The sequence below is a fragment of the Arvicola amphibius genome, chromosome 6 (assembly GCF_903992535.2).
Source record: "Arvicola amphibius chromosome 6, mArvAmp1.2, whole genome shotgun sequence".
Lineage (NCBI taxonomy): Eukaryota > Metazoa > Chordata > Mammalia > Rodentia > Cricetidae > Arvicola > Arvicola amphibius.
In genome coordinates, this window is record NC_052052.2 from 33,098,436 (window position 1) to 33,628,625 (window position 530,190).

The following is a 530,190-nucleotide window of genomic DNA, read 5'->3' on the forward strand; positions in this document are numbered from 1 at the left end:
ATTCGGATAAGAAGAAAATGCTTAGATTTTTGAAGGGCCTCTCAAAAGGAAGAAGCTATTGGCTTGTTCAGGTCCCCCCAGAGGAAATGTCAGGGTTAAAAGGATTCCGGCCACAGCTAGGGAGGTGGGGGGTGGGGTCGAGATGTAGTTTCTCCAGGCAGCTGGGGAGAATTTACACCTAGAGCGATGGGTGAGTGTCTCCATCTTAGCTATGCTTCTCTGGGAAGTCATCATACCACGTTATGAAATGGGGAAGCTTCGGTCTTAACCAAGCCGCTGATGATTTTGACATCCTCTTAGTCAGATCCGTTTTAGGAGCCATCTTCAGTTCCCAAGCTTCTCTGTCTGCCACCTGCTATTTTCACTTAAAACAGTTGGTATCAGTCCTGGACCCTGCCACCTCTGAGATCTTAGCATAATGGTTCCCGTCTGCGCTGGAAATGCCTGTAATCCCCATATCAGGGAATGCCTTCTTTAATCTCATCCACATAATGGGTAAGGTGGTTCTACTGTGAACCTACAGAACTGATCACCGTGCTTTACAATTGTCGTCTCCTTGCCATCTTTCTCCTGGGAATTTAAACTCGTTTAAGATAGGTATTATTTCCATATCGTTCATGCTGCATCCAGCTATAACCCAGTACAGTGTCAGCCAGAGAGCAGCTATGCAATAAAATGCTTGTGACAAATGAGGGAACAAACAGAAGCAGAAACAGATATCCTTCATTCCCAAGGCAGGAAAGTGGAGGCGTGATTGCCTGTCCTCCAATTCTTGGAACCGAAACCAGGGCCTCTTCCTTCTATTATTACATAAACATTAACCTAGGTTGGCCCAGTTGTCAACACGTGTTTATAATTCAGTATTGGGCACTGTCTGTTGCTAATGATTAAATGCTAAGACATACAAAACCCATATCCTTGAGGCAATTCTCTATTGGAGAGTGAATGGAGAGGGATGGACAATGAACAAATAAATATATACAAATAAATATAAAAAATAAGACAAATAAGAGATCATTAGATGGCGTCTTCTTTTGGGTTTCAAAACACCGTGACAAAGCTCAACTTGGGAAGGAAAGAGTTTATTTCCCTTATACTCACACATCACAGTTCATCATTAAAGAAAATCAAGGCAAGGATTCAAGGAAAGATCTTGGAGGCAGGACTTAAAGCAGAGGTCACAGAGGAACACCACTTTCTGGCATTTCTTTGTAGCTTGCTCAACCTGCTTTGTTTTGTTTTTGAGACAGGTTTTCTTTGTGTAACAATCCTGACTGTCGTCCTGGAACTCGTTCTGTAGACCAGGCTGGCCTCAAAGTCAACAAAGACCCACCTGCCTATGCCTCCCAAGTGCTGGGATTAAAGATGTGTGCTGTTGCTACCACCACTGGGCTTCCTAATAGTACCCAGGACCACTAGCCCAGAGATGACACCATTCACAGTGAGATGGACATTTCCTCACCAACCACCAATCAAGAAAATGCACCACAGGCCAATCTGGTGGGGGCATTTTCTCAGTTGAATTGCCCTCTTCCCAAATGACTCTAGCTTGTGACAAGTTGCCATGATACTCGTCAGATCAGATGGCCTTTCCTGTTTCTGGTCTGACCTGAAAGCAAAGCAGAGAGTTTTGTAAGAACAAAGTAGGGCTAGAGAGCTCAATGGGTTTTTCGGTATTTTGTGACATTTGCCACTGCCAAACCTGACAGCCTGAGTTCCATACATCAAGATTTATTTGCATGACTGAAGGGAAGAACAATACTCTTTCAAGCTGTCCTCTGACCTCTACAGGCACGCATGCACACAAACACACATAAATTTAAATTTTATTTTATTTTCAAAAAGAATGAAGTAAGCAAAACCAGATGTGGTAGTTCAAACATGTACTCTCAGCGCATAGGAGGCTGAGGTGCAAAGTTCTTGAATTCAAGGGCAGCAAGTTAGGGTAGAGACTGAGACTCTATCAAAAAAAAAAGCAAGCAAGAAGGAAGGAAGGAAGGAAGGAAGGAAGGAAGGAAGGAAGAAAGGAAAGTCTCTTCTGGTGTGGTGGTGCACGCCTATACTCTTAGCATTTAGGAGGCAGAGGCAGAATGATCTCTGTGAGTTTTGAGGCTAGCCTGGTCTAAATAGCAAGTTCCAGGCTAGTCTGAGCTACATAATAGGACCCTGTCGGGAAGGAAGGAAGGAAGGAAGGAAGGAAGGAAGGAAGGAAGGAAGGAAAGAGGAAGACCATTTACCAGTTTAGAAGCATGCAGGAGAGACAACAAAATTCCTAAAATTGAAAAAGGATACAGAAAATGAGTATCAAGTGAGCAGGAGAGAGGTTAAAATAAGAGGCTTATTTTAAGGTCTAGCCCAAACACCACCCTCTATGAAGCCTTTCTTGTGTGACTGCCACCCAGGGTCCTTTGTGGTCTTCTAGGACTCAAACGTTCAGCTTCCAGGACAACTCTAAGCCATAAACTCTCTTTGGACAAAGACCATGAAACTCTATTCAAATAGCAGAGCATACGTACTTAGAACCTTACAAAGCTGCCCAATGCTTTGTAAGCATTTGGGTCTCTCACGCCTTGGTCCTTTAGTATAGCTCTAGAGCAGAACTTCCTAAACTTTTCCACTCATGACCCCTTTTCTTTTTTTAATTTATTTTTATTTTATTGAGCTGTATATTTTTCTCTGTTCCCCTCCCTGCCTCTCCCCTCCCCTTCAACTCTCTCCTATGGTCCCCAGGCTCCCAGTTTACTCAGGAGATCTTGTCATGACCCCTTTCCACTGCAGGAGGTCTTGTTTTATTTTGTTTTTGTTTTTCAGTGTAGCCCTGGCTGTCTGGGAACTCACTCTGTAGACCAGGCTGGCCTCCAACTCACAGAGCTCCCAACTGCTGGGATTAAAGGCATGTGCCATCACCACCCACCACTGGACGGATTTTTATAAGACCATGGGTATCTAGGTAAACAGCCATGCCTGATGGTGAAATCTCTATCTCCAGCTCTGTGGAAGTCAGGAGAATTGAAAGTTCAAGGCCTATCTAGGTTACAGAGCTTGTTCAAGACCAGCCTGGACTTTGTCTCAAAATAACAAATTAGTAAGAGGACTCAGTGGTAAATCACTTCCCTAACATGTGTGAGATCTGAGATTCAACGTCCAATAATGAAAAACTAAAATAAAAGTACGTCGCTGGGTGTGGTGGCACACGCCTTTAATCCTAGGACTCAGGAGACAGAGGCAGGTGTAGCTCTGTGAGTTCGAGGCCAGCCTGTTCTACAGAGTGAGTTCCAGGACAGCCAGGGCTGTTACACCGAAAAAGCCCTGTCTCTACAAAATAAATAAATAAATAAAAATAAAAATAGGTATACAAGTCAATATTTGCTGATAAGCCATACGAAAATTGATTTAAAACAAATTACACACACACACACACACACACACAATAGTATTATTTCCTATAGCTAGCATTCAAATACATGAGTTTATGGGGGACTTACCTATTCAAACCACCTTAGTGGCTGAGCAGGCTGTGGGAAACAGGTCAGTAAACATTTATTCATGTTCTCTGCTTCAGTTTCTGCCTCCAGGTTCCTGCCTTGAGTTCCTTCCCTGCATACCCTTCATGCAGACAGTAAACCAAGTAAGTCTTTTCCTCCCCAAGTTGCTTTTGGTCACAGTGTTTTATCACAGCAATAGAAAGCTAACTAGAGCAACATATTTCTGCCATTTTGTACTACACATTTATGCAGAAAGAAGTTCATAGCACTGATGATTATAAAATAAAAATAGCCATCAACTGAAAAACCTGAAAAATGTTGAAGATGCTCTGTCCTGTAGTATCAAATCTTCAGATTTAACTCTTTGCCAGGCAATGGTGGCGACGCCTTTAACACCATCACTCGGGAGGCAGAGGCAGGTGGATCTCTTTGAGTTTGAGGCTAACCTGGTCTCCAGAGCAATTTCCAAAACAGAGCTACACAGAGAAACCCTGTCTCAAAAAACAAAAAAACAAAACAAACCATCACAACAACAAAAAGCAAAACAAAACAAAGATTTAATTCTTTGGGTAAAAATATAAAGAGCACCTACCTAATTAATTTTATACAAACTAGGTTTGTGGGTGTTTTGTTTGGTTTTGATGGCCCTCCACCCAACTCCCAAACAAATCACGTATGGAGGTTTATACTTTCTTATGAATGTCCGGCCTTATCTTGGCTTGTTTCTTGCCAGCTTTTTTTTTTTTTAATTTGTTCATTTATTATGGATACAGTGTTCTGCCCGCATGTATGCCTGCAGGCCAGTAGAGCGCACTAGATCTTATTACAGATGGTTGTGAGCCACCATGTGGTTGCTGGGAATTGAACTCAGATCCTCTGGAAGAGCAGCCAGTGCTCTTAACTGCTGAGCCATCTCTCCAGCCCCTTGCCAGCTTTTCTTAACCTACACTATCCTGCCTATCTGGTGCCTCTGGGCTTTTTCCTTTTCTCTTCTGTAAATCTACTCTTACCCCGTGGCTTGCTATACAGCTGAGTGGCTGGCCCCTGATGTCCTCTCCCTTCTCTGGCTACTTCTTTCCTCCCAGATTTCTCCTATATATTCTCTCTGCCTGCCAGCCCCACCTTTCCTTTCTCTTGCCTTGCTATTGGCTGTGTAGTTCTTTATAGACCATCAGGTGTTCTAGACAGGCAAAGTATCACAGCTTTACATAATTAAATAGATGAAACATAAACAAAAGTAGCACACCTTAAAATAATATTTTCCAACATTCTCCCTTTTTTCCTAAACAAAAATGAAAAGTTTTAACTTTAACTTGTAAGAACAGTTCTCAAGTAAAGATTACATTCACAATGTCCTGAATTCCATTCATTTGTGTCTGGTAAATTTAAAGAAAATACTCCATAATCTAAATCATAGTAAATCCAAAATTTTATATCTAACTTACTTCCTATCATACCCAAGGAAAACTGCTACTATAACTATCTAGTCTTCAACTCCATCAAAGATCCCAGAATACAATATTATTTAAGTAAACAAAAAGCACATTGCAAACAACTTCCAAAAACTCTAGAAATGACAGAAACTTCTGATTTTCTGGACAGTCAGCCAAGATTTCTCTGCATTCTTGGAGCATCCATCTTCAGCCTACAGACTCACAGTATCTGGCAGGCAGGAAATTTGCGAGGCTGTTCCACCTATACTGGCCGTTTGTCAGTCACTTTCCTCTGTGTACTGCAGAATGTCTGGCAGTTTCTTCTGTGAAGCAGGAACCCTGAATGACCATCCCCCTTTGGCAAAGTTCCAAGGTCACTTTCCTGTGGGTCCTGCATGTCCAGTTTATACAACATACTGTAAAGCAGTCCAGGCAAGAGCAACATCTTGCCCAAATGGCTAGCCTTGCCTTGTTGAAAGCAAACTCCATAGGAGTTTCTTCAATGCCCATCATCTCTGAAATAAATTGGTGCTGCCAGGAGCAGATGTATCATTTCGTTATAAATGACTAACTACTGATCTGTTTCTTGATTTCCTATATAGTTTATAGTAGCTTTCAAAAACTAGAACTTTACCTTATATTTTTAAATGAAATGCATAAGTTCAACACCTTAAGCAAAAGTAGAAACATATGTACAATATGTGGTAACAGAAATAACCTTAAATTTTCATCAATATACAAAACCCTTTAGACAAGAGTAGAAACATATATACAGTGTAACAAAAATACCTAAACTTGTATTAACACACAAAAATCCTTTAAACAAAAGTAGAACTATATATACAGTGTGTTGTAACAAAAATTACCTTAAATTTGTATCAATATACAAAACTCCTAACAAATACAAAATATTTGAGATCAATAGTTGTCCCTTAGTTTATAGTATATTCAATAATCTACCCTATTATTTAAGGTAGATTTAACAATCTGCCCTTCAGTCCTATCATTCCAAAGCCCCCCTTTTTTCTTTTTCCTTTTTTATATTTTTCAAAGAGATCCCTGAATGTAATATCATTTGTAAGATTTCCTTCCTTGTCAATACCAGTAGCAATTAATAAACAACTAATGATGACATAAATGATGACAAGCATCCCTAACCCACCAAATGACCAAATACCATTCTCCCTGTTGTCTGGGGGCGATGATACCCTGAAAAAAACTGAAATGTTGGCCGTGTCCTGAGAAAATCAGCTTCAGGCTTTGTTTAATAGGAAAATGCAAAGCTTATCTGAAAGCCTGGCTAAAGTTAGCTTATGAGACTGGACCTTCTTAGCAAGCAACTTAGAGTTGTCCTGAGCAGTTTGTAGTCCTATACTGATCATTGGGTGGTGTTTATTGGCTTAATGGTATTATTGTGATCTAGGTATAAGTTGTTGTGGGGGCCCCTGTTCTCCCTTCTTCTTTAGATGTCTATGTGTTCAAAGGTCCTTGAAGTCTTCAAGATGGATACTTTTATTTTTCTGTAAAAAGAAAAACAAAAGCTTGCCTCAACCCTAATTTGATGCAGTTTTCCTTTTGACATGTTAAATTACCACCTCAGTTGATGAATTATCACTTCTATCAATTCTATTGAATTGAATCTTTATTAATTTTGATGATATCCTTATCTTTTTTTTCCCCATGGAAACAAAAGCAAAACCCCATCCCCAACATAGCAATATCCTGGTTTCCATTCTGAGGTCAACACATCTCTTAAGGGCCTAATCACCCTTTTACATTCTACATAGCATTTTCAAAAGCCAAAGTTTCAATTAATATTTGTCTAGCATCTGAATCAGATATTATTCTATTTACAGATGATGTTAATTTGTGTAAAAAAATCAGTGAAAGTGTCTTTCAGGTCTTGTATTTAGTAAATGATTCAATCCTTTTTCCTCATTCTTCAACCCTGTCCCAAGCAGTCAAAGTTGCTATATGACATAGAATCAGGGTGTTATTATCCAACATACACTGTCTTTGCAAATCAGCATACTAACCCTCACCGAGAATTTGGTCCTGGGAAATCTCATGACCTCTTCCCCTCCTTGTTGTTCCAGGGTCCTGGATTCCTCTCTCCACCAAGTTCTCCATTGTAATTGATGACTTGCTTCTAATACTACTGAAAGTGAATACTTTCAGTCTTGTAGAATAATTCTATTCTTAGTTGCCCATGAATTTAGCATCTATCTTACAAAGGGTGAGTGCATACCATATGAAACTACTGCTTCCTTAAATCTCTTTAAAAGTGTAACATAGCAACAGAATTCCAATTATCTTCTGTGTAACCTTGGGGATGCGTATTATCTGTTGGTTGCTGTTAAACAGTAACCAGATATATTAAAGCTGGTTTCTAATAACCTTAGGCCATTCCTCTCCAGTTTCACAATGCAATGATGTGGCAAATTCTGCTCTGAATTCTTCTGTCTGTATCTGAGCATTCTTGTGTTTTTCAATAGTATATCTTTCCAAGATCTGCATCCTATTAATCCACTTGTCATACTTAGCACAAAAAAAACCAAGGCTATTATTGATAAGAGATTAATTACCATACTGGTAGTATGTATTATCAGTATTATATCAGTGTCAATTAAATCATTAGTTTTCCCATAGTCTGATTCTAATATCAAGCCTTCTAAGGTAACAGTATAGAGAATCCTGGCACCCTGCATTGTTATGTCTCCCATTCTTTATTTTTTTTCTCATTTTTTTATTAAAGATTTCCATCTCCTCCCCTCCTCCTCCCCCTTCCCTCCCCTCCCTCCCACCCATACCCCCACTCCACCCCTCTCCAAAGACAAAGAGCCATCAGGGTTCCCTTCACTATGTTCAGTTCATGGTCCTTCCAGCTCCCCCTAAGTCCAGGAAGGTGAGCAACCAAACTGACAAGGCGCACAGTGAGCCCGTCCATGCTGTAGAGTTCATTGCCATTGTCCTTGGTTTCTCAGTCCTCCTCCACCGTCAGCCACATTCAGAGAGTCCGGTTTGGTCCCCTGTTCCATCAGTCCCAAGCTGGACTTGGTGGTCTCCCGTTAGATCTGTCCCACCGTCTCAATGGGTAAAAGCACTCCTCGCGGTCCTGGCTTCCTTGCTCATGATCTCCCTCCTTTTGCTCCTCATCAGGACCTTGAGAGCTCAATCCGGTGCTCCTATGTGGGGCTCTGTCATTTTCTCCATCCAATGCCAGGTGTCTTACTCTCCTAAAAGATTTCCAAAATCTCTCACCAATTCTTTTGACTTCTCTGGGCAAGCAGCAGCCGACTACTAGTGTGGAGCAGAGCCAGCTGTTGAGAACTCCAGATGGCAAATGCAGCAGGGATGACTGGTGTGACCCCTCCTTCCATGTGGTTCTACCTATTGGTGTGTCAATTGTTGTCAGCTTTTTAAACTGTTGCTGCCTTTTAAGCCACGGCTGTCCTAATCAGTAACTGCAACTCTACCTGCTTCAAACAGCAGTTAGGCCCCAAGAGCCACAGTCTGAGGGAATTCTGTTCCCTCAGGCACCAACTCTTTCAAAGCTACCAGGGAACTTATCTAAATCTCTGTCCCTCTGAAGGACTCAAGATTCAAAGGTTGAGGTGAAATTCTGCTCCTCAGAAAGGCTGAATAGCATGTAGCTCACCTCCTCTTCTCACATCTCCCCAAAAAGCCCCCATTCTTCTTCTTGACACTAATTAAAACTCTCTCCCCACCTGGGTCCTCCCTACCACTCCCTGCCAGCTAGTTGCTGACTCAACCTCCTTACCACAGAGGGATTTTATTTAATTGTGTCATTAAACAAATGTTCCACAGCATAAACAAAAGTAATGCACCTTAAAATAATATTCCCCAACAGAGATCTCTGAGTTTGAGGCCAGCCTGGTCTACAGAGCAAATTCCAGGACAGCCAGGGCTACACAGAAAAATCCTGTCTCTAAAAAACTGAAGAAAGAAACAGGGGGATAAAGAAAAAGGTTGGTGACGTGGGATTCCCCTCTGTATTCTGTGATCAGCATTGATTAACAAAGAAACTACTTTGGACCTTTAGTAGGGCAGAACAGAGGTAGGTGGGGGAAATAAACTGAATGCTGGGAGAAAGAAGGTGGAGTCAGAGAGATGCCAAGAAAAAAACAGCAAAGCGGCCATCAAAGCTGAGACCTTGTGTGGCTATTGTCTCCAGGCTGACTGTGATTATTCACTTCTTGGATCAGGGTTACTGGACCAAGGCACTGATCTGGGCTTCTTAACCTTCCCACTGGAAAGATGGCCCCTTTCCAGGGCTAGAAAAGCGGTGAGCAATTGTTGAGAGGAGTCCAGTCTGGCTGTGTAGCTCCCCCTAAGTTGCCCGAAGGAACTAGAGTGACATAGCTTTCCCAAGTTGTGACCCATGCTGGGCTGGGGTGTTTGGTGAGGCAGATGCCCAAGTCATTCACATTACTCCAAGTTTACCCTTTATTCATGCTCTTGTATCTAACCCAGGAAGCTACCGGAACAGTAGCAGGACTTGGATGGAACTGTCTCTTTGGTGTGTCATTGCCCTCCGTATCTGGGGTGAACAAAAATAGATTCTTCAGGAAACCTCACGCAATAGACTTTAACCAATCACTGAAAGGGTAGAGAATGCTGTCCCCAAGGACAGTGTGTGGCAGCCCCCAGCTTGGCACGTCTAGGAGAACTCAGACTGGATCTGAGATCACTTTATTCAGTGGATGGAAAAACTGCTGCCACCTACTTCAGTGGTTCTCAACCTGTGGGTCGGGAGCCCTTTGGGGGTTGCATATCACATATTTACATTATGATTTATAACAGTAGCAGAATTGTGGTTATGAAGTAGAAATGAAATAATTTTATGGCTGGGGTGGAGTCACCACAACGTGTGGAACTGTATTAAAGGGTCGCAGCGTTAGGAAGGTTGAAAACCACCCTGTTCTAGTCCCTATAATCTGCACAGGACAGTATGGTATAGTTATAAGGACTATGAGTTCCTAGAGAGCCGGGCCTTGAGCCTCATAGACCAAGGGCTATGCCTTAGACAAATCAGATACCTCTCCAGGTTTCTGCATTTTTGTCTCCAGAGTGGAGCTAGCACTAACGTCTCTTGTTAGAATTAAATCCAAGATGCACATTTCATGGCTTTAAAATGTTCCGTAAATGGGGGCTGTTAGGGCTAGTCTTGCCTCTCCCGCCACTTTCTCCAACTCCTCTTCCCACTCGACAGCGCCTCCTTGCTCCTTCCTCTTCCTTGATGGCTGTTTTCCACAGGATCATCAGTGGGGCCTGAATCTGGCCGTTCCCTCTTCTCCCCACTTTCCCCAGGCTGGTTCCCCATGAGCCTGTGCCATTCATCTCCCTAGTGACCCGAATCTGAACTAAGAGATGGATGTGGGGTGGTGGAGGCCAGGTTGGTAATGTGCTCCCTTATCTCCGTGCCCCTCGCTGGGGCCCAGTTAATTTTCTCTTTGATTTTAATATAGATTTATTGAAAGTTTCAGTTATCGAAACAAACTGCAGCAGCAAATTGGTGTTCTTTGCCAGCCTACAAGTGCCTATAAAGCTGCCATACTTGGGAACGAATGGCGCTCTCCAGGAGGTCAGTCATGGCAACAGGAAGCCCCCGGGGACGCACACACTGCAGTTTAATATTTTTCTTATTAGCCTTTTTCTTCTTGGCTATCTAAGCCTCCGCCTTTAAATGGGAAACTGAATGGAGCCACCCACCTAGGGAGACTGTTCCCCGAGCTGCCCCACGGTCCGTGCAGTCTGCCCGAGCCTCCTTGTGACTCTGATCTCCCCTTCTCCCCACTGACCTAGGAAGAATCATGATGCACACGCTCTACAGATGTGGCTCCCTCAATGCATCTCACAGCCCTGCCCCACCTATCCTACGCCTAGGCCACCAAGTCACTGGTCAGAAGCAGAGGACCCCTAGAGGGTCCCAAGCTCCTTCCAGATCTGGTACTCTAGGCAAAAAAGAGCAAAGTTCAAAAGCAAAGGAGATACAAGCGAGATCATTCTGCCCTGCCAACATCTACTGGACTAAACCGAAGCAAAAGGAAATGAGAGAGCTGGAGAAATGGCTCAGTCAATAAAATGCTTGCTGTGTAAACACGAGAACTCGTGTTCCAGTTGCCAGCACCCACTTAAAAAGCTGGGGTTGGAGGTACACATCTACAATGCTAGAGCTGAGGAGGCAGAGACAGGAGGATTGCTGGGGCTTCCTGGTCAGCTAATCCAGTCAAACTGATGAGCCTCAGGTTCGGCCAGAGACCCTGTCTCAAAAAGTAATGTAGCTATGCTGTGGAAGAAGATACCCAGTGTTGACCTCTGCCCTTCACACCCACGTATATACATATCCCTACACAAACATGCGTCACTCCAGACATGCACATACAGGAGATGATAGATTCTAGAAAGCAGGCAAGTGTTGTGGGATATTACTTTAACCAGACAAAGCTGTGTTACATTTGCTTATGCGGCATTTGTTTAGCGATGTAAAGATGTGTTGTTATGCCTTCCTAGGCACCGATTAGTCTAATTAAAAAGCTGAATGGCCAATAGCTAGGCAGTAGAGGGATAGGCAGGACTGGTGGGAAGAGAGAATAAGTAGGAGAAGAAATCTAGGCTTCAGAACAAGAGAGAATAAGGAAGAAAGAGAGGGAAACGCCCAGGGCCAGTCAGCCAGGCATCCTCCGGTCAACCAGACACAGAGAAGGACATACAGAGTGAAAGAAAGGTAAAACGCCCTAAGGCAAATGTAGATGAAGAGAAACAGGTTAGTTTCAGTTAAAAGAGCTAGTGGGACAAGCTCTAATAATAAGTCTCCGTGTCATGATTAGGGAGCTGATTGGTGTGGCCCAAAAGAAAGCCTGCTACAGGCAAGTTCTGATATCCGCAGAGGATTTCATTCTAATATGCTCATCGCCGTTTTCAACATGACTTCTTCTCTCAGTCCCAATGTGACTCTTGATTCTCTGTTTTCAATCCATCCCTAAAGAGCAACCTGGATTTTTTTTTTTTACCCACTGTGGCTTTGAGATTCACACTGTAGTGCAAACACTTACTGGTATCTCTCGGCTGTGAAACCAATTGTGTCCCAGGCTGAGTATTCTTGGCTCAATCAGATTGAGAGTACCAACATTCATCATCTATAGGTTTGTGGTACTGCTAAGCTACATCCCACATCCCAATTCTTGGTGTTCTTTCCGTGTTCTTAAAGAGCACCTGCCAGCATGCCTTGCCTCAGGATTATGATCATGACTAGGGCTCCAGGCCATGATAACTTTGCAGGCTTCAATCCTGGCTCCAGTGCTTTTTGATTCTGGGTCTTTAGAGAACCTCTTTGTGGTCTCATGGTACCTTGTGTTTATATGTCCCTTACCCTGGACCCTTTGTGATTTCAAAGTGCCGTCTGTTGGTCCTCTATGTTCAAGCTTTACTTGTGCACCCAGACTACTGTTTTTTTTTTTTCATTTCTTTAGTGCTAAGAATCAAATTCAGACTGTCACTCATGGTAGGTGGGCACTGGACCACTGAACTCTCATCCCCTCTTTTTAGTTTTTTGTTTTGTTTTTTGCATTTTGAGATAGGATCTGACTAAACTATCTAAGCTACCCTTGACTTTCCATCATCTCCACAGGCATTGAGCTTGTGCTCCTCCTGCCTCTGCCTCTTGGGTAGGGGCTTCATAGCCCTGGGCTGCCATGTGCTACCACACAGTTCCTCCTTGTGTCTTCCATTTCTCTTCTAGCTGAAGGACTAGCTACTGTTCACAAAGATACTTTGCATGCTGGGCCTCCAAGCCTTTGGTGACAGTGGTCTCTCCACTGGCAGTGCTCTCCCCATGTAGATGCCTACTTGTCTGTCCCACCTTGCACAGCCCTTGCTGCTCCACAGGGCGGAGGCCTGCTCAGCAGTCTGACCTCTGAGCAGTGGACCAGAGGAAGGATTTTAGGAGGGGACATCCTCAAATGTCTTCTCCAGGAACTCCAGCTAAGAACATATTCCAAGCCATTTTTCAAGATTCAGCAATCATTTTAAAAAAAAACAAAACTCTGCTTTGTGTTAGGCTCTTTGAAAGCACAGGACAAAGACATGAACAATAGAGACGGTTCCTGCCTTCACAAAGCTGAAATGTATCAAGGAAAACTGTTATATTGATGGTTTTAAGACGAGGCACCTAGTTAAGCCTGGAAAGGTTTCCAAGGCAGATGTGCTCTCTCTCTCTCTCTCTCTCTCTCTCTCTCTCTCTCTCTCTCTCTCTCTCTCTCTCTCTCTCCTCTCTCTCTCTCTCTCTCTCTCTCGATATATATATATATATATATATATATATATGTTTTTCAAGACAGGGTTTCTTTGTGTAGCCCTGGATGTCCTGAAAACTTGCTCTGTACACTAGGTTGGCCTTAAAGTCACAGAGATCTGCCTGCCTCTGCCTCCCTAGTGCTGGGATTAAAGGCGTGCGCCACCACCCAACTTCTCTTAAGGTTGAGTTGGACTTTCTCAGAGCAATGAGGGAGAAGACAGGAGTGAAGAGGCTGGGCATTCTAAGCAAGGAGAATGACTTGAACTAAGCGTAGCAGAGCACACCTGTAGTCCTACCACTTGGGAGGCTGAGGCAGGAGGATCACAAGTTCAGGCCCAGCCTAGCCAGCACGGCAAGTTCAAGGACAGCTTATACAACTTAGTGAGACCCTGACTCAAAATGGAGATTGGAAAGGAGTCCTGATCAGTTGCTCTGGGTAACAGCCAGAGTACTTGATCAGTATATTCAAGCCCCTGGGTTCAATGCCCAGTGCTGCAAAATATAGCGGTTTAAAAGCCAGGCTTGGTACACACTGGTAATCTCAGCACTTAGGAGGCTAAGGCAGGAGGATGGCCATGCTTTGAGGCTACATACATACATGAGTTCTGACCAGCGTGGGCAACAGAGTGAGGCCAGAAAACTAACAAATGAAACGACGTAAGCGAAGGCATTGGGCAAGACTATGGCTAATGTGGGGTTGACAAGAATGGTACACCTGGAGCAGAGAGTGGCAGAGGGGACAGAGGACTCTAACTCTGTTGGCAAGAGTTAGCTAAAGTAGACTCTCACAAAGCCTTCATTATGATTTTTTAAATTTTGAGTTAGGGTTTTGCTATATGACCCAAGCTGGTGCTCAACTTATGACTCCAGGGCACAAGTGATCCTCCTGCCTCCAGCCTCCTCTGTAGCTGGGACATAAAACCTTAAAGTTTTTGGATATGATCTTGAGAGTAATAGCCCTGGAGGGCCAAAGGTCAGTCCTGTATTAGGCCTGAGTGGGCCTTCGGTCCAGTCGCTTGTTAAAATGTTAATGGTGATCAGTGAGTCTGCATTTCTAACACGCTCCCTGAGGAAGTCAGTGCCGGTGGCCCTCAGTCCACACCTGGAAGAACAGGCAGCGGCTCTCAACCTCCCTATTGCTATTGCTGTGACCATTTAATACAGTTCCTCATGGTGTGGTGACCCCCCCCCCCACCATAAAATTATTTCGTTGCTGCTTCAAAACTGTAATTTTGCTACTGGTGTGAATCCTAATGCAAATATCTGGTACGCAGGATATCTGATATACAACCCCTGAGAACCACTGCTTTAGCTGGTACCGTGACTCTGGCACATTCATATCAAAGGGCACAGCACCTTTTCCTCTCTGTGTAGCCTGGTCTAAGGCTGTAGAGGAGCTTCGGTTTCATTTAGCTTCTCGATCTTATAAGTCGTTTATTAGATACTCTTCATCTCCAGTGAAGGGCCAGGTAAGAGCTCGGAGGAATACAAAAATATAGTCTCCTGCCGAAGAGTGTTTGGTGTCATCTCACAGGGAGCTGCTTCTCCCAGGCTGCCCTCTGCCAGGCCCGTCATAAAGACGCTAAATGAGGCCTGTCTCAGGCAGGCTCCCTGGGGCCCTGCGGCCTCTGTAGCCCTATCTAGAGATGAGCCTATTTATCCCTAACTGTTGTCTCTGACCTCTAAATCAATCCCCTGACTCAAAGCCTCAGTCTTCTCCTACCCTCCTCCCAGATCCAGGCCAGGTGAGTTTGTAGGCCGGGAGCCAGTGAGCTGTGACAGCGTTAGGAGCTCAGGTTCTGAATCAGACTGCCTGGGTTTATAGCCCACTCCATGTGCTCGTGGGGTCACCTTGGGCGAGTGGCTCCACTTCTCCACCCTCAGTTTTCTCCTCTGGAACTGGGCCAGTCACCTTGGCCCGTTTAGAGGTTCAAATATGACCACACATACAGTACATTTGTTTGATTTTAATCTGATTTTTAATTTAATTGCTTTTGATACCGGTTTTAAACCCATGGCCTTCCTGCTCCTTGGCCTCTCAAATATGTACCACCACATCCAACTTACAGATAGTACTAAACACTCTTTGAGACATCTGAACACTGAATTATTATTGTCTCTTGTTGTTTGTTTGTTTGTGACAGGGTCTCATTATGTAGCCCTGGATGGCCTGAAATGTGCTATGTAGACCAGGTGGACCTCCAATTTACAGAGATCTGTCTGGCTCTGCCTCCTGAGTACTGGGAATAAAGGTATGTACCACCTTGCCTGGCTATACATTGGTTTTATAAATAGGAAAATCTGTGAGTACCAAAGCCCTTGGAAGCCTTTTTCAAGTCAAATGCACTGTCATCGCCTATACAATCACCATATATCTTGCTTGATGGTCCCTTCCCTGATGCTCCAGCATGAGGCTGGAGATGCTCAGTAGAGGAACCTGCTCGAAGAGACAGCAGCCAGGGAGCACTCAGGGAGCAGGTTTCAGCCTTCCAGGGCTGAGACTCAGTATGGGAGGGGGATATGTCCCCTCCCACCTTAACCCCACCCCACTGTGTCCCCTCTGTCCAGGGTCACCCAGGCTGCCCCTCCTTCCCGCTGCAGTGAGAGGCAGCCTCAATCATTCATCTTAATGTCTCTATTAAGCAGGGTTATGACCAGGACGAGACAAGAAACAAGGTCTTTTAGTGTAAAAACACGGTTCCTAGGGCTCGGCCCCGAGGGACTACTCCTTAGCTTTCTGCTTTCACCAGGGCTACTGCTTGTGGGAGGAGACCGGGAGACCAGGTCGGGCAGGATGATTCTGCCCTGAGTTCCCTCTCTTCTCTCTTTCTCCAAACCTTATAAGGCCCATCAGCTTTCATTTTCAGTGAGAAAAGCAGAGGTTCGGGATCTGGGAACAGCTTTGGGGTCATTGAGGCTGTCCCTGTGTTAGCCTGGTACCCAGACTGGGCATCCCTAAGTTCATCACACCCAGCAATGTTTAGGCAGTTACAACTTTGTCTTCTCACCCATGAGCTCCATGGGGTCTCGTGGAGAGTCTACTCAGAACTGAGGGGATAAGGAGAGTATCTCTGGTGAGCCCCACCTTCCAAGTTTAGTGTAGTCTATGCATAATCAGTCCAGACCTGGCTTCTAAGTAAGTAGCCATTGGTTGAGGCCTGTGCTAACTGATACCTGTATCCCTATATGATAAGTTAGTGGGTGGCAGCAGGGCAAGCCCCCTCTCTTGGAGAAAGGGCTGAGGTTCCTGGGGAATCATATTCTAAAAAGGCAACAACTCAGAACACATTAGGAAGGCATCAAAGGGAGTCATGTACACAGGCTTGTCTTCAGAGGCATGGGAGGAGTGCCAAGATAACTGCCCTTAACAAGATAACATGTCAGTAGTGTCACCATTAAATAGACCTTTGACTAACGGTTTGGGAGGATAAGGACGGGGGGACACGGGCACAGATATTGAAAGTCACTCAACAGTTTGCTGCTCACCTTCACTAATCCCCAGGTCACTTCTATTCCCACTGTGCTACTGCCTTCTTAGGGGTCCTGGGTTTTCCCCTCTGTCTCAAGAGTCATCCTAGTGGCCCGGCAAGGTGGTCCATGCCAGTAGCTCCTAGCACTTGGCAAGGAGTTAGGGCTGGAGGATATGAGTGCCAGGCTAGCAGGACCACATAGCAAGACCCTGTCCCCATTATAAAACTTGGGGTGGACTGGCGTGGAGGAATGCCTAAGCTGTGGAACCAGGGAAAATAGGGTTCACATCCTGGCTATCCCTCTTTTAGTCAAAGTGACCTTACGGAAATCATTGCTGTTTCCTGGGCCTCAGTTTCCCTGACATCTTAAGGAATGAATGAAACATGTGTCAACTAAATGTTAAGACTAAGCACACTGGAAGGAGGAGAGTACCGGGGAAGGAAGTTTCTAGGCCAAGGATATATGAGGAGCTCTCTTCGTACGCTGTGAATGGAGGACCCTTGACCAAGAGGGCTTCAAGAGCAGGGAGACATGGGATGGGGTGAGGGGAGTGGGAGGAGTCCAGAGTCGCTGAGGGCAGCACAAAGTCAGAGTGAGTTAGCACTGGTCCCAGGGGCTGCATGAGCAAGACAGGGTTTTACATAGATATCTAGGGAACAAAAGATACCAGCAAGGAAGTCGCTCCATTAATAAATAAGAAGACAGAAAATTAACGATGGTCTGGAAATGGCTGAGCTACTGAACTTTGTTTCTTTAAATCTGTCTTTAACAAGAAAAATAAAGAGAAGAGATCTGGCCAATTAGGGGGTAATGAAGACATTGTAGAAGTAATACCTGACAAAAATGCACGGTGGGGTGAGTAGCGGAATGAGCCTCCCGTGGCCTTGACCTCCTTGAGACAGGAGAAGGGTGCCTGTGGAAGGAGCCTCCTAACCCCGGTGAGTGGAGGGTCATCCGGTATTGGGAATGGATAGGGACAAAGTAAGTGGAGGGAAAACCCAAATGGTGCCTAACTGATGTTTTAACATTTTTACATTTGTGTGTGTGTGCGCGCGCATGCGTGCATGCATGCGTGGGGGAGAGAGAGAGAGAGAGAGAGAGAGAGAGAGAGAGAGAGAGAGAGAGAGAGCGCAACCTACTTCTCTCCTTCCACTATAAGAATTAAACATCAAGCTTGGCACCAGGCTCTTTACCTACTGAGCCATCTTGCTGCCCCCATGGCTTTCCAAGCCTTCTGTGAACAGGCAGTGTTCTGATGCCAGCACTGTCTCTGATGAAGACTGAGTATGAAGGCGAGGAAGAGGAGTATAAAAACTGTAGACTGTGAGCAGAGAAGGTGATGAACCAGGGCCAGCAAGGTGATAGGGGAAATGGCAAGAAACCTGCTCGGAACTACAGAAAGCTTAAACTTCTGATAGATTTGATGGTGTCCATTCTAGGGATTTACGCCTTTAATCCTAGCACTCAGGAGGCAGAGGCAGGGGATCTCCGAGTTTATGGTCAGCCTGGTCTACTTAGTGAGTTCCAGGAAAGCCAGGGCTACCCAGAGAAACCCTGTCTCAAAAAACAAAACAAACAAACAAAAAAACCAAACAAACAAAATGAAAAAAAGAAAAAGAAAGAAAAGAAAAGCACAGGAGAGGAGATAGGGCTGAGAAAGAAGCTAAAAGGGGGGACCTCAGGCCTAGAGAAGGGGAAGATAGGGAAGAAAGAAATGTCAAGGACAAGTAGGTGATCTTCAGGTAGGGCTTACAAGTGGAGCAGGAGCAAAAGAAAGGAGGGAAAGGATCATAGCCTACCCAACCAGGCTTAGCCCTGGCACACTATGGAGGCCTAGAAGATCCAAAAAAGAAAACAGAAGAGCAGCTTTGGGACATCTTGAGGAGGATCTCAAGGGAGTGAGAATACAGGTCCAGTTGAAGCCCAGCCCTGTACACTTGACCTGCTGGCCAGTGAGACAGGAACTCTGGACTCTATTAGCCTTTCTCATTCTTTCCCAGGCCATAGCTGATCGTCATCTCTATCCCCTAGCTCTGTCTTTGGGCTAGCCTACTCTGAGGGAAAGCCAAGGCCCGTAGCCTGCCAGGGTCAAAGGGGACTGGCCCAGGAAGCTTATCAGCTCTAGGCACTGTCTCCAAATATGGTTCCAGGATTCAGTCCAAAGTGGTTGAGCCATGCTAACACTGACAGTGTCTGTGTGGGGGGCCTGGAGGTGCAGGAGAGGGAAAGGGCAGCCGGTGATGAATGGGGCAGCCAGAGCCTTGTTAGAGGGGATCTGGAGAGGGAGGGGGGCTGCTGCAGGGATTAGCCCAGGGTCTGATTTATCATCTTCAGAGCTGATCTGAGTGAGAGGGGTTAAGTAGCAAGTTAATGAAATCTGCAGATGCCGCTAAATGGGAAAGAGCTGGGAGCAACCGAGAGCGGAGGGAATAACAGGCAGGAGACAGGAGACAGGTGGACCGCTGAAGAGGGAGCGTTCATCCTAAACTCTAGCTGAGGCCAAATCCAGTCTGGATAAGCAGGCTAAGGACTGAGTTCCTGTCTCATGGAGGACATCAATGGTCAAACCTCTCAGCTCCCCTACTCTAACCTCCACGGATTTTTTTAATCACTAGGCTCCTGAACCCCAAGGGCAAGGAGAAAAGGCGACCAGGCCCTGGTGCCTCTTTTCTCCTGGACTGAGCAGCCAAACCAGTGACTGCAGCTCCCTGCGATGAGGGAGCGTTGTTGAACAACACAAAGGAGGAACGATCAGTTCTGACAGGGAAGGGCAAGGGAGGTCAACATGACATTAAAGCCAGGCTTGGAAACTAACAATTTTTGCAGGCAGGAAAGGGGAAGTGTGGACTCTGGATAGAAGGAACAGCGTGTGCCAAGGCTGGGGAAGGCTCAAAGGAAGAGGGGGCAGAGCTGGCGGGAGACATCTGTTCCAAGGAGACAATGGTTAAGTAGCAACCAGGCAAAAGTCAGAGGTCAGCCAGGGCAGCAGGTACAGGTCCACAAAGTGCTGCAGGCTCAGGCTAGGGAAGGGAGGCCACCAATCCTCACCAGACCTGCCTCACCTCCCTCCAGCATTGGCTTAGGACTCAATGAGAGGGTTGCCATGAGAACAAAAGAAAATCATTCCTGCACTGTGCTGTGTTTGATGCTTGGTCTGGCACACAGTGGGTGCTTCCAAGACGCGAATTATTGATCTTTCTGGGGTGAGCTAAAATTCATAAACCAGTCCTGGAGAAATGATTCAGGGGGTAATGACTCCTGCCTCGAAAGCATGGTAACCTGAGTCCAATCCCCAGAACTCACAGTAGGAGGAGAGAACTGACTCTTAAAAGTTGTCATCTGACCTCTGCAAGGGTACTGTGGCATAGGCACACTGGCACTCACACCTATACAGACTAATAATAATAATACATTTAATTTAATAAATCCTAGGCCATAGCCAACTATGCATAGCTGGAATGGTCATAGATCCAACCCTAGAGAAGAATCAGCAACTGTCATTTCCCTAAACCAATATGATTTCTAACTATATTCTAAATATGCATCCTCAGACCCCCAGAGAAGTACCGTTCTCATCCTTCAACTTGCAGCAGACAAAGGCTACTATAGAGGTGCAAAACTTATTAAAAGGCTAAGACTATGGGGTTCCCAGCCCTAACTAGTACATCTACAATGTGACCTCAACACTAAGACTGAGGAGACATTGAGAAGGAATGGCTGATGATGTGGGATGCCCTTCTGTACGCTTTGAATATGTTTTATTACCATTGGCTAATAAGGAAGATGCTTTGGCCTATGGCAGGGCAGAATATAGGTAGGTGGGAAATCCAAGCAGAGATAGGGAGAAAGAAGGTAGAGTTGGGGCGATGCCAGCAGCTGCCAGGGAAGCAAGGTCTAAGGTAACAAACCATGAGCCTTGTGGTAAAATATAGACTAATAGAAATGGGTTAATTTAAGTTGTAAGAGCTAATAGGCCAAACCGTTTGTAATTAATATTAAGCCTCAGAGTGGATATTCAGGAACTGGCAGGCAGGAGAGAAACCTCCAGTTATAAGTCAAAAGATTGTAAAAGCCAGAGGACCAGGATACTTGCTGTTAAATAGTATCTTCTAGACCTGACTAAGAAGCCACACAGCCATCAAATCTCAACAATATGGTTGCCTAAATAAGACCAGCTTAAGGACCACAGCTGGTGACAGGGCAATGCTGACAGGCCTGTCAGTCCAAGCCCACCCCAAGATGAAGAGCTACAGGCAATCAGTAGTTGCTGAGCGAGAAAATCATCTTCAGAGACAGTTTACCCAATCCCAAGTGGTCAGCCCTAAATATGTGTGCATATTTTGCATTACTAAATGTGTGCAGTTAGACGTGTACACACACACACACACACACACTATGTGTAAGAGTATTAATTATTACAGAAGAGGTCATGAATACGAGAGGGTGTACATGGGAAGAGCTGAATGGGGAGAGGCAAGCGTAGACATGGTGTGAATATGAGTATGAATTCTCCAAACTGTTTTTTTAATTTAAAAGAACCCTAAGGCCAAGGATCTGATGACTGCAGCTCCATGTGTAGCCAGGGGGTGGCAAGGGGTCAAGTGTGCAGGTGCAACTTGATAAGTATGCACTTGGGCTCATGAGGCAAGAAGTAATCTTGGTCCTGGGACCAGGGACCTCTGAAGGAAGACCAGACAATCCGCACCTCCGCCTAGACCTCACAGAAGGGGAGGGGGTGCCTGGGAGTGGAGGGCAGCTCTAGAAAGCAAGGAAGGAAAGCAGTTTGCATCTGAGAGCCCAGCAGCAATGCCTTAGACTTCCTCTGGTCTCAGGGCTATTCTGGGCAGACATATGCATTCTCCTCTACGAAGCGTCCTCTACGTCTTCTTAGACTCTGAGCAGCAGCTTCCTCCTTACAGGAGACTCTACCCTGAGGTAGGCTGTAAAGGTGAAGTGGGGAAGACACAGTCTGTGTCAACTAGATATTTGAGTTGAATTGAGTTTAGGGAGAATTGACTGGAAAAAGCCCCGATCCTCCTTAGCCCAGCACAATACGCCATAGCCTAAGAAGTCTCCTCTACTGTCTATCCTAGACACGTCTGTCTCCTCTCTAGTTCAGGGGAAACTGGCATGAAGAAATGGATAACAGTGAGGCTCCCTGGGCCAGGCAGTCCCAGAATGAAGTCTGTGCTTCCCCCTTTAAGAGGTCCGTGCTCACCAGGATGGTGTCTCTCCTCCCTCTGTACTTTCTCCTTCTGACATTGGGCACAGTAGCAATTCCTACTTAGTAGCTCAGTGAATTAGGGCAATAGCACATGGGAAAGGAATAGAGCAGTGTCCGGTACACAAACAGTCACTACTATTGCAGGTCTCAAGGATTTCAGAAAATTACAACAGAAGCATATCAATTTCCCCAACTCCGTTATGTTCCTTCAAACCTGTACTTTCCCGGCTCCTACAAGATTTTTTTTTTTAGATCTGTTTACTTTATCTGTATGAGTGTTTGGCTCACATGTATATTTGTGCACCCCATGTGTACCTGGTGCCTGAGGAAGTCAGGAGATGGTGTCAAATCCTCTGGGACTGGAGTTCTGGATGTCGGGAGCTACCATGTGGGTGCTGAGAACTGGAACCGGAACCTCTGCAAGAACAAGCGCTCTTAACCTCTGAGTCATCTTTCCAGGCCTCTACGGTATTTTAAAAGACAGAGCCATTTATTTATTTATTTATTTGTATGGGTTGGGGCTTAAAGGGGTCGTGGTGTCCACGTGGAGGTCAGAGGACAGCTTCTAGGAGTCCGTATTCTCCTTCTCCCACGTGAGTCCCAGAATTGAACTCTGGTCAACAGGCTTCCAGGCCTTTACCCACTGAGCCATCTCATTAGCCTTTAAAACAGAGTCTTTGTTTGTTCTTTAATTAAAAACTAAGTTCTTACCATATGGTGGTGGTGCACGCATTTAAGCCCAGCACTCGAGAGGCAGAGGCAGGAGGATCTCTGAGTTTGAGACCAGCCTGGTCTACAGAGTTCCCTCCACCATGGACAGAGCCAGCCACCATGCCTTACTGGGATCCTTAAACTGTAGGCCCAAAGGAATCTTGGCTTCCTTACTTGGTTTTTGTTAAGTATTTTCTTAAAGTGATGAAGAAAGAAATTGATATAGATAATGATTTTTCTCACCTCTTGACGCTCTGGGGCTTCCTCTTGCCCTAGCATAACTAAACTAGAATTGCTATAGATCCTTTTGTCCCCCACTTTATTGCTAACACCCTGTAGATACTCTGTGATGGTTTTGACACTAGGAGGTCATTGTGGAGAGAGAGAGAAAAATAAGGAAGTCAGGACATCTGATCAGCCATTCAGTCAGACTTCACACAGACCATAGCAAACATCTGGAACTGTACATTATCCAGGGTACAGTGTGGTTCTTCTTCCTCCTCCTCCTCTGCCTTCTCCTCTTCCTCTTCCTCCTCTTTCTCCTCCTCTGATTTTTTTTCAAAACAGGACTTTTCTGTGTAGTCCTGGGTGTCCTGGAACTCAGTCTGCAGACCAGGGAACTAAATCCAGGTCCTCTGCAAAAACAAGAAGTGCTCCTACCCACAAAGACATTCTTGGTCGTTACCATAGAGTATGGCATCTAACACTTTCAGGAACTCTTGGGTGAACTGTTTAGGTCAAGTGCCCATCCTTGATCCAGTTAGATGTGGCTAGGGTGGTAAAGACACTTGATACTAAATATAGTCCTCTATGCATAAGAGGGCACTCAGGCCCCTTCTCTTGGCAAGGAACTGGAGTTGTTGCAATTATTCAGGGGCTAATAGATCCCTCTTTAGTACAGTTTAGTACAGTGATTGACAAATGGGAACTATTAGTTAATCAATTGATCTTGTCTAAAGCACAGAGCCTAGCACAGATCAGACACGATGATTATTTTGGGATAGAAAGCCATTGTATTCAGCAGCACAGCCCAGAAGGAAGCAGTCTAGAGCAGTGGCTATGCATGCCGATTACTGCATTTAGCTGCCTGAGTTCAAGTTCCAGCTCTGCTGCCTAGCAACCATATGACCCAAGCAAGCAAGTTACCTATGAAACTTAGTTACAGCATCTGTAAAATGAGACCACAGAGACACCCAATGTCTGGAGAATGACAGGTATGTCAAATGGGACAATAGGCATTAAGTGCTTTTCTTCAGCCCTTGGCACAGCAATGCCCCAATAGGTAGCAGTACTGCTACTGTTACTCCAAGACTCAAGCTCGTGGGTATAAAGCACTCCATACCAAGCATTGTTCTGGAAGGCAGAAGTTTGTGTGTCACCTCAACTGAGAGAAGAGTAGTCCTACTGTGCACTGAGTTTCTTAAATACATGCTAATTCTGAGACTGGCAGGGCCATGATCAGCTAGCTGGGTCTGCGGTCCAAAGATTGGCTGTCTCTGGGTCAGGTCAGGTGCCCATCCCTGATCCAGTTAGCTGTGGCTGGGGTGCTCCTACTGGATGACAAGTAGCCTGGAGTTTATGGGTCATCCAGAAGACTGTGACTGACTTTAGTAAAGAAAAATACTATGAGGAGGATATATTGAAAACCTTTCTGGTTTTCAGACTGGTGATAAACATATTAGTTATTTGGACAGACTGGATGCTATTCCTCCTATCTCCTAAAAGGAAGGGACATCCAGGCAAAGTGAGAGTAAAACAGACAGACAGACAGACAGATACACAGAGAGAAAGAGACAGAGACAGACAGAAAGAGACAGAGAGAGAGCAGGGAGGAGGGAAAACATCAGTCACAGTCGAAGAGTCTGTGAGATATATACCTCAGTGAGTATCACAGCAAATCAATATATCCTGCACTGTGAAGCCATCTGGTCACCTCCTCCAAGCACACAGGAGTCAGGAAAGAGGGTGGAGATGGAGTTAGATGTCCACACATTCAAGTGGACGCCGGCAGGTATAAAGTTGAGGGACTTGTTCAGTGCACGAGCAAGGCCTAACCATGCCACCTTGAGCCTCTTTCTGGGACAATGGACTGCTTGTGACTGAGGGCAGGTGGAAGGGGATGCTCTTCATTGGGACCTACTTAAAAAGGCAGAGTTCCTAACAAAGAAGATGACAGAACAGTTTGAAGGAGGAGAGGCTACCTTGGCTTGGAGTGTGTTGAGGAGGCAGGGGGATGATGGGCAGGGAGAAGGAATAGAGAGGACTGAGGGAAGACGGTGTCCTGCTTACAACACGGCCCTCAGCAGACAGGGCAAAGAGCAAGAACAGTGCTATGGTGTTCTGGGCTGTGGGCAGGAGCCTGGAGAGTTTCACTTGGGGTTTTCTGGGGCAAGACAGCTCAGCCTGAGTCCCTCCCAGTCCCTTCCTCCACCCCCAGGGTGCTTTCTGCTGCAGAGCCTTCCTCCGTCCTTGGTGATCTCAGAAGATCACATGGCAGCGCCAGCTCCCTCACTTTGCCTAGCTTGTAGAGACTGAGACACTCTTGTCAAAGGGAATGTGTATATATATCCAGGAGACTAGTTTTCTCTTGACCACTCATGGGACTGCGAATTTCCTTGGAGGAAATGATAGCGTCACAGGCACCACCAGGGGGCACCAGGACCTGTAGGCACCAGGGGCCAAGGAAGAAGAAACCTTCCAGCCTGTGGTCTAGGTTGAGGCTCTGGGGTTGATCCCCTGCAGCAGCTCCCTCAGGCAAAGCCTTGGTGCAGCGAGAGAGAGAGAGAACATACTGCTGGCTAATCTAATGAGAAATGAGGGGACTGGGCCAAAGAGCCCTATTTCTGTCCAGCCCTATACTACCTGCCATAAAATTAAATGATCACAATGAGTACATTAATTACCTGACACGAATGCTTTAACATAACAAAATTATTAGCCGTTCTAGATTTAGTGTTTGCGCAGCACTTTATATTTGTAAGGGCACTGTAATAACTTACCCTGCTGAGGGCGCACTCGAGCCCCGAATGACATCCAGAAGGGGTTCTTCTGGCTAGCCAGCTGTCTGGCCCCAGCCACAGCTGGCTCCCCCGACCCCCACCCCTTCTTGTGCTCACTGAATGCTTTCCTTCCACTCCAGCTGCTGCCTGCCATACCCTCGTGGAAGACCTTCATCTGCTCACAAATCCCTTTTCTCCCAGAGAGCCACGAACCCAGGTTATCTACCAGGTCTTGAATCGGAACACAAAGACTCAAGGATGCAGCCCTGGATAGGGGTTGGGGCTGAGCTTGGGGCCAATCAGGTTCCTCTCTGCTCCTGCCATCTGTGGCTCCAGGCATGCATGTATACTGGGCAGTACCGTTGGAGAAAGTCCTAAGTCTGGGATTCAGGGTTGCTCAGGAACAGACCGTGTTCTGCATAGTGTTCTCTGCTCCCACAGCAAAGCAAGGCCTGGGCCCTTGACGAGCATGGCATTGAAGTCTCGCCACTGTGCAGATCCCATTCCAGCCTGGATGGGGTAGCCTAGGAGGCCTCACTAGTAAAACATGTTGCAGTTGGCTTGGATGTGAAATCTGCTTCCCGGGCAGAGAGATCAAAAGCTCAAGTTGATGGATGTCTGTGTACCCGGCTCTCCTTGCTTTCATCTTCCTCCCAGAAAGAGGGGTAAACATTCAGCTAGGGAACACTGCAGGTGTTCCCTGGAGGAGTGTGAAGAAATATCATTGAAAGCAGACAGGACCACCAATGAAGGTGTCCATGGGGATCCCAAGGGCCTTGAGGAGGATCAAAATGAAGGACACTTGAAGCCACAGTTCAGAGTTTCAGTGGGAGAAGGTCTTTGGGGGAGAAGCAATTTAGCTGAAAGGCAGCTGGGGAGAAGGCAGTATTTGGATAGCCTGTGGGACACAGATCAATAAGGCTCTCTCATGTGCTCAGAGACGTGTTTTGCAGCATCTGAGGAGGCATCAGTTGTCTGTGTGAAGCTGATTACCACACCTAGTGTGGTGGTGAGCAGCCGAGCTCTGAAGGAGGACTGCCTGGGTTCAAATGCCAGCTCACCATCAGCCAGGAGACCCCCTCACACAGGTGCCTCAGCCTGACTTTAGACAAAGCTGACTGTCTCAGGACTCAGCTTCTCCACTTATATATAAGATGCGATAATGACAGTATCTCCCTCTCCAGCTTGCTGTATTAAATGAATTGTTGGGGTCTAAGGGTAGGGGTTACTTTTTTGGGCTCATTTCGGGCATTTGGGAGTAAATTCCTAAGGTCTTCAAAAGGAAGAAGGTAGAGAGATGAACCAAGATTTATTTAGGTTAAGAGTGATATATTTAGTTTGATGTTGAGATTTCTGATCAAGTTCAAATAATTCTATCTCAGAAGGGGTTATGGAAGGGAAAGGTTGACTTCCAGATCATCAAAGACCCTGAGTCTTAGCTAGATGTAGTGATACACTCCTGGGAGGAGGAGGAGGCCAGAGAATCAGGAGTTCAAAGCAATCAGCTACATTGTGAGTTCTGGGCCAGCATAAGCTATGTAACATCCTATCTCAAGACACACAACAGAAAGACCTTCAGTCCTTTGGCAGGCAGGGACATAGAGATGCTGCTGCCTAACATGTCCACTGTCAGAAACAGAAGGTATATCAACGAGTGGCAGGGGAATTGTTTTGCTTTTCCAAGCAAGTCATGGAAGGGGTCAGTCACCTGCAGAAGAGGTGGGAAGGGCAAGTCATTGTTATGGTGGGAGGGTGGCATTGCACCCTGCACCTACTTGGGCATAAGGTTTCAGCAACATTCCTTGGAGTCAAGACACTAACTACCCAATAGTTAAATTGTCTGACATCTGGGATGGTGGGACCTGCCTCCTCCCATCTTCCTGCCTATCATCTCTTAGACGCTCCCTGCAGTGGCCACATTGGTGAAGAAGACACAATCAGGTCCTGACCCTGATGTGTGATGGTGTGGTCATATATCAGGCATGGTAGGGAAACTAGCCTCTAATTGGGTCTGGGTAAGTCCTAGGGCCACAGGCTCCCACTTCAGTGACATGGGGTCTCTTCTGAAAGTCTCTTCCATGAACGAGTCCACTAGAAATTCCATCTCTTCTTGTGGTTGCCAACAGAAAATTACGATGAGCAGGACTGAGTACTAGGGCCTTAAAACAGAAAGACCATGCTGTGCTACCACACTCAGAGTAGGTTCGTCTACTATGCCAGTGGACAGAAAGACCCAGAGAACACGTGCCTTAGTTTACTTTCTATTGCTGTAAAAAAAACACCATGGGGGAATAAAATCTTGAAGAGGAGAGGGTTTATTTGGCTTCTAAGTCCTGATCACAGTCCATCAGAGGGAAGCCGAGGCAGGAACTCAAGCAACGCAGGAACCTGGATGCAGGACCTGATGCAAAGGCCATGGAGGAGTGCTGCTTACTGGCTTGCTCCCCATGGCTTGCTCAGCCAGCTTTCTTTTACCACCCAGGAATACCTGCCTAGGGGTGGCACCGTCCATAATGGGCTGAGCCCTCCCCAGGTTCAGCATTAATCAAGAATATTCCCTATAGACTTGTCTATATTACTGATGGAGGCCATATATATATATATATATATATATATATATATATATATATATATATATATTGTTTATAGTAATAAAACACACACACACACATATATATATCAATGCACATAGTAACATATATATATATGTGTTACTATGTGCATTGATGTTTTGTCATAGGTGTCAGTCCCTGAAACTGAAGTTACAGACAGGTGTGAGCTGTCGTGTGGTTGCAAGGAACTGAACCCAGGTCCTCTGAAAGAGCAGTCAGTGCTCTTAACTCCTGAACCATCTCTCCAGCCCCTGGAGGCATTTTCTTAATTGAGATCCTTCTTCCCAGATAACTCTCTAGCTTGTGTCAATTTGTAAAACCAAACAACAACAACACAATGCAACCAGGACCACCTGTCCAGGCAGGGATGCACACACGTCTTCCTCAGCACAGCATCCTCAGGGAGACTCTGAAGTGAGAAGGGAGCACCATTTTGAAGACTGCTGACCATATATCTGAAGCAATCCTGTAGGCTAGGTGCTCTTCAAAGATGATTCCTTAGGTAAGAAAAAAAATCCTAGCTAGAACCAAACTACAATGTATGTGCATTCCTAATGTAAAAAAGAAGAGGAAGAGGAAGGAGAAGAAACTGGGTCTTGCTGATTGATACGCATGTCGAGACAAGCACCTTCCTTAGGAAGTCATTCAGCTGCCTGTCAGGGTAGAGATAACGCACTCTGATGGAGATGCGGATGCAGAGAAATGCAGGTTTGCCCAATCAAGTCTGCTTATCTGTTAAAACAAACAGGCCACAGCAGATGAACAGAAGACACATGTGCAACAAGGTGCTCGGAAGAAACTTAGAAGAGGAGTTGCATGGTTGAGGCTATGTCCTCTCTTCAGAGCAGAAAGTGAAGGAAGAGGCTGAAGGCAGTTTCAAGGGGAAGAGCAGGTGAGAGAAAGGGCCCAGAAAACAGATAATGGGCCGGGCAGTGGTGGTGCATGCCTTTAATCCCGGCACTCGGGCGGCGGAGGCAGGTGATCTCTGTGAGTTCAAGACACAGCTAGTTCCAGGACAGCCAGGGCTACACAGAGAAACCCTACCTCGACAGAGAGAGAGAGAGAGAGAGAGAGAGAGAGAGAGAGAGAGAGAGAGAGAGAGAGAGAGAGAGAGAACTGGCTGAATAGACTTCTGTTACTGTCATGTTTACTACTGCTTCTAGTTTACTGAATAAACCTATTTGCTGTCTTTAAAAAGCAGGGGAGGAGGGAGTAGCACAAGCCTTTAATCCTAGCACTTGAGAGGCAGAGGCAGGCGGATCTCTGTGAGTTTGAAGCTGGCCTGGTTTATATAGCATATCGAGTTTTAGGCCGGCCAGTCAGTCAAGGCTATATAGTGAGACTCAGTCATGAAAAGAAACAAATAAATTAAAAAGTATGTATTTAGACATATTATAATGACTCTTCCTATGAATATATTGTACCTTAAGTTATTAACTGATTATGGTATTTTATAAATAAATCTACATATATAGGAAACAGTGTATATTATTTTAACTGATAGGTAGGTGTGCTCAAGAAATTCAAAGGCCACTATTGTACTTACCCACGGCTCAAATTTTATCATTATAAAAGTGAAAATAATTACTTTTCAGAAAAATAATAGGACAAATTTTATTTCCTTCTATTTTTTCCTTGGAGACAAGGTCTCATAAAGCCCAGGCTGGCCTCAAATTCAATATGAAGCTGAGGGTAGCTTTGAATTCCTGGTCATCCTGCCTCTGTTTCCTGAGTCCTGGGATTATACTCTCTAATGTCTGGGGTCATTTTCTGTCTCTGAACAGTCTCTGAGTCTCTTTGCTTACCTGTAGGTCAGTCCGGAGTCATTGCCAGGATTGTTTTGCAGTATGGATTCTCAGTAAGCGTCGTACCAAGGAAAACAAGCTAAGAACATTGGTAAGTTGGCAAGATAAGCACTGTTTTGGCCTCCAAACTTTAAATACCTGAAAACACCAATTCACTTGAAAAGTCTTGTGCTGATTGTAATGAGTCACTTAGCATTCATCTAACACAAGCTCGCCAGGGGTTAGGCTGCACCCCGAGGACAGAGAGAATCTACTGCAAGTCTAGAATTTAGAGTTGGCCTTGTGGAGATGACTGTGGCCACTTCCTGCCTGGTCTACACTGTTTCTGGGCTGCAGCTCTCACCATCACGTGACTGGCAAGCCCATCCTCCTCCTTCCCTGCCTCACTCATCCCAGCCCTAAAAGCCTTCAGCACCTCTCCTGTACCAGTTTTTCATCTGTCACACACCGTCACGCATTATTCGACCCTGCCCCAGTCTGTCCTGTTTTCTAAGAGGAAACTACAATAGTTATTGTGCATAACTCACCAATCTAGGAGTCCTTGGGAGACTTGAACTTAATCAACAGGTAATGAAAGGGGCTCCACGTCTCCCGGACCCTCGGGAACTGCTCTCTGACTCCAGGTAATGACACCTCTCAGGAGCAGATTTCAACATGATTTGTAGTACAGCTTGGAATAGTGAAAGGCAAAGAAATAGCCGGTAGCTGGTTGTGTCCTGTACAAGGGAGAAAAGCACTAGGAAGGACCTTGACGATTTCAGCCATGAGTCTTCAGGCCACCTACTTACTATGGCTGATGAGAGGCCCTGTCCTGTGTATGTTACATGTACCTAGTTTAGAGGCCCTGTCCCGGTGTAGGTTATATGTATCTAGTTTAGATGCCAGCATCCTTCTCATTTTGGATATGGATAAAATATTCTTTTCTTTTTATTATTAATTCTGTAAATCCTATGAGAGTATCAGTTCACTAATCTTTCATTATTATTCTTAACTTTTAAAATATGAATTTATTTTGTTATTTTATGTGTAGGAGTGTTTGTTATTTTACGTGTAGTAGTTGCCTGCATGTGTTTATATGTACTACTTCCATGCCTGGTGTCTATGGAGTTCCAGATCTCCTGGAACTGGAGTTACAGATGGTTGTGAGCTGTCGAGTAGGTACTGGGAATCAAAGCTTGGTCCTCTCCAAGAGCAACAAGAGCTTTTAACCATTGAGCCAACTCTCCAACCCCTGTCCATTTTGCTAATTTTATTTTACAGGCATTTATAGACTGATGATGTCTTTGATAAGGTTTCAAACATTCTGGTAAAAAAAAAAAAGTGTCTTTCCTCTGATTTGTACTTTCATTGCATATCAGCTGGTATCCGGGTTTGCACTTTGTCTTTGTTCGCTGTGAGTCAGATAATCTAATATGTTTAATTTTTAGATGTGTGTGTATCTGAGTGTATAGGTATCCATGGACGACAGAAATAGGCATCATTGCCTGGTCCTGAAGGAACAGGCGGTTGTGAGCTGCTCAACACAGGTGCTCTTAACTGTTGAGCCATCTCTCCAGTCCCCACCTATCCCCCCTCACCTAAATTTTATAATTTTGATTTATAGGACTCTAATACCTAGAAAGGTAATGAAAAGATGGAATTGTGAGGTAAGAGAAAACATAGGAGAGCATGGGGTTTTCGTTTGTTTGTTTTTATGAAGAACAGGGTCTTGTTTATTTCACAATAAATGAGGTAGTGCATTGGTTAAGTCCTAGTGATAAACAGAAGACGTCCATGATAGAAATGTGCTTCAGAACACCCAATTACATCAAAGCTAGGAAGCAGACAAAGAGACTGTATCTTAAAGTGTTGTCTGGGAGAAAGCTCAGTGAACAAGGACTAGGTCAGGAGAGTATGTTTTAAATCTTGTGACTGAAAACGTATTTTTAAAACAGGGTTTCTTTGTGTATCTCTGGCTGTACTGGAATTTGCTCTGTAGACCAGTCTAGCCTCAAACTCACAGAGATCCTCCTGCCTCTGCCTCCAAAGTGCTGGAATTAAAGGTCTGTGCCACTACCACCTGGTGAAATTCTCTTTTTATCGTAAGATCTAAAATCTAAAAGTTTACCAAGACAATTTTAAAATTAAATTATAGAGTTAAAAATACAATAAACAAAATTGAAAGCCATGATAGAATGGAGCGACGTATTTGCAATGTCTATAATGAGTAAAGCATTAATAGTTGCAAATACCAAAAGAGTCCACCAGTGAGTAAGGCAATAACCCCCACTTGATCAAGACACAGGAATTAGGAAAGTCACAGACATTAACATTCCAATATTAACATTTCCAATAAACATTTGAAAATTTACACATGTTCACTTTTAACTAAGAAAATGAAGCAAAATAGCAGCAATATACACTTTCTTTATGACTAAGACAGCTTTACTAAGATCTATGAATGAGTATCCAAGTGTGGGCTGTTATTACAAAGTGTCAAAGTTGGACATGGCCACACTTGCCTGTAACCCTAGCACTCATGGAGCTAAAGCAGAGTAACCAAGATTTCAAAGCCAGCCTAAGACACTGGAGTTCAAGACTAACCTGGGACCTAGGCTACCTTACAAACCCTCACCTCAACAAATGAACAACACCCCACACTGCACCACACACACACGGCCACCACAGGAACAAAGCGCCATTAGTTGAGAGGCTTGTAAATGACTAGAAACTGGAGGCAGGTGGATCTCTGTGAGTTCGAGGCCAGCCTGGTCTACAGAGTGAGTGCCAAGACAGGCACCAAAGCTACAGAGAAACCCTGTCTTGAAAAACAAAACAAAACAAAAAGACAAGAAATTGTTTCTCACCGTCTGGGAGACTGAGGTCAGGGTATGGGGTTGGTTGGGTTTTGGTGATGGTGAGAGAACAGAACCACAGCCACCTATGTGGTAGACAGGTAGTTGACTTCTAGCTCTGTCCTCACCTGGTGGCAAGCTAAGGTCTTTTTTATAAGTGGCTTAATTACCTCCCAAAGGTAATTGTACCTCCTAATGCTAACTAATTGGGAGTTTGATTTCAGTGTGTGATAGATGGGGGAGGAAGAACCAGTTTCACAAGCATCCAGTGTTAGCTGCAAAATTTTAGTGCAATTGATCAGGAAAGTCCACCAGCTAAGCTTCCTTTGGAAAACATTTGCAAGCGTGTCCAATTGTGTCCCCTGCTATTGAACTTGAAGGACAACTGGGCGGAGAACACGATTCATGGGTTTCATTCTCTTCCCCTCAGAACCTTGAAGTCACTGTGCCATTGAGTTTCTGATGTTGAATGCCCACTTAGTTCCTCGGCCCCAGAATCTTTGTTAATCTCTTAGCTGGTCTGATTCAATCTAAAGTACTCTCTCCCAGAGTAGCGATAGTACTTTTAATTTTCTAAACTCTTACATGTTTAGGAATGTCTTATTTGGCTTATATGTGGAGTTGACATCTTAATCAGATATAGTATTCTTTTCTTGCTTCTCTTTTGTTTCTGCTTTTTTTGTTTTCGTTTTTGGTTTTGTTTTGTTTTGTTTTGTTTTTGTTTTCTGAGACATGGTTTCTCTGTAGCTTTGATGACTGTCCTGGAACTAGCTCTTGTAGCCCAGGCTGACCTCAAACTCACAGAGATCCACCTGCCTCTGCCTCCCGAGTGCTGGGATTAAAGGTGTTTACCACCACTGCCAGCCTCTTGTTTCTGTTTTTTTTTTTTTTTTTTTTTTTTTTTTTTTTTTTTTTTTGAGACAGGTTTTCTCTGTGTAATCCTGGCTCTCCTGGAACTCACTCTGTAGACCAGGTGGGCTGGAACTCAGAGATCCACCTGCCTCTGCCTCCTGAGTGCTGAGATTACAGGTGTGCACCACCACTACCTCGCATAGGTAGAGTATTCTTGATTTTGTACCATCAGAAGACTGTTTTGTTTAATCCTAGACTGACAGTCTTGGTACGCAAGCACACACTCCCCCTTAGCGTACACGTTGGGGATACTGGTAGACACTTCCCCTTAGCGTATCTGTTGGGGCTACTGGCACGTAAAAGACTTCCTAGTCTACTTCCAAGCTGTAGCTTTCATGGGGAGACACTGCCTCCCACCATAGAGGCTTTTGGGGTCTATCTTACCAAAGACACTCCTGCTCTGGTTACTGTTATACAGCATCTCAAAGGGGATAGTTGTATCTTCAGAGCATTTGCCATCACTTCAAGGTATTTTTTTTCTTAGAACATAACCTGTAAGATAAGGGACCGCATCTTGGTCTCTTTAATTTTCCTTTATCCCTAGCATCAGTACCTGGGCTGTGGGGCTGGAGATGGTTCACAGTTACGATTGTCTGCTGCTCTTGCAAGGACCTGAGTTTGGTTCCCAGAATCTACATGAGGTGCCTCACAACCATCTGTAACTCCAGCTCCAGGGAAATCCAACATGTCCATGTTTGAGTACTTACACTTTTATGCACATAACAGCACAGACATAATTAAAAATATTAAAATTTAATTTTTTAAAGAAAACATGAGATCACTTTTAAAAACCACCAGGGTTGCTTGGTACATTCTATTTTTTATTTATTCATATTTTTGAGACAGAGTCTCATGTAATTCATGAGACCTACAAATCACTATATGGATGACCTTGAATTCTTAATTCTCTTGCCTCCACCTCTAAAGTTCTGGGTTACAGGCACGAGCTGTGTTTTGGTAAGTATTTATTTCTAATCTTATTATAAATTATGCAGTGAACATTCTTGGGACATGTCTATCTTGAATTATTTAAATCTTCAAATGTCTGGGAGTGAGATTACTATCTTAAAAGGAACGCATATTTTATATTGTGCTAACCTATTGTCAAACTATTTCCAAATTTATATTATTATCTAAAGCATCCCATTTTCTTACTTGTGAGCAGAATCAGTGTTCCTAATTTTATCAACATATAAATACCTCATTTTTGTTTCTATTTTCCTTTTATGGTTTATGATTTTTCTATGATCACTTTGGTTCATATTTTGTAAATTGTCTGTGTGTGCAATTTGAACTTCCCATAGTGTTTATTGGTGGTTTCTCTTTTGGTTATTAGCACTTCTCAGTTAAACATTAAAAAGATTTCTGTTTGTTGTTCTTTGGTATAATTTATGCCCCTTATACTGTACAAGATGCTTACATCTGTTTGCACCTAGGATTTGATATCTTCTGGCTTTGGGAATGTGTCTTGAAAGCTTTACTTCACCTCCAAGATTACATAGAATTTCCATGTATTTTCTTCAAGAGTTTTTGTGGTTTTCTTTTTTCCCTTTGAGTCTAAGGAATAAGGTAATGATAAGTCTTTTTTTTCTTCCTTTCTTTCTTCCTCCCTACCTTCTTTCCTTTCTTCCTTCCTTTTTTCCTTCCTTCCTTCTTTTCTTTCTTTCTTTGGTGACTGACCAGTTAATCCAAACTCATTCGCTGAATTAGTCAATGTATTTCCACTACTTACATTTAGCGACTATTTGAGTGCCTGGCACTTTCTAAATCCTTTATATACTTAATCTGATTTGGTCCTTACATCAAGTGGTGAAAAAAATCAGATTTGCATTTTAACATACAGCAGGGGTGGGGGAGAAAAAGAGAAAAGGAAAAAGACTATCTCCCATGGGGAAAGTAGATTGGCAGGGTATATTAAATTCCCCAGAGAAATGGGACCAATAGAATATATGTATATGCATAAGGGGGAATTTATTATGGGAATTGATTTACATGATTATAGAGGTTGAGAAGTTCCCTCTTTTACCCTCTGTCAGCTGAAAAACCAGGATACCTCCTGGTGTTTTTATCTGAGAACTGGAAGGCCAATGCTCAGTGTTCTCAAATGCTACATGTGAGGACCTGAATTCTGATGTCTGAAGGCAGAGAAGATAGATCTCACATCAAGGAAAGGGACAGAAAATTCACACTTCTTTCACTTTTTTGTTCCATCCCGACTGTCTGTGGATCGTCTGGTGTGTTAGCCAGCTTTCCAGTACTGTAACAGATATCTGAGATAAAGATGAGGAAGAAAGGTTTATTTTGGCTTGTGATTTTTTTTAAACTTTCAATACATTGTTGATGCCTGTAGTTTTGGGGCCAGCATCCAAAAATGCATCCTGGTGAGGGAGCAAGAACGGCAAAGCTGATCACCTTATGGCAGTGGAAGCAAGAGAAAGTCTGGACGGAGATCTCAATATCCCCTCCATTAACAATCTCTCAATCTTTTCCCGTAAGATTTCCTAAGAGTTCTACAACCTTCAACAGCACCAAGCTAAGGACTCAACCTTTAACAAATGAACCAAAGCTGTAAGGGACACTCAAGTCTATGTAAAACTATAGCAATCTGCTTATTCTAATGTTAGTCTTGTCCAGAAACATCCTCACAAACATTTCCAGAGATGACGGTTTACCAGCTATCTGAGCATCCTTTAAGTCGCTCAGACTGATATATAAAATTATCTATCACTGTTGTGGGAGAATGGTCTGTATTCTGTCAATTATATTTTAAATAAATGCTGATTGGCCGGTAGCCAGGCAGGAAGTATAGGCGGGACAACCAGACAGGAAGTAGAGGCAGGTCAATGAGAACAGGAGAATTCTTGGAAGGAGGAAGCCCATTCCTCTGGAGTCCTGACCCGACCACAGAAGAAGCAAGATGTGACTGCCCCATTGAAAAAGGTACTGAGCCATGTGGCTAACATATACTAGAATAATGGGCTAATATAAGTTATAAGAGTTAATAAGAAGCCTGAGCTAATAGGCCAATCAGATTATAGTTAATGTAGACCTCTGTGTGATTTCTTTGGGACTTAACAATTGTGGGAACCGGGCAGGACAGAAACCTCAGACAACATATCACAGTAGAAGAATGACGTAAGAAGACATCTATCTATCTATCTATCTATCTATCTATCTATCTTTGTCAGGTAGTCTAGGCTAGGCTTGAACTTGCTCTGTAGCCAAAAATGACCTTTAACTTCCAAATCTCCTGCCCCAGAATCACATGACTGCGCCCCTATGCCCAGCTGAAATCAGTTATTTAAATGATCCAGGCAAATGACTCTTTAAAGCACTATATTCTGAGGCTGTAGAAATGGCTCAGCAGTTAAGAACATTTACTGCTCTTCAGGACCTGTGTTCAGTTCCCAGCACCCAGATGGTGGCTCACAACCTTCTGTAACTCCGGTTCCAGGGGATCAGTGCCATCTTCCGGCCTCCTCCAGTACCAGTCACAGACATGACGCACATACATACAGGCAAACACTCTTAAGTATAAAAAAAAAAATCCTTTAAAAAGAGAAAGAAGCACTATGTTTTAGCATGGCAATTCTCAACCTGTGCGTGGAGACAACTTTGGGGATGGAAAGACCCTTTCACAGGGGTAAACTGTCAGTATCCTGAAAATCAGATATTTACATTATAATTCATAGCAGTAGCAAAATTAGAGTAACAACAAAAAGAATTTTATGGCTGGGGTCAACACAACATGAGGAACTGTATTAAAGGAAGGTTGAGAACAATAGAGTGCATGGTTCACGGTAAATATTGGGTAGAATAAAAAATCTTCATCAGATGGAGAGTTGAGAAAGAGTAATTAGTAATGAGTCGGACTAGGGTGGTGGCAGTAGCGATGGAGAAAGTATAAAATATTGAAAAATAGTTTGGGGAGAAAACTAGTAAGTCTTGGTGATTATTTAAATATGAAGAGAAATCCGTATGGTGCTGCACACATATAATCCCAACACTTGGGAGGTGGAGGCAGGAGGACTGCCATGAGTTTGAGCCAAGCCTGGGCTACATAGTGAATTCTAGACTAACCACGTATGCATAGCATATACATATTTTTATACTTTCCAATCCACCAGCTGCAGTGGAACAGCCACCAAGATCCAGATTTTCATAAAGACCCTTACAGGGAGACATCATGCTCGGGACTGAACCCACAGACACTGTGGAAACCGTCAAGGCTACCATCCGGGATCAGGAGGGAATTCCTGCTGAGCAGCAAAAGCTCTTTGTTGGTAAGCCGCTGGGTGATGCTGTACTCTGAGTACAGCATTCAAAAGGAATCCCCCCACACCCCTACATCCTGTGTTGAGACTTCGTGGTGGTGCTGAGGAGAGGACGAAGTCTTACAGCATTTCCGGGAAGAATGGGCAGGAAAGGAAGGTTAAGTTGGCTGTGCTGAAATACCGAAAGGCGGATGACAATGGCACCGTAAGTCGCCTGCACCAAGAGTGCTCTTCTTATGAATGTGGTCAGGAGGTGCCATGTGCAGCCACTCTGACAGACATTACTGTGGCAGGTGTTGTCTGACTTACTGCTTCATCAAACCAGAAGACAAGGAGTTGTGTGTGTGAGTTAATAAAAAGGCAGGAACTAATAAAATGATAAAATAAAATAAGCAAATAAATCAACAAGACAGTATTTATGGATAAATACATAAAATATATTCAAATTGAAAGGGTAAATTTTAATGTGGTGCTTCACAGCCTCTGTTTCAAATGCCAATTCTAACTGTATGCACACTCATTAAGTTGTATAAATTTGGGGTCTGGTTAATTTTGGTGTGTGATGTTTTCATTTATGCGTGAGTTTTTCTTATAACAGAGTTTATAAAATAAAAATCAAGAGAGGTGGACATGGTAACACGGGCCTTTCACTTGAGAGGCTGAGGCAAGAGGATTGCCATGATTTTGGTCTACATATCAAGTTCCAGGCTGCCCAGGGCTACATAACAAAATCCTACCTCCAGCAAATAAAAATAAAAAGAGAGAAAGCCAGGTGGTGGTGGCACACACCTTTAATCCCAGCACTCGGGAGGCAGAGACAGGAGGATTTCTGTGAGTTTGAGGCCAACCTGGCCTACAGAGTGAGTTCCAGTATAGCCAGGACTGTGACTGTTTCACAGAGAAACCCTGTCTCAAAAAAAAAAAAAAAAAGAAAGAAAGAAAGAAAGGAGAAGAAAAGAAAAAGAAAAAAGAAAGACAGAAAAAGAAGAGAGGGACATTTTCAAAATAGCTTAGATTTGGGAAAGACATGGTTTTAATGGGTGTTGTCAACTTTACTTCTGGACACACTGAATTAACTGTCACTTGGAGAGAACCATTGAAGAGGCCAGGGAGTAGCTAGAGCCACCTGGAACTCCAACAGGTGTGCCTAGGAGGCTTAGACGCATGCTTATTGGAGCGAAGTTACAGGAAGAGTTGCACCACATAAGGAGAGGCTGTTTAATAAACAGAGAAGAGCTCTTAGAACAGATCCCTAGAAGACGTCCATGTTCAAAGGCTTAATGGAAGAAGAGGAAGAGGTCACCAAAAAGCCGGTGAAAGGGCTTAGTGCACAGACCAAGAAAGACTTAATGGAATGATGACCTGGGAATGTTATGCTAGTAAGCAGGGAAACGAGACACAAAAGTATAAGAAGAAGAAAGTAAAGGGGCCAAAGAACTGGCGTTCCGATGAAATGGAAAAACAAGGGCAGGTAAACAAACTTGCTAGGCAAGCTGGAGGGTAGATGACTGTGGTCAGAAAGTTGGATTCCTGATTGTAGAAGCAGAAAAAGTAGAGTAGCTTTTGGTCCTGACAAGATCTTGTCAGATCCTGGAAGTGACCGTGGGGACAGGTGATTGACTGTCACTGTAGGAAGGTGATGGGAACAAGGTCTTCAGGCTGACTCTGAAGTCGCTTCTGAGAATGGCAGTAATTATAGCATAAGAGAAGACAGAAGCCAAATGGCACTATCTCCTGTGAGCAATAAGAAGTAACGGGCAAACAGTTAGAGCCTGGTGCTCAACCAAGAGAAGGAGCTGGGGGAGTTACAAGAGGGTAGAGGGGCAGCGGATTCTAAGTAATACTGAGGTGTCGCCTCAAGTCCTCACTCCACAGAGTTATAAGGACATGAGCCCGCTAAGGGACAGTGGCACAAATACAGACAGATTTACTGTAGATAAGTCCAGAAGTTCAAGGAACATTCAATGATCTGTTTGAAGACATGGGGAAGGATAGGTTCCAAAGAGTAGATGGGCTGAGAGAGAGAAGGGAAACTGGTTTGGGCTTCAGGAAATACTTAGAAATGTTAGGAAGGCCAGCTCTGCAGAAGACAAGCATGGAAAGAGGACGTGCTTGTGCAACAACAGACACCAGACTCGCCTGATTTAGTTCACACTGAGCCTGAAAGACAGGTGGGCACAGCGCTTAAAAAAGCCGTCTGCTCTCTGGAAGTCTTGCAAACATTTCTTCCCACGTGGAGTAAGATCAGCAGCTGTAGGTGATCGAGACAGTCAGGGGCAACAGGAGGCTTGAAGTTCAGGGATCTTCAAGGAGAGAGGTGAACAGTGGTCTGCAGCAGAGCAGGCGAGGATCAGGATCCACCGGTGTGCAATTAACTCGGAGTGGTAAATCTTGATGTTTGTAGCACAGAGTGGGTTGTATGTGGAAGGAGGAATTTAAGTGGCTCGGGAGGTTCCTCGGCTAGCACACCTGACCCAACGGGCAAGCTCTACCGCTTAGTGGCTTTCAAGAAACAAAATAAAGCAACTAAGGAAGATGGTGCCTGGGGAGAGGCATGAAGCCCGAAGCTGTTTTCTAAGCTACATACCACATAAACACACACACACGCTGGCCTAGGAATCTTGAGCCCATATCTTCAGCCACAGAAATCATTTAGAATTTCTTTTTCCATCATAGTATGATTTTAACTTGTTCCAAGTATAGAAATAGTACCTAACTACCATTTTCAAAATACTTTACTAGGTTAAAAATTTAAACAATTTGGCGACTTCCTCCAATTTTATTTTTATTTTTAGCACATTGTATATTTGTTAATTATTATGTCAGCTAGTTAAACAGCTGCCCACACATCATAACAAAGCTGAAAGTTGTTATGTAAGAAGGCAAAGTATAAAGCGTAGTTAATCTGTGTTTCCTGTGAATGCCTTGTAGAATCAATAGGAAAGGCATTAAACAGCCTGGGTTAGCACCGCTGCAGCCTTCCTCCACCACAGCTGCCCCTTGGAACTTCTTGCTCCACTGAGTTTCTGAGAACCTTCTCATGTCAAACATTCGCTTGGTACTGTTTATGGATATATTCCATTATGTTTTTTTTCTTTTTTACTGTGAAGGCTATTTTTTAACCTATATGTGATCTATAGTAAGGTATCTATTTCCCCACATTTAGTAGCTCTAAAACTGAGACGCTTTCTATAATCTGAATTGCCTTTGAATGGAGAAAATACCTTGTTATATGCCCTTACACAGCCTAGTTTAATCCTGATGGAGTAAACTATGAACACGTGGGGTTTTTTATTGTTTGGCTAATATGAAAATTAATAAGAGGCCTTATATTATACCTGAAATGCAATTTTTGTTTTAAATTATATTTATTGTGTGTGTGGTAGTTTGAATGTACTTGGTCCCCATAATCTCATAGGGAGCGGCACCACTAGGAGGTGTGGCTTTGTTAGAGTGGGCATGGCCTTGTTAGAGGAAGTGTGTCACTGTGGGGGTGGGTTTTAAGGTTTCCTGTGCTCAGGATACTGCTTAGTGTCTCAGTAGACCTCCTGTTGCCTGCAAGACATAAGCCTCTCAGCTACTACTGCAGCACCATGTCTGCTCGCATGATGCCATGCTCTCGGCCATGAATATAATGAACTGAACCTCTGAAACTGCAAGCCACCACCTCAATTAAATATTTTCCTTTATAAGAGTTGCTATGGTCGTGGTGTCTCTTCACAACAAGGCCACACCTACTCCAACAAGGCCGTACCTTCTAATAGTGTCACTATAGGCCAAGCATTCAAAAACGTTAGTCTATGAGGACCATACATATTCAAACCATTCAAACCGCTATAGCCAAGAAGACCTTGTGGCAAACAGAACAATTTTTTAAAAAGGAAATGAATAAGGAAAATTTCGGTAGTTTCCTACTCTACTTCTATGACTCAGACATAAATTATGTCATTTCAGGTTTTAGCTTAACTACTCCGGAATAGAAGTAGTTAGTTGAATTCCTATTTACACACTTCTTCTCCTTCATGACCCTCATTGCTTCTATACCATCTGCCTTCTCCAACACTCCTCGCCACATTCTTATACTCATTTTTCCCTTTGTCTTTTCTTTTTCTTTCTTTTTTTCTTTTTTGTTTTATTTACTTATTTATTTACTGTCCTTATATCATCCAACATTTCCAAATTCATATGATCTTCTGGTAGGCTGGCAAGGTAACTTATTTGGGACACTCTTAAGAGCATAAAGGAGCCGGGTGGTGATGACACACACCTTTAATCCCAGCACTTGAGAGACAGAGGCAGGCGGATCCTTGTGAGTTTGAGGCCAGCCTGGTCTACAAGAGCTAGTTCCAGGACAGGCTCCAAAGCTACAGAGAAACCCTTTCTCGAAAAAACCAAAGAGAGAGAGAGAGAGAGAGAGAGAAGAGAGAGAGAGAGAGAGAGAGAGAGAGAGCGCATAAAGGAGGAAGAACCCCAGTTATTAAGCTAAAACTGCAGGTGTTAATTGGAGGGGACCAGGCTAATTAGAATACATCCTGTCGGTCATCATCATCCTCTCCTGGATGCTGCAGACTCCTGCCCTGGGATGTGCTGTCATGGCGTCCCTCTCAGGACTCCATTCTCTCCTATGTTGCCACTACTATCAGTAGTTATGCTTAGAACTGTGTATATTTTCTTTTCTAGATCACCTCATTGCTATGTGAGGCTAGACCATGCTCCAGATGGTATCTTCTGACTTCCCATGCTCCTTCATGTTATATATATGGTCAGTTGACAGAATCTGACCACTCCACTGTCTCTACCTTTCTTGAGCTCGGGAAAAGAAAAAAAAGCAGGGGAGGGCAGGTATGGCCTGAGAGACAAGAGAGTCTTATCATGTTAAACACATCGTCACAGCACAGTATGTTAAGTACAAAAAGAGAGGTGGAAGCTGGCGGTGGTGGCGCATACCTTTAATCACAGAACTCAGAAGGCAGAGGCAAGAGGATCTCTGAGTTCAAGGTCAGCCTGGCCTATAGAGTGAGTTCCAGGGCAGCCACGGCTACATAGAGAAACCTTGTCTTGAACCCCTCCCCTCAAAAACTGCAAAACTGAGGTGGAGTCTTTGCCACAGTGGTAACATGAACTCGGAAATGTCACCTCTGTTTGGGTAGCCTTAGGAAGCTTTAGAGGAATATAGATGAAGTCAACTTGCAGCTGACTGTATGAGCTAATTAAAAAATACTTTATTATTTTCTATTACTACTATTCGCCAGATACTAAGCTGTGCATAAGATGGGAATGTACCTATTAGCAAGACAAGAGTGGCCCTGTCCTCTTGGACTCTGCAGACTGTTAGAGAAGGCAGATGGTATGAAAGCAATGAGGGTTATGAAGGAGGAGAAGTGTGTAAATGGGAATCTAACTAACTCTACTTCTATTCCGGAGTAGTTAAGCTGAAGCCTGAAGTGATGAATGAGAGCAGCTAGCTGGTGGGTAGAGAGTGACAGGGGAGGGAGCAAGAGGGAGATCGTGAGGTGAGAGAGAGTGTAGGACACAGCGAAAGTCTATGAGAAGAAGAAACATGGCTGGAGAGGAGAATGCAAAAGGACAAGGAACAGAAAGGAAATGTAGGTGTGGGTGACCGTATCCGAGGCCTCAGAGGCCTAGTTAAGGATTTGGGACTTTATCCCAAATCAACAGAGAGCCACCACTTAACCTCTGAAGAGGATGCAAACATCTGTCCTTTTTATTATTTTTAATTACCTTTTCGTTTTTATTTTTGGCTGTGTTGTTTTTTAAACCTGCTAGTGTTAAAGGAAGCCTGTTGCACCTGGCATGGTGGCACACATCTTTAATCCCAGCACTTGGGAGACAGAGGCTGGAGGATCTCTGTGAGGCCAACCTAGTCTACAAAATGAGATGTTCACTCAAAAGAAGAAAGGTGGAGGAGGGAGGAGGAGACAGCAACAGCTTGATGGATATCAGGCTTGAGGCAGAAGGTGGACACAGAGGTGGGGTCTACAAGCAACACTTCACCCAAGGATGGTTGGGAAGTGGAGAGGAGGGAGAGAGAGAGAGAGAGAGAGAGAGAGAGAGAGAGAGAGAGAGAGAGAGAGAGAGAGAGAGAGGTGAAGAACATGAATAATAAGCTATGAAACAATATTTTCTCTTTGTCCTTCTGGCATTGTGTTTTATGCGTTGAATTGGAAGACAGCTTTGAAGCATGCCTGTGACATTCAGCTTGCACTAGACATCTTCTGCAGCACTGGAGGTTTATTTTCCTCTCAGTGCTGGGGATGAAACGTAGGCCTCGCAATGCTGGGCAAGCACCTGCTACAAGCCACACCCTTCTCCCTTTACAGCCTCACTAGGAGAGGGGGGGAGACACAGGAACGAGTAGGGGTGGGTGCTGACGGTTTCTACTAGGTGGCTTTTGACGATCTTCTGACCCAGCACTCAAAAGGCTGGGGTGGGAGGGACTGGTGAGCAAGAGGCCAGCCTGGGCTACATGGCATGTCTCAAAAACTGAATCAAAATCAATCAAGTGAGCAAGCCATCAATCTTCCTTTATTGAATCAATGAACAAATAAATGCAAATAAAATCTGAGATCCATACAGTTTTTGTTTTCCTCTGGAAGCGTTCTATTGTCAACAAAATCAAGCAAAGTTTGAGGATAGGGTCAGCAGACTCCGTGGGTAAAGGCACTTTCTGCCAAGACTGATGACCCTAGTTCAATCCCTGGGAATCACATGGTGGAGAAAGAAAACCAATCCCTACCAGTTGTCCTCTGACCTCTGAGTGTTGTGGTAAGTGTGAAGTTCAAGATGACCCTCAAAAGTGAGCGGGATGCAGGGTACCTTCAGGAACAGAGAGGAAAGGTTCAAAATCGAACAGCAAGGCCTGGCATGGTGCTGAAGGCCTTTAATTCTAGCACGTGGGAGGCAGATCTCTGAGAGCTCAAGGCTGGTCAGGGGTCAATAGTGAGACCTTGTCTCTAAACAAATATATGAACGCAACAGCCAGGATGCTAAGAGCCTGCTCTGCACAGCCATGGGGGGAGATTTGCTCCACTGGTTAGAGTCAACGCAGGAGGGTTGTCTGTTCCGCACTTTGAAAATAACCATTCTTTTCCATTCCCTAAATGGTTCAAAGCCATGGGGTTGCACTTGGAAGGGATAGCACGGAGCCATTGCTGATGCAATGCTATTGTTCGCCAAGAACCACAATGGACATCATTTCCTTTGTGCCTTGTCACCTTTACAAGGCAAGTGTGCTGACACTTAAGTGTCTCCGATTTGAGATTGTGGACACTGAGCTTCAGAGAAGGTAAGTGTGTGTTCAGGTCACCCAGCCCATAAGCAGCAGAGACGAGATTCACAGCCTGGCCTGCCTTCTGGTACTGTTGACTGCGGTGCTACACTCCATCTCAGATTTTTAACAACTCCTTTCATGACACCTTCCCTGGGTCAGTCACTCTCTGGCTACTCTTTTTGGAATACTTCCAATCTCTTAATATTAAAATCGTATCTTCGTCAGTGCCTTACTTTTACGTCTCACCTTGTTCCAAAGCAATCAAATGACTTGAAACCAAAAAGCTCTCTTTGGCCTCTGAAACCTTCAGTGGTTTGTCTGTGTTGCTCCCTGGATATATTTTATCTGCATGATAGTTGAGTTGGGGGAGAGGCTAGAGAGATGGCCCCACTGTCAAGAGCTCTGGCTGCTCTTGAAGAGGACCCAGGTTCAGTTCTCAGTATCCACGTGGTGGTTCACACCTGCTGTAACTCCAGTTCGAGAGGATCCAACACCCTCTTCTGTCCTACGAACACAAGGCACAATTGTACACATATGTACATGCAGGCAAATATTCACAAAATGAGAAGATAAATAGATAAATAAATGAGTTGGGCCTTATTTAACTTCTTGCAACTATGAGTTACCATCATAGACCCACGAGTTCCTTCTAGCACAGGGGGATGGGTGTTGGGTGGGCATTGCCTATGGCTTCTTCCTGGTGCCTGTTGCATGAAGTTGGCAAACACTTGTTGGGTTTCCTGGATCATCAATCTAAGCGTTTGCATTAGCAGAATGTCTGGAGAGCTATCTGCAGCTACTTCAGGGAGCTTCTTATGGATACCAAGCTGCAGACCAGAGCATGTCTAATTTTTGCTGCAAATTTATTTCTTCCTTTTTGGAAATCTAAAAAGACAGGAGGTTGGGGTTGGCCAGCGAGGCTATGGGTTTGAATGCAGAGGGGATTCATTTTGAAAGACAATGTGAAAAGCAGACTTTTTATCTTGTTAAAGAACCTTTTTTTTAAAAGCTTACAAATTCTCATAAAAAGAAAAAAGAAAAGTCCAAATTGGTTGAACTTGAAGTTCCCTGCTGTCTCTCTTCTCCTTCAGGGCCTTTTTCTAAACCTACTTCCCTTAAAATGACTTTTATTGATTTTCACTCAATGAGGGTTATTCTTCAGAATGAGGATGGAAGGGTCAGAGAGAGAAATTTACCCGGTGTTACCCGAGGAATAGGTGTGCTCCGGATTCCGTCTTGCTTTATTTGTTCTGTTTCCTGTATCCAGAAACCTGTACACTGGGGATCAGTAGGGTCCTCTGTGTCTTGGTCAGAGCTCGAGTACAGTATACTAATAGATCAATTTATGTGTTCATTCATTCAGCAAACATTTATTGAGCAGTCATGTCCTAGGTACTGGAGATACTAAGATGAATAAGACGTAGCCACTGCCCTCTGTGACCTCCAAACGTACAGGAAGGCACCAGTCTGATGGGGGTTCAGGACAGGGAAGGCTTCCAGAGTGAGCTAGTGGCATGTCCTCCACTGGGGACTCTTTAGGGAATAAGATCATCCCTGTAAAATAAATACACACATCTGGTCATATTGGCCAGGAACAGGTGCTCTTTTACTTATATGCTTCATTTTTGTTGAGTAATTTTTCTCATTATTTTCCCCTCCAGGCTTATTCACTCTTTTGTCTATATTTAACACTGGGTTCAAAACTATTTTTCTAAATCCCGATCTAATCATGTCATTTCTACCTTGAGAAATTCTTTTCCTGGCTGTTCACTCATTCATGGTACATTTTTCTCAATCAGCCACTGTGATATTTCAGTGATTGTTAGTGTTTGGGATGCTGCGATAGGCAAGCAGCCCCTCCCTTCAAGAACCTTAGCGTCCAGACCAGGGAGTGATTTGTGAATCCTGACCTCTTATTTAAGCAAGACCATCCCATCACATGCTAGAATCTGTTAATACCAAGTGTGTTTCACACAGTTGAATGAAGCCAGATTTCTACGTTAAGAAGATCCAGTCTACTAGTGGAGTTGGAAAGTTTAATTCACTGTTCCCGAACCGTGTGGTAAGTGGGTAGATGAATGCACTGGATGCCAGGAGAGCAGGCTTGAGAAGAAAGGGCTGCTGGGCAAGGTGGTTTTCTGAAAGAGATCACGTCTAAGCAGAGTCCTAGGGTACCTAGAGGAGCTAGCTGGATGTTGGAACTTGTGACAGATGAGACCTGTATTACTGAGAATTCTCTAGAGCGGCAGGATAGATAGAATGAGTAAGGAGTACGAAGGGGATCTATTAGACTGTCTTCCAATGTCTTGACTAGTCTAACAATGGCTGTCTTTGAACTGGAGAGATGGAGACCTGGGTGACAGTTTGAGTCACATGACTGGAAACCTCAGCAGTCTCAGGCTGGCGCTGAAGGCCCAGAGGATTCCTGAAAAGATATCTGGTCCATCCTGGAAACCTGAGGAGGCTGGGTTCTGCTCTCAGAAAGGCTCTGCAGTAGTCCCGGGGTGGCGGTAGCAGTAAATGCACTCACCGGCAAGATATAAAGTCAGTGAGATGAAAAGCAAAGCCTCTCTCTCAGACTTCCGTTTATGTGGCTGCACCCAAAGGTGCCACTCACATTTCGGGTTGGTTTTCCCCGATTATAAAATCCTTCACAGATGTGGCCAGCAGCTTAGTTGATTTGAGATCCAGCCAAGCTGATAACCAAGATCAGCCATTCATCAATGACTTTTCAGCTTTGTGACTTCTATTCCTTTGTTTTTCAAATTAAGGACAAATTTCCTTGGGTTATTTGACATTACACATGAGAAATAAGAAAGTGCTGGCTTTATGCCCCTCATGTTTCTGGGGGTATACTTAAGCTTAACTATATTTTCCAAGATAAAAAAGGATACGTAATTTCCAAGTGTGAAATGGCTTTGATATCACCTTACACACCAACATTCGTCATCACCAGTTTGCCAGAAGAGTTTTAGATGTACTATCTAAAAGCATTAAGAAATGTTATGTCTCTGTGATTTTGCATATACCGTTTCTTGTCCTGAAGTGCACTTCCCATTCAAAGTCTATTTAAAATGCCATTCCATACAAGTCTTTTTTGGCTTCCTTTTTTGATGGAGGGGGGTCATCTGTCTATATGTTACTTTCATTTGTTAATAAAGAAATTGCCTTGGCCCTTTAATAGGACAGAAAATTAGGTAGGCAGAGTAGACAGAACAAAATTGTGGGAGAAAGAAAGCAGAGTCAGGCAGACGCTTCAGGCAGTCGCCATGACTCTCCTCTCCAAGACAGACACAGGTTAAGATCTTCCCTGTAAGCCACCACCTCGTGGTGCTACACAGATTACTAAAGATGGGTTAAAACAAGGTGTAAAAATTAGCCAATAAGAGACTAAAACTAATGGGCCAAACAATGTTTAAAAGAATACAGTTTTCGTGTAATTATTTTGGGTAAAGCTAGCCAGCGGCTGCAAGCCAGGTGGTGGGACGCAGCCCCGCAGCTCCTTCTACACTTTTTATTTATTTTTTAAAGTTTCGTTTGTGGTCATTTATACTTCTGTGAGTGGGTTTAAGTCTGTATGTAGGTTTGTGCACATGCATGTGGTACCCGCAGAGGCCAGAAGAGGGCACTGGATCCTTTAGTGTTAGAGTCACAGGTGGTTGCCAAATATGGGTACTGGGAACCAAACACAAGCCTTCTACAAGAGCACTGTGTGCACTTATCCCAAGCCATCTCTCCAGCCCCACACAATGGTTATGTTTAATCAAGCTTAAAAGTTGTCCTATATGATAGTTACATTTTGTGTATCCATGGTTGTTGCGCTAAGGTCTCCGGGCTGAGTCACCTTCTTCCCCTTGTATGTTTCCTCCAAGCTGTATTCAGACTTTCACGAAAGCTCTCCTGGCGCTGCACCCCACATAAACATGCTCAAATCCATCTCTGCTACTGGAGCTCCTCTAGCAGGGACTGTCTAATTTACTTCTGTTCTCTTAGGGACCAGAAACGGGTCAACAGGCCATTATTGACTGTTGAGTTTGAGGACCATTTTATGCTCTGTATCACTTCTGCTCCTACACAAATCAGTGTCTTTGCTGGGAGTGATGCTACACACCTCTAATCCCAGTCTTTCAGAGGCTGAGGCAGGGGGTTTGCAAATGCAAGGCCAACCTAGGCTACGTAGAGAAAATTTTTCTCAAAAACAAAACCAATCAGCAACAACCAAAACTCTTGCCTTCTTGTCGCTGAGGACTGACATGATGCAGGCGTGCGTGCGCTGAGGACTGACATGATGCAGGCGTGTGTGCGCTGAGGACTGACATGATGTAGGCGTGTGTGTCAGTCTAGTTTTTCCGTCTTCTTTCTTCCTTTCTTTCTTCCTTCCTTTCTATCTTCCTTCCTTCCTTCCTTCCTTTCTCTCTCTCTTTCTTTCTTTCTTTCTTTCTCTCTCTTTCTCTCTCTCTCTCTTTCTTTCTTTTTTTCTTTTTTTCTTTTCTTTTGAGACAAGGCTTCTCTGTGTAGCCCTGGCTATCCTGGAACTTGCTCTATAGACCAGGTTGGCCCCAAACTCCAAGACCCACCTGCCTCTGCCTCCTGAGTGCTGGAGTTAAAGGCATGGCCACCACGCCCCATCACTCTAGTTTCTAACACTTAAAATGTGCTTTTTTAAAGTACCGAGTCCCCGTTTTGGTGGGAGTTTCCATCTCTAAATTTTCACACGTGTGATTTCCTTAAGTGAATCATACAACAAGAGGATGTGTTGCATGTTGACATGCCCCGAAAATACCAGGGTTGTGCTGTGTTGGCAGTGATGATGTCCTTTTTGCCTCTACATCAAAGAACCGCATTCTCTGCTGGCTTTCTGTTTTGTTTTATGTTCTTGGCTTTTTGAGACAGGGCTTCTCTGTGTAGCCCTGGATGTCCTGGAACTTACTCTGTAAACCAGGCTGGCCTCAAACTCTGAGATCCACCTGCTTCTGACTCCTGAGAGCTGGGATTAAAGGTGTTTGCCACCACTGCCCCGCTTACTGCTGGGTTTTATGTTCTATGTTTGTTCTCAGTGTACTTGCTCTGGTATTACCTTTTGTATACTTTGTGATGGTTTTTCAAATGACCAAACTAGAAGATCTGCATTGGGAAGAAACAGGAAGCCTGAAGCCATGGGGCTGGGAGACGGCTCTGTAATGTGTGCCTGATGCACAAGCATGAGGACCTAAGTTCCACCCTCAGGGTGCACATTAAACATCCAGTTGTGGTATACACTGGCAAACCCAGCACTGAGGAGGCTGAGGCAGGAGGATCCCTGGGGCTCACTGATCAGCCAGCCTACCCTAATCACTGAATTCCAGGTCCTAGTGAGAGACTTTGCCTCAAAAATGAGGTGGGTGGTAGGGGCTGGAGAGTCGTCTCAGTGGTTAAGAGCCCTTGCTGTTGCTCTTTTGGAGAACCTGGGTTCAGGGCCCAGGACTCCCATGGTGGCTCACAGCCATCCACACTCCAGTTCCAAGAGATCCAGTGCTGCCTTCTGACTTCCACAGGCATCAGGCATGCACACAGTGCACATACATGCATGTAGGCAGAACATTCATACACATAAAATAAAATGAATGGAAGCCAGGCATGGAACACACGACTTTAATCCCAGCACTTGTGTGTGGGCAGCGGTGGGGGAGGGCAGAAGCAGGTGGATCTCTACAAGTTTGAGGCCAGTCTGAGCTACATAGTGAGTTCTAGGACAGCCAGTAGAGAAACCCTATCTCAAAAACAATGAGATTTAAAAAAAGAAAGAAAGAAAAGAAATATGGTAGCTGGTGCCTAAGAAAGAATCCTGGAGGTTGTTTAAATACATACAGGCCTCTACAGGCCTACAAACATACATACACTCTGATATACCCGAACACATATTCATACAAACACAAACAAGCGCTTGAATTCACACACATATACACAGACCACATACATACAGACCTGTACAGGCCTCCATACCCACATACACTCTTATATACCCGGACATATACTTGTACAGACACAAACATGCACTTGAATTCACATACATATACACAGAGAGCCGAAGCCTTCTCTTTATTCCTGGATATACACTAACCCATATCCACGTTCCCATTGCCTGGACATAATTTATGCTAGCAGCTTAGTGTATTTCACTACAGGTCTTTGTCTGTGGAGGGCTGCACACAGGTTGTGTATACAAATACCATGTCATGCTGTGCACTGTTCTCTGACTTCTCTGTCTTTTCACCTGACCGTATATCATAGGCCTCCTTCCATGTCAGTCCGTCTGAGTCTATCTCATTCCCTTTAATGGCTGCCCCCTTTTAATTTGACAGTCTTAATCGTCTGTAAATGGGAAAGCCAAATAATCAAGCTTATTAGAATTGTACCTAAGAAAGAGTAAATCAGCTTCGAGTGAAGGCCTGTGGAGTTCTCCTAGGAGTGAAATGTATTAACTTTAGTGCATAGACTTTGTAATGTTTATTTTGGCTATTCTGGGACTCTTTTTGCTTATTTCCTGCTTCATTGTGTTTTGGATAGCCAATGTTGCCAAACACGTGACCTGTGAATTAGCGTGGTATTACACGTTCAGTTTTGCATTGACGTTTTCGCTATTGTTTTGGGTTTAAGCTTTTCATTGTATTGTCCTTATAGACAGTGACAATTCTACCTTCTAAATATTTGCATTTCAGTTCAGAAAACTGCAGGTGACAGTTGCTAAAATGTCTGGCTTGATGGCTCAGTTGACATAGGGCTTTTTATGGGTTGTCCACCCATAAAATTGTGACCTGGATTTTAGGGGAATTCTGCAGCTTATCTGAAAGAGCCTTTTACCAAACGTTGAAACACAAAGAACCACGCAGGGTGTGGTGGCACGTGTCTGCAATCCCAGAATTCGAGAGGCTGAAGCAGGAAGATCAGGCGCTTGATCAGGCCTGCCTGGGCTACAGTATGAAATCCTGCCACAAAACCAAACAGGATAAACAGCATCTTGAGATGTAAGTACTAGAACCCATATAAGGATTTCTGCTGTCATCTCCTGGGGTAAAATGGCTCAATCTGCCTGATTCTGCTTTTAGATTCCTCTATGATATTTCCTGTTTCTCCATTGTTTACTGGCCCAGAGCCTAGGTTCAGGGCCTTCTCAACTTTCACCTACAACAGACTTTTTAATACGTCTCCCTGACTCTTGTTTTACCTCCATTCTGCCTATCCTTTGATTAGCGACTGTTTTAAAATCGAAAGCCTAGCATGTCATAGCCTTTAGGGTTTCTTGTTATCTCTGGGATAAAGCCTACTTTCCTTAGTTTAGTACACAAAGTCTATTGTGATATGACCCATTTCTGCCCATCTCCTGAGGCTGAACGCCTTCATATTTCAATGTCCAGGCCTCACAAGTGGCTCATGGTCCCTTCAACATTGTAGGGGAGGGCTCAGTAAATATTTGCTAAATTAATGAGTGAAATATTTTGTGTTCCTAGGGTGGCCATTCGACATGCTCCACCCACAATGACCTCTGTTCACTTGTCACCCCAACGTAATTAGTGATAGTGGCCCTTCTATGTTTAAAGTTTTTTTTTAATTAGTGTGATATATGGTCACCCTAATTATAGCAGTGGTTGGACTGATTTCCAACTCGTTCTTTGGATCCTCTTCTAGATGGTAAGTTCTCTATGGACAGGAGTTCTGTTTATGTATGTGTGTGTGTGTGTGTGTGTGTGTGTGTGTGTGCGTGGTTTATGTGTGTATTTGTCTAATCCATGGTCTTGCACATACTAGGGATATTTGTTCATTTTTAATACTCTTGTATGGACATTGTTAGTACTAAGGAGAAAATTTTGAATAAAACAGACATGGTACTTGCCCACATGATGTTTATAATCTAACAAGAAAGAGCCACTGCATGGCTGATGTGGATAAAGATTTAGAAGTTCCTAAGCAAGCTGAGTCCCATGATGGAGAAGGTCATGGACACAGACTTCTAGGTGAGTCTATTAGTTTCTCATTTAAGGAGTTGCTAAAGAAGTATTTTAAATGCAGTCACGACATAGAAACTTAGTTATTACTGTTTGCTTGACACAGGCTCTCATTTCTAGCCCTGGCTGGCCTGGAACTTCTTTCCTGTGTAGACCAGGCTGGCCTGGAACTCGTAGCAGTCCTTCTGCATGCATTTGCCTCCGTGGTGCTGGAATTACAGACATCAACCCTGGAGCCCAGCTCTATCACAAACTTGAGCATGGAGTATCACATGCTAAACATGAGGGGAAAAAAAGGACGATAAAGCCATATCAGAACGAACACTGGTTTCATTCTGTCTTAGACTATTTATAATCCTATGAGGTTCTTTGCAGGATGGGTTATCCTTAGATATCCTAGGGGAAGAGAATTTTTTTTTTTCCAGATGAGAAGTCTGACTTTTCAGAAACCAAGCCACAAAAGGAAGGAATTACTTCTAAAACCAGGATTAGCTTTCGGTTGGGCTTTGCTCTGAGCTGGGACTACCTGCTCTAAATGTAAAACCCTCTCAGCCTCAGTTTCTTCTTTTTATAAGCTAGTAATATTAGCTCCAGCATTAAAGGGTTAAAGGAGATTATGTAAAGGCATTTAGTCTCATAGCCTGGCTCCAAGAACTTTCGTTAGTTCTTTGTCCTTTTCCCCAATATATCTTTTGCACGTGACCAATTTGAGAAAGACCGGTAGCATAAACATCAATGACACGGGCGAAAATCTGGGTGTTAAACTAGGTAGGCCCTTTCCTCCATTCACTTATAATTTTATTTTAACCGGCGAAGACCCAAAGTAGCCTTCGAAGCACTAAACAGCAGGTAGATCTTATAGGAAAGGGGTCGAGTTTTATAATGGAGCCAAGGTTTGGTGGTCAGTGAGGAGCACTGACGTCAGTCTTACCAGATTTACCCATTTCCTCTTGGTCACTTTGGTTCAAGAAAGAATCGCGCACCAGCCACTTATTCAGAAATCTCTGGAGGGCAAGGAGGAGAGATGTAAACAAAGGCTAAGGACCTCTGTAGTTTCCATTGGGGCGGGCCACCTAAGACCATCCAGCCCTCTAGTGAGGGCAGATAGGTCTGTTCTCCCGGAGTGCCCGGGGTCTGGACTCCATTTCCCAGAGTCCCTTAGTACCCTAATGTATTCAGTGCTCAGAGTGCCTGTATGTGTGTGAGTGTGAGAGAATGTGTGCGTGCATGTGTGTGTGAGTGTGTGTGTCTGTGTGTGCGCGCGCGCGCGTGTGTGTGCGCCTCCGAGTCCCTGGGAGAGTGGAGGCTCATTCACTGATTAGAGCCAGCGCTGAGAGGCAGCACTGCTCTTCTCTCACACCAACCGAGTCTCTTGATCTGTACATGCAATCCCAGGCAGCTCGCGAGCACAAACCCGGGGCCAGCCGCCTGCTGCTGCTGCTGCCGCTGCCGCCGCCACCGCCGCCGCTGCCTCCGCCGGCTCTGCGCACCCGGGACTTTTCATGCACCACACTCTCCGGCTTCTCACCTCGGTGTCCTGAAAAGTGCGACCGTTCTCCCCAGGAATTTCCACGGCAAGTATGGATCCTAGAAAGGGGTGTGAATGCGTGTGCGTACACGAGAGGGGTGGGCGCGAGGGCGGCCGGGTTGCTGAGGAACCTGGCTAACTTTCCGGGTTTGTCTCCCTGGGATTCGGGCGGCTCCCCTGCGACAGGGGCAGAGACTGGGACCTGCACTGCCGCGTCTTAGATCTTGGCGACCGAGCCTCTTGGCTGTCGGTGCCCCGCGCGCTCTGTGCGCTGCCTCACTCAAACTTTCCGTCTTGAGTTTTCCTTAATGTGTTTTATTTGGGGGGTGCAAGGGGAGGGACCAGACGCTGGAATTGGACAAGTAGGGAGGGTGAGGGGGATAGCCAGGGGAAGAGAGCAGGACTTCTCCATCTTTTTATAAGCCCCATTCCACTTTGTTTGGGTCGACCGCGAGTAAGCCCTCTTGCCTGGCTGCCCGGTCCACCCCGCTGTGATTTCCAGCGGGGTCGGGGCTAGGTGGTACTCATTGGGGAATCTGAGGCGGCAGGCTGGATAGGAAAAGGGGCGATCCGTTGAAAAACGATCACAGCCGCACAACACATTGCCGACCTGGTGGGGTATCCGAGAGACTCCGGAGCCTTAGGGTCCCCGGAGGCTCGCCTGACTTTTTCCTGGCGGGGGCGGGTGTGAAGGATGTGGTAGGAGAGCGTGGGGGTGGGATGGGGGAATCCTCCGCCCTCAGGAAGAAGGCAGGTGCTGCCACTGAGGTGAACCGTGCTACACATAACCGGTAAACTCTCTGCTCCGCCGGGGTGTACTGGCCAGGCCTCGGAGTAGCGTGGTCCGTGCTGGTCTCCTGGGATTTGGGGGGGTCGGGAATCCCCTCTTCCAGCGATTCTAAGGAGCGAGGCCGGAGGACAATCTTGTAAAATCGGGCGCCTTGCTCTTTTCGTAGTGTTATTTTTTTTTTTTTTAAATCTTCGACCTGCCTTAAACTGAGTAACAATTTCTCTTCTCCCGACTTGAGAGCAAAACTTTTCAGCGAGCACGCCGGTTGCTGCAGTCCTGCGGCCACCGCCGCCGCGCTCGTCACTCGGGGCCGAGCGACCTTCTCCGTCCGGAGCCGGGACCAGCCACCGCGCTCCGGAGCCTCCGGCTGCCCCCCACCCCCAACCCGGGGCTTTTCAGGGCTCGGCCTGGGCGTTTCGCCTTTGTGCTTTGTAAGAGAAAGGCTTTTCTTCCAGCGCACAACAAACTTGGGCGGAGAGCTTCCGTATGGCCCCCCGGGCGAGGCCGCCCACGGTGGTGAGGCCATCTAGGGTTGCGAGGTTCGTCCTGCGCTACCGTATCCCCTGCAAGAGCTCGAGGCCCGGATGACCGTGCCCCTTGAGGGCGAGCTGGAACCCCGAGGTGACGGGGTCTTGGGTTGTTGGAAAGCAGTGAACACATTCTCCCTTCCTATTAAGAACGCACTGCCTTCTCTGATTCGGGTCACCGCTCCAGTCAAGGCCCAGGGCCTGGACTGGGAGCCCGACGCACTTCGGGTGGCTGGAGTGCTTAGGGCCAGGGCCACCCGGATGGGGCGCGGCTCTGTCTGGGTGGCCTGAGTCGTCCTAAGTCTCTCGCCTGTGCCCTATAGCTGCTTCAGAAACAGCTGAAAGGGAAAGCACCCGCGCTCTCTGCTCACGATGTCCTGCAGCAACGACCTACCTCCCGCCTCCTCTGTGGCCTCGGTTAGAAGAGGCAATTGGGGGTGGAGTGGGGGGTGGATAAAGAGAAAAGGGGGCGAGCTGGGAGGAAGCAGCGAGAAAGACTAAGAGCCGAGCGGGCTGGGGCCCTGTACCCCCCGGCTTTTCTCGCAAAGGGAAAATGAGCGAAGGGGGTAAAGGCAGAAAGAGCGTCGAGAAAAAACGAGGCGGGCGTCTCCCTATCGGATCCCTCCTGGCCGGCAGTAACCGGGGCTAAGAGGCGTGAGTTCTCTCGCTGCGCTCCGGGCAAGGAGGGGGAAGGCCGAGGACTGCGCTCCACCGGGGCCGGGCGCGGAGCGAGCCGGGACACACCTGTTCTCCAGCCACGCGGGGTTTAGCGGCCGGGCGGTGACTGGGGGAACCGCCGAGCCCCTACCTGCTGCACCCCACGCCCGCAGTCCGGAAACCGCGAGGACCTTGCGGCTCCGCACCCGCTCTGGTTGGCAACGGAGCGGAGTGGAGGAGTCTGTGGCTGCCGGCTAAAGGGGCGCGTGGCCACCGCGTCCCGGTGACCCGCGGGGTGGGGCGGTTTAGGGGCTCTGGGTCCTTGGACTTTGGTCCAAAGCAGGCTGCTTCCAGCGCCTGCCCCCAGGCAATGTGCGCCTTCAGACCTGGGTCCCCGGGCTTGTGTTTCTTTCAGGACTGGCGCCTTGGTTCCCCAAAGTTAAACTGTTTCCAGCGGAGGTTGTTGGGGTCTTTGTACAAAGACAAGCGAGAGCGAGAGGGGTCAGGCTACCGAGTGGTGGGTTTGGCTTAGCCGTTGACCCCAAGTTTATATAGGTTTCTCCTTCTCCTCTTGTTCCCTCGTTTTCCCTAAAAGAGTTATTTTTACCCCTGGGTTGAGACTCTTCGTGGCTGAAATCTGCACCCGCACGCTCAGCATCCCTGCTACCGCGTGCTCTCGGATCGGTCAGATTGTCGCGGATTCGCATCCGATGGCCAAGCAGGACCTGGGTCTAAATCCAAATGTGCCATGGGTTACCAGGCCGGGTCTGAATCTCAGGCGTTGGCCCTAGCCTGGGAGCCGCATTAGCCTTATGCTCCCTGAGCCTTCACACATGGTGGTAAAATTTCTGTTAGGGTGGTGTTTCCACATACCCGCTGGGCATTTGGTGTGTGTGTGTGGGGGGGGGAATTCTCTTCAAGCGAAGTCTGTGAACTTAAAAAAAAAAATCTTTCCTCCATTCTTCACAACCCCCCGCTATTCTGGCCTCATTTCCCATTGTTCTTTGCTTTTTAAGTTGCCCGTTAATTTTTTAAAAGTTTATTTATGCAAAGGAAAAATATCGTTTAATTTGTTCTATTATTTTAAGTCATGGCTTTTGGAAACGGTTCAGAGACCACAAAAATGTCACCTGTTGTAATAAGCAGAGGAGCGTTGCGTGTGCATTTTAATTGCCAGCAGAGTCCTAGTTTGGTGGGCGCCCTGAGCTCGGATCTGGGAAAGAGCTTGCTTTGTGGCAGTCATTTCTAAGTGGGTTTGGCTCTCAACAACCACCACCAGCAGCAGCGACACCGCTTCCTTGCACTACCATCCCCGGAGCGGGTGAAGAGGCCCCCCGACCCTAGGCAGGGGTGGAAGTCAGCTCACTGGCTGGAACTTTCTGTCTGGCTTTCGGTTTTTCCACACGAAAGTGGCTAGTTTGCATCGGAGAGCGCGGACCGCAACGCACCAGCCCAGTCTCAGATAATTGCACATTCTGAAAGCCAGCTTCTTCATTTGTCTTGGTTCTGGCATGTTTAACCACGCAATTAGTAATCTCACTAATTATTCAGTTAGCCGACGTTTTGTAACCACTTTAAACCAAGGTCGGGTGTACGGAACAAACAAACTTGCATACATACAGAACCAAACCCATCACGTCAGGATTTGAAATTTTAAAAACTCGGTATTTGTTGGTCCCTCTGTCCAACCTTACTGCCTGCCGGACAATTTATTTATCTTCGTGGATTGATCCCTCCTCCTTGTTTAGTTAATTCAACAAAGACTTTTTGCAATCTGTTTGGAGTTTGTCTGATGCCGTGGAAAAGTAGCTGATGATTTATTTGGTTGCTTTTCGATTTCTGTCTTCAGCCCTTCTTTCTCCTCCTTTCAGCGGGGATGTCAGCTGTTATTACTTCCTATTGATCCCTTTGCAAAGTGAGAAGTGAACTAAAATTAATGTCAATTCCACTGCTCAGATCAATAGCTGGAGTTATTTTAATCTGGATTTGCACGAAGTGCTAAATTAAAAAAAATCAGCATAGAGGCAGAAAAGTACCAGTTACTTACTTTCTCTCTGCCCAGTTCTTCACAGCCACCCAAATGCGCCATCAAGCTGATTATCTCACAATCCATATTTTTTTAATTAAGAGGGTCAGTTAGTTTTCTTATTTTGGGTTCTGTGTTTAAACCCATGACATTTTGACATTGGGAGTGTATTAACTATAGATTTTCATAATGACTGTGGTCTGCTGAAGCCTCATCCATACTGTTAATGTGAGGAGGGGGAAAGAAAGAAAGAAAGAAAAAGGGAAAAGAAAAAAATGCCCCTCCTCCCTTGCAGAGACCAACGCCCACACAGTGGAGCAGAGGAGATGTGGCCTGGAAAAATATTGTTGATTTATTTTCAGTATAATGAAGTTTTCAAATGAATTCACAGGTTTGAGTGATTCACCGCATTCTATTGGAGTGTCCGGTGCTGCCGCCAGATCGCTAATTTATGAAACTCATTTAACATAATGAGGTGATCTAGGAAGTAAAAATGGAAAGTGAATCCTTGAGGGGAGTTATTTTGGGGAAGAAACGTACTTCCCCTCACCCCTAGGGTGTTACATCTGTCCTTTCCCCCAGCCAGCCAGCCTTGTGGATGGACTGTGTGTGGCTGGATAGACACACAGTTACTTATATCTGTTGTGAAGAGCTGTGTAGACCCCCTTGCAACAGCCCTAGACCCATTTTCATAGCCTCCATGTTGTGGGACCATTAATCTGACTTGAAAACAGCCAAGAACAGAATTCCCAGACTTGTCAGGCTAACTGGCTGTCCTTGGCAGACCATTCCCCTACCCTGCTATAACTTGACAGGAAAGTTATTTAAAATTTGGAAGAGAGAAAAATCCGTTAATGTGAGATACATAATCTGGTAATTTAGCAATGATGTCTATAAGGAGAGATGCCAAATGAGGAAGCAGTCTGATGGTGTCCACTCATCTTCCCAATTAATAACAGCCATTGACATGTCTGCTACAGGATGGGAGAAGGAAATACTCTTCCAGTACTGCATTAAACAGGGGGTGGGGGGGATTCATCGGCAGTTAACTGAGGGTTTCTACTTGAGGGAATACCAAAGATGTTCCACTACAGAGGTGGGCTTTTTAAAGGGAGGGGATCAGTTTTATTTTTGACATGACTCTCAATTTATAATATGTAATGGATTGGTAGCTTGGATCTTTTAAGTTCTGTTCCATTTCCACTGAGAATATAGATCTGAAACTAGCAAGTCCTGCTATTCTGATATTACCCTGCCTTTTGATATACCGTTCTTCTCCCTCAATCCCCACTTAGTATATTAGAAACTGAATCAGTAGCTATGAAAAGGTACAACCTAATTTTATGAGGGAAGCTGGAAGAGGTCTCTCTGAAATCCCGTTTGTTCTGGGGGGGGGGGGGGGGGCTTTATTGGACATCAACTCTGCCTGGGCCAATAAACTGAACAAAACAAGTCAGAAATTTTGTTAACATTTTGCTCTAAATGTTAATGGTAAATTCAAGGCAGTTTACAAATTTCCTTAAGCATGGCTGCATTAGTAACCAGTATTATTAATCCAGTTTTTGCTGCCCTGGAAGAGAGCATGTGCCAAAGCCACCAGTTATGTTTTCAAAAATCGTCAGAGGTCCAGGCATTTTGTTGATGATGGTGGTGTTTCTTCTTAGAAGAAAGAAATAGGAAGCCTATGTGATTAGAGGGGGTTGTGCATCAGAAGCAACATATATCAGCTATGTGTCCACGTGGCACTCGTTTCTAGGGACAGGCTCGGGGGATACATGAAGCTGTATGTGTATGGACTGGCCAATGTATGTGACTTAGCCATACTTACAGTCTGTACCAGCACATACATACAATACATACAAATGCTCATGGTCTAGCTGTGTGTGACATAGGGATCTGCAGTATAAGGATGAAGAAATATATTAATATAGGGCATCATATATGTAGTGCCTGGTCTCTCAAGCCTGCCATGAGTGGTGTTCACAGGTGGAAGCCCTTTAAAATATAGGCACCACCACCCCCCCCCCCACCTAATCTACCGGCTGGCTTGGTCTTCCAAAGCTCATTTGCTCAGGGAATATTGTATTTGGAGGTTTTATGATTTTTTTTTCTTTGCTGGGCTCAGGCGCATTTCACCCGGAACGTGTAGGGACCAAAGTCAGCTACGCGTACATCACAGTAAGTTGTCTATTGATTTTCCTGAATGAAAACGGTCTGCTGCTGCTGCCCACTGGCTCCTAAAGCCTGTGGTGTCTCTTGCCCGAGCATCTGTAAGCCAGAAGGATGGTGTTTCAATCACTTGGGGTTTCCTTTTTTTTTTTTTACCTCCCCCTGACTTTCCTACCCCCTCTTTTTTTCCCTCTTTGCTGTTTCTGCAGGTCTTCGAAGGGCATGATTCCCCAGTAATAATCCTCGCCCTGATCCAAGGTGTGGGTCGGCCTCCCTCCCAGGGAAGACTGTTTCTCGTGTGACACCGGCCATCCAAAGAGACTCCGATGGACTTACACCGGGCAGCCTTCAAGATGGAGAACTCATCCTATCTTCCCAACCCTCTGGCATCCCCAGCGCTGATGGTCTTGGCGTCCACTGCCGAGGCCAGCCGGGATGCCTCCATCCCTTGTCAGCAGCCACGACCCTTTGGTGTACCTGTCTCAGTAGACAAGGACGTTCATATTCCCTTCACTAATGGTTCTTACACCTTTGCCTCTATGTACCATCGGCAAGGTGGGGTGCCGGGCACTTTTGCCAATCGTGATTTCCCCCCTTCTTTACTACACCTACACCCTCAGTTTGCTCCCCCAAACCTAGATTGCACCCCAATCAGTATGCTAAATCACAGTGGTGTGGGGGCATTCCGTCCCTTTGCTTCCACGGAGGACCGGGAGAGTTATCAGTCAGCCTTTACGCCAGCCAAGAGGCTCAAGAACTGCCACGACACAGAGTCTCCCCACCTGCGCTTCTCAGATGCAGATGGCAAGGAGTATGACTTTGGGGCACAGCTGCCATCCAGCTCCCCCGGTTCACTTAAGGTTGATGACACTGGGAAGAAGATCTTTGCTGTGTCTGGCCTCATCTCTGACCGGGAAACATCCTCGAGCCCAGAGGATCGGAATGACAGATGTAAGTACTTTGGTTGGAGCCCTCTCTCCACCCCCAGTAAGCCCTGCCTTGCAGAAGTGTTCAACAGGTTGGCAGCCTTGCACATGCTCCTGGTGTCGGGAAAGGCCAAGTGTGTCCCTTGTGATAGTTGTGATGGCGAATGCTTACTTAGCTCTCCTCAGTGATCAATGAGCCAGTTCTTTCAGGTTTTCTAATGGTAGCTACAGGCAGGCTGGTCTCAGTTCCAGGTCTGGCTGGCTTCTCTGGAGGCTGTGGAGGGAAGAGGGTGTCATAGATACATAGGTTCCTAGGGAATTGGGGGCCCCAGGGAACGGGTCCATCCCGCCTCTGTCCTCTCTTCATGTGGTTCCCCGACGACAGTGTTATTCTTTTCATGTTTCCTCTGTGTCGTAGCCAGCAGACCCCACGTGATTTTATTTCCTCAACTCTCAGCTCTTGTCTGCATCAGGTTATTTCTTACAGAAGGACAGAGGTGTCGTCGGTCACCATAAAGCATTTCAAACAGCTGTGTTTTCCTTGCCATCCCAGGGCTGCAAAGCTGACTTCTCTTGGGATTTGACAGGTTTGCTGGATGCTTAGCCTGGGGCTAGCTTTTAGGAATAGACATTGCTGTGTGAGTGTCCCATGGTTGATGTTCACAACTGTTACTAATTTCTGCTTATGAAATGGCTTTTCTCGTGTTCTCCCGTGCCTTGGTAGGTTCTGGCTACATTCACTAATCACTGGAACTTTAACCTTTCTAGGGAACTTGTAGGACTAGAAGGGAAGAACCCTGCAATCTTCTGCTCCGATATAATCAAAAAATAATTGTGTTTTGAAGCTTTGGGGCTGTGGGGAGACAGAACAGTTTTCTTTAAGCCTGGTGAGAATTTATGAACTGAGGGTGTTTTTCCATCCAACCTTTTGTTCTAAGATTTGCTGCGTTTTATTTATTTTCTTAGGAAAACTCCATCTGAGGTTTGCCTCCCCTTTCCTCTGTTTTTTTTTCTTTTTTTCTTTCTGCTTCTGTCCTCTCTATAACCACCAACACGAGCACCATTTTTTTCTCTTCTCTTTATGATGCCGAAGAGAGTAATAGAGACATTGCTGCTTTCTCCCCTGTCGGCCCTGCTTCCTCAGGCTGTCTCCTTGAATTAGGCACTGTGTTAACTTTCCTGTGCTAAAAGGCATCTGCCTCCACCCAGCGTACCTTTTCAATAAAAGTCACCATAAAATCAACCTGCCTTGTAAATCCATCGCTCTTTGGTTTTGAAATATGTTGAGAGTGTGTCTTTTTATGTTAGTGTCTGTTAGCCACAGACCTCCCCACTTCAGGGAGAAAGCTGTGGCTACGTGTCAGCAGAACTGCCACGAAGCCCTGGCGCTCTGGCTGGCCACCTTTTCACTTTCTGTTGACTACTGTGTGCTGGAATCCTGCCCCTTGGGTGCACCTGCCAGACAGGTGCTTGGCCTGGTGTTGGCTTGGTTTTCTAGTTTGTTTCAGTTTTCATTTGTGGAGTGGAGAAGGCTCCTGGCAACAGGACTCCTCCCGGTCCCCGTTAAAGCTGTGTTGAGTTAGGGTGTGACCAGTTCTTCCCCACTTTTCCCTCCAAGTACAAGTTGAAAATGAAATCCTCTCCAAACCAATATGTGGTACCCATCTGGAGATCAGGACTTCTTTCTTCTCACCCCTTGCGCCCAGCTTGTCTCTATTTTGTTATCATTTTAGCCCAAACCGGTCAGACTCCCAGAGCAGGAGGAAGCTTGTTAGTCAAGTCAGAATCCATAGATGTGGCTATCCATTCCCCTCTGAGTGTCAAAGCTATAACTCTTCTGTTTGCCTGGTTTGCATTGTATGGTGGTGCCATCCCCCGCGGAGATGGATCCCTCACACAGGAATACGCCTGGGTGGAGAAAAATTGAATGAGTCTGTCTCCCAGAGTGAAATGGAATTCTGACCTTGAAATTAATGGGATTCTGATCAGAAGGATGGGGAAACTTCTTTATTTCAAGTTGTCATAGGAATTGGAATCCTCTTCTCTTTTGTTTAAAATATCCTTCCTTTATAGACTGCTTTGCATTCTTTTTCTCGTACACAGGCGGCAAGCTTGTAGGAAGGTAGGGAGTACAGAGTCCTGCACACACCCAGATTATTAGGGTCGCATTTACGACTAGTCTTTAACCAGAAACAAAGGCGCCAAATGAAGAGGAGACTGTTCCCCAGTGGTGGCCCTGGGTTTGTGCTACCTTCCCCTTCCTTGCCTTAGGTAGGATAGCTGCCTTTGCAGGGGTTGGACTGGACCACACCTAGGCTTTTGATCCTGAGTGTTTGGAAGGAAGGCGAGGAGAGACATTTTCTTCAAGGAAGGCAAGAAGAGCACCACAACAAAGTGGGTAGCGGCTTTCTTGGCTTCTGTCACACACCGACGTGTGTCAGAATATTTATGGTCTGTTTTATGTAAATACATATTTAAGGGCCGTTAGAAGGCCTGATTATCCCCACTAGATGCCTTTCGGGTCCTCCCTACAGAACCATTTTAAAATAAGTAATATTTTTTCAGATAATCGAGTGACAGTATACAAGACTGCTTCCAAAGGGAGAGAGGGAGCTCAGGGGCAGATGGGGCAGTGGTGGGGGTGGGAGGCCGGAAGAGAGCAGACAGCTCAGAAGAGCATAGGCACAGGATGCCATGCGTGTGCTCACATTGCCAAACTCAGCCATGTATATTTTTGGCTTGTCAATTATTAAAATTTAGAATTAATTTCTGAGATGGTTAATTTTTTTTAGTTTTCATCAGACAAGTATTTTTTCATAGAATGTTTTTTAAAAGTTTTAATTAAATATAATAGTAAAAGTCCTAAAGGAGAATTTAGTCTCAAAACATTTATAGCTTTGTTGGTAAGTGGGGTGGGGGCGAGCATGGGTGTGCATGTCCCTTACTGGGTGTAGAAGTTTTCTGACTGCGTTTTAGGTCGTTGGAAATGGTTTTATAATGGAAACACTGACAGCTTTTACTGTGGCAGCCACCCCCTGCTCATGCTTTGCATCCATATGCAGATATGTCCACATGCCTTTCAGAAAGACGCCTGCAGACATGGTGTAATGCACACGTGTTCAGCCCTTAACTGGAGTGCTCATAGGCAGGATTGCTTTTGTGATTAAATGTGCTTAGAAAAAAAAAAAAGACACAAGTGTAGCTATTTGGGTAAAGTGTCCTCTCTTCTAGTGGATGATTCCAGTTCGCTCGCCTGTCTACCCACCTGGCTTCCCAGGTGATGCCAAGGTAGGTGCTGGGCCGTGTGGAACAAGGAAGCCTTTGCTCTGCACGACTGACTTACTTGCCCTGGAAAATGGGAGAAGTGTTTTTGTGAGACACTGTTCGTTGTTTGTGGAGGATTCATAATTCCCCAGGAAGGGGACTGAGGTAACTCCCATTTATTGTCATTCCCTGAACCAGTCCCCAAGGCACCTTGTCCAGGGAAATGACGCGAAAATTTATGGGCCAATTACGAATGGCCCATGTTGTGTCTTCCATATGAAGTGTCTATAGACGTGTTTCCCAGGGCCTTTAAAATAAACATTCCTCATTAAGGAAACTTTACAGCAGAAGGGAAGGTAAGTCCTGCGTGCTGCCGGGTGCTAGAGTCCCTGCATTTATTACTCTCTCGCTGTGTACTCTAGGTCCGGTCATGTGCATCTCCTGATGGCTTTCCTCAGGACACCGCTTTGCCCAGATTCCTGCCTGACAATCTTTGACCAGCTTTATCTAATCCCAGACTGGAGTTGGTCAACATGCATGCTTACCCCAGGCGTGAGAGAACTCAGAACTGCACATTTGGAGCTGTGACTGGCCCTGCCTTCTGGCTCACCCCAGGAAGGACACTGGGCACTGCCCATCAGGATTTTGCTTGGTCCTCTCTGCTTGGACCTTCCCTGTGGCCAGGTACTTTCACGGGTAGGCAGGAAACCTGAGATCTCCCAGAAACTCCTATCTGTTTTGCTTGATGCTCATCTTTGATACATTTGAAAAGTCGAGTCCAGGTCCCCAAAGCCCTGTTTTGGAGATGGTATTTTGCACTCTAAATGTTTCTTTATAAAGGCATGTGTCAATGAAAACCTTCTGTCCTAGGCCACCTAGGCCAAAGGCATCTTGGAAAGCTAGCTGACGTCAGAGGGGTGAGATAAAGGGGAGACTTTCCAAGGCTTCTGGGATTGGAGTTGTCAGGGAAAATTAGTTCCCTGGCTCCACCTCTGGACTGCAGCTGGAGCAGATGACCAGTGTGAAGGGTCAGCCACTGACCAGAAAGAGGGGTCAGAGGGTTGCTTGTATTTTAACTGCTCAGGTCCTGACTACCCAGATCTAGGCTCCTGATGCGCTCAGCCGCTTTGGGTTTTCCTCCCACCCACTTCTCCCGCTGGGCAAGAACTCCTGTGATGTGTGTGGTTGTTCACTCCCAACCCAGCCACGGATACTCCTTTCATGCTGCTGGGTTTAATTGTCTTGTTGGGATAAAGAAATGTTTGCACAGCTAAAGTGGGGCCGGGCTGGACGGGAGCGGTCCCCGATGGCTGCAGAGCCATCTGGCCTGGCTTGGCTCTGCTCTGCGAGCGGCTCGCCCGGCGCCTGGGCTGGCTCTGGCGGCCGCTCTCCCCGGCCCGCGCCCGCGGTCGCCTCTCACGGCGGGAAAGCCTCATCACCATGGTGAGACGCGGACCCTGGGGCGGTCCTCCCTCCTTGCGGAGCGCCCTCCCTCACGTCAATTGTCATGCAGAAGCTATCCGGGCTGCCGCTTCCTCGCGGCTGCCAGCCAGCGCCTTGCCGCCCGCACCGGGGTGGCTGGTAATTGACCGTGGGGGAGGGCGCGGGGACGCGCGGGGATGCGCGCGCGGGCCGGGCTACCCAGTGGGCAGCGCCCGCCGCCCAGGCGGGTCCGCAAACACTTTCAGGGGCGCCGGCGACTTCGCCGTCGCTCTTCAGTAAGAAGTCGGTGCGCGGTCCCCGGGACGCGGGGAAGGTCCATGCATCACCCCACTCCCCGCCCTCCAAGTCCCCAAGCGCCCACATCGCTCTAAGAAATCACTTCCTCTCAACAGACTTGGGGAATGACAGCGACCGGGCGGGAGGTACAGCGGGTGTCCCGTAGTGATTGGGACTCCACGCGCGCGTGCGGGGTGGCCGTGGAGCGGGCGGGGCCGGAGAGACCAGGTCTTGGGCGGCGCTCTGAGCCAGGAGGCGGGGGTCGAGGGCGTGGGGACCGGAGGTGGGCTTGTGAACACGCATGTGGCCCCAGCTTTCCTTGGGGCAGCAGGAATTTGAGGCTTCTCCTTTCAGTTTCAAAAAGAATTTTTTTTTCCTTCGTCCTGCTTTTCAAATCTGCGAAATATTCCAGGGAGTGTTTCCCAAGCGCGGGTTTGGTGAATCTGCAGGATTGCTGGTATCCGGGCGAGGCAGCCGCGGTCGCCTCTGACGCTGGGAGGCTCGCAGCCAGCACAGCGGGACTTGTTAAAGTCAGGGCAATTTCTGGAACTCTTCCCACGGGAAGTTGTCCGGAACTGCCTTCCGGTCAGCGGCCCCAGGTTGATTATTTGGTAGCCCCTTGTTTTGTTGTTTGAAAACAAAACCAAACCGCACAATCAAAACAAAACCTCACACTGAATCCAAAGTTGTTCTCCTTCCCCACCCTCTGTTCTCTTCAGGCAGGAAGGAAAGAACTGAAAAATAAAATTATGTCTTTATATTGCTTTTTCTTATTTTTAACCCTTATTAGTTACCTCCATCTGGTTAATGAGTATTAGCACAAGATAAAGTGTAGCCTTTGTAAGCACTCTGGATTTAAAGTGACAATGACTTTAATCGAGTTGAAATTCTTAATGGTTTTTTTCCCTTGGTTTTAACCCATAAACCACATGCATCTGGTTAATAAATATCAGACCACACTTCGGAATTATTCTTTCTAAATACTTGAGATTTGGGTTATGATACATGTCATCGTAAAACCCACACGATTTTAACACCAAAATAACCATAATTTTTGGAGTTGAATTTTCCCACACGTTAGCAATATTTCTCTGCACCAGTTTTATCCCTCCTAAAGATCAGCTGCAAACTCGAGGATAATGTATTGCTATTCAGCCGCCAACATGCCTTACAAATTTCAAAAGTGTCACTTCCAATTGTGCATTTGTGACTGAGCAGAATGTGTTTTTATCTTCAAAGTGTGTGCTCCAGGTGGGGGATTGCTAAATATCTCTTTCTTTGGAGGAAAGAGAAGAATTTTCTGCAAAAAAAAAAAAAAAAAAAAAAAAAGAAAGAAAGAAAGAACTTTATGCCCGGCAAAGTGGCTCATGCCTTTAATCCTTGCCCTCAAGAAACAGAAGCAGGCAGATCTCTGTGAGTTCAAGGCCAGCCTGGTCTATGTAGAGAGACTTTGTCTCAAAATAAAACAAAAACCAATCAACCAACCAACCAACCAACCAAACAAACAAACAAACAAATAAATAAATAAATAACTTTATTATGCCTTTTCCAGGTTAAGGCCTGAATGGGTAAGCCTGGTAGGTAAACAGCAGGAATTTATCCCATTCCAGCCCTACCCAAAGGATTAAACTTTCTTTTTTAAATCTTAGTTATATTTTGGCTTTGATGTTAGAAAGGTGTGTGTGTGTGTCACATTGGTGGCAGGCACATTAAAGGGCTGAGTAAGTTCTAGACTAGGGTAGGATATCTGGATGGTGGTTATGATCTAGACTTTCCCATCGGTAGGCTACTTAAGTGTTGTGGGACTAAGCTAATTTCTAAAGCGTGGAGGTTCAAGCCAAGACAGAAGGCCTTAGGCCTTGAGTTTGATGATCACAGAAGTGGGGAGATTTTTGAAATCTTTTCCTCAAATACAGACTCATTTTACTGATGACTTGGGGTAAACACTTCCGTAACTAAAAGTAATTGAAATTTACCTTTTCTCTCCTAACCTTCTAGACTTTAAAGATAGTCTCCTTCCCGCTCTCCTTCCCGCTCCTCGTGTGTTTCCACAATATCACCCCTATGGTGGAGCCCCAAACCCTACGTTTTTAACTTACTCTAGGTGTCTATTTAAAGCAACGTTTCTGTATAGATCCTGGTTGAAGTTGGAAGTTAGTTCTGCAATATGGGAGCTAAGTAGACACATAGAACCACACGGCAATTCAGATATTCCAAGGTCAGTCCAGAACCAAGGGGGATGACAGGGCCTTGCCACACCGCATCAGGAGACAACAGGCTCGGTGAGCTTCATGTGGCTCACCTCATGAGCATTGTCTCCCTTTGTGGCTGAGACTTATGGCTTTGCATCTGTCTCAGAGCAGCAGGGACAGAGCTCTGGAGGGAGGGGGCAGGCGTAGCCCTGGGTAGGCCTTTGCTTTATTTTCAGGTATATGATTCCCATTTAGGTGCCAGCTAATCCTATATTATTCCCATTCGATCTTGCTTTTCTGGAGTTTGATTTGAATCAAGCCAGAGCAGCCTAGCATAGTAAATACCTGTTAGAGGGATAAAACTGTGTGGGGCCGTTTGAGCTTCAACTTGAATGTGTTTCACATCGCAGGTCAAGAGGCAATAGGATACAGCGGTGGGTGAATGCAGCCTCCAGAACCGAGTCACAACCCTCCAACTTCCTCACTAGGCAAATGACTTAACCTGTCCAGGCCTTAGTATTCCCACCTGCTAATCGGGAATTACACAAACTAACAAAGTCGCTGTGAAAGACCAAAGATCCTAACTACATACCTAAGCATTGAGTGTTCAATAAGTAACGATGGTTATCATTCCCAGGACAACGTGGTAGATGATTCTTCCTTGCTAGAAATCCGGATGTAGCAAGCACAGGGTCATTAACATCCAGCATGTGCAGAGGACCCTCTGTCACCCACTCAAGCCTTATGGCAGTGCACAAAGAGGAGGGGAGAGAGATTGGTGAGCCTTTCTCTGTGATGGCCAGCTGCTTCACCTCCCTTTATTATCACCCAGCCACCAAGATTAACCCAGGGGTTTTTCACAAGCAAGTTAATATTAGAGTTAGAGACGCTGGGTCTCCAGGTCCAGAAGGGACTTGGCTAGGATAGAGATGCAGGCAGTGGCTCAGGTCAATGGACCTCAACCTCATGCTGTTTTCTTATTCCAGATTTTTATATCACCATATAGTATTGGAAATAAATGGCAAATTAGAATCTGTGAGTGATGGAGTTTGGAACATGCCTAATGAGACTTGCAATAGTGGTATTTAACTTGTGTTAGAATTTAAAGTTCCAGGGTTTTAGTATGTCCTGAGATTTTTTTTTTTTAAGTTAGGCAGACACTTTCACCCTCTTGTCTATGTGAGACAAATCTGTGAACCTTCCCCCATCTGTGTGTGTCACAGTCCCACAGCATGATGGATCGTTTGTGCTTGGGGGAGGCTTAGGATGGGGCTTGGAGGGGCCTTGCAGGTCAGGAGAGAAATACAGCCACAGCTCTGCGGTAGGGGGGCTACCAGGGCGGGATTAGCAGGGGGAGGGAGGGCAGTGCTAGGCGGGAGGGGGAACAGGCCTCCTATGCATGTAGTGCCTGTATTCACTGGGGAGCAAAAGAGGGCTGGCTGGCCATTACTCAGGGCCACAAATAAAGTCAATGCTTTTCTCTTTGTCAAAAGCAGGCCCCGTGGGGCTAGGGAATACCAGAGAATGACTCTGCAGGTCTGCGGGGAAAGGACAAGACCATCCCTATACCCGAGGGCCTTGTGCTGGTGGCTGAGGTTGAGGGTAGTAGATAAGATTTGGCAGGTCTCATGCTCACATGGGCATGCGTCAGTGACAGCCATCAGAGGCCGGTGGCCAGCGGTCTCTGCAAGCTTCTTTAAGGAAGCGGTTCAGCTCCCTTCTGGGGGCCACAGAACCTCCACAGATCAAGGACCACCAAGTTCTGCTCCCCCCCCACCCCCACGTCACTGGTTCCTCTCCACACACAGACATAGAAGTGTGTGGCTGGCGAGAAGGGAAACACTAAGCAGTCTTGATTTTATGTATTTGAGTTTTGGTTCACTCTGTAGCCCAGGCTAGTCTGAAACTTACTATGTAGCCTAGGCTGCCCTGCCACTTGTAACAACCCTCCTGCCTCAGCCTCCCCTAAGCTGGAATTACAGCCCACCACCACATCCCGCTCGTTTTCTGTTTTGAAGAAGCGGGGAATCTTCTGAGAACGAAGTGCCCAGAAGGGAGAAAGGGGAATCTTCAGGGGTGAAGGCAGCTGTACTTGCTGGGGGAAGGAATCAGCAGGGCTGCAGTTAGGGCCTAGGCTTTGGCTTCCTTCCTGAACAGTTAAAAAAAAAAAAAAAATCCTTAGAACAACAGAAGTCTGGACGCAGGAGCTTCCTTCCTGACAGGCCAACCTGGTGGGGCTTCATTCACCCCAGCAGCAGTCAAGGTTGATTTACAGGGTGGGGTGGGGGTGGGAACCTAGACGGGTGAGGGGTTAACCCTTTCCTGACCACAGGCGTGCAAACACTGCTTCTTTCTCACGTCCCCCTGTGGTATGGACAGCCTTTTACTGTTATCCCTGCCTAAGAGAGTGCTTGCTACAGTGACCGCGCAGCACCTCGTCAGGAGAAGAGCTCTGACCAGGAGAAGCTGAGTCACTTGAAGGAGACCTTCGAGTCTGTGACAGCTGGCATTGTGACTCGTGAATGGCTGGCAAGCACTCTGGGGCTTTGGGTGACATCCTGTTGACTTTTGGAGCATTGCATTGGTCATGATCTCTGCATTGAGGTGGTCCTAGGAAGCATGGTTTTATTACTGTGAGATATTGGTACTGCACGGGGGTGGGGGGTGGGGGGGCGCACAGGGTTTCTTCCTCGTGACTGTTTGTTGTTGTTGTTGGTGGTGGTGATGGTGGTGATGGTGGAAAACACCCTGATGGCAGAAGACATCACCAGTAGAAAGTGGAGTACATCCATTGATCTATTTCCTCAGTCAGCCAGATTCCCCAGGCATCTACATTCTTCCCAGGCTCTGTGCTGGGGAGGGATGGTGAGCAGAATAATCGTAGCTTGTGCTTTCCTGGAGCTTAAAGTGCAGTTAGCCTCTGAAGGGGCTGGGAAAAGTGTTAGTGCTGGAGAAGTGAAGCCACCATGGGATTAGAAGTAGGAGTGTCTGATCTCGGCTGAGATTCGGGGTCTCTCCGAAGCAGGCCACTTTTAAGCTGCTATCTGAAAATCAGGCCGTTATTTAGTCAAAGCAGCTCGATACAACAGTTCGCTTCTTTTGGATGGAATATTGCATCTGAGAATGAAAGAAAGAATTCCAGAGCTGGTATGGATTGCCTGAGATGAATTGAGAATACCATTTCTCCATGCTAGGATCTGAGATGTGACCTCCGATAGCCACCTTATTCAGGTCTTCTCAACAGTATCCATTTGGTGCTTAGATTATTCTGAGGTCCAGCATCAGAGAGATCGCTGCTTTTAAAGTAGCTTTATAAGCTAGGTATGGTGACGCACACCTTAAATTTCAGCACTCTGGAGGCAGGAGGCAGGTAGATCTTCATGAGCTTGAGACCAGCCTGGTTCTACATAGAGAGCCCTAGACCGGCCAAAGCTACCTAGCAAGACTCTGTCTCAAAACAAACAAACAAAAACAAACAAACAAAAAAACCCACACAAAACCAAACCAAAAAAAAATAGCTTTCTGAGGATGACACTATAAAATAGTATTTGGTGACATGTATCTTAATACCAGAAGACCCAGCAGAATCCAGAACCAAGCTTGGCACAGAATAAAGATTAAACAATTGTTTGCAGAGAAGGAAGGCTTACCCTGGTGACATTTAGTCAGGTAGATAGGGGGTCTTTGTCTTTTTACTGAAGTTCATGGTCAGGTCTACACTTGGTGCTCCACAGAGATATGCTAGGTCTCAGACTTAGAGCGCTCACCCGATTGACCTTCACGAATCACCTGGAATCCTGGAACCATCTCCTGGCAAAACTTCCAATGGGAGGAGCATTGCTCAGACTTTCACAGGGAAGGTTAGCGCCGAGCACTGAACAAGTGAGAAGGAAAGCAAAGCAAACCGTTTGTCCCGGCCTGGCACACACAAGCACACACAAGCAACCGGGCCTCCACCAGCCCCGCTGCGGTTTTCCCCTGCTTCTTATCTTCATCCTCTCTTTCCATCCATAGCACTTCCGCAGGCGCTTCTGCGTGTAGAGCGTTTGCCCAGTGCTGTATAGGGGAGTCAGAGAACTTGATCATGCTTCCTCTTCTTGAGGGCCTCGTGGACAAGGCGAACAGTGAGGATGTGGTCGCCGGAAAAAGTGACCCTTGAACAGGTGTCGTGAGCTTGTGGATGTCAGGACAGGGAGCCAGCCAGCCCCATGTCTGGGGTTCACATGTGCTATCAAGACTGCGCCTTCATTTCACCTGCGGTGGTGGGAGAAAGAAGGAAGAGAAGGTCAGGACTGTCCCCCATAATGCAGATTCCCAGGCCCACACTGGACATGCTCTTCTGAGTTCTTGAACCATTGTGAGTTCAGAAGGAGCCTCTCCAAGTGATTTCTAAGAAAGATCCATGGAAAGGTTTTACAAAGGAGTTTGGTCTTAAAGGGAGGGGAGCTAGAACCAGCCAGAATGGGTAGGCTGTATTTTACCCAGGAATTCTGGGAGGTTAGGATGAAGATGAAGGCTCTGGGGACCAACAGTACCTTTTAGCCTCCTGTCATGGGGACCGTTTGTCCAGCTGTCTCTGGCCCCGCCATCCCCGATTCTGCCTTGGTCCCTCTTCCAGTCGTTTCCCCTTTGCCTCTCTTATTGCCGATCAGCTGACTGCGTGTGCTCAGACCTCCCCTTCTTGGTGCAATATTGTCATTAGGAGGTGGCCCAGAAGAGGGGCATAAGGTGCTTAGCCAGATGTGCAGGAGTCCAGCATGCCTTGATGCTCCTTGGGCTCCAGCCAACAGCTATCTGCTTGTTGCTGCCGCGCTGCCAGAAGGAGCTGCAGAGGGTTACTGTGCTCACGGCTGTTGCTTTGCTTTTGCTTGGGTTTTTGTCAGCCTCCTTCCCTCTTCTCCAGCCCTGGAGCCTTCGAATGCTTATTTGTACAGAAGTAATGCTCATGCTCGGAGGGTTAGAGGAATCAGTCTCCACTGTCTGGCTCTTTGCTTTCTTGCTGGAACCCCTTGGGCAAAACTGCCTGAGGGTGAAGGTTAAATAGAACATGAACAGGGATTCAGCCTAAAGCTGAACAGGGATTCAGCCTGAAGCTCAGGAGCTTCAGATACCTGTGAGTGAGGAATACCCTTGTTAAGTTTGCTTCTAGATTTGGAGGTGGGACTTCCTCTCAAAATAGCCCCCTTTTTATTTTTTATTTTATTTTATTTTATTTATTTTTTTTTTTTTTGGTTTTTTGAGACAGGGTTTCTCTGTGGCTTTGGAGCCTGTCCTGGAACTAGCTCTTGTAGACCAGGCTGGTCTCGAACTCACAGAGATCCGCCTGCCTCTGCCTCCCGAGTGCTGGGATTAAAGGCGTGCGCCACCACCGCCCGGCTAGCCCCCCTTTTTAAACATCACAATTTTATATAATTATTTGCTCAACTATCCCTCTGTCATAAAGCCACTTCTGTGTCCTGGTGTCACTCCATCCAGTGTGTGCCCTCTTATAGCACCTGGCTCCATAGAGACTGGGTGTAGTTAACAAATGATTGTATAAACCCTGCTGAGTTCCGCGGAGACTGCCAGCTCACACAATAGCCGTCCCATTTGACACTGGGAAAAGGACCCACATGGGGGGCCAGCATGGGGCTGGGTGCCCTTTGGCACAATTGTTTATGGGAAGGGGGGACTGGAAGGTAAAGGTGACTTCAGCAAGCTGTGCGGCTTTTGTCTCTCTGAACCTCATCTTCTCGTCTGTGAAATAATGAGACGGTGAATGACCCTTGTCCTGTGTCGGGTCTCTCCATCAGAACCAGCTCCCACCACACACACACAGCCTTTCAAGCATCTGTGTCTAAGCCAGGTGGTGGCGCACACCTTTAAATCCCAGCACTTGGGAGGCAGAAGCAGGCGGATCTCTGAGTTCGAGGCCAGCCTGGTCTACAGAGCTAGTTCTAGGACAGGCTCCAAAGCTACACAGAGAAACCCTGTCTCAAAAAACCAAAAACCAACAAAGCAAACAAGAGTCCATGTCTAAAATGCTAAGTGGCTGTAGGCAGCCCAAATAGTTAATGAAGTAGCCGAATGTCCAACCATGAGGAAACCAGTCACAGTCCAGCCTTGAAGCTAGACTTCAGTAGGGAGGCCATCCCCTGAAGTTTATGTGTGATGCTCCTTAGTAGTTTGGAGCAAAAGTTGCCAATCCTCTGTAGACTGTCTCTGCAGACAGGTTCGTAGGCCACTGTCTACACAAAAGCATGCCGTCTCTGCTGAAATTGCATCTCACCAGATCACCAAAGGAATTCACCCTTTGCCTTGCTTCTTGGCAAAGTTTTCGGGAGCCTTTATGTTCTCTTCCTATTTTGTGGGGGCAAGTTTAGCTCAGAAGCGTGGCACCTTGGCTTAAGGAGTGATGGGCAGAACGGAGATGAAGAAGGTTTTCTGCCCTTGCTTAGGTTGTAACAGCCTTGACGAACAGGGGCAGTGTGACCATACCAAGAGGGTTGTATCTAATTGGGAAGGACCGGGAAGGGCCTGACTCAGAGCTGGACAGGGAGGGATGGAAAGAGCGAGCGTTTGGAAGAGACTTGACTCCTGAGGTAAACTTCATTGTGCGATTATTTAATAGACCATTAACAAGCAGATTCATTAACAAGATCTTAATTAACAAGTTCCAGGGTTATTCCTCCTAGTTCCCAGGGGAACTGTTCTCCTTCTATTTAGTCCCAGAGACTTCCTACCCCTTAAACTAACCGCAGCAGATGCGTTTAAATCCAGTATTTTTATTGCAAGTGAAACGGCTGTAGGCAGAATGGCGGGACATAGTGTTCTTTCTAACAGTGGCTCACTCCTTTTGAGCACATTCTGTGTGTCAGTCATTATTTGGAGTGCTGTCCTGGTACAAATTCATTATTTCCCCGTAATAACTTAACACTCATAAAATCCCCGAGATGGGTATTGGTGATATCCACTCACAAGTGGGGAAATTGAGGCATGGAGTACTTAAGCAACACTCCCCCCCACAAAGAGAAGCACTAGAAATGGGATTTGAACCCAGGCCCTCTGACTTCAGAGTCAACAGGGAGGAAGAAACCCTGGGAAGAAGGAGGCCCATGGGTCAGGCTTAAGAGGCAATAGGCGAAGAGGACTGTGAGGACACAGCTCAGGAGTGAAGTGCTTACTTAGCATGCATGAGACCCTGGGATCAATCCCCAGGATCCTAAGTAAAGAAAAATAAACAAATAAAATAAAAGTGTGAAGCCGCTCACTGTGTGCTTGAGGCAGCTGGCAGCCCTTTGGTGTGTCCGGCTTTGTACTTGAAGAGATTGTAAGGGTCTTGGTAGGGTGGTAGTCCTTACATGCAGCCTGTTTTGGCCCACTCATAGCCCTTGCTGTCCTTACTGCGCTGTGAGTTGCTCGCCGTAGATGCCATGTCTTATTTGTGTCTGTTTCCGGTATTACTGCACAGCCTGAAGATTATTAGTTATGATCTAAAAAGCAAAGCTTGTCAGATGTGCTGGGGATGGGATGGGGGTGGTTAGAGTCACCTAACTCCTGACACCGCTAGCACTGTAGTGTCTGCCTCGGAGCTGCGGAAAGCCCTTTGTAGGTCTGCTACTAGAAGAGCCGGCTCTTCCTGGATCTCCAGTCCTCAAGGTGAAGGGGACAACAGTCGCTCAGGGCTGTTACAGTGAGTTAATATAAAATAAAAACAAACTCATAGGTGAAGCACGATTAATAAAAACTCAGGGTCAGAAATTGGGGTTCAACCTGAAGATCTGAAGAGCAAAACAGCCAGCCACTGGCTCTTACTTCAACCTCAGTCTGAAATGGCGATCCTGCCTCCTGGAATCTCAGAATGAGACTGTCTGAGAGCTGTCTCCCTCCCCCGCCATTTTATATTCCTCTCTAGGGCTGGGATTAAAGGCGTTCACCACTGGGATTAAAAGCATGTACCACCTGATTTCTATGGCAACTAGTGTGGCTACTGGGATTAAATGTGTGTGTTACCATAACCTGGTCTGTAAGGCTGAGCAGTGGGACTGTTTTACTCTCAGATCTTCAGGCAGTCTTTGTTTATTAAAATACAGTTGAAATGTCACTACACATAGGAATGATATTTGGCATAAAGTAAACCTGCAATAAATGTTAGCTCAGTTACCTTGAACTTCACCCCCCCCCCACACACACACTTTACTCTCTATCACATGACGGGGATAGGAATTTTGGTAAACTCTTATGTGTTCCTGCCGGTGGTGACAGCATTGTGCTTGGAGTGGGGATGGCAGTGCCGCTGCGGTCTCTCGTGTAGCTCAGGCTGGCCCCTCGATCTCCGTCTAGCCTAGGATGACACTGAACTCTGAGTTGTCTTGCCGCCATCGTAGAAATTCTGTTTTAAGGCATGACCACCACACCGGGCTGACCACTTGTCTTTTGGTAGTGGGAAAAAGTCCAGGTGAACTGAGGAACTGATTATGTCTGTAGTGTTCTCTCTCTTTCCTGACTCCAGACACATGAGGACTGGGGCCGGGAGGACTTCAGCCTTCAAGGACTCGCTCTTTGAACTTCCCAAAAGACACCGAGTGGAAAAAAACTAAAAGTCTACGCTCAACTCCTAACTAGGGAAGGACAGAAAGCCTTTTAGTTTGGTTGTCGGCCTTTGGCAGACCAGCAGCCACTCAGAGAGCAAGCAACTGTGAGACTCCTGGGAAGATCAGGAAGTGCCAATCACCTAGCCACCTAGCCGTGGCGGGGAGGGGCGAGGCTAGAGTGGGGGTGGAGCTAGGCCTTAGTTGTTCCAGGTTGTTTTATGCCTTTGCTAATTTCAGTGCTTACGCAAAGGCAAAGCGTAAGGCTGAGTCACACTGCTTTTATCCTATCCAGATTTCACCCCATTTGTACTTTGTAGAAATATTCCCCCAAATTTTGATGGGAAGACTCAGTAGGAGTGCTCATTCTGGCAGCTTGCTCTCCCTCAGCATCCACCCTGCTGTCCTCTTCAGTGATCCATAGATGTTCAACTGGCCTCCCTCTCCCTGATCTTGTGTCCTGTGTTCTCTCTAAGTAGCCGGGCCATAGTCTCACTTTCTTTAGCAGCCTTCTAACTTCTAAGAGGCTTAATAGGCAAGGAGATTGTGGGGCCTTTGACTCTCCCTGAGCCTTAGCCCTAAGTGGTTTATTCTATTAAGCTGATTCTTGGAGGTGAAGAGAGCTTTGCTGGCTAAGAAGTTGGGGTGGGGGGAGAGTGGCAGTTAGAAAAATAGGAAGTGGTCACCCCTTTTCTGCTACACTCCACCCTCCAGCCCATCCCTGCCTCTATTCTCAAAGCTAAAGGGTGGAGGGAGTGGTATTGAAACTAAGCCAGGGACTTAGAAACTAAGACACTGGTCCAAGCCCCACCCTGCCCTACCTACCACGCTGCCTTCCCCCTCCTCACAGTCTGCAGTTGTACCGCTTCTGGATTTTCCCTTCCAGCCCTCCTTCTGCCTCCACTGCATTGCAGAAGTTGGAATCATGCATGAAGGAGTAAAGCAGAAAATCAAGAACTAGTGATTCAAAGAGATGAGCCCTATCAAGTCATGGAAAGTCGAAAAAAAAATTAACAGCGTCTAGTTCAACGAAGACAAGAATGCAGAATTTTCCTTGATGTTTTTTTTTTCCTGTTCTATCTAGGTGAGCCTGTCCCTTCTGACAGTCTGACCCACAGTGAGGATTTTCAGGTTCTTCGTTTGCTATCTTTGTGGTTCCAGGAGGCAACAGGTTTGGAAAGCAGAGGCCAGTGTCTGATCTCCATTCCGTGTGCGGAACTGCAGGGAAACTGAGAGAGTTTTGTGGGCGGGAAAACTGAAACTGTGGGAGAAGTGAGGGAGGCTATCAGGGCTGTGAGGATAGAGAAAACCTGGGGCATTCTTCAGCTAGAACTGAGGAGGAAAACCAAAGACCAGGGTCTGAACAAAAGGAAAGAGAACTCTGAGCTGGAGGCAGGAAGAAGACAGTTGGAAGTTGTCTTACTTTGGGTTTTTTTTTTTTTTTTATTGCTGTGAAGAAATGCCGTGACCACAGCAATCTTATAAAGGAAAATGTTTTTTAAATTGTTTTTACTGAGCTATATATTTTTCACTCCCCTCCCTTCCTCTCCCCCTCCCTTCCTCTCCCCCTCCCTTCTACCTTCTCCCATGGTTTGCATGCTCCCAATTTACTCAGAAGATCTTGTCTTTTTCTATTTTCCATGTACATTAGATCCGTGTATGTCTCTCTTAGGGTCCTTCCTCTTTGTTGTCTAGGTTCTCTGGGATTATGAATTGTAGACTGGTTTTTCTTTGCTTTATGTCTAAAAGCCACTTATGATTGAGTATGTATTATATTTGTCTTTCTGGGTCTGGGTTACCTCACTCAGTATGATGTTTTCTAGATTTGCCCGCAAATTTCAAGATGTCATTATTTCTTTCCACTGTGTAGTACTCCATTGTGTAAATGTACCACAGTTTCTTTATCCATTCTTTGGTTGAGGGGCATTTAGGTTATTTCCAGGTTCTGGCTATGACAAACAAAGCTGCTATGAATGTAGTTGAGCACATGTCCTTGTGGTACGGTTGAGCATCCTTTGGATATATACCCAAAAGTGGTATTACTGGGTCTTGAGGAAGGTTGTTTCCTAATTTTCTGAGAAATCGCCACACTGACATTCAAAGGGGCTGTACCAGCTTGCATTCCCACCAGCGATGCAGAAGTGTTCCCTTTTCCCCACAACCTCTCCAGCATAAGTTGTCATCAGTGTTTTTGATTTTGGCCATTCTTACAGGTGTAAGACGGAATCTCAGAGTTGTTTTGATTTGCATTTCTCTGATGGTTATGGATGTTGAGCATTTCCTTAAGTGTCTTTCAGCCATTTTAGATTCCTCTGTTGAGAGTTCTTTTTAGGTCTGTACTCTTATTTTTTTTTATTGGATTGCTTGTTCTTTTGATGTTCAGTTTCTAGAGTTCTTTGTATATTTTGGATGTCAGCCCTCTGTTCAGTGTGGGGTTGGTGAAGATCTTTTCCCATTCTGTAGGCTGCTGTTTTGGCTTGTTGACTATGTCCTTTGCTTTACAGAAGCTTCTCAGTTTCAGGAGGTCCCATTTATTAATTGTTTCTCTCAGTGTCTGTGCTACTGGAGTTATATTTAGGAAGTGGTTCCCTGTGCCAATGTGTTCAAGTGTACTTCCTACTTTCTCTTCTATAAGGTTCAGTGTGGTTGGTTTTATGTTGAGGTCTTTGATCTATCTGTACTTCAGTTTTGTGCATGGCAATAGATATGGATTTATTTTCATTCTTCTACATGTTGGTATCCACTTATGTCAGCACCATTTGTTGAATATGCTTTCTTTTTTCCATTTTATATTTTTTGCTTTTTTGCAAAAAATCAGGTGTTCGTAGCTGTGTGGATTGATATCCAGGTCTTCAATTTGGTTCCATTGGTCCTCCTGTCTGTTTTTATGCCAGTACCAGGCTGTTTTCAGTACTGTAGCTCTATCATAGAGTTTAAAGTCAGGAATTATGATGCCTCCAGAAGTTCCTTTATTGTACAGGATTGTTTTTGGCTATCCTGGGTTTTTTGCTTTCCCATATGAAGTTAAGTATTTTTCTTTTGAGGTCTGTGAAGAATTTTGCTGGGATTTTGATGAGCATTGCATTAAATCTGTTGATTGCTTTTGGTAAGATTGCCATTTTTGCTATATTAATTCTACCTACCCAAGAGCTTGGGGAGATATCTCCATTTTCTAGTGTCTTCTTTAATTTCTTTCTTCAAAGATTTAAAGTTCTTGTCATATAGGTCTTCCACTTGCTTGGTTAGAGTTACTCCTAGATATTTTATGCTATTTGTAGCTATTGTGAAGGGCTATGTTTCTCTGATTTCTTTCTCAGCCCGTTTATCATCTATGTACAGGAGGGCTACTGATTTTTTTTAAATTAATCTTGTATCCTATTACATTACTGAAAGTATTTATGAGTTGTAAAAGTTCCTTGGTAGAATTTTTGGGGTCGCTTATGTAAACTATCATATCATCAGCAAATAGTGAGAGTTTGACTTCTTTTCCAATTTGTAGCCCATTGATCTCCTTTTGTTGTCTTTTGTTAAGTACTGTATTGAATAGATATGGAGACAGTGGGCAACCTTGTCTTGTTCCTCATTTCAGTGGGATCACTTTGAGTTTCTCTCCATTTAGTTTGAAGCTGGCTGTTGGCTTGCTGTATATTGTTTTAGTATGTTCCTTGTATCCCTGCTCTTTCCAAGACCTTTATCATGAAGGGATGTTGTATTTTGTTGAAGGCTTTTTCAGCATCTAAGAGATGATCATGTTGTTTTTTTTTTTTTTTCATTTTGTTTATATGGTGGATTATATTGACAGATTTTTGTATGTTGAACCATCCCTGCATTTCTGGGATGAAGCCGACTTGATCATGGTGGGTGATTTTTCTGATATGTTCTTGGACTCAGTCTGCCAGTATTTCATTGAATATTTTTGCATCAATATTCATGAGTGAGATTGGTTTGTAATTCTCTTAAGTAAAACATTTTTAAGTAATTATTTATTTATTTTTATGTGTGTTGGTGCTTTGCCTGCAAGTATGTCAGTGTGAGGATGTCAGATCCTCTGCAGTTGGAGTTACAGACAGCCATGAACTGTTATGTGGATACTGGGAATTGAAACCAGGTCCCCTAGAAGAGCAGCTAATGCTCTTAATCATTGAGCCGTCTTTCCAGCCCCTAAAGTAAAACATTTAATTGAGGTGGTGGCTTATATTTCAGAGGCTTAGTCCCTTATCATCATGGTGGGGAGCATGGCAGCACGCAGGCAGATGTGGTGCTGGAGCAATAGCTGAGAATCCTATATCTTATAGGCAACAGGAAGTTGACTGAGACACTGGACAGTATCTTGAACATAGGAAACCTCAAAGCCTACCCCCACGGTGACACACTTCCTCCAACAAGGCCATACCCATTCCAACAAAGCCACACCTCCTAATATTGCCGCTCCCTTTGAGATTATGGAAGTTATTACATTCAAACTACCACAGGAGCATTCCTGGGAATCCTGAAAGGCTTGTTTGAGGGTACGCCCCTATCCATGAAAGTCTGGGGAAGGAGAGACGTCACAAAGTTGCTGAGAGTATAAAGAAGTCTCTTTAGGGGTGATTTAAAAATATCTAGCTACAAAAATGCAGATTGCAGATTGCAGATATCCTTTGATGGGACTCAAACTTTAGGAATGTATTTTACATTCGTCTGGTCAAGTACATGAAGGTGAATGTTCTTTATAGTGCTGTTTATGATGTGAAAAAATAAATTAATTATGATACATCCATATAATACTCGTATAAAGAAACTGAGTTAGGACCCTAAGTATTTCTATGTAAAACAGAGTACATTAAGGCATGGGGAGAACCTTTGTGGACTGGTGAGATAGCTCACTAGTTAAAAGTGTCTAAGCCCGAAGACCTGAGTTTGATCCCTTAAGACCCATGTGGTAGAAGGAGAGAACTGTTTCCCATGTTGTTATCTGACCTCTATATGCTGTGTTATACATATGCCCTCTACCCCATATATGACAAAGAATGTAACAGGAGCTGGAGAAATGTCTCAGAAGGATATATTAAAAAAAAAAAAAACAGCTAACAGCAGTTTCCTCTGGGAAATATAACTAGGAGCGAAAGAAGGGAATGGTACTGTTCACCTTATGCACTTGTGAATAGTATCTGAATAGATAGTATGTGCATGTGTTATTTTACAATTTAAAAAATCTAGTTTATAATTTTAGAAAGATAATTTGGAGATTCTGGCAAAGTAAGAATATCAAGTGAAACCCCAAGGAAAATCTGGGTAAAGCATGAATTTTAATTCCTAAAACTGTAACCAATATTGCTTCATTGTTTCTTGACAAATATACCATATTAATATTAGGTGTTAATAATAAGGGAAAGTGAGGGAGTAAATAAAAATTCTCTTGTCCCAGCACTTGGGAGGCAGAGGCAAGGGCATCTCTGTGAGTTTGAGGCCAGCCTGGTCTGCAGAGCAAGTTCTTGGACAGCGAGGGCTATTACACCCTGTCTTGAAAAACCAAAACCAAAAACAAAAACAAAAAAAAAACCCAAAAAAACAGATAAAACAACAACAAAATCTATACGAATTTTACAGTTTTTATTTATGTCTAAGGCTATTCTAAAATTAAATTTCATTTTTAAAATATAATTGGAAAAGTTGTAGAATGAGACAGCCTTATTCTAGAAGGTGAGGACAATATGGGAAATGGTTAAAGATTAAACCTTCAAAACCTAAATTGATAAAATGAGTGTCTCCTTTGGTTCTAAACTAATTACTAGTTGTCTTTTCTCTTCTGTGACCAGGTAGATGGAATTACAGTCATAAACACTGGGAAATGACCAACTTCTCTGTTGTTTTGTTTGTTTGGTTTTTGGAGACAGGATTTCTCTGTGTAACAGCTAACTTTTTATATACACACACATATAATTAGCTTTTTTCTGAATTAGTTTATTTAAAAAAAAAAAAAAACGAGCTAATGTTGGCTCTTTCCATTCCACCGTCCAAAAAAGCAGGCTGGCTTGGAATCCACGCCATGAAGGGAGTTTTGAAAAGAATAAAGAGTCTTAGTAGTGGCCCTGCTTATTGCTTTCGTCCAGTCTCCTCAAGTGAGCAAAAGACAGTTGTGAGGGGTAAATCGGCTCCCATTTAACAAACCCCACCAGCCAGCATTTCAGACACTGCCCCCCATAATTTAGCACAGCAGCCAAGTAGAAGGGATCCAGAAGACTGCCTCTGTAGCCATGGTCTCTGTGGGTCTTCTGCCTCATGCACTAGGGGCCTGTGTCCTTTGCAGGCACGGGGACGGGAGAGCAGACTCTTGCCCTTGGCTCAATGGAATGCATGTGTGTTTATCTTCCGGCCGCCTCAGACTCCAGGGCGCAGTTAAGACCACAGATGAGAAGATTTCCCTTTAAGTGGTTAATATCCAAGCCAGAGGCAGGTGCCTTGGTTTTACCCTTCGATGCAGTGGAAGGAGTTTCTGTTCCCAGTTGGCCTCGGTCTGAGAGGGAGGGTCTTCCGCAGCTGGTCACAGCTGGCGACATCATCCTGGAGCTTCTGTCCCTGCTTCTGGCACATTGTGCTTTCATTGTTCACCAAACTTCTCTGACCTGGCTTTGTTTCTGTGGTGCTCAGTTTCCCCACATCGCAGCACTCAATAGTTTGTCTGTTTTCAGTTTTGCTAAGAGTGTGCATGGGAGAGAAGACGGAGAATTCCAGTCTATATAGGAGTTTAAAAATGAGCAGTTAGCACGACGGCGCACACCTTTAATCCCAGCACTCCCGAGGCAGAGGCTGTCAGTGTTCTTAGAGTTCAAGGTCAGCCTGGTCTACAAAGGGTCTATCTCAAGATGAGAGCAAGTAATTAAAAGTTGGTCTGTTTTTAGTCACGCTGGCGGTTTTGAATGATGTCGGTTGTATAATATTTCTTCCTACAGAAACGTTTTCTTTGCCTAACTTGGAAAAAGTTCCTATGGTTAATTTAATTTTTGGTTTGTAAATTTTAAATTAGCACATTTTAAAACTTTTTAAAATTTTAAAATTCTAAAAATTTTTAACATTTTAAAATTCTAACTTTGCTGCTTAGTAAACCTTGTTGGGGGGCAGTGCTGTAGCTCAGTTGGTGGTGTGCTTACCTAGTACACACAAGGCCCCCTCCTTGATCCTCAGGCACAGTATAAACGAGGCAAGATTCTGCACACCTGTAAACCCAGCACTAGAGGTAGAAGCAAGAGAACTACAAGTTGAAGGCAATCCTCAGATGCATAGAAAGATCTAGGCCAGCCTGGGCTACTTGAGACACTGTCTCTGAAACAACAGAAAGAAAAGCTAGGTTTGGTGGCACATGCCTGTGGTCACAGCACTCAGCAGGCGAATGTTGTAGAAGGCTGCTGTTTCCCAGACACCCGAAATAATCACACGGAAGCTGTATTATTTAAGTCACTGCTTGGCTAATTACTTAAGCATATTGTTAGCTACCTCTTACATCTAGAATTAACCCATTTCCATTATTTTACATTTTACCATGAGGCTCGTGGCCTACTGGCAAGGTTCCAGCTGGCGGTTCACACCTGTGTCTGACAGCGGCCCTATGACTTCTCACTGACTCTACCTTCTTTCTCCCAGCATTCAGTTTAGTTTTCTCTACCTAGCTCTATTCTGCTAAGCTACTGGTCAAAACAACTTCTTTATTCATTAACCAATAAAAGCAACACATATATAGAAGAACTTCCCATATCAGGTGAAATTAGAAGGATTAGATGTTTAAGGTCATCCTTGGTGATATAGGGAGTTTGAAGCTAGCCTGTTCTCCCCAGACTCAAAATAAGGTGTGTGGATGCCTTTCTACATGGGTTCAAGTCCCCAGGCTATGCTGCACTTTACTGGCTAAGCTCTCCAAAGATACTGATATTTTTTTTCAGTGTTGGAGGTTAAACTAAGGGCCTTATGCATGCAAGTAGACCATCTGGAATTCCTATTTGTGCTTAAATTTTGAAAGAGCTGTGAGCTCTAGGGTAGAATGTTTTTGTTTGCTATTTGTAAACTTTAATTTGCCTAATTGCTGCATTTGACTATTTTTTAAAAGTAAGTCATATTATTTTAAAGTTATCAATTGCTTATATTACGACTAGCAAATGACTCAAGAAAGAAGTTATGACTGATTATTACATGATTATTTGTCCTTAAAACACGTGTCCCACTTGAGTCTGGTGTGGTGGCACATGCCTCAATGCTCAGGGAGGTAGAGGCAGGCAGATCTCTGTGAGGCTAGCCTGATCTACATAGTGAGTAAGAGAACATCCAGGGCTATGTAAAAAAAAAAAAAAGTCAACAACAACAACAAAAGCCCACTCTCAACCTACCTGATTTGTCTTTAGAAATGGCGTTTCATTTGTGACATGAACAGTGAGCAAGAGGCAGCTGTGTTAGGGTTTGGGGACAGGGACCAGGTTCATTTAGGGGCAGAGAAAAGACCTGAGGACTGGCATTGTTTAGGGGGTGATGGTAGCAAGTATGCTAAACAAAGAAGAGCCACAATGTGATGAATGGTGGGTTGAAGCCTAGAAAGGCTGGTAACAAACCTTGTAGAAAATCACCATCGTTAACCAGGCGGTGGTGGCACACGCCTTTAATCCCAGCACTCAGGAGGGAGAGACAGGCAGATCTCTTGAGTTTGGGACCAGCCTGGTCTACAGAGCTAGTTCCAGGACAGCCAGGGTTACATAGAGAAATTCTCTCAAAAATCAAACAAAAAGGAAAAAAAAGCCTTTTCCATTGTAGGTACTTAATAAATAATAAGTAAATTAATTAAACACAAAGTACAAAAAAAAAAAAACTTCCCCCAAATAAACAACCCAATAATTGCAGCAAACCTGCAAAGACCGAGTGCTAAGTCATGAATTTGTCCTTGGAGTTCCTGGGATACCGGCTTTAACTGGACTGGCTTTAACTGGTATTGGCACTTCTGAGCTGTGTTGGTTACGATGGAGCCAGTGATTTAAAGTCTTCCAAACTATTTTTTGTGTCTATGTGTGTGTGATGTATGTGTTCTTATGCATGTGTGTTGGTGTGTGTCCCTCTATGTGGAAGCCAGAGATTAGCACTGGCCATCTTCCTCCATAGCTCCACTTCCTTTTTTGAGACAGGGGCTCACTGTGGCCTGGAGTTGTTGACTGGCTAGACTTCCTGCCAACAAATCCCAAAGATTCTCTATCTCTACCTCCCTCTACCAGACAAGGGATTACAGGTGCCATCGTGACTGGCTTTTTACAGGGATGCTCTCAACCTCCCTGCCCAACACTGGGACCACAGGTGCCATCATAAATGGCTTTTTACATGCTACAGATTCACGATACAGATTCACTCTACGGTTTCCACAGTTGTACAGCAAGCTGTTTGCCGGTGGATCTGGCTCCCCAGCCCGTGATTTAAGCAAAGAAGCTCACTTTGCTTGACTGAATAACAGAAATGAGATAATACATCTCTTTGTCTCATTGGTCAGATTAGGTAAGAGAATGTGTTTGCCTTATGACACAATGACACCTTGAGACAGTAGTCAGGGAGATGTCAATGTGATTTCAGCCCTGGGGCAGGTACTAGATAGAGCCTGCCATAGCAGGAACACTAGAGACCATTTAGTAATTGGGAGTCTGCCTCCTGAATCTCAACTTTTGCTGACATTTAAGGACCTGAATTTTCAAATAGGAAGGAAAAGAAAAGACTGTTAAGAGGAGAGCATTGGAATTTGAGCGTTCAAGCGAGGGTCTTTGATGGCAGCTGAGCAATTTTAGGGGTTTGGTCCCCTGCCCCTTCATTCTCAAGCTGAAGGCTTGCATCCTTCTTCAAGCCAGCATCCACTTCTCTCTGAAAATGCTCTTTGGAGCCCAGGGAAGCTCTCATCGTGTACCTAGTTAAACGCCTTGATTAAGGGTATGTCTGGCCCTGTAAATTATTTGCTTCTCACCTCGCCTACCTGGGCCAGGGCCTCTGGGGCTCCATCAGTGACCGGTCTGATTCGGTGAGGAGAGGGTAGGGCTGGAGAGAGCTCTTTTCCTTAGGGAAGACATAGCCCCTTCTTTGGGATTATATTTCTTCTCTTTCTCCTTCTTCCTAGGTTTTCTTTCCGTGTGTGTGTGTGTGTGTGTGTGTGTGTGTGTGTGTATGCGCGCGCGCGTGCGTGCACATGCGCATGTGAGAAAGCAGGTCCAATAGTATACAGAAACTGTTAGCACCAAAGTCAGGGGAGGGGGCTTGCAGGCACACAAGGCAGTAATTTACCAAGTTTAAATCCCACTTGAACCATGTGGATTCTGAGTCTTGAACCTTTGGAGGTTCAAGCTGAGTGCACTCTTGACAAAAAAAAAAAAAAAATGTGGTTTTCTGGCTCACATCAAAAAGGCTCTAAGAGACTTCGAAGTCTTGTCCTTGGACATCAAACGGGCCTTAACAAAGCAGGATGCTGATGAGATGTGTGCAGATGAACAGATTAGAGTCTCCTTATGAAGTCCTGGAGCTGGAAACACCAGAGACGGGACCGCTCCCACTCACCCTCACCCTTGGAACCCAAAGGGCCCTCATGCCCGCGTGTGCCCTCAGTACTTCGCCAGGCCCACAGTGTGACCTTATCTATCAGTAGGGTCACCTCGAAGTACCCAGGGAATTAGACACTCAAAACAAACTCTTCAATATTCTCTGTCTTGCCCGAGGCAACACTTATGTGCCCCCCCCATGGAAGGTGTAAATTAACTTAGAAAAGATAGGTCACCCCTTTGAAAAACTGTCAGTTGTTTGGATGGCTTAGAGCACAACTTTGCTTATTGAACTAGGCTCCGTCTTTGCTCAGTGGGCTGCTGCCTTTGGTATTGGCGTGGGTTGCTCAGTTGGCTGCTATCTTTGGTGTTGGCGTAGCAGTCCAGACGAGGCAAGAGTACCTCCATTGCTAAGCCAGTGGCTAAAACTCCCGTCGACTGTGTGGGTGTACTGCAGCTGAGCCAGCTACATGAGCATGGCTTCGGAGCCATGCAGCTAAAATATTAACGATCAGCTTGAAGGAGGGACAACTCTGAGGGACCCTCCCTCCCCTGTTAGAAACCATAATTAGCAATTAAAATATATTTAACACTGTTCCAACCAGCAGCTTCTAAATAAATAATTGTCCCTGCTGATTGAACATCTTTTATTTCTGTGGGTTTTTTTTTCCCCTTCTTATCTTTTTTCTCCTGCATAACTTACAGCCCTGTAAATGCTCAGGAGCTGTTAATATGATTCTGTCAATACGTTTACCATGGTGACTTGGGTTGTATTTGGCGAACATTTGAAGAAATCAGTCACCGGTTGGAGGGAGGAAAGACAAGCTGTCGATATCCAGGGAGAAATGCTAATAACCCTGGTGACAAATTGTCCCCTGGATTCTCCAAGGGTTGAGGAAAAGCACCTCTCCGACCTGGGAGCGCTGGGCCAAGGGACAGTGACTTGTTAGGAAGCACAGACAGCTGTCACAGCCCTGCTGTGTCCTTTTCATTGTCTTGCTTTGAGCCTCTCCAAGCTGCCCTCTTGAGTTTTGGAGACAAACAGGCCTGGGTTTGAATCCTGATTCCCTGTCCACATAAAGTGTTTGGACTTGAGTAGGCACTGAACCATCTTCTCACCTGTGAGCTGCGGGTGGTGCTGGCCCCAGGAGGAGTGAGGAAGGCCCCACACAGAGCACTCCTCACTCTGCTCACACTTTCTGACAACACACAAGCTCTCCATTGCATCAGCCGATAGAAATACATCGACGTCTGCTAGCGTCGTAAATGTTTGTGAATTTTGCACTTGAGGGTTCCTTTATCAAACTTCGCATGTCAGCAAGTGAAACGGGTGTGCCAATGGGCTTCACTAATTTAACAGCTGTTTAGTGTGTGCCTTCTGTATGTTTGGCAGTTCTGGGCATGAAGGCTACAGCAGTAAGGTGTGTGCAATCTGGACGCCCAGTGAATTTACAGCTGGCATCATCACCCAGGAAGCCTGGGGTGATGTTAGATGTTTCCTGGGTTTTCTGGGACTCGTCTTGGGTGGCAAAAACTGTAAGCCCAGAACCTGCTTGCTCCTGACTATCTGCTGTATTTTCAGTGGAAAGAGAATGAAATACCTACATAGATAGCGTAATTACTGCTTTGGTATGTATTGCTCCAGGTTCCTTCTGAGGAGTGCATAGATAAGTAGATTGGCCTGTAGTTGTAGAAGAATCGTACTAACATGCTACCTCAGTGGTTCTCAATGTCACAACCTCACAGGGGTTGCCTAAGAACATCAGACAATGTAGATGTTTACATTATGATTCGTAACAAAATTACACTTAAGAAATAGCAATGAAAATAATTTTATGGTTGGGTCATCGCAATGTGAGGAACTGTACTAAAGGGTCAAAGTGTTAGGTGGGTCGAGAACCACTGTTCTAGCTTGTGACTTGTTCAGTTATTCATTTCTTATACAGACTACTCAGTGTCAATAAGTATAGATCCGTTATTGTGGGATATTTGTACACTGTGTGAAGATGTGTTGCTGTGATTGGTGTAATAAAAATGGCCAATAGTTAGGCAGGAGAGATAGGCGGGACTTCCGGGCAGAGAGAGAGATCTCAGGGAAGTAGAAAGGCTGTCACCAGCCAGACTCAGAGGAAGCAGGATGGGCAGTACAGAGTAAAGGTAGCTGAGCCACATAAAAGAACATGGATTAAAAGATGTGGTCTAATTTAAGTTATGAGAACTCGTTAGGAGTGAGCCTAAGCTAAGGTGGAACTTTCATAATAAGCCCCCATATCGTTATTTGTGAGCTGGTGGCCCAAAGAAAAATCTGTCTACAATCTATATCACCACTCTTTAAAAAAATATTTATTTAGTTTTGTTTATGATTATGAGTGCTTTGTCTACATGTACACATGTGTACCACATGAGCGTGTTGTCTTTAGAGACCAGAAAATAGCATCAGATCCTCCTGGAATTGAAGTTACAGACAGTTTCAAGAAGCCATGTGCTGGGAATTGAACCCTGATCTTTTGCAGGGGCAAGAAGTGCTCTTCACTCCTGAGCCACCTCTCCAGCCTCTCTATTGTTACTCTTAAGATACTTAGTGTTTTATGACAGGGACGTACCATGTTTCGTTTAGCTAATAATTAGGATTGCTTCCCACTTTTTGACCAACACTGTGGAGAATAGCTCTGTAAATTTACCTTTGCCAGGTGTTGGAGAATTTCCCTAGGTTATATTTCCCAAAGCAGGTTGCTGGATAAAAAGACAGGCCTAATCAAACTGTTCTGCTTATTGCCAGGATAACTGTTTCTTTATGCTCTCAGCAGCACACTGATAAATCTTTCATCTTTGTCAATTTAATAGGTACATTGTTTGTTTAATCTGCATTTCTTTGGTTAAGAGTACAATGAAACCTCACTAAATGCTTATTTGAACATTTTAAAAATTAGTTTATCTTCATTTTAGAATTGTCTGTCCTTATCTATGGGGCGTCTATTGTTATCTTATTTGTTTCTTCTGATGGGATCTCTCTCTGTGGCCTAGGCTGACCTCAGCCTCCAAAGTACTAGGATTGCATACAACGTGAGCCACAATATCTGAGTCCTCTTATTGTTTGTTTGTTTATTTATTGTGGGGATATTTCACTGTATAGCCCTACCTGGTCTGGAACTCGATACGTTGACCAAGCTGGCCTCAGATTTATGGAGTTCCACCTGCCTCTGCCTCCAGAATACTGGAATTAAAGTCTTGAGCCACTGCCCCCCCAGCCTCTTGTTGATTTTAAGAGTTCTTTTTATAAGGATGTCATCCTTTTGTACGTTGCACCTGGCGAAGAGAGCAGACAGTTTGAGGACTGCCATCAGAAGCCCATCAGGAGATTCACAAGTACCAGAATATCTGCTTTGATTCATCCCCTACATAGAGTCAACTGTGATGGCCACTTCCAAGATAGCATTGTTGAAAAGAGAGTTCTGATCTCAGGTGTAAGAGGAAGTCATTGCCCTAGGGCAATCCCGTTCTGTTTCAGAGTGGAGTTCTTTCAGGCCGTGCCTGACTTCAACCCTAAGACGTCTTAAGCTTTAAACTTTAAACTTTGAATTTGCTGTTGCTATGGGCACTTCTTTGAGCCAGTGAAAATCATACCTGGCCAAATATATATATATATATATATTTTTCCCCCTAAGGTGAATAAATGCCTTCACGTTTCCTGAGGCTGGCATGAAAGGGTGAATGGTAGAGAGTGGGAAGATAGGATGAATGGGGACATAGGACAGGGATAAGAAAGGATGTATCTGGAGTTTTCCGTGCCTGTGACAAAATATTGAGACAATTTAAGAGGAGGAGAAATTTTAATCCACAGTTGCTTGGCCCTGTTACTTCTGGGCCTGTGGCAACGCATCATTGGAGAAGGGTGTAGCAGGGGAAACTATGCACCTCGTGACAGTTGGGAGCAAAAGAGAAAGGAAGGGGCCCGAGTCCTGAAACCCCCTTCAAAGGCATGCCCTCGAATTCCAGATGACGCCATAGGCAGGTGAACATATTTTTAGCACATGGCTTTCAGGGGACATTTAAGATCCAAACCCAAACAATACACATGGAAGAAGTAAACGGATACAGTCAAGGTGACTCACAGAAGGGTTGGCCTCAGAGATAGCAACGGTGCTCAGAAGGCTGGCAGCAGCTGGTACTTAGGGAGGATACAAGTATGTAAACAGCCCAGAGATAACACCGAGGTACATAGAGAGCACAGTGCAGTTTGCACATGTAATGCCAAACCTGGGATTGGGTCCAGAAGCTTAAATGCTATTGTTACAATAGTGTAGTCCCGGCAATTGGGAGGCAGAGGCAGGTAGATCTCTGTGAGTTCAAGGCCAGCCTAGTCTTCAGAGCAAGTTTCAGGACAGCCAAGGGATGCATAGTGAGAATCAGTCTCAAAAACAACAAACAGACCAAACAAAAATCCCCAAAAAGCAGTTTTGTTTCTTGTGATGGTTCAAATGAGAATGGCTCCCCATAGGCTCATGTATTTGAATACTTGGTTCCCAGTTTGTTGAGTTATCTGGGAAGGATTAGGAGGTGCGGCCTTATTGAAGGAGATGTGTCATTCCCTGGGGAGTGGGGCTTTTCCATCTCAAAATACTCCACCATTCCCAGTTAGCTCTCTGTCTCTGTCTCCAACTTGTGGATCAAGCTGTAGGCTCTCAGTAGCTCCGCCATCATGGACTGTAAGCCTTTGAGATCATAGGCCTACATTAAAAGCTTTCTTTCATAAGTCGCTTTGGTCGTGGTGTTTTATCTCAGCAATAGAATGAAACTAAGACACCAGCTCTTTATCCCAGACAACGGCAACACCACTTACCCAGTTATTTTGTCCAAAATGTTAGGGGTCATCCCTGGCTCCTCTTCCTCTTCCTGTGTCCTCACACCGCATAGAAGTGAGACTTTCTGAACTGTGGTCCAAACTACCTTAAACCATTTAGCAATTCTGAGACAAAAAAGTTGAACCCAGAATCCACACTGGACATTTATGCAGCTGAGTCTCCCACAGGGGCACTTCTAGATATTGACAATGAGACGCCCTAAACTCCGAATGGCCAGACCGAGCCTGTTTCTTCTCCCGCTGCCCTGCTTAGATGACCCTCCTCCATCACCCTGTATGCCTTGCTTTTCCTTATGGTGCTGCTGGAACTTGAGTGGAAATGTCCCCGGTAGATACACGTGCTTGAACATTCATTTCCTAGGCAGTCTGTCTGGGAAAGCCATGGCATCATCTTGACTTTTATGATTATTATTTCCTTGTTTTTCTTTTTTCATTTTAATGCCCATGTTTACATTCCTGCATAATATAACTTAGTTGGACAGTTTTAGACATTTATATGCGGGGAAATTATGGGTTTTTGTATTATTCGTGTTCAATTTCTTCTGTTCATTATGAAGTCTGGGGAACCTATTCAGAGTATTGCATGTAGCTAGAGTTGTTTCGTTTCTGTTGCTACGTATACACTGACTTATAGCCCCACCCTAACATGTGTGTGTGTGTGTGTGTGTGTGCTTGATTGTTTGAGACTGGATCTCACTATAGAGCCCTGACTGGTCTGAAGCTCACTATGTAGACCAGGTTGTCCTTGGACTCAGAGTTATCCTGCCTCTGCCTCCCTAGTGTTGGGATTAAAGGTGTGTGCAACCATGCCTGGCAACATATTTAGTATTTGAGGATTTGGGTTCCCTTGGAAAATGCTGTTATTAACATTTTTAATCTATCCTGATATATAAGACAAGTTTCTTTCTGGCCAGATCAATGATTAGGGTGTCTTCAGCTTTACTGACTAGTGTTCAATTGCAATAGAAGTCCTACTAATTTTCCCTTTTATTTCTTTTTACTTTATATAACAGTTAATACATGATGGAGAATATAGATTTCCAATGTTGTTTGTTTCTTTCTCTAAACCCCATTCATGTTTTTCCTATTTATTAATCATACAAAATCATGAATTTCTTTTTGACATTTTCATGTGAGTATATGATGTAGTGAAATCATATTCATAGCCCCTTCATACCCCTTCCCATTGCCCCTCTTGTCCTCTCCTCTCCCTTCTTCTTCTCAGGTAGTTTTTTTCTTATTTGTCTGTCTGTCTCTCTCTCTTTCTCTCTCTCCTAAAATTCTAGATTCTGTAAACGAGACCAGGCATTTATCTTTCTAAGAACAGCTTCTTGCAGTTCACACGATGCTCTCTAGTTCTGTGCATTTTTCCTGCAATCGTGTTCTTGTTCCACATGAGCGAATAAAGCTCCACTATGAACCTGCAAACTTTCTTCACTGTCTGTCGATAGACACCTAGGTTGATTCCGCAGCTCGGCTACTTGGCTTTGTGACTATTGAATTCCTCAATATAGGTTTTCTCTACATATCCCTGGTTACATTATTGCCCATTTAGACTTTCCCTTTCGTGAAGGACTCATTCGGGATTTTGCTTCGTTTCCCATTAGACTTTCTCTTTCCTAATGTTTTCATGTGTTCTTAGTATTTCTCCTTTAGTTAACTATTGTTCCTGATGAACGTGTCACGAACATATCTCCCATATTCTGCTATCTTGACTCCATCTCTCTTGTCTTAAGGCCTTTACATAGTTCCGAGTTAACTTCTCAGACAAGCTCTATTCTTGCAGACCCAAATCAGACTCTTTCAGTGACTTCCCATTGCCTCCCCAATGAGTGCATGCCCGTCCAGCACTGGCTCTCTGCCCGATGTTCCTCATTTCTTACTGGACACCCCCACCCTTTCCCTTTTCCCCCCATCTCACCCTATTCTTTGCACACTTTTCTCATGTCATACACAATATATGCTTCTATGCATTTATGTAAAATCTCAGAACTACAAATGAGAGGAAGCATGTATTTGTCTGAAGCTGACTTTGTTCACCTAATAAGATTGTCTCTGGTTGCATCTATTTTCTCTGAAGATGACCTAGTTTCATTCTTTATGACCAAAATAAAATCCCATTGTGTATCAATACCACATTTTCCTCATCCACACCTATGTTGTCGTACACCTAGGTTGATTCCATAACTGAGCAATCGTGAATACTGTTGCGACCTTGCTGTCAAGTATACCTGTGTTACGTTGTGGTTTAGAGTTCTCCCCATCAATACCCAGAAAGGGTAGGGCTGGGTCATCATGTAGGTCTGTTTAGTTTTCTGATCTCCATATTGACTTTCATCGTGGCTGGACTATTACTGTTATGATTACAGCGAGAGTTGGGACCTTGCTAGGTGAGGGCCATGGGCAGAGACAAATTCTCCATGCAGATAGAACTTGGGTGTGGAGTTTATTAAAGGGGAGGGAAGAGAGAGAGAAAGAGTGAGAGAAAGAGAGAAAGAAAGGGAGGGGCAAAGACCTGTTTGCCACTAGAGAGTGCGAGTGGGCAGAACTTGTCTCTTAAAGGGACCTTTGCACCTGTGTATTGACACAGCAGCCATAGGACTCTGGGCTGCCTAGGGTACTGCTTGGGTTCGTCCTGCTAGGTTTTAGTATGGGATTGTTTGTATGTGATGTGGATAGGAAGGTAAAAACCTAAAGGACACAATGTGGATGGCCAATGAGGCTTGTCACTCATGCCTCAACCCTCAGCTATTCATTGGAGTAGCCTTTCTTACCTTGTTTTTAGCAAGGCTTTCTAGGTGAAGCTCATGTATATAGGGAATGTGGTTATTCACACCATGATGCCAGCATTTGAGGCTGAGGTAGGAAGATTGCTACAAGTTCAAAGTCATAATGGGAGTCTGTGTGCCTGATGGACCCTCATAGACAAGCCTACGGCGATAGGAAGTCTCTGAGCTGTACCGCCACCATCCTCTCCCCGTTAAGACAAGGTATCACCATAGACGTGGGAAACAGTGTTGGGGTTCATTAGAGTGATAGCCTTGGTTGTTCCGGATTCTAGTTCCTGAAAGCAAATTATCTCTCAAAACTGCAATGCATTATTAGCGGTAATAAATGACTGTGTGCCTGGCGGTTGACATCTTGGTTGAGAACCAAGACAGGCACCGTGGTAGATGTTTGCAGAAAGAAGAAAGCTTTGGAGTCATACCAACAGTGACTCACGTTACAGTTCCGTCACTGCCCCGCCATCCTGATCTGCTTGCTTTAATGTGTGACTTTCAACTGAAAGAGGGTTATCAACTTTACAAGTGCCATTAGTGGTGCCGGGGATGGAGCTCAGTGAGCGATCACTTGCCTAGTGTGACCCCCTCTCCATGAACACACACACACACACACACACATACACACACACACACACACACACACACACACACTGTTGGGATTAGAAATGGGTCTGAAAATACTCAGTGTAATTCATTCCTCCTAAATAGCCTTCAGTTCAGCATAAGTTCAGTCCTATTCCCTTGCTACAGCCAGAGTTTTAAGGGCCTAACTTCTATGTTCTGGATCATTTGGCAGCCTTCTAATTGTTGTCGTTGTTGTTGTTTTTCCTTCGGTCTTTTTGCTGTATTGTTAAGAGCAAGGAATACTCTCAAAGGCCAGCTTGAGCCCTCACCAGGTGTGTCCCTGGTATGGAGATGGATTTGTAACTGCCATTTACCCAGTGGCTCATATGACAGGGACTGGCTTAGCATTCTTTATGTGTTTTCTTGTCTAGTTCTCATAGTAACCCCTTGAGGTTTCGCTCTCCTATGATTTAGTAGTTCTATTAGTAGTTTTGGTTTGTTGTTTCGTTTCAGATGGGATTTCATGTAGCCCAGGATTGCCTCAAACTTTATATGTAGCAATATGACTTTGAAGGGCTCTTTCCCCTCTCTCTGCCAAGTGTTAAGTTTACAAGTGAGCACAGTCACATCAGGTTCTCACGCTGTGCTGGAATCAAAGCCACGGCGTCTCGAATGCCAGGCAGGCACTCTACCAAACAGAGGCATATCCCCAGTCCCGTTCTAGAAATATCAAGTCACTTGCCAGTGACAACTCTTTCAGGATAAGGGTTGGGTGTTTCCGGTTCAGAAGGAAGCCTCTGCTCTGCTCCCCCTTCATGCTGCCAGTGCCCTGAGTGGCCAGAGCCTGGTGCTGCTCAACATTCTAAGCCCCAGGTGGGTCCTGAAGCTGGGTTTGCCACCCAGCCTCCTGGTGATGCAGCTCTGCATCACTTAGCTGCCAGGAAACGAGAGTGGGTTTGAGTATCTGACCTGCTTCTGTGTGTCTCGGTAGACTGACACTCTAGCTGCGCATTCCTGTTATTTATGATGGTGTGAGCATAGTAGATCCTCCCTGGGCTCAGGTCTGACTGGGTTGAGTTTCTGGACCAGCAAGGTTGGGGTCCAACTCTGAGTGTCGATCCGTGCCTTCAGGGAAATGCCACTTGGAATGAGCTTTGGACTGCCAGTTTGTTGCACTCAGCCACAACTTTCTGATGGCAGCGATGAAAACTCTATCATTTGATGTGAAACCTGGCTACTTTCATAAACTTTTAGGTCTTAACAAAAACAGAGACTTGGGCTCCTGAGCTCTGGTCTAGTCTTTGCTTATGGCTGTTCATTTCTTGGTTTTTTGAGCATTCAATCAACAAACACATTTTAAGCCATCCAATAAGAGAAATACAAAACAACTTACTGTTTTGGTCTTGCTTTAAAGATGCTTACAGTGGACTGGGTGGTGGGATGCAGCACCTGTAATCTCAGCACAAGGGAGGCAGAGGCAGGCGGATCTCTGTGAGTTTGAAGCCAGCGTGGTCTACAGAGTGAGTTCCGGGACAGCCAAGGCTACACAGAGAGACCCGGTCTCCAAAAACAGAAAACAAAACAAAAAGATGCTTACAATGTAATTGGAAAGGTTAGATAGTTTTAAAAGACCAACAATTAAAAATACTAACTTCACATAAGTACCCTCTGAATCTCAGGAAGTGAATGTTTGATATAGCATGTGCCTGGCTTCCATATGGGAGCTTGATAAATATTGATGGCTGATCTTAGTTACTCTTCTATTGCCATGATAAAACACCATGACCAAGGGAACTTAGAGAAGAAAGGGTTTATTGGGGAGTTCCTTACAGTTTCACAGAGTTAGAGTCTGTGACCATCATGGAAGGGAGCGTGACAACAGGCAAGCAGGCATGGTGCTGGGGTAGTAACTGAGAGTTTACATCTGGTCCATAAGCATGAGACAGAGAGAGAGAGAGAGAGAGAGAGAGAGAGAGAGAGAGAGAGAGAGCGAGAGAGAGAGCACTAACTGGGAATGGTGGCATGGGCCCTTTAAACTTCAAAGACCATTCCCAGTGATACATTTCCTCCAATAAGGCCACACCTCCAAATGAATCCTTCCCAAACAGATCCACGAACTGGGACCAAGCATTCAAATAGATGAGCTGTAGGGGTTATTCTCATTCAAACACATCTGAGTACCACAAGTTGGGCCTTCCAGACACCTCCCTTACATAGACAACAGCTCATCCATGTCCAGCTTGGGCTACTCTCAGAAGCTGCAGACTCATGGCATCTAGCCACACACTGGAAAGTCCCATTCCAATGACTGTCTCATGAGACCCTTAAACTCAATGTGTCTAGATGCACCCTGTGAGCTCTCCCTGCTTGGAAAAGGAATGTGACCTCAAAGTTAGAGCAGAGGGTTGGGCTTAGTCGACCTGAATTCAGATTCTACAACCCAGACAGATGCTGGATAGGCATGGTGGCCTGCAGTGGCCTTGCTGGCCTTCTAGCCTTGGAAAGCTAAGCGAAGCTAGCTAGTGAGACTGGCTTGTGGAAGAGCTCTGCGTTCTACTGAGAGATCCTGACTCAAAGAATAAAATGAAGACTCATGGAGGAAGAATCCCAGTATCAACCTTGGGCTTCCATATGCAAACGTGTTCATACATATGTCCATACATAAACACGTGCAAATGCAAATATGCATACATGCTTACACACACACGAAAAAAGGAGCAGAGGGTTGAGATGAAGATATGGAAGAGCTTCAGTTGAACAGCCTAGGAAGAGTCTCTGCCTCCTCTTTCTTTGTGTGAGGGAATTTATACTTGTTTTCAGGGCTAGATGAAATCATGAGTTCAAAACATTCAATCCGCTCTCCACACAGAGGAATCATTAAACATTAGCTAGTATCTGGAATTTTCCCCTAAATGCTCTTTTGTTCATTTGGCAGCAAAGCTACTGTCTCCTCTGGCCCTCCCCACCACATTTCATTACTTTACCAAAAGTTGTCTATTGTTCTTCATTATCTGTAAGTACAATTCATTCCCGGCTGTTTAAGCAGCATCTACGAAACACCATGCTTTCGTGGCACTATACTGACGGGGTCATCTCTCTGAACCTTTACTATTTGTTTTAGGTTTTTTTTTTTAAGGATTTATTTCTTTTACGTGTATGAATATTTAGTTTGCATGGATGTCTGTGTGTGCCTGGTGCCAGAGAAGGTCAGAGAGGATGTTGGACCCCCTGGGTCTAGAGTTATGAACCGGTCATAAGCCATTATGTAGGTTCTAGGAATCGACCCTGGGTCCCCTGGAAGAGCAGCTAGTGTTATTAACTGCTGAACCATCTCTCTAGTCCACCTCTGTTATTTTTTTATAGCCTTATCTTTCTGTGTTTACTTCTGATTGCTTTCATGTATTTATCAGTTTTTCTTATATGACTATTAATATTATTTGTCTATTTTTTCTATTAGAGTGTCTTTGTTCTTTTGATATGGAAGTCTTTAACATTATATTATAATATTAATTTTGATGTGGTTTTTTTTTTTGAGACAGAATTTCTCTGTGCAACAGTCCTGGATGTCCTGCAACTAGCTGGATAGACCAGGCTGGCCTCGAACACAGAGATCCACCTGCCTCTGCCTCCCTTGTTCTGGGATTAAAGGTGTGTACCACCATGCAGGCTTGATATTAATTCTTTATTATATAATCTGCACTTTTTCCCCAGTTAATGCCTTGTCCTTATTTACATCATCACATTGTCAGAAGGTTTTCATTCATACGTAACAAACTTATTTTTGAGATAAAGACCCATGAAGTAGCCAGGTGCTCACTCTGTAGACCAAGCTGGCATTGAACTCACAGAAATTCACCTGCCTTTGCCTCCCAAGTTCAAGGCTGTATTTTTCTTTTCTTTTCTTTTTAATATTTTTAAGTCATTTTAGTGTGTGTGTGTGTATGTGTGTGTGTGTGTGTGTGTGTGTGTACGTAAAGAGGCACTCATGAAGAAGCCAGAGGATAGCTCGTGATGGACAGTTCTCTCCTTCCACCATGTGGGTTCTGGCATCAAACTTGGGTCCTCAGGCTTATTGTAGGCAAGCACCTTTACCCTCTAAGCCATTTTTGCTTGTCCCTAAAATGATCTTTTTTTTCCCTTTGTCACCCTGCTTTTCTTTCCTATAATTTTTAACTGCTCTTTTTTTTTGATATTTCCAATGAATTTTAGAATTGTCTTAGTTCTGCAAAGTAGCCTGCAAGTATTTGTTTACAATTTCATCAAATTTAGCTTAATTGGAGTCTCATCCAGGAATATGATGAGTCATCCTTCATTTAGTTTTTTTTAAGAAGACAGAATTCTTTTTTTTATTATTTATTACGTATATATAGTGTTCTGTCTACATGTTTGCCTACATGCCAGAAGGCATCAGATCTTACTATAGATGGTTGTGGGAATTGAACTCAGGACCTCTGGAAGAACAGACAATGCTCTTAACCTCTGAGCCACCTCTCCAGCCCCTTTATTTTTGTCGCTCAGCCAAGTTCACGGTTTCTCGGTGTAGCCCTTGGGCACACCGCTGGCTTTGCCATGCACATATTGCTCGCTGTCAATAGTCAGATTCCATTGTGGTGGGAAATTTGTCTATAGCTGGACGAAGGGAAAAGGAGTCACTTTTGTTGCTGATCTTTTATGAAGCCCTTAATAAACTGCACTATTAGTTTTAAAATTTTACTTTCTAACTTTGTTACTTATGTAAATTGAAAATTAAAGTACTTGCCGGGAATGGTGGTGTGTTTGAGGCCAGCAAGGTCTACAGAGTGAGTTCCAATAAAGCCAGGACTCCATAGAAAGATCCTGTCTCAAAAACACAAAACAAAAAACCAAAATTAAAAGAAAAAAAGAAAGAAAGAAACTAATTAAGTCACTTAGTAATAGTCGAATGCCTTTTGGTTTCGGTTTTGGTTTTTTTCTTTTCTTTTTTCTCTTTTGTTCATGTGTGAGTTTCTGCTGTGTGGTGCAGATGCCGGGAGAGGCATCAGATCCCCTGGAGCTCTAGGTAGAGGTGGTTGTGAGCCTCCCTGTGGGTGCTGGGAACAGAACTCAATTCCTCTGCGAGAGCAACAAGTGCTCTTAACTCTCGCACCATCTCTCCAGCCCGGCATCTTCTTTTGTAGGTTCTGCTCCTTTTTTTGTCTTGTTGCAGTAGCTGAGGCCTTAGTATCAGGTTTAGTTGATGCCATGATAGAAATAAAAATTTGCATTTTTTCTTGTTTCTGATTTTATCAGGTATAGTTACAGCTTCTCCTGAAATTAAGAAAGTTTTTCTTCTGGTTTGCTTAAAAATTTTGTCTGGGTTCTTTAAATTTATTTGTGTCCTCACTAGGAATGGCTATTAAGTCTGTCACTTTTTAAAGTGTCTTTCTATAGTGTTTAAAAAGCTTTTCTTGTGGGGGGTGGTACACACCTTTAATTCCAACACTCGGGAGGCAGAGATAGGCAGATCTCTGTGAGTTTGAGGCCAGCTTTGTCTACAGAGTGAGTTCCAGGACAGGCTCCAAAGCTACAGAGAAATCTGTCTCAAAAAAAAAAAAAATCAAGCAAATAAATAAAATTTTCTTCTTTGATATGTTACCATAACAGGTTGTATTAATAAATTTCCAAATGTAGGACTATCCCTTAGTTTCTGGGTAAATCTTACCTCGTCATGAAAATTGTTCTCTAAAGAACAGTTAAGGCCGATATGTGTGCCCTTCTGCTCTTAACTGGGCTGCTCAGTTTCTTGGTTTGTTCTGTGGTATTAGTTTATTTCCTGTTGCTGTCACAGAACATTTGAGACTGGGTAATTTATAAAGAAAACACAGAGAGGTGGATCTGCGGGTAAGGCATTGGGAGCAAGTCCGAGGACCTGACTCCCAGAACTCAGGCGGTGGAAACTGTCTGCTCCACCCTCACACCAGCTACATCCTGCCCCGCCCCAACATATAAGAAAGTGCCATTGAAGCCGGGCGGTGGTGGCGCATGCCTTTAATCCCAGCACTCAGGAGGCAGAGGCAGGCTGATCTCTGAGTTCGAGGCCAGCCTGGTCTACAAGAGCTAGATCCAGCACAGGCTCTAGAAACTACAGGGAAACCCTGTCTCGAAAAACCAAAAAAAAAAAAAAAAAAAAAAAAGTGCCATTGAGGAAAACTTTGGGGCCACATACTCATGCCATAGCAACTGCCCTTGTCGCTCAGTTGGAGCACTCTTAGATAAGCACTTCAGATCTCTGGTGGTGTTTTTGGTCTCTTAAAAATTTGTCCTCCTAGTGATTGCTCAGGATCCCCAGAGAACATCGTATGAGTTACCGTGTTAGAGGTTATAATGGAGAAGCATTTTTAAAAAATATTTATTTCTTTATTTATTTTGTATACAATATTCTGTCTGTGTGTATACCTCCAGGCCAGAAGAGGGCACCAGACCCCATTACAGATGGTTGTGAGCCACCATGTGGTTTCTGGGAATTGAACTCAGGACCTTTGGAAGACCAGGCAATGCGCTTAACCTCTGAGCCATCTCTCCAGCCCCTGGAGAAGCATTTTGAAACACAAGCATGTATTTCTGTGGCTGTGAGAATGATGACATTATCACTTGGTGGTGTCCACTAACTTCTGGAATACGCCACTGTATACTTGTGAGAATCAAAATTAAAAAATCAAAATGTCTCATTATTGTCAAAATAAGAATGATTTTTTTTCCCTTGTGGACTTCCAGGAAAAATTATCTCAGAGACCTTCTGGAACCTAGACCCTTGCTGCCAGACTCCTGGGTCTCATAGTGCATTCATAGGAAAGAAACTTGTGGATCTGGAAAAAATATAATAGAGATTTAATAACTATTTGATTGATTAATTAATTTAAGCAGTTGGTATTTTAGCAGGAAGCAACAAGGACATTTGTTAGGATTGAAAGTGGCCGAACTGCGGCTATTGAGAGCAGCATAGGAAGGTGAGTAGTTTGGGAGGGGGAAAGGCCCTTGAAGCTACTTTAATGGTCTCGATAAGTGGAACCTGGCAACTGAGGTAGAGAATCAACTGCTCAGAAAAATGTATTCATAATTGCATATCAGACTGCCCTTGTTTGGGATGTTGTGTGGAACCTAGAGAAGGTACGAATGAGCTATGAGTTCTTCAGCCTTACTGCCTGCCCTGGTAGACACCTGAGTTTATGGCAAGACATCTTAGGGCCGAATAGCCAAGAGCTGAGGAAGGAATACCACCACGGGCACTGACTGGTTTTGTCTGTCAACTTGACACAAGCTAGAGCCGTGAGAGAGGAAGGAGCCTCAACTGAGGAAATGCCGCCATGAAATCCAGCTGGAAGGCATTTTCTCAATTAACGATCAATGGGAGAGTACCATCCCAGGTGGTGCCATCCCTGGGCTGGTGGTTGTGGGTTCTACAAGAAAGAAAGTTGAGCAAGCCATGTGGAGCAAGCCAGTAAGCCGCTCCCTTCCATGGCCTCTGCATCAGCTCTTGCCTCCAGGTTCCAGCCCTGCCTGAGCTCCAATTCTGCCTTTCTCCAGTGATCTGGAAACGTAAGCCAAATAAAGCCTTTCCTCCCCGACTTGCTTTTTGGTCATGATATTTTGTCACAGCAGTAGAAACCCTAAGACAGAAACTGGTACCAGCATAGTGGGGATAGTGCTGAGACAGGCCTGACCGTGTTTTGGGAGGATTGTGGAACTTTGGGCTAGAAGAGCCATTTAGTGCTAAAAGCTCTATGGGATGTTTTGAGGCAGCTTAGAAGATAAGACTCTTGAGAGAAGTGTGGAAGATGGAGGCCTCACCGGTGAAGTTTCAGAGAGAAGTTTAAAGACTATCAGGGCCGTTTGTTATTTTGAATTAGGGTTCTGTGGTTCTCGTCAGCTGGGGCTGAAGAGTCAGCTGTGATGAACAAGACTCCGGAGCTACTGAAGTGAGACCTTTACGTTACTGGGACAATTGATGCTGGTAGCCGGAGCTAAGAAATTAGCAGTGATTAAGAAGAGACCAACACCTCTGAGGTGAAATCTTCTGAGAAGTGTTTTCTGAGAGCACGGAGAAGCTGTGTTCTGAGGCAGCTATGATTGTACCTCATGTTGGCCTGACTTGGTAACGTGTAAGCGTCACTCAGGTGGTACTGGTTTTGAAGGCGTGAAGGGGTCATGGAGAGCAGCTGATGCCTGGCACTGTGAGAGGCCAGGAGAGGCCATTGGTGAAGGCGCAGCCTCAGTAGCTGTTGAAGGCCCAGGACTGAAAGGGTCATGCAAAGGAGTTGAGGCTTGGCACCATGAGGAGAAAGTGCAGCCCAGTTGCATCAAGGGACCCCGGCATTTTGGAGATGTCAAATGCTGTGGGAAGACCACCAAGAACAGCAGCAGCAGTGGAGTGGAGCCGGCCGGAGTCTAGAAGACAAGCTGTGTGTGTACAGAGGGCAGAGCTGGAGAAGTGACCCAGGCCCTTTGGAGGAGTCCAGAAGATCGTGAGGGAATCCCAGATAATTGGACATTGAGTAATTTATACTATTGGGGTTTGGGTTTGCTCAGGTCAGATTGTGATGGTGCCCTGGTTCTTCCATATTAAAGAAGGCATTTAATTGGATTTTGATTTTTAAAGGAGCCCACAGAGGAGAGACTTGTACTTTTAAAAGACAGTAGATATTTTAAAGAGGCAGAAATTTTAATGTCTTTGAATTTGTAAAGACTGTGGGATTTTTTAAATTATTTATGATTATTTATGTCATATTTTAATATGAGGTCTTGGGGATGAATAAGAAAGGAAGGGGTGTGGCCTAACAGTGATATATTTGTGTGTCAAGTAGACAAGAGGTCAGTTATATTGTCTGGTTTTGTGTGTGAACTTGACACAAACTAGAGTTATGGAGAGGAAGGAGTCTCAGCTGAAAAAAATGCTTCCATGAGATCCAGCTGTAAGGCATTTTCTCAATTAGTGATCATTGGGGGAGGACCCAACCTACGGTGAGTGGTGCCATCTGAGTAAGCCATGGGAAGCAAGCCAGTAAGCAGCACCTCCATAGCCTCTGCATCAGCTCCTGCCTCCAGGTTCCAGCCCTGCTTGAGCTCTGTTCTAACTTCCTCCAGCGATGGCCTGTGATCCGGAAGTGTAAGCCAGATGAGCCCTTTCCTCCCCCAGCCTGCTTTGTGCCAGGGGTTTTGTCATAACAATAGAAGTCCTGACTGAGACACCAAGGCTTTTAGGCTTTGTGGTGGGAGCCAGAGGTGGAGAATGTGAAGCCTGAGATCTTGCAGCTCTGATGAAAGCATTGTCAGAGTGCCATAGTCCCAGAGTAAAGTTTCTCTTGATTTGGAGGCAGCTTCCAGGGCTTTGAACAGGAAAGAACACATAAAGGCTGTTCAGGAATCCAAGTCGAGACAATGGCATTAACCTCTGGGGGCAGAACCTGTGGAGAAATGTGGGTTCCATACTGAGGAAGGGTAGGCACACATACAGGAGACATGGCAGGTGAGTCTCCTCCCCCTGGAAGACAGGGGGTTTGGTTCATAGCTGTCACATTGCCTCAGCTGTGCCTCCAGGCTCCCCTTAGGAAGGGCTGTGCACTACACTAGAAAGCCCACAGAGTGGAGCAGCCAGAGAACGGGACAGTGTGTGAGAAGAGGCGTGGTAAAGGGGCACTGCTGAGGTCACGCGTATGGGGGAGTGGTTATTATTTTTGTCAAGACAGGCTCTGTCTCTCTCACCCTATAGCCCAGGTTGGCCTGGAACTCACCATGTAGCTGAGGCTGGCACTGAACTCATGGTAACTAACCCTCTTGCCTCAGTTTTCCAGATGCTGGTGTTGCACCTGGCCTGTAATGTTTCTTTGGAACTCAATCCCAGGAGCTGTTTTAGAAACTGGGGATACAGCAGTGAGGAAGACAGATCATGCTCCTCTCTTCTAAGAACTTAGGAACCTTGGGTGGGAACACGGAGAAAATCTGGGCAGGAAGAGTCTCTCCATGCTGCAAGGCAGAGGGAAAGGAGTGTGTGTGTGTGTGTGTGTGTGTGTGTGTGTGTGTGTGTGTACACTCAGGTGTAGAAGCCAGGGGTCGACTTTGGCTGTCATCCCTCAGGAATCATTCACCTTGAGGTTTGGTTGGTTGGTTGGTTGGTTGGTTGGTTGGATATCTTTGAGACAGGGTATTTATGTCAGTTAGGGTTTCTATTGCTGTAAAGAGACACCATGACCACGACAACTCTTTTAAAGGAAAACATCTAATGGGGTGGCTTACACAGGCGGACATGGTGCTGGAGCTGAGAGTCCTGCATCTTGATCTGCAGGCAACGGGAAGTGAACTGTCTCATTAGGCATGGCTTGAGCATGTGTGAGACCTCAAAGCCTACCTCCACAGTGATGCACTCTTCCTCCAACAAGGCCACACCTATTCCAACAAGGCCATAGCTCCTAACAGTACCACTCCCTATGAGCTTATGGGGGTCAATTACATTCAAACCACCACACAGTACATCTCACAGACCTGAGGCTGGCGGACCCCAGTCTGTCCATTTCTCTCTCCGCAGAGCTAGGATCACAAGAACACGTCGCCAATCACCATGACTGGGGTGCGGGAAATCAAGCCCTCATGCCTGCACGGGAGCACCATCTCCCCAGCCCTGAAAAGGGTTTTGTTTTAAATCACATAATCTGCAAACTCTCCTCCCTTGCTTGAAGGACTCTCACCCAGGACTTCTCTTTGGTTTTCTGATACAGATGAAGGCTTTATATTTTTATTTTCATGGCCTGTGAAACGGAAGGATCTGGCTTGCTTCCTTCCCTAGCCTCATCCTGTATCAACCTCCTCCATTCTCGAAAGGATTCTCTGCTGTCCTTCCATGATGAACTCTGGGTTTCTCAAATCTCTTCCCTGCCTGGGCCTCAGCATTTTGGCACCTGCCATCCTGTCTGGAATAGGTATTTCCATCCCAATCTGCCCCACTGGCTCCTACCTCCACCTGCTTAGTCCAGGCAAGCCCACTTCTCTTACAGGCTAGACCGCAGATTTCATCAATGCCCCTGACCATTTTCCTTTCCCAACGAGGGTCATACACCCTAATAACACCCTGAGCCTGGGCTAGGCTCCCCTCTGCTCCTCTTCTTCCCACCAGCGTGAAAGAAACAAACACAGCATAAAAGAGTAAAATGCTATAAATGCTGTAAAGGAGTAGATGATCATAACACTTCAGTACACTGTGCATGTGTGCGTATGTATGTGTGCACATATGCACATGCATGCAATATATATACACATACATATATACATACATATATATACATTAGTCACACAAATAGGTGCTAGAATTATCTCCTAATAAGTGAATGAAAAAAAATTATGAGTAAGAATTCTTTAGTGCTGGGCAGTGGTGGCACATGCCTTTAATCCCAGCACTCAAGAGGCAGAGATGGGCACACCCCTGAGGTTCAAGGCCAACATGGTCTACAGAGCAAGTTCTAGAACATCAGGGCTACACAGAAAAACCCTGTGTAGTCTGGAAAAACTAAAAGAAAAAAAATTCTGTAGTAATTTTTTACTACAAGGAAGGAATAACAAATTCAGGCAAAGAAAATGGCACATGCAATAATGCAGAGTATGGGGCTGGGGTTGTGGCTCAGCTGGCAGAGTACTTGTCCTGGGTTCCATCACCGCATCACATAAACAGCCTGGGGTTCACAACTGTGATCCCAGCATTGTGTATGTGTGCGGCGGGGCAGGGGGGCATGGAAGGAGGAGGATCATAAGTTCAAAGTCATCCTCAACTACAGAGCACCTTTGAGGCCAGCTTGGGCTACATGAGGCCCTGCCTCAGAAAAAGAGTTTATGAATGGCGAGTAGCTGTGAGTGTCTAGAATCAGGAACAAGAGGCACTGTCTCCTTTGCCGTGAGACTGTGAAAGTAGGCAGGACTCCATCTGTAAATCGGGACTTCTTCCGGGCTGGGTGTTGGAGTGGGTGGTAAACTCCAAGGTTGTTAGGGCAGGAATCTTACTCATCCAGCATCGTGCTAGGTTGGCTAGTCTGTCGGTTAAAGCAGGAAATCAGAAAGCGCACTACACAGCTCCTTTCAACATTTTTTTCTGACTTAGAATCTACACGTGGCCTCTTGCTAATCTTTGGGTGATGGACCAGGACCATTCCTTAAGAGTGGAATCCTTCACTCTTGAGTAAGCACATACTGAATTGTATATGGAGTTGAGCTTCATCTTCTTTAAACTAAAAAAGGACCCGAGGCTGGGGGAGGTGGCTCGGCTGGCAGCGCCCTTACCACACAGGCTTGAGGATCTGAGTTTACAGCACCTGTGTAAAAAGCTGGGCAGACCATGCGTCTGTAAACACAGCTCTGGGGGGATGGAGACCCGTGGACCATGCATCTGTAAACCAATCGCTGTGGGGATGGAGATGGGTGGACTCCGGGAGCTCACTAGTCAGCCAGCCTAGCCCAGTCAGCCAACTTCAAGTCCAGTGGGAGAGCCTATCTCAGAAAGGAAGGAGAGTGATGAAGACACTCAGTGTCAATCTTTGACCTCTACACACAGGCACACATGTACATCCACAGACACAGACAAGTGCACACAAGCACATTTGTGTGTGTGTGCACTTACACACATGCATGTAAAAAACTTTGTGTTCTTGTAAAGCAACGTCGCCATCAACTCCATTGTTAATGGATTTTCAGGTTTATGACATGACCGCATAACAGTTCTGAGCACTGTCTCTCGGGGAAGGACAACCGGGTTTGGATTCTGGGTGTACTGTTATCTTTGTGCCTTGGTTCTATATCTCAGTGGGAAGACCAAACAGACAACCTGCGTAAGGCTAACACAGAGCCTGGCACGTAGTGAACATTCGGTGCTGTTTTCCACGAATCAACAGCGATCTCCAAGGGGGTTGCCTCTATTGAATTTCCTCATAGCATTTGAGTAGCCCCTTCTTGCACCGGCCGTTAACACAGTTGTGTAAGCACTGTGCTGCTATGGAAGTCCACAGGTTTTGGAACGATCGCGATGCCTAACACTCAGCTTGTGAGCGTGGGTGGGTGTACAAGAGTGTGGCCCTGTGGCCACCAGCTGGTAAAGGTTACAGTGGGAATGCGGAGTTTCGGTTGGCCCAGGAGGTCAGTGGAGATGAGGGGGGTTAGGAGAGTGTCTGCTCTCGGATGGCAACCTCTGTCCTTGCAGCCTCGCTCTGCCTTGCTCTTATCACAGCGGTGCTTTAATCTCATCAACTCCCAAGCCCAGGCTGGACCTTTAATCTCCGTCAGCATCAAAAAGGAGAATGTTCTCTTATGTAACTTAAAATAAAAATAATACCAACCTGTAAAATAAGCCTAAAAGGAAGTTCAAGAAAGTTCTACCTTTCCCCAGGGTGGTTATTTAAGTGTTGGGAAAAAAAGTGTTTAAAATTTTCTCGTAAAAATGTTGGGATGGGGGTCCCTCTGCCCTGCTGACACCCAGAGGGTGTTATCTACTGAGTAACCATGGATTCCCTTTGGCTTCTATTTCTTTTTCCCTCTCAGCCTTCTAGAGCTGCTCCCTTCCCTGCTGGGCCCACACCTCTTGTTCTACCACTTTAAAGGGCTCCCTTGCATTTTCCTCCCATTTCCTTACATGCTCCTCTTCACCCAGAACCCAGCCAACAAACCCTCGAACACTCCACAGATGGAACTGAAATAGCTTTGCACGTTCCATGTAGAAGCGTTCCTTGGGTAATTGGAGACAGGATCTGAAACCTGGTTTTCTAGTTCCATTTCTCTAGTAAAAATATCCCAATAGAAAGCAATTGAGGGGAGGGAGGGTTTCTTTGACTTACAATTCCAGGCTGTGGTCCTTCACTCCAGGGAAGCCGGGGTACACCCTGGAAGCATCACAGCCACAGTCAAGAGCAGAAAGAATGCACTGCGGATGCTTGCTTGCTTGCTCCTGGCTAGCTTTCTCTTTGCTTATACTGCTCAGGACCCCTGCCTAGGGAATGCTGCTGCCCATACGGGGTCTTCCTGTATCAGTTAACGATCAAGACAATTCCCCAACAGACAGGCCCACGGGCCAACATGATCTAGCTAATTCTTCCTTAAGATTCTCTTCTCAGGTGACCCTAGGTTGGGTCAAGTTGTCAGCTAAAACTAATTGGCACACCAAGAGACTTGACTCATCAACAAACAAGTAAGGTTTCATCGCATGCAAGTAGGGTCCTGTGGCCACAGAGGGCATATAGGATGGGAGAACCAATGGCTGTCCTGACGTGGCACTACATAAGGGATGGCAAAATGGGACCTGGAGAAGAAAGAGCCCAACAGGGAGTTTTGTAAGGAGGGTTTATTGTCGCACGTAACACAGGAGTGTTGATGTGTGACAATGGCTGGAACCTGAGGTACTGAGGGACCTCCTGATGATGAAGTGCCTTGCTAGTAAGAGGTCATTGGTGATCTTGGTGGCTCTGAGACAAGGGTTAGTTTGTTTGAAAGATGGAAGAACACATTTGTATGTTCGGGCGGGAGGTGAAATATGGAGAGGCAGAGTAGGTAATGATGACTGAGTCCAGCCGGAAGCCACTATGGGCAATTACAGCTTAATCCCATCGCAGACACCTGGAAGCCAGCATGGGTATCTCCCCTCACAGTTAGCCCTTCCGGGAGGGGTGAGGGAGCCCATGTAGTTACATGCCAGTTCTTCCAGCTCGTTGGTTGAGGGCCACTCATAGAAGGTATGAATTCATCGACATTTTCAGCCACTTCTTGATCCAAAAGCCTGAGAGGCTGCAAGAGAAAGCCTCGGAGTCAACGAGTACAGGTACTGGCAGCTGGGAGTGTGGCGTTCCCTGAAGTAGGCAGGGCAGGGGCAGAGGCAGGCGGTGGCACCTGCTGTCACCCTTGGCACCCGCAGTTTCAGCGGCAGAAGCTAGAAGAAGCTACAGGTTGCTAGTAAATTGGAAGTGAGAAGTGGAGGAAATGAGAGTAGACAAGTGTCTCAGGTTGTCTGGCTGAAGAAAAGAGGATTGCGTAGGTCAGTAGGCTGACTCTAGGGCAGGAGAGCCGGGAACTCAGCCTCCCTCAGCCAGCATCCGGGGTCTTCCTTTGCTGGGCTTTGAGACCACAGTTCTCCTGCCTGTAGAAAGAAGCCTTTTCCAGCCTCCGATGCCAGCAAGTGAAAGGCAGAAAGGCAGGGAAAGAAAGAGCGGAGTGTGCTAGGGAAGATGGGATACCCCGTGACTAGAACCGCATCCTGGGAGAGGCGAAGGTTAAAAGGACTTTACTGAGGACTTCTCACCTGGGGCTCTTTGCATTCCTGGCCCACGCTTTCATGTGAGCAAATCTCAATAATTGGTTTGGTTTGGGGACGGCAGGAACAACCCCCAAAGAAACCTTCCTGTGACATTCATCTGAAGCGTGGCTCTTAATTTGATTAATGTGGATCTTTTAGCCAAAGCGTAAGCTCCTGAGGCCGGGGATTGCATTCCGTTAGCCCTCTCATGAGCACCCAGGGCCTCGCCAGTAATCAACAAATATTTGCTTATGTAGAAAAAAAACTCAAACAGGGAATGTGCTCTACTGATGATGCTTAAGCCAAGAAAATGATGAAACTAGAAAATTTGGTTCCCCTAGAAGTGGACTTTGTAAGTGTACCCTCACCACATAGACTGCCTTTCAAGACCTTGGGACAGGTCTTAGCAATTTTTACTAATTTGCTTGTTTGTTGCGACACGATCTCACTATGTAGCCCATGATGGCCTGGAATTCTCCGTGTAGCATAGGCTGGCTTCAAACAATCCTCCTGCCTCTGCTTCCCAAGTGCAAGGATTATAGGAGTGAGTCACAGTTAGGAGTATTTTTACATGGTCTCTTTTCTTTTAATTTGTAAAATATAAAATACCTTAATAATCAAAATGAAAACCACTGTTTTTCCTCTAACTTGACACTTGTCTACTCTGGAGTAGCTTTTTTTTTTTTTTTTTTTTTTATTACACACCAACCAAGCTTTATTTGGCTTATGAAAAACTTCATAGGAAATAAAGGCCAGCCACTGAAGACAGTGCTATATTAACATGCACAATGCCCATTACAAGATTAAAATGTGAAGATCCCCTTTATGGTGCCCGGAAGATCTCAGCCACTACTACTTTGCTTTAACAATACCTGAACGTCTTCCATCACCAAAGAGCAATGAGTTCAGGTGTTACCATCCGTGACAGTGGAGGTCCTCGGGTGTCTCCGCTCAACACGGGGTGGGCTTCACATGGCTGTGGCCCGGGTACTAGCCCTCACCAGGCTCCTGTGCTGCAGACGGCCGGCGGCCTGCACCGCAACGGCCTCGTGCCGCCCGCATCGTGGCCGCTCACAAATGAGGGCCCAACAGTCACATCGACACGGAAACTACATACACCAAGTAAAGGCACGCCGACCGTAGCAAAAGAGCTCTGGAGGAGCTTTGATGGAGCTGTGGGGGTCTAGGGATATGCTTTGGGGCATGCTGATTTGAGAATGTACTTTGTAGTTAAGTTTAGTGGGATCCATTTGTATGGCTCACAGTGTTTTCTGTGCAGAGCAGACAGCTGTCTGTCCTGGTGTACTTAGGATTCTCAGGACAGCAGCCCACTCTGTTAACTCTCTGTGGTGCATGGCCCAGGCTTCTAGGGAGACATATGTTGGTCCTGTGGCATCCTACAGTGGAAGAAAAACAAGGCCTAAAAACCTATGGGTCCATAACTGTTTCTCTATCCTGGACCCATAGCAGTTAACATATGCTGCTCTCCCAGAGGACCTGGGTTTGATTCCCAGCACCCACACGGTGGCTTGCAACTGTCTGTAATTCCAGTTCCGGGGAATTCAACACCCTCTTCTAACCTCCATGGGCACTAGGCACACACATGATGCACAGGCATGCATCCCAGCAAAACACCCACGTACTAAATAAGTAATTAATTAATTTAAAAAATCTGCGGGTGCAGTGAGGCCTGCTTACATCTGTAATCTTAGTACTGGGGAAACTGAGTCAGGAGGGTTATGAATTTTGAAGGACAGATTGGGCTTCCAAACAGCAAGGCCCTGTCTCAAAATGACAAAGCCCAAAAATTGCACACGTAAAACTGTAAGCGGAAATTCTGGTCCCTGATGTCCAGTCAGACGGAAACCCTGCACCCAGGAGGAACCCACTTCGTGCCCTGTCTGCCTCTATAAATGTGCCCTGTGCTCTCCTCTCTTTTAAGGGAGTCACCTGAAACAGGATGCTTTAAATCCCCATGTTTATTCGGCGTAAACATGCAGTTCTCACTATTATTGATATATTAAGCACAGTGATGGATTTCACACGGCTGCATCTAGGGCATCAGCCATAGTGCCTGGGAGTACAAAGCTATGGTAAAGCTTGAGGTCATGGGTTCAATTCCCCAATAACACAAATAAATCAATTGCAAAATATCGTATTAAAAAACTAATAAAATCAGTAAAAGAGTGTTAATAAAGCTCAAGAGTTTTCAGGAAAACTTGAAATGCCCTGAAATCTTGTAATTTTTAAATGAAAAAAACTTGATAGATTTCCCCAAATTTTACAATAACCCTAAAAGTTTCTATAGTAGTAGCTAGAGAGAGTTTCAAAGCTGGATTTTTTTTCCTCTAAAAAAAATCAACAATAAATGGGACAGCAATGAAAAACTGAATTATCTTTTTTTCTATATAGAAAATGGCATTTCAAAATAATTGTTCATATAAAGAGTCAGTGTCTACAGCCCCCAAAGTATAATAAATAAATACTGAGACATTTATCAAATAATTCATTGAAAAAAAAAGGTTATTCAAAAGCTTTTATTTTAGTCTGGCACGGCGAGGAGACATGAAAAGTGTAGAATAAATGCAAGCCCCCAGCACTGGCACCCCCCCACATCCCTCCCCCATTTCCCAGAAGAGGTTGGGGTGGGGTCTGCTGGGTTCCCTTCCCCCAAAAGTAGCTTTTATGGCTTTCCTCAGCTTTTAACTTTTTGTAATTTATTCTGATACCATGTGTCATTCTAATAAATATTCACTGTGGGGACTGGGGACGTGGCTCAGTTGGTGAGTGCTTGGCTAGGATGAATAAAATCCTGGGTTCTGTCCCACAAGGCAGACACCAGGCCTAGTGGTGCACACCTGTAATCCCAGAAGGTGGGAGGTAGAGTTAGAAGGATCAGAAGTTCAAAGTCATCTTCAGCTTTATAGCAAGTTCAAGGTCATCTTGAGATACATGAGACTTAGTCTTAAAAGCAATACTCACTTTGAACCAATTGCCTTTGTCGTTTTATTCTAAAGGGCCCACGAGGCTGTATATGCCAAACTCCAGATGCCACAAAACATGGACCAGATCCATGTCCTCCCTTCCTCTTCCTTGCCTACATGCATGATGTCTTAGTTTCCTTTCCCATGTCTCTGGTGAAATACCACAACAAAAGCAACTTCTAGAAGACAGGGTTTATTTAGTCCCTGGCGGTGCCAGGGAAGCCACACCAGCTGGAGCTTGAGGGAGCTGGGCATGCTGTATCTGCAGCTAAGAAGCACAGTACTGGATGCACGGCTGCTCCTTTTCAGCTGCTTCCCTCTGCTTTCTCCAGTCCAGGATCCCCTGTCTAGGGAGCGCTCCTGCCCACAACTAAGACAGGTTTCTCCCCATCCATTAACGTGATCGAGATAGTCTTTCTCAGGCATGCCATGAAGGCCACCTCTTAGGTGAGTCTAGATTCTGTCAAGTTGGCAGACACTAGCTATCACACCGCAGTTCGGAATGTAGAGCACCTTTGTCTTTGGAGTCCCAACCATGGTCAACTGGTGTCCGGCTGGCTTTTGGATGGGCCGTTTTTGGTTTACAGGGTGAGTTTCTAGATTCACGTGGAACTGGGGATCCTGCTGTTCTGAGTGACTCGTGGAACTTGAGTTTTCATCTCACTGAGTCTCTTAATTCCTGAGTCACTCTGAGCACAGGCTCCAGGGATGGAGCCCTGCTTTTGCCACGTGACTACCTCTAGGACAGAGGCACCAGATGTGCACAACTGGAATGTGATGTCTCTTTGAGCTTTCTAGCCTCTTCCAGATGGGATATCACAGTCCAGCAGAAAGGAAAAAGAAGATCTCATAATGAACAGCTGAAGAAGTGGGGGTATTTAGAGAAGCGATCTCACCCCTAGAGACCCGGTCAGTGGTATTGAACACAACGTTGGATTAAGAACCCTACTCAAAACCTATTGCCATTCAGCGGTAGGGTTTTTGTATCTTGAATGCAGAGATCTATGGATCGCCTTAGATGCAGCTAATCTAAGCTGGACTCAGATGTGGGTTGGCTGCCAGTTGGCCCTATGTGCCCTCTGTTCTAGAACCAGCAATGTTCCTCCTGATAGACAACAGGAGCCTAAGTGGCCGAGGCCAGCCTTGCAGCCACTTCTCAAACCTCCTCTTGCATCATGTCTTTCAACATTACGTTGGTTGAAGCAGTTCACTGCCAAACCCAAAGTCAAGGCGTAGAAAGGTCACTCTACCTCACTTTGAAGCGAAAGCATGGCATCTCCGTGGGCAGGGAGGGTGAAGGAGGGGAGAGGGTGTTTGATGACCAGCCATCCGATATGCTACATGACTGTCCTCACCCACCTCCCAGCCGTACCCTCAGCCCCTGCTCTCACCAAGCCACTGCCTTACTTCACCTCACTTCAGCCAGCACCTGATTCTTCTTGGCCCCCTTAGCTACTTGCCGCACATGCCACTACAGTCTGCTAACTGCCCTTCTTGTCCTGGCCTTGTCATCTCCCAGTCCATCACACCGAGAGCCACCAGCTGTCACCATAATCTCAGCAGCCTCTCATCGTCATCATTGCTATCTGTTTTGTATTACTGCACTTGTGTTATGTGCCTGCCTCCTTCCTGGCACAGAGAGCTCCTGGATGGCAGGAACTGTGTAGTGTTTCAACTTTGTCTCGCCTGCCTCCTGCCTGACACATAGCAAGCTTCAGTAAGCTAATATGAAAAGAAGCAAAGAAGGAGGGTGCTGTTCTAGTTGAAATATGCGTGATGTTAGGGTTGTTTTCTTTTTTAAAAAAATTATTTATTTTATGTGCATTGGTGTTTTGGCCAGCATGTATATATGAGGATGTCAGGTCTTGGAGTTACTGATGTGGGATGTCCTTCTGTGTTTGTGTTGCTTTTATTGCTTGATGAATAAAGTTGTTTCAGCCAATGGCTTAGCAGAGGAAAGCTAGGTGGGAAATCCGAACAGAGATGTAGAGAGAGAGAGTAAGCAGAGTCGAGGAGATGCTGTGTAGCTGCCGAAGGAGAAAGACGCCAGAACCTTACCAGTAAACCACAGTCTCATGACAATACACAGATTAATAAAAATGGGTTGTTTTAAGATGTACGAGCTAGTTAGAAATATACCTAAGCAATCAGTCAAACAGTGTTGTAATTAATATAGTTTCTGTGTCATTATTTGGGTCTGGGCTGCTGGGAAACCAACACTCAGTCTCCTTTAACAAGTTACAGACAGCTGTGAGCAACCATGTGGTTGCTGGGAAATGGACCCAAGTCCTCTGGATGAACAGCCAGTGCTCTCAACCACTGAGCTACCTCTCCAGCCCCATAGAGCCATACTCTTTAGACTCCCCCAGTAGATCCTGGAAGGCAACGAGGTTCCGTGAGACACCATTACAGTCACTATAATGTCCCCAGCCATGGTAAAAGTTCACACCTTCCCTCACACTGCTACAACCGTGGAAAACTAGGTTACTCCATCAGAAGATTCTTTCTCCCCAAGTCACCGTAATCTGTCTTAATTTGAATTCTTCTGAAATGGAAAGGTACAGAAAGTTTCCAAGGGGTAGGTGAATCTATTATGATAAGATCCTCAGCTCTAGTCTTTGAGAACTGTGTATGCATTGTGTATCCCCCTTAAGATTAGTAGAAACCCAGGAGGGGAGGAGATGGAAATTTTTAATAAAAAAAAATGAGAAAAAAATAAAAAAAAAGATTAGTAGAAACCCAAAGGGTTTAATGTTGGACCCGGGGAGGGTACGGTTGGTGGGAGTGTTAGATGGTGCAGCCTCTGTGGAGGGCAAGCTATCTGTCAACTCCATCAGTACCCATGGAAAGTTCTCCAGTATATCCTGTGCTGTAAGTGAAGAGGCCAGGGCAGAAATGGGCCACACTATTACTTGGTGTGTGTGTTGTAGAAAGAAAACTAGACATGCATATGAGTCACAGTTGCTTTAAACAAGCTGAAAAGAGAAACGCACTAAGAAAAAATGTTAATAACTTTTGCTTTGGGGAGAAGAATTGAGCCAGCGAGCAGGGGTTAAAAGGAGAACTTTTTTCTTCTTCTATATTCTTTTTGTATTTACATTTTTCATTATATGCAGAATGGAATTGTATATATATTTTGTTCCCTAGTACCGTAAGTTTAAAACAATTGATTCAATGACATAAAAAATATCAAAAGATCATCAGCAAATTGGAAGACATTTGCAATATAATATGACAAAGGGCTATTTTCCTTAATCTCTGCAAAGAGCTTATAAATCAGTTTTTCTTTTGTAATTGAGAGGCAGATAATAAGCCAAGTGTGGTGGCTCTCTTATAAACCCAGCGCTCAGCAGAGAGATAGATCTCTGTAGGTTCTAGACCAGGCTGGTCCATGTTGGGAGCCAAATAGTGAGACCCTGTCTCAAAAACTAAAACAAAACAAAAACTAAACCAGAGATGGGAGAGAGAGACACACACAGAGAGAGACAGAAGGAGAGAGAGCGAGAATATAAGCATTGTTTTCAGGATAAATACAAAATGGTCAATGCAGTGGAGGGATTTAACACCCCCCCCCCCCCCCGTTTTTGAGATAGCTTCTCAGTATGTAGTGCTGGCTGGACTAGAACTTGTGTGAACTTGTGATCCTCTTGCCTCTGCCTCTCAAATGCCACCATGTCTGGCTTAAATTTTTTAAAATTTCTTTATATTTTGTATATGAGTATTTTTCCTGCATGTCTGCCTATGCATCAGATATAGCCCTGGTGCTCACAGAGGCCAGAAGAACGCATGGGATCCCCTAGAATTGGAATTAAGGATGGTTATGAACCACCAGGTGGGTGCTGAGAATCAAACCAGGTCCTCTAGAAGAGTAGCCAGTGCCCTTAGCTGCAGAACCATTTTTCCATCCCCCCGCCTCCGTCCTGCCTGAGTTTAATGTGTTTTTTAAAAGAAGGAACTCAGAAAGAATCTTTTGGAGGAGAATTGAACCCTGGTATTAGATGTGTTCAAGCAGAGAATAAATGGACCAAGTATTAAGGTTAATGAAGGGTTTCTTTCAGCCATCTGATAAAGGACAGGGTCTTTGCACCTGAAGATAAAGATTCCTTTGAATCCTTGAGGTCTTTAATTCTTTGTGATGCTGCAGGAGGTGTGTTGACAAAGCCCAGCAGCCCAGTCCAGGCCAAACAGGGGGAGGAGAGCAGGAGAAGCTCCCCAACAAAGCCCAAATACTCAGCAGTGGAGGGGAACCTGGAATTCATTTCTCAAACCTCATACCTCCTCTCTAGGGATAGTGTCCCACATCTGCCTCTTAATGACACCGAGTAAGTTTATTAATATGCCATTCTTTCAATCAATCAATATTTAAGGAGTTCCCCTGTGTCAGGCACAGCCCCATCCTCGTGGCTGCACCCATTAATCAAACATTTTCCAGACACGTGTAAAATTACAATGGCGGCAGGCACTGTACGGCAAGATTATGCAGATTATGTATGAGAGCATAAGTGTACGAGGCCAGTGGGGTGGTGAGGGGACTCGGGTGGTAATGTGCTCACCTGGCAAGTACAAGCAGGGGTTACCATCACAGCACTCCAGTAGCGGGGCACGCCTGTAATTCCAGCATTCAGGTGGTGGAGACAGGAGGGCCAGCTAAGCTACACAATGAGTCTGAGACCAGCCTGGGTTACGTGAGGTCTTATCTCAGTTACTAACTAACTAACTAATTAAAAACTAAAGTGACTAGATGAGAATTGTAGAAAAGCTGCACCAATGAGGGTGACTAAGAGTTTAGACAGCAAGGAAGAACATCCTGGGAACAGGCAGCAGCAATGGCCCTCTCTGGACTTTTTTGTCTTTTTGAAGCGATGTTCGATTTCCTTCTTAAAGAGCTGCATATGGCAGGGATCATGATAAGGACTTTGGGTGGAAGGGGATAGAGAAGAATGGTGATGAGAGTCCCGGATGCAGTGACGCTAAGGAGTACTCTGACCTTAAAGGATGCTGTCAATGACCAGCAATACGGCTCAGCCAGTGCTTGCTATGCAAACCTGGTGGCCCAGTCAATCCTTGGAACACACATAAAGGTGGAAGGGGGGGCTGACTCCATAACATTGTTCTCCACATGCATCACACGCACAAAATAATAACAACAATAATTTTTTTTTAAAAAAAGATGATAATCCATTAATTACCTAAGAACAATGGAGAAGCCTTAAGGGTTCAGGGATGGTGGGATAGGAGTTTTGGTGAGATGCTGCTTTTGAACCCATGGCTCTGGCTGCAAAGTGCAGAGGGAGGGAGGCAAGAGCAGATGCCCACAGGGACAGAAGAGACGTAGATGTGGTGGTCTCAAAAAGGCAGAGTGGAGCCATGCGGACACCTGTGGGATGGGGTTGGGAGTGGCAGCTGACAGCGCTGGCGGGATTTGATCTCCAGTAGCAGTACGGAAGGAACAGAACGATAATGGCTTAGGCTTTTGGCGTTCACGGCTGGGAAGGGGCTGAGGCCATTCCCTGAGATGGTAACGATGGGAGATAGATAAGTTTGGAAGGGAATATCAAAGTACAGTTTAGAAGGTGCCAGGTTTGGGAGCCCTTTAGGAGGGTGCATTCTTCAGAAAACTGAAGCTATTTCTCGAGTACTTACGACGCAGCTGGTGGGAAAACGCAGGCTTATTGGTTGGGGGGAAAGATTAGGATGGGTGGAGGGGAAGAATCAAAAGATCAGCACAATTCCCCCTTCTCGGGGGCTCTTGCTCCTTCTGTCCGCTGTCATTTGTCTTCCTGACTCTTTCCACACGGCCTGCCCCTCCTCATTTCCTGGGTGGAATGATCCGATACCTGACATTGATGGTTTCTTGGCCTTTTAATTTCTAAATCCATTACTGCCACTCTAGTACTCTATATAGTCTCATGACCCCACCATGAACTTTATCACTAGGAACACTCCGGCCTTGTGCTGGGGATGTAGCTCCCCAGCACAGACAGGGCCCCGAGTTCAAGCCTCAGCTCCCTAAAACAAAGATCACATCTGCTTCAACTTCTCTCATTTCTATTGTGCCCGTCCTCCTCATTGCCCCCCACCACTTCCCTGCCTCTCATTTGCAAATGTCTCTAACAGATTCCTCCCTATCCTCTCCTGACACAGCAGACATATAGCAAGCCTGTGGCAGGCACAGGTGCATCCAACCCTCTGAAATTGCAGCTGGCATTGCTTGCTACAAAGTTTCCGCTTAAGAGCTAATGGGATCTAGTTTTTTTTTTGTTTGTTTGTTTGTTTTTAAGGCAAAATTCTCATGTTTTAAGTAAATTTATGTTTAGCGAAGGCCTAGTTACCCTCAGCTCTAAGCAGCTGGATGCAGCCCACCTGAAAGAGAGAGTAGCAGACTCCATTCATAGCCTATCCCCAGTGAGTGCCTGGACCACACCCCCTGAGGCCAGCTGCCACCACCATACCGCTCGCTCAGGGGGCCTGTCTGTGAAGCTGCCGGCACTGTGGTCTGTTCCTTCCTTTCCAGACTGTATCTCTTTGAATTCTGAATTTTGTTTCTGACTCCCTTTTCTTAGTCCCTTTCAAGGGCTCCCAGCCCTCAAGGGCTGGCCGTCTTCAGCCTTCCTTACTCCTCTGCCCAGACAATCCCATCTAGTCTCTACTGTCTATATCCAGCTTGGAGCTCTCCAGAGATGAATCTCCAAGTGTGTGCTAGATAATTCTGTCAGGCACATATAAGTATTCATTAAGTATTTGTTGAACAAATGATTGAGAATCCCATATGCATCCTGTAGCCATCCCACCCCCCCCCAAAACTCTCATCCTGGTCTGCCCAGATGGCCCCGTGGGCAGAGGCAGCCCCTGCGAAGCCTGATGCCCTGCATGGCAGAAGGGAGAAGTGACTCCCACAGTTTCTCCTCTGCACGCCACCTACGTGCCCTGTGCCCATCACTACATACGGACACACAAATGCACTAAATAGAAAGTATACATGTTTGAAAAGCCCTCACCCCCCTTTCCTTCCAAACCAATTCCTGTTTTCTCTATTCTAATGAACGGCAGCTTGTCTGCCTGGTCCTCACATTGGCTGAGATCTAATCTTATTTTCCTTAAATACGTTTCCATCTATCTCTTCTTCTATTACCCTGGTTAGGTACTTATCTGGATTTTCCTTCCTTATTGGTGTGTGTGTGTGTGTGTGTGTGTTGTGTGTCTGTCCTCAGATGCTGTCAACCTGTTTTTTTGAGACTGGGTCTCTTACTAGCCTAAAACGCTCCTAGGCTGGCTGACCAGTAGGACTCCTCCTGTTGCAACTTCCCCAGCACAGGGATTACACGTTGTGCCACCATGCCAGGCTTTCCTTTCCTTTTTAGGGGACATGGGTTTGGGGGATCAAACTTAGGTGCTATGCTTACATGGCCAGCTTGTACTGTCTGTGCATCATCAGCCTCCTGCTCTTGTTCTTATTGTACCCATCTTTGTCATTACAGTGGGTTTCTATCCCTAGCCTTTCTTCTTGATCCTCTCTCATGGGTGCTTATATGTGTATTCATATGTATGTATATGTGTGTATATGTATGTGTATGTGAGTATGTATGTTAAGATTCACATAAAATCGCCATTTAATAAACTTAAAGTTTACGTATACGCGAGGTGTTTTTGTAATACATTAATGTTTATCGTGCAAATATCAACTCATTCCCATCACCACTAACACTCTATACTTCCCGCTCCCTCACTTCCTCATCTCCTGGCATCTCCTGCTTCCCTGGACGCATCCAGTCAGACATCACACATAAGTAGAATCCTTTTGTGGCTCTGTTCACCAATCCTAACGTTTTCAAGTCTTACTGTTGACTTCGATACTTCATTCCTTCTTATGGCTGAATAATATTCCAGTATATGAATATTCCATTGGTTTATCTGTTCATAAGTGGATAGATATTTAAGTTGTTTCTACTGCTCACCTATGGCGAATGATACTACTGTAAGGATTAATGTGCATTTTTTTGTGTGAATATATGTTCTGAGTCCTCTTGAGTGTATATACCTAGAAAGCAGAAATGCTGGGCCATTGGGTCCCTCTGTTCAACACTGGGAAGAGCTGTCAAATGTTTTCTACAGATGCTTCACGGTTCCACCAGTCCCATCAGCCTGTGGGAGGGTCCTGGTTTCTCCTCATCCTCCGCCCTAGCGGGAATGTGAAGTGGCATCCAGCTGTGCTCTCCACTGCCATCCCTGGTGACTAATGATGTTGAGTAATGTCCTAGTTTGCTTTCTCTTGATACGATAAAACACTGACCAAAACTAACTTGGGGGAAGAGAGGGTTTATTTGGCTTATAGGTTGAGAGAAGTCAAGGAAGAAAGGCAAAGCAGGAACCTGGAGGCAGGAATTGAGGTAGAAGCCTTGCAGGCAGGAACTTGGAGGCAGGAGCTGATGGAGGTACACAGCTTACTGGCTCTCGCTCCCCTTGGCTTGCTTAAACAACCCAGGACCACCTGCCCAGGGGCAGTACTGCCGCAGTAGGCTGGGCCCTACCACGTTAATCAGCAATCAAGAAAATGCATCATAGACTTGCCTACAGGCCAGTCTGATGGAGACATTTTCATTGAGAGTCCCTCTTCCCAGATGACTCAGGCTTGTGTCAAGCTGAGAAAAAAATCCAACCATCCCAAGTATCTTTCCGTGTTGATCATTTGCATACATTTGCATATCTTCCTTGGGTCGCATTCTTTCTGGAATGCAATCTCCTCTCATTGCTTTGGTATTCAAACTTTGAAATTGCCTCCGGTGGCTGAAAGAATAAAACAAAAAATTTCCCAGTGCGGCACGCGAGGCCCTTGGGGACCTGGCCTCCGCCTTCCTGTTGGCTGTCATCTTTGTCACGCTCCTCCCTCACCTGTGTTTCAGCCGCTTTGAGTCTGGGATGGTCAGGAGGGGTTTGCTTTTTGACAACTCAGTCTCCAAAAGCAGAGGGAGCAAAGGAAATGAGTCTCCTGCCCGCGGGGAGGTGAGGTAGGCTTCTAATCCTGCCGCTTTTCCTCCCCTGACTCATTTGGTTCTCACTCTGTCCTTTCCAGATCACACAGTCCTGGACTGAACTGTGTGCATGGCTCAAGAACTCCCTGAAAGGTCCTAACCTTTGGGTCCTCCTGGCTGAGTTCTGTGTTTGCTCGGTCCCTTTGCCTCCCTGGAACTGCAGCAGGAGAGCTAGGAGCCTGGGAGGGGCCAGGTGGGCAGAGGTGGAGCAGGCAATTTGTTCTGTGGCCCGTTCCCTCTTTAGTCTCGACTGCAGAGGGCTGGAAAGTCAGCCTCGATTGTGATTAAGTTATAATTTAAGGCAGTGAACATGTGCTCTGCTGGCGGCTATAAAGATTCAAATCATAAAGTTTTACAGTGGAACGGTTTCTGTAAAAGCATCGTTAGGAAGTGGGAGCCATGCCTTTAATTCTTATGACATATGGGGCTGCCTGGTTTGTTTTGGTTTCAGTGGAGTTTAGGAGGCTGATGGGCTGGCTAATTAAAGTCGGCCTTCTTCCTTCCCGTGAGCTGTGCCTCAGCAGAGGACAATGGTCAGGGTGGAAAGTGTTTCCTTGCTTCTGTTCCTATGTCAGCTTCCTGGGGGCAAAAAGTGCTTAGAAATCAAGAGGTCTCTTCCAACTAAGTAAGTGTCGGGTTTTTGGACATTGGCGTCTTCTTCCATCCCTTATTGGCTGGAGGCAAATTTAAGCAATGAAACAAGCCCGACTAGAAAACAATTTCACTCAGGGGATCAACCGAGGAGAGAGTGGGGCCCTGTGACTAGGCCAGAAGTAGAAATAGAGAGAATCTAAATCCAGTGACTCTCCTGACCAGCTTCCACTTAACCGTCCTCGCCAAGCTGACTGGCATGCCCCTGCTCTGGACAAAGCGATGAATTAATGCCTCCAGCAAACTCTTGGCTCACCGTCACTCCGGATTTTGCTGTGAGACTGTGTGGGCAACTCTCTGCCACTCCTGCCACTCTTGTGGACTCAGCAGAGCCCAGCTGTACTTGTTCCTAGCCTTCCGTAGACCATGAGAGGCTGTTACTGTAATTGCCTAATTTCATTATGTAGTTTGTAAATTCAACTATAGAAAATTGGAACAATTTTTCCCTATGAAAGTCAAGCTGAAGCCTAGGGTGAATGGTTAAAATAGTTGCTGTTGGATGATGCTCAAGAGTGATTGAGGCCGAAACATCACAGTCTGGGAACCTAGCAGCTCTAATTGCTTTAAGTCCTGATGCGGCTAAATCTTAAACGGGAGTCAATGGATTAGGGGTATGATTTATGGAGGAGAGATCTGGAAAGCTAGTCGGTAGGCACATGCCTTGACCTTACATCAAACAACTACAAACGGATCTATATTCATATATCTGAAGGTAAAATCAAATGTTCAAGGTAATTATATGCCCCTTTTTCTTGATATTCTGCTTCATGGAACTTTACAGATTAACTAACCAATTCACTGAATAGAAAGAGTTTCCATGTAAGAGGATTTATCATTTATTGTCATTATGAGTGCATTGAATCTTTACGGAGAAAGGCATTGCTAGTCTTATCTTACAGGTAAGGAAACCGAGGTACAAAGTGGCTAAATTTGACCCAGTTCTCACAGAGATTGTGACTATCCCATTTCCACCAGCAAGAAGAAAAAGTCTAATGTTGAATTCAGTACAAGGGGTGTTCACGCTTGATTTTCATTGCTGGTGGTGGTGGTTTAATTTTTGTTTTTGGTTCTTGAGACAGGGTATCACTTTGGAGACCAGGCTGGCCTTGAACTCATGCCGGGATTACAAGTGTGCACCACTACTCCCGTTTGAATTTAACAGTAATGTTAAGTAGAGCCTCCTAGGCTTCTGAGCTGAACTTGTGTTGTCTGAACCTGTGAGAGGGTTCAGTGGGTGAAGGCACTTGCCACCAAGCCTGATGACCTGGGTTCGGTCCCCAAATTAGTTGACGGAGGGAGAGAACCCAGAGGTTGTCCTTTGGCCTCCACACATGCACCATGCCACAGCTGCACACAACACACATACAGATGAATGCACACATACATAGGATAAATAAACATGCATAAATAAATTGTAATAAAATTAAAATCACCATCATCCTTTGGAAAACATCATTACCTTTGTCTAATCAATTGATAAACAATTAAATCGCCTAGTCCGTGCTCAGTACCAATTTTGATTCTGGGAATATGGCAACAAACAAAGTAGATTTTCAGGAAGTCCCCAACCTCATGCATTGTAGCTGACCTTCTTGCATAGCAGATTGTGTATATCAGGTGACTTAGCAGCTCTATATTTTATATTGTGTCCCCTAAAGAAACCTCTGCTCATATACTCTCAGAAATGTGTGCACACAAATGACCACAGTAGCACTGTTCATAGTGACAGCAAGGAAAGCACAAGCCACCTGAACGCTCATTAATGGAGGGTGACGGATAAACAGATGTTGGTGTATCCATATAATTGAACACTACCCTGCAGTGAGAACGAAAGCACTATAGCCATCTGAATGAGCATAAAGGACTCTTAGGATCATAAAGTTGAGTGAAACAGTCAGTCCCAGAAGAATACACACCCGGGGACAAACATGCTTATACAGTTACAAAGCAAAGAAAAGTAAGCAATGTGTTACAGATGGCCATACATATCCAGTGACTTACAAAGAAAAGTACAGATCGCGGAGGAAGTCGGAATGTGGTTGTTGTAGGTTGGGAGGTGAGGATCTGAGATCTAGAGGGAGCACATAGGAGGGCCAGCTGTGAGAGGGAGGTCATGCTCTCGCTCTCATGTTTAGATGTGACCCACAAATGTTTGTCCTATTGCAATGCCTCATCGGATTTGTGTAGCCCATATATCATTTTTAATAAAAGTGTAATGCCTTGAAAAGGAAAAGGGAAATAGAATATGAAGCATAGTGATTAAAGTCAAAGATCTTGACTTGAAAAGCCTAAATTAACACCAGGCATGGTGGTAGCACGTGCCTTTAATCCCAGCACTTGAGAGGCAGAGTCAGGTGGGTCTCTGTGAGTTCGAGGCCAACCTGGTCTACATAGCAAGTTCCAGGACAACCAAAGCTACATAGTAAGATTCTGTCTCAAGAAGAAAGGGAGGAAGGAAGGAAGGAAGGAAGGAAGGAAGGAAGGAAGGAAGGAAGGAAAATTCTAAATTGGGAAGACAGAAAGTCAAATGTCCCATTAACTTATTGGTAGCTTGCAGCAGACCCCAAACCCTATTTTCTGCTCCTCTGAGAGAGGGCCCTATGCACCTGAGCTCCTCTTTTCCCCACTGTATGCTGTGTGGCTTCAGAAACATCACAAAGGCTGACACTGGGACATTGTAGCGGTGGCAGAAGGAAGGGATGCAGTCTGAAGCCGGAAGGTGTCTGTGGTTTGGAGTCCTCAGGAGAAGATGCCCTTGGGCTTCAGGCTCCTGCCATAGCTTGAGTCAAGCGCTGTGTGTATGCATACACATTTGTGAGTATGTGTGTGTTTGGGGAATAGACAGAGTACATCAGCTCTGCTTAATGGAAAAGTTTGCTCTGGCCGTGGCAGAAATAGCAGATGGCTTGAGCTGCATCTTTGACCCAGAGCCATAATGTCCTTCCAGAAGCAATCAGACACAGTGTAAGCAAGTGTTTCCCAATGTCTAGATTCACTCACTCGCTTTAAAAATGCCTTTGTCCAATAGCTCTTCCCAACGGTCTGCTATGCACCAGTCTCAGGCCTGGGCTTTGGGAGTGACTTGGTGAATAAGTGAGCATGAGTCCTTCTTTAGAAAGTCTAGTCCAGGAACAAGCCAAGAAAAAGCATTAGCCATCACAGATAGGGATGAATGCTATGAAATAATTGGCACTGCTATATAAAACAATGAGGTGACCTAAGGGTGGTCTCTGAAGTGATGTATTTAAATTAAAATTGGAGGTTAAAACCTGCCGTGCACAAGGCCACGCTCACAAAAAAGGGTCAGGCGCCTTTTAACACTCCTGGGTCAGTAGAGTGCTCACTGCATTGGAAGGATGAGGAGGAACCAGCAAGGCTGTGCTGTGTGACATCTAAGGAAATCTCAGCTGCATGCCAAGGTGGCACCTGTTCCTTGCGAATGGGTTAAGCAGGCTGGTCCAAGCTCAGCTCAGCCAGGCATCTCTTTCTGCACCTCGTACTTGGCTAGGTGTGAGTCCAATCCACGCATGCACGTTCTGAAACTTGGGCTGACAAGGTAGTGGATACTTTATGCAAGAGAGCTAGCCACACAAAGTACATCTCAAGGTCATTCTTAGGTCACTTTTGCTAATCTACCCTTGGTCAGAACAATCACATAATTGACTGGGCACACACTGTCAAGCCCAGCTTCCTCCTTCTCTTCTCCTGAAATGGGTTCTGGGACTTGAACTCAAGTCTTTGTGTTTGCAAGGCAAGTACTTTACTAACTGAATTATCTCAGCAGCCTCAAAAAAAGGTGGGATCAGAGCACTGTAGAAGCCTCATCATGGTGGCTTTGGACTCCAGGGTTAACTACCCTTCCTCTAAAGTTTGGGATATTTCACTGGATCTGATAGCTGGGATGTAAAAGAAAAAAGTCATGAAGGACCCAGTAGATTTGTTTGTACTTTAGAGAAATAGACTCTATCGCCTCTGCCTACAATCCAGTAACCAGAATTTACCCGTATCTACTTCTCAGCAAGAAAGGATGGAAAATTCGGTCCAGCCATGTACCCAGGAAGAAAAGGAGGTAGGACTCAGTGAGCACATAACAGACCCTGCACCCAGTACCTCTGTGTGCCAGTGAGGGTGCCCATGAGGACAACAGCATCCCCTGGTATCCAAGTATCAAACTTTAGCCTCTCTACTTAGGGTCTGAGTATGATGACTGAGCTGTGCCCCGCCCACACGTGAGTGGACAGCCAGTGGAACGAGCACTGACCATGTCTAGACCATATCTAGAGGAGGCTCTCTGACCGTGGCTGCTACTGAGTCAGCCTTTCTCAGCTAGGGAAAGCGGGAGTGCGCTAAAGCATCCCGTGGGTGTGACGAATGGACCTCTCTCCAATGCATCTACAACACATCATCCTGTCCCGCCATCTTTGGGAGATTTGAGAAAATGGTTACGTGGGTAAAGTCTTTGCCAGTGTGGTCAAACAGAGGCGAGAGACAGACCACATCTCCTATTTGCAGCAAGCCTCTATGTTTTCTCCCTCCGCCAGTTCTCCCCCACCCCCAAAGAAAACAACCTGATGTCATGAGAAATTCCTCTCTGATAACAAAAACAAATGGGTGCTCCCGGGGGCCTGCTCCCATGGAGAGACAGCAGCGGTGGCTTAAGAATGAGAAAAACGGTGCCTTCTGCTCAGCGTTCTGGCTAGGTATCAGGTAGAATCTTTCCAACATCATTTTGAATCAAGAGAGGCACCGAAATGACTTTGGTAAAATGTTCTGGTAGGAGAAATGTGAAGAAAACAAAAATCCAACTCCTACTGCGCTCCCCAGGCTAGGCATTAGTCAGGCAACGGCTGGAGCCAGCCGCTTCTCAAGAGCCTGTTTTTCAATGTCACTGCAGTGGCTGTCCATGCTCTGGGTTTTAATTCTAGCCTCTAATCTCGGTCACTTCTGTGATAAATTAATTGTAATGATAGAGGCCCCAGTTACGAGGGCTGCACCGTTTGCTTGTAATGTGAGCGACAGGTTTAGGGCCTGCTTTATTTAAGATGCCGGGGTAATTACATGGGAGTTAGCATATGCAGGCAGAGATATGATTCATTCCTCCAGCCGCAAGCATGACACAGCTGTTTGCGGGATAAAATAGGGGAACCGTGTTGTTACAAAATGTTCCCCTTATTATACCTCATTAAAAACAAGGCTGTGATAAGTCAGGGCTGGCAATGAAGAAAATCTATGGCCCCTCTGTAAAACCTGATAGGACAGGAGCTTAGAGCGGTGCTGTGTCATTTTAGGTTTTATTTATTTCCATTTGTATTTTTATTTTTTCGTCCCTTCACTGACTCTTCGCTCCCTATTATTCAGCAGCTCACTGGATTCTTGGGGGGAAGAACAGCCTCCCAGACTCTCTGCCTTTCTTCTCATGAGCAGGGGCTGCCCTTCTCTTGCTTAGCTCGGGCTGAGGGTTTTCAGAAAGAGCGGGCATTCAGTGAGAACAAAGCAAAGGGAGCTTTTTGGTGACCTGTCCCAATTTGGTCCTCATCACTTCCAACGGGAACACATAGACTGAGAGAGCTCAGAGGCTCCAGCAGGGGCCAGAGCTTCAAAGTCAGAGAAAATCACGAGCAGGAGATAGGACCGCTCCTTTCAAGAGATAGACATGTGCTCTCTGCCCTCAGCATCTTTCTTTTTAAAAATAACTTCCAAAATGGAAATGAATTTTGGCCTCATTTCCCTTCTTCTTTTCTCTCTCTGTCCAAGGGAAGCAGTGAGACTTTTAAACCAACATGCACATTGACACTGAATTACAGAGCCAGGGCCAAATCCATCAGGCTGTTCTTGATGAAGACGGATGGTTAGGAAAGACAAAAGCCACGGTGTGGAGAACGGTGCTCAGGTGACAGCTATGGAGGGCCACAAACAAAAGCTGTTCCGCGACAGGTACCTCAGTCTGTCAAACGACACCCACTTGGGAAGGCATTGTCCTTATAGTCACAAGCCTGGGCTGCAGGAGTTCCAGTCTGTGCTCTACCACCTGCCAACTGTGTGGCCTTGAGCAAGTGGAGTCCACATCTCCGTCTTCACACCCTATAAAAGGGAAATCGGTGGTAGTAGCAGCTACCTCTAGGGTGACTACAAGGAACGAATGAGATAATCCATAGAAAGGCACTTAGAACAATGCCTGGCAAAAAGCAAGTGTTCGATAAATGTTATCTATTATCGTAAGTGACGCGATTAACAGCGGCTAACTGCTGTGGGCCAGGGTGTGTGACAGATGTGAAAGGAGCGTTTTAAACATGGTAACTGCATGCTAGGGATGGAGCTCAGCGGTAGAGCCCTTGCCTGGTATGTGTAAAACCCTGGGTTCCAGCCTTGGTATGAATCAAAAACAAAGACTGTAGTTGCTGTGACAGAAATAAGGACCATAGCCTGAGGATTGGTCCTTCGTCAGTTTGGGCTTTGGGGGTAAAAGCTTGGGTTTAGGTGGAAGCTACAGACAGTGAAGTACACAGCACAAATGACAGGCACTTGGTTACATCCTTGTAAGTACTTGTTGAACTGAGTTGGAGTGTTCTGGAATTCTGGAGGAGAGAGTGGACCCCCAGCAATGGTGGCGCATGCGTTTAATACCAGTAGCTGGATCTCTGAGTTCGAGACCAGCCTGGTCTACAGAACGAGTTCCAGGATCAGCAGTTTTTAAAACACTGCTGGTAAACTGGGTGATGGTGGAGTTCAAGGCCAGCTGTCGACATCCAGGCTAACCAGGGCTACGTACTGAGACCCTGTCTCAAAAAATAAAACAAAATGCCGCTGGGGGTATAAAAATTGAAGCTTTAGAGGTAGGTGAGAGGCCATATGATATAAATTCTCATAAGAGAATTTATTTATATAAGTAAAACAAATAGGTAGGATCAGGCAAGCATCAGATATTAAGAGACAAGATAATGAAGATGACAGAGAGCTGCTCTGTAAAATTAAAAGCATAAATACCGTGAGACGGATAGTGTGGGTGCTCAGAGCATGGGAGACGGCTTTCAGCTGGAAGCCCTTGCTGCTCCTTGGGACTCTGTTCTCCACATTGCTCGTATGTTCATTTATTCAATGAGTATTTGTAAATTTCCACTATGTACTGGGCACTCTGCCTGGGCCCTCATCCATCTTCTGTTTCTGACTACATGAGGATGAGTTATTTTTTCATCGTTCTGTTTGATACTGTCAGCCTGAAGAAGCAAAAAGTGTTTTTCTCAGAATCCCAGTCCTCAAAGGTCTCCTTTGGTCTGGCAAGATGGCTGAGTGGGTCAAGGTGCTTGCTGCCAAGCCTAATGACCTGAATTCAATCCCAGGGCTTTACATGGTGGGAGGAGAAGACTGGGTGCTCCACATTCAAGGCCTGGCATGTGGGTGTTGTTCCTCCTCCAAATAAGTAAATAAAATATAATTTTTACAAAGTTCTTCTGCACCACCTTGACTTTGCACCGTTGCCTTCTGAGCCAATCATTAGGAACGCTTTGACTGCGCCTGAGCTGCCCTCATCGCCCTCTACATGAGACACAGCTGAACCAGTGCTCTGGGGAAATTTATAGCCGTAGACGCCTATATGATGAAAAGGGGTGGGATCTTAGATTGCTTCCGAACCTTCCAGATTAAGGAGCTGGGAGGGAGAAAGGAACAACTTGATTCACTGCCAACAGAGAAAACAATAAGATTAGACTGCAAATGAATGGAATGAAGACTAGAAAAACAAAAGAGAAACAGCACCAGAACCAAAAGTTAGTTCTTTGGAAGATCAGCAAATTGGACAAACCAGATGCGTGTCTGTAGTCCTGATTCTGAGGAGGAAGCCAGAGGATCGGAAGTTCAAGGCCATCCTTAGCTAGATAGAAAGTTGAAGGCCAGCTTCAGGTCCATGAGATGATCAGGGAGGACACACACACACCACACACACACACACCACACACACACACACACACCACACACACACCACACACACACACACCACACACCACACACACCACACACACACACACACACCACACACACACACACCACACACACACCACACACACCACACACACACCACACACACACACATACCACACAAACACCACACACCATACACCACACACACACATCACACCACACACCACACACACACCACACACACACACACACACACACACCACACACACACCACACACACCACACACCACACACACACCCACACACCACACACACACACACCACACACACACACACAGAGACAGACAGACAGAGAGAGAGAGACAGACAGACAGGCAGGCAGGCAGGCAGACAGACAGACAGACTTATCTGTAGTTAAACTGAAGACTCGAATCACCAAAGTCAGGATTAAAAGAAGAGAGAACTGCCACCTTCCACAGAGCTGTAAGAACAATTATGGGGGGTATTATTGTGCCATTAAGTGTTTTTTTGTTTTTGTCAGCTTGTCATAAGCCAGGATTGTCTGGAAGGAGGGAACCTGAATTGAGAAAATGCCTCAATCAAATTGGCCTCTAGGCAAGTCTGTGGGGAATTTTCTTTATATTTTATTTATGTATTTACTTATTTTTTGTTTGATTTTTTGAGATTAGGGTCTCACTGTATAGCTGTGGCTGTCCTGAAACTCACCATGTAGACCAGGCTGGCCTCGAACCTCTGCCTCCCAAGTGCTGGGATTAGAAGCGTGCGCCATCACTGCCTGGCTAACATTTCGGTATTTTTTTTTTTTTTTGGTTTTTTGAGACAGGGGTTTTCTCCTATCTCTTATTAATATAGTATAATATATTGCATATATTGCATGTTTATTTATTTAGAGACAAAGTCTTGCTATGTAACCCAGGACATCCTTGAACTCATTACCCTACTGTCTTGGCCATTGCACTGGTTTATTTTGCATATTAAACTAATTTTACATTCCTGGGGTGAATCCCTTTTAATTTTGCTGCATAATCCTTTTCTCATATGCTGAATTGGGAGGTTGAATAATATAGACATATGGATTACTTATTTATTCAATTTTTGTGGTATTTTTACATCAGAAAACGCTGTCCTACAATGATTTGAGAAACAGCCCCTTACTTTTTGACAGGTTTTATGCAAGATCACCATTTGTTCTATAGGTATTTGGTAGAATTTACCTGGGGATGGGCTTTTATTTGTGACTAATTTATTTATTTACTTAAGATTTTTTTTGAGACAGGGTTTCTCTGTGTAGCCCTGGCTATCCTGGAACTTGCTTGGTAAACCAAGTTGGCCTTGAATTCAGAGATCCACCTGCCTCTGCCTCCTGAGTGCTGGGATTAAAGGCATCTAGCCCCTCAATGAGATCAATTTTTAAATTACTAATTCAATTTCTTTACTTAGTATTAACTAGCCTATTTAGATTTTCTTTATTATATTGGTACTTTGTGTTTTTGTAGAAATGTGTGTACCTTGGCTAAGTTATATGGTATCTATCTATCTATCTATCTATCTATCTATCTATCTATTTATTTTTGGAACAGGGTCTCAGGTAGCCAAGGCTGGTCTCCTATTTGCTATGCAGTTGAGGCTGGCCTTGAGCTTTGAGTCTGCCTGCTCCTATCTGAAGTGCTGGTATTACAGGCATGCCCCACCATGCCTAGCTTTAAGTTAGCTAAAGGTGAGGGGCACAATCCTGTTCAAACGTTTTTTTAGTTTACTTTCTACTGCTGTGATAAACACCACCATCAAAAGCAATCTGGGGAAGAAAGGGCATATTTCATTTCCAGCTTATCAACAGCAGCAGGAATTCAAGAAGGAATCTGTAATAGTAACTGAAGCAGAGGCTGTGGAGGAACGCTGCTGACTGGCTTGATCCCTTTGGCTTGCTCAGCCTGCTCTCTTATACTGCCCAGGCTGGCACTACTTAGGGGGTTGGGCTCCCTCACGTCAGTCAGTAATCAAGAAAATGTGCCACAAGCTGGACGTGGTGGCACACATCTTTAACCCCAGCACTCCAGAGGTATCGGCAGGCAAGTCTCTGTGAGTTCAAGGCCAGCCTGGTCTACACGGGGAGTTTCAGGACAGGCTCTAAAGCTACAGAGAAACCCTGTCTTGAAAAAACAAACAAAACAAAACAAAAAGATAGGAGAGAGCTATAAAATTACCTCACTAAGTATAAAAAGTTTTGAAAGCATTTGACAAACTTCAGTATCACTTCAGGACAGAACACTCACTTGACTCGGATTATGAGGGGAGTTTTTTAAAGTCATGGCGGCCCTAGATGCTTTCTCGCCGTGGTCAGGAGCAAGGCCAGGACACCCACTCTCACTGCTCTATTTATGTTATGATGGACGTCCAGTACTTAAGTGATGAATTAAAATAAAAGCATTAGATGGGAAAGAAAGATAAAAACTCAATAATTAAAAAAAACTCCATTTTAAAAATATTCAGAGGTTCTGAATATATATTTCTGTCTAGTCTCCAGGGAAATTCAAATCAGAACCATAGTGAAATTCACCTTCACATCCACCAGGATGAATATGATAAAAAACAAAAAGTCAGAAACAAAGCGTTGGCAAAGATGTAAGGATGTAAGGATGTAAGGATGGACTGCTCATGCAGCACTGGTGGGAATGGAAGCTGGTGCCGTCCCTTGGAAAAGTCTGGCAGTTTCTCAAGAAGCCTAAACAGGGTTTCCATTTAGCCCAGCAATTCCACTCTGAGGTACTGTACTCCCCCTCCTGATGAAGGCATAGGATACAGTGCTGCATTTCAGATAGGATATTTCTGATGAGGGCACAGGATACAGTGTTCATGTTACAGATAAGATACTCCTGATGAGGGCACAGGATACAGTGCCCATGTTACAGATAGGATACTCCTGATGAGGGCACAGGATACAGTGCCCGCGTTACAGATAGGATACTCCTGATGAGGGCACAGGATACAGTGCCCGCGTTACAGATAGGATACTCCTGATGAGGGCACAGGATACAGTGCCCGTGTTACAGATGGAAGTGAGGTGATTGACACAGAACGTGATTCAGCATCAGGCTGCTAATGGGCTGCCGAGAATCATTGGGTCATGGCCATGCCCACTATATGGGTAAATAAAGGAAGAAAGCCTTGGGGTAATGATTGACAACTATAGTCCCCCGATTTGGAAACATATGCATTAAAAAGTCCAAATATTTATATTCAGGTCAACACTACTCAAAATAGCCAAAGAGTGAGACCAATCCAAGCATTCATGAGCTGACCAATGGAGAAACAAAAACATGATTTAGTCATACAGTTGTATATTTTCAGTCATGAAAAGAATGAGGTACTGATAAATGCTATAACATGTATGAACCTTAAATATATGCTGGTAATTAAAGATACCAGACATTAAAAAAAAATTTAAAAAGCCAACTGATGGTGGTGCACAAATTTAATCCCAGCTCTCTGGAGACAGAGGCAGGCAGATTTCTATGAGTTCAAGGACAGCCAGGGCTACACAGAGAAACCTTGTCTCAAAAAACAAAGTAAAACAAACATCAACAACAAAGATATCAGTCATAAGAAGCTATGTATCGTGTGATTACATTTATACAAAATGCCCCAAATAGAAAAATCTGGTGGAAGAAAGCAGACTGGCAGCTGCCTGGGGCTACCAGGGCTGGATTAGGAGTTGCAGCTTGAAGGTATCTGGGGAAAGGAACCAAATAATGTGCCCTAAAATCCATTGTGGTGACAGCTGAGCGGCTCTCTGGACAGTACTAGAATCTTTGAGTTTTATGGCTTAAGTGAGTCTGTTGTATGATATATGAATTATGTCTTGATAAATATGTCCTTTTAAAGGGAAAAGAAATTATGAAGCCTTGACCTTGGACATTAATAGTGGAACAGAGGGAAGGGGGGAACTAAAGAGCGATTATAGAACTAGCTTCCGCTGGACTTTGCTAAAAGTTTGATTTATGTACAAATTCAAAGAAGAAATCAATTCGTGATGAAATTTCAAAGTTAGTCACCTGGGGTGATGTGTACCGCTAACAGAAACAGGAAGTGTCAGAGATGGGGGGGGTGGAGTTTGGATGCAAAGATAGTCTCAGGCTACTGCAGTGCTTAGCACACAGCAGGTGATAATTAGAAACCTAATTAGAGATGGCTAATTAAAATATAATCAGGGTCTGGAGAGATGGCTCAGTGCTTAAGAGCACTGGCTGTCCTTGCCCAGGACCTGGGTTTAATTCCCAGCTCCCAATGGTGTAACTGTAGTCCTAGGGGATCGGACGCCATCTTCTGACCTCTATGGGCACTGCACACACGTACATGGTCTGCAGGTATGTGGTGTGTGTTTGTACGCAAAATATTCATACGCATTTTTTAAAACAACAACAAAAAAGACTAATTAGAGATAGCGAGATGGTCAGTAAAGGCATTCACTGCCATGCCTGATTACCTGAGTTCAATACCCGGCACTCACACGGCAGAGGGGAGAACCAACTCCTACCACATGTCCTCTGACCTCCCTGCATGCTGTAAGGTGTGCTAGCCTCTTACCTCCACCCCGCAAAATAAATCGATAAAGGTAATTCTGTTAAATCAGAGGAAGGAAGCCACTGAGCAGGGACAGGGGCTTAATCAGTTTGTACTTTAGAAGGGACATTGTGATTGCAAAGCGGAGAAAGAGGAACGGGCAGGGATCTCCTGGATGATGGGGTGGACTTTTGACCTGGTGAATTTGGGGGCACCTGTTGGGGCTTCTGGCTAAGAAATTGTGGGGATACAGAGAAGTGTACCAAGGTGAAAAATCAAGAGAGCGGTCAGAGTCGTCAGTACTTATACAGTAGCTGAAGTCATGGGAGTAAATGAGATCTCTCTGGAAGAAGCATATGCAGTCATGAAAACGAATGCATTGCACAGCCCTGCCCTCAATAGACTTGGCTAGACTCCTGCAGAATGATGGATGCTGAGAGAAAGGGGAAGACTTGAAGTAATGAAGCAGTGCTCGCTCCCAATCCCGCAGGGCAGAACTGGGTCTCCGGGAAGAAAGCTACATGCCCAGAGTAGACAAGGGTGACTGGCCACATCAGCGCTCCTTACTCTTCACCTCTGCCCCTTGTCACCTTCACAGCTGCATGGCTTTCTGGCCCGGCGCGGTGCTTCTGAAAAATAGATTTGTGTGGTGTGGGTGATGGTCCAGAACACGGCTCTTATTCTAGGCTCTACCACCCCACGTACACAAGACCCATTCTCCTATCAGGTTTTAAAATTAAAATTTAATCAAGCATGCCCACGTGAGGGTGCTGAGTACTTTGCAGCTGGCCCCAGAGAGCAGGGCACTGCCGAGCAGACGGCTGTGTGAGAACTGAAGAGGTGCCTCCCTTTCCTGTGATCCTTCTTCAAACTCCCTGCCTCCCACTGACTAGGATAGCACCCCAGAGGCAGCCACAGCCCTGACTGGCAACGGTGGCCTATGGATAGGGTAGAGCTCCAGGACAATTTCCATTCTGCCCCTTTCCCTACAAGAGTAAGGACTATGCTGGTGTCACCCTCTAAGTCAGCGCAGGGCTTAGAGCTCGGAAGTCACAGGTGTGCCTGAGTTTTTTGTAAAACAGTGTTGTGACAGACAGATCTGAGATGCTTCTTTTAGCCAGGATCTCAGGGCCCCCAGGCTTGCCTCAAACCCTCTCCAACTGAGGTTGAGCTTGAACTCATCTTGATCTTCCTGCCTCTGCATCCCTAGTGCTGGGATGACAGCCATGCACCAGCATGAGAGGTTTATGTTGCTGGGATCAAACCCAGGGCTTCCTGTCTACTAGGCAAGCACTCTCCCAATTGAGTTACAGCTCCAGCCCCTCGGTACTCTCTGAGGGGTCTTGTTGGATTAAATAAGTGGGCACTTATGCATTCGATAATTCTTTCCTACACCCAAACAAGTGTCTCTCTCTGTGCCTGAGACTGAGGTCTTCCTATAGAAAGGCACCTGCCCTTCATGTTCTTATCCAGTGTGTGGGGTCACAGCCTAGAGCCTTGAGTGATCTTGTCACTGCGTGATCAGTCTCCAGTCTGGTCCACTATACAGTCATTCCTCCCATCTACCTGTGTGACAGGCCTCTAGTGTCCCGTTGCCAGCGTGATGACCTTTGGTTTTGGCCAGTGTTATTTTACTATATGAGATTACCTTTTCCCATTAAAGGCCAGATCTCGTGAGTTCGTGATTATGTCCTCCTTTTCTTAGAACATGCCAATCATGCCAATCATGCCGTAATCATCCTCAAGTTCAGCAATTCCTCTCGGGGACTCTAAAACTTGACACCATCAGATCCCAGAGTGCTTCTTCAACCCGCTAATTCTATAGGTAGGAAGCATCTCTGTGGATCTACATCTCCAACAAGTACCCAAGAGATGCCGATGCAGTTATTCAAGACATCCTCCTCCATCAGTCATGGAGTGCTTATCCCCAGCACCCCTTTTGTGATATCGGTGTCTGTCTTAAGTATCCTGGCCTCCAACTTTCAGTTCACTCCTGGGGCACCCCAATTACAACCCCAAGACCCCATCAACTAGACCTACCTGTTTCTCACTGTCTCTCCCCATCATGCCAAGCGTCTCTCTTAACCTGCAGCCCACTATCATTCTGGCTCCCCGTACAGCCTCCACTTACTCCTTTGCCCCTGTTTCCTTTGTTAGACTCCCCTAGCAAGCTCTAAGCCTGGCCACGCCCACCTCCTGCCCACCCACCCCATCTCACCATCCATTTTTTCTTACTCTTGGTTGCTTGTCAGCCTCACAAAGCTGTAGCAGGGGCAATGGTGGCATTCGTCTTTAATCCAGCACTCGGGAGGGCAGAGGCAGAGGCAGGAGGATCTCTGTGAGTTCAAGGTCAGCCTGGTCTACAGAGCAACTTCAAGAACAGCCAGGGCTACACAGAGAAACCCTACCTCAAAAAAAAAACAACAAAACAAAAGCAACACCAAAGCTGTGATGGTATTAACAATCTTTTCTAAAAGCCTTCCATTGGCCCTGCTTACCCCATAGCTTCTCACCTGAGCTCTCTCTCGTCACTTTTTTTCCCCCATCTTCCTCTGAAATGGTTTTTATCAAGGTCAAAACCCAACAACCAAATCCAACGGCCAGACACCAACTCAACCCACCATTCCTTCCTGGACTCATGCTCTTGCTCCCCTTCGGGAGCACCACCCACTCTCTGGTTCCTTCCACCTCATTGCTTGCTCTCTTTTCCTGACCCTTTCTTGTAACTGCGTTACGGGATGCCCTTAGACTTACTTGGTCCTCAGACTGCCTCCCTCCAGCCTCGGGACTTTGGTACCAACTCCAGGTCACAGTTACAGACTCACAGGTTTTAATCTGCACCCCAGACAGAAGCCTCTCTTTGGACTCCAGACACGCCTACCTGGTGGCAGGCAGTGCATCTCAAACTGACACCTCAAACCCAAACCCACCCCCCTGAGTCTTCTAACTGTCCATGCCCAAATAATCACCCCTTTATCTCTGGTTGCAACAATAAACAGCTACTTGGGTCTTAGTTTGGGCTCACTTTTCTGTTGCTGCAATAAACACCATGACCGAAAAGCAGTTCAGAAGAGTTTGTTTCATCTTAGACTTTCCAAGTAATACCACATCCCTGAGGGAAGGCAGGACAGGAACTCGAGGAGGAAGCTGGAGGCAAGGATTAAAGCATCCCTATAACTTGCTCAGCCCCGCTTTCTTACACAACTCACTCAGGACTACCTGCCCAGGGGTGGCACTGCCCACAGTGAGCTCGGCCCTCCCACATCAGTCATTAACCAAGAAAATGCCCCACAGGCCAATCTGATGAAGGCAATTCCTTAACTGAGGTTCTTAGAGAGAACCAGCCCAGCAGAGTCTTTCATTTGAGTCAGGCCCAAAGCTTTGAAAGCGGCCCTGTTCCTGTCTTTCCTCCATCCATACAAGCCATCTACTATGGTGGTTCTACTATAGTGTGTAACCCAAATCAACTTTCCCTCCACCTCTTCCACAGCACCCTGGCCAGAGCCATCCTTATCTCTCACAGGGAACATCCTGCCTCCTCAAGTCTTCCCACTTCTTCTCCTGCCTGGGACCTTTCAGTGTGTAAATCAGGTTCTGTGACTCCTCTATCCACACCACTGCCCCTGTTCCTCTGGCTGCTCACACTTCTCCTGTCTTCAGGGTCAGTGTGTTGGTTGTTTAATCAACACTGTAGGGCCACCCCTCCCTATGTGAACCTGTCTCTGACTGCATCAGAGGTCTCCTGGTACATACCCCTCACCCTGACCCCTATCTGACTCCCCACCATCATTCTTTAGCTTTTATTTTTTTTCTTGAGAAACAGGGTCTTAGTTTGTAGTCCAAGTTAGGCCAGGTTTACCTTGAACTCCTGACAATTCTCCTGCCTCATCCTCTGAAATGCTGGAATTAAACAGGAGCCGTTGTGCCTAGCTTCTAGCCTTTTTTTCTTTTCTTTTTATAATATTTTCATTAATTATTGAGAGTACATGAATGTAATGGATTTTGATCCATTCCCTGGCTCCTCCCAGATCTACTTCCTATGTTCCCTCCCAGCTTTAAGTCCTCTATTTGTGTGTGTGTGTGTGTGTGTGTGTGTGTGTGTGTGTGTAGTGTCCCATTGAGTCAGGGCGGGGCCTTCCCCTGGAGCACCTTCAGTTTACGGGGCTACACCCTTAAAGAAAACTGGAGAGATGGCTCAGCGGTTAAGAGCACTGACTGCTCTTCCAGAGGACCTGGATCCAATTCCCAGCACCCGCACAGCGGCTCACAACTGTCTATAAATCCAGTTCCAGAGGACCTGGCACCCTCACACAAACACACATGTAGGCAAAAACACCAATGCGCATAAAAATAAATTAATTAAAGAAAAGAAAACCTACCTTTCCTCCCCTTGTAGCTAGCCATCACTAGTGAATCGCTTAGAGATGGAGGCTTGTGAACCCCTCCCCATTTTATGCTTGAATGCTGACTTAGTCTCTCTCTTTTTTATTTATTATTTTTTTGGGTTTTTTTCCAGACAGGGTTTCTCTGTGCCTTTGGAGCCTATCCTGGAACTGGCTCTGTAGACCAGGCTGGCCTCGAACTCACAGAGATCCGCCTGTCTCTGCCTCCCGAGGGCTAGGATTAAAGGCGTGCGCCACCACCGCCAGGCTTTGGTTTAGTCTCTTTTCATGGGCTTTCATTTTTTTTAAGTGTGTGCCAAAGCCCATCTGCGGAGGTCAGAAGACCACTCATGGGAGCTGGTTCTCCCCTTCTCCCCTATGACAGACTCAGCTTGTCCAGCGAGGCAGCGAGCGCCTTTACCCACTGAACCTTTTTGACGTTCTACAGACTTTTGCCTGAGGTATTACGTTTGATGTGCCTCTCCTACCCGCCAGTGTGAACTCTGTGAGGAGGACTTTGTTTTCCACTCTCCCCCCTGAGCACGCGCTAGATAGATGCTCAATAAATACTTGTTGAATTAATTCATTAATTGAAAAGCATTTCCATCCATTGTCCCCAGTGACTGCAGCCTGTATCGGGAGGTGTACCCAGGCTGCCTTTCTCCATTTTCTAATAGCCTCCTGGCCACCACCTGGGCCTCCTCCTCTCCCCAGAGCCTACAGGACCCTCTAATTGCTCTTGTGCAGAGGGAGGGAGCTGGTCTCTGAAGAGAGGGAGGGAGGAGCTCCATCTGGTGTCCAGGAAGATGAGGAAACCAGCTCGGGGCAGCGCTGGGTCCTACCCCTTGAGTCCACCATGTGAGGCTGACAGCCGGGTGCCAGGTACTCCTCAGGTAGACTGACTCCTAGCTCTGCTCCTCTGCCATCTTAAGGTGGACCCAGAAGCTCCAACTTCTCTTGGTTTGACCACAGAGATCAGGACCCAGCACCGACCTCCAGGGCTGCAGAAGGCAGGGGGTGGGGTGGCAGAGACAATGGGCAGCTCGGAGCCAGGGCTCCTTTTGCGCCAGCCTGAAGGATACAAAGATACAAAGGGAAAGTCTTGTGCGTGCAGGGAGGGGGTGGGGAGAAGCCTTTGTCCCCGCTATTTTATACATTGCAGGGAGGTGGGGGGGCTGGAGGTGGGGGGTGCTGGTGAGCTGCTGTCAATATGGGGAGGGGCAGAGGCCCTGGAAAGTTTTTGAATTTCAATCAGGTTGCCTTTGAAAGAGTTTGGCTTTTGTTGAAAGAAAGAGAAAGGTTAATTCTAACGTTGGGGGGGGGGGGAGGGAATGGGTTCTGGAGATTGAGGCCTGTTTGCAGGCGGTCAGCTGTGGGACACTCAGGCTGGTGGAAAGTCTGGGGTGGAAGAGCGGGGTCCCATCTCCCTAGGCTGTCCAGGCTATGGGGTGCAAGATGGCAACAGGCTGTCGGGAGTGAGCAGAGAATGGCTGTGGGGAAGGGGAGGCCACCGGGGGCCAAGTGGGACAATTTCTTCCTGTTGTGAGCGTTTGACTTTTTAAGCCCAAACGGAATGAGCTTCCCTCCCTCCTCCCCTCCTCCTTCCCTCCGTCCAATCAGAGCATTTGCGAGAACTGACTTTGTGAGTAGCTTAGGCTTAGGGTTGGGGGAAGGAAAGAAAGCTAGTGTGGCCTGGGACCTCCCTGGCTCTGTAAGGGCTGTCCCCTAGCTGTCCCTCACCGCTTCTGCTGACCGGCTGAGTAATCTACCCCTTCTGGAAAGAAAGTAGAAGTGCATGAGCTAGTGTAGCCCTTGGACTGGGCAGCATAAATTAGGAGGAAAGGAGGAGAAAGGATGGGAGCCATGGCTGAGCTACAGGCCAGAGAGCTGTATTCCAAGTGTGGAGGCCTGCGGTCTTCATCTTGGTGCTTTTGACCTCACAGTCCTGCCGAGCTTCTCTCTCTCTCTCTCTCTCTCTCTCTCTCTCTCTCTCTCTCCCTCCCTTCCTCCCTCCCTCCCTCCCCTCTCTCTCTGTCTCCCTCTTTCACACACACATACACACACACACACACACTTTGTATAGATTGCATCAAGATCCAGTGTTCTAAATTTTATCTATTGTCTATTATTTTTCTATCTATATATACCACGATGTGCATGATGTGATTCTCTTCTCCATGTGGGTCCTAGGAATTGAACTCTGGTCATCAGGCTGGGCAGCAGACTCCTTTGCCCACTGAGCCATTTGGCTACCCCTGATCAGGTGTTCTAGAAGTCTAGAGAAGAAGTCTATTGTGGGTCTTAATTCACCATGTGCTGTTTGCTTCATGGGCTATATAGTTCTGCCCATGAGGACCCCAAGACAACTTATGAACGTAAGCCTAGGAATATCTGGGAGAACACAGGGCATGGCGGCTCATGAGGGTAAGTCCAGCATTCAGGATTGCTGTGAGTTCCAGGTCAGCCTGAACAGCAAACAAACACAAAAGAAAAGAAATATTTGAGAGGAAAAGAAGAGAGAAAGAGAACATGGGAGTGGTATTATTCTTATTTTTATATTTAATAAATTGCTGTGGTAGACACATGTACAGTGTACAATGTTAAGTCTCTCCTTGCGGATCAAATATCCATCCATTAAATATTTGTTCAGCATTCCTTCTGGTAGGCGTTGTGCCAGGCCTAGGAAGTGCAGATGGAACCAGAACTATCCCGTCCCCCAAGGGGAACACAAGCGACTATAATCCCACGAGATAGTAATACAGACAGCCACACAACACATCCTAATGTTTATCTCATCTAACTCCATTTGACAAGAGAGTATTCCAGAAAACTGGGCCAGCTGTTTTTTTAAGGTTGCATTTACATTTTGTTTTGCATTTTGCTACATTCAAAGAATTTATGATGTTATTTTTTTAAAGGTAAAACTTGTATCAAAGTGGGGGAAAGGCGTGTGTGTGTGTGTGTGTGTGTGTGTGTGTGTGTGTAGGCCAGAAGTTGACATAAGGTGTCTTCCTCAGCTGGGTGTGGTGGTGCACACCTTTAATTCCAGCACTTAGGAGGCAGAGTTTGAGGTCAGCCTGGTCTACAGAGGGAATTCCAGGACAACCAGGGCTGTGACACAGAGAAACCCTGTCTTAACATCCCCCAACACACACACTCACAATAGATAGATAGAAGGATGGATGGATGGATGGATGGATGGATGGATGATGGATAGATGGATGGATGGATGGAGGATGGATAGATGGATGGATAGATGGATGGATGGATAAGCGAGTAAATAAATAAAAGTGTCCTCATCATGCTCCACCTTATACACTGAGGCAAGGTCTCCCACTTGAGTGCAGAGCTCACACATTTGGCTAGTGTAGTTAGGTAGATTCAGATAGCCAAGGAATTCCCCTTTCTTCACTTCCCAGTGCTAGTATTAGAAGCCCAGCAGTTACATGGGTGCTGGGGATCTGAACTCCTGACCTCAGACATGCATGGCAAATGCTTTGCCCCCTGAACCATCTCCTCAGCTTCCATGTTTGCATATTCACAGATTACTGTAATTGAAGCTCTTCAAGACTGTGCTGCCTCCATCAAGTGCCACGCTGGAAATATGCTGGTGGTTTCCCTCTCCATCTGGTTTGTGACCACAAAGAAATAATAATCGGCTTGGCAGTGGTGGTGCACACTTTTAATCCCAGCACTCAGGAGGCAGAAGCAGGAAGATCTCTGTGAGTTTGAAGCCTGCCTGATCTACAGAGTGAGTTCCAGGACAAACATAGAAAGCCAAAAAGAGAAAAGAAAAGAAAAGAAAAGAAAAAAAAAAAAAAAAAAAAAAAAAAAAGAAAAGAAAAGAAAAGAAAAGGAAAGGAAAGGAAAGGAAAGGAAAGGAAGGGAAAGGAAAGAAAAGAAAGGGAGAATAATTCTCAACCCCACCACCAATAAGAGAGAGAGAAAGCTTTGCCCAACCTTTCTGTTCATCGTTAAGGGCCAGATCAGAGGTGGAGAGAAGGCATGGAAAAAAATCCTCATTTAGTGTTCTCAAAACTGGGCTCCTTAACCAAGAGCATCCATATCACCTGAAGACCCTTTACCTAGGCAGGCTCAGAGTGAGTAGGACCGGCACTCTGTGTTTTAAACAACCTTCCAGGTGATTCTGCTCCTTTGTAGGATTCTCTAGTAAAGACTCACATCACTGCTCCCCCTGAGATGTTTCTGAAGCTCCCTAGAAATGTTCTGCTCTGGGTACAAGGCAGGCTAGTGCTGGGGCAGTGTGAGCATACCAGCCTTTGGTTGGTCCTTGGGTTTACTCACCCAAGAAGATGGACGCGAATTGCTGAGACAGAGAAACTTATCGAGAATACTTGGGGCCCAGACCTTCTGATCCCTCTGGGCTGGTAGAAGTTCTAGGTGACCATTTACTATGGCTGTTTCCTTGGTAACTACCCCACACTTAGAGGGAAGAAAGCTCCCTTTTCCATAGTTGATTCTTTGGATGGTATCTGATCCTTGACAGCCATGGCCCAAGAGTCCCCTGGCACCTGTGTCTTCTTGGCACAGGCTGAAAGTTTCTTCTTAGGAAAACACCTTTGCCAAAGCCATGTGACCTTTTCTGTCCCGAGAAGTTGGCTTCTTTCTGTCCATTCTGTAGATTTGTCCCTCTGGCCTTTCTTCTCTTCCCCGGCTTCCTTTTTTGCCTTGAGTCATCCTCCAGACCATTCCAGATTGATGTAACCCAATTGTCACTTATAAACTATAAAATGCAGGCGGAAGACTTCCTCTCGGAGGGAAACAAAAATTACCACTGAGCAGAAACTCAGTGGCAAACGCCCTACTCACTTGACCCTCACCCGCCTCCTGCCCCACTGAACATCATGATGGCATCTGCCATTTGTGCAGCCTCTGTGGTCTTCAAGTAGTCACTGGGATTTGAACCTGGATCTGACTGGCTTAGAGCTCACGTTTGTCATTTAACCACAGCCCTAGGGAGAGTTCCTCTAGGCCCTGACTCCCTCCCAGGCAACTCCAATATTGGATTCTTCTTCACGAGGTTGGTCAGCCCTTACCTGACTCACCCTGTCCATGCCAGCCTACCTATCCATTTTTCTAGCTCCATACAGGCTCCCCTGAAAAGGGACAAAGTGAGTCCACTAGGTCCTAGGCGGGTTGCTTGGGAGTCCCTTCCATCTAGTGTTAACCCCTGTGGCTGGCCCACAGCAGGGAAGCCTTCTTGCCTGACTCTGCACAGACGGCTCGCTTGCCTGAGTTTGCATTATTTATTTAATGTCTTGTACCGTAAATAATGGTAACTTTATGGTTATTAGGAACGGGTTAAGGTACATGCGGGTAGCACCAGGCTGCCTTCAAAAGGAACAGTCCTGGCATAAAATGTTGCGATAATTGCTTTACTGCTGAGTGTTGGTCTTTATTTTGTGTGTGATTTGTCCCTTAAGCCAGCGTAACATTCTCCCCACGGCTGGAGAATGCAGAGAGTAAACTGAAGGGCTGAGCATGAACAATGCGACACGGCGCACTGCTGCGTTTTTCTTTCTTCCTCTTTCTTCGTTTCTCCCTTGACCTCCCTCCAATCCTCTCCGCGCCCCTCCCCCCCATGCCCTGCCCTAGTCCCTGCCCCAGGCTAGAATCCTTCTCCCCCATCCTTGACACCTCACCAAGATATCCCATCTCGCCCCTATCTTTTGAAAAACCGAGCCAATAACTCGCCTTCTGCAGGCAGCAGACAAGATATTACACGGGGAACTGTGTGAAAAGAGCCTTCCTGTTCAGGGACCCAGGCTCGCAGCCCAGGGTTGGGGTGTGCTGGCATCAGCTAGGACCCAGCCTTACAGGTCTTTCCAGTTCTGCTGTGGTCTGAGAGGGCTGGGTATGCAAGAAAATGGGGACTGTGGCCCTCCCTAACACAGGGAAAGGGCATCGATCTCCAGAGGGCACACGTCTCTCCTGACCTCACTGACCCTACTTGCTATGTACTAAACCCCAGGCTCCCCTGTCTGTTGGGGATGTTGTGAAAGTGGTGGCAGAGAGCAGGGTTTGGCCCTTCCTGAGGGTCAGCCTTTACTGTCCCAGAAGGTCTTGCTGGGCTAGAGGGTCACTCTCCTGCCTCAGTGTAACCCCAGGCTGGATGACCCCAGGAAAGTGAACTGTCTCCCTCTTGATGCAAAGCAAGCCTAGGGTGACCCAGCAAGGGTACCTGACACAGATGGGGCTTGCTTGACATCTGTGAGTGTAGCCAATACATGGACATTGAGCATGCCACCATTTCCTCTTGACTTGTTCAGTGGAGAAACTTGTAGAATGCAGAGTTCTTCAGAAACCTTCCATTTCGGTTTCTTCTGTAAAATCGAGGCAAAACATACCTGCCCAGGAAATAACAGGTAATACAGATCCAGACCCAGACACAGCCCATGCGTGGTGAAGCTGGACTTCCTACCACACTCTATAGCCAGACACAAGTAGCTATTTCTAGATAAGGAGGAGGTGATGGGAGTGTGGGGGAGATGAGGCGACACAAAGAGAAGACTAGAAGGCAGGCCGGGAGGTCGGAGCTGTCCAAGCCACCACAGCTGTCCTGGGGACAGTCATGCCGCTCTTCTCCGTGGACGTGGGCATGGGGACTGACAGGGGGACTTCGGCTGAGTTAGGGGACACTGCTCACCCAACAGCGCTGTCCTCTAATGCTCCAGCCATATCCCCATCGTCCCCTCTTGCCTCCTCGTCATCTTTCTGTGCATCTGACCCTCTTGGCTACAACCAGAGGGGACCACAAAGTCCAGGCAAGTTGACAGCCAGGGGCTCTGAGCTACAGGAGATTTGTATGTGTCTCCACTTAGCCCACCTCTTCAGAGCCCAGTAACCCATCAATAGCGGAAATTTGAACAAAGTGGAGAACCTCGGATGAAAGGGGAAATGCTGCCATGTTTGGGGTGGGGTGCAGCGGGGAAAAGGGGATGGCTTTAATTAGGGTTTCTTGGCCTCTTTAGTCCTGGGGCTGGTCAGGGTAATCCAGTTAGAGTCCTATAGCCTTTCATCTCAGCTGGCTGGCCTCTCTGGGGCCCTGTCAGAGCCTTTAGGGGGCAACAAGTAGCAAGCAGGCTTGGAGTGGGGTGGGGGCTGGTACTGCACTCACTTCCAGCTGGACGCAGAGGGGGGTACGGAATGAAGCCCAGCCAGCGCAGCAGTTGGTGGTGGGCAGTGAAGTGGCCAGGGTGGGCGGCTTGGGCGCTGGGCGGCTGTCTCCTGACACCAGAAACTCTCTTTATGAAAGGATCAAGTCGGAGCATTGTTCTCTGGGCCAGGGAACCAAGGGCTCAGAATGCTCTTTTGTGTGGAGGTGCCCCCCCCCACCTATTCTCCCTTCTTTTTTTTTCTCCCTTTGAGCCAGTGCTGACTGCGCCTCAGCCCCCATACTTGGTTGGGGGTGGAGTGGTAGAGATGGACTAGGGACAGACAGTCCTGGGGGAGCCATCTGTGCTGGGGTAGGATCCACTGGAGCTGAAAAATTAAACAGCATTTTCAATTAACTTTTCCTCTCTTGTTGGGGGTGGGCGTGAGGGGGGTGGGGTGGGCTGGTTGAATTTAACCTTTGAAAAGCTGTTGTGGAGAGGAGGGGGAGGGAATGACCTTTCTTTCCTTAGGCGGGGCTGGGGGGTGGCTGGAATTGTTCCTTAGGCTGGGCCGGGAACCCTCTCCTGGTAGACAGTCCAAGAAACCCTTGGTGTTCTTGGCTCAGGTCCCATCTGGGGAGTCATTGAGTCTGTGCATGCATGCCCAGGGTGCTCACCACAGGAGAGATAGGCCAGTTGATGGGGTCAGCAGATGGTCAAGGCTTCAGCCCAGAGAGGTGAGAGCCTTTTACCCTTCCTTTAATAGCTAACCCACCTTCTCTCTTCTCCTCAAAGAGTCCACTCTTGGCCTAGGTGCATCCAAACACTGCGTCTGATCTAGAGAGGAGGCTCTGCTCATGGTGAAACTTGACCTGGATGGGCCCTACAGGCCCTTCCCAAGAGTTCCATCAGCAACATGGAATAAAATTGAATATAGCACAGCTGGAAATCAGAATCAAAGGCCAAGGTGGTCTCCTTCTTATGTCCCAGGGCTACCTCTCGTGGCCTTCCCATCTTCCCTGAGTCTTAGAGCAGGCCTTCCTCATGCTCCCTGGTCTCTTCCTACTTCACGTGGCAACCACAGAGCCTTTGCCGCTTCCTGGGTCCCCAGTGGTAGAAGAGGCTGAAGAACACTGTGGTTTTGGCAGACCTGTTCATCATTCCTTGACTGTGGGAGGAGATATGGCAAGCATTACTCTCATTTATGGTGGAGGAAACAGACTCAATGAATTGGTGCCAAATGGAACCTTCCCTGGATGCTGCACAGGATAACTTAAGGGCCTTTTCCAAACTGTCCAGCTCTCACCCCTCCCACGCCCACCTGTTCCCCAGAGCAGCGCTCTTCGGTGAAGCTGCATCTTCTTTAGCTAAGACAGTGAGTCCCATTCATGATGACAGTATCAGAAGGTCACTCCCGTTAGCTAAGGCAAAAGAGGAAATAGATCCAGTAGTAGCATTTGGGTTTTCACTAGCTCTGGCTTACTGAGGGTAAGGCAAGTGTATGTGTGCATGCATGTGTGTATGTGTGCAGAGAACAAAGACATGGAAATAAGGAAAACATTGCTCCCTTGGCCACTCCAGGGCTCTCTGGAGCATTATCTTTCCTTCTCAATTCCACTTCGACTCCTGGTTCCATGCTCACATAAGGACGCTGCTCTAGCCCCAGCTGGGGGCTCTCTCCCCTTCCTGGGCTGTGCTCAGCCAAATGCTGCTCCCTCTGGTCAGTAGATAACCCAGCTTTCCTTTTCAGGGTCTTAACACATGCCTCACATGACCCTTGCCCACTTCCATCTCCTTGACTTACAGCTCTAAGAACCTTCTCTATCTTCCCGATGTGCATTCTACGCCCATAGCGCTTCCTTGATGGAATGCTGGGGTTTGCTGTTAAACATAGTCTAGAGACTTGGTACAAATAAGGTCTCTCCTCCACTAGGCATGCGTACTCTGAGAAGGAGTGTCTTGCTATTTGTCCCCAGTGTTGTGAGCGCCACTTGGGGCCTTAATACATGCTAAATGAATGAACAAAATAAGAAAGAGACACAGAGAAAGTGAGGGAAAAGAAGCATTTCTAGAGATAAAGGCGAGGGCTGGCTATAGCGTTGAGACACTGAGCTAGAGGACATTTCTTTAAGACCCCACCATGGAGGCCAGTAGGCCTGAACAGCACAGAAAACATTTTTGGGGTTCAGGACCTGAGACAGTGTGATGCTAAGGTCAGGACAGCGGGCAGCTAACCTCAGCTTTCTTCTGTTCCAAAGACGCCAGTCTGTCTCAGGGCTGGAGAAGAGAGGGCTGAGGGGGGGGGGGGTTGCTGCGCATGGGCTCTGGACAATTCGGATGGAGAATAGAGGAAAAAGCCTGGCCTGCTGGCACAGGTTTGGGAGAGGACCCTCTAGTGTTCTACACAAGAAAAGGAATAGTCTTGGGAAGGCACTGGGTCTTGGGGGCTGGGAGCTGGAGGGAGGCTGAACTAGTAAAGGGTTAAAGAGAGAGGGAGAGAGATTGAGGGCGAGGCAGGGAAGATCAGTGGGCACAGCGACCACTAATGAATGAGGAGCTATGAAAGATTCGTCTCACCTCCTGTAGGGCAGAGATCCGCAGCTCATTTTTTAGATCAGTCTTTAAGAAGAAAAATGAGAAAAAGGAATTTGGATAATTAGGAAGTAAATGCAGACTGTGCAAAAAATCGTTCCTGATAGAAGGCAGGTAGGAGAACGCTCAGAAAATGTAAAGGTTTCACCAATCAGCACGCCGGATGACATCCATCATGAGGTATTAGGGCTGTGTTCTGGGAACATGCTAAGCGGGGTGCTGACGGAGCCACTTAGGACTGTGTCAGGAATATCATAGGAAGTACAAGGGACCGTGAAGAGGCCGGAACGGGGGAATGGATATGATTCCTGTCTTCTAAAAGATGGCATCAGAGGCCTAAGAAGCTGTCAGTTCAGAAGCTACACACAATGAAGGAGGGGAAGTCCATCTTGTCGAGGGGAAAAATAAAATTTTAAACTCTGTGTGTGTGTGCGTGTAGGCATGCCTAAGGGCCAAACCACACCAAACAGAATAACACCGAGTGATCAAATGGAAAACAGAGAAACAGATGTGTCATAACGGCGTGCCACAAGTGGCTGTTGTTAAAGCAGGTTCAGGATTTGCTCGTGGTGTAGGTTTGTAAATGAAAGCTGCATAAGAAGGAAGTCAATAGCAGAGAATCTATTCAGGGAGGGGGGTTACCCTCCCGATGGACAATTAGCCATGCCTTCTTTTGGACGAGAGAACGACGTGCAGCCGAAGCAGCTGGTGGATGGGCTAGGTGCGCTGGAGAAATAATACAGGATCTCAAAGAAGTCGCAGGCTAAGCTTCTAATCATGGAGGGAGAGGCGGGTTGGAACAACGCATTTGGGGTAGGGGGGAGACCCCCCTGCTCATTGAAGAGAACCATCTAACGTCTTGGAACTGCCTTGCTGGGGAGGGCTACACGCCCAAAATTTGGATGCAGAACTCTTGGGACTCGGGAGAGACATAGCACAATGGGGTCATTTCAAAAAGTGTGGGGAAGGCCCTGAAGGGGCGGGCGGGCTGAGCCTCATGGCCCCGCCTGGTAATGATGCTGACGGGGGCTGCGCAGCTCCAGCACCCTACACGCTTTTACAAGGTTAAAGCAACAGCTTGAACCTGTATGGGGTGAGCATTTGTTTCCTTTCCAGATTGCCAGCTAATGAGGAAAGATTAAAGAGGCTAAATCTGTTTAGCTTGGCTAAGTGTTGACCGAGGCGGCGGGAGCGGAGAGGCATGCTGCGCCTGCCTGGCAGAGCTGGGGTGTGATAAGTGTCTGCAGACTTCAGGAAGGTGTGACAGCAGTCCAGAGAGAACTTCCCTCTCAACTGGGGCAAGCACTCAGCTTTCAGCACAGGGAAGAAAGGATGGCAGGGTCTCCCAGCAGGGAGCTCAGCCTCTCCTGGGCAGACAGGTGACTTGAGGGGGCAGAAGGCCAGCCTTGCCAAGAGAGGAACCAGGCCAAGTAAACCAGCCAGCACTGTCTCATCAGGGCCACTGTCATTTGGCCTCTACTGATGGACTCCTCCGTGCTCCTGAAGGCCCTCTCTGGTCCACTGCCCCATCACAGCTTGTGTCTTATGGGGACCACTTTGGGGTGTATGCCATTCTGAGTAGCTAGCATGGCAGTTCATAGCCAGGCTGATCTTTGATGGTATCTCCAGACCGAGTCTTTCGATCTGTGAGGAGACATCCTCTAAGGGCAAACGGAGCATCCCCCACAAAGGGGAGCAAGTGGCAAAGGCCAAAGATTTAGCATCCCAAGAGTCCCCAAGCTTGGGGCCTGTGGGTGAGCTGGGCTGCTGGCCTCATCCTTACCGTTGGCAGTCTCATGGTTAAACACTTAAACAATCTTTCTTTCTCCTCTTTTCTCTCTCCCCCTCTCTTTTTCTCTCTCTTCTTTTCAGAGTTGACAGGGGCCAAATAAAGGCCCTTTTAAAAAAAAACACACAAAACAATTTTGTTCCTTCTGCGAGTGATGGAGTGAAAGCAAGTGCAGATTATAGGCCTGTGTGCGGAGGGCCTTGCAGAGGGGGGACGCGGTGACATGATGGGAACCTAATGGCAGTAATTGGCCCTGGCTTTGACAGGACCCATATCACAGCTCAGGAAAAGAGAGATGTTTAAAGTAAAAATTTACACAAAATTATATGTTTTCGGGGTGAAAAAGACTGTTTGGATTTCATTTTTTTTCTTCCTCTTCTTCCCCCTAGGGCATGTTTCATGGGTCACACTCTGTGCGCTCTCTCTCTCTCTCTCTCTCTCTCTCTCTCTCTCTCTCTCTCTCTCTCTGTCAGATGTACACATGTACAGATGCAGGCATGCATGTGCATGAGTTTGTACACAAGTGTGTGTATACACACGCTTACATCCATCTTCCCTGGTATATTTGTATCTATCCCTGTATTGCCAATGCTGTCTTTCCTCCCTCCTCAAACTGAGGCATGGGCTAGTCTGGAAGCTTCTCTTTAGAAAGTAGAACGGGCCTCAGATGGGGAGGAAAGAAAGAACTACTATATTAGGCCACCCTTCATGATTTCACACAGCAGAGGTTGTCGGGGCTCAGTGTGCAGCTGCCTGGCATCTTGTATTTATCCTTGAATCACTTAGTCCTGACTATAGCCAAGCAACAGATTGAGTAATTACATTTGCTTAGTATCTGACTCCCACCCCAGTCTGGGAGCCCTCTGAGTGCAGGACCCTGTTTATCTTGTTTAGTGCCGTATTCTCAGTGCCCAGCCCGGCAGCTAGCACATGGAAGGCTCTCAGTAAGTGGCCAGGGCCGGGGAGATGGCTCAGTGGGTAAAATGCTTACCACATCAGTATGAGGGCTGGTGTTTGGATTCCTAACACCCACATAAATGCAGGGCATGGTGGCCCACCTATAATCCCAACACTCAGGAGGCAAAAGACAAGTTCCCTGGAACAACCTGGCTAGTTTAGTTCAGGTGGCATGTGGGTTCAAGTGAGAGACCCTGCCTGGGTAAATAAAGTGGAGAGCCATTGAGGAAGATACTTGACATCAGCCTCTGGCAGGTTGATGTGCACACATATGCACATGCACACACACAGACACACACACACACACATATTTTAAAAAAAAAATAAGCAACTCAAAATAATAAGTCCTGGAAAGATGGCAGCTATGTTAAAAAAGTAAGCCTTACTGAAGATAAACTGGCTTATGTAATAAAAAGACCCATGAATTCAAGGGGAAGTAGCAGACAGGACCCCAGATTGTAGCATGGCAGTGGGGGCTCTGAACTCCATTCTTTCCAAAGCCACAAGCATAACGTTGGCAATAACTGCTCATGCTCTGGTTGCAAAGACTGGCATGGCCAGAAAAGAGAGTGGAGCTGAAAGTCAGGAAATGAAGGACTAGGACCTGGGCGCTCAAGAGAGCGTCCTCGGGGATGGGCCAATCACAGGAGACACAGAGAGAAGAGACCTAGTCACAGAGAGCTGTTGGGAGGGTGAAAGTCAGTCCTGCAAGGCAAGTGTAGGGGGTTGGAGTGGAGTTCAGGTTCCTGGAGCCAGCAACAGGGACAAGCCCATGAGCTACACCCTTCCCGTTTTGCTTCAGTGCTTGAAGACAGCCTCAGCCTAGCTAAACCAGGCCACTCCAAGACCACTAAGGGAATCCAGAACTCTGACTCGATACTGCTGGGATGGGAGGTGGAAATGATGTTCTCGGGGCTGTGGCACTTACTAGGATCAATAGAAAGCCAGTGCCGTCATGGGTGGTTCTGGAATGATACAATTGCAGGCTGTGTGTTGAGAGCTATCTGAGGTACAAGGACATTGGGCCAGGTTGTAAGCAATTTGTGAGACTGGTGTGCTATCGGAGCGAAGCAGGCTGCTGGAGGGCTAGCTCAGCAGTTCAGAGTGCACAGCAGTTACACAGACCCAGCTTGGTTCCCAGCGCCCACACTGGGTGGCTCACGTCTGCCTGTAACTCCAGCTCCAGGAGATGCATGGCCTCTGACCTCTATAGGCTCTGCACTCACAGGCATCCTTTCTAAAGAGGTGAGGGTGGTGGTTTATGCTCAGATAGCTAGAACACAGATTCCTTCCTTCTGTTTTTCTGAGATGGCTGTAACTGTGTAGCCCTGGCTGGCCAGGAACTCCCTTTGTAGACCAAGCTGGCCTCGAACTCACAGAGATTCACCTGCCTCTTTGCCTTCTTGGTGCTGGGATTAAAGGCGTACATCAACAAATTCTTTTTTGTTGTTGTTGTTTTTTAAAGATTGTATTTATTTTTATTTTATGTGTATGTCTTAGTCAGGGTTTCTTTTTTTTTTTTTTTTTTTGGTTTTTCGAGACAGGGTTTCTCTGTGGCTTTAGAGCCTGTCCTGGAGCTAGCTCTTGTAGACCAGGCTGGTCTCGAACTCACAGAGATCCGCCTGCCTCTGCCTCCCGAGTGCTGGGATTAAAAGCGTGCGCCACCATCGCCCGGCTTAGTCAGGGTTTCTATTGCTGTGAAGAGACACCATGACCATGGCAACTCTTATAAAGGAAAATCATTTAATTGGGGTGGTTTACGTTTTCAGAGGTTCAGTTTATTATCAGCATGGTGAGACATGGTGACATCAGACATGGTGCTGGAGAAGTAGCTGAGTGACCTACATCTTGACTCACAGGCAACAGGAAGGGGTCTGAGTGTCACCCGGAGTGAAGCTTGAACAAAGGAGGCCTCAAAGCACCCGCCCACCACACACACACACACACACACACACACACACACACACACAGTGCCCCACTTCCTCCAACAAAACCACACCTACTCTAACAAGGCCACACCTCCCATTAGCATCACTCCCCTTTGGGGCCATTTCCTTTCAAACCACCACAGTGGATGAACACACAGTGTGCATACAGTACCCAAGGAGGCCAGAGAAAGGAGAACCCTGGGCCCCCTGGAATTAGAACTGTGGACAGTTGTGAGCCACCATGTGGGTGCTGGGCACTGAACCAGAATTCTCTGCAAGAACAGGAAGTACTCTTAACTGACAGCTAGCCATCTCTCTCTCCAGTCCAGACTCCTAAAGAACAATTGAGAGCTAAAGAAACGGCTCAGAGTGTAAAGTGAGGACCTGGTCTCACCCAGCACCCACATAAAAAGCCAGGTTCAAAGGTGGATGTGGAGGCACACATCTTTAATCCCAGCGCTTGAGAGGCTAAGACAGGAAGATCTTTGAGTTCAAGCCAGCCTGGTCTACAGAGTGAGTGAGTTCCAGGACAGCCAGGGCTACACAGAGAAACCCTACCCCCAAAACAAAAACAAATAAATCAAAAGGGGTCAGGTCCAGTGCCGTGTGTCTAAACCCCCAGCACTCGGAAGGCAGAGACAGACAGACCCCTGGTGCTTACTGTCTAGACAGTCTAGTCAAATTCCAGCTCCAGGTTCAGTGAGAGCCCCCATCTCAAAAAATAAGACGAACAGAGAGAGAATACATGATGTCAGCCTCTGACCTCCACAGCACATATGTTCATATGTACTTTCACATACATATGAACATGTATACACACACACAAACCCACACGTACATGTTGTGTGTCTGTGCACTGAAGCATTTGGGGTTTGGACACTGTCGTTTGTGCCAACATTGACAGGATGCGTCCTCTAGTCCAGGTGCTATGGTTGGTCAAGGCCCTTCAGAACTACTATTTGATTTGAGATTTTTTTTCCTTTTATTTGTACTTTATATGCAGATTAAGAGTGTGAAGAAAGATCCTTGACACTCACACAGAATGGGAGAATGCCCTCTCGTGAGGGCTCAGGGGTCCCCATCTGCAGATGTTCAGTAAGCTAGGGAAACAGCTGCAGCCCGCGGAATCTCCCTCCTTTGATATTTCGAACACCATGGGAACCTTGTCCCCATCTGTTGCTTCTGTGGAACAATATTAAAGGCAGAAATTACGGGCAGTTTCCTGAAGCACCATCCTTGCGCTGGGGTCTGAAAAACGAGCTGGTTTGGGCTGGAGAGATGGCTCAGCGGTTAAGAGCATTGCCTGCTCTTCCAAAGGTCCTGAGTTCAGTTCCCAGCAACCACATGGTGGCTCACAACCATTTGTAATGAGGTCTGGTGCCCTCTTCTGGCCTTCAGACAGAATATTGTATACATAATAAATAAATATTAAAAAATAAAAGAGCTGGTTTCATCAAGTCCCTCTGGCCTCAGTTCCATGTTGGTCTGAAGCTCAGATGCTGGAACCTCCAGCTCAGCCTTCCTTGGATGTGATCTTCAGCCCACTGTCCCCATGCCCTTAGAATGGTGTAAAAATGGACCCTGGGTGCTGTTTGCTTGTTACCTGTATAAAGTTTTTACATAAAATCATAGAATCTGGCAGGGTGATGGTGGCTCATGCCTTTAATTCCAGGACTCGGGAGGCAGAGGCAAGTGGATCTCTGTGAGTCTAAAATTAGCCTGATCTACAAAGTCAGTTCTAAGACGGCAAGGGCTGTTACACAGAGAAACCCTGTCTCAAAAACAAAACCAAAAACTACAACAAAAAGAAACATTGGTACCTCAGCACCTTCGGGAGGTACAGCACCTGTGAAAATAGCTTGCCTAGACCAAGGTAAGTACCAGAGATTTGTAAATCTAAAAATAATTCCTGTATCAGAGGAATTGTTGTCTGCTGAGGTGGACCAGGTGATTTCATTGTACTGTGGGGGATGCTAAGATACAGGCACAGCTTCTCCTAAAGAAGTGGGTTCCTCATTCTGCCAGAGAATGGGGGGATAGGTGTGAAGGGGTGAGCTCTGAGTCAAAAGAACTTGCAGGGGGCAATCTGTGGCACAGGAGCAAGGGGAGATGGTATTTCAAGCAAAGGGCACCTTGTGATGGCTGAATGTGTGAATTAATCCTGTCCCAGCATTCCTCGGTGTGTTTAGAGGCTTTGAAGAAATGTGCTCTCTTTGCTCTTATTATTATTTACTTACTTACTTAATTATTCATTCATGCATTTATTTGTTTGTTTGTTTATAGTCAGGGTTCCTCTGTGTAGCCTTGGCTGTCCTGGAAATCACTCTGTAGACCAGGCTGACCTCAAACTCAGATCATCTGCCTCTGCCTCCCAAATGCTGGGATTAAAGGTGTGCACACCACCTGGCATCATCTCATTTTTGAGGCAGCTGTGTGCTGGGCGTATGGATATTGAGAAAGGAGAAGGGCTTGAGGAGCCACTGAGGAAAAGGAAGACAGAATAAAGCAGAAGGAAAGAAAGAAGGGAAAGGAAGCCACTATTTCCCGGGTGTCTGGTGTTGGTTGCCAGGTGGTCTTCCAAGGTCTGCATTTTAAAAGCCAGCATTTGGAGGCAGAGGCAGGCAGATCTCTGTAAGTTTGAGGCCAGTCTGGTCTGCGTAGCAAATTCCAAGACAGCAAGCGGTGCTGCATGGGGAGGTCCTGCCTCAAAAACAAAAAAGGAAAAGAAAGGAGAAAACAAGAAAAAGAAAATGTAGTTTAGAGATGAGTGAATTTACCCCCTTTAACTCCCCTTCTGTTTCTCGTGCCCTTGGTGCCACTATGACCCTATCCAAGAGTTCCACTTAAAGTGGTTGACACCTCTGTACCACCACCCCTCAAACTGACAACACATACCGACCTACCCAGTTCAAAATGGTGTTCGGGCTGGGTGTGGCATTCATCTGAAGGCCCAACTCTTGGGAGAGAGACAAGAGAATTTATTTCAAGGTCATCCTAAGCTACCCACTGAGTTTGAGGACAGCGTGGACGACATGAAACCTAGTCTCAAAACAAAGAAAATGATGAGAATCCTGGGATAGGCCTCTAACCCCACAAGGTTAGGGCCAGCCTGGTCTATATAGGGAGTTCCAGATCAGTCAAAGACTATATAAAGATACCTTTTCTTTAAAAAAAAAAAAAAAAAAAAGCCACCTCCGTAAAGGGGCCATGGTCTTAGGTTGCCATCACTGCTGAAGTCTTCTATTTGCTTTCTCGCCTCCGTCCTCACCACCTCCCATCCCAGCCTCTCCACCCGGCAGCCCAGGAATCTTTAAAATGAATGACCCCTGGAGTCAAACCCATAATCCTTAATCCAGCAAAGATCTGCTTTCCGTCTCCCCTGACCCTCAGCTCACCTGCTCGGTTCACGCTTCCTCACCTCCCGCGGCTGGGTCGTACTGATCCTTCCGACCTGAGCTTAAAGGCTGGTACCTCGGAGGCGCTTCCCAGTCGATAAAGGATTTCACCTGGTTTCCTGCTCCTTGTTTACCATTAATGTATGGACGGAGGTTGTAGCATCTGTTTGTTGACAACCTGACTCTTCCACTCAGGTACAGTCTTTAAGGACGGGGCAGCGGTTGTCCCTCTAGATCAGCAAGTCAGGTGGAAAATACAAAGAACCTTGTGTCTGTTCTGAACAAGTGCAGAGCCTCATCCTGCTGCTGTCTGTTAAACAATACGGTATCACAGCTCTATGCCCACTGTCCGCATCCTTGTTGGGAGAAATCTAGAGACACTTTAAAATATGCAGCAGGGCAGGGCGGACCCCGGTTATATGCAAATAGAGCATCGCTTTGCGTGAGGGACTCCAGCAGCTGCAGATCTGGGTGTCTCCAGGGGGTGTTAGAGCCAGTCCCCTGAGGACGTGGAGAGACAGCTCTATCTCTCTTGTTCCCCACAGAGTCATTAAGCCCTTCAGAACACCAAGTGTGGAAAAGGCTCTCGTGTTGTACTTGAGCGTATTCTATATGTTTGTCAGAACGGAGTATTTCATAAAATGTGTCAGGATAAGGATGACTTTGGATTTAAGCTCCCCTCCTCCTGATGCTCAAGTCCATGCTCGTTCTTCTTCACCAGGTTTCTAGTGGGCGCAATCTCTCAGAAACGGGCATCAGAATCAAACCGCATTCCTGTAGTCTCTCAGAGAAAAGAGAGAGAGCCTACAAAACCATAGTCCTGGGTCAGGGAGATGTGAAGGGCTCGCTGCATAGATGTGATGACCTGAGTTCAATCCTTAGCTCCCACACAAAAGCCAGTCTTGGTGCTGTATGCTCGTGGTCCTGTTATGCCCAAATCTCCTACAATCCTGGCACTGGAGGTGTGTGTGCGTGTGATCCCGGTACTGGTGGTCTGTATGTGTGTGTGTGTGTGCATTGCATATGTGTGTGTGTGTGTGTGTGTGTGATCCTGGCACTGGAGGTGTGTGTGCGTGTGATCCTGGCACTGGAGGTCTGTGTGCGTGCGTGCGTGCATGCGTGCGTGTGTGTGTGTGTGTGTGTGATCCTGGCACTGGTGGTGTGTGTGCATGTGATCCCAGCACTGGTGGTGTGTGCACATGTGATCCCGGCACTGGTAGTGTGTGTGCAGTTGATCCAGGCACTGGTAGTGTGTGTATGTGATCCCAGCACTGGTGGTGTATGCGCATGTGATCCCGGCACTGGTAGTGTGTGTATGTGTGATCCCAGAACAAGAGAGGCAAAACAAAAGAACGGTGAATTCCCAGTCTAACCAAATAGGTGAGCTCCAGGTTCAATGGGAGATCCTGTCAAAGTAGAAGATGGGAAAACAAAACAAAACAAAACAAAAAAAAAAAAAAAAAAAAAAAAAAAACCAAGCTGGAGAGTGGTTAAGAAAAACACCTGACCACTGCTGACCTTTACACACTCACTAGTGCACATACCCATTTTTATTTATTTATTTATTTATTTATTTGCTTAAATATCATCCATTTAACAACTTAATCCTAATTAGAAGGTAAACGCTGAAGTTTGGGGCCATGTCCTCTTGTGTAGTAAGTGCGGGTACTTGATGAGAATGTCTGTGCAAAGGAACTATGAAAAAGGCTCAGGTTTCTCGTAGGAAGAAACAGGCAGAGGCGCCGTCCTCCATGGAGAGCGAGGGGATGAAGAGCCAATCCGTTGGCAGTGTGGGGAGAGAGGAAGAGAGAGTTGGGTTTGGAATGACATGCAGAGAAAGGCACAGTCACCAACAAGCCTGTTGTGTTTTGAAAACAATGAGAAGTTTGTTCATTCAGTCATTTAATTTAATCATTAATGTGGTTGACAAATAACTATTTAAAGCTTAGTGTACGTCAAGTGCTATGATAGGTCCTGACCGTATGATGACCAATTGACGGCAAGAAGGGGACATGGATAGCACCATTTTCAGAGTGAGTGCAGGGAATTCTGCCTTAGAACTGGAAGCAGCTGGGCATGGGAGACTTTAGGAGGCCGCCCAAGTGACATAGCCAGTTCAAAGCTAGCCTGAGCCGGGCGGTGGTGGCGCACGCCTTTAATCCCAGCACTCGGGAGGCAGAGGCAGGCGGATCTCTGTGAGTTCGAGACCAGCCTGGTCTACAAGAGCTAGTTCCAGGACAGGCTCCAAAGCTACAGAGAAACCCTGTCTCGAAAAAACCAAAAAAAAAAAAAAAAAAAAAAAAAAAAAAAAAAAAAAAAGCTAGCCTGAGCTACATAGGAAGACTATCACAAAAAAGCCCAAAGGCTGGGTACAGTATCCCCAGCACCTCTGGCAAAGTTGGCGCCTTTTGACTGCTTCCCACAGGATGGAGGGCATGGGCACCAGCTTGACCGAAGCCCAGAAAAAAAGGGTGTTCAAAACAGAGGAAGGAACATTTGCAAAAGGAAAAGAAAGAAAATCGAGCAGAGAACTGTGAATAGCCTAGGAAAGGAGGCACAGGGAGCAGGGGCTTCATGAAGAGCGGTAAGATCCAAGGGATCTCCTGCTCATCTCTTCCCCTCTGGCTCCCCATTCAGAGAGAGCAGATCCTGTGAAAATCAGGCATAAAGCTAGGCATGGTGGCACACGCCTTTAATTCTAGCACTCGGGAGGCAGAAGCAGACTAATCTCTGAGTTCAAGGCTAGCCTGGGCTACATATTGAGTTCCAGGACAGCCAGGGCTACACAGAGAAACCTATTTTGAAAAAACAAACAAGAAAGAGTGAGAGAGAAAGAAAGTCAGACAGGCAGCGGTGTGAGGTGAACGGGTGTGAGGAGAAGGTGAGGGACTGGGATCACCATCACCTTAGGTCAAGTTGTTTAGAGACCTGTTTGGCAGGATGCAGTGTGACCCAGAGGGCAAATGGCCAGCACCGGCAGGTCCTCACTGGAAAGAGAGTGCTGATAATGAGGAGAGCAGACCCATAGACCGAGCATAGCTGGTGGCCAGGCGGAGAAATGGCCTCGCATTGCCAGAAGCTACCATGTTTTCTTTCTTTTTTTTTATTTATTTATTATGTATAGAGTATTCTATCTGTGTGTAAGCCTGCAGGCCATAATAGGGCACCAGACCCCATTACAGATGGTTGTGAGCCACCATGTGGTTGCTGGGAATTGAACTCAGGATCTTTGGAAGAGCAGGCAGTGCTCTTAACAGCTGAGCCATCTCTCCAGCCCCGCTACCATGTTTTCTACCAAAAAGATATTCTTCAGGTTGGAGAGGCAGGAAATAGAATAGGAAGAAAATATCAGTCGAACCTATGTGTGTGTATTTGTGCATGCGTGTGTGTGTGTATGTGCATGTGTGTGAACAATTCTGATCTTCTTGGGCTGATTAAACCCCTTACCCCTTGCCTCGACTCCCTCATGATTACACTGCCTTACCCCTTGCCCCTTGCCTCGACTCCCTCATGATTACACTGCCTTACCCCTTGCCCCTTGCCTCGACTCCCTCATGATTACACTGACTCATTCAGGCCTTTCCTGTCTCCTGTCCTCATTACAGTCAAACTAAATCCAAGTCTCTCACCCAGACAGCTGAGGGTTCTGGTCTGTAACGGCTTCCTCTGGTTGTAGCTACACTATAACTGCTGGTCCTTTCTCTTCCTTTTTGAGGGATTTTTACTTTTACATGTATGGCTGTTTTGCCTGCATGGTTGTCTGTGCCAACGTGCACACATTGCCTATCAAGGCCAGAAAAGGACGCTGGAGCCTCAGGAGCCAGAGTTACAGAAGACTGTGAGGTGCCTGGTGTGGGTGCTGGGAGCTGAACCCAGCTCCTCTGAACAGTCAGTGCTCTTAACTGCTGAGCCATCTCTCCAGACCCCTGTCCTTTCCTTTTAAAGACACACTTACTTTTGTGGTATGCATGTGTGCCTGCATAGGTGTGTATGCACATATCTGCAGGTGCTAGTGGAGGCCAGAGGGCATCAGACCCTCTGGTTCTGGAGTTAGAGGCAACTGTGAGACTCGTGGTTTGGGTGCTGGGAGCCGAACCTGTGTCCTCTGCAAGAGCAGTGAGCACTCTGAACCACAGAGCCATCTCTGCAGCCCTGAGTTACTGTTGTTTTGGTATGTCTTCCAGACTAGACTGTGCACTCCTCACAGTCTAAGGATGTCCGAGTTGTGTTTCTTTTTATCTTCAGTATCTGGATATGACCATAACAAAAAATGGGTCCTTAGTGTATAAACTGGGAGGTGGCTTAGTAGGCAAAGTGCTTGCCTTGCCAGCGTGAGGACTGGAGTTTGGATCCGTGTCATGCACACTAGAAACCCAGACACAGCCACATGGTTGCAGAGACAGGAGGATCCCTAGAGCTCATTGGCCAACCAGCCTGGTCAAAACAATGAGTGTCAGGTTCAGTGAAGGAACACTACTTCAAAAAAAAAAAAAAAAAAAGGTAAGAGCGATTGAGGAAGACACTTGGCATTGACCTCTGGCTTATAGACAGACAGACAGAGAGACAGACAGACAGACAGACAGACAGACAGACAGAATACAATGGAGACCTAACTTGGTCTGGATCTTCCAGGAAAATGAGGTAGTATTTAGGCTCTCCTGAAAGGTTTTCTGCACAAAGCCCAGATCAGTGGCCTCGGGTGCAGTTTGGGTAGGAGATGTGGTTTTCAGCAAATCTCATACTGTCGTCATACTCAGGTGTGTCTTCCCCTGTCAAGAAGTCCCATGTCTTGTCGATACATGGATTGCTCTCAATCTCTGTTGTAGACTCTCATCTATTATGGCCATTGCTCTATTAATGGCCTCCACCCTACTAGGCTGCATGCACAGAGAAGAACCCTTTCCGTACCCATCAGTGTCTTCCCAGTGCCTAGGATGTACCCACTAATGGGAGGCTCTCACTCACGTCTACTGAATGCGTGGAAAAATAAATTAATGAATTAGCAAGTGAATGGACAAGGGTAGAGCATTCCAGGTAGAAGAACCAAGCATCGGGCTGGAGAGATGGCTCAGTGGTTAAGAGCATTGCCTGTTCTTCCAAAGGGCCTGAGTTCAATTCCCAGCAACCACATGGTGGCTCATAACCATCTGTAATGAGGTCTGGTGCCCTCTTCTGGCCTGCAGACATACACACAGACAGAATATTGTATAATGAATAAATAAATAAATAAATTTAAAAAAAAAAAAGAAGAAGAACCAAGCATCAAAAACCAAAGTCTGGGAACTCAGAGGGAAGGAGAAGCAGGGTCTGAGAAAATCAGAATTTTGAAAGACTGGCAACTATGTGTGAAGCCACAGGGTGAGGGGGCTTTGGACAGACTTAGTGCTGGGATATTGTCCCTTCCTTGGGGAAACACGAAGGGTCCCTGACAAATGGATGCAAACATTTCTGTAGGGGGACCCCCTTAGAGTCAGCTACGCAGAAGTTTGAATCCCAGCTCTGCCACCTGCTCAGTGACTTAGACAGGTCATCGAACTTCTCAGAGCATCTCTGTTGTCCACAAAAACAAGAACAGTAATATCTAGAGAATGAGAAGCTAAATGAAAAAAATTTTTTTAAACGTAAAGTAGTACCTGGCATACAACGGGCACCTGGTAAATGTAAGTCCTTCATGGATTAGAAGAAACCCAACCCTGGGCTCTGTGAGTTGAGAAAGGCTGCTTGTGGGAGGTAAAATTTGAGGTGGCCACTTAAGGATCCGAGATTTCATTTTACGGCACAAAAGAGAGAGACCCAGGTTCAGAAGAGTAGGCAGTAGCCAAAGACATCATTGTGCTGGGCTGTGTCTGAGCAGAGGGTCGTCCTGAATGTGGCCTCTGAGAGCTTGTGTTCTTAAACTTTGTGTGCTACACGCTCCACTCAGAACATGTGTGTGCATGCACATACACACTTAAGCACTCCGTAAAACCCAGACAATAAAGCACATTGCCCATATTGGCTTGGGAACTTGGCAGAAACCACCACAGCAGCCCAGGCATAGGGTAGCCTTGGGTATGGAAGGACCAGGATGAGGGAAGAACATATGTTCAAAAATAAACACTGCCTCCTGCTAAATGGTCTAGAAAGCATCTGTAGGAGGGGCTCAGGGCTGTGGGGTTTCCGAGGATGGTTAGTGCGGGAATGTTTTGTCTGTAGAGTTGGGGCTGGGGGCTTCCACATCCTGCCCACTACCACATCTGGGGAAGTCATCTGCACTTGGCTGATGGCTCCCCGAGCTCTCCCGCTTTAATGGCTCGTGGTGCCGCAAGAAGTGGCCCTGTAATGGCCATTCCAGGCAGCCCCAGGGAAGAGTCCGGAGAAGGCCCCAAGCAGCCTGTTTGTTTCCCCCCTGGGAGAGCACATACTCCTTTACCCCCTTTCCCTTTCCCTGCCTAAGCAAACGGCTGTGAGGAGGCCAGGGACTAGGGGGCGCTGGTGTTGAGAGAAGGGGAAGATTTGGTCTTGCTGTTGGTTCCCCGTTGGCCATCCTCTTCCCAGGACCCTGGGTCTATGTCCATCATCCTTTTCCTTCTTCTCCTCAGTCAGCTCTGTCTCTGCAAAAGAAGGAGAGCCACGGTTATGGGGTCAGTACCAAGTGGCGCAGAAAAAGCAAAAACACCACGTTTTGAAAGACCCACTTGGCCCTGAGCAGCATAACACACAGGAGATGTGAGAGAAGGTGGAGATCGCCGAGGAATCCCAGCAGCCTCTGCTGTCCCTGGGCCCCCCAGGACCCAGGAGGACTCTCTGGGAATTTCTGCCTTCCATCCTAGACAGCCCCAACAGTCTGAGTCTAAGGCTGGGAACCGCAGGTGCAGACAAACCTGTCTCCCCCACACTTTAGCAGGGGTTATTTTAATGATGCTATTCCCTGGCCTTGCTCATGGCTCAGGAGAAAGACCTGGGGTGCCCCAGAGAGGGAAGGGAACCTGCAGACACCTGAAGGTTGTGAGGGACTAAGATTCCCCACCCCACCCCTCGGTTCTTTTGATGCCCCGGCAGCAGCAGCCTGACTGGCATAGGGCCCCAAAAGTGCAAGGGGAGAAAGCAGAGGTGTGGGGGGCTCACACAAGCTGCTCTTGGCCAGGGCTCATAAAGCTGCAGGTGCGAGATGTTGTTATTTAGTCTAGAGGCTGGTATGTGACAGCCCGGGCCCTCTCTCCTGCGAACTGCCCTCCGTCACCGCCTTCTCTACTGGCCAGATAATTAGTCCATTACGACTCTCCCACCTCGGGTGGGTGGGGGCAGGGTGAGAGCCCACCCTCAGTCCCCTTGTAATTCAACTTCCTGTGTTTTATGGAAGCAGGCTGTTGGGGTCGGAGTAAAAGGCTGGGCCAGCCTCTTCCTCAGCTCCCAGCCCCCAAACACCCCTTGCCATCTATCCCTGGTTGCCGTGGTGACCAAATGTTATTTACCAGCTTCATATATGAACTAATTTGTAAAAGTTTTTTACACCTCTTACCTGCCCCCCCCCAAAAAGACTGCGGGTCAGGCATATGTCTCCCGTGTCTTGCTCTACCATCTCTTCCTCTGTCTCTCTCTATTTTTATTACACGCTTATCGCCTTTTTCCCTCCTGCTTTTGAAATTGATTTCCTTTCCTTTCTCCCCCTATTCAGGACCTAAACGCTGAATGTTCGATATTTCATTTGAGACCGCTAATCGCATTACTGCCCTTGACGTTTTACAGATATCATATTATGGGCGCAAATTTGGCAAATTATTAGCGCTGTAATGTATAGCTTGTCAGGGGTATTTAAGACGCTAAGAGCCCAAGGCTTATCGGGGTTAGCAGAGAGCCCTCGTTGAGCTTTTGAAATGCAGAGAGCCAGTTATAAAACACACTGTGACTCTCTTCAGCTGGAGGAAAAAAAAAAAGGAAAAGAAAAAAAGAGAAAGAAAAAGGGGGAAAAATGTCACCCGTCTATCAGAGGCTTCCAGGGCCGATAACAAGCGAAATTCTTCTCTGTGGGTTTCGCTGGAAATGTGAGAAGCTTTTAAAACATTTCTCAAGCTGTCTGGAAAAGAAAAAAAAAATCTTTATTGAAAGGATGTAGCAGTCCTTTTTACTGTGGCCTATTTATCTCTGGGGAAAAAGCTGTAACAAGAAGATCCCCTACTGGCCATCAGCTGGTGTCAGGGCCTGCCTGGCTTTGGTGACAGGGCTTTGGTGTGGGGGACTTGCTGAGAGAGAGTGGGGCCACCTTTGGCAAAAGGGGGAGAGGCTGCAGGCCTGGTGCCTGCCTCTGGAAGCAGCAGCCAGCAACCTAGCTTGGGGGCTCAGGGGCGGCGGACGGCATCTCAGATCCTTTTGGAATGAAAGGCTGATTGAACCAACAAACAGATGAAATACAGCAGCCCAGCCTTGAAGCCCCTGCCCAACCTTGTCTGGCTTACCAGTGTCCTGCACCTGTGTCTTCCACTGGTGCCCTAAGAAGTTACCTCTGCTGAGGCCTCTGCCCTTTGACACCAGTGTACGAGCTGCTGTTTTGAATCGATGTGACATGACCCTCTGGGCCTTCTTCCTGTCATCTGCAGATAGCATCACTCCTCCGTTCAGCGTGAACATGGGCGTTTGGTCTCATGTCCCACCGCTCTCCTCTATTTGTGTCTTCGTCCTGGTGACACCAGCTCCTATGGTGGACCTTCTAAATCCTGAGACCTTCTACTCCAGGACCTCTGAGCCCTGCGGCAGAATCCGTGGAGACACAGTCCCACCCCCTCACCAAAGCCTTTCATGGAATGCCTCCACCTTAGAAACCCCGAATTCAGCAATGTCCCTTTTTGTCCAGAACCTTCCATCCTCACACCTGCCCTACTCCCTCACTCCCACGTGATCAGTGTTTTGACCTCACTTAGACTTTTAATCCCTGGACCATTCCTAATTTAACAAGCCCCTCAATCCCCGCTAGCTTCACTTCCTTTCCTGCCCAACCTTGACCCCTTGATCAATCTCCTTAAGGGATATCTTTGTGCAGTTTCCTCCCTTCTCCCTTCCTGTCCCACCACTTTGCCTACCTCGGCTCAGATCCCAGGTCCACAGAAGCATTTGCCTTCTCCTTGGTCCTGGCCCGGGCTGCTTGCGTAAGAACTGCATCTCCATTCCAATGCAGTTAACACCAACGGGGCCCAGAACCCTTCTCCTGTTCTCTTGAGGTTTTCATTTTCTCTAACAGCAGTTTAAACCCTTTCTATTATTAATAATAACTTAATAGTAATAATAATAACCGTTCCTTCCTTTCTTCTGTTTACCCCATTCTCCATAGACTACTTACTGCATTTCCTAGATCTCAACGTGAACTAGGGGTCAAGAGTGCCTCTCTCTTCCTCCCAGTATCTGTGACCCTGAGAGGCATTTTGACTTCTGTGTCCTGGACAGCAAGGCCTCTTCTGCCCACCCTTATGCTTTTGTTCCGCCTCCACCCTGAGCCACAGCCCAGCTGCCCACCACTCCTTGAACATGCCTGTGGGTTTTTTGTTTGTTTGTTTTTATTTTGTTTTTCGAGACAGGGTTTCTCTGTGTAACAGACCTGGCTGTCCCGGCACTCACTCAGTAGACCAGACTGGCCTTGAACTCACTGAGATCTGCCTGGTTCTGCCTCCCAAGTGCTGGGGTTAAAGGTGTGCACCACCACTGCCCAGCCTATTGCACAGAGAAACCTTGCCTCAAAAAACACAAACAAACAAAAGCTAAATGCATGGGGCCAGGAACACAGCCTAGTTGCAGAGTGCTTGCCTGGCATTGGCAAGGGCCTGGATACAGTCCCCAGCACCCCATAAACTGAGGATAATGGGCCATGCCTGTAATCCCAGCACTTGGAAGTTAAGGCAGAAGGATCAGAAGGTCATCCTTGGAGAAATAGCACGTTGGAGGTCAACCTGAGATACATGTTAGAAAAAAAGAAAAGAAAAAAAGTTAAATACAAAGGATAAAGCCCCAGTCATAAAAGAAGTCACTGAAATGTTTTAGTTCCTATGAAATAATAAAGTCCACCACTAGCAAAAATTGAAGGCAAATGGCATCTGAGGATTTGCACTAAACATAGATATTTAACATTCTTAATATGTAAAGAGTTCTTACAAATCAATAAAAAAGACTAAAAGTGATATTAAGTACACTAAGGTGTGAATAAGCAGTTTGTAAAAGAAATATGAAATCTTCAAATTAATATAGGTAATATGAATTAAATAAATAAGGTAATATTTTCCTATACTAATTGATAACTTCTTAAATCATAAAATTTAATGCTAATTAGAGTTAGTCATTCTTATATATTGTTGGTGAAAAGCATATATTCATTATAACCTTTATAAAAAGTTTTGTAACATATCACAAAAGGTTTAAAATATCTACCCTTTATTTTAGTAATTTCCTCATTAGACTCTATTTTAAAAGTGGTAATTGACAATACTGTTGGGGTAGCTGGCCCAATCCCTTTTTACATAGGTGCTGGGGACTGAACTCAGGTCCTCACGTTGCACAAGAGGCACTTCACCAGCTGTGCCATCTTCCCAGATCCCCTCCGTCATTTTAAAGCTAAGACTTGGCCGTGCTGCCCAGGCTGGTCTTGCCATTCTGGGCTCAAGAGATGCTTCTGCCTCGGTCTCCCAAATGATGATATTAAATGTGCACATCACTGTGCCCAATCTAAAGGTAAGATTTTGAGGGGTGGCACCATATTTCACCATAGACTTACATTATAAATTATTTAATCATTGCATTAAAAACAACCATAGATATGAATGAAGGCAAAGAAGGCAAATATATTGGTACCATTATCAACATTATTGTTATTAATATTTTCCTAAACCCTATAACCGCTGGTACCTTTGCCGGTACACAATACAGTCACAATTTATGCTTAAAGATAATAATAAAAATGATAATTTTAGTATTATTTAGAGCTGGGGCAATCCATCAAAAGTCTAAATGTTTGTAACAGGGCAATGATTACGCTTACATATTAGTAGCAAATGGTAGGATCGTAGCCACTTATTTTCCATCTCTGAAGTTCTCTTGGTTTTTAAGAATTATCCACAATGGATATATCCTACTTTTACAGTCCAAAAACTATGTATTATTTAGGAAAAATCCTCTGATACCATCTTTTTTTTCCACTTACCCTCAGTGCTGCGTGTCTACTGTTGTTCCCATCCTTCTGTCTGGGATGTTTTGCAAACACAAGTGTGGCCATGTGACTGTTCCTCCATTCCTTCCAAGCTTCCCAGAGTCCTCAGAGTAATTCAGGGTCCTCAGTAAGGTGCCTCGAGTGCTCTTCATTCTTACCTCCTGAATCCTCACCTTGCAGAGCATCCTGTCTGTGCCAGAGTTGTGCACACCTCATCCCTTATACCCCACACTCTTCTTACTTCTTCCCTTTTCCGTCTACTGAGAGCTTTCTTCAAGTCCCAAGTGGGCATCATTTCCCTGCTGAGCTTATCCTTTGCCAGCACTGTTCTTTCTGCTATGGCCCAAACCTCAGTCATAGCGAGTAACCCCAAAGACTGTATGAATTCAGTGGTCAAAGGTTGTCTATATTTTGTTTTGATTTGGGGTGCATGTGGATGTCTCTGTGTGTGTGCAGATGTGTGTGTGCATGTGTGTGCATGTGTGTTTGTATGTGTGTGCAGATGTGTGTTTGTGTGTGTGCATGTGTGTTTGTATGTATGCATATGTGTATGTGCATGTGCGTGTGCGTGTGCGTGTGTGTGTGTGTGTGTGTGTGTTTAAGGTTTAAGCCCAGGCTGCCCTGAACTTTCGTCCTCTATCCTCCTGACTTCCTCAGCAACCAGCACAACCTGACACTATGCAGAACTTCAAGGAAGGAGTGGCAGATGAATGATTAACCCGAGAATTTTGCATGCTTCCTGTCCTGCTCAGGATGACAGAGCTGAGGAGAGAGAGGGAACTTTGGCATCTCAGGACTGGGAGAGCGCCTAGATTACCTGCAGGCTGGGGGGACACCTCAGTAGTACCACGCTTACCTACCATGGTTCAATCCTCAGCAAAAAGTTATCTGAGTCCACCGTCCATGTATTCATTCTCAGAGGACCCATTATTGTCTAGTCCCTCCTTGAATCCCTCTGATAATGGGGAGCTCATTACTCTTCAAAACAGTCGTCCATAAGATGTCCTCTGCCTGTTAAAAACATACTTTCTTAAAATGAATCAAATTTCACAGTAAGCCTGAATTGGCTATACTTCTGTTCTTGGTTTTCTTCTTGGGAGACACAAAGGAGCTTGTGCCCTCTGTCTCTGTTGGCCCCTTTTAAGCCTCTCCTCAGGTGTTGCTATGGTCTTCCCTGCAGTCAGAATAAGTGATCTCTGTCTTGCTTTTTTTCTCACTGTGCAACCCTGGTTGTCCTAGAACTCACTGTGTAGACCAGGCTTTGAACTCGCAGAGATCCTCCTGCCTCTGCCTCCTGAGTTCTGGGACCAAAGGCATGGACCTTCATGCCTGGCCTTTGCTTTGCTTATTATTAGGCTAGTTATGATTCATAATAATTATTTTTAAAATTGTTTACATTTACTTATTTGAGAGAGAGGGAAGAGAGAGAGAAAGAGGAAGGAAGGAAGGAAGGAAGGAAGGAAGGAAGGAAGGAAGGAAGGAAGGAGGTGCTTATGTGCCAGGACACAGATGTGGAAGTCAAGGGACAACTTGTGGGAGTTGGTTCTCTCCTTCCACCATGTGGGTTCCAGGGATCAAATTTAGGTTGTAAGACTGACAGCAAGCACCCCACCTTTACCTGTCGAGCCATAGCGACAGCCCTCCTAATACTTTAACACGTAAAAGCTCTATAACTTACAGCAGACTTTGCAATACCAAATATTTTCTTATTTGGCTTGTTAAAAGATGGTGCCCATGGGGCTGAAGAGTTGGCTCAGGGGTTAAGACCACTTGTTGCTCTTGCAGATGACCTGGGTTCAACTCCCAGTACCCACATGATGGCTCGCAACCATCTATAATACCAGTCATGGGGGAGGACCTAATTTCCTCTTCTAGCCTCCTAGGGTACTGCATGTATGAGGTTCAGAGACACACATGCAGGCAAAAGAACCATACACATAAAATTAATTAATAATTAATTTTAAAAAGACAGTGCCCAGATATAAGCTGCCTGAGGCAACCACGGCCGCGCAGAGCAAGGCAAGAGCTGCTGACCCATGGGAACTGCACTAAGACCTTTGGCTCTTTCCATTGTCTCGCCTATCTGGGTCTTACACTGTTGGGTCTTTATATCCAAATTCAAACTTTTATGTTAATTATTATTATAAATATTATAATTGCCATCTAGGTATCAGAGATATACAGCAGACATGGGCCTTTATCCCTTGGCAGAACTTGAGTGGGCACTGCAGCTTTGTTTGGAGAGGAGCTGAAACAAGGCAAGATACCGACCTCCCCAGTGTGGAATAGCTCGTGAGAGACAAAACTGTTGCCTGGCTTCAAAGCCCATGCTTTCTCTACCTTTTTCTAATTATAACAATGTGTCCTTCAAAGGGGACTAAGGCATAAAACAGAGGCTATGGGAGGAACTGCATTCCTTAGTTCAGTAAATCCCCGCAGCAGACCTGTGGGGACATTTGTAGCCAGCCCTCTTGCTGTCTGCCTGTGACGCCTGCTGTTGGGGACAGCCCAAAGCAGAGCTGCAGCTGAGGCTTTCTGCTGGATGGCTCCCGAAGGCTGGGGCAGCTGCAGAAGCAGGAACAGAGAGTTAACACTTCCAGTGCAATGGGGGAGCAGCTACTGACTCTGCAGGGCTGAGCCAGAGTGGGGCAGTTCCAGAACCTAGCCAATCCCCGTTGCTCGCTTAAAGGCAGACTCAAAGGAGGAGGAAAAACAGGTGACAATAAAAAAAAAGAGCCTTTAAAGTCACAGGTGTGGGGGTTGCGCTATGTCTTTGGTCTTAGAAAGGAGTGTCTGGCCCCTAGTGCCTAAAGGAGGTCTGTTGGTCAGCGCTCTGTTACTGTAACAAATGGCATAGATAGTCAGCTTCAGAAGAGCAGGTTTGGTTTGGGCTCATGGTTTTGGAGGTTTCGCTCCATGTTCACTTGGCCCTATTGCAGTTGGGCCTATGGCAATCAGGATACCATGGCAGAATATGAGGATAAGCAAACCTGCTCACCTCGAGGTCAGGAAGCAAGAAAGAGGAAGAAGACAGGATTGGGGGTTCCACTAGCCCCGTCGAGGGTACATCTCCAGAAGAACTGCCACTTAACCCCACTTCTTAAAGCTTCTGTTACTTCCCAAAGGTCACTAAGCATTTAACACATGGGCTGTAGGAGGGTGGCAGAGCCTAAAGGGAGAAGCAAACTGAAGTTACCTGGGTGTTCTCGGTTGGCATGTTGGTATAAGTTTAAAGCTCCCTCAGTCTCAGCTGGTGCTCCCTCAGTCTCTCTGCTGGTGCTCCCTCAGTCTCAACTGGTGCTCCCTCAGTCTCGGCTGATACTCCCTCAGTCTCGGCTGGTGTTCCCAAAGTAGGTGATAAATGAAAACCCGTATCTTGTCCTGAGCCAGGCTTTGTGTGAGTAGGTGTGACTATAAAAAATAAGGTTCCAATAAGACCCCTGCCCTGAAGAGGTTCAAAAGCTGCAGACACCAACACAGACGTTAAGTACAGGGAACTTTTGGGGCAGATAAAGGGACCCTTAGATCATACTGGGACTAAAGCGTCAACAAAACCCTCTGTAGGAGATAATACCCGTGCCTTGTGAAAAGATGGCATCTGGGACTGGAAGTGTGCACGCCAGCAGAAGGATCAGAATGGGCAAAAGGGGAGATGCGACTCTGGTAGGTGCAGCTAGACCCAGCTCTTTGTTGCACGTGCGCGCGAGTGGAGAACAGGCCACAGCACAGGAGAGGAGCCTGAAGCCAGAGCCGCAGGTCAGAAATGCGAGTCACCAGGAAACCACTTTCTCCTTGGACTTGGAGATTACCAAGTATCGAATCCGTCTTTATCACCATTGTCACCATGGTGCCATCAGAGTAACTCGGTCATAAAATCTGCAGTCAGCAGTGGGGAGAACTGTAATCATCAACCTGAATCCTGCGTGTCAAAGCATGTGCCATAGCCACATGGTCACCTCTGTGCGTGTCTGGGGTTTGGTGTGGGTGGAGAGACTATAGAGCATAGGGATGCGATGTGGCTCAGTTGGCAGCATGCGTCCTTAGTGTGCACAAAGCCCTGGCTCAATCTCTATCCCTGAAGAAACCGAGGGTGACCCTGGCATTCAGGAGGTGGAGACAGCAGGATCAGAAGTTCAAGGTCATTCTCAGCTACTTAGGGAGTGATTTGAGGCCACCTTTTACTATCTAAGACCCTGCCCTATCCCACACACACACCCACACACAAGAGGCGTGTGAGCCAGGTGTACTGATCATGCGGACTGGCTGCCGTCACAGCTCTTGAGAGGGTGAGGGCAGGCAGGAGGACTGAGTTCAGGCAGCCTTGGTTATATGGTGAGACCCAGTCTCAAAAGGACTCGTCATTAATTACTTTAATTTAAAAGTTATAAAGAGCAAAGGCAACAAAGAAACATATCTGGGACAGAAATATATTAAATATTTTAAACGTTAAGCTTTTTGAATTATTCAAAGGCGGGAAAGTGAGCAATTGGGTTGAGCAGGTTGTATGTGACCAAGAACGAATCAAGAGTTCCAAGGGCAGGTAGCAGCCCGGGGTTGGGGGGCACATAGCTCACCCTCCCCCACTGGGTACACCCTTTCTGGAGTAGGCGGTCCTTCAGGGAAATGTGCCCCCCCCAGGAGAGCACTTCCACTTTGTCTCCTTTACCTCCTTCCTCCTTAGGGTGCTTTGGTAGGAGCCCGAGTCCAGGACAGATGGTCTCAAGGTGGCTATCCCTTGTAAATGTGAGCCACCCCTGACTCACTCGCTAAAAGGCAGAGGAGTGTGAGAAGGTGGATCTCCAGCCCTTAAGGTTAGCCTGTACTTCTTGGTCCCTACTCCCAACCTTTGATACAGCACAAAGCAAAGTGGGACCGACCACAGCCCTTCAGCTCCTCATACCTAAGGTGAGGCCCCTTGCAGGTATGGGAGGCTGCATCGGGCCTATTGAGACTTCCAGTCAGGGGCCTCCTTTTAAGAAATGACTTCTTGGATAGCACAACCCATTCCTGAAAGGCTGTGGGAACTAATGGTTTTCCTTGGGCACGAGCAGTTTACAGAGTCCTACCCATGAGGCACACACACTGTGTAAGTTCTTTGCCCAGGAGAATGAGAGCCAGCTGTGCGTGTACAGCAGGCCCTGAAGCCTCTTCCTATCCCACAAAAGCCAAGAGAAGGCCTGTCTTGTATTTGCTGGGGAGGGAAGGTCAGATATCCTCTCCCCTGCTGGCATGTCTGGATGGTTAGGACACCCTGAGGTCACAGAGGCAAAAGGGAGTCTCTGAAGGAACAGCTGACCTCCAGAGCATCTTGGGTGGAGTCACCCTTGGTAGAGATCACCCTGGAAGCTCTTGGGAGAAGAGTTAAGTGTGGTCTGAGCTGAGCTCCTGGACAGGTGCCTTCCGTGGTGTGGCTCTCTAAGATCCACCCAACAGACGCAGGCCTCTCCACCCCAGGGGTTCTGAGTCACCCCAAAAGCTGTGGGCCTGCAAGCCTGAGCCGCTCTCACCCGGCACGCTCCTCAGGAGCTGCCGAGCTATGGAGATGGGAAGGATGGATCTTGTAGCTTCCCTCTCATGAAACGGCACATCAGTAAGTGCTACTTAAGAAAACACATGGTCTGCCCCTCAAAAAGGCCCCCCTCTGCTGCCGCCGCCACCAACACCTTTCTTTATTCTGCCCAAACCTCACCAAGGGGAATTCGAAACAACTGTGGTGATAAATCCGCCTGCAGATAATTGGCAAGAAAACAACACTTGTGCAGTATATAACGTTTTATGGTTGTTTCATGTACTTTATTATAATACTAATGAGCAGTTATATATCAGGAGCTAACTGCACGCCGGATTAGCTTGTTAGCATGATATGAAATGGCAGAGCAAACAGTCCAGGCCTCTCGCTCCCTGCATGCCTCCCCCACCCTTCCTCCCTACCCCTCAGTCCCATTTGCACTCAGTAATTAGTATGCAAATTAGGCCCCGGGACCACACAAGTTCTAGTATATTACAAGGGCTTTATTATGCTCTTGTGAGTACATGATGGAAAGGACCCATGACAGTGTTTATCTCACTAGCTCTGTCCTGCCTTCCCTTTCTCTCTGTCTCCCATCTACCCCTCCACACACACACACACACACACACACACACACACACACACACACACACACATACACACACACACACACACACACACACCACACACACACCACACACCCCCCCACAAACACACATACCCTCTCTTGCATGGTCATGGTCTACAACCAATCCTTCCCTATATATTATATCAGATTTGATAGCAGTCACACAGGTCTCCGTGCCTGGATTTGAACAAACACGTTGACCATTCTGGAAGCCCGATTCCATTTCCAGTCACCATACTCAAAGAAAAATTCCCCTTTTCTGCGTTTTTCTTCTTCTTTTTTTTCTTATGTGTGCTTGCACACATGTATTCCATGTATTTGTGCATGCTTATATACACATGTGCTTGTGTGCATGTGTACATACGATAGCTCATGTGTGGAGATTAAGGGACAGATGTCAGCCCTCACCATCCACTGGGTTTGAGAAAGGGTCTCTTTGCTGCTTGCTGTGTGTGCCAGGCCAGCTGTCCAGCGGGCTCCACCCCCAATCTCCTCATAGTGCCGAGATCACGGGTATTGGCTGCCCCATCTGACTTTACGTGGGCTTCTGGGATAAGAACACAGGTCCTCACACTTGTGTAGGGAATTCATCCAGACTCCCTTCCCGTGAACTCCTCTCAAAGCATAACTCATCCAGCCTACGCATGTGGAATTTATAATTAGTTCTTTTTAGTAGAAACTGTTACTTTCCCCATTGCTCTTCCCTTGTGTTCCAACTTTCAGAAGTTCCATCTTGTGGGTCCCCAGCCTCATCTCACCACAAATCTGTTGCCCTGGTTGGTGACAGCTTTAAGTTGTTGGTAAAACTGCTGAGCAGGGCAAAGGACAAATCCCAGCATATGTCGCTGGAGACCTTTTTTCAAACACTGATCAATGTTCCCTGGGTATGGTCACCCAGCCGGGATCCATCTGTCTTGCTCTCCCCTGACCTCTCTCTTACCCTCTTAACCTCTCCTTTTGTCTGCTTTACCCTATAAACGCTTCTCTTTTTTTGTTTTTTGTTTTCAAGACAAGGTTTCACTGTACTTTGGAGCCTGTCCTGGAACTAGCTCTTGTAGACCAGGCTGGCCTCGAACTCATAGAGATCCGCCTGCCTCTGCCTCCTGAGTGCTGGGATTAAAGGTGTGCGCCACCACCATCTGGCTATAAATGCTTCTTGAACCAATGTCAGTCCACTTTCTGCCTCTGTGACAAACTGCAGGAGAGACATCAACTTACGGACTGAAAGGTTTGTTTTGGCCTCACAGTTTCAGAGATTTCGGTAGGAAGTCACCTGGCTCCATCACTTTGGGGCTGAGGCAAAGTAGACCATCACTGAGAGGGAGAACATGTAGTAGAATGGGGGGAGGCTGGGGGTGCTTAAATGCACACTCCCAGTGACTTACTTCCTTCAGCTAGGCCCCCACCTCCTAAAAGCCTGTTTGGTTGGAGCTATCTTCATCTACTAATGAGGTTTAATTAACACCCAGGTCCAAACACCCCTTCATCCCATGCAGCTGAACCTCATTCAGCTGAGAACCAAGCAAGCCTTCAGCACATGAACTTTTAGCCACAATACCCCGCCCCTTCCTTAAAATGTCTCCCCCCACACATACACATACACACCCCGCTTCCCCTTTCCCCACTCTTTCTCTGATCCTTCTTTTTTGAGGGGTGGGAAGAGTCCTCTGTGCTTTCCCCACCTCTCACTGGGAGTGAGAGGGCTGGTCAGGCTTCAGCCCTGGCCACGCCAGTCAGTGGCTCTCCCTCCCAGACACCAGTAGCAACTTTAGAGTTGCCCAACCTTCTGGCTATTTGTCTGGTTTTTAAATTTATCATAATTTAGCTTTGCTTCGGCAAAAGCTGCTTCTCAAGTCTTACTGTGAGCTCAGGCCCACTCTCCAGGATCTGTGCACACTGGGCTCTCCTGGCCAGTCTCCAGCCTCTGACCCCAAATTCCTTAGCCCTCTGCCCTTACTTCCTCTTTTCTATTCATTCATTTGCATATTTGCTGATTCAGAGTAAGCACTGCAGAGGGTCAGCCCTCTGTGCCATATTCCATATTAGCTAGCGAGGTACAAGAATTCTGTAGCACCGGCTCCACCTTCCATGAGCTCAAGCCGATGGTCACAATACGACATGGTGAGCATACCGAGGGAGGAGAGGTGAGGAGAAGATCTCATGGGAGCTGAGAAGAATGTGCAATCCATACTAGAGAGAGGTCGATGGTGCCACAGAGTGGCCAGGCCAGCAGAAGGAACGAGTAGGGTTTTACTAAACTCTCCCCCAAATCCCTGGACTTTGCTTGAATCTACTGTCTGAATCACTAAATCTACCGTAAGTGTACTTACTACTCACATTTCCAGAATTTTTCAATAGCCCTGCGTGGTAGTGAACACCTTAACCCCAGCACGTGGGAGGCAGAGGCAGGAGGATCTCTGTGAGTTCGAGGTCAGCCTGGTCTACTCAGTGAGATATATATAATTTCAATCTGTCTGCCATCTTGTTTCCTCTAACTGCACCATCCTATTCAACTTACACTGAACAAGCAGAAAAGTCTTTTCAAAGCACAACTTATTCTTTCAGGTTGTTACTTTGTTTTGCTGCTGTTGTTGCAGAGATGGGATCCTGCTACCAGCCCTCCATCTCCAACGCCAGGATTAACCACACCCAGTGAAGTCCTGTTCTTTACAAAGTTCTAGACAATTTCCTTTTGCCTCTAAGATAAACTCCCGACTCTCAAGCATGCCCAGTGTGTCTTACTGATCAGATCTCTGTCTTGCCTGGTTGGTGGTCTTGCCCACTCGTCTAAGGGCTGCCCATTGGCCAAAAGGTGCTCTCCTACACCAGCCTCAGCTGAGCTTCAAACAGTGCCCCCTCTCCTCATCTATGATCCAAGCCTGTGCCTGACGGCATCTAGAGGCATCTCTGACCCAGCCTTCCTCTCCTACCGCTCATATCCCTTCCCCTGGCTGCAGCAGGGCCCGGCAGCATCCATAGACTGTGATGGCAAAGATGCTGATCAGAAAGGAAGACCAAGGCCTGGGTACAGAATAATGGCCTCATGAATACTTAGCATAAGGAAGAGAGGGAGAAAATCTGTGTAGCAGGCAGTTTTTGTAAAGCGTTGAACTGTACCACACATCACCCCCTGACAGGCCCTGATGTTAGCTCCTGGAATGGACCACAAGAGACTCATTAGAAAAAACAAATATTATTGCACGCTGAAATGATTTATGGAGAAAAATGAAAAATTTTGTGTGGTTGCGTTCCCTCTCACTCAGTCCCCCGCGCCTCTGCCTTCTTCTGGGGAAGTTATTTATGGCTTCAGACCCTTAACAAGAGAACAGCAAAGCTCCGAGCTGATCACTCCTGCAAACTGCCTACATTTGATTTTTATTAGTGACTTAAAGCTTCCTTTTTTTTCTTTATTGTCCTGGGTGAACCAAAATGCATTTTAATGTCTGCTATTCAGGCCAGACGAGAAAGGCATCTTTGCCTCCCGCTCAAGCCAGCAACACTGGTGTCTCTCTCTCTCCAGGCCTGAGGGTGATGTCAGAGGAAGGAGCAAGACTAAGCTCTTGGACAGATCAGGTCAGGGCCTATCTGACTGCCTATCTCTCTTGTGGGGAGGCCTCCAGGTACAACAGACTGCCTTCTTCCTTGAAGCAGGGACTAGACCTAGTCAACCAAGGGAATAATGATTAATATGGATCGCATGCTTGCCATGTGATAGGCATGACTTTGGGTGTCTCTCTTAGGCTACTTCTTTCAATCTTCCCAGCAAGTGGGAAGTGGGTGGCTCTCCTTATGGCCATTTCATGGAAGAGGAAACAGACCCTCTGAGAAGTCGAGGAACTTAACCAAAGCGGCACAGCTAGTGACCAACCAGGTTCAAGCCGAGGAGCATCCCACGGCCTCCTCTGTTGGGCATCATCTTCTTGGTGGATTGTGATGTGTCTAGAATCTTACCTTCTGAGAACTCCCTGAAAGGCTCCCTAGAAACCTGCTTCCTGGCTGCTTCTTCTAGGCAGTCATTACTTCCCTCCTGTTGGGAAGTACTGCCCCCTAAGGCCTCCTATGGGGACTAGGAATGGTCTGCCAGAAGATGGAACTCGGAGGGTCCTGAGCTCTTCACTCATCCAACAGTGGTCCTGGCATCTCTAGGTGAGACAGGTATGTTCCCATTCTTGTCACCTTGTCACAGATTGCTGAAACCCCCAGCATCCCTCTTACTGTGTTTCCTGGATAAAATTTATAAAACGTAATCCTGAAAAATTCCTTTTGAAGCCCCTCACGTGGAATTTGGCCCTTGCTTCCCTCACTGTGGCAAACAAACTCATGCCGCAGGAGGCCTGCCTCACTGCCAGGATCTTAGATGGATCTCTTTCCTGTGCTCTGAGCAGCTAGCTGGTGTGTGTGTGTGTGTGTGTGTGTGTGTGTGTGTGTATGTGTGTGTGTGTATTGTGTATGGAGATCAGAGGACAACTTGGGGGAGTTTGTTCTCTCCTTCCACCACGTAGGTTCCAGAGAGCAAACTCAGGTAATGGGGATTGAGGAGTGTCTGGACGCGCCTTCACCCACTGAGTCTTCTCACAGGGCCCTCCGCTAGTTCTCGTACATACGATGTCAACACTTGCTAAGAACAGAGTGAGCACCATTGCCTGCCCCAGGTCATGGTGTATCATAGGCAGCTGTATCATATTCATTTTTCATTTACTAGATGTTCCCAATCCAATCTCCACCATCAACCAAACAATTAACAAAGTTGCACCAGAAATCTCTGATGGACCTGGGTACCGCTACACCAAGGCTGTGACCTCTCTAAGGGCCTCAGTAGAGGGTCACATTCAGCAGTGAGCCTTGTCCTGCACAGAGACAGTGTGGGGAGTAAAGCTGTCACCAGGATGGAGGGCCTCCTAAAATAATAGCTGGGGAGTGATGGCCACAATCCCCGAGTAATCGCGATCTCCACAGTTTGTCCTCTGGAGAAGCTAAGGTTCCAAGAAGGATAGTGTTAATTAACAAAAGAGAGGCAGGGCCCCAGATGAGAGGCACGGAGGCTACACCTCCATGTGACCCATAACTCACTCTGACATCTCAACAGAGGAAGAGCTGCTGGGCAGGGGCTACCCAGGCCCCCATCCCCACCTCGTCTCTGATCTACAGGAACCCCTGTACCTATCTGGGGGTGCATCACCATCAGCTTCTCCTAACACTTCCTTGGTACACTGGGCCCAGAGAGGGGAGCAAGACTGAGCTGGAGAAGGAACAGTCGTGTGGGAGATGGGGGGGTGTCAGGGGAAGCTGGAGCCTCTCCTCCGTGCCCCAGCCGCTCCCTGGCCAGCCAGGCTGAGCCTCATTCCTGAGAGCTGGTCTCTCAGCAGGGTTGCTAGGCGCGGTGAGAGGAGTGCTTGCCACCGGCTGGCCCAGGCTCTGCCTGGAGACCACTGGGAAGGCTGGGAAGAAGGAGCAGCATTATTTGGTTGGACCCTCCGTCCCTCCCCCAGCCTCAGCACAGTGAGCTTTCCGGAGGGATGGTTATGAGCCAGCCCATCCCCAGGCCTTCCTCTTTGTGAGGGGACCTCCCCATCAGACCCCCCACCTTCCCTGGCTTCCCTCCTCCCCCTTCCCTCCGGTTCAGCAGAGCCAGAGTTAAGCCTGGGGTTAATGCCCAGTGACACCTGCAGGTTGCCTAGTGTTGTTGACATGGGGGTGGGGGGAGGGGAGGGGGTGATGGGGAAGATCGTTGGTGGCTTTATTATGGAGAACTCAGCAGGCCTGGGGCCTTCTATTGTCCAAGTGGCAAATAAATAAATAGGAGAAAGTAAGTCTTCCCCATGGCTTACCGACGGGAGGTTAACAGCTGGACACGACATGACAAATTGGGCATTTTTCTTTGGGGACTGATCCTTACAGCAGCTAGCAGGGAGAATGGGGGGGGGAGTGGGGAGAGAGAGAGAGAGAGAGAGAGAGAGAGAGAGAGAGAGAGAGAGAGAGAGAGAGAGAGAGAGAGCGAGCGAGCACTGAGCGGGCAAGTCGTGGAAGTGAACATTTGAGCTGTGTGTCTGGACATGAGTGTGGCTAGGACATTCAGAGAATGTGGTGCCGTCTTATTTCGGATCTGGGGAGAAAAGAAGAAAAGGAAGCATTTTGTGTGCCTGCCTCAGGATTAGCCCAGAGTTCTGACAGCTGGTATCTGGCGGGGGGGGGGGGCGGTTGGGGGGGCATGCCCCTGAGGATCTGTCACCTTGGACTCCTCCCCTCCTGCCAAATGGAAAACCAAAAGGTGGACACTGGCCCCATCTTAAAGGACCACCTCCCTCCAGGTGGGTGGCATTTATTAGCAGCTGGACAGAGCAAAGATGAAGCTGTGCCTCTTGCCATCATGCCCAGTGCACTGCCCGAACTGGTCCCAGGTGGACGGCCAAGCCTCCAATTTGTCTGTATAACTAAGATACCCGGCTCACCTTGCTCTCCCCAGGGAGTTCCCAGCAATAGATCCAGAGGACCAGAACAGCACCTGCCACCTCTGGCCAAGGCTCTTCCTGGAGACTGTTAGGGAGGGTGCCCTGCCTATAGTGGGAAGAGGAGGCCCGAGAATCGCTGCCCATTGCCTTCCGAGGCAGCAGGCTGTTGTAGCACATAACTCGGGCGGAGACTGTCCTTGGTCTTCCTGGCTGCTTGGTGTCTCTGAGTCTCCATTTCCTTTAGGGGCAGTGCGGGTGGTACTGATGCCACCTAGACCACCGTGAGTTCTTAATGACACAGTACTCCACTGCTCAGTGCTGAGCCTGGCCCCTGATAAATCCTCTACAGAAGCCTAGCATGGCCTTGAGGCTAGCCAGCCTTTCCCTGCTCCCCGTTGTCCTGGGCTTTCAGACTGACTAGACAAAGCTATGGAACCGACTTCTCTGGTGAGAGGAAATGACAACCTGTCTATATTCACGGAAGTCACATCTCCACCTCTCCAGAGGCTGAGTCTCAGTCATCTCAGAGCCCATGTAGAAGCTGGCCTGAAAAAATGACCTCCTTCCAGGCTCCTGGTTGTAGAAGTGGACAGCGAGAACCTCGCAGGCAGTGGTTCCAGCCCTGCCTGCAGCACGGGAGAGCCTGTTCAGTTCTCCAAGGTCACTCAGAGGCAAGAGCCAGTTTCTACCTTTTAGGAACAGTGGCTGAAAGTTCTGGAAAGCATATTTTGCCTCTCCTTCTGGGCCCATTGGAGATAACCAGAAGAAAATGGAGATTAAGAGTGGATTAATTCATTCCTCTACTGAGCATGTGCCAAGTGTCAACACAGCTCTTGACCCTGGGAATAGAGCTGTATGTGATGGAGGGGGGGGGCTGCCCTCCTGGTGCATCCACTGCAATTCTCCAGACAAGCAAATGAGCTCCCTCCTCCCTCCGAGTTGCTGCCCCCGTTCCATGTGCTCAACATGGCCCTCACTTTCACTCTCTTTAGTGTTCTTGGATTGAAATTAGTCCTGCCAAGGGGAGCTGGTTGCAAAGGAGCCTGGGAGATAAAGTAGGAGAGAACTGGTGATATGCGCCGGGTACCTTCTGTTGGTGGGGACAGCGCCTGGTGATTCCTGGAGCTTTGCTAGAAGTTTGAAAGGAGAAGCATGTGGAGAAGGGTGCTTCCGCTGCTTTCTGAGTTCATGTCAATGGCTCTGTGCATACATTGTCCGTTGTCTAATTTCACCCATGCAGGCACTTTGTACAGATAGACATTGAGTTTCTGAAGAGCTCTGGGTGTAGTGGTATATGACTTTAGTCTGGCTAGGGAGTCTGAGGCAGGCGGATCTCTGTGAGTTCGAGGCCAGCCTGATCTACAAAGCGAGTTCCAGACCAGCCAGAGATAAGAGGAGGAAGAGGAAGGCACTTTAGAGCCGGACAGTAGCTGGAACCCAGGGCCTTTGTTCTTTCCTTTTCCCATAATCCCTCATACTGGTTTGCTGGAGAGAGCCTGTTAGCCAGTGCAGAGGAGGAGGCAGAGACTAGGAGAGCTGGCCACACCAGCGGGGTTTAAGGGAGAAGAGAAACCCAGGGGGGCTAAAGATAAGAGATCTCCGAAACTCTCTAGAATAGCATGCTGGGACATACTCACCCAAAGACATTCCCATGTGACCTTCTACTTCATGTCAGGTCCTCCTACACCAAGGAAGGGGCAGTCTGAACCGGAGACAGATGGGGGCTAGCTCTCCAAAGAGCTTGATGGGGCCCAGGCTATAGCAAGATTTAGAATCTGTGAGGCCTTGCTGTGTGACAAAGGCAGTCAGCTAAGCACATCCTGGCAACTGCTGCTCATCCCCAGATGAGGTCATGGAGGGAACTAAGCGCTCAGCATGGACCACTCTACCACACTTTCCCCAAAGCTATTGCCCAAGGCCAAATCCCTGCCTTCCTCCCCAAGCCTAGGGCTTTAGTTCAGTGACTCTAAGGCCCCACCTAAGAGTCCTCATGCCAGAACTTCTACCTGGAGAGTCATCGGCACCTTGAGAGCAAGAGGCGCAAGAGCTTTCTTCTTCCAGGAAGTCCCTTCCCCCATCCCCTACTCCTCCACCCCCCGCCCCCCACCCTCCCACCCCGCTACTCACGCCCCTATATAATATTCCACGTTAGAGCTCATAAATGCTGCTGCGGGTCCCCAGCCTGATTGAATTTGGAAGCCATTGTTTACAGACGTCTGGCTGTACAGGGGGATTTATTGAATTTTCCATGAAATGTTGCTCCCCTAATGCTGTAAAAGGCAAGCAGCCCACATCAGAGGAGCCCTGCATTACAGGATCATGTTACCCCGAGATGGAGTGCTCGCTTCACTGTGTCGATGCACCAAACTCTGGCTCTGGGCAGACTAGAGAGGCCTTGAGCATCACACCTGACCTCTTCCTAGCACCCCAAAGCCAGCCTCTGGCCTCCTTTCCCATCAGCTCATTTCCAGGTAGTCAGAGAGCCCTGGAGACTCCATGCCTCCAAGACCATTCTCCTCTCCACCCCACCTGCTACCGCCCTGGCTCTGAGTCCTGCTCTGCTGAGCTGCCAGTGTCTTCTACTTGCAAACCCTCCCTTGTCTGCCCTAAGCCCTGAACCATATCCCTCAGTGCAGATGGCACCTAACAGGCTCTTAGTAAAGAAAGGGAGAGAGCCAGGCAGTGGTGGTGTATGCCTTTAATCCCAGCACTCAGGAGGCAGAGGCAGGCGGATCTCTGTGAGTTCAAGGCCAGCCTGGTATACAGAGTGAGTTTCATGACAGGTTCCAAAGCTACAGAGAAACCCTGTCTTGAAAAATAAAGAGAGCGAGAAAGTGAGAGAGAGAGAGAGAGAGAGAGAGAGAGAGGTGGGGGGGGAGAGAGAAGGTGGAAGGAGCCAGGATGTTCATAAGCATCACAGGGTGAGAGGGACCCTTCCTCTAAGCTGCTGGCTCACTGAACTCCTGGGTATGTGGGCAGAATGGTGTCATCAACCCCCCTGTAAAAGTGGAAGTGGAGGCATGTTATTGCATGTAACGCGTAGTGCAGCCAGACCGCGTTTTCCCTATATTAAAAGGCACATTCTTTAAACCCTCATCACTCGAGTTCCCATCCCCTTCCCGGCCTCACCGCGCGGAGGTTTATTTTCCTTTAACCACCTCCACTTCTCACCGCTGCCTCATTGCTGCCACCATCCTTAGCTCTTTATTGAATCTGCTCTCTTGAAAGTCATTAATCCAGATCCCAAGTCCAGCGTGGTCCCCACCATCTTAGCACCTTCCAAATCTTTATCTGTCCCTGTGTCTCTCGTACCTTGACAACTCTTTTTCATTCGCCACCCTAAATAAAAGGAGGTATTCTCCAGCGCTCCGTCTTTGTCCCCTCCTAGCATCTGCTTTAATCTCATCGTCCCTGCACTCATCCTCATAAGGCTCCAAGCCTGACCTCTCGCTGCTCTGCTCCTAGTTTTCCCAGCTGCCTGGTGGATCTCCACCGTGCTCTGTCCCACAGACATGTCGGAAAGGAGTCTCTCCCCCACCTGCTTGATAATGCACCCTCGGTGGGCCTTATTTCCGTTGATGACATTATATCACCCTCTCAATTACCCAGTCATGAGATCCTGAAGTGGTCTTCAGCGTAGATGCTCTAGACTCGAATACTGCCTGCATGCTGATTATCTCCACGTGGGCTCTGCCCGTGGCCATTAGTACCCTCAGCGCGCGCATGCACACACACACACACACACACACACACACACACACTAGTGCATGACTCGGTCACTTTCCTTATTTCGTCACCACCATGAGCAGATCCACTGAGCCTCAGATACCTAAGCCTGAAACTGAGGCATCCTTGGCCGTCTGTCTCTTGACCCCACATCTCCCATGCCCCATTGATCCTATGGATGGTGTTACTGACTTGGTTTGGGTTCTCCTCAGTACAGTGTGTCTCACATCTCTCCTTGTCATATACTCAACCCGCAAGCCAGCTGCCAGCGTGATCTTGCTCAAATACCCTGTAAGACCTGCCTAAAACCCTCCAGCCACTTCTCATGGCTCCCATCCAATACCCAGGCTCTACAATGCCTCTTGCATTTGCTCTTGGTATTCCCTTACTTGGGGTGCTCTCCTGGCCCCAAGCTCTCTGCCCTGACCTCTTCAGCCTCCATTTGGTGTTCTCCTGATCCTTCTTTAAGAACAAACTCTGAGGCCTTCCCTCTGGGAAGTCTCCCCAGCCATCATCAGTGAGCCCCTTCTTTCCACTAACTAGCTCCTTTGTCTTGGCCAGGACCTATCAGATGGGACATATCATTATAATGTTATATTTGTGGCTATCACTTTCTTATGGGCATCATCAGCCCCACATCTCACACAATGCCTCACAGGTAGGAGGCTCTCTGAAGATTGCTAAATGAAGGCCAAACTTAAGTAAAGGGAGTACATCATATACAAGAAATGTCTGTCTGCAATCAGGATTTTTGCTTTCTGTCTTCTCCGTGGTTCTCAGAAAAGATGGATTCTGAGTGAAGGTCTCCATCCTGCACCATGCTCTTCCTAGACTGAATCCCAGCGCTTCCCTTGCGGTGAGACTTATCCACCCGCCACAGCGTCCTAAAGTCTCAGGGCTCCCTCATACTTGACCAGTTCTGTCCCTCATCATGGTGGTCTGCCCCTTCTCCTCCCTCTGTCTGTCTCCTCACCGGGCTCTCCAGTGGGGTGAAGGACCTCAGAGAGAAAGTAGGTGATCCAGGGAAAGCATGTGTTCCCAGCTTAGGCAAACAGGCCACGCTGCAGGGTTCCTGAGGGAGGGGTCTCATCCAGGACTAGAGCTAGTGCCCAGCCCAGCCTCCTAGTTGGCAGACTGACCCCTTCTCTCTGAGCAAGGGTGAGCAGTGGTTCTGAAAAGCAGTAATGAGGTGTTTTTTTCTCAGATTTCGTTGGTTTATTTATCCGATGTGTGAGCTCCGTCTCTCCAGTCTCCAAAACAAGAAGCAGCCAGGACTCTGAGCCACCGCAGAATCCCTGTCCTCAGCTTGCAGTCTGAAAAACCCTAGAAAAAAACTAAGTATGAAGTTTATGGCTGGTGGGAGAGAAGCTTGGGAAAGCTCAGGCCTTATGGCTTCTATTGCCCTATAAGTAGAAAGAGATCAAATAGGGGCTGGGGATGTAGCTTGCTTGGTAGGTGCGTGCCCGGCATACACAAATCCCTAGCCCTGAAGATAACTGGGCTCTGGGCTAACTCCAGCCAGCTTCGCATCCCAGTTTCCCAGTTAAGGCCCTCTTGAACAAGGCCAGGAGGTGTTGGGGGTCTTGGAGAAATGGGCCAAGGCCAACCTGGAGCAGATTGACCCTCCTCTTACAACTAAGAAAAGCAGGAGCGTGGTGGATATAGTCGAGGCTGGGGACAGTCATCTGGGCCAGAGCCTACTGTGTGCTAGTTTGTGGGCCCATGTTGGCTGGAAGGCTTTTGAGTTCTGTGCAGGGAACGGAAGTCATCCGGAGCTCAGAGACAACAGGGCAGAGGTCCCCCCACCCCCACTTCCCGCTCTGGTTCATGGGAGACTCACTCGTCTAATCTGAGGACTTCTCATCAGTCACGAGCTAATAGGAAGAGAAGGGCATGGGAACGGTGGGAGAGCAGGGTGGCTCTAGAGAGCTGCACAAATGTTGCCTTCTGCCTGCCCTCAGCAGGGGACCCTCTCCAGACACCCGGGTCTCCCTGCAGATGCCTGCCTTCCCTTGTCCTTGCCCAACGTTGGTCCTTGGGCGTGGCTCTGAAGTACAGCATACCAAGGCAGTGACCAGTAGGCTTCTTCCTAAGCCTTTTAGTTCTGAAGCTAAGTGTTGCTCTGAGCCTTGGGCCTGGACTGCTTCCTGTCAAGCAGCTTGGTGGTCAGGTTGGGACAATGATCCTCTCATCCCAGCTCCCATGCTTTCTCCCCCAAATATACGCACTTTCCTGGTGTCCCTTGAGCCAGGCCCCACCACAGCAGCAAGCAGAACGGGAGTTGTCCTCTCTCAGCCCCTGTCAATCCGCCCCCTCTTGCCCTCCGTGCTGCTGGAAGAGGCAGTTCCCGCCTTTATTTATCACCCATATCTAATCAGACAGCAGGCCCTGGACATTCTTTCTTTTATCCTCACCCCTCCAACAACCACCCACAATGGAGTGGGGGACCTACCCCTGATCCCACTTCACAGAGTTAACTGTTCGCCATCCCATACTCTATTTCCCTTTTCAATGCCAAATTGAAAAAGTGCAGGCATCAGAATCATGAATGCCTGGATGTGACCTCTGCCCGTGCCACTTCAAAGCTGTGTGACTTGGTGCCTGTGTCGTCCTGTGGGTGAGGCAGTCTGCCACCTACCTGCCTCCTGGGGAGACATGAGGACTGGCGCTAACTGGTCAGGAAGGTGCCTGGCTCTGTGCTGGTGTCAAAGTGCTCAGGAAGCATTAGCTGCCCGCTTTTAGAAGCACAAGCCAACAGAGAGGTCTCTCTGCAGGCCCTTCACCAGCTTTAGCAGGGCAAACACCTCACAACAGCCTGGCACTATTAACAAGGCTAAGGAATTGCTGGGCATAGCGGAGCACACTTGACATCCCAACAGACAGAGGCAGGAGGATTTCAAATTCAAGAGCAATGTGGGCTGCAAAATGAGACTGTCTCAAGAAACAGAAACAGATTGAAAACTAAGATGTTAGCATCGGTACGTTACTATTTAGCTAAACTATTACTGTGCTATTCACTGAGCCAAGATCCCCCCAACTGGCCCTATGATGGATGTCTTTTTTCTCTTCCAGAATCCCGTCCAGGACACATTTATATCATGTTTTTTCTGCTTAACATTTTATTGCAAGCAATTTCTAATTCCATTAGATAAGCTTCCAAAGCCCTTTTTCTAATGATACCAAAATATTTCATTATACAGTGTGCTTTAATGTTTAACGATTCTCCTTCCATGAATATTGAGATGGTTTCTTTTCTGTCTCTCTTCTATTTGTTATTAATAGTTTATCACATCAGTGAACATTGTTAAATATGCAGTTTTATTTGTTTGTCTTATTGTACGACCTTAACTGTAGACCTTTTGTATACCAGACTGACCTCGAACTCACAGAGATTGGTCTGTTTCTGCCTCTCAAGTACTGGGATTAAAGGTGTGTGCCACCAAACCTGGCAAACATGCACATTTGGAGAATTTCTGATAAATCTCCTTGGCTTAGTCCTGGAAATGGAATCAGTAGGTCAGCAGGTAAGAGTGCTCACCTTCTCCTGACCTCTTGGGTTTGATTCCCAGAAATGGCATATGGTGGAAGGAGAGAACCAGCTCCCCAAAGCTGTCTTCTGACTTCCACACTAACACCATGGCATGCACCCTTTGCACAAAAAAATAAATAAATAACTTTAAATGTAAAATTTTAAATATTTTGAAAATAAGAAAGCATTAGGTCAAAATGTATGAATTTGGAGGCTGGGGATAGCTCAGTGGCAGACTGCAGGCCTGGGATGTGTAAGTTCCTGGGTTTAGTTCCTCCCATTTCTGTCTGCCTGTCTGTCTTTTCTCTCTTTCATACACACACAAACACACAGAGGAACGGGTATGAGATTTTAAAAGCTGTTGATACATTGGTAAGATAGCCTTCCAGAAAGGTTAGACCAACTCAGTCTCATCAGCAGTGAATGATTATATTCATTTTCTTAAAACATACCCATATGATCAATTTTTAAATCTTTACTGATTCAATTAGAAAAATAAAGCTTGGGCCAACGAGATATCTCAGAGGGTAAAAGATACTTGCCACCAAGCCTGGCAACCTGAGTTTAGTCCCTGGGCCCCAGATGGCAGAAGAGAATCATGGCATGTATATTCACTCACATACACACAATCAATTAATCAATCAAAGCTTAAAAGACAAAAACAAAGCAATTTCTGCATTCTGAAGAAGCCTCATTGTCCTCCCTACCTCTAGCTCTACCTCCAACTCACCTTCACAGCCCCACCAAGGCATGCATCCCTGTATCGCGGTACTTCTCTGCTCCAAATCCTCCCCTCTCCCCCCCTCCCCCATAATGCATAAGCCATAGACTTTCTTTCTTCCTTCCTTCCTTTCTTTCTTTCTTTCTTTCTTTCTTTCTTTCTTTCTTCCTTCCTTCCTTCCTTTCTTTCTTTCTTTCTTTCTTTCTTTCTTTCTTTCTTTCTTTCCTTTATTTTGGTTTTTAGAGATAGATTTCTCTTTCTCTGTGTAACAATCCTGTCCTGGAACTCTGTAGACCAGGCTGGCTTCCAACTCACAGAGCTGTCTCTGCTTCCCAAGTGCTGGGATTAAAGGTGTGTGCCACCACCCCCTGACTGTAATGTGTGCCTCTACTCTGTTTTCTCTTGGGAAATGGTTGGCACCCTATGTCTTCATTCAGTGCTGAAACTGGTCAGCAGAAACCGTCGCCTCTGTGGTGCCGGGGAGATGCCATCAAAGCATGTATGGCAGACTACTGAAAGAGGGAGCTGTTAGGAGGTCAGGGAAAAGGGCTCCAGAAGAAAACTGAGACCCAGTGACCACGAGAACAGGTCTCATGACTGGCCTCATTTTGGCTCAGATGTGTCCATCACCTCAGACCCTCATGAATGAAAATGGAACTCCTCATCCTTAGCCTTCTAGTGGACCTGCTCCAGCGCTTCATCCTTGATTCCCATCTTTCGTGATTGAAATGAGAATGGCCATCCTGCTTAATGCCTCTGTCTTCCTCACTCTCTCTTACATCCTACCAGATACCACCCCGTGTCCTGCTGAGTCTCACTGTCCCTGCCCTCAGCCACTGTATTAGCGCCTGAAACATCTCTCCAAATCCCTACTCCAGCCTGTAGCTAGTGACTTCAGTACAAAGATCTGACCCAGTCCTTTTCCTGCTGGAAAACCCCACTACCCTCCAGGCTGGCTCGAACACAGTCTCTGGAGTAGCCTAGACTCCTGTGTCTGAGCTGGACTTCTCCAGCTAGCTTCTCACCTCTCCCCATCGTGAGCTCCATGCTGTTGCATTTCTTTCTCAGGATACCAACTCCAGTTCCCCGTCTTTGCCCCTGCTCTGTCCCCCACATTCTTGATAACTCTCTAGCCCACTCCCTCACCCACTCCTATAAACGGAGATAACTTGTTTGTTTCCTGGCTGCCCAGACTCAGATAATCACACAGAAACTATATTAATTGTGACACTGTTTGGCCAACAACTCAGGTATATTCCTACTCTAGCTCTTACATCTTAAATTAACCCATTTTTATTAATCTGTGTATCATCATGAGGCTGTGGCTTACCAGTAAGGTTCCGGTGGCATCTTTCTCCTTTGGCAGCTACATGGCATCCTCTGACTCTGCCTACTCTCTTTCTATATATTTCTTCCAACCTGGCTATATTCTGCCCTGCCATAGGCTGAAGCAGTTTCTTTATTAACCAATAGTAATAAATCATATTCACAGCATGCAGAGGGAAATCCCACATCATCTCCCCTTTTCTGTCTAAATAAAAAGGTAGGTTTTAACTTTAACATAGTAAAGTTACATATAACAAAATAAGTATCAAGCAAGAATTACAGTTGCAATATTTTTTGTGAATCTAAAGTTTAATATATAATTTATCTTTTATTATAACTAAGGAAAATAATAACTGTAACTATCTGACTTTAACTCTTCAAAGACTCCAGAAGGATATAATATTATCTAAGTAAACAGGAAGTGCATTGTAAGTAACTTCTAAAATTTTAGAATTAACAGAGACATCTTACTGCCTTGGACAGTCACCCAAAATTCTTCATCCATCTTCAGCCTACAGGCCCATAGTATCTGGCAGACTTTTCCATTAAGCAGGAAATTTGAATGACTGTTTTGCCTATATTGGCAGTTTGTCAGTCACTTTCTTCTGTGTCCTGCAGAATGTCTGGTAGTTTCTTCAGTGAAGCTGGAACCCTGAAGGACCATTCCATCTTTTGGAAAGTTCCACAGTCACTTTTCTGTGGGTCCTTTATGTCCAGTTCTTACAGCATACCATCAAGTAGTCCAGGCAAGAACAGTTTCTTGCCCAAATGGCTATCCTTGTCACACTGAAGGCAAATTCCATAATGAGTTTCTTCAATGCCCATCATCCTTTTGAAGTAATTGGTGCTGTCTGAAGCAAACATATCTCACTGTTAAGAAAAGTCTAAGTTCTTAAAACATTTTAATTGCCATATTCTATAGGTCTTTGAAGTGTTAAAGATTCTATCTAACTGAAATATATCTCTGTATATCTAGAAAACCTATCATGACTACAAGTTTGATTATTATAAATAACTTTGAATCTGTAGTTTTTAATTATACATTGCATTTTTTTTTTTTTTTTGGTTTTTCAAGACAGGGTTTCTCTGTAGCTTTGAAGCCTATCCTGGAACTAGCTCTTGTAGACCAGGCTGGTCTCGAACTCACAGAGATCCGCCTGCCTCTGCCTCCCGAGTGCTGGGATTAAAGGCGTGCGCCACCACCGCCCGGCTTATACATTGCATTTTTAGATGAGGTGTATAAACATAACATCTTAAACAAGAGTGGAAATACATATACACAGTGTAACAAAATCGGCCTTAAATTTGTATCAATAGACCAAGATCCATACCCATGCAAAGAGCAGTCTCTACTTACACACTACAGTTCCCACCAACTCATTTCCAACCTTAGCTTACACTCACTTCTACTAGAAGCTTTCTCTGCCCACTGAATCCTACACACACACACACACACACACACACACACACACAATCAGGACTGGTGCTACTTTGTGTATTTACATATCACCCCACACACACTAGGTTATTTAGTTATAAGGAGAAATTTCTGGAACAAATGCCTATACAGTGTCCTATCTTTGAGGCTTCCTGATGTTCCAAAAGCACAATCCCACAGATGGGGTAACCAAGGGAAGTTTAACAAGAAGGTCAGGTGCCCCAGGTGTGGCAAGAGCAGGAGAGCTGTCATGTTCCAATGCCTGACCTGTGTCAGGCTCCAGCCAGATGTGTAGCTATGGCTGTGCTTTGTGTGAAGGACACAATGACCTTCAGTGATGGAAGGCCTAGAGTAACAATTTCCCTGGCAGGCTCACTCCTGCTTGCTGATGTCCTCTGTGTGTGGAACCCAGAGGGAGTCCCAAAGACACTGAGCTTAGCTGGAGAAGGTTGTTGAAACTGGTGTCCTAGGCCAGGCTGGGGTGGAGAAGGGCCCTGTTGGGCTCCAGAGGGACAGACAGCTGGCCTGCCCCAGCCTCTGAGAATGGAGGAGGGTGGAGATGAGGGGGGCTGGTACTCCTTGCCTACTGGGGCTTTAGGCTTCGAAGGACAAAGAACAAAGCTTGTCCAGAATCAGGGGAGCCGGGATCCTGATGAGTGGCAAAGAGGGATTTAGGATGAAAAATGGAATAACTCTTACAAGTGTTTGGGTGCGAGGAAGGCTTCCCTCTTCCCCTAGCTTCTTCCTGCCCTTCACTCACCTCTTCCCTCCCCTTGGTCTCTTCTGCTCTCTGTGCCCTGCTTCCTCAGTTCCTCCATAATGTCTGCAGAGCGCCATTTCTGAACCCCAGAGCCAATCATGCCTCACGCTTCCCATCAGAACCTTCGGTGGCTCCGTCTTACATGCAGAATAAAGTCCAGACTCTTCGTACAGCGCTCAAAGCCTTTCCTGGTGTGACTCTGTGATGCTCCTCAATCCCAGTCACCTGAAGAGCTTCCCTGGAAGGTGCCTCTTGTTTGCCACAGTGTCTTAGATACAGACCCTTCTGAGTCCCAGTGATGCAAATGATCGTCCTCCCTGCAGCCTTCCTTCTTCCAGCCCTTCCCTCCTTTGTGCCTCTTGCCAGGATTGATGTCAATTGCTACACCATTTTCTAATTAGCCACGTGTTTGTCTCCCCCACCAGGCTATCGGTTTCTTCAAGAAAGATTCTGTATTTCTTTACATCTAACACAGTGCCTGGCCCATGAAATATGTTCTGTATTTCTGTTCCCTAAACAGTGAACTGGTAGACAAATGACCCCTCCCCACTTGTCCCACTTGAGTATTCTGGAAGACTTGACTGGCTAGAACCACTTAGGATAGTTCCTCCCTTTTCTTGTCTAGTCCTGGCTGCTCAAATAATTTTTTTTAACCAAAACCCTCTTCCACACAAATATTGCTGCATCCGGAGGGGTTCCCCAAGTTGCTCACTCCAAGACTGAGCTGAATGTCCCTGCCTACTGAGAACCCCGGGAAGCCCAGAAACAAGGACAATCCATATGCTAATGGGGACCTTAGGGCCTCATTCTGCATCTCTCTAGGGGTTGAACTGAAGTTCTTTCTGCTTGACTCTGAAGTCTACTAGTTCCTGTGAGCCTTGACAGCTTCTAGCAGCCGTCTGCCCCCTTTCCCCTTGGGACCTGATTGTCACAGAATCATGGGGCTCTTGCCTTGGGAATTCTGAGACACCCCTGTAAGGCAGACCACATTTTTCTTTGTCCCACTCACTTAACACTGCCGCTCTCTTTCCATCTATCTTCCCTCTCCCTCTCCCTCTCTCTGTCTCTCTCTCTCCCTCTCTCTCTCTCTCTGTTTCTCTCTCTCTCTCTTCCTGCCCCTCCTTCTCCCCCTTCCCCTTCCTCTTTCCCTCTCACTGTATCTGCACTTACATGTGTCCTTCATTTTTCTCCTCCACACATCCCAGTTCTTAGGGCTTGTCCTTCCTTCCTTCAGGTCTGTCTGTATTTCCGTTTTCACCTGCTGAAAACCGGCTTGCTCTCCAAAGCTGCTCTCACACATCACCTTCTTTAGACGGCCTGGGATCACTCCCTTCCGGCCCCGCCTGCAGGCTCCTGTGTTTTCTAACAACAGCTACTGTGTCCCTCGGTGTTGACAGTGTCCTTTCTAATCCCCTCATAAAAGTGTAAACTTCTGGACAGAAACTGTTCAGCCTCACGTCCCGCACAATGCTTTGCACACAGTAGGCTCCCCATGAATATTTATTTCACTGGATTGAAATACCTTGAAAACCAAGATCATCCATATTCATTTATTCACACGCTGAACAAACCCTGATTCAGGGATATATGCTACTGTGTCTTTCATAGCCTTGTCCAAATACTTTTCAATTCATTTACGCTTTCTGCTAGATCTACACTGGGGATAATGAATTTCTTAAGTTCACTGGCCACTGCATAAAGCAGCAGCTACTCTGATTCATCCCTGTGTGCTCTAGTTCAGAGCAAACCCTCTTCGCCTATGGCATGGGGATTTTGTGAATGAGTCTATACTCCTCCATTGCTCCCTTTAGGATTCCCTCTCTGTCCTCAACAGTCTTCCCATGTCTGGGCTTAAGAACAACAGGTCATTTGGGGCTGGAGAGAAGCCTCAATGGTTAAGAGCACTGACTTCTCTTAATAGAGGACTTGGGTTCAATTCCCAGTACCCACATGGCAGTTCACAATGGTAACTCCAAGATCTGACACCCTCACACAGACATACATGCAGGCAAAACACCAATGCATAAAAAAAAAAAAAGAATGGGTCATTCAATCTCACATGCTAAAGGGAGTTTGCACCCCTGGGTCTCCCCAGGACAGGGTACCAGAGCACAGCTGAGCCCTTCACAGCAGGTAGACCCATCCAGCTGGCTAGCTTGAGAAGTATGTGTTCCTTCTTGATATCTTATTCACAGTTCTCTTAGCTTCTTGGCCAACAGCCTTTGGAACTGTCTAAATGAAGGATTTCCAGGTCCTCTGCCAGAACTGTGGCTGACCATGCGGAGTTGAGCACCGGGGAGGGAGCGTGATGTGTTTATCACAAAAGGCATTGCCTTGCTCTTGTCCGTGCTTAATTGAGTCTGTGTCCTTTTGCCCTGAAATCTTCCTGCCAACTAGAACCAGATGGAAGCTGGAGAAGAGCCTCCCTGGGCCAGCCCCCACCGTACAATGACAATGACAAGCGGGCCACACCTTGGACAGGAACCTGGGGCTCTCTTCTGGCTGTATGTGAAATGTAGGTCTCTTTGAGTCTGTCGGCTCAGACACCGAAAGTGTTTTAAGACCCTCAGCCTTCAAGGCAGTCGTCTCAGACTTGGTAATAAGGATCAAGACATGTGCCAGTATCATTTGTGGTCATATTACTGCTTATTGGCTGTAACCTATATGCCAGGCATTTGACGTGTTCTCCGTGATGAGAATCAAGTTTAATCTGCACAGCAACTCTGCAAAGTAAACATTTTAACCCCATTTGGTAGACAAAGATATGAAGGCTCAGAGAGGTTAAATAATGTCTCCAGTATCACACAGCCAGTTAACTTCGCAGAGCTAGAATCCAGACCCGGATAGTCTTATCCCAAAGCCTGTGTCCTTTGTCGTGACATCATGTAGTCTCAACAGATAGCATTTAGCATCTCATGTAATCGCCGTATGGAAGTGACATCACTGGAATGCCTTGGCCTCTCCCAGGATACCTAGCACCCACTCCTACAAGTCGTTGCTTAAACTCCATTTCCTGAAGGTAGTGCCCCCATCGCATCCCACCTGCCCCTAATCTCCTCAGCCATCCTGTAGGCAATTATTTATGTAATGTTTTTCTTCCTTGTGCTGGCAATCTCGGGCTCTGGTGTCTTGATGATGGGAGTTTCATTTCTCCGAGCTGGTTTGTGGGAACAGGGCATTCCCCAGGCCCTGCAGGGTAGGTGCTGACAGGAACGGCCCATGGCCAAGACACCAGGTTTCCCTTTGCTAAGCTTTTCCTGGGAATGATTTAAGGCCCTGAACAGATAAGTGAGGAGCAAACCCGCAATGAAGTCAGCACTCTGCTTATTAAGTGGAAAAAGCTGCGCTCGGCTTATTGAAATGTTCATTAGACAGATATATAGAGATGAGAAAGGAGGGAGGGAAGCCCACAGCACCGAGAGATCGGGAGAGTGAGCTCCAGCAGGCCAGGCAGACACTGTCTCCAGGGAGTTTCCAGACAAGGCCAGGAGAGGAGGCACTGGAGTAGGTGTGTGGGACCCGCTACTGCTCTGCCTCATGGGAGGAAGAACAGAAGGAAGGCTGAGGGAGTTGAAGACCTGAAGGGAGTTGCTGGGACAGTTGGATGGAGGAGACTTTGACCCTATGAAGGGGGCCTCACCCCATTTTAAGAGAAGGCCCACTTCTCTTATCACAGCCATTCTCTTTGTTCTGAGAACAACCACTGGAAAACTGTGACCTAATTCGTTTGCCCAGTGCCATGCCAGGGGGATGCACTGCGCTTTGACAGCAGGAAAGACTTCTGTATCTGGATACATACATCACCATCACTGTGGCAGAGTCTTCTTTCAGGCAGTTGCATGAGTTCCCTCAGAAACGGTTTTCCAGAGTGGGAGCTGAGACTTTCCAAGGACCTCCTCAGCCCAGGCCCAGCGTGACTTCTCTGGTGTCCACCCAGTTCCCTGGCTCCTTGGCTCCTGGCCTCAGTGCCCACCCAGGTGGCCCCAACAGATCTCAGAGCTTCAGAGAAGGGTGGCCTTCTAAAGCCTGTAACCACCTGGTGACACTGTCCTAAGAGCCCCTGGTGGGTGGAGAGTTGGTGAAATCAGTCCCTGGCCCAGTAAGGAGCTTCTCATACCCGAGGTTTGCCTGGTGACTGACTGAATGAGTGGAAATTCTGCCTGTCTCTCCATTCAGGTACTGGATGTGGCTAGAATAGGCACTGTTTCAAACAGGAAAAGCAGTCTCAAGGTTACCCAGCATCTTCAGAGTATCCTTTAGTTTATCAGTCTGGCTCCTGGAGAGTAGAGGTAGCCGTGGCTTCACGTGTAAGAGAATTGATACAGGGCCGGAAATGTGAGGGGAGAGAACGCTGAAATGATGTCTTCAGGTTTCAGAATGCCTTGCCTCTCCAGTCTCATTCAGCCCTCATTCCTTTGCTCATCCAGTGGTTGCTGAGCCCTAGCGACCTGCCAGGCTCAGGTCACTAGCACTGCACAAGCACCGGGGTCACGTGCTGTCCCTGCCCTTAGGTAGCTCTAACCTTGTGGAATGTCAGCATCATAATTCTTCATTAATGACGTGCAACTTGTGATAAGGGCATGATTAAGGCATGAATCTTAACCTAAACTCTATACTCCGTAAGGTACAAACACCAATAAATACATTGTAAACCAGTGTGATAAACACTCTGAACTAACCAGCCTTAAAAGTAAGGCCCTCTTCCTGAAGATCTTTGAGTGTGTCTTTTTAAAAAAAAGAATGTGGTAGGGCTTGGGAGAAGGCTCTGTGGGCATGGATGCTTATTGTGCAAGCTTGGGGACATGAGTTCAGATCTTCAGCACCCATATAAAAGCTGGGCATGACAGAGCCAACCTGTAACCCCAGCACTGGGATGCAGAGGTGGAGAGACTGAGGCTGGGGGAATCCCTGGGGCTTACTAGCCAGCCAGTCCCACCAGAAAACACAGCAAGCTCCAAGCTCAGTGCCAGACTGCCTCAAAGGAATAAGACAGAGAATAATGTGGCAGGACACCTGATGTTCATGTTTGAGACACACACGTGTGTGTGCACACATGCACGTACACACACACACACACACACACACCATATGCCACAGGTATGTGAGAATTTCTAGACCAAGAGACATGGATTTGAAGGGCAATTTTGAAGACCATTGGCAGGAAAGGATGTTAAAGAGGCAGGCAGGGAGGGCCCACAACCTGAAGGAACCCCTATGCTGCACTGAAAGGGTCTGGACGTCATCAGAGGGGATCTCAGCAACAGTGGCAGACAGTTCTTGGGGGCTGGCTACTGCAGAGCTGCTGTGTTTGGATACAGGGTCTTCTCCCTCTGGGCTTGTGCAGAAGGCTGGGTTCCCAGTGTGGCAACACTAAGGGGTGGTGGGACCTTGTAGATGTAGAGCCTCCATGGAGAGCATCACCATTGGGAGGATGGATGCTGTTTTGAATTTACTTGTTACCAGTGAACAGCCCCAATTTCTCATGGCCTTTTACCCCTTCTGTTTCTCCATCGCATTGTGACGCAATCTGGGAGCAAGCTTTGTGCTGTTGAACCTTCCAACCAACCAGAATTGTAACCTAATCAGTTTAAAAAAAAAGATTGGGATCTTACTGTGTAGCCCTAGCTGACCTGGAACTCACTGTGTGGACCAGGATGACCACAGAGATCCACCTGCCTATTTTTTGAGGGCTACTGTTACAAGCATGCTCCCACACCCTGATGTATCTTTCCCCTAAAAAAGAGAAGTTAGCCTCAAGTAATGCATTGCAGCAACACAAAACCCACATCGTCCTAGGGGGTGGTGACATCGTCCTAGGCCAGTGTCGTTGGACAGTACGGGATAAGATGACCGCAGGAGAGCCCAACATGGCAGCATGGCGATCTGCTAACGTAAATGAGGAACCATCCATTCACAAGTAGAGGAGAAGACAGGAAGGACGGACTCATCCGGGTAGGCCCAGAGCAATGCAGAGCCCAGGGCCCCTTACAGAGCTGTAGCTGCCGAGGCCCATGTGGCAGCCCCTGTCAGATGCTGAGGCTGCAGACACCTGCTCCCAGGCCTTGACGACTCCATCTCCAGCCAGCCCCCTCCCTCTGCCTCACTGACTTTGGAGGTGATTAGTAATAAAACTTTAACAAGCATCCATAGGTGCGTCTCCCTGTCACTTTTATGAGGCCATTTCCTGAGCAAAGATATAGGAGTGCCTTCAGTCTCTCTTGGCCACACTGCTGCTGCCACTGCTGTCGGCAGTCAGCTTCAGAGTCAGGGAACACCTGCGGGGACTAAGTGTAGGTATCTGGGGAGGCCAGAACACACTCGGGTCAGAGAAATCCGAAAGAGTCAGACGAAGCCCTTGGTTGTCCTAAAGGGCTCTTTGGAAAGTGTGGCTGGGAAACCCAGAACCATTGAATTGCCTGGGCCATTGTACATAAAACCGGGCCTCATTCGTCTCGTTGGTCCCTGGTCTGTGCCACACATCTATAGCTGCCCATCCTTCTCAGATAGTTGCTGTCCTGGCTGGGTTACTCAGTGTGTATCTGTTCAGTTCATCAGAGAGAATGCCTGGCAGTCCTAGTCAGTGTTCATGCTCGCTCCTTATGCTTGAAGGACGACTAGGGGTTTGAATGGAGCTGGGAACGGCAGGCCCCTACCCAAGTGGCCAATGCACCTTGCTTTCCAGTTCCCCAAAGTATGACTCACACAGTGTTGGGAATGAATGGGCTGACTGCTTCTTGAGGCTGGGGATAAGGGAGGGAGCTGAGAGTATTTTCTGTGGGTTGGATGGGAGAAAAGCCAGCTCCTTCTTCCTTGGTAAGAGCTCCGGGTCCTCAGGGACAAGGTTGGGCTGGGCTTGCCAGAGCTGAGCCTCCTCCAACTGGGAAAGTGGAGACTGAGTCACCAAGCCCTTGCAGGGGGACGTGGCTTGGTGGCTCAGTGGTTCCCACAGTGAGGACTCCAGGGGAGGGAACTTTCCTCCCCCTGGCCCAGACGGTGCCTGACTCAAGGCCATCCAGGGAAGTGGGGCCAGGTGAACAGGAAGTGGGGCCAGGTGAACAGGAAACGGGGCGGCGCTGTGTTCAACTCTACTGACTCCTCCCTCATTCTTGAAATTCTCTGGACCTCTGGTGTTTCCTGTAGGAAGACATGCTGCTAAGGACCTCTAACGCTGCACAGACCTGACTTCAAACCTTAGCTCCCACATTGGAATCCCTTGACTATACCTTACGCACGCTGCTATCTCTGTATGAAAACTAGAGATAACGGACCTACTTCCAAAGGTTACTGAGAACCGTGAGCGCCAAACTTGACACAAGCCCACCATTCTACTGCCCTTCCTCCACCCCCTCGCCTCTCTCATCCGTTCTTCTAGCCCTGTTCTGGGCTGCTTCTCCACCAGTGTCTCCCAGGCTGGTGTCTGTCACTCTCTTCCAAACCTCCCCTGCGTGGGTTTTCCACATCCACCACTGTCCAGCAGACCCCTCCAAATGGCACTTAGTAGTTATTCAGTTGTCCTTTGGAACTCTACTGGGCCTGGTGGATTCAGAGCTTATAACCCTGTGTAGCTGTTCTACAGGCCTTAGTTTCTGAAGTTGTAATTGAAGTAATCTTCCTAGAGTTTGGGGTCTAAGGGGCAAACCAGGGGAGGTGCAGAGGATGCTAAGTGTGAACAATAATAAGAAAACGCCTCCTCAGAGTCCCCTCTCCCTTGCACCATTTTTTCTCTGTGTCATCTTTTGCTTGGACTGTTGCAGTCGGCTTCACACCCAGAGATCCACACCCATGCCTCACCACCGACTTTCCTTGTGGGGCTTTGTAGTGGTTTGAATGAGAATGGCCCCCAATAGGCTCAGATATTTGAATACCTAGGTGGTGGAACTGTTTGGGGAAGGATTAGGAAATGTGGCCTTGTTGGAGGATGTGTGTCACTTAGGGGTGAGCTCTGAGGTTTCAAAAACCCATGCCAGGCCTACTCCACCTCCAACTTTTGGATAAGATATAAGCCCTTCACTGTTACTCCAGTGCCATGTTTTTCTGCCTGCTGCCCACCCCCCATGATGGTCACAGACTCACCCCTCTGAGACTGTTAACAAGCCCCCAGTTAAATGCTTTCATTTATAAGCTGCCTTGGTCATGGTGTCTCTTCCTAGCAACAGAAGAGTGGCTAAGACAGACTTGTCACAAAGCATGGTTTCTAGACCTCCGGTACAATTGCTTTCCATGCGGCCTGTGCAGCAGCATCTTAAAGTCACAACCCTGAGAACTTTGTTTTGTTTTTCTGCACCTGTCCTGCACCCCGCATCTGACCAAGATGGACTCAGAAAACCCAATTCTGAGCTAGGTATGATGGCTCATGCCTGTAGTTTTGTAATTGCATGCGCTCAGGGAGCTGAGGCAGAAAGACTGTCATGAGTTCAAAACCATTGTGATCTGCAGAGTAAGACACACACACACACCCCTCAAAAACACCAAAGAGCGCTTGTGAGATGATTCATCAGGTAAAGGCACTTGCTTCCAAGCCCGAGGACCTGGATTGATTCCCAAGACCCACACAGTGGAAGAGAGCAGACTCCCTCAGGTTATCCTCCACATATGTGCTGTGGCACACACACGTGCATACTCTCACACTCACAATAAGTAAGTTAATATAATTTTAAAATGGCTAATGTTTGCGAGAGAAGGAAGGGAGGAGGGGAAGAAGGAAGGAAGGCCAACACTCTTGGTTGTGCTTGCTGATCTGCCTCTTAGGTTCTAAGTTCCTGTACTACAAGGACTTCGGGGACCGAACTGTGACCCCAGCACTAGTGTGAATGTCGTCCCATAATGCGCTCTGTCAGCATCCCGTGAATGTGTGAACGAGTGGATGCATCATCAACCTTGAACTCACGAAACTAATAGATACACACTAGTCCTGTCCTTAGAACTGTCGGCAAATAGCAGTTTCCATAGGACTGAGAGAATAAGTTGGTGTAGATCTAGAAGCCTGGCGGAAAGCAGAGGGAGGCAGAGGTTAGTTAGAAGGGATTAAGGCAGGAGGCAGGGCGAGGTCAGAAAGGCAGAGTTTCCCCGAGAGGTGAATTATCAGAGGGACCACCACTGGTGGGGCAAGCACCTCAGCTGGGGAGTAATGGAGTTATGGAGGGGGGCCCAGGCAGAGCTGGGGAGAGCAATGGGAGCTGCTTAATCTGCCCCCAGGAAGTGTAGGCCGAGGACAAGCAGGCAAGAGGCAAGCAGGCCCATTCCTCAGCGGTTAATGCCCCCAGCCTAACACAATTACCCCTTCCTTCTCCCTCAGCCCAGGCAAGGGGGAGGTTGTGTGGAGGGCAAGCATGCCCCGAAGCTGGGGAGGTGGAGGTCCCCTGCTAGAAATCCAATGAAGAGTTGCACTTGGCCTTAGTGGGAGCTGCCCACCTTCTCTGGAGGGCTTTCAAAGACTGAAACAGGGGCCCGTGGAGAGGCACTGTTGGAAGAACTGCGGTGCCAGCCTGTCCCGACTTCCCTAAATTCCAATGGGATTTGACCTAGGGCACGGTTCTCCTTGCCATATAACCCCATCCTTCTGGCCCGCAGCCTTTTCTCCAAGGCCAGTTTGCTAGCCTCAATTCCACCTGGGGCTGGCCCCCTGTATGGCTCTTCCTTCCCCACCTCCAAGCCTCTCCTCCTCCCGCTCCACTCACATTGATATAAATGGAGGCTTCGGCTGCCTTTAAATAGTCAGATCTATCAGAGGGGCGCGCGCCGCCCATAAATCTGCCGGGCTGATGGCTCCCTAAGTGGACTGATAGGAGCTATTTCCGGCAAGGTGTTCAGTTACTGTGCCCCTCCCTCCCCTCCCCGTAGCTCGCCCTTCCCCAGGGGCAGGGACCCTTTTTGTCATCTGGTAATTGGCATTTTTTCACTTGCACTTGGTCCTACAGAGGGAGCTCAGGGCCCAGCTAGGCCCTAACCAGATTAGCATTGGCTTTCAGAGAAGGCCCCACTGGAGTCGACCTTCCAGTTCAAGAGATCAAGATCGAGCTGTTGGCTCAACAAGAAAAGTGACCGAGGTGGGAGGTTTGCACCCAGGGGAGCCAAGACTAAGTGTTGGGGGTGTAGGGGGTGCAGGCGTTCAGCTTCTCACAAGCTAAGCCTGCTGGCTCTAAGGCTCCAGTCATGGAAAGAAGACAGACTTTGCAATTGGAGTCTCCATCCCGTCCATTGGATTCCTTATTTTTCTAGAAATTGCCTGGCATTGAAAGGGTATAGGCATCGAAGGTTGGATTTCTCCAGACAAACTGTCCGGATCTAAGACGAGCTGCAGAGCCATGGCCCAGCTGTTGTACACAAGGGATCCTGTGTAGGAGCCTGGACATTACCCTCATTTGGAAGGCAACTGTTAATGCATAGACTTCCCTGAGGGAGAGAGAGGCAAGGCTTGTGAAAGCTGGTCCCAGCTAGGGGAGACACAGTAATGCCCTTGGAGGTCACCCCAGTGACCTCAGGTCAAAGGGGCACATTGGTCATTTAGAGATCATCACTCCTGTTTCCTATCTTGTTCTCCTTTGTTTTCAGAGGGTAGAAACTTAGCCAGCCCAGCTCTGCAGACCTAGGCTTGGCTCCTGCAAGGCCTCCCAGAACCTTCTCCCTAAAGGTCTTGTATCTAAAGAGAAGGAAAAGCCAGAGGTGGCTAAAGGCAAAAAAGAAGCTGACAGAATTATTCTTGGACCTCATCCAGGCTTCTTTCCTGAAATCCTGGCTCTTGGAATGGATGGAGTAGGTGGGTCGGAGTCCCTTTGCAGGGTGCGGGGTGTAGGATATTCTTGATTGGGAACCAGGAAGAGGTCAAACAAAAGGCTCGGACGAGGGTTATTTTGAGCGAACTGAGACTGCATACTTCAGTGACCCTGCTATACTTATTAGGGCATAACGAGAGAGGGAGAGGAAAGATGCCGAGCGAGGTCCCAGCTGCAAGGGATCTCAGGGCCCCAGGCGAAAAGTTGGCCATGTAGCCCCAGTCAGTCCTGAAACTAAAACAGTTCTTTTCTCCTATCCCAGGGAAGGTTGGTCATTCGTAGCGGTGACAGATTTAGGGACCCTGAGAATGACATGGAGAGTGCCCAAGTGCCACGAATGTCATGAAGGTCTTTACCAAAGATAGCCCTTCCTGAGAGACCTTTGAGGAGACCTGGGGAGAGTCTAGCTTCCTGAGTCAGAGACATTTGAGGGGAGTAGCTTTTGTTCAGAAGTAATCCTGAGATTCCAAGACAGCGTCCCTAAATTCAGAGCCGGCCTCACAGCCTATGAGTGGAACTACCTTCCCCATAAGGTATTTCTTACCTTATCCAGCATGCGGTCTGCCTTGTGCTGGTTGGTAGTGGCCAGGAGTGTAATAAGGCCCCCCCCACCCCGTCCCTACTCTTGAGGAGCTCAGGTCTAATGCCAAGAAACAGGCTATAAACAGATGGTAAAACCCAGAGTGTGGAGACCCAGAAAAGCCCAGAGGTTGCCATGGAAAACCAACAAGTCCAGGCCAACAAGAGAGCTCAGTCGGTAGAGGCGCTTGCTGCCAGCCCTCCAACGTGAGTCCTACCTGCAGGACTCGCATGGTGAAAATCAGCAACTCTTCCAAGTTGTCCTCTGACCTCCACACGTGTGCCATAAATAAAAACAAATAAAAAAAATGGAGAAGTGGCCAGGTGAGGTGCACACCTGTAATCCTGGCACTGGAGAGGCAGGGGCATGCGAATCTCTGAATTTGAAGCCAGGAGGGGTGACATAGTGAGTTCCGGGACAGCCAGAGCTACACAGGGAGACTCTGCCTCAGTAATGACAATGATAGTTTAATAATGTGGAAAGGGATGGACCTTGATCTGACCTTGATCTCTGAGCGTGCACATGTGTGCACACACCACACACACATACACACACGAACACTGAATTCATGTGACTCATCTTGTTGGATAATTTTTGTCTTTGTAACCCCAATGCCTAGCACAGTGCATGGCACGTGGCAGATGGTTTGTTAGATCTATGCTAAACAGGTGAATGGTACAGATACCAAATGGAACATCCTGAGGAAATGCAGGGTTTCCCAGGTGTCGTCCTATAGCCCTTGCCTTCTTAAACTGCTGTCTAGACCTAGGACAAGCCTGCACAGAAAGGAGACAAGGTCTTAGATCCCAGAACAGTGAGCAATGGGCTCATTACTCACGGTTGCCCTAGCCTTTGGATGAGTGTGACAGATGAGAAAGATGCCCAGGCTGGGTATTAGGGATGGAGCTGTAAGGTATGATAGCATGCCTGTCGACAGAGGCTTGGAGGCAGTCCAACTTCTGGGCCTTCAGAAGGCCATGGACCGAGGCCCAGCTCTCCCACAGACACATGGGATGGCCCATAATAACTCATCCTTCCTCCCCTCCCCACCGTGCATGCTTCATTTATGGGCTGAAAGGGGCAGAGGGGAAAATATCTGAGGGCCATTCCTACTTGAGTATTCTAGAGTGGTACAAAGACAGTCGAGGTCCCTACCAGCTGGGTCTGGAAACTCGGAGGGCAGGAAAGGGTGGCTTGGGTGTTGCTGGCTGCAGTGTTTCTAGGCGGGAAGTTTGGTTTCAGAACTTAACTGGTGAACTAGGGGCAAAAACTTCCTTTTAGTCCTCCAAACAGCCCTGAGGCTTCTGGGAAATTGATGAACAAAGACTTAGTGTGTGGGCTGTCTGAGGCGTGCAGAGCCAGAGAGGCCGACCGTGCTAAGGTAGAGGCATCAGCTCCCCAAGGGAGATTCTGGAGAGGGGCTTTTGTCTGTTTTTAGACTAGCCTGTCTCCCCGCCCCACGATCCCCAAAAATTATTATAAAGAATTATTGCCATTAGTACGTCTTTCCTACTGAAAGGAGAAAATCGCCTCATTCATAATTTATACCCTCAATTACTATTAATAAAGAAATATTTCAGCAGAAAATCGCCTGGGAAAATTACACGTAACATTGCATTAACATTCTATTTGAACATTTTCATCACATTTGTTATAGAGTTAATAAGAGGGATACGGTCCCCTGACTTCTTCATGAAATTATGGGCTGACGATGATAGTTTAATCTTTTAGACTTTATATAATATATTCACTTTACTAATTGAGCTATCCAAGGAGCAGTTAGAGATGTTCTTAAACGTGGAGATAGAGGAATCAGGGCCATGACTTTGCTGCCAGAGGCACCGCCTGCTGGGGTGGGGCCGAAGGCAAAGCTTGCTGACTTAGGTTCTGGCTAGCCTGGACCCCACCCTGCAGGGCCCAGGCTCTTCCCACCTCTTGCTGAGACAGCAGCTGCTGGAAAGGTTCTGGAGATCTTGAGAGGAAAAGAGAGAAGGGAGAAGGGAGGCCATGAAGAAGAGAGAAGGACTTGTCTGTCTAAGCCCCTCCTCTAGGCCCTGAGCTGCCCCGTGCCTGCGGTGGGCCCCAGAGGAAGTCCATCGTCCTAAGAGGGTGAGTTAGCCCAGGATGGACTAAATTCAAAGGCTGGCTCTTGGTGCTCATTCCAGATGCCAAGGACTCAGAGAAGTCCTGCATCCCAGGGATCATCTTTGTCATGAAGGTCTTTGGAGACACATTCTGAGAAAGAGGGTGTCCCTGGGCCTTCTCACATAAAGAAAGGAGGTGCTGAAGTTTTCTAGGCCTTGATGGAAATGATGGGATTATTAGGGTCATGGTGGGAAAGCGGACTGAAGTTGAGGTGTCATTGGTCAGCGCTCTTACCCATCCGTTGTCTCAGTGGGCACCTTGTGAAGCCAATGAGGCAGATGTAGAAAGGGTCCAAGTCCCTATCCTGACTTAACCTCAAATGCTACCTGTCCAGAGGTGTTTTAAGATACACCCATCTGGTGACAGTCACTTCCCTTGCCACCTAAAAGATTATTTTCATAACACTTATCACTTACTAAAACTCACTTGTTTCAGCCAGGTGGTGGCGGTGCACACTTTTAATCCCAGCACTCGGGAGGCAGAGGCAGGTGGATCTCCGTGAGTTTGAGACCAGCCTGGTCTACAAAAGCAAGTTCCAGGACAGCTAGGACTGTTACTCAGAGAAAACCTGTCTCGAAAAACAAAACCAACCAAACAAAACAAAACAAAAAAAATCACTTGTTTTTAGATGTACTTGGGATGTAGGCTAGGGGGAGTCAGTGTTTGCCTAGTACACACAAAACCTTGGCTTTTATTCCCAGAAACACACACACACACACACACACAGGAAGAAGAAGAAAAATGTTCTTGTTTTGTCCCCGACTGGAATTGAAGCTCTCTGTCATACTCAACCCTGACTGCTTAGCAGGTTGAGGGGGCCCGCACAGAGGAGGTACTCCATACATATTAGCCGCCTTAATGGAAGTGAAGGACAGAGTGGTCAGGCAATGTTCCTGTGCCCACGTGATTATACGGAACTAAAGCCAAAGTCTCCTCTCTAATTCACCTCCATGTCTGACTGCCTCTTTTTTTCTTGCTGACCAAATCTGTCAGCAAACGGGAAAAGTCTTCAGACTTCTTGTCACCTTCTCGGCTTAGAGAGCGCTAGCGATGCCAGCTGCACCCCCCCCCCCTCACTGAGCCCTCCTTTCCTCCTTTCCTGCCATGCTACGCTGTTCTCCTCACAGCAACCCAGTCCTCCCTGACAGCATGAAATGAACTCCGAGGCTTTCTGATCTAGACATTTCTAGCCCTTCCTGTTACCATAGCATAAAGTCCAGCGTCCTTATCTTGGTCCACAACACCCTTGGTCTGGTCCATGTCCTTGCCTGAGCCTCTCGCCCTACTGCCTGCCTCCGCCCGTATGTCCTGACCCCTGCAGCCGCGTTGCCTGGCTGCTCCTCGAATACACGGGATTTTGGACATGCTAACTCCTCCGCAGACAACCACCCCTCATGACTGCTCTGATTTTGTTCCTCACAGCACCCAACCTTCACTCAGCATTGCGTTTGTCATTTGCACTGTCCCTGTCTGACATACTACTCTAATTTGTGAGTCATCTGTCTTCAGCAAAAGTAACATCCGTGTTCACTGATATTTGCAGCCCCTGAAATAGGAGCTGACGCATAGTAGGCTCTCCATAAATGCATTGGATGAGCGTGTTTTACTCGGCCTTTCTCTGCACACACTGACCCTGAGTGACCTCTATGCTTCAACCAGAGCAGCCTCCTGACAGCTCCCCATAAAGATATCTAAGACACTGTACGTAGACTATCGCGCTCACTTGGGCTAGAGAGATGGCTCGGTTTCATTAAAGTTGTTGTGCAAGCATGAAGACCCAAGCTTGAATACTCAGCACCTATGTAAAGAAAGCCTTGTGTTCATGTCTGTACCCCAGTGCTGGGGAACAGAGATAGGGAGCACTTTAGACACCCACTGGCCAGCTGAGTCAGTGAGCTCTAGGTTCAGTGAGAGACTCCATCTCAACATAAATAAGTGTGACTTGAGAGATGGCTCCGTGGGTAAAGGTGCTTGCTGCCAAGCCTGATTGCCAGAGTTTGGCCCCCAGAACCCACATGGAAGGAAGAGAACTGTCCAGTAACCTTCACAGACATGTGCGTATACACATAAATATAAATTTCACCCTTAGAAAAAGAAATTAAATAGAAAAGCAAGTAGAGGAAAATTGAGGAGGACACTTGGTTTCAAAGCTTTGCTTACACACACACACACACACACACACACACAAACACACACACATTAGCTGCCGCTGCTTTCAATGGTATGACAGTCACAGGCACCCAAACAGAAGCCTGGGATTATTTTCAGCTCTCTCTTTCTCAGTCTCCATGTCTAACCAGCCCTTCTTCAGCATTCAGTTCAGCCCACATCTCTGTATTCCGAGGACTCCCACCTAATCCAAAGCCGCCATCGTCACACCGTGCCAAAATACCTCCTGGGCCTCCAGCTGGTCTTCCTGCCTCCAGCCTCCTTTCCATCCATCCTCTACCGGATGTTTTATGGTTTGTCTAAAGCATAAATCTTGGCGTCGTAGATAATATCCAGGCTTCCAGCTTGAGGAATTAGATGATAATGACTCCTATCACATTAAATGGAAGAGGAGGAAGTCTGGGGACATGTGACATTTGACTGCCTTTGTGGCATTTTTAAACCTAGCTGTCTCCTCCCACTAGGTGGCAGAAATCATCTCGGTCATCCTTGTGTCCTGGGAGTCCTCAGCAGCCAGCAGTGTGCCTGGCACAGAGCAGGTGTCCAGGCATGTTTGATGTTTGTGGTTGCTCCCTGGAAATTCATTAGGAGAGAGATCATTCTAGAAAGCCATGTCTCAGTGCTACTGTGGTCACAGTGCTTATCAGGCTGTTGTGTAGTTGCTGTCTGTCTGTCTGACTTCTCACATAGGAGTGCTGCTGCCCTCACAGCTAACTTGTCAGCCTGAAGTAGACGCTCAGTGCATTTGTTAGAGCCGCGGGTGTGATCAGTTGCTAGAGTGCTCGCCTAATGTGCACTCAGCCCTTGGGTCCTGTCCCCAACACTGTACACACCAGGCATGAGGGTGCATGTCTGTAATCTTAGCATTGGGGAAGTAGAGGCAGGAGGAGCAGACCTCAAGGTCATCTTTAGCTAGCCTGAAGTACATGAGACCCTGCCTCAAATAATAATGATGATGATGATGTTTATTAATGAAACTTGAATTTTTGGATCTGTGCCTGGTTCATTGCCACATCTCTTTCTAGTCTTTTCCCCTGCTACTAACCTGTGGAGACAGCGGCGAAACCAGCTGTTTTTCCAGCAGGATCTCTATCTGACTCAACCCCTTCTTAACTTTCTTGGCATCTATGCCCCAAGTTTTCCATTTCTGCAGCAGCTACTTACTATAGGGATCTGGGTCCCTCCCTGGCTCTAAGACACTGAGGGTCCTTTCAGCCAAAGAACAGTGTTTGTCTGTGGCCTCTCCCTCTGTTGGGTAGGATGCACAGGGATGCTCCAGGCTCTCGGAGGAGAAGGCAGGGAGAGCGCAGCAGGACAGCACCTGAAGAGAAAGCCATGCACTTCAGCACATGAGGGGAGAGTTTGTGGTATGATTGCAACATGCCATAAATCAGATTATCATAACATACAGTGGCAAGTGTTATTAATTGAATGCCTAAAATGTCCCAGCCCATGTTCCAGATGCTTTGTGTGTATTATCTCTTTTACTTCTTGCTGCAACCCAGGAGCCAGGTGCTAGGAATTCACACTCCATTTCGTTTATCTGGAGAACTGTAGCAGCTATTGAAGGCTTGGCTGGAGGCTAGCTGGACGGTCAGCTTTGACTAGGTTCTGTACATGGAGTTCAGCACCAAGAAAAGGGAGGTTTAGGATCAGGAGGACACGGAGGTATCTAAGCCCTGCCTGCTCAGATTCAGCCTGTGGAGACACCAGGCCAGGAAAAAAAAAAAAAAAAAAGGAGATCAGAAGCCACAGGAGGAGACTAAAGATTGGGCATTCTAGATAACATGTGACCCAGGATCAGGGGCAAGTCTGGAAGGAGGTCAGAAGAATCCATCTTGGATAATTGGAGCCTCAGGATTTCCATCCATCAGCTGTGCCTGTAAGAGTCTCACAGTCTCGGGGGAGCAAAAGGTACAGATAGAGAGTTCAGAATCAACAGAATACAGATGACGGCACATAGATCCAATGGGGACGTGCTCCGCTTAAAGCCAAAAACTGGGCTTCATCAACCCTTCATCATCTAACCCTCGCCAGCTCTCTCTGTTGAACCACCTCTCCGCGTCTGCCCCGAGCCTCTCCCTGCTCTGTCATGCTCTTCCCCTACAGGCCTTTGGCTAGACTGTCCACTCGGCGCCGAATTTCCTTTGTCCTGCTCCACTTCACTTGACTGAACCCTACTGATTCCCCAGATTGTGTTTAAAGATCAAGCTTCCATTTGCTTGAAATTGAGATGTGTGTCTTGCAGCCCACAAGCATACCACATCACACCCATCTGTGTTCCCGTTTAAGAAGCATGGGGCGGCATGCACCTATAGTCATACACCCAAGAAGCTGAGGCAGGAGGATCATGAGTTCAAGGTTAGCTGGAACAGAGGGGAAAAAAGAGGGAAGGAAAAAAGGGGGAGAGAGAGAGAGAGAAGAGAGGAGAGGTTTAGCTTACTAGAGTGCTTATCTGGCAGGCGCCCAGTCCTGGATTTGAACCCAAACACTACGCAAAAATAGATAAGGTAGCACACACCTGCAATTCCATTCCACTGTGGAGGTGGAGAGGCCAAAGCACCAGAAGTTCAAGGCCATCCTTAAGCCACCCTAGGATACATAATGCCCTGTCTGAAAAAGGGAGAAGGGGGAGGGAGAAAGGGTTGAAAGAAAGAGAACACAGTCACTAAGAGAAAAGCCTCCCGGGGACTTCTGTGATTCCTTAATAAATTTACTAGCCCTGATGCTCAAGATCCAAGGGGTTCACTCACCCTTCAGTGCCTTAAGACAAGGACGGAGAACACCCAGGCCTGCCTGCCTGCCCACCCGCCCGCCTAGGGTTTCTACAAGTCTGGGTTCTGCCTGTTGGTTCTTGCTCTGCTTTATCCACACATCATCTGCTGTAACTTAGAAGCTGCTGGCTCTGGCAAGCCTTCCGTGCCCTGGGCCAGGCGAGGGCCTTCCTCATGCTTATGTAGCCTCTTGTGGAGCAACCCCTGGGGATCATGGTTCTCACTGTGGTCTGATTACCTGCCCTCTCACCAGCTTGCCAGCTTGAGAAATATTTGTTTAATAATTGAGATAACTGTGCTCCCTGATGGGCCCTGGAGCTACCGAGTTGACTGGGACTTAGCCTTGTCCTGGTCAACATCCAGTCCATGTATGGACTTGGTCATCATCCCTGGATAGGTGCTGGTTCACGCTGACAGATCACCATAGGCCATCTTGTGATGTGTACGTCATTTCCTTTGATCTTTGCAGTGGCTTTGAGCGGTTGTAGGGAAGGCCGACTCATTCCCAGACCTTAGTTAGCCATCAGGAAGAGGGGTGGAGAGAGGCTGCCATCTTTGTTATATTAAGTTCACTGCTTAAAGGAAAAGATATGGAAGCCATGGGATTTGAGCTATTCTTTCTTGGGGGCTCCAACTGACAGAGTAGACAAGGGCAGGTCTTCCTCCATCTCCTCATCCTGCCTTGGGTGTGTGAGACCCCTCCTGGTGCTGTTGTTCCCCTACCTCAGTTTAAGAGTTCGGTAACTCTGAGGCTATCAGCCTGGCTCTACGTGGAGCTCCTCAGCCGATCCAGGCAGGATGGGCCGCAGTGTGTAAACCGGATTTGCCTTGTAAACAGCAGAGCAGCTGGGCTCCATCTTGGCAGGGGAGCCCCAGCAACAGCTCAGCAGGACATCCCCAGCTCAGCGGGGCATTGTCCAAAGAAAAAGGGGGGTAAAAGCTGAATAAACAAAAAAGAATGGCCAGTTTTTGATTCTCTGACTTGTTATTTCAGCCGGACCGGACCATCGGTGTACTTACTGGCTGTGGGGCAGGGCGGGCTGGCCAGCTAGCTTGGTTAAACCCGAGAGGCTGAAGATCCTCCTCCCCTCCCCTCCTCTGGTCTCATCTCACCTCCACTCACGTGGCTTTCCCTACTCTGTGCTCACTCTGGAAAGGGGCCAAGGTGGGGACTGTCTACAAGTGAGGGTGGGCTCCAGGAGCTGACAGGAGGGTAAGGAACTGGGTGTTTGCCAGGTTTCTGTGCTTACACAGACAGTACCTGAGGGCATGTGGGAATCTAAAGCAGGTGAGACTAAGGGTCAAGGAGTCAAGGCAGTGGACAATGCTGTCTCAGGCATCTCCACTCTGCAGAGCAAGGCCAATCTGGCCATTATAACCTTGTAATAATCTTGGTCCCCAAGTTCCATTTGGAACCTGGGTTTCAGACTTCATAACCCAGTCATCCTTGGTCATGGTCCAAGTACAAGTCTCCAGGTTCCTATGGTGTTTTTAATCCCCAAACTACTATCTGCCCTGTTTTAGTTGTGTTTCTGTTGTAATAAAATAATCCTGACAAAGGCAGTTTAAGAGATAAAGGGCTTATTTAGCTTACGGTTCTGGGTTCTATAATTCATTGTGGCAAGGAAGTCAAGGTGGCCGAAGCTTGAGAGATCCATCCACAGTCAAGAGCAGACAGCACTGAATTAATACATGCGTGCTGGTACTCAGTTTGTCCTCCATTTTCTACAGTTCAGGATCCCCTGCTCAGATAGTACTTCAGCCCACAATTAAGAAGGTCCTTCCAGGGGCTGGAGAGATGGCTCAGTGGTTAAGAGCATTGCCTGCTCTTCCAAAGGTCCTGAGTTCAATTCCCAGCAACCACATGGTGGCTCACAACCATCTGTAATGAGGCCTGCAGGAAGAATACTGTATACATAATAAAAAAAATAAATAAATATTTTTTTAAAAAAAGGTCTTTCCATGCTGGTGAACTCAGTCTAGACAATGATTCACAGACATTTTCAGAGGCAAACCTTAATCCAGAGAGTCTCCACAGATATGCCCAGAAGATCACATCGTTGGTGTCAAGATGACAATGCTAACCATCACATGCCTGTTCCTAGCTTCTCCCTCTGCCATCAGCACCCACACATGCATTCTCCTGTAGACTCGGCTTCTAGACTTGTATTCTCAACTTAACTCAGTTTTAGCACCCTGGAAAACTCTCTGTTCCATCTGTAGCTCTCTGTTGTGGAGGCCACTATGGCCCCCAAGGTCCTAGCTTCATTCTGTCCTGTTGTCACTTCCCGGTTGGTGGGACTCAGCCTTCAAACAGAAAAGAAAACCCCTTCCACCTCAAGTTCTTACCGTTCAGCTAGACCATCACTTACTGTATCCTGTCTATATCATTTGCAGGATGCTTCTTGATTGTTCCCTAGGGTATATCAGTTTGTGTGTCAGCCTGTATCTGTCCCATTTCCCTCTGCCATCTTAGGGAGTTTCAGGACCCGTGACAGGATGACCTGTCCAGTTCCCTCTCTTCTCCTCTAGTCTTGGTCCTTTTAACCCCAGCGGCCCTTTATTTGTTCCCAGCTTACCCTACTGCACCCATTCGTACAGAGTTAAGCTCCTCCTCTGGGCTCTCAGCACTGGAGAGAAAGTGGCGAACAAAACTAGTGGATGGAACTTTGTAGAAGGGGAAAAAAAAAAAAAAACACAGGGGAAAGGCAAGGTAGTTGGGATGGCATGGCGAGCTCGCATCGTGGTGAGAGGTCTTTACACAAGACAATCAGGAGAAAGACTCTGACATTGTATTTTAACTAAGCAATCATAGATGGCATGCAGCCAGCAGTACATAGGAAAACTTGGGCAACAATCAAGAACTTCTAAAGAGCTGCTCAGTGGTTAAGAACATTGACTGTTCTTCCCGAGAACCCAGGTTCAATCCCCAGCACCCACATAGGAGTTCACAATTGTCTGTAACTCCAAGATCTGACACCCTCACATGGACATATATGCAGGCAAGACACCAATGTACATAAAATAGAAAATAATAATGAAAAAAATGCTTTAAAAAAAGCAAAGAACTGCTAAAGAGAACAGAATAGGGAGAGTTGGTAATTAGCGAGGAGAGGCAAGGGAGACCCAGAAGACGAAGGACTACAGCCCAGGACAGGAAGTGAGGGAGCACTCAACACTATGCAGAGGAGAGAGGGAGCACTCAGCACCATGCAAAGGAGTGAGGGAGCACTCAGCACCATACAGAGGAGAGAGGGAGCACTTCGAGCACCATGTAGAGGAGTGAGGGAGCACTCAGCACCATGTAGAGGAGAGAGGGAGTACTCTAAACACCATGTAGGTCACTGGTAAGAACCTGTCTCATCGTTGATACATTCCACTCCCATCATGCAACCCACTCCCCAGAGTGCTTCCTATTCCTGACCAGTACAGGGGACAAGGACGACAAGCATCAGATTTTACATCTGAATACTAGGCCATGGTAACAGAGAACGCTATTCTCATAAGGGAATGAGTAATAACATAAATTCATCGATGGTAAATTTCTCATCTTTGGTTTCATTCTGACCTGCAGTGCCCAAGTCTAATATTTTCTTCCAGGGAATCACATACCCTGCTCACATGTCTGCATGTCTGTCTGTGTACCACACGCATGCTCAGAGGCCAGAAGAGGGCATCAGATCCTCTGGAACTGGAGTGGTTTACTGTCCTGTGGGTGCTGGGACTCAAAGCTGGGTCCTCTGGAAGAACCAGCTCTCAACTCTAGACCACCTCTCCAGCCCTCGCTTACTTTTTTTTTACCCAGAATCAACCGCATGGTGTTCGAGTCTGAACTATTTTCTCACAAATCCTCCTCTCCTCTGTCGCTGTGCCTCTTACTGCACAGCCGGATTCCGGGGCATAGCTAGGAGCCACTTCAGTGCTCATGGCTGAGGGATGCTGGGTAAAATCAAAATCACACAACTGCAGCCCAGCCCTACTCCTGTCCTACAGGTCGTTGGTGTCACCGCAACCCCGCAACCCCTCTTCTGTCCTTTTATTCTTACTTCCTGCTTCCTCTAGAAAACCAGGATACAGCATCCCTCAACTTTTTTTTAAATTTATTTACTTATTATGTATACAATATTCTGTCTGTGTGTATGGCTGCAGGCCAGAAGAGGGCACCAGACCCCATTACAGATGGTTGTGAGCCACCATGTGGTTGCTGGGAATTGAACTCAGGACCTTTGGAAGAGCAGGCAATGCTTTTAACCTCTGAGCCATCTCTCCAGCCCAGCATCCCTCAACTTTGAGGCTCTTCGCTTCAACTCCATCTGGACCCTTCCTCTCTTCTTCTCTATATCCCAGAGCGGGTATCTCATCTTGGTAAAGGGCTGGCTTCTCCAGACTTCTGTACTGAATCCTCTATGTGTGATCTCTCTTCCTCCAGCCTCCCCTCTTTATTCTATGGATCACCTTTATGAGCATCGTGCCAGGTTCTACCATTCCATAGTCCCACTAACTAACAAACAGGGTTTCTGTTTTCTACATCCTCACTACCATTGTTGATGTTTGTCCAACTATGGCCATCCAAGTAAGTCTGAAGTATTCTGAGAAATGTCTTTTTTAAGCCCAGTAATTCTCAAAGAAGATTGACATCAGAATTAGGTCTTTTTAAAGTGTGTGTATGCATGTGTGTGAATGTGTGTGTGTGTGTATGTGAGTGTGTGTGAGTGTGTGTGTGTGTGTCCAGTCAGAGAACAACTCATGGCAGTCGGTTTTCCCCTTCCACCATGTGAGCCCTAATGACTAAACTCGGGTCATCAGGCTTGGCTACCAGCGCCTTTACTCACTGTGCAGAATTAGTTCTTGAACGACAAACATGAATTTGCCTGGTGAACAAGGAAGACCTGAGGCATCTGGCTGCCAGGCAGGAGTTTTTCTCTTTACTGGGTCTTAAGTAGGGAATTCTCACCAACAACTTAAGGTTTTGCTGGTGAGTCTGCCAAAGGCACAGTTCTAGAAAGAAAAATAACAGGCACAGGGCACATCAAATGAGCCTGGTTAGTGCAATGGTGGGTAAAGTCTTCCAACCAGATGACTACAACATACAGAATACATATGTGTGTGTATTATAGAAGATACATATATATGTGTGATATATGATAAATAATACAACACACACACAATGATTTGAGAGCCTGCTGGGGAAAAGCGAGCTAGGCTAAAGAGAAACTCTGACAATTATTTACCTATGATAAATTCGGAAAAAGTCAGAAAATGATGTGACCAGTTCTGCGTGTCCGGGGTCATGAAGGTCACAGAATGCCTGAGGGAACAGATAGCCCCACCCCATTCTGCACCCAGAAAACTAGCCTGACCTGGTGGCTCAGGCCTCTGGTTCCAGCATCACAAAGCAGATGCAGGGGGATCTCTGTGAGCTGGAGGCTAGGTTGGTCTACATAGCAAGTTCGAGGCAGTCAAGACTACACAGTGGGACCCTGTTCAGATGAGAGAATGTTGTCCAATTTGGGAGACTAGGGACTGAGCAACAACACGAGTTCCTCATGTAGGACATGAATCTTGGTGGTTTGCCAAGGATGACACTGTAACAGTTGGTTTTGTCAACATGACACGGTCCAGAATCATCTGTGAAGACTGTGAGGAGCTGTATGGGTGAGGTTGGCCTGTGAGCACTCCTGCAAAGGAGTCTCTGAAATGGGTTAATTGGGCTAAGGTGACCCACCCTGAACGTGGGCAGCATTATTTCATGGGCTGAGCCCTGGGATGCGGGGAAATTCAGAGGGAGCTGAGCATCAGACATTTCCTCTCCCTTCCTGATGTGACCGTGATGTGACCAGACCCCTCAAGCTCTTTGACTTCCATGGTATGATAAACTGTAACCTGAAACTAAGCTAACATAAACCTTTTGCCCCTTCGGTTGCTTCTGTCAGGACGTTTTATCATAATACCTAGAAACAAACTAGGCATATTCCTATTATTTAGCATCATGACCTGTACAGATGTCCTTGAAGTAGGTATGATAATAGTAGTTAATATTTATCGAATGTTTACTATGTGCCCAACGTTCTTTATTCTAAGCATTTTGTCTGTGTAAAATCATGAAATCTTCATATTAACCTAGAAGTGGATCAATTATCTGCATATTAAAAAAACAGATGCAAGGACTTGACCAAGACCACACAATTATTGAATGATAAAAACCAAGATTCATGCCTGGACTACTAAGGAATCTGATCACACAAAAGCTATGGGCGCCTCTGGGGACTCAGCAAGAGCTGCTGACTGTATCTTCTACCCTTGAAGAGCCCTGCTCTGACCTTAGTCACCAAATTTCTGGAGCACAGCAAGGGAGCATCTCCATCACTGAACCAGCAGCTCCTACATGTGGCCTTGTCTGAGATAAAGATATGAATAGGCACAAGCATACACATTCTTGAAGCCATTTCCTGGGGCTTTGGACCGGTTAGCGCCAGACAGTTGTTCGGGACATTAAGCTTCTCGTGGATATTGTTTATGCCCTGCCCCTCTGCTCCCTGCATGATTTCTGATGCCCTCCTCCAGGTCTCCATGAGGTCCTACTCTAGCCTTAGACCACATCCTGAAAAGGTATTCAAAGGAGAAGGTTGACCCTCCATCTAGTGTTAGGTTAAAGAACCCAAATCGCCAAAAGTTCACGTAAATGATTCAAATTCTTCTCACAGCCATTAAAAAATAGGGTAGGATTTTTCTAAAATTAGATTTTATTTTTATTTTATAATATAATATATGTTTGTCTGAAGGTGTCTGTGCACCACATACATTCCTGGTACTCAAAGAGGTTAGAAGAGGACATCAAATCCTCTAGAACTTGAACTACAGAAGCTTGGGATCCATGATGTGGGTGGTGAGAACCAACCTGGGTCCTCTGCAAGAGCAGCCAGTGTTCCTTACCACTGAGCCATCCCTCCAGTCCCTTGAGATGCTGGCTCCTGATGCTGTCTTTCCCCCACTTTCCCCACCATAATAGGAAAGGATGTCTTGGTGGAGTAGAACTTGGCGGGTACAGGCCAAGATATCAGAAACCAAGCCACACGGGGAACCACTGCACGGACTAGAAATGGTCAACCCAGAGAAGAGACGCGGGAGCATTCTGGTGTCAGCTTCTTCAGCTTCTCGTCAGTGTTGGGTCGCACTGATGGGCCTTGTCATCTGAGCCACAGGCCAGTGATGGGGGGGGGGGTGGAATTTCCAGGGAAACAGACATTAACTCCAGCTGTGTGTGTGCTTCCTAAACAGCCAAAGCTCTTTGGAGCGGCAATGTTGTCTGGTATTGTTTGGAGTCTCTTCGATATGGCAGTGTTTAGGGAAGTCACCTGCCAGGGGGACTCTCAGACGAGTTGTACCTTGAGGTCATTTGAGACTTCCTCCCAGGTAATCTGGGGTTCTAGGCTCCAAGGAGAGCTTCTCTCAGATTCTCTAGTCTCCTCTGAGCTCGACATATACCAGCTGACTTGCTACCTGTGATTGTCCTTCTCAAGTGCCCTTCCTCTTCCCTAGGCATGCTGAGCATGTGTCTAGCAGGGCCTTGATTACTAAGTGTCTGTCTTGTCTAAATCTTGATGCTAGGAATATCTTCCTAGGGCAGGGCAGTGGAGTCAAGTCCAGAGAGGTCCTCTTGGGTGAAACCCAAGCTGAAGTCTAGGGCCGAAGCCTGCTGAGCACAGGGGTGTCCTGAAGGGGTGCCTGCCTGTCTGCGCTGAGGAGTGAGGGTTCATTTGATGGCATCTTCATTAGGATTTTCCTCTCGTCATACAGACCCTGCACTCACACACATATATAACTATTGGAAAAACGATTTTAATACCCATGGCACATTGTCCTTGTGTGATATAAAATCCAATGACATGTGGCATTTGGAAAAGGTCACTTCTCCCATCAGGATTCATTAGCCTGTTTCAGCCTCTATGCCAAGAGGACGGGTCCCAGCTGCTTGTCCCCTACAGTGGGACCAGCTGGACAGGTGAAGCCTACAGGGACTCTCCCTAGAGAGCAAAGGGCTCCCCTAGGGTTATGACAAGAGGCTCTGCTTTGACCAAGCTCTTTCCCACCCTTGCCTGAGAATTGGGAAGAGGGGGAATCTGAAGAAGTTGATAAGCCCCTGGTTAGGCAACCCTGGCTCTCAGGTCAGAATGCATGGGAAGAGAAGCACAGACCCCCAGCCTTGCTTTTCTCCTCAGGATCATCCTGGGGCAGAGGGAGGGGGATGTGCAACTCTGTTGGAAGAGTTGCAGGGTGAAGTGTGGATTCCATGAGCCGGCCAAGGACATGGGAAAGACAGAGGCCTGGGAGAACTCTAAGGCAGTGCCCTTGGCCTGCCTGGGGAGTCTGACTCTAGCCCAGGATCTCTGCTATTTCCTCTGGCCAAAGCTCCGGCCCCAATCTGGCTTCACCTCAGGATGTGAGGGTTATGGGCATAGGTATTACCCGGTGTTAGTGCGGCCAAGGTGCATAATCCGTGTGGGCACTGGCGTCTGCATGAAACACCCATTGCTCACCTTGGCATGTGACCCCATCCTTACCAGCTAAATGGGAGCTGCTTCTCTAGGTGCCTGGACTCTTGTCTTGTTGGGTGGGGGTCATCAAGAACTCTGGCTCCAGAATACAGGAGCGGAGACTGAGTAAGAGAGAAACTTCAGAAAGACTAGAGCTGGGGACTGGGGCAGCAAGATGAGCTCAGAAGAGGGAAACAGGGAAGAGGTGCTCCCAGTGGCTAAACCTCGGAAGTGATTGCTCTGCGTGCTCAGAGGATCCTGAGCTGTGGTGCTCACCCACCCACCTCTCTCCTCCCCAGTCCCTTGTCAGCATGCCTGGCTCATGCAGTGGGAGGGGAGGCCACAGCAAGAACAGGGAGTGTCTCATGAGACGCAGAGGGGGCAGGGAAGAGGAAAGTGTTATGTTCCAGAAGCCAAACCAAAGAAAGGTCCAAGAAGAAGAGGGGGTGACCCACTGAGCTAAACTGTCTGTGTGTGCGGAGAAGGTCTCTGAGACTTTCCCATCAGAGCTAGCAACCCTGGCAAGAGCGCTTTCAAGAGGGAACAGGCAGGATGAAGGAGAAAATGATGAAAATTGATGTGTCTTTTGTGGCGTTTCATTCCCAGAAGCAGGTATATACATTTATACAAAGGACCATTTATTCATTTGAGAAAGATCGAGTGAAGGCCTACTGTGAGGGTCTGTGCCAGGTATTGTACACCCTAAGCAGACAGCGCCACTCTTGTGGTCAGCACCTTGAGCAGTGATGCTCATCAGTCAGAGGAAACCCTGTCCTCCCCCTGATGCCTTGGCTTTGGGTTCATCCCTGTTCTGACGGTACTGTTCCAAAGCCTTGCCTTCTCTGTTTTCGGAACTCAGAATGTCCTGTCTTTCTTGAGCTGTGCCCATTCTGAAGGTTTTGACCCAATCATTGTACTGTGCGGCCACTCTGAGTTCTCTGCTTTATTTAGCTTTTTTTTTTTTTTTTTTTGCTGTTTGTTTTTAAAGAGGCTGTATTGACACCTGGCCTGCCGTGGCAGCTCAGCCTCTCCTTCCGCTGCACTGCCAGAATAGCTTGTCTATTTCTTCTTTCTCTCTTTAATTTGAAGTGTGTGTCTCACTCTAAATTGTACCGGACGCAGGAACTGGTATGCAGTCTAATTTCTCAATAGTGATTTATTGAATTTCTGAATAGATGGGTAAATGGTGGGGGGCCACAGACAGGCAAATAGCAAATTTTGATTTAAGACTGAATGAAACGATAATTACTGTCGTTGTCACTATGCACAAAACTCGACGCTACCTCTTTACCTGAGCTACCTCGCCTCTTTCTCATAGCTACACTAGAAGGTAGGCAGTGTCCCTTACATATGGGGAAGCAGAGGCTCAGAGGGGTTAAATACACACGAGTACTGAAGGTCCTCAAATCCGAAGACTCCAGCTTGACCCGCCAGGGCAGCCCACTCGGAGCTAGCCAGAGAGAGGGTTACCGGAAGTGTCCGCTGGTCCTTGCTTTATCCTTCTTTTTAACCAGTCAGCTCAAAACCCAGACCATTGGCCATGAACCCACCACTTAACTCCTGTCCCCTCCTTTATCAAGCCAGGCTAGTCCAACATTAGCAGAGCCATGGGGGAAGGAGCTAAGAGTGGTTCATTCCTCTTTTACAGCCCTTGTCAAATTCCAAAGCAAGTTGTAAATTCATTAACCTCGCAGGGATTAAGCTGTACAGCTTACTTAGCACCATAAACAAGATCATTGGGATGTTGATGTTTCCCCTTTATTGCTTTAGCTCTGGAAATGAGGGTGGCTCCCCAAGCTTGTCTGAATGTTGGGGAAATCCCGGCTGGAGCAGTCCCTGGTACAGGCAGGATAGGGGCTGCTGACAGCTCAGGTAGCTAAAACTCAGGCCCCTGACCTGTGGCGGCATCACCAGAAGCAGCCCTTCTGATCAAGTACCTAGGCTTCTCTTCTGGGACTGGCCCTGGGTATCCTGCAGTCATACAGAGAAGAAAAGCTCAAATGCCTTCCATGAAGGCCTCTCCACTCTCCTGGCATGGTGCCTTGAGATGGCTTCACCACCACCATCCCTGGAAGCCCTCGCCCAATAGGGAAGAGGACGCTCTCCCTCTTTCCAATAGTCTGTCTAGAGTCCTTGCTCTCCTGGGCTTGGATCTCCTGCAGATACCCTCTCTCCTGGAGCCCTGGTGCTCTTCGGTACCCCCAAATGGAAACTACTCTTTATTCGCAGTCCCATTCTTGTGCTTCTGCAGGCAACTGCCCCTCTCTCGCTCAGTCAGGGTCAGGGACAGGCTGTGCTCAGCGGTACCCACCCCCACCCTTCTCTCACTTTCACTCTGGCAGGGCAGCCCGGCAGCTTTCCTGGAGAGTCGTCCTACACCCCCACCTCTGCTTTTCCAAGGTCAGCTACTGTGCCCAGCTCTCAGGTCCAGTGCAGGGCTTTTAGTTAACTTATCCACACCCTTTCCACAACAGGAACCCTGTGTAGTCTCAGATGCTGGAAAAGAGCGTAGCCTGAGGTCTGACAGGTGGTCAGAGCATGGCCTGCCACCCACCTGGGCGCACACCTTGGCTCTGCCGTGAAATAAGCTTTGTGATTATAAGTCAATGTTTTGTTTTGGTTTTGGTTTTGGTTTTTTTTTGTTTGTTTGTTTTGTTTTGTTTTTTGGTTTGGTTTTTTGTTTGTTGTTTTTGTTTGTTTGTTTGTTTTTGTTTTTCCCTCTCCGTTTCCTGCTCTCTAGAACGAGACAGCGGTAGTGTCGTGCAGTTGCTATGGGGGTGAAATGCTGGCCAGACCAAGGGGTAGGAGACCCCTAGCAAGAACTCTGGTGACTTTTACTTCAAGTAAGTTGTCTGATGTTACACAAATGACACACAGAGCCAGCTGTCGGGTCAAACCTACCCCATCCACAGCTGTCATTCTCTGAGGCATCACACAGCTTCCCTGCCTCTCACCTCTACCCCCCAAGCCCTGCTGACCTGGGGACCTTGGCTTTGCAAATGGTTGTTACCCGGACTAGGAGTTCAGAAGTAGAACACACATCAGCATGTACTAGGCCATGGCTCAACCCCTCAGAACTAGAAAGAAAATCTCAAAACTACCTGCTTAACATACTAATCAGTAGCTCTATGTTTGGGGAGGCCAGACAACCATACACACACACACACACACACACACACACACACACATTATTTTGGTAGTTAGAAATATGGCATGGGAAGGCATTGTAAAGAAAAGATTATTATTCCCAACCTCATTGTCTCGTTTGAGGAAACAGTAGTAAATCCAAATGGATATGTCCACTGGGCACTGAACAAATTGGGGTAGGAGTTCAGGGGAGACACTCATTTGGAGGCAGGTTAGGTCATGTAGACAGAAAAGTTGGAGTCTAAGGGGCTAAGAAGGTCAGTTCCCTGAAAGCAAAGAGCACAACCTTGAGTCAGAGGGACCGAGGCATGGAGCGTGGCTCTTGTGTTAGCAAAGCTGATTTGACCTAAGGCTGAGGCCAAGACAGACCACGGTGCCAAGTGACAGCGTCAGAGCTCTCGGAGGAGCCACAGACCCAGCAGAAGGAGGCCATGTGTCCACAGGCTCCTGAGCCGCTGAGGAAGCCCCGCAGGTGTCCCCTAGCAGAAGGGAGATGAGATGCCAGGTGCCCACTCTTGTCCCAGAAAGTAGGTGGCCAGACACAAGGAGGAAAGAGAGCAAATCAGCGGAGAGGCTGGCCATTTTAAGAGAAAAGTTACACACAACTTTGAAGAGAGAAGAGCAAAATCGTCAAAAGGGAAAGAATGGGCAGGGTCGCTGTGGGCCAGCAAGGCGAGTGGCTCTCTAGGAGGCCACAAGCATTCTCAGAGAGCTGGTCTTCTTGTCCTCACAGATGTTGGAATAACAAACGGCCCAGGCCTTCATTCACTGCCTCGTCTATAAAACAAGCGTGGCTGACTTGGGCTGACCTCACAGGACCGGAGCTAAGGATTAGACAAATGCTTGCACAGCGGCAAGACCAGCACTTGCTCTACAAATGCCATTCTCCTTCCTACATGCACTAGTCCCATAGCTCCTGGGTATGAATGTGCATTCCTGTCAAGGTGTGTGTGTGGGGGGGGGGAGTGTATATGTACCTATATGGGCAAGAATTATGTGTGGGCTGGGAATGGGGCACCCTGTGAGTCAGCTATTGTGTGTGTCATTGCCTACAGCTGACCTCGAGGCTGTAAATCCTGCCTCTATGCCCGCTAGAGTGAGCACTTTATAGCTCAAGGTCAGGCCCATGAATCAAGAGAGGGGCTGGCAGGAAGCAATCAGGCAGGGCTGGGTGGAGCTGAGCAGGAGGTGTCCCAGCATTTGGACCGCTTGAAGTGGAGTCCTGGGCTAATCCTGCAGTCCTTATCTCCGGAGCTTGACTAGGAGACCTCGCCATTGTGAGACCATGTATTCTAGGTACCTGCACAGCTGTGTGCGTGTGTGTGTGTGTGTGTGTGTGTGTGTGTGTGTGTGCGTGCATGCGGAGGGGTGCTGTTTCAGGCCTTTTTCTTGATGGGGTGGGCTGATGGGGATGGGATGCAGATCCTGAGACTGGAACCCACAGCTGGGCAGATGTGGGGCAGCTGCCCTCTGAGCCTGATGCTTTTATTTCTTCTTTGCCTTTCCAATCTGTCTTAGGGAAAGTAGCCCCAGTAAGGCAGCTCTTTTGCTCTGAAACCTTTTTATGACTCCAGTCATAATTAACTCGAGTAATAAAATTTTTCAAATCCAAATAGATATAATTAACATTTAATGCCCCTGGTTGGTGCTGGTGACTGGGCCCATTAAGAGCACAGTATTGATTGAGAAGGTGAGCCAGCTGGGCCTGATGCTAGGCCAGAGGGCAGAGGTGGCTGGAGCCAGGGCTGGCTGTGAGCAGGGCTCCAGCCCAGGTGTGAGGAGTGTGGCAGATGGCCAGTCCCCACCTCCCACCAAGGGGACCAGTCCAGTACTAGTGACCCTTCCACATTCAGGCCCTATGGTTCCAGGACTCCCTTACCATCCACCAACCCCCTTCCAGTGCCTGTGGCCTGCCACCTCCCCCAGAACTTCTTCAGATCCCCAGGACAAGGCTATCTATGTCTTCCCTCTGAGAAGAACCTGGCTTTGGGTATTCCTTCTGCTACTCCTGACTCTCAGTCCCACGGGGTAACCCAGGCTGAATTCAAAACATGGATGGTCAAAGGAGAAGCCTCAACTGTTTCTCAAATAAGACTTACACTTTCCGGAGGGCACCTCCCCAGGGAGCTGTAGAACAATCCCAAGCAGGGAGTGCTCATTTGAATCCCAGGCCCTCCAATTCCCCTTGACTCAGGTCGTCAAGCTCCTCTGAGCCCCAGTGTCCTTTCTGTGAAATAAGGACAAGGGGACCAGTCACCTCCAAAGTGGAATAGCTTCTGCCTCAACCTAAGGGACATGACACAAGAATCCTCGGTCATAATAATGACTGTCTCCAGGCAGTTGATGGGGTTCATAGTGGGGTGCTTGCCGGTAATGCATAAGCCCTGAGTTCCCTTGCGTTAAAAAAAACAAACAAACAAAAACCAGGCATGGTGGTGCACTTGTAATTGCAGCAGTGGGAGGTAGAGGCGGGAAGACCAGGCAGGGTTCAAGGTCGTCTGCAGCTGTGCAGCAAGTCTGAGACCAGCTTGGGCTATCCGAGACTGCCTCAGAAAAATTACTCCCTCTGTCCTTCGCGGCGGGGGGTGGGGGCGGGTGGGGGGGAACAGGCTTAGAAATGTACAACTCTCTTTTACTGTCTTATACCTAGTCTTTTCCAATAGCTAAAATTAACATACACTTATAGACAATATCAAGCCAGGCAGTGGTGGTGCTCCAGTTCTTGGGAGGCAGAGGCAGGCAGATCTCTGTGAGTTCGAGGCCAGCCTGGTCTATAAAGTTAGTTCTGGGACAGCCAGGATTACACACAGAAACCCTGTCTCGAAAAACAAATGAAACAATATCTAGGCTGGGGACCACCTAAGAAACATCTCTCTCTGGGAATAGTGATTCTAAAAGCTTGTTAATTTGGAACTCCTGGTCTAGAGGGTACAGGGAAGGAAAATGGATGCACCTAGTTTGAGGCTCCAAGGAGAAGGTGTATACACTGTGGGTCCAGGCGCAAATGTAGCTGCAAATGCTATTGGCAACATGGGTGAAGGCTGGGGATCCAAGGCAAACCCAGATACAAGAACAGAGGTACTGCCAAAGACGGACCAGGCCCTCTGGAGCTCCTGCGTGGTGGCAGAAGTGCTGGCCTGGATATGGCCTTTGGAGGATGCACTTTCTGTGGTAAACAAGGGCTGGGCAGCAGGTCCCTCAGGCTAGCATTCACAGGTTTGGTCCATGATACACCAGTTCATCCTCGGCTTGTTAGAAGAGACAGGCACCCAGGCAGTCATGCACAGGAACCTATGGTAGGGTGGGAAGCCCAGGCCCTGCTGGACAGGGAAAAGCTGCGAAATGAAGGCTGGATCCTTCTGCTCTCCATCTTTGCCTCCACCATATCCCTCCTTCCCCGAGCTTCTAGTCGTCTCTCCATGAAGTTTATCATCACCTGTCCTCCAAGAAGCTTCCATCTGTTGACATTTTCCCAACTTTATGAGTCCCCATCTTCCTCAGAGTTGACACACCCCAACCTTCCACGCAAGGCCCTGAATATTCCCTGCTTGAGGCCTGGTTTTCATTAAACTTCAACTTGATTGAGTTTGCTCCTTGCATGCTCCATTCTTTGAACCCAGTCCTCCTCCAGTGCTCCTCACTCAAAAGGCACTGGGAGAATGTTGCTGCTGTCACCAGAGCTGGTGCTTAGGACAGCTCAGCACTTCACTCATTTGTGTGTGGGCATTGTTCACAGTACCGGGTCCTATGGAAAGTAACTAAATCCATATATGTTCAATTAAGCGGGGCTTCAGGGCACACTGTCTGGCTGAAAGACTTGAAGATGGTGTTTCTGGAAGAGTGAATCCAAGAAGCTGAGCTCTGAAAAGTTGCCGTTCAGGCAAAGGGAAAGATCTTATTGAAGGCCCAAAGGTGAGAGAATATGGCTCATTTGAGAAACTGAAAGAATTTAGTGGGACCAGCTGCATGGGGGAAGATGCAGTCAGAGCCCAGGCCAGCCAGTTCAACAGCGGTCCATCAACACCTGCAGGCTTTGCTGAGGAACAAGGACCCCTCAAGTTTCAGCTGCACACCTGCTAGCTTCCAGCTGCACACCTGCTAGCTTCCAGCTGCACACCTGCTAGCTTCCAGCTGCACACCTACTAGATTCCAGCTGAACGCCTGCTAGGTTTCAGCTGAACACCTGTTAGGTTCCAGCTATATACCTGCTAGGTTTCAGATGTACACCTGCTAGATTCCAGCTGAACACCAGTTAGGTTCCAACTGAACACCTGCTAGCTTCCAGCTGTATACCTTTTAGGTTCCAGCTGCACACCTACTAGATTCCAGCTGTACACCTGCTAGGTTCCAACTGAACATCTGCTAGGTTCCAGCTGTACACCTACTAGGTTCCAGCTAAACACCTGCTAGCTTCTAGGTGAACACTTACTAGGTTCCAGCTAAACACCTGCTAGGTTCCAGATGTACACCTGCTAGGTTCCAGATGTACACCTGCTAGCTTCCAGCTGAACACCTACTCGGTTCCAGCTAAACGCCTGCTAGGTTCCAGATGTATCCTTGCTAGGTTCCAGCTGAATACCTGCTAGCAGCTGAGCTTAGGGCACCTTGCTTGACTTCTCTGAGACTTGGTTCCATTCTCTCTCCAGTAAAATGGAGGTGATAATCCCACTGCCTCTGCCATGCTTCTCACCGGGCCAGTACCTAGCATGTTATGGCATGGTGAAAGAAGTGGCAGTCTGTGATTTCTGCAAAGAACTCTTTCAGTCACAAGCCTCAATCCCCTAGCTAAACATTGCAGGCATTCAGTCAACAGCATGGGCCATATGTCCTGGCTCTGAGATGTCAACAGAACACAGGCCCAGGGGAGGCCCCACGGACCCTTCCAGCAGGAACTGCTGCTCCTTCTGCCCTCTAATCTTCACCTAGTTCCTGCAAGTCACCTCTCAGCCTTGATTTTTGCTCTACTTTTTCTTCTCTCCCCATTCCACTCTCCATTCCACCCGCGGTACACTCATGTTCACTGTCTCTTCCAGGAAACTATCTCGGCCCTGGCTTCTTTCCTGCTCAGCCCCTCTCTCAGCCTCAGTCTCTCGTGCCCCCTCCCCCAGCCAGGGAGCCTCTAATCCTAGCCCTCACTCCTCTGCAGCCCCAGACATTGCATGGCCCCCAAACATTGCAGTGTTTCTAGAGTTTGGGATAGGTCAAGATAAAAATGGAAGAAAGGGGTAAGCACAATTGCTGATAAGCCTGATAACCTGAATTTGATTCCCAGATCCTATACAGTGTAAGGAGAGAATCACCTGCTGAAAGTCATCCCCCCCCCCGCCACACACACATACACACACAATCATACAAATTTTGTTTTGTTTTGTTTTGGTCTTGGTTTTTTGAGTCAGGGTTTCTCTGTATAACAGTCCTCGCTGTCCTGGAACTAGCTCTTGTAGACTAGGCTGGCCTCAAACTCACAGAGATCCACCTGCCTCTGCCTCTCATGTGATGGGATTAAAGGCGTGCACCACCGCCCGGTTACAAATGTAATCCTTAAAAGAAAATTTAAAGACAAGAAAGAGAGAAAATAGAGGACACTGAGCCATAGAGTGTGTAGGGGCCCCTCCCTGGAGCCCTGCTTCTTCTCACAGCCTCACCCTGTGAGGAGAGCTGGGGACTGAGAACTGGAAGAAGGAATGAGCCTCCGGAGCTAGGCACACTCCAGAGGGAGCGGCTCCTGGCTCAGAAGCCCATTGCACAGCTGGTAACAGGCTGTGCCTGGTCAGCCTCTACCCCCCAACTGCCTCTCTGTTTTAGGCTCTCATCGCATACAACTTCAAGTGCCGCCCAGTGCAGCTGCCTTCCTCGTGACATAAGTCAGTGCTGTCCTGTTGTTGCTGACCACTGACCACTGTGTGTGGGGAAGGGCCAGGCAGATTGTCAGCCTGTCTCCCTGCACTCCCAGGCCACAATAGCTCCATGGTTTCTCCCACAGGACAGCAATGCTAAGACTCTCACAATGTGCAAGTCCCTGGGCTTCAGGTGACATGTGTCAGTCATTTGTTAAAGTGTCCAGGAAGCCAGCTTTGTCCTGAGCCTCTAGGTGAGGAGAAGCCCCTATGGGTGATGGTCCTGGCTCAGAGACATGAGTACGGTGACTAGCAATACTAAGGGTGGGCTCGGGACCGGATCTCTCTGCCTTTCCAGGCTTCTTGCTCTGGCCCGGGATCCTGACTAGGACTGAGTGTCAGTACAGATCACAGGAGCGGAAGCAGAAGGAATGCTGACATGGAGAAAGCTAGATGAAGGCTGTTGTTAGTGAGGGGCTTGAGTCAGGTCGCCATGCTGTCTTTCCTGCTGATCTCGTGCCCCTCCCCAGGACAGAGCAGATGCCAGCCTACAGGGCCCTGTCACTGGCTTTTTTCATCTAAGGGACACTTCCTTCCCTGTTCCCGCTCACCCTCCAGACAAGGCAAACACAAGGGAAGATTAGACCTCCCCTTCTGCCCGGTTGGCCTGTGCTTCCTGACAAGGGTGCTTTGCCCATATGTTTGGATGAAAAACCCTCAACTGGGCTGGAGAGATAGCTCAGTGGTTAAGAGCACTGGCTGCTCTTCCAGAGATCCTGAGTTCAATTCCCAGCAACCACATGGTGGCTCACAACCATCTGTAATGAGATCTGGCTCCCTCTTCTGGCGTGAGGGTACATAATAAATAAATAAATAAAAATTTTAAAAAAAGAAAAACCCTCAACTACAGCTACAGCAGCCCCAACATTTATTCTTTTTCAAAAAGTTTAGAAATATTTAATATGTATGCATGTATGTATATTGCACCTTGTGCATGCCTGGTACCCTCAGAGGTCAGCAGAGGTCATCAGATCTCCTAGAACTAAAGTTACAGATAGCAGTGAACCACTAAGTGGGTACTGGGAAGCAAACCCGGGTCCTATGTAATTTTTGGACTGTGATTTTTTTGCCCCTATTAAAGAAAACCTTACCTAACTAAAGTGCTAAAGATATTAATAATAAGACCTACAAAAATAACCAACACCCAACGAAAGGACTTGGAAGTGCCTGACACTATTTAAATATCTCTATACATAGCCCTGCAGAGCGGGGGCTTGATTCTTCCCACTTTGCGGATAAAGTACTGAGGAATTCAGTGACTTTCCCAAAACATTCAAGGAGTGAAAAGGTGACTCCTAAAACTGCAGGGATTTTTGTAGAGCTGGGAGCGTTTTCTAATTGCAGGGGGAGTTTCCCAAATAGAGCTATTTAGTTATTTACTCATTTTTGTTGGAGGGTACAGAAAGACAAATTCTGTTGTGTAGTTCAGACAGGCACAGTGCCCACGCTAGGCTCGAACTCACAACAGCCCTTCTGCCTCAGCCTCCCAAGTGCTTGGATTACAAGCATAAATCATCACACCTGCTTTAGGTTTCTAAAAGGGAAGGAAGGGGGCAGTGCATTGGAAAGCAGCAGCTTCTGAGTATATTCTTCTGTATTCTCTATCTGTGTCACAGCAGGGAGCTTTCCAGGAAGCTCAAGCCCAAAATGCTCCTGCTTACAATTGCTGCCCTACAAATTAATTAACCAGTCAATTAACTCAATTGCATTCCTGCTTTTAAAAAAAAATTACAGGATGTCAGACTTGGGAATGGCCAGCACATGTGGACTCGAGGACTCTTAACACTGAGGTGTCATCTGTTTTGCTGCCCAGCAAGGCAGACAGTAGACAAGAACAGATAGGAGGAGGAAGGTCCTAAACAGAAACATGGGTTTGGAGAGAAACCTTTGACGAGCGCTTCACCTGCCCCTCTCTCCACAGAGCCACACTGCCTGCCTCTTCCCCTGCAGCCAGGGCTCTGCCTTCCCACATCCCAGGACAAAGCAGAGTGACGAGGAAGCTTTCCCTTTGACCCAGTGGAAGGGTCTGGGCATGCCCATTCTCTAGACTGCCTATCATCTCCTCTGCCTGCAGCAATGGCTCCTGAGGGTCTGGGGCATGCCCATTCTCTAGACTGCCTATCTCCTCTGCCTGCAGCAATGGCTCCTGATCCAAGTGGCCTCAGCCCCCACTGTCCATTGCTCTGACATAGGCTGGCATCCAGAAGAAAGTGAAGCAGAGGACAGGGAAGGCTGTGGAGGAAGGTGAGGGGAGAGGACAGAAGTGAGAACCCACTGGGAACTAGAGCTAATTGGGAGAATTTGGGCTTGGATGTGGGTTTAGGTAAGCTAGAAGGTAGGAACTGGTTGGCTCAGAGACATGGGATTAGATTTCAGTTCAGAGCACCTCTAAACACTGCCTGCCTTGTGTTGATTTAGCTAAGTCTATCTCTGCCCACCCCCCCAAAAAACAAGAGGGTTCTGGTAGCTACCACGAGCCTCTGATTTGGAACCTAGTGTAGCAAATTAAGAGTGAGGGTTGGGGTTGCCTTTGGAGGATGGCAGAGCCTGTGGTTTCTCCAGTGGGAGCTGCTTAGGCAGGCCCTTGATACCCAAAGGGCAGACAGTGGCCAGAGTATGGGCATCACCTAGGAGTTTCTTGAAAATGCTACCTGGGCCCCACTCCAGAGTTGCTGAGTCAAGTCCACCTCCTCATACGAATCCTCAAGTGTCCGGAGAACTTAGAGAGGCCTGGACTAAAGCTTTCCTGGCAGGCCTGAGAAGGGCAGGAAGCCAAGGGGCGCACCCACAGCACCTTGGCCTGCTCCAGGGCCCCTGCCTAACACCCCCTCCCAGTGCTGGAGCCACAGCGACACCTACTGGCCATGAACATCTAGGCCAGCTCCTCTAGGACCTGAGTGCTTTGTGGTCCAGCCTCTCCTGGCCTGCACCCTGAACTAAAGCTGGCATTCCTGGGTTCTGGGGATCTGGCTCCCCAGTGAGTTTGAAGTAGGTACAGGGTGGTCCTGGGTTCAGCGTGAAGCAGGGCCGTGCGTAGGCTGGGACCTGGGGTCTTGGTGTGAAGAAGGCAGGGCATATTGGCAGGTGTCTTCTTAGGGACGCATCCCCGGTCCTGGCAGCACTGGGCACATGCTCATCTGCCATCTTCACTCAGATCCAGATCCAGATCCAGATGGCCAGGGTGCAGTCTGTGCTCCTACCAGCACCAACGGATGTCCTACGAGGAGCTGGTATTAGATGGGCATCTCAATGTCTACCCCCCTGCAAGTGGACTTTTAGGGGAGTCACTGGTTAAAAACCAGCTTGACAAGGGGAGCTGGTTGGATATTTACAGTCCAAGGTGGTGGCCATTGCTCGTTTTCATGACAGAATTCTATGTGGAAGGGGACACCGAGGCCAAAGGGCTAAAATGTATAGGAAGGAGGCCAGCCCACTTCTGAGGTCTCTGCTGACTCGTCCCCAAGGGACCTGATCCACCGGGGCTGTCAGGGAAAGGACTTATTTCTGGGCAGCAGAGACCACCCCTGTTATTTCCCAATCCCAGCTATTGCTTAATCCCCTCCCTCTAGCCTGCTCTCCGCTGTGTGAAGAGGTTTGCCTGGGAACTAAATGAATGTGATTGCCCACAGTGCTTGCCATTAGTGGTGATTAGTTAAAACATCAGAGTCTAAACAGTCAATTGGTTCTAATAATTAATACTGTGGTTCAACTGTGATTGAGAAAGGGAGGGGAAAAGAGATAAGAAAAGAGAAAGGAAGCCCGGATTGACAGATGAGCTCCAGCTCCACAGCTGCCGTTTCTTGACCTGTATTGGTACGCTGTACTAGGGCGCTTCTGGCCCGAACTCTGCTCTCATAAATCACACCATTCTCTTAGGCAATATCATTATTATCTCCGATCTATAGCCAAGAAAAATGAGGTGTGGGCATATAAAAGCTACTTGATGCTCGGGAACAGTTTGTTGAATGAATAAATAAATGCATTAAGTAGCCGGAACTGAAAGTCCAGGTTAGCCTAATCCCAACCACATGGTGCACCCTTCTCCTGGCCACACCCCTCACATTCTTCACACACATTTGTCTGGGTCCTCCCCACATCCCCATCCTGCACACAGCTCCCGCAGGCACACAGCTTCCTTCCCTCTTTCTCCTGCGCATCCTCGAAAGCTTGTCTCTCCTACCGACTTCTCACCCATCTGCACTCCCCTCTCTTCCACCTTTCTTTCTGGCATCCCGGTGTGCACCTCTTTCCCTTGCTTAGGCAGATGTCTATCGATCCATCCTCTCTTCATGGCCCGGTTGATCAACCCCAGTGCATTATCTTTCCTTCTTACATTGTCCCTGACCCACACCACCACTCAAAGAGGGTTTGGGAAACGAAACAGACATTCCTGCCTCCCCTCTTTTTCCCAGAGTCAGGTCTCAGAGGCTGGACTTGCTAGACTTTAACAGCATCCCCCCCAGATCTGGAAGTGTGTCATGGACTTTTCTGCCTGGTTCTGGGGAAGGGGCTGTCATCCTGGAGCAGGCTTAGCCACTCCCCACCCCCTCCCAGGTCAGGAGGAGCAGCAGGAGCAGCAATGAGCAGGATGGCTGTGTGTGCATTGCTATTAATCACCCCTCCTGGTCCGCTAACGAGGCTAATGCGGTAAGTGACAATAGCCCATCTTGGTTCCTGATTTAGGGGCTTGGGACGGAAGCTGGGCTCCTGGGAGTGAAGACGTGAATTCTCCACGACACTAAACCTTCAAATAAATCTCCTCCAGTCAGAGAAGCCCAGGGCACTAAATCCCACGCGCCGGTAATTGAAACCCTTAGAGCTTTCTTGGTAGGGAAATTGCTGAGCGAAAGCACAGCCCAGGGGTTCCGGGTGGGGTGGTGGGCCAGCACACAGACCTACAGAGGGTTCTGTGGTGGGGGAGGCTGCCAAGAGCACATGGGATGTCTGTTTTGATATGTACACCTACCTGTCCATGTTCCCAGGCATGAGTTGTACTATCTGCCTATGTTCTTGGGAGTCATTGTCCACTGGTTTCCCATTAGGTCTATAAACACTTGATTTGGATGTGAGAACAATTCTGGAGATTCTGTCTTTTGAGAGCTTCCTTTTTTGGGACCCATTGGGATATTTCAGTCTTATTGACTGTGAACGAAGCTTCATGTAAGCAAAAGACATTCTCAACATGACCTCAAGTGGCCTTTCTTTACTTGGCTCTGCCTCTCTCGTCTCTCTTTTTCTGTAGACTCACCTACATGCCCTGCACATCCTCCCTCATCAACTTGGCCATTGAGTTATTCAGCATTTACTAATACTTGCTTCACACAAAACCCTAGGCTAGGTCCTGAATATTCCAGGATGAACCAGACGCCCTCCTGCTCTCCTGGAGCTCGGGACAAGGAGGAGAAGTAGATAAACACGTAACTGCAATACTGTATGTGTACATAAATGTGGTGAAGGGCATGGCATGAGAGAGAGAATGAATAAAGCCAGACATGGTAGCGCACGCCTTTATTCTTATTACTGGTGAGGCCATGGTGGGCAGGTCTCTATGATGACAAATTCTGAATTTATGCCATGGGCCTTAGAGGCCAGCAAAGGGTCTTCAGTGGTTGGATGATGGGATCCGAGTTGTATTTTAGGAAGTTCCTTCTCTCTGAAGAGATAGCGATGGAATAGCAGGACTTATTTGATGTAAAGATAGACAGTGATGACATCTGAACGGGGATGAAAGAGGAGATGTTCCGATGGGTACTTACAGGATGCAACAGCCATGACGGCAATTTACTTGATACAGGAGCCTGACGGAAGAAAATACGGGTCTAGAGTGTGAATTTAGGGAAGGCTGGGGATGGTGGACCATACTGAAATGAGACAGAGAGGAAGTCAGGGCTGGAGGAAGATGTGCTCATCTCAGGCATGCTGAGCCTGTAGAGCCTTTGGGACCGCTAGATGGAGGGATCTCAGTATTATATACAGTTGAGGATTGGACGTAGGAACTGAGGGGACGACACTAGAAGGCCTCAGCATGCACAGGGAGAGATGTGGATGGGGACAAGGCCGTAGGGTGGTCAAGAGCACAGACTCCAGAACTGTATCACCTGTATTGAAAGTCTAACACAGCTACTTTCTGTGTAACCATGGGCAAGTTACAGAACTCTGGATGCCCTGTTTCCTCATTTACAGAACAGGGTTGAGTCATACAGTGCTGGGTGCAGAACCAGAATATGGCATCATTGCATCCCTTCTTCCTTACTTCTTCAACCCCTACTCAGCTCTGTCTCATCTCAAGTTCTGTCTGTCCCTTTGAGAAACCTGGGTGGGTTTTCCTGAGCAACAGAAATGTCATTGGCCCTGTAGGACTGTTTGCCTCTCTTTGACACAAATGCTATTTTAGGATTCTTGGGGATTTGATTGTATCTATTTCCTCATTGGACTCCGTGCCCCATTAGGACAGAGATGTTGTACTGCAAGAGCTGGGTGTAGTAGCTAATTATATGCAGAGTCTCTGTGTATTTACTGAATTAACAGATAAATTACCTGGAGTATCCATTATATTTGACAGATGGTGATCGTTGATGATGGAGAACAGTTTCCATAGAATCGCAGGCATGAAAATTGATGTAGGGAGTTAGGGAGCCTGAGCAGACAGCTCAGTCGGTAAAGTCCACAAGGACCAAGTGCATCCTTGAAACCCACATTAGGACAGTGGAATATGGCAGTGTGTGCTTGTACTCCCAGCACTGAGAACACAGAGACAGGTAGATCTCTGGGGCTTTATGGTGAGCCAGACAATCCCAGCCTGTCTCAAGAAACAAGGTGGAGTTCTGGGACTGGTGGTGCCCACCCTTAATCCCAGCACTCGGAAGACAGCGACAGGCAGCTCTGAGTTTGAGGCCAGCTTGGTCTGTATGAGTTCCAGCCCCCCAAGGTTCCATAGTGAGTGAGACTCTGTCTTCAAACAAAGAATCCAAGGTGGTTGGCTCCCGAGGAATGAGGCCTGAGGTGAACCTCTGACCTCTACATGCACATGTGTGTGCTTGCACGCGCATGTGCACACACACACACACACAAAAGAGGTGGCTATGAGATAGAGTATATACAACAAGCAAACCTTTGAAGTTCCTGCCATGAGATGGGGGCGGGTAACTGTACTGTGGAAGCCCCTGGGAAGGTAGGCCGTGCTTCTAGGAGGAGGCAAAGGATGCAGAAGACAGGGGCACTGACACAACACATAAGCAGGGGTGACATCCCAAACCCCAAGAGGAGAGGGTGAAACAGGATGCTGAAACAGGAGGGAGCAGGAGAGTTGAGATGGGTTAAATTGACTCACAGCTAAGAACTGATCCTGAGGAGGTGTGAAGCAAAGTCACAGGAAGGGGAAGCAGAAGGAGATGGGGCTCAGAGTGGTAAAGTATCATTGAATTGTCTCTGTGGGGAAGGGGAGACAGCTGACCAGCGATGTAAAAGGATTGTTTAGTAGTGCAGAGAGTGGAAAGAGAATTTTTATTGGCACATATCTGCCTGGTTTTGTGATTTCCCCAGCTGCGCTTGGCCATCCATATGTCTGAGACCAACAGGAAAGCAGTCGGACTATGGAGAAGGCAGAGAGAGCAAAGAGTTGAGTGTGTTGGCCAGAGGGTATTGAAATGATGCTCTGTGGGGTTCGGGAAGGAGTTAGAGACAGCTAGAAAGAGAAGAGTATGGTGGGCCCAACGCCACCAGAGGGCTGTGAGGATCGGAGTCCTACCACCAAGCCAGTGAGGTTGTTGACAAGCTCCTTCCAGAGGAAGGAAAACAATAGAGGGCAATGGTGCTAGACACATGTCAAAGTCCTCAGTGAAGGTGGAGAATGATGGGTAAAGAGGGGATGCAGAGTGATGTTGGCCTCCAAGGGCCCAGAGGGTGAAGCAGTGAACCGCAGGACATTGGTCCCACCTCCTGGCCCGAAGAGGAGGTAGGAGAGTAGCAGCCTGCTTTGGGGAGGCCTTCAAAAAAGATGATTCCAGGAATAGCCAGTGTTCCAGAATCCTGGCAAGAGCAGGCAAAGGATGTCTCCAGGATTGAGGGTAGAGAGTTCGTAGCTGCGGTCCTCACAAACTTAGGCAGAGTTACCGCCCCCCTCCGCCCAGAGCATCACTCCTGGGGCTCTCCGCACCTCCAGTTTGGATGCTCTCCTCCTGCATCATCTACTCTCTGTTGGACCTCACACATGTTCTCCATCTCATCTGTCCCTCCATCTCTCCTCCTCACACACATTTCCCCCTGGTTGTCCCTCCCTAGACCCTTTCCCTGCCCTGCCCCACCCCAGCCGGCCTGAGTGAGCAGGAACCCCGCACCTTCATTTCTCAGGTCACTGCTTGGCTAATGGGCTATTAATTTGCTCAATCGTCCCCTGTGAGGCAAACTCAATTTCTGCCAGCCAGTCGTCCCTCCCTGTCGACAGCGTGATTGATTGGAGGAACAGCTGTCACCGCCCGGCTGCCTGCTCCCTGCTTCCTTCCCTCCTAGTCCCACTACTCCTCCTCCTTGGGCCGCCGCCCTGCGCCCACAGAAGCAGTGCACCCCTGCCACCTGCCTAAGGATCTGTCGCCAGCAATGAAAAATGACAGAAATATTTAAGGACAAATAAGGTTTCCCAACGCAATTGAAAATGATTACAGGCAGCTACAGATGGGGCCAATCTGATGCGTAGCAGCAAATCAAATCGAATTTCCTTATCGGCGTATTATTTTAGGCGTTATCTGGCACGTTGATGCAGTTATCAATTCAATTTCAGCCGCCGGGCTGCTGTTTACCGACTCGCCTTTGCTGGGAAAAGGTAAACACGCTCAGCCCAGCAAATTAATTTCTAGCTGAAGCCAGAAGCAGCAAAGGATGGCTACCCAGGACCTACAGCCTCCACCTTGGGCCGGGCCCTAGCAGGCCAGGCCAGAGCTGGCCCATGGAACCAAAGCCCCACGAGCTGCCCGCCCCTGCCCTAAGCTGGATGCTGAGCTCCTAGGAGGCTGAGGTGACCGTTGTTGGCTCCTCTGCTGCTGCCAGGGAGAGGTGAAGGTCTCCCATTAATTCCCAGCTAAAAATGACAAATTCATCTTGGACGACAATTAAATGAAGTCAGTAATTGATGCTAATTGATCTCCAGATGCGAGGGCTCCCCTTAGCCTTAGCAGCGCGTGGCTGCCTTGCTCCCTCCCCCTACCCCTGGCCTTCTCTTCCTCTACCTCCCTCGCCTGAGCTGAGTCCTTGCTTTCTCCCTGGGGCTCTGCCTCTTTTGACTGCAGAAGTCTGTGAGAAACAGACAGCCTGGACTGGGCCAACAGGCAGTGCCTGAGGCTACGCATCTGGCCCACTGTGGGTCCAGACCCACAGGCCCTTGCCATCATTGCCTCATGCTCCACCCATCTGCCTAGAATGCAGGTAACACTGCCTCCCTCAACCATTCAGGATTTATAGCCTACAGCTGTGGAGGCTCCCATTTTATTTTTATAAGCCCAGAGCCAACAGTGGGTAAAGCATACTTGAAGTTTTGTTTCTTGAAACAGTATGGTCTTAGCATTTGGGCTCTATGACAAGGAAGGCGCTGGTCCACATGCTAGCAAGAATGATCAGGGATACTCTCTCTCTCTGTGCGCGCGTGCGCATGTGCGTGCGCATGCACGCACAGTGTGCCCACTCTTGTGGAAGCACTTGTCTGTCCAGACATCTGAGATAATATGTGGGCATCGTTCATAAGTGAATGGTTTCCTGAATCCCGCCTTTTGCTGCAGTGTGTAAGCCTAGTCTCAGTCTCAGGGACCACTTGGGAGGCTCCACCTGCCCCAATCACCAATGATCCACCTAAACACAGAAACTATCTGGAAGTTATTAGCTAAAGGAGTAGGGGAATGAATAGACACAGTCAGGAGTGGGAAATAGCTGTGGCCCCCGGAAGCACCTGACCCCCAAAGAGATCAGCTGATAACTGATGCTCTTGGCTCCAGCAACAAAGGCTCATGGAACCAAGGCTTCAGGTTCCATGACCAGAACTCAGTGGCTTTAACTGTGCCTTGGCCCTGAGCCTTTAGCTCCAGCTTGAGCCTAAACCTTTCCACAGGCTGCCCTCCATCTGGCACCCTGCAGATGTTTGGCCACCCAGGAGTCTTGCCTTGCTCAGCGAACCCACCCTGTACTGCTAGAGACAGTTACTAGCATCCATCACGGTGGGAGTCAGGACAGCAGCCAGGCTCCTGGGCCCGGAGCTCAAAAGGAGACCACATAGAATGGACAGTGAATGCCAACCCGAGCTTCTGTGGGCGAAAGGAGGGAGGAGGAGGACGGCAAGGGTATGTGAGCTTGAATTGTCATTCTTGTGTCCTGGAGCCAGCTAAATATGTCACATGCGCTGAATGCGATGCTGTGCGGAGGTCTGTATGGAAAGAGGAGGACTAGGTGAGGAAGAACATGGATAAAGGGGTGACCAGACTGGACTAGAGTAGGGAAAGCCTCTCGTCTCCAGGGTGACGTCTGCGTCTTTGGGATCTGGCAAGGTCAGTAATCCTTTATTTGTTAATTCAGGAATATGTATTGATTTCTGCTCTCACTATTACTTTTTATTTGGTGCTCTGCCCTCTGTTAGCTGTTGAGGCTATGGCAGTGGGCATGGTAGGGTTTTTGTGCTCAAGAAAGTCACATTCTGAAGATGGTGACACAGAGCAGGCAACATCACAATGCTGTGACAGAAGCAACACAAGAGGCTCTGGGGACACAGAGGAGGAGGCGCCTGATGTGGTCTGGGGAGCCATGGAAGTCTCTCCGGAAGGAAGACTTCTAGGCTGAGTCCTAGGGATGAGTGAGAGATAGCTGGCTCATGCAAAAGGCCCTTGGTACATCTTTTTGGTTGTCTGGCAAGCCCAAGTCAGAGACAAATAGGCTTATTTGGTTCCAAGTGACACTGGGACAGATGAAAATGTCACCTCTGTCCTTGAGTGCCAGCTGCTACCCTGGGGTCTGGGTAAGTGGGTGCACAGCTGTTTTCAGGGCACCCTTGGGCACCTGCAGATAAGTACGGGCCACAGCTAAACACACATCTCCCGATGCCTGCCCTACCCCCACCTCCTCGACCAGGGATGCCTATTAATCCTGACAAATGATGACTTACGAACATGTAATGCAAACTGATTCATCATACATTCAAATCCGCCGCCCCGCCCCAGCGGGAGGCCCCAGCCAGACAAGTGTATTACACGGATAATGTATTTGACGTATTAATAAAACCAGCCGCATTGCTCTGGCGCAGGGACTGGGGAATGCCAATATACGATGACAGATCACATATTGATGAAATCCAGATGTTTGGAATCATAGTCTTGGGGCCTTGTTCATATTGACTGAAGGTAAAAAATGCCGTCTGTCAGCACATTAACTCTTCCCGTCCTGAGCTCGGCGGAGGCACAATTCAAGGGGTTTCCAGAGAGAAGAGGAGGAGGAAGGGGTAAGTGGGAAGAGCAGAGGGGACCAGTGATGATGGATGGTTGAAGAGCCAAGGAGATGGTGTACTCTGGGTAGGATGAGTGGCTGGGATACTTCTTGACCTCAGAGCGCATTCCACTGCATGAATGGCAACCGCTGCTCTGTGGAACTTCGTGCCACACTTTCTGGCTTTCTTCTTCCTCTTTACCGCTCCTTCTAAGACCTTGATGCCTTCAATGTCCTTCACCTGTTAGAGCTAATCGCAGTTCCCTTCCAGACTCCCTGTGCCGTGTTCTCTTCTCAGATGACCTCACTGCCCTTCAGTCTTCATGGGGTAGATGTTCCTTATGGTTTACCCTAAGTCAGACCTTGTTGTAGGCACAGAGATGAGCTTCTGTTCCTGTGTGTCAGCGTTTCCTGGGCTTATCATCCAGCACTTCATAGTCCCCCAAACTACATACATCCCTAACTGAACTCGTGGTCTCCCCCAAAGCCTGATATTTAAATTAAGAAACAGGCATATGAGTGTAGAGGAGCAGGAGAGATTTCCCAGGGGCCTGGAGGGCCAAGACCAGCCATCTACTGAAGGGCAGCGCATCTCAGTCACAGTGGGAAGAAAGCTCCTGGCCGGGTGCAGGGACAGGGCAGATGTAGACACCACCAACAAACCTGTGCCGGTCGGTGTCTTACTAGAAAGATAATTAATGACTCCCCACTTGTGCACAGCTCTGGCTTCGTTACATCTTCACGAGAATCCTGAGAGTTAGATATCCCTGTTTCGCACGGGGAGAAACTAGTGCAGTCATCAAGTGACTGGCCCACGTTCAGCACAGCTAATAAGGCAATGCTGGAGAATTTTGCTTGTTTTGTTCTGTCTCAGTCACTAGAAAATGGAAACCCCTTTTAGGGGGATGGAGTGGGGAGAGGAAAGGCATGACATATATGTGCCTGAGGACATAGTCTTTTTTTTTTCTTTTTCTTTTTTTTTTTTTTTTTCGAGAAAGGGTTTCTCTGCAGCTTTAGAGCCTGTCCTGGAGCTAGCTCTTGTAGACCAGGCTGGTCTCGAACTCACAGAGATCCGCCTGCCTCTGCCTCCCGAGTGCTGGGATTAAAGGTGTGCGCCACCACCGCCCGGCTCTGAGGACATAGTCTTAAGGGCTCTAGTCTCAGCTGGGGATATGGTACAGTCTGTTGAGTGTTTGTCAAGCTTGCCCAAAGCCCTAGGTGTGATTCCCCAGCACCATGTAAATTGAGTATGAAGGTATTTGCCTGTGATTCCAGCGATCGGAAATTCAAGGTCATCCTCCACATGCAATGAGTTTGAAGTTAGCCTGAGCTACAAGAGATCCTGCCTCATTATCATCTGTCATAAAAATTACCCTCACCCTCATTTCCTGTTCTCTGTCCTAGGCAGGCAAGTTACACATTTTTTTTTTTTTTTTTTTTTTTTTTTTTTTTGGTTTTTCGAGACAGGGTTTCTCTGTGGCTTTGGAGCCTGTCCTGGAACTAGCGATTGTAGACCAGGCTGGTCTCGAACTCACAGAGATCCGCCTGCCTCTGCCTCCCGAGTGCTGGGATTAAAGGCGTGCGCCACCACCGCCCGGCAAGTTACACATTTTTTAAAGACAAGACCTCACACTGTAGCCCAGGCTGGCCTGGAACTCACTGTTAGACCATGCCAATCCTCCTGCCTCAGCTTTATATTACAGGTCTGACCAACCACTCCCTATCAAACCAAACCAACCTTTCATGGCCTACAGAGCAAAAGATGGGAATTGCTGCTTGGAAAAATAGGGAGGGAGAATGGAACCCCTTGGCAACAGAACTGGAAAAAAGCAAACAGGCCAACCAGAGGGGCAGCAAGGTCAATGGTTCAGTGCGGGCTGTGTGGGTGTTTCCAATGGTCAGGAATTCCCAACAGAGGAGGGCAGCAGAGGGCTGATCTAGCCCCCACCCATCCACTCACCCACTTGGCGTTTGACACTGGGCTGGAGGTCTGGGTGGCAGGTTACTGCCCTGGCTTAACCTTTTCTGTCAACCTAATCAACACCCTTCTTAGAAGCTTCCACTGAAGTGCCTCAGCTGTCTGGGAGTAAAGTTAGTCTAGCCTCTTAGCAGGGGACAGGGCCCCTTTGGCGGTCACACAACCTACACAGTGGGACCCTACTGACTCAGGCCCTGCCCAGTTTGCCCGCGTGAGGCTGAGGTCAGAAGACCATCTTCCTTCCCTGCCCTCCTCCTGCTTGGAAGATACCTATGGCAAGCAGAGCCGTGGAGGTGGCAGCCCCTACTGTGGCAGGGGTGGTGGGGAGGGAAGCCGTAATGAATGTGGACGGGAGGCGGAATGAGCGATCCATCTTTGCATGGGAGGAGAGCGGGCGGCGGGCGTCCCCCACACACACACTCACACACTCAATCAGGCGCTGTCAGACCTCCGGCCGCCTGGCATTTTGGTGAAGAATCTCTCAGCTAAAAATTGTTGTCAGTCCCATTTCCTCGTTATCAGTGCTAGGGCTGAGGCAGCGCCCGGGGATTAGCAAAAGCGGGGAGCGCTCGAGCCCGCCATCTACTGCCGATAACATTGGGCCTCCCGCCTCACCTCCCCCATTCATCATCTTTAGCACTGACAGCTCAGCCCAGTCCCTGTCCCCAATCCCTCGTGTTCACCGCACCTCCCCACTGTGCTCAGCCTGGCTCTTGACCTCCGGGAAGCTAGGCCCTCGCAGCAGAGTGCTAGGATTCAAATAGGAGTGGAAAACCTACACCCACCTGTGGCAAAAAGGCCCTGCCTGATCTGCCAAGGGCTGGAGTGAGGGCTACTCAAGGAGCCAGTGTCGCTGGGCAGGCTGCCTCTGGTGGCTCCAGCCACCTACCTGTGATGCTGCCCGCAGTGCTGGAGAAGGGAGCCTTGTGTGGGATAAGGCCTGTCCCGAGGGTTCCTCACCTCTCACTAGCCTGAAATGGACTCCCAGATTCTGGGAAAGGCGGAATGGAAGAGACAGAGGATGACTCCATTTGAGCCTAGGACAGGTGGGGGGGGTGAGGGGTGGATGAAGGCTTCATTCCCACCCCAGCAAGACCATAGGCCCCTCCTCTTGGCCATCCCCAGTGGTTTTATGGCCCATTTTATGGCCACTGTAATGGCCCAGGTCAAAAGCTTCAGGGAGCTGTATTCTGGGAATTATGCAAACGAGGAGCAGGCCCAGGGCCAGAGTATGGATTTTGTCATTAAACCTGGGCAGGCCATGTCGTTAGTGCTGTAAAATCCACGTCATGACCACAGGTCTCAATATAAAATTATAGGGAACACAGCGGGGGAGGGGAAGCAAAGGGGGCAATGCATGGCCACACTGACACCTGCCACTCTAACCTTTGAGAAATGAAGGTGAGACAGAGGGCATAGACTACAAGTTGACACTCCCCCCATTCCTGTGGGGCTCGTCCTAAAGCTGGGAGCCAAGGAAAGGGTCCGATGCTCCCAGTAAGGAAACTGAGGTCAAGTTGAGAAAAACACACGTCAGCAAGACGAGAGAATAAGTGTGTGATAACACTGACCTCTAACCCCAGATGCTGAGCAGGACCTGGACTCTAGAAAACCCAAAGACCCGAACTTGGCATCCTAGCCCCAAAGGGGTAGAGCCCCTGACATTTCTACACCTCGTCTGCTCCATCCTCTCTCTAGCCTGCTCTTCTGCCACTTCCCCCTTTACACCTCAGAGTCTCCCCTACTCACCCTTTGTGTTTCCCATTGGGTACCCAGCGGTCTCCTGTAGATCCTCCAGCCGTCTAATAGTGCCCTCCTCGCTCCTGCCTCCCTCCTAGCTCTCACCCACTCTACCTGGCTTTCCCTACTGACTTTACCACTAACTTGTAATCTCTTAGAAACCAAGACTGTGTTTTATCTCTGATTCCAGTTCTCCTTCGAATAATGCTGAAATAGAATAACCGTCTTATAAGTGTTTGTTGAATAAATAAATGAAGCCTTGAGACCAAAGCCAAGCTCAAAGTCCCCGTCCAATTCTGAGCCTCCATTTCCCCAACTGTAGAAGATAGTCTACACCCACCCCTGAGGCTGCCCGAGAGGCAGAACTGAGACCAGAGCCCTCCCGGATCTGCTTCTACTCAGCACTGTCTTCCAGCACTTCATGCCCCCTAAACACCAGAGGCACAGCTACCAAGGCACACAGTGTGACCCCAAATGGTAGAACTACTTCCCTTCCTTAAAGATCCAGCCACACAGGCTGGAGCCCCTCCTACCCAATCACAGCACCCTGGAAGCCTTCACAGCTGATAGTCCAGCCCAGGGAAGGCTGTGATATCTCAAGAACATGGCTTTGGTTAAGACTTCACTTTTTGCACTACCCAGAACACACACACATACACACATGCACGCACACACACACAATGAATTGCTCTGTCCTTAGAGCCAGCAGGTGACTCAATCCAGGCATCCAGGGAGCTATAATCCTCCTCAGTTTGTGTCAAAGGAGGGTAGCTGCTCATTCTTAGCCTGACCTGGGTGTTCCCGCAGGTATACTGTTGCTAGATTTAGCAAATAAAAATATAAGACATCCAGGTAAACTTAATTTTGGAAAAAAAATCAATGATATCTAGTATCAATATATCCCTTGCAATATTTGGGACATAATTATACTTTTTTCAAGAACTCGTTGTGTATCTAAAACAAAATTTCGCTGGGTCTCCTTATTTAATCTGGCAACCCTACTCACCTCTGTACCGGAGTCATCACTACATGGTCTTTATCTGTCTGAAAGTGATTGTGACCTTCTTCAGCTACCGGAGGGAAGAGCAAGGTAGAACACAGAGGCTCAAGCTAAGGAAGTCTTTGCATCAGGGGCTGAGGTGTGGTTTACTGGAAGAGCCCTTGCCAAGTATATGCAAAGCTCTGGTTCTATCTCCAGTACTACACACTCATGTCTTCCCACAGTCGAGGCTCCATTACCAGTCAGAGCTAGCAATATTTCTGAATGAATAAAGTTTCTCAACACCATGCCTGTGAGCAGACTGGGGAGCATTGGATAGGAGAAAAGAGGGACTCTCGAGTCTAAAGGAGAATGAATGAAGTAACCCAGAGGGTCCTTCCTAGAATGGTTTGCTCTGTGCCAGACAGGAAATAGAGTTTCAGCTCCCAGTCAGCCCTCCATGAGCACATGTATTGGAGAAATGTTGGTTGGTTGGGTTTGTTTCTGGATTTCTCTGTGTAGCCTTGGCTGTCCTGGAACTCACTCTGTAGACCAGATTGGCCTCGAACTCACAGAGATCTGTCTGCTTCTGCCTCCTGAGAGCTGGGATTAAAAGTATGTGCCACTACCACCAGGATGATTGATTTTTTGAGACAGAGTTTTTTCTGTAGCCTAGGCTAGTTCGTAACTCACTTTGTAGTACAGGTTAGCCTTAACCTCGCAATAGTCCCCCTGCCTTGACCTTCTCAGGGATTACAGGCATGAGCCATCACACCCAGCTGGAAGGACATTATAGAAAGAGAAAACTCAGAATCAGTGAGATTGACAAGAGACCTGTGAAGTTATCCAGCAGAAGGAATGAGACCTACTGGGACTGGATAGATGGCTCAGTCCATCTGTAAGTCCAGTCACAGGGTATCTGATGTCCTCTTCTGGCCTCCGAGGGAACTGCACACACATAGTGTAGATATACATCAAGGTCAATACTGATACACACAAAATAAAAATAAAATTTCAAAAAATAAGTAGTGAGACTCAAAGGAGAGAATGTGAATCTCAAGTATAGAAGAAGGGCCAGGGAGATTTCTCAGCAGGTAAAAGTTCTTGCCGTCCAAGCCTGATGACCTGAATTCAGTTCCTGGAACACATGTAAAAATGCAGTGGCTCACATCTGTAATCCCAGCATTCCTGCAGCAAGATTGGAGGGAGAGACAAGAGGATTACCTGGAGTCTCGGATGTGTGACACAGTAGAAACAAGAGAGGCCCGAGTGGCTGGAGAGATGGCTTAGAGGTTAAGAACACTTGTTAATCTTGCAAAGGACCCAGGTCCAATTCCCAGCACCCACACAGCAGTTTACAAATCATCTCTAACTCCATTCCCGGGATTCAGTGCTCTCTGACCTTGGTGAGCACTAGACACTCATGTGGTGCACATGCATACACACACACTTAATAATCTACTAATCTTTAATAAAATAAAAAGAATAAAATTCCTAAAGAAGAAGAAAGACCCTGCCTGAAAAAGTGGAATTCCTAAAGTTGTCCTCCAACCTCCACATGTGCACTCTGGTACACACACCCATGCTCACACACTGACACATAAATACACACACATACTCATACACTCATACACAAATACACACACTCATACATAAATACACACCCACACGCACTCATACATAAATACACACACTCATACACTCATAAATACACACACACCCATGTTCATATACTCATACATAATACACACACACGCTCATACACTCATACATAAACACACCCACACCCACGCTCATACACTCATACATAAATACATACACACCCACGCTCATACACTCATACATAAATACACACACCCATGCTCATACGTAAATACACACCCACACACACTCATACACTCATACATAAATACACTCATACACTCATTCATAAATACACACACACCCATGTTCATACACTCATACATAATACACACATACACACACACACCCACGCTCATACACTCATACATAAATACACAAAATACTCTTTATTTTATTTTGAGACAGTTTCTCTGTGTAGCCCTGGGTATCCTGGAACTCAGTGGAGTAGTCTGGCCTTGAACTCAAAAATCCACCTGCCTCTGCCTCCCAAGTGCCACCACACCTGGCACAAATATTTTAAAAAAAAAAAAACAGAAGTAACATAATGGACAAGACTTGATCATTCAATGAACGTGGGAGGGGGAGTAGGGCAAAGAAGAGAACACACTGTAAGGCTAAGGTGACAGGAATGAGTGACGCGGTACAGGAAGATGTCCTACCAGAGGCAGGCACTGCCGGGGGAAGAGCAGGTTTGTAAGCAGTGGTAGAAGACCTCGAGTTTGAGGAGTTGAGGTTTAAATTCTTAAGAGACACCCAGGTATTGACGTCCATTAGACATTTGGATAATAGCACAGAGGGATGCCAGGTCGAGAGAGGTACAAAGAATGCAGTCAACGGGAGGACGTGGCAGTTATAACCAGAGGACAAATAAGCTCATCCAGCACACAGAATGAGGAGGGCAGAAGCTGAAGACGTAACCTTGGGGGGAAGTGGAGAGAAAGGAGAAAATGCATTCCATGCTGGGACGACCCCCGCCTTTGCCTGGCATGGGTCCTGGGTCAGAAGAAAACAAAGGAAGGACTGGGTGTGTTGGCTCACGCACACCTTTACTCCCATCATTTGGGGGCAGAGGCAGGTGGATCTCTGTGAGTTCAAGTCCAGCCAGTCTAAAGAGTGAGTTTCATGACAGCCAAGACTGAGAAACCCTGTCTCGAAAAAAAAGAAAAACCCAAGGGAATGTTTGCTGAACCCTCCTTTCTCTTTTCTTCCTTCTCTAACCCTGGGAATGTGAAAGCCATGAGAAAAGGAGAGACAAGGAGCACTCAACATTCTGGGTGCTGATTAAACATGTATATAATTAAACATGTGTGAAATGGAGTGATCAAAGTTTGTTTGCACAGAGCATTGATTGTGTCCCAGTAGATTTCCAAGAGGGGCAGCCGGCTGAGAAGACATCATTTACGACCATGGCCTCTGAAGCTACCACTTATACCTCTCACCCCTCTTCTAGGCTCAGAATCTCTAGAAGACAACAGTAGACTTGGGCTGAAGGCCTGGGACTCTGGTTTTCCTTCTAGAGACTAGCTCTGCTCTAAGTGTCTGTTCTCCTTCCCTGGCCAGGTAAGAAGAAAGCAGTAGCGTTGTTTGACAGCCAAGCTCCGATCTGCCCCATCTGCCAAGTCCTGTTGAGGCCCAGCGAGTTGCAGGAACATATGGAGCAGGAACTGGAGCAGCTGGCCCAACTGCCTGCCAGGTAAACCACCTATGGGGCGTCTGCCTGCTGGGGGGGTTCCACTCTGTCAACTGCTAGACCTCACGTGAGCCTCTGGGGAGAAGCCGGGCCCTTGTGGCCCTTCCATGCTTTCGGCTGTTTTTCTTCTTGCTTTATTGGGGAGTTGTGGGGGGAGGGGAGAAGTTGAGGAAAGTGCATCTCAGATTCCAGTCTCAGACTGAGGGAAACTAGACAGGGAGCCAGCCATTGACACAAGCCCAGGACTACCCTGCGGGGCCTTTGGGGCAGGATGAAAGCAGATCTTCTGTCTAACAGTTCTATCAGAAGTCCAGCCTGGCCCTGTTATTCAGGGGAGAAAGCAGTGCCTTCTCCATACATCTCAACAACTGAGAGGTGACAGCCTTGGGAAAATGCTGAAGTGTGTTCCAACCCAAGCTCACTCCCAGCTCCCCTCTGTCCCTGCCTGAAGGACTGGGCCAAACCTTCTCAGGGACAAATGAGAAAGTGACTAATTAACTTTAATTTGAACACTATGAAGCAGCTGTTCCATTTTGTTCAAATGATCAGGAATTTAGGCAGGGTCCAGAGGGGTCCAGATGTTGAATGCTCAGCTGGGACCTGGGACTGTCTAGAGGTTCCTCACTCACATGTCTGGTGATGGACTCTTGCATGTGCTTTCTCTACTGGCCCTGGGCCTCCCCATCACTTGGTAGCCTTGGGGTGCTTTGACTTCTTAAATGGCATCTTAGCCATTTAAATAAAACATTCTAGCCAACAAGACGGAACACTGAGGTGGGAGGGTGCTGCTAAAGATCAAACCAGAGCCTTTCTCTACCACTGGGCTACATCCCAGCCCAAGTCACCTTTTCAGACTGAACCTTGGAGGTCATTTAATGTCACTTCCTTGATCTATTGATCAAGGCACTGTGAACCCACTCAGATGCAAGGTGAGGATCCGGGTGTCTCCTTCTGATGGGGGGAGTGGTCAGATGAGATTATAAAAGAGCACATGGGTTGGAGCTAGGCTTCCGTCATCCTCAGAACAGCCTACTTCATTCCTGCCCCTTGCTCATTTCAAGTCATTAGACCTGAGTGATGCAAGGGGCCCCCAGTGACCTCTGTCCTGGGAAGCTGGGCCTGAACAAGGATTGGGAGAGGTGAGGAAGCACTGTCCCTGAGAGGTAACAGCTGCTGCGTGGGAGGAGCCAGCACTGTGTGAGCCTTGGAGAAGACTTCCTAAGGGAGGGATTGTGAAGGAAGAGTGCTAGTCACTTACTGGCCATTATAAACCACCCCAAACCTTAAAGACTTAAGGTGTTTGTCAGGATCAGTGAGAAGGCTCAGCAGGTGAAGGCTTTTGTCACACAAGCTCTAGGACTTGAGTTTCAGTACCCAGTGAAGGTGGAAAGAGATAACTAACTCCACGAAATTGCCCTTTGACCTACACACACACACGCATGCACACACACATGCATGCACACACACACGCACGCGCACACACACACACACAGGAAAAAAAAAAAGAAAAAGAGAAAAATTGTCTTCAGCTTCCATGGCTCATCGGCTACAGAACAACACAGTTACGTGATCATGAGTAGCTATGGCCACCAACTCTGGTTCTTTCCTGAGGCCAAAGTGAAAATCGTGTAGAGGACTGCAGGGTTGTTTCCAAGAGGGCTCACTTGTGTGGGCTATCGGCAGGAAACCTCACTCATCAGCATCTCTTCAAAGCTGCCTTGAGTATCCCTCCAGCTGACTTCCCACAGCCTACGATCCCCTAAAGTCTACCTACACACTAGCACCCCACGCTAGAATAGTCTCTCTCCAGGTCATTGCTGGGTGTGGCAGCTCATACCTGTAATTCCAGAGATGAGGCAGGAGTACCTGGAATTTGAGGCCAGCCTGAGCTACAATAGTGAGGCGAGAGAGGGGGGGGGAGAGAGAGGGGAGAGGAGAGAGAGGAGGAGGAGGAGGAGGAGGAAGAGGAGGAGGAGGAGGAGGGCAGGTAGGCAGCAGAAAGGGAAGGAGGCAGGAAAGAATGTATAGAGAGAGGAACAAGGGAGGGAGGGAATCACATAGCCCGGCCCATAAGCCTAGCCTTTAACAACTGAGCCACCCCTCCAGCCCAGCCCAGTCCATACTCAAGGGAGGAGAATTATGCTCTAAGAGCTCTCATTCCTAAAGACACAAGTGTCAAAAGAACCTGTGGTCACCCTTTAAAAGCCCCACGGACGCTATACTAGGGTAATAATAATGAACCTCTTGGAACACTCACTATCTGGCAGATGCTTTATTTATTCTTCGCTCCGAGGTAGGTGATATGCATTGCTTAATGATGGGTATACATCTTTAGACATTTTTTTTTGTCATATGAGCATCATGGAGTGTACGTAGACAAATTACACTGTCACTAGGCAGTGCAACCTCATGGGACCACTTTCAGATGTGTAGCCAGCCTGTTGCTAGGTAAGACTCCCATTTTACAGATGAGGAAACTGAGGTACAAACATGTTAAGTGACTTCTCTAAGGTTGCCCACTTAGCAGTAAAGGATAAGATGTGTTCTCAAGCAGTCTTGACACCAATGCCCTGCTCTTCGCCTCCCCTCCTCCATCAGTCACACACCTGGGATTGACCTGACAGCTGCAGAAAGTGAAGCGATCCGCAGACTGTCCCAGGAGTTCTGGGTAATATGCTTCCTGTGAAGGGGTCCTCAACCACAAACAGAAAAGAGAGGAACCTGCGGAGCCCATTTGGGCAGTGTGCTTCCTCTGGAAAACAGTCTTTTTGCCTTCTTAGCAAGTGCCTCCCCCGCCCCCTCCCCGCCAAGCCCTCACTGCCCAGGGCATCTCCCACTCCCTTCTCCTTCTACCCCTGCTCGTGACCCTGCATAAATCCCTCATCATCCACGTTTCTCAGAGCACCCACACCTCGCGACTGTCGGCTCACGTCCCGGCCTATCCCTTCACCCCCTAATGCCCACGCCGCCCTCAGCACGTGCACGCCCTGCGCCCCTGGCACGCCCTCCTCCCCACTGGGTGTCTGACAGCCGGACAGCGGGATCTGCACAGCAAGTGAAATTCCCGTCGGATCGATAAAGCCGAAGCGCTGGCGGCGACGGGTCGATGGTTTTATCTGTCTCGGCCCCGCCGCGCCCGGCGCGCTGACAGTCGGACCGGCCGGCAAAGGCGTTCAAGGGCAGCCGCACCCGCCGCCCCCTCCCCACGCGCGCCCCCTCCCCGCGGCCGCTGCGCCCACCGGACTGCGGGCTGGACCAGCCCCGCCGCCGCCCTTGTGATTTATCTGGATTTTTAATTGGAAAAAATTTGCGAATTAATTGATTTCAGGAACTTGCCAATTAACATTGTAATTGGGTGCGTGATAAATTCCCAAGGAGCGTGTCAGCTCCCTCCGGGCTGATGGGCAACGCAGGCGGAGGGTCCCCGGCCTGGCTGCCCTTGTCCCCGCCCCCTGCTGGTTATGGGGTGAGCCGGAGGAGGGGCAAAACAGATTGGGAAAAGATGACAGAAATACCGGGGCTCCTGAGATTCACACCACCCACCTTCCTTCTCCCCAACATCAGCATCCTAAACAGATAGACCCATTTACGGATGGGAAACTGAGTCCCTCAGGAGGCAGAAGCCCAAGATGTGGGCCTCCCCATTCACAACCTGTGGCCAAGTCTACCTCCCCAGCTCTCCAGCTCTCTAGCTTCTTCCGGGCCTTATGCCTGTCCCCTTTGGCTCCTCTCTCTTTGTTTCCTCAGCTGGATCCTTCTCTCTTCTCATAACCTACCCCCTTTCCTCCTATTGCCTTGCCTTGGCCTCCTTTGCCCTCTCGGTTCCTTCCTCACCCTAGCCCACCTGAGTTGTGGGTGCTGCCGCCAGGCTAATCTCGCAGGTGGTTCTACTTTTGGAACTTCCTTAGGTGGACCTCTTCTGCCTTCTGACCTGAACTGCCCAACAACCTACAGTAGGTCCTATGCTATTTCTACTCACCTGGGGGCTCACAAAAGAAGCAAGGGCTTTCCAGTTCCTAAGCCAAGGAGGCTGGTTTTCACCAACACTGGCTTGACACACATGTATACATGCACAGACACCTCATTCCCACACAGCTCAGGGCACACACACACACACCCTGAAAGAACCACTCTCCCAGAGAGGAACATTCCCAGGTGCCATGAGCAATCAAGTCCCCATAGGAAGAGCAGTCAAAGTTCCCACCGGCTCGACACTAGGCTTTTCCAAGTTACACCCATAACCCTCCTTCACCTCACCTGATCCTGTCTTTCCCCGTCTAGAACCTTCACAAGGTCCTTAGACACAGGACTTGGCTACTAAGGACAGAGTCAGGAGGGCCTTCCATGCACGAGGATATCCCACGTGTTAATGGGACATCACATGCCAGTATGAAGAGTGGGCTGGGGGAAGAGACAGGGAGGCAAATCAAGGGTCCAGGGGACAACTGATGAGGCTGCCCTAGGACAAGGGCTTGAAGTGGGGGCCACAGAAGGGGGAATTAAAAGGACGGAGCAAGGAGAAGCCAAGGGAGTTAGCTAGGGTCCTTACTAGGAGAAACCATTCTGAGCTGGATGGTTGGGAGTATGGCAGAGGTAATGTCTGCCGTCAGAGAGAGGAAGCAACAGGTAGGGCTCCAGGTAAGCAGAGGCTGAGATGCTTCTGGGACGGTGTTGGGCTAAGGACTAGATATGTACATACAGAGAGACGGACAAGGACATAGATGGGGGATGAAGATGGCAGGGCGGATGAAAGAGCTGGGTCTGAGACCCCTCTGTGGCCCCTAGACAGGAGTCTCCACACATTAAGAAGAAACAGCCTTGGGCATGGAGCGTTCACAGAGCTGAAAGTGAGGCTTGGCTGGTGGGACTTGAGCTGAGAGATTCTATAAGAGCTGGCCTCTGGGCTGGGAAACAGCCTCCTCTGGGAAGTACTTGAAATGGGCTGAAAAAAAAAAAAATCTAAAGGGAGACTGGGTAGCTCTGAAGGCGAGGCGGGGTGTAGAGATGGCAGTGCCCCCACCCCTACTTAAGCCTTATTTAAGGCCGGCCTCGGTGTTTGGTTGGGTAATGAACTAGATAAACAATTCCCCAAATAGATTAAAACGAAGTGTAACTTACAAAGGCGGCTGGTGATGATGGTTTATTCCCGGGCAGTGCACCATTTCTTTATTTCCAAGGATAATTCAGTGTAAATCACCTTAATTAAAAGTGTCAGCCCAGCCCATGAATATTGTACTTAGGAACGCGTTTCCTGGGTCCCAGTTATAATTTAAAACCCATGGATCACTAGGCAGCGAGTGACTGAGCAAGGAGGGAAATTGTTGGGGGCGGGCTGTGGAAACAGGGAGGGACGGAAGGCAGAGCTGATGGGCTGGGCGGGAGCCAGGCTGCCTCCAGCTCAGGATTTAGACCTCTCTTCTCTGAGTCAAACCACTCCCCAAGCTCTCCGGGAAATCGGGAAAACTTGGAGTTAAAGGGGTTGATAGAAGCAAAGGGGTGGGGGTGGGCTACTTCTTGGAGCAAGGGAAGGAATCGGAGGCTGAACTGGCCACATGCAAGCAAAGGGAGGAGCTTTGCTAAAAATTTAAAAAAAAAAAATGGAAAGATGGGGTTACCAGAACACACCCTGGACATCCTGACCTCGAATGACCCCATTCTACTTAAAAGTAAAGTTGATGTGCACAGGATCAGCAAGACCCTGCCCAAAGTTGCACAGCAAGCAGAGATGAAAAGAAATTCAGTGTTCTGCACTAGAGCCTAAGTCCCGGGTAACTTGAGAAAGGCAGCATAAGAACTCAAGTCCCAAGTCTTCCATGGGCTGAATGACCACAGAAGTGTCTCGAGGTGTCTTTTAGTCTGTTAGTCAACTTTGTAAAGTTTTGGTCATTCAGTGAAATATCTATCTATCTATCTATCTATCTATCTATCTATCTATCTATCTATCATCTGCCTGTCTCTGTCATATACATTGACTGTAAGTAATTCTTTATTCCTTCTCTTTCTGGTCTCACCTAAGACAGCCACAATAGCCATATCCCAGTCTAGGGTCAAGTATGACAATAGTGTGGATAGCAGATAGCTCTCTTTGTGGGCAGAACGGTAATGCCCTTAGTTGTTCACTGAGTGGATGAAGAAGTTAAGAAATGTAAAAGGGACTGGAGAGATGGCTCAGCAGTTAAGAGAACTGGCTATTCTCCTAGAGGACTCAAGTTCAATTCCCAGCACCCACATGGCTGCTCGTAACTGTCTAACAAGATCTGACACCCTCACAGAGACATACATACACACCAATGCACATAAAATGAAAAAAAAAAGAAAGAAAAAGAAATGAAAAAGTTGTGAACTAACAAACTAGCTACTCCTCAAGGACAACTCTGTATGCCCAGTGCCTACATTCTGACCAGACATAGACCAACAAGGAACTACCTGGAATTGAACAGAACTTTTACTGGCAGTCCTTCGTATTCTGTGTTGTTCCTGCTGTGTGAACAGACTGGTAGCTCTAATCTGATACTCAGACCTGGACCTTCTCCTCTGTGGAGACTGGGGGCCTCTGCACTACCGTGTGCATGTGTGTGTTCCTCTACGTGCCTATATCTGTGGATGTGCATGTGCCTAAGTGTGTCAGTAATTTATAGGTGTCTCCATCTCTGCATGTGTCTGTGTGGACCTCTGGACACAAGCAGCTCTTCAGCCTGTCTGCATGGCTGCTGTGAATTTGTCTTTATGGCCATGTCTCTGGGAGTGACCCTGTGGCCTTGTGCATCTGTATGTATGTCTGAGTCTCCGGGTGTGACTGCCTGCATCTATGTGCCTGTTGGTAGAATGGGAGTTTGTGTATCTGCCTTGAGATCAGGGCTTCTCAACCTCTGCACTATTGACATTTTGGGCCCGATAATTCTTTGTGAGGGGGCTGTCTGGGATAGTATAGGTTGTTAAACACCATCTACCCACTAGATGCCAGTAGCAATCCCCATTCCACACCCAAGTTTGAATAGTCAGAAATCAATCAAAACTATCTCTAGGGGCCTAGAATGTAGCTCAGTGGTGGAGCATTTGCCTAGCATACAATAGGTGCACATGTATGTATCTATGTATGTATGTGTATATGCATATTCAGACATTGCAAGTGTCCCCTGGGTGGGCACACACACCTCATTCTACTGAAAGTCACTATTGTAGCCATTTCTGCCTATGCTTTTGCTTATGCATTATGCATTTCTCTGTTTGGCCTAATGGGTGCCCAAATACATCTGCAGGTCTTCCTTATGTATACACTCACTAAGTTCACACATGTCCCGTGCATTCTGCTTGCAATGTATCTGTGTCCTTTCATGCTTTCTGGCTGTCCCTGAGGGTGTACTCTACATATGTGCTTTGCGTGGAAGTCTGTGCGGAAAGCCGATGAAAATGGGTTATGTCTGTCTCTGTGCATGTATCAACAACCCCCTGTATGTATGTATTTGTGTGTGTGTGTGCATGAGCATCCGTGCATGCACGCATGCCGGCGTGTGAGCACAATGCAGCCATATAATGGGGGCAGCATGCAGGAAGGGACGGGAACGGGGATATTGTTTCTGAAGTGGATCTGATTTGATACGTCTTGTTCCATTGTCAGCATCTGTTTAGCGGGATTTGTAATACTCTGTGGCTCCGGATCACTCATGCTTAGCGTAGGATGTGGCCTTGCATACCAATTTTGTTATTAAACACAGCCCTTGCCTCCCCCACAACCTATCCATCACCTCCCACCCCAGCCCCCGCCTGTTCTGAACTGCCCACCATATTTCAGGGCCCAGCTCCTTCCTGCCTGCTGCCCGATGCCGGAGGGCCTGGGGCTGACAAATTGAATCAGGGGGAGATCATTCCTAGCCTAACACAGTTTGCAGCGTGTTGGAGGAAGAATTGACAAGAGTCATGTCAGCCCCATCACCCCAATCCCATAGGAACTAAGAGCAGGCTGAGAGCAGGGAGTGGCAGGAAGGGTGCCTCTAGGGCAGGCAGAATCTTCAGGGTTGATTCTAGGTAAAATTCTTCCGACACTCTACCTGGTGCCTGTGTCCCCTCCAGGAGCCATCATGGTTCTTGGCATCTGGTAGAAGCGGAACTACGTCCCATGCCACTGGGTTGAGTGGGCTGGGTGGAGCTAGGCTTAGCTGTCTGGACCATACCATCCTTGCAATGCCTTCTCTTGGGATTTTCTTGTTATTCTACCTTTGTTCATGTGACCTGGGCACCAGGTGGAATGGTCACCCTGTTCTCTTCTTTCTTGGCAGCAAGAATTCCCTTCTGAAGGATGCCATGACTCCAGGCACCCCCAAGGTAGGTGGCCACTTTCCCTCCTGTTCATTCAACCTAAGCTTTCCAAGGTATGGCTCCTCCTGAGAGAAAGGCATTCCTCACGGATTGCAATCTGCCCCCAGCAGTCTGAATGTCAGCAGATGGTGCTCATTGCCCCGGAGGTGATGATTGTGAGGGATGGGGATCTGGAGAGGAAGAGGTACTCACGGGATACCTGGCCTCCTCCCCCTGGGGAAGGCTGCCTGCTTTCTCTCCTGGTCTCACATTATTCCCCTGTGTGTTTCACGGCAACTGAGAAGTGGGTGTTGAACCTTGGAGACTGTATTTATTCAGTGGGTGGGAACGTGGGAAGCTAAAAACAAATGCTAGGCCATGAGAAAGCCCCCGGGACCCCTGAGGGTTAAAACAAAGTGAGGGTCTTAGAAGGGTCACAGGAGAGCGTGTCCCCCACTTCCCTAAAGAAAAGCGGTTTCAAAATGTGTGGGTGGTCAGGGGTCCAGTAGGTAAAGAGGCATGAAGCCGTCCATATATTTGAAAGTCCTAAAGTCACCAGTGACCTCTGAGAGGGTAATTTTGGGAAAAGGAGCCAGTGACAAGTATCACCTCCATGACTTTGGCCAACTGTCCCTTGGGCCTTGAGAGGGGATGGACTAGTCGCCCTCATCCAAAACTTGCTAAGCCACAGGCAACTGTGAAAGAGGAACAGAGAACCCAGCCCAGCTTGGGACTGGTGCAGACCCCGACCAAGGCCTGAAATAGAAAGGGATAGGGCAGCCAGGCAGCTGTGGACTGGAGGAAGCAAGAAGCCACAGAGGCCTTGTTTGGCCCTGAATGCCATATTTAGTGGTGAAGGAACTGAAGTTCTAGTTCAGCTACTACCTAAGAGTGAGTGGCAAGACCGAGACACCAGAAACCGGAAGGGTTTGTGTTCTCAGGACCGGCCCTGGCAGACACACCCTTCATCCATACTTACGTGACCCATGGGTCAGACTGTATACCCAGGAAGTCTTAAGAACAGACACATTCCTGCAACCTGAGACACTGGCGTGCTGATCACTAGATGCAGAAAAAAGGGACCAGTACTCACCTATGCCCATGTAAACTCCCCAGAGCTGATCAGTCGCTGGCTTCTTCTAGGCCTTGACCTCAGCTTTAGGGAAGCAGGTCATAGGAGAAAGGGACAGAAAGCAGAAGGTTGAAGTGAGCTACTGAGAGGACAGGGAGGGAGAGAGAGAGGGAGGGAGGAGAAGAGGGCGAGGGGCCCTTAGACAAGATTGATGGCCTCGTTGCCATTAAGAAAAAAATTAGCCGGTGGCGGCTATCATATTAAAGGGTGAAGAAGCCGTGAATTATTTTCTTAAAGATCTTATCGCTTACAATGATAATTTTACCTTCCAAAAGGCCACTTTTAATGAGGCGAAGAGCCAGGCAAAAAGTCATGATTTAATGCCAGGATTTTTTTTTTCAAAACACATTTTACTGCTTTTTGGTCCATGTTTAAAAAGCGCCAGTGACCTTTTTTTATTCCGCTTGCCCCAGGTGTAATGTTGAGGCCTCTCAGGGCTTCTAACCTAGAGAGAGCCAGAAACATATAGAGGAGAGCTTTGTGACTGTTGGGGGACCTACAGACTCTGTCACGCTCTTCTCTCTCCTCAACATCTTCCTTGGGATTAGAGAAGAACGTTGCCTGACATCTGGGCTGGGAGTGTCCCCTACCAGCCCTCCCATCAGGCTGTGGTAGGTGAAGAAGTCCCACCCAAGGCCGTCTGCAGCCTCCCTGCTCCTCCAGTTCCTGAGTCATGAATGTATCAGGGCCCCCGGCACATCAGCAGCTGGGAGCAGACCCCCTCACTGCTAGGGCCCTTGGCCAAGGATGTGTAGCATGGCCACCGCATGCGGGTCACATCCTAAGGTTCAGTCAGAGATGAAGGATAAATGGCCGCTCCATCTTCCCCAAATTGCTTTCTTTGGGCTGTCACTGGTGATTTGGCATAGGTTTCGAGGCTGTGGGGGACTTCTGGAGAACTGTGTGCTTCCGGCTTGGAGCTGTGCAAGATGAAGAAGGGAGGGGGCGTGGGTTGTTTTCAAGCCTCTGAGCCCCCCATTTGCAGCTGAACAGGCCTTGCCAAGAGCTGGCTCTTTGAGCTGAACGTGCCATGTGGTATTTAGACTCGTGGTGCTCGTGCACAATTTAAAGCAGACAGTTTATTAATCTAAACTGCAGGCGTATGTAGAAGAGGCCATCTGGGATTGACGGAGGAGGATTAGTTTTGCTGGGGTTTTTGCTGGGGTCATCGCCACAGCGCAGGGCTAAATGGACCCAGCGAAGATCCCTAGCTACATGCTGGAAACTCATACATATTATTTAATTTACTGTCTCTATAGTGGGGCTGCCATCAGCCTGTATTAGGGGCAGGCAAGGTGGCAGGTATGTGGCTTTATCCCCAACCCTTCACGTGGGTCCCAGAGTGTCTGCTCTGGAAGGAAGAACAAAGCTCATCTAGTTGGGTCTGCCGAGAGTGGGTAGAGAGTCCCTCCCCACGAGGTGGCGCTTAGCAGAACAAGGTTCTATCTAGCCAGTGTTGAGGTGCATGCATGTAACCTCGGCCCATGAGAGGTTGTATTAGGAGAATCACTGGGAGTTCCAGGCCAGCCCGGGCTAAGAGTGGAACACTGTCTCAAACAAAATCAACAAGCAAGGGTCTATATGTAGACCTAACACCGGTTATCCATCCTCTCTCACAATCGGACTTGAGTGCTTGACCGCGTCACTTCAGATGTTCACGGTGGTTGGTCTGCTGTCCCTTTGCCCTCCCTCTGTCTCACTTCTAAAACTCCCAGAGGACAGGAGCTCCTGGGTACCAACGGTTGGTCTCACTTGGCCTGGGGCCGTGTGTGTCCTTTTCTTCTTCCAGTCCCTCCTGTTGTCTGCTTCCATCAAGAGGGAAGGAGACTCTCCCACAGCATCTCCACACTCTTCTGCCGCTGACGACCTACACCACTCAGACAGATACCAGGTGAGGATGGTGTGGCAGGAGGCCAGGACAATCTTGCCTGGGTGAGAGAGTCCAGCCCATGCATGGTGCTAGCTCCTCCTGACGAGGCCGGAGCTATGTTTGGTGCTCTTTGTGTCCAGTGCCCCAAGGGGGCTTAGAAAGCACAGGCCTCGGGGAATGGGCCTTATTAAGCCGAAGGATTTTAAAGTGAGATGCCACAATCTTTGGGGCTCTGCTGGTTCTGCATATTTTGAAGGATTCTATCCATTGGGGAGTGGCTTATGGGATTCTTGTCTAATGGGGGGGGGAGATTTCTAACCTCAAAAGCCAGACCCCTGGAGTCAAATAAGTATGTGTTCCTATCAAACCCAGGGAAGAAGCAGGCAGATGTTGCCTGTGGGTATTGTAGTCAAACAGGAAGGAAATAAGTCCTAAAAATCAGAGCAGGAAGGGGACCCAAGGTCAGCTGCGAAACTTTTGATGGGCTTTCTCTGAGGTAGATAGGACAAAGACCTTCCACCAGGGTCCCGCCGGGTCTGGGAGATGGAGCCCTGTTTTTGAGAACCCACTCAGATGGCAGAAAACAAGATCCTGCTCCAAGGACCATTTGTTTCCATGGCAGCAGGGCTTTCTAGGGAGTCCCGGTTTGGAAGGGAAAAGAGATCTGACATGGAAAGGCAGAGCAGCAGGTGCTGGTAACCTGGGTGGGCAGCCATGGTCCCTGTAGGCATCCAGGGCCTCTCGGCTGGAACTAAAGAAAGGTATTTTCTCAGGAACCCCTTCCTCCGCTGCCATCCACCAGGATGCCAGGCTTTCAGAGTGGAGTGCCAAGTACAAATGGGGTCTGAGGGCATGACTCTTAGACAGAGCACTTGGCCTAGAATGGAGCAATTCCAACACCATTCTGGAAAAGAAGACAACATTTTCTAGGTCTCAGAGTAGGCTAGTCCACAGCCCTTTCCTCAGTGTGGGGTTGAAATGCATAGTCCAAGGGGAAAGAGATTTAGCTCAGCGGTTAAGAGCACTGGCTGCTCTTCCAGAGGGTCCTGGGCTCACAACCATCTAGAACCCCAGCCTGAAGGGATTCAACAACCTCTTTTGGCCCCTGTGAGCCATACATACATATATACATACACACATATGCAGGTAAAGTACCAATACACATAAAAAATGAATAGTAAAAATTTTTTAAATTATTTAAAAAATAATAGCCCAAAGTGCCATGACTGGGGGAAAAAAATCTATGTATCCTTGGATGCTGTTTTGTTTTTAAATAATGTGTGTGTGTGTGTGTGCGCACACATGCACACATACGTGTAAATGTCCATGGAGGCTAGAAGCGTTGAATCCCCTACAAGCAGAGTTCCAGGTGGTTGTGAGAAGTCTGACATGAGCGCCAGGAACCAAACTTGGGTCCTCTGGAAGCGCTCTTGACCCATGAGCCATCATCTCTGCAGCCCCATGAACCCTCTTCTGAGAGAGCTCCCAGTCAGCCCCGGATACTACACTAATAAGACATCCAGGCTGGAGGTGGAAACATGACCTGACTCTAGGGACTTTGGGTGTAAGGAGATAAAACTCTGTTCCACAGAGTTCCCTTCCAGAGGATAGGCAGAGAGGCTTGCCCTCAGAGATCCATCCTCCCACTGCTCGCTGCAACCTCAACACCTGCAAAGAGGAGAAAAGGACCACCAGGCACCAACTGGCTTGCTGACCCCATTCCACTCCTCAAAATGTGTTTCTTTGTTCTCTGAAGCATATGAGGAAAGCCTCTTGCCTGAACAAAATGTACCCACACATTCCTATCTGGTATTTATTTGCACCTGACTTAGGGAGGTATGGAAACTTCTAAAGCACATTCAGTTACCCCCCAGACTCAGATTCTACCCCATTCTAGACTCAAAACAGCCATCCCTATTTTGAGGTAGGTTCTCACCATGCTGCCCAGTCTGGTCCCAAACTCACAGTGATCCTCCTGCCTCTGCCTCCCTAGTGCTGGTATTACAGCAATGTGCTACTATGGACAAACATTTCAAGATCTTTTTTTTTGGGGGGGGGGAGGATTGGTACAAAGCCTCATAGTGTAACTCGAGCTGGCTCACACTCAATGCAATCCTTTACCTCAGCCTCGTGAATTGTAGGATTTCCAAGTACCTTCTTAAATGACCAATCAGATTAAGTAATTTATAAGCTAAAGTTCAAGTTCCTTGCTTAGCACCAACGTTCTGTGATTTGGATGCAACGTGTATTCCCACTTATACTCTTGCTGCTCCCTTCCACAATGATTCAGTCTCAACTTACCGAACTAACACTTGTATTCACCGTACCTGGCCTACACATATTACCATATAATCCAGCAGCTATGCTGGATTATACCTGAAGAAGATGAAAACTTAAATGCACATACGCACACTTTCACACAAATGTTTATATCAGCTTTTTTCTTAGTCAGAAGGAACCACCTTCAGTAGGTACATAAATATACAGAGCAGCGTGCGTGCGCACTACACCACACACACACACACACACACACACACACACACACACACACACACAATTACATCGTGTATATATAGTACATTTTCAATATCCATTCTTTAAAAATATTTAGATTTCTTTATATTTATATTATTTATTTATTATTACTTTTTTTTTTTTTTTTTTTTTTTTTTTTTTTTTTTTTTTTTTTTTTGGTTTTTCGAGACAGGGTTTCTCTGTGGCTTTTTGAGCCTGTCCTGGAACTAGCTCTTGTAGACCAGGCTGGTCTCGAACTCACAGAGATCCGTCTGCCTCTGCCTCCCGAGTGCTGGGATTAAAGGCGTGCGCCACCACCGCCCGGCTTATTATTACATTTTTGAGACATGGTTTCTTTGTCCTGGCTGTGCTGGAACTAGCTCTGTAGACCAGGCTGACTTCAAACTCACAGAGATCTGCCTGCCTTTGCCGGATTTATTTATTTTTATGTATATGAATGGTTTTGCTTTCATGTATGTATGTGCACCATGTGAATGCCTGGTGTCCTCAGAGGTTTGAAGAGAAAGTCAGATCCCCTGGAACTAGAGTTACAGATGGTTGTGAGCCACCATACGGGTGCTGGGAACTAAACTTAGATCCTCTGCAAAAACAATTCCTTTTAACTGCTAAGTCATCCTGCCAGCCCCTCATTATCCATTCTTGTTGATGGACATCTAGGCTGGTATTTCCTACTTGCTATAGATAATGCAACAGTAAATGTGGATGAGCACGTCTTTGTGGTAGGATATAGAGTCCTTGTTAACCAGCCATTCCCTTACTCATTCGGCTCATTCAGAGCTGGCCTCAGCACATGTTCAAGTTATACTTTCCCTGGCTCCTGTCCTGTCCACAACTATATTCTTCCCTCGATCTCTCCCTCCCTCTCTTTCTTTCAGACTGGGGAACAATGGGGATTGAACCCAGGACCTCATGCATGCTAGGCAACCACTCTAGCAACTGAGCCACATTTCCAGCCCACCTCTCCTCCCCTTCTTTCCTTAGCAGATTCTAGGTAGTGTCCCACTAAGACAGCGGTCAAAGCTGCAAGGCTTCTTGAGACCAGAATCTGGAAGTTATGCAGCATCATTTTCATTGCTTTCTATTGGGCAAAGCAGGACCCAAAGCCAGCCCTTAACCAAGCAGGGAGGCAATGCCATTCTGGAGAGAACCTGCAATGACAGGTGACCACATTTATGTGTCACAAGGAATCTGACTCTTTCCTAGACTTGGAGTTCCTCCAAAGCAAAGGCCTGGCCTGAGCCTTCCTTTCTCCAGGTGTTTATCTGGTACTACTCCCGAGCAGCCAGTGGCCTTGTCTTCATTATGGCTCAGAGTTTAAACGTGGTGAAAAGGGAATAGTGAGTTTCTAAGATAGCACAATGAAAGGAAAGTCACCACAAGCCTCACAGAGGGGGTAATGACCAGCCTGCATTTCAGAAAAGGAATAGAAGTTCCCCTTGGTGAATGAGGAAGAGAGATATTCTAGATACAGGCAATACTGTGTGCAAAGAACATAGTGGAATAATGTGGAATGGTATATCAAGGGACCTGGTACAATCCAGTTTTGTTGAAAAGGTACATGCTCCTGGAGTTAAAGCTAAAAATTCCCTGGATGTGGTTTTTTGTTTTTTTTTTTGTTTTTTTTTTTTAATTTATTATGTATACAATATCCTGTCTGTGTGTATGCCTGCAGGCCAGAAGAGGGCACCAGACCCCATTACAGATGGTTGTGAGCCACCATGTGGTTGCTGGGAATTGAACTCAGGACCTTTGGAAGAGCAGGCAATGCTCTTGACCTCTGAGCCATCTCTCCAGCCGCCCCCCCCCCATGTGTTTTTGGAAAGTGAAATTGGCAGGACACAAAACCGGAAAGTAGCTGGGGATCTCCTGCTTGTTCTGCCGCCCCAGGCAAATATGCTGGACTTTACACATCACTGAAAGCTGGGCATTCCCAACTACCCAGGAGGCAGAGCAGGACAAATTGCAAGCTGAAGCCAGGTTCAGCTTAGCTAGACCCTGTTTGCAACTAAAACACTGAAAGGCGACGGAGGTGGAGCTGAGTACTAGAGCACACTCTTAGCATGTGTGGGGCCTGATTTTGACTCAGTCCTCATTATGGGAAGATTAGGCAGAGGGGATTGGTTTCTGGTTTGGGTTCCCATTGTCCCCTGCTGAGGGTCTGACCCACTTCCACCATGATGTCACTTTTTACCATGGCAACTGTACAAGGTAGAATTCATGGTCTCCAGACTTTTCTAGTAATATAGCTTATGAGAAACAAGTTAAAATCTGAAACAGAAATCTGTATGTCCCTCTATCCTAGACTGTCCCTATGTTAGTCAAGATTTCCATGACTGTAACTCATTCCTGAAACGAACAGCTTATTTTGGCTCGTGGTTTTACTCTTGTGATTGGCTGGCCTTGTTGCTTTGGGTCTGTGAGGGCACAGAAGACTTCTTACTAGGCCCACCTCTTCCAGGCTCTATCACCTCACGATAGAACTCAGCCAGAGACCAAGGCTTTAACACATGGGCCTTTAGGGGATATTCTAGTTTCAAACTAGAGCAATTCCCCAGCTCTTTATTGGCTCAGGGCTTGCCCCATGTCCTCTGTCCCACTGACAGCTCCTTCATGGTAGACCTGTGTTTGGTGACTAGACTAGATACAGATGAGCAGCCTTCCAAGAAAAGAAATATTTAAATAGTGAAAGTACACATGATCAGAGGGACTGAGAAAACTCAGACAACAAACCCAGTAACAGGGTAGGAAAAAGCAATGGAGCCTTGCCAGAGCCCTGCTGCATAAACAGCAACGAGCCATGGCTATCTCAGAGCATGGAGCCATCTGAACCACAACACAGTGTTCAAAAGATCTATCGATAGTTCTGCAGAGGTGGGGGGGGTGTCGGGGCGCAAAGGACTGAACAGATGTGGTACAACAGATCAGAGGAACAGGCCGCACAGTGCGAGTCAAGTTGCAGATCTCTGTGGTAAATCCTTGAGAGATTTAAAGGAAGGGAGAGACGTTAATTTTGCTCAAAAGAAGGATCATGTGTGAAGTGTGGAGAATTGGTTGCAGGGAAACTGGAGATCAGGAAACACCTGCAATTGAGAGAGCCAATAGAAGCTAAGCATTGTGAAAACCAAGGTAGTCACCGGAGAAATTCCGAGGGTTGTCCTCCTATAGCTGAGACATTCTGGCTTCTGGGTTTACACAAATGATTCATAGCAACCCCAGCTCTGGAGTGTCAGCCCACCAATACAAATTTATACAAGCAAAAATGATAGAGATGGATATAATCTTACAGGAGGGGAAGCTTAAGGTTGTCAGAGATAGAGAGGAGGTACAGATAAGAAAATTTAAATATTTAAAGTTAGATTCCCAAGATCCAGGGCAGTGGTGGCACACACCCAACGGTAGGCAGAGGCAGGCGGATCTCTGTGAGTTCGAGGCCAGCCTGGTCTACAGAGTGAGTTCTAGGACAGCCAGGATTTTAAAGAAACCATGTCTTGAAAAAGAGGGAGGGAGGGAGGAAGAGAGAGAGAGAGAGAGAGAGAGAGAGAGAGAGAGAGAGAGAGAGAGAGAGAGAGAGAGAGAGAGAGAGAGAGAGAGAGAGAGAGAGAGAGAGAGAGAGAGAGAGAGAGGTTTCACCATGAGGGATAAATGGGAGTGGCATGTGGTATCAAGAGCAACCGAGTGAGCACGCTTGACAAATGTCCTGAGAACCCAGGAGAAAGACGTCTATTTAGATAGCTGTTGGCCTAATGGGCACGTGATGCTTATGGGAGCTCCGGGAATGGCCTGCAGGGGATGAAAAGTGGGGTAGCCTACACCGGGCTAGAGGCTGTGATGAAGTGGGCTTTGGCGGCGATAGGCCCCGCAGATGATCGGGAATGCCTATGCCTTCTCCCTAGAAAAGCACTCATTGGAGGTGCCGCCCTGGGCCCGCGCGCGCAAACCAGGAGCCCAGGTCGAGCCCAGAGGCCGATGGAGCGTGGCGTGGTGGGATTCACCAGCGGGCAGCCCAGGCTGGGGCGGAGAGTCCTTAGGGGCTGTGGGAGGGGCCGGAGGGGGCGGCCCCAGCAGGTTGTTACCCCGCAGCCAAGCCGCAATTTCCTGGCCCGGGTCTGCCCGCAACCCCCTCCCGTGAACTTTCACCCCCGGCGCGTTACGGCGGTGGATCACGTGATCAGGACCAACATGGCCGCCGCCGCTGCTGGGAACTGAGGTGCCGCCGCCGCCGGGCAGCCGGGGGGAATCCGCCCGCATCGCCGCCCTCGCCGGCCGGGCTGCCGCGGGGCCCAGAGCGCCAGAGGCTGGGGCTGGGGCGGCACCGCGCGGCGGCCGGGGGGTCCCGTTAGAGCAGCCCCGGCGGCTATGCCGAGGGCCCGGAGCGGCCGGCGGAGCAGGGGGCCCGGCGAGAGGGAGGAAGTAGGTTTGTTTACGGGCTGTTTGGGGCGGGGCGGGCCTGGATGAGGGTCAGGTATTAGGGTAGGGACCAGGAGTCCAGGCCGCGTCTGACGCTCTGTGCTTTATTTATTTATTTACTTTTTTTTTCATCTGCCGGGGATTTTCTCCCAGACCTTCCTGCGAGTGCGAGCCAACCGGCAAACCCGACTGAATGGTGAGTCCGGTCCGGCCCCTCCCTCCGCCCCTCCCCCGGCCTCCTCCCTCCTTCACTGCCCGCAGCTCCTGGCTTGCCCTGGTCTCTTCATCATCGGGCCAACTGACTTCTTGGCAGTCACAGCGTCTGAGAGTGCAAACCAAGGCTGCCGCCCTCAGTTTCCCCGTCTGTCTAATGGAGGGTTACGGTACTCAGCTCGTGCCCAAAGCCTTTCTAAAGGCCCGAAAGAACCCTGGGGGACAATAAGTGTCGGAGAATGAGGAACAAGCTACACAATTCCACTCGGGAGCTCAGCTTTGAATTTGCAGACTGCTGGGACCTCACTATACAAGTCGGCAGGGCGCTGCGAATGTTTTTCTTCTAGTTTTTAATCAGTGCCCAGTAGTGTGAATGCAGCCTCTCTGCTGAGACTTGACAATGCCATGAGATCTGGAGTTCCCACGGCAACAGGAACTAACTCGTCCCAGGGCTCTTTGAGTTATCAGTCGGCCCACATTTCACAAAGGTGATCAGCGTGGGCTCTACAGCTCTTAGAGGCCTTTTCTGAAAGCAGGCCGCGTATGCACTACCTGGCGGTCCCCCTTTTGGATTTAAACCTCTGGAGCATTCCTGTTTGCTGAACACAATTGAATGGTCCCGCTTTTTGTGCTGACTGAGGTGTGGTGTAAGTTGGGGTTCGCTGTAAAGGGCTTAGGGTCTCTGGGCCAGCTGGTGAGTCAGACCATGGATGTTTACGATCCCCAGCCCCTACGCCAGTGTGGAAAAGAGAAGAGCACTCGTGGGCTGGCGCCATTCTCACAACGTCTCTGAGAGGGAAATACCTGCATGTGTTTTATAAATAGGGAAACTGAGGCTCTGGTAGTTGAAGGCCGCTTGTTTGATAGCATCAAGTTGGTGTAGCTGAGCCATGATTAAAGCCCGCTGTTCCTTAAAACCTTTGCTGCGGCAGCCGCGTCAGATGCTCTGACACACAGGCAGCTTCAAGGACCGAGCTACACCTCCTGCCACATCGTGGAAAGCTTTTTCAGGACTTCCAGGAGTGGCCAGGGGAAAGCCGACCGTCCTTGCTTGCCTGGGAATTTGCAGGTGAACGCAGCCTGTCAGGACAGCTTTCTGGGGCTGGAAGGGACATCCAGCAACATCGTGCTCACTCCTTTCTTTATTCAGTGGTCAGATCTTTTTGTTTGGAGATGAGGGCCCACCATATAGCCCAGGCTAGCCTGGAATTTACAGCAGTCTTTCAACCTCAGCCTCATAGTACTAGGATTCCCAGGCATTGAGCTACCATTACCCAGATTCATCATGGGTAATCAGCCTCTTCTTACCCAGGGAGGTGCCTTCAGGTTTGGCAAGAATATAAGGGACATTTGTGGGCACACTGCTCCACACTGCATTTCCAGTACCTTTAGGAGCCTTCACCAGTTCCCTTCTGATGCCTTGCATGCTTTCTTTATCCCTAGCTCTGCATTGCGAAGGTTGCCTGAGCCTGAAATTCCAAGGGTTGGGTCAAGCAGAACAGGGATCTGGATCTGTAAGCACAAAGGACCCAGAAGACGGTCACAGCATCTCTGTAGTGGAAACACAGGGAATTGCAGCAATAGCTTAGGCTGACAGACCTAGGTTCTGTAATTCCACGTGTAGTCTTTATAGGCTTTGGCTCTTTCTGGGGCTGTTGTTCCTGCAGTTTGAGAAACTCGTTACCTCAGATCCTCGCCAGGCAAAGAGGCTGGAGCCCCTAGCGAACTCATGGGATCAGCCTCCCTTAAAAGGCTAAGGTGGGAGCCTCTTGAGTACAAGGGGGGCATTCTAGGCTGGAGACTCAGGCTTGCCTTTGATACATGTTGAGTACTTAGGCATGTTCTGTGATAAGGTTTCTTCATTTGTTAAGATGTGGGAAGACAAGCCAGGTGTGGTGGCGCACACCTTTAATCCCACTCAAAGACAGGTGGATCTCTGTGAGTTGGAGGCCAGCATGGTCTACAGAGTGAGTTCCAGGATAGCCAAGGCTATCACACAAACAACAAGTGGGAAGACAATCTTTGCTTCAGATGTAGATGCCAGTGAGCCTCCTTTTGTGCCACAGTGAGACATACCTACCTCCAGTGGCTCTGAGACCCACATACAGTAGAGACCCTAACCTAGCACTGAGCTCTGGCCTGTGTTTCCCTCTCTTGACTATTCATGAATTTCCCATCAGGGTCCACATACCTAAGAAAATTCTTCCTGGCCCTTCAACAGAAAAACTTTCCCTCCATGACAAGTTCCCTAACCCTTCCCCCATCAGTCCAGTCTCAAAGTGGCCATCACTTATCCTGCTGTTGCATTCTGGGAGGGGGAAAAAGGAAAGAGTCTCTTGTTTTGACCTCTTCCTGCCTTGGTGACAGGAGGGCGGCAGAGAAGGATTAGTGAGCTAATTAGAAATGATTGCATCTCTCAGCATTAATTAGCAGTGCTGTGGGCTTGCAGTGTGCGCCTTGGAACTGAGCCCCCTTTGGGACAGCATGGCAGGCAGGTCTCTGCCTCTGGGGCCTGCCAGTCCTCTGTACTGATTAGACATGATGGGACAGGTTTGGATAAGAACTATGAAGCCTGCCCTCTTCTGGTACCCTGACCTGGCTGCCCAAGGTTTAACCCAGACCCTCTGTACTTTTACAACTGGGCCTCAGTCTCCTTTCCTGTAAAATGGGATCTGCAGAGACATCAGAGATAGTGCTCTTGACATGACCTTAAGTGGTATCCTAGGTGCCATACTTGGGGTACTTGGTCCTGGAACAAAGGAAGTTTCTAAAGGGTGAGTAAACAGTAGATCAGATCAAGCCTTGGAATAGCCTGGGATTCTAAGAAAATCTTTAGAGCTGTATTTCCAAGCACCAGTGAGTAGTCTGTGGGTTTGGTTTTCTGGAGCCATCCAGGGAGTTTCTCCGCCTGCTGGACTCACTGGGCACTGCAGCTAGGGAGGGTGGGCTGCACTTGAGGCAGCTGTGGCCACCAAGGAGCAAACCTGGGTCCCTGAAGAGTAAGAGGCGCTGAAGAATGAGGGCTCCATCAGGCACTGAACTACAGAGCTACAGTGACTATCAGCTTATTTTGTGCTTTATTTTCTGTTTTTCCATGCAGCTCGGATTGGGAAAATGAAACGGAGGAAGCAAGATGAAGGGCAGGTATGTCCCCTGTGCAGCCGCCCCCTGGCAGGATCGGAGCAGGAGATGAGTAGGCATGTGGAGCACTGCCTTTCCAAGGTAGCGGGGCTGTGGCCTCCCTTCCTCCTCCCTCCCTCCTCCCTCCCCGACACTGCTGCTGACGCCCCTAATCTCTGGGCTCCTTTCTAAGGTAGCGGGCTGTGGCCACCCACCTCCCTCCTCCCTCCCCGACACTGCTGCTGACGCCCCTAATCTCTAGGCTCCCGGCTCTCCACGTGCTTTCAGCTGCTTCTTCCCCTCTGCTCTTTGCTTTCCTCTTTTGCTCTCATTTCCACTTATTCCCTGTTTGGGCTCCTGTGGAAAATTATGGGGAAGAGGCTCAGGTCTTCGATTTTCATATTGGTTGTAATTCACGGGAGCTTATTTGGCATCCCACAGCAGGGACTAGGGCTGTGCCTTCCTTGCAGGCTTTGGGAGCAGGTAGGGATGGCCTCGGCTCTGCATGATCCTGCTCTGCTCTTCACAGAGGGAAGGCTCCTGCATGGCTGAGGACGATGCTGTGGACATCGAGCATGAGAGCAGCAACCGCTTTGAGGAGTATGAGTGGTGTGGGCAGAAGCGGATACGGGCCACCACACTCCTGGAAGGTGGCTTCCGAGGTATAAAGCAGCTGACAACCTGAGTAGTGGCACTCTGGTGACCAGGTCACTGCTGGTAGCTGGTCATCATTTCCACCACATGGGAACTACTGCTGGTGGGGCTCCTTTGTGGCCGTGCTGCCTGCCTGTGATGTGCATATTAAAGTGGATGTATTTGGGTGGGGAAATGGAATTGTGAGGCTGCAAGCTAGCAATGACGAGGGGGGCTCTCAGCCTCGGGTGATGCATTGAAGGTGACAGCCAAGCCGCGTTAGCACCTGCATAAAATATTAAAGGGACGGTTATGCATTTATCACTCCATCCCTCTTAAGGCTGATAAATGAGAATCCAGCAACCTGCTGTACACCTCCAGCACTCAGGGCCCTCAGGGCTTCTAGGCAAACACATTGGATTTTCCTCCTCCTCCTCCTCGGCTCCATGTCAGGGAAATCAGTTACAGAGGAGAGAGTGAGTTATGGCAAAATTTGACCTCCCATGAGCTTCATTGGTGAATCTAATTTTAGCTCTGATCCCATCTCTTCTCCCAGGGCGCCCTCTGCCCTGAAGCAAGAGGGGCCTGGGCTCAGCTGCTCCCTGCTTCCCCTGGGCTCTCCCCAATTGTTGCAGAAGAGTCTGCAGGGCCTTTCTCATCTCTGCTGCCTTCCTAGTTCCTAAGATAAGAGTTGCCCCCTGAGAAGAGACAGAAGAATTGGTTGGGTGCCCAGGGTCAGTGTCTTCTTGTCAAGTTCTCCTTCCATGGGCAAGGGGAAGAGGCAGCTGCTTCTTGGCTTTTAGTTCTTCTTTGTAAAAGCACAGCTGGCACTGCAGGTTGTGGTCATTAAGAGAGCCAGGCTGCATCCCATCTGCCTCCTGCGTCTGGGCAACACCCTTGGGAGTACCACTGTGCATGCTCCTTAGGGAATCTCACAGCAGCGTCAAAAGTCTTTGCTTCCTTAGAGCCACACCACCTGGGCTCATCTGAGAACAGTCTCTGCTGTGCTGTCCAGTGCAGATGGGTCGTTGTGCCTCCGGGCTTCTTGCATGTTGCCCCACCAATCTGAAGACAAGGCAGAGTGGTCAGTCTAGAGGGCTAAAAAAGAACCCCCCGAGCCTGAGCTGGACACTCTTAGTTGTCGTTTCACAGGGCAGTTATGTGCGGGAGCTCTCACAGCCATGAAGCCTTGCTAGAGCGAACAGAAAGCCCGTGAGCCCAGGAGTTATGCCCGTTGGTACTGAGGTGTGCACAGGTGTTGAAGGCAGTCCCTGCTGGGTCAGTTCTGGAAAGCTGTTCTAGGTTAGCTGTGTTGTCAGCTGCACCTAGACACACCAGCTGCAGTGCAGTTCCCTAGGTTTCTTGGCACAGAGTGGGACCTGGTGGTTCTCGAGCTTGTGGAGTGCCTGAGCGGGTCAGGCTGCACAGGGCCTGCTGCTTCGGCGAAGTCTTCTATGTCTAGGGATGCACCAGCAACTGGTATGGGGAGCTCTTAGGGCCCGGGTGGGGATCATTTTTCCGGGTGTGTTTACACTGTGAGGTTGTTCCTTTCAAGAATTCCTGAGGAGAGTTCAAAGTGGGCTTTTCTTTGAGCGTTTGGAGAGCGAGAATGAGAGTGGGACTTGAAGAGGGAATGGGGCCGGAGGGGCCTTTATCTGCAGAGAATTGCTCCAGCTTTCCTGATAGAAGCTGCTGCCGCCTCTTAAACAGCTTAGTGCAGTCAAAAGACAGGCTGACTTGAAAGGCTGTTTTACAGCGAGATCAGCAGGGGCCACGAAGCAGAGTGTGGAGCGATGGAGGCTGAGCCCCCTCAGTGGGAGGGGGCTATCAAAGAGAGGTCCTGGCTGATCCTGACTGCCTCTGCCCTGAAACCCATCTGCAAAAGCTGGCCATCTGTCAGCCTACTCTCCTTGGCCAGGACCAATAGGCCCAATTCTTGGGGGGTTGGGTGTGGCCCTGCCAGGCGGCTGGTGTCAGTGCGGTGCATTGATCGCCCGCCGGGCGGGCTGGGCCGCAAGCTGGGCAGCTCCTGCTTAATGTGATTGAAAGGCAGTTAAAATGGCGGTGACCTTTTCAGGAGGAATTAGATTGCCTGCCAAGACCGGTTAGAGGGAGTGATAACGCCAGTTGAAGAAGCTGCCCAGCCGACTTCAGAGAGAGGGAGGCAGAGGCAGGATGAACAAGCGAGCGGTGAGGCCCATTTAAGCTGTACTGTGCGTGCTGACAGAACAGAGATTGCTGTCCTTGTTAGATATGAAAGAACTGAAGAACTGTGATAAGTCCCGGATCCCTTCATTCCCCTGTCCCTCCTCCCAGACTAGGGTCCCTTCGTCAACCTCGACAAAGCTTCCTATATGGGTCAGATCAGTGGCCTTGAATGTAATCTAATGTGGAAGGGAGTGGTCAAACAAGAGTCTTGTGAGGACACTTGGCTTAGAACAGGCCGTGAGCATGGAAGCTCGGTTTTAATGAGAAGGAGGTTCAGATGTCTCAGTCCTGAGAATGCTTGGAATTGATGTCTCAGGACCAAAGGAAGAGAACATTAAGAGAGGTCTGTCTACAAATAGGTTGTTATTTATTTAGACACAAGGTCTTGCTATGTGGCCCCAGCTGGCCCGGAACTCACTCTATAGACCAGACTGGCCTCAAACTCACAGAGATTCACCTGCCTCTGCCTCCCACTACAAATAGATTAGAGGGAAAAAAAAACCCTCTGAGGAAATAGCTAAAGACTTGTAGAGAATAACTCAGTCATTTTGGTGCCGTCTGATGTCTCAGTCGAGGAGCGCGCTTTGGGGTGTACGTCTCTGCTGCTGATTGGTCACATGAAACCTGGGATTGTCTTTTTTTTTTAAATTGTTTTTATTGAGCTATATATTTTTCTCCCCTCCCCATGCTCTTAATTTACTCAGGAGATGAAACCTGGGATTTTCTAACTGCTAATGCTACTTGCATATGGGTAGTACCCAGGGCCTAGTGATTCACCTAATGATACCAACAGTTAGGGTGAAAATGCTTTTCTGGGGTACTCTGTCAAACCTAACGGAGTTAGTGTCTTTCTAGGCTGGAGAAACGGGCCACAAAGGAAGCAGCCCTTGGGACAAGCCTGACTCCGTGTGTCCTCATAGTCAAGGAGACATGTGACTAATGAGTCCTAGCTTGTTCTTTCTCTTCCTCTCTCTTTATGTCTTAGAGGTGTGGAGTGCTGGGCTCCCTGTACTGGTAGTCAGTCAGAGTTCACTTGTCTGGATTTGGGGAAGCCAGAGCACAGTACATCTGGAAGGAACAGTCTAGACAAAGGCCATGCTAAGACAGTGAGCTATGGAGGCCTCTGCCCTGCCGGGCCTTGCCTAGAGTACCATCTTTCCTGAGTGCCTGCCTTAGTAGTCCCTGGGTCTAAGTAGCCTGCCATGGAAATCAGGAGAGAACCAGTAGAGGCAACTTTAGCCAGGTCTTCTAAATAATTGTTGATAAAACCTAACATTTTGAAGCCAAGAGTGTGAAAGGTGAATCCACAGACATGGGCCAAGATGGGAACCCCAGTTGCTAAAGATGTCCCTGAATGCCACTGTGCTCCCTAGTCCCTTTTGGAACAGTATTCCACTGCAAACAGGTTGGGAACAGAAGGTAAAGGTGGCTGCCTTCTGACTCTGGCGGTAACCTTCAGTTATGATGGCTGCCTGTTGGGAGGGATGTGGCTAGGAGCAAGGCTTTTTCTGTCCCCTGTGGCAGTGGACGGGATTTAACCACCTTTTCGAACACAATTGTTAAGCTGGAACAGAGGGAGTGCAGGCAGAAAGAGCAAGTATCAATGGTTTAAACGGCGTCTGTCTCTGTGACTCTCCTGACGTGAGGCAGTGAAACGCGCTATCGAGAAGGCCCGGAAAGTGGCTAAGTGCGTTTGACACACGCCAACTCCCTGCCTCCACACTGGATAATTGCATTGTCAACTGTTCAGCGAGGTGGCAGGTGACACTGCAGGCCGATTGATTGTCCCGCATCGCAGCTCCCCAGACTGTCAGCTCCCCAATCGATGGCGTTTACACAAGACACCGTAACTGCATCTGTAACTAATTCCAGTGTAAAACTCCCCGGAAGCTGCTGCCCCTGCCCTCCTGTAGACGAGCACTGGGCTCCAGAAGCCCCAAGGCTTTGCTTTCTCCCCAGGCTCTGGTTTGGTTGGGAGCAGCAGGTGAGGAAATCAATGGTTCCTTTTTTGTGGTTTCAGGTTCCAGGATGTTACTGCTCCCGGTAAACGGGCATCTCCAGTTTCTCAATCGATCATTTGATCAATTGATTAAATTAACACTGATTTCCCCCCTCCTCAATGGTCCAAGAAGAAATGAGTTTATGGGAGAAGGGTCATTTTCATAAAATTTAGACTTCCATGTCATTTCTGCACTTAACCCTCTCCCACTCTGTCCAAGCATTCACTTGAGGGGCGGGACTCTGCCAGGCACTGCTGACCGTCAGACTTAGTTTGCCAGCCATTTTGTCCCTTCACCTGGAGCAGACCCATGGCAGAGGGGCTTCCCTGGCGACCATCACTTTAAGAGGTCCTAGGGCCCCAGTTGTTTCCTGCAGAGCAGCAGCAGGAGCGGCAGCTTGGCGGCTCTTCCCAGAGACTTGGAAAGGAGCTGGCTGTGCCATCTTGCCTCTGAGTACTGGCTTGGGATATTCCAGCAGCTGAGGACATAAAATGACTGTGGAGCCCTCCTCTCCAAGATCGAGGAGGGGGGCAGGCTGGCAGGGGTGCTTTCGGCATAAAAACGGCTTTATGGCCGTTTCTTTTTATTATGATTCTGCCAGAAGTCAGCAAGTGACATTTCATTAAGAAAATAAAGTTTAATGTGCTGGGAAGGAGGTTGGAGCAGGTTGGGGTGAGGACCAGAGTGAAATTGGTGGTGGCAGCCTGCTTGGAACACCTGTGGGGATAGGGAGAGGTTCCCCACATCTGTCTCAGCTGGGGCATAGGAGCAGTGTTGGAGTAGACTGCTCAGGCCTTTTTTCCTTAGCTAACAAGATGTATCATGCCCGCCCTCTTTGCTCCCCAGTCAGAGGAACAGAAGGTGGCTGCCAAACTGGGGCAGACTTGTTTTGTGTCTCTGGGCCTGCCTTCTTAAGACATGGGCAGTATTGGAGTGGTGAGCCGGTATTGCTGGTGTGCAGTGCGGGTGATGCTGGGAGTCAAGCTTGAGAGCCTGGAGGGCCTCCGTCTGGTGGGAAACACTGACATACATTACACATGACCTTAGAGTTGAGTAAGAGCTGGGATGGACATCGGGGAAGGAACCGGTATGAGTACTCAGCACCTGGCGAATGGGACCAGATCCTGAATTCATACCAGGCCAGACAGGATGACCTCCAGAAGGTTGAAGGAATATTAGAGGTGAAAAGTCATTCCTTTAGCACGAGGAAAGTACTTCAGGTCACTGGGCTGCTTCACCTGTTAGGGCTTCCTGGCAGCTTTGGTTTCTCTGTTTAGCCAAGGGAACCACCCTGGTCAGGGGTGTACCGAAGAGCTCTTTCCTTTTCCTCACCCACAAGGCAGGGGTAGGCTAGGCTGAGCAGGGAACATGAGACTGCTTCTGAGCTGCGTACACTTGGGGGTGGGGGCTGGCAGGGTTTGGCAGGGCTTGTGGGGTGTGGACTGTAAATGAACCTGATAGCTACATTCTGATTGATGGTGGAGTTTGTCTCCCAAACTGTCAGAGGGTTTATAGAGGTGCCACTCACCCTCGGGTGGGAATTGCTTGTCAGGACACCTGGCTGTGAATAGGAGACAGAGCTGTAACTTGGTGTTGTCTCGGCTTAATGGCTCTGCTGCTGACCTGCCTGCTGCCTCAAGTGTGCCGGTCCCTCTGGGTAGGCGCCAAATGAGGACTGTCAGGGAAGGCAGGTCCTAGGCACCGACTCAGACCATAGACTGAAGGGGTAAAAGGGATGAGTCAGGAAACAGGCCCTGCTTGAAAGCGCATCCTGATGCCATGGAGGGATCGGCATGGGTGCAAATCTTTAGATATGCCTAGAACATAGTATGCGGTTTTCATGTCTGCACACATGGGGTCTCGAGTGAAGTGAGGCTGTGGAGTAGACATGAAGGCTTCACCGACCCGGCTGGGGAGCCAGTGGTGCTTATGGAGCAGGGAGGAAGAGTTGGACTGTGTGGTTAAGTGGGATGAGGCAGGAAGCAGACATTTCTGAGATCACTGGGCAGAGCTTAAAGTGTCTTCCTCCATACAAAAGATTCCTTTGCTGGTCCTTTTGGGCAGAGTCTTCATTTTCCTTTGTCCCTGGCAGAGCTGCTGGTCTGGCTAGTAAGATGTCACCTGAGACCCCTAGGGCAAAGATGTGGGGCCAGCTCTTTGGTCTCCAACCTTGGCCTATCAAGAAGAGACCACCTGGCATATGAAGTGCGCTGGCTTGGCGAGACCTTAGTTCACCCTTCACTTTAGCCAAGAGTGCCTTTGGTTGGACCAAATGCCCCCTGGGGATCAGCAGACTGGGCTTCAGCGTGCCCAGTTCAGCATAGCTGCCTTCGTGACTGCTCTGAGGGGCAGGTGTGCATGCCGACCCTCACTTGTCTGTCCTTTCCAATCCCTTCCTAACTACACTTGTCCAGGAATCTGGGCTGGGCGAGGTGGAGATGAATAATTAATGTCAGGCGCCTCAGACACCAAATATTTGAACAGCTGCCTGGTGTTTTTGCTGGCAAAGGACCTGGTGGCCCAAATCAGGATGTTGGCTGGAGGGTCCTACTCTGTGGCTCTGATTGGCCTTTGCCAGCCTTTTCTCCTCTGGGGACCTCAGGCTGGACAGTGGGATAGAGGGAGGCCAGGACCTATTCTGGAGTTACGTTTTGGACCTGAGTTTCTCTGTTCTCTTTCTGCTCTTCCTGGAACTGGAAGGCAGGTGTATAGGAGGCCTGTTACAGTGTCCTCTCAGGACCTGATGTAGTGTTTGGTTGTGCCGGTTTATAAGCGGAAACAATCTAGAGTTGCAGGCAGTACATTAAAAGGTGAGGGAGGGGGACAGCAATAAAGCCAGAAGTATCTGAGTGCTGCTAGGTGGTGGTGGTTGCATGGCTTTAATCCCAGTTCTTGGGAGGCAGAGACAGGTGAGTTTCTTTAGTTCAAAGCCAGCCTGGTCTACATAGTGAGTTCCAGGACAGCCAGGGCTGTTATACAGAGAAACCCTGTCTCAAAAAACAAATATATATAAAAAAGGAAGGAAGGAAAGAAAGAAAGACAGACCCGAATGTCTGCTTGTACATGTTTCTGTCTAGCCTTGGACCTAATTCTTACCTGGAAGCAGAAGGGGTACGCTTGGCTTAGTTCTTGGCCTCTGGCCCTTCTTACATTCTACTTCCCACAGGCTCCGGCTTCGTCATGTGCAGTGGCAAAGAGAACCCAGACAGTGATGCTGACCTGGATGTGGATGGAGATGACACTCTGGAGTATGGGAAACCGCAGTATCCTTGGGGCAAAGTGGGGCCAACCGCCAATAACAAAAGTAGCTGGTGCCTCTAAAGCTTTATCATACTCTAGAGCGAGTCTCAGCTTGGGGCAGGGCACTCCTGAGGACTCAGAGCCCGCGTGGCCTCCCACAGCCTTGGATCTATTGTCCTTGACCACCATGCCAGATACACAGAGGCCGATGTCATCCCTTGCACAGGAGAAGAGCCTGGTGAAGCCAAGGAGAGAGAGGCACTCCGGGGTGCAGTCCTAAAGCAAGTGTGGGCAAAGGCGCGGGCAGTGTCTGCAGAACGATTGCTGGAGGCAGGCTCAGCTGTCCTCACTTTGTTGTTTCTCCTTTCTCTCCTCTAGTGGTGGCCCCCCCAGCACCCGCATCACACCTGAGTTCTCTAAATGGGCCAGTGATGGTAAGTCCTGACCCAGGTGCCGTTAGATGGTGGTGACTGAATCCCAAGCCCTCATCTAGCCAGCGTATGAGTTGAACTTTTGTCCTTCCAGAGATGCCATCCACCAGCAATGGTGAAAGCAGCAAGCAGGAGGCCATGCAGAAGACCTGCAAGAACAGTGACATTGAGAAGTAAGTATGGTTGGCTGGGAGAGGGGCTCTTTGCTAGCAGGAAGGCCTGCTGCCAGGGCTTCTGGTCCTCTGAGTACAGCTCAGTCCTGCTGCCGTGGGCACACAGCCGGCAGTGGAGCCCAGCTGGTGCTAAGCGTGACTCTGTGAATTGATCACTGGGCCATGGCCCTGGGAGCCTTGGTGGAGCGAGGAGCAGTGCTTCCCTGCCCGCTGTAGCTGCCCCTACCCGTGGAATGTGATGTATGGCCACCCAGCCCAGCCAGTGCACTTGATTCATCTCCAGTTTCTGTTTCTTAATCGGGAGCTAAATTGGTTTCATTTTTCTTGTCCCGGGTGGCGCTTGCAGCAGGTTTTAGGCAGGAGCGTTGGGTCTCATCACTTCCAGTAGGAATTTTTGGCCAGGGCTTTTCAGCAGGGAAAAGGAGATCCATTGTTACTTTACCTGGGGCTGCTGGACAGCGCCGCAGGATTTGATATCCACTGGCCACCCTGCTGCCTTTCCAGAAGCCTGGGAAAGGCCAGTATTGGGCCAGGAGGTGCTGCTGTCCAATCTGACTGGCTGGAGTGGCTGCCATTGGTCAGGGCTGATCTCCTTGCTCCTACTCCTCCCTCCAGCTGGAGGCTAGGTTGCCTGGGGTTAAAAGGTAGCCTCTTCATTCTAGGGCCAGTCTTCCATCTTGCCTCCTGCCAGAAGAGTGGCTTGCAGGCCAGTGCAGGGCTGGGTCGGTGGCCTGGGTCACCTCCCATTTGTTTCCCTCCATTTTGTGTTGTCATAAATTCATTCCAGCCCGTTGTGCTTGATCAGTTTATCTCGGCCGGGGCCGCAAGTGCTGCTGGCATGATGTATGGGCCGCAGCGCAGGGCCCGGCTGCCCATGAATCACCGCAGCTGCTCCGTGTCAGCGCCGGAGCGGGCCATACGGATTCGGTGCAACCAGCTTGGGGGGGGGGGGGTGACGTATGGATGTTTATTTAATAATTCTCTCCTACTCCAGCTGAGCGGGGCGGGCGGGGCTGTAAGGGGCGCCTACCCTCGTCTGGAGGGACTGCTCATAAATCAGAAAGACAAGATCATTAATCAAGGATGGCGCCCAAGGGGGAGGTAGGGGCCAGAGCCAGTGGCCATCCATGAAGGTGCTACCCACCCAAGGCTAGGGGAAGTCAGCATTTCTGTCCCACCTGTGTGAGCACAGGCTCCAGTGGGTGGGGCACTCTAGTACTGATCCCTGCTATACAGAGATCTCCATTGGGCCTAGATCCACTAGGATAGATATTCTTCGGTCCCATGACATCCTAGTTCACAAAGTACAGGTTCCAGCAAAGGGGTAAAGCCCATCCTTGTTGAAAAGTTACCAACAGTCCACATAGGGATGGCACGTAGAGCACTGAGCAAAATGCCAGAGAAGAAGCTAGCTGTGCTAATGAGGGAGAAGTGGGTAAAGACTTCACAGAGCCTGAGATTGAGCAAGGAGAACCTACCGGGAACCTACAAGCACTAAAAGGAACTGGCAAAAGCTTTTTCAATCTCTGGAGAAGTGGGGTGGATAATTATGGGCTCATTGTGTACAGCCAGTAGGGAGTCACATTTCTGTATTGCTGCTGATACCCTAAAAAAATTAGATTGAAATTTGCTCTACATTAAATGTTACTACTACCAGCTAGGCATTAGTACATTTCTGTAATTTCAACACCCCAGAGGCCAAGAGAGGAGGGTTGTGGGTTTGAGGCTAGCCTGAACTACATAGTAAATTAGCCTGAGGTATGTAATGAGACACCATCTCAAAAGCATAAAACAGTAAGCACGTTCCCTGTATTCCCTTCTGACCAGTGTGGATACATTGTCCCCCATGCTAGCCAAATGGTCTCCTCACTCCAGAATACTGTCTGTTCCCACACCACCACTGGCCTCCACTACCACAGGCAGTCCTAATGGAACTCACCTTTTGAAGCTCTCCCATTCTGTCAGGTCCTGTCCCACCCCAGGCTGCCCATGACTTAGCTGTGCCCTGCTGCTGCCTGGAGAAGTCTCCCTTCTCCCTTTTCACCTGCTTGCCTCCCAGCCTGCATGGGCTCTCAGGCTGCTTGGCCTGGGGACTCTTCTCCCAGTAAGCAGGACGGCCTTGGTCTGCCACAGTCTGGGCAGGCTACCTGGTTTCTTCACATGAAAAATGAGCATCTTCTCACGGGTTTAGGAGGTATAAATAATATAATTATTAGTTCCTCAGTAAAAATACCTGGTAGTTAATAAATACTTAATAAACTTTGGCTGTTTTGTGTAGCATTGTCATTCCCTAAGGCACATCCCCAGGACCATTGTTTCTTGGGCCAGGAAGCCTTTCTCTCCTTAGAGTGTTCCTTGGAGCTATTGCTTTTCAGAGGAGTGTGGTGGGTGGGATCTTTGAGATTATTCTAGCCATTCCTTCTCTGTGCTGCTAGGTTTGTTTCAGGATTAGATCATGGGCTCGAGACTACCTAGACTAGTTTGGTCCCACATCGCTGCTTTTCCCTGAAGCAAATGTTGGGCTGGCAAATGTTTTCACATGCTTACATCCCCAAGTAGGGCTTATGTCACCAGTAAATAGTCACTGGGAGATGTTTTTAGCAAGCAAGCCTTTCCTTCAGGAAACTCAGCCTCGCTAAGGAGACAGACACCTTTGCTGTTGGGATGCTAGGGTGAATGGAGTTGAAGACAGAACATCTGGAAGAGCCGGAGTGATAAGGCGGGGCTGGTGATTCCTGGAGAAGGAACCCAGAGAGAGCAATATAGAGAGGCTGAGGGAGGGAAGGAATAGTTTGGGAACACTGTTTATATGAACAGCATAAGGATGTGGCAAATTACTGAGGAGAGATGCAGATTAGCTGGGCCAGTTGATGCTGAAGGAGACACTAAAATGCTGGAAATGAAAATGGCTGGATTGGCCTTGAGAATGTAAGCTTTGCCAGGGGCTGGCAGGATAAGCTCGAGGAAGGACTACAGCAGAGAAGCCTTTGTTTGGGTTAGTAAAGTGATCCTTAGAGCTCAGCTGATGGGGTGCTTTCCCAGCATGTGAGAAGCCAGTCCCAGCACTCAGTGCGGGCAAGAAGTACTTCTCGTTTTGTTTTTTTGAGACAGGGTTTCTCTGTGGCTTTGGAGCCTGTCCTGGAACTAGCTCTTGTAGACCAGGCTGGCCTCGAACTCTCAGAGATCCACCTGCCTCTGCCTCCCAAGTGCTGGGATTAAAGGCGTGCGCCACCACCACTCAGCTCAGGAAGTACTTTTTTTAAAAATGCCCTGATGAAATTTCATATTTAGAATGCTAATTTGAGAAACAAAGGGGGGTTTAAGAATACTGGCTATTCGACCAGAGGACTGAGGTAACACCTGTATGGCAGTTTACAGCCATCTGTAGCTCCAGTTCCAGGGGATCTGATGCCCTCTTCGGCCTCCACAGGCTCAACACCCATGCACTTAATATTAAATTTTGTTTCATTTTTTCGAGACAGGATTTTTATGTGTTGTCCTGGACCTCACTCTGTAGACCAGGCTGACTGCAAACTCAGAGCCCCTACCTCCCTAGTGCTGCGATTAAAGACATGCGACACCATGCCTGGCCAAAAAAAAAAAAATTTAATAAATTTGAAGATTTAGTTTTAAAAATTCAAGGTTACTCTCGGTTACATAGAAAGCTTGGGGCTAGCCTGGGCTATATGAGATTGGTTTGATTTGAGACAAGATTTATGTATCCCTGGCTGGCCTGGAACTCCCTTTGTAGACCAGGTTGGCCTCAAAACTCACAGAGATCTGCCGGCTACCCACTTCTGCCTCCCAAGTGCTGGGATTAAAAGGTGTGTGCCACCATATCCGGGGTGACTATTTCCTTTTTTTAAACATAAGGGTCACAGCGTGGTGTGTGGTGAGAGTGGGAACGAGTGGAGATTGCAGAGAAACTAGCAAGGGGTGGACAGATTTTGAAAGTTGAGGGTAAGGGGTTAGGATGATTGCCAAGACTCCGACTTAGACATTTATTAGGTAGACATGCAGGAGTACTGAGTTCAGTTCTGCAGGAAGTAGCTGGCAGGCGGAGATGCTGAGAAGAGTCACTCCCTGTGTGACTCTGGGTGGAGGATACCACCCTGCTACCCCACTGTGCATTGTCTACAGAATCACCGAAGATTCAGCTGTAACTACTTTTGAGGCCCTGAAGGCTCGTGTCAGGGAGCTTGAACGGCAGCTATCTCGGGGGGACCGATACAAATGCCTCATCTGCATGGTGAGTGGGAAGGAATCAAGGCATGCTCGTGGTCAGATATCAGCACCCTGTGGGTTAGGGAGGGTCTCAGCTGTATCTGGGCTCTCAGAGGGTGAGCTTGCTTCAGTGACCCCTTCTCTGCCCACCTCCTCCCTAGGACTCATATTCGATGCCCCTAACGTCGATCCAGTGTTGGCATGTGCACTGTGAAGAGTGCTGGCTGCGGACTCTGGTGAGGAGTGGGTGGGCAGCTATTAGAGGCACTGGCCAGATGTTCACGTCTGTGGCTGCACCTGCTTGGGGGGAGTTAAGGAAGACCTGAGTCAGGGTTGCAGCCCTCCCCCCCAAGTTGAATACATTGTCTGTCCTCTACTTCAGGTTTATTCCGTTCCCCCTCCATGGACACACTGCACGCTCCTTTCCAGCCCTGGTGTATCACATATATTGCTGAGACCCCAGATCAGTAAGAGGCTGGTGGTGGGTAAACCAGACCAGGGCCTCTGCCCCTCCCCCTCCCATTACTAAGCTCCTTCTGCTCCTGCCCTGTTCTTAGCTCGGGAGCAACCATTAAAATGTCGCCCGGAGACAGCAATAAAAGGCCCGGACGTGGGCTCTGTGTCCTGATCAAAGGCCGCGTGTAATCTCGTTAGGGCCGAGGCAGCCACAGCTGGACCCAGCCTTGTTCTCATTACCAGGGCTCCTGCTGCGGGGCTGGCCAGGCGGTTTGATCCTGGCGTCTCCCCAACACAGGAGCATGTCTGCCTACTCAGAGGCAGCCCATGCATCCCTAGCCTGGCTGATGGGAACGAAGTCGCACACAAACTGGTGCAGAGACATGGCTGCAGGCCTGGTGCTCGTGTGCACAGACACAGATCACGCTCTGTCTAACGGAGCCCTCCCCCTTTTTCTTTCTTCAGGGTGCCAAGAAGCTCTGCCCTCAGTGCAACACCATCACAGCGCCTGGAGACCTGCGGAGGATCTACTTGTGAGCTAACCATCCTTCCAGCAACCCCACCTGCCCCAGCCTCTGTGACAGTGAACCCCTTTCCCTTTGTACATAATTGCACACAGGTTCCCGGTGTACATACATGCACATACACACCCAAACACACATATAGGACTCTGGAGCCAGAGTGGAGCAGCCCTTCCTGCGTGCTCCTTTTGAACTTGGGGACCATGCCTCTTTTGGCTCTGTTTCCAGTGTGGGGCAGGAAGGTAGAGATGGAGTAGCAGGACAAGGCTCCTGAGATCCGTCCCCTAGACTGACTGACAGACATGCAAACACCAGACTGAAGCACATGTAATATAGACTGTGTATGTTTACAATGTTGTGTATAAATGGGACACTTTGCCCTCCACCGCCTCCCCTTTGGTTGTACGATTTTCTTTTTTTTTTAATGACTCCTGGAAACAGTGCCCCCTTTAGGGCTGGCTGAGGGCTCGGCCCATCCACCTCTTAAGGTGCCTGCCTTTCCCTCTCCCATGGCGTCCCTTCCCTTTCCCATGTGCTCGGTGTTCAGTGGTGTATATTTCTTCTCCCAGACGTGGGCCATGTGCCCCATGGGATATGATCCTCCTTAGTCTTAGCTCATAGGGCTCATATGAGGAGCTGGGGGGGTAGGGTGAAAGATGGGACCGAGCAGAAACAGGCTGCAGCGGGGCTGGCTGAGGGTGCCTGGCTGCCCAGCCTGCTGTTGAGAGCAACTCTGGGAGTAGAGCGCTCGCTGCTCCTGGCGGAAGTGCCGTCTCCCTTGCCTTCCTGTGCGCCCTGTGGTGTGATGCTGTGTCTGTATATTCTATACAAAGGTACTTGTCCTTTCCCTTTGTAAACTACATTTGACATGGATTAAACCAGTATAAACCAGCTGCCGTCTGTGTGTGAAAGGGGCTGATGGGAGGTGGCGACTGAGGCAGTTCTGAGGGTCGTTCTGGGTAGCACTACACTGGAGTGTGAAGCCATGCAGGGTGGTGGGGGTGCCCTGGAGCCTCCCAGCAGGCGGGGGTGGAGCAGGGCTAGGGATCTGAACTCCTAGCTATTGATGGGCAGGGGCTCTAGGTTAATTCCTTATCGATGCAGAATCGTCAGCTCATTAATCACAAAAGAGGTCAGGGCTTGGGGTACAGAGGGGGATATTGGCGCTAGTCCCCAACCTAGGGCAGAAGCAGCCTCAGACAAGTGGAACGTGCTGTGGGTCCCTGGCTCTCGGTCACCTGCTGAGCTTCCACCTGCCCAGATCCATGTCAAGAACTGCTGGCTGCCAGGACTGTCAATGGAGCACCTTGGTAGCTCCACAGCCCCCACTGCCAGCGAAGTCCCTGTGCCTTCCAGGCCGATGCTCAGAGTGTAGGTGAGCCCTCACCATAGAAACGCCTTGAGGAAAAGATGGTTGCTCAGACTCAAAGGCCAGGATCCAAACTCAGCCCACTTTCTCAAATCCCTGCCTTAGATACCCACTTCTGGGATGCCCACAATATACAGAAATAAGGTCTGGTTGGCAGCCCCTGCCTCCTTTTGCACCCAGTAAAGAAGATGAGCTCTTGCTGGAACCCAGCAAAGGCCTTTCGTGGCCCTCATGCCCTGTGCTTGGTAGCACCAGATATCCTGAGCACAGCTTCTAGGGCCGGAAATGAGACAACATGGCTTCCACGGTGAAGTGAGGCAGCAGCCCTGATGATACCTGGGAAGAGGTAACCTGCTTCAGTGGTTGGTTCTGGGCAGCCAGACTTCTTTCACGTCTCTACTCTCCCCTTCCCCTGCCTCAGACTCAGTGGGTCGTTGGCAGCTGCTTACCCCCATCCCGGGGCCAAGGACTCTTTAATAGGAAGGGCACATTTACAGTGCAGGCATCCCACCAAAGCGTGACTTACGCTGTCTCATGGCACAGGCAACACTGCCACCTGTTGGCCATGGGTAGCAATGCAACCACATCTCCAAGGGCTCGGAAAAGTAGCTGAGAACTGGAGGTTTGATGCCCTGCAAATATAGTTGGCCTCTCGAGACTTGGGGTCCATCACTCATTGGGGACTTAGGAGTCCTCACTCGCCCACCCACAGATTTCAGCTGCTTGCCAAACTTTGAAAACCCTTCGTTGAAACACACATCCCTTGATCACAGAAAGTTCAATCGACAAATACTTACTGAATGCCTGGCTTACCATGTGCCAGAATTGTGCAGCTATGACTTGTAACACAGTAGATGGTAGAACTTATGGGTACAGTCATCTCCCCCTTCTGGAGGATACTGAGTTTGAGTATCTTTTAGGAAATAGGGGTGTGATTTCAGCCGGAATCCCCCTGACCCTGGTTCTGGCCTCCTAGACACATCCCCCTCCCCCTTACTGAGTATTGCAGCCTTTCTACTCCCCACTTAGTCTTCCTGTTAAATACAAAGCCATCAAATTCCTCAGATTCAATGGCCCCCTAACAAAGTGTGTGGTACCAGGCAGGCACTAAGTACCCCAGTCCTCAGACCTTATCTGGTGTCTGTCTCAGATTCTCAGACCACAAGGTCAGAGACAACCTCTCTAAGTGACAGGCCAGACAGGGGACAGTGCTTACCACAGAGCTTTGTCCTTCCAGAGAGATCACAGCCCTGCTTCCTGGACTCTCTTGCTACTTAAGGTACCTTCCATTCAAGAAATCAAATTTAAAGCCAGGCATGGTGGCATATGCCTATCATCCCAGTACCTGGGAGCCGGAGACCGGAAGATTAGGAGTTCAAAGCCATCCTCAGCCACATAGTGAGATTGAGGCAGCCTGGTGGTCTCTCTCTCTCTCTCTCTCCTTTCTCTCTCTCTCTCTCTCTCTCTCTCTCTCTCTCTCTCTCTCTCACACACACACACACACACAAACACACAAACACAACTAAAATCAATTCAGGGAACAAGTATAAAACTAGCTATCCAAGATGATTAAGTTCTCAATTGTGCAGAACTGCTGAAGAGCTGGGGATCTACCATACAAGCTGTCCACATAGGTGCTGAACAGTTAACAGCGGGTCACTGACTGCACATCTGGAATTTTGTTCAGAGGTCCATGCAAAGGGTTTTCACCACAATCCAGGTGTGTGTTTCTGTGTGTGCAGCTACACTTGTGTGCAGTATGCATGTGGAAACCAGAGGTAGGGTGTAATCCCTTAGGGATAATTCACCTTGTTTTTTGAGAAAGGTCCTCTCACTGGCCTGGGGCTCACCATTTGGCTAGGCTAGTTGACCAGCCTCCAAGCTGGTCCCAAGACCCCAATTCCCCAGAGGTGGGATTTTAAGTGTATGTCACCATGCCTGGCTTTTTTTTTTTTTTAATGTGAGTTCTGGGTTTGAACTCATGACTGTACAGCCAGCACTTTACAACTATCGCCTCAGCCCCCCCCTTTCCAAAACAACTCTGAATAGCCTAAGCCATTCACCCAACACACACACTGTTAACCTTTTCCAGCTCAAACACCATAAAAACACTGCATTTGTCCAAATGCAAGGCTGCCCCACAGAAACTTGCCCTGGCACTCCCACCCCAAGGTCTGTGGGAACAGCCATGGCAGCCCCCAGGACAGATGCAGGTTGAAGGGAGGTGCCCGACATTTATTTCTGGAGCAGAACCTCAGCACTGGACACAGTTTTGCATGAAGTCGACACACAGACTTGTATAGTAAGTAGGATAGTCACGGAGGTGACTGACATGTGCGGATGACACAAAGTCTACCGAGCGCACCAGGACCTGTTGAGCCAGGCGTGCTGCTACCATGCGTTCTACGTCTCTGGCTGAGACCACTGCATCAGCTTTGGAGTAGAGGTAGAGCTCAGGCCAGTGGGAGCCCGAGTCCTGCAGCCGGTCATAGAAGTGGGTGTGGAAGAGGGCCGTGAACGGAGCAAGCAGGAAGTGGAACAGGACTATCACCACGGCAAAAGCCACCAGGAGCAACAGGCGCAGCACAGCAGGCCAGCGCTCCAGGATGGTTGCCAGGGCCCTCAGGGCCCCTACTAGGTTGCTGTCACCAGGACCACTGTCAAAGATGGTGCCCACCACATGCAGGTGGCTGAAGCGCCGATGGGTCTGTAGGAGCTCCAGCACGTAGCGGTAGAGCATGACGCCAGCGTTGCTGAAGACATGGAAGAGCAGCGGTTCCCTCTCAATCTCGTAGTCAAAGAGGAGCTCGAGCAGCTTCTGGGCCATTGCACGAAGTGAGGGGATGCCCAAGGACTCAGAGAAGAAGACCATGTGCCAGGGGGCCGTGTATCGGATCACAATGCAACCCTGGAGAGACGAGAGGGACCAGGTCAGTCCCAGGGAGACGGTGGGGTGGTGGACACAGTTTAGTCAGAAGCCAGCAGCTCTAATTCCACAGCTCTGTCGTAGCTAGCTCATCAGCTGCAGGCCCAGGAGTGGAAGCACACTCAAGGCCTGTTTTGTTTTGTCGGTGGTGGTGGTGTTTATTTGCTAGTTTTTGTTGTTTTGTTTTGTTTTTGAGATAAGGGTTTCTCTGTGTAGCCTGGCTGTCCTAGAACTCGCTCTATAAACCAGGCTGGCCTCGAACTCACAGAGATCTGCCTGCCTCTGCCTCCCCAGTGCTGGAATTCAAGGCGTGCTCAAGGCTTCTTTTCCAATACCCTGCTTCATGCTGTTCATGCCGCCTCAGCCTGGGATGGGATTTGACGCCTGATGCTGACAGCATGTTTTGGAGACATCTGATCCAATTAGAAGAGTCTCTTCACTGCAGTTCCTTCTATGGCTGTCCTCCTGCCCCACACCTTCCATAGTTAAGGCCTTGGGTCTTGGAGACAGCATGTTGCTGCTATTTTGCACCCCCATGAGACAGAGGGACGGCATGCAGGCCCCAGCCTTAGCCACCAGAGGGCGCTTCTGAGCCAGATCTGCTTAGCAGTCCTGTCCCCTTCCCTGCTGCGGTGCCCTGAAAACATGAGGCCACACTGTCTGGTTTTGGGGATCTGACCTTTAATTATAGCTGGTTCCTGGACTTAGGATCATTCCTCACACTCACCTTAAAATTCCAAACCAGAAAGGGAGGAAAGGAGGGAGGGAGAGAAGAAGGGAGGGAGGGAAACAGAAACAAAACAATGAAAGAAATTCTAAATCCAGAGAACATTGTTGCTCTTAAATCCAAAAATCTAGGCCCAAGCTCACTTTCAGCTTCCATACTCTTACTGGCAGGACCCCTTGAAGGCCAGTTGGAAAAGGCACCAGACGCTACCCTGTCTGGGCCTTAACCCCTTATTAATTTGTTCTAGCGACAAGGAGCCTCTCTGTCAGGGGCATCTTAGTTGGGCAGGCTCTGGGGTCTGGCAGGTCTGTGCTTAATTCTTGGCCCTGCCACTTATTAACTGTCTGGTCAAAGAGTAATTTACTTCCTCTTTCTCTGTATGGGTCCCCATCTATAATTGGGATGACACCCACCTCAAAAGGTTATGGTAGAAGTTAAATGAAAAAAAAAATGTATCTCAAGTGACAAAAATGTCACCTGGCACAAAGTGAATCCTCACAGAAATAACAAGGGGAGAAGGGTGTGGGCACAGTTCTCTGATGGGCTTCCAGGGGGCTGCGGAAGACCACCCACACTCCCAAATGGCTATGCCTGACAGAGGCTCTTCCCCAGCAGCAGCTGAGTTACACACTCTTACAAATATTCCCTTACAGCCCAGTCTTCGGTGAACCAAATCAAATCACAAGGGGAATACAGAGTTAAGGAACACAAGCATTAACTGCAGTGTTTGGCCCCGGACTGGGCTCTGGGGTTGGATGAATCAGCTGCCTGAGAAACTTCAAGAACCTGCTTCTTGGGCATCCAGACAGGGACTGGAGATGGGACGCAACGAGAAGTTACTAACAGGACTAGACAGAGCACATGGTCTAAAGGAAAGCAGACCGCACACAGTAACTATATCCTACTGAGATAAACGACAAACAGAGAAAACCTAGACGGGTGCACCCCTTACAGGGTAAGCTGAGGCAGTCTCTGGGTGGTAGAAAATAAGGTGATGTTTCAAAAAAAAATTGGGAGTTTTAGACTGCAAAACTTTTTCGCACCATCTTCTCTTTGCCAGGGGTAAAGGCAGCCTTTCCTTTCTGAGGCTGTCCCTGCCACCTCGGCTCCTGTCTCCCCTGGGACCCTTCACCCACTTTCTTCCTCACACCTTCTGCCCACATAATGGCCTCACTCTCTGCAAAGGCCACCCACCTTCCCGAAGACTCTCTGTCTGCCGCCCCTGCACGCCCTCTAGGGTTTTCGCGGCCATCCGCTCCCCTTTCCCTGTAGAAGTTTCTTCATTAAGTCTGGGTTCCTCATGGCTTCCCTAAACTCCTCCTGCTATGTCCCATCACCCTAGAACCTATGAACTCTCTTTTATGTTCCTGTCTCAAAACCACAACTCTTTACTCAGAAAGAGCCCCAGCCTGGACCCTGGCATGATCCTATGCCTCCTAATCCTACTTCTGATCCACCGTAACCTACCATTCTTCTTCCTATGAGCTCGGCCCCAGACTCCTCTGCACCCAGTCACCAAAACCCCCTTCACACTACTGACTTCCAGGGCCAGCACTTCCGATCGTCCCTCCGCACACTCTGCAGGAAAGGGCTCTCTCTCTCTCTCTCTCTCTCTCTCTCTCTCTCTCTCTCTCTCTCTCTCTGGGTGTGGGTGTGGTTTTTCAAGGCAAGTTCTCTTTATAGCCTTGGTTGTCCTGGAACTCACTCTGTAGACCAAGGTGGACTCAGAGATCCGCCTGCCTCTGCCTCCCAAAGGCTGGGCTTAAAGGCGTGCGCCACCACCACCCGGTCAGCAATGGGCTTTCTTAATGGCAAACCTAGTTCACAGTCTCACTTAATCCTCTGTGGACCATGCCCTGGCATCGCCTCTAAACACATACACTTTGTTTCCTTGATTTGTACCCCTCTGAAGGCTACTTTGCGGAGATCTGGCGAGGAGATCTGGCTATACATGTAAAAGGGGGTTTTCCACACTGCCCCCAGGCCCTCCTGGGGCTCTTGCTGGCTAACACAACCTCCACATCCAAATTTTAGAGAGGTCTAAGAAGCATGACTCTTCTCTGAGGCCCTCTGACCCCAAGAAAGGGAAAGGAAAGGGAAGGCACTGTCAGTCCTAAGCTCACCTGGTCAGAAAGGGAAGACGTCCTAGGAAACCAAGTCTGGTGCACCCTGCCCTGGCACCTGCCATTCAAAGAGGCATGGTCAGGGATGTGGGGTGTGAGCTTATGCTACAACCAGGGAATACATCAAGGCCTTGGGGGAAGGAGAAACAGGTCAGGGACTGGAGCAGCAGCATGAGGGCATGGTGTCATCCTGCCGAAGCCCAGAGTCTGCTGTCTTCCTCACGGGCTTTCAGCACTACTCTAGGGTGGCCAACCTTTGCTCTAGCCCAGAGGGGAAGCCACCAAGCTTAAAGTTCCCCACAAAGCATCCAAGAGTAGCAGAGGCCCACATCCTGGGCAAGCACTGGCCCAAGTACTCACCCTTTTGTGGTAGATGGCACTATACTTGGCCAGATTCTTGTCCCTGCAGCCACCCCAGCCCAAGAGAATCACCACAGGCAGCTGCTTCCTGGCCTCCTTCCCACCTTGGCTGGGGGTCCCTGAAACACAAATGGGGAGTGTCAATACCACAGGCAGGATTGGGGTTCTGACCAACAGGTGGCCCAGTCTCTACGTGGCTTCTGGCCAAGTGCCTTTTCATAGACCTCTGTCGAAGCACCATAGCATCACCGGAGAAACCCACACGAGGATAACACATTTCAGTAACTCAAATCCAACAAAAATGAAGTGGCTGCCCTTTCCAGACAACATCACCTCCCATCCCAGGGAACCACGAATGACCTAGGGGCTAAATCAGACTGATTTCTTTCATTTTCAAAGACTACATTTATATCTTTGTGTGGAAAGGGCACTGTGTCCAAGGTGTGAGTGGTTGGGGTCAGAGAATAACCTTCGGAGTTGGTTCTCCTTCCTCCATGTGGGTCCTGGGGATCGAACTCCAGTCATTAGACTTGGCAGCAAATGCCTTAGCCCATGGAGCCATCTCGCCAACCCACTGTTTTCTACGGTCCACGAGCTAAAAGGGTGTGTCTGTGTAGCATATGAACTTGTCCATGTGGTGTGTGCGTGCACTGTGGATGCTAGAGGTCACTGGGGATCTTTCTCAATCCCTCTCCACCTTGTTTGTGGAGACAGTCTTTCAGTGAACTCAGAGCTCATCGATTCATCCAGGCTGGCCAGCCGATGAGCTCCAGGATCCACTTGTCTCAACACTGGGGTCACAGATGCGTGCTGCCCTGTCCAGTTTGACAGTGGTACTGGGGATATGAACGCAGATTTAAACTGCAGCCACTTTACCCATGAGCCACCTTCCCAGCTCCAAAAATGGTTTATTTGTTTTGTTTGTCTTCTGTTTTACATTGCTGGGGATCAAGCTGAGGGCTCCACAGTAGTCTACCACTGAGTACCCCAAGCCCAGGCTTTTATTTCTATGTAGATCAGACTGGCCTCGAACTCACAGAGATCCATGTGCTTTTCCCTCCTGAGATTAAACGCATGCACCACTATGCCAGGCACCCACACTTTTACATTTTTAAATAGTGAGGAAAAATAATCAGTGTGGTGACACATACCTACAATTTAGCACACAGGAAGCCGAGGCAGGAGGACTGACAGGTAGAGAGCTGCCTGGGCTTCATATGAAAGCACAGTCTTTAAAAAAAAAAACACAATAAAAATTATGCAAAGTTTAAATTTCTATGTATATAGCTGGGTATGGTGGCACATGTCTTTAATCCCAGAACTCAAGAAACAAGCACATGGATCTTTGGGATTTGAGGCTAGCCTGGTCTACATAGAGAGTTCCAGGACAGTCAAAGCTACTTAGAGATACCCAATCTAAAAATAAATAAATAGCAGGTGGTGGCGGCGGCACGTGCATTTAATTCCAGCACTGGGAAGGCAGAGATAGGTGGATCTCTGTGAGTTCAAGGCCAGCCTGGTCTACAAAGCAAGTTCCAGGATAGCCAGGGCTACACAGAAAAATCCTGTCTCAAAAACAAATAAGCAAGCAGACAAACAAACACATAAATCTATAAATTTACAAAAAGTCTCATGTGGTGTCTGAAACTGTAGATCAGTATCAGACAGCTTGCCTGGCATAAATCAAACTGTGGGTTAAATCTCCATCACCTGAGCATGTGTGCAGGGGCACACACACAGTTTTGTTAGGGTCTGGAGATGTAACTCATTTAGCAGAATGCCAGCCTAACGTGTAAAGCTGTGGTTTCAATCCCCAAAACCTTAAACCCTGCATGGCAATACATGCCTGATACCTCAGCACTTGGGGAGTGAATCAGGGGGATTAGAAGTTCAAGGTCACCTTTGCCTACATAGTGAGTTTGAGATGAGTCTTTGCAACACAAGACCCTGCCTAAAAATAAATAATAAGTAAATAAATAAATAAGTTACGTTGAAACATAGCCATTCTTACCCAATTTATCTATTGTCTACGGCTACCTTCAGACAGAAGCAGCCCCGAGGAGTAACCACAAAAGACATCGGCGGCTCGCAAAGCCTTAACTATTGCTGTCTCTTTATAGAAAAAGACCCTGTGTTCATGCAAGTTTAGCCTCTATAACACCATGATGCAGGTATGCTGTGTAGTTCCTGCTACCCACCCTGAGCACCGCCAGGGTTAGCTCCAGCCACAGCTGGAAGCATGTCTCCTTCAGTGATAGTCTTAGGAGCACAAGCTGCCTGCACCATGCCTGTCTGAAGAGCCTCCCCCAAATCATGTCCCACCTACCTCATTTTCCCTGCAAGGTGAGTGCCACCCCCTCTGGTGAATGCCACCCCTCTGCGGGGCATTTGCACAAGGACTGTCTGTAGCTAGACAGCCGACCTCTACAAGGGGCTGGCACGTACCCTTCCAAGGACTGAGCAAGCCACTTGGCTATGCTCAGCTGACACCTGAAATTTATTGATGCTAGTGGTGACCTGGCAACACTAAATTTCAAGGCTAGTTACAAAGACGGTAAATATAAATCACTAACCTTTGGACAAAAGGAAGACAACAATTTCCTGTGGAAATTAATGTGATTGAACTGTTCAATGTTCCTGCTCTTGAGGAGCAGCGACTCTGGCCTTCAGAGATTAACTGCCCGCACCCACGGGGCTCTAGGCCAGATGGAACAGAAGCTGCCAGACCCTCAGCCCCTTGCGGACACACGCTATCCCTTTCAGGCTCTACTAACCCAGGTGGCTCCAAACAATCACAGCTTTTCTTATCCCTGTGCCCCTCTACCTTCTGCCAGGGCAGCACCTCAGGATCTGCACTATGTGGGTGGGGACCAGCCCAGCCTTGCCCACCACTGAAGCTCAGGCAGCTGTAGGCTCCTGGGTTAACCCATGGGATGGACCTCTGAAGTGAAGCCACTGGATTTCATATCCACTGGTGGCCACACGACCATGCAGCCCCACACAAACACAGGACGAGCATTTCTAAACAGAGACTTGAGCAGGCTCTGCAGGGCTTACAAACTATCCTTCCACACTGGGACCTAGGACTCAGCTCTGGGGAGAGATCTGTGAAGACACCAGTGCCCGGACATCCTGCCCACTCCCAGAGCCTAAGCACTCCTTCCCGAGAACCAGTCTCTGTGCACACCAGCATCTGTACCCAATATGCTCTTCACCGGCTGCTGGGAGTGCACACTGCCCTTCTGCAGTTCATAAGTGGAACCCAGTGCCATGCGCACAATAGGCAAGCATTTTCGCAGTAGGCTTTACCCATAGCTGTCCCTTTAGATCCTATACATGGACATTCTATAAAAGCAACCTTTAAAATCTGGCTGGGAGAGTGATAGTGGCCAAGGAAAGTCTACCTAAAGAAGTCATGCCTCAAAGGTCCAGTGGGGGCATGCAGGGTAGACAGAGGGCATGGGCAGGGCAGGGCTGTGATAAGCCATCTTGGCCACAGTAAGCAGCCCTGGAGCTGGGACCCTGGAGGACAGAGAGCAATGGGCAGAAGGGCAGCAAAGAGTGGGACTGGGTCTAATTCCACTGATTTGGGGCTTTATACCATAGCAGTAAGGAGTGAGTAAAAGTTCTGGGGTGGGGAAGTGGCACGACCCAATCTGTTACTGCTTACTGTAGACTCACACACGTGTTTAGTGTCTGTCACTCTCCCCTTAAGCAGCAGACTCTGCAATGCAGGAAGTGACATCTACCACATTTGTCACCACACGCCCAGTGGACAGAACCATGGTTGGCCTGCACAGAAGCTCAGCAGCTATACGAGTATCACACCCCCATCCCAACCATGAGACTAGTGGGGTGCACCCAACACCATGCTCTCCTTCTAGTGCACTGGCAGTGTTTGCTGGAGAAGCTAGGCTGCTATGGTAAGGCAAGAGGTGGCAGAGGAGGGAAACAAGGTGGGGGGAGGCCAGGTGGGCGTGGGGTACCACATTAGTTCCAGCACTCAGGAGGCAGAGACAAGGGGATTTCTATGAGTTCGAGGCCAGCCTGGTCTATAAAGCAAGTTCCAGGACAGTCGGGGCTGTTACACAGAGAAACCCTGTCTCAGAAAATGAAAAGAAACAAACAAAAAGGAATAGGAGAAGGAAATGAAAGGGAGACAGTCACAGGCGTGGAGTGGTGTCACACACTTCTAATCCTAGCACTCTGGAGGTTGAGAGCTCTAGGCCAGCCTGACCTACACAGCAAGAAAAAGAAAACAGATTCATAATCATTTTTGAAACACATGAAGTTTCAGTAGGTCACAAACATCAGCGTAAGAATTAAAACGAGGGGCTGGAGAGATGCTCAGTGGTTAAGAGCACTGACTGCTCCTCCAGAGGACCTGGGTTCAATTCCCAGCACCCACATGGCAGCTCACAATCATCTGTAACTCCATTCCAGGGGACCCAATGTTCCCTCTTATGACCACTGTGGGCACCAGGCATGCACGTGGTGCATGGATAAACATGTAGGCAGAGACACACACAAACTCCATCCTGTCAGAAAGGAGAACATCTTGGGATCTTGGCTGAGCAATAGTTTTGGGCATGATGCCAACATCACAGAGAACAAACACCACAGATAAGCTAAGATTCCAATGTTTGTACTCTTTATGATTTTTATTTTACCTAGGTAAATGTTTTGCCTGTATGTATGTATGGTGCATTGTGTGTGTGCCTGGTGCCTACTGAGGCCAGAAGAAGGTGCTGGACACCCTGGCACTAGATTTAGGTGGCTATGAGCCTCCAGATGGATGATAGATACAGAACCCGAGGCTTCTGAGAAGACAACAGGTGCCCTTAACCTATAAGCCATCTCTCCAGGGCCAACTTTTATACTTTAAAGTACACCTTCAGAAAGAAAGAAAGGGGGAGGGGCGGGATGAGGGAAAGACAGAAAGATTCACCTCTGATATGGTACTTGCATTCATAATATACTTAAAACTCTTACAGCCTAAACCAAAACAAATACCCAGGTGTGAGTGTGTGTGTGTGTGTGTGTGTGTGTCCATTGTGTGTGTGGGAGCAGAGAGAGAGAATACACATGTATATAAATGAGTATGGTATACATATGTGTGGTGTGCACCCTTGTATGGGCATGGGCACCCATACACACATACAGAAGCCGGAGGAGGACGTGAACTATCCTGCTCTGTAACTCTCTACCCTATTCTCTGGGGTAGGGCCTCTCACCCAGCCTGGAGCAAAGCTGGCCGGGAACCCCAGTGACTGTCCTGTCTCTCCTGGTCCCCTGCATGAAGGCTGCAGGAGCATGTGTGGCCGTCCCCAGCTTTTTACACGGTGCTGGTGCAGCATGAGCTCGTCGTCACGGTGACGAACGAACATGCATGGAAAGATGTTCATCCTCACAGTCATTAGGGGAACGAAAGCTAAAACTACAGCAAAACATCACTTTATGCTCACCAGAAGAGCTATCACCAAAGTCGGAGGGTCACACACCCTGCTAGGGAAGCCAGCCCTTTACACTCCTGGTAGGACGGGGAAATGATATGACCACTTTGGACAACAGTTTGGCCATTCCTCACATATCTGAAATGTACTTAACCCAGCAGTTCTGCAGTAGATGCAGAGGACCTGTGAATTCAAGTAAAACCTGAGCTGCCAATCAAATTTCAAGTCAGCCTGGCACACACAGGTTACTGGCCTGGCTGGTCTTATGGCAACTTGACACAGCCAGAGTCAACTAAAAGAAAGGAGCTTCCATTGAGAAAATGCTCCACAAGATCCAGGTGTAGAGCATTTTCCTAGTGGGGAGGGTCTGGCCCACTGTGGGTGGTGCCACCTCCGGGCTGGTGGTCCTGGGTTCCACAAGAAAGCAGGCTGAGCAAGCCATGGGGGGTAAGCTGGTAAGCAACTCTCCTCCATGACCTCTGCATCAGCTCCTGCCTCCAGGTCCCTGCCTTGTTTGAGTTCCTGTCCTGACCTCCTTCAATAATGAACAGCGATATGGAAGCTTAAGTCACATCAACCCTTTCCTCCCCAAGTTGCTTTGGTCACGGTGTTTCACCACAGCCATAGAAACCCAAACTAAGACAAAAGACTCTATCTCAAAACACAAATACCAACCACTGAGTCACTTGTGACCCAATAATTCACCCCTAAGAACTGAAAACCATGGTCCATGCAAAAGCTTGGATGTGAATTCTCACAGTATTCACACCGTGTGAAAGGTAGACGTGCCGTGCAAAGGAATACTACTCAGTCATGAAGACTAAAGTGCTCCCAGCCTCTGCAGACGAGCCTTCAAAACACCATTCATATAAAATAGCAGATGATTCCAGAATAGGCAAATCCATGGAGACAGAGGGCAGACCGTGGTCGTCAACAGGCGGAAGGAAGGGGGAGAGTGACCACCAATGAGTCCAAGATTACTTTTCCACTGTAAAAACTTCTAGAATTGGATCCTATGGATGTTTTCACAACTGTGGACACACTAAAAAACAATAACTTGTACATGTTAAGAAGATGTACTTTATGGTATGTAATTATATCTCAATATCATTTTTTAAAAAATGGTAACTGAAAAAGTAAGCTGCAAAATACTATCATAAAAGAATATCTAAATGTACACATGGCCATTCTATACACGGGAAAAGATCATCTAAGTGTACACACGGCCATTCTAGATATGGCAAAAAACATCAAATATTAACGCAAATCTCTCTGAAATTAGACGCAGTTTCTTTTCTCTTGCCTCTCCTCGCTACGTGTGGGATTACAGATGTAATCTGGCTTACAGTTCTTTCATTCCATGGGTTTTTAACCCATTTTCTAAAAAATAGATAGATAGATAGATAGATAGATAGATAGATAGATAGATAGATAAAATAAATACAATGGGGCTGTGGTGCAGCTCCGAGGCAGAATTTGTCTATCCTGGGTAAGACCCTGAGATACTGCAAAAACAAAAAAAGATTTCAAAGCAGAGAGTATCAATTTTGCAAGGGAAGTTATAAAACCATTTCAGAACTTCAATAGGGAAGGTAGTCCCATCAAAGCCGCCAAGCCAGCACGGTTAAGGACACCCAGAAGCCCTTGGGAATGAAGAAAAATTCTTTTCTACCCTAACACTACTTGAGCATGCTACAAAAATAACTCAATCCCAGAAAGCCTGTCGTCTGTCAAGGAATAACGGGACACTGGAAACACAAGAATTACAAATATGTCTGCTGTTCAGCAAGCAGTTCAAGTCATAAACTAAGGCATAAATTAGATTGCGTGTGTCCCAGGGGCGTGTGGAGAAGACAAAGAGGGCCGACATGACACGGGCTGTTTTTAATGGGAAGGCAAGAATCAAACCACAAGGAACCTACGTGCTTTTAAAATGCAAACTAGAAAATGATCCTCCTCCATTCCTCCCCCAGAAATCCTCTCTAGAGTCTCTCTGCTTCTATATTTAATCTGAATGACTTTAAGTTTGGATTCTGAGATAACACAGTGGAACTGTATTCCATCTAGGAACCCACACCACGAAAGCTGTACATCAGTCCACATCTTTAACTCTGTGACTATGGAATAGACCTGAGCTAAGTCCTCTTGTCCTCAGTTCCTCTCTCTGTGAAATGGGGTAATACTCACTACAAAGAATTCAGCAAGATCATGACTACAGAAGGCTCAAAGAAAGTGTTCAATAAGAGAAATGATTATTACTCTGCCGCATGCCCACTGTAGAAAAAATAGAAAATGAATATCAAATAGAAATCAGAATCACACCCTTTGCTGTCCGCTTGTTTTTGCTCAGTGATATATTTTAACACCCTTCCCTGGCAGTTTATATATTTTTACACCATTATTTTCAGTGGCTGCAGAACAGCTGTAAAATGTTTTCATAATTTATGGTGACCAGTCTCCCATTATCGAACATAATGTTGTTCCCAATTTGAGGCTATAATAAAAATACTTCGGTGGACACCCTGTCTTTGTGTACAGCCCTCTCTGTGGCATTGCATCCGGCAGCCCTTCCTCGTGCCAGGCAAAGTCTTCACGCTCACAAGCTCTGGAGTAAGGCTCTCAGGCTGGAGAAGGGTTCCTTGAAGCAATATAGTTCACACCCTCCATACGTCCATCCCTCATCTGTGAAACATGATGAAGCATACCCCTCCTGCCAGGGTGACACAAGGAAAGGAGGTCCCAGAGGGCGGGCATGTGGACGGGGAGCGTGGACAACCTCAGAGGATGACAACTGCGAAGGGCACACTGGGCCTGGACCGCAAATACAGGGCTTTTAATGCCCTTGTTAACGGATGAAAGAAAAGGCATGAGAACTTGAAAATAAATAAAATTTGTGCTTCAACAACACACTAAAACTGGAATAATTACAGAGAAGACTAGCGTGGTCCCTGCGCAAAGATGACATGCTATATATGAAGCATTCAGTAGGGCTTGTTTTGTTGGGTTTCTCTGTGTAGTCCTAGCTGTCCTGAACTCCCTCTGTAGAGCAGGCTGGCCTCAGACTCAGAAGATCCGTCTGCCTCTGCCTCCCGAGTGCTGGGATCAAAGGCTGTGCCACCGTCGCCCAGATGTGTTCAGCGCTTTTAAAATAAATGAATGAAACACTTTGGAAAAAGATGGCGGTTGCAGCAATCTTTGGGGTCCTACAGATAAGAAGGACAAATATTAATTGTCCCTTCCCTCCTTTCTTCCTTCTTTCCTCTCTTTCATTCTTTTTTTTCTTTTGAGACAGGGTCTTGCTCAGACTAACCTTGGAATGGCAATCCTCCTGCCTCAGCCTCCCCTGTGCTAGGATTATCACCATATGCATTCACATCTGGCCACCTCCTGAGGGTCTTGACTTCACTACCAAAGCTTGCCAAGCCTCCCTTAGACTCCTGATCCCTTGCTTTGGCACTTCTGCTGACCACCATGGTCCTGTCAGCCCTTTGGGAGCTCCACCCCTTCAACACGGGCCCTTCATGATGGTGGGGCCCAACACTGCTTCCTGGAGCCAGCAAAAACTTGCTGAGTTTAAAAGATATGGCTACATTTCTTTGACCCTTGCCACTGGCAGGTAAAAAAGAAGGCTGGAACCCCTAAGTCACCTTGGGGGGCTGCCTTCAGGTCTTCTGGTAACTCAAAGGGTGAAAGCCCTGTCTTCAAAGTTTCTATGAATTTTGTAGGGTCAGTGTATTGTTGGAAGATCAAATCCAAGACCTAACACATTAGGCCCAAGTGTGCCCAGACTGGCCCACAAAGCCCAGGGCTCTGAATGACTCTAGCCCACCTCTACACAGTTAGTAATGGCTGTTCACCAACTGCCAAACGACTGCAGTGCTTGGCTCTGTGCTTGGATTTCCTCCTATTCGGAGAAAGGGTGAGGCAATTCCAGAAACTAAATATGACTGGCCATCCTGCACACTTCCTCACTAAAGAGCAACCACAAAGGAAGGGCAATCTCTGCCCTGGGCCTTCCGAAGAGAGTCATTCCGTGCAGCCAGGCCAACCTGCAGAGGAACTCTCTACAGAGGGTTAGGGTTGGGGTTAGGGTTAGGGTTAAGGTAATGCATAGGCATAGGTTCAGGGTGAGGGTTGAGATTAGGGTAATGTATAAGTTTAGGGTTAGGGTTGGAATTAGTTTTAGGATTGGATTTAGGGTTTGGTTGGGGTTAGGTTAGAGTTATGGTTAGGGTTGGGATTAGAGTTCGGATTGAGGCTGGGGCTAGGTTTGGGATTATTGTTAGGGTTAGGATTAGGAGTAAAGCTAGGGTTAGGGTTGAGATTAGGGTTAGGTGTTAGGTTTAGGGTTAGAATTAGAGTTAGGGTTATGGTTATGGCTAAGAGTATCAGGGTCAGGTGTAGGGGGTAGGAGTTATGGTTAGGTTTGAACCTAGGGTTATAATTAGGGTAAGCGTTAAGGTTAGGGTTTAGGCTTGGAATTAGCTTTAGGATTTGACTTAGGATTTGTTTTCCTTTTGGGCTGTAGCTATGGTTAAGTTTATGGTTAGATTTGTGTTAGAGAAATAGTCCCTGACCTCACATTATCTCTGGAGCATGCACTCTGGGACATAAACAGAAGAAACAACTGAAAGCCCTCATCATACTTCATTCTGGAGAGATGGTTCAAGATGTTGGAAAGTTGTCTATTAGGATTAGGGTTAGGGCTAGGGGTTAGGGTTAGCATCAGGGTCAGGTTAAGGTTGGACTTGGGGCTATGGTTAGGGTTGAAGGTAAATTTTGAGTTAGATTGGGCTTAGGGTTAGGTGTTAGGGTTTTGGCTGGAATATGGGTTAAGGCTAGGGTCATGTTTAGATTTAGGGTTAGGGTTTCGTTTAGGGTTGCTGCTAGATTAGGTTTGGATTGGGTTTTGGTTAGGGGTTAATGGTTTTGGGTTAATTGTTAAGGGTATTGTTGGACATATGTTTAGTGTTAGATTTGGATCTCAGATTAAGGTTAGTTTTGCCTCATGGTTAGGGTTAGGGTTGGAGCTATAGTTAGTGTTAAGGTTTGAATTGTGTTTAGGCCTTTGGTTGTTAGGGTCAGGATTAAGATTAGGTTAGGATTAGACTTAGTGTTGGATTTAGGTTTAGGAATGCAATTGGGGTTAGGGTTAGTGTTGGTGTTACATTTAGAGTTAGGGCTAGAGTTGGGGTTACAGTTAATGTTAACATTGGTGTTTAGGTTGGTGTTTGTTTTCGGTTAGGGTCACAGTTATGTTCAGAGTTACTATTAAGGGTAGTATTGAAGTTTAGCCTGGTTTTGTATTTGGGTTAGGGTCAGGATTTGGATTGGGGTTACGTTAAAGGTAGTATTGGGTTAGGGTTATGGTCAGGGTTTGGATTGGGCTTATGGTTAAGGGTAGTATTGGGTTTTAGGCTGGTCTTGGTGTTGGGGTTTGGGAAGCAGTCCATGACCTCCAACTTAGCTCTGGTCATGTACACTGAGAGGGAGGGCAGTAGAAGAAACAATGAAAGCCCTGGAGGTTTTTCCTCTTTGAGGAAAGATTCAAGGAAGGAAGGAAGTTGTCTCTTAGAAAGGAAGAGGACTTACTCTCCAGATGGTAACCATAGTTGTGAAGCCACTGCTCCCAGATCTCCTCTCTCCAGAAACACACAGCTCTGCAGGGTGCCTCTAATGAATCCCTCAGGCACCAACAACTCACCCTTGGCAGTGACACAGCAAACGCCAAGCTGACAGAAGCAAATGAAGACTGATGTGTTGAAGAACAGGAAGTGCTGTCTAACAATATCTCCAGCAGGCCCTGGTGCCTGGGAGGAAGCATCCCTCCAACAACACAATGTCCTATCGTGGGATGTAGAGTAAATGGCCCCTTGGATGTCTTCCAGTTCTAAGCCCCAACCTCCTAAAGCAACAAGGGAAAGCACATTGGAGGAGAAGCCATTCAGTTCCAGGGACACACATGCAGCCTCGACCCTGTTGACCTTCACAGTCCCAGGGGATCATTATGATTATTTCTAGCTGACACAGAAGAAATACATGGCTCAGAAAGATTCAAGGATCTGCTAAAGCCGGGAGTAGCAGGGTGCATCTTTAATCCCAGCGCTTGGGAGGCAAAGCCTGGAAGATCTCTCTAAGTTCAACGCCAGCCTGGTCTATAATAATGAGTCCCAGAACAGTGAGAACTGCACAGGAGAATCGGTCTCCATCATCATCATCATCATCATCATCATCATCATCATCATCATCATCATCATCATCATCATCTACCAAAGCCAGTTCCAGTGGCACGTGCCTAGAATGCCAGCTCCTAGAAAAGATTAAACAGTATTTGTAATTTCAAGCTCATTTGGGCAGTTGAGTACGTCCAAGGCCAGTCTAGACAACAGGGTGAGACTGTCAAAAAAAAGGAGGGCTGACTGGTGAGATGGTCCAGCAGGTAAAAACCCTTACTGCTAAACCACATGACCTGAGTTAGCTCTCCAGCCCCGCAGGGCAAGAAAACAGAATCAACTGTCCTCTCTCCTGTGCACATACACTATGGTGTGCATGCACACACAAATAAATATGTAACTAATTTTAACAAGGGCTAAGAACAGCATAGTGGTAAAGCAACTTGCCTTAGCCATGCATCAGGCCCTGGGTTCAGTCCCCCAGTCCTGCCAAAATAAATAAATAATAAAAACTTGCCAATGCCAGAGAGCTAGTAAGAGGTAGGGCAGAAATGCAAACCAAGATTGTCTCTACCCACCTAGGCAGAGAGAGAACCCTTGTCCTTCTGGCCATGCAGATGGGAGCATCAGCCCTTTGCAGCTAATGGTTCTGCAAGGATAGCAATATTAACCGACTTCATCTCATGCTGAAGTCAAAAGTCCTTTCACATCACAAGCCCAATGATCCAGCTCTAGGGACAAACAGAGTTAGTCATTTGTGCTTTGGGAACTGAGAGGCTGATGCCCTATCCTAAGCTCCAAGCAAGGGAAACACGGTAGGACCAGAGGGAAGCTAGGCTTTACGATGAGCTTCTGATGAGCTGGACAATCGAGGGGCAGTAGACTGGAAACACTGTTCCAAACAGACCAGAGAGCAGAAGCTGAGGCCTACTTGTACTTAGAGCCTCCTCTGCCATAGTTTCCAACAAGGACAACATTCCATTCTCTGGTCCAACAACTTATCCTGCTTTACAAGCTACTGACCTTGTGAGGCCTCCCGCACATCTTTTTTAATAACATGACTGTAGGGGATAAACAATGTTAATTCCAAATGCCGACCACTAAACTCATTTCCATCAGGACCTATGCCAAGTCCTTTACACCAATAATCTCAGGTGTGCAACCAGGAATTTTTCCTCAGTTTTGCAGACAGGGAAAACTGAAATTTGGAATTGAAAGTCTACCAAAGGTCATCCAATTACCAAAAGCAGGAGATAGGATTTCGACAGAGTTCAAGCCGGCGTCACAGACGGTTCTGTTAACCACTGCCAAGGATTGTGGGGAAGCCGAGGACTAGGCACGCTGCACCGCGGACTTTTCTGGGGTCCAGAGGCTCCCCAAGGATTCCATGTCCTCTGGAAAATGAAGGGTGGGCCTAACCACACCTGGCGATGAGGGGAGAGAATTGGGAAGTCCGATCCAAAACAAAAGAATTAGGGTGAACCTCGAGGGGCCTCCAGCTACAAAGGGAAGCAGAACTCGGGCCTTGAGAACCTAGAGTGGAACAGAAAGACCCTCAGTCGACCGGGAGGGGGAGGGGGAGGCGGGGCGCAGGGGGCGGGGCTCTGCGCGCCCCGCAAACTCCATCCAGCCCGGCGGACCCCTGAGGGGGCGGGCCGCGAGAGGGCGGGGCCGTGGGACAGGCGGGGCGTTGCTGCTGGGCTACCTCCCCAATCCCCGTCCATACTCTGGCTCCAGCAGGGCTGATCCGGGATCTCGATGCTGTAATCCAGCTCGTCCGAGGCCATGGTGAAAGTGCGGGCCGTCAGCACGGGCCTCCCGCCGGAACTCCCGCGGTTTCACCTCGCCTGGGCCAGACGCCGCTGGGCCACGCCCACTCCCCCGCCCCCGTCCGGCGCTGCCCAATCCCTGAGCCGCGTTCTGTGACCTCCCTCCTAGCAACCACCAAGTCGCTCCGCGCCACCCGTCGCACCCACTAGCCTGACCCTAGCAACCACGCTCCTCCCCTCCTGTCTTTGGCCCACAGCAATTGGCTGACTCTCTTGATCCATATCAAGCATTGGTCAGCGGGGCCTCGCTCTCGGAGCGTCCTCACCCTCCTGTGAAGGTAAGAGTAGGTGGGAGAGTTGAAGTGTTACGGGGCGTCTCAGAACTTTGTCTTCTCGTACCTGCTAAAAAAAACTTGGACTTGCACATCTAACTACGTCTACCTGAATCACCAGCAGCAGTTCACAGGTTGAAGGCAGAAAAACGAATAAAACAGCGTAGGCGGCGCGTGCCGACCCGATCCTCCCCCTCCTGGGAGACTGGCTGCCTGACTGGGAAAGGGTCTTCAGGTAATGACTAGTAGCTTAGAAGGATACAGCCTTCTTGCATTTAGTAAATATTTACTGAACAGCTGTATGTGCCAGAGACTGGGCAACATCCAAACCTTTGGGCGCCAACCTTTGCTCCAGCGGTTCTCAGCCTGTGGGTCGCGACCCCTCGTATCAGATATTTGCATTATGATTCATAACAGTGGCAAATTTGCCGTTATGGAGTAGCAACGGAATAATTTTTTGATTGGGGTCACCACAGCATGAGGAACTGTATTAAAGGGTCTCAGCATTAAGAAGGTGGAGAACTACTGCCTTGGTTTTTATGGTCCTACTGGGAGAGAAGGAAGAACCGCGCATGCACCACCTCTAATCCGATGGGGGAGGATAAATACTTTAAGAGTAAGGAATGGGGGAGCTCAGTCCCCAACAGAAGTAGCATTTATCACAACAGGACAGTTGTGGAGCTGGGTCTTGAAAGGCTTGTGAAGAAAGGGAAGGTAAGAACTCACAGCTGAAAAGTTTTAAAAGGGAACGGTGAGGGGTGAGTACAAGAAATGACTTGACCCAGCACTCGGGAGGCAGAGGCAGGCGGATCTCTGTGAGTATGAGGTCAGCCTGGGCTATAAGAGCTAGTTCTAGGACAGGTCCCAAAACTACAGAGAAACCCTGTCTCGAATTCCCTCATCCCCAATAAAAAAAAGAGAGAGAAAAGAAAAGAAAAAGAACAAAAAGAAATGACTTGAAGTGTCTTCTGGCCAGAAGGGAGACTAATACAATAAAGAAACATTGGAAGGACAGGCGCGACCCAGGGCAGCATCTGATGCCAAGCTCATCTTGGAACTTGAAGAGAGATGATGCCAATGGGAGTATATTTTCCAGTGTATCTGATACCTTGGAGCACAAGGGTTTTGAGCACAAGAGCTTAGATTTACAATGAAGACAGCAGGAAGTTGTTTTAGTATAATGCAGAGCCTGGATTGGGGATTAGGAGAAGGAGGGACCAGTTAAGAAGTTGTTTGAGGGGGCTGGAGAGATGGTTCAACATTTAAGAGCACGGGCTGTTCTTCCAGAGGACCCTGGTTCAATTTTCAGCTCCCACATGGCAGCTCATCGCTGTAACTCTAGTTCCAGGGGATCCAACACCCTCATACAGGTATGCATGCAGAGAAAACACCAATGTACGCAAAATAAAAATAAATTAATTTAAGAAAAAAATAAGTTGTTGAGTGATAGGAAAAGCTCTTGGTAGGTAGCCTAGGGGTTGGAAGTCAAGGAAGGAAGTGTTGAGAGCAGGTGATTAATAAGGCAAATAAAATCTCAAAGATAACACTGGATGCACAAACGAGGAAGTTGCTAGTGATCTTTGCCAGTGCTGTTTCAGTAAGCAAAGATTCAGCGGCTTGAGAAGCGGACGGGAGGCAACAGGTATGGTGATAGAGCCTGTAATCCCAGCATTTGAGAGGTGGGGCCAGGAAGCTGAATGTTTCAAGGCCGTCCTCAGCTATGTGATGAGTTCCAGGCTAGCCTGACCTATCTGAGACTTGTCTTAAAGGGGAAAAGGGGAGGTGGATTACTTTCAAGGCATTTGGACATTTATTTGCAACTTCTAGAGCTATCAGCTTTTGTTCAGATGGGAGAGACCAAGCGAAGAGGTAAAAGATAAACTAAAGGGGAGAGAGGGCAAGTAAGAGTGTGCCCCCCCCATGAAAACTCTCACTTTAACGAGTTGAGGGGTGGCTGGGGAGATGACTCAGCCAGGAAAGTGTTTCCCGGCTGAGCATGAGGAACCAGCTTGAATGCCCAGGGCCCAGGTAAAATCTACAACTAATAACAAATTAATATAAAAAAGAATATAAAGGATCTCTGTGAGTTTGCAGCCAGAGCGAGTTCCAGGACAGCCAGGGCTACACAAAGAAACCCTGTCTCTAAAACAAAACAAAACAAAACAAAACAAAAAACGCAAAGGAATAAAAAGGTGGAGAGAGATAAAGACACCCAGTGTGGTGGATCCAGATGCAGAACTCTCAGCTACTTCTCCAGCACCATGTCTGCTTGCACACCCCCATGTTCCCTGCCATGCTGCTAATGAACTAACCTCTGAACTGTAAGCCAGCCCCAATTAAGTGCTTTCCTTTACAAAAGCTGCCGTGGTCATGGTCTCTTTACAGCAATGGAACACTGAGTAGGGCCGAAGTTGGTACCAGGGAGCAGCACTGGTATTGCTGTGAGAGGCCTGACCTTGCTGCTGGTGGGGAGAGCAGGAAGTTGGAGCTTAGTGGGCCATGCTAGCAGGAGTATGGAACCTGGCCAGGTATACTACCCAGAATACCTGGGGGAACCTGACTAGGTATACTAACTAGAATTGGCAAGCTCTCAGTTCATCGAGAAACCCTGTTTCGATAAAGTGGGGAGCAATAAAAGACACTCATCGTCACCACATACACATATCCACATACATGCAAACATGCATGCACACACCACAAATACACATGTGCAAAGAACATTCATGGTTATCCTCCCCCACATAGGGAGTCTGAGGCAAGCCTGGGCTATATGAGTCCCTGTCTTTAAAAAGAGTCAGAAAAAAAATTAAAAAGAGCTGAAGTTGTGTCTATAAAGTATCAGTAAGCAGGGTGTTACATGCCTTTAATACCAGTACTGAGAGAGGAACCCACAGAACTGAAAGTTCCAGGCCAGCCTCATCTACATAGTGAATTTCAGTATAGTCAGGTCTATGTAAAGAGACTCTGCTTCAAAAACAAACAAGTAACAGTAAGCAAAGTGTGTTGGACAAGTAACAAAATATTTTGTAGCAAAATGTCTGAGAGAAGCAACTTAAATAAAGGTTTATTGTGACTCATGGCTCCAGAGGTTCCAGCCGGGATCAGCCTCTTTGCTCCTGGGCCTGTGGCAGGCAGAAGATCAGGATGGGGAGAACGTTACAGTGCAAGCTGCTCACCCCAAGGAATGGAAGAGAGAAGCAGCAGCCTGGGGTCCCAGCATCCCCATCAACAGCAGGCACTGGTGCTTAACCTCTTCCTACCAGGGCCACCTCCCGAAGGGTTCCACCATTTCCCAGGACTCTGCTCACCAGGCCTCTAAGCTACCACACCTTTTATTTTTGTTTGGTTTTTTGTTTTAAAGTAAAGAAATAAAAATATTTATACATGTAATAGCGCCCAGAATGTGGTACTTATAAAATCTACACACAGACCTGGCATGGTGGGACACATTTTTAATCCCAGCACTCAGGAGGGAGGCAGAGGCAGATGGCTCTGTGATTTCAAGACCAGCCTGGTCTACATAGCAAGTTCTAGAACAGCTAGAGCTACATAGACCCTGCCTCATAAATAAATGAATGAATGAATAAATAAATAAATAAATAAATAAATAAATAAATAAATAAATAAAAATCAGCATAACATACAGTAACATCTTAGGCCTTCACTCCCGCTCTACTTACAGCCTTACATAAAACAACCTGGGCTCTTAAGACTCCATTAGGATATGCCCTATACAGGTGCATTATATTTTTAATCTTTTTTATTTTTTATGGCTATGGTATCAAGCCCAGGGCCTCACACATACTAAAGCAGGTACGATGCCATTGAACTACATTTCCAGCCTTTTGGCCACTTATTTTATGTATATAAGTGTTGTGCCCACATGCACATGTGTGTATCACCTGCATGTCTGGTGCCTGTAGAGGTCAGAAGATCATCCATCTCCTGAACTGGAGTTATGGGTGGTTACTAGCCACCTCGTGGGTACTGGAAACTGAACTGAGATCCTTGGAAAAGGGCTCTTGGCTGCGGGACCATCTCTCCAACCCTTCGTATATTTTCGCTGTACCTTTCAATGTTCAGCTATGCAGCGATTCGTGTGTTATGTTACCTATGGCTAGTGTGGTAGCGTGCTATATAGATGTGTAGCCTCGTAGCATCAGGCCATACCATATAGTCTGTGGCCTTCACCCAAGGACCCATTTCTGAACATGTTTCTCAAAGTATGTTTGCATCTTTGAGTGACACACAGTGGCTTTGTCAGGGTCACCATTGCTGTGATGAAACAGCATGACCAAAAGCAACTTGGGGAGGAAAGGGTTTATTTCACTCACAGTTCCGTATCACAGGTCATCATCAAAAGCAGTGAGGGCAGGAACTCTCACAGGACAAGAACCTAGCAGCAGAAGCTAATGCAGAAGCCACGAAGGGGCACTTCTTTTTGGCTTGCTCTCCATGGCTTGCCCGTTCTGCTTTCTTACGGTACCCAGGACCATCAGCCCAGGGATGGCCCCACCCACAATCACCCACCTCCATCAATCACTAATTAAGAAAATGCTCTACAGCTGGATCTTAGGGAGGCCTTTTCTCAACTGAGATTCCCTCCTCTCAGATGTCTCTAGCTTGTGTCAAGTTGACATAAAACCAGCCAGCACACATGACTTGCTATCTCTGCATAAAAGCTGAGAGTGAGGAAGGGAGCCATCTCCAAGGGGAAGGCCCTGTTTCATTCTGCCCTGTGAAACCCCCAGGAATGGGAGCCGGTGACCCCCTTGTCTGTGAGGGACCCTGGGGAGTGCGAGCCCGGCTGATAACCATGTCTTAGCGGTTTCTTGCTTTTATAGATGTGCTTTATGAATTTTGGGGAAGGAACTGGCAAGCAGAGCACTCTGAGAAATTTAATCTAGGAACAAGACAGCGTGAGCTCTTTTTTGTTTGTTATTTATTTGGATTGGTTAGTGTTTTTGAGACAGGATCTTGCTGTGTTGTCCTGGATGGCCTGTTACTTGCTACATAGCCCAGAGTAGCCTCGAGTTTACAGTGCTTCCCCTGCCTCAATTTCTTAGGTGCTGGGGTTACAGGCCTGGCTTCTCTTAGTTGTTGATAGTTGGTAGCTTCCTTTTGAGTGTGGCTAAGGACCTCTGACTTCGCTTGGGAGCTGGATTTTGAAATCTTGTGATTTTGGTTTGCTTGCTTGAAGGACCTTTCAGCTATCGTCAAAATGATTGGTGAATAAGACCCCATTTATAAGCTGCATGGTGGTGGTGCCCACCTGTAATCCCAGCACTCGGGAAGCAGAGGTAGGCAGATCTCTGTGAGTTTGAGGCCAGCCTGGTCTACAAGAGCTAGTTCCAGGACAGGCACCAAAGTTACAGAGAAACCCTGTCTCAAAAAAACCAAAACAAGACAAAAAAAAAAAAAAAAAAAAAAAGACCCCCACTTGTTAGTCACCGCTGATGGTGAGAGGAGATGGAAGAGTCGGTTCTGGGAAGAAGACAGGCATGTCGGCTGGTCATTTCTGTAGGAGACTTTGCCAAGGTTAGAAGGCCACAAACGATTTGGACGAAGGTTTCTAATCTGGGTTTTAATTTCATGTACTATGATTTCTCACACCATTTTCTCTCCAAGGTAAAATAATGACGGCTGTAATTGGCTGCCACTCACAGGAGGTTCCAGTGAGCATTGATGCCGTCAGACATTTTCCTCTGGCATGCCACGCGAGCTCCAGCTCGGGGCAAGCTGCTGAAGCTGACTTTTATTGCCCGCTGCATGCCACGATCGGCTGACTATAAATTAAATCCTCTTTTCCAAAAGCCATTTTCCATTAGTGCTAATTTGTTTGCTTCTCATTTCTACTGATCGTTAGAATCTCTGCTTGTGAACACCAAATTGAAAATGATTTCTTTGATGTTTCAAAATTTTTTTTCTCCCCTTCTTGGATGCCATTTGGCCGCAACTAAAGAACATTATGGTTTTCAGAAGAACAGCTCTCTCCAATTACAATTTAACTGACCGTTCATGGCACCAAATCCCTGTCCTTAGTGTCCAAGGGTGGCACCGCGGCTGGCATCGCTGTCCCTGTCGTTGCCGTAAAATGCCTCATAGACCTCACACTGGCCTCCTGGGCTGGAGCTTTCTCCACTCTGCACAGCACAGCGTTGAGAAGGTGGTAGTTTTATGTACCTACATAGCATGGACATTCAGATGCAACCACCAAAAGAAGAGCTGGCTGGTTTGTCATCAGCCAGCAGGCATTCGTTAAACATCTATTTTATGCCACCTGCCCTGGGACATGGGGACAGGGAAACCAACATCTCCCCTTGAGCTCAGCCTCCAGCGAGAGGAGGGTTCATTTTGACAGCACAGGGAGAAAGGTGAAGAAAGGACCACAGAGACAAGAGCCCAAAGTGGCCCGAGGGTTTTGCCAAAAAAGAAGCTGGTCACTCCTGGTGTCAGGACAGCACTGAGAGCCATGGAAGGGCCTGGGAGACTGAGAACTGCAGGTCTAGTCATATGAACTGGGTGGTGATAGGGTCAGGTCGGGACCTCTTTTAAAGTTTATTTATTATTATTATCGCCCATGTGTGTATGGTGTGTGTGAGCATGTTCAGGGTCATCCTCTGCTACATAGTAAGTTGAGGCTAGCCTGGGCTACAGGAAGTGTATCTCAGTGGTATGGTATTAGCCACCTTGAAAGTGGCCCTACATTCTATTCCCAGAACTGCAAAGCAAAATGGAGAGGTGGGGAGGGGGGGTTCCGTCTAAAGGGCCCTGTGTTCCCTGTCAGCCTGCTTGGCTCCTCCCTTTCTTTCATCCTCCACAGCCAGTTGCCAGTCCTGTTTGTTCCTGAGCCGCAGTTCTGCCTCTGCCTTCTGCTTGGTGCCCTGAGCATGGCTTCTGAGCTGGTACCCACCTCCAGTCTTGCCTCTTCAAGAATCTTATTAGTTACTTACTTATTCTAAAGGGGTTTTTTGCTGTTTTATGTGTACGAATATTTTGCCCATATGTATGTTTGTGCCTATGTGCATGCCTGGTGTCTGTGGAGGCCAGAAAAGGATGGCAGGTTCCCTGGAAATGGAGTTACAGAAGGTTGTGAGCCACCATGTAGGTACCCAGCTCCTCCCCTCCCCCTCCCTCCTCCCCTCCCTCTCTGTCTTCATCTCCTCCTCCTCCTCCTCCTCCTCCTCCTCCTCCTCCTCCTCCTCCTCCTTCTTTTCAAGTTAGGGTTTCTCTGTGTAACAGCCCTAGCTGTCCTGGAACTAGCTCTTGTAGACCAGGTTGGCCTAAAAGGCTGTAGTTACAAGCAGTTGGAAACTGCCCGACATGGGCTCTGGGAACTGCACTCGGGTCCTCTGAAAGAACGCCAAGCACTTTTAACAACTGGGCCATCTCTCCAGCCCCATATTCCAGCCCTTGTAGGCAATAATCAAGAGATTTCCAAGCCTGCTTCAAACTCACAGAAGTCCACCTTCCTCCGCCTCCTGACTACTGGGATTAAAGGCGTTTATCGCTGCTGCCCAGCCAGGTTCTTTAATACAATAAAGAGAAGGCCCTGTGCTGTCCCCATACCTTGTGCCCATTAAGATCTGTGTCTGTCCCCCCCAGGGCCGGCTATTCAAACAGGGCTCACGCATGCTCAGATCAGTGCTCCACTGCTGAGCTCCATCCCCAGCGCACAGTTGCAGAAAAGATTTTAAAATCCAGGATTGGAGCACCACCAGGGCTCAGGCAGGAATCAGAAAGACATCAGACTTACTCGGGGAAGCAAAGGGGAGGCTTTGTTACACGGAGTCATTACACCCAGGCTGTCCAATAGGGGTAGCCTCCAATAGAGGAGGTGTTAGCAGATTTTTGGGACACACCTACAGATGCCACTAGAGAACATGCTCCAGTAAAACAAGGGAGGGAATCAAGGAGCAAGGTGTTCCATGCTACAATGAAGAGAGGCAGAAGGAAACCCCGAGGCAGCATTTCTACACCAGGCTGCGTCCCCAGCCCCACCTGAAGGAGAAAGAGGTCTATGGACACAGGCCTCCGGGGAGAAGCAGACACTAGTCAGCTGTGGGCTGAACATTTAGAAAAAACTACTGCTACATATGGAACACTTGCGGGGCAAATCATTGCGGATAATTAGAACTAAATGATGGAAGCAAAGCGGTCGTGATTGACTCTTGGTAAAAGCCAAGTCGTACGGAAAGAAAATGTAATAGTATTTTATTGCTTAGCTGAAGAGTTTATTTACTTGGTCAATAATGTAAACACTATTGATTTAACTGTAAATTGTGGGAAATTATATTGTGAGGATGGGCACAAGGAAAGGGAGGGTTGGAGCGCTTCAAGAGAACTAATTCCTCATCCGCCAGAATGATAAATAATAAATTTTGTTCAGGATTGACAAATCAAGTATTAGTAGTGTATCAGTTTGCTGAGGCTACCATGACAAAGAACCGCGGGCTGGGTAGGTTAAACAACAGGAATGGAAGTGGAGCCATGGCTCAGAGGTGACGACCACTGGCTACTCTTTTTTGTTTATTTTTTTGTTTTTTGTTTTTAGAGGCAGGGTTTCTCTGTGTAATAGCCCTAGCTGTCCTGGAACTAGCTCTTGTAGACCAGGCTGGCCTCGAACTCACAAAGCTCTGCTTGCCTCTGTCTCCCGAGGGCTGGGATTAAAGACGTGAGCCACCACCGCCCAACCATTCTTTTTTTTTTTTTTTTTTTTTTTTTTTTTTTTTCTGTGACACGGACTCACTATATAGCCCTGGCTGGTCTGAAACTCACTCTGTAGACCAGACTAGCTTTGAACTCACAGAGATCCACCTGCCTCTGCTTCTCAAGAGTTGGGATTAAAGACGTGCACCACCACACCCAGCCCTGATCTGTTCTTGTAAAAATGACCCCACTCTACACTGTCAGGGCCAGAAAGAGCTCAGTTGGTAAAGTGTTCGCTTCACAGGCATAAAGACCTGAGTTCAATCCATGGTGTCCACATTTAAAGAGGAGACAGAGGAAACCCAGAAGGAAGAGAAAGCCAGACACACTGTCATTCTTGTAATGCAGCAGAGACAAATGATTCTGGTCAGTCAGTAAAGCAAGCCTTGCCTTGTTGGTGAGACCCGAGAGAGCGAGAGAACTCATCTGAGGGATGACATCCAAGGTTCACCTTGTCTGCAGACTGTCGACGTCTGCACACTGGCACGCGCTTGTGTATACACACAGACCTTCCCTCCAAGCAAGGTCATGGTGGGGATTTGGGATTTCAATATTTGTGACTGATGGAAACACAAGTCAGCTCATATAAGTTGCATGTGCATTTGTTATTTAGAAACATGGAAGAAAATACCAGAAGAGCTGAAAATGACTGTCGCCTGTGGAGGGAGGTAGGGAAGAGGCAGCGTGTTGCTTTGAGTTCACAGACTGGAGCCCAGTCTGGTTCCAAGCCTCCTGTCCCTCTCCAGGAGTGCCTCCAGGGCCCTGGCGAGGCTGCATGCACCTCTCGCCTCCCACAACACCCTGTAGAGAGTTACTCGATCGGCCTTCCCTGCACACATAAAAATTAAAGTTAGGTGTGCTGGGCAAAAGAAGGCCATGTTTGAGGTCAGCCGAGGCAACATCATTCTTTCTCAGAGGAAGGAAAAGCAAAGAGAAAGGAAAGGAGAACAGAAGGCAAGAGTGAGCGCCATCCTGTGGAGCATCCTGCCTGGAGTTTCCTACCCCAGAACAGCTGGGTGCTTCTCTGATAGCATTCGAGTTCTGACCCTATGAAGAATCCATCCTGATAAGGTTAATGCTGGTGTCTCCTCCCCTCCACTCTGGGGTCCCCATCTTCTTAAGGTCAGTTTGACTGTTGAAGGTGGCTGCAGCCTATGACAGTATCTTTATGCCTCCGACTGCAATAGACTTTGCCATAATTGATGGCATCCCATGAGGGTTTGGTGACATTTTTGTGTTTAAGTTGGCCCACTCTTATTCCCCCCAGTTCTAAAGGCTGATTGGACCCTCTGGAGTCTTCCTGAAGCTGCGTGGGCGCCCTTCCCAGGAGCACAGACCCCGTGTCCTCTGGGGAGTAGTGGAGGTTGGTATGTATGTACGTCTGTCTCAGCCTGCCTGAGATTATTGCTCCCTAATAAAAGCCTGATAGCAGGACCCCATCAATATCTCAAATACATGTGAGGAAACGTTAATTTAGAATCAATTTTAGGATGTTTCAGACTGTAAAGTCCTTTTAACTAGATCTCTGGCGAAGATGTAGGAGCACTTTATGGGACTGTAAATTTCATGTTGAACAGTCTATGTGAAATACACATCTCCCCTACACACAAGCTGTTCCCTCCATATCAATCATGGCCACCGCAAGTAATGTTTCACAAATATTCTGTAAATCACAGAAAACCCCATGATAATGTGAAATATGACTTTCACTTGTCTGTCAGACAAAAGCACCACGCATGCCTCCATCCCATCAGCTCTAACGTTTGTTATGGATAATAACACTTTCAATCACAACTGTTTTTGGGAAACGGGTTTATTTTAAACCTTCCCTCCCCCCACTGCAAACACTCTCCCAAGGACACAGGCTCCTACAGACCACAGCCCATTAATCCAGCTACGGAATAAGAAGTTGTTCTTCCTACTAACTTTACTTTGCGTTGTTTTAAAGAGTTAGAATAAATGCCTTGCATGCAAGGTTAAGAAGAACTTTGCCAGCCAGGCAGTAGTGGCACATGCTTTTAATCCCAACACTCAGGAGGCACAGAAGTAGGCGGATCTCTGTGAGTTTGAGGCCAGCCTGGGCTACAAAGAGAGTTCCAGGACAATCAAAGCTGTTACAGAGAAACTCTGTCTTGAAAATCCAAAAAAAAAAAAAGAACAACAACAACAACAATAACAACTTTGCTAAACTGATCAACAGAAAGGGGGCGGGGTCTCAAAAGACCCCAGTCTCCCACCTGCTTGAAATGCGCTCTGAGAGACACTGGGGCTTTTAGCAAACACCTTCTCCCCTACAACCCTGGATTCCTCTTTTCTGGCCTTCATGGAGATGCCAGGCATGGTAAACCTTGTCTATAAAGCCGTCACTGGGTGGTTGCCAAGGCAAGTGTATTCCTGGAACTTCATGGCCAGCCAGTCTAGCCAAGCTGGTGAGTTCCAGGTTCAGTGAAAAAATCCTATATCAAAAAATAAGGTGTCAGGGTCAGGCCTGGTAGCACACACCATTTATCTCAGCACTCAGGAGGCAGAGGCAGGCTGATCTCTGTGTGTTAGAAGCCAGCCTGGTCTCCTGAGTGAGTTCCAAGTCAGCCAAGCCTAAATAATGAGAATCTATCTCAAAAAATAAAAATAAAAATGTAATACTAAGGTAAAGCGCAATTAAGGAAGATATCAAACACCAATCTCGAACCTCCACATGCATGTTTTCACACATGTACACATACCAACATACACACATGCATGTCCATCCATGTTATGCCCAGATCCACAAAGTCCCCCAAAAATCAACAAGGAGACCGAGTTCCATATGTAAAAGCAAAGAGCCTTTATTTTATACAAGTTTGCAAATTCGGTCTCTCTGTGTGTCCAATTTGGAATAATAATAATAATCAGTGTGTACTGGAATAATCGGAGAGCCCAAGCGGAGTTAGAGTTGGGTTTTATAGTAGTAAAGGTGGGGGTGAGGGATTTCTAGGGTTCAGGACCCCAGATTGGCTGACATTTGTCTAGGGGTGTCCTGGTGAGTGTGTGCTGGAAGGTGATCCTATCTACAACAGTTGGAACGTTAGGCATTTCCTTTGGATGGTCTATTCTTGGGTGGTGCTCAGGTAATCTCAGTTTGTGGTCCTTCCTGCAGCCAGGTATTGCTTCAGGGTAAACTACTGAGACTCAGGCCTCCATTAAGCTTACCATGGCTGAGTCCTACACTGGCAGGTGATAATGGCTGGAAGTAAAGAACTTCCTTTGGGTGCTCTCTTTCTCATGGCTGTCTCCTACAGTCCTTACACATGTGCACATCAACATACCCACATGCATGTTCACACATGCATGCACGCTAACATACATATACACATGCATGTCCTCATGTGTGTGCACACCAACAAACATATATGCATGTCAACACAGTGTGTGCACACCAACACATGCATGTTCACACACATGTGCACACCGACATACACATATTTTACACACATGTTTAACTGAACTCCTGTAATCCAGCACTCAGGAGGTTGAGGCAGGAGGTTTGTTAGGAGTTCAAGGCCAGTCTGGACTAAGTAGCAAGACTTTGTCTCAAAAAATAAAGCAAGCAGGGCTGGAGAGATGGCTCAGCGGTTAAGAGCATTGCCTGCTCTTCCAAAGGTCCTGAGTTCAATTCCCAGCAACCACATGGTTGCTCACAATCATCTGTAGTGAGGTCTGGTGCCCTCTTCTAGCCTGCAGGCACACACACAGACTGAATATTGTATACATAATAAATAAATATTAAAAATAAATAAATAAAGCAAGCACTGTGGCACCGTCCGACCACCGGGAAGCAGAGACAGGCAGATCTCTGAGTTCTAGGTCAGCCTGCTGTACAATGTCGTTGTTGAAACAGCCTCTCTCTCAGCTTCAGCCCATGCTGTCTTGGAAATCCTCCTCCTCCTGCCTCAGTGTCTAGAAGTAACTTTGTGTCACTGCTGGGCCACCACGATATTTTGAGCCCATTACAGCTTGGCTAAAACCTGCCTGCTCATGTAGCAGGTAGCCATTCCGAGAATGGATTTTTTTCCCCTAGTGTTGGAGATCAAACCCAGGATCTTGCACATGCTCAGTAAGTACTCTGCCTGTGAGCTACAGCCCCAGCCATCACCCATTCACTCGTTTTGTTCTGTGTAGTGCTAGGGATGGCCCTTAGAGGCTCCTGCAAGCACTGCAGTGAGCCACGCCCTCAGCCACGTAGCGTGGCTTCTGCACGTATGTCCATCAGCGCAAAGGCCCCCTAGCCTGCAGCAGACCAGTAGTCAAGTGCAGCCCACAAGGTCACGTGGTTCTAAACATTGTGGCGCCTCATTTTCTGTACCTTGTAGTCAGCGTCGGGACTGGTGGAACATGACTTCTATAAAGGAGCAGGCGGCAATCAGCCGCCTCCTGAGTTTTCTGCAAGAGTGGGACAATGCTGGCAAAGGCCTGAGAACGCAGATTCTTACCAAGTTCATCGAAACCAACGAAGGGAAGACTGGCCCTGAGCTGGAGCTGGAGTTTTCCCAGGGAGCCAGCTTGTTCCTCATACGGTTGACCACCTGGCTTAGAATCACGTATCCTTTGCTGAACTGCTGAGAAGTGGGGAGTCACTCAAAGAGAGAAAACAGTATGTGTAGTTGAGGAAGTTTTTCTCTTGGGTCCAATATTTTAGAACTGAAAAGAATAGCCGGGTGGTGGTGGTGCACACCTTTAATCCCAGCACTTGGGAGGCAGAGAAGGCGGATCTCTGTGAGTTCAAAGCCAGCCTGGTCTACAGAGCGAGTTCCAGGACAGGCTCCAAAGCTACAGGGAAACCCTGTCGGGGGGGGGGGGGGGGCAGGGGGGAGAAAAACTGAAAATGATTTAAAAAAAATTCCAAAGTCAAGAATTCTATTGACTTTCTGTCTTTCTAAAGTGTATTCTTATTCTTCTTACCTCTGTTTGCCTCCTGAGGCTTGGGGCAGCTAGTTATGTTTATTCTATACTTGACTCTTCCCTAGGGACTTTGTTTTTAGTATTACATCTTTTTCATTTTCTTTATCACCAATTTATTCCTCATATTTTATTATTAGTGTGTGTGTGTCTGTGTGTATGTATCCTGGCTGTATGTATGCCTGTGTACCACATGTGTACCTAGTGCCCTCAAAGGCCAGAAGAAGGCGTCAGATCATGTGGAAGTGGAGTCACAGATAACTGTAAACCACCATGAGGGTGCCAGGAATGGAGCCTGGGTCCTCTGAGCCATTTTTCCAGCCCCACCCCATCCCTTTTGGGGGGAGATCAGAGTCTTCTGTAGCCCAGGACAGCCTCAAATATCATATTGCTCAATATGTCCTGACCCTTCTGCCTCTGCCACCTGTGTGAAGGACCACAGATGGGCATCACCGTGCCTGGCATTAACTCTAAAAATGAAAATTAAATCCTAGCCTCAACCCTGAGCTCACCCAGCCCTTCCCCTTCACGATGAAGCCAGCTGAAAAGGTCACCGTGTCTCCCTGTCTCCCACTGCAGCCTCACTTCCGCTCCCGGCTCCACCAGCGAGGTTCTCTGACTGCCGAGCCCAGTGGCCACATCCTCATTCCTCATACATGACCTCTTGATGGCTTCTGCCAGTCACCCCGTCCCACCTCTCAAAACCCTTCCCTTGCTGCCTGTGAGTTGGCTCTCGTGCTTTCTCTCTGTTTCTGGCTGACCCTCGGCCTTCCTTCCTTAATTCCTGGTGTTACTCGAGCCTCTGTCCCCTGCCTTGTCTGTGCTCACTCCATTCTCTTTCTCCCTGAATAATCAAATCCATTATTATGATGCCAGCTGGAAGAGTCTCCAGTTTCCTTCCTGAATCTGAGCTTTAAACCTAGAGATACCCAGCTACTGGCTCTGCTCATGCCACAGGCGAGCTCTTACATTTCTGGTTTAGGAAACTAGGTGAGTGGGAAGAAAATATAAAAAGAGGTGCCCCTTCAATCAAGAGCACCGACTGCTCTTCTAGAAGTCCTGGGTTCAAATCCCAGTAACCACATAGTGGCTCACACTCCTCTATAGTGGGATCTGATGCCCTCTTCTGGTGTGTGAGCACACATGCAGACAAAACACTCATATATAAAATACATAAGTAAGCATTTAAAAAATCGTTTGGGGACAAGTTGCAGCACCTGTGCAGTTTGGGGTCCTGGAGGCAGAGCCACGGGAAACAGCCGGGTTGCCGTTGCTGACAGTGGGCAAACTGAAGCTGTGTTCTGAGAGAGTCTGCTCCCAGTGGATCTCTGCAGACCTCTTCTCCCCGAGCTGGGGCTCGAACCCAGGACCTTACACATGCTCAGCAAACTCCCCGCCACTGAGATCCACCCCGGCCCCCTGCAGACCTTTCTGTTAGGTATTTTTCTTTTTTTCTGAACACTCTCCTCTTCTGTGAGCCCCTCTATCTTATATCTTAATTCCTTCTTCCTTTTAATTAAATGCAAATTGCCAGTCAGCCTCACACCTTATCAGAAGCTTAGTTAGCAGACAAGAGGGTTTAACCCTGCCGCGTTCCTTGATTTTTTCATTTATTTATTTATTTATTTATTTATTTATTTATTGTGACAAGGTCTCACACGACCCAAGCTGGCCTTGACGTGCTGTGTGGCCCAGTGTTAGGGTTTCTATTGCCGTGATAAAACACCGCCCTGGGAACACCTGGGAGGAAAGGGTTTAGTTCACTTTGTAGCTGATAGTCTCTCATCTGGGGAATTCAGGGCAGGATCTCAGGAAGGTTCCTGGTGGCAGGAACGGAAGCAGCGGCCATGGGATAGCACTGCTTACTGGCTGGCTCTCCATGGCTTATTCAGCCTGCTTTCTTCCACCATCTGGGAACCCCAGTTCAGGGGTGGCCCCTCCCACAGTGAGCTGGGCCTTCCCCCATCAGTCAGCAACCAAGACAATGCCCTGCAGGTTTGCCTACAGCCAGTCCAGTGGAGGCATTTTCTCAGTTATGATTCTTTCTTCCCAGATGTCCAGAAATGTATCAGGTTGACATTAAAAACTAGCGAGCACACCAATAATAACCTTGAACTCCTGGCCTTTCAAGTGCTGGAATTCTAGGTGTGTGCTTTCTCAGCCTGCCCTCTTTTCTGACTTAGCACCCTGGCAACTCAGGCCAGGTGTTCCCACAGCATCTCAGCAAACGCAGGCATTTTGCAGGAATTGAGTGGAGTTTGGTGGTAGAGCTGTCCCGCATGGGAAACATCAGCCCCTGAGCTCTGGCTTCTGCCCCACAACTAAACATTAACCTCACCAGTTGTCGGCGGCCACTTTGTGTCAAGTCTAGACTCTGTCTCCCTTGTTTGTCTCAGCATTTCCTGGGACCACAGGGAGAGGCGAGGGAGGTACCTGCCCCGACACTGGCTTCATTTGAAACCTTGATACTTTATCATGAGCTTTCTGCTAACTTTTTTGACTTGGGTTTGTTTTGTTTTGAGACAAGGTCTCCCTGTATTACTCTGTCTGGCCTGGATCTCGTTATGTAGTCCAGGCTGACCTGGAACTTGTGCAACTCTTCTTGCCCCCTTCACCAAGCACTGGGATTATGTATGTGAGTGCCAACCCACACTTGACCTTGATGTCAGTGTTCTGAGTCTTATGTTGAAGTAGGATTTGATGATGTCAAAGAGAAGGGAAGAGAGCAAAGCGAGTGAGGCCTGCGGACAAATGTCTGTAACCCTGGAACTTGGAAAACGGAGGAGGAGGATCAGGAATTCAGGGTCATCTTCTGCCATATAGCAAGCTCAGCAGTTCAATCTGCCTGTCTGAAAGAAGAAACATGGTGGATTTGATTTTGGAATTGGTTTTTGTGCCCTTTTAAGCTTCTGTATGTCCCTCACCTTGCCTAGTTTCAACCCCTGTGCAACAGCCACGGTTCCTCCTTTCCCCTTTTCCAGCCAGGAGCTTGCTGTGTGGCTGCTGCCCTCGTGCTGGGTGGGGTTTGAGGAGTGCACAGCTAACCCTGTCCACTGCCCCTCTGAAGCCCTCTTCTCCTTGTTCTCCTCCTGTCACCACGGGCTTCTCTGCCTCTGCTGCAGGGTCTGTCGTGCTTCTAAGGGGCGTGCCCTCTGCTCCCTCTTCTCCTTTGTAGTCAGTGCATTTAACACTGGGCCTCGTGCCTTCTCCACACGTCATGCGTCTGCCGTTTAGAGGACACCGAGCCACTGTTGACAGGATGACTGTCCATAGACCCCATTTCTACACAAGACTCATCCATAGCTTACCCTTTTGGTGATCCTGCCATTAGGAGTAGCCCAGTAAAAGTGACAGTATAGTCAATTAAAGGTTCCTCCCACCAACTCCTCCAGTTATCCGCCTGGAAGGAAAACAAACCGGTATAACATCGCCATCCTTTGCAAAACTGACCACATAAGCCTAAACAGGCTTGTTGCTCTTAAACTCCTATAACAGATCAGTACAACCCGTGATTTATTCAAAGATAGTGATACTGTTAACTGCCAGCATTCGGGGTGCTGAAGGAGGACCATCTTGAGTTCCAGACTAGCCTGGGCTACATAACAAGACCCTTTCAAAAAGAAGGGAGAGAGGGAGGGAAGAAGAAAGGGAAGAAAAAGAGAAGGGAAAAGGAGGAGGGAGGGAAGACAAGCATGTATAGTAACTGACTGAAATCAAGACTAGCCTGGGACACAGGGAAAAGAAGATGCCAGATGCTGGTCAGCCTAGCTAGTAACTTCAGACAAAGAGGCAGGAACGGGAAGGGGATCGGGATGAAGAGAGGGACAATGTGACAATAAGGAGATGCCTGGCCCAAGCTATGAGAGCAACAGGCAGGGGAGCCTGGCTTCAGAGCAAACACTGTTTTTGCAGTAAAAAGCCTTTTCTAATGAGCCAATCTGTCTCTCCTTCTATTGGCATCCTGGGAACTGGGGTGCAGCAGAGATAATTTGCCTCACAACCCCCCCCCCAAACAAAGCACCATTACCTCCAGCCCATTACATTAGCCCGTACCAGTCCTGGAGGCTCTCAGTCATCCTCATGAACTGCAATAATTCCAGCTAATTTCTTAAGTGTTCTAAGAGCCTGTGATGTGTTATGAGCCTAGTAATTGTTGACTGGCTCCCTTTCTGCTGTGGCTTGATTTCATACCTTGCATCTGAGCCGAAGCGTGCTTCGGATGCTTTATTACAGCGAGGCTTTTTGCAAAGGCTCACATTAAAAAATAACATTAAATGCTGAGGCTGTTTTAAATCAGAGTTTAATTTTTCCTCCATTTCCTGTTATTCTTATTAGGAAGCCGTGCAATTCTTCATAAGGATGGTGACCTCCAGTGTAAAACTTTGAGCAAGTACAGAATGGAGAATTAACAATAAAGCTAATTCTTTGTTGTTGTTTGTTTTTTGTTTTGTTTTTTGGGGGATAGGGTTTCTCTGTGTAGCCCTAGCTGTCCTGGAACTCACTCTGTAGACCAGGCTGGCCTTGAACTCCCAGAAATCCACCTGCCTCTGCCTTCCAAGTGCTGGAATTAAAGGTGTGCGCCACCGTGCCCAGCTGAAGCTAATTCCTGGTAGACATCTAAGAATGAGGCCTAACATCATGAGCTGTGCTGAGACCCGAGCTGTGGTCCTGAGAGGCTTGAGAAGTTGGACCATTGGTTTTCTCCACACACTTGGACTTATGGGAACCTCTTTGCTCCCTAGGGAGTCTGTAGAGCCCAGATGGCTTTATTGTCCTGGAGGGACTTCTTAGAGAGCGGGGAAGTAGGTCACACCCCAGCACCCCAATACACAATGTTCTAGCTCTGCCCTTCAGCCAGGGGTTCCCCTCAAGGGCACATGTCAGCCGCTTGCTCATCCTGGGCCCTGGGCAATAGTACTAGGAATCAGGCCAAGTGGAAAGCCGCCTGGGCGCATTCCTTAACGCTGCTGCAGCTATATGACTGGCTTGGATCTAGAGAAGATCCTGAGGTCCATTGGCATCTTCTTGTCTGCTGTGAGCAGGTGCGTCCTATTCCAAAGAGACTCTGGTCTCAGCCGCAAATCAGGCTCATGGTGTATTCAGTCCACTTGGGGCCACAGGTTCTAGGTACCAGCAGGTGTATCAAAGTCCTTGGGAGGGGCTCAGAGATGACTGGGATTCTGCTCTAGTTGCTCCTCTATCTTGTTTCCCATTGGCCCTTCCCTAGTTAGCACCCTGTTGGTTGAGTATTATATATTTTTTAAAAGTAAAATAAAAACCACATTTATACTAGACTAGGGAATGGGGGATTTATTGGCTCACTTAGCTGAAAAAGCCCAGAGGGTGGATGTACATAGTTCAGGCCTGATCAGGCCCAGGAGTTTTACTGAGTTCTCCAGAGTTTCGTCTCTTTATCCCTCTCTTTTCTCACTCAGTCCCTGTATTCAGAGGCGTCTGTGTACTGGGGTCCTCAGACCCTCCAGAAACCATCCCCTGTAGCTCAATTACACCTTCAAGGGAGTGTATCTATTCCCATGAGGTCTAGGCGAACCGGCATAGGTCATTTGACCTGCCTTCTGCAGAAGGATGTCAGAAGGATGGCATCCCCTGTCACGTGTTTGCCCACCAAATCCACATGGCCCTTGAGTAGAGGAAGCATGATTCATCAGAGGACAATTAAGTGCCATTATAGAAAGAAGAGGCCTGGGAATAAGGAAAGGGAAAGGGGAGGGAGAGGGGAGAGAGAAAGGAGGAGAGGGTGCTGGCCAACTGTGGGAGCTCACACCTTTAATCCCAGTAGGCAGGAAGCAGGGGCTTCTGCAAATTCAAGACCATCTTGATCTGTATAGCAGTCCTAGTCTACATAGTGAGACCCGGTCCAAAAAAAGCAGGAGGGCAGACACAGAGACTAGAAAGAGACAAAGCCAAGAATGCCTGTTGGATTTAGTTCCAGCATTTTCTTGGCTGGGCACAGAAGCACATGCTTGCAATCTCAGTGTCTCCAGCAGCTGAGGCAGGATAGTAAGTTCAAGACAGTATGGTGAGTTAATCTAAACAAATATATAGCTGGGTGGTTTTGGCACACACCTTTGACCCCAGCATTTGGGAGGTGGAGGGAGTTAGATCTCTGAGTTTGAGGGCAGCCTGGCCTATAAAGTGACTTCCTGTATATGCATACATACATACACACACACACACACACACACATCTATTCTAATACTTATATATTATGATATGCTTTTATATATTATATAGTTTGTAAAAGTCCAAACAATTATGTCTCTGTGGACATCTCCTGGGTTGGAGGCAAGTTTGTGAAGACGGTATCTTTTCCTCGGGTGCCTTCAGTTCAGTGTTAAGGAGCCCTGTTGCAGAATATTTGTTTAACTATGCAAAGATGTATTGCATTTGTTTAACTACATAGAGATGTATTACATGTGTTTATGTTGTGGAATATTTGTTTAATTATGTAAAGATGTGTTGCTGTTTTACCTTGCCTGCCTAAGGCACCTGATTGGTCTAGTAAAAAGCTGAGCAGCCAATAGGAAGGGAGGAGATATAGGAGGACTTTCGGGCAGGGAAAGTAAGTAGGAAGAGGAATTTAGGCTCTGGAAAAGAAAGAAAAGAGATGCCAGGAAGACACCAGGGGCCAGTCAGTCAGACACAGAGGAAGCAGGGAAGTAGGACACACAGAATGAAAGAATAAAAAGCCTGAGGCAAAAATGCAGATGAATAGGAACAGGTTAAATTAAGCTAAAAGAGCTACTGGGACAAGACTAAGCTAAGGTTGAGCACTCATAATTCACAGCAAGTCTCCGTATCTTTAGTTGGGAAGCTGGTTTGCAGCCCAAAGAAAATGCCAACTACACAGCCCCTCAAACATCTTGTTTTTATGGTCTCCTCTCTGGACAGCAATCGGTACCTAATAGAATTTCTTGAGATTGGAGGTGTCCTAACACTCTTGGAAATACTTGGCCTAGAGAAAATCAAGGAAGAGGACAAAAAGGAATCCATCAAACTACTTCAGATTATTGCAAATACTGGCAGGAAGTACAAGGAACTCATCTGTGAAAGCTACGGTAGGTCCTGGGTGTGCCAGCCTGGGTGTGCCAGCCTGTGGACACCACATCTCCCAGAACTTGGTTGGAGTGGACAGCACCCACCCTGCCGAAAGCAAAAGCTGTCAAAGGACAACTAGGCACACAGGAAACATTTAGTATAGTTCCCTCAGTGAGCTTTTCTGTCCATGCCAAAAGACCAGATTTATGGCTTCCCTGACTCATTATTTGCTCAAACCCTGAGACAGTGGTACACACCGTTAATCCCAGCACTGTAGAGACAGAGGCAGGGTGATCATTGTGAGTTCAAGGACAGGCTGGTCTACAAAGGAGTTCCAGGACAGCCAAGGATACCTAGAGAGACCCTTTCTCAAAAAACCAAAAGTAAATAAATAAGTATCACTTGGGCTATAGTGGTGGGTTAACAGCAGTTGGTGCTCTTTCGAAGGGGCCAGGTTCTATTCCCAGCACCCACACAATGGCTCACAAATGTCTGTAACTTCACTTCCAGGAGATCCAGCACTTTCTTTTGGCTTCTGCAGGCACCAGACTCACAAGTGATGCACAGATATTCATGCAGACAAAACACTCATAAGCTAAACTTTAAAAAGACTAATCATTTAAATTAATGAATGCCTACCATGCTGGGTATATATAAAGGTGTTAGGAGAGAAGGATGAAAAATATGGCCCCTAAAACTAAATGTGCTTGTGCATGCCTGCAATCCCAGCAGCTGGGAGGTAAAGGCAGAAGGATCAGAAGTTCAAATTCATCCTCAGCTATACAGTAAGTTTGAGGACAACCTGAGTAACACAAGACCCTGTCATCATCATCATCATGATAATAATAATAATAATAATTTATAATAATAATAGTGTAGCAGGTTTTCTCAGACTGTCAGCCTCCAAATCATGACACAGAGACTTATTATTAGTTATGAATGTTCACCATTTGTTTAGGTTTGTTTCTGGCTAGATTTTTTTTTAACTTAACCTGTTTCTCTTCATCTACACTTTGCCTTGGGGTTTTTTACCTTTCTTTCATTCTGTATGTCGTACTTTCCCGGCTTCCTCCTGGCTGGCCCCAGGCATCTCCATCTCTTTCTCCCTCATTCTCTCCCAAGCCTAGATTCCTCCTCCTACTTATTCTCTCTGCCTGCCAGCCCTGTCTATCTCTTCCTTGCCTAGCTATTGGCCATTCAGCTTTTTAATAGACTAATCAGGTATCTTAGGCAGGCAAGGTGAAACAAATGCAACACATCTTTTCATAGTTAAAAAAATTCTTCAACATAAATGTAACACATCTTTGCCTAGTTAAAGAAATATTCCACAACATTTCTCCCTTTTGTCTAAATAAAAAGAAAGGTTTTTAACTTTAACATAGTAAAACTTTACACACTAAGAACAGTTATCAAATAAGAATTACATTTACGTGCTGGGTGGTGATGACGCCTGCCTTTAATCCCAGCACTCAGGAGGCAGAGGCAGGTGAATCTTTGTGAGTTTGAGGCCGCCTGGTCTACATAGTGAGTTCCAGGACAGGCTCCAAAGCTACACAGAAAAACCCTATCTAAAAAAAAAAAAAAGAATAAAATGAACTACATTTACAATCTCCACTTCTTTTGCATTTGGCAAATTTGGAGAAATTACTCTATTATCTATCATGTCTTGATAAGTCCAAAGTTTTGTACCTAATTTACCTTCTATCATAACTAAGGAAAATTTTAACTATAGCTATCTAGTCTTTAACTCCATCAAAGACCCCAGAAGGATATATTGTTACCTGAGTAAGTAGGAAGTGCAGTGCAAGCCACTTTCAGAACTATACATCTAGATGCCTGGATAGTCAGCCAAGTTTCTCTGGAACATTGGGTCATCCGTCTTCAACCTACAGGCCTAGAATATCTGGCAGACTTTCCTATGAAGCAAGAATTTTGAAGGACTGCCCTACCTACTTTATCTTTGCAAAGTTTGGCAGTCACTTTTCTCTGTGTCCTGCATGTCCAGTTTGGTATAGTAAACTGTAAACAGTCAAGGCAAGGGCAGTTTCTTGCCCAAACGGCTAACTTTGCCACAATAAAAGCAAACTACATATGGAGATTTGTTGATGTCCATCATCCTTTTATGAAGTAGATTGGTGCTGCCAGGAGCAGACATGTCTCACTGTCATGAAAAGCCCCATGTTAATAAAACATTTTACTAGCCAGGCAGTGGTGGCACATGCCTTTAATCGCAGCACTCAGGAGGCAGAGGCAGGCAGATCTCCGTGAGTTAGAGATGATTCCAGTCCACAGAGCAAGTTCCAGGACAGCCAGAACTATTATACAGAGAAACCTTGTTTCCAAAACAAACAAAAAAACATTTTAAATGCCATAGTCTGTAGGTCCCTAAAGTGTTTGAAGATCACCTATGTAAAATATATATATGTTTAACCTTGAAAACATATATAATATGACTACAAGTTTAATTATTATAAATTACTAACATGCATTTTTAATTATGCATTCCATTTTTAAATGAGCTGCATAAACACAATACCCCAAACAATAGTAGCAATGTACATACCATATAACAGAAATAATTTTAAATTTCAATATTCCAAAATCCATACCAATGTAAAATATTTGAGGTTAATAGTTGTATTTTTATCCTATATTCCTATATCCCCATAAACAATGACAAATATCCATAACCTACCAAATGACCAAAAACCACCTACCCTACCTCTTGGGAATGTGGGCATTGTGTTCTCTAGACTGCTTCCTGTTGTCTGGGGGTGACAGCATCTCCAGGGAATCCTGAGAAAATAGAGATACTGGTCAAGTCCTGGAGAAACTAGTTGTAACATTGTTGTCCAGTCTCAGAACATTTTCATGCAGAGGGATCCATATAAACATAACCTGTCTTGTAGTGGTTTATCACTTCATGTTTATAGACAATATTTTTAGGAGGTCCCCCCCATCAAACCTGGTCTCTGTTAACCTTGAAGGAATCCACAGACTTTCGTTTCCTGTGAAAAGACAAGCATAACCTCTTCCACAGTGCGGTTCATTTTCTGAATTCCATGTTAACATTAAGACATCCCTAAAGTATCTAGGTTGGTCTAATTCAGGAGTCCCTGTTACAGTCCCATGCCTCTCAGCAGCTGCCACTCATTAGCATCCAAAACAATTCAGAGTCAACAAAACACCACAGAGGGTCCAGACTCCCTGTGTATTTCCCGTTTTATGGGGCATTTTCCCCTTTTATGTCACTTTACTCTCTTTAAAGACTTTTAAGCCGGGCGGTGGTGGCACACACCTTTAATCCCAGCACTCGGGAGGCAGAGGCAGGTGGATCTCTGAGTTCGAGGCCAGCCTGGTCTACAAGAGCTAGCTCCAGGACAGGCTCTAGAAACTACAGGGAAACCCTGTCTCAAAAAACCAAAAAAAAAAAAAAAAAGACTTTTAAACTATTTATTTTTCCTATGACTTATGACTGTCTATCTTTTTTTGTTTTGTTTTGTTTTGTTTTCTGAGACAGGGTTTCTCTGTAACTTTGGAGCCTGTCCTGGAATTAGCTCTTGTAGACCAGGCTGGCCTCCAACTTACAGAGATCCACTTGTCTCTGCCTCCCAAGTACTGAGATTAAAGATGTGTGCCCCACCACTGCCCGGCTTTATACCCATTTTTTTCTTTCTTAAGCCTATGCACATTTTTAAACACATTGTAACCTGCTTAGAGGTTTGTGGGGTTTTTGTCTTTTTTTTTTTTTTTTTTTTGGTCTGGACCTGTCTTTGCTGCATGTCTCTAGCCTTTTCTGACCACAGGAGCCAAACCTTAATCTATTTAGCTAGGCCCTCTGCTGTGGCTCTGGCGGCTGGCTTTGCCCCCTCCCTCGGTCTGGTTAAGCTTTTAACCAGGAGCCACATTTAAGCGCCCCAGCTCTGGGAAGCTGGTGCCCACACTGTGGCAGGTGTTTCTCCTTACTGTGCAGCTGCTGGAGTACTCGCTGTATGGCAGAGCCTCTTAAAGGAGCTGTATCCTGTTTGGGGTTTTTTGTTTGTTTTTGTTTTGTTGTTTTTGTTTTTTCAGCTTTCTCAGACCCTGTGTGGAAATTTGGGTCCCATGTTGGAACACCAATATAAGGCCCTGTTCTTAAAAAGAGTGCAACCAACTGGGTGTGGTGGTGCACACTTTTAACCCCAACACTTAGGAGGCCGAAACAAGCTAATCTCTGTGAGTTTGAGGCCAACCTGGCCTACATGGTGAGTTCCAGGACAGCCAGAGCTACACGGTGAGATTGTCTTAAAAAGAAAAGAATTACAATCTGGTGGGGAAGAGTTGTATGCCCAGCACAGAAAACAAAACTGTGTTTTGAAGTTTAAGATGAATCTGCAAAATGTGAGGATGAAACAGTTTCTGACGTTCTTTCGCTGAGTAGCAAACGCATGGCCTTGTGAATTCCCTTTAAGCTACACACACACACACACACACACACACACAGAGAGAGAGAGAGAGAGAGAGAGAGAGAGAGAGAGAGAGAGAGAGAGGGAGGGAGGGAGAGAGAGGGAGAGGAGACACAGAGAGAGAGAGACAGAGAGAGAGAGGGGGGAGGGAGAGAGGGGGAGAGAGAGAGGGAGGGAGGGAGGGAGGGAGGGAGGGAGGGGAAGAGAGAGAGAGGGAGGGAGAGGAGACACAGAGAGAGAGAGAGACAGAGACAGAGAGAGAGGGGGGAGGGAGAGAGGGAGGGAGAGAGAGGGGGAGAGAGAGAGGGAGGGAGGGGGGGGGGGGGGGGGGGAGGGAGAGAGAGGGAGAGGGAGGGAGAGGGAGGGAGAGGGAGAGAGAGACACTGGCCTATGCTGCACAGAACACAGCTGAAAGTAAGCACAGCAGTAATGCAACATGAAAACTGAGCCTTAACTTCGGCTCCATTAAGCAAGCTTGATCGAAAAGCTCTTAAAGCAATCCCCATTATGCAACCTTGAGTGGGAATGGCTTTCCTCAATCCTGTCCGATTTCGCGTTTTCTCTTCTTTGCCCAGGTGTGAGAGCCATAGCAGAATTTCTGGCAAAGTCTAAATCAGAAGAGACCCAGGAGGAGGTGCAGATTCTGCTGGATGCTCTGGTCCATGGTAACCCCAAGTACCAGAATCAAGTCTATAAAGGTCTCATAGCTCTGCTGCCCTGTAGGTCCCCCAAAGCCCAGCAGCTGGCCATGCAGACTCTCAGGATTGCCCAGGTGAGCCACAGCTGTGTTCTGGAGTTCTGATTCACATGGTCTAGTCCAGCATCGCTTCTGGAAGGCCAAGGGGGGCTGGGAGTTCACGCCTCCCAGCAGAGTGATTTGTCCTGTTTATTTAAGGATCAGAAAGATATTGGCAGACTTCAAAGCGGTTCAGACAAGCAACAAGGATGACTAGGGAACTGAAGGAAAGATTAAAGGCATCCATTTGACAGGGAGTGTGTAAGGGAAGAGACCAGATCTCGCTCCTTGTAGAAGCTCTCCCCCCCGCCCCCCGTCCCACCCCGGCTTCTGCCCTAGATTGTGAGTGAAGTCAGGTTTGGAGGATAGTGGCATCATGCCTACAAAGGAGGGGAATGTGGTTTTGACATGGATGGTCAAAACTTTCACAAGTGCTCCAGAAGACAGGCTGGAGGGTAGCAGACGGCAAAAGGGCCTGAATAGTGGCGGTGGGAGTGGGTGCAGAGGTGACCAAGGTGGGTAGACATTTCTGAGACAGAAGGTGTAGAACTAAGAACAAATATCAAGCTGGGTGGTGGCAGCACACTTTTAATCCCCGCACTCGGGAGGCAAAGGCAGACAGATATCTGAGTTCTAGGTGAACCTGGTCTACAGAGTAAGTTGCAGGACAGCCAGGACACAGAGAAACCCTGTCTCAAAACAACAAAAGAGAGAGAGAGAGAACCACTGCCCAGAACTGCTGGAAAGGCCACTCCATGGAAAATTAAAGTCTAAAGCTCCGGAGAAAGGCCCAGGATGAAAGACAGCAGTTTGGATTTCACAAGCAGTTAAATAGCAAGTGGAAAATGAAGTAAATAAAATTCCCCAGGAAGATGCACCAAGTCAGGGGAGAAGATGGGATGCCTCCTGGAGCTGAGCTGAGCTGAGCTGAGGGGGCTGCATCTCAGACCTGAGAACCCTGGAGTTCCCAGTGCCTCCTAGAACCAGAACTTAGGTAGACCTTGCTTACCCGGCTCTTTGTCTTTCAGTAGCTGGTGCGTGTGACACAGGTAAAGTCTGAAGAGGTAAAAGTAAAAGCTGAGATTCCAGAAAAGATTTCAGGATCAGTTTCTCAGGGAGAAACTTTTGTCCCTCCCGTGTCCTCCCTCCCCCACCCGAAGTCTCAGCCCTTGGTCCTGCATGTCTTAGTGGGCAGCCAGGAGACTTGGCTTAAAGGCTTGAGCTAAAGGCTACAGTGCCAATTCACCCCACATTCACGCTCTGGGGTCCTCATCTCACTTCTTCTGAGCCTAAAAAGTCACCGCTTTTCCCTCTTTTCTGTCTTGTCAGGCAATCATTGGAGCGACGCACCCCAGCATCGTGGACTGTGTGTTGAAGGTTCTGGGCACAATGCACCTGGAGGTCCAGTACGAAGGTAGGGAGGCCCCTGGGTCACCAAAGGCAGTGAGAGGCACTTTCTCCAACGTCTCCCTCCGATCATAAAGAGACTGTTGCTGAGTGTCTAAAATAGCATTGGGAGAGGGGGAAAGGCTGGTTTAGTATCAACCAGCAAGACCCTCAGAATATAGTAGTTGTATTACATTTGTTTGAGCAGTCGTTAGAACAGGCTAGGTCCAGAGCTGTCTCTCATGTGGCTCTTGCCATCTGCCCTGAAGCCCCTGTCTACCACCACACCCAGCTGTCTTCTGTTAATTTAACACCTGCACCTGTTCTAAGAGTCAGGGCTGTGAATGAATGAATGAATGAATGAATGAATTCTATCAGTGTTAGATGCTCGTCCAGCATGCACAGGCCTGGGTTGAACTTCAAGCACTGAGAGAAAGAAAAAGAAAACCTAGCATGTTAGTACAGACTTGACAAGAGAATCTCAAATTCCAGGCTAGCCTGGGCTACATAATGAGGTTGTCTCATAAGAAAATAAATAAACAGAAAACACTCTAGAGGATGTCTTTTTTTGTAAAACTAACTAATTCAGACTAATTAATGGCATCCATCAGTTTCCATTAATTGAGTCATTCATTTATTGAACTTCCGTAAGCGTTTCCCTTTTTCTCAAACAGATCCTGCAGCCTACCAGGCTGTCTGGTGGTTGAGGAGCGAATGCCAGGCATGGCTGGTGATGGCTTCTTGATTTTGTTTTTTTTCTTTTTCCTTTTGAGACTTGTGCAGTCTAGGCTGGTCTTGAACGCTCTCTTCTCCTCTCTCAACTTCCCCACGTGCCGGGATTACAGGCATGCAGCACCACAGGAGGCCATGTCTTGTCCTGAGCTCTCAGTTCTATCTCCCTACTGGGATTATGAACCATTCCACTGCAGTGACCTCAGAGGCTGTGTCCTGGGCACCTGACTTGGGCAATGAGGAAGTGAGACAAGGATAGGCAGAGAGACAGGCACACACACGGGGGGGAGGGGGGTGCTGGAATTAGGTGGACTAAGCACTCTAATGGAGAGTACCAGCAGCAGGTGAGCCAGCAGGAGGCAGGTGTATTGTTTGTGGACCACTGCAAAGGAGGCAGCAGGGGCTCCATAGGCCAACAGTCTCAGGCTATCAACATCTGGGAGGCAGAAGCAGAGGCTGAGGGTGACCATTGCTGGAAGCACTGGTTTGAAAACACCACAGTACTCATCCTGGTTTGTACTTGGTCCTGGAGAAGCCCTTGCTGTCCCTCTGAGCCTCACCCAGAGAAGGCTTTGCCATTTCCATGGCTCTGAGGCTCTGGGGTCCTTGACATGGCTGTGCTTGTGTCAATGACACATTCATTCAGGATTTCGTTTGTTCCCCACACTCCACCATGCTGGGCAGGACCCTGGTTGGTTGGTTGGTTGGTTGATTGGTTGGTTGGTTGGTTGGTTGGTTTTAGTTGGTCTTGGTCTTGAAACATAGTCCAGCCTTGCCTGGAACTCTTGACCCTCCTGCCTCTGCTTGCCACCACATCCAGCTAATTACTGTGATTTTAACACCTGCACCTGTTCCAAGAGACGGGATTGTAAATAAATGAATGAATGGAGGGAAGGAATGAAAGAAGGGAGGAAGGAAGGGAGGAATGGAGGAAGGGAGGGGTAGAAGGGTGGAGGGGTGGAAGGAGGGAGGGAGGGAGGGAGAGAGGGAGGGAGGGAGGGAGGGAGGGAGAGAATCCGGGCACACAGGATGTGGTTCATCTCTGCTCTACTCTCTGCACAGTTGAGGCCACAGCTGGGGCTACAGCTGGGCCTAGTGAACATCAGGATCCTGGGTTCTTTTCCTTTGGCCCTGGCACTAGTATGACTCCACACAGTGCTCCTTATCATCCTGTTTGCACTTCATATTTGGATATATTATTCATCATGAATGATTTTTGCATTAATTTTCCTTTTTGCGAACATTATTTTAAAATAATAATTATTCTGATGCCAACTTTTTTTGCCCTCTCTGCTTATTTTTATATCTGAAGAAAGTCTTGGTCTTGGGGCTAATTCACAGGGCTGAAGTCATTGGGGGCAGGACTCAGCCAGAGCCATCAACTGCAGCACTTAACATGTAGTCTTTGTGTGGGTCGTTGGCGTCTCATAGCTTGGTGTGGGGTCTCATGAAAGGGGTATCACAGAACATCATGCAAGAAATGCAGGGTGAATTTGGATGGCCTTTTGTGGCCAAGCCTCCTAAATAGCATAACATTGTGACCTATAGGAATTCACAGACCCTAGGGGCTGGAGAGATGGCTCAGCAATGGAGAGCACTGCCCGCTCTTTCAAAGCACCCAGGTTCAATTCCAAGCACCCACATGGCAGCTCATAACTACCTGTGACTCCAGGTTCAGGGGATCCAACACTTTCAGACAGACATACCTGCAGACAAACCATGAATGCACATGAAATAAATAAATAAACACTCATGGGACCAAATAGACCCCACACCTCAGGGGAGAAAAGGCCAAATGATATTGTGCCCTGTCTTTAAAACCACCACAGAGGGAGGTGCTGGATCTGGGAGGTACCATTCCATAACCAAGTGGGACAGACTTCTCTCCCTTTTCCTCCACCAACAGCACAGTTTAAAAAAAGGTTTTGTGTGTGTGTGTGTGTGTGTGTGTGTGTGTGTAGTGTGTGTGCATTATTGTGGATGTTCATAGAGGTCAGAAGAGGACTTTGGATCCCCTGGAGCTGGAGTCACAGGCAGTTGTGAACCAGCCAGTATGGGGGCTGGAATTGAATTCAAGGTTTCTGCAAGACCTCTAAATGGCCAAGCCACCCCCGTCCTGTTTCCTGACGGGCAGAGTAGCATGGGAGGTCATTGGTGTGGGTGCCCCGGGGTGGGGTGGGGGTGAAGCAAGGCCGAGGTCAGGGCCTTCTTAGCCCACTCCAGGAGTTCTGGCTCCTGTGCCTGACCCACTTCACTCAGAAGGATAAAAAGCAAGCAAGGGAGGGACCGACACCTAAACTTACTGTCGTCTTAGGCTTTTATGGCACTGAAGGTGTAGAATTTTGTTCAATGACCTTCCACTAAGAATGCCAAAATCAGAACTAAGAAAGGACTTCTCCAAAGCAGTCCTGCCTGGAATTTATCTCTATTTATAGCTGCTTTGAAGAGAAAAATGTCACTTTCCTCTCGGGAAAGATTGCTGTTCCGGGAATTGGTGACAAGACAGGACTTCTCACAACTAGCAGTTTATAGAGAAAATTCAGTGTGTCCTGTCCCTAGTGTAGAGACAGGAGAGGCTGCGCAGCGTGAGGCCAGCCTCCTTCCTGAGTGAAACAGTGAGACCCTCTCAGAACAACAAACAAAACAGAAAACAGGGCTGGTGAGTTGGCTCATAGGTAGGGACACATGCCACCAGGCTTGTCAGCCTGAGCTCGATCCCCAGTGTCCACATGGAAGGACAGAGCTGTCTCCTACAAGTTGTCTTTTGTCCTCCACTGCACACTGTGTCATGTGCACAACATAAACACACACAATAAATCAGCTTTTACTTTCATTTTATTTCATTTTAGATAGTGTCTCACTATGTAGTCCTAGAACTCACAGTCTGCCTGTCTTTGTTTCTCAAGATTAATCTCAAGATTAAAGGCATGTATCAGCACATGGAAAGAAATGTAAATCATTTTTTTTTATTTTATGATATGGTGTTTGCCTGTTTGCCTGTATGTATGTTTGGAGCCAGTGGAAGCCAAAAAAGGGCACTGGATCCTCCTAGAACTGGAGTTACAGACAGACAGTTGTGAGTTGCTCTGTGGGTGCTGGTAGTTAAGTTAAACCCAGGACTTCTGGAACAGCTGAGTCTCTCAAGTACCTTACAAAAACTGTAAGAGAAATTAATGAGCTCAATTGGGAATCTTAAAAGGTGCCATGTTCCCTAGCACTGTAAAAAAAAAAAAAGTGATATATGCTTTTAATCCCAGTACTCAGGAGGCAGAGGCAAGTGAGTGGATCTTTGAGACTTTAAAGTCAAACTGGCTCACCTAGTGAGCTCCAGGACAGCCAGGGCTGCCTTGGGGACATGAAATTATAATGTATCCCGTGGTTAGGAGCACACTAATTCACAGTCACTACTTTGTCAGATCCATGCTGGACAAAAGTCAGTGGACAAATGACCAACTTGATGAATGACAATTCACGAAATCACTGATTTACGGAAGACACGTGTCCTTCAAGTATTTGTACAAGGTTTAGCAGTTCATATCGGTGGTAGCAGCCTCCCTCCCCCAATCCCAAGGGCCCCTTCCTCAGCGCCCCCTTTCTGCCGTGTGCTGGCCCTTCCTCCATGTCTGTGGCCCTGACACCCTCATACTAGCTGCTAAGAATGAGCAGTCAAAGCCACGCAGATGGAGACATCTCCCTGCCCTTGTCCCCTGCCACCAAACAAAGCAGAGACAAATGGTACTTGAACAGTTGCATAAAACTGCAAAAGCTGTTAAATGTTTGTCTGTATTAGGTATCTAGTTCTATAATAAAAACCATCCCTAAAACAGACAGTAAAGCTCTCACTATGTAGCCCAGGCTGGGCCTTGAACTCACTATGTAGCCCAGGCCAACCTCAAACCCTTGATCCTATGACCTCAGCTTCCAGAATGCTGGGATTACAAGCCTGTGCCACCACATCTGGCTAGTAAGAATTTCTTAGTGTTTATGGGTCAGGAATCTGACAAGAGCTTCACTGAGCACTTAGTTTCTTCCTTTTTAAAAACTAATTTACTGTTATTTCATTTGCATTGGTATTTTGCCTGCATATGTATTGTGTATTGGTATTGTGTCTGTGTGAGGGTGCCAGATCTTGTTATAGACATTTATTAGCTGCCACATGGATGCTGGGAATTGAGTTTGAGTCCTCAGGGAGAGCAGTAGGTGCTCTTAACCTCTGAGCCATCTCTCTGTCTCTCCCCCTCCGCTTTTGTCTCTTGTTTTGTAACTCAGGCTGGCTTCCCAATCCTCCTGCCTTAGGCTCCTAAATGCTGCGAATACAGGTGTGCATCACCATACCCAGCTGTGACTTGGGATCCTTTGTGAGGTTTTCCAGGCAAAAATATCAGCCAGACTGCTGCCCTCTGAAGGCTGGGCTGATAGATCACTCCCCACGTGGCCATGTAACTCACTCCAAGGCCTTGGAAGACAGTACAGGCAATGGTGCAGGAAACCTCAGTTCTTCATTATGGGGCCTTTGCTTCTGGCTGCTGAGTGTCCTCACAACATGGCAGTGGTATCTCTCAGAGAGATCCAGCCTGGTGTGGTGGCACACAGCTATAGTCCCAACACTTGAGAAGCATAAGCAGTTGGAGCTCTGTGAGTTCAAGGCTGACCTGGTCTAGAAATTGAGTTTCAAGGATCCAGGGCTACAAAATGAGAGAAAGAGAGAGAGAGAGAGAGAGAGAGAGAGAGAGAGAGAGAGAGAGAGGAAAGAGAGAGAGAAGCAAGGACCTACAAAATGATTCAACAAGTAAAGATGCTTGCCATCAAGTCTGATGACCTGAATTTGGTCTCTGGGACCCACATGGTAGAAAGAAAGAAAGATGATTCCCATAAATTATCCTCTGACCTCCATAGGTGTACTGTTGCCTGTATGTTCCTATTTGCACACACACACATACACACACACACACGCACACACCTACCTTCAAAATAGATAACCAAAGATGAAAAAATACAAAATAGATATAGAAAATAATAATAAAACTAAATAAAACCACCTAAATATAAAGAACAATTCCCAGAACAAGAAAGACTCCCTAAGAGCTCTCTACCTGTATGTTTCTTCTGCTTCATCTTGTCAGCAAGAAGCCAGTCCAGCTCCAACTCACAGGAGAGTAGGTTCCGTCCTAAAAAAAAAACTGTTGGTGGGACCATCAGGATGGCTGAGCAGGTAAAAGCGTTTGCTGCCAAACCTGATGATCTGAGATCAGTTCCTCTAAGGCACATATAGATAGAGGAGAAGAAGGGGGCTGGAGAGATGGCTCAGGTGTTAAGAGCACTGGCTGCTCTTCCCGAGGTCCTGAGTTCAATTTCCAGCAACCTCAAGGTGGCTCACAGTTACCTTTAGTGGGATCTGATGCCCTCTGCTGGCATAAGGGCATATATGAAGATAGAATACTTATAAATAACTCTTAAAAAGAAAAGACAGCGGGCAGGGGGGGAGGGGAGAACTGAGTTGCCCTCATGCTCCTCTGAGTGTAACACTCAGGCTGTGGCACATGTACCTCCACACTCACACATCATACACACACAGTAAATACATACAAAATTGTTAAAACTTGGTAGGCATTTTTGAAAACTGCCTTATTCTCTAATGAAAACTCTGAGCTAGAACATGGTGATGGTATGTGTAATCCCAGTGTTGAGGCAGGAGGATGGAGAGTTCAGCAGGGCTACAAGGTGTGACACTGTCTTTTTCCTCTTGGTTTTTTTATTCTCTCTATATAGTCTTAGCTGTCCTGGAACTCACTATGTGGACCAGACTGGTCTCAAACTAATGGAGATCTGCCTACCTCTGTCTCCAACTGCCATTAGTAAAGGCATGTACCACTATGCCTGACCAAATGACACTGTCTTATGAAAAACAAAAGTCCTTGAAAAACTAACAAATAAGTTCATCATAGGGCTGGAGCGATAGCTCAGAGGTTAGGAGCACTAACTGTTCTACCAGAGGTCCTGAGTTCAATTCCCAGCAGCCACATGGTGGCTCACAACCATCTATACTAAGATCTGGTGCCCTCATCTGGCGTCTTCTGGCTACGTGCCGAAAGAATGCTGTATACATAATTAATAAATCTTTAAAAAAATAAGTTGATTATAAAATGACTATTAATTTCGAAAAAAATGATCATTTGGAGAATAAAACCTTACCTGTTGACCTGATAACTGGAATTCACTGGAGGTGTTAATTAAATGGCCACATGTCCTATAATGAAGGTAATGGGGTAGCTGATACATCAGCCCCAAAGTACAGCTCCTGCACCAACATAGCAGGAATCTCGAGAGATGTCAGATACAGAGAAGAAGCTCTCCAAGCTGTCTCTAACCTACACACACACACACACACACACACACACACACACACACACACACACAATGTAGTTAAGATGTTAACATTTTAAAACCCTATTTAATGTGTAAGCATGTGCATGTGTATGTGCATGAAGTGACCTGGGTCATCTCCCAGGCTCCAAAACCTACTGACTTATAAACAAGTGCCTCAGTTCACCCAGTGATATCAGCACGGAGACTGGGGTGCTTAGTTAGCATTGAAGGGTTTTGTTATACGGTTATCCAGGGTCTGGGGAGACATCCCAAGGCCAGCTTGTTTCCAGGCTCCGCAGTGATGTTTGACTCAGTGCACATCACAGCCTCGCTGTATTGGCCCAGAGGAGAAAGCTGGGGAGGTGACTCGGTGATTAAGAGCAGTTGCTGCTCTTGCAGGGGACCCAGGTTGGGTCGCACACGGCAGCACAGCGCTGCACCTGGAACACTGCACACATAGAGGTGAAACACTCAAACTTATAGAGTAAGAATGAATGAAAGGCAAAACCAAGAAAGCTTGCCTAGAAGAGCAGACAGCATGGGGTAGGCTCACCACCGTAATCCAATACTCAGGAAGAACAGACAGGATGAACGTCAGGAGTTCAAGGCCAGCCTGAGCTACAATGACCCTGTCGTCAAACAAACTGGTAAGGTCAGTAATTTAAGGTCATCCTTAACTACGTAGCAAGCATGAGTACAGCCTGGTGCAGGAGACCTGAGAGAGAGAGAACATGTCACCATAACTCCAACCCATCAACTTAGACCACAGCATTAGCTCATAGTGTTAATATGACGTGGGCGTTTCTGGCCTTTAAAGATAATAACGGAGTATCTTGGAGCACACATCTTTACTGCCAGCCCTCAGGAGGCAGAGGCAGGAGAAGGATCTCTGAGTTGGAGGAGAGCCTGCTCTATGTAGCAAGCTCCAAGACAGCTGGGACTACACACAGAGACCCTGTCTCCAAATTAATTAATTAATTAATTAACAATAATGATAATGAATTTTTGTTTGTGTTTTGCTACATCATCCAGGATGACCTTGAACTCCTAGATTCAAGTGACCCACTTGTCTCAGCTCCTCTCAGCTTGCTCCATAGACTTACTACATCCTGTTAGACTTTACAGTTGTGTGGCTGTGTGTGGGTGTGTGCTTGCATGCTTGTGTGCGTGCACGAGCTCGCGTGTGTACCCACATGTGTGCAGGTGCATATGGAGGTCAGAGGTTGACATCACATGTCATCCTCCACCATTCTCCTTCCATACTGAGGTCTCTCCCTGGCCTGTGACTCACCAGTGTGAGCTGGGCTAGCCAGCTTGCCCCTGGGATCCCCGTCTCTGGCTCCCTGGTGCTGACCCCACTGTCCGGCCCCCATGCCAGCCCAGCATTTACCTGGGTGCTGGGGACCTGAACTCTAGTTCTCAGGCTTCCTAGCCAAGCACTTTAGCTGCAGATCCTCTCCTGCCCTTTAGTACATGCATGTATCTGTGTATTATTTACAGGGAACGCGTGCATGCGACAAGGTTGTGAAGGTCAGAGGACCGCTAACAACTTTTGTCCCTACACTATGTGGTCCTTAGGTCGTACTCAGCTAGTCAGGCTTGGCTTCAAGTGCCTTTGTCCACTGACCCATCAATCTCATCAGCCTCCCCAGCCCTAAAAAAATAATTTTCTAAAAGTATTTTTAGTTGGGCATGGTGGCATATCCCCGTAATCACAAATGAAGGAGGCTGTAACAGGAGGATTGCCACAAGTTCAAGGCCAGCTTGCTCTACATAAAACAGTAAAGACTCTTGTGTCTAATAAATGATTAACCAATCAATCAATCCACCTATCAATCAATCAATTTTTTGGTGTTTCAACATTGGTCTTTGATTATGATGCAGCAAAAGGTGTAGCGAACTAATGTACTTTTAGTACTTCAGCATCAGTATTTGGATAGGACGTAGTTAACAGAATGGCAGAACACACGCGTGAATCAGAGAACTCGACCGCCAAGCACATCCCCCTGAAAATTTATATTGATGTGCGCTTCCTCAGCACAACCAGGAGGTGGCAGTCTTGTCTAGATGTGCAGAGTAAACTGGCACCCTGATTTCCCAAAACTCTAGGAGCAGAGAAGTCCTCTGCTGCTTCAGAATATGTGGGCGCCTTGGAAGGAGCTGCATGTGACCAGACGTTTTAGATTTATTCTGCTCACTGTAAAGGCTTCTTCATCTTGATCTATAAAATGTTTATATTTACAGACAGATTCGTATTTATAGACAGATTAATAGAAACAAAATCTTACTACTTCCCTAAACACAGATTCTACAGAGGAGGCTAAACTGGATAACTGAACTTCGCATAGAGTTAAACAAAGACATCGAGGCTTCCACTAGAGGGGAACAGGAAGTGAGTGCAGGTTCCAGGAGCTTGAGGGGAAGAGACACAAACCAAGGGTTTTCTGGTTACACAGAGTACACAAGCAACCCCCTGTGATGCTGTCTATGTGGACAAGGGTCAGACCCCAACCTCTGTTTCCCATGAAGAGGTCTTCCCTAGACAACAAGAATGGCTTGTCACAGGAATGCTGTTGATAGCCACTGCTGGCTAACACAGATCCCTTCACCATGTCAGTCCCTTGACAGGGGGCAGCCTTTCACATTCATTGCCATCCTCAGAGACGTTCAGTTTCTCTAACAACCAACTCTAATATTGGGCATGGTGGCACACGCCTCTAATCTAATCAGATCTCTGTGAGTGCAAGGCTTGTGTGGTCTACAAAACGACTTCTAAGCTAACCAGGGCTATGTTCAGAGACCCCGTCTCAAAACAAAAACAAAAACAACCAACTCTAAAATCACACACACACACACATACACGCACTTCACACACACACACACACAAAGTGGGATATCTTACTTTCCCCCCAACATATGGAATATTTAAGGTTCCCAGGTGCTTTTTCACTTCCCTTGTTCCCCCTACAAGACAGGGTTTTTGTGTAGCCCTTGCTGTCCTGGAACTCACTCTGTAGACCAGACTGGTCTTGAGCTCACAGAGATCTGATTCCCTCTGCATGCTAAGTGCTGGAATTAAAGGTGGCACCAATCCCACAGGGATTGTCTTTTTTTTTTTTTTTTTTTTTTTTTTTTTTTTTTTTTTGTACTGGACCACTTCTAAGAGAACATTAACCCAGTCCACTGCCCCAACATTCCTGTCCACGGACTCTCTGAGGAGGCCTCTTGTTCTCAATTCCTTCATCTTTTCTCAGAGGGATCAACAGGGAAGCATTTGAAACTCTAGTACAGACAGGGCTGTTTGCTTGCTTTGGTTTTCTTAGACAGGGTCTTAGACAGCTTGGACTACCTCAGACTCAATCCACAGTAAACAATGACCCAGCTCCCGAGTATTGCTATTAGGGCATGTGCTGCCACACACCATCAGGCTGTGGACTCTCGCTGTTCTCTGGGATTGAGCAACGACTCTTTCCTCTTGAACGAAGTGTCCATCGCGTGTGAGTAGCTGTACCTGTACCTGGAGAGCACTGCCATTTCCTCAGCCCGTCCTGTGCCGAGCACATGCTCCATCGCTGTTGGACAGGGTCGGGGGTGGCTCAGTAAACTGCTTGCTCAGAGGACGAATGTCCCAGAGAGACATTTGAGCAACGCCTTGCCTTTTCCCTTTGGGTATAAATAGTGAGAGCTGTGAATTTTAATCACAATCAGAAATGACTCAAGGATAAATCTTCATTTGTCCCAGGAGCTGCAAGCATCCTAGTTACATAATTATTGCAAGATGGAGCTTTTAGTGTAAAGTGGGTTCTCAAAGTTGATATTTGTCTCCTGGAAGATAAGATGCTGCCCGTGTCCAGGGAATCACATAATCATCGCTTCTTTTTTTAAGATTTATTTATTTTTTATGTGTACAACATTCCTTCCATGTGTGCATGCACGCCAGAAGAGGGCACCAGATCTCATTACAGATGGCTGTGAGCCACCATGTGGTTGCTGGGAATTGAACTCAGGACCTCTGGAAGAGCAGCCAGTGCTCTTAACCACTGAGCCATCTCTCACTGGGATCCTGAGAGTCCACCCGGTCACGTCTCTCTTCACATCTCAGGCATAGACATAGATTCCCAGGGTGCCCTGGCACTGCGGTGGCATCCTGCTGTAGCTGCCAGAGTGACACAGTCAGAAGAAAGGAGCCAACGCACTCAGATCCAAACACAGCTGCACTGAAACACACAGCAGCCGGGCAAGTAAGAAAGACAGGAGACTGGGATGTGGGCCTTGACTATTGTTTCATCTACATAAGGTTTGGGAGAAGCCAAAGAGGCCCAAGTGCTCTGTGCCACCTCAGGGCTGGACCCTGTCCCTGTACAATATTGATGGATCTGATTCCAGGTTAGAGCATCTAAGCAATCAAGAATGGCAAAGGGGCTAGAGAGATGGCTCCGTGGTTAAGAGCATTGTCTGCTCTTCCAAATGTTCTGAGTTCAATTCCCGGCAACCACATGGTGGCTCACAGCCATCTATAATGAGATCTGGTGCCCTGTTTAGGCATACAGATAGAGCACTCACATACATTAAATAAAGAAGGGAGTGACGCATTTTGAAAGGCCAGGCCTCTCCAGCATCTCTGTCCCTCCCCAGCCATCGAGTTGATAAAGGACCTGATCCACTATGACGTGCGCTTGCCGCTGCTTAAAGGCCTTGTGGCGCTGCTCATCCCACCAGTCAAGGAAACATCCAAACTGCAGGCCAAGATCTTCACTGGTAGGACTCCTGAGACGGGACTGCCCTGGAGGAGGAAAGGCCTTCCCGGCTCATGGCCCCTCTTTCTTCAGACTCTTCAGTTCTCCAGATCACCACCCAGCTACCAGTGTTCCTGCAGCAGGCCGCAGCCGCCAAGACCATTGGGTAGGCCAGCAGCGGGACTGGGTGATTATGGCAGTCATGCCTGAGGCTGTCTGCAGCCCACGTACTTTTCTGCCTCCTGAGCCCTGGGAGTAAAAGCGTGTGTCACTGTGTGCAGCTCCTAATATATTATAATTTTAAAAGAAAGACACAAGGCTGGGCACATCTTTGAGAGGTGGAGGCCCGCAGATTTCTATGAGTTCAAGACCAGCCCTGTCCCCTGAGGAAATTCCAGACCACCCAGGGCTTTATAGTGTGAGTGTGGGCTTCTCAAGAAGAATTGCAGCCCATTGTCTCATGTTTTCATTTTGTTCTTGTTTTTGCAACAAGATCCCTCAATGACAGAGAGTCTATGTAGATGAGGCTATTCTGGAACTCTCTACATAGACAGACTAGCCTAGAACTCACAGAGATCCACCTGCCTCTGCCTCCTGAGGGCTAGGATAAAAGGCTTGCATCACGAAGCCTGGCTCTGCTGGAATTCTTGTTTCTCAGCTGCAGAGAAGCACAGTGTGGGGATATTTTATTTGTGCTCTAATAAATCAAGCTTGCCTGGAGATCAGAGGGCAGAGCCAGGCACTAGTTAACCATAGAATCCAGGCAGTGGTGGCTTTGATCTGAGCACTTAGGAGGGGGAAACAGGAAGTGATGTGGCTGGGCAGAGAGAGGAAGTCATAAGGTGGGGGGCACAGACAGGAGCTAGGCCCATTTCAGGCTGAGAAGCAAGAGACACAGGGGGTTTCCGTCTGTGCCTTTGTCTCTGTGATCTTTCAGCATTTACCCCGATATCTGGCTCCAGGTTTTCATGAAGATCAATTAGAATTCATGCTACATGGGGTGAAGGGCTCCTTTCCCTTCCTGTGTCCCCACAGTTTTTCCTGTCTTTTCATCCTTCCTCACAAGGATCCTGGCACGCGGTGACTTGAAACTGGCAGAGGAGCTGCTGCACTTTCGCGTGGTCCACAGCCTCATGACAGCCATGGGCAACACCGACCACAGCAATAGCCAGAGACTGGCCAGTCTCACACTAGAGGTGCTCGGGCCGGGGTGGGCACGAGGCAGATTGCAGGGCATGGCGGTCAAGGCAGCTGATCCCCACACGGTCTTGCTACACTGCCCACCTTCTGCCACAGTACTTTGTGCAGCTGTTCCCATTGGTGGAGGAGCATGTCCGCAAGGCCATGGGGGAGGAACTCTACCAGCTCTTTCTTGTAAGTATTTTCACCCCCACCAGCCTTGGCAGTTGCCCAGGAGAGAATGGTGCCGCCCTCCCCCTCTCCCCTCCCCCCCCCCCCCCCCCGCAAAGAATGAATCTAGTCAGCTGACTTGGCCCCGCCCCCAAACACTGTCTTCTTGTCCCTACCTGCCCTAGCTAGGAAGCTGGGAGCAGGACCTCTCTGCCTCAGCAGCTCTGCTTGCAGTTAACCTTCCTCTCAGGCCCCACTCCAGGAGCCCGCTGCTCTGGTGCCCAGCCAGGCTCCCCTGCTTCCATCCTCAGAGCAATGCTGAGATCTTGTACACAAAAATAGATAGCATTCAGGCGGACATCTTGGCAGCCAACAAAGTCAATGTTACCAAAGGTGAGAAGGCGGTGAGGGGCCCAGAGCCCAGGCAGAGCCAGCAATCAGGCTCATGCCGGTTTTGCTGCCCGCAGCCTTACACCTCTGTGAAGGCACCAACGCCAGCTGCCTCAACTTTTTCATGGGCCCTGGAGATTTGAACGATGTGGAATACGTCACCCATCTTGAGAAGCTCAATTCAGAATCCAAGGAGTGACAGAGTCCCTGTGGCAAACCAGGAGGCCAAGACTGTGCCTCGAGGAAGGCTGTCTGCCAGGAGGAGCTGTTGAAGACGGGTCTACTCGGTTCTGGGTGGGAAACCGGGAGTTAGCAAATGCAGGGGAAGAGGGGGAGCTGTTGCTGCAGAAGGGTCTAATAAAGGGTTCGCATATCTGTGCTGTGTAGTTGGACAGGAATGGGAATCACAAGAGCTGTGTAACAAGGTTGGGGGTGTTCCTACTTACCAATAACAGGTCCCAAGGGAAGGGCCCTCAAGACCCTGGAAGAGCACCAGGGCATGCTGTGGAGCACCAAGGCCCTTGCTCCTTTAAGACAGTGGTTCTCAGGCTCTCTAATGCTGCCATCCTACATGAGTGGGTGATGAGCCATGGGCCACGGGGGTGAAGCAGTAAAATGTCAGATTCTAGAGACACAGAAAAGGAAAGCGTGAACATAGGTGTCGGACCTCCACGCTGTCCCACACTGTAGAGCATTTCAACAAGCACTATTAACCCTCAGTCATAGAAGGTGAAGCTGACAGTACGGATACCAACTATTTAAAAAGATTAGAAAGGCTCCTACTATAAATGTAAGCTTATATGAACATTACATTATAATTCTATATTGCTTTAAATTCTCACCTAAAAAATTACAACATAGGTCCTGTGGAGCCAACACAGAACCTCCAAAAATTGGTTTGAGCATGAACTCTACAGCATAGGTTAGAAGCTGGCCGCGTAAACTTCTCAAAGAAGTGGAATCTTACATTAGTAATGGTTACTTTTCCTCAACAATTTATACAAATAAATAAACTGTGTAATATCTCACTTCATTCTGTCATTTATCGGGAAAGTCGTACCATTGTGATGTCGGAAAAATGAAGGAAGCCGGTCGAAGGAAGCAATGACGCCTAGCAGTGCATTGTGGGTATGTAAATGACGTTAAGTTGCCCGGCTGGGATCTCCGAAATATTTCCTCTCCAGTTCCGCCATGTAAAGGTGTGAGATGACCACCAGAGGGCAGTGCCAACTCCAGATTTTCGAAGTGGAAACCTCAGCAGTCTGAATTCAAATGGAACCCAGGAAGTGCAGTCAGTTGTAGAGCCCTTGTGTATACGCGAGGGACTGGATTTTACTCTCGGCATTAATCAGTAAATAAACAACAGCTCGAAAACGAGCGTATCCGTACGTTTCTTTAACACAAAGGATTGCACATCCGAGGTCCTTGCCTAAGACACTGGAATGTGTGTCAAGCCCTGACAATGGGAAATTGAAAGACACAGGGGCCAAACCCTGGAGAGAAGGGGAGGAGGGGGAGAGGAGGCGGCAGAACTTTCCTCACCTAAGATTTGCCTCGAATGCGATCAGAGACTAATACAACTAGACCGCTGTGCGGTTTAGTTTGCTCGTTTGGGGTGTTTGGGACAGGGTGACTTGGAGCCTAGGTTAGCTCAGTCTCTCCGTGTAGCTGAAAATGACTTTGAACTCGAGATCATTCTGCCTGCGATTCTCTAGTGCTGGGGCAACCGGCATGGGTCACCACATCAAACTTGGTTTCAAACTTGGTTTTTGTTGCTCCTGATAGATTGTGGAAGCCCACGTGTGACTCAGTTTCCATCTGGAGTCATTTCTGACTTAAGGAAGTCATTTGAGTTCAAGGTTCCCTGCTCGACTTGCTCCAAATATCCTTGAGGGCTGTGAGAAAGTTCTGAGTAAGCCCATGAGAAAGAACACTTTTGCCTAGATGAAAGACACGAGCCGGGCGGTGGTGGCGCACGCCTTTAATCCCAGCACTCGGGAGGCAGAGGCAGGCGGATCTCTGTGAGTTTGAGGCCAACCTAGTCTACAAGAGCTAGTTCCAGGACAGGCTCTAAAAAAGCTGCAGAGAAACCCTGTCTCGAAAAACCAAAAAAAAAAAAAAAAAAAAAAGAAAGACACGTTATCTATTAACATTTGGGCTGGTGTATGCCAGCCTGAGACACTCCTCCTTAGTGTGGGAGCTGCATGCTACTAACTGAATTCTTAGATTGAGAAAATACACCAGCTCCAGCTTCCTCCCAAGTACCGCCCAGGGAGGCAGCCAGCTGACTGGACTGCCCTCTTTTCTGCCTCCTGCCTCCAATTAGGACATCTGCTGGCTGAGAAATAAACTCGGGGCTATCTGGTATTAACCTTCAGGCCTTCCGGTCTATCCTTTGTTTCTGTCTTCATTTCTCTTAATCTAACATTTCCCCAGCTGATTTCTGGCAGAGCAGGCTCCCAAGGTAGGTGTTTTTGGTTTTGTTTGTTTATACAGTCCCTGCTGGAGGAGAACTCGATGCATACACCAGGCAGTCCTTGAACTCACAGACGAGCCTGCTTCTTGCTTCCTAGTGAGGGGTAAAGGCATCGTGTTGGGGTGACCTGATACTCCCTTTCACCATCCCCCACATTCACACGTGTCCTGTGGTGTTGTGACAAGCTGCAGAGCAGGAGGCCAGAAGCCAACTAGAACAGATTTCTCTTTTGTTTGTTTGAGGCAGGGTCCCAATGTGGAGCCTTGGCTGACCTGAAACTCTCCAGGTAACCCAAGATGTCCTGAAACTCATGGGCAGTTCTGTCTCTGCCTGTCTCTGGAGTGCTTGGCTTACTGGCATGTGTCACCATGCCCAGCTCAGGATGTTAAAATGTCTTAGGCTGACACCAACGGATGATTTGGGAGAACAGACAAGAAATGTAACAGTGGTGATGGAATTGAGAAGAACTCTGATGTCCAGGGGTATTGGAATGTGGGGTCTTGGGACTGTCACTCATGCACGTTCAGAAAAAGTCTACGACTCTCTTGTAGGATAAAATTCCTACAAGTTGAGGATAAAGAATTGGTCTGGGCTTATTTTATATTTCTAACATTTATTTTTAATGGTATGTGTGTGTAAATGCAGCTTTCTTGGGTAAGTGGGGAGCATCAGATCCATCAAGAAGAGAGCTGGAGTTATAGGTGGTTGTGAGCCACAGGATGGGTGTGCTGGGAAACCAACTTGTGTCTCTGAAAGAGGAGCAAGCACGCTTAAACACTGACCCCTGTATCCATTTCCTTGGTTGGGATTTTAAAATGTCAAGAGGGAAAGAGGAGAGAACTTATAAAATTATATTGTACAACTTAGGACTCCTAAACCTGCCTTTTTTTTTCTTTAGCATTTGAGACAGGATATCTCTAGGTAGCCCTGCCTGGCCTCGAACTCAGAGAAATCTGTCTCCCTCATACTGTCTCACCTAGTATGACAAACTGAGGCAAGTAAGAACAGAGGATCTGCCTGGAGGAAGAGCATATCATAAAGTATTTCAAGAAGGCTGTGATGTAGACCAGTAAGCAGTATCTTGGAAGTAAGCAACAGCAGTTTTCCCGTTAGTTACGTACACACCAGGAATTCACGGAGAGAAATGTGCAGAGCTCACAGTTGGCTAGTGTAATGCTGAGAAGTTCGTTGCTGTATGTAATAACTCCAAATATAAAGTCTATATTTGGGACAAGAAGAATAGCCTTGCATAGGCAGGATATCAAAAATTGTGTTAGGACTGGATCTGTTCCTCTCCACAGAAATCCTTAGTAAAAGGCGAAAGATTTAAATGATATGGAAAGAAAAAAAAAAAAAACCTGAGCGTGCAGGACCGATTCCCCACTTGTCCTCGGGCGCAGGTAAGTCCTGCATAACCAGTGGGAGCTAGCTGCACAACATTAGTGGTCAGTGACTTCTGCTTTCGTCTCCCATGAAGTCGCTGAAATCCACATCACTGTTGAGAAAACAAAAGGACAGGAAACAAAGTGAAAGAGTTTACGTTTTTAAATGGAAGCGCGGGGCTGTGTGCAATGCATTGTGGATATGTAAACGACGTAGAGTACGGAGACAGGTTTCCAAAACGCCACCTTTATTCCTGTACTAGCGGTGAACCACCACCAGAGGGCAGGACGAAAACCGTGCGTACAGGCGTATTCGCACCACCCACAAAGTCTGACTTTTCGGGGAGGGATCTCCGATCCCCCACCCTCAGAGAGGGAGCGATAGACACTGATGGCTACTGGGGGAGGGAGACTGTGCTGTGTTGCTCCTGCCCAGTAGAACTCCACATCCTTACGAATTTGGGCAGCACTAATTGGACTCAGGAGGTTATTAATCAGCACGTGATAACAACAATACAAGAAGTAAAATAAAAGGACATGAGGAGGGAGGGAGTCCGGTGTAGTAAGTTGGAGGGAGGTAATGGTGGGTGGATGGTGTCTTAGGGTTTCTATTGCTGTGGCAAAACACCACGACAAAAAGCAAGTCGGAGAGGGTGTATCTGGCTTACACTTGATTCAGCCCTGCTGTTCCTCACTGTAGGAAGTCAAGACAGGAATTCAAACAGGGCAGGACCCTGGAGGCAGGAGCTGTTGCAGAGGCCATGGAGGAGAGCTGCTTATTGGCTTGCTTCCTATGGCTTGCTCAGCCTGATTTCTTACAGATCCCAGAGCCCAGAGATGTCACCATCCACCATGGGCGGATTGATTACTAAATGATTAATTGCCTTACAGCTGAATCTCATTGAGGCATTGCCTCAACTGAGGCTCTTTCCCCTGATGGCTCTAACTTGTCAAATTGACACACAAACCCAGCCAGTGCAGATATGATCCACACACATTGGATAGCGGGATGTGGTGGTCCACACATTTATTCTCAACACTTGGAGACAGAGGCAGGTATATTTCTCTGGCTGGAGGTCAGCCTGTTGTACAAGTTCCAGGCCAGCTAGTGTAACAAAGAATCTGGCACAAAATAAATAAATAAAGACTTGCGAATGGTCTTGATGCATTCACTGTACACAGTGTGCTGAGCACCAGTTGGGCTTGCCCAGGGACACAGGATGTGGCCTCAGAATGTTGGAACGCGCGGTCCAGGCCTAGCAGATCCAGAAGAGCAAAGCTAGTAAACCTGAGATTTACCTCCAAGGCACCAGGAAGCCACAAGGGAGGTCAAAAGCAGCTCAAGAGACTGGGCAGGAGTATTGCATGAATTTAAGGCCATGGTGGCCTATGTGGAAAGTCTATGCTAGCCTGGGATATACATTGTGATTATGTCTCAAAAAAAAAAAAAGGAGGTGAGGAGAACCACATAAAACAGAAGGAAAGGAAAGCTCTAAAATAGAAAACATGGCCAGATTAGGTGTGTACTTTGCTTTTATTTTCTTCATATTTTTTTAAATATTTATTTATTTATTATGTATAAAATATTCTGTGTGTGTTTGCCTGAAGGCCAGAAGAGGGCACCAGACCTCATTGCAGATGGTTGTGAGCCACCATGTGGTTGCTGGGAATTGAACTCAGGATCTTTGGAAGAGCAGGCAATGCTCTTAACCACTGAGCCATCTCTCAAGCCCCCTCCATATTCATTTTGAAAATTAGGAGAATCAGCCTGGCATGGTGGCTCATGCCTTTAATCCTAGTACTCAGCGGCACAGGCAGCTAGACCTCTGGAAATTTAAGACCAGCCTGGTGTAAATATTGAATTCCAGTCAATGAGGTCTACATAGTGAGATCCTGTCTCAAGCAAAACAAAACAAGTAAGAGGATCAGACCTGGATGTGAAGTCCCATATTTCCTTGGTGTCTGTTGGCCACCAGTCCACAGGGACAAAGGACAAAGGGGCAAAAGCAATGACAGAGAGCTTTGGATGGGGAAATGGCCTTTCAGGAGGTGACCAGTGGCACTGAGGGAGGGGAGATAGAAAGGATTGGGAGAGAGACTGGGGATGATCACCTAATTTGCATAAGGTGCCAGGCTCCTGTCCTAAAGTTGACTTGGTGGCAGCACAGCCCTGTGAAAATGGACAGAGCACATTACCTAGTTACCATGTGGGCAGCAGGGGAAGAGCATTTGCAGGGAACTGCATCAAGGGTCATCCTTGAGGTAAGTCAGGCATAGGGGCCTATAGAGACAGCATTCAATAAGGCTAGGCAAAGAGCAGGAACACTAGATTTATATGCAGCTAAAGAGATTTAGGCTTTACAAAAGGCAGTGGTAAAAAGATTTGAAACAATTGGGGGCTGGAGGGATGGCTCAGAGGTTAAGAGCACTGGCTGCTCTTCCAGAGGTCCTGAGTTCAATTCCCAGCAACCACATGGTGGCTCACAACCATCTGTACTGAGATCTGGCGCCCTCCTCGGCATGCAGGCATACATGGAGGCAGAATGTTGTATACATAATAAATAAATCTTTTAAAAAAAGATTTGAAACAATTGAGCAAATTTTTGGAACTGATGACCAAGGAGAGAAGGTACAAGGATGGGATTTAACCTTGCTAGTAAATGTCAGGGTCAGAGATGACTTAGCCAGGGTTCTAACTGCTTACCCTGTAATCTCCTCTGGCAAGTTGTCCAGTACTAAATACCCAAAACTATTTGAAGAATGTAAATGGAAAACTATACTTCTGAAGGATCTAAAGGAAAATTAAGCAAGCAATAGTGTCTTATGGCTTGCGTTCATCATTCGCTAGAGAAATGGTGAAAATGTGGGCTTCAAGCAATCAGGCTATCCCACATGGTTGGCTTCAGTTAGGTTCAGGGGTCCTTGAAGACAGACCTCATCGGCTATGGTAGTGTGACTAATGAGAAGAGGCAAAAAATTTTCAAACAACAGGGAAAACTAAAAGGATTTGAGACTTCCAAGATCAAATTCTTGTTGAAGGCTACTACGTGGATCCACAGAACAGTCAATGATGTCTCAGCACAGCAACAGACAGCCTAACTAAGCAAGAAGTTGATTTTAGTGACTATGGTATTCCTGTGATAAGCTAGACCGTATTTTTGTTTGAATGATTATGGGCCTTAGGCTTGTGGGTTAGAAAAGGAAGATGGGCCATATTAGTAAGAGCATGGAAGACAGAGGTGCTGCACCCACAGGGCAGCTCGGAACTACTCTTAACTGCAGTTCAGGGGATCTGACACTTTCACACAGACATACATGCAGACAAAACATGAACACAAATGAAATAAATAAAAACACTCATGGGACCAAATAGACCCCACACCTCAGGGGGAAGAAGGCCAACTGATATTGTGGCCTGTTCTTAAACCACCACGGTGAGAGGTGCTGGATCTGGGAGGTACCATTCCATGAGCAAGTGTGACAGACTTCTCTCCCTTTTCCTCCACCAATAGCACAGTTTAAAAAAAGATTGTGTGTGAGTGTGTGTGTGAGAGTGTGTGTGTGTGAGTGAGTGTGTGTGAGTGTGTGTGTGAGTGTGTGTGAGAGTTTATGTGTGTGTGTTAGTGTGTGTGAGTGTATGTGAGTGTGTGTGAGTGTGTGTGTGTGAGTGTGTGTGAGTGTATGTTAGTGTGTGAGAGTGTGTGTGAGAGTGTGTATGTGTGTTATTGTGGGTTATCACAGAAATCTGAAGAAGACATTGGATCTCTTGTAGCAGGAGTCAAGGCAGTTATGAGCCAGGCAATAGGGGGCTGGACTGAATTCCAGGTTTCTGCAAAACCTATAAATTGCCAAGCCATCCCCGTCTTAGTTTCCCAATATGTTAATACAGTTTCCTGAAGTGTGGGGCAGAATATGAGGTTCCTGTGAAGTATTAACTGGTATGGATTCCCCTGTGTGGGGAGGAAGCAGGGCTGAGGTCAGGGCCTTCTAAGCCCACTCCAGGAGTTCTGGCTCCTGTGGCTGACCCATTTCACTCAGAAGGATAAAAAGCAAGCAAGGGAGAATGCCTAAGCTCACTAGTGTCTTAGAGCTTTTATGGCACTGAAGAAGTAAAAATTCATTTAATGACCTTCCACTTAAGAATGCAAAAATCAGAACTAAGAAAGAACTTCTCCAAAGCAGTCCTGACTGGAATTTATCTCCATTTATAGCTGCTTTGAAGAGAAAAATGTCACTTTCCTCTCGGGAAAGATTGCTGTTCCGGGAATTGGTGACAAGAGAGGACTTATCACAACTAGCAGTTTTTTTTTTTTTTTTTTTTTTTTTTTTTTTTTTTTGGTTTTTTCGAGACAGGGTTTCTCTGTGGCTTTGGAGCCTGTCCTGGAACTAGCTCTTGTAGACCAGGCTGGTCTCGAACTCACAGAGATCCGCCTGCCTCTGCCTCCCGAGTGCTGGGATTAAAGGCGTGCGCCACCGCCGCCCGGCACAACTAGCAGTTTATAGAGAGAAAATTCAGTGTGTCCTGTCCCTAGGGTAGAGACAGGAGAGGCTGCACAATGTGAGGCCAGCCTCCTTCCTGAGTGAAACAGTGAGACCCTCTCAGAACAACAAACAAAACAGAAAACAGGGCTGGTGAGTTGGCTCGGTAGGTAGGGACACATGCCACCAGGCTTGTCAGCCTGAGCTCAATCCCCAGTGTCCACATGGAAGGACAGAGCTGTCTCCTACAAGTTGTCTTTTGCCCTCCACTGCACACTGTGGCATGTGCACAACATAAACACACACAATAAATCAGCTTTTACTTTCATTTTATTGTATTTTAGGAGGCAGTATCTCACTATGCAATCCTAGAACCACATAGTCTGCCTGTCGTTGTTTTTCAAGATTAATCTTGGGGGCTGGAGAGATGGCTCAGAGGTTAAGAGCACTGCCTGCTCTTCCAAAGGTCCTGAGTTCAACTCCCAGCATCCACATGGTGGCTCACAACCATCTGTAATGGGGTCTGGTGCCCTCTTCTGGCCTGCAGGTATACACACAGACAGAATATTGTATACATAATAAATAAATAAATATTTTTAAAAAGATTAATATCAAGATTAAAGGCATGTATCAGCATATCGAGCTAAATGTAAATCAAATTAACATTTTGTTATGATAAAGGTAGATGCCTGCATGTATGTTTGGTGCCAGTGGGGGCCAACAGAGGGCACTGGATCCCCCTGGAACTGGATTTACAGACGGTTGTGAGTAGCCCTTTGGGTGCTGGTAGTTAAACCCAGGACGTCTAGAAGAGCAGTCAGTGCTCTTAACAGCTGAGTCTCTCCAGTACCTTACAAAAACTGTAAGAGAAATTAATGAGCTCAACTGGGAATTTTAAAAGGAGGGATGTGTGACTCAATGGTGACTCATGCTCCCTAGCACTGTAAAAAAAAAAAAAAGTCCTGTATGCTCTTTTTATTCCAAGACTCGGGAGACAGAGGCAGATGAGTGGATCTTTGAAACTTTGAAGCCAAACTGCCTCAAAAATAAGAACAAAAAAAAGGAAAAAAAGAACAAAAGAAAAATAAAGAGGAAAGAGGCATAAAAAGGTGAGTGTCTTTACAAATAACCCACTAGTTGCTGCCTTGGGGACATGAAATTATAATGTACCCCTTGGTTAGGAGCACACTAATTCGCTGTCACTACTTTGTCAGATCCATGCTGGACAAAAGTCAGTGGACAAATGACCAACTTGATGAATGACAATTCACGAAATCACTGAATTACGGAAGACACGTGTCCTTCAAGTATTTGTACAAGGTTTAGCAGTTCATATCGGTGGCAGCAGCCTCCCTCCCCCAATCCCAAGGGCCCCTTCCTCAGCGCCCCTTTTCTGCCTTGTGCTGGCCCTTCCTCCATGTCTGTGGCCCTGACACCCTCATACTAGCTGCTAAGAATGAGCAGTCAAAGCCACGCAGATGGAGACATCTCCCTGCCCTTGTCCCCTGCCACCAAACAAAGCAGAGACAAATGGTATTTGAACAGTTGTATAAAACTGCAAAAGCTGCTAAATGTTTGTGTGTATTAGCTATCTATTTCTATAATAAAAACCATCCCTAAAATGTACAGACAAACAGTAAAGCTCTCATTATGTAGCCCAGGCTGGCCTTGAACTCACTATGTAGCCCAGGCCGATCTCAAACCCCTGATCCTATGACCTCAGCTTCCAGAATGCTGGGATTACAAGCCTGTGCCACCACATCTGGCTAGTAAGAATTTCTGTACCTTAGTGTTTATGGGTCAGGAATCTGACAAGAGCTTCACTGAGCACTTAGTTTCTTCCTTTTAAAAAACTAATTTACTGTTATTTCATTTACATTAGTATTTTGTCTGCATATGTGTCTGTGTGAGGGTGCCAGATCTTGTTATAGACATTTATTAGCTGCCACGTGGATGCTGGGAATTGAGCTTGAGTCCTCAGGGAGAGCAGTCGGTGCTCTTAACCTCTGAGCCATCTCTCTGTCTCTCCCCCTCCCCTTTTGTCTCTTGTTTTGTAACTCAGGCTGGCTTCCCAATCCTCCTGCCTTAGGCTCCTAAATGCTGCGAATACAAGTGTGCATCACCATACCCAGCTCTGACTCGGGATCCTTTGTGAGGTTTTCCAGGCAAAGATATCAGCCAGACTGCTGCCCTCTGAAGGCTGGGCTGATAGATCACTCCCCACATGGCCATGTGACTCGCTCCAAGGCCCTGGAAGACAGTACAGGCAACGGTGCAGGAAACCTCAGTTCTTCATTATGGGGCCTTTGCTTCTGGCTGCTGAGTGTCCTCACAACATGGCAGTGGTATCTCTCAGTGCTGGGGCAGCTGGCCCAATCCCTGCGTTCAGGGGCGTGGCTGCCCCAGCGGAGTAGGATACCCCTTAAATAGGATCGGGGCGCCGGAAGGAGCCCCGTTTGGCTCTCCCCTGCGTACCTTCTGCTCCGCTGGACCCTTGGTTCTGTAAGTTCCCTTATTTCCCCTTGTATTAAAACTGATTTATTATGAAGGACTATCATGGTTATTCCCTAACCTCTATAACCGCCGGTACCTTTGCCGGTACATCTCAGAGAGATTCAGCCTGGTGTGGTGGCACACAGCTATAGTCCCAACACTTGAGAAGCATAAGCAGTTGGAGCTCTGTGAGTTCAAATTGAGTTTCAAGGAATCCAGAGCTACAAAATGAGAGAGAGAGACAGAGACAGAGAGAGAGAGAGAGAGAGAGAGAGAGAGAGAGAGAGAGAGAGAGAGAGAGAGAGAGAGAGAAGAGGGAGAAGAGAGAGAGAGAGAGAAGCAAGGACCTGCAAAATGACTCAACAAGTAAAGATGCTTGCCGTCAAGTCTGATGACCTGAATTTGGAGCCTGGGACCCACATGGTGGAAGGAAAGAACTAATTCCCATAAATTATCCTCTGACCTCCACAGGTGTACTGTTGCATGCATGTGCCTATTTGCACACACACACACACACACACACACACACACACACACACACCTTCAAAATAGATAACCAAAGATGAAAACAATACAAAATAGATATAGAAAATAATAAAAAAATAAAATAATCCACCTAAATATAAAGAACAATTCCCAGAACAAGAAAAACTTCCTAAGAGCATTCTACCTGTATATTTCTTCTGCTTGATTGGGTTAGCAAAAAGTCAGTTCAGCTCCAACTCCCATGAACTTAGGTACTGTCCTGGGGAGGGTGGGGGTGTAAAAAAACTGTTGGTGGGACCATCAGGATGGCTGAGAAGGTAAAAGCATTTACTGCCAAACCTGATGATCTGAGCTCAGTGCCCCTAAGGCACATAAAGATACTTGAGAAAGGAGGCTGGAGAGATGGCTCAGCTGCTAAGAGCACTGGCTGCTTTTCCACAGGTCCTGAGTTCATTTTCCAGCAACCACATGGTGGTTCAAAATCATCTCTAGTGGAATCTGATGCCCTCTCCTGGCATAAGATCATATATGAAGATATAACACTCATATAAATAATTAACTCTTTAAAAAGTATGGATGGATGCTGGAGAGATAGCTCAGAGGTTAAGAGCTCTGACTGTTCTACCAGAGGTCCTGAGTTCAATTCTCTCCAGCCACATGGTGGCTCACAACCATCTGTAATGAGGTCTGGTGCCCTCTTCTGGCACCTTTGCCTACATGCAGGAAGAATGCTGTGTACATAAACAAATCTTTAAAAAATTCAGTTTATCATAAAAATGACTATGAATTTCAAAAAAGGTCATTTGCAAAATAAAAATCTTAACTATCGACCTGATAACTGAAATTCACTGGAGGTGTTAATTAAATGGCCACATGTCCTATAATGAAGGTGATGGGGCAGCTGATACATCAGCCCCAAAGTACAGCAGCGATATTAATGGTTGGGAAGCTCCTGCACCAACACAGGAGGAATCTCAAGATATGTCAGATACAGAGAAGAAACTCTCCAAGCTGTCCTCTAACCCCCCCGCACACAATGTAGTTAAGATGTTAACATTTTAAAACCTATTAAATGTGTAAGCATGTGTATGTGTGTGTGAGAGAGAGTGTGTTGAGTGTCAAGGCTTGGCAGCAAGCACCTCTACCATTGGGTCATCATTTTAGATTTATTCTGCGCTCTCTCTCTCTCTCTCTCTCTCTCTCTCTCTCTCTCTCTCTCTCTCTTCCTGGGCCATTTCCAAGGGCCTTCTTTTTTTTTTGAGACAGAGTTTCTCTGTGGCTTTGAAGCCTGTCCTGGAACTAGCTCTTGTAGACCAGGCTGGCCTCGAACTCACAGAGATCCATCTGCCTCAGCCTCCCGAGCGCTGGGATTAAAGGTGTGCACCACCACCGCCCGGCTTCAAAAGGCCTTCTGACAAGGGATCATTAACCCAGCCTGCTACCCAAGCTTTCCTGTCCACCGACTCTCTGAGGAGGCCTCTTATTCTCAATTTCTTCATCTCTTCTCAGAGGGATCAACAGGGAAGCATGGGGGACACTGGGGCAGACAGGGCTGTTTGCTTGCTTTGGTTTTCTTAGACAGGGTCTTAGACAGCCTGGACTACCTCACACTCACTCCACAGTAAACAAAGACCCAGCTCCCGAGTATTGCTATTAGGGCATGTGCTGCCACACACCATCAGGCTGTGGACTCTCGCTGTTCTCTGGGATTGAGCAACGACTCTTTCCTCTTGAACGAAGTGTCCATCGCGTGTGAGTAGCTGTACCTGTATCTGGAGAGCACTGCCATTTCCTCAGCCCGTCCTGTGCCGAGCACATGCTCCATCGCTGTTGGACGGGGTCGGAGGTGGCTCAGTAAACTGCTTGCTCAGAGGACGAATGTCCCAGAGAGACATTTGAGCAACGCCTTGCCTTTTCCCTTTGGGTATAAATAGTGAGAGCTGTGAATTTTAATCACAATCAGAAATGACTCAAGGATAAATCTTCATTTGTCCCAGGAGCTGCAAGCATCCTAGTTACATAATTATTGCAAGATGGAGCTTTTAGTGTAAAGTGGGTTCTCAAAGTTGATATTTGTCTCCTGGAAGATAAGATGCTGCCTGTGTCCAGGGAATCACATAATCATCACTTCTTTTTTTAAGATTTATTTATTTTTTATGTGTACAACATTCCTTCCATGTGTGCATGCACGCCAGAAGAGGGCACCAGATCTCATTACAGATGGCTGTGAGCCACCATGTGGTTGCTGGGAATTGAACTCAGGACCTCTGGAAGAGCAGCCAGTGCTCTTAACCACTGAGCCATCTCTCCAGCCCCCTAATCATCTCTTCTTACACTCACTGGGATCCTGAGAGTCCACCCGGTCACGTCTCTCTTCACATCTCAGGCATAGACATAGATTCCCAGGGTGCCCTGGCACTGCGGTGGCATCCTGCTGTAGCTGCCAGAGTGACACAGTCAGAAGAAAGGAGCCAACGCACTCAGATCCAAACACAGCTGCACTGAAACACACAGCAGCCGGGCAAGTAAGAAAGACAGGAGACTGGGATGTGGGCCTTGACTATTGTTTCATCTACATAAGGTTTGGGAGAAGCCAAAGAGGCCCAAGTGCTCTGTGCCACCTCAGGGCTGGACCCTGTCCCTGTACAATATTGATGGATCTGATTCCAGGTTAGAGCATCTAAGCAATCAAGAATGGCAAAGGGGCTGGAGAGATGGCTCCGTGGTTAAGAGCATTGTCTGCTCTTCCAAAGGTCCTTAGTTCAATTCCCGGCAACCACATGGTGGCTCATAACTATCTGGAATAAGTCTGGTGCCCCCTTCTGGCCTGTAGACATAGACACAGAATATTGTATACATAATAAATAAATAAATAAATAAATAAATCGCTATTATAAATTAATATAATAAATAAATATAATAAATAAATCACCACAGCAATAGCCAGAGACTCTGTCTCACACTAGAGGTGCTCGGGCCATGATGGGCACGAGGCAGATTGCAGGGCATGGCAGTCAAGGCAGCTGATCCCCACATGGTCTTGCTACACTGCCCACCTTCTGCCACAGTACTTTGTGCAGCTGTTCCCATTGGTGGAGGAGCATGTCCGCAAGGCCATGGGGGAGGAACTCTACCAGCTCTTTCTTGTAAGTATTTTCACCCCCACCAGCCTTGGCAGTTGCCCAGGAGAGAATGGTGCCGCCCTCCCCCTCCCCCTCCCCCCCCCCGCAAAGAATGAATCTAGTCAGCTGACTTGGCCCCGCCCCCAAACACTGTCTTCTTGTCCCTACCTGCCCTAGCTAGGAAGCTGGGAGCAGGACCTCTCTGCCTCAGCAGCTGGCCCCACTCCAGGAGCCCGCTGCTCTGGTGCCCAGCCAGGCTCCCCTGCTTCCATCCTCAGAGCAATGCTGAGATCTTGTACACAAAAATAGATAGCATTCAGGCGGACATCTTGGCAGCCAACAAGGTCAATGTTACCAAAGGTGAGAAGGGGGTGAGGGGCCCAGAGCCCAGGCAGAGCCAGCAATCAGGCTCATGCCGGCTTTGCTGCCCGCAGCCTTACACCTCTGTGAAGGCACCAACGCCAGCTGCCTCAACTTTTTCATGGGCCCTGGAGATTTGAACGATGTGGAATACGTCACCCATCTTGAGAAGTTCACATCAGAATCCAAGGAGTGACAGAGTCCCTGTGGCAAACCAGGAGGCCAAGACTGTGCCTCGAGGAAGGCTGTCTGCCAGGAGGAGCTGTTGAAGATGGGTCTACTCGGTTCTGGGTGGGAAACCGGGAGTTAGCAAATGCAGGGGAAGAGGGGGAGCTGTTGCTGCAGAAGGGTCTAATAAAGGGTTCTCATATCTGTGCTGTGTAGTTGGACAGGAATGGGAATCACAAGAGCTGTGTAACAAGGTTGGGGGTGTTCCTACTTACCAATAACAGGTCCCAAGGGAAGGACCCTCAAGACCCTGGAAGAGCACCAGGGCATGCTGTGGCCGTAATGGAGACCCTTGCTCCTTTAAGACAGTGGTTCTCAGGCTCTCTAATGCTGCCATCCTACATGAGTGGGTGATGAGCCATGGGCCACGGGGGTGAAGCAGTAAGATGTCGGGTTCTAGAGACACAGAAAAAACGAAGTGATATAGAGAATGGAGAGGTTAGGAGAGAAGAGAAAGTGGAGATTCTAGAGACACGGAAAAGGAAGTGATATAGAAAGTCGAAGGACCAGGAGAGAAGAGAAAGTGTGCAAGCATAGGTCTTGGACTTCCGCGCTGACAGGCATCTCAATGAGCACTATTAACCCTCAGCCATAGAAGGTGGAGCTGACACAATACCTAAACCACCGTAAAATGAAAAACTTGGCTTAACCACACTGCTAGGCTTGCAAACAGGACCTTTAGAGAAAACACAGAATATATGCAGGTAAAAATAGCAAACTTGAAAACAGTAGCAGAAATGTTTACTAAAAAATACTGTTCATTTAAACTTCAATAAAGTTGGTCCTGTGGAGCCAACACAGAACCTCCAAAAATTGATTAGAATCTTGATACTGATGCTATTACGTGAAATAAGAAAATGACCGCGTGAACCTCTCAAAGAAGTGTAATCTTAAATTAGTAATGGTTACGTTTCCTCAAGATAATTATACAAATAAACAAACTACGTAATATCTCACTTCATTCTCTCATTCATCGGGAAAGTCGTACCATTGTGATGTTGGAAAAACGAAGGAAGCCGGTGGGTGTTAAATTAAGCAATGAGGCCTAGCAGTGCATTGTGGGTATGTAAATGACGCTAAGTTGCCGGGCTGGGATCTACGGAGATACCTTAACTACTTCCTCCCCGGAACCGCCATGTAAAGGTGTGGTCTGACCACCAGGGGGCAGTGCCAACTCCAGGTTTTCGGAGTTGAAACCTGAGCAGTCTGAATTCAAATTGAACTCCAGAAGTGCATTCGGTTATAGAGCCCTTGTGTGTATGAGACACTGGATTTCACTGTCGGCATGATCAGTAAATAAACAACAGCTCGAAAACGAGCATATCAGTGCGTTTCTTTAACACAAAGATTGTGCATCCGAGGTCCTTGCCTAAGACACTGGAATGTGTGTCAAGCCCTGACAATGGGAAATTCAAAGACACAGGGGCCAAACCCTGGAGAGAAGGGGGGGGGGAGAGGAGGCGGCAGAACTTTCCTCACCTAAGATTTGCCTCGAATGCGATCAGAGACTAATACAACTAGACCGCTGTGCGGTTTAGTTTGCTCGTTTGGGGTGTTTGGGACAGGGTGACTTGGAGCCTAGGTTAGCTAAATCTCTCCGTGTAGCTGAAAATGACTTTATATTCGAGACTGTTTCTCTAGTGGTGAAGCAACCTGCATGGGTCACCAATCAAACTTGGTGTTTGTTGTTCCTGATAGATTGTGGAAGCCCACGTGTGACTCAGTTTCCATCTGGAGTCATTTCTGCTTAAAAATATCATTTCAGCTCAAGGTTCCCTGCTCAGCTTGCACCAAATCTCCTTGAGGGCTGTGAGTAAGCCCATGAGAAAGAACACTTTTGCCTAGATGAAAGACACGTTATCTATTAACATTTGGGCTGGTGTATGCCAGCTGGAGACACTCCTCCTTAGTGTGGGAGCTGCTTGCTACTAACTGAATTCTTAGATTGAGAAAATACACCTGCTCGAGTTTCCTCCGAGGACAGAGCAGGAGGTGGCCAGCTGACTGGACTGCCCTCTGTTCTGCCTCCTGCCTCTAATTAGGACACGTGCTGGCGGAGAAATAAACTCCTCAGCCTCAGAGTCCTCCCAGGGTACCCCCAGCTGATTTCTGCCAGAGCAGGACGGACAATCGGTGATTGGGGTCTTGTTTACTTGTTTGTTTATTAAAGTCCCTACTAGACTTTGATACCAATAGACCTGGGTGACCTTGAACTCACAGAAGAGCCTGCTTCTTACTCCCTAGTGTGGGAGTAAAGGCATCATGTTAGGATGACCTGATACTCCCTTTCACCATCCCCAAAATCACACGTGTCGTTCACACATGTCGTGTGGTGTTGTGTACAAGCTGCAGAGCAGGAGGCCAGAAGCCAACTAGAACAGTTTTTCTTTTGTTTTTTGGTTTGGTTTGGTATTTGGTCTTTTTAGAGACAGAGTTTCTCTGTGTAACAGCACTGGCTGTCCTGGAACTCACTTAGTAGAACGGGCTGGCCTCAATCTCAGAGACTCTCCTGCCTCTGCCTCCTGAGCTCTGGCGTGAATGTCGTGTGCACCATTCCTGACAAGTAATTAACGATTTAAAAAGGAAATACGCTGCAGCAGAGGCTGAGGCTCAGACAAATGTTCTCAGAGAGAATTACATCTCGGAGAGGGACTGGGGAGGTAGGGTTGTTTGTTTCCTTGCTGGCTTGTTTGCTTTGAATAACGTTAGAGACTGACTTGGTTCTGTCTCCTCTGGCATTGGTGTGGGGTCCATATCTGGGTAGCTAAATGGACACCTCATTTAAGAGCCGAAATTACAATAACACCGGTTTTGCCATTCCCCATTTGGGGTAAGATGTGACGGGTCATTAGGGTTGGGTCTTTTATCTCAATACGATCCCCAGACACACAGGACAAATACTATTTCATATGGAGACAGGGAGCTGGGGACAGGGGCCTGGTAACCCTGATTCATCCTAGGGTGTAGGATCCTACAGCATTAAAGGCTGGAGTGCCATTTTGGACTGGGTCTCAGTGGTTACTGTAAGAAATTGAAGGCCAGGCCATCTCAGCTTGTGCTGGCACACATCCTCAACGGCTACACACACTCAGGTGCTCAAGGGGGAAGGGTCTCAGGGTATTGAAGGGCCAGAATGCGACATCACTTAGGGGTCAGAAGGTCCTCTGCGGTGGGGGACAGCTGTGGATGGTGATGGCTAAGAGCTCTGAGATAAGACAGACCTTTAAGATCGATGGCCTGCAGGCTGAAGGCACCACCTGTAATGCCATGATCCACAAAGTCCCAAAAAGCCAACAAGGAGACCTAGTCCCATATGTAAAAGGAAAGAGTCATTATTTTACACAAGTTTGCAAACTCGGTCTCTCATTGTGTCCAACATATTGGAAAAATCGGAGAAATGTGAGCGTTGTTACAGTGGGTTTTTGTAGAGGTAAGGTGGGGTGAGGGATTTTTAAGGTTCAGGACTCCTGATTTGCTGACATTTGTCTAGGAGTGTCCTGGTGAGTGTGTGCTGGAAGGTGACCCTATCTACAACGGTTGGAACCTTGGGAATTTCTTTGGAGGGTCTATTCTTGGGTGGTGCTCAGGTAATCTCAGCTTGTGGTTCTTCCTGCAGCCAGGTGTTGCTTCAGGGTAAACTACTGAGACTCAGGCCTCCATTAAGCTTCTCAAAGCTGAGTCCCACACTGGCAGGTGGTAATGGTCTGCTCCTATTCAGCTTCTCATGGTTGGCTGAGTCTACAGCAACCTCACCAGAAGGATAAATCAAAGCACAAATGGAAAGAGGAGAACATGGGTGAGCGAGCATACTGAGGAGAAGTATAACCACAATAGCCACCCACGTGTCCATTGTAGGAATCGTCCCTTGGACAAAGACACCATCTGACATTATAGGAGTCCTCCCTCGGAGAAAGCCACCATGCGCACATTATAGTGGTCCCTTGGAGGTACTTCTTGCTCTTTTTCTTCTTCCCTCCTCCTCTTCCTCTGCTAAGTAGGAAGGAAATTTCATTCAACAGCAAAGCCATAATACAAGTCAGAAATAAGATGTCTAGAGGCTCACAACAATCTGTAACTTCAGTTCCAGGGGATTCTATGCCTTACAGGACCTAGTCTGTCCCTGCATGCATATATTCAAATGTTTACATCAGGTTGGTACACATCTAAAATAATTTTTTTTTTCAAAGAAAAATGTCACAAAAGATTCAGTGGAATACAGAAGACTGAACTCAAGGCCTGAGGGTCTCTATTTTTAAGGATTATTTGTCTGTTTGCCTGCATATACACAACACGTGTGCCTCATGTCCATAGAGGTCAGAAGAGGGTATCAGGTCCCCTGGAACTGGATCTACAAATGGTTGTAGCCACCACCACATGGAAACTGTGCCTCATGGAAGGCTGCCTGCCAGGAGGAGGCTTGAAGACAGTGCCACTCGGTTCTGGGTGGGAAACCGGGAGTTAGCAAATGCAGGGGAAGAGGGGAAGCTGTTGCTGCAGAAGGGTCTAATAAAGGGTTCGCATATCTGTACTGTGTAGTCGGACAGGAATGGCAATAACAAGAGCTGTGTGTAGTGAGGAACTGCGGGCTGCGTTCCCGCTGCCCCGCTCCTGGCGGCCTGGCTAGCTTATGCCCGAAATAACAACACACAAACTATATTCATTTAACCACTGCCTAGCCCATTAGTTCCAGCCTCTTATTAGCTAATTCTCACATATCTTGCTTTAACCCATATCTAATAATCTGTGTAGCACCACGAAATAATGCTTTACTGGGAAGATTCTAGCCTACGTCCATCTTGGGCTGGAGCTTCATCTAGTCTGACTTGGTGGCTGGCTTCATGGCATCTGGCTCAGAGAAAAGAGGCATGGCATCTGTCTCACTTAGGAGAGGTGTGGCAATTGTCTGAGCCATCTACCTCACTTCCTTCTTCCTGTTCCGTCTACTCCACCCACCTAAATCCTGCCCTATCAAAAAGCTAAGGCAGTTTCTTTATTAACAATTGAGAATCCTCCATCAGCTGTGTAACAGGGTTGGGGTGTTCCTACTTACCAAAAACATGTCCTAAAGGAAGGGCCCTCAAGACTCTGGAAGAGCCACAGGGCATGCTGTGGCCTTAATGGAGGCCCTTCCTTCTTTAAGACAGTGGTTCTCAGGCTCTCTAATGCTGTCATCCTAGAGTTTCGCATGTTGTGGTGACCCTACCCACAACCATGAAATTATTTTCATTGCTATTCGTAATTGTCATTTTGGTACTGCTATGAACTGTAACGTAAGTACCTGTGTTTTCCGATGGTCTTAGGCGACCCCCGTAAAATGGTTGTTTGACCCCAAAGAGATCGTGACCCACAGGTTGAGAAATCCTGCTCTATGTTATAACCCCCCCCCCCAACACACACCTGCTTCCCTGCTTCTCTCCTATCTTGGTTTTGCTACTATTCCCTCAGCCCCTTTTATTTTATTTTATTTCCAGCCAGACATTTACATCTCACTAAGTTAAAACAACTCAAGCCGGGCAATAGTGGCTCAAACCTTTAATTCCAAAACTGGGGAAGTAGAAGCAGGCAGAGTTCAAGGCCAGTCTGCTCTACAAAGCAAGATCCAGGATGGACACAGAGAAACACTGTCTACAAAAAACAAAACAAGGTCTGGAGAGATGGCTCAGACGTTAAGAGCAATGCCTGCTCTTCCAAAGGTCCTGAGTTCAATTCCCAGCAACCACATACATGGTGGCTAACAACCATTTGTAATGGGGTCTGGTGCCCTCTTCTGGCCTTCAGGCATGCCTGGAGAGGGAGGGAGTGGGGGTATGGGTGGAGGGAAGGGGAGGGAAATGGGAGGAGAAGGGGAGAAGATGGAAATTTTCAATAAAAAAAAATGAGAAAAAAAAGAAAACCCGGAAAAAAAAACAAAAAAAAACAAAAAGCAAGTCCAGCACTGGCCACCTCTCCGGTTCACGTGATGCGCAGTCACTCTTCCTTCTGTAACTCAATACCACAGTGGTCCCTGAAGCCTCCTCATAGTCTCCATCTCTATGGTCCGCTGACGACCTTCTGAGTGTCTCTAGAATCCGACATCTCACTGCTTTACCCCCATGACTCATGCTCTGGACTGATCCTCATCATTCCTGTTTCTGCTTTTCTCCCAGCCTCTTCCAGGCTTTGCCCTGCACTGCTGAGGATGGGGCCTCAGGCCTCACGCCCGCTGTGTAAAGTTCCATCCTATCCCTGGCAGAGTCTGTTCTGGCCTTGATGTTGCTCTGTAAGCCAAGAAGACTTTGAGCTTTCTGCATCCAGTGACTGAATCACCAGGGTAATTTTGACTTAGTTCTCCTAATCTCCCAGTTGTTTATTCTTTTTTTAGGGTTATTTGTTTGTTTTGTTGGTTGCTTAGTTGGCTGGCAGGTTACAATTCACTCGTAGATTAACCAGGTTGCCTGCCAGCTGCTGGGATAAAGGCAGCATCACCACTGTCCTGGTTGGGGTTTTGTTTGTTTTGGTGTGGTTTCCTCTTTATTTTGTTGTTCTTCCTTGCTTTTCTTTCTTTTCTTTTTTTTTTTTTTTTTTTTTTTTTTTTTTTTTTTTTTTTTTTGAGACAGAGTTTCTCTGCATCTTTTTTAGAGCCTGGCCTGGAACTAGCTCTTGTAGACCAGGCTGGCCTCGAACTCACAGAGATCCGCCTGCCTCCGCCTCCCGAGTGCTGGGATTAAAGGTGTGCGCCACCACCGCCCGGCTTTTCTTTTATTTTTTTAAAGATTATATTACATATACACTGTTCTGCTTGCATGTATACTTACAGGCCAGAAGAGGGCACCAGATCTCATTACAGATGGTTGTGAGCAACCAGCTGGGAATTGAACTCAGGACCTCTGGAAGAACAGTCAGTGCTCTTAACCTCTGAGCCATCTCTCCAGCCCCTTGCTTTTCATTCTTTTTTTTTTTTTTTTTTTTTTTTTAGGAGACTTTGTTGATGTTTTATTTTTTCGAGCCAGGGTCTCAGTGTGTAGCCCATAAAGTCCATAACTCAGATAACTGTTTCTGCCTCCCGAGTGCTGTCATAGGGTTCAAAGAAAGAATTCTAAAATTTTCTTTTCTAGTTTGGTTGGAATTTTTCCTCAAAGTGGAAGAACTCTGGCTTTTGTTTTGTTTTGTTTTGTTTTGTTTAATTCGTTTTGTTTTGTTTTGTTTTACAGGGTCTCATGTAGCCACCTCAGACCTGAAACGTTAATCTGTAGTCAGGGACAACTTTGAGTTCTGGTCCTCTAGTCTTTGCCTCCCCAGTTCGAGGTGCTGAGCACACACCACTACCTGAAGATTTGACAGAGGAGTGGGTGCATAGTAGATAAGCAATAGACCCAGAGAACCAGCTCCCTACCTCTGTGCTTTGCTTTTTAGTTAGTCCTTAAATTTGCTCCGATGACCATAGCGCGACCTTAAAGAACTGGCTGTAGTTAAACAAAACGCGTGGATTCTGTGCTGTCGCTAAGAGCGGCGAGAACAGAACCACGATGCCCACAAACCCACATTCGAGGTTTATTGGCAAGGGGTGAAAAGTGGGGTCGCATAAAGGGCTAGCTTCGGAAAAAGAAGTGATGGAGAGAGCGGAGGGGCTCAGGAGAGAAAATGGAGAGACAGCGCATAAGCGTAGGCAGTAAGTGGACTTCTGCCCGCACAGGCATTTTAATGAGCACAATTAACGCGTGAACAGTAATAGAGGGTGGAGCTGACTACTAGGACATGGACGTCATAACTGGTAAATTGAAACACTTGGGTTAGCCTTGCAAACAGCACACAAAAGTTTAAAAAAAAAACATTTCTACTTTAAATGATTGAATTGGTCCTGTGGAGCCATCACAGAACCTCCAAAAATTGATTGTTTTGGAAGTTGCTTATTTCTATATATCTAATGAAACTCCTAACACCTGCATGGACTTCTCAAAGGATTTTAACCTTACCTACGTTATGGTTACTCGTCCTCAACATAATTATACAAATAAATAAACTACGTAATATCTCACTTCATTCTCTCCGTCATCGGGAAAGTCGTACCATTGTGATGTTGGAAAAACGAAGGAAGCCGGTGGGTGTTAAATTAAGCAATGAGGCCTAGCAGTGCATTGTGGGTATGTAAATGACGCTAAGTTGCCGGGCTAGGATCTCAGGAGATACCTTAACTATTTCCTCCCCGGAACCGCCATGTAAAGGTGTGGTCTGACCACCAGGGGGCAGTGCCAACTCCAAGTTTTCGGAGTTGAAACCTGAGCAGTCTGAATTCAAATTGAACTCCAGAAGTGCATTCGGTTATAGAGCCCTTGTGTGTATGAGACACTGGATTTCACTGTCGGCATGATCAGTAAATAAACAACAGCTCGAAAACGAGCGTATCCATACGTTTCTTTAACACAAAGGATTGCACACCCGAGGTCCTTGCCTAAGACACTGGAATGTGTGTCAAGCCCTGACAATGGGAAATTCAAAGACACAGGGGCCAAACCCTGGAGAGAAGGGGGGGGGATGGGAGGCGGCAGAACTTTCCTCACCTAAGATTTGCCTCGAATGCGATCAGAGACTAATACAACTAGACCGCTGTGCGGTTTAGTTTGCTCGTTTGGGGTGTTTGGGACAGGGTGACTTGGAGCCTAGGTTAGCTCAATCTCTCCGTGTAGCTGAAAATGACTTTGAACTCGAGATTATTCTGCCTGCGATTCTGTTGCCACCCACGTGTCCATTGTAGGAATCGTCCCTTGGACAAAGACACCATCTGACATTATAGGACTCCTCCCTCGGTGAAAGCCACCACGTGCACATTATAGTGGTCCCTTGGAGGTACTTCTTGCTCTTTTTCTTCTTCCCTCCTCCTCTTCCTCTGCTAAGTAGGAAGGAAATTTCATTCAACAGCAAAGCCATAATACAAGTCAGAAATAAGATGTCTAGAGGCTCACAACAATCTGTAACTTCAGTTCCAGGGGATCCTATGCCTTACAGGACCTAGTCTGTCCCTGCATGCACATATTCAAATGTTTACATCAGGCTGGTACACATCTAAAATAATTTTTTTTTTGTTTTTTCGAAACAGGCTTTCCCTGTAGTTTCAAGAGCCTGTCCTGGAACTAGTTCTTGTAGCCCAGGCTGGCCTCGAACTCAGAGATCCGCCTGCCTCTGCCTCCTGTGTGCTGGGATTAAAGGCATGCACCACCACCGCCCAAATTATAAAATAATTCTTTTCAAAGAAAAATGTCACAAAAGATTCAGTGGAATACAGAAGACTGAACTCAAGGCCTGAGGGTCTCTATTTTTAAAGATTATTTGTCTGTTTGCCTGCATATACACAACACGTGTGCCTCATGTCCATAGAGGTCAGAAGAGGGTATCAGGTCCCCTGGAACTGGATCTACAAATGGTTGTAGCCACCACCACATGGAAACTGTGCCTCGTGGAAGGCTGCCTGCCAGGAGGAGGCTTGAAGACAGTGCCACTCGGTTCTGGGTGGGAAACCGGGAGTTAGCAAATGCAGGGGAAGAGGGGGAGCTGTTGCTGCAGAAGGGTCTAATAAAGGGTTCGCATATCCGTACTGTGTAGTCGGACAGGAATGGGAATCACAAGAGCTGTGTAACAGGGTTGGGGTGTTTTTACTTACCAAATACAGGTCCTAAGGGAAGGGGCTTCAAGAATCTGGAAGAGCCCCAGGGCATGCTGTGGCCTTAATGGAGGCCCTTGCTCCTTTAAACAGTGGTTCTCAGGCTCTCTAATGCTGTCACCCGGGAGTTCCTCATGTTGTGGTGACCCCACCCACAACCATGAAATTATTTTCATTGCTATTTGTAACTGTCATTTTGGTACTGCTATGAACTGTAACGTAAGTACCTGTGTTTTCCGATGGTCTTAGGCAACCCCCGTAAAATGGTTGTTTGACCCCAAAGAGATCGTGACCCACAGGTTGAGAAATCCTGCTCTATGTTATAACCCCCCAACACACACCTGCTTCCCTGTTTCTCTCCTATCTTGGTTTTGCTACTATTCCCTCAGCCCCCTTTTTTATTTTAATTTATTTTATTTACTTTTATTTTATTCTATTTTATTTTATTTCCAGCTAGACATTTACATATCACTATAGCTAAAACAACTCCAGCCCGGAAATAGTGGCTCACACCTTTAATTCCAACACTGGGGAGCCAGAAGCAGACAGAGTTCAAGGCCAGTCTGCTCTACAAAGCAAGTTTCAGGACAGACTCCAGAACTATACAGAAAAAACCTGTCTTGAGAAAACAAAAATCAAAACAAAACAAAACAAAAAGCAACTTCAGCACTGGCCACCTCCCCTGTTGAAGTGATGGGCAGTCACTCTTCCTTCTGTAACTCAATACCACAGTGGTCCCTGAAGCCTCCTCTTAGTCTCCATCTCTACGGTCCGCTGATGAACTTCCGAGTGTCTCTAGAATCCGACATCTCACTGCTTCACCACCATGGCTCATCCTGGACTGATCCTCCTCATTCCTGTTCCTGCTTTTCTCCCAGCCTCTTCCAGGCTTTGCCCTGCACTGCTTAGCATGGCGCCTCAGGCCTCACGCCCGCTGTGTGACGTTCCATCCTATCCCTGGCGGAGTCTGTTCTGGCCTTGATGTTGCTCTGTAATCCAAGAAGACTTTGAGCTTTATGCATTGGGTTCTCCTCATCTCACAGTTTTTTATTCTTTTTTTTAGGGTTATTTGTTTGTTTTGTTGGTTGCTTAGTTGGCTTGCAGGTTACAATTCACTCGTAGAGTAACCAGGTTGCCTGCCAGCTGCTGGGATAAAGGCAGCATCACCACTGTCCTGGTTGGGGTTTTGTTTGTTTTGGTTTGGTTTCCTCTTTATTTTGTTGTTCTTCCTTGCTTTTTTTTTTTTTTTTTTTTAAGATTTATTACATATACAGTGTTCTGCTTGCATGTATACTTGCAGGCCAGAAGAGGGCACCAGATCTCATTACAGATGGTTGTGAGCAACCAGCTGGGAATTGAACTCAGGACCTCTGGAAGAGCAGTCAGTGCTCTTAACCTCTGAGCCATCTCTCCAGCCCCTTGCTTTTCTTTCTTTCTTTCTTTCTTTCTTTCTTTCTTTCTTTCTTTCTTTCTTTCTTTCTTTCTTTTTTAGGAGACTTTGTTGATGTTTTGTTTTTTCCAGCCAGGGTCTCAGTGTGTAGCCCATAAAGTCCATAACTCAGATAACTGTTTCTGCCTCCCGAGTGCTGTCATAGGGTTCAAAGAAAGAATTCTAAAATTTTCTTTTCTAGTTTGGTTAGAATTTTTTCCTCAAAGTGGAAGAACTTTGGTTTTTGTTGTGTTGTGTTTTGTTTTGTTTAATTCGTTTTGTTTTGTTTTGTTTTACAGGGTCTCATGTAGCCACCTCAGACCTGAAACGTTAATCTGTAGTCAGGGACAACTTTGAGTTCTGGTCCTCTAGTCTTTGCCTCCCCAGTTCGAGGTGCTGAGCACACACCACTACCTGAAGATTTGACAGAGGAGTGGGTGCATAGTAGATAAGCAATAGACCCAGAGAACCAGCTCCCTACCTCTGTGCTTTGCTTTTTAGTTAGTCCTAAAAAAATTTGCTTTTTAGTTAGTCCTTAAATTTGCTCCGATGACCATAGCGCGACCTTAAAGAACTGGCTGTAGTTAAACAAAACGCGTGGATTCTGTGCTGTCGCTAAGAGCGGCGAGAACAGAACCACGATGCCCACAAACCCACATTCGAGGTTTATTGGCAAGGGGTGAAAAGTGGGGTCGCATAAAGGGCTAGCTTCGGAAAAAGAAGTGATGGAGAGAGCGGAGGGGCTCAGGAGAGAAAATGGAGAGACAGCGCATAAGCGTAGGCAGTAAGTGGACTTCTGCCCGCACAGGCATTTTAATGAGCACAATTAACGCGTGAACAGTAATAGAGGGTGGAGCTGACTACTAGGACATGGACGGCATAACTGATAAATTGAAAGACTTGGTTTTCCTCTTGGGTTAGCCTTCCAGACAGCAAAAAACGGTTAAAAAAACACATCTATTTTAAATTACTCCACTGGTCCTGTGGAGCCATCACAGAACCTCCAAAAATTGTTCCGTTAATTGCCTATTACAATATATCTAACAAAAACGCTGCATGGACTTCTCAAAGGACTATAATCTTAACTTAGTTATGGTTACTTTTCCTCAACATAATTATACAAATAAATAAACTACATAATACCTCACTTCCTTCTCTCCGTCATCGGGAAAGTCGTACCATTGTGATGTTGGAAAAACGAAGGAAGCCGGTGGGTGTTAAATTAAGCAATGAGGCCTAGCAGTGCATTGTGGGTATGTAAATGTCGCTAAGTTGCCAGGCTGGGATCTAAGGAGATACTTTAACTACTTCCTCCCCGGAACCGCCATGTAAAGGTGTGGTCTGACCACCAGGGGGCAGTGCCAACTCCAAGTTTTCGGAGTTGAAACCTGAGCAGTCTGAATTCAAATTGAACTCCAGAAGTGCATTCGGTTATAGAGCCCTTGTGTATATGAAACACTGGATTTCACTGTCGGCATAATCAGTAAATAAACAACAGCTCGAAAACGAGCGTATCCATACGTTTCTTTAACACAAAGGATTGCACATCCGAGGTCCTTGCCTAAGACACTGCAATGTGTGTCAAGCCCTGACAAAAGGAAATTCAAAGACACAAGGGCCAAACCCTGGAGAGAAGGGCGGGGGGAGGGGGGGGAGAGGAGGCGGCAGAACTTTCCTCACCTAAGATTTGCCTCGAATGCGATCAGAGACTAATACAACTAGACCGCTGTGCGGTTTAGTTTGCTCGTTTGGGGTGTTTGGGACAGGGTGACTTGGAGCCTAGGTTAGCTCAATCTCTCCGTGTAGCTGAAAATGACTTTGAACTCGAGACTGTGATTCTCTAGTGCTGGGGCAACCGGCATGGATCACCACATCAAACTTGGTTTTTGTTGCTCCTGATAGATTGTGGAAGCCCACGTGTGACTCAGTTTCCATCTGGAGTCATTTCTGCTTAAAGATATCATTTCAGCTCAAGGTTCCCTGCTCAGCTTGGTCCAAATATCCTTGAGGGCTGTGAGAAAGTTCTAAGTAAGCCCATGAGAAAGAACACTTTTGCCTAGATGAAAGACACGTTATCTATTAACATTTGGGCTGGTGTATGCCAGCTGGAGACACTCCTCCTTAGTGTGGGAGCTGCTTACTACTAACTGAATTCTTAGATTGAGAAAACACACCTGCTCGAGCTTCCTCCCGAGGACAGGGCAGGAGGTGGCCAGCTGACTGGACTGCCCTCTGTTCTGCCTCCTGCCTCTAATTAGGACACGTGCTGGAGGAGAAATAAACTCCTCAGCCTCAGAGTCCTCCCAGGGTACCCCCAGCTGATTTCTGCCAGAGCAGGACGGACAATCGGTGTTTGGGGTCTTGTTTACTTGTTTGTTTATTAAAGTCCCTACTAGACTTTGCTACCAATAGACCTGGGTGACCTTGAACTCACAGAAGAGCCTGCTTCTTACTCCCTAGTGTGGGAGTAAAGGCATCATGTTAGGGTGGCCTGATACTCCCTTTCACCATCCCCAAAATCACACGTGTCGTTCACACATGTCGTGTTGTGTTGTGACAAGCTGCAGAGCAGGAGGCCAGAAGCCAACTAGAACAGTTTTTCTTTTGTTTTTTGGTTTGGTTTGTTTTGGTTTGGTATTTGGTCTTTTTAGAGACAGAGTTTCTCTGTGTAACAGCACTGGCTGTCCTGGAACTCACTTAGTGCGGCACTGGCTGTCCTGGAACTCACTTAGTGCGGCGAACCCCCCTGCCCAGCAGGGAAGAACCACCACCGAATCGTGGATTCTTCTCAAATCATGCTTTATTGGAACCTCTTGGTTAAAGGCAGAGCAGGAAGCGAGGGGCCCCGTGGATGAAGAGACAGCTGCTTATATAGGGGGAATGGACACTGGTTGTGCCCGTGGGAGGTTCTGTCTAGAGCCTTGCCTAATATGGAGTTGTTTACTCGGCACTGCAGGGGCTCAGCGCCATCTTGTGATGGTGGCCGGCAAATCAGCTCCCTGTAGTTCCCCCTTTTAGTTTTTATAGCAAAGTAGGCAACAAGGGGTCTTATTCCCATTCTGGCTCCCACCTCATGTTGTGGGGGCCGATCAAGGGAGGCCCAGGCTCGTGGTACTCCTTCTCCTGTGCAATGGGACAAACCCCTAGGAGGTGCAAAGGCAGTACCTCAAGCGTTGTCTCAGCATACCTTCCCTGGTGCAATGGGAACAAGCCCTACAGGGGTGCAAAGGCTATGCAGGACAAATGCCTACTGGTTCTTAAGAACCGATAACCATATTTTGGGGAGAGTCACCACACTCCAAAGCGGCTAAGGCCTGTAGGACAGCAACCTTATCTCTATTTGTTTGGGCTCGAAGACGGCAAATCAGCCACAAGCAGACCATGCATCCTCCCAGACAGCATGCCAGAAATATCCCAACCCCCACCCATTCCTTAAAAAAGGAGAAAGCGGAATATAGGCAATCAGAAAACTGTTCAAGGGTGATGGGCTGGACACGAGTATTATTCAGGATAGTGATCTGGAAAAATTGATTCTGGAGTAACAGCTCCGCTTCCCGCGACCAGTTCCCCACCAGATACTCCCCAATTCTTCGTGACTCATTCCTAGAATTGTTAAAGATAAGAGAAGTAATGCACACATGTTTCTTTTTTTAAAAATATTTATTTTTTATTTATTATGTATACAACATTCTGTCTGTGTGTATGCCTGCACGCCAGAAGAGGGCACCAGACCCCATTACAGATGGTTGTGAGCCACCATATGGTTGCTGGGAATTGAACTCAGGACCTTTGGAAAAGCAGGCAATGCTCTTAACCTCTGAGCCATATCTCCAGCCCCTGCACACATGTTTCTGATAGGAGACACATCTGATCTGGACCAGACGGGTCAATTCCTCCACCTGAGTCTGCACATAATCTATCCTCTGATTGGCAGCTATTATGCCAGAAAGGATATAATTGTTGATTTTATTCTGGATTTTTAATGTATCAGCTGTTCTTGAAACCACGCTGTTAATTGTGGTTGCCGTTTGCACCTGATTAGCCATTGCTATGAACTCTTATATTTTTGGTTGTGAGCCTAGCCTTTAACGGCTGAGCCATCTCTCCAGCCCCGTGACTCTGATATGCTACCCAGAAACATTAAGGAGCCAAGTCCTAGTTAATTGTAGCGTCGCCAGGGCTGAGATATCTGCAGTGGCTCCTACTTCATTAGAGAGCAGCCATTGATACCAGGACCATCCTGATCCGATAGTAGAATTTTGATTAGACTGATTATAAAGGTATTGGTGACACCCTAAAACGAGTGGCATTTTTAGGGATGGATATACCTCCCAATGGTACCATGGACTCCATACTCATGGCCAAGGTGGTAGCATTGATGGATGTAGCATTAATGGGCCCTCCTGACCCTGAGGTGGCACCCTGAGTCACCTGGGCTTATGCTGCGCCCAGGGACCCTTATCCCAACTTTACTCTGCATCAGGGGATCCATCCAATTGGTCAAGTTCTTGCGTAAAAGCCTTATGCAGGATCCCTTCCCTCAAGGGAGAAGCACATAGTCCCATTTAGGGCTATCTTTGTAGCATTAAACAATTCCTGCTTAGCGTCTGAGTTAGGCAGACAGGGTGCCTCCAGATCGCAGGAGGTGGAAAACAATGTGGGCAATATGGAGGAGTTAGCATGAACAGGCATCGGCATGGGCCAGGCCTCGTTACCGCCATAATGTCATTGGACTCGCGTTCAGCAGGGCTGTCTCCATTGCCAGGATCAGCATCCATGTTGTTGCCAGCCCTCATCTTTAGCTGTTGGTCTTCAGGCTCCTTGTCAGCCGTGTCGGGACCCAATGAGGGACTTTCTTGACTCTGTGGGAAAACACAAACAGCTCCCCTGGATTCCAAAATGACTGGATCCGGTCCATTCCATTTATTATCCAACACATCCTTCCACATAACAGACACTCCCCTTATCTTCAGGGGTCATGTTAGCATGTCTATCAGCCGCCGTTCGGCCTTGACCATCAAAAATTAGAAAATTAAATGTAAAAAATGCCAAGGCAATTCTATCCCTGGGGGACGCTATTTTCCGGTATTCCCCGTTTTTGTTTTGTTAGAATATCTTTGAGGCTTCTGTTGCCCTTTCTACAATCCCCTGGCCTTGGGGATTATATTTCTTATATTATATATATATATAATATTATATTTATTATATATTATATTATATTATATATTATATATATTATATTATATTATAATTTTTCTCTGCCTAAGGGCTCTCTTTGGCCCTTTTCCCTGGGCTTAACTTTTGGATCCTTTTTCTTTTCCTTTTTTCTTTTTTCTTTTAGGCCTGTCCAAGTCTTCCCCTTTTGATTCTGATTCTGATAAGCTGTCCTGGTGTGTCATTAATGCCTCTCTACCTTTTCTAATTAGATCTGTATTATCACCCTCCCGTAAGCAGTTCCTCACTAGTCGCCATAGTGGCATAGTGCCGCGGCCTATTTTGTCCTCATGTTTAGCTCTTTCCAAGTCCCATCCTAATTTTTCCCATGAGGGCAAGGTGAAATCCCCAGAGACCGTGAACCACGGTGTGTTTTGGTCAATGATCCTCACGACTGCATCAATCGTGCTCAGAGAAAACTTCAGGCCACGCTATTTAAGCAGTGCCTACAAGGGGTTAATCATGTTGATGATACCAGGACCAGCGCCATGATTGTGGTCTATAATGTGCACTTATGCACGAGCTCCCTACCGGGGAGCAGCTTAAATTATGGTTCTTACTTCCCTCTTAGAGAAAAACTGCTTTACCTATAAGGGACTTACTTTCGATTCTAGCTAGGCACGGTCGCAATAACAGAGGCACTCTCTTGACCAGGCTTATGGCAGCACAATCAAAAACAACATAGGAACACACAGATCACAATCACCACAAAAGCAAGGCAGAACACTCTAGGGCTCAACTCCAGCAATCATTACACCTGGGAGACTCGCTTACTGACACGCCACTCTGCGTGTTGAGTTCTGAATCCTCCTACGGCCCCTCGCCCAGTGACGAAAAGGTGTCCCGGCGTCCTGGGGTTCCGGCACCAGTTATGGTGAACCCCCTGCCCAGCAGGGAAGAACCACCACCGAATCGAGGATTCTTCTCAAATCATGCTTTATTGGAGCCTCTTGGTTAAAGGGAGAGCAGGAAGCGAGGGGCCCCGTGGACAAGCAGCAGCTGCTTATATAGGGGGAATGGACACTGGTAGTGCCTGCGGGAGGTTCTGTCTAGAGCCTTGCCTAATATGGAGTTGTTTACTCAGCACTGCAGGGGCTCAGCGCCATCTTGTGATGGTGGCCAGCAAATTGGCTCCCTGCAACTAGTAGAATGGGCTGGCCCCAATCTCAGAGACTCTTCTGTCTCAGCCTCCTGAGCGCTGGCGTGAATGGCGTGTGCACCATTCCTGACAAGTAATTAACGATTTAAATAGGAAATACGTTGCAGCAGAGGCTGAGGCTCAAACAAATATTCTCAGAGAGAATTACATCTCAGAGAGGGACTGGGGAGGTAGGGGTTGTTTGTTTGTTTCCTTGCTGGCTTGTTGCTTTGAATAACGTAAGAGACTGACTTGGTCCTGTCTCCTCTGCCATTTTTTTTTCTTTTTTCTTTTTTTTGTTTTTCGAGACAGGGTTTCCCTGTAGTTTCTAGAGCCTGTCCTGGAACTATCTCTTGTACACCAGGCTGGCCTCAAACTCAAAGATCCGCCTGCTTCTGCCTCCCGAGTGCTGGGATTAAAGGCGTGAGCCACCACCGCCTGGCTCTCCTCTTCCATTTGTGTGGGGTCCATATCTGGGTAGCTAAATGGACACCTCATTTAAGAGCTGAAATTACAGCAACACCGGTTTTCCTGTTCGCCATTTGTGGTAAGATGTGACAGGTCATTAGGGTTGGGTCTTTTATCTCAATATGGTCCCCTGACACACAGGACAAATAAATCATTAGTATAGGTCCAAGATGTCTTCCCCCTGACCCAGCAGACTATTTCATATGAAGACAGGGAGCTGGGAACAGGAGCCTGGTGACCGTGATTCATCCTAAGGTGTAGGATCCTACAGCATTAAAGGCTGGAGTGCCATTTTGGACTGGGTCTCAGTGGTTACTTAAGAAATTGAAGTCCAGGCCATCTCTGCTTGTGCTGGCACACATCCTCTATGGCTATACACACTCAGGTGCTCAAGGAGGATGGGTCTCAGGGTATTGAAGGGCCAGAATGTGACATCACTTAGGGGTCAGAAGGTCCTCTGCGGTGGGGGACAGCTGTGGACGGTGATGGCTAAGAGCTCTGAGATAACACAGACCTTCAAGATCGATGGCCTGCAGGCTGAAGGCACCACCTGTACTGCCATGATCCACAAAGTCCCAAAAAGCCAACAAGGAGACCTAGTCCCATATGTAAAAGGAAAGAGTCATTATTTTACACAAGTTTGCAAACTCGGTCTCTCATTGTGTCCAACATATTGGAAAAATCGGAGAAATGTGAGCGTTGTTACAGTGGGTTTTTGTAGAGGTAAGGTGGGGTGAGGGATTTTTAAGGTTCAGGACTCCTGATTTGCTGACATTTGTCTAGGAGTGTCCTGGTGAGTGTGTGCTGGAAGGTGACCCTATCTACAACGGTTGGAACCTTGGGAATTTCTTTGGAGGGTCTATTCTTGGGTGATACTCAGGTAATCTCAGCTTGTGGTTCTTCCTGCAGCCAGGTGTTGCTTCAGGGTAAACTACTGAGACTCAGGCCTCCATTAAGCTTCTCAAAGCTGAGTCCCACACTGGCAGGTGGTAATGGTCTGCTCCTTTTCAGCTTCTCATGGTTGGCTGAGTCTACAGCAACCTCACCAGAAGGATAAATCAAAGCACAAATGGAAAGAGGAGAACATGGGTGAGCATACTGAGGAGAAGTATAACCACAATAGCCACCCACGTGTCCATTGTAGGAATCGTCCCTTGGACAAAGACACCATCTGACATTATAGGAGTCCTCCCTCGGAGAAAGCCACCATGCGCACATTATAGTGGTCCCTTGGAGGTACTTCTTGCTCTTTTTCTTCTTCCCTCCTCCTCTTCCTCTGCTAAGTAGGAAGGAAATTTCATTCAACAGCAAAGCCATAATACAAGTCAGAAATAAGATGTCTAGAGGCTCACAACGATCTGTAACTTCAGTTCCAGGGGATCCTATTCCTTACAGGACCTAGTCTGTCCCTGCATGCATATATTCAAATGTTTACATCAGGTTGGTACACATCTAAAATAATTTTTTTCAAAGAAAAATGTCACAAAAGATTCAGTGGAATACAGAAGACTGAACTCAAGGCCTGAGGGTCTCTATTTTTAAGGATTACTTGTCTGTTTGCCTGCATATACACAACACGTGTGCCTCACGTCCATAGAGGTCAGAAGAGGGTATCAGGTCCCCTGGAACTGGATCTACAAATGGTTGTAGCCACCACCACATGGATAACTGTGCCTCGTGGAAGGCTCTGCCTGCCAGGAGGAGGCTTGAAGACAGTGCCACTCGGTTCTGGGTGGGAAACCGGGAGTTAGCAAATGCAGGGGAAGAGGGGGAGCTGTTGCTGCAGAAGGGTCTAATAAAGGGTTTGCATATCTGTACTGTGTAGTCGGACAGGAATGGCAATCACAAGAGCTGTGTGTAGTGAGGAACTGCGGGCTGCGTTCCCGCTGCCCCGCTCCTGGCGGCCTGGCTAGCTTATGCCCGAAATAACAACACACAAACTATATTCATTTAACCACTGCCTGGCCCCATTAGTTCCAGCCTCTTATTAGCTAATTCTCACATATCTTGCTTTAACCCATATCTAATAATCTGTTGTAGCATCACGAAATGATGCTTTACTGGGAAGAAGATTCTAGCCTACGTCCATCTTGGGCTGGAGCTTCATCGAGTCTGACCTGGTGGCTGGCTTCATGGCATCTGGCTCAGAGAAAAGAGGCATGGCATCTGTCTCACTTAGGAGAGGTGTGGCAATTGTCTGAGCCATCTACCTCACTTCCTTCTTCCTGTTCTGTCTATTCCACCCACCTAAATCCTGCCCTATCAAAAAGCTAAGGCAGTTTCTTTATTAACAATTGAGAATCCTCCATCAGCTGTGTAACAGGGTTGGGGTGTTCCTACTCACCAAAAACAGGTCCTAAAGGAAGGCCCCTCAAGACTCTGGAAGAGCCCCAGGGCATGCTGTGGCCTTAATGGAGGCCCTTCCTCCTTTAAGATAGTGGTTCTCAGGCTCTCTAATGCTGACATCCTAGAGTCCCTTATGTTGTGGTGACCCCACCCACAACCATGAAATTATTTTCATTGCTATTCGTAATTGTTATTTTGGTACTGCTATGAACTGTAACGCAAGTACCTGTGTTTTCCGATGGTCTTAGGCGACCCCCGTAAAATGGTTGTTTGACCCCAAAGAGATCGTGACCCACAGGTTGAGAAATCCTGCTCTATGTTATAACCCCCCCAACACACACCTGCTTCCCTGCTTCTCTCCTATCTTGGTTTTGCTACTATTCCCTCAGCCCCTTTTATTTTATTTTATTTCCAGCCAGACATTCACATCTCACTATAGCTAAAACAACTCAAGCCGGGCAATAGTGGCTCAAACCTTTAATTCCAAAACTGGGGAAATAGAAGCAGGCAGAGTTCAAGGCCAGTCTGCTCTACAAAGCAAGATCCAGGACGGACACAGAGAAACATTGTCTTCAAAAAACAAAACAAGGGCTGGAGAGATGGCTCAGACGTTAAGAGCAATGCCTGCTCTTCCAAAGGTCCTGAGTTCAATTCCCAGCAAACCACATACATGGTGGCTCACAACCATCTGTAATGGGGTCTGGGTGCCCTCTTCTGGCCTTCAGGCATGCCTGGAGAGGGAGGGGAGTTGGGGTATGGGTGGAGGGGGGGGGGAGGGAGGGGGGAGGGGGGGGGAGGGGGAGGGAAATTTTCAATAAAAAAAATGAGAAAAAAAAAAGAAAACCCGGAAAAAAAAAAAAAAAAACAAAAAGCAAGTCCAACACTGGCCACCTCTCCGGTTGAAGTGATGGGCAGTCACTCTTCCTTCTGTAACTCAATACCACAGTGGTCCCTGAAGCCTCCTATTAGTCTCCATCTCTACGGTCCGCTGATGAACTTCCGAGTGTCTCTAGAATCCGACATCTCACTGCTTTACTCCCATGGCTCATCCCTGGACTGATCCTCCTCATTCCTGTTCCTGCTTTTCTCCAGCCTCTTCCAGGCTTTGCCCTGCACTGCTGAGGATGGGGCCTCAGGCCTCACGCCCGCTGTGTAAAGTTCCATCCTATCCCTGGCGGAGTCAGTTCTGGCCTTGATGTTGCTCTGTAATCCAAAAAGACTTTGAGCTTTCTGCATCCAGTGACTGAATCACCAGGGTAATTTTGACTTTGTGTGGGTTCTCCTAATCTCCCAGTTGTTTATTCTTTTTTAAGGGTTATTTGTTTGTTTTGTTGGTTGCTTAGTTGGCTGGCAGGTTACAATTCACTCGTAGATTAACCAGGTTGCCTGCCAGCTGCTGGGATAAAGGCAGCATCACCACTGTCCTGGTTGGGGTTTTGTTTGTTTTGGTGTGCTTTCCTCTTTATTTTGTTGTTCTTCCTTGCTTTTTTTTAAAGATTATATTACATATACACTGTTCTGCTTGCATGTATACTTGCAGGCCAGAAGAGGGCACCAGATCTCATTACAGATGGTTGTGAACAACCAGCTGGGAATTGAACTCAGGACCTCTGGAAGAGCAGTCAGTGCTCTTAACCTCTGAGCCATCTCTCCAGCCCCTTGCTTTTCTTTCTTTTTCTTTTTTTTTTTTTAGGAGACTTTGTTGATGTTTTGTTTTTTCCAGCCAGGGTCTCAGTGTGTAGCCCATAAAGTCCATAACTCAGATAACTGTTTCTGCCTCCCGAGTGCTGTCATAGGGTTCAAAGAAAGAATTCTAAATTTTCTTTTCTAGTTTGGTTGGAATTTTTCCCCAAAGTGAAAGAACTCTGGTTTTTGTTGTGTTTTGTTTTGTTTTGTTTAATTCGTTTGTTTTGTTTTGTTTTACAGGGTCTCATGTAGCCACCTCAGACCTGAAACGTTAATCTGTAGTCAGGGACAACTTTGAGTTCTGGTCCTCTAGTCTTTGCCTCCCAGTTCGAGGGTGCTGAGCACACACCACTACCTGAAGATTTGACAGAGGAGTGGGTGCATAGTAGATAAGCAATAGACCCAGAGAACCAGCTCCCTACCTCTGTGCTTTGCTTTTTAGTTAGTCCTTAAATTGCTCCGATGACCATAGCGCGACCTTAAAGAACTGGCTGTAGTTAAACAAAACGCGTGGATTCTGTGCTGTCGCTAAGAGCGGCGAGAACAGAACCACGATGCCCACAAACCCACATTCGAGGTTTATTGGCAAGGGGTGAAAAGTGGGTCGCATAAAGGGCTAGCTTCGGAAAAGAAGTGATGGAGAGAGCGGAGGGGCTCAGGAGGAGAAAATGGAGAGACAGCGCAATAAGCCGTAGGCAGTAAGTGGACTTCTGCCCGCACAGGCATTTTAATGAGCACAATTAACGCGTGAACAGTAATAGAGGGTGGAGATGACTATTAGGACATGGACGGGCATAACTGGTAAATTTGAAAGACTTGGTTTAGCCTTGCAAACAGCAAACAAAAGTTTAAAAAAAAACATTCTATTATTTATTTATTTATTTTGGTTTTTTCAAGACAGTGTTTCTCTGCAGCTTTTTTTTTTATAGCCTATCCTGGAACTAGCCCTTGTAGACCAGGCTAGCCTCGAGCTCAGAGATCCGCCTGCCTCTGCCTCCGGAGTGCTGGGATTAAAGGCGAGCGCCACCACCGCCCAGCTAACACTTCTTTTTTAAATTAGTACGTTTGGTCCTGTGGAGCCATCACAGAACCTCCAAAAATTGATTGAGTTTGAAAGTTACAAATTTCTGTTTACTTAGTGAAACTATTAACAGCTGCATGGTCCTCTCAAAGGATTATAACCTTAAATTAGTTATGGTTACTTTTCCTCAACATAATTATACAAATAAATAAACTACATAATACCTCACTTCCTTCTCTCCGTCATCGGGAAAGTCGTACCATTGTGATGTTGGAAAAACGAAGGAAGCCGGTGGGTGTTAAATTAAGCAATGAGGCCTAGCAGTGCATTGTGGGTATGTAAATGTCGCTAAGTTGCCGGGCTGGGATCTCCGGAAATACCTTAACTACTTCCTCCCCGGAACCGCCATGTAAAGGTGTGGTCTGACCACCAGGGGGCAGTGCCAACTCCAGGTTTTCGGAGTTGAAACCTGAGCAGTCTGAATTCAAATTGAACTCCAGAAGTGCATTCGGTTATAGAGCCCTTGTGTGTAGGAGACACTGGATTTCACTGTCGGCATGATCAGTAAATAAACAACAGCTCGAAAACGAGCGTATCCATACGTTTCTTTAACACAAAGGATTGCACATCCGAGGTCCTTGCCTAAGACACTGCAATGTGTGTCAAGCCCTGACAATGGGAAATTCAAAGACACAGGGGCCAAACCCTGGAGAGAAGGGCGGGGAGAGGGGGGGGGAGAGGAGGCGGCAGAACTTTCCTCACCTAAGATTTGCCTCGAATGCGATCAGAGACTAATACAACTAGACCGCTGTGCGGTTTAGTTTGCTCGTTTGGGGTGTTTGGGACGGGGAGACTTGGAGCGTAGGTTAGCTCAATCTCTCCGTGTAGCTGAAAATGACTTTGAACTCGAGATTATTCTGCCAGCGATTCTGTAGTGCTGAGGCAACTGGCATGGGTCACCACATCAAACTTGGTTTCAACTTGGTTTTTGTTGTTCCTGATAGATTGTGGAAGCCCACGTGTGACTCAGTTTCCATCTGGAGTCATTTCTGACTTAAAGAAGTCATTTGAGTTCAAGGGTCCCGGCTCGACTTGCTCCAAATATCATTGAGGGCCTGTGAGAATGTTTCTGTGTAAGCCCATGAGAAAGAACACGTTTGCCTAGATGAAAGATACGTTACCTATTAACATTTGGGCTGGTGTATGCCAGCTGGAGGACACTCCTCCTTAGTGGTGGAGCTGCTTGCTCTACTAACTGAATCTTAGATTGAGAAAATACACCTGCTCGAGCTTCCTCCCGAGGACAGGGCAGGAGGTGGCCAGCTGACTGGACTGCCCTCTGTTCTGCCTCCTGCCTCTAATTAGGACACGTGCTGGCGGAGAAATAAAACTCCTCAGCCTCAGAGTCCTCCCAGGGTACCCCCAGCTGATTTCTGCCAGAGCAGGGCCGACAATCGGTGTTTGGGGTTTTGTTTACTTGTTTGTTTATTACAGTCCCTACTAGACTGTGCTACCAATAGACCTGGGTGACCTTGAACTCACAGAAGAGCCTGCTTCTTACTCCCTAGTGTGGGAGTAAGGCATCATGTTAGGGTGACCTGATACTCCCTTTCACCCATCCCCCAAATCACACGTGTCGTTCACACACATGTCGTGTTGTGTTGTGACAAGCTGCAGAGCAGGAGGCCAGAAGCCAACTAGAACAGTTTTTCTTTTGTTTTTTGGTTTTGGTTTGGTTTGGTTGGTTTGGTTTGGTTTGTTTTGGTTTGGTATTTGGTCTTTTTAGAGACAGAGTTTCTCTGTGTAACAGCACTGGCTGTCCTGGAACTCACTTAGTAGAACGGGCTGGCCTCAATCTTAGAGACGCTCCTGCCTCTGCCTCCTGAGCCCTGGCAGGAATGGTGTGGGAACCATTCCTGACAAGTAATTAACGATTTTTTTTAAAAGAAAATACGCTGCAGCAGAGGCTGAGGGCTCAGACATATGTTCTCAGAGAGAATTACATCTCGGAGAGGGACTGGGGAGATAGGGTTGTTTGTTTCCTTGCTGGCTTGTTTGGCTTTTTGAATAACGTAAGAGACGGACATGGACCTGTCTCCTCTGGCATTTGTGTGGTGTCCATATCTGGGTAGCTAAACGGACACCTCATTTAAGAGCCTAAATTACAGTAACACCGGTTTTGCCAGTCGCCATTTGTGGGTAAGATGTGAAGGGTCATTAGGGGTTGGATATTTTATCTCAACACCGTCCCCTGACACACAGGAAAAATACTATTTCATATGGAGACAGGGAGCTGGGGACAGGGTCCTGGTGAACCTGATTCATCCTAGGGTGTAGTGATCCTACAGCATTAAAGGCTGGAGTGCCATTTTGGACTGGGTCTCAGTGGTTACTGTAAGAAATTGAAGGCCAGGCCATCTCAGCTTGTGCTGGCACACCATCCTCTATGGTTACACACACTCAGTCGCCCCAGGGGGAAGGGTCTCAGGGGATTGAAGAGCCAGAATGCAACATCACTTAGGGGTCAGAAGGTCCTCTGTGGTGGGGGGACAGCTGTGGATGGTGATGGCTAAGAGCTCTGAGATAAGACAGACCTTCAAGATCGATGGCCTGCAGGCTGAAGGCACCACCTGTAATGCCATGATCCACAAAGTCCCAAAAGCCAACAAGGAGACCTAGTCCCATATGTAAATGAAAGAGTCATTATTTACACAAGTTTGCAAACTCGGTCTCTCATTGTGTCCAACATATTGGAAAAATCGGAGAAATGTGAGCGTTGTTACAGTGGGTTTTTGTAGAGGTAAGGTGGGGTGAGGGATTTTTAAGGTTCAGGACTCCTGATTTGCTGACATTTGTCTAGGAGTGTCCTGGTGAGTGTGTGCTGGAAGGTGACCCTATCTACAACGGTTGGAACCTTGGGAATTTCTTGGAGGGTCTATTCTTGGGTGATACTCAGGTAATCTCAGCTTGTGGTTCTTCTTGCAGCCAGGTGTTGCTTCAGGGTAAACTACTGAGACTCAGGCCTCCATTAAGCTTCTCAAAGCTGAGTCCCACACTGGCAGGTGGTAATGGTCTGCTCCTTTTCAGCTTCACATGGTTGGCTGAGTCTACAGCAACCTCACCAGAAGGATAACTCAAACACAAATGGAAAGAGGAGAACATGGGTGAGCATACTGAGGAGAAGTATAACCACAATAGCCCCCACGTGTCCAGTGTAGGAATCGCTCCCTTGGACAAAGACACCATCTGACATTATAGGAGTCCTCCCTCGGAGAAAGCCACCATGCGCACATTATAGTGGCCCCTTGGAGGTACTTCTTGCTCTTTTTCTTCTTCCCTCCTCCTCTTCCTCTGCTAAGTAGGAAGGAAATTTCATTCAACAGCAAAGCCATAATACAAGTCAGAAATAAGATGTCTAGAGGCTCACAAACGATCTGTAACTTCAGTTCCAGGGGATCCTATGCCTTACAGACCTAGTCTGTCCCTGCATGCATATATTCAAATGTTTACATCAGGCTGGTACACACCTAAAATAATTTTTTTTTGTTTTTTTTCGAAAGAGGGTTTCCCTGTAGTTTCTAGAGCCTGTCCTGGGAACTAGTTCTTGTAGACCAGGCTGGCCTCGAACTCAGAAATCCGCCTGCCTCTGCCTCCTGAGTCCTGGGATTAAATGCATGCACCACCACCGCCCCAGCTTATAAAATAATTTTTTTTCAAAGAAAAATGTCACAAAAGATTCAGTGGAATACAGAAGACTGAATCAAGGCATGAGGGTCTCTATTTTTAAGGATTACTTGTCTGTTTTGACCCTGCATATACACAACACGTGTGCCTCACGTCCATAGAGGTCAGAAGAGGGTATCAGGTCCCCTGGAACTGGATCTACAAATTGGTTGTAGCCACCACCACATGGGAAACTGTGCCTCGTGGAAGGCTGCCTGCCAGGAGGGAGGCTTGAAGACAGTGCCACTCGGTTCTGGGTGGAAACCGGGAGTTAGCAAATGCAGGGGAAGAGGGGGAGAGCTGTTGCTGCAGAAGGGTCTAATAAAGGGTTTGCATATCTGTACTGTGTAGTCGGACAGGAATGGCAATCACAAGAGCTGTGTAACAGGGTTGGGGTTGTTCTTACTTACTAAATACAGGTCCTATGGGAAGGGGCTTCAAGAATCTGGAAGAGCCCCAGGGCATACTGTGGCCTTAATGGAGGCCCTTGCCTCCTTTAAGACAGTGGTTCTCAGGCTCTCTAATGCTGTCACCCTGGAGTTCCTCATGTTGTGGTGACCCCACCCACAACCATGAAATTATTTTCATTGCCATTCATAATTGTCATTTTTGGTACTGCTATGAACTGTAACATAAGTACCTGTTGTTTTCTGATGGTCTTAGGCGACACCCGTAAAATTGTTGTTTGACCCCAAAGAGATCGTGACCACAGGTTGAGAAATCCTGCTCTATGTTTATAACGCCCCCAACACACACCTGCTTTCCTGCTTCTCTCCTATCTTGGTTTTGTTACTATTCCCTCAGCCCCCTTTTTTATTTTAATTTATTTTATTTCATTTTATTTTATTCTATTTTATTTTATTTATTCTATTTTATTTTAATTTATTTCCAGCCAGACCCATTTACATCTCCACTATAGCTCAAAACAACTCCAGCCGGGAAATAGTGGCTCACACCTTTAATTCCAACACTGGGGAAGTAGAAGCAGGCAGAGTTCAAGGCCTGTCTGCTTCTACAAAGCAAATTTCAGGACAGACTCCAGAACAGCACAGAAGAAACCACTGTCTTCAAAAACCAAATGAAACAAACAAAACAAAAAGCAAGTCCAGCACTGGCCACCCTCCCCGGTTGAAGTGATGGGCAGTCACTCTTCCTTCTGTAACTCAATACCACAGTGGTCCCTCCCCTTAGTCTCCATCTGTACGGCCCGCTGACGACCTTCCGAGTTGTTCTCTAGAATCCGACATCTCACTGCTTACTCCCCATGGCTCATCCTGGACTGATCCTCATCATTCCTGTTTCTGCTTTTTCTCCCAGCCCTCTTCCAGGCTTTTCCCTGCCACTGCTGAGGATGGGGGCCTCAGGCCTCACGCTCCGCTGTGTTGACGTTCCATCGTCTGAGTGTACCTTTTTATTTTAGAGACAATATCTTCCTAATTTACCTGTGCTGGCCTTGAATTTGCTCTTTAGACCAGGATGACTTTGAGCTTCCTGCCTCTGGTCACCAGTGACAGGAAGAGCCGACCAGTGCCCTTAGGACAGATTTGATTTAGTTTGGGTTCTCCTAATCTCCATATTCCTTATTGTTTTGTTGGGATTTTTGTTTGTTTTGTTTCATTGGTTGGTTGGTGGGTTACAATTTACTGTGTAGATTGAATCAGGCTGAAGTCAATCTCAGATAGCCTGCCTCTGCCTCCCAAACGCTTGAGATTAAAAGGCATGCATCAACCACCTCCTGAACTTGGGGATTTTGTTTGTTTTGGTTTGGGTTTATACGTTTCCTTTAGATGGTTCTTGTTTTTCCTGCTATTGTTTCTTTAGGGGACTGTTGTTGATGTTTTGTTTGTCCAGCCCAGGATCTCAGTGTGTAGCCCATAAAGTCCAGAACTCAGATATCTGTCTGTTGCTTCTGAGTGCTGAGATTAAAGGCTCGAGCCGCTAAATCCAGCTGGACTTTTTGTACTCATTAGCATAGATAAAGGAAACGTGAATACAAATTCCTGGGAGTGGGCATAGGCTCCAAAGAAAGAATTCTAACATTTTCTTTTCTAGTTTGGTTGAATTTTTTCCCCAAAGTGGAAGAAACTGGCTTTTGTTTTTCTTTGTTTTGTTTTGTTTTTTTTTTGTTTTGTTTTTTGTTTTAAGAGAGTCTCATGTAGCCTCCTCTGACCTAGAACCTTAATCTATAGACAGTGACAACTTTGAGTTCTTGGTCCTCTAGTCTTTGCCTCCCCAGTTCAAGATCCCAAGGCGCACACCACTACCTGCAGGTTTGACAGAGGTGTGGGTGCGTGGTAGATAAGCAATAGTCCCACAGAACCAGCTCCCTACCTCTGTGCTTTGCTCTTTAGTTAGTCCTTAGCTTTGCTCGAATGCCGGACGGAAAACATGTGGAGAATAAGTATAGAGACAATATTTTTAAAAATATTTACGTAAAAGTCTCACGTTGAACTTCAAAACATGGTCCTGAGGGAGCCAGCCATTCGCAGGACCTCCAAAATTTTTTATACACAGATTACTATAAACTACTATACCCCGCTCATAACCTTTCAATATACAGTAGTCTCATTTTCAATAATGTGACTTAACTGGAAAATAATTATATAAACAAATAGGCTCAATACCTCTGATGCATCCCTTCATCAGTTCTATGAAAGTCGTACCATTGTGATGGAAAAAACGAGGCAGCCGTTCCCTGCCTTTCTACATACCTTGCACGGTATTGTGGGTATGTAAATGACGCTATGTTGCGGCGCTGAGCTCTCTGAAAATAACTATTTTCATCCCCGCCCCTCCCCTCCATGTAAGGGTGTGAGCTGACCACCAGGGGGCAGTGCCAACTCCAGATTTTTCAGAATGGAAACCCTGCTCGGGTCTGAATTTAAATTGAACTCCAGAAGGCATTCGGTTACAGAGCCCTTGTGTATACACGGGGCACCTGGATTTCACTCTCGGCATTAATCAGTAAATAAACACCTCGAAAATAATCGTATCAGGCGTTTGTTTAACACAAAGGATTGCGCATCTGAAGGTCCTGCCCTAAGACACTGTAATGTGTGTCAAGCACTGATAATGGGAAGTTCAAAGGCACAGGGGCCAAACCCTGGAGAGAAGGGGGGGGGGGGAGGCAGAACTTTCCTCACCTAAGATTCGACTCGAACGCCATCAGAGTGGTTAACTGGAAATTTAAGCATGCCATCAAGATATAGAGAAGTTGGTAAAAGCATATAGAGGGAAAAGGAAGAGGGAGAGTATATCGCGTTTTGGGCACAGGAGGAGTTAAGAAAAGGATGAGACTTTTATTTTTCTGGAACTGGAGAAAGAGTGGCTGATCTTGGTGTCCTCTGGACTTAAGGGAGCAGGGCCCCTGTTTGAGTTACTGTACATGAGGGAGTATCTTGAGCTGGAAGAGTAAAAGGTTTAAGGTCAGACAGGTGAATTCAATGGGGAAGTCTCTGGAGCTTGACAGCTGTGGAGTTACAAGATTACTTTAAAGGGGCCCTGCCATTTATAGGAAAGGGGTGAGGGGCGTTGGTCTGTGGGGAGAATAGTACCTGATCCCCTATTTTAATCGGTGGTGGGCCATGAATTAGCACATGGTTGAGGGTAATGAGTAGTCGGAAAAATCCCACGAATAGGGAGCAAAGATGGATTAACATCGGAGTATGCAGATGATCAGGAAGGGGAGAGGTTTTAGGTGAGAGACCAGGGGGTTTAAAACCGGCCTGCCCATACATGAGTTCAAAGGATGAGATGCAAAGGGGGCTTTTGGGGGGAGAGCCCTAAGCCTTAGCAGGGCCAGAGGCAAGTTAAAAGTATTTTTTTTTAAAAAAAAAAGATTTATTTATTTTTTATGTACACAGTGTTCAGCCTCCATGCCTGCAGGCCAGAAGAGGGCACCAGATCTCAGTACAGATGGTTGTGAGCCACCATGTGGTTGCTGGGAATCGAACTCAGGACCTCCGGAAGAGCAGTCCGTGCTCTTAACCTCTGAGCCATCTCTCCAGTCCCAGAGGCAAAAGTTTTACCCAGTCGAGGGGAAGCTCCTGTGACATTTTAACAAGAATATTCTTTGAGGAACAGTTAGTTTATTCTACCTTTCCTGAAGACTGCGGGTGATATGGGATATGAAAATGCCAGGAAATGTTAAGATCCTTAGACAAAGATTGAAATGGGAAGAAAACTCCAGGCTATCTGAGGGAAGAGATGAAGAGAGGTTGGGATTCCAAACCGGGGAATGATTTCTCGGAGAAGAACACGGGAAATTGTCTGGGTCCTCTTGTTAGTGGTGGGAAACACTTCAGTCCACTCAGACATGGTGTCCACCCAAAACGGGAGATATTTAACTCTTCTGACTGTGGGCATATGAGTAAAATCCAGCTGCCAGTCAGTTCCTGGAAGGGAGCCCCCTGGCCTGGTGGGTGGGGAAAGGAAAGCTATGATATTGGGTCTTGGAATCTGACTTTTGACAGATTTTTACAAGAGATAGTGATAGCTTTTTTTTTTTTTTTTTTTTTTTTTTTGGTTTTTTTCGAGACAGGGTTTCCCTGTAGTTTCTAGAGCCTCTCCTGGAACTAGCTCTTGTAGACCAGGCTGGCCTCGAACTCAGAGATCTGCCTGCCTCTGCCTCCCTAGTGCTGGGATTATAAGGCGTGTGCCACCACCGCCTGGCCGATAGTGATAGCTTTTAAGAACTCTAAGTCCTCAGGCATGGGTTGCAGGTGAGCCTTGACAAATGAAATAAAGCTTTGCTATTAGGATGAGATGTAGGTAGGACAGAATTTGCTGTTCCCCCTTCCAGCTAAGGATTGTGATCTATGAGTCTACCTGTGGAAGGACTCTTAAAAGAAATTCCACACTAGCTCAGAATTGAGAAATAGATGATGATTTATTTAGGGGTAAACTCACAAATCAGAATCCTCTGCTTGAACAGAGAACAGAAACCAAATCCAGCAACTGGTAAGATGGGGGTAGGCTCTACACCGGTTTATATAGTATAAGAGGCCACGCCCCAGTGAGCAGGTAACCACTGGCTGTAAGACTTCCTACAACACCTCCCCCTTTTGTTTAAATAAGAGAGTTCTAAGCCTAATACAAAATTATATACAATAAGAACAAATATATTCAATAATTATCCTATCCTAACTACTGTAAATCTTGTAAAAATAAATAACTTGGCCAAGTCATGAGAGGAAAGTAACTACAACTATCTAGTCTTCAACCCCATCGAAGCTCAGAGAAGGGAAATAGTATTACTTGAGTGAGCAGGAAGTACAATCAAGCAACTTCCAAAATGTGCAACAAATGACAGAGACAACTGGTTACCTGAGTGTGAGGAATATTTCTTTTAAAAAAATATTTATTTGTTTGTTTGTTTATTTATTTATTTATTGTATATACAACATTCTGTCTGTGTGTATGCCTGCAGGCCCGAAGAGGGCACCAGACCCAATTACAGATGGTTGTGAGCCACTATGTGGTTGCTGGGAATTGAACTCAGTACCTTTGGAAGAGAAGGCAATGCTCTTAACCTCCGAGCCATCTCTCCAGCCCCGTGAGGAATATTTCTTAATATTAGCTCCCTGCCGATGCAAAATTCCCAATCAAGCCAAATCAAAACAAGCCGAATTAAGAAATATCCAGGTTTAATGGGAGATCTGCTCTCTCAGGTGGCCCAGAGAAGGAACCAGGAAGCCGTGGGAACGGGACCCCCCAGGGTGGAGGAAAGGGAGACCAAGTGTTCCTCTTTTGGGGGATCACTTAAATACCCTGGGGAGAGGTCTTGACCCCCACCCCCAGGGAGGGGTCAGAACCTGGCCAGCTGGGATTTGGAGTCCAGACCAGGCATGGGGGCTGGAATAGATACAAGGGGCTGGGGTCTAGGCTCCCAACTTGACATTGGGCAATCACCCAAAGTCTCGTATGTAACCAACTTTGGTTAAGGTCTAGAATAATTGACAGACCATTTTCAGAGGTAGGAAATTTTTCAAAACCATCTTACCCTGTCTTGGCAAGATTTTGAGAGTCCTGTTTATCCATTTCCAGATACTATGTATCTTGTCAATGGTTAAGGCATGGACATTTCTTTGTCTAAAGGCCAGTTTTCCAAGAAGAAAACAAGCTCCAAATGGAGTGTCTAAAGTACTTACAACCTTCTCTCGGGAATAGATTGCTGGCTGCCAGGAGTATTTGTGTCTCACTTCAACAGAAACCTAGTTATTAAATGCCATACTCTACAGCTCTTTGAAGTGGTTGAAAATACCTATCTATGCAGAATACAATCTCTATGTATCTAAAGAATCTGATTAGGTCTAACTTTAAGTATGACAAACATAGATGATTATTGATCTATAACTCTTAATACCTATATAACTTAAAAAGACTAAGACTTCATATTAGAATGTTATACAATTAACAAATGTGCAACAAGTGAGGGACATGACTTCAAACTGCAAACAATGTATAAGTATCTTGATTAGAGGTAGAAATGTACATTGCATATGATAAAACATATATCAATATATAAAATGTTTTAAGCTGGGATTAAAGGCGTGTGCCACCACTGACCAGATGATCATTTGGTTTTTATCATTCTGGTTGTTTTATATAGTGGATTACATTGACAGATTCTTTTTTTTTGTTTTTCGAGACAGGGTTTCCCTGGTAGTTTCTAGAGCCTGTCCTGGAACTAGCTCTTGTAGACCAGGCTGGCCTCGAACTCAGAGATCCGCCTGCCTCTGCCTCCCAAGTGCTGGGATTTAAAGGCGTGCGCCACCACCGCCTGACCTCATTGACAGATTCTTGTATGCTGAACTATCCCTGCATCTCTGGGATGAAGCCAACTTGATCATGGTAAATGATGGTTCTAATATGTTCTTGGATTCGATTTGCCAGTATTTTATTTAGTATTTTTGCATCAATGTTCATGAGTGAGATTAGTCTGTAATTAATTCTCTTTCTTAGTATTGTCTTTCTGTGGTTTGGGTATCAGGGTAATTGTAGTCTCATAAAAAGAGTTTGGCAATGTTCCTTCTGATTCTATTGTGTGGATTATTAACAGCCTTACTCAAACGTGTTAGGAATGAGTAAGCCAGGAGCATGCAAGAGAGGGTAACTAAAGAGAAACTCAATATCGCACCTTTCTGTGAATTCCAATTCTAATGGGAAAGAAAAGTCATACGTACCAAGGGGTAGAAATCAAGCAGCATGGGTCAGATGAGGACAGCATCACTGTTCGCAAAAGCTGGCAAGGCCTGCCACTAACCACTGTCCTGAGCACACTCTTGCATTGCCACACGTTCCTACCTTGTGCCCAAGCCTCAAACTACACAGAGCATAAACACAAGAGCCCAGACCCAATACATCCCAAGTCTCTTACATATAGTCACACCGAGCATCCTAGGACAAGGAACAAGAGTGTGAAAACACGGGCTGGAGAGATGGCTCAGTGGTTAAGAGCACTGACTGCTCTTCCAGAGGTCCTGAGTTCAATTCCCAGCAACCACATGGTGTTGGCTCACAGCCATCTATAATGAGACCCTGGCGCCCCCTTCTGGCATCTGGAAGGAATGCTGTACACATAATAAATAAATCTTAAAAAAAAAAAAAAGAGTGTGAAAACAGAAAGGCAACAGGCATGAGTAGATCGGGGAGTATGATCTTACTCCATTGGATTGGAGTAAGATTTTTTAAAAATTTATTTTATTATGTCTACAATGGTCTGCCTGAATATGTCCTGACAGCCAGAAGAGGGCGCCAGATCTCATTACAGATGGTGTGAGCCACCACCATGTGGTTGCTGGGAATTGAACTCGGGACCTTGGGAAGAGCAGTCAGTGCTCTTAACCTCTGAGCCATCTCTCCAAGACCCTGGAGTAAGATCTTAAAAGAGGCGTTAGAGACGGAGCGTGTGGCTCAGTGGAGTAATACAGTAACATGTGAGGCCTTTGATGAAGCCGTCTCCTCCCCACTTGTTATAGATCTCACACATACTAGTTCTCTCTCTCTATCTCTCTCTCATCTCTCTTCTCTCTCTCTCTCTCTCTCTCTCTCTCTCTCTCCTTCTCTCTCTCTCTCTCTCTCTCTCTCTCTCTCTCTCTTTCTCGGGTGTCCTGGCTGTCCTGGAACTTGCTTGTAGACCAGGCTGTCCCTCAACCTCAGATCACCCTACCTCTGCCTTCTGAGTGCTGGCATTAAAGATGTGTGCTACCGTTGCCCCACTCTCTCTCTGATAAAGGGTCTCGCTATTTAATACAGGTTGGCCACAGACTCTGTGTGGGCAGGCATAAGATCTATAATTCCAGCATTCCTAAATCAAGATGGAAGATGAAGACAGGAGACTCACCCAGAGGCTCCCAAGCTAGCAAGCATGGAGGACTACGTCAGTACGTCAGTGGAAAGAAAAGACCCTATTTCAATAAGGCAGAAGGGGGCCGGGCGGTGGTGGCGCACGCCTTTAATCCCAGCACTCGGGAGGCAGAGGCAGGCGGATCTCTGTGAGTTCGAGACCAGCCTGGTCTACAAGAGCTAGTTCCAGGACAGGCTCCAAAGCCACAGAGAAACTCTGTCTCGAAAAACCAAAAAAAAAAAAAAAAAAAAAAAAAGGCAGAAGGGGAGAAACAGCTCCCCGCGGTTGTCCTGAAATCCTCACACGTGACACATATGCACCATGACACTCAGGTGCTTCCTCCCTCCTTTTACATACACACACACAATTTTTTTGGGTCTCACTATGTAGCTCAAACTGACCTGAAACTCACAGAGATCTCTGCTTCCCAAGTGATGAGATTAAAGGTACGCAACACCACTGCAAGGCACAAGTATTCTTTAAAAAAAAAAAAGACGTGTGTGTGTGTGTGTGTGTGTGTATTGTTTTGACAGGCTCTCACTATGTAGCCCTGGCTAGCCTAGAACTCACTATGTGAAGCAGGCTATCCTCAAGACCATACATATCTGCCTGCCCCTGCCTTCTGAGCACTGAGAAAAGGTACGCACCACCACACCAGGCCTTCCTGTGTTCCCATGAAACTCCATGAGAGACAGCATCTTATTCACCCACATTCCCAACCCTCAATGTATGGTCTGTTCCTCTGGAATCGGTACAGAAGGGCTTTGTGGCTAAATCCTCCCAACTGAGGCAGACACTGTCATTGTGACCTTCATTTTATAGGTTAGCAAATGGAATTTCTTTTTTCCTTGAGACAGGATTTCTCTGTAGCTTTGTATCCTCTCCTGGAACTCACTCTGTAGACCAGGCTGGCCTTGAACTCACAGAGATCAACCTATCTCTTCTTCCTGAGTGCTGTAATTAAAGTCATGTGCCATCACCGCCCGGCTGTTTATTTTATTTTTAATTAAGAGAATTTTTAAGCTTGATGTGGGGCCCATGCCTGTCATTACAACGTTTAGTAGTAGGCAGGAGATCAGGAATTCAAGATCGTCCCGGGTGATGAAGCAAGTTCAATGCTAGCCTGGGATACACGAGACTCCCTAATGGCTGCCCCGCATTCATGAAGTTGAGGAAAAGAGAATTGTGCTTATCTTCCAGGCCCAAGTGAGTTCAAGGCCAGCCTAGGGAACGTTCGAGACAACCGTCTCAAAATTTCAAGAAACAAAATCAAAATATCTCCCTCCCCTCCCCCCCAAAAAAGAAAAAGAACTTTTACTTGGTGTAAATTATAAACCAGATTTTTATAGCGGGGCCAGGCGTTTAGAGTCCCACGAATCTGGTTTCTGCACTGCCCCCTGGCGATTACATTTAACGAGGTTGGTGAACTAGTGTTATTTACATACCCACAATGCACTGCACGTAGGTCAGTGCGAAATTTAAATGAATAAGCGCTTTTTTCTTTTATTTCTCGCTTTTTTTTCTTTCTAGTGATGTGCGTTTCGGAGACGTGCGTGAGAGGAAAACAGGCGTCATCACTTACTTCGTGGAGCTAGCGCCCATCGGTTATCTAGTAGCTGGAGTCGGTCGAGAACAGTAGGCGGGAAGATATTTGTATACTCTGGTTTCTCTTCAGATCGTATAAATCTTTCGCCTTTTACTAAAGATTTCCGTGGAGAGGAACAACTCTGAGTCTTTAACTAATTTTTTGAGGTCCTGTTTATACAGGGCTATTAAGTTTTGTTTAAAGGAAGTACTATTATGTTATGTCTTCCGTCTGTTATACATGGCAGTATGATGGCTTTCTGCGTATGCTATTGGTTTCTATGGAAATACCTTGCTGGTGCACTGTGCAGCGGTTATCTCTCTTACCACAGTAGTCTTGAGCTGTACTGTGTATCGTGAATGTTCCCTGCCCTGGTCTCTTAATGTAGTTTTCTACAGTGCAGCGCAGGTTGTGAGGTTCCTCTGAGGCCTACACTGGTATGGATTCCCCTGTGTGGGAAGGAAGCAGGGCTGTGGTCAGGGCCTTCTTAGCCCACTCCAGGAGTTCTGGCTCCTGTCCCTGACCCTCTTCACTCTGAAGGATAAAAATAAAGCAAGGGAGGGACCGACACCTAAAGTTCACTACTTTCTTAGGGCTTATATGGCACTCTCTGAGCTGTAAAAATTTCGTTCAATGAACTTCCACTAAGAATGAGAAAAATCAAAACTAACAAAGGACTTCTCCAAAGTGATCCTGCCTGGAATTTATCTCCATTTATAGCTGCTTTGAAGAGAAAAATGTCACTTTCCTCTCGGGAAAGATTGCTGTTCTGGGAATTGGTGACAAGACAGGACTTCTCACAACTAGCAGTTTATAGAGAAAATTCAGTGTGTCCTGTCCCTAGGGTAGAGACAGGAGAGGCTGCGCAGCGTGAGGCCAGCCTCCTTCCTGAGTGAAACAGTGAGACCCTCTCAGAACAACAAACAAAACAGAAAACAGGGCTGGTGAGTTGGCTCGGTAGGTAGGGACACATGCCACCAGGCTTGTCAGCCTGAGCTCAATCCCCAGTGTCCACATGGAAGGACAGAGCTGTCTCCTACAAGTTGTCTTTTGTCCTCCACTGCACACGGTGGCATGTGCACAACATAAACACACACAATGAATCAGCTTTTACTTTCATTTTTGTTCATTTTTGGAGAGATTGTCTCACTGTGTAGTCCTAGAACTCACACAGTCTGCCTATTTTGGTTTTTCAATATTAATATCAAGATTAAAGGCACATGGGAATAAATGTAAACCAAATTAATACTTTTTATTTTATGATACGTGTGTTTTGCTTGCATGTATGCTTGGTGCCAGTGTGGGGCAAAAGAGGGTACTGGATCCCCCGGGAACTAGAGTTACAGACGGTTGTAAGTTTCTGAAATAGCAGCCAGGGCTTTTAAAAGCTCAGTCTCTCCAGTACTTAAAAAAAAAAAACTGTAAGAGAAATTAATGAGCTTGATCAGGAATCTTAAGAGAACGGAGGTGTGACTCAATGGTGCCTTGTTATCTAGCACTGTAAAAACAAAAGGTGATATATGCTTTTAATCCTAGCACTCAGGAGGCAGAGGCAGGTGAGTGGATCTTTGTGAGTTTGAAGCCAAATTGGTTCATCTAGTGAGCTCTAGGACAGCCATGGCTACACAGTGAGACCCTGTCACAAAAATAAAAATAAAGAAGAAAAAGAATAAAAAAATAAAGAGGAAAGAGGCATAAAAAGGTGAGTGTCTTTTACAAATAACCCACTAGTTGTTGCCTTGGGGACATGAAATTATAATGTACCCCTTGGTTAGGAGCACACTAATTCGCTGTCACTACTTTGTCAGATCCATGCTGGACAAAAGTCAGTGGACAAATGACCAACTTGATGAATGACAATTCACGAAATCACTGAATTACAGAAGACACGTGTCCTTCAAGTATTTGTACAAGGTTTAGCAGTTCATATCGGTGGTAGCAGCATCCCTCCCCCAATCCCAAGAGCCCCAGCGCCCCTTTTCTGCCTTGTGCTGGCCCTTCCTCCATGTCTGTGGCCCTGACACCCTCATACTAGCTGCTAAGAATGAGCAGTCAAAGCCACGCAAATGGAGACATCTCCCTGCCCTTGTCCCCTGCCACCAAACAAAGCAGAGACAAATGGTATTTGAACAGTTGTATAAAACTGCAAAAGCTGTTAAATATTGTCTGTATTAGGTAGGTATCTATTTCTATAATAAAAACCATCCCTAAAATGTACTGACAAACAGTAAAGCTCTCATTATGTAGCCCAGGCTGGCCCTTGAACTCACTATGTAGCCCAGGCCGATCTCAAACCCCTGATCCTATGACCTCAGCTTCCAGAATGCTGGGATTACAAGCCTGTGCCACCACATCTGGCTAGTAAGAATTTCTGTACCTTAGTGTTTATGGGTCAGGAATCTGACAAGAGCTTCACTGAGCACTTAGTTCTTCCTTTTTAAAAACTAATTTACTGTTATTTCATTTGCATTGGTATTTTGTCTGCATATATGTCTGTGTGAGGGTGCCAGATCTTGTTATAGACATTTATTAGCTGCCATGTGGATGCTGGGAATTGAGCTTGAGTCCTCAGGGAGAGCAGTAGGTGCTCTTAACCTCTGAGCCATCTCTCTGTCTCTCCCCCTCCCCTTTTGTCTCTTGTTTTGTAACCCTGGCTGGCTTCCCAATCCTCCTGCCTTAGGCTCCTAAATGCTGCGAATACAGGTATGCATCACCATACCCAGCTCTGACTCAGGATCCTTTGTGAGGTTTTCCAGGCAAAGATATCAGCCAGACTGCTGCCCTCTGAAGGCTGGGCTGATAGATCACTCCCCACGTGGCCATGTGACTCGCTCCAAGGCCTTGGAAGACAATACAGGCAATGGTGCAGGAAGCCTCAATTCTTCATTATGGGTCCTTTGCTTCTGGCTGCTGAGTGTCCTCACAACATGGCAGTGGTATCTCTCAGAGAGGCCCAGCCTGGTGTGGTGGCACACAGCTATAATCCCAACACTTAAGAAGCATAAGCAGCCGGGCGGTGGTGGCGCTTGCCTTTAATCCAAGCACTCGAGAGGCAGAGGCAGGCGGATCTCTGTGAGTTCGAGGCCAGCCTGGTCTACAAGAGCTAGTTCCAGGACAGGCTCTAAAAAAGCTGCAGAGAAACCCTGTCTTGAAAAACCAAAAAAAGAAAAAAGAAAAAAAAAAAAGAAGCATAAGCAGTTGGAGCTCTGTGAGTTCAAGGCTAGTGTGGTCTATAAATTCAGTTTCAAGGTCTACAGACCCTAGAGAGTTAGAGAAAGACAGAGAGAGACAGACATAGAGGAAAGAGAGAGAGAGAGATCAAAGAGCCTTCCAGGCCTTCCAAGAGCCTGGAAATACTCAGCAAGTAAAGGTGCTTACCTCCATGGCTGATGACCCAAATTTGGTTCTGGGATCCACATGGTGGAAGAACTAATTGCAAAATGCAGTGCAAGAGGGACATTTGCAGTGTCCCATAGTGGGTTGGGGACATCGGCTTGGTGGCAGAATATGCCATGCAGAGGGAGCTTGAGTGTGGAGTTGTATTGACAAGAGGGTACTGGGGAAGGGAAGGGAGAGACACAGAGATAGGGAGGGAGAGAGGGAGGGAGGGAAGAGAGAGGAGAAGAGAGGAGTGCTGCTTGCATAGTGGGAAGACGTGGAGCAGCAGTGGGAGGAGCTGGTCTCTTTGCTCCTGTCCAGTGTTTGTTATTGGAAATCTCTGGTGTCTCTCAAACCTGTTTAAGGTATTGGCTGAACAGAGGACAAAGTTAAGTTTAGAAAAAAAAATTAGATTCAGGGAATTGGGAGGTGTCTATCTGACCTGTCTAAGGTGGATCTTTCAATTTGGCTCCCTGGAACTCACAAGAATTCTTTGGATTTGTGAAAATTTAAACAGCAGCATATTTATATCAGAATGACTGTGACATATTTTTTGCATAAAGAAAAGTATCTTTAAGACTATGAAAGGTGGGCTGGAGAGATGGCTCAGAGGTTAAGAGCATTGCCTGCTCTTCCAAAGGTCCTGAGTTCAATTCCCAGCAACTATATGGTGGCTCACAACCATCTGTAATGGGGTCTGGTGCCCTCTTCTGGTCTGCAGGCATACACATACAGACAGAATATTTTATACATAATAAATAAATAAAATAAATATTAAAAAAGACTATGAAAGGCAGCGTGAGAGAGAATTTGATAGCGCACACTTGTCCTCAGACCTTCATAACTTGCAGGTACACGCCTTAATAACTTGTATTTGTATTTGCTGAAATTTGGTAAAGTTGTCCTTTAAACTGACAAAACCTCTCTGCTCTCAAACTGCATCAGAGGTCTTTGAGAAGGATAAAATTTACTTGAGTTATTGATTAAAAAACGACAGAGAACTTACTTGGTTGGCACCTAGAGCTACTCCTCAGGGTCCTCCAAGGTCACTGAGGGTCATATTTTTCTTTTGCTGTTTAGTGCAGGGCCTGCCAGCCTCTTAGATGATCCTGTGGGCTAAGAAATCTGTAGGAAGACAAGCCTACCTTGACCAGAGCAGCTAGGCTGTCGATTCCAGCGATTCTGTCCACTGTCTGGAGACTTTCAGTTTAGATGAATGGCAGCTTTACCCAGTGGTCAAGGCTTGGCCGTTGAAGCAAATTGTGGATGGATGCTGTTTTGTGCCCATTTGTCTTCTGTCTTCTTTGGAGGAAGTAGAGTGCTGCTGCTAGGAGCCAACCTGTCTCTTTTGTTATGAAAAGTTTTTAAATAATTAAATATTTAAATGCCATATTCCCTAGATCTCTGAGGAGTTGAGGGCTGTTTATCAAATATAACTACAGTATAGAATCTGACTGTAGAGCTGGGTCCAAGCTTGCGTGTACTGGCTTTTAACTTAACAGGTAAGATTTACACTCATTTTTGTTTGCTTGTTTGTTTGTTTTGTTTTGTTTTTCAAGACAGGGTTTCTCTGTAGCTTTGGTGGCTCTCCTGGAACTAGCTCTTGTAGACCAGGGTGCCCTCGAACTCACAGAGATCTGCCTGCCCCTACATCCTGAGTGCTGGAATTAAAGGAGTGTGCCACCACTGCCCAGCCTAAGATTTTCACTCATAAAAAGACAGAAAGAAGAAAAAACTGCTTGCAATACTAGGTTAATGGCAGAACTGACAAATGTAATGTATTTTAAATCAGGGTTAGATTAAATATACTATATTTTTGTAAGAAACTTATAAGTACATACCAGTTTAAAACATGAGACATTGTTTTTGTAGTCTGAAATGAGATACAATGAACAAATAAAATATTTAAAAGTAAATATAGGTGTATTTAAGTTACATGTGTGCACATGCACAATGAACAGGAGCTGGGCAGTGTGTATGCTCCTGGTGGGCCCTGCCAAAGGCATGCCACTGCACAAAACACACAGGTAACAGTCAACACTGGGGAACCAGACAAGGAATAAGATGGTGGGACTTGGTCACCTGACCTGGCTGTCAGTTACAATGGTAGTGAAGTCACCTGACATCAGCTAAGATGGTGGTAAGGTCACCTGACCACAGTCAAAATTACAGGGTCACATGTTGTATGGAAGAGAAACCTAGAAGCGTGTTCCATCCTGTTACTGAGCCACTGCGCATGGTAGGGAACAACGCCATGGAATTGAAAACAGCTGCTTTGCGGATCCAACTAATCCACGGTACCAGCGGTAGTGGTGGCAGGGACACCTCTCTCTACAGGCAGGGTGTTAAAGCTGGGTGACTCTGAAGCCAGAGAGGCTAGAGGCTGCCTGAGGGGTCTCTCACAGCAGGGACCACTTACGAGTGGTCCAAAAGAAAAGAAAAAAAGAAAGGATAAAGAAAAATCCAGGGCACCCTGAGCCCCCAAATCAAGTGCACTGCTGCTAGCATGGGAGGACCAACCCTGGGTTGTCCAGTCACGTTTTTAGCCATGGATAAATGTCAGCAAAAGACTCAACCATAGCCATGAAGGCTGTGGTTGGGAGATGGAAGGGGAAAACTCACCACCGAAGCTGCGCCTGTGTGTAGAGGTCGGCGTTCAGGCAGATAGTGCACAGAGCTGTTGCAAAGAAACCTGGTTTCAGAGACCAGGGGTCCATGTTTTCCCAGATGGCCCAGCCGCGGGCTGGAGGGAATGTGGAAAGAACCTGGCCAAGTCACCAAGTGCCAATGTTATGGAAAAAGTAAAATGCTGCAGGTCCCCAAGTGTCTGCAGCACGCAGTGGGTCCCGAGACCACAGAGGGCCACAAAGGAGGTCAGTTCCAGGCAGGGAGCCCCCGAGTGGCCTGCGGGCCATGAGGGCCAGTGGGGTCCTAGGCATGGAACCGCATGGTGGGTGAGAGACCTTGGCGGGGCAGCCATGCCCATGAAGAGTTATGGAAAAAGTAAAATGGCAAACGATGCTGTTCCTTGAGTGGGCCACCGGGGCAGCGGATCCCAAGCAGGGAGCCATGCAGCTGGTGAGAGACCTTAGCGGGGCTGCCAGTCCCTCGAGGAGCCACAGCCAAGATGGGTGAGAGAAAGACAAATAGGCAAACCATGCAGAGTGAGGGTGGATATTCATTTAGTGGGTTATGGAGGAAAAAGGGGAAAGAGAGAAGGCAAGAAGGGAGAAGAGCAGAAAGTCAGAGAGAGAAAAGTGAAGGGCGGAGGAGAGCAGCCACGGCAGCAGCTACCCCTTAGGGAGAGAAATGGAGAAGAAAGGAGCTCAGACTGCAAGCAGAAGGAAGATCCGCCTGCCTCAGCGGTGGATGAGGGGAGGGATTGTGCGGAGCTTGTCTTTATTTTAATTTTATTGACTTTTCTTTAGCTCTGCATTTTTCTCTGCTCCCCTCCTTTCCTCTCCCCTCCCCTTCAACCTTCTCCCAAGGTCCCATGCTCCTAATTTACTCAGGAGATCTTGTCTTTTTCTACTTCCCATGTAGATTAGATCTATGTATGTTTCTCTTAGGGTCTCATTGTTGTCTAGGTTCTCTGGGATTGTGATTTGTAGGCTGATGTTCTTTGCTCAATGTTTAAAAATCACTTATAAGTGAGTACATATGATAATTTTCTTTCTACTCTAAGTCTGGGTTACCTCACTCAAAACAATGTTTTCTACCTCCATCCATTTGCCTTTAAAATCAAGATGTTATTTCTTTCTGCTGTGTAGTACTCCACTATGTAAATGTACCACATTTTCCTTATCCATTCTTCAGTAGAAAGGCATTTAGGTTGTTTCCAGGTTCTGGCTATGACAAACAAAGCTGCTATGAACATAGCTGAGGACATGTCCTTGTGGCACAATTGAGCATTCTTTGGATATATACCCCAAAGTGGTATTACAAGGTCTTGAGTAAGGTTGTTTCCTAATTTTCTGAGAAATCAACCACACTGACAATCCAAAGGGGCTGTACCAGCTTGCATTCCCTCCAGCAATGCAGAAGTGTTCCCTTTCCCCCACAACCTCTCCAGCATAAGTTGTCATCAGTGTTTTGATCTTGGCCTTTCTTGCAGGTGTAAGATGGAATCTTAGAGTTGTTTTGATTTGCATTTCTCTGATGACTAAGGATGTTGAACATTTCCTTAAATGTCTTTCAGCCATTGTAGATTCCTCTTTTGAGTTCTCTGTTAGGTCTGTATTCCATTTTTAAAATTGGATTATTTTTTCTTTTGATGACCAATTTCTTGAGTTCTTTCTATATTTTGGAGATCAGACCTCTGTCTGATATGGGGTTAATGAAAATCTTTTCCCATTCTATAGGCTGTCATTATGTCTTGTTGACCATGTCGTTTGCTTTACAGAAGATTTTCAGGAGGTCCCATTCATTAATTGTTTCTCTCAGTATCTGTGCTACTGGGGTTCTATTTAGGAAGTAGTTCCCTGTGCCAATGCGTTCAAGTGTACTCCCCACTTTCTCTTCTATAAGGTTCATTGTGGCTGGATTTATGTTGAGGTCTTTGATCCATTTGGACTTGAGTTTTGCATATGGTGATTGATATGAATCTATTTTTATTATTCTACATGTTGGTATCCAGCACCATTTGTTAAATATGTTTTCTTTTTTTCATTTGATATTTTTTGCTTCTTTGTCAAAAATCAGGTGTTTGTCTGTGGATTGATATCTGGGTCTTCTTCAATTCCATTGGTCCTCCTGTCTGTTCTTATGCCAATACCAGGCTGTTTTCAGTACTGCAGCTCTGTAGTAGAGTTTGAAGTCAGGGATTGTGATGCCTCCAAAAGTTCTTCCCCTGCTTCCAGAAGTTCTTTTATTGTACAGGACTGTTTTGGCTATCCTGGGATTTTTCCTTTTCCATATGAAATTGAGTACTGGTCTTTCAAGGTCTGTGAAGAATTTTGCTGGGATTTTGTTGGCATTGCATTGAATCCGTAGATTGCTTTTGGTAAGATCACCATTTTAACTATGTTAATTCTACCTACCCAAGTGCATGGGATATTTTCCACTTTCTGATGTTTTTTTTCAATTTCTTCTTCAGAGATTTAAAGTTCTTGTCACACAAGTCTTCCACTTGTTTGGTCAGAGCTACTCTGAGATATTTTATGGTATCTGTGGCTATTGTGAAGGGTGTTTGATTCTCTGATTTCTTCCCCAGCCCTTTTATCAGCTGTGTACAGGAGGGCTGCTGATTTTTTTTTAGTTAATCTTGTATCCTGCTACATTACTGAAAGTGTTTATGAGTTGTAGAAGTTCCCTGGTAGAATTTTTCTGTTGCTGATGTAAACTATCATATCATCAGCAAATAGTGAGAGTTTGACTTTCCTTTGGTGTCTTATTGCTCTACCTAGGAACTCAAAAACTAAATTGAATAGATATGGAAAGAGTGGACAGCCTTGTCTTGTTCCTGATTTTAGTGGGATCGCTAGGAGTTTCTCTCCATTTAGTTTGCTGTTAGCTTGCTGTATATTGCCTTTATTATGTTTAGGTATGTACCTTATATCCCTGCTCTCTCTAAGACCTTTATCATCAAGGGATATTGTATTTTGTTGAAAGCTTTTTGGCATCTAGTGAGATGATCATGTGGTTTTTTGGCGTTTTTTTTTCCTGGTTTTTCGAGACAGGGTTTCTCTGTGGCTTTGAAGCTTGTCCTGGAACTGACTCTGTAGACTAGGCTGGCCTCGAACTCACAGAGATCTGCCTGCCTCTGCCTCCCGGAGTGCTGGGATTAAAGGCGTGTGCAACCACCGCCCAGCTGATCATGTGGTTCTTAATCTTTCAGTTTGTTTATATGGTGGATTACATTGACAGATTTTTGTATGCTGAAACATCACTGCATCTCTGGAATGAAGCCGACTTGATCATGGTGAATGATGGTTCTAACCTGTTCTTGGATTTGATTTGCCATTATTTTATTTAGTATTTTTGCATCAATGTTCATGAGTGAGACTGATGTGTAATTCTCTTTCTTTTTTTTAAAGATTTTATTTATTTATTATGTATACAATATTCTGTCTCTGTGTATACCTGCACGCCAGAAGAGGGCACCAGACCCCACTACAGATGGTTGTGAGCCACCATGTGCTTGCTCAGGACCTTTGGAAGAGCAGGCAATGCTCTTAACCTCTGAGCCATCTCTCCAGCCCTGTAATTCTCTTTCTTAATAATGTCTTTCTGTGGTTTATGTATCAGGGTAATTGTAGCCTCAAAAAAGAGTGTGGCAATATTCCTTCTGCTTCAATTGTGTGGAACAATTTGAGGAGTATGGTATTAGTTCTTTTTTGAACATCTTGTAGAATTCTGAGCTGAAACTATCTGGTCTTGAGGTTTTTTGTTGTTGTTGTTTGGGAGACTTTTGATGACTATTTCTTTTCTTTTTTTTAAATATTTATTTATTATGTATACAATATTCTGTCTGTGTGTGTGTCTGCAGACCAGAAGAGGGCAGCAGACCTCATTACAGATGGTTGTGAGCCACCATGTGGTTGCCGGTAATTGAACTCATGACCTTTGGAAGAACAGGCAATGCTCTTAACCACTGAGCCATCTCTCCAGCTCCTGATGACTATTTCTATTTCTTCAGCAGTTATAGGTCTGTTTAATTTGCTTATCTGGTCTTGATTTAATTCTCGTAAGTGATATCTACCCAGAAGTTGTCATTTCCTTTTAGTTTTCCAATTTTGTGGAGTACAGGTTTTTTAAGTATGACCTGATGATTCTCTGTAATTCCTCTGTCTCTGTTGTTATGTCCCCTTTTTCATTTCTGATTTTTTTTTTTTTTTTTTTGGTTTTTCGAGACAGGGTTTCTCTGTAGCTTTTTTTTAAAAGCCTGTCCTGGAACTAGCTCTTGTAGACCAGGCTGGCCTCGAACTCACAGAGATCTGCCTGCCTCTGCCTCCCGAGTGCTGGGATTAAAGGCGTGCGCCACCACTGCCCGGCTAATTTTGTTAATTTGGATACTCTCTATATGCTTTTTGGTTAGTTTGGATAAAGGTTTGTCTATTTTGTTGATTTTCTTGAAGAACCAACTCTTTGTCTCATTCATTCTTTGTGTTATTTTTTGTTTCTATTTTGTTGATTTCTGCTCCAAATTGATTATTTCCTGCCATCTAGTTCTCTTGAGTGAGTTTGCTTCTTTTTGTTCTAAAGTTTTCAAATGTTCCATTAATTCACTAGTGTGGGATTTTCCAGCTTCTTTTTTTTTAAAATATTTATTTATTTATTATATATACAATACTCTGTCTGCGTGTACGCCTGTGGGCCAGTAGAGGGCCTCAGACCTCATTACAGATCTAGACCTTTGCAAGAGCAGGCAATGCTCTTAACCACTGAGCCATCTCTCCAGCTCTCTCTAGCTTCTTTATGTAGGCATTTAGTGCTATAAAGTTTCCTCTTAACACTGCTTTCATTGTGTCCCATAAATTTTGGTATGCCGTGTGGTCATTTTCATTGATTTTTTTTTTTTTTTTTTTTTTTTTTTTTTTGGTTTTGTTTTTCGAGACAGAGTTTCTCTGTGGCTTTGGAGCCTGTCCTGGAACTAGCTCTTGTAGACCAGGTTTCATTGATTTTTTAAGGAAGTTTTTCATTTCTCCCTTCATTTCTTCCTTGACCCATTGATGATTCAGGTGAGCATTGTTTAATTTCTATATGTTTGCGGGCTATCTGGAATTAGTATTGCTGTTGAATTCTAGTTTTAAGCCATGGTGATCAGATAAGACATATTTGGTTTTTTCAATTTTTTGTATTATTGATATTTGTTTTGTTACCGAGTATGTGGTCAGTTTTTGAGACAGTTCCATGAGGTGCTGAAAAGAAGGTGTACTCTTTTATGTTTGGATGGACTATTCTATAGATATGCATTTGAGTTATAACGTCTCTAGTTCTCTTATTTCTCTGTTAATTTTCTGTCTGACTGACCTGTCCAATGATGAGGGTGGCGTGTTGGAATCTTGAAGTCTCCAATTATTAGTGTGTAGGGTTTAATGTGTTATTTAAACTTTAGAAGTGTTACTTTTCCTTTTTCTTTCTTTTTTATGTAATTAATTTATTTATTTACTTATTATTTTTGGTTTTCGAGACAGGGTTTTGCTATAGCTATCAAGCCTGTGTTGGACTAACTCTTGTAAACCAGGCTGGCCATGAACTCACAGGGATCAGCCTGCCTATGCCTCCCAAGTGCTGGGATTGAAGAAGTGTGCCACCCCGCCTGGCTAGAAGTGTTTCTTTTACATATGTGGGTGCCCTTGTATTTGGGGCATAGATGTTCAGTATTGCGATTTCCTCTTGATGGATTTTTCCTGTGACTAATATGAAGTGTTCTTCTTTGTCTCTTTTGGTTGATTTTAGTTTGCAGTTTATTTTGTTCGATATTGGGATAGATACACTAGCTTGTTTCTTAGGTCGATTTGATTGGAATATTTTTTCCCAACCCTTTACTCTGAGGCAATCTCTGCCTTTGAGGTTGAGGTGTTTTTCATTTTTATACACATTTTTTATTAAGCTCTACGTTTTTCTCTGCTCCCCTCCCTGTCTCTCCTCTCCTTCTTTCAATCCTCCCCCAAGGTCCCCATGCTCCCAATTTACTCAGGAGATCTTGTCTTTTTCTACTTTCTACTTCCCATACAGATTAGATCTATGTAGGTCTCTCTTACTGTCCGTATTGTTGTCTGAGTTCTCTGGAGTTGTGGTTTGTAGGCTGGCTTTCTTTGCTTTATGTTTAAAAACCATCTATGAGTGAGTACATGTGATAATTGTCTTTCTATATCTGGGTTACCTCACTCAAAATAATATTTTCTAGATCCATCGATTTTCCTGAAAAATTCAAGCTGTTGTTATTTTTTCTGCTGTGCAGTACTCCATTGCGTAAATGTACCACATTTTCCTAATCCATTCTTTGGTTGAGGGGCATTTATGTTGTTTCCAGGTTCTGGCTATGACAAACAAAGCTGCTATGAACATAGTTGAGGACATGTCCCTGTGGCACGATTGAGCATCCTTTGGATATATACCCCAAAGTGGTATTACTGGGTCTTAAGGAAGGTTGTTTCCTAATTGTCTGAGAAATTGCCACACTGACATCCAAAGGGGTTGTACCAGCTTGCATTCCCTCCAGCAATGCAGAAGTGTTCCCTTTTCCCCACAACCTCTCCAGCATAAGTTGTCACCAGTGTTTTTTATCTTGGTCATTTTTTAAATATTTATTTATTTATTTATTATATATACAATACTCTGCACTGTGTGTTTGCTTGCAGGGCAGAAGAGGGCACCAGACCCCATTACAGATGGTTGTGAGCCACCATGTGGTTGCTGGGAATTGAACTCAGGACCTTTGGAAGAGCAGACAATGCTCTTAACCTCTGAGCCATTTCTCCAGCCCCGATCTTGGTCATTTCTACAGGTATATGATGGAATCTCAGGGTTGTTTTGATTTGCATTTCTCTGATGACTAAGGATGTTGAACATTTCGTTAAGTGTCTCATAGCCATTTTAGATTCCTCTGTTGAGAGTTCTCTCTTTAGGTCTGTACTCCTTTTTTTTTAATTGGGGTCTTTGTCCATTTTAGAGAGCACACCTCTGTCTGATGTGGGGTTAGTGAAGATCTTTTCCCATTCTGCAGGCTGTCGTTTTTTCTTGTTTTCCGTGTCTTTTGTTTTATAGAAGTTTTTCAGTTTCAGGAGGTCTCATTTATTGTTTCAGTGTCTGTGATGCTGGGGTTATATTAGGAAGTGGTTCCCTGTGCCAATACAATTCAAGTGTACTCTCCACTCTCTCTTCTAAAATGTTCAGTGTGGCTGGTTCTATGTTGAGGTTTTTGATCCATTTGTACCTGAGTTTTGTGCATGGTGATAGATATGGTCAGTTTCATACTTCTGTATGTTAATATCCAGTTATGCCAGCACCACTTGTTAAACATGCTTTCTTTTTTTCCATTTGATATTTTTTCCTTCTTTGTCAAAAATCAGGCGTTTTAAGATGTGTGGATTGATATCCGGGTATTCTATTCGTTTCCATTGGTCCTTCTGTCTGTTCTGATGCCAATACCAGGTTGTTTTCAGAACTGTAGCTCTGTAGTAGAGCTTGAAGTCAGGGATTGTGATGCCTCTAGAAGTTCTTTTATTGTACAGGGTTGTTTTGGATATCCTGGGATTTTTGCTTTTCCATATGAAGTTGAGTACCGTTCTTTCGAGGTTTGTGAAGAATTTTGCTGGGATTGTGATGGGCATTGCGTTGACTCTGTTCTTTTTCGTCTTTAAGTTCATACAACCACATCACAGGGTCACATTGCTAAAGGGAGAAAGTAAAAGGCAAAGCAAAGAGAAAAAACAAATAAATAGCAAAACACCACTAACAACAGAAAACCCTCAAACTATGTACTTGTTAACAAATACAGTAAAATAACCTGTAAGTACTAGCTAGAAACAAATAATGCTTTATCGGGCTTAATGATAACTGTTGTAGCATTTATTTATTCATTTATTAAATACAATTATATTTTAATAAAGACTGCCTGGAGATCTGAGAGTCAGTCCCACTGCTCAGCCTTACAGACCAGGTTATTCAAATACACAACGTTATTCCCAGGACATACCATTACCTCCAGGCTTGACAGAGCTGTGAGTGGAAATTGAGGACCTGTAAGAAGAGATGGCGTTATAACTGCACCTTCAAAATCAAATCGACAGCCGGGCGGTGGTGGCGCACGCCTTTAATCCCAGCACTCGGGAGGCAGAGGCAGGTGGATCTCTGTGAGTTCGAGACCAGCCTGGTCTACAAGAGCTAGTTCCAGGACAGGCTCCAAAGCCACAAAGAAACCCTGTCTCGAAAAACCAAAAAAAAAAAAAAAAAAAAAATCAAATCGACAGAAGGATAATAGCAAATATATTACTAGAAAACAAAACTGCCGCCAACAGACATTCTAATTTTAGACTAGGGAGAATGGCCCTGTTTGACAATTTAACAGGACCTCCAAAAATTGGCTTAATAGCGACAGATGGAGATAGAACATGAAAATGAATCCTTTAGCAAGTTTCTCTTATACTAAATTAATCTTAGTACAAGAATGGTAACTTCATTCTCAAATAAATTACGCAATCCTAATACTTCATTCTCTCACGAATCTTTAAGAGTCGTACCATTATGAATAGAATCAAGATGGAAAAATGAACTCAGCGATTTTTTTGTTTTAAATTGTAAAAATGACGCCTGTGCAGTGCATTGTGGGTATGCAAATGAGGCTAAGTCACCTCCCTTAGGTCTCAGGGAAAATCTTAAATATTTCCTTTTTTCCTGTGTAAAGATGTGGGCGGACCACCAGGGGGCAGTGCAAATTCCTGGCTTTCGGTGTGGAAACCTTTCTCAGCAGGCTGAATTCAACTGAACCCCGGAAGTGCAGTCAGTTGTAGAGCACTTGTGTCTACGCGAGGCGCTGGATTTCACCCTCCGCATAAATCAGTAAATAAACACCTCGGAAATGAGCGTTCGTTTCTTTAACACAAAGGATTGCGCATCCGAGGTCCTTGCCTCAGACACTGGAATGTGTGTCAAGCCCTGATAATGGGAATTTCAAAGACACAGGGGCCAAACCCTGGAGAGAAGGGCGGAGGGGGGGGCGCAGAACTTTCCTCACCTAAGATTTGCCTCGAACGCCATCAGAGACTAATACAACTAGACCGCTGTGGGGTTTAGTTTGGGACAGGGTTTCATGAACTTTATGCTGACATCAATCTCTCCACGTAGCTGAAAATGATTTTGAAGGCGAGATCCTTCTGCCTCCTATTCGCTTGCGCTGAAGTTAGCATATGTTAGAAGAAAGTTATATTTGAAACGGAAACACACCTGTACGGAAGACTGACAAAAATTTTATAAGCACTCACATATGTTTGCCTTCTATCCTTAGTAATACTCAGAAAACTAATATGATCTGAAGAGAAAGCACGGTATATAGAACTGTCTCCGCCCATTGTGTTCTGCCGCCGCTAAGTCCTACGTAACCAATGGGTGTTTGGTGCACAGCATTAGTGGTCAGTGACTTCTGCTTTCGTCTCTCACGAAGGCTCTGGGAGCCGCTTCACTATTGAGAAAACAAAAGGACGAGAAACGAAGTGAAAGCGTTTAAATGGAAACGCGGTGCTGTGAGCAATGCATTGTGGGTATGTGTGCTAGCGGTGAACCACCACCAGAGGGCAGGACGAAAACCGTGCGTACAGGCGTATTCGCACCACCCACAAAGTCTGACTTTTCGGGGAGGGATCTCCGATTCCCCACCCTCAGAGAGGGAGCGATAGACACTGATGGCTACTGGGGGAGGGAGACTGTGCTGTGTTGCTCCTGCCCAGTAGGACTCCACATCCATGCGAATTTGGGCAGCACTAATTGGACTCAGGAGGTGATTAATCAGCACGTGATAACAACAATACAATAAGTAAAATAAAGAAACATGAGGAGGGAGGGAGTCGGGTGTAGTAAGTTGGAGGAGGGTAATGGTGGGTGGATAATATTTTAGGTATTTTGCTTTGAGTTTTCTTTCTTTCCTTCTTTCTTTCTTTCTTTCTTTCTTTCTTTCTTTCTTTCTTTCTTTCTTTCTTTCTTTCTTTCTTTCATTACGTATACAGTGTTCTACCTCCATGTTTGCCTGAGGGCCAGAAGAGGGCACCAGAGCCCATTACAGCCAGTTGTGAGCCACCATGTGGTTGCTGGGAATTGAACTCAGGACCTCAGGAAGAGCAGCCAGTGCCCTTAACCTCTGAGCCATCTCTCCAGCTCCTTCATATTCATTTTTAGAGGAAGGAGAATCAGCCTAGAATGGTGGCTCATGCTGTTGATTCCAGCACTCAGAGGCACAGGCAAGTAGATCCCTGTAATTTGGTACCAACCTAGCCTACCTATTGAATTACAGACACTGAGGGCTACATACTGGAATGAACAAGACGATGAGCAGTAGTTTCTGTCCTTGAGACAATTTTTCTATTTGGAACACGGGGAGGGAGTGGGTGGGGAGGGTACCAGGCTGTGGTGGCACACACCTTTAACCCAGCACTCAGCATGTAGAGGCTGGCGCATCTCTGAGTTCAGAGTTGGCCTCGGCTACAGAGTGAGTTCCAGGACAGCCAGGGCTACACAAAGAAACCCTGTCTCAAAATAAAATAAAAAATGAAACTGAAAAGAATAGGGGGGACTTGGGGCCTGGCAGCTCATGCCTACAATCCTAACTGTGGGAGATGAAGATGAGAGAATCATTTCAAAGCCAACCTCAGTTACGCTGCAGGTTTAGGGCCAGCCTGAACTGCGCAAAACTTGTCTCAATAAACGAACAAACCAAACAACAACAGCAACAAAATGGTTATGGTGTTGAACTGCAGTCTCAGCTGCCTAAATGCTCAGATTAGCATGAGCCACCATACCTGACTGTGGTCAGTAGAGTATAATATGAAGACATATCAACCCCAGTATTTGTGCGCTATAGGCAAGCATTGTTACACTTTTAGGGGAGTGTGTGTGTGTGTGTGTGTGATAGTGCCTAGCTGTTGTTCTATCAGATAGGCCTTGCCAAGCCTGATGACCTGAGTTTGCTCTCCTGAACCCATATTGTGGGAGACTGAACTCCCAAAAGCTTCCGCAGGTGTGCACATTTTCACACCACACACAGAATAAATAAGTGAGATGTAATTAAGTTAAAACAAAAACAACAGCAGTGAAAGGGGCAGAGGGCACTGAGACGGCTCCGTGGGGAACACACTTGCTGGTGTGCGTGGTCCCTAGAAAACACAGGAGGGAGGATAGGACTAAGTCCTGAAAGTTGTCTTCTGAGTGCCATGTGTGGCCACACACACACACACCACACACACACACACAAAACAACAACAACAGTAATGGGTTAAATGTAAAAGAAAGAAAACAACCTCTTGTCGGTGAACATGTGCCAATGCCTCACGGTGGAATCTGTGGCCAACTATGGTTGTAAACATGGAGAGAAACAAGGGAAGAAGAGTTTGGGAATGGCAGCTGGATTAGCTACCAATCACAGTTTTGTTTTGCTTTTAAGAGAAAAACTCTCAAGTATCCATACACTGGGGTCTAACTTATTGTGTAACTAAGGGTGACCTTTTTCTTGTTTGTTTTATTTTAATATTTTTTGTGACAGGTTCTTTTTTTTTTTCGGAGACATTGTTTCTTAATGTAACAGTCCTAGCTGTCCTGGAACCAAGTCTTTTTTAATATTTATTTATTTATTTATCTATCTATTTATTTATTTATTTATTTATTTATTATGTATACAATAGTCTGTCTGCATGAATGCCTGAAGGCCAGAAAAGGGCCCCAGACCTCATTACAGATGGTTGTGAGCCACCATGTGGTTGCTGGTAATTGAACTTGACACCTTTGGAAGAGCAGGCAATGCTCTTAACCACTGAGCCATCTCTCCTGCTCTCTCTAGCTTCTTTATGTAGGCATTTAATGCTATAAAGTTCCTCTTAACACTGGTTTCATTGTGTCCCATAAATTTTGGTATGCTGTGTGGTCATTTTCATTGATTTTTTAAGGAAGTTTTTGATTTCTCCCTTCATTTCTTCCTTGACCCATTGATGATTCAGGTGAGCATTGTGTAATTTCTATATGTTTGCGGGATTTCTGGAATTAGTATTGCTGTTGAATTCTAGGTTTTTTTTTTTTTTGTTTTGTTTTGTTTTTTCGAGACAGGGTTTCTCTGTAGCTTTGGAGCCTGTCCTGGAACTAGCTCTTGTAGACCAGGCTGGTCTCGAACTCACAGAGATCCGTCTGCCTCTGCCTCCCGAGTGCTGGGATTAAAGGCGTGCGCCACCACCCCCCGGCTTGAATTCTAGTTTTAAGCCATGGTGATCAGATAAGACATATTTAGTTTTTCCAATTTTTTGTATTTATTGATATTTGTTTTGTTACCGAGTATGTGGTCAGTTTTTGAGACAGTTCCATGAGGTGCTGAAAAGAAGGTGTACTCTTTTATGTTTGGATGGACTATTCTATAGATATGCATTTGAGTTATAACGTCTCTAGTTCTCTTATTTCTCTGTTAATTTTCTGTCTGACTGACCTGTCCAATGATGAGGGTGGCGTGTTGGAATCTTGAAGTCTCCAATTACTAGTGTGTAGGGTTTAATGTGTTATTTAAACTTTAGAAGTGTTACTTTTCCTTTTTGTTTCGTTTTTATTTAATTAATTAATTTATTTACTTATTATTTTTGGTTTTCAAGACAGGGTTTTGCTATAGCTATCAAGCCTGTGTTGGACTAACTCTTGTAAACCAGGCTGGCCTCGAACTCACAGGGATCAGCCTGCCTATGCCTCCCAAGTGCTGGGATTGAAGAAGTGTGCCACCACGCCTGGCTAGAAGTGTTTCTTTTACATATGTGGGTGCCCTTGTATTTGGGACATAGATGTTCAGTATTGCGATTTCCTCTTGATGGATTTTTCCTGTGACTAATATGAAGTGTTCTTCTTTGTCTCTTTTGGTTGATTTTAGTTTGCAGTTTATTTTGTTCGATATTGGGATAGATACACTAGCTTGTTTCTTAGGTCCATTTGATTGGAAAATTTTTTCCCAACCCTTTACTCTGAGGCGATGTCTGCCTTTGAGGTTGAGGTGTTTTTCTTTTTTATACACATTTTTTATTAAGCTCTACGTTTTTCTCTGCTCCCCTCCCTGTCTCTCCTCTCCTTCTTTCAATCCTCCCCCAAGGTCCCCATGCTCCCAATTTACTCAGGAGATCTTGTCTTTTTCTACTTTCTACATCCCATGCAGATTAGATCTATGTAGGTCTCTCTTACTGTCCGTATTGTTGTCTGAGTTCTCTGGGGTTGTGGTTTGTAGGCTGGCTTTCTTTGCTTTATGTTTAAAAACCATCTATGAGTGAGTACATGTGATAATTGTCTTTCTATATCTGGGTTACCTCACTCAAAATAATATTTTCTAGATCCATCGATTTTCCTGAAAAATTCAAGCTGTTGTTATTTTTTCTGCTGTGCAGTACTCCATTGCGTAAATGTACCACATTTTCCTAATCCATTCTTTGGTTGAGGGGCATTTAGGTTGTTTCCAGGTTCTGGCTATGACAAACAAAGCTGCTATGAACATAGTTGAGGACATGTCCCTGTGGCACGATTGAGCATCCTTTGGATATATACCCCAAAGTGGTATTACTGGGTCTTAAGGAAGGTTGTTTCCTAATTGTCTGAGAAATTGCCACACTGACATCCAAAGGGGTTGTATCAGCTTGCATTCCCTCCAGCAATGCAGAAGTGTTCCCTTTTCCCCACAACCTCTCCAGCATAAGTTGTCACCAGTGTTTTTTATCTTGGTCATTTTTTAAATATTTATTTATTTATTTATTTATTTATTATATATACAATATTCTGCACTGTGTGTTTGCTTGCAGGGCAGAAGAGGGCACCAGACCCCATTACAGATGGTTGTGAGCCACCATGTGGTTGCTGGGAATTGAACTCAGGACCTTTGGAAGAGCAGACAATGCTCTTAACCTCTGAGCCATTTCTCCAGCCCCGATCTTGGTCATTTCTACAGGTATATGATGGAATCTCAGGGTTGTTTTGATTTGCATTTCTCTGATGACTAAGGATGTTGAACATTTCGTTAAGTGTCTCATAGCCATTTTAGATTCCTCTGTTGAGAGTTCTCTCTTTAGGTCTGTACTCCTTTTTTTTTAATTGGGGTCTTTGTCCATTTTAGAGAGCACACCTCTGTCTGATGTGGGGTTAGTGAAGATCTTTTCCCATTCTGCAGGCTGTCGTTTTTTCTTGTTTTCCGTGTCTTTTGTTTTATAGAAGTTTTTCAGTTTCAGGAGGTCTCATTTATTGTTTCAGTGTCTGTGATGCTGGGGTTATATTAGGAAGTGGTTCCCTGTGCCAATACAATTCAAGTGTACTCTCCACTCTCTCTTCTAAAATGTTCAGTGTGGCTGGTTCTATGTTGAGGTTTTTGATCCATTTGTACCTGAGTTTTGTGCATGGTGATAGATATGGTCAGTTTCATACTTCTGTATGTTAATATCCAGTTATGCCAGCACCACTTGTTAAACATGCTTTCTTTTTTTCCATTTGATATTTTTTCCTTCTTTGTCAAAAATCAGGCGTTTTAAGATGTGTGGATTGATATCCGGGTATTCTATTCGTTTCCATTGGTCCTTCTGTCTGTTCTGATGCCAATACCAGGTTGTTTTCAGAACTGTAGCTCTGTAGTAGAGCTTGAAGTCAGGGATTGTGATGCCTCTAGAAGTTCTTTTATTGTACAGGGTTGTTTTGGATATCCTGGGATTTTTGCTTTTCCATATGAAGTTGAGTACCGTTCTTTCGAGGTTTGTGAAGAATTTTGCTGGGATTGTGATGGGCATTGCGTTGACTCTGTTCTTTTTCGTCTTTAAGTTCATACAACCACATCACAGGGTCACATTGCTAAAGGGAGAAAGTAAAAGGCAAAGCAAAGAGAAAAAACAAATAGCAAAACACCACTAACAACAGAAAACACTCAAACTCTACTTGTTACAAATACAGTAAAATAACCTGTAAGTACTAGCTAGAAACAAATAGTGCTTTATCGGGCTTAATGATAACTGTTGTAGCATTCACTTATTTATTAAATACAGTTGTATTTTAATGAAGACTGCCTGAATGTCTGAGAGTAAGAACCCCCAATGCTCAGCCTTACAGACCAGGTTACGGGAACACACCTTTATTCCCAGTACATACCATTACTTGCAGGCTTGACAAGTTGTGGGTAGGAAGTAAGGAATTGTGAAGAACAACTACATTACAAAGACTTCACGCTGAAGTTAAGAGATGAACTTGTAAGTGCAGCCTCAAAAGCCAAATTTACAGTAAGATGATATCAAGACTACTGGTCAAATATGAAACTATCAAAAATCAGACACATGTTATTTTACAATAAAAATAATACTGGCCCTGCTTGGCCAGTTCACAGGACCTCCAAAAATTGGTTTATTGGATACCAACTGATGATAAGAAACCTATATAGTGAGTGTTCTTTTCCATGTGTTTCTTATACTTCCTTAATCTCAGTACAAGAATGGTAACTTCATTCTCAAATAAATTACGCAATCCTAATACTGCATTCTCTCACGAATCTGTAAGAGTCGTACCATTATGAACAGAAGCAAGATGGAAAATTGAACTCAGCGATTTTTTGTTTTAAATTGTAAAAATGACGCCTCTGCAGTGCATTGTGGGTATGTAAATAAGGCTAAGTCACCTCCCTTAGGTCTCAGGGAAAATCTTAAATATTTCCTTTTTTCCTGTGTAAAGATGTGGGCGGACCACCAGGGAGCAGTGCAAATTCCTGGCTTTCGGTGTGGAAACCTTTCTCAGCAGGCTGAATTCAACTGAACCCCGGAAGTGCAGTCAGTTGTAGAGCACTTGAGTCTACGCGAGGCGCTGGATTTCACCCTCCGCATAAATCAGTAAATAAACACCTCGAAAATGAGCGTTCGTTTCTTTAACACAAAGGATTGCGCATCCGAGGTCCTTGCCTCAGACACTGGAATGTGTGTCAAGCCCTGATAATGGGAATTTCAAAGACACAGGGGCCAAACCCTGGAGAGAAGGGCGGAGGGGGGGGCGCAGAACTTTCCTCACCTAAGATTTGCCTCGAACGCCATCAGAGACTAATACAACTAGACCGCTGTGGGGTTTAGTTTTGGGACAGGGTTTCATGAACTTTATGCTGACATCAATCTCTCCACGTAGCTGAAAATGATTTTGAAGGCGAGATCCTTCTGCCTCCTATTCGCTTGCGCTGAAGTTAGCATATGTTAGAAGAAAGTTATATTTGAAACGGAAACACACCTGTACGGAAGACTGACAAAAATTTTATAAGCACTCACATATGTTTGCCTTCTATCCTTAGTAATACTCAGAAAACTAATATGATCTGAAGAGAAAGCACGGTATATAGAACTGTCTCCGCCCATTGTGTTCTGCCGCCGCTAAGTCCTACGTAACCAATGGGTGTTTGGTGCACAGCATTAGTGGTCAGTGACTTCTGCTTTCGTCTCTCACGAAGGCTCTGGGAGCCGCTTCACTATTGAGAAAACAAAAGGACGAGAAACGAAGTGAAAGCGTTTAAATGGAAACGCGGTGCTGTGAGCAATGCATTGTGGGTATGTGTGCTAGCGGTGAACCACCACCAGAGGGCAGGACGAAAACCGTGCGTACAGGAGTATATGCAACCACCCACAAAGTCTGACTTTTCGGGGAGGGATCTCCGATTCCCCACCCTCAGAGAGGGAGCGATAGACACTGATGGCTACTGGGGGAGGGAGACTGTGCTGTGTTGCTCCTGCCCAGTAGGACTCCACATCCATGCGAATTTGGGCAGCACTAATTGGACTCAGGAGGTGATTAATCAGCACGTGATAACAACAATACAATAAGTAAAATAAAGGAAACATGAGGAGGGAGGGAGTCGGGTGTAGTAAGTTGGAGGAGGGTAATGGTGGGTGGATAATATTTTAGGTATTTTGCTTTGAGTTTCGTTCTTTCTTCCTCTTTTTTCTTTCTTTCTTTCTTTCTTTCTTTCTTTCTTTCTTTCATTACGTATACAGTGTTCTACCTCCATGTTTGCCTGAGGGCCAGAAGAGGGCACCAGAGCCATTACAGCCAGTTGTGAGCCACCATGTGGTTGCTGGGAATTGAACTCAGGACCTCAGGAAGAGCAGCCAGTGCCCTTAACCTCTGAGCCATCTCTCCAGCTCCTTCATATTCATTTTTAGAGGAAGGAGAATCAGCCTAGAATGGGGCTCATGCTGTTGATTCCAGCACTCAGAGGCACAGGCAAGTAGATCCCTGTAATTTGGTACCAACCTAGCCTACTATTGAATACAGACACTGAGGGCTACATACTGGAATGAACAAGACGATGGAGCAGTAGTTTCTGTCCTTGAGACAATCTTTCTATTTGGAACACGGGGAGGGAGTGGGTGGGGAGGGTACCAGGCTGTGGTGGCACACACCTTTAAACCCAGCACTCAGCATGTAGAGGCTGGCGCATCTCTGAGTTCAGAGTTGGCCTCGGCTACAGAGTGAGTTCCAGGACAGCCAGGGCTACACAAAGAAACCCTGTCTCAAAATAAAATAAAAAATGAAACTGAAAAGAATAGGGGGGACTTGGGGCCTGGCAGCTCATGCCTACAATCCTAACTGTGGGAGATGAAGATGAGAGAATCATTTCAAAGCCAACCTCAGTTACGCTGCAGGTTTAGGGCCAGCCTGAACTGCGCAAAACTTGTCTCAATAAACGAACAAACCAAACAACAACAGCAACAAAATGGTTATGGTGTTGAACTGCAGTCTCAGCTGCCTAAATGCTCAGATTAGCATGAGCCACCATACCTGACTGTGGTCAGTAGAGTATAATATGAAGACATTCAACCCCAGTATTTGTGCGCTATAGGCAAGCATTGTTATCACTTTTAGGGGAGTGTGTGTGTGTGTGTGTGTGATAGTGCCTAGCTGTTGTTCTATCAGATAGGCCTTGCCAAGCCTGATGACCTGATTTTGCTCTCCTGAACCCATATTGTGGGAGACTGAACTCCCAAAAGCTTCCGCAGGTGTGCACATTTTCACACCACACACAGAATAAATAAGTGAGATGTAATTAAGTTAAACAAAAAACAACAGCAGTGAAAGGGGCAGAGGGCACTGAGACGGCTCGTGGGGAACGCACTTGCTGGTGTGCGTGGTCCCTAGAAAACACAGGAGGGAGGATAGGACTAAGTCCTGAAAGTTGTCTTCTGAGTGCCATGTGTGGCCACACACACACACACCACACACACACACACAAAACAACAACAACAGTAATGGGTTAAATGTAAAAGAAAGAAAACAACCTCTTGTCGGTGAACATGTGCCAATGCCTCACGGTGGAATCTGTGCCAACTATGGTTGTAAACATGGAGAGAAACAAGGGAAGAAGAGTTTGGGGAATGGCAGCTGGATTAGCTACCAATCACAGTTTGTTTTGCTTTTAAGAGAAAAACTCTCAAGTATCCATACACTGGGGTCTAACTTATTGTGTAACTAAGGGTGACCTTTTTCTTGTTTGTTTTATTTTAATATTTTTTTGTGGACAGGTTCTTTTTTTTTTCGGAGACATTGTTTCTTAATGTAACAGTCCTAGCTGTCCTGGAACCAAGTCTTTTTAATATTTATTTATTTATCTATCTATCATCTATCTATCTATCTATTTATTTATTTATTTATTATGTATACAATAGTCTGTCTGCATGAATGCCTGAAGGCCAGAAAAGGGCCCCAGACCTCATTACAGATGGTTGTGAGCCACCATGTGGTTGCTGGTAATTGAACTTGACACCTTTGGAAAGAGCAGGCAATGCTCTTAACCACTGAGCCATCTCTCCTGCTCTCTCTAGCTTCTTATGTAGGCATTTAATGCTATAAAGTTTCCTCTTAACACTGGTTTCATTGTGTCCCATAAATTTTGGTATGCTGTGTGGTCATTTTCATTGATTTTTTAAGGAAGTTTTTGATTTCTCCCTCATTTCTTCCTTGACCCATTGATGATTCAGGTGAGCATTGTGTAATTTCTATATGTTTGCGGGATTTCTGGAATTAGTTATGCTGTTGAATTCTAGGGTTTTTTTTGTTTTGTTTTGTTTTTTCGAGACAGGGTTTCTCTGTAGCTTTGGAGCCTGTCCTGGAACTAGCTCTTGTAGACCAGGCTGGGTCTCGAACTCACAGAGATCCGTCTGCCTCTTGCCTCCCGAGTGCTGGGAATTAAAGGCTGTGCGCCACCACCCCCCGGCTTGAATTCTAGTTTTAAGCCATGGTGATCAGATAAGACATATTTAGTTTTTTCCAATTTTTTTGTATTTATTGATATTTGTTTTGTTACCGAGTATGTGGTCAGTTTTTGAGACAGTTCCATGAGGTGTCTGAAAGAAGGTGTACTCTTTTATGTTTGGATGGACTATTCTATAGATATGCATTTGAGTTATAACGTCTCTAGTTCTCTTATTTCTCTGTTAATTTTCTGTCTTGACTGACCTGTCCAATGATGAGGGTGGCGTGTTGGAATCTTGAAGTCTCCAATTACTAGTGTGTAGGGTTTAATGTGTTATTTAAACTTTAGAAGTGTTTACTTTTCCCTTTTTGGTTCGTTTTATTTAATTAATTAATTTATTTACTTATTATTTTTGGTTTTCAAGACAAGGGTTTTGCTATAGCTATCAAGCCTGTGTTGGACTAACTCTTGTAAACCAGGCTGGCCTCGAACTCACAGGGATCAGCCTGCCTATGCCTCCCAAGTGCTGGGGATTGAAGAAGTGTGCCACCCCGCCTGCTAGAAGTGTTTTCTTTTACATATGTGGGTGCCCTTGTATTTGGGACATAGAATGTTCAGTATTGCGATTTCCTCTTGATGGATTTTTCCTGTGACTAATATGAAGTGTTCTTCTTTGTCTCTTTTGGTTGATTTAGTTTGCAGTTTATTTTGTTCGATATTGGGATAGATTACACTAGCTTTGTTTCTTAGTCCATTTGATTGGAAAATTTCTTTCCCAACCCTTTACTCTGAGGCGATGTCCTGCCTTTGAGGTTGAGGTGTTTTTCTTTTTATACACATTTTTTATTAAGCTCTACGTTTTTCTCTGCTCCCCTCCCTGTCTCTCCTCTCCTTCTTTCAAATCCTCCCCCAAGGTCCCATGCTCCCAATTTACTCAGGAAGATCTTGTCTTTTTCTACTTTCTACGTCCCATGCCAGATTAGATCTATGTAGGGGTCTCCCTTACTGTCACGTATTGTTGTCTGAGTTTCTCTGGGGTTGTGGTTTGTAGGCTGGCTTTCTTTGCTTTATGTTTAAAAAACCATCTATGAGTGAGTACATGTGATAATTGTCTTTCTATATCTGGGTTACCTCACTCAAAATAATATTTTCTAGATCCATCGATTTCCTGAAAATTCAAGCTGTTGTTTTTGTTTGTTTGTTGTTTGTTTTTGGTTTTTCGAGACAGGGTTTCCCTGTAGTTTCCTAGAGCCTGCTCCTGGAGCTAGCTCTTGTAGGACCAAGGCTGGCCTCGAACTCGAGAACCGCCCCTACCTCTGCCTCCCGAGTAGCTGTTGTATTTTTTCTGCCGGCTGCAGTACTCCATTGCGTTAAATGTACCACATTTTTCCTAATCCATTCTTTGGTTGAGGGGCATTTATTGTTGTTTCAAGGGGTTCTGGGCTATGACAAAACAAGCTGCTATTGAACATAGTTGAGGAATGTCCCTGTGGCACGACTTGAAGCATCCTTTGGAATAAGTTACCCCAAGTGGTTATTACTTGGGTTCTTCGTAAGGAAGGTTGTTTTCCTAATTGTTTGAGAAATTGTCACACTGACATCCAAAGGGGTTTGTACCAGCTTGCATTCCCTCCAGCAATGCAGAAGTGTTCCCTTTTCCCCACAACCTCTCCAGCATAAGTTGTCACCAGTGTTTTTTATCTTGGTCATTTTTTTAAATATTATTATTATTTATTACTTTATTTATTTATTATTATTATTATTATACAATATTCTGCTACTGTGTGTTTGCTTGCAGGGCAGAAGAGGGCACCAGACCCCATTACAGATGGTTGTGAGCCACCATGTGGTTGCTGGGAATTGAACTCAGGACCTTTGGAAGAGCAGACAATGCTCTTAACCTCTGAGCCATTTCTCCAGCCCCGATCTTGGTCATTTCTACAGGTATATGATGGAATCTCAGGGTTGTTTTGATTTTGCATTTCTCTGATGACTAAGGATGTTGAACATTTCGTTAAGTGTCTCATAGCCATTTTAGATTCCTCTGTTGAGAGTTCTCTCTTTAGGTCTGTACTCCTTTTTTTTAATTGGGGTCTTTGTCCATTTTAGAGAGCACACCTCTGTCTGATGTGGGGTTAGTGAAGATCTTTTCCCATTCTGCAGGCTGTCGTTTTTTCTTGTTTTCCGTGTCTTTTGTTTTATAGAAGTTTTCAGTTTCAGGAGGTCTCATTTACTTGTTTCAGTGTCTGTGATGCTGGGGTTATATTAGGAAGTGGTTCCCTGTGCCAATACAATTCAAGTGTACTCTCCACTCTCTCTTCTAAAATGTTCAGTGTGGCTGGTTCTATGTTGAGGTTTTTGATCCATTTGTACCTGAGTTTTGTGCATGGTGATAGATATGGTCAGTTTCATACTTCTGTATGTTAATATCCAGTTATGCCAGCACCACTTGTTAAACATGCTTTCTTTTTTTCCATTTGATATTTTTTCCTTCTTTGTCAAAAATCAGGCGTTTTAAGATGTGTGGATTGATATCCGGGTATTCTATTCGTTTCCATTGGTCCTTCTGTCTGTTCTGATGCCAATACCAGGTTGTTTTCAGTACTGTAGCTCTGTAGTAGAGCTTGAAGTCAGGGATTGTGATGCCTCTAGAAGTTCTTTTATTGTACAGGGTTGTTTTGGATATCCTGGGATTTTTGCTTTTTCCATATGAAGTTGAGTACCGTTCTTTCGAGGTTTGTGAAGAATTTTGCTGGGATTGTGATGGGCATTGCGTTGACTCTGTTCTTTTTCGTCTTTAAGTTCATACAACCACATCACAGGGTCACATTGCTAAAGGGAGAAAGTAAAGGCAAAGCAAAGAGAAAAAACAAATAGCAAAACACCACTAACAACAGAAAACACTCAAACTCTACTTGTTACAAATACAGTAAAATAACCTGTAAGTACTAGCTAGAAACAAATAGTGCTTTATCGGGCTTAATGATAACTGTTGTAGCATTCACTTATTTATTAAATACAGTTGTATTTTAATGAAGACTGCCTGAATGTCTGAGAGTAAGAACCCCCAATGCTCAGCCTTACAGACCAGGTTACGGGAACACACCTTTATTCCCAGTACATACCATTACTTGCAGGCTTGACAAGTTGTGGGTAGGAAGTAAGGAATTGTGAAGAACAACTACATTACAAAGACTTCACGCTGAAGTTAAGAGATGAACTTGTAAGTGCAGCCTCAAAAGCCAAATTTACAGTAAGATGATATCAAGACTACTGGTCAAATATGAAACTATCAAAATCAGACACATTGTTATTTTACAATAAAAATAATACTGGCCCTGCTTGGCCAGTTCACAGGACCTCCAAAAATTGGTTTATTGGATACCAACTGATGATAAGAAACCTATATAGTGAGTGTTCTTTTCCATGTGTTTCTTATACTTCCTTAATCTCAGTACAAGAATGGTAACTTCATTCTCAAATAAATTACGCAATCCTCATACTTCATTCTCTCACGAATCTGTAAGAGTCGTACCATTATGAACAGAAGCAAGATGGAAAATTGAACTCAGCGATTTTTTGTTTTAAATTGTAAAAATGACGCCTCTGCAGTGCATTGTGGGTATGTAAATAAGGCTAAGTCACCTCCCTTAGGTCTCAGGGAAAATCTTAAATATTTCCTTTTTTCCTGTGTAAAGATGTGGGCGGACCACCAGGGAGCAGTGCAAATTCCTGGCTTTCGGTGTGGAAACCTTTCTCAGCAGGCTGAATTCAACTGAACCCCGGAAGTGCAGTCAGTTGTAGAGCACTTGAGTCTACGCGAGGCGCTGGATTTCACCCTCCGCATAAATCAGTAAATAAACACCTCGAAAATGAGCGTTCGTTTCTTTAACACAAAGGATTGCGCATCCGAGGTCCTTGCCTCAGACACTGGAATGTGTGTCAAGCCCTGATAATGGGAATTTCAAAGACACAGGGGCCAAACCCTGGAGAGAAGGGCGGAGGGGGGGGCGCAGAACTTTCCTCACCTAAGATTTGCCTCGAACGCCATCAGAGACTAATACAACTAGACCGCTGTGGGGTTTAGTTTGGGACAGGGTTTCATGAACTTTATGCTGACATCAATCTCTCCACGTAGCTGAAAATGATTTGAAGGCGAGATCCTTCTGCCTCCTATTCGCTTGCGCTGAAGTTAGCATATGTTAGAAGAAAGTTATATTTGAAACGGAAACACACCTGTACGGAAGACTGACAAAAATTTTATAAGCACTCACATATGTTTGCCTTCTATCCTTAGTAATACTCAGAAAACTAATATGATCTGAAGAGAAAGCACGGTATATAGAACTGTCTCCGCCCATTGTGTTCTGCCGCCGCTAAGTCCTACGTAACCAATGGGTGTTTGGTGCACAGCATTAGTGGTCAGTGACTTCTGCTTTCGTCTCTCACGAAGGCTCTGGGAGCCGCTTCACTATTGAGAAAACAAAAGGACGAGAAACGAAGTGAAAGCGTTTAAATGGAAACGCGGTGCTGTGAGCAATGCATTGTGGGTATGTGTGCTAGCGGTGAACCACCACCAGAGGGCAGGACGAAAACCGTGCGTACAGGAGTATATGCACCACCCACAAAGTCTGACTTTTCGGGGAGGGATCTCCGATTCCCCACCCTCAGAGAGGGAGCGATAGACACTGATGGCTACTGGGGGAGGGAGACTGTGCTGTGTTGCTCCTGCCCAGTAGGACTCCACATCCATGCGAATTTGGGCAGCACTAATTGGACTCAGGAGGTGATTAATCAGCACGTGATAACAACAATACAATAAGTAAAATAAAGAAACATGAGGAGGGAGGGAGTCGGGTGTAGTAAGTTGGAGGAGGGTAATGGTGGGTGGATAATATTTTAGGTATTTTGCTTTGAGTTTTCTTTCTTTCCTTCTTTCTTTCTTTCTTTCTTTCTTTCTTTCTTTCTTTCTTTCTTTCATTACGTATACAGTGTTCTACCTCCATGTTTGCCTGAGGGCCAGAAGAGGGCACCAGAGCCCATTACAGCCAGTTGTGAGCCACCATGTGGTTGCTGGGAATTGAACTCAGGACCTCAGGAAGAGCAGCCAGTGCCCTTAACCTCTGAGCCATCTCTCCAGCTCCTTCATATTCATTTTTAGAGGAAGGAGAATCAGCCTAGAATGGTGGCTCATGCTGTTGATTCCAGCACTCAGAGGCACAGGCAAGTAGATCCCTGTAATTTGGTACCAACCTAGCCTACCTATTGAATTACAGACACTGAGGGCTACATACTGGAATGAACAAGACGATGAGCAGTAGTTTCTGTCCTTGAGACAATCTTTCTATTTGGAACACGGGGAGGGAGTGGGTGGGGAGGGTACCAGGCTGTGGTGGCACACACCTTTAACCCAGCACTCAGCATGTAGAGGCTGGCGCATCTCTGAGTTCAGAGTTGGCCTCGGCTACAGAGTGAGTTCCAGGACAGCCAGGGCTACACAAAGAAACCCTGTCTCAAAATAAAATAAAAAATGAAACTGAAAAGAATAGGGGGGACTTGGGGCCTGGCAGCTCATGCCTACAATCCTAACTGTGGGAGATGAAGATGAGAGAATCATTTCAAAGCCAACCTCAGTTACGCTGCAGGTTTAGGGCCAGCCTGAACTGCGCAAAACTTGTCTCAATAAACGAACAAACCAAACAACAACAGCAACAAAATGGTTATGGTGTTGAACTGCAGTCTCAGCTGCCTAAATGCTCAGATTAGCATGAGCCACCATACCTGACTGTGGTCAGTAGAGTATAATATGAAGACATATCAACCCCAGTATTTGTGCGCTATAGGCAAGCATTGTTACACTTTTAGGGGAGTGTGTGTGTGTGTGTGTGTGATAGTGCCTAGCTGTTGTTCTATCAGATAGGCCTTGCCAAGCCTGATGACCTGAGTTTGCTCTCCTGAACCCATATTGTGGGAGACTGAACTCCCAAAAGCTTCCGCAGGTGTGCACATTTTCACACCACACACAGAATAAATAAGTGAGATGTAATTAAGTTAAAACAAAAACAACAGCAGTGAAAGGGGCAGAGGGCACTGAGACGGCTCCGTGGGGAACGCACTTGCTGGTGTGCGTGGTCCCTAGAAAACACAGGAGGGAGGATAGGACTAAGTCCTGAAAGTTGTCTTCTGAGTGCCATGTGTGGCCACACACACACACACCACACACACACACACAAAACAACAACAACAGTAATGGGTTAAATGTAAAAGAAAGAAAACAACCTCTTGTCGGTGAACATGTGCCAATGCCTCACGGTGGAATCTGTGGCCAACTATGGTTGTAAACATGGAGAGAAACAAGGGAAGAAGAGTTTGGGAATGGCAGCTGGATTAGCTACCAATCACAGTTTTGTTTTGCTTTTAAGAGAAAAACTCTCAAGTATCCATACACTGGGGTCTAACTTATTGTGTAACTAAGGGTGACCTTTTTCTTGTTTGTTTTATTTTAATATTTTTTTGTGACAGGTTCTTTTTTTTTTTCGGAGACATTGTTTCTTAATGTAACAGTCCTAGCTGTCCTGGAACCAAGTCTTTTTTAATATTTATTTATTTATCTATCTATCTATCTATCTATCTATTTATTTATTTATTTATTTATTATGTATACAATAGTCTGTCTGCATGAATGCCTGAAGGCCAGAAAAGGGCCCCAGACCTCATTACAGATGGTTGTGAGCCACCATGTGGTTGCTGGTAATTGAACTTGACACCTTTGGAAGAGCAGGCAATGCTCTTAACCACTGAGCCATCTCTCCTGCTCTCTCTAGCTTCTTTATGTAGGCATTTAATGCTATAAAGTTTCCTCTTAACACTGGTTTCATTGTGTCCCATAAATTTTGGTATGCTGTGTGGTCATTTTCATTGATTTTTTTAAGGAAGTTTTTGATTTCTCCCTTCATTTCTTCCTTGACCCATTGATGATTCAGGTGAGCATTGTGTAATTTCTATATGTTTGCGGGATTTCTGGAATTAGTATTGCTGTTGAATTCTAGGGGTTTTTTTTTGTTTTGTTTTGTTTTTTCGAGACAGGGTTTCTCTGTAGCTTTGGAGCCTGTCCTGGAACTAGCTCTTGTAGACCAGGCTGGTCTCGAACTCACAGAGATCCGTCTGCCTCTGCCTCCCGAGTGCTGGGATTAAAGGCGTGCGCCACCACCCCCCGGCTTGAATTCTAGTTTTAAGCCATGGTGATCAGATAAGACATATTTAGTTTTTCCAATTTTTTGTATTTATTGATATTTGTTTTGTTACCGAGTATGTGGTCAGTTTTTGAGACAGTTCCATGAGGTGCTGAAAAGAAGGTGTACTCTTTTATGTTTGGATGGACTATTCTATAGATATGCATTTGAGTTATAACGTCTCTAGTTCTCTTATTTCTCTGTTAATTTTCTGTCTGACTGACCTGTCCAATGATGAGGGTGGCGTGTTGGAATCTTGAAGTCTCCAATTACTAGTGTGTAGGGTTTAATGTGTTATTTAAACTTTAGAAGTGTTACTTTCCCTTTTTGTTTCGTTTTTATTTAATTAATTAATTTATTTACTTATTATTTTTGGTTTTCAAGACAGGGTTTTGCTATAGCTATCAAGCCTGTGTTGGACTAACTCTTGTAAACCAGGCTGGCCTCGAACTCACAGGGATCAGCCTGCCTATGCCTCCCAAGTGCTGGGATTGAAGAAGTGTGCCACCCCGCCTGGCTAGAAGTGTTTCTTTTACATATGTGGGTGCCCTTGTATTTGGGACATAGATGTTCAGTATTGCGATTTCCTCTTGATGGATTTTTCCTGTGACTAATATGAAGTGTTCTTCTTTGTCTCTTTTGGTTGATTTTAGTTTGCAGTTTATTTTGTTCGATATTGGGATAGATACACTAGCTTGTTTCTTAGGTCCATTTGATTGGAAAATTTCTTCCCAACCCTTTACTCTGAGGCGATGTCTGCCTTTGAGGTTGAGGTGTTTTTCTTTTTTATACACATTTTTTATTAAGCTCTACGTTTTTCTCTGCTCCCCTCCCTGTCTCTCCTCTCCTTCTTTCAATCCTCCCCCAAGGTCCCCATGCTCCCAATTTACTCAGGAGATCTTGTCTTTTTCTACTTTCTACGTCCCATGCAGATTAGATCTATGTAGGTCTCCCTTACTGTCCGTATTGTTGTCTGAGTTCTCTGGGGTTGTGGTTTGTAGGCTGGCTTTCTTTGCTTTATGTTTAAAAACCATCTATGAGTGAGTACATGTGATAATTGTCTTTCTATATCTGGGTTACCTCACTCAAAATAATATTTTCTAGATCCATCGATTTTCCTGAAAAATTCAAGCTGTTGTTTTTTGTTTGTTTGTTTGTTTGTTTTTGGTTTTTCGAGACAGGGTTTCCCTGTAGTTTCTAGAGCCTGTCCTGGAGCTAGCTCTTGTAGACCAGGCTGGCCTCGAACTCAGAGAACCGCCTACCTCTGCCTCCCGAGTAGCTGTTGTTATTTTTTCTGCTGTGCAGTACTCCATTGCGTAAATGTACCACATTTTCCTAATCCATTCTTTGGTTGAGGGGCATTTATGTTGTTTCCAGGTTCTGGCTATGACAAACAAAGCTGCTATGAACATAGTTGAGGACATGTCCCTGTGGCACGATTGAGCATCCTTTGGATATATACCCCAAAGTGGTATTACTGGGTCTTAAGGAAGGTTGTTTCCTAATTGTTTGAGAAATTGTCACACTGACATCCAAAGGGGTTGTACCAGCTTGCATTCCCTCCAGCAATGCAGAAGTGTTCCCTTTTCCCCACAACCTCTCCAGCATAAGTTGTCACCAGTGTTTTTTATCTTGGTCATTTTTTAAATATTTATTTATTTATTTATTTATTTATTTATTTATTTATTTATTTATTATGTATACAATATTCTGTACTGTGTGTTTGCTTGCAGGGCAGAAGAGGGCACCAGACCCCATTACAGATGGTTGTGAGCCACCATGTGGTTGCTGGGAATTGAACTCAGGACCTTTGGAAGAGCAGACAATGCTCTTAACCTCTGAGCCATTTCTCCAGCCCCGATCTTGGTCATTTCTACAGGTATATGATGGAATCTCAGGGTTGTTTTGATTTGCATTTCTCTGATGACTAAGGATGTTGAACATTTCGTTAAGTGTCTCATAGCCATTTTAGATTCCTCTGTTGAGAGTTCTCTCTTTAGGTCTGTACTCCTTTTTTTAAATTGGGGTCTTTGTCCATTTTAGAGAGCACACCTCTGTCTGATGTGGGGTTAGTGAAGATCTTTTCCCATTCTGCAGGCTGTCGTTTTTTCTTGTTTTCCGTGTCTTTTGTTTTATAGAAGTTTTTCAGTTTCAGGAGGTCCCAATTATTACTTGTTTCAGTGTCTGTGATGCTGGGGTTATATTAGGAAGTGGTTCCCTGTGCCAATACAATTCAAGTGTACTCTCCACTCTCTCTTCTAAAATGTTCAGTGTGGCTGGTTCTATGTTGAGGTTTTTGATCCATTTGTACCTGAGTTTTGTGCATGGTGATAGATATGGTCTATTTTCATTCTTCTATATGTTGATATCCAGTTATGCCAGCACCACTTGTTAAACATGCTTTCTTTTTCCATTTGATATTTTTTCCTTCTTTGTCAAAAATCAGGCGTTTTAAGATGTGTGGATTGATATCCGGGTCTTCTATTCGTTTCCATTGGTCCTTCTGTCTGTTCTGATGCCAATACCAGGTTGTTTTCAGTACTGTAGCTCTGTAGTAGAGCTTGAAGTCAGGGATTGTGATGCCTCCAGAAGTTCTTTTATTGTACAGGGTTGTTTTGGATATCCTGGGATTTTTGCTTTTCCATATGAAGTTGAGTACGGCTCTTTCGAGGTTTGTGAAGAATTTTGCTGGGATTTTGATGCGTATTACGTTGACTCTGTTCTTTTTCGTCTTTAAGTTCATACAACCACATCACAGGGTCACATTGCTAAAGGGAGAAAGTAAAGGCAAAGCAAAGAGAAAAAACAAATAGCAAAACACCACTAACAACAGAAAACACTCAAACTCTACTTGTTACAAATACAGTAAAATAACCTGTAAGTACTAGCTAGAAACAAATAGTGCTTTATCGGGCTTAATGATAACTGTTGTAGCATTCACTTATTTATTAAATACAGTTGTATTTTAATGAAGACTGCCTGAATGTCTGAGAGTAAGAACCCCCAATGCTCAGCCTTACAGACCAGGTTACGGGAACACACCTTTATTCCCAGTACATACCATTACTTGCAGGCTTGACAAGTTGTGGGTAGGAAGTAAGGAATTGTGAAGAACAACTACATTACAAAGACTTCACGCTGAAGTTAAGAGATGAACTTGTAAGTGCAGCCTCAAAAGCCAAATTTACAGTAAGATGATATCAAGACTACTGGTCAAATATGAAACTATCAAAAATCAGACACATTGTTATTTTACAATAAAAATAATACTGGCCCTGCTTGGCCAGTTCACAGGACCTCCAAAAATTGGTTTATTGGATACCAACTGATGATAAGAAACCTATATAGTGAGTGTTCTTTTCCATGTGTTTCTTATACTTCCTTAATCTCAGTACAAGAATGGTAACTTCATTCTCAAATAAATTACGCAATCCTCATACTTCATTCTCTCACGAATCTGTAAGAGTCGTACCATTATGAATAGAATCAAGATGGAAAATTGAACTCAGCGATTTTTTGTTTTAAATTGTATAAATGACGCCTGTGCAGTGCATTGTGGGTATGCAAATGAGGCTAAGTCACCTCCCTTAGGTCTCAGGGAAAATCTTAAATATTTCCTTTTTTCCTGTGTAAAGATGTGGGCGGACCACCAGGGGGCAGTGCAAATTCCTGGCTTTCGGTGTGGAAACCTTTCTCAGCAGGCTGAATTCAACTGAACCCCGGAAGTGCAGTCAGTTGTAGAGCACTTGTGTCTACGCGAGGCGCTGGATTTCACCCTCCGCATAAATCAGTAAATAAACACCTCGGAAATGAGCGTTCGTTTCTTTAACACAAAGGATTGCGCATCCGAGGTCCTTGCCTCAGACACTGGAATGTGTGTCAAGCCCTGATAATGGGAAATTCAAAGACACAGGGGCCAAACCCTGGAGAGAAGGGCGGAGGGGGGGGGCGCAGAACTTTCCTCACCTAAGATTTGCCTCGAACGCCATCAGAGACTAATACAACTAGACCGCTGTGGGGTTTAGTTTGGGACAGGGTTTCATGAACTTTATGCTGACATCAATCTCTCCACGTAGCTGAAAATGATTTTGAAGGCGAGATCCTTCTGCCTCCTATTCGCTTGCGCTGAAGTTAGCATATGTTAGAAGAAAGTTATATTTGAAACGGAAACACACCTGTACGGAAGACTGACAAAAATTTTATAAGCACTCACATATGTTTGCCTTCTATCCTTAGTAATACTCAGAAAACTAATATGATCTGAAGAGAAAGCACGGTATATAGAACTGTCTCCGCCCATTGTGTTCTGCCGCCGCTAAGTCCTACGTAACCAATGGGTGTTTGGTGCACAGCATTAGTGGTCAGTGACTTCTGCTTTCGTCTCTCACGAAGGCTCTGGGAGCCGCTTCACTATTGAGAAAACAAAAGGACGAGAAACGAAGTGAAAGCGTTTAAATGGAAACGCGGTGCTGTGAGCAATGCATTGTGGGTATGTGTGCTAGCGGTGAACCACCACCAGAGGGCAGGACGAAAACCGTGCGTACAGGCGTATATCGCACCACCCACAAAGTCTGACTTTTCGGGGAGGGATCTCCGATTCCCCACCCTCAGAGAGGGAGCGATAGACACTGATGGCTACTGGGGGAGGGAGACTGTGCTGTGTTGCTCCTGCCCAGTAGGACTCCACATCCATGCGAATTTGGGCAGCACTAATTGGACTCAGGAGGTGATTAATCAGCACGTGATAACAACAATACAATAAGTAAAATAAAGAAACATGAGGAGGGAGGGAGTCGGGTGTAGTAAGTTGGAGGAGGGTAATGGTGGGTGGATAATATTTTAGGTATTTTGCTTTGAGTTTTCTTTCTTTTCTTTCTTTCTTTCTTTCTTTCTTTCTTTCTTTCTTTCTTTCTTTCTTTCTTTCAATTACGTATACAGTGTTCTACCTCCATGTTTGCCTGAGGGCCAGAAGAGGGCACCAGAGCCCATTATAGCCAGTTGTGAGCCACAATGTGGTTGCTAGGAATTGAACTCAGGACCTCAGGAAGAGCAGCCAGTGCCCTTAACCTCTGAGCCATCTCTCCAGCTCCTTCATATTCATTTTTAGAGGAAGGAGAATCAGCCTAGAATGGTGGCTAATGCTGTTGATTCCAGCACTCAGAGGCACAGGCAAGTAGATCCCTGTAATTTGGTACCAACCTGGCCTACCTATTGAATTCCAGACACTGAGGGCTACATACTGGAATGAACAAGACAATGAGTAGTAGTTTCTGTCCTTGAGACAATTTTTCTATTTGGAACACAGGGAGGGAGGGTGGGTGGGGAGGGTACCAGGCTGTGGTGGCACACACCTTTAACCCAGCACTCAGCATGTAGAGGCTGGCGCATCTCTGAGTTCAGAGTTGGCCTCGTCTACAGAGTGAGTTCCAGGACAGCCAGGGCTACACAAAGAAACCCTGTCTCAAAATAAAATAAAAAATGAAACTGAAAAGAATAGGGGGGACTTGGGGCCTGGCAGCTCATGCCTACAATCCTAACTGTGGGAGATGAAGATGAGAGAATCATTTCAAAGCCAACCTCAGTTACGCTGCAGGTTTAGGGCCAGCCTGGACTGCGCAAAACTTGTCTCAATAAACGAACAAACCAAACAACAACAGCAACAAAATGGTTATGGTGTTGAACTGCAGTCTCAGCTGCCTAAATGCTCAGATTAGCATGAGCCACCATACCTGACTGTGGTCAGTAGAGTATAATATGAAGACATATCAACCCCAGTATTTGTGCGCTATAGGCAAGCATTCTTACACTTTTAGAGGGAGTGTGTGTGTGTGTGTGTGTGTGTGTGTGTGATAGTGCCTAGCTGTTGTTCTATCAGATAGGCCTTGCCAAGCCTGATGACCTGAGTTTGCTCTCCTGAACCCATATTGTGGGAGACTGAACTCCCAAAAGCTTCCGCAGGTGTGCACATTTTCACACCACACACAGAATAAATAAGTGAGATGTAATTAAGTTAAAACAAAAACAACAGCAGTGAAAGGGGCAGAGGGCACTGAGACGGCTCCGTGGGGAACGCACTTGCTGGTGTGCGTGGTCCCTAGAAAACACAGGAGGGAGGATAGGACTAAGTCCTGAAAGTTGTCTTCTGAGCGCCATGTGTGGCCACAAACACACACACACCCCACACACACCCCACACACACACCACACACACACACACCACACACACAGACACCACACACACAGACACACACCACACACACACACTACACACACACACCACACACACACCACACACACACCACACACACACACACACACACACACACACGCAACACCAATAGTAATGAGTTAAATGTAAAAGAAAGAAAACAACCTCTTGTCGGTGAACATGTGCCAATGCCTCACGGTGGAAACTGTGGCCAACTGTGGTTGTAAACATGGAGAGAAACAAGGGAAGAAGAGTTTGGGAATGGCAGCTGGATTAGCTACCAATCACAGTTTTGTTTTGTTTTTAAGAGAAAAACTCTCAAGTATCCATACACTGGGGTCTAACTTAATGTGTAACTAAGGGTGACCTTTTTCTTGTTTGTTTTATTTTAATACTTTTTGTGACAGATTCTTTTTTTTTTTTCAGAGACATGGTTTCTCAATGTAACAGTCCTAGCTGTCCTGGAATCAACTCTTCTTTTAATATATATATTATGTATACAATAGTCTGTCTGCATGAATGCCTGAAGGCCAGAAGAGGGCCCCAGACCTCATTACAGATGGTTGTAAGCCATCATGTTGTTGCTGTGATTCTAACTCTAGATCTTTGGAAGAGCAGGCAATGCTCTTAAACACTGAGCCATCTCTCTAGCCCCTGGCATGAACTCTTATAGATTAGACTGGCCTCGAACTCACAGATATCTGCCAGCCTCTAACTCCTGAATGCTGGGATTAAAGCCCTGCACCACTACTGCCCAGCTCCTCCCTCCCTCACTCCCTCTTATTCCCTCCCTCCCTCCCTCCCTCCCTACCTTCCTTCCTCCCTCCCTCCCTCCGTCCCTCTCTCCCTTTTTTCTTTCCTTTTCCTGATACAGGTATCTCTGTGTAACAGTCCTGGCTGTCCTGGAACTCATTCATTAGACCAGGCTGGCCTCGAACTCACAGAGATCACCCTGACTCTGCTTCCTGAGTGCTGGAATTAAATATGTGTCATCACCGCCTGGCTCTTTATTTTGTTTTTAATTAAGAAAATGTTTAAGTTGGATGTGGGGCACATGCCTGCCATTACAGCATTTAGTAGTAGGCAGGAAATCTGGAATTAAAGATCGTCCCGTGTGATGAAGCAAGTTCAATGCTAGCCTGGGATACACGAGACTCCCTAACGGCTGCCCCGTATTCATGAGGTTGAGGCAAAGAGAACTGTGCTCATCTTCCCAGGCCCAACTGAGTTCAAGGCCAGCCTAGGGGACGTTCGAGACACCGTCTCAAAATTTCAAATAGCAAAATCAAAATATCTCCCCCCGAAAAAAAGAAAAAGAACTTTTACTTGGTGTAAATTATGAAACCAGATTTTTATAGCGGGGGGCCAGGCGTTTAGAGTCCCATGAATCTGGTTTCTGCACTGCCCCCTGGCGTCGGCCCAACATTTACTCTGGGAAAATGAAATCTCCATTTCGGGAAATCCGAGGTTGGTGAACCAGTGTTATTTACATACCCACAATGCACTGCACGCAGGGCAGTGCGAAATTTAAACGTGTAAGCGCTTTTGTCGTCTCTTTCTCGCTTTCTTTTCTTTCTAGTGATGTGCCTTTGGGAGACGTGCGCGAGAGGAAAACAGGCGTCATCACTTACTGCGTGGAGCTAGCGCCCATCGGTTATCTAGGAGCTGGGGTCGGCCGAGAACGGTAGGCGGGAAAGTACTTGTATACTCTGGTTTCTCTTCAGATCGTATAAATCTTTCGCCTTTTACTAAAGATTTCCGTGGAGAGGAACAACTCTGAGTCTTAACCTAATTTTTTGAGGTCCTGTCTATACAGGGCTAATATGTTTTGTCTCAAAGATAGACGTTTTGAGTTTGCTCGTCTTTTGTGCTACAAACACTTTGAGTGTTTTGGTTTTGTTTACTCTATTTTCATGACAGTTTTTCTCTGTGTAGTTGTATTGTCTGTTGTGGCCTTCCTGTAAACTCACCAGTGGGCTCCTTACTTTATCTTCCTATTAGTACCTCTATCTGGTACCTTTCTTTTTCTTTTCCCCTTCAATATGGTCTTTCTCTGTAGCTTTCGGATCCTGTCCTGACACTAGCTCTTGTAGACCAGGGTGGCCTCGAACTCAGAAATCCTCCTGCGTCTTCCTTAAGCGTTCTGGGATTTATTTAAGACAGCCCCACTACTGCCCGGCAGGGCACTTTCTTCATTTTTAAACTATGTAATTTTAAACCATGTCTGCAACTGCTTACTATGTTACCTTGTTTGTTTGCTTGGCAACAGTTATTGAACCTTGTGTACTTTGAGGTTCGTGTGCTTGGTGCATTGTCTCCTTCCGTAAAAGTACAAAATACAAAAGTAAAAGTAAAAATACAAAAGAAGTAACATCCTTTTGTATTTGAGTTAGGAACTGTACTCTGCATTTTCTCTCATTGGCCTTAGCTCTCTTAGTAGTATTGAATGGCATCAGCCTCCTGCTGCTGTGTCCTTTTCCAGTGCTGGGATTATAGGATTGACCACAGTCAGGTTTTAAGAGGTGCTGTGGATCGTGAATGTTCTGTTTTGTGTTTTCAAGAAAGGATTTCACTATGTAGCTGTGACTGTCCTGGAACTCGCTATGTAGACCAGGCTGGCCTTGGCCTCAGAGAGTTCTGCCTCTGGCTCCTGAATGCTGGGTTTAAATGCAACGGCCACCAGGACCATAGTTTTGTTTTTGTTTTTTTTTTTTTTTTTTAAATAACTAGTTCTGGATTCCTTCTCTAAAGACTACAAACAAAGCCACGATTGATGTGGATGGTTCATTCCTATATTCCCAATATTCCATCAAGAGGGAACTCATACCCAACACCACTTGGATGATCAAGAACCAAAGCCTCGATAGCCCAGAGACCTAGGGTAAAACCAAAAGACTACTGGTCAAAAGAAAAAAAGAAAAAGGAAGAGGAAGAAAAAGAAGAAACACATGGCAGGGGCTGCAGAGATGATTAAGCAATTGAAACATGTCCGCTCTTCTTGCCAGTTTGATTCCAGTCATCTGTAACTCCAGCATCCATCCCTCTGGCCTCCCACAGCACCTGCATACACATATCAAAATAATTACACAGGCTGGAGAGATGGCTCAGCGGTTAAGAACGCTGGCTGCTCTCCTGAGTCCAATTCCCAGCAACCACATGGTTGCTCACAACCACCATGTAATAAGATCTGGAGCCTTCTTCTGGAGTGCAGGCATACATGCAGACGGAACTCTATATACATAATAAATAAACACATCTTTTAAAAAAAATAAAAATAATTACAGTAAATGATATAAACAACATACAACACCCCTGGGACTGATGACAGGCTGTAGTCCTACCTAGTCAGGAGGCTGAGACAGGAGGATTACAAAGAGTTCCAGGCTCAGTTCCACAACAAGACCATCTCAAAAGACCGAGCCTCCTTTCAATAACCCACCCTTCACCTAAGGGCTGAGGCAGCTGTCTCGGTGGTAGGACATTGTCACATACTGAGAAGGTATATATCTAGGGGCTGGGGCGGGATGGCTGCTCTGGCACAGGAATCTACGTTTGGATCTCAGCGCCAATGTGCAGGAGCTAGCATGTGTCTGTCTCTCATACTGGCGAGATGGACAGGCAGTAGAAAAAGACAGCTGGATCCCTGGAGCTTGCTAGTCAGCGACTTGTCTTAGGAGTAAACCAATAGAGGCTGAGAGGAAGAAGTTGGAGGTGGCCTCAAACCCCAGGGAGGGGTCTGCCTTGAAAGGAAGGAGGGCAGGCGTTGGGTCACTGGTGGGTGAGGAGTGCTTCTGTTCTGCTCACCGACTGGACCTTGCTGTGGTCATGAACTGAGGGTGAGAGCTGGGTAGTGAAGGGACGCTAGTCCACGTGAGCATATAGCTCTGGCAGGCCTTGACCTTCTCCCCCATTCCCTCTACCTTGCTAAAAAACATTAGACTACATTCCTAAAGCTAGCCACCAAGAGCTATTCCCTTATTTGGCCACTTCCGCCTCGTGAGGCTCACTGCCCAGGTCCAGCTATGGAAGTATTAAAACCCAGCAATCAAAAGCCCCCTTTGGCTCACCTAATTAACATGTCCAATTAAAATTAAGCACCTCGTCCTAACACAGGGCTTCCCCTTGTACCTTTGTAAACTGCCATTTTTCTTTGTGCGAAGGCCATCTCCTCTCTGTGCAGAGGCGGTCCTTTGTCCCTCCAGGATAAATATCCCTGCCGCATTTCCCTTGGTACCTAGCTCTTCTCCCTCTTCCTCTATTAATCCCTACCCTCTGTCCCTTTCCCTGTCCTCTATTCCTCTGGGGCAAACAAATCTTTGCGCTGAGAAGTTGGTCTTGTGGGTCTTGACCAATACTTTTCCCTTCAGGTAGGTCTGTGGAACACTCACGACAGCAGAGACCCTCTTTGCAGGCGAACGGGACAAGTAATATCCAGCCCTCAGCTAGGTTTCCTGGTTTTCTTTTATCCCTTCCCGCCTTCCTCCCTCTGTTTAGGGTCTCACTTTATCATTTTATAGCCTTGGCTGGCCTGGAACTCACTGTGTGGAACAGGCTGGTCTCAACTTGTGTTGGTCGCTTGCCTCAGCCTCCCAGCTGCTGGGATTACCGATGTGAACCGTCACACTCAGCTTTCTTGTTTAGATGATTTATTTATTTATTTTTGAGGCAGAATCTCTGTGTAGCCCTAGCTACTAAGCAGACCAGGTACTTGCTAAGTAGATCAAACTGGCCTAGAACTCACAGAGATCCACCTGCCTCTGTTCCCTCTGCTGGGGTTAAAGGTGTATGCCACCAACCGGGTCTTTTATAGATTTTTGAAACAGGATCTCATCCTGTAATTGTGATGGGTCCTCCTGAGAGCTGAGAGTAACAGTGTGAGCCACCACGTGTAGCTCCAGCTTCCTGGTTTTTATGTCACTTTGCCTGTCACAGGGTAAATGCTGAAAAGGTAGAGCGGGAAGGGAGGCTGGTCAGGATTCGGAGTAATGACAGCGGAGCCACAATGAGGCCCATTCCAAGACCCATGGTCATCTAAGGAGTGGTTCCACTTTCCTCTTACCCCATGTCTTGGTTCCAGAGTCCCCCTCACTATTTCCTTTGTTCTGGATTTTCACATTCTCCCTCAATACTGAATCTTATTCAATAGTGTCTTTCTTTTTTTTTTTCCTGAGACGGGGGTTCTTTGTGTAGCCCTTGCTGTCCTGGAACTCCCTCTGTAGACCTGTAGTCTGGCCTTGAACTCAGAGATCTGCCTGCCTCTGCCTCCAGAGCGCTGGGATTAAAGGTGTGTACAACCACCCAACTGTTTTTTTTTTTTTTTGAGACAGAGTTTCTCTGTAGATTTTGGAGCCTGTCATAGAACTAGTTCTTGTGGACCAGGTTGGCCTCGAACTCACAGAGATCTGCCTGCCTCTGACTCGCGTGTGCACCAACTTTTTTTTAAGTTTATTTTTTTTATTACATTTCTTCTTATCATATGTGTTTAGATAGTTTGCCTAAATGCATGCCTGGTACCTAAGGAAATCAAAAGAGGGCATGGGATCCCCTGAGACTGGGGTTACAGATGTATGTGAGCCATCATGTCCGAGCTGGGAATTGAACCTGGAATTTTTGAAAGAGCAGGAGTTCTCTTAACTGCTGAGCCATGTGTAGGTGAGTGTCTGTGTGAGTGCGTAGGTGCTGAGGGAGGTTTAAAACAGGATGTCTGAACTCTGGACCTCTGAGAGAACAACAAGCACTTTTAACCTGTAGCCAACTTTTCAGAACCTATTTAAAGAAGATGCTGAGATCCTGGGGGCACTTGACTCAGATCCTGACCACCAGGAACAGTGGAGACCCTAAAGAAAAGTCAGGTGTGGCACCCCATGTCTATAATGCCAACGACTCAGGAGACAAAAGCAGCGGTATTGCTACAGTCGCCATAGGGATAATTGCCCATCTCTGCAGTTCTCTGATTTGCCACCTGCTCCTAGAATCCAAGGCGACCAGGTTTAGGGCAACAACTGGATACCTTTAGGCACCTTTGGGGAGTTAAGGATATAACATGTTTTAAAAAAACCTGGCTGCCAGATTCCTCAGGTGCCTTTGTGCTGTTAGCATTAAGGGCAATGGCATGGTTCAGCTAGACACTCCCTGAGTGATTAGTGTACCTGTATCCTGAATCAAGCTGGTGGCCCAAAACAGGGTAAACAGATGCAAGGTGAAGGCAGAGATTCTAGACACCCCACCTCCATTTCTGGTGTGCAGATAGTCCAACTGAAGACTCCATGCCTTTTAGGAAAAGTTCTGGTATAATCCAGTTTCCAAAGAAATCCTGGGCAACATAGTGGATCCCAGGCCAGCCTGGTCTACAGTGAGACCCGATTTCAAAAAACCAAACCAAAAAGCAGTAGGAAACAGTCACATTGATGCACTTGTTCTTCCAGAGGAGCTGAGTTCAATTCCCAGCAGCCGCATGGTGGCTCACAGCTGTCGATGACTCCAGTCCCAGGAGTCATCTTCTCTTCTGGGCTCCATGGCATGAATGTGGCTCACAGACACATATGCAGGCAAAATACCTGTTTTATTTGTTTGTTTGCTTGGGGTGTTTTTTTTGGTTTTTTTATTTTTTTTAAAGATTTATTTATTATTATGTATACAACATTCCTTCCATGTTTGCTTGCATGTCAGAAGAGGGCCCTAGGTCTCATTATAGATGGCTGTGAGTCACCACGTGGTTGCTGGGAATTGAACTCAGGACCTCTGGAAGAGCAGCCAGTGCTCTTAACCTCTGAGCCATCTCTCCAGCCCCTTTTTTTTTTTTTTTTTTTTTTTTTTTTTTTTTTTTAGAGATAGGTTTTCTTTTTTTTTTTTTAATGGATTGGATGGATAAATATTGGCACGGCCATACTAACAAAGCGGGCTACAGATTCAAAGCAATCCCTATCAAAACCTTCATACTGTCTACTAGAACTGCACAGATTTGAAACATACAAAACACTTGGAAAACTCACAAAGTTGGGGGAGTTAGGTAGGCTTATGTGAAAATATAAACAACCGACAAAACAAGGCAACCTATAAAACCAAAGTAAAAGATCGCAGGATAATGAGTATTATCAAATGTTCACTTATATGGCCACACAATTTTGACAAGGGTACCAAAACCACACCGGGGGAGTGAGGGGAACAGTCTCTTGGGCCAATGGCGATGGGAGAACTGGATAGGCACGTTTGGGTGTTATTCTCCACTATATACAGCAATGAACTCGGGATGAAGTAAGGAGACAAAACGCCACCACTGTAAATACCTGTAAGAAAAGCTAGGAAAGGGCTGGAGAGATGGCTCAGCGGTTAAGAGCACTGACTGCTCTTCCAGAGGTCCTGAGTTCAATTCCCAGCAACCACATGGTGGCTCACAACCATCTGTAATGGGGTCTGGTGCCCTCTTCTGGCCTACAGGCATACACACAGACAGAATATTGTATACATTAAATAAATAAATAAGTAAATTTTTTTTTAAAAAAAAAAAAAAAGAAAAGCTAGCCGGGCGGTGGTGGCTCACGCCTTTAATCCCAGCACTTGGGAGGCAAAGACCAGCCTGGTCTACAAGAGCTAGCTCCAGGACAGGCTCTAAAAGCTGCAGAGAAACCTTGTCTCGAAACCCCCCCCCCCCAAAAAAAAAAAAGAAAAGAAAAGAAAAGCTAGGAAAGTACTAATGAGATTGTATTTGCCGCTGACTCGTTGGGTGTGGCATGTAAAGCACTGTGACGGCGTAGGTGGGTGACTGAGGCTCCGGGAATGTTGAAGGTGTTTTTCAGAGGTGAGAGCTGAGAGTGACTGCAGAGCTACCCCTTAGGCTGAGGAGCTGCCGGGCGGTGCGGGAGAGCGTTTTCCGGGAGACCCTCAGGGTCTCCTAGGTCACATTTTAATATTCTTCTCTTCTGAAACCTCTTTTCCAGCCCCTCCCTCCACAGTTCAAGTCATCCTCGGCACCACTGTCGTCCATGCCCCTGCTAACCTGGTCCACTAATCACCACTTAAAGTGTTCAACTGCTTTTCCTAATCCACAGTCCCAAAGCCCATAATCCTTCAAACAAAAATATGGTCTGGCCTATCACAGCAATACCCCAGTCCCTAATACCAACTTTTGTCTTAGTTAGGGTTTCTATGGCTGGGAAGAGACACCATGACCATGGCAACTTGTAGAAGGAGCAGCGGGCTGCATTCCCGCCCGGCTCCCGCACAGCTAGCTTAGCCCCAGAAATAACAACAAACAAATTATATTCTTTTAAATACTGCTTGGCCGGGCGGTGGTGGCACACGCCTTTAATCCCAGCACTCGGAAGGCAGAGGCAGGAGGATCTCTGAGTTCGAGGCCAGCCTGGTCTACAAGAGCTAGTTCCAGGACAGGCTCTAGAAACTACAGGGAAACCCTGTCTCAAAAAACCAATCAATAAATAAATAAGTAAATAAATACTGCTTGGCCCATTAGCTTTAGCCTCTTATTGGCTAATTCTCACATTTTGCTTTAACCCATTTCTAATAATCTGTGGACCACCATAAAGTGGTGTCTTACCAGGAAGATTCTAGCCACCGTCCGTCTTGGGTAGGAGAAGCATGGGGCCTGCCTGAGGCATCTGCCTGACTCTGCTTTCTTTCTCCCACAATTCTGTTCTGTCTACTCTGCCTACCTAATTTTCTGTCCTATTAAAGGGCCAAGGCAGTTTTTTTTTTTTTTTTTTTTTTTTTTTTTTTTTTTTGGTTTTTCGAGTCAGGGTTTCTCTGCAGCTTTTTTAGAGCCTGTCCTGGAACTAGCTCTTGTAGACCAGGCTGGTCTCGAACTCACAGAGATCCGCCTGCCTCTGCCTCCCGAGTGCTGGGATTAAAGGCGTGCGCCACCACCGCCCGGCTGCAGTTTTCTTTATTAACCAATGAAAGTAACACATAGGCAGATGACCCTCCTCCATCAGCAACTCTTTTTTTTTTTTTTTTTTTTTTTTTCGAGACAGGGTTTCTCTGCAGCTTTAGAGCCTGTCCTGGAGCTAGCTCTTGTAGACCAGGCTGGTCTCAAACTCACAGAGATCCGCCTGCCTCTGCCTCCCGAGTGCTGGGATTAAAGGCGTGCGCCACCACCGCCCGGCTCAGCAACTCTTATAAAGAAAAACCTTCAATGGGGGACTTACATTTTCTGTGGTTTAATCCATTACTACCACAGTGGGGCATAGTGGCATGCAGGCAAACATGATGCTGGAGCTGAGAGTCCCATATCGTGCTGGCATCAGGAAGTGAACTGAGACACTGGGTAGTATCTTGAGCATATATGAGAACTCGGTGTCTGGCTATACATTGACACACTTCTTCCAACAAGGCCATATATACTCCAACAAAGCAACACCTCTTAATGGTGCCACTCCATTATGGGGCCATCTCTCAAAGCATCATAACACCCATATACATAAAACAAAAATAAATAAATCTTTTTTAAAATCACATTTAAATGGTCTTAATTAGTTTTATGTCAACTTGACACAAGCTAGAGTCATCAGAGTCGGGGGAGCCTTAGTTGAGAAAGTACCTCCATAAGATCCAGCTATGTGGCATTTTCATAAGTAGTGATCAATATGGGAGGGCCCAGGCTATTCTGAGTGGTGCCATTGCCGGACAGGTGGTCCTGGGTTTGATAAGAACAAGCCATGGAGAGCAAGCCAGTATGCAGCACCCTTTAATGGCTTCTGCATCAGCATCAGCCTCCAGGTTCCGACCCTATGTGAGTTCCCACCCTCTCTGTTTTGATGATGAACTGTTACTGAATTGTTTTTGGTCATGGTGTTTCATCATAGCAATAGTAACCCTAATAAAGACGCTAATGTACTAGATAATAGGACCTCAATACATGACTTGGGCATGTGTGGAATGGCAGCCAATTCACTTGAGTATCAGCCGACTTGACTTGCCTGCTATTTTAAAAATTTATGTGTATGAATATTTTACCATCGTGTATGACTGTGCGTGCTTGACCAGGGAATCCAGAAGACGATAGGGATGGTTGTGAGCCACCATGTGGTTTCTGGGGACTGAACCCAGGTCCTCTACAGGTGCAACGAGTGCTCTTAACTACTGCCTCATCTTTCTAGGGTTGGAGGCCCTACTGGTCAGAGGCTGCAGTCTACCATAGCATAGCAGCCCTTCCTGGGCTAGGTACAACCTGGAGGACGCCCTCCCTGCAGGTCTTCCTGCTCTCTGCGTAGCCTCATTGAATGCTGTCTCTATAGGCCCCTATGCCTGACTTACATCAAGGATGACCCTTGATGCAGTTCCCTGCAAATGCTCTTCCCCTGCTGCCCACATGGTAACTAGGTAATGTGCTCTGTCCATTTTCACAGGGCTGTGCTGCCACCAAATCAACTTTAGGACAGGAGCCTGGCACCTTATGCAAATTAGGTGATCATCCCCAGTCTCTCTCCCCACCCTTTCTATCTCCCCTCCCTCAGTGCCACTGGTCACCTCCTGAAAGGCCATTTCCCCATCCAAAGCTCTCTGTCATTGCTTCTGCCCCTTTGTCCTTTGTCCCTGTGGACTGGTGGCCAACAGACACCAAGGAAAAAGGGGACTTCACATCCAGGACTGATCCTCCAACTTATTTTGTTTTGAGAGACAGGATCTCACTATGTAGACCTAACTGTATGGAATTCAACATGTAGACCAGGATGGTCTCAAATTTACAGAGGTCCAAATGCCAGTGCCGTTAAGTGCTGAGATTAAAGGCATGAGCTACAATGCCAGACTAATTCTCCTACTTTCAAAAATGAAAATGAAGGTGCTGGAGAGATGGCTCAGACATTAAGAGCACTGGCTGCTCTTTCCAAGGCCCTGAGTTCAATTCCCAGCAACAACATGGTGACTCACAATCATCTATGATAAGATCTGGTGTCCTCTTCTGGCCTGCAGGCAAACATGGAGGTAGAACACTGTACACATAATAAATAAAATGTTTTTTAGAAAAGCCCTAAGACAATATAGATCCGCCATTACCTTCCTCCAACTTCCTACACCTCAACTCCTTCCTTTTGTTTTCTCAATAGTGATGCAGATTTCAGCGACTTCATGGGAGATGAAAGCAGAAGTCACTGACCACGCGCCCGAGGACAATGGATGAAGCCACTGCAGCATACTCTGGTTTCTCTTCAGAGCCTATAAATCTTTCACCTTTTACTAAAGATTTCTGTGGAAAGAAACAGCTCTGAATCATAGCCCAATTTTTTAAAATATTTATTTATGTATACAATATTCTGTCTGTGTGTGTGCCTGCAGGCCTGAAGAGGGCACCAGACCCCATTACAGATAGTTATGAGCCACCATGTGGTTGCTGGGAATTGAACTCAGGACCTTTGGAAGAGTAGGCAATGCTCTTAACCTCTGAATCATCTCTCCAGCCCCACATAGCCCAATTTTTAAAAATGAATGTAAAAAGAAATCAAAGTATATACCTAATCTGTACAGTTTTCCTTTACTTCTGTTTAATATGGTTCTTCTCATCTCCTTTTTTTGGAGACATAATCACAGTGTACATCCCAGGCTAGCATAGACTTTCCACATAGACCACCATGGCCTTGAATTCTAGCAATACTCCTTCCCCAGCCTCTTGAGCTGCTTTCGAGCTCCCCAGTGGCTTCCTGGCACCTTGGAGGTAAATCTCAGGTTTACCAGCTTTGCTCTTCTGGATCTGCTAGGCCTGGGCTCCGCGTTCCAACATTCTGAGGACACATCCTGTGTCCCTGGGCAAGCCCAGCTGGTGTTCAGCAGACTGTGTACAGTGAATGCATCAAGACCATTCGCAAGTCTTATTTATTTTGTGCCAGGTTCTTTGTTACACTAGCTGGCCTGGAACTTGTACAACAGGCTGACCTCCAGCCAGAGAAATATACCTGTCTTTGCCTCCAAGTGTTGAGATTAAATGTGGACCACCATACCCAGCTTCCCAATGTCTGGGCTCTGTAAGAAATCAGGCAGAGCAAGCCATGAGAAGCAAGCCAATAAGCAGCTCCCCTCCATGGCCTCTGCAACAGCTCCTGCCCCCAGGGTCCTTCCCTGTTTGAATTCCTGTCCTGACTTCCTACAGTGAGGAACAGCAGAGCTGAATGAAGTGTAAGCCAGATACACCCTTCCTCCCGACTTGCTTTTTGTCATGGTGTTTTGCCACAGCAATAGAAACCCTAAGACACCATCCACCCACCATTACCTCCCTCCAACTTACTACACCGGACTCCCTCCCACCTCATGTTTCTTTATTTTACTTATTGTATTGTTGTTATCACGTGCTGATTAATCACCTCCTGAGTCCAATTAGTGCTGCCCAAATTCGCATGGATGTGGAGTCCTACTGGGCAGGAGCAACACAGCACAGTCTCCCTCCCCCAGTAGCCATCAGTGTCTATCGCTCCCTCTCTGAGGGTGGGGAATCGGAGATCCCTCCCCGAAAAGTCAGACTTTGTGGGTGGTGCGAATACGCCTGTACGCACGGTTTTCGTCCTGCCCTCTGATGGTGGTTCACCGCTAGCACAATATAAAGGTGGCGTTTTGGAAACCTGTCTCTTGACGCTACATCTTTTACATACCCACAATGCATTGCTCACAGCTCGCGCTTTTATTTAAAAGCGTAAACTCTTTCACTTTGTTTCCTGTCCTTTTGTTTTCTCAACAGTGAAGCGGATTTCAGAGTCCTCACGGGAGACGAAAGCAGAAGTCACTGACCACTAATGTTGTGCACCATTGGTTATGTAGAATTTGGCTGCGGCCGAACACAACGGGCGGAGCCACCGCGGCATACTCTGGTTTCTCTTCAAATCGTATAAATCTTTCGCCTTTTACTAAAGATTTCCGTGGAGAGGAACAACTCTGAGTCTTTACGCAATTTTTCGAGGTCCTGCCTATGCAGGGCTAATCTTCCGGTTCAAACAAAGATTTTATTATTAGTAATATTACTTACGTGTGTAAAGGGCTTCTTGGTGTAGCAGTCGGCACCTGTGCACTCTGGGCATTTTCTCTGTGACTTTTAGGTGTGCCCATAACTAACGGCCGCTGTCTTCCATAATGCTCTTTAGTGGTCTGTACTATATATTCTCAGAACATCTTGGGGTATATTCTACCTCCTGCAGGCCTTTTGTTCTTACCAGTCTCAGTTTGTCCATACTAATTGGAGGCAATCAAGTTGGGCGAGATAGTGCTAGGGAGACAGATTTCTGTGAGTTCAAGGCCAGTCAAGCCTACTTAGAAATACCCCTTCTCAAATGCTAAAGAAAAAAGGCAGGTTTTGAGGTCCTAAGTTGTGTAGTATAATTTTATAAACTCTCCTCTTTCCTTCTTGACATTCTAGGGAGATGGTGAGAGGGGTCAGTGGCCAAGCCGGCTTACTGCTCTTGCAGAGACCAAGTTCAGTAGCTCCATCCTGTGTTTTTTTTTTTTTTTTTTTTTTGGTTTTTCGAGACAGGGTTTCCCTGTAGTTTCTACAGCCTGTCCTGGAACTAGCTCTTGTAGACCAGGCTGGCCTCGAACTCAGAGATCCGCCTGCCTCTGCCTCCCGAGTGCTGGGATTAAAGGCGTGCGCCACCACCGCCCGGCCACCCTGTGTTTTTTTCTGTGTGACACCTCTGACTGATCGAGACAGGCCTCGAACTCACAAAGATCACACTGCTTCTGCCTGCTGAGTGCTGGGATTAAAAAAGTGCCATCACATCCAGCTTTTTTTTCCTTCAACAGTTTCCATGTGGTTGCTACAACAATTTGTAGCTCCATTTCCAAGGGGATCTAATACCCTCTTCTGACCTCAATGGACATCAGGCACAAATGTGGTATATATGCAGGCAAACAGACAAAAATAAATAATCTTTAAAAATAAAGAGACCCACAAGCCCTTGAGTACAGTCTTCTGTAGTCCACTGAATCCTTTGTGACATCTTTCTTTGAAAAAAAATTTATTTTAGATGTGTACCAACCTGATGTAAACATTTGTATTATGTGCATGAGGGACCAGACTAGGTCCTGTAAGGCATAGGATCCCCTAGAACTGAAGTTACAGATCATTGTGAGCCTCTAGACATCTTATTTCTGATTTGTATTATGGCTTTACTGTTAAATAAACTTTTCTTTTTACTTTGCAGAGGGAGGGAAGAAGAAAAAGACCAAGAAGTACCTCCAAGGGATGACTCCTATAATGTCACATGGTAGCATTGTCCAAGGGAGGACTCCTATAATGTCATATGGTGGCTTTCTCCAAGGGACAACTCCTATAATAACACATGGGTGGCATCTATGTTTAAACCCTATTGGATGTGTTTACCAATGTTCTCTTTCTATTTGTCCCTGTTGATTTAACCTTCTGGTGAGGTTGGTGCCTTCAGCCTGCAGGCCATCGATCTTGAAGGTCTGTCTTATCTCAGAGCTCTTAGCCATCACCATCCACAGCTGTCCCCCACCACAGAGGACCTTCTGACCCCTAAGTGATGTCACATTCTGGCCCTTCAATCCCCTGAGACCCTTCCCCCTTGAGCGCCGGAGTGTGTGTAGCCATTGAGGACATGCGCCAGCACAAGCTGAGATGGCCTGGCCTTCAATTGCTTACAGTAACTGTTAGGAATGTTTCTTAATATTAGCTCCCTGCCGACACAAAAGTTCCCAATCAAGCCAAATCAAAACAAGCCAAATCAAGAAATATCTAGGTTTAATGGAAGATCTGCGCTCTCAGGTGTCCCTGAGAGGGAACTGGGGACCCCAAGAGGAAGAAAGGGAGACCACGTGTTCCTCTTTCAGGAGATCACTTAAGTACCCTGGGGAGTGGTCCTGACCCCATTCCCAGAGAGTGATCAGGATCTGACCTGCTGGGATTTGGAGTCCAGTCCAGGCCTGGGGGCTAGGATAGATGTGAGGGACTGGGGCCTACGCTCCCAACTTGACAGTAACCACTGCTACCCAGTCCAAAATGCCACTCAAGCTTTTAATGCTGTAGGGATCCTACACCCTAGGATGAATCAGGGTCACCAGGCCCCTGTGCCCAGGTCCCTGTCTCCATATGAAATAGTCTGCTGGGTCAATGGGGAGACATCTTGGACCTATATCAATGATTTTATTTGCCCTGTGTGTCAGGGGACCGTGTTGAGATAAAAGGCCCAAAATGAAAGTATTCGGAGCCCAACTCCTAATGACCCAAAATGGCGAACAGGACAACTGGTGCTGCTGTAATTTCACCTCTTAAGACGGTGAGGTGACCATTTAGCTACCCAGATATGGACCCCACACAAATGGCAGAGGAGACAGAACCAAGTCAGTCTCTTACATTATTCAAAGCAAACAAGCCAGCAAGGAAACAAACAACCCTACCTCCCCAGTCCCTCTCAGAGATGTAATTCTCTCTGAGAACATTTGTCTGAGCCTCAGCCTCTGCTGCAGCGTATTTCCTTTTTAAATCGTTAATTACTTGTCAGGAATGGTGCACACGCCATTCATGCCAGCGCTCAGGAGGCAGAGGCAGGTGTCTCCAGCTGGCATACATCAGCCCAAATGTTAATAGATAATGTGTCTTTCATCTAGGCAAAAGTGTTCTTTCTCATGGGCTTACTCAGAACTTTCTCACAGCCCTCAAGGATATTTGGAGCAAGTCGAGCAGGGAACCTTGAACTCAAATGACTTCTTTAACTCAGAAATGACTCCAGATGGAAACTGAGTCACACGTGGGCTTCCACAATCTACCAGGAACAACAAAAACCAAGTTAGATGTAGTGACCCATGCCGGTTTCCCCAGCAGTAGAGAATCACAGTCTCGAGTTCATTCATTTTCAGCTACACGGAGAGATTGAGCTAACCTAGGCTACAAGTCACCCTGTCCCAAACACCCAAAACAAGCAAACTAAACCGCACAGCGGTCTAGTTGTATTAGTCTCTGATTGCATTCGAGGCAAATCTTAGGTGAGGAAAGTTCTAAGGCCCCCCCCCCCACCGCCCTTCTCTCAAGGGTTTGGCCCCTGTGTCTTTGAATTTCCCATTGTCAGGGCTTGACACACATTCCAGTGCCTTGGGGCAAGGACCTCAGATGCGCAGTCCTTTGTGTTTCTTTTTTCTTTTTTTTTCTTTTTTTGGTTTTTCGAGACAGGGTTTCTCTGCAGCTTTTTTTAAAGCCTGGCCTGGAACTAGCTCTTGTAGATCAGGCTGGCCTCGAACTCACAGAGATCTGCCTGCCTCTGCCTCCCGAGTGCTGGGATTAAAGGCGTGCGCCACCACCGCCCGGCCTTTGTGTTAAACAAACGCACTGATACGATTATTTTCGAGGTGTTTATTTACTGATTAATGCCGAGAGTGAAATCCAGTGCCCCGTGTATACACAAGGGCTCTGTAACCGAATGCACTTCTGGAGTTCAATTTGAATTCAAACTGCTGAGAAGGTTTCCTCTCTGAAAATCTGGAGTTGGCACTGCCCCCTGGTGGTCAGACCACACCTTTACATGGGGGGCGGGGGAGGAAATAAGGTATTTTCGAAGAGCTCAGCGCTGCAATTTAGCGTCATTTACATACCCACAATGCACTGCTAGGCGTCATTGCTTAATTTAACACCGGACCGGCTGCCTTAGTTTCTCCAACATCACAATCGTACGATTTTCCCGATTAATGAGAGAAGGAAGTGAGCTATTATGTAGTTTATTTATTTGTATAGTTATGTTAGAAAAGGTAACCATTACTAAGTTAAGGTTATAATGCTTAGAGAAGTCCATGCAGCTGATTCTACCGTTATTAAATTTATATCAATAAAGCAAAATCCTAACTAATTTTTGGAGGTTCTGCGTTGGCTCCGCAGGCCAACGTCATGATTTAAAAAGATAGTATGTATGTTATTTGCTCTTATTTTGTCTGCTCTTTGCAAGGCTAACCAGGAGGAAACCGCCCTGTACGACTGTGCATGCCTTAATTTTGTTCATTGAAATGCCCGTCAGCGCACTCACTGCCTATGCTCATATGCGTTCTCTCTCTCCGCTCTCTCCATCACTTCTTTTTCCGAAGCTAGCCCTGTACGCCTCCTCCTCTTTTCACCCCTTGCCACTAAACCTCGAATGTGGGTTTGTGGGCATCGTGGTTCTGTTCTCGCCGCTCTTATCGACAGCACAGAATCCACGCGTTTTGTTTAACTACACTCAGTTATTTAAGGTCGCACTAAGGTCATCCGAGCAAATCTAAGTACTAACTAAAAAGCAAAGCACAGCTGGTACACTGGGCGTATTGCTTATCTACCATGCACAAATCTCAGCTTCCACCCACACCTCTATGACTACATTTCTGGAGTTCAATTTGAATTGAGACTGCTGAGATTTCCACTCCGAAAATCTGGAGTTTACATTGCCCCCTGGTGGTCAGGTCAAACCTTTACATGGGGAGGAGGGTGGGGAGGAAATAGTTAAGGTGTTTTCGGAGAGCTCAGCTCCGCAATTTAGCGTCATCATTTACATACCCACAATACACTGCAAGGTGTCATTGGTAAATTTAATAAGGGAACGGCTGGCTTCTTTTTTCCATCACATTGGTACGACTTTCATAGACTGATGAAAGGATGAGTCAGAGGTATTATGAAGCCTATTTATTTATATTATTATTTTCAGTCAAAGTCACCATTACTGTAGTAAGATTCCGTTTCATTGAGAAGTTTATGCGGCGGCATAGAAACACATGTATTTTTTACTTACTAAACATATTCTAACTAATTTTTGGAGGTCCTGAGATATGGCTCACTCAGGACCAATATTTTGAGTTCAATAGGAGACCTTTATTTAATCAGTTCTTAGTTCTCCATTTATCTCCTTTTTCAAATAGTTTTCATCTGTTTTTTATTGTTTTCTACGTTTCCTTTTTCCTCTGCTCTTCAACCCAACCACTCTCTCCACCATTTCATTTACGGAGACCAGACCTTCAAGACCCTATTTTCTCAACCCTTTTCTCCAAACCTCCAAAGTGGATTTCTTGGACATCCCTATTCTGTTCTTGGCACTCTCTAACTACTGCACAAAGTCCACACGTTTAACTATAGCCAGTTCTTTAAGGTTGCATTAAGGTCATCCGAGCAAATCTAAGGACTAACTAAAAAGCAAAGCACAGAAGTAGGGAGCTGGTTCTCTGGGACTATTGCTTATCTACCACGCACCCACACCTCTGTCAAACCTGCAGGTAGTGGTGTGTGCTTAGCACCTCGAACTGGGGAGGCAAAGACTAGAGGACCAGAACTCAAAGTTGTCCCTGGCTATAGATTAAGGTTCCAGGTCAGAGAAGGCTACATGAGACCCTGTTAAAACAAAACAAAACAAAAAACAAAAGAAAACAACAACAACAACAAAAAACAACAAAAGCCAGTTCTTCCACTTTGGGGAAAAAAATTCCAACCAAACTAGAAAAGAAAATGTTAGAATTCTTTCTTTGGAGCCTATGCCACTCTGGAGAATTCGTTTGCCACAGGGACTGTCACTCCTTGGATTCTGAATTGAGCTTCTCAAAATGGGTGACGTATTTCACATTGTTCAAATTTCCGTGTCCCATGAACAAGCTGAGGCAGCTGGCGTTGGTGCCTTCACAGAGGTGTAAGGCTGCGGGGCAGCATGAGCCTGATTGCTGGCTCTGCCTGGGTTCTGGGCCCCTCACCCCTTCTCACCTTTGGTAACATTGACTTTGTTGGCTGCGAAGATGTCTGCCTGAATGCTGTCTATTTTTGTGTACAAGATCTCAGCATTGCGGGCGGTGGTGGCACATGCCTTTAACCCCAGCACTCGGGAGGCAGAGGCAGGCGGATCTCTGAGTTTGAGGCCAGCCTGGTGTACAAGAGCTAGTTCCAGGATAGGCTCTAGAAACTACAGGGAAACCCTGTCTCGAAAAAACAAAACAAAACAAAACAACAACAAAAAAAGATCTCAGCATTCCACCAATGGGAACAGCTGCACAATGTAGTGCAGCAGAAGGTGGGAGGTGGCAAGACCATGTGGGGATCAGCTGCCTTGACACAAAGACCTCAAGAAATTGGACACCAAAAGATCACATAATCCAATAAAAAATGGAGTACAGACCTAAACAGAGAACTCTCAACACAGGAATCTTAAGGAAATGTTCAACATCCTTAGTCATCAGAGAAATGCAAATCAAAACAACTCTAAGATTCCATCTTATACCTGTAAGAATGGCCAAGATCAAAAACACTGATGACCACTTATGCTGGAGAGGTTGTGGGGAAAAAAGGGAACACTTCTGCATTGCTGGTGGGAATGCAAGCTGGTGCAACCCCTTTGGATGCCAGTGTGGTGATTTCTCAGAAAATTAGGAAGCAACCTTCCTCAAAACCCAGTAATACTTCTTTTGGGTATATATCCAAAGGATGCTCAATCGTGCCACAAGGACATGTGCTCAACTATGTTCATAGCAGTTTTGTTTGACATAGCCAGAACCTGGAAACAACCTAAATGCCCCTCAACCAAAGAATGGATAAGGAAAATGTGGTACATTTACACAATGGAGTATTTACTACACAGCAGAAAAAATAACAACAGCTTGAATTTTTCAGGAAAATCGATGGAGCTAGAAAACATTATTTTGAGTGAGGTAACCCAGACACAGAAAGACAATTATCACATGTACTCACTCATAGGTGGTTATTAAACATAAAGCAAAGCCAGACTACAAACCACAATCCCAGAGAGACTTACATAGATCTAATCTACATGGGAAGTAGAAAGTAGAAAAGACAAGATCTCCTGAGTAAATTGGGAGCATGGGGACCTTGGGGGAGAATTGAAAGGGGTAGGGGAGAGACAGGGAGGGGAGCAGAGAAAAATGTAGAGCTCAATAAGTATCAATAATAATAATAAAAGACCGGTGTTCACTGAAGACCACAAAGAGACTTGGATTGCCTGTGGAGCTGGAAAAGCCTTCTCACTGCTGCTCAATTACTTATCCCTCTCAGATCTGTCTGACGGTGGCGGTGACTAGGGTACTGGTAGCTCATTACCTTATTAGCTAAGTTTCCTGCTAAAAATACAGTCAGATGTGTCTCTGTCACAGGCTTCATAGTCCAGAATTAACAGGTTTCAGATGTAACTTCAGAGGTTCAGAGTTCCCAGTTTCTTTTAGTTGTCTTCTAAAATGTTCATGCCTTTTAACAGAGTCTTTTGCTAGGACACGGAGATGTAAATCAGCTCTAGCTGTCTTACAGACACCTGCAGGTTCCTGGTTTGGTGAAAACCAACAGTCTCCAGAGCCTGTTTGACCTACCCATTTCCGAGCACACTTTACAGGTCACTCCTGCTGTGTGGGCCAAAGTCAACCTGCACCTGTACCAGCTCCTGGGAGGTCACCTCTCCAGGCTCAAATGGACACTTACCCAGCAACTGAAATCTGGTTTTTTTTTTGTTGTTGTTGTTGTTTTTTCGAGACAGGGTTTCCTTGTAGTTTCTAGAGCCTGTCCTGGAACTAGCTCTTGTAGACTAGGCTGGCCTCGAACTCAGATATCCGCCTGCCTCTGCCTCCTGAGTGCTGGGATTAAAGGCGTGCACCACCACCACCCGGCTGAAATCTGGTTTTACAAGGCATATCTGCTCACATGTCCTACTCATTCACCCTTGCCTTTTCTGTACAACCAGGGCACTTCTCTGTCCTATTCTTTTTTTTTTTTTTTTTGGTTTTTCGAGACAGGGTTTCTCTGTGGCTTTGGAGCCTGTCCTGGAACAAGCTCTTGTAGACCAGGCTGGTCTCGAACTCACAGAGATCCGCCTGCCTCTGCCTCCCGAGTGCTGGGATTAAAGGCGTGCGCCACCACCGCCCGGCCTCTGTCCTATTCTTTCTGTCAGTTAAACACCCTTCCCATGACTAGTCACATTCATAGAGCCGATAATCTATTTTTTTCTCCTAGCAACCTGCCTTCTCATCTGCCTCGAGAAATAGATGCGTACGGTCTCCATGATGGCAGTTAACCGGATGCCTCTCCACCCACACCTCCCACTGAGCATGAATCCACCAACTCCCACCTCTCCCCCTCCCCACATTGTCGCATGCCCGCAGGAAGTAGCCAGACTTGAACCGGCGCCCCTATATCCAAAGAGCCTGAAATGTTTGGCTGGAGGCTTCACCCCAAACCCCATCCCCTGGAGTTGCCTCAGTCTGGACTCAGTCACTGAGAAAGTCAGCCAAAGAATGACCCCTCCCCCAGAGATGCTCAAGACCACTCCCACAAGGTATTTAAACTGCCCCCCAAAGAACAAGCACATGGTTTTCCAGTCTTCCTTTCCCTTCTCCTCTCTGGGGTCTGGAAAGTTATCCAGGAGTGTGGTAACCATTAAATTTGGGCTTTTTTAAAATTCGATTGATTTGGATTATTGCGTCGGCGAAGATGCTTAAAGAGGTGCAGAAACTTTTCATAGATTTCTGTGAGTTCGAGGTCAGCCTGGTCTATATCTCAAGTTCTCACCTAGCAGAGGCTATATAAACAAACAAACAAAAACATACCTATCTGTAATAACAACTACAACAACCAGAAAAAACAGACCAAGTTTGATGTGGTGACCTATGCTGGTTGCCCCAGCACTAAGGAATCGCAGGCAGAAGGATCTCGAGTTCAAAGTCATTTTCAGCTACACGGAGAGATTGAGGCTAGCCTAGGCTACCAAAAGACCCTGTTCCAAACACCTCAAACGAGCAAACTAAACCGCACAGCGATCTAGTTGTATTAGTCTCTGATTGCATTCCAGGCAAATCTTAGCTGAGGTAAGTTCTGGTGCCCCCTGCCCTTCTCTCCAGGGTTTGGTCCCTGTGTTTTTGAATTTCCCATTATCAGGGCTTGACACACATTCCAATGTCTTAGGCAAGGACCTCGGATGCGTAATCCTTTGTGTTTAAAAAAATGTACTAATACGCTCATTTTCGAGGTGTTGTTTCTTTACTGATTTATGCGGTGGGTGAAATCCAGTGCCTCGCATATACACAAGGGCTCTACAATTGACTGCACTTCCGGGTTTCCATTTGAATTCAGACTGCTGAGCAGGTTTCTACTCTGAAAATCTGGAGTTTGCACTGCCCCCTGGTGGTCAACCCACACCTTTACACAGGGGATAAAGGGAAATATTTAAGTATTCCCGGAAACATGAGGGTGGTGACTTAGCCTCATTTACATACCCACAATGCACTGCACGGGAGTCATTGCTTAAAATGAGAACTCGCTGAGTTCTTTTTTCCATCTTGTCTCCTTCACAGTGCTGTGAATTTCACCATACTTATGTGACAATGATAGAGAAGTATTACTTTTTTGTTGTGTTTTGTCTTGTTGGAGGAAAAAGTTACCATTGGTGTACTAAGACATATCCATATACGTATAGGCAGCTCTCATGTTTCTCAGGAAAATTATGCTCTATTATTAGGGCATTTTAGCCAATTTTTGGGTGGTCCTGCTATTCCTAGAGCCATTGTCTTCTAGGAAGAGCCGTAGCAGGGCCTCTGTTCTATGAGATCAAAAACAGAACACAAAGGAAGTGTGCTGGAGACGTCTGTTGTTCCCCAGGAACATGGAGCTACAAGACATAATTTTGAGTGAGGTAACCTGGAGCAGAGAGAAAATTATCATGTGTACTCACTTGTAAGTGGTTTTTCTTTAAAGCAAAGAAAACAAATCTTCAAATCACAATCCCAGAAAACACAAACAACAATGAGGACCCTAAGACAGGCTTACATAGATCTAATCTACATGAGAAGACAAAGACAAGATCTCCTGAGTAAATTACGACCATGGGCAACTTGGGAGGGTGTTGAAGGAGAGGGGAGAGGCAAGGAGGGGAGCAGAGAAAAATGTAGAGCTAAATAAAAATCAATAAAATTTTTAAAAAGATAAGCACTCCCCTCATCCACCGCTGAGGCAGGGGGATCTTCCTTCTGCTTGCAGTCTGAGCTCCTTTCTTTTCCATCTCTCTCCCTAAGGGGTAGCTGCTGCCGTGGCTGCTCTCCTCCGCCCCCCATTTTTCTCTCTCACTCTCTCTTCTCTTCTCCCTTCTCCCCTTCCCTCTTTGCTCCTTTCCCTCGATAACCCACTAACTAAATATCCACCCTCACTCTGCATGGTTTGCCGATCTGTCTATCTCTTATCCATCTTGGCTGTGGCTCCTCCTGAGGGATTGGCAGCCCCGCTAAGGTCTCTCACCAGCTGCTTGTGTAAAACTTTTAAGATAATTCTGAAGCCATTTCTGACAATTCTGAACCCTCTCAGCCTCCATGCCTTAGTGCTTCCCCTCCTCCCCTGGGAACCAAGGACCTAACAGCTACACATGCACGTACGTTCTCCAGAAATTGGGGCAAGATAACCTTTAAAGATGTTGGCTCAGTTTCTGAACAATTACCCATACACGCATGTTTTGATTCAGTCCCCTGGGAAATGGGGTCAAAATGACCTCTTACCTCATCTGATCTGGCAACAGCTCTCCAGCCAATTATTGGTAATAGCCCTTTCGAATAAGCCAATCATAATAGTCAAAGGACAGCCCCCTTGCTTCTATGGCCTTTTTTAAAAGTAGCCTCTACCAGCTATTCGAGGTCTCTCGGCTTCCCGAATGCTGGGGGACCCTGTCATGACAGAATTAATAAAATCCTCATGCTTTTGCGTTGGCTGTGGTATGAGAGGTGGTCTCTGGGGGCGACTCCTCCTCGGTGTTTGGACGCTAGGGTACATATGGCTCCCTGCTTGGGATCCGCTGCCCCGGTGGCCCCACTCAAGGAACAGCATCGTTTGCCATTTTACTTTTTCCATAACTCCTCATGGGCATGGCTGCCCCGCCAAGGTCTCTCACCCACCATGCAGTTCCCTGCCTAGGACCCACTGGCCCTCATGGCCCGCAGGCCACTCGGGGGCTCCCTGCCTGGAACTGACCTCCTTTGTGGCCCTCTGTGGTCTCGGGACCCACTGCGTGCTGCAGACACTTGGGGACCTGCAGCATTTTACTTTTACCATAACATTGGCACTTGGTGACTTGGCCAGGTTCTTTCCACATTCCCTCCAGCCCGCGGCTGGGCCATCTGGGAAAACATGGACCCCTGGTCTCTGAAACCAGGTTTCTTTGCAACAGCTTTGTGCACTATCTGCCTGAACGCCAACCTCTACACACAGGCGCAGCTTCGGTGGTGAGTTTTCCCCTTCCATCTCCCAACCACAGCCTTCATGGCTATGGTTGAGTCTTTTGCTGACATTTATCCATGGCTAAAAACGTGACTGGACAACCCAGGGTTGGTCCTCCCATGCTAGCAGCAGTGCACTTGATTTGGGGGCCCAGGGTGCCCTGGATTTTTCTTTATCCTTTCTTTTTCTTTTCTTTTTTCTTTTGAACCACTCGTAAGTGGTCCCTGCTGTGAGAGACCCCTCAGGAGGCCTCTAGCCTCTCTGGCTTCCGAGTCACCTGATTTTAACATCCTGCCTGTAGAGAGAGGTGTCCCTGCCACCACTACCGCTGGTCCCGTGGATTAGTTGGATCCGCAAAGCAGCTGTTTTCAATTCCATGGCGTTGTTCCCCCACCATGGTTTATTGCACGGCGGCTCAGCAACAGGATGGAACATGCCTCTAGGTTTCTCTTCCATACAACATGTGAACCTGCAATTTTGACTGTGGTCAGGTGACCTTACCACCATCTTAGCAATTCTGACTGCAGTCAGGTGACTTCACCACCATCACAACTGAGAGCCAGGTCAGGTGACCAAGTCCCACCATCTTATTCCTTGTCTGGTTCCCCAGTGTTGACTGTTACCTGTGTGTTTTGTGCAGTGGCATGCCTTTGGCAGGGCCCACCAAGAGCATACACACTGCCCAGCTCCTGTTCATTGTGCGTGTATGTGCACACATGTAACTTAAATACACCTATGTTTACTGTTAAATGTTATAATTGTTCATTGTATCTCATTTCACACTACAAAAACAATAAGTCTCATGTTTTAAACTGGTATGTACTTATAAGTCTCTTACAAAAATATAGTATATTTAATCCAACCCTGATTTAAAATACATTACTATTGTCAGTTCTGCCATTAACCTAGTATTGTGAGCAGTTTTTTCTTCTTTCTGTCTTTTTATGAGTGAAAATCTTAGGCCAGGCAGTGGTGGCGCACGCCTTTAATCCCAGCACTCAGGAAGCAGAGGCAGGTGGATCTCTGTGAGTTCGAGGTCAGCCTGGTCTACAAGAGCTAGTTCCAGAACAGGCTCCAAAGGTACAGAGAAACCCTGTCTCAAAAAAAAAAAAAAAAAAAAAAAAAAAGAGTGTAAATCTTACCTGTTAAGTTCAAAGCCAGAACAGTCAAGCTTGCTTGGACCCAGATCTCCAGGCAGATTCTATACTGTAGTTATATCTGATAAACAGCCCTCAACTCCTCAGAGATCTGGGGAATATGGCATTTAAATATTTAATTATTTAAAAACTTTTCATAACAAAAGAGACAGGTTGGCTCCTAGCAGCAGCACTCTACTTCCTCCAAAAAAAGACAGAAGACAAATGGGCACAAAACAGCATCCATCCACAATTTGCTTCAACTGCCAAGCATTGACCACTGGGTAAAGCTGCCTTTCATCTAAACTGAAAGTCTCCAGACAGTGGACAAAATCACTGAAATCAACAGCCTAACCGCTCAGGCCAAGGTAGGCTTGTCTTCCTACAGATTTCTTAGCCCACAGGATCATCTGGAGCCTGGCAGGCCCTGCACTAAACAGCAAAAGAAATATATGACCCTCAGTGACCATGGAGGACCCTGAGGAGTAGCTCTAGGTGCCAAACAAGTAAGTTCTCTGTCCTTTTTAAATCAATAACTCAAGTAAATTTTATCCTTCTCAAAGACCTCTGATGCAGTTTGAGAGCAGAGAGGTTTTGTCAGTTTAAAGGACAACTTTACCAAACAAATTTCAGCAAAATACTAATACAAGTTATTAAGGCGTGTACCTGCAAGTTATAAAGGTCTGAGGACAAGTACATGCTATCAAATTTCTCTCTCATGCTGTCTTTCATAGACTTAAAGATACTTTTCATTATGCAAAAAATATTTGTCGGGGGCTGGAGAGATGGCTCAGTGGTTAAAGAGCACTGGCTGCTCTTCCAGAGGTCCTGAGTTCGATTTCCAGCAACCTCATGGTGGCTCACAACCATCTGTAATGAGATCTGGTGCCTTCTTCTGGCGCGCGGGTATACATAGAGGCAGAGTGTTGTCTACATAATAAATAAATCTTTAAAACAACATTTGTCACAGTCATTCTGATATAAATATGCTGCTCTTTAAATTTTCACAAACCCATAGAATTCTTGTGACTTCCAGGGAGCCAAATTGAAGGATCCACCTTAAACAGGTCAGATAGACACCTCCCAATTCCCTGGTCCTATTTTTTTTTTTCAAAACTTAACTTTGTCCTCTGTTCTGCCAATACCTTAAACAGGCGTAAGAGACAACAGATATTTCCAAATCACAAACACTGGACAGTAGCAAAGGGACCAGCTGCTCCAGGATGTAACCAGTACCCAGCTTTCTCAAGTTCCCCCCAAGACGACACCCACAAAAAAAGCAGGAAGCAGTCTTGAGAATCTGCCCCGCCTTCCCAATTCCTTTAACCTGTTGTGCCTAGCTTCCTGCCTTTTTATTATGAAAATAAGATGGGAATGTAATTGCCTGTTCTGTCCCTTTAAGAGACAAGCCCTGCCCGCTCCCTCCCCAAGTCTACCACTGAAGGCAGGCTTGCAGTCTGAGCTCCTTTCTTTTCCATCTCTCTCCCAAAGAGGTAACTGCTGCCATGGCTGCTCTCCTTCCCCCCCACTTCTCCCTTCTCCCCTTTCCCCTCCATAACTTACTAAATAAATATCCAGTCTCCTTCTGCATGGCATCCCTATTGTCTGTCTTTCACTTGCCTTGGCTGTAGCTCCTCATGGGACTGGTGGCCCTGCCAAGGTCTCTCACCTGCTGCGTGGCTCCCTGCCTGGAATTCGCTGCCCCTCATGGCCTACAGGCCACTTGGGGAACAGGGCCGGTTTACTTTTGCCATAACACGGTGTAAGGCAAGCAAGTGCAAAGGCCCCTTAAGAGACAAGCTCCTCCCATTCCTGATCTATCTCTTCCCACTATGCAAGCAGCACTCCTCTCTCTCCCTCTCCTCTCCTCTCTCTTCCCTCCCTCCTCCCTCCTCCCTCCCTCCTTCCTCCCTCCCTCCCTCCCTCCCTATCTCTGTGTCTCTCCCTTCCCTTCCCCAGTACCCTCTTGTCAATACAACTCCACACTCAAGCTCTCTCTGCATGGCATATTCTGTCACCAAGCCGATGTCCCCAACCCACTATGGGACACTGCAAATGTCCCTCTTGCACTGTATTTTGCAATTAGTTCTTCCACCATGTGGATCCTAGAACCAAATTTGGGTCATCAGTTATGGAGGTAAGCATCTTTACTTGCTGAGCAATTCACAGGCTCTTGGAAGGCCTGGAAGGCTCTTTGATCTCTCTCTCTCTCTTTCCTCTATGTCTGTCTCTCTGTGTTTTTCTCTCTCTCCAGGGTCTGTAGACCTGGCTGCCTTGAAACTGAATTTATAGACCACACTAGCCTTGAACTCACAGAGCTGCAACTGCTTATGCTTCTCAAGTGTTGGGATTATAGCTGTGTGCCACCACACCAGGCTGGGTCTCTCTGAGAGATCCCACTGCCATGTTGTGAGGACACTCAGCAGCCAGAAGCAAAGGACCCATAATGAAGTACTGAGGTTTTCTGTACCATTGCCTGTACTGTCTTCCAAGGCCTTGGAGCGAGTCACATGGCCACGTGGGGAGTGATCTATCAGCCCAGCCTTCAGAGGACAGCAGTCTGGCTGATATCTTTGCCTGGAAAACCTCACAAAGGATCTTGAGTCAGAGCTGGGTATGGTGATGCACACCTGTATTCCCAGCATTTAGGAGCCTAAGGCAGGAGGATTGGGAAGCCAGCCTGGGTTACAAAACAAGAGACAAAAAAGAGGGGGGGGGGGAGATGGAGAGATGGCTCAGAGATTAAGAGCACTGACTGCTCTCCCCGAGGATTCAAGCTCAATTCCCAGGCTGGTCTCGAAGTCACAGAGATCCGCCTGCCTCTGCCTCCCAAGTGCTGAGATTAAAGGCCTGTGCCACCACTGCCCGTCCCCTTGCTTACTTTTTTATCTTTCTGAGTGACATGGGACAGGAACAGGAGCCAGAACTCCTGGAGTGGGCTAAGAAGGCCCTGACCTCAGCCCTGCTTCCTCGCCCCACTGGGCATCCACACCATGTAGACTTCACAGGAACCTCACATCCTGCCCTGCACTTTAGAAAAATACATTAGACAGCAGGGCGGGGAACATTCACCACGGCAGCACCGCTCAAAACGACTGTGGTCAATCCTATAATCCCAGCACTGGAAAAGGACACAGTGTCAGGAGGCTGCTACTAAGAGAGCTAATACAGAGTACAGTTCCTAACTCAAATACAAAGGAAGTAAAATTTAGAAAAGGAGCCACTGCACTATGCTCACGAACCTCGAAGTACACAAGGTTCAGTAACCGCTGCTTAACAAAGACAACAGAGTAAGCAGTTGATTACATAGCTTCTTAGGGAAAGGAGCCTCAAAGTGACTTCGTTGTCTACCTGGGGACATCACAACAAAGAGAAAACGTGTGTTGGAAAACAACACCCATCACATTCAACTTACACCGCCAAAAAAGCAGTGTAGTCAGATTGATAGGTTATACTGCCGGGACGAACAGAGAAGGATCAAACATAAGCCATCTGTCTTTAGACAACACATAATAGCCCTGTATAGGCAGGACCTCAAAAAATTAGGTTAAGACTCAGAGTTGTTCCTCTCCACGGAAATCTTTAGTAAAAGGCGAAAGATTTATACGATCTGAAGAGAAACCAGAGTATACAAATACTTTCCCGCCTACCGTTCTCGACCGACCGCAGCTCCTAGATAACCGATGGGCGCTAGCTCCACGCAGCAAGTGATGACGCCTGTTTTCCTCTCACGCACGTCTCCCAAAGGCACATCACTAGAAAGAAAAGAAAGCGAGAAAGAGACGACAAAAGCGCTTACACGTTTAAATTTCGCACTGCCCTGCGTGCAGTGCATTGTGGGTATGTAAATAACACTGGTTCACCAACCTCGGATTTCCCGAAATGGAGATTTCCTTTTCCCGGAGTAAATATTGGGCCGACGCCGGGGGGCAGTGCAGAAACCAGATTCATGCCTGGCCCCGCTATAAAAATCTGGTTTTATAATTTACACCAAGTAAAAGTTCTTTTTCTTTTTTTCGGGGAGAGATATTTTGATTTTGCTACTTGAAATTTTGAGACGGTGTCTCGAACGTCCCCTAGGCTGGCCTTGAACTCAGTTGGGCCTGGGAAGATGAGCACAGTTCTCTTTGCCTCAACCTCATGAATACGGGGCAGCCATTAGGGAGTCTCGTGTATCCCAGGCTAGCATTGAACTTGCTTCATCACACGGGACGATCTTGAATTCCAGATTTCCTGCCTACTACTAAATGTAATGACAGGCATGTGCCCCCACATCCAATTTAAACATTTTCTTAATTAAAAACAAAATAAAGAGCCAGGCGGTGATGACACATATTTAATTCCAGCACTCGGGAAGCAGAGTCAGGGTGATCTCTGTGAGTTCGAGGCCAGCCTGGTCTAATGAATGAGTTCCAGGACAGCCAGGACTGTTACACAGAGATACCTGTATCAGGAAAAGGAAAGAAAAAAGGCAGGGAGAGAGGGAGGGAGGGAGGGAGAGAGAAAGAGAGGGAGGGAGGAGCTGGGCAGTAGTGGTGCAGGGCTTTAATCCCAGCATTCAGGAGGTAGAGGCAGGCAGATACCTGAGTTCGAGGCCAGTCTAATCTATAAGAGTTCATGCCAGGGGCTGGAGAGATGGCTCAGTGTTTAAGAGCATTGCCTGCTTTTCCAAAGGTCCTGAGTTCAAATCCCAGCAACCACATGGTGGCTTACAACCATATGTAATGAGGTCTGGGGCCCTCTTCTGGCCTCTAGGCATTCATGAAGACAGAATATTGTATACATAATAAATAAATGAATATTTTTTTAAAAAAAGAGTTGATTCCAGGACAGCTAGGACTGTTACATTGAGAAACCATGTCTCTGAAAAAAAAAGAACCTGTCACAAAAAAATATTAAAATAAAACAAACAAGAAAAAGGTCACCCTTAGTTACACAATAAGTTAGACCCCAGTGTATGGATACTTGAGAGTTTTTCTCTTAAAAACAAAACAAAACTGTGATTGGTAGCTAATCCAGCTGCCATTCCCAAACTCTTCTTCCCTTGTTTCTCTCCACGTTTACAACCACAGTTGGCCACAGTTTCCACCGTGAGGCATTGGCACATGTTCACCGACAAGAGGTTGTTTTCTTTCTTTTACATTTAACCCATTACTGTTGGTGTTGTGTGTGTGTGTGTGTGTGGTGTGTGTGTGTGTGGTGTGTGTGTAGCCACACATGGCACTCAGAAGACAACTTTCAGGACTTAGTCCTATCCTCCCTCCTGTGTTTTCTAGGGACCAAGCACACCAGCAAGTGCGTTCCCCACGGAGCCGTCTCAATGCCCTCTGCCCCTTTCACTGCTGTTGTTTTTGTTTTAACTTAATTACATCTCACTTATTTATTCTGTGTGTGGTGTGAAAATGTGCACACCTGCGGAAGCTTTTGGGAGTTCAGTCTCCCACAATATGGGTTCAGGAGAGCAAACTCAGGTCATCAGGCTTGGCAAGGCCTATCTGATAGAACAACAGCTAGGCACTATCACACACACACACACACACACACACACACACACACACACTCCCTCTAAAAGTGTAAGAACGCTTGCCTATAGCGCACAAATACTGGGGTTGATATGTCTTCATATTATACTCTACTGACCACAGTCAGGTATGGTGGCTCATGCTAATTTGAGCATTTAGGCAGCTGAGACTGCAGTTCAACACCATAACCATTTTGTTGCTGTTGTTGTTTGGTTTGTTCGTTTATTGAGACAAGTTGTGCACAGTCCAGGCTGGCCCTAAACGTGCAGCGTAACTGAGGTTGGCTTTGAAATGATTCTCTCATCTTCATCTCCCACAGTTAGGATTGTAGGCATGAGCTGCTAGGCCCCAAGTCCCCCATATTCTTTTCGGTTTTATTTTTTATTTTATTTTGAGACAGGGTTTCTTTGTGTAGCCCTGGCTGTCCTGGAACTCACTCTGTAGACGAGGCCAACTCTGAACTCAGAGATGCGCCAGCCTCTGCATGCTGAGTGCTGGGTTAAAGGTGTGTGCCACCACAGCCTGGTACCCTCCCCACCCTGTGTTCTAAATAGAAAATTTGTCTGAAGGACAGAAACTATTTGTCTTGTCTTTTTGTTTTGTTTTTTGTTTTTCGATACGGGGTTTCCCTGTAGTTTTTGGAGCCTGTCCTGGAACTAGTTCTTGTAGACCAGGCTGGCCTCGAACTCACAGAGATCCGCCTGCCCCTGCCTCCCGAGTGCTGGGATTTAAGACGCCCGGCCCCGTTTCGTTCTTTTCACTACTTCTGTCTGGCACCATGTCTGGCAGATAATGAAAACTATGTTAAACTGGTGTCTTCTAAATATTTTAGAGATTTCAAAGAGAAACCAAGTATCAAGTATCTGACATCTTTTAAGTAATCGAACTACTTACTAAAGAAGCCAGGAATCCAGGCTGTGGTGGTGCACGCCTTTAATCCCAGCACTCGGGAGGCAGGGGCAGGTGGATCTTTGTGAGTTCGAGGCCAGCCTGGTCTACAAGAGCTAGTTCCAGGACAGGCTCCAAAGCTACAGAGAAACCCCGTCTCAAAAAAAACCAACCAAACAAACAAAAAAAAAAAACACAAAAAAAAAAACAAAACGAGGAGGGGGGAGGGGAGGGGGAGGGGGAGGGGGAGGAGGACAAGCAGCAGCAGCAGCAGCAGCCAGGATTTGAACCGTGTCTACAGAACCACAGGGCCCTTATTGAAACATTTTTCGTAACTTTCCCAGTAGTACATAAAAGCAGAGGATTGAGCTGGGAAAGCAACACGGTCTTGGAAATATTCCCATATAGCGCAGCGCTAGAGAGACAGCCCACGCGACGGAAGTCGTGAGGCCAGGACTACACATCCCAAAACGCTCTGCGGTGCTTCCGCTTTGGTGACGTCGTAAGGACGCTAGCGCGCGGGATTTAAACTGCAGCGGTTTAGGCGGCGTTATTACTGAGCTGTATTAGCAGAGTGTTAGTTTCCCAGCTTCTTGCATTTGTTTTACCTGCTGCTGTTCTCAAGTCCATGGAGTCGCTTCACGCCCGATTGTTTCCTGGTCTCTCCATCAAGATTCAACGGAGTAATGGTGAGGGCAGGGTCCTGAGGCCAAGGGGACGCAAGAGCGGTGAGAATGCCAAGATGGTTACCCGGCCCCCAAACGACAAGCTTTGGAACACTATTTTCTCCATCCCACAATGAGGGGTTCGATGTCCCTGAACTGGCGGTCGGTGTCCCCTACACTGAGGGAAACATTGCCCTCTCTTGTTGTGGGTCCTTTGCCAGCTTTCTGGGTGTGGGCGGAGCACCTCTGCTGTGCGCCTGGGTTACACGCGCCTAGGTTAGAGCCGGTGCCTGTACTTCTGCGGCATCTTTCTCTGTAACTGCTCGGCTTCATAGCCTCCAGACGATGCTGTGTATGGTGCGGTTGCAATATGTTAGGCGCAGGGATTCAAAGTTAACGAGCAAGATCTCTGCTCTTAAGGAACTGGTAAGACAATCTTAGGTTTTTATTAAGCGATGACTACAGATCGAATAATGTGTCATTTGTGCGATAGCAAGACAACGACTGAGTTAGGGAGACCCGGGAGGTCAGCTCTTAACCGATGCGGTCAGGAGCAGCTCCTCTAAGGACTTTAGTGACTTCCTTGCTCAAATGAACCTTCTTTCTATTTCAGAGTCTGAATCGGAGATGAAAACTTATCCTATGTAGCTAGGGTGTAAAGCCTGTTCCCTATCCACCTAACTGTGGGATGGTCAAAGGGTGAATCCCCACGAGGATTATTAGTGTTTGTATTGAGTTTTAAAAGAGGTGGAAACCGCGCCAGCACTCGGGAGGCAGAGGCAGGCGGATCTCTGTGAGTTCGAGACCAGCCTGGTCTACAAGAGCTAGTTCCAGGACAGGCTCCAAAGCCACAGAGAAACCCTGTTTCGAAAAAAAAAAAAAAAAAAAAAAAAAAAAAAAAAAAAGAGGTGGAAACCAATTCTCCCTTCCCGGGTAAATTCTACGTTGGAAGTCTCTGTAGGATCCTAAAAGTTAAGTTCTTAGCAGGCAGATGAATAAACCTCTGATCTTTTCATACACAGGCTTAATTCACAGTGCCAATATAAGCACAGTGAACTTGGAGAAATCCTGTGTTTCTGTAGAATGGACAGAAGGGGGTAACACCAAGGGCAAAGAGGTGAGTTCTGTGAGAATGTTTATATGGCGTTTACGTGATCTGTGTCGAGCATCTGTGTGACCCTCCGAGAGCCCTGTTTCTGATGTTGTGCTGTCCTCTTTGGACACGCTGGAACTTCATTTGGTCAGGTGTTCCAAATTGAAGCAGTTAGCTTTTGGTGTGTCCATGGAGAGCCAATTGCAGTGAAGCCTAAGGTTTTGCTTATTTACCTAAACTGGGTTATGAGTGCACGCTACTGCTTCAGTTTGGGTAACAACATTAGTAACCCAGGAAAGGAAACGAAGGTGTGTTTTCCAAATGCCAAATCATAAAGCCCCTGGTGACGGAAGACACAGGTGAACAGTGTAAGATCCACTCCAGGTGGGGTTTGGAAGGGATGTGAAGGCTACTGGCATGTATCAGTCCTGAGGTCTGAGTTGTAAAGCTGGCTAGCCATAGGCAGAGCAGACAGAGCAGACTCAGGATGCTTTGGTAGCAGTCAAAAGACTGAAAAGAGACTGGAGAGTCTTCATCTCTGGCAACCACAGTGTGTAGATTTAGTGGGGAACCATGCAATATTGAGAAACTTAGTAGAAGCCATGGTGTTATGAAGTCATTGGTCTGTAACTATAAAAACCCAGATTTCCATTCTGTCTCTGCCTCTGCTTTGTATGCACAAAGTATTCCTAATCCTGTTACCACTCTTAGAAATTCCATTTGCTGCCAGGCGGCGGTGGCACACACCTTTAATCCTAGCACTCGAGTGGCAGAGGCAGGCGGATCTCTGAGTTCGAGGCCAGCCTGGTCTACAGAGTGAGTTCCAGGACAGGTTCCAAAGCTACACAGAGAAATCCTGTGTCAAAAAAAAAGGAAAAAAACAAATTCCATTTGCTAACCTATTAAAATGAAGGTGACAATGACAGTGCCTGCCTCAGAATGTTGGGAGGATTTAGCCACAAAGCCCTTCTGTACCGATTCCAGAGGAACAGACCATACATTGAGGGTTGGGAATGTGGGTGAATAAGATGCTGTCTCTCATGGAGTTTCATGGGAACACAGGAAGGCCTGGTGTGGTGGTGCGTACCTTTTCTCAGTGCTCAGAAGGCAGGGGCAGGCAGATATGTATGGGCTTGAGGTAGCCTGCTTCACATAGTGAGTTCTAGGCTAGCCAGGGCTACATAGACACACAAGTCTTTTTCCTTTAAAGAATACTTGTGCCTTGCAGTGGTGTTGCGTACCTTTAATCCCAGCACTTGGGAAGCAGAGATCTCTGTGAGTTCCAGGTCAGCCTGATATGCACAGTGAATTCCAGGACAGTTTGAGCTACATAGTGAGACCCAAAAAATAGTGTGTGTGTGTGTGTGTGTGTGTGTATGTATGTGAAAGGAGGGAGGAAGCGCCTGAGTGTCATGGTGCATATGTGTCGTGTGAGGATTTCAGGACAACCGTGGGGAGCTGTTTCTCCCCTTCCACCTTATTGAAATAGGGTCTTTTCTTTCCACTGACGTACTGACATAGTCCTCCATGCTTGCTAGCTTGGGAGCCTCTGGGTGAGTCTCCTGTCTTCATCTTCCATCTTGATTTAGGAATGCTGGAATTATAGATCTTATGCCTGCCCACACAGAGTCTGTGGCCAACCTGTATTAAATAGCGAGACCCTTTATCAGAGAGAGAGAGGGGCAACGGTAGCACACATCTTTAATGCCAGCACTCAGAAGGCAGAGGTAGGTGGATCTGAGGTTGAGGGACAGCCTGGTCTACAAAGCAAGTTCCAGGACAGCCAGGACACCCGAGAAAGAGAGAGAGAGAGAGAGAGAGAGAGAGAGAGAGAGAGAGAGAGAGAGAGAGAGAGAGAGAGAGAGAAAACTAGTATGTGTGAGATCTATACAAGTGGGGAGGAGACGGCTTCATCAAAGGCCTCACATGTTACTGTATTACTCCACTGAGCCACAGCTCCATCTCTAAAGCCTCTTTTAAGATCTTACTCCAATCAAATGGAGTAAGATCCACACTCCCCGATCTACTCATGCCTGTGCCTTTCTGTTTTCACACTCTTGTTCCTTGTCCTAGGATGCTCGGTGTGACTATATGTAAGAGACTTGGGATGTATTGGGTCTGGGCTCTTGTGTTTATGCTCTGTGTAGTTTGAGGCTTGGGCACAAGGTAGGAACGTGTGGCAATGCAAGGAGTGTGCTCAGGGCAGTGGTTAGTGCAGTCCTTGCCAGCTTTTGCGAACAGTGGTGCTCTCCTCATCTGACCCATGCTGCTTGATTTCTACCCCTTGGTACGTATGACTTTTCTTTCCCATTAGAATTGGAATTCACAGAAAGGTGCGATATTGAGTTTCTCTTTAGTTACCCTCTCTTGCATGCTCCTGGCTTACTCGTTCCTGACACGTTTGAGTAAGGCTGTTAATAAATAGTCTGGAGTGGAGGTGTAGCTAAATTGATAGAGTACTTGCTTTGTCTGTTAAGCCTAGGTGCTGGCTCCAGCACTGTAGAAGATAAACAAGCAGATGCAGGTTGTGGATTTAGGTGGTAAAGCTTTCACCCTTGGGTGTTAGCTTTGTTCGTTTCAAAATATAAACCAGGTGAGATCCATTTAGTGTCTTGTATGCATGTGTGGCGCTGAAGAGTGAGAACAGGGCCTCGCACGTGCAAAGAAACTTTCCTTTCCCTCTGAGCCGCCTCCCACAGCTGTGTTTGCTGCTCCAACCCTGAGTTGTGCTGGTGAAGCTGTTCCTCAAGAGTTACAGGACTCTGGTGATGTAAACCCAGAATTGTGACCTCATTGTGGGTGTGAGCAGGAACTAGAAAAGGCATCAACAGGAAGGTGTGACTGGAAAGAAGTTTCTGGGCCCAGTAGAAAATGTAGGTAGACTTAGCGTTAGGTAGCAGCTTTCGGGAACCTACTCCTGCTTTAAGATCCCGAGGGGCCCTCCATTTTGACTATCACCAGCCGGTTAGAACACGTTTCCTCCTTCGTGTCAGCCAGCAGGAAGTGCTCAGGGGGCTGTGACCTGCAGGACATCAGTGTCCAGCAGATGAGTGGCACAGGTCTACTGTGGACTTCTGTGTGCCTGCCTGTCTGCTTTCCTCGCCACCTCCTCAGCACTCACAGTCTCCCGTTGGCTTGGAATCTGGAAATCCATTCCATCTAGATGGTAAACCATTACTAAGGAATAACTATTTTGTAGTGCTCAGTGCTTAATGGAACATAAGGTTGGTAAAGCCCGAGTCGTGGCTGGCTTGATTACAGCCATTCATTTAGGTCAAGGACTGTTGCTTCACTGAAACTCACTTGTCCTTGCAGATTGATATTGATGATGTGGTTGCAATAAACCCAGAACTCTTCCAGATTCTTCCCTTACACCCGAAGGACAATCTGCCACTGCAGGAAAATGTAACAGTCCCGGTAAGTGCCTGCCATCTGACCACAGCTGCTGTGTGTCCCTGAGAAGTCACTTGTTCCCTTTCCGCTGATTCTGTCTGGGACTGCCTGGGGTCTTATCATAGTCCAGAGGCTCACAAGAGGACCCCAAGGACTGGTAAGAGCCGTACGCTGTGGCAATTTGTTCTGTTTTTCAGAAGCAAAAACGCAGATCAGTCAACTCCAAAATTCCAGCTCCAAAAGAAGGTAAGTGGCGGATTTTTGCCGTGGTGTTTTTGCTGTGGGTGAGGGTCCTAGGGCCAAAGTATACTCCTTGCCCTAATGGAGATGTGCCTTCTGTATAAGATGAGTTCTCCTTTGTTCAGCCATCTTTCTCTGGGAGGAAGAAGCTAACCTACACCTAACCTCTAACCTCTGAGAGAACTGTACATTTCAGACATTTGTTCTCTGGCCTAAACACTTGTTTTATGGAGTGTGATGTGGGGGACAGTGGGAACCAGTTCCTGTTCGGCCTGCTTCCTTCCCTCAGAACCCGAGCCTTATAAAGGCGGCCGTGAGGAAAGCGTAGGTGTGGTTTTGGGCTATGCGGACAAGCAATGAAGCTGAAGATGTGGCTGTGATCCTCACAGGAGGCTAAAGCAGGAGGATTGAAAATTCTAGCTGCCTTATGCTATATAAAGAAACCACTGCTGGACGATGGTGGCCTTTATCCCAGCACTCGGGAGGCAGAGGCAGATGTTTCTCTGTGAGTTCGAGGCCAGCCTGGTCTACAAAGTGAGTTCCAGGACAGCCAGGGCTGCACAGGGAAACCCTGTGAAAACCTTGAAAACAAAGCAAAATTTAAAAAAAAGAAAAAACCATCCTTCCACCTGAAATAAAGCAGCTGAGGGTGGTGGTGTGCACCTTTAATCCTAGCTCTTGAGGCAGGGGGATCAACCTAATCCTGCATAGCAAGTTCCAGGACAGCCAGAGCTATAGAGAAGACATTATCTTCTATGTATTGTTCCAACTTTAGTGTATGTGCTGCCGAAGCGAGCACAAGGGACATTGTCTCAAAAAAACAAAAAAACAAAAAACCAATAATAATAAGAATTTAAAAAGTAAAAGGGCTGGTGGGATAGTTTATCAGCTCAAAGCACATCACAAACCTCACAGCTTGAGTTCCATCTTTAAAAGTAGAAGAAGACGCTGTACAAGTTGTCCTGTGATCTCCACGTGTGTGACATGATATACAGGTTTCATAGACACGTGTGCACAGCCTGCAAGAAAGGCACTGAATCCATCCGGTGCATGTCGTCAAGGGACGCTTTGTCGTTATGGACGCTTTCCTGGTGGTTGGTTTTGTTGGATTTTAGTGGACATGCTCACACCCTTGGGAGTCAATTCTCTCCTTCACCATGGTTACCTGATGAGTTATTGTGCTGTTTTATTTTCATTGCTTTAGATTCATATTGTTTTTTTAAATTCTGTGTTTGTGAGTATGTGCTACACATGAGTGCAGGAGCCCAAAGAGGCCAGAGGCACCGGATCCTTCTATATATGGAGTTAGAAGCCATTGTGAGCCACCGGGTGTGGGTGCTGAGAACCCAGCCAGTCCTGTGGAAGAGCAATACGTTACACATTCTCTTAACTGCTGAGCCATCTCATCTCTCCAGCCCTGGTTTTTTTGTTTTTTTTAAGATTTACTGTGTATACAGTGTTCTGTCTGCATGTATGCCCGCACGCCAGAAGAGGGCACCAGGTCTCATTAGAGATGGGTGTGAGCCACCATGTGGTTGCTGGGAATTGAACTCAGGACCTCTGGAAGAGCAGCCAGTGCTCTTAACCTCTGAGCCATCTCTCCAGCCCTGGTTTTGTTTTTTGAGAAAGGGTTTCCATGGAGACTCACCATAGTGCTCAGGCTGGCCTCAAACCCGTGGTCATCTTGTTTCCTTAGTTTTCTAAGTGCTTGAATTACAGATTAGAGCTACCAAACCTGGCTCTATTTGACTTTGTTGCTTTGCTGAGGATTGGACCAAAGCCGTCTAAATGCTCTACTGCTCAGCTATTCTCCCAGCCCCAGAGCTCCTTTAGGTGTGTATGTGAGTCAAAAGTAGGAACAGAGGTTGAGGAGATGGCTCATTGGGTAAACTGCTTGCCATGCAAGCGTGAGGGCTTTACTTCAGATGTCTCATCACGCATGTAGAAACAGACGTGATGGCATGTGTCTGTAACACCCTCGTGCAGGTGAGGCAGAGACAAGACCTCCAGGGCTGGCTTGCCAGCCAGTCCAAGAGAAACGGTGAGCTCCAGGTCCAGAGAGGCACTCTGTCTCAGAAATGAAGGTGGAAGTTAGTAGAGAAAATCAGCGTCCCCTCTGGTCTCTAGGCATAGCCTAGTGTGTGCCCTCTGCATAGTCTTGAATACACTTCTGTATGCCACACACACACACACACACACACACAGTGCGGAGGAAGAAAAGACTGCAGAATTTCCAGTCACTTGCCAACAAAATTATGGGGTTTAAAGGAAGGGATTGAGACGGGGTCTGTGTAGCCCAGGCTGCCCTCCAGCTTGCAGACATACTGTCTTATCCTTCTCAAGGGTGTTAGGACTGTGGCATGAGCCTCCTATTTAGCCTGCTTGGAAAAAATGTTTAAAATTTATTTATTTATTTTTGGTTTTTTAAAACATGGTTTTCTCTGTGTAGCCCTAGATGTCCTGGAACTCGCTCTGTAGACCAGGCTGGCCTCGAACTCAGAGATCTGCCTGCCTCTGCCTCTGCCTCCAGAGTGCTGGGATTAAAGGTGTGCGCCACCATGGCCCAACTTTGGTTGTTTCTGCTGCTGTTGCTGTTAGTTTGCTTGCTTGTTTTTGTATTTTATTTTTGAGGGAGTCTTGCTGTGGCCCTGGGTGGTCTAGAAAATTCTATGTCTATCAGGCTGCTCCTAGGCTTCCAGGGGTCTGTGTGCCTCCCTGGTGCTGGGTTGAAGGCTTGACTGGTTGTTTCTGTTTTCCTACAGCCAAACTGTGTCTCAGTTAACCGTTCTTAAGATCCTCTGGGCTCTGGGGCCGTGGTTAGTCCTATTCTGCTAAGTATCCTAGAGCAGTGAGGAGAGCCCAGACTTGGCCCTGACAATCTGGGTGTCTGAGAAGTGCTCTAGCACGTACTAGTTGAGTATCGGGCAAGTTATTTAATGTCCTTGAGCCTTAACACTTTCTTCCATGAGAGGGGCATATGATATTTGCTATGTAATGATTTTTTTCTTTGTTTTTGTTTTGTTTTTTTTTAATTTAAATTTATTTTATGTGCCAGTGCTCTTAACTGCTGAGCCATCTCTCCAGCACCTTTTATTTGTTTTAAATCTGCCTCAGCCTCTTGAGTGCTGGAATTACACGCATGTACTACCATGGCCCGTCCTTATTTTGTTGCTGTTATTGTTGTGATAGCCTAGGGAAGGAACCTAGGCCCCGCACATGGTGAGCAGACTCTCCACTCAGATGCATCCTCCAGGCACTCCCTTATGTTTGCAGGTGTAGGAAGATAGTGGGGGGAGGGACCACTGCTGTTAAGAGTGCTCACTCTTCTTCCAGAGGACTAGAGTTTATTTCTCAGCTCCTGTGCCTGGCAGCTCACAACCGCCTATGACTCAGCTCTAGGGGATCTGATGTCCTCCTCTGGCTTCCTGGAGCATCTGTACACATTTATGGTTACACAAACATATACACATATACATACAGAAAAAGTGAATCTTTGTTTTGTTTTTTTTTTTGAGACAGGGTTTCTCTGCATGGCCCTGGCTGTCCTGGAACTCTCACTGTAAACCAGGATGGCCTTGAACTCACAAAGAGGTTTGGGAATAGTGGTGCTTGGTCTTCATGCTCTTTCCTGGGCTCTCGTCCAGGTGTCTAGGTTCTAGCCTGCCTTGTGCACTCTCCTGCTGCTTTAGCTTACCCCATTGTGCAGCACTGATTGGTCCCCCGGTCTTAGGTCTTCGAAGCCGTTCTACTCGCCGCATGTCCACTGTCCCAGAGGCTCAGATTGCCACTCAGGAAAATGAAATGGAGGTGGAGCTGCCTGTGACTACAAACTCTCGCAAGCAGTTTTCAGTTGCCAGTGAGTAATCTGTGTGTTCTCCCTGTGTAAGGCCTAAAGCAGCTCTTTATGCCTTATGTGTGCCGTGCTTTCCCAGGGTTCTTTTTTGTTTTGTTTTGTTTTGTTTTTGTTTTTGTTTTTGTTTTTCGAGACAGGGTTTCCCTGTAGTTTCTAGAGCCTGTCCTGGAACTAGCTCTTGTAGACCAGGCTGGCCTTGAACTCAGAGATCCGCCTGCCTTTGCCTCCCGAGTGCTGGGATTAAAGGCATGCGCCACCACCGCCCGGCTTTCCCAGGGTCCTTAAAGTAGTTCAGGATGGGCTTTGTCATGGAAGGAGAGCCTGATTCTACAGACTTAACCCAAGCATGGCTTTTCGGGCTAGGCCAGCCGTTTCTGATTTCTCCAAAGCCCCAGAGACCAGGTGATTGACAGGAAGCGAAGATTAGGGAAAAGGAAAGGAACATGGGTGATGGGCTACTTGAGCAGCAGTAACTATATTGACTCAGGGAACTAGGTGTCTGTGGTCGCTCACAACTAGAATGCTAATACTCAAGAGATTGCATGAGCTTGAGATCAGCCTAGGCTAAACATACAAATACACACACGCCAAGAACAACAGAAACCCAAACTGAAAAGACTAACCGGACCAAATCCCCCAGATGTAGTCGCTGTCCATCATGCCTCATTGCTCATACGTGGTCACGATCCGTTCATTTACCTTCATTTAGATGAACTGAATATATAAAGCATGATGATACACTGTCCCACAAACATCTCCATCTACTCTACACATCTACTTCAAAAATGTTTATTTAAGATAATTTTGGGCCAGGTAGTGGTAGCGCACACCTTTAATCCCAGCCCTCAGATGGATCTCTGTGAGTTCCAGGCCAGCCTGGTCTACAGAGCGAGTTCCAGGAGGCTTCAAAACTACAGAGAAACCCTGTCTAAAAAAAAAAAATACTACTTGGTTACGGTTGTAGCCCCATTGGTAGAGTGCTTGCCCAGCATGCACTAAGCCCCGGGTTCCATCCTTAGCACCACATAAAACTGGACATAGTGGAACCTGCCTGCAATCATAGCACTCATGAGGAAGGGTGATCAGCTACGAGGTCAACCTCAGTTCCACCATGCTGAGTTTGAGCCAACCTAGACCATGATACAATTCTATTCTTTTTTTTTTTTTCCCCAAGACAAGGTTACTCTGTGTAGCTCTGGAACTTGCTCTATAGACCAGTCTGGGCTTGACCTCAGAGATCCCGCTACCTCTGCCTCCCAAGTGCTGGGATTAAAGTTGTGCACTACCATGCCGTTCTGTTTGTTGCTTTCTTCTCATTCTGTACCCTACAGTAGCCTGGAACTCACTATGCACCCTAGCCTGGCCTTGAACTTGTAGAAATCATTCTCTCTTAGTCTCCCAAGAGCTGGGATTACAGGTGGGAGCTACCATATTCAGTTTAAAATTATTTTTAAAATTATACTTTTTTACTTACTTTAAGGGTGTTTGTATAGGGTTTTTCTGTAGCTTTGGAGTCTGTTCTGGAAATCACTCTGTAGACCAGGCTGGACTCAACCTCACAGAAATCCACCTGCCTCTGCCTCCTGAGTGCTGGGATAAAGGCTCACACCGCCACCACCTAGCTAATTTAAGTCTTTTTTGACCCCAGGTGCGATCCCTGGCTGGAAGGGTGGTTGGGTTTGGAATGAGGCAAGAGGAAGAGTCCACGTTGTCCGTGATCTTTTCAGATGCAAGTTAGGACAGCTGCTCTGTGCTTCCTGCATCCCTGTGACTCTTATTCTCCTACAGCTGGCCTCCCTAGGCCCTCCTGCCCTACAGTGACAGAATTACCATTGTTGATGGTCAGCGAGGAGGCTGAAGAGCAAGTCCATCCCACCCGAAGCACGTCTACTGCAAACCCTGGGAATTCAGGTTAGACATGCCGAGCTGTGTGCTCTTCTGTTCTAGCACAGAATGGCAGTTAATGTCGGACCTGCCTGGGCACCCGAGTTCAAATCCTTTTTTACCTTGAAGGTAGGTTTCCCTATGGTTATGGACAGAATCTTCTCACAAGTTTGCAGAAGCCATTTGCTGTGGGTGAGATGTCCTCGCAGTCAGGTTCTTGAGAACAGCCCAGTGTACTTGTGAAAATGAAGTAGCATATCTTACCTTTTCTGTTTTGTTTTACTTTTTCTTTTTCTTTTTTTTAAATATTTATTTATTAATTTATTATGTATACAATATTCTGTCTGTGTGTGCCAGAAGAGGGCACCAGAGCCCATTACAGATGGTTGTGAGCCACCATGTGGTTGCTGTGATTCTAACTCTAGACCTTTGGAAGAGCAGGCAATGCTCTTAACCACTGAGCCATCTCTCCAGCCCTTTGTTTTACTTTTTCGAGACAGGGTTTCTCAGTGTGACAATCCTGGGTGTCCTGGAACTTGCTCTGTAGACCAGACTGGCCTCAAACTTTTTTTAAGATTTATTGATTTTTTTTATGTGTATGAGTTTTTTACCTGCAGGTGTGTCTGTGCACCATGTGCATACTTGAATCAGTGAAGGTCAGAAGAGGGCAATGGATCCCTTAGAACTAGTCTTTTTTTATTATTATTATTTATTTATTATGTATACAATATTCTGTCTGTGTGTATGCCTGCACGCCAGAGAGGGCACCAGACCCCATTAGAGATGATTGTGAGCCACCATGTGGTTGCTGGGAATTGAACTCAGGACCTTTGGAAGAGTAGGCAATGCTCTTAACCTCTGAGCCATCTCTCCAGCCCCTAGAACTAGTCTTATAGTTGTGTGCCACCATGTGGGTGCCGGGAAACAAACCTTGGTGTTCTGCAAGAGCGAATGCTGTAACCACTGAGCCATCCTAACCCTGTCTCATTTTGATTCTAGAGAAAATAGCTGCAGAAGCATAGAACATAGGTCAAAGCCAGAGTGGTGTGGCTGTTGTTGTGACCTCACATTAGCCCAGTTAGTACTTCATGGACTTGTCCATCCAAGAGTCAGACAAAAAGCTGGAAAAGGGGGTGGGTGTTAGTGATGTAAAAGATGCTTTCACCAAGTCTGATGACCTGAGCTCAGTTTCCACATGGCAGAAGGGGAGAACTGACTTCTAGTGTATGGCATGGCATGGACATACATGCAAACACACTAATTTATAAACAAATAGAAGGCTAGGCATGATGACACATAACTTTGATCCCAGCTTTTGAGAGGCAGAGCAGGGCAGGTCTCTGAATTTGAGGCCAGCCTGGTCTATCTACAGAGTGAGTTCTGGGACAGCCAAGGCCAAAAAGAGAAACTCTATCTAGATAAAAACCCAACCAACAAAACCAAAATAAATAAAAACAAACGGAGTCTGCAGAAGGAAGACCTGTTCCTATGGAAGGCCCAGCACTCAGTGGAGTAGCCAAGTACTACAACCCAGAGCAGGTTAGTAAAGAGTGACTTCCTTTCTCCCTTAGTCCGGAGGAAATCATGCATTGTGAAGGAAATGGAAAAGATGAAGAACAAGCGGGAAGAGAAGAGGGCCCAGAACTCGGAAATAAGAATAAAGCGAGCTCAGGTGACTCTTGGGAGATGTGGGCAAGAGTTTTAGGACAGGCACCCTGACAGATAAGCGGACAACATGTAGCTGGCCCTAGCATTTCTAAGGCTCCTGTTCTCGTATCGTTGAGGCTTACTTACTTCTTATCAGAACTCAGAAAATAAATGCATAATTCAGAATTATCTGAAGATGTTCGGATGAGCCATACTAATGTTGATTGGCCAGTGGGGAAGCCCATCATGTGATCATGTGCTCACAAAGTCCAGCGCTGTTGCTGGGATACCTGCTTGCTTTCCCTCCATCCCCTGTAACCTGTGTTATAGGGCAGAGGCAATGTAGGTGGAGTCTTCTTAGTTGGGTAATTGATCTAAGGAAACCCATTTTGCTGCTTTGCCTCCTAAGATGTGGAAAGCAACTCTTGTCTCTGGTGCATGCCCAGGCTCCCCTGCTAATCCTGCACCCCAGGACCTCATGCCTGGCTTCTCAGAGTAGAGCCAGGGTTGAGGCCCTCATCAGCTGTGAAGCTGTTGCTGCCTGGTGTCTTGGGTCTAAGAGCAGCTCACATGTTAACAGTCTGCCTTTGTTCTTGCCTCCAACAGGAATATGACAGCAGCATTCCAAACTGGGAATTTGCCCGGATGATTAAAGAATTCCGGGTTACTATGGAATGTCACCCACTCACTGTGACTGATCCCGTGAGTATACCAGAAAGCCTTCCACCTCCCTACTTGAGGACAGGGAGGACACTGAAGGACAAGGAAAAGGCATCCTTACTCACTCTTGAGTGCTGTTTGGAGAGTTTTCTCTTTTTTTATGTTTTTTTTTATGTTTCTCTTTTTTCCACTCCCGTTCCTTCTGTGTGTGTGTGTGTGTGTGTGTGTGTGTGTGTGTGTGTGTGTGTGTGTGTAGTTCCATCTCCTACCACCTCCCCATCTGTGTGTCTGTGTATGTGTGTTTCTGGGGATTGAATCCAGGACTACTGTATATCTGAACACACAGGCCCATTGAGAGATATCCCTTGTGGGATCCTCTAACACATTTTTGTGTTTTAATTTTTTTGTTTGTTTGCTTACTTGTTTTGGTTTTGTTTTTTTTGGGACAGGGTTTTTTGTAGCCCTGGAGCCTGTCCTGGAACTAGCTCTTGTAGACCAGACTGGCCTAGAATTCATAGAGATCCGCCTGCCTCTGCTTCCTGAGTGCTGGGATTAAATGCATGTGCCACCACCACCCCGCCCAGCTCATGTTTTGTTTTGTTTTTTAAGATGGTGTCTCAGGGTTGGAAGATGGCTCAGTAGTTAAGAATACTTGTTCTTCCAAATTACCTGGGTTTAGTTTCCAGCACACACAGCGGCTCACAGCCAGCTATAATTCCTTCCCCTTGGCTTCCATTGGCAATGCTCCCATGTGATGCACAGACAAACATGCAGGCACAATAGCCTTACAGATTAAAAAAGGGTCTCACTCACTATGTAGACCAGACTGGCCTGGAACTTGCTGTGTAGACTAAGTTGGCTTTAAACTGCCTGCCTCTGCCTCCCAAGTGCCAGGATTACAAGTACATGCCACTACATCCACTTAAAAGTTTTTCTTTTAAATTGTTTGTTTATACCATGAGGAGGGTACTTGAGGATCTTCCTATATGGAAGTTGGAGGATAGCTTCCAGGAGTCAGTTCTCTCTACCATGTGGGTCCTAGGGATTGAACACCAGCCATCAGGTTGGTGTAGGGAATCTACCTTTACCTGCTGAGACAGCTCACTGGCTTGTTTTTTCTTTTTTTCTTCTTTTCCCTTCCACGCTTGAGACGGTCTCAATGTGTGCCGGGGTTACAGGTATATGCTGTAAACTTGGCCTTTTTAAAAACAAAAAACATTCTGTGTGTGCGTGCATGCCATAGCACACTTGCAGAGGCCGGAGGGCAGCTTACTGGAGTTGGGTCTAGGGATGGGTCTCAGATCATCAGGCTTGACAGAAGCGCCTTTACCCACTGAGCCATCCAGTCAGCTAGTTGTTTTGTTTGTTTTGTTTTTTCAAGACAGGGTTTCTCTGTGTAGTCCAGGCTGTCCTGGAACACACTTTATAGACCAGACTGGCCTTGAACTCCCAGAGATCCACTTGCCTCTGTCTTCAGAGTTCTAGGATTAAAGGTGTGCTCCACCACTGCCCCGGGTCAGCTAGTTTATGTGTTTGTTTCATTAGTCAAGGCTCAGATGAGACTCCCTGCTGCAGGCTGGCCAGACTGCTAAGGACCAATAGACTAGTGCTGAGACTGTGAAGGTAGCGGAGTAAGAACCAGGAATTTAGAACAGCTTTCTTGTTCCCTAGAGTGGTTAACAGGGAGACTGAGGTCCAAGTATCAGATCACATTCTCTCTTGCTAGGACCCAAAGAGGGGTTGAGGGTGGTTTTTTGGTACTGTCTGACCTCCCTTGTCTCCTCATCCTCCTGCAGATCGAAGAGCACAGGATCTGTGTCTGTGTTAGGAAGCGCCCGCTGAATAAACAAGGTGAGCTGTTTAGTCAGAGGCATCAGACTGACTGAGAGGAAGGGCCCATGTTTAGGGAGCAGCCCCTGAAATATTCTCCTTCTGCAGAACTGGCCAAGAAAGAAATCGATGTGATTTCTGTTCCCAGCAAGTGTTTCCTCTTTGTGCATGAACCCAAATTAAAAGTGGACTTGACAAAGTATCTGGAGAACCAGGCGTTCTGCTTCGACTATGCCTTTGATGAAACAGCTTCTAATGAAGTTGTCTACAGGTTAGTCCCTTTAGTGTTTTTTCTTCCTCGTGTCCACTTTCTCCCCCATCCCTTTCTCTTTGTGACATCAGACACTGAGCTCCTTCCCTCCTCCCTGGCCTGTTGTGTTTTATTGTGTTGACTAAGGTTTCTGTCTTGCCTGGTTCCCACAGTCATTAAGTCCCAAAGGAATCACACAGAGGTCTACATTAATTATAAACTGATTGGCCTTGTATCTCAGGCTTCTTATTAACTCTTATATTAGCCCATAAATCTTGTCTGTGTTAGCCACGTGGCTTGCTACCTTTTTCAGGGAAGCAGTCACATCTTGCTTGCTCTATGTCTGGCTTCCTTTCTGTCTGGGTGACGACTGCAGACTGAAACTTCCCACTTCCCAGAATTCTTGTTGCCCCGCCTCTACTTCCTTCCTGGTCACCCAGCCTATACTTCCTGACTGGCTACTGGCCAACCAGCGTTTATTTAAAATCTAAGTGACAGGGTACAGGCCATTGTCCCACAGCATTATTGGACCAGCTCTCTGATCCAGGAGCCCTGGCCATATCACCAGAATGCCCACTTTGGGGCCTGTCTTAAGCTGTAGCAGCCCAGTCTTGCTGACTCAAGAGTAAACTATTATCCACTGTACTCAGGTCCATGGGTAGGGGAATGTGATACAGTAGTGGTACTGGAATATCCTGACTGTCGGGAAGCCAGGATAAACTTAGAGCCGCAATAGGACAGCTAGGAGGCCAGAGCTGCAATGGGGCAGCTCAGCCCTGGAGGAAAGGGGTCCCGACTATTGGGGAGCTAGGATACCTGAAGCTGGGGTGCAGTGGGAGATGGTCTCCCCACAGGATATAGAGATCCTGCTCTTCTCCTGGAAAGCCACTACAGCTGAGTTCTGCTCTGTTCTCTTACTAGAGCGTTCTAGCAGAGCTCTCTGCTGCTTCTCTGGCCCAAGATGTTTCTTCTGCTAAAGGGAAGACCCTTGCAGAAATCTAGCAATCTCCTCCTGCTCCAGCGAATGACCTTGCTGAGGCCCCCTAGCAAGCACCTCAAGGGACGTCATAGCCAGGTTCTTCTCTGCACCCAAGACTGCTAATGAATCGTCACCCAAGACTCTTGAGAGTGGCTGCCTCTGCCACTTAATGACAGCTCTTAACTGAGCCGGTGGAGAGGCTTATATAGTGCTTCTCAGGGGGCAGAGTCTTCCCAGGGAGAAGGGGATTGGTTATTTTTTCCCTGCTTAGGGATTGGTCAGTTTAGCTGGTCAGGGGCTGAGCTTGCTCTGACTTCATGCCCAACTGTGTTTCTTTCACTGGTCCTTTTTAGCTTTTTGTTTTTTGTTTTTTGTTTATCGAGACAGGGTTTCTCTGTGGCTTTGGAGCCTGTCCTGGCACTACCTCTTGTAGACCAGGCTGGTCTCGAACTCACAGAGATCCGCTTGCCTCTGCTTCCGCCTCCCAAGTGCTAGGATTAAAAGCGTGTGCCACCACCGCCCGGCTCCTTTTTAGCTTTTTGACTCTAATCTTAGGACCAGGGTGTATTTCTTTTTTTTTATTTATTTATTTATTTATTTATTTATTTATTTATTTATTATGTATACAATATTCTGTCTGTGTGTATGCCTGCACGCCAGAAGAGGGCACCAGACCCCATTAGAGATGGTTGTGAGCCACCATGTGGTTGCTGGGAATCGAACTCAGGACCTTTGGAAGAGCAGGAAATGCTCTTAACCTCTGAGCCATCTCTCCAGCCCCGGTGTATTTCTTTCACTGGCTCTAATTCTAGAGACAAAGTGTGTTTCTTTGACACTAGTTTCAGAGCCAGAGCATGTGTCTTTAGTTCTGAGTTCAGCAATAAAGATGTTTCTCTCCCTGGCCCAGGTCCCAAATACAGGTTGTGTTTCTTTCTCAGACTCTGGGTTCAGAGTCTGGGTGTTCAGTGATTGGTCATTTTCCTGCTCCAATTGTCTTTCCCCTACAGTAGCTACCAGGGGTTCTTCTAGTTGTTGGGACAGAATCTTATTCTGTAGCCCAGGCTAGCATAGATGTGTCTGTGTTACTCAGATGACATGACAGTCCTGCCTCAGCCTTCCAAGGGCTGAGATTACACCTTCCAGTGGCTTACACAGCTACCTCATGACCTAAATGAGTTTAGCAGACTCAGGTGACATCAGATCTGCTCTTTCCAGTATTCCACTCAGCATTTATTTTTTTTGTTGTTGTTGTTATACATATTTTCAAGACAGGGTTTCTCTATGTAGCACTGGAACTTGCTCTGTAGACCAGGCTGGTCTAGAACTCATAGAGATCCACTTTCATCTGCCTCCCAAGTGCTGGGATTAAAGGTGTGCACCCCCACCATCCAACTGACATCTAATTCTTAATATGAAGGTTTGGGGAAGGGGGACTGGTGGTGGCAGTGGTATGTGTTTGGCATGTGCGCACACGTGCGTGGTTATGCCGTGGTGTGTATGTGGAAGTCAGCTTTCTCCTTCCACCATGAGTGCAGAAAGCACTTTTATCAGCTCAGCCATCTCCAGCCTTAAAGGATTTGGATTTGTCATTTTCTCGTTAAAGAGGTTTGGTGATCCATTCCTTTACTTCTGGCCCAGGGGAAGCTGAGGCAGAATGGTCTTAAATTTAAGACCAGAGGGCTGGAGAGATGGCTCAGAGGTTAAGAGCACTGACTGCTCTTCCAGAGGACCTGAGTTCAGTTCCCAGCAACCACATGGTGGCTCACAGCCATCTGTAATGAGATCTGGTGCCCTCTTCTGGCCTGTAGGCATACATGTAGGCAGAACACTATATACATAATAAATAAATAAAAATATTAAAAAAAAAAATTTAAGACCAGACAGTGCTTCATAGAATTTCATCTTGGTTGCTTATGCCTATAATGCCAGCACGTGAGAAGCTGAGCCAGGAGGGCCTCTGGATTTAAGGCCAGCCTAGGCTGTATTTTGAGACCCTAACTATGACAAAGACCCTATGTAGTTCACAAATGCAATATTTCAGGTCTGCATTTCCTCTGCCCTTTGTAATAGACCCTGTGGTTGTATCTGGGGGATCAGAGGAGTGACTATTTGCCTTAAAGTCAGGGACATCAGCTTGTTCCTGGCAGGTCAGTTGAATACTGCCTGCACCCCTTCATTTAGCTAGGGATTCAGATTGGTTAATGGGATGATCAGGTTAAACCACTGAGGTCTGAGACGGATACCATACTTAAGGAATTAAGATTTGAAGCTCTGCAGTAGGACCATGTTCTAGGGAGCACATTTTCGGAACAGAATATAGTTCCCTTCATGTTCTGTGAACTCAACCACAGAGAGACAATATTTCCAAAAAGGGGACCTGTGTAACAGGAGGAGCGGGCTGCATGTCGTTCCAGCTGCCCAGCTATCTTACCCCCAAGATAACCACACAGAAACTATTCATTTAAACACTGCCTGGCCCATTAGTTTTAACCTCTTATTGGTTAATTCTTACATCTTAATTTAACCTATTTCTGTTAATCTGTGTATCACCACGAGGTCGTGGCTTACCGGGAAAGATTCAGCATGTCTGATTCTGGCAGCTCCATGGTGGTTCTCTGATTCTGCTTTCTTCCTCCCAGCATTCAGTTCTGTCTTCTCCGCCTACCTAAGTTCTGCCCTATCAGGCCAAGCAGTTTCTTTATTGATTAACCAATGAAAGCAATACATAAACAGAAGGACCTCCTACACCAGGCCTGGTGAGATGTCTCACTAAATTTGATGACTTGAATTGGATCTCAGCACAGGTATAGTGCAAGGGGAAAACTGATTCCTATAGATGTTCTCTAACCTCTACATGATTGCCATACCACGCCCCCACCCCAGCCAAATGCACACAAAATGTAATTTAAAAGTAAAAATAGCCAGGTGGTGGTGGCACACGCCTTTAATCCCAGCATTCTGGAGGCAGAGGCAGGTGGATCTCTTAGTTCGAGGCCAGCCTGGTCTACAAGAGCTAGTTCCAGGACAGCCACAGCTGTTACACAGAGAAACCCTGTCTCAAAAAACCAAAAAAAAAAAAAAAAAGTAAAAATATCTGAAAGAGCTTCTGTCTAAACAATACAGTGTGAGAACCATATTATGTTTACATTTTTTCTCTGGGTAGCCCTGGCTGTTGCTCTGGAACTCATTCTGTAGACCAGGCTGGCTTTAAATTCACAGAGATCCACCTGCCTCTGCACCGCCACCACCTTTTGTGTTTACATTTTATTAGGATAAAAATAATCTAGAATATATAAAATTATATGCAAGTAACATTCAGGCATTATGCCATTTTGTATGAAGGACTTGACTGAGGGTCAACTCAATAGTAAAGTGTTTGCCTCGCATGTGCTAGACCCTGGGTTCTGCCCCACCACAAAAAAAGTCAGTGATTTAAACGTCAGCTTTGTGCTGAGTGTCAGTAGGTGCTTCCATCAATCCCTCTTGGATATTAAGGAATAGCTACACAAATGCCCTTCTCTCTGCTCCATCCTTTTTCTAGGTTCACAGCAAGGCCACTGGTACAGACGATTTTTGAAGGGGGAAAAGCAACCTGCTTTGCCTATGGGCAGACCGGCAGTGGGAAGACTCACGTGAGTATTTGAGTCCGGCAGAGAAAGCCTTGTGCAGTACAGCAGGAGGTTCTTGAGCAGTGGTCCAGATGCCCATCACTAGCCACTTGCCCTGCCGAGTGAAGAGAGGGGTTCTAATAGGTCCTATCTCCTGGCTCTGGCATGACCCATGGTGGCGGTAGAGCCAGCTGTGTTCTGCTGTGCTGTGGTCATGTGCTGCTGTTTTCTTCTGCAGACAATGGGTGGAGACTTGTCTGGTAAATCTCAGAATGCAACCAAAGGGATCTACGCAATGGCTTGTGAGTAAACTGTTCTCCACATAGGGACTGGGTGTGGAAAGCTGTTTACTTACACAGGCTCTTCCTCCCAGCCCGGGATGTCTTCCTTCTGAAGAGTCAGCCTCGCTACCGGAACTTGGGTCTGGAGGTTTATGTGACGTTCTTCGAGATCTACAATGGGAAGGTAAACTGACTGAAACCTCAAAGACGGCTAGAGGTGGTTGAAGGCAGACATCTTGTTAACTGTAGCCTTTGGCCTACACTGCCTGGCATATGGGCCTTTCCTCTGAGGCGGAAGGTCCGCCCTGTGTGTGAGCTGTTCACCCGTGACCCCCAGCTTCCCCCTCCTGTGTATTCTCATGTCCACCCCCTCCATCCTCTCTTTCTCTCCCTCTCATCTTCTATTCTCTGCACTTTTGTAGAGCAAGACCTCAATAATAAAAATAGCTAATATCATTAATGGAATATTATGTGCTAAGCACTCGATAGTCTTTTTTTTTTTTCCCCCTCAAGAGAGGTTTCTCTATGTAGCCCTGGCTGTCCTGGAACTCACTTTGTAGACCAGACTGGCGCTGAGCTCAGTCCGCCTGCCTCTGCCTCCCCAGTGCTGGGATTAAAGGCTGCACCACCACCGCCCGGCTGCTGTTCTAGTCCTTTCACCGTGACTTAACAGGCTGGGAACGGTCTAGACTTGCTCAGGGTGGCACAGCTAGTTAAGTGACATTGATGTGAACCAGGGAAGAGGGGTCTGTTATCTGTCGGCACATGCTCTGCCTTTCCTGCTCCTGGCCTTGTTCAGGCTAGGGCAGGCTCTGTAGGAAGGAGTCAGCCAGGGTACCCAGCACCTATGGCCCTATGCTTATGCCCGCTGCCTGGCACAGGTGTTTGATCTGCTCAACAAGAAGGCCAAGTTACGTGTCCTGGAAGACAGCAAGCAGCAGGTGCAGGTGGTGGGACTGCAGGAATACCTGGTCAACTGTGCTGATGATGTCATCAAGATGATCAACATGGGCAGCGCCTGCAGGTCAGTTGTGGCGAGGGAAGGGAACCATTGTAATACCTAGTTCAGGTAATGAGGCCTTGGATCCACACAGGTATGAGAGCAGGAGGAAGCCATTTCTTTCCATGTAGTTCTCACCCCAGCAGGGTATGTGAGGGCTACTCACTATCTTAAGTGAGGCCGATCATCCCAGGAACAAAGTCAGAGCAACTTAAATCTAACAAAGGTAGGCTTGCCTGGGGTCTGGGGTCCTAGTTTTATCTTGTGGAAGAAGTTAGCAGTCCTGAATCTGTTCTAGGCTGGACGTACTGAGACCATGTGCCCCTGTACAAATGTAGGGAAATAATGAGACCATGTGCCCCTATGCAAATGTAGGGCAGTGCTGGAATGGGGCAGAGGGCTGCTGGGTAGTTGCAGGGCTCAGTTTTACCTCACATGCTGGGCAAGAGCTTCCTGTCTGCTCCATCTGCAGTAAGAGCTCTTACATTTGGTCAAGTGGTTTATGATGAGACCCTTTCCTTGTAGCAGACTCAGCTCCTCCTCACCTTCATGAGCACCAGGTCTGGCAAATGCCCGAGCATAAAGAATCCAGTACTGATTTGGCTGCCTGAAAAATATTAGGTCAAGAGCTGCTGTCTTGGCCGACAAACTAGAGGTTAGAGACAGGAAGACACAGGGCGTCTCAGGATCCGGACCCATGTCCCTGCTTTACTCTAGATTTTACTGCTCTGCCCTGGGATGGTTAAACACTGGGGTTCCCTGGTGGATAGTGGTCCCTGAAGTTTATAACCTTTCATCGCCTTTCCCCCCCTTTTAATAGGACTTCTGGACAAACGTTCGCCAACTCCAATTCCTCCCGCTCCCATGCCTGCTTCCAGATTCTTCTTCGAGCCAAAGGGAGATTACACGGCAAATTCTCTTTGGTGGATCTGGCAGGGAATGAACGAGGGGCTGACACTTCCAGCGCTGACCGGCAGACTCGCATGGAGGGTGCAGAGATTAACAAGTCTCTCCTAGCTCTGAAGGTAGCAGGCATTTGCTGGTGGTGGCCTGGAATGGAGAGAGTATGCTACGTGAGCAGTGGAAAGAGGCTTCAGTTGTTTGTGCTGCCCCACAGGAGTGCATCAGGGCACTGGGACAGAACAAGGCTCACACCCCATTCCGTGAGAGCAAGCTGACACAGGTGCTGAGGGACTCCTTCATTGGGGAGAACTCGCGGACTTGCATGGTGAGTCAGATGACTGTGGGTAGGAAAGTAGATCCAGAGCTGCTTCCCAGGGAGACATTGACCTAATTCTGGGCAGGGAGCTCAGGACCTCTCTCTGCCCGTGTTCTCGAGCTCCTGACTAGACTTCCACGGCCTGCAGCCTCCACCTTTTCTATAGACAAGGAGGAAAGAATGCATTCTGTAGGTGCTGAGGGCAGTCATTGCTCCCTTACCTGGTAAAAGGGGCTCTGGAATTCAGGAAGTGAACCTTAGTAGATGCAGGAGAAGTAAGTCCTCCCATTTCCCACGGCTTCCCTCAGGTTCCACCACGTCTGCCTTCCCTACTTTATCTCCAGGTGCTGCTAAGTTAGATCTGCACATCACCCTCCCTCTGCCCTAGGAGCGGGGCCTTGCCCTGAGGGAGGATAGGTTTCTCTGTCTAAGCTCGTTAGTATTGGTTAGTGCTGCTGCTCCCTCGCCCCCCTCTGACAGTGCAGAGGATTGAACCCAGAGTTCTTACTTCTCTTGCCAAGTATTTTACCTCAGTCCCTAAACCCTTCTCTCTGAGGCATCACCTCATGGACTGAGTGATCTGAGCAGGGGCCACCAAGCTTCATGATGTGTCTCTGATAGACAGGATAAAGGAGCAGGGAACCTGGTCAGGCTGCTGGCTCACCTGTAGTCACTGTCACTATGCAGCCTCAAGCTGGAGAGTCATTCAAAACCAGCCCAGGAACATGAAGACCCGTGCAGGAAACCTTTAGTTCTGTTTGGTTTTGAGATACGTGGTTTGCTAGACAGCCTAGGCTAGCCTCAATTTCACAATGATTCTGAGTACGAGGATTATAGGTTTCAGTGCCACACCCAGTTTCTCTCTCTCTCTCTCTCTCTCTCTCTCTCTCTAGGGTCTTTTTTTTTTTTTTTTTTTTTTTTTTTTTTTTTTTTGGTTTTTTTTTTTGGTTTTTGGTTTTTCAAGACATGGTTTCTCTGCAGCTTTAGAGCCTGTCCTGGAGCTAGCTCTTGTAGACCAGGCTGGCCTCGAACTCACAGAGATCCGCCTGCCTCTGCCACCTGAGTGCTAGGATTAAAGGCGTGCGCCACCATTGCCCGGCTCGATAGGGTCTTTCTATGTAATCCTGGATGTCCTAGAATTCACTCAGTAGACCAGGCTGGCCTCAGAGATCCACCTGCCTCTGCCTCCCGAGTGCTAAGATAAAGGCATGCACCATCACAACCAGCAACTCTTTTAGATTTTTAGCTTTATGTGTATGGATAGTTTGATCGCATAGATGTATGTGCACCACAGGTGTGTCTGGTGCCCTCAAGTCCAAAGAAGGTGGGATGGAGTTAGCCATGGTTGTGAGCAGCCATGTGTGTGCTGGAAATTGAACCTAGGTCCTCTGCAAGAACGAGTGTACTTAACCACTAAACCAGCTCTCCAGTCCTCTTCTATTTCTTTTAGTTTCTTTTTTTTTTCCTAGACAGTGTCTTACTATGTTATGTAGCTCCAGCTAGCCTGAAACTCGCTACATAGACCAGGCTAGCTTCAAACTCAGAGAGATCTGCCTGCTTCTACCTCCCCAATACTGGTATTAAAGGAATGTGCCATTGCACCCAGCTTTTTTTTTTTTTTTTTTTTTTGAGTTTATTATGTAAATGTGTGCACATGGACATACGTCATGGTAGTCATGTGGAGGTCAGAGAACAATTTGTAAGAGTCTATTCTCCTGTGTACATTTAGGTTGTCAGTCTTAGCAGCTGAAGTGGCTTCAATGCCCACGTGGGGACCTATGAGTCCTGCTGTCCCTTGTCAGTCTCACCTCTGGCAGCCATCCTGGTAGTCTCTAAGGAGAAGATTTTCTAGTGTGCTCACTTTGTGTTTCCCACTTCTGACCACTTGTTCCCTCTTCCTCAGATCGCCATGATCTCACCAGGCATAAGCTCTTGTGAATACACTTTAAACACTCTGAGATATGCAGACAGGTATGAGACCTGCATCCAGGTGGGATGAAGAAAGGAATGGCGGTGATGAGGTGGGAGGGAAGTGGTCGGAGCACTCCAGCGACACTGAATTTCCTCCCTAAACAGTAAAATAGTGAGGGTCTTTCCATGTGAGCCTCAGGTTTATACCACCTCTCCTGAGCTGAAGACTAGGTGCTACTCACCCCTTGTTATCTGAGTCGTGATGCATTTCTGTAATGAGTACCCAGTGATTGCTGGTGAATTCAAAACCCTCCTATTTCCTCAGAGTCAAGGAACTGAGCCCCCACAGTGGGCCCAGTGGAGAGCAGCCGATTCAAATGGAAACGGAAGAGATGGAGGCCAGCTCTAATGGGACCTCGGCAGCAGTCAATGTAAGGTGGGAGAGCGGGATGAAATGTGCTTTTGAAATGAACTCTGGGCCACAGTCTTTACACTGTTGTCTCCCCTTTTTGCCTTCAGTTCTTCAAGGAAGAGGAGGAGCTGTCTTCCCAGATGTCCAGCTTTAATGAAGCCATGACTCAGATCAGGGAGCTGGAAGAGAGGGCCATGGAGGAGCTCAGGGAGATCATACAGGTACAAACTGGTCCCAGCCAGGGAGGGATTGGCAGGCCACTCTTGCACAGCCCACAGAGCTCAACTCTATTCTGGGAACATCATCTGGGCTTTGCCCCTGTGTTGTCTTTCGGATGGGACAGGGCAGCCCTGAACACCTGGCTCTGCTCGCCTGGAACACTCCTGTGTCCTGGTGCTGCTGACTAGGGATGCAGGGGACATATTTATTCAGTGACTGTTCATGGACCTATAACACTTCACTCTTATAGGTGTGAGCTCATTCCCTGTTGAAAGGCATGTAGTCTCACTGAGCCTCGGTTTCCTTGTCTCTAAACTGGGCATGACATAGTGTTACCTTTGAGGGTTAAGTGGTGGCTTCTGCAGCTGCAGCACAAAGCTAGCATCAGCTGAGCCTGAGGAAGTGGGAGGTGCTACTTCAGCTGTGCGCCTGCTATGGAGAGGGTGGGGAGCATCTCCTGTCAGTGGCAGGCTGGAAGCAGAAAGAACGAACTTGTGCCACTTAGGAGACTGCTGTGAAGACTAGTGTGCAGACATGTCCTCCCTAGCTGCTGTGTCTGGGGCACTGACATGGCCATCTCAGGGCACATCAGAGTTGGCTGTGCACAGAGGGAGATAGGTAAAGGCACAGTCAGTGGGGCCCTGGTGCTAAAGGGTCTTCCATCTGGTTCACACCAAAGACTCAGATTTTTATTAGGATGCAGTGAAGCCTTCGGAGGGACTCCAGTAAAGTGGCAGTGTGGGCAGAGCACAGGTGTGGCGTTTGGTTTTGTTTTTAATGTGGTTGAGTGTTTTTGCCTGCATATGTGTGCCATTTTCATGCCGAATAACCAAGGAGGTCAGAAGAAGGTTTTAGAGCCTCTTAAGCTGGTTATGAGCTGCCATGTATATCCCAGAAACTGACCTCTAGAAGGACCTCTTAACCACCAAGCCATCTCTCTAGCTCCTGGTTTTGTTTTTGAGACAGAATAATAAATACATAACCTTGAGCTCTCAATTCTCTTTTGTCAGCCTCCCAAGTACTGGGATTTTAGGTGTGTGCTACTGCCCAGCTCATGTCAGGAAAAGAAGAAAAGGAGGGGACCAAAGAGCCAGGTGTGGCAGCTTGAATCTGTGATCCCAGTATTGAATTAGAGGCTAGCCAGGGTTACAAAGTAAGCGCCTGTTCTCAAACATAGGGCCAATGGGCTCAGTGGTTGTTTCCCTGGAGTACATGTGAGGCTCGTCAGCTGGGAGTCCAAGGCCGCTCTTAGACACACAGAGAGTTCCAGGTCAGTGTGGTCTACATGAAGCCCTGTTACAAAGGAAGGGAGGGAGGGAGAAGTTGTCATTCCAGTTCTTGACTCTGTAGAACAGGATTAGCCAGGCTGTGGTGGTGCAGCCTTTTAGTCCCAGCACTAGGGAAGCAGAGACAGGTGGATCTCTGTGAGTTCCAGGACAGCCAGGTCTACAGAGAGAAAAATGACAGGATCAGTGATGTCATTTATTTGACATAAGACATAGGGACAGCTTTGGGATAGGAAGAATCTGACTAAACTCAGGCTAAGGATTTCTTCTGTTTTGAACCAGGGTCTCTTGAAAGCCAGGCTGTCCTTGGATCCTGAATCTTTTCTTCTTTTTTTCCTTAACATTTGCTTATTGTTTGGGCCGGTGGGTATGGGTGCGTGTGTGGAGTTCTAAGGTCAACTTGTAGGACTCAGTTCTCTCCTACACGTGGTTCCTGGTAACTGAACTGTGGGGCTGTCTCTAACCCTACCTCCTGAACTCTTGATCTCCTACCTCTAAGTACAGAGATTATGGACATACACCACCCCACTGTGCTCAGGATGAGCCCTTCCTGGCTAAGAGTATGGCCTCCTGCAGATGCGACTGTATTGCGGATGGCTGAGCCTTGAGAATGATTTGCTGGAGTGTTCGGTGAGTTTGAGCTGGCTAGGTTCTCCTGTCGTTGCAGCAAGGACCAAGCTGGCTTGAGCTCTCAGCGATGACCGATGAGCCAGACTATGACCTGGAGACCTTTGTGAACAGAGCAGAATCTGCCCTGGCGCAGCAGACCAAGCACTTCTCAGCCCTGCGAGGTGGGTGTCACCGCACAGGTGCAGCAGTGCTGGCCTGTGGCTCCCAGCCGTGCAGACGATGGCAGTGGGGAAAGTGCTTCCTAGACAGTAACTCTGTGCCCCTCTCCCTCCTTCCAGAAGTCATCAAGTCCCTGCGCCTGGCCATGCAGCTGGAAGAACAGGCTAGCAAACAAATAAACAGCAAGAAATGGCACCAGTGATGACCACAAATAAAGATCTGTTTGCTATCACAGCAGCCTCTTCCCCTCCCAGCAAACCTGGGACCTTCTAACTTTGGTTAGGAACTAAGTTGGATGGGTTGTGGTAAATACCGGGTAAGGGGGCCTTAGGCCCAGGAAAGCTAGAGGAGGGATGCTCTTCTCCTCCTCAGTTTGGAGCAGGAGGAAGGAGCTTTTCATGACTGTTCTTCCCGTCTTCCTCCCTGTCGGGCGGGAGAGCTGTTTGGCTGGTTTCCCTGGTGCAGCGTCCTGGCCTCCTGAACAGCTGCTGATGGAGACCCTGCGAGGCCCAGGCTTCGGGAGAGAAATCTGTCCTTGTCCTGCCTGCTTCTGCTGCCTCTGATCTGAGCATGCTCATGTTTTATGCTTTCAGAAAAAAAAACGTTTTGAGACCTCTTTTGTTTTGGTTTTTTAATCTAAGAAAATCTCTATTTCCTGTTTTGTGTATTTTTTATGTTGTACTTAATAATAATAAAAATGTCAGACTCTGATTGTCAGAGACTGCAGTCTCTGGAGCCTTTAGGACCAAGGACACTGCTACCACCTTGGGCTCTGAGTCTCTTTTCTTCCTAGGAAACCAAGTCCACAGTTTCAGCAAGAGGCTGAAGTTCCAGCCTTTGGTTTGTTGTCAGTAGCCCTGTCCTGAGCTCTGAGTGATGAAGGGGCTGGAGTTGCATTTGCACACTCTCTACAGCCCTAGCTACAAAGCCGTGGGGATTGAACCTGTTAGGTGAACGCTCCAGTATAGCTATAGTCCTGCTCTTTAGTTTTGTTTTGAGACAGCGAGAAAAATGATTTATTGCACACGAGTTACACTTGGCCACAAGTGAGGACAGAAGTGTTAGTGCAGAAGGCCACAGGTTCGGGGCAGAGGCCAGCGGACTGTATTGGTTGTAATGAAGGCGTCAGGTCTCTCCGTTTCTCTGTGAGCAGATGGTGATGTCCCAGGTCCACTGAGACTTATAACTGACAGCAGCACATGGGCCAACAATGTGGGCCAGCGCCCTGCCCTTCAGTATCCCTCAATCCTGCTCCTACAGCCTTTGTGGGTGCACCTTGGCCTCACCTGTCTCCTGCACCTAAGCCTGTGCATTCACCTCTTCCTCCACTTAGCTCTCAGGGCTCTCACGCCGTCTTAGCGTGACGCCCTTTGAGTCTGGCCTTGAACTTGTAATCCTTCCTCCTCAGCCTCTGCCTTTAGCAGGAAGATAGCCTGTGGCACCAGCCTGACTTAGTCTGCTCAGGACGTGCCGAGAAACTGGAAACGCTGACAAAGCACTTGACTTCCTACAGAGAAAAGGCATCTGAAGGGAACACTAGTGTGGTTTTGTAAAAGGACTAGTTTGCTAGGTGGACTGAGGAACTAAGCTTAAGGCATGGGGTGTTTGGGCACTCACAGATCAGATGCCATCGAGAATTCAGTGAATGGTACCAATGTATTTCTAAAGGATTTTAGTGCTCCGTGTGTTCAGATTGGATAAAACAGTGTGACTCAGCCCACAAACCCAGTGAGATGCGAAATGGTGAAAATCCTTGGCTCTGCCTCTCCTATGGAGGAGATGGCCAGGTTTACACCTCGTACTTTCTGGGAAATCGCAACCAGGCCTGGCCTGAGCCATCCTCAAATCCTCTCTCTTGTACCTGTGTGATACACAGAAGTTTCTTGCCACAGTCCATTTCCATGGGTGCTGATCTCCCATCCATACCAATGTGACAGTACCCGTAAGATCTGGGCCCTACAGTTTCTGAGCTGGGGACTGAGGGGTCTTTGGCCCACTGAGCAATACCAGCTTTTGCATGGCCCCTATCTTGCAGAAGATGCTGGACAGCTGGCTATAGTTGCAATCCATGATGTTCTACAAACCTGTATCTTGTACATGGCTTGGGTCTCCTGGACAAAATGCTTCCAAATCCAACTCCGGTGGACACATGCCCACCTCAGTCAAATGCACTGACAGTGACTCAGACTCGCATATGTCAGACCTCTCCATCAGTGCGATGTCCCAGCTGATACTGGGAGGGATACTGCTTATTTATCCCTAGTTCAGAGTGATCCAGAAGCTGGATGTGGTGGTGGTAACTCCCATCAAGGCTAGCCTGGGCTACCTATGAGTTCTAGGCCTGCATGTAAAACTCCCTCCTCCATTAAAAAAAAAATCACTAAAGATTTTATCCTGGACCGTGCACTGCTAGGCTCTTCCAAGGCAATCTCCCTTTTTCTTATCTTTTCCTCCCCCCCCCCCAACAAGGTTTCTCTGTAGCTTTAGAACCGGTCCTGGAACTCGCTCTGTAGACCAGGCTGGCCTTGTACTCATAGAGACCCACCTGTCTCTGCGCCCCAAGTGCTGAGGTTAAAGGCGTGCGCCACTACTACCCAGCTCCTTGAGGAGCCACCAGACACTTGAGGGGCCACCAGTTTCCTGTCATCCCACTATTGGTGGAATCACTTTCCCTCATTCCTGTGACCCAAGGAGTCCTGCCCCTGTGTGGGGAGACACCCAATAAAGCAAATGTAGGTGCTAGGAGCTGGGGGGAACTATGGCTGAAGGGTGGGGTGCATTAGCTCCCCCACCCAGGATACTTCCCTGGGCCTGGAAAGGGCGAGAGCAGTGGCCAGAGACTGACCAGAAGCAAAGAACTGCTGTGACCGTGGGATGCAAAGTCACACATGTGCTTTCAAGATGTGCCTGACGGTGGTGGCGCACGCCTTAATCCCAGCACTTGAGAAGCAGAGGCAGGTGGATCTCTGTTGTATGTTGTTTTGCTCTTTTGACTTTTTGAGGGGCCCGCTACCCTGTTCCAAAATACATCACACATGGAGTCTTTTCTATAAATGTCTGCCCTTGGCTTGTTTCTATCCCAGCTTTTCTTAAGTTATCCTGTCTGCCTTTTGCCTCTGGGTTTTTCTTTTTCTTACTTCGTACTTCGTATGTCTTACTTCTTTCTCCGTGGCTTGCTGTGTAGCTTGGGTGGCTGGCCCCTGATGGCCTCCTATTTTCCTCGTTCTCTGGCTCTTTTTCTTTGTGCTAGGGGTCTCCCGTTTATATTCTGTCTGCCAGCCCCGCCTATCCTAGCTCCTGCCTTGCTACTGGCTGTTCATCTCCTTATTAGGCCCATCAGGTGTTTTAGACAGGCACAGTAACACAGCTTCATAGAGTTAAATGCAGTGTAAACAAAAGTCACACACCTGAAAATAATATTCCCCAACAGATCTCTGTGAGTTCGAGGCCAGCCTGGTCTAAAGAGGGAGTTCCAGGACAGTCAGGGCTATTACACAGAGGAACCCTGCCTCAAAAAAACAGAAATAAATACAATGTGTTGTTGAGCAGTGGGTAAGAGGCACGAAACATCCGTGCTTACTCAGAAAGCCAACAATGGAAATGAGTGGAACAGGTTCTGGCTATCAGCAACCTGTTTGGTTTCTTTATTTTGTTTGTTTGTTTTTCGAGACAGGGTTTCTCTGTGGCTTTGGAGCCTGTCCTGGAACTAGCTCTTGTAGACCAGGCTGGCCTCGAACTCACAGAGATCCACCTGCCTCTGCCTCCCGAGTGCTGGGATTAAAGGCGTGCGCCACCACCGCCCGGCTTTTTTTTTTATTTTGTTTTTTGTTTTTGTTTTTGTTTGTCCTGTTTGGTTTCTTTAAAAGAAAAAACTTATTTAGCCAGGTGGTGCTGGTGCACGCCTTTAATCCCAGTACTCAAGATCACAGGCGGATCTCTGAGTTCGAGGCCAACCTGGTCTACAGAGTGAGTTCCTGGGAAGGCTACACAAAGAAAGCCTGTCTCGAAGAAGAAAAAAAAAAGCACACAAACGTATTTCCTCTGTAACTAAGTACTGAACCTCCCTTCAGGCATGCTAAGCAAGCATTATACCACTTAGAGGAGTTAGAACCCTTCAGACCCTCCACTTTGATTTTGTCTGGTCTGTGGGGCTCTTAGTTTAGAAGCTTTTTTTTTAACATTTATTTTTTAATTCATTTTACATTCCAACCAAGGTTCTCTCCTTCCATCCCTTCCCTCCTCCTAACAGGTAAGGGCTCCCATGGGGAGTCGACACAGTTTCACACATTAATTTGGGGCAGGACCAAGCCCCTGCCCTCTGCATTGAGTCCGAGCATGCATCCCTGCATAGGGAATGGGCTCTAACAAGCCAGCCAGGAGCTTATTTTTAAGATACAATACATGAACATGGAAATTACAGGAAACTCAAGTGCAAGTATCCACATGACTCAACCACTCATTTTCTACTTTATTATTTATTAAATTACGTGTGTACCTTAGTGCTTGGAGATCAGAAGACAAGTTGCCAAAGTCCGTTTTCCATCCTTCTGCTATGTAAGTCCAGATGATCAAACTGTCTTCAGGTTTGGCAGCAGAAACCTTCACTGCTGGCCCCGCATCTGCTATTTTCTCTACCTGTTTTCTGAGTGGACAGGATTGAGTAGTTGTGTCTAAAGTATTTATTTCTCATCATAAATGCATTCTAGGGAGAGGTGGCTCAGCAGTTAAGAGCACTGGCTGCTCTTCCAGAGAATGGGGTTCAATTCTCAGCGCCCACCTGGTAGCTCACAACTGTCTGTCACTCTAGTTCCAGGGGATCCAACACAGGCATACATGTAGGCAAAACACCAGTGCACACAAAATAAAAATAAAACTCCCCCACCCCTAGTGCTGGCATTAAAGGGACGTGTGCACCACTACCGCCTGATTTTTTTGTTTGTTTTGTTTTGTCTTGTCTGTTTTTTGAAATGACAGCCCTGGCTGTCCTTGAACTCGCGGAGATCCGGGCTCCTCTCTGCCTTCAAGAGCTGGGATCTAAGGCGTGGGCCACCGCTAGGCAAAATTAGATAGATGATGATAGATAGATAGATGATAGATAGATAGATAGATAGATAGATAGATAGATGATAGATGGATAGATGATAGATGGATAGATAGATGATAGATAGATAGATGATAGATGATAGATAGATGATAGATAGATAGATGATAGATAGATAGATGATAGATAGATGATAGATAGATGATAGATAGATAGATAGATAGATGATAGATGGATAGATGATAGATAGATGATAGATAGATAGATGATAGATAGATAGATAGATAGATAGATGATAGATAGATAGATGATAGATAGATAGATGATAGATAGATAGATGATAGATAGGATAAAGATAGAACTGGAGTATGAGTAAAAAATAAAAGGAAGGGGAGGGGCATGGCTGCTCCTAGGTATGGTGGAGGAGAAAGCTTATTATAGATAAGGGGGAGACCGTAGGTAGAAGCAGAGACATCTGGGAGAGTCCCGAGTGGACTTGACCAGACTGAGCTGGGCCATTTGGGAAAAGGGTAAAGGAAAAAGAGGGGAGAGCCGGGAACCAGGCGCCGCAGCCTGGAGGTCAAAGGCACAAAAAGGAGCGGGTGACTAAAATGTCTGAATGTCTTTTCTCTAGAGGGAAAAGAGCCTCTGGGAGAAGGGTAGCCCATCGCCAGGGCTGGAGAGTCAGGGCAGAGGGCAGGGTATGCCCGCCACAGCCTGAAACTCGTAGGAACTGAGGCATGCTGGTAGAACCTGGGTCAGGTCGGCTTCCATATGTTAAGCAGGCACATCAGGCATTTTTCCCCGGTTTGAAGCTAACAGGGTATAACTGAGTTGGTAGAGTGGTTGCCTGATATCCAACAACTTCTGCTGCCAGCAAAACTACATTCAAAAACGAACGAAAAATAAAAGACCCCGGGTCCCACAGGGTAGGAGGGGACTCATGTTCTCTTCTACTCCAGCCACGAGCCCCTGCCCACCCACGTTGGCCAGATAAGTTTAATTTTATTATCTTTCTCTTTTCGAGGCAGGGTCTATGTAAACCTGGCTTTCCTAAAATTCACTTTGTAGAGCAGGTTGGCCTCAAACTCAGAAATCCACCTGCCTCTGCCTCCGGGGAGCTGGAATGAAAGGCGTGAGCCGTGCCCTGCCAAGTGTAATTTTAGAAACAAACTAACAAACGGGGAAGCAAACAACTAACACCACAGATATGGATCGCACGGTAGCGTACGCCTTTAATTCTGGCGTAGTTTACTCGGCAGGTGGAAACTGAGGACCTAGGCTACAAAAGACCGGTCTCCCAAAATTAATTAATTAATTAAGGACAAAAATGTAAGCACGACAGCGGGCAAGTGTGACCTCTCCCGTCGTCGAGCAGCGCAGCAGGCTGGCTCCAGTCTGCCCAAGGTCAAGGGAGCCGCAGGGGTCTGCACACCGCAGGACCCTCCCCGGCGTCCCAGGATCCTCGAGGCTGCGGGTCCTTCCCGGAAACCGGAAGAGACGTAAAGAAGGCGGGGCTGAGTTTTAGAAACCGGACCGTGAAGCTTTGCGCTTCCTCTTTCCTGCCAGCGCCGAGCGATGGGTGAGTGTTGCTGTGGGCCGGGTCGGGCTGCGGGGAGCGAGCGCCATCCGTCTCCATCCTGCCCCGCAGCCCTGCCAGGAGCATGCTCGTCCCGACCGTGGGCCACGAGCACCCGTGGGGAGGGCCGGCCGTGGGCTTGGGCCGCCGAGATCGCCGCGGCCGCTTCCCGGGCTCCGGGCTCCGGGCTGCGAGCGGTCCATCATGGCTGCCGCGGGCCGCACGCGGATGATGACACCTAGGTGTGCTGCAAACTCCCGACTGCGTCGTGGGGAGGCCAACCTTGGAGAGCTGAGTGTGTGGCCCGCTGGCCGAGCGGGGCCCCGGAGCTGGCCGGGTCGCCGGTACCGAGTCCCGATCGCTCAGGCTTGCGTCCCCGCTCCCGCACACAGGCATCTCTCGGGACAACTGGCACAAGCGCCGCAAGACCGGGGGTAAGCGAAAGCCCTACCACAAGAAGCGGAAGTATGAGCTGGGACGGCCTGCGGCTAACACTAAGGTGGGTTCGGGGGTCGCATGTCCGCGCGCTCTGTCTGTCTGGGAGACTGGGCGTCTCGAACGTGTCCTCGTGCGGTGCGGAGCGAAGTCCTCGAGAACCCAGGGTCGGTGCCCCCCCCATGGGCACATGTTGGGGACCCGGCCTTGCAGGACCCCCCCCCCCCTTTCGTGTTAGTCCTGTAACGTTGGGGCCTTTTTACCGCAGCTCCTTCTGTGTTTGCGGGGCCTGGCTTTTCTTTTTGGAGGTAATTGGAGTGATGAAAAAGTATCCTTAGGCGTGGTTGTGGCCGTCTTGGTCACCTGTGTGCCACTTGCCCGTGAAAGGACTTGTCATAGTTACACTGACTGTTACCTCCCATCTAGCTCAGGTTCCTCTCCGGGTCCCCTCTCTTCGTGGTGACCACATTCTGGCTTTCTCGTGTTTTCCAGATTGGCCCTCGTCGCATCCACACGGTCCGTGTGCGAGGAGGCAATAAGAAGTACCGTGCCCTAAGATTGGATGTGGGGAACTTTTCCTGGGGTTCCGAGTGTAAGTCCTTTGGATGTATCAGAGTATTTAAATTTGCCATGTGTGAAAGGAAGATCTTGAGATAGCTGGAGAGTTCTTTTCCGATCTGATCTAATGAGTCCTGCAACGCGGGGTGTTTCCTAGAGATTGCTGAGGAAAGCTTTGAATTAAAGGAAAAGGTAGTGTGGGCCAAGAGCAGAGCGGCTGGGTATTCTGCCCTTCCTGGGGTAGGGAGCACAACCAGTGGTTGCCCTGTGTGCTTGAGGTAGGAGTGTGTGAGCGAGCGTGTGTTCGCTGGAGCCAGGTACACGTTAACCAAGTGCCTTGGTGTTGAGCTGCCTTTCCTGCCCCTAAATTGTGAATTTCCTTTGCATGCAGGTTGTACTCGCAAAACAAGGATCATTGATGTTGTCTACAATGCATCCAATAATGAGCTGGTCCGCACCAAGACTCTGGTCAAGAACTGCATTGTGCTTATTGACAGCACACCGTACCGACAGTGGTACGAGTCCCACTATGCACTGCCCCTGGGCCGCAAGAAGGGGGCCAAGCTGGTGAGTTCCTTTCCTGCTGGGGGACGAGGCGGGGAGGGCTGCCTTTATGTGATGAAAATACTGTCCAGTTCTGCTACTGAAGGAAGGAGATGAACACTTGTGTGCTGAAGAAGGCAAGCGTCAGGGGATTGGGGGTTTGGGAAGACTTGGTGACTTTAATGATGACCAGCCATTTGTGTTTTCTTTATTCAGACTCCTGAGGAGGAAGAAATATTAAACAAAAAACGATCAAAGAAAATTCAGAAGAAATACGATGAAAGGAAAAAGAACGCCAAGATCAGCAGTCTTCTGGAGGAGCAGTTCCAGCAGGGCAAGCTTCTGGGTGAGACAGGCTGCTGGGTTGGGAGCGGGAGTCGGTGGTGTGGGGCTTTACCCTTGCCCAGCTCGATTGACTGTTGGGTATTAGGAGGTGTGAACGGTGGGATTCAGAAAGCGTGAGTGGAGATTGCTGCTTGCTGTGGGCCTAAGAGGGAATTCATCAGTGGAATAGACTGAGGGGGAAGCCCTGGCTGATGGCTGTCTCAGTGATGAGAACTTTGTCCAGTTCTGCTGCTGACGTCCAAGTGAGGATAAAGTGTATCTGAGGAGACAGTTGGCTTCACGCCTGCCCTTTAGGTATTAGACCAGCTTGAGGTAGGTTGAGTGGGGCCTCTTTTTTTACTAAGGACCACCTATTCTCTTAACAGCCTGTATCGCCTCAAGACCAGGCCAGTGCGGCAGAGCAGATGGCTATGTGCTAGAAGGCAAGGAGCTGGAGTTCTATCTGAGGAAGATCAAAGCCCGGAAAGGCAAATAAACCATCCTTCATAGCTCATGTAATAAAGGTGTTTATTATTCTGTATTTATATTGTCTGAATGTATGCCTAGGGTTTTTTCCTGCTCCCCTGAGCAAAAAGCTGGACTCATCTACACTCTTACCCATGCAGCCATACTGTAAGGCCCGGTGCCTAGTCCTTGAGAACACTGTTTAAAGTCAGTATTCTGGGTCTTTTTGTTTTGTAAGGCGGGGGTTGTCTGTATAACAGCTCTACCTGTCCTGGAACTAGCACTGGTAGACCAGACTGGCCTCGAACTACTCACAGAGAGCCATCTGCCGAGTGCTGGGATTAAAGGCATGCACCACCACCATCTGGCTTCCTGCGTCTTCTGGGAGCCTAGAGCACTTTGGTATAGAGGAGGCTTGTGAGCTCTCCAACAGTATTGGTGTTTGTATTGTCAGGCTGGAGAACTGTCCCGTTCCTTTGTATACTTGGGTTTTCAGGGTTCTATTAAGTTTGTATGTGCTAGGCATTGGCCTGTATGAGTATTAAGCACATGGCTATACTGCCTGCTATTGTTAGGTGGTTCATGGGAAGTCTGGGGACTTGGGCATTCTTTTGAGGATTGAGGATCTTGACAGTCATACAAGCTACAAGAGATGTCTTCAGAAGGTTAATACTTGGGGTACTTTTGAGTTAGTCTCTGGAGCTCCACACCAGGCTGATTTCAGCTCAGATTCATCTTCATCTGCATCCTGGGTACATCACCACTGGTTAATGTTTTAAGGTTTCCCAGAGAAGTTAAGAGGAGAAATGGGACTTGGTCAAAAATCAGCTGTGCACCCTAACCCAAGTGGTTGGCTATCCAGTGCAGGGTCTTAATGCTTATTAAGCAAGCATTTTGTCTGTCTGGCGCTTCAAAGGTTTGGGGGTTTATTTTGTTTTTTTTTTTTGTTTTTTTTTTTTTTCAAGATAAGGTTTCTCTGTGTACCTTTGGAGCCTGTTCTGGAAATCACTCTGTCCAGGCTGGCCTCAGACTCGGATCTGCCTGCTTCTGCCTCCTGAGTGCTGGGATTAAAGGTGTGCAACACCACTGCCTGGCAGGTTTTTGTTTCTTGTTTTGGCTGGGTTTGGTTTTTAAAGCAGGGTTTCTCAGTGTGACAACTCTGGCTGTCCTGAAACCAGAGATCTGCATCCTGCCCCCTAGTGCTGAGGTTAAAGGTCTGCACTGTCCTGCATGAGATCAGGTTTTTGTTTTGAGGGGAGATGTTCTAAAATAAGGTCTCTGGTCCTGGATCTCAGATCCACCAGCCTCTGACTTCTGAGATTAAAGGTATGTGCTATCACCTCCCAGCAAATTTTGGAGTTCATGGGGGACTTGCTTACAGTTCCAGAGGGTTAATCTATGGCCATTTTGGTGGGGAGCATTGTGGTAGCTGCAGCTGCACTCACAGCTATCTGTAAGAGCCAGGGGATGGCTTTTGTTTTGTTTTATTTTATTTATTTATTTATTTATTTATTTTGGTTTTTTGAGACAGGGTTTCTCTGAAGCTTTTTTAGAGCCTGTCCTGGAACTAGCTCTTGTAGACCAGGCTGGCCTCGAACTCACAGAGATCCACCTGCCTCTGCCTCCCGAGTGCTGGGATTAAAGGCGTGTGCCACCACCGCCCGGCCAGGGGATGGGTTTTAAAATCACAAAATTGGTTTGTTTTTGAGATGAGGGCTTAATATGTATCCCTGGCTGATATGAAACTGCTTATGTAGACCAGGCTATCCTTGAGCTCATAGGGGTCTGTGTTTGCCTTTATCTCTCTTTGTGTTGATTAAAGATGGGCACCAGGGGATTCATAGCCTGAGGCAGTGACAGTGCCATCCGTGTCCCCACATATGAGTGTCTTGTCTGGTGCTCAAGAAGATCAGAAGAGGGCACTGGCACTGGACCTGTTGGAACTGGAATGGGTGCTCTTAACTACTTCAGCCCCTCTAATAAAGTTAGTCTTTTGATTTTTGAGAGAATTTCTCTGTAGTCCTGGGTGGCCTCGAACTCAGATCTACCTGTCTTTACCTCCCGAGTGCTGGGATTGAATGTGTGTGCCACCACCACCTGCCTAACAATCTTTTGGTGTTATTTTTCTATAGTACTGGCTGCCCTTGAACCAAGATCTATCTGCCTCTGCCTCCTGGGCCTAAAATGTGTGTCACCATTTTGTGTTTGAGTGTTTTGGTTTTTGCTTTGTTTTTCCAGACAGGTTTCTCTGTAGCTTTGGAGCCTGTCCTGGAACTAGCTCTGTAGACTAGATCCTCCTGCCTCTGCCTCCTGGGATTAAAGGCATGTGCCACCACCGCCTTTAATCTAACCCCAGGACTTGATGGATATCAAATGAAGATTCATGAGCTGTATCTCTAGCTGTCTGTCCCTACCGTAAGACCAATGGAATTTAATGATTCCGAATTAGGGTTAAGCTCAAATGTTTTAGGAAATTGATGTAGGCTTTTCAAGAGAAAGTCAAATTCAGCTCCCTTTTGTTAGGCACTGACTGGGTCTGGCAGTGTGGCACACACTTGTTTTTCCTTTTTAAATTTTTTTAATATTAATTATACAGTATCCTGCTGCCTGTAGGTCAGAAGAGGGCACAGATCTCATTATAGGTGGTTGTGAGACGTCGGTGCTCTTAACCAATGAGCCATTTCCAGCTCTCTTTGTTTTTTGTTTTTTTTTAAGATTTATTATGTATACAGTGTTCTGTCTGCATGCATCCCTGCACCCAGAAAAGAGTGCTAGATCTCATTACAGATGGTTGTAAGCCATGATGTGGTTACTGAGAATTGAACTCACGACCTCTGGAAGAGCAGCCAGTGCCCTTTACCTCTGAACCATCTTTCCAGCTCCCCTCTGGTGTTTTTGAGACAGGGTTTCTCTGTAGCTTTAGAGCCTGTTCCCTACAACTCAGCGCTGTAAATCAGGCTGGCCTCAAACCCACTTGTCTCTCTGTCTCAGTACCACCACCACCCTTTGTGACTCCCACTTTTAATCCTAGCACTTGGGTGGATCTCTGAGTTCAGGGCCAGCCTGTTCTACAGAGTTCCAGGACTACATAGTGAATCCCTGTTTTGAAAACAATATTCTCCATCAACATCCGCAAAAGCATTTATGCTTTCTATATTAGCATTAGTTATCACTGGTGTGATATTGTCTGCACATTTAAGATTTGGATAAATGGCTCAGCCTGTGTAAATGCTTTTCACACAAGCCTGACCTAAATTTGATTTCCAGAAGCATGGGCTGATTCTGAAAACATCCTTTGACCCCACATACGTAGTGTGTCCACATCCACACAGCCCACATGGGAGGAGGGGCACGTTAGCTCCTGCCTTGTCTGACCGCAGGCTTGCTATGGTGCTGCATCCATGGGCATATACTATCTTTCAGGTTTTTGAGACAATTTCTACATAGCCCTGGCTGTGCTGGTAGACCAGACTGGCATTTAACTCAGACGTTCCTCCTACCTCTGCTCTCTACGGCACACATTTCTGACACAATTTTTTGTTTCTGGTTTTTTCAAGACAGGGTTTTTCTGTGTAGCTTTGGAGCCTGTCCTAAAATTCACTGTATAGACAAGGCTGGCCTTAAACTCAGAGATCCTCCTGTCAGCCTCCCAAGTGCTGAGATTAAAGGCGTGCACCACTACTGCCTGGTGTTAGTGTTTTTAATTGCCATTGAGAAGACTCCACTGGTAAAGGCATGTGCCAGGCCTGATGACCTGAGTTCAGTCCCTGGAACCCATAGTGTAGAAGGAAAGGACTGATTGCAAAGGTGGGTCTCCAACACACTGATAAATGTAAACTGGAGAGGGCAGCCAGGCAATGATTCACCGTGAGCCAATGGCTTTAATCTCGTTATAAATAAAAAACTCGTTATAAATAAAAAGCGAGCATTGCAAATAAAGGCCCCACAGCACAGCCACTGACCTGCCTTCAGAGTGAGGTTACTAGGGTAAGGAATGTGTCTTCATTTTTTCACGCTTGGTTCTAAAACAGCTGTCCCAGGCCAGCAGTCCACCGAGCATCTACGCAAAACTGGAAATGCCACTTCCTGAGCTCAGTACTAAATCAAAGGCAGCACAGAGGCTGGGGTTGGACACCAGGCCAGACTTCTAGGGATGCTGGCATTCCCCCAGTGTTTTGGGCCTAGCTCCCCAATGCCTGAAAAGATAACCTTGCCTCTGTGTTCAAACCCTAAGTATTTGGCCTTTTTATTCTAGCTTCCCCCCAAGCAATCTACCCCACTGTCACGCTAAAGGAGATAAACCCCACCCCCAGCTCGAACTCCTGGCCACCTTTGCTTTCAAAGGCTGTCCCCAAATGCTTTCCTCAGTGGAAAAGTTTCTCCAAGCGCAACTGGGGAAGTAGGCAGGGTGGCAGTCACCGGCAGAAGGGTTTCTCAAGGTTCCAGGGCTTCATCCCCAGATTCCTCAGCCTCATCTATACGGCTTGCAGCCTCCTCGCCACCCAACTCGGTCCGCAAGCGAAGCAGGTGCGGCGTCCTGGGAGCACCGCGCGCTCGGCCGAAGTTCCGCAGGCTGACAGCTGGTGACAGTGCTCCTGTGCCCAGGAAGCGGCCCAGCAGCGGGGTCTGCGTGGAGGGTGCCGGCAGGTCGGACCTTGGGGACGCCTCCACCTGCAGGCACTGCTCAGGGTCGTCGCTCATGCTGCCAGTGCCAAAGCGGATAGAGACAAGCATTGACTCTCCGGTGTACTTGTTTGTATCCTCAGGGTGCCCAGGGACTAGGCACCAGTTTCCGGGTCAAATCCCGACTCACCGCAGGTTGAAGGTGGAACCCAGAAAGGAAGGACGCAGTGACTCGGCGGCTGTGGCCACCGTATAGGGTGGCTGAGGTTGGGCCTCATCCCAGTACTGATCCTTCTCGGCAGGAGGCAGGTTCTGGTACATATCATCCACAGAGAGCAGGGACACCTGAGCCAGCAGAAGGGCAAACAGTAAGCCACAGCTGTTTCTCCTCTGCACACCTGGCTATCTGCCCCCAGAACCCTACCCCACACCTAACCTGCAGGTTTCGATCTATGAGCTGGTTGGTCTCAAAGTCATCGTCATCCTCACCAAAGGGGTTAATGAGCTGTTCGGCTACCTATGAATTGGAGAAGCGGTGTCATTCGGGAGCAGAGCTCCCGCCCCCGACTGCTCAGCTTTGCAGTGTAATGGTGATTATCCGTGCCTGCTACTGAGTAGAATGCCACACCCACCTTGAGCCAACCAGCATAAAAGAAAAACTGCAGCAATGTGGTAAGAGGCACGAACATGTCCAGGTCCCCCAGGGCTGGAGAGGGCTCCTTCCCTGAATCCAGAGACTCCTGAACTTTGGCAGCCCCCGTTTCTGGCTCCACAAACTGTCGGCCCACCAGGGAAAGGGCAAAGAAGGAATACACAGCTATCGTCACCACCTGAAGGAAAAGCAAGGGTCAGAGCACCCTGGGACAACAAGAGAGTCTGTCCCTGTTTTTGAGGGCCTGGAGAGGTCTGCCGAGTGATTCAGTATGGACTACTGGGTGGCAGCAGCAATAGAGACAAAAATCTTTTTGTTTTCACTTTTTAAGACAGGGTTTCTGTGCAGCCCTGGTTGTACTGGATGGAGCTTGTTATGTAGACCAGGCTGTCTTCGAACTCACAGAGATCCTTCTGCCTCTGTCTCCTAAGTGTTGGAATTAAAGATGTATGCCACCATGCCTGGCAGGACAGGATCATCTTTTTGTTTTTGTTTTTCAAGACTTTTCTCTGTGTAGCCTGCTGACCTGAAACCTGCCTTGTAGACCAGGTTGGCCTCAGCTACCCGAGTGAGGGGATTAAAGGTGTGTGCCACCACTACCTGACTCGAGACCGAGTTATCTTTGTGGGTGTGGAGGAATGTTTTTTGAGGATAGGGTATTATTGATTGGTGTGAAGTAAGGTTTTTGAGGGTGACCCTCAGCAGTTCAGTACCTCCTGAGACTGACTTGGTCTAGGTCAAGAGCCATCTCTGGCCCTTGGGATCTCACACACTATTGCACATCCAATAGGCTCCTGAGCTGGGCAGGTAAGAAGCAGTTACCTGGGTGTAGACAAGGGGGATGCTGATCCAGTCATAGTGAAACAGCATGCTGCACTTGGCACGATACTTGTTCAGCTCCTAGAGAAGCAGGTGAGGGGGAGGTCAGAGGAGACGAGGGAGATGAGGAAGAAGGCAGGAGATGCCACATAAAAATGACCTGGACCAGGCTTGAGCCTCAGGCTCTCAGGTCATCAGGCTGGGGTGCTTAGGGTAGGAAGCAATTTCCGGCCCTGGAGCCTGAGAGACCATGATCCCAGCTTCACTAACATACTGTGTGAGGGGCTTTTCTCAACTCTGTGCCTCAGTTTCCTTATCTGTGAGAGGGGGATGATAGTACCTGTCTTGCAGGGTTGTTTTGAGGACTAAGTGAGTCAACACAAGGACATGCTTCCCAAGTACGCAGTTGCTAGGCCTAGTGGCTCCTGCCTGCAATTCCAAAGTTTAGGAGGCAGCGGCAGGATTAACATGGGTTTGAGGCCAGCCTTGGCTAAATAGTGAGTTTCAGGCAAGCTTGAGCTACGGAGAGTAATCTTGTACTTACCCCCAAAAAGTGTGTGGCATATAGTTGGTGCCTTTTAAGTGTCAAGTACCAAAAATATTATTCTGAAGCTGGCGATAGAACCAAGGATCCAAACCCTAAACTGACTTACTTCCAGTATGAGACAGAGAGCAATGTCATCACGGATTCGTCCATCCCTGCGGGCCTGCGCGGCGAGGTTAGTGAACCAGACGCAAGGGACCAGTACTTGTTAAGTCAGATTTCAAGCTCTCAAACTTTTTCCTCTCTTCCTGAGACATGAAACCTGCCAGGGTGAAGAAGGTAAGGTACAGACGTCTCCTGCCGCCAGGGGGCGCTAGGAGTCCAGCAACTGGCTGGTCTCCCTTAGACCCACTGACTTCTCTGGAATCCTGGAGCGCCCCCTAAGGGTCAAACCTTTCCATCACCGGAGGAAAGCCAAGACATCCAGCCACCCACCCAGGGGCTGCGACCACCCAGGCACCTGCATCCACCACGTGCTCCATAGTGGGGAAGCGCTTGAGCACACGGGTGCTCACGGAACGCAGCACCAGCACGGATGCCAGGTTGGCATAGCGGATGAGAGTTCGGCGTAGTAAACGGCCACTCTGGTCCACACCGTGCACACAGGGCTGAGATGACAACACATTAACTGGTCAGGCAGTGGGATGCTTGTGTACTGAGACCACCATCGGTTCACCACCAAAGTCACGTAGAAACCTGGTGAGCCACCAGGAATAACAGGGCCAGAAAGAAAGGTGCCAGGCATTAGGGTGGTACGTTTTGGGACTCTGGGGCCCTTCTGGTTCCACTGCCTGACTGGGAAAAGTGGGGGCCCAGAAGAGGCAGAGAAGACAAACTTTCCGGGTTATTTTTGATTCTGACACCTTTTCTCTATGAGGGTAGGAAGGGGTTATCCCTTCTCTCTAGCTCCCCTTTGGTACCCAGAGTGGGGTTTTAAGGCCAGCTGGTGTGCCAGTGAAGATTGAGGGTCCAGCAAATGACAGGCAAGGAGTGACCCAGAGAAACTGAGGACCCAGGCTCTAGCCCTTCTGTCTGCTGATTGACTCTAGGCTAAACTTCCCAGAGTTGTCCCCTCAACCCAAAGGTTAGAGAACATGGTCAGGAGACCAGGGGAAACTAGAAGGGGGCCTCACCCAGCACGAAGGACAGGGGGATGAGGTCTGCTGAGCGGTTGCAGTATCGGGCCACCTGGGCATAAATATGCTTCTGCTCCTGGGTCAGCAACAGCCTAGGGCACATCAGGCAGAGACCTGGGTTGGAAGGAGGCCGGCAACACAGGTCTTCACGGGCTAGGGTTCTGAGCTGCTCTCACCGGTACGTGATGCTGAGTACGGCATACAAAGCACCGAAGAGCAGGAACTCCTTGTACAAGAGCTTGTAGATGCTGCCCCTCCAACGAAGGAGCAGGCCGGAGAAGGCTCCAAAGCGCGCCTCTGCCACCTTGAGAGTGTAGGACACTGTCATGGTGCTGGAGTCTGGTGCAGAAAGTCACAGGGCTGTCTTCTTCTTTGCTTGTCTTCCCAAAGCTAAGACTAGCACCCCAAGCAAAGTCCCTTCATCTCTGGTCACTCATCTTCACCCTGTGTCTGTAGACGAGGAGTAAAGGACAGACAAAGCTGTAGGACAGACAAAGTACACACTGTCCTCTGCAGAACATGGCGGAAGCCAGGATGGAGTCCGGCAGAGTGGGGCTGAGCTCTGTGCCCCTCACACAGAGGTTCTCCACAGCCTTTCTACCTCTGACGCTGAGCTGACTAGATTCCGAAGTGCTGAGGACAACAGCCACAATTTGTTAGGGAGTCAAGGCAGGAGGTCACCAGTTCAAGACCAGCCTATGCTATATAGCAAGGCCTTGTCTCAAAACAAACGGGAGACTGGAGAGATGGCTCAGTGTTTGGGAGCTCTGACTGCTTTTCCAGGGGACCCGGGTTCAATTCCCAGCACCTTCATGGCAGCTCACAGCCATCTGTAACTCCAAGATCTGACACCCTAACACAAACACACATGCAGGCACACACCAATGCACATACAATAAAAAAGAAAGAAAGAAAACCAGACCCTATTCCAAACCAGAGCCACCAGTTTTCCTTGGAGCTTCTCCTCAAAACTTACTCACCTGGTATCCCAGGTTCCAGGACCCTCTCACCCCCATCCACTCGCCCCTGCCTACCTGATCTCAGGAGCCCCTCACCCCCATCCACTCGCCCCTGCCTACCTGATCTCAGGAGTTACTCACCCCCATTCACCTCTGCCTACCCGGTTTCAGGAGCCCCTCACCCCATTCACTCGCCCCTGCCTACCCTGGTCTCAGGGAGCCCCTCACCCGCCTACCTGGTCTCGGGAGCAGCCTGAAAGAACTGAACCAGACCGCTCTTCACAGTCTTAAGTAGCTGCTGGGCCCATAAAGTTAGGTTGGACTGGTGCTGTCATTGATGGATGGAAGCTGTCATCGAGTTGCTTCTGGGAACTAGGTGTGTGCTACTATCCCTTTGGGGGCTGGCTTGTCTTGAGTAACCAAAGTGCCAGGTGTCCTGACCCCACAACTCACACAGGGGACACCATGTCCTTTTAAACGAGGGGACAATAGGGATTACTATCCTATGCTCCAGGTGAGATGACAGTTTAGGGTAAACTGTTGTCCACAACATCAGCGGCTGATTGTAGAGTCCTAAACTTAAGGGACAGACAAACACGGTGCCAAGGACACCATTTTTATCTTCCTCTCATTGAATCTTCATCACAACCCCATCATGTGCCCAGTTTCACAGATACAGATCCAAGAGGCAATGACTTGCCCAAGGTCACACAACCAGATCATGTTGGAGGGCAGGAGTCCAAGCCACAGCATCTGGACTTGAAGTCTGGAAGTTGCCTGATTGGGCCTAGAGCACTTGACCACCAGCAGCCTCAACACAGGGCCAGACTTCTATCCCAGGCTCTGGTCAGGCACCACAGAGGGTGAAAGAGCACGTGAATCTAGGAACTCAGCATGATGTACATCCCTTCATCCCTTCGCCTAAACGCCTCGACTCCTGGATGCTCTCAGGGACTCTCTTCTCTCTCTCTCTCCTCTCTCCTCTCTCTTCGTCGTCTCTCTCCTCCTCTCGTCTCTCTCTCGGTTTTTGTGAGACAGGGTTTTCTCTGTGTACTCTGGAATTTGTTTCTGTAAAGGAGGCTGGCATTGAACTCAGAACTTAGTATGCCTCTGCCTCCCAAGTGATGGGATTAAAAGTGTGAGGTCTCACTACCGTGGCAACTCGCGTCTCCCTTAGCTGTTTGTTTGAATTTATGTGTGTTTGTGTGTGGAGGTACAATGTATGTATGTTCACCACATGTGTGCATGGGCTCATAGAGGTCAGAAGAAGGTGTTGGATCCCCTGGAGCTAAAGTTACTGCCTGCTGTTTCTGCCTGATGTGGGTGCCAGGAACTGAACCCAAGTTCTCTGGAAGAGCAATATAATATGTTCATGCTCTTACCTGCTGAGCCCTTTCTCCAGCTCAAAATACAGCATTTTTAATAATCTTTGAGAATTTTATACAATGTATTTTGATCATGTTCACGCCCCCTCCTCCCCAACTCTAAATCTATCAACCCCCTACTCTCCAATTCATTCTCTCTCCCTCTCTCGCTCGGTCTGTCTGTCTCTCTGTCTCTCTGTCTCTCTCTGTCTCTCTCTCTCTCTCTCTCTCTCTCTCCTCTCTCTCTCTCTCTCTCTCTCTCTCTCTCTCTCTCTCTCTCTCAGCTCACCAAGTCTAATTGGTGCTGCCTATATACTCCTGAGTGCAGGGCAATCCACTGGAGTGTGGTCAAACTCCCAGAGGCCACACCTTAACAAATCTACAAATCTTTCTCTCCTGGAAGCCACAAACTGTTCATAGCTCCTTAGTGAGAGGCGGAGGCTTGTGAGGGTCTTCCTCCCCCATTGCTAGAATGTTGCCTGGCTTGATCACGTGCTGGTCTTGTTCAGGCAATGGGTCTTGTGAGCTCCAGGGCATATCAATCCTGTCATTTCCACAGACACGTTCTCTCAAGTGATCCTCCACTCTGGTTCTTACTGGTCTTCCTCTCCGCCATCTGTCGTGGTCCCTGAGCCTTGGGTGGTGGTTATGTTTTAACTTGTTCACTGCTTGCATGTCATGATCCGAGTGTGGCCATCAGAAGGACCACCTGTGGGAATCAGTTCGCTCCTACTACATGGGTCCTGGGGATTGAACCCACATCTTCAGGCTTGGCAGCAGGCACCTTTACTCACTGAATCCTCTAGGCAGCTCTTTCTAGCCTCTTTTTGTTTGATTGCCTAGTGTTGCTTTTTTTTTAAGTAATGATTATTTTGTGAATTCTTTTTTGTGGCTTTGTTTTGGGACAGGGACTCTGCATAGCTCTGGCTGTCCTGAAATTCCCACCTGCGCCACCATAGCCCAGCTGGAGGGATTCTATCCTTATCCTGACCTTGGCATTCATCCTTCCTGTCTTCCCTCCCTGCCTCCTCTCTTTCTCCTATGCTTCCTTGAGATCCTGTGCCCCACACCTTCATGACCTTCACACTCGTACCCGATGTCAGCTCCCTGCTTTGTGAATTTCTCACAGAGTTAGGACATGGAGATTCATGACCTGGAACCTCTGCCCAGGAAGGGAAGGGAACCCATTTGACCGCCCTCCTAAATTACTTTATCTCCCTTCCCACTGAGCATAGTGCCCTTCTCCCAGCTTTATGATCACAGAAAGGGAACCATTCTGCCCATAAATCACTCACCCTGCTCTGCTTCTCCTTTTCTTCTTGCTGGTCCTGCCTGCCAATGCCCTCCCCTCCCCACAGGGATGTTGTGTATACAGCTCAGTACTTAACAGCCTGGGGGTGCAGTCAAGCTGCCCACATTCCTGATCTCTCCAAGCTTCATGACCTCAGGCAAGCTACTTATTTGTTTATTTTGACAGGGTTTCACGCAGCCCAGGCTCGCCTGTGTGGTTGAGCAGGATCTCGAATTCCTGATCCTCCTGTCCTCACCTTCTAAGTGGGATCATAGACATATGCCACCATACCAGCCTAACTCCTTTATGCTTAATCAGTGAATCTCACCAAGAGGGACTGGAGATGACAATACCAATCGCATCGAGTTGCTGGAAACATTAGTTAAAGTATAAAGTCCTTAGACGGGCAGGGGCAGGAGGAAAGCAGGAAGCATAGTTTAGATGCTAGCAATTGTGAGGGGAGGGGCCGAACAAGAGTCCCATGTAGCATAAGCTGACCTCAAGTTCCCTGGGCTCCCGAATATGATCTTGAATTTATGGTTCTCTTGCTTCCCATTCCCAAGTGCTGGGATTAAGATGTATATCACCACACCCAGTTTCATGCTATATTGGGAACTGAACCCAGGGCCCCTGCATGCTAGGCAAGCACTCTACCAACTGAGTTGAATTCTCAATCCGTGTGTGTGTGTGTGTGTGTGTGTGTGTGTGTCTGGCTGACTGGCTGACTGGTTGGCTCTTTGTGATCATATATTCCTAGGTGGAGGCCAGTGGTCAACCTTGGCTGTCATTCCTCAGGAGCTGTTCATCTTGTTTCTTGACACAGGGCCTTTCACTAGAACCTAGGACTTGTGGATTAAGCCAGGCTGGCTAGTCAGCTCCAGGAACTTACCTGTCTGCATGTCATAAGGGTGTGCCACCATGGATTCCAGGGGGCAAACTTAGGTCCTCATCCTTGATTGGCAACTACTTCACTGAGTAGTCGCCCAGCCTCCTGCTTTAAATCTTCCTCCCTCCCTCCCTCCCTCCCTCCCTTCCTGCCCCCCTCTCTTCCTTCCTTCCTTTCTTTCTAGGTATTAGGACACAGGTGTGTGTCCACGCGGGTCCGTGGGATGAACACACAGCTCATCATTAGAACGTTTCAGCTGCAGGGGGAGTCAGCCTCTCTTGGGACTGAGACACCTTGCTTTCTCCAAGGATATTTTTATTGTTCTCCAAATTTACACTTAAGCAAGCTGATTTCCATTCCTCAAAACAAGCTGACTGGGCCTCCAAAGGGACAATGCCGAACGCAACCCAATTTAGGAAGATCACAGTTTGCTGCATTTTTCCTCAGCAAGTTTAGGGTATGCTTTGCACCCTTGGGAAGCTATCAGACAAGATTCACGTAGAGGGCAACAAGAGAAGCAAAAGGTAACCAAGAAACAAAAGATGGATTCAGGCTAGGTGCTAGCACTCTGGAACCAGATCAGGTGTAGCTGACTGGGAATTTCTCTCTGTACCCCTGGCTGTCCCAGAACCCAGACCGGACTGGCCTTGAACCCACAGAGATCATCTGTTTCCACTTTCCAAGGGCTGGGATTACAGTCATGAGCCACTATGCCCAGTTTGCTTTAATTTTTCTTTTTTTTAAAATATTTATTTATTATGTATGCAATATTCTGTCTGTGTGTATTTCTGCAAGCCAGAAGAGGGCACCAGACCCCATTACAGATGGTTGTGAGCCACCATGTGGTTGCTGGGAGTTGAACTCAGGACCTTTGGAAGAGCAGGCAGTGCTCTTAACCGCTGAGCCATCTCTCCAGCCCCTTAAAATTTTTAAATTACCTTTGCTTATTTCCTTATCTGTGTGTAGGTGAGTCAGTTCTTTCCCCCCACTGTGTGAGTCCTGGGGACTGAACTCAGGTTAGCAGTGACAAGTGCTTTTACCCACGGAGCCACCTCACGGGCACCCTTCACACTTTTAAAACTTAAAATGGTTTGATTATTATTATTATAGCGGCGTGTGTACGAAGTGCATGTGCAGGTCAGAGGACAGTTTTGTGGAATCTCCTTCCCCCTTTATGCGGGCTCTGAGGGGGGAACGCAGGTTCCCAGTCTTGCATGGCAAACCCCTTTATCCACTGAGATACCTACCTCACCACCTCCTCCATTTTGCTTTTTGCTCATGTGGAAATTTTACTCTGTGTCCCATGCTGGTCTCAAAAGGCATGAGGTGGGCTGTGGCACCACCGAGCACGCAAGACTCCTTACTGATTAACCCAACATTTCCCCCTCCGTCTGCACCCTGACCTTTGCAGCGCCTCTTATTCCTGACTGGCCTCCTCCCTTAGGTTCTGACCAAGAGAGAGGACCAGGGCAGGAGGCCGGATAGCAACATTCAGAATGGACACACAGAGAGCACAGAGAGATCTCAGGGGCAGCCCGTCTTCACACTCTGAAAGAAAAAGAGAGCTGGGAATAGGCGCGGTGACACCTAGGAGGTAGATGGTGCAAGGACACAGGACTGGGATGCCACAAAAGCCAAGTAACTGGTCAGTAGAGTCAAACCAACCTGGTTCTGGGGAGCTGAGTTGACCTTGGGGAAATTGTTCCACTCCATGAGCTCGCATTTCCTTCCGGGGATTATATTTTCCTTCCATATCACAGGCTTACTGGGAGCAATCAATACGCTAATTGCCTAGGTCAGGGCCTGGGACATGGGACGGCTATAAATGGGGAGCACGTCACACGGGGAGAGGAGGCCCAGGCCGGCCCTTATCCTGCAACGTCCCAGGACAGAGCTCAATGGTAGAGCACTTGCCTACATGTGCGGGGTCCTTGTTGATTCCAGGACTGAGGGTTGAGGGAGATGACAGCATCTAGAAAGATCTCCTGGTTTCTACCAACTCCCGGAGGAGGGTTCAAACACCTTGCTAACTTCCCACGTTGGACGGTTGCCTGGGGTGTAGCTCTGTGGTAAACCACTTTTTTAACAGGCCTGAAGTCTTGAGCTCCGTCCCTAGCCTTTGAGAGGGAATGGAAATAACAGGTGTACAGGAGGCCTAAAGCCCCACCTTGGGTCTGAGGACCAAAGGCAGTGGAGGAAGGCACAGGGAGAGGGCAGGACATCCCTGAGGGATTTCAGCTGAGGGCCTTTGTCTTCTGTGGCAAAAAAAAAAAAAAAAAAAAAAAAAAAAAGGTCAGACAGCTTGAGCTCAGGCCTGGTAAGAGCAGCCTTGAGCTTAGCCTCAAATGCTTGGTAGGAGCTCCTCAGTATTGGAAAGGAGGACCAGAGAACCAGGCTTGGGGCCATAGCACCAGCTTCCTCTCCCCAGAAACCCATTAAGGCTATTCTGCCCCTCCCCATTTCCCAAAACCCATTGCCTGACCCTGGCTATATTGCCAGTCTCCAAATAGCTGTTTCATCAAATTCAAATCTGCTTCCTCTAGATAGCCAAGCACAAGTGTGCAAGCACACCCCCCCCCCCCCACACACAGGGACTCTGGAAAGTGAGGAGAGGAAGAGCTAAAAGACTTTATTTTTTTTTCTTTTGGTTTTTCAAGACAGGGTTTCTCTGTAACTTTGGAGCCTGTGCTAGCACTACCTCTGTAGACCAGGCTGGCCTCAAACTCAGAGATCCACCTGCCTCTGCCTCCTGAGTGCTGGGATTAAAGGCGTGCGCCACCACTGCCCAGGCCAAGATCATATGTAGTTGAGATGTGTTCTCAGGGAAGAGCAGCATCTATAAGCCAAAGAGAGAGACTTCAGAGAAATTTGTCCTGGGCCAGCAAGATGGCTAAACACATAAAGGTGCAGGCTATCAATCCTGAAAACCTGAGTTTGATCCCTGGGCCCCACATGGTAGAAGAAGAAAAGTGTCCTTTGTCCTCAACAAAGGGCAGAGGGCACAAAATGGCTACTTATCGTGTCTATTGGCATACCAAGATTATATGGTCTTAAAATATTTGTTCTAACTATGCTAATCAGACATTTATGAATGAGTAATATATCTTCGATTTATTACAAATTTTGTTTCCTTCCAGACAAAGAATGCTAAGACACTAGCAAGCATTTGACAGGGACACACAAGACATGGGAGAACGAAGAACCAGCCTGACTCCATCTTAGGCTTAAAAGCCATCTTATAATAAAGACAAATTAAGCTCATTCCTGTTTTTGCTTAAACCTCTGTTTCTCAAGGATTGGGCTATGCCCCACCTGTAACCTTAACTACAAATTGCTCTGTATGGCCTGCTCCAAGAAATGGCAACTATGTCTTTGTTTTGAAAAGTTATTTGTAACTGTCTTGCAACCCTACCTTTGTTCCAAAAGTTCTACGAGTATGGCTGCTTTGTTGTGACTGTGGCTGCCTTGATACACCTGCCTTGCAACCATGTCTGTGTTTCTGGAGGTCATTAGGAATAACTTGTTTGTCGTGATCCTATAACCCTGACTATTTGGCCTGCCCAAGCCCCCCAACTGGAAGCCCCCAACCCCAGTGCTATAAAAGCTTTGTCTTCCTCACATCCAGGGCAGACCTCGAGCCCCACCTTAGGGGGAGGCAGCCCATGTATACAAATAAAAAAAGTATGCTTTAATTAATAGTTTGTTTTAATTGGTTTTTCCATGATGCTTTTGGTTGGTGGTCTTTCTCCTCATATTTTGGGGATTAATAAAAGCCAACTCCTGCTCCATGTGTGCGCACTCAACACATAAGCATTAATACACACAGCCGGCTGGTGGTGGTGCACACCTTTAACCTCAGCAGTCGGGAGGCAGAGGCAGGCGAATCTCTGTTAACTGAAAGCCAGTCTGGTCTACAAGAGCTAGTTCCAGGACAGGCTCCAAAGCTAAAGAGAAACCCTGTCTCAAAAATAAATAAATAAACAAACAAACAAATAAATAAATGAATGAATGAATGAACGAATCACACAACACAAATAAGTAAATCTAATTTTAAATTTTTTCTTTTTGTTTGTTTGTTTTTTCAAAACAGGGTTTCTCTGTGTAACAGCTCTGGCTGTCCTGGAATTCACTTTGTAGACCAGGCTGGCCTCGAACTCACAGAGCTCTTCCTGCCTCTGTCTCCTGAGTGCTGGGATTAAAGGCATGCCTGGCTAAATTCTGTCTCTTTTTGAGTGGGGGGGGGGAGGCACTTGCATTTACACACACACACACATACAGAGACAGAATATTTTTTAAAAAATTTAAATGTTAAGGGGCAGTGATGGTGCATGCCTTTAATCCTAGCACTCATTCAAGGCAGAGGCAGGGGGTTCTCTGTGAGTTTAAGGCCAGTCTGGTCTACAGAAAGAGTTCAGGACAGTCAGGGCTACACAGAGAAAAACAAACAAACAAAAGTTTTTAAAAAATCGGTCCTGCTTACACTTTGATCTTGAACCTCTGACTTTTTTCTTTTTGTTGTTGTTTGCTTGTTTTTGTTTTTGGAGACAGTTTTCTCTTTGCAGCTGTGGCTGTCATGGAACTTGCTCTGTAGAACAGGCTGGCCTCGAACTCACAGAGATTCACCTTCCTCTGTCTTCTTGGTGTTTAAAGGCGTGCACCACCACTACCTGGTGACCCTCCAACTTTTAGAACCATGAAAATCATTATTTTTGTTATTTGAGCCACCAAATTTAAGATTATTTTGTTATGTTATGGCATCTCTAGCAAACTAATACACAGACATCTTAATTTATTTTCCAAATATAGAACTGTAACATCGAACTGGGGATACAGCTTAGTAATATTTGCCTTGCATGAACAAAGCCTTGGCTTCAATCCCCAGCACTGTAAAATAAAATAAAATAAACAATATTGAATATGTCTTTCTTTAAAGATAATATTGAATTTATTCTAGGTGAGTCTCAAATTCACTATGTATATAGCCACGGATGACCTTTGTTCTAGTCGGTTTTCTGCTGCTGTGATAAACACCATGGCTGAGAAGAACTTGGGAGGAAAGGGTTCTGTCATTTTACAGGTTACAGACAGTCATAGAGGGAAGCCATGGCAGAAGCTGAAGCAGGAACTGAAACAGAGACCATGGAGGATGCTGCTCACTGGCTTGCTCCCTCATTTGCTCTCTGTCAGCTTTCTTTCTTTAAATATTTATTTTAATTATATATTGTATGTGAGTGTTTATATGCAAGGTTCTTAACCAAGGAGGCTAGAAGTATTGAATTCCTGGAGCTCAAGTTAAAGGCAGTTGTGCTTCACCCAATGTGGGTGCTGGGGACTGAACTCAGGCCCTCTGAAAGAGCATCCATGACCAATTGCTGAATTATCTCTCAGACCTGTCTGCTAACTTTCTTTTCCTCTTTATTTCTTTTCTTTCTTTTCTTTCTTCTTTCTCTCTCTTTCTTTCCTTCCTTCCTTTCTTTCTTTTCTTTCTTTCTTTCTTTCTTCTTCTTTCTCTTCTTCCTGTCTGCTAACTTTCTTTTCCTTTTTATTCTTTCTTTCTTTCGGCTAACTTTTTTTTTTTCTTTTTTTTTTCTTTCTTTTTCTGTCTTTTTGTTTGTTTGTTTTGTTTTTTGAGACAGGGTTTATTTTTGTAGTAGTCCTGGCTATCCTGGAACTTGCTCTGTAGACCAAGCTAGCCTTGAACTCACAGAAATTTGCCTGTCTCTGCCTTCTGAGTGCTGGAATTAAAAGCATGTGCCACCACCACCCAGCTCTGCTAGCTTTCTTATATAGCCAGGATCCACTTGCCCACGGATGGTGACACACACAGTGGGCTTGGCCATACCATACTAATCATCAATCAAGGTAATTCCTATCATACTTGGCCAAAGCAATTCCTCAGTGTAAATGGATACTGCTCGTTTGTTTCCTGGCCGCCCCAACCTGAATAATCACACAGAAACTATATTATTGCAATACTGTTTGGTCTATTAGCTCAGGCTTCTTATTAACTAATTCTTTCATTTTAAATTAACCAATTTCTATTAATCTGTGTATTATCTCGATGCTGTGGCCTACCAGTAAAGTTCTGGTGGTGGCTTTCTCCTTCAGCATCTACTTGACTCTGTTTACTCGCTCTTTCTCTCTCTCTCTGAGATATGTATATATACATATCTTCCAGCCTGGCTATATTCTGCTCTGCCATAGGCCAAAGCCAAAGCAGCTTTATTCTTTAGCCAATAAGAGTTAACATCCCATATCACCTCAGTCAGGATCCCTCGGGTGACTCTTGACAGTTAACTCTAACTAGGACAACCTTGAACTCTTGATCCTCTAGCCTCAACCTCCAGCCCAAGACTTTATTTGAACTGAAATTCCGTCCTTTCTGGCTCATCACTACCTTCTCCCCTGGGAAAATTCCTAAACATGGCACCTTAGCCCACCCCATACCCCATCCTCTTATTTAAGTTACTGATATTTCTCCTGGCCTTCAGCTATTTGGGATCTCCTTTTTTGTGACCATGAAGGGCAAGCTTTAAGAAGGTCCTTGTAGTCTGGCATGGTGGTGCATGCCTTAAACCCAGTTTTCATGTGAGGCACCGTGGAAGTAGAGACAGGAGGATCTCTGTGAGTTTAAGGCCAGCCTGGTCTACAGAGCGAGTTCCAGGACAGCTAGGGCTACACAGAGAAATCCCACACACACACACACACACACACACACACACACACACACACACACACACACGCACATATAAAGTCTTTGAGGCCTGATGACGATTGGGTAAATTTCTGACAACATATGCAGGCAGGATGGAATGGAAATGAAACCAATGGCTGGGAGGACAGTACAGTGTAGCAATAATCCCAACAAGGTAGACTAGGACCAGCTGAAGGGTTACATAGAGACATCTGAGACAAACTCAGTTAGGTGGCAGGAATCGGGTGTCTGTATTTGTTGGCTACTCTGACTACTCTTTGTAAAGCATGCTCTTGGTTGCTCTTTTGTTTACTTCCTTCTTAGCTCTTTTCACAGCCTGTAATTACTTTGTTTATGTACTTATATCTACTTCCAGAAAGCAGAATCCTGTAAACTAAAGGAGGGCTGCAGCTCTGACCTCTCTTAGTGGAGTCAGTGCCTGTCACTTAGCAGATGTTTTCAGTAAATCTGAGGTCTGAATGGATAGCTCAGAGTGGAAACAAAGTCCACAAAACCAGGCGGAGATGTGTGATCCTTGGACAAAGTCAGAGGGGTTAGGATTCCACGTGGAAGCCCTTAAATCCGGAGGTGGCTTTAATCCCAGCACTCTGGAGGCAAAAGCAGGTGAATCTCTGAGTTCGAGGCCAGCCTGGTCTACAGAACGAGTTCCTGGACAGCCAAGACTACATAGAGAAACCCTGTCTAGAAAACAAAAACAAAACCTCGAATACCAGGCTCTGTTCTACAAACCCATTGTACAGTCCCTGACCAGGTAAGTCAGACTCCAAAGCGTGCTTTTCCATAGTCCCCAAAGAGGGCAGCACTAGGTTAGGGTTATGGGTTCTGTCCCAGAGCACGGTGACGTTTAAGGGAGACTCCTCCCCCCCCAGTTGGTGACGTGCACTGAGGAAAGTTTGCGCCACCCCTGCTTCTCCTCTCCCAACTGTAACGCTGTAGAGGCCTCGGGACACCCGGTCTCCACTCCGACTTCAGCTCGAAGAAAAAAAGAGGCTGCCTTTGGCAGGACACGTAGTCACCACGTGGACGGGATAGCAGAAAGAAAAAAATGAGCAGCCTTGCACCTGTCTAGCACTACCGCGGCTCCTTTAAGGCCGGAGCAGGAGGCGTGGCCTTGAAGTACGTCCCGGCAGGGAGTGGATCTTTCAGGTGACGTAACCGAGAAGAGGGCGGGGCTTCTCCAAGCCTGCCTGCCAGGAAAGGGGCGGAGCTTGCGATGACGAGACACCCGGGAGGGGGCAGGCGTTCATTGATAAAATCGCCGGGCTCCCTCGGGCGCGCTCGCAGCGTAGAGAAACCAGGCAGCGCCACGCGCAGCCGGGGCCGGGCGGAACGGAGAGCCAGCTCGGGCCGGCGCTGCGCCGCGCCGCCCGCATGGAGCCCGCCGCCGGCTTCTTGTCCCCGCGCCCCTTCCCGCGCGCAGCTGCCCCTCCCGCGCCCCCCGCCGGCCCGGGGCCGCCTGCTAGTGCCTCGCCGCGGTCGGAGCCAGAGGTGCTGGCCGGGCCAGCGGCGCCGGACCCGGGTCGCCTCATCACCGACCCATGCAGTGGCCGTACCTACATCAAGGGCCGCTTGTTGGGCAAGGTAAGTCGGGGGCTTTGGGGTGGCGCTGACGGAGGTAGAGGGGAGCCCTCCAGGCCCGACCCTGTCTCCCTGGGGCGACCGGACCGATACATCCTCTTCCTCTTAGGGGGGCTTCGCCCGCTGCTATGAAGCCGCTGACACCGAAACCGGTGTAGCCTACGCGGTCAAAGTCATCCCGCAGAGCCGCGTCGCCAAGCCGCATCAGCGCGAAAAGGTGGGTCCTGGCCCTGAGGACCAAGGAGTAGGGAGGGGATGGTGGCGTGGGAACCCTGGAAAGATGACGATCTCGCGCCCTTGTCGCAGATCCTAAACGAGATCGAGTTGCACCGAGACCTACAGCACCGCCATATCGTTCGCTTTTCGCACCATTTCGAGGATGCTGACAACATATACATTTTCCTGGAGCTCTGTAGCCGAAAGGTCCGGAATGGGGGTGAGGGGATTCATTGGTTACAGGGGTGGGAAAGGAAGCGGGTTCTTAATATCCAAAACTGGGTTCCTGTCGTCCTTAGCAAGCACAGATGGAGGGCGGGTCTGGGAAGGCAAGCAGGGACTGAAACAGTGGCTTTCTGCAGTCCCTGGCCCACATCTGGAAGGCCCGGCACACCCTTTTGGAACCAGAGGTTCGCTACTACTTGCGCCAGATCCTTTCTGGCCTCAAGTATTTGCACCAGAGGGGTATCCTGCACAGAGACCTCAAGCTGGGTGAGATTCCCGGGTCTGTTCGGAAGGGTGGGGATCTGGGAAGGGAAGAGAGGCAATGAGGAATCTGACCCGTCTTTCTGCCACTCTCTAGGAAATTTTTTCATCACTGATAACATGGAACTGAAGGTGGGGGATTTTGGGCTGGCAGCTCGGTTAGAGCCCCCGGAGCAGAGGAAAAAGTGAGTGGGGGTGGTGGTGGCCACAGTCTGTATGTGACACCCATCGTGTCTAGTGTGACGGTGTGTATGTGGAAAGCAAGGTGACCTGATGTGTGCTTGGGATAAACAGGGACGGGGTGATGGGCTGTCCTTACGTGTGAAGGTAGAGGTGGCCACTCAGACGGGCGGGTGCCCTGAGTCCCTGACACAGATGGGAGTCTAAGGAGTCTTGGAAACATATGACTGATCTGTCTGTGTTGGATGGGGAAAACAGACCAGGCAGTGAGCATTTGTCTGTGAGACTGACTGACTGTGGGAATGACAGGACATGATACCCTTATGTCTAAGACGATCCCTGCGGCGGGTGTGTGCCACACAGATAGCTTGGGTGGCAGGTGAGTGTTTATGGAGGGTATGACAGCTGGTGTTGGTTGTGTGCAGCACAGACTGTGGGAGGTGGCAGCCTAATGAGTGTTTGACAGACGGGAGTGGGGGAAGGGAGCAGCCGTGGACCCTCTGTACTGACCTTGGGAGAGGGGGCTACGCTGGGGTCAGGCCTCCTCCTGTGCTGCAGAGCAGCCGAGCAGCTGGACAAGAGGGTGGGTGAGGACTCAGCTGCCACTCTCAACATCCATTGTCCCAAGACAAGCAGGAGCTCTCTGACCCTTGGTGACAGGCAGCTGCTTTGTCTGCACTCACAGCAGGAGCAGGAATGGGGGCGGGTGCTAGGCTGGGCCTGAGCCTTCTCCTCTCCGCCCTACCCTCTTTCAGGACCATCTGTGGCACTCCCAATTACGTGGCCCCAGAAGTGCTGCTGAGACAAGGCCACGGCCCCGAGGCAGATGTGTGGTCACTTGGTTGTGTCATGTGAGTGCCAAGGTCATTAGCAGATGGATGATAGGTGCATGGATGGGGGGTGTTTCCAGTACCTGACTCCTGGTCTCCCATTCCCGGACACAGGTACACACTCCTGTGTGGGAACCCCCCGTTTGAGACAGCTGACCTGAAGGAAACGTACCGTTGCATCAAGCAGGTTCATTACACGTTGCCTGCCAGCCTCTCACTACCTGCCCGTCAGCTCCTGGCTGCCATTCTTCGGGCTTCACCCCGAGACCGCCCCTCTATTGAACAGATCCTACGCCATGACTTCTTTACAAAGGTCTGTGGTTTTCTAGACGCTGCGGTTCCGTCTGCCTGCATGTTCTCAGAGGATGAGAGCAGGACCCTTGGGGTCTCACTTCTCTGTTTGTTTGGCTCTCGTCCTCAGGGCTATACCCCTGATCGGCTTCCTGTCAGCAGCTGTGTGGCAGTCCCAGATCTGACCCCCCCCAACCCTGCGAGGAGTCTGTTTGCCAAAGTCACCAAGAGCCTGTTTGGCAGGAAAAAGAACAAGAGTGAGTGAGTCAGGCGTCAGGAGGTCAGGGTATAGAGCGGTGGCTTGTTACAAGCTGGTTCTAGTGGGGGTACCTGTAGACTCTTGGGGAGAACATGTGTGTCTAGACACGTGGGAAGACCTGCCTGTATGTGAACACTTTGGGAAATGTGATCAGACAGACACTGAGGGCTGTATTCCCTCACCCCCCCCCCCAGATAAGAACCATTCTGAGGAACGGGATAATGTCTCCTGTTTGGTGAGCGGCCTGATGCGCACATCCCTCGGTCACCCGGATGTCAGGCCTGAGGTGAGGTGCTCACGTGAGCATTATTCCCCTGACTCACCCTGACCCTAGCAGCTGAGGGAAGCCCAGCATGAAAGGCTGATGAAGCATCCAACCTCGTGGTGGCCTAATTGGCGGTGTCTCATTAGCCAGCTGAGGCTGACCTAGGGTGCCCTGAGAGCCGTCAGGGACAGGGCTGGGCCCCTGGACTTTTCAAGGATTTGGATTCTGAGACCTAATCTCACTCCCTCTCTACCCAACTGTCCAGGCTCCAGCAGCTTCAGGCCTGGCACCTGTCAGCTTGGTAGAGACAGCCGCTGAGGACAGCTCACCCCGTGGGACACTGGCAAGCAGTGGAGATGGTGAGGAGCCAGAAGATGAGAGGTGCTGGAGGTGGCTGGGGTGGAGACCAGGGGCCAAAAGGAAGTGGTTGGCCGAGGGACATGACCTGGGCCCAGGGAGGACATTGCCTAAATGTCAGTGCCCTGTTCCCTCAGGGTTTGAAGAAGGTTTGACTGTGGCCACAGTGGTAGAGTCTGCCCTCTGTGCCCTGAGAAACTGTGTGGCCTTCATGCCCCCAGGTAAGGCCGGGCTCTGGTCCATGCAAATAGTTTGGAAAGTTCTCTTTGACCTAGAGACCAGGGAAAGTCTTCACTCCCTCCTCTCCTGTAACAGCGGAACAGAACCCAGCCCCGTTGGCACAGCCAGAACCTCTGGTGTGGGTCAGCAAGTGGGTTGACTACTCCAACAAGTTTGGCTTTGGGTATCAGCTGTCCAGCCGCCGTGTAGCCGTGCTCTTCAACGATGGCACACACATGGCCCTCTCAGCCAATAGGAAGTAAGTGCTATTTGGGGGCGCTTTGTATTTAGGCTGTTGTAGCAAGCAGAATTGCACCCTGGTGTTTCTGTGCTCAGGGCTCAGGGCTCTCAAATCCAAAGCGGAGGAACAATAACGCCAGGCTCCTTCTCTGCTTTCCACGTTCTTTCAGGATCGTGCACTACAACCCCACCAGCGCAAAGCACTTCTCCTTCTCTGTGGGGTCTGTACCCCGTGCTCTGCAGCCTCAGCTGGGCATCTTGCGGTATTTCGCCTCCTACATGGAACAGCACCTCATGAAGGTGTGTAGGCTGCAGTGGGGGGACGTTAGGGACTTGGGCATCTTTGATTCTCCATCGTTGGTGAGGGAGGAAGGGTGGCTCAAGGGTAGTTATTGGACCTGTAAGGGCAGGAGACAGCCAGAGGGAGAGACCCAGTTCATGCTAGTCTAGTGACCTGACTTGCCTGTTCTCCCAGGGCGGAGATCTGCCCAGTGTGGAAGAGGTAGAGGTGCCTGCCCCGCCCTTGCTATTGCAGTGGGTCAAGACTGATCAGGCCCTGCTCATGCTGTTCAGTGATGGCACTGTCCAGGTAAGAGCCCATCCTGGAGTTGAAGGGAGGGTCTGGGAAGGTGTGAGTCTGGTGTCCAAGCCCTGAACGCTGTTACCTTCTGTGCACAGGTGAACTTCTATGGGGACCACACAAAACTGATCCTCAGTGGCTGGGAACCTCTCCTTGTGACTTTTGTGGCCCGAAATCGCAGTGCTTGTACTTACCTCGCCTCCCACCTCCCAGCTGGGCTGCTCTCCAGAC

At 47.1% G+C, this 530,190-nt stretch overlaps 7 protein-coding genes, 2 long non-coding RNA genes, 11 other non-coding genes and 1 pseudogene across 40 annotated transcripts in view; 16 read left to right on the forward strand and 5 right to left on the reverse strand.

The window, feature by feature from the left end:
* The first annotated feature begins 26,568 nt into the window (after positions 1-26,568).
* On the forward strand, positions 26,569-40,635 carry LOC119817226 (annotated as a pseudogene).
* Positions 40,636-61,373: 20,738 nt separating this feature from the next.
* Positions 61,374-286,139, forward strand: Rnf220 (ring finger protein 220). Of its 6 annotated transcripts, none has more exons than XM_038333336.1 (14): positions 61,374-61,998; positions 249,661-249,793; positions 258,067-258,112; positions 261,007-261,108; positions 268,183-268,225; positions 271,343-271,464; positions 271,892-272,024; positions 279,370-279,466; positions 279,638-279,724; positions 279,822-279,877; positions 279,969-280,047; positions 284,188-284,296; positions 284,433-284,507; positions 285,193-286,139. In XM_038333336.1, exons 1-14 carry the CDS (start codon positions 61,374-61,376, stop codon positions 285,262-285,264), a joined length of 1,779 nt encoding a protein of 592 aa, XP_038189264.1. In that variant the 3' UTR covers positions 285,265-286,139. The 6 variants fall into 6 exon arrangements, with proteins under 6 accessions (XP_038189264.1, XP_038189265.1, XP_038189266.1 ...); XM_038333337.1 differs by having other exon boundaries at positions 271,343-271,386; XM_038333338.1 differs by lacking the exons at positions 61,374-61,998; positions 249,661-249,793; positions 258,067-258,112; positions 261,007-261,108 and adding an exon at positions 267,840-268,032.
* A 2,692-nt stretch (positions 286,140-288,831) lies between these two features.
* On the reverse strand, positions 288,832-306,263 carry Tmem53 (transmembrane protein 53). Of its 3 annotated transcripts, XM_038334618.2 has the most exons (4): positions 305,621-305,845; positions 292,754-292,872; positions 292,394-292,451; positions 288,832-289,525 (listed from the first exon to the last, which is right to left on the reverse strand). In XM_038334618.2, exon 4 carries the CDS (start codon positions 289,487-289,489, stop codon positions 288,872-288,874), a length of 618 nt encoding a protein of 205 aa, XP_038190546.1. In that variant the 5' UTR covers positions 289,490-289,525; positions 292,394-292,451; positions 292,754-292,872; positions 305,621-305,845; the 3' UTR covers positions 288,832-288,871. The 3 variants fall into 3 exon arrangements, with proteins under 3 accessions (XP_038190546.1, XP_038190544.1, XP_038190545.1); XM_038334616.2 differs by lacking the exons at positions 292,394-292,451; positions 305,621-305,845 and adding an exon at positions 306,106-306,263; XM_038334617.2 differs by lacking the exon at positions 292,394-292,451 and having other exon boundaries at positions 305,621-305,827.
* On the forward strand, positions 301,096-301,203 carry LOC119818101. Its single transcript, XR_005286014.1, has one exon. It is a non-coding gene; the product is annotated as a U6 spliceosomal RNA (small nuclear RNA).
* Positions 306,264-306,366: 103 nt separating the features above from the next.
* Armh1 (armadillo like helical domain containing 1) lies at positions 306,367-362,262 on the forward strand. 13 transcript variants are annotated; one of them, XM_038332777.1, is made up of 14 exons: positions 306,429-306,486; positions 306,605-306,715; positions 316,457-316,552; positions 319,539-319,766; positions 325,098-325,166; positions 327,037-327,203; positions 332,204-332,400; positions 333,694-333,778; positions 345,484-345,606; positions 345,678-345,750; positions 346,651-346,780; positions 346,881-346,958; positions 347,120-347,211; positions 362,007-362,262. In XM_038332777.1, exons 4-14 carry the CDS (start codon positions 319,561-319,563, stop codon positions 362,260-362,262), a joined length of 1,476 nt encoding a protein of 491 aa, XP_038188705.1. In that variant the 5' UTR covers positions 306,429-306,486; positions 306,605-306,715; positions 316,457-316,552; positions 319,539-319,560. The 13 variants fall into 13 exon arrangements, with proteins under 13 accessions (XP_038188706.1, XP_038188703.1, XP_038188707.1 ...); XM_038332787.1 differs by having other exon boundaries at positions 306,435-306,486; positions 316,457-316,556; XM_038332776.1 differs by having other exon boundaries at positions 306,452-306,486; positions 306,602-306,715.
* On the reverse strand, positions 334,312-348,419 carry LOC119816262. Of its 2 annotated transcripts, XR_005285707.1 has the most exons (4): positions 348,385-348,419; positions 347,771-347,949; positions 339,576-339,650; positions 334,312-335,330 (listed from the first exon to the last, which is right to left on the reverse strand). It is a non-coding gene; the product is annotated as an uncharacterized LOC119816262 (long non-coding RNA). The 2 variants fall into 2 exon arrangements; XR_005285706.1 differs by lacking the exons at positions 334,312-335,330; positions 339,576-339,650 and adding an exon at positions 347,318-347,614.
* On the reverse strand, positions 351,043-351,155 carry LOC119818197. Its single transcript, XR_005286083.1, has one exon. It is a non-coding gene; the product is annotated as a U5 spliceosomal RNA (small nuclear RNA).
* A 36,749-nt stretch (positions 362,263-399,011) lies between the features above and the next one.
* On the forward strand, positions 399,012-399,127 carry LOC119818192. Its single transcript, XR_005286078.1, has one exon. It is a non-coding gene; the product is annotated as a U5 spliceosomal RNA (small nuclear RNA).
* A 36,913-nt stretch (positions 399,128-436,040) lies between these two features.
* On the forward strand, positions 436,041-448,878 carry LOC119816148. The gene is made up of 3 exons (XR_005285687.1): positions 436,041-436,136; positions 439,197-439,301; positions 448,678-448,878. It is a non-coding gene; the product is annotated as an uncharacterized LOC119816148 (long non-coding RNA).
* On the forward strand, positions 439,322-439,437 carry LOC119818193. Its single transcript, XR_005286079.1, has one exon. It is a non-coding gene; the product is annotated as a U5 spliceosomal RNA (small nuclear RNA).
* LOC119818196 lies at positions 448,764-448,877 on the forward strand. Its single transcript, XR_005286082.1, has one exon. It is a non-coding gene; the product is annotated as a U5 spliceosomal RNA (small nuclear RNA).
* A 1,540-nt stretch (positions 448,879-450,418) lies between the features above and the next one.
* LOC119818195 lies at positions 450,419-450,534 on the forward strand. The gene has a single exon (XR_005286081.1). It is a non-coding gene; the product is annotated as a U5 spliceosomal RNA (small nuclear RNA).
* A 15,875-nt stretch (positions 450,535-466,409) lies between these two features.
* On the reverse strand, positions 466,410-466,525 carry LOC119818194. The gene has a single exon (XR_005286080.1). It is a non-coding gene; the product is annotated as a U5 spliceosomal RNA (small nuclear RNA).
* A 3,324-nt stretch (positions 466,526-469,849) lies between these two features.
* Kif2c (kinesin family member 2C) lies at positions 469,850-497,113 on the forward strand. The gene is made up of 21 exons (XM_038333735.1): positions 469,850-469,994; positions 470,993-471,087; positions 474,379-474,480; positions 474,654-474,702; positions 478,427-478,552; positions 480,338-480,460; positions 482,005-482,105; positions 482,687-482,782; positions 484,537-484,591; positions 484,679-484,841; positions 489,341-489,431; positions 489,646-489,709; positions 489,781-489,872; positions 490,570-490,712; positions 491,509-491,713; positions 491,806-491,916; positions 493,811-493,878; positions 494,144-494,249; positions 494,338-494,451; positions 496,403-496,526; positions 496,644-497,113. Exons 1-21 carry the CDS (start codon positions 469,934-469,936, stop codon positions 496,724-496,726), a joined length of 2,172 nt encoding a protein of 723 aa, XP_038189663.1. The 5' UTR covers positions 469,850-469,933; the 3' UTR covers positions 496,727-497,113.
* A 5,937-nt stretch (positions 497,114-503,050) lies between these two features.
* Rps8 (ribosomal protein S8) lies at positions 503,051-505,545 on the forward strand. The gene is made up of 6 exons (XM_038333579.1): positions 503,051-503,147; positions 503,537-503,643; positions 504,072-504,171; positions 504,529-504,704; positions 504,897-505,026; positions 505,391-505,545. The coding sequence occupies exons 1-6, from the start codon at positions 503,144-503,146 to the stop codon at positions 505,498-505,500; spliced, it is 627 nt and encodes a 208-aa protein (XP_038189507.1). The 5' UTR covers positions 503,051-503,143; the 3' UTR covers positions 505,501-505,545.
* LOC119818117 lies at positions 503,368-503,446 on the forward strand. Its single transcript, XR_005286027.1, has one exon. It is a non-coding gene; the product is annotated as a small nucleolar RNA SNORD55/SNORD39 (small nucleolar RNA).
* LOC119818127 lies at positions 503,890-503,993 on the forward strand. The gene has a single exon (XR_005286036.1). It is a non-coding gene; the product is annotated as a small nucleolar RNA SNORD46 (small nucleolar RNA).
* LOC119818125 lies at positions 504,748-504,817 on the forward strand. The gene has a single exon (XR_005286034.1). It is a non-coding gene; the product is annotated as a small nucleolar RNA SNORD38 (small nucleolar RNA).
* LOC119818124 lies at positions 505,224-505,293 on the forward strand. The gene has a single exon (XR_005286033.1). It is a non-coding gene; the product is annotated as a small nucleolar RNA SNORD38 (small nucleolar RNA).
* Positions 505,546-509,903: 4,358 nt separating the features above from the next.
* On the reverse strand, positions 509,904-513,571 carry Best4 (bestrophin 4). The gene is given in 11 exon segments (XM_038335020.1): positions 509,904-510,171; positions 510,283-510,437; positions 510,529-510,609; positions 510,725-510,922; positions 511,567-511,644; positions 512,217-512,316; positions 512,318-512,369; positions 512,568-512,721; positions 512,724-512,803; positions 513,241-513,335; positions 513,420-513,571. Coding segments are annotated over 11 exon segments (1,413 nt in total).
* Positions 513,572-525,829: 12,258 nt separating this feature from the next.
* Positions 525,830-530,190, forward strand: part of Plk3 (polo like kinase 3) — a 4,793-nt gene continuing 432 nt past the window's right edge. Inside the window, exons 1-15 of the mRNA XM_038333961.1 lie at positions 525,830-526,039; positions 526,146-526,253; positions 526,343-526,459; positions 526,615-526,744; positions 526,836-526,923; positions 527,674-527,769; positions 527,863-528,061; positions 528,170-528,296; positions 528,493-528,584; positions 528,829-528,922; positions 529,058-529,141; positions 529,236-529,398; positions 529,550-529,679; positions 529,855-529,968; positions 530,058-530,168. Of these exons, the coding sequence (XP_038189889.1) occupies positions 525,830-526,039; positions 526,146-526,253; positions 526,343-526,459; positions 526,615-526,744; positions 526,836-526,923; positions 527,674-527,769; positions 527,863-528,061; positions 528,170-528,296; positions 528,493-528,584; positions 528,829-528,922; positions 529,058-529,141; positions 529,236-529,398; positions 529,550-529,679; positions 529,855-529,968; positions 530,058-530,168 (1,863 nt within the window). The remainder of the gene's footprint in view (positions 526,040-526,145; positions 526,254-526,342; positions 526,460-526,614; positions 526,745-526,835; positions 526,924-527,673; positions 527,770-527,862; positions 528,062-528,169; positions 528,297-528,492; positions 528,585-528,828; positions 528,923-529,057; positions 529,142-529,235; positions 529,399-529,549; positions 529,680-529,854; positions 529,969-530,057; positions 530,169-530,190) is intronic.

What these genes read in the sequence shown, in the direction of transcription:
- Rnf220 (XM_038333336.1), top strand. Translation starts at nt 61,374, where the DNA reads ATGGACTTACACCGGGCAGCCTTCAAGATGGAGAACTCATCCTATCTT. An exon ending in CCGGCAAACCCGACTGAATG is followed by an intron (nt 268,226 to 271,342) that starts GTGAGTCCGGTC and finishes TTTTCCATGCAG; the next exon opens with CTCGGATTGGGAAAATGAAA. An exon ending in CCTGGAAGGTGGCTTCCGAG is followed by an intron (nt 272,025 to 279,369) that starts GTATAAAGCAGC and finishes TACTTCCCACAG; the next exon opens with GCTCCGGCTTCGTCATGTGC.
- Tmem53 (XM_038334616.2), bottom strand. Translation starts at nt 306,166, where the DNA reads ATGGCCTCGGACGAGCTGGATTACAGCATCGAGATCCCGGATCAGCCC. An exon ending in TCAGCCCTGCTGGAGCCAGA is followed by an intron (nt 292,873 to 306,105) that starts GTATGGACGGGG and finishes TTTGTGTTTCAG; the next exon opens with GGACCCCCAGCCAAGGTGGG. An exon ending in GTGCCATCTACCACAAAAGG is followed by an intron (nt 289,526 to 292,753) that starts GTGAGTACTTGG and finishes TCGTCTCTCCAG; the next exon opens with GGTTGCATTGTGATCCGATA.
- Armh1 (XM_038332778.1), top strand. Translation starts at nt 319,561, where the DNA reads ATGACTTCTATAAAGGAGCAGGCGGCAATCAGCCGCCTCCTGAGTTTT. An exon ending in TGGCCAGTCTCACACTAGAG is followed by an intron (nt 346,781 to 346,880) that starts GTGCTCGGGCCG and finishes CTTCTGCCACAG; the next exon opens with TACTTTGTGCAGCTGTTCCC. An exon ending in TCCAGGAGCCCGCTGCTCTG is followed by an intron (nt 347,212 to 362,006) that starts GTGCCCAGCCAG and finishes CCCGCTGCTCTG; the next exon opens with GTGCCCAGCCAGGCTCCCCT.
- Kif2c (XM_038333735.1), top strand. Translation starts at nt 469,934, where the DNA reads ATGGAGTCGCTTCACGCCCGATTGTTTCCTGGTCTCTCCATCAAGATT. An exon ending in CACTCACTGTGACTGATCCC is followed by an intron (nt 482,783 to 484,536) that starts GTGAGTATACCA and finishes ATCCTCCTGCAG; the next exon opens with ATCGAAGAGCACAGGATCTG. An exon ending in GCACTTCTCAGCCCTGCGAG is followed by an intron (nt 496,527 to 496,643) that starts GTGGGTGTCACC and finishes CCCTCCTTCCAG; the next exon opens with AAGTCATCAAGTCCCTGCGC.
- Rps8 (XM_038333579.1), top strand. An exon ending in GCAAGAAGGGGGCCAAGCTG is followed by an intron (nt 504,705 to 504,896) that starts GTGAGTTCCTTT and finishes TTCTTTATTCAG; the next exon opens with ACTCCTGAGGAGGAAGAAAT. An exon ending in CCAGCAGGGCAAGCTTCTGG is followed by an intron (nt 505,027 to 505,390) that starts GTGAGACAGGCT and finishes TTCTCTTAACAG; the next exon opens with CCTGTATCGCCTCAAGACCA.